The sequence below is a fragment of the Cotesia typhae genome, unplaced genomic scaffold (assembly GCF_013202065.1).
Source record: "Cotesia typhae breed Kobodo isofemale line unplaced genomic scaffold, CoteBio_Ctyphae contig_22, whole genome shotgun sequence".
Lineage (NCBI taxonomy): Eukaryota > Metazoa > Arthropoda > Insecta > Hymenoptera > Braconidae > Cotesia > Cotesia typhae.
In genome coordinates this window covers 2,121,819-2,581,852 of record NW_027423728.1, presented here as the reverse complement: position 1 = coordinate 2,581,852, position 460,034 = coordinate 2,121,819, and the positions used below count along the sequence as shown (strand labels likewise).

The 460,034-nt window shown below is 28.5% G+C and overlaps 50 protein-coding genes and 6 long non-coding RNA genes across 112 annotated transcripts; 28 read left to right on the top strand and 28 right to left on the bottom strand.

Moving 5' to 3' along the window:
* Window positions 1–6,620: 6,620 nt before the first annotated feature.
* Window positions 6,621–66,984, bottom strand: LOC141524234 (tachykinin-like peptides receptor 86C). 2 transcript variants are annotated; one of them, XM_074237973.1, is made up of 8 exons: window positions 66,470–66,984; window positions 38,974–39,187; window positions 18,795–18,929; window positions 17,938–18,018; window positions 17,142–17,292; window positions 15,562–15,758; window positions 14,615–14,742; window positions 6,621–7,191 (listed from the first exon to the last, which is right to left on the bottom strand). In XM_074237973.1, the coding sequence occupies exons 1-8, from the start codon at window positions 66,759–66,761 to the stop codon at window positions 7,064–7,066; spliced, it is 1,326 nt and encodes a 441-aa protein (XP_074094074.1). In that variant the 5' UTR covers window positions 66,762–66,984; the 3' UTR covers window positions 6,621–7,063. The 2 variants fall into 2 exon arrangements, with proteins under 2 accessions (XP_074094074.1, XP_074094075.1); XM_074237974.1 differs by lacking the exon at window positions 17,938–18,018.
* LOC141523950 (uncharacterized) lies at window positions 44,945–47,326 on the top strand. The gene is made up of 2 exons (XM_074237536.1): window positions 44,945–45,248; window positions 46,348–47,326. Exons 1-2 carry the CDS (start codon window positions 44,990–44,992, stop codon window positions 47,118–47,120), a joined length of 1,032 nt encoding a protein of 343 aa, XP_074093637.1. The 5' UTR covers window positions 44,945–44,989; the 3' UTR covers window positions 47,121–47,326.
* On the bottom strand, window positions 54,436–56,542 carry LOC141524235 (uncharacterized). Of its 2 annotated transcripts, none has more exons than XM_074237975.1 (2): window positions 55,525–56,542; window positions 54,436–55,174 (listed from the first exon to the last, which is right to left on the bottom strand). In XM_074237975.1, exon 1 carries the CDS (start codon window positions 56,124–56,126, stop codon window positions 55,527–55,529), a length of 600 nt encoding a protein of 199 aa, XP_074094076.1. In that variant the 5' UTR covers window positions 56,127–56,542; the 3' UTR covers window positions 54,436–55,174; window positions 55,525–55,526. The 2 variants fall into 2 exon arrangements, 1 of the variants encoding a protein (XP_074094076.1); XR_012478680.1 differs by having other exon boundaries at window positions 54,478–55,174; window positions 55,288–56,542.
* Window positions 66,985–71,112: 4,128 nt separating the features above from the next.
* Window positions 71,113–74,937, bottom strand: LOC141524438 (uncharacterized). 2 transcript variants are annotated; one of them, XM_074238326.1, is made up of 3 exons: window positions 74,493–74,530; window positions 74,341–74,413; window positions 71,113–73,475 (listed from the first exon to the last, which is right to left on the bottom strand). In XM_074238326.1, exons 2-3 carry the CDS (start codon window positions 74,348–74,350, stop codon window positions 71,554–71,556), a joined length of 1,932 nt encoding a protein of 643 aa, XP_074094427.1. In that variant the 5' UTR covers window positions 74,351–74,413; window positions 74,493–74,530; the 3' UTR covers window positions 71,113–71,553. The 2 variants fall into 2 exon arrangements, with proteins under 2 accessions (XP_074094427.1, XP_074094426.1); XM_074238325.1 differs by lacking the exon at window positions 74,341–74,413 and having other exon boundaries at window positions 74,493–74,937.
* Window positions 74,938–75,087: 150 nt separating this feature from the next.
* LOC141524443 (complex III assembly factor LYRM7) lies at window positions 75,088–76,233 on the top strand. Its single transcript, XM_074238331.1, has 4 exons — window positions 75,088–75,298; window positions 75,662–75,734; window positions 75,813–75,883; window positions 75,973–76,233. Exons 1-4 carry the CDS (start codon window positions 75,275–75,277, stop codon window positions 76,156–76,158), a joined length of 354 nt encoding a protein of 117 aa, XP_074094432.1. The 5' UTR covers window positions 75,088–75,274; the 3' UTR covers window positions 76,159–76,233.
* On the bottom strand, window positions 76,198–80,969 carry LOC141524440 (glycerol-3-phosphate dehydrogenase [NAD(+)], cytoplasmic-like). Of its 2 annotated transcripts, none has more exons than XM_074238328.1 (6): window positions 80,740–80,940; window positions 80,418–80,598; window positions 77,675–77,957; window positions 77,470–77,582; window positions 76,926–77,356; window positions 76,198–76,326 (listed from the first exon to the last, which is right to left on the bottom strand). In XM_074238328.1, exons 1-6 carry the CDS (start codon window positions 80,781–80,783, stop codon window positions 76,299–76,301), a joined length of 1,080 nt encoding a protein of 359 aa, XP_074094429.1. In that variant the 5' UTR covers window positions 80,784–80,940; the 3' UTR covers window positions 76,198–76,298. The 2 variants fall into 2 exon arrangements, with proteins under 2 accessions (XP_074094429.1, XP_074094430.1); XM_074238329.1 differs by lacking the exon at window positions 76,198–76,326 and adding an exon at window positions 76,617–76,839 and having other exon boundaries at window positions 80,740–80,969.
* Window positions 78,555–80,419, top strand: Tpx-4 (thioredoxin peroxidase 4). Its single transcript, XM_074238330.1, has 5 exons — window positions 78,555–78,792; window positions 78,862–79,018; window positions 79,451–79,668; window positions 79,925–80,000; window positions 80,068–80,419. Exons 1-5 carry the CDS (start codon window positions 78,710–78,712, stop codon window positions 80,194–80,196), a joined length of 663 nt encoding a protein of 220 aa, XP_074094431.1. The 5' UTR covers window positions 78,555–78,709; the 3' UTR covers window positions 80,197–80,419.
* Window positions 80,970–81,367: 398 nt separating the features above from the next.
* Gpdh1 (Glycerol-3-phosphate dehydrogenase 1) lies at window positions 81,368–87,266 on the bottom strand. The gene is made up of 8 exons (XM_074238327.1): window positions 87,010–87,266; window positions 86,201–86,378; window positions 85,464–85,604; window positions 85,245–85,386; window positions 85,004–85,116; window positions 84,694–84,924; window positions 82,658–82,857; window positions 81,368–81,631 (listed from the first exon to the last, which is right to left on the bottom strand). Exons 1-8 carry the CDS (start codon window positions 87,048–87,050, stop codon window positions 81,589–81,591), a joined length of 1,089 nt encoding a protein of 362 aa, XP_074094428.1. The 5' UTR covers window positions 87,051–87,266; the 3' UTR covers window positions 81,368–81,588.
* Window positions 82,867–84,627, top strand: LOC141524445 (uncharacterized). The gene is made up of 2 exons (XR_012478707.1): window positions 82,867–83,830; window positions 83,896–84,627. It is a non-coding gene; the product is annotated as an uncharacterized LOC141524445 (long non-coding RNA).
* A 3,301-nt stretch (window positions 87,267–90,567) lies between the features above and the next one.
* On the bottom strand, window positions 90,568–99,374 carry Vha100-1 (V-type ATPase subunit a family protein Vha100-1). Of its 3 annotated transcripts, none has more exons than XM_074237455.1 (10): window positions 99,213–99,374; window positions 98,986–99,126; window positions 98,254–98,559; window positions 95,607–95,707; window positions 93,504–93,630; window positions 93,209–93,385; window positions 92,693–92,905; window positions 91,426–92,614; window positions 91,175–91,346; window positions 90,568–91,082 (listed from the first exon to the last, which is right to left on the bottom strand). In XM_074237455.1, the coding sequence occupies exons 2-10, from the start codon at window positions 99,100–99,102 to the stop codon at window positions 90,980–90,982; spliced, it is 2,505 nt and encodes an 834-aa protein (XP_074093556.1). In that variant the 5' UTR covers window positions 99,103–99,126; window positions 99,213–99,374; the 3' UTR covers window positions 90,568–90,979. The 3 variants fall into 3 exon arrangements, with proteins under 3 accessions (XP_074093556.1, XP_074093559.1, XP_074093557.1); XM_074237458.1 differs by lacking the exon at window positions 95,607–95,707 and adding an exon at window positions 96,906–96,958 and having other exon boundaries at window positions 99,213–99,372; XM_074237456.1 differs by lacking the exon at window positions 95,607–95,707 and adding an exon at window positions 97,380–97,465 and having other exon boundaries at window positions 99,213–99,371.
* Window positions 99,375–100,652: 1,278 nt separating this feature from the next.
* On the bottom strand, window positions 100,653–101,637 carry LOC141524177 (uncharacterized). Its single transcript, XM_074237870.1, has one exon. It carries the CDS (start codon window positions 101,532–101,534, stop codon window positions 100,914–100,916), a length of 621 nt encoding a protein of 206 aa, XP_074093971.1. The 5' UTR covers window positions 101,535–101,637; the 3' UTR covers window positions 100,653–100,913.
* A 2,308-nt stretch (window positions 101,638–103,945) lies between these two features.
* Men (NADP-dependent malic enzyme) lies at window positions 103,946–123,120 on the top strand. 4 transcript variants are annotated; one of them, XM_074238001.1, is made up of 7 exons: window positions 103,946–104,172; window positions 105,695–105,863; window positions 120,081–120,239; window positions 120,336–121,010; window positions 121,950–122,318; window positions 122,384–122,678; window positions 122,753–123,120. In XM_074238001.1, exons 1-7 carry the CDS (start codon window positions 104,108–104,110, stop codon window positions 122,866–122,868), a joined length of 1,848 nt encoding a protein of 615 aa, XP_074094102.1. In that variant the 5' UTR covers window positions 103,946–104,107; the 3' UTR covers window positions 122,869–123,120. The 4 variants fall into 4 exon arrangements, with proteins under 4 accessions (XP_074094102.1, XP_074094101.1, XP_074094100.1 ...); XM_074238000.1 differs by lacking the exon at window positions 103,946–104,172 and adding an exon at window positions 105,156–105,238; XM_074237999.1 differs by lacking the exons at window positions 103,946–104,172; window positions 120,081–120,239; window positions 120,336–121,010; ... (1 more) ...; window positions 122,384–122,678; window positions 122,753–123,120 and adding exons at window positions 105,949–106,471; window positions 106,541–115,344 and having other exon boundaries at window positions 105,266–105,863.
* On the bottom strand, window positions 117,598–120,074 carry LOC141524252 (uncharacterized). Its single transcript, XM_074238006.1, has 2 exons — window positions 118,098–120,074; window positions 117,598–117,987 (listed from the first exon to the last, which is right to left on the bottom strand). The coding sequence occupies exons 1-2, from the start codon at window positions 118,285–118,287 to the stop codon at window positions 117,776–117,778; spliced, it is 402 nt and encodes a 133-aa protein (XP_074094107.1). The 5' UTR covers window positions 118,288–120,074; the 3' UTR covers window positions 117,598–117,775.
* Window positions 123,121–123,158: 38 nt separating the features above from the next.
* Window positions 123,159–138,384, bottom strand: Doa (CDC like kinase darkener of apricot). Of its 8 annotated transcripts, none has more exons than XM_074237996.1 (13): window positions 137,309–137,430; window positions 135,877–136,005; window positions 134,869–135,002; window positions 132,540–132,584; window positions 132,116–132,440; window positions 127,257–127,335; window positions 126,109–126,175; window positions 125,716–125,829; window positions 125,405–125,495; window positions 125,146–125,316; window positions 124,837–124,981; window positions 124,343–124,593; window positions 123,159–124,248 (listed from the first exon to the last, which is right to left on the bottom strand). In XM_074237996.1, exons 2-13 carry the CDS (start codon window positions 135,991–135,993, stop codon window positions 124,033–124,035), a joined length of 1,755 nt encoding a protein of 584 aa, XP_074094097.1. In that variant the 5' UTR covers window positions 135,994–136,005; window positions 137,309–137,430; the 3' UTR covers window positions 123,159–124,032. The 8 variants fall into 8 exon arrangements, with proteins under 8 accessions (XP_074094097.1, XP_074094096.1, XP_074094093.1 ...); XM_074237995.1 differs by lacking the exon at window positions 137,309–137,430 and adding an exon at window positions 136,648–136,747; XM_074237992.1 differs by lacking the exons at window positions 135,877–136,005; window positions 137,309–137,430 and adding an exon at window positions 138,265–138,384.
* A 522-nt stretch (window positions 138,385–138,906) lies between these two features.
* Window positions 138,907–142,041, top strand: LOC141524251 (progestin and adipoQ receptor family member 4). Its single transcript, XM_074238005.1, has 5 exons — window positions 138,907–139,758; window positions 139,970–140,191; window positions 140,359–140,462; window positions 140,583–140,720; window positions 140,963–142,041. Exons 1-5 carry the CDS (start codon window positions 139,635–139,637, stop codon window positions 141,215–141,217), a joined length of 843 nt encoding a protein of 280 aa, XP_074094106.1. The 5' UTR covers window positions 138,907–139,634; the 3' UTR covers window positions 141,218–142,041.
* Window positions 141,516–144,021, bottom strand: LOC141524250 (F-box only protein 9). 2 transcript variants are annotated; one of them, XM_074238003.1, is made up of 6 exons: window positions 143,882–144,021; window positions 143,467–143,670; window positions 143,039–143,341; window positions 142,608–142,963; window positions 142,278–142,518; window positions 141,516–142,189 (listed from the first exon to the last, which is right to left on the bottom strand). In XM_074238003.1, exons 1-6 carry the CDS (start codon window positions 143,882–143,884, stop codon window positions 142,001–142,003), a joined length of 1,296 nt encoding a protein of 431 aa, XP_074094104.1. In that variant the 5' UTR covers window positions 143,885–144,021; the 3' UTR covers window positions 141,516–142,000. The 2 variants fall into 2 exon arrangements, with proteins under 2 accessions (XP_074094104.1, XP_074094105.1); XM_074238004.1 differs by having other exon boundaries at window positions 143,039–143,319; window positions 143,514–143,670.
* A 1,995-nt stretch (window positions 144,022–146,016) lies between these two features.
* On the top strand, window positions 146,017–155,560 carry LOC141523900 (uncharacterized). 2 transcript variants are annotated; one of them, XM_074237468.1, is made up of 2 exons: window positions 146,017–146,394; window positions 153,180–155,560. In XM_074237468.1, the coding sequence occupies exons 1-2, from the start codon at window positions 146,386–146,388 to the stop codon at window positions 155,133–155,135; spliced, it is 1,965 nt and encodes a 654-aa protein (XP_074093569.1). In that variant the 5' UTR covers window positions 146,017–146,385; the 3' UTR covers window positions 155,136–155,560. The 2 variants fall into 2 exon arrangements, with proteins under 2 accessions (XP_074093569.1, XP_074093570.1); XM_074237469.1 differs by lacking the exon at window positions 146,017–146,394 and adding an exon at window positions 152,406–152,548.
* A 2,934-nt stretch (window positions 155,561–158,494) lies between these two features.
* Window positions 158,495–160,359, bottom strand: LOC141524553 (coiled-coil domain-containing protein 12). The gene is made up of 3 exons (XM_074238536.1): window positions 160,226–160,359; window positions 160,010–160,148; window positions 158,495–158,772 (listed from the first exon to the last, which is right to left on the bottom strand). The coding sequence occupies exons 1-3, from the start codon at window positions 160,351–160,353 to the stop codon at window positions 158,593–158,595; spliced, it is 447 nt and encodes a 148-aa protein (XP_074094637.1). The 5' UTR covers window positions 160,354–160,359; the 3' UTR covers window positions 158,495–158,592.
* A 326-nt stretch (window positions 160,360–160,685) lies between these two features.
* On the top strand, window positions 160,686–165,190 carry LOC141524552 (uncharacterized). Of its 4 annotated transcripts, none has more exons than XM_074238533.1 (5): window positions 161,330–161,604; window positions 162,253–162,456; window positions 163,063–163,274; window positions 164,181–164,640; window positions 164,817–165,190. In XM_074238533.1, exons 3-5 carry the CDS (start codon window positions 163,118–163,120, stop codon window positions 164,833–164,835), a joined length of 636 nt encoding a protein of 211 aa, XP_074094634.1. In that variant the 5' UTR covers window positions 161,330–161,604; window positions 162,253–162,456; window positions 163,063–163,117; the 3' UTR covers window positions 164,836–165,190. The 4 variants fall into 4 exon arrangements, with proteins under 4 accessions (XP_074094635.1, XP_074094634.1, XP_074094633.1 ...); XM_074238535.1 differs by lacking the exon at window positions 161,330–161,604 and adding an exon at window positions 162,718–162,811 and having other exon boundaries at window positions 162,441–162,456; XM_074238534.1 differs by lacking the exons at window positions 161,330–161,604; window positions 162,253–162,456 and adding an exon at window positions 160,686–160,820 and having other exon boundaries at window positions 164,817–164,850.
* Window positions 165,191–165,992: 802 nt separating this feature from the next.
* LOC141524032 (uncharacterized) lies at window positions 165,993–167,411 on the top strand. Its single transcript, XM_074237676.1, has 2 exons — window positions 165,993–166,148; window positions 166,245–167,411. The coding sequence occupies exons 1-2, from the start codon at window positions 165,993–165,995 to the stop codon at window positions 167,016–167,018; spliced, it is 930 nt and encodes a 309-aa protein (XP_074093777.1). The 3' UTR covers window positions 167,019–167,411.
* Window positions 167,412–169,991: 2,580 nt separating this feature from the next.
* LOC141524551 (uncharacterized) lies at window positions 169,992–174,894 on the bottom strand. Of its 2 annotated transcripts, none has more exons than XM_074238529.1 (5): window positions 173,779–174,192; window positions 172,098–172,309; window positions 170,729–171,189; window positions 170,401–170,553; window positions 169,992–170,153 (listed from the first exon to the last, which is right to left on the bottom strand). In XM_074238529.1, exons 1-4 carry the CDS (start codon window positions 173,802–173,804, stop codon window positions 170,521–170,523), a joined length of 732 nt encoding a protein of 243 aa, XP_074094630.1. In that variant the 5' UTR covers window positions 173,805–174,192; the 3' UTR covers window positions 169,992–170,153; window positions 170,401–170,520. The 2 variants fall into 2 exon arrangements, with proteins under 2 accessions (XP_074094630.1, XP_074094631.1); XM_074238530.1 differs by lacking the exons at window positions 169,992–170,153; window positions 170,401–170,553 and adding exons at window positions 171,690–171,857; window positions 174,568–174,894 and having other exon boundaries at window positions 171,163–171,189; window positions 172,102–172,309.
* A 454-nt stretch (window positions 174,895–175,348) lies between these two features.
* Window positions 175,349–182,216, top strand: Dmpd (F-box protein dampened). 6 transcript variants are annotated; one of them, XM_074238525.1, is made up of 6 exons: window positions 175,349–175,465; window positions 177,533–177,764; window positions 177,889–178,137; window positions 178,516–178,708; window positions 179,165–179,535; window positions 179,704–182,216. In XM_074238525.1, exons 2-6 carry the CDS (start codon window positions 177,552–177,554, stop codon window positions 180,070–180,072), a joined length of 1,395 nt encoding a protein of 464 aa, XP_074094626.1. In that variant the 5' UTR covers window positions 175,349–175,465; window positions 177,533–177,551; the 3' UTR covers window positions 180,073–182,216. The 6 variants fall into 6 exon arrangements, with proteins under 6 accessions (XP_074094626.1, XP_074094625.1, XP_074094628.1 ...); XM_074238524.1 differs by lacking the exon at window positions 175,349–175,465 and adding an exon at window positions 176,635–177,167; XM_074238527.1 differs by lacking the exon at window positions 175,349–175,465 and adding an exon at window positions 177,242–177,259.
* A 1,522-nt stretch (window positions 182,217–183,738) lies between these two features.
* Window positions 183,739–188,385, bottom strand: LOC141524218 (carbonic anhydrase 2-like). Of its 3 annotated transcripts, XM_074237946.1 has the most exons (8): window positions 188,247–188,385; window positions 185,470–185,536; window positions 185,279–185,407; window positions 184,981–185,122; window positions 184,700–184,908; window positions 184,419–184,555; window positions 184,195–184,351; window positions 183,739–184,128 (listed from the first exon to the last, which is right to left on the bottom strand). In XM_074237946.1, the coding sequence occupies exons 2-7, from the start codon at window positions 185,474–185,476 to the stop codon at window positions 184,241–184,243; spliced, it is 735 nt and encodes a 244-aa protein (XP_074094047.1). In that variant the 5' UTR covers window positions 185,477–185,536; window positions 188,247–188,385; the 3' UTR covers window positions 183,739–184,128; window positions 184,195–184,240. The 3 variants fall into 3 exon arrangements, with proteins under 3 accessions (XP_074094047.1, XP_074094046.1, XP_074094048.1); XM_074237945.1 differs by having other exon boundaries at window positions 183,739–184,351; XM_074237947.1 differs by lacking the exon at window positions 188,247–188,385 and adding an exon at window positions 187,695–187,809 and having other exon boundaries at window positions 183,739–184,351.
* LOC141524220 (carbonic anhydrase 1) lies at window positions 187,877–192,245 on the top strand. The gene is made up of 6 exons (XM_074237948.1): window positions 187,877–188,026; window positions 188,279–188,569; window positions 188,689–188,942; window positions 190,613–190,837; window positions 190,911–191,026; window positions 192,107–192,245. Exons 2-5 carry the CDS (start codon window positions 188,317–188,319, stop codon window positions 191,007–191,009), a joined length of 831 nt encoding a protein of 276 aa, XP_074094049.1. The 5' UTR covers window positions 187,877–188,026; window positions 188,279–188,316; the 3' UTR covers window positions 191,010–191,026; window positions 192,107–192,245.
* LOC141524217 (tetraspanin-11) lies at window positions 191,154–197,138 on the bottom strand. Of its 2 annotated transcripts, none has more exons than XM_074237943.1 (9): window positions 197,002–197,138; window positions 196,255–196,499; window positions 195,959–196,171; window positions 193,721–193,906; window positions 193,373–193,495; window positions 193,240–193,293; window positions 192,347–192,436; window positions 192,186–192,269; window positions 191,154–192,041 (listed from the first exon to the last, which is right to left on the bottom strand). In XM_074237943.1, the coding sequence occupies exons 2-9, from the start codon at window positions 196,300–196,302 to the stop codon at window positions 191,976–191,978; spliced, it is 864 nt and encodes a 287-aa protein (XP_074094044.1). In that variant the 5' UTR covers window positions 196,303–196,499; window positions 197,002–197,138; the 3' UTR covers window positions 191,154–191,975. The 2 variants fall into 2 exon arrangements, with proteins under 2 accessions (XP_074094044.1, XP_074094045.1); XM_074237944.1 differs by lacking the exon at window positions 197,002–197,138 and adding an exon at window positions 196,834–196,984.
* Window positions 192,361–193,210, top strand: LOC141524221 (uncharacterized). The gene is made up of 3 exons (XR_012478677.1): window positions 192,361–192,473; window positions 192,559–192,591; window positions 192,675–193,210. It is a non-coding gene; the product is annotated as an uncharacterized LOC141524221 (long non-coding RNA).
* Window positions 197,139–197,849: 711 nt separating the features above from the next.
* Cad99c (cadherin 99C) lies at window positions 197,850–315,228 on the bottom strand. Of its 2 annotated transcripts, XM_074237450.1 has the most exons (22): window positions 314,892–315,228; window positions 231,954–232,023; window positions 225,143–225,208; window positions 222,865–223,043; window positions 219,358–219,480; window positions 217,423–217,686; window positions 210,132–210,281; window positions 209,604–209,822; window positions 208,371–208,565; window positions 207,958–208,245; window positions 205,460–205,777; window positions 205,227–205,367; window positions 203,997–204,281; window positions 203,705–203,878; window positions 203,405–203,614; window positions 203,145–203,276; window positions 202,940–203,056; window positions 202,449–202,844; window positions 200,778–201,406; window positions 199,897–200,133; window positions 199,296–199,525; window positions 197,850–199,144 (listed from the first exon to the last, which is right to left on the bottom strand). In XM_074237450.1, the coding sequence occupies exons 1-22, from the start codon at window positions 314,892–314,894 to the stop codon at window positions 198,837–198,839; spliced, it is 4,734 nt and encodes a 1,577-aa protein (XP_074093551.1). In that variant the 5' UTR covers window positions 314,895–315,228; the 3' UTR covers window positions 197,850–198,836. The 2 variants fall into 2 exon arrangements, with proteins under 2 accessions (XP_074093551.1, XP_074093552.1); XM_074237451.1 differs by lacking the exons at window positions 217,423–217,686; window positions 219,358–219,480; window positions 222,865–223,043; ... (1 more) ...; window positions 231,954–232,023; window positions 314,892–315,228 and adding an exon at window positions 211,612–212,521.
* Window positions 199,488–205,596, top strand: LOC141523883 (uncharacterized). Its single transcript, XR_012478623.1, has 3 exons — window positions 199,488–199,627; window positions 199,901–200,142; window positions 205,462–205,596. It is a non-coding gene; the product is annotated as an uncharacterized LOC141523883 (long non-coding RNA).
* Window positions 249,935–251,273, top strand: LOC141524133 (uncharacterized). Its single transcript, XM_074237801.1, has 2 exons — window positions 249,935–250,693; window positions 251,063–251,273. The coding sequence occupies exon 1, from the start codon at window positions 249,944–249,946 to the stop codon at window positions 250,643–250,645; it is 702 nt and encodes a 233-aa protein (XP_074093902.1). The 5' UTR covers window positions 249,935–249,943; the 3' UTR covers window positions 250,646–250,693; window positions 251,063–251,273.
* On the top strand, window positions 285,257–288,834 carry LOC141523981 (uncharacterized protein C15orf61 homolog). The gene is made up of 3 exons (XM_074237598.1): window positions 285,257–286,552; window positions 287,589–287,832; window positions 287,913–288,834. Exons 1-3 carry the CDS (start codon window positions 286,478–286,480, stop codon window positions 288,038–288,040), a joined length of 447 nt encoding a protein of 148 aa, XP_074093699.1. The 5' UTR covers window positions 285,257–286,477; the 3' UTR covers window positions 288,041–288,834.
* On the top strand, window positions 315,191–315,469 carry LOC141523884 (uncharacterized). The gene is made up of 2 exons (XR_012478624.1): window positions 315,191–315,274; window positions 315,410–315,469. It is a non-coding gene; the product is annotated as an uncharacterized LOC141523884 (long non-coding RNA).
* Window positions 315,470–315,886: 417 nt separating this feature from the next.
* Mrpl1 (mitochondrial ribosomal protein L1) lies at window positions 315,887–319,101 on the bottom strand. The gene is made up of 8 exons (XM_074237809.1): window positions 318,970–319,101; window positions 318,504–318,693; window positions 318,194–318,395; window positions 317,935–318,114; window positions 316,798–316,912; window positions 316,606–316,724; window positions 316,430–316,527; window positions 315,887–316,078 (listed from the first exon to the last, which is right to left on the bottom strand). Exons 1-8 carry the CDS (start codon window positions 319,076–319,078, stop codon window positions 315,946–315,948), a joined length of 1,146 nt encoding a protein of 381 aa, XP_074093910.1. The 5' UTR covers window positions 319,079–319,101; the 3' UTR covers window positions 315,887–315,945.
* A 128-nt stretch (window positions 319,102–319,229) lies between these two features.
* LOC141524140 (uncharacterized) lies at window positions 319,230–327,998 on the top strand. Of its 2 annotated transcripts, XM_074237811.1 has the most exons (4): window positions 319,230–319,588; window positions 326,005–326,125; window positions 326,877–327,105; window positions 327,841–327,998. In XM_074237811.1, the coding sequence occupies exons 1-4, from the start codon at window positions 319,581–319,583 to the stop codon at window positions 327,975–327,977; spliced, it is 495 nt and encodes a 164-aa protein (XP_074093912.1). In that variant the 5' UTR covers window positions 319,230–319,580; the 3' UTR covers window positions 327,978–327,998. The 2 variants fall into 2 exon arrangements, with proteins under 2 accessions (XP_074093912.1, XP_074093911.1); XM_074237810.1 differs by lacking the exon at window positions 319,230–319,588 and having other exon boundaries at window positions 325,405–326,125.
* Window positions 327,999–334,280: 6,282 nt separating this feature from the next.
* Window positions 334,281–338,036, top strand: LOC141524069 (uncharacterized). The gene is made up of 3 exons (XM_074237719.1): window positions 334,281–336,628; window positions 337,436–337,624; window positions 337,996–338,036. The coding sequence occupies exons 1-3, from the start codon at window positions 336,469–336,471 to the stop codon at window positions 338,034–338,036; spliced, it is 390 nt and encodes a 129-aa protein (XP_074093820.1). The 5' UTR covers window positions 334,281–336,468.
* Window positions 337,594–348,237, top strand: LOC141524332 (uncharacterized). 2 transcript variants are annotated; one of them, XM_074238145.1, is made up of 7 exons: window positions 337,594–337,624; window positions 338,492–341,105; window positions 341,846–342,007; window positions 343,735–343,932; window positions 345,044–345,249; window positions 345,991–346,135; window positions 348,140–348,237. In XM_074238145.1, the coding sequence occupies exons 2-6, from the start codon at window positions 338,496–338,498 to the stop codon at window positions 346,025–346,027; spliced, it is 3,213 nt and encodes a 1,070-aa protein (XP_074094246.1). In that variant the 5' UTR covers window positions 337,594–337,624; window positions 338,492–338,495; the 3' UTR covers window positions 346,028–346,135; window positions 348,140–348,237. The 2 variants fall into 2 exon arrangements, with proteins under 2 accessions (XP_074094246.1, XP_074094245.1); XM_074238144.1 differs by lacking the exon at window positions 337,594–337,624 and having other exon boundaries at window positions 338,368–341,105.
* A 6,968-nt stretch (window positions 348,238–355,205) lies between these two features.
* Lrr (capping protein regulator and myosin 1 linker 1 leucine rich repeat protein) lies at window positions 355,206–362,466 on the top strand. 4 transcript variants are annotated; one of them, XM_074237591.1, is made up of 11 exons: window positions 355,206–355,650; window positions 355,752–355,849; window positions 355,933–355,983; window positions 356,251–358,205; window positions 358,284–359,103; window positions 359,210–359,230; window positions 359,380–359,521; window positions 359,592–360,584; window positions 360,647–360,889; window positions 361,019–361,080; window positions 361,235–362,466. In XM_074237591.1, the coding sequence occupies exons 1-11, from the start codon at window positions 355,614–355,616 to the stop codon at window positions 361,343–361,345; spliced, it is 4,533 nt and encodes a 1,510-aa protein (XP_074093692.1). In that variant the 5' UTR covers window positions 355,206–355,613; the 3' UTR covers window positions 361,346–362,466. The 4 variants fall into 4 exon arrangements, with proteins under 4 accessions (XP_074093692.1, XP_074093694.1, XP_074093691.1 ...); XM_074237590.1 differs by having other exon boundaries at window positions 355,208–355,650; window positions 361,016–361,080; XM_074237593.1 differs by lacking the exon at window positions 361,019–361,080.
* A 1,620-nt stretch (window positions 362,467–364,086) lies between these two features.
* LOC141523901 (uncharacterized) lies at window positions 364,087–366,996 on the top strand. Its single transcript, XM_074237470.1, has 5 exons — window positions 364,087–365,818; window positions 365,878–366,035; window positions 366,106–366,247; window positions 366,320–366,462; window positions 366,533–366,996. Exons 1-5 carry the CDS (start codon window positions 364,342–364,344, stop codon window positions 366,749–366,751), a joined length of 2,139 nt encoding a protein of 712 aa, XP_074093571.1. The 5' UTR covers window positions 364,087–364,341; the 3' UTR covers window positions 366,752–366,996.
* Spt4 (Transcription elongation factor subunit spt4) lies at window positions 366,826–369,987 on the bottom strand. Its single transcript, XM_074237474.1, has 4 exons — window positions 369,756–369,987; window positions 369,569–369,675; window positions 369,436–369,491; window positions 366,826–367,144 (listed from the first exon to the last, which is right to left on the bottom strand). The coding sequence occupies exons 1-4, from the start codon at window positions 369,816–369,818 to the stop codon at window positions 367,026–367,028; spliced, it is 345 nt and encodes a 114-aa protein (XP_074093575.1). The 5' UTR covers window positions 369,819–369,987; the 3' UTR covers window positions 366,826–367,025.
* A 66-nt stretch (window positions 369,988–370,053) lies between these two features.
* Rogdi (rogdi atypical leucine zipper) lies at window positions 370,054–373,752 on the top strand. Of its 3 annotated transcripts, none has more exons than XM_074237471.1 (6): window positions 370,054–370,223; window positions 370,602–370,673; window positions 370,727–370,861; window positions 372,189–372,467; window positions 372,545–372,754; window positions 373,450–373,752. In XM_074237471.1, the coding sequence occupies exons 1-6, from the start codon at window positions 370,188–370,190 to the stop codon at window positions 373,519–373,521; spliced, it is 804 nt and encodes a 267-aa protein (XP_074093572.1). In that variant the 5' UTR covers window positions 370,054–370,187; the 3' UTR covers window positions 373,522–373,752. The 3 variants fall into 3 exon arrangements, with proteins under 3 accessions (XP_074093572.1, XP_074093574.1, XP_074093573.1); XM_074237473.1 differs by lacking the exon at window positions 370,054–370,223 and adding an exon at window positions 370,355–370,373; XM_074237472.1 differs by lacking the exon at window positions 370,054–370,223 and adding an exon at window positions 370,459–370,491.
* A 3,145-nt stretch (window positions 373,753–376,897) lies between these two features.
* Window positions 376,898–384,410, bottom strand: Ia-2 (tyrosine phosphatase IA-2). Of its 2 annotated transcripts, XM_074237532.1 has the most exons (15): window positions 384,132–384,410; window positions 383,720–383,793; window positions 383,387–383,493; window positions 382,354–382,407; window positions 382,004–382,281; window positions 381,077–381,935; window positions 380,834–380,983; window positions 380,726–380,757; window positions 380,465–380,641; window positions 380,265–380,391; window positions 380,130–380,197; window positions 379,674–380,051; window positions 378,805–379,026; window positions 377,485–377,903; window positions 376,898–377,194 (listed from the first exon to the last, which is right to left on the bottom strand). In XM_074237532.1, the coding sequence occupies exons 3-15, from the start codon at window positions 383,481–383,483 to the stop codon at window positions 376,903–376,905; spliced, it is 3,153 nt and encodes a 1,050-aa protein (XP_074093633.1). In that variant the 5' UTR covers window positions 383,484–383,493; window positions 383,720–383,793; window positions 384,132–384,410; the 3' UTR covers window positions 376,898–376,902. The 2 variants fall into 2 exon arrangements, with proteins under 2 accessions (XP_074093633.1, XP_074093632.1); XM_074237531.1 differs by lacking the exon at window positions 383,720–383,793.
* Window positions 384,411–384,821: 411 nt separating this feature from the next.
* LOC141523948 (uncharacterized) lies at window positions 384,822–386,173 on the bottom strand. Its single transcript, XR_012478633.1, has 3 exons — window positions 386,106–386,173; window positions 385,883–386,006; window positions 384,822–385,261 (listed from the first exon to the last, which is right to left on the bottom strand). It is a non-coding gene; the product is annotated as an uncharacterized LOC141523948 (long non-coding RNA).
* Window positions 386,174–387,028: 855 nt separating this feature from the next.
* On the top strand, window positions 387,029–390,415 carry Rpl27 (ribosomal protein L27). Of its 2 annotated transcripts, none has more exons than XM_074237535.1 (4): window positions 387,029–387,140; window positions 387,650–387,877; window positions 390,090–390,226; window positions 390,310–390,415. In XM_074237535.1, the coding sequence occupies exons 2-4, from the start codon at window positions 387,659–387,661 to the stop codon at window positions 390,356–390,358; spliced, it is 405 nt and encodes a 134-aa protein (XP_074093636.1). In that variant the 5' UTR covers window positions 387,029–387,140; window positions 387,650–387,658; the 3' UTR covers window positions 390,359–390,415. The 2 variants fall into 2 exon arrangements, with proteins under 2 accessions (XP_074093636.1, XP_074093635.1); XM_074237534.1 differs by lacking the exon at window positions 387,029–387,140 and adding an exon at window positions 387,295–387,446.
* Dctn2-p50 (dynactin subunit 2) lies at window positions 390,413–393,349 on the bottom strand. The gene is made up of 8 exons (XM_074237533.1): window positions 393,337–393,349; window positions 393,117–393,170; window positions 392,945–393,016; window positions 392,729–392,868; window positions 392,551–392,662; window positions 391,451–391,605; window positions 390,851–391,374; window positions 390,413–390,787 (listed from the first exon to the last, which is right to left on the bottom strand). Exons 2-8 carry the CDS (start codon window positions 393,150–393,152, stop codon window positions 390,609–390,611), a joined length of 1,218 nt encoding a protein of 405 aa, XP_074093634.1. The 5' UTR covers window positions 393,153–393,170; window positions 393,337–393,349; the 3' UTR covers window positions 390,413–390,608.
* A 5,317-nt stretch (window positions 393,350–398,666) lies between these two features.
* On the top strand, window positions 398,667–409,168 carry LOC141524602 (uncharacterized). Its single transcript, XM_074238626.1, is given in 9 exon segments — window positions 398,667–400,543; window positions 401,397–401,523; window positions 402,790–402,928; window positions 404,146–404,225; window positions 405,268–405,443; window positions 405,547–405,752; window positions 406,085–406,112; window positions 406,115–406,859; window positions 406,862–409,168. Coding segments are annotated over 9 exon segments (1,713 nt in total). The 5' UTR covers window positions 398,667–400,387; the 3' UTR covers window positions 406,918–409,168.
* LOC141524603 (uncharacterized) lies at window positions 403,215–406,436 on the bottom strand. Its single transcript, XR_012478729.1, has 3 exons — window positions 406,302–406,436; window positions 406,064–406,228; window positions 403,215–403,351 (listed from the first exon to the last, which is right to left on the bottom strand). It is a non-coding gene; the product is annotated as an uncharacterized LOC141524603 (long non-coding RNA).
* On the bottom strand, window positions 407,526–414,714 carry Hip1 (Huntingtin interacting protein 1). The gene is given in 12 exon segments (XM_074238625.1): window positions 407,526–409,597; window positions 409,673–410,050; window positions 410,053–411,070; window positions 411,217–411,305; window positions 411,379–411,466; window positions 411,558–411,696; window positions 411,814–412,010; window positions 412,093–412,429; window positions 412,510–412,822; window positions 412,825–412,866; window positions 413,254–413,317; window positions 413,903–414,714. Coding segments are annotated over 12 exon segments (2,913 nt in total). The 5' UTR covers window positions 413,987–414,714; the 3' UTR covers window positions 407,526–409,433.
* A 994-nt stretch (window positions 414,715–415,708) lies between these two features.
* Ssrp (structure specific recognition protein) lies at window positions 415,709–418,611 on the top strand. Its single transcript, XM_074237838.1, is given in 6 exon segments — window positions 415,709–415,965; window positions 416,049–416,244; window positions 416,247–417,787; window positions 417,855–417,995; window positions 417,998–418,174; window positions 418,249–418,611. Coding segments are annotated over 6 exon segments (2,202 nt in total). The 5' UTR covers window positions 415,709–415,911; the 3' UTR covers window positions 418,342–418,611.
* On the bottom strand, window positions 418,230–420,324 carry LOC141524160 (TP53-regulated inhibitor of apoptosis 1). 3 transcript variants are annotated; one of them, XM_074237849.1, is made up of 3 exons: window positions 420,205–420,324; window positions 418,650–418,803; window positions 418,230–418,549 (listed from the first exon to the last, which is right to left on the bottom strand). In XM_074237849.1, the coding sequence occupies exons 2-3, from the start codon at window positions 418,782–418,784 to the stop codon at window positions 418,463–418,465; spliced, it is 222 nt and encodes a 73-aa protein (XP_074093950.1). In that variant the 5' UTR covers window positions 418,785–418,803; window positions 420,205–420,324; the 3' UTR covers window positions 418,230–418,462. The 3 variants fall into 3 exon arrangements, with proteins under 3 accessions (XP_074093950.1, XP_074093949.1, XP_074093948.1); XM_074237848.1 differs by lacking the exon at window positions 420,205–420,324 and adding an exon at window positions 419,617–419,840; XM_074237847.1 differs by lacking the exons at window positions 418,650–418,803; window positions 420,205–420,324 and adding exons at window positions 418,832–418,998; window positions 419,617–419,831.
* An 84-nt stretch (window positions 420,325–420,408) lies between these two features.
* LOC141524155 (uncharacterized) lies at window positions 420,409–422,772 on the top strand. Its single transcript, XM_074237840.1, is given in 5 exon segments — window positions 420,409–420,592; window positions 420,705–420,801; window positions 420,884–421,089; window positions 421,162–421,290; window positions 421,775–422,772. Coding segments are annotated over 5 exon segments (1,110 nt in total). The 5' UTR covers window positions 420,409–420,547; the 3' UTR covers window positions 422,408–422,772.
* Window positions 422,773–423,008: 236 nt separating this feature from the next.
* LOC141524158 (transmembrane protein 65) lies at window positions 423,009–426,112 on the bottom strand. Of its 2 annotated transcripts, none has more exons than XM_074237843.1 (7): window positions 425,975–426,112; window positions 425,404–425,875; window positions 424,696–424,821; window positions 423,791–423,832; window positions 423,662–423,729; window positions 423,380–423,583; window positions 423,009–423,291 (listed from the first exon to the last, which is right to left on the bottom strand). In XM_074237843.1, the coding sequence occupies exons 2-7, from the start codon at window positions 425,768–425,770 to the stop codon at window positions 423,193–423,195; spliced, it is 906 nt and encodes a 301-aa protein (XP_074093944.1). In that variant the 5' UTR covers window positions 425,771–425,875; window positions 425,975–426,112; the 3' UTR covers window positions 423,009–423,192. The 2 variants fall into 2 exon arrangements, with proteins under 2 accessions (XP_074093944.1, XP_074093945.1); XM_074237844.1 differs by lacking the exon at window positions 424,696–424,821 and adding an exon at window positions 424,456–424,476.
* A 71-nt stretch (window positions 426,113–426,183) lies between these two features.
* Window positions 426,184–429,274, top strand: Arfrp1 (ADP-ribosylation factor related protein 1). Of its 2 annotated transcripts, none has more exons than XM_074237846.1 (5): window positions 426,184–426,414; window positions 426,511–426,681; window positions 427,264–427,345; window positions 427,466–427,637; window positions 428,218–428,359. In XM_074237846.1, the coding sequence occupies exons 1-5, from the start codon at window positions 426,322–426,324 to the stop codon at window positions 428,252–428,254; spliced, it is 555 nt and encodes a 184-aa protein (XP_074093947.1). In that variant the 5' UTR covers window positions 426,184–426,321; the 3' UTR covers window positions 428,255–428,359. The 2 variants fall into 2 exon arrangements, with proteins under 2 accessions (XP_074093947.1, XP_074093946.1); XM_074237845.1 differs by lacking the exon at window positions 428,218–428,359 and adding an exon at window positions 429,026–429,274 and having other exon boundaries at window positions 426,193–426,414.
* A 309-nt stretch (window positions 429,275–429,583) lies between these two features.
* On the top strand, window positions 429,584–437,704 carry Ap-1gamma (adaptor protein complex 1, gamma subunit). Of its 11 annotated transcripts, XM_074237831.1 has the most exons (12): window positions 429,970–430,288; window positions 430,382–430,487; window positions 430,826–430,939; window positions 431,164–431,225; window positions 431,511–431,703; window positions 431,801–431,947; window positions 432,035–432,350; window positions 433,704–434,567; window positions 435,736–435,863; window positions 435,971–436,649; window positions 436,730–436,822; window positions 436,886–437,704. In XM_074237831.1, exons 3-12 carry the CDS (start codon window positions 430,920–430,922, stop codon window positions 436,985–436,987), a joined length of 2,604 nt encoding a protein of 867 aa, XP_074093932.1. In that variant the 5' UTR covers window positions 429,970–430,288; window positions 430,382–430,487; window positions 430,826–430,919; the 3' UTR covers window positions 436,988–437,704. The 11 variants fall into 11 exon arrangements, with proteins under 11 accessions (XP_074093936.1, XP_074093929.1, XP_074093930.1 ...); XM_074237834.1 differs by having other exon boundaries at window positions 429,969–430,487; window positions 430,897–430,939; window positions 431,520–431,703; XM_074237832.1 differs by having other exon boundaries at window positions 429,969–430,487; window positions 430,897–430,939.
* On the bottom strand, window positions 437,688–440,898 carry Csn5 (COP9 signalosome subunit 5). The gene is made up of 2 exons (XM_074237841.1): window positions 440,655–440,898; window positions 437,688–438,696 (listed from the first exon to the last, which is right to left on the bottom strand). The coding sequence occupies exons 1-2, from the start codon at window positions 440,807–440,809 to the stop codon at window positions 437,820–437,822; spliced, it is 1,032 nt and encodes a 343-aa protein (XP_074093942.1). The 5' UTR covers window positions 440,810–440,898; the 3' UTR covers window positions 437,688–437,819.
* A 2,043-nt stretch (window positions 440,899–442,941) lies between these two features.
* Window positions 442,942–447,354, bottom strand: LOC141524153 (uncharacterized). Its single transcript, XM_074237837.1, has 3 exons — window positions 446,803–447,354; window positions 446,049–446,192; window positions 442,942–445,821 (listed from the first exon to the last, which is right to left on the bottom strand). Exons 1-3 carry the CDS (start codon window positions 446,941–446,943, stop codon window positions 443,857–443,859), a joined length of 2,250 nt encoding a protein of 749 aa, XP_074093938.1. The 5' UTR covers window positions 446,944–447,354; the 3' UTR covers window positions 442,942–443,856.
* Window positions 447,355–447,968: 614 nt separating this feature from the next.
* Ogg1 (8-oxoguanine DNA glycosylase) lies at window positions 447,969–450,913 on the bottom strand. The gene is made up of 2 exons (XM_074237842.1): window positions 450,426–450,913; window positions 447,969–449,695 (listed from the first exon to the last, which is right to left on the bottom strand). Exons 1-2 carry the CDS (start codon window positions 450,530–450,532, stop codon window positions 448,801–448,803), a joined length of 1,002 nt encoding a protein of 333 aa, XP_074093943.1. The 5' UTR covers window positions 450,533–450,913; the 3' UTR covers window positions 447,969–448,800.
* A 4,515-nt stretch (window positions 450,914–455,428) lies between these two features.
* LOC141523982 (uncharacterized) lies at window positions 455,429–459,514 on the bottom strand. Of its 3 annotated transcripts, none has more exons than XM_074237600.1 (5): window positions 458,503–459,514; window positions 457,282–457,587; window positions 456,974–457,198; window positions 456,076–456,248; window positions 455,429–455,966 (listed from the first exon to the last, which is right to left on the bottom strand). In XM_074237600.1, the coding sequence occupies exons 1-5, from the start codon at window positions 458,763–458,765 to the stop codon at window positions 455,908–455,910; spliced, it is 1,026 nt and encodes a 341-aa protein (XP_074093701.1). In that variant the 5' UTR covers window positions 458,766–459,514; the 3' UTR covers window positions 455,429–455,907. The 3 variants fall into 3 exon arrangements, with proteins under 3 accessions (XP_074093701.1, XP_074093702.1, XP_074093700.1); XM_074237599.1 differs by lacking the exons at window positions 455,429–455,966; window positions 456,076–456,248 and adding exons at window positions 456,359–456,491; window positions 456,574–456,849; XM_074237601.1 differs by having other exon boundaries at window positions 455,429–456,248.
* Window positions 459,515–460,034: the final 520 nt, after the last annotated feature.

The following is a 460,034-nucleotide window of genomic DNA, read 5'->3' as shown; positions in this document are numbered from 1 at the left end:
GCTTGGGTAGCTTCCAAAAAAATTTTATAAAATTTTTATAGCATTGAAATTTTTAAGAATCTTTTTGGAAATGAATTATAATAAAGAAGAAAAAAATCATTTAAGAAAATTTAAAAAAACTACAAAAATTACTTTTAGTAATTTAATTTTTAAATGTAAATAACTAAGTATGTGGTTATTATTTCTGTTCGAAAAAAAGTTTCGCACTATGAATTTTTACGTTAATATGTTGAAAATTCCTACAGAAAATTAAATGAACTATTCGGTTATTTGAATGTTTATCTTCATGATGAGTTGAATATGAATTTTGTGGTAAAAATGTAACAACCCGATAATTTTACTTAAAACGTTCAGTCATTAGAAGCTCGAGAAAATTATAAATGCAACTTTTTTTTTAAATAATTTTCTAGGCCTATTTTATTTGTCAAGATCAAAAATCGCTCAAGTATCTGTTAATTTCAGTACCATAGATTTTATGATTTTTCTTGTTGAAAACATTTTTACAAAAAAATTAAAAAAAAAAAAAATTTCACACGTAGAAGATTTAAAAAACTATAAGTACAGTATTTGAAAAATACTTTTTTGGTTTTATTTTAATTGAAGAAATATATTATTAAACGTCTGCTAATTTCAGTATTTAATTTTGCAATGTGTTGATGTAAATTCTATCAATCTTATGAATTACTTCTTTATAGAAATCTTATTAACTCGTTGAAGACACAAGTTGAAAAAATTACGTTGAGGACACACGGGGTCCAGCGGACCCCACTCAGCAAAACAGTTCTAATTGTTTCCTATGTGATGTGTTGACTTATAATTCGTGCCAAACTTTAATAAAAAATTTCCTCTGAATATCTTAATAGTTTTTTTAATTTCTAATAATTTGAAAATAATGAAAAATCGTTTAGAAAAAAAAAAACTGAACTTTTTTTATAAAAAAAAAAAAAAAAAAAAAAAAGAAAAAAATCAATATTTGATGAAATTTGAAAATAATACATTTATTCTGAAGTTTGAAATTACGAATTTCGAGGTCGCTAAAAATGAGACTAAAAGCATGAAGACCTTTGTGACGTATCACAACTTTTTACATAGATTTCAATCAACAACAGATGGCACATTAAGTCTCATTTATAAATTTCCTTCCAAGTTCAAAATTAAAGTTCGCCTGGGGTCCACTGGTGTGTCCTCAACGGGTTAAGTATAAAGTCAGAAGCGGCCTGTTTTAATTATTTTCTACTTGCTTCAATCCTTAGAAGTTTAAACAATTGAAAAAGTTTAAAAAATATCTTTTTTTTTCTTCTTTATTCAAAATCTCTAAGTTAAAAAATTATCCTGAAGATTTTCCAATTTTACAAAAATAATTCTTTTACAACTATTAACAAAATCATCACACTTTCATTCGTGAAATAATTCCATAACTCATAAAAATAAAAAAGCAGCAAAAAAAGAACTCATCTAAACGTTTATTTTCTCCAAACGATGGTTTCTACCCCTAATAACGCGCACAGATGTGTAGGCACTTATCCAGGGGAATCGCCAATTCTACTTTCAGTAACTTTTTACCATTTCTTCTTTCAACTTTTATTATTCCTACTTTCTACTTTTTACCGTTTAGACTTACTTTCTAAACGCAACCACGAAATGTATAAAATTGTATTTTCTGAGCGTTATTCTCATTATTAAAGATTCCACCGAAGAAAAACATAAATAAAATAATTTGAAATTTATCTTCTCTATTCATGTATTTCAACCCAAATCAACGTTGATTTGATACACATATTTACGTGACATGAAAATCCAAACTTAAAGGAGATAAGACTTTGTTGCCGATCCGGTTTAGGCTCCAAAATGATGATCCCATTAATCAACTTTAACTCTTAGTATCTGTTCTACTATCAATCTATTCTACTCGAGAGTAGTAATCATTTTTCTTCTCGACCCTTGAAGCTACAAAATTAAACAATTTAGGTAAAAATGAAAGTGATCTTATCAATTCATCTGTCTAAAATTGACGGGTTTAATTATATTATCAAATGGATTTATGTTAATAGAAATTTGTAGTTAATTTACATCAATCAGACTATTAAATGGTACCTCTATAATTATACTGTCGCTGAAACTGAACACAATTAAGTTATTCGGTTCTAAATTTTATCAAAGACTCTATGCAGTATTGTGAAGACTAATGACAGTTTTCAATACAATTATTGTGTAACAGTAGTTTAATTATTTTCGTTATTAATATTCTAACTAACTTTTACTGTATCATAATGAAGTAACTTCAAAAGTAATTAATTAATCTTAATGAAAATGCATTTTCAGAATAATATGTTATATTATATATATTTAATTTTTAGAAAAATTTTTTTTATCACTGGGTTTTTTAATATAATTTTAATATTATTTGAAAATTTTATAGAAAAATAAATATCACAAGATTTAATTTATTTAATACTAGTTTTTATCCTCGGCTTTGCTCGCGTTGAAGCCCTTAAATAACTATCAAAGATCATTACATTCCAAGAGAACTGAATTAATGTGGTTTTAATTTTTTGACAAACAATTTTTTTATCTTTTGTAAAAAATAATTTTTTTTTTTAATAAAAAGTATTTTTTAGTACTTCTTATACCTTCAAGAATGTGCATACAAAGTTTCATGATGATCGGTTTAGTAGTTTCTGCGTGAAAGAGTAACAAACTTACATTCACATTTATAAAATTAGTAGGAATAAATTTTTATAGTTTTCGTGCTAGAGAAATTCATTTACTGTTTATTGTTACTAGTTAGCTAAGTTTACATAGAATATAAGCTAATTCATGAAAATTACGAGATAACACGGAAATAATAGTCTAAATAAACGTAAGAATTTTAACAGAATGAGAAAATTTGATTGGCTGCTTCTCTTAGAATAGAATAAATTGTAAGGTGTAGAATCTTCATAAAAAGACCGATCGTTGGCAAGAAGGACGAAATTCCGGAGATCGCTCGTAGTATTAGGCATGTCAAACATCTCTTCAAGTATGTTTTATTCAGAATTGAAAATAATAACTACTGAAAAAAAATAAATTCCGTCTTTTACGCTACGAAGAATTCATATATTGCATGCCTAAAATTCGCAATAAATTTTTAGCAATGTCCAGCTTAGAATATTTTTCAGCAAAATGTATTACTAAAATTATTATTATTATTATTATTTTTTTTTAATTTATTTATTTATTTAAGCTGGAGAAGATAAAAAATTCATGGAAAAAACTTTACTTAGTGCAATGCTTACATAATTTTCGTGATCGTCGCTATGGGCGATTTTAGGCTATTATTATTAAATATAAAAAAAAATCTTTTCAATTATTTACTTACTTGGTTCTTTATGTAAACAGTTATTTATTATTGTAATAAATTAAGGGACTTTCTGAGACTTTAAGAACAAAAACTACTATAAAAAGATGAAAAAAGAGCGTTAAGAAAAAAAAAAATTAGAATGAAAAATGAAGTAAAAAAATGTACGGTAGGCAAAAAGAATAATATCGAGTCATTTGACACGGAAAAATATTCTTACACTGCGTATACGCGGTTGTTTAAATCTACGTGGGAAAATATCAAGTCCCCGAGTAATCTTGTCGACTAATAAAAGTAAATTTATGACATACATCACCGAGAAATGCGACAAAAGATATCATTTGCATATATTAGTATGATTAAACATTTAACTTCGAGATATAGTTGTTTTTTCTACTGAAACTAGTCACTGATCTGACGGTAATTGGATTTTTCTCTCAAAACTTAAAGCAAATATTCACCAGTAAGTGGAAAGCTGCCAGTGAAAAAACTCTTCCTCTAATTAACAAAACGTAATAAAAGTTGTTCTTTAGATTATCCAGATGATTGGTTAATACTTTCTTGGTATAAAAATATTTGTTACAATCAATAACTCAGTTTTTTAATTAGAAACTGTCACTCGCCGATTGATTAATTGATGGATAAATAATAACAATAAAAAAAATTGAACAAAGTTATTGGATCGAAAACTTAAAATTGAAGTTCCAATATTGACGATTAAAAAGTTGAAAAATTTGTAGCATCAGAGAAGGAAGCGTGAATGTTATTGCAGTAGAGCAAACTATGAATTGTCGGACGTAATCGCGTGTTGACAGTGATCTAGAGCTCTAGTATAGAGGCTGGATAAATGAAAGTTTGATCCTTTTGTTTGCGCTTATTGTTTATTTTAGAATTTTTTCTTCAATAAATAATTAATTCAATCTTTTTTTAATAAAAATAAAATTATTATTTTTAACAAATATTGATTTTACTTGAACGCTATTATTATAAAAAATAATTGAAGGAATTAATTTTGAAATATTTAATTTCGCATACCAAATTATAATAAAATTTTGAAGAAATATTAATTCATTTTAGAGTACAAAAAAATTTTAATAAAACTTCAAGAAGAATTTTTGTTTTTCAAATTAAAATTTTATTGAATATTTTTTTAAATTGAATTTATATTTCATTAAAAATTTATAATATGGAGATAAAAGGATCAATTGAACTTCTTTTGACGATCTTGAAGGACAAAATTTTGGATAATTAAATTTTTATATACCAAAGTAATTAATTTAATTAAAATTTGGAAAATCCAAAAGTACACGACTCATAGTGCTCATTTAATTATGAAATTATAATAAAATAAAACTCTCTAATTATTTTATTATAATTATGAAATTATAATAAAATAGAATAGAATAAAAAAAATTTAATCAATAGAGTTTTTCGCAAGTTACAGTGTTTTCAGGGTTTCATACATGACGGACAGGAAACTTTTTATAACTATGTTGATGTTTTTTTTCTGCACGCTGAAAAAAATTTTGTTAAGATAATCTAAGATATGTTGTGGTAACAAATGAATTTGTTAACATAGAGATAACAAATCATATGTTAAAATAACAAAATTTAGGATATAACAAGTTATTGATATGTTATAACAACAAAACAGTTTTGTTAGTATGGCAAAATCTTTTAGTTGATTCGACAAAATACTATAGTTGGTATAACAAATTTTTTTGTTGAAACAACAAAATTGTTCTATTAAAATAATAAAGAAAATTTATAAGAGTAACAAAGAAAATTTGTTGTAGTAGTGAAGAGAATTTGTAAGAATAACAATAAGAATTTTTGGAAATAACCCATTGAGTATCATTATACACAATCATTTTCGTGATAAGATTTTGAGGATTTGGAAAATATTTTGGCAACAAATTAGTTTTGTTACTGTAATAAAATCACTTTGTTACAGCAACAAAGTCATTTTGTGACAGCAACAAAATGATTTTATTAGAGAAACAAATTGATTTTGTGATTGAACAAATTGGTTTGTTAGTACAACTTGAAACATTTTGTTAATGCAACTAATGGATTTGTTGCTATAACTATACTCATTTGTTACCACAACATATTTTTCATTTATCCCGTCTTTTGTTATTTCAATAAAATCATTTTTATGCGTGTGTATCTCTTGCACTTAATAAATTTTTGAAAAGTATGGAATAAATTTCCATTAAATTATCTTGATAATATTATGCAAAATATCTTGATTCCGGGAACTAACAAGACCATAACACTAAAAATAGTGGTCGAAATGGGACGAAAAAAATTTTTCGGTCGTAAAGCACTCTCTGACACTTTGCATTAGAAGTGGTGCAAAAATATCAATAAAATTTGATATCAAAAAAATATTTTTCTTGAAAATTTATTTTTAATTTCAATTTATCACACGAAAAATTTATCATACTTTGGTATAAAAAAAATTAATTTATCAAAAATTATTACCTTCAAGATCGTCAAAAGTTGCTTAATTTATTTTTTATGTCCAAGTAAAAGCAATACTTGTTTAAAATTGATTTTAAAAATTTTTACAATCAACTTTTATAAAACGATCGAAAGTTTTCTTCTCAAATATCCTTAAAATAGATCACGACTATAAAACTACTCCCAAAGTTATTTAACTAGCACGCAAACTTTTGGTCATTGATTCTAAAGATCATAAAAATACCTCAAAAATTAAAGCGTCGAGCTTTAACAAACCAACTATTTTACGCTTACTCCTCCAAGAACTTAAGTATCAACTTTTATACCCGAAAAACTTTCAGGCTTAAAATAATTAAAAACAAATTTTTTTTTTTTTTTCACCTGATCCATTATCGTTATAAAACCGTCTTCTTCTCCACAGTCTAAATTATCCATCCTACAAAAAGAATTATCTCGCGATTACTTGAAGAATAAAAAAAATGGTCTTAAATTTCCCACCATCTGATTTACGTTCAACTTTTTTATCGCATTTAAAATTAAGCGTGCATAAATTACACCTTAAATTTTATTATTATTGTTCCGAGCTCATCATTTATGAATAATGAAATATTATTGGAAAATACTTTAGTTTACAAGGGCTTGAAATTGTTGTAAAAAAGTTGCAATTTTTATTGGGATTAACAGAGAAGACAAAAAAGTAAGACAAGAGAAAATAAAAAAGACAGATGTAAAAAAAAAAGTTTTACATTTTCAAGTAAAAAAAATAAGACAAATATTTTTAATAAATAACACCATTTATTTTTATTATAAATTTGATTATTAAATGATTTATTTACATATATTAATATTGATAACATTTTTATATTTTGTCACACAAATATAATATTGTAATTGTCATGTGTCATGACAATAAATAATTTCAACGTTTTTATTAAATTTTTTAAAAATATACAATTTAATTAATAGAAGTTTTACGAGAATAAATTTAATTTATTAACGAGTATGTTTATGAAATAAAACTATGTATACTTTTATACAATTATATGAATAAAAACATGGGGTAGTGGCAGAGAAGTACTTCCATGGCAATAACTTGGAGTTTCAATTGACGTGAAAAGTTGAAGATAAAAGTTACATTTTTATTTTTTGTGTTAGATGAATATAGGTCAGGAAAGTTGAGGGAAAATTCGAGGTAGAGAAAGTATGAACTTAAATTTAAAAATGCGAGCGAGGGTTCGCCGTCAGAGCATATTGGACCACTCAGATATTAGTGGTGCCTGGGTGTAAATGGTTCTTGTCACATATTGACCGTGAATTCATTCTTAATGTTTGAACATGGCTCTCAGCGGTACTGTGTCGCCAACGTATCGACATTGATTTGAATCGACCTAGAAGCAGATGAGGTTCACTCAGTTTGTTGTTTATTGTTCGGTTCATTATTGGAAATTCTGGTTAGGATACTTGTGAAAAGTTAAGATAATCGATAAATTCGGATTATTGGTTTGTCACTTTTAGGGATTATTCATTTTAAGCTTATGGATTAGAGAAAATTGGACGGATATTTTTTTAATTTCCCACTATGAAAATCAATAATTTTACAAAATTGACAAATTTTTTTCGCTTCGATTATCGAAAATCGAGTTTACATCATATCTTGACGTTTTGAGGTCCTAAGAAGCTATTTTGGTTATTTTGGCGATTTAGATTTTCTGTAAATTTAGCCTGAATTGGCACGAAAAATTGCAAAAAAATCTTAAAAACTCAAGTTTTTTAATTAAAAAAAAATTGTCTTTTTTTTTTTTTTTTTTTTTTTTTTTCATTACTTCAACATCCTTGTTTCGATCAACTTCATAATCTAATAAGCTCTTCTACTCAAGAAATAAATTCGATTATTGTTAACCGCATCAAAACGAGTTGATTGGTTCACGAGAAATCGTTGTCGAAATAAATCTCGAAAAAAATTTTTTTTAAAGAACGAAAAATTTTTGTTGAATCAATTTTTTAGTTCGAGAGATATTGCCGTCCAAATATTTTCGAAAAAGTGTTTTACGGAATACAAATTAGGTTTTCGTTCTTGAAAACCTCAAAAACGTCGAAATTGTTGCAATTTGGAGCGATTTACATTTGAAATTTATAAGAAGTTCCAGGGATAGCCTGTAGGGTCAACCGTTTTACTAATTTCTTTAATTAATATAAATAAATTATTTGAAAAAAGTGGGGTGCTCATTTTATATTTGATTCATATTTCTTAAGGATAAAATTGACGAAAAAACCACAAATAAATGTTAGACATATCATTAAAATATATAAATTAGTAGCTGATTTTCGCTCACTTTGATTGACGTATTCTAGAATTGGATTTTGAAATAAAAAAATTTTTCTATTATTAATAAAAAGTTTTTAAAAAGTTGAGACGAAAAAATAATTTTGCTTCATCTGCAGATGTTATTTGTAAATCCAGTTTACTATTAAAAGGGTAAAATAACAATATAAAAGTTTCATATAATTCAGAGTCCATATTAGATGTATAAAAAAAAATCATCGAATTCGGCTTATTTTTTCTTCAATACTTTTGTAATAAAATTAAAATGATTTATTGCCGAATTTATTTTGAAAGACTTAAATAAATTTTGTTCAATTCAAAAATTTTTTTGCTCGATTTAAGACAAAAATTTCTCTCAGGAGAATCTTTGGGGTCGAAATTTTTTTTTCTTTATTAACTTAATTTATTATTTTTTTCTTTAATTAAATTTCTTTACAACGAAAAATTGCATATTAAAATATTTAAATTAACTAAAAAATGGATATCCTGTTAAAAACAACAATCTGAACTTTGTTTATGCTGAAAAAAAAAAAATTTTTCCGCCATAAATACATAAATATTAAGATATACATATTGAGGTTCCGCTGGTGAAGAGCCAAGAAATTCAACTGGCATAGAATGTAAAACCGCAAAAACAAATCTTAGTTCAGGGCTACTCGAAACTGACGCAATGTAAATGTACGTGCACGTGTAGAGGAAAGGATCTGTTCTCAAATGCAAATTACCCTCAATCGATGTTCATTCTATGTATAATTTTCCCAATACATGTTAACTATTTCCTCATACTCACGCGTATTTGATTCTCAATGGCCACCTAGTGCTATAACATTTATATTACATAAATGTATATGCATATGTATATATATCTCTCTGGATTCTCTTTGTGTTTGAGTTTGCTAGTCTAGATTTCGTCGACTATTAGATGTTATCGAATAGCAAACACAGTGATTTAATGTCAGGTGTTTATTATCCAAATTGTAACAAACGGACTGATAAAAAAATTAACTTGATTACAAGTCGCATATTACATACCTAGGACAGAAAAGTAAGAAATATTTCAGGTCACATATTTGTCGACCTCGGCTTCGCCTCGGCCAACAATTACATGCGATCTGAGGCTTTCTTGTTTACTGCCCAAGGAGTATACTATTTTTCTGCTCGACGAAGATGAAAAGTGGCAACTTCGTTTAGCGCAACAGGATGAAAGTTGACACCTTAATTTTATAATAAGGAAAATAATTTAATAATTTAAATTGAAATAAGTCTAATCCAAACATTTTTTTTCATCGGAATTGACGAGACATTCAAATTCAAAAAAATAATCAAATCAAATACTTCTCTGAAAACTGATGGCCGGATGTCGTATCGTTTTACGTCACTCCTATAACTATTGTATTCGGTTCTTGATTGGTCGACTGAGGTAGTACAGTAGCGGAATTATGTTTTTTCAGAGAAATTAGAAATTTAAAATGTATAATTCAAATAAAAAAATAAGGTCAAACTGACATTTCTTTCAGTTAAAAAAAAAAATTTTTTAATTTCGAAGAAATATTATATCCTGAAAATCCTGAAAAAAATAAAATTAAAAAAAATATGTTTCATCTCATTTCATACTTTTTCAATATAATTACGTAGATTGTTAAAAAAATTCTTGTAAGTTCTAATCAAATTGTTATAACGAATTTCTCAAAATGATAATTTTTTTGAAAATTTGCTAAAATGAACGTGATTTAAAAATTTCAATTTTATCCTGGAGGTCCCACAGAAAAAATTTTCTTGCTGCCGCAAGAAAATTCTGTTGCAGCAATAGAGATTCATCACTTCCCATAAAACCAGTCCTATTGCAGCTCCAAGAAAATTCTCAAGAATAATTGTTTTTTAAAGAAACTAATCAACATAGGTTTTGAGCTTTGATAATATTAAGCTTCAACTCGAATAATTTTTCTTAATAAGTATTAATTTACTACATTTACCATCATAAAAGAAAAATTAATTATAAAATAATAAATTGATAATAAAAAAATTAAAAATAATAGATTAAGATAAATTTTTCAACAGTTATGGTAGACAAAAAGGAGTTATGGGAAAGAATTTCAGAATAAAAAATTTAAATAGTTTAGTTTAAATGGTTAAATTTTATTATTTACAGTAAAAGTATTTAAATCTAAAAATATTCAAAAACATACAACATCTTCTTTATACATTTAGACAATCATTCACTTAAAAGCCTTAAATCTAGGATACTTAAATAATTACAAATATTTCTTACAACTAAATCAGGTAAGTCCATACGAAAAATGTCATATAACTTTTCAGAATTTTTTAACAGATCTTTTCTTTCAAGTACTTGTCTTAATTTTTGAATTATTATTTGACCATATATTGGAAATTCCGTTAATATTTTTTCGTCATCAAAATAATCATCTACATATTTTAATCCTACAGCTAATTTATGTAAGTTTTTTTCTACTACATTATAATAATACAAATTGGTCTTGCTAATTCTCTTAGATTTTAATTTAGTTACTTCTTCTTTACAATCTTCTTGGAATGATTTGAAAAAATCACTATCAACAGCTCTGAGATTTCTTTTACTTACAAATACACCGGCTACGGATAATTTAATTATATGGGCCTCGATTAATTTTATCATATCTAAAGTTTCATCCACGATAAAATTATTAAGGGTCGGGTCAATATTTACCTTCATGGCCATATCAAGCAAGCTTGAATTTTTATCATTAATCACATTAATATTTGTTCCACAGTTAAGTAAATAACTCATAATGTTAACACAGCACAACTGAACTTCCAAGTGAGCCACTGTATCTCCATGAAAATCAGAAATGTCCAATATGTTGTCACAGTTTCTTGTAAACACGTGAAGAATGTCGACATTATCTTGTCGCAAAGCTGCGATGAACTCCGACGTATACTCCTGGTCCTTGATCACCTCGAATTTAGCTCCATATTGCTCCAGGATCTGGAGAATGTCAACTCTGTTGGTTCTTGCTGCCAGGTGTAGAGAAGAGTATACTTCTCTAGATCCTCCATCAATGATAGCCTTGTTGTCTAATAACAACTTGACTAATCGGATGTCCTTTTTTGAAATTGCCAGATTCAAAGCCGAGAAGTTATAATGCGCGTTGATGAATGTAGCTGCGTGAACTTCTCCATTGACATGAGCACCAGACATCACCAGGAATTTGGCGATGTCGTAATTCCCACAATCAACAGCCAAGTGAAGTGGAAGCAATGTTTCTGGACAATTACGTCGATGCAAGTTAATTTCAGCTCCTGATGCAACTAACTTTTTTACTACGTCCAGGTTTTGTTGTTTGATGGCTAGCCGGAGTGCCGTTCCCAAAAATGTAGTGGAATCATTCACGTTCACATTATTTTGCAATAACAAATTTCCAATATATGGTCAAATAATAATTCAAAAATTAAGACAAGTACTTGAAAGAAAAGATCTGTTAAAAAATTCTGAAAAGTTATATGACATTTTTCGTATGGACTTACCTGATTTAGTTGTAAGAAATATTTGTAATTATTTAAGTATCCTAGATTTAAGGCTTTTAAGTGAATGATTGTCTAAATGTATAAAGAAGATGTTGTATGTTTTTGAATATTTTTAGATTTAAATACTTTTACTGTAAATAATAAAATTTAACCATTTAAACTAAACTATTTAAATTTTTTATTCTGAAATTCTTTCCCATAATTCCTTTTTGTCTACCATAACTGTTGAAAAATTTATCTTAATCTATTATTTTTAATTTTTTTATTATCAATTTATTATTTTATAATTAATTTTTCTTTTATGATGGTAAATGTAGTAAATTAATACTTATTAAGAAAAATTATTCAAGTTGAAGCTTAATATTATCAAAGCTCAAAACCTATGTTGATTAGTATCTTTAAAAAACAATTATTCTTGAGGATTTTCTTGGAGCAGCAATAGGATTGGTTTTATGGGAAGTGATGAATCTCTATTGCTACAACAGAATTTTCTTTGCGGCAGCAAGAAAATTTTTTCTGTGGGACCTCCAGGATAAAGTTAAAATTTTAAATACTTTTTGTCCTCAATTTTCAGTATTTTTTGTTCTGGTATTTTAAATAAACAAATGAAATAACAAAAAATAATCAGTCTTCAAAATTATGTTCTTGCTTTACGATTTTTTTTCTTTATTAAGTTAATTTGTTTATCAGTCTGATTGTTTTCTCAACAGATTGTTTGTTATAATTTGGATGATAGAGATCTGATCAAAATTTTTACAGTGTATAACTAAGTAAATGATTCACGCGATCTATATTATATGAGTAGGTTAATAAAAAAAATAAATCAGTAACTTCATTATTTAATTCCGCCTAAACAGAAATTATTAACAATATTGCCTACTAATTAAAACAAAAAAAAATAAAATGAGAAGAATAATTTTGAAGTACTCCTTCGTCTTAATTAGATTAAGAAATTTCTTGAAATAATAAACTTTTCTTGATTTCAGTAAATTTTAGGTGATTCAATCATTTTTTATCATGGATCAAGACGGTAAGATGTTAAAATTATTTTCTTGGTACAAGATTTTTCTCTTGATGCAAGTCAGCTTTTCTTTTAGTGTAAATTCTTCGAAATTTATTTTGCATTTTTTAGCTTACAGTTTACTATCCATCTCAAGGTTCATAAAAAAATTGAAGGCTTCATTAGAAAAAACTGTACCAAGAATTGTATTAAAAATATGGTATTTTCAACGTGACATTGTTGTATGTTTCTGCCAGTCAAGAATTAAGAATATTTTATTGAAACAAAATAAATTCTTCAAAATAATCTTGTGCTTTTAGATTGTTTTTTTAAATAAATTCTATTTTTTTACTTGATTCAAGTTAAAAAAAAAACATCTTTAAAATTATTCTCTTGTCTGAAAATTTTTTCTCTTAGACATGTAAAAGACCTAAAATTTACTACCGATAAAGAAATTAAATTGATCAATGTGCTTGATATTTTTTCTCACCACACCAAGAAACTTTTGAGTTATTTTTTAGTATACATTATAACTTTGAGTTTTGCGGGCTAACACTTGGCTTAAAGGAAATTATTATAAAGTATACATATTCTGTAACTATAAGGTATCAACTAAGAAACACTAAAGTTTATGCCGTTGAAGTTTCAAGAGAATAATGACTGGAGTATTTTATACGAGGCAAGTTTTTTATTATTAATTTTCTTTTACCGTTCGACTTTACTATTCAATAAATTGATTTTTTTAAATATTTATTATTGAATACTTAATTTTGTAGGCCGGTAACTTATTGCCGTTTTCATTCGTTAGCCCAAGGGTAGCATAGTAAGAAAAAGTAAGTCGGGTATGTGGAGATTTAATGTTAAACCTTTTATTTATTCCGTAAAATTAAACGGTTACTGCCTTGAGGTTCTTGTTCTGCCTTAAAAAAGTTACTCGATTAGGCAAGTTTAATTAAACCTCGTATTGTTGGATAAATTATGAAAATTATTTTTATTCATATATAGATTAACCGGTTTATGAATATTTTACCTTTTTTTTTATTTTCCTTTTTATTTCTATCAATTTTTTAATACATTTTTCACTGCAAATATTTGCGGTGCTTTTGCATGAGAGTTTTTAATATTTATCGAGCGAAAATAGTAAATATTTATAGATATTTTCTGTTTTTCGTTTGCAGTTTTTAAAAATATGTATTTTAAAGAAAATATTTACTATCTATTGAAGCAACGGTGAAATGGGATGGGAAGGATGGAAAAATTACATGTTACGTAAATTTAAAAGATATGTTTGACTGTTTGTTATATAACGTATGTAAAGTATTTCTATACAGTGTACTGAAAGATTAATGTATTTTATTTTATAATCAATTTGTTTTGACGAATTTTTTCTGAACTTGTAAATTCAAAATTTAGTTTTTCAATAAATTTTTTTTATTTTTAATGTTGACAGCTAGACAAATTATAATTTTACGTCATTTTTTTGGTATGGGTAATTTTTATTTTCTCATGAAACTGGCGCCGAAGAAAAGTCTATAACCCAGCCTAAATTTTATAAATAGAATTTTCAATAATTATTTCATACGTAAATCAATAAATATTTGACGATTGTTCAAATTATTACATTCAATCAATTATTTAAAAAAAAATTATTAAAAAATTCGTTTTAATAGTTTCTATCGGTGGAATTTTTTTATTAAATATTTTTCATAATTTAACTTTTACAAGAATGTAAAAATTTATCAAATATCTGTTGATTTCAGTATATTATACTCATTCATTCATTGATTTTAATCTATTCAAGCTGCAAAGTGATAAAATGAAATTGAGTTTGTGACAAAACTCTAAAAAAAAATTGTTAACTTAAGTATCAATTAATTTTTAAACGAAAATAGATGGTTTTTTTTCATCAATTAATAAAATGAATAGCTTCATAGTATAGTTAGCACATAAATTTAAAAACAATCACCTGATTGTGAGCGCACAGTATCGGAATGCCTCAGTCTTGTCATCTCTTGCATCTGACAGTTTTCCGAGTCTGAGTAGCCCAGTAAACAGCAGCAATTGCAAATAATTTGTTGAAAATACACTCGAAATCTGTAAATAAAATAACACATTTATTTTTTATAAAACTCAATTAAAGATATAAAATAAAAAGAAAATCAAAATTAGCTTCGCTTGTTTCTCTTCAACTATAACTAAAACTTTGACTCTCCGACGTTTCAAGAGCAACTTTTCTGATATTATTTTTTCTCTTATTCTGGTCCCATGCAATTGCAAATGCAACTTGGTAGATTAAAGAAGAAAAATTTTAGCAAACTCGTGAAAAAGTTCTATCGAGTTACATCTTACTTTATTCTTCTTTCATCACTTATTTTTTATTCTCAGTCATTAAAAGTACATTATAATAGTTTTTAAATTATTTTTTACACGATAAAAATAATAAGCTATTTTTTTCGTTGTTACAATAAATTTATGACAGTACTTGGTACTTTATTTTTAAAATTAATTATGATAAGTGATGTCTGATGAATGATAGAAAAAAAAAAAAAAACTACGGATTATTGGGTGATATAAAATGAAGAAGTAAATTAAAGTGATTGAGGATAAGATACCCAAAATTAAATGAAAAGTCTATTTATTTAGCAGGAAAGCAATTTTATTGAATGGGTAAAAAAAGCAAGTGAGCTTTTTTTAACGAGAGACGATTATCTAAAGTGCAGAGTCAAGTTTTCAAGACATACAGATAAACGGGTAATTATCCGCGATCGATGCTCTCCTTTCCACCGGATTTTCATGAACGAAATATTTGTAATAGTTTCATTTATAATCCGCTATTATTACTATTTTTAGATTAAATTTCTCGGTTCTGACATAGTAATCTTAGAAAGGGATGTGTAACTTTTAATTGCTCACCTGTTGTTCATCCAATAATAAATAATTGGATTAACTACCGCGTTCGACATGGCAAGCCAGTAGAAACTCAAATATACGTGCTGTACATAACTAGTGGCCATTACGCTTCGATAGTGATAAAGAAATATGAAAAATCCATGGTAAGGCAGCCAGCATACTCCAAATATGGTCACGACAATTATGAACATTTTTACTACCTGAAAAAAGTATTAAATAATTATTTTGATTTAAAAAAAACATAGTTTTTTTTTCTATTAATTTAATTATTTAGTTAATTAATTTTTTTAATTGAATTTATTCAAAAGTTGATTAATTTAATTAAAACGTCAATGCAACAACTGAATGACAAGAATTTACTAAAAATTTCAGTTCAGGTACCCATAAGTATATATAATATACTGCCATTCGAATACGTCCCATTCCACGTTTAGAAAATTTTACAACAGACGGTAGAAGTGGTTAATTTTCAACATTAATTAAATAAGTTTTTAAAAAAAATTATTAAACTATTTGACCTCTACATTTTTAAAATGACTTGCATAATATTGTTATGAAAATAAAGGTGGGCAGTGTAAATACCAAAAAGTTATAAAATTAAAAAATACTATAGACAGAACTTACAAAGTACAAGTATGGATGACGAAAAAGATATATTTATGTAGAGAAGTAACGGAGAAAATTCTACGCATTGTATTAGGTTTGAATTAAGTTTATGTAAGATTATATGTACTCAGTCCTATTTCTAGGCCATCAAGGCAGAAATAAATAAATAATATTGTTATGATGCTATTTTTAAAAAAAATTAGTATCGAATATTTAAAATTTCAGTGCGCTGATTTAACACAATCGTTTTGTTGTTAGATCAAACTATTTTTTAAGATACAAACATTTTATTTTATACGTAATTACTTAAGTAACACTTTTTCAATGTTACATTTACACAAATCTCTATTACTTGTAATACAGAGCTGTGTTACTTTTCCGTTACTTACAGATTGTATTGAATAAATGCTGTTTATTAAAAAAACAGACATCAACACAAATTTTTGTGTTAAATTTATAAAATTTTCTATTGTATAGATAGTAAAAGGTAGCGTTGGCAAAAACAAAACCAATATTTTATTGCAAAAAATTTTGCGTCATTGCGTCAAAAAAATTTGTGTTAAATACTTAACACTTTTATGTTAAAATTTTACACTTTTTGGTATTAATTCTCCTAAATCAACACAAAAAAGTATGCTGTGTTGTCTTTTAAATTAATCCCTGAAGAGTAAACTGGGTAAAAAGTACCCACATCTAAAATTCAACTTTATTGGAATTTTACAAATTTTTTTCATGTAAAATGTTATTCTATATTGTTAAATTGTTTCAAAATTATTTTACGCAGAATTATTCGAGCTTTACTTAAAAACCAAAAAAAAAATATTTTTGCCTTTATTGAATACTTAAAATTAAATTGTACGAGTGCTTTTTATCCTTATTTCTATTAGAGGAATACGGTTTAGATGTTTGCCTGTCAGGGGTTAATAATGAAGAAACATTAATGTTAAATGTTAATATTATCATTTTTAATTAAATACCTTTCGTTTGGATTTCATTGAATACTTTTGATGCTCCGTATGTTCACCAATCGATTTAATCCCCCACAATTCGCGTCCCATAAGGGTGTAACAGATAGCCATCACAATCATTGGTATCAGGTATGTCACACCAAGAAATATCAAATTGTATCTAGAAAAAAGTTAGTTACAATTCTTGTTTAAGTTTACGGTAGTTGTTAATAAAAAATAAATTACAAAAATTTATTTTTTAAGGTATGATAATTTTAAAGAAAAAAAAACAATTTGAACAAAATGGTTCAATAATAAACAACTTTTTTTTAGCAAGGACTTTTACCGATGAATGTGAGTTGATAAGTAATTCACTTACAAGAAGTACTGTGCGTATTTTTGTAATACAAATCATGCAATCTACACATATCACATGTCACGTTTGTAACACAGTGACTTAATTAGCTTCCCGTACTTTTATTACTCCCGCTGGCATCCTGGCGGTGGTCTGTCATGTCTATACTAACAAACATCTGCTAATTTCCCTCACTGATTGCCCTAGGTCATGATTGGGACATTTATCCATTCAAATAATCCCTGTCCGGCAATTTGAGAATCATTTTATTCCCAGAATTACAAATTTTACCAGCAATTGAAAATATTAAAAAAAAAATAATAAATTGTAAGCATCGCGGTAAAAAATAAATTAAAATTAAAAATTAATCACTGTAATTATACTTCTTCAACGAAGCTTGACGAAATGTTCGGAATTCATAATAGCGATCTAAAATAATTAATTTAGGATTCGGATGAGCGTAATACTCACATGTATTCACTTCTACTATTCAGGTAATCTCCATCCGGCCATAACATGTAGCAAACAATTCTCGACTTGCCGTTGGAATATCTAAAATATTCAATTGCGTTCATATATTACCATAATTATTAAATGAATTGTAAGTGGCGCAGAAACAAACTTTGTTTCTATCACTGCTTACTGCATTCGTTTATGTAGATATATCGGTGAATACAATGCTTATCAGCGTGGAATTGACTTATTTCAATACGACGTATTGTCAATAATGCGATATTAGCCGAGCATGTAATTGTTATTTGTGTCTGATCATTGTAATTATTGACAAGTTTCAATCGTAATAAATTTATTTGAATTGCTTGATGTTGATAAATTATTTGATTGAGTTTATGAAATTTAGAGATTTGATTAATAATTTAGTTTTTAATAGAAAAATATTAAATAAAAAATTTTTTTTCATTGAAATCCAGAAAAATTATTTTTTTTCATTGATAAAAAAATTATCATTGCTGATTTTGATATTTTGTGTTATAATAATTTAGAACTTTGATTATATATACATCTGTAAGAAGCTGAAAAAAAAAATTAGGAAAACGGTTGATCCTGAAGGCCATCCCTCCAACTTCCCCTTCCCGCTAATTCCATACCTAAGCGCTTAAAATTGCACTTATGATTTTATATTTGTTTTTAATATAAAAAAACAAGAAAATTTTCAATTTTTCTCTTTAATATATCAAGACAGCAGGTGTGTCTATTAATAGAGAGCATATGTAAATGTGAAAATGAAAATAAAACACCAGTTCAAAAGAGAGAGAAAGAGGAGAAGCTTGGACAAAGAATTCACACATAAAAAATAATTATCCAATTACCTTCGAGTCATTGTGGTCGAGTAGAGTAGACATGGCATTGCAAGTAATGCAGAAGCTAACCAAATTAAAACTAGTGCTACTGTTGTACGCTTACGTGACATGTGATGTTGCAGCGGTCTCATGATTGCCATATATCTGCCAAAACATAAAATAAAAATAATTACAATAATAACTTTAAAGGAGAAGAATATAATAATATTAATGAATAGAATACAGGCTGATTTGTTTTATTCTACAGCTTTTTTATCAAGATTATATTTTCATATCTCTAATATACTTTTAATGAGAATTTTAATTAATCAAAAGCTTTAATTAAATCGAAGGGCACTTTCAATACTACCTCTAGTAATTGAAGTTTAAATTTCTCATCTGAACTTAAAGTAAATACAAATTTCCGTTTGGTGAAAATAACAAAAAAAAAAAAAAAAACTAATTTTTTTTATTTAAAGGAAATTAAACAAAAATACAAAAGACGATCAAGAGAGTATCAGGTTGATGTTTAAAAATTCATTTTGAAAATTGAATCCTACGTTTTTTTTTACAATAGGTTTCACGGGAAAAATATCACGTATCAATTATTTTTGTTTATTATGCGATTCATTTTCTTGTGATTTTTACTATCCCACTTAAATTTGGTTAACATTCGTTGAAAATATGATGTTGAATTTTCATATGTAAACATTATGCATTCACCAGCAATATTGATTCTAAGTTTTTGTTTACTTTGACGTCGATATAGTTTACGTTTGACAAACCTTCGAGTACTCGAATAAAAATAAGTTATTTATTTAAAGATTCCAGAAACTCAGTGTTGCTTCTCGAGTCAGCTTTTGAATTTTTGTTTAAATTAAGATATTTTCATTTAAATAATTATTCAACGAATTTTATGTAACAGAATTGTGATTTCATCACAATTCATGCTTCAACATGCTTCTTCCTTAAGACAAATCAAGAAACTGACAGATAATGTGTCTTCAAATACCAAGTAATGCGAAGAAAATTTTAATTCTATTGTGTCTCTAAATTCTAAAATGGATTCGCTTATAAACCTACCTAATACTCATCAACAACTCGATTCTTCTTCTTCGTCACAATTATTGGTTTCTGGTGTTCCTGAGACAGTGGTGTCTGAATTATCATCTTCGACAATTATAAAACAAATTCTGGATAAACTTGAGCTTTCTAACCTTGAAAATGACATCCTGAACATTCGGATCTTAAAGGGAAAGAATGATCATTCAAGAAAATCATCATTTACTTCATTTATTGTCAATCTTAAATCACCGCAAATCCGTGACCATATTATTAATACCAAACGTCGCTCACAAAAGCTGTTAGTTAAAGATATTTTCAAGACTAATGGTATTTCTGCATTTGGTGGACAAGTCTTCATAAATGAATTCCTGCAAACGGAAACCTATAAACTTTTGAAGTTTACCAAAGCAAGAGCCAGAGAAATAAGCTACAAATATGCATGGGTATATAAAGGCATTGTTTATACCAAGAAGAACGATGACTCAGAAAAGACTGTCATTCACACTGTTGATGATTTAAATAAATTAGAATAGCCATCATTAAACCAGCCTACTATTTCTCCTACTACTCTCAAATTACTAAGTCTTAATATTAATAGTTATTTAGCTCATGTAGCTGAATTTGAGCATCTAGTTGCTGAAACACAGCCTCATATAATTTGTGTGCTTGAATCCTGGTTAAATCCAGAAATATCAATCTCACTTGTTGATTATTCTATTATTCGTCGAGATAGAGGATTATTAAATGAATCCGGTAGTTACATCAGAGGTGGTGGAGTAATTTGCTTCATTCACAAATCACTAACATCTAAGGTTCTATACATCTCCGAAGTACGTCACTTAAATTGTCCAGAGTTCATTGTTGCTGATATCACTCTACCTACAGGGCATCTGTTATTATCGTGTATCTACAGAAGACCACAAGGTGATTTACTAGACTGCTTTATTTCTCAATTCAGTAAATTTTATCCACATTACAAAAATGTTCTAATAATGGGCGACTTAAATTGCAACCTTATGAAGTCTGATCGAGCCTCAACTCATCTGAATTCCTTCATCAATGGACCAACTTTCCATACCTCTGAAGTGGATTCGTGGCTTGATGTCATAATTCTCGATAGTGAAGAAAAACTCGTAAATTATTCAGAGTCACAGTCACCTTTCATAGGCGGTCATGATTATTTGTTATGTGAGTATAACCTAGAACCACCAAGAAGTTATGAGAAGCGAATGAAATTTCGGGATTTTAGAAACTGTGATCACGATACACTGGCTGAAAGATTAACCGAAAGATTGAAACTCATCGATAGTGAGCCGACCGTGTCTGATCCAGATGAGCTTGTTTCATATTTCTTGCATCAAGTGATCACTACTTTGAGTCTTTATGCACCATTGGCTGAAAGAAAGACATATCGTCCCAGATGTCCCTGGTTAAATCGTGAGCTGCGAATTGAATTTCGGGAACGTGATGCATTATACAAACGAGCGAAAAGAACAAATAATCAACATCTACTTGCTCTTTATAGAAGTAAGAGAAAACTCTTAAAAGCTAAGCTAAATGTTGCGCGAGATGGCTTTCTTGTTAACTATTTGGAAGAACGTCCTTCTGGACCCAACATATGGAGCAAATTAAAGCGTGTAGGTGTTATAAAGACAAAACAATCATCTCCTCTTGATTATTTTCCTCCCGATATGCTAAATGACTTTTATGCTGAGACTTTAACTAAGTATCCATCGTGCAGTCTTGACTTCATCCAAAGCCTTCCACTTCATGCTGTAAAGGAAGTAAATTGTGAATTCAAGTGGAATCAAATAGACATTGTTGATGTTACCAAAAATTTACAGTTAACTCTACAAAAATCTAGCGGTAAAAGCCCTGATGGCCTCGATTTAAAATGGATAAAAGATCATCTATCACAAGTGTCTATGTTCCTAAAACAAATCTTCAATCGATCAATAGATACTGGTCTATTCCCTTCAGCATGGAAATCCGTTTTCATAGTACCATTAAATAAAGTGACACCACCTAAATCTATGTCTGACACTCGACCGATAGCAAATCTATCGCACATGGCTAAGGTGTTTGAACGGATTTTAGCAAATCAGGTTGTGACTTATCTTGAAACAAATAATCTTCTTGATGATTATCAATGAGGATTTCGAAAACACCATAGTACTCAGGCAGCACTGCTTAGATTAACTGATGAAATTCGGCTAGCAATAGATAATGACGATCTCACCTTCCTCATTCTGTTTGACTTTACAAAAGCTTTTGATTGTCTAAATCATAAAGTTTTATTCAGAGCAATGTATGTACTGGGTTTCTCGGTTGAATCAATCACATGGTTTCATTCTTATCTAACAGGAAGATCTCAAGCAGTTGTTGATTCCACAAATGCCCCCTCAAGATGGGTTAGTACTACTTCAGGTGTTCCACAGGGATCAGTATTAGGTCCAATTCTATTTCTAATAGTTATAAACAATGTGATCAAAAAGCTAAAATATTGCAATCATGGCTTATTTGCAGACGATAAATGGGCTTACTTGCATTTCAAGTTATATCATCTATATGAAGCAGCTTCAAATTTGACTGCTGATGCTCAAGCAGTAGCAGATTGGGCTCGTGAAAATGACCTTGAAATAAATTATAAGAAGACTAAAGTCATGATTTTGGGAAGTAAACATAAATTGAGACTACTTGAAAACTTTGAGCTACCTGAGATCATTATAGATGGCAATGTAATACCATATACAAATTCAACCAAACATCTAGGAGTCCATCTCTCAAATAATCTTTCTTGGGATACGCATATCTTGCAGATATCATGCAAAGTTTATGGTTCACTAAATAGTTTAAAACGTAGGAAGAACTTTCTGTCTACACAGACTCGCAATTTATTGGTTTCTGCTACTATCCTCCTTATTATCGACTATTGCTCAATAGTGTTTCTCAACTTATCTAATGAACTTGATTGCAAATTGCAGCGACTTGTTAACAATGCTATTCGATTCATTTTTAATCTGAGGTGAGATGAGCACATCACACCATATCGACGGTCATTAAATTGGTTAAATGTAAAGTCACGAAGGCTATACTTTCTAGCCTGCGTGTTCTTCAAATTGTTATCAACAGGCGAACCAAAATTTCTACGTGATTTATTTATTGAAGAAGGCCCTGTCATCAGACGATCACAAAGAATAGCCAGCAGAAATAATAATGTCACTTTTAAAATACCTAACTTTGTTACCACAATCTACGAGCATTCGTTTGTTATATCAGCTATACGGTTCTGGCAAGATCTACCTCCTGAAATTACAGATTCTCTTGGTTTGGAATCCTTCAAAACAAAAGTATTTGATTTTCTTATAAATCTCGAATAATAACATAATAGTGAGCTGGTTAATATGATTAAAAACATTATGTCTAACTGAACATTATACAAATTCTATACTTTAAATTATCACGCAAATTTCATATTTCCCTTATGTATATATTAGCTGTACTTATGTGAATTATAATTTTATGTATATAATTTTTGCCATCCGGCTTTGTGCTTTGGCATTTAAATCTAATAAATAAATAAATAAATAAAATTTCAAATGTACAGAAAATGTAGGATTTAATAAACACAAATGTGTAGATGAAAAATATTTATACATGAAAAAAAATTCTTTGATTTAGATGAATGAAATCACAGTAAATTTTATTAAAATTTTTTAATTAAAGCTTTGATGACTTGAAATTATTTTTCATCTAACGGCCACACGGCACGTTTTATTTGATGTAAAATTTTGCTTAATGTTTAGGGATGATTAAAGTAAAATCTGATGTAGAATTTTATATTTTTATTTTTTATTCCAAGAAGTGTATACATATATCTATATAGATATACTATCTCACGCAGTGCCAGGCTGACAATTAATTTTTTTTTAGCTTTTTTTATTTATGAACGTTATCTTTTTAATTTTTTTTATTCCTGCTTTTATTAAAATAAAAAAAAAATAAATTAATTACACAAAATAAAGCATTTTTTTCGGTGTATATATGTTCATAAACAAAAAAAAATTATTTATCCCTATAGGGATAGCTATAGCATAAGCCGATTGCTAAAACTAGTGAGTTATAGGTTTAAATGAGTTTTTTAGTAGATTTAATAGAAATCTAACTATTGCATTTGTCCTCATGGTGGAACTTTTGAAAAATTTTACTACTTCCTGACTCCGTTCATGGAGCTGGTTCAGAAAATACATACAGTTCAAAACTTTACATATGTATGTAATATATACGATATAACGCGGCTGGTCCGAATGATAGCGTCTTTAATTCATAATGAATCTTTTCCAAACTCAACATGCTCAATTTTCAGATAAATACGAAAGTCAAGTTCAAATTTGAGCTCAATCGGTTAATTAGTTCATGAGTTATAGTATTTTATAGTTGTGAAAATGATGAAAATTCAAACTTTTACTTAGAATTTCTTATATAACTTTTTATTAAAAAAATTTATAAAAAATCTGTTATCTTTATCTTAAAGCTTTTTGAAGTGAAACTTCTTTGCGCACGTTGAGGGTAAAATTTCAAGGTCGCGTCACAATAATAATAATATGAGCGTCACATTAAAAGACGCATATATGTACGTAGTCGGAGAGAAAAAGATAAAGATATAAAGGAATTCTATACTTTTACACTATAGAAATGTTATTTTCATGTGCACATGCGTTGTATTTTAGATTGTAGGTATACTGCTCTTAAATGTTATTATTATTATGTATTTTATAATCACGTGTTTGTTTATACTGTTTTATTAACGTTTTTATTCAGATATTTTAATATTCGACACCATTAATTAACTTTTTATATGAAAAATTTAGTCTGCAATTAAATAATAATCCTAACATGTCGACAACTAAATACGGAACCACAATAGATGCCATTTTTACACGATATTTAGAAAATATTGAAACAAGAACTTATGTTTCATATTTTAGTTACCATATAAGGCTTTAGTGACAACCATATCATTATAAATATCATCAGATGATGTTGTACATATTGAAGAAATAAATTAAAAGAATATGTGACATAAATAGTGTAAATTTTTCTCATTTAATCCTTTCAATACTATATATCAGTTAAATTCTTTCCATACTATATATGCATAAATCCTTTATGTACCTGTCTTTGATATCTATTAACTATTAATTAATGAATTATAAATTGAGTTTGCCAAAGAAGTTTCACTTCTAACATGTGTACTCTGTACACACGCTCTTTTTTTTTTTTTTTTTTTAATAAGCTTTAATTTGCATCTATCACTTTTATAATTTAGCCAGAAATCATATATCTTACGTTATAGTTTAATGAAATTTTTCTCTTGCAGCCGTTTCTAGTAGGTTAAATATTTTTTTTTTTTTTTTTTTTTTCAAGTCAGTCTGTCATTACACAGATTTCCGCACCACTCATGAGGTACTGTGTAATCGGACGCGTTCCCTTTCTTTTACATGGCAGGTCCCCAATAGGCCTATACCTATTGAAATTACTAATACAATTTAAGATATATTCAAATTTTATTTTTATTAATCCATGATATGAGAAAAATTGTTAAATCTAAAGAAGACATCTACTTCCATTTCGGCTGCCGAATGGCACTTTTGACTACTTGGCAATATTTTACAAAATTAAAAATTTTTTTCATATATGATCCAATACACCCAACAGATATGAAAACATATACTTGTAATTTCATTTAATGGAAAATTTTCTTAAAAACATTGCAAATCTGATGTAAATCCATTTTTTTTCATTTATTAAGATTCAAAATGTCATTTATTTTTTGAAATTGTTATTAATTTTAACATAAAAGCGTTGAGTGGCGAAATGAAATATTTTTGTTAAAGCAATAACTTGCTTTTGAGCAACCCCCAAATAAAATACTGAAGCAATTATCCCAAGCCAAATCCTTAAGATAAAAGCGATAAATTATTCCGAAATTTATGGACCATTAGGAGAGAATACTGGTCAATGGAACTCAATTCGATGAAATATTATTCTCACACGAAATTGTATATATTTAAAATCGATATATACCAGTGATTATTCACCCGAGTGTTGACAAACCTTCGATATATACGTATATATTAGACCTTTATAACTTACAATACTTTAACACTTGGGTCGTGGGACGTGGATGTAATAATAACAATGATTAATCTTATCAAAGTCATGAGATCTGAATCCTGTTCTATTATATTAATATATCTGATAGGACAAAGTTATTTTTCAACAAAAATAATCCCGGGTTTATCAGTGCGATCAATAACTCAGATAAATCTGAACTGAATGAACAGACAGGTTTACAATCTTCGCTCAACATTTTTTTTTATTAAGCGCATTTGTTACGGGCGATAAAAATGATAAATTATAAATTGATTTATTTCTTTTTTAACTTTTATTTATGCTATTAACATTTTTTTGGAAATTACAATATTTTTACACACCAATGGTTGAGTAAAATTAAAAATTTACAATCCTTATTTTACTATCTGTTTAGTTATACCAATACTTTTTTTTTTGTAACTATCCAAAAGAAAAACAGTAAAAAATGTTTTCTAGGTAGCAAAAAATTTTGCGTCATGGCCTAAAAAAAATTTTTTGACACAATGACGTAAAATTTATTACAGTGTAAAATTACCACAGCTGATTTATTAAATTACAAGACTGCTTTAAACACATACTTCTAACAAACTTCTTCTAAAATTATCATTAAAATTTTCAACAGTGCAGATGTGATGTTTGGATATTTATTTGTTAAAAGTGGTCAATTATAATTTATGAGTTTATAAGCAATGTTATAATCTACATGTTGTTTAGATACTGAGAAAACACTTGTACTGCAATGGAAATAGGGCTTGCGGTCGAATAAGATAATCATCAAATTAAAATATTAATCGTCGTTATAACGATTATGGTACACATAGTAGACATTATATTATTTATTATCATCATTAAATATTGTTATAAGTAATAGTTATTGGATATTAAATATTAGTAATATTGCTAAGGTAGAATGTGGTCTATTGATTTTCAGTCTGTGACAAAACCACAACATTTTGTATGCTACTCAGTAATAATTATCGATTAACTTTTGGCCACTAGGGACTAAATTACTAACATGAAAGGGTTTTAATAATTTTGTAAGTTTTATTGATTTAAGTTAATATAAGACTATCAAGAAATTTTTAATATTTCAGCATCTACAAAATATTTTTATTCCGTTTTTGACGTATAATTCTCCATAGAAGGAACTCAAAAGTATTTAAAATATTCAAAAGAATTCAAATATCGTTATTTCTAATTTTTTTTTAATTAAAAATTAAAATAGAGTTATTGAATGTAATTTTGAATTTATTACCAATATTTTTTTGTTGTCATTTTTAATTTCTCTGACTTCATTGATAATTTTTTTCTGTAATCGTGGCAGACTCACAAAATTATTACATTTTTTTTCTAACTGTGTAAGAAAAGTAAAATGTTCTTTTGACAACTTTACTAGGAAATATTTTTTTAAAAATATAAATTTAAATATTAAATAACAAAAAAAAATTTGTAAAGAGTGAATTTTGATACACTACCTTCTATTTGAATAAACAAACTTTGTAACAAAAAAATTATAATTTTTCAAGCCGTAAGTTCTGTCTTGAAATGACGACAACGGCTTTTAAATAACAAATTGAATTTTCCGACTAAAAAGCCAAAATGTATAAATAGGATATAATTTATCACCATCCATCTCGTGTACTTATCCTGGCACTTTAACCCCACGAAATAATCAAACGGCTTACTAACTAAGACTTACTATTATATACTACGCAAATGTATTATATGCACTACTACAATACACACTATGTACATTTTAGGAAGAGGTTACTCTCAGGTCTGAAGTACTCAACTACTTATCATTCATCACCGGGACTCGACATGTAATGAAAACAACACCACCTGGTTTATCCGTTCTACTATACATACATTCTCTTGATATACCGTCTCTATATTCATCACAAATGCTAATTGCATATCATCACATACATAGCTTCTTATTGGCTAGGTGACGGTCTATAGACAATCTAATTTTCTCCGATGCATGTTCTAATCTAATACGAAGATGTTTGGTCTGAGTGTTTTTGTAAAGCAAGTGCACCCAGTAAAAAATTTTGCGTCATCGCGTTAAAAAAAAATTCTATGAAAGATTTAACACTTTTTCGTGTTAATTCTCTGAAATGAACTCAAAAAAGTGTTAAATATTTAACTTTAAATTTTTTACGGTGTAAAAAAAAAAAGTAATATGAAATATATTTTACTGAAAGTGTCTAAAATTTTTTTTATCATTATTATTTGTATTCCTTAAAATTTATCGGACTAAACTATTCAAGTTAAGGTCTGAAATATTCATCAGCTTGAACAGCATGATTTATTTAAAAATAAACGGTCAAGAATCAAGCGCTAAAACAATATTTATCTATTTCGAAGTTGGAACTATAAAATGATGACATACATAAAGAACGTATCGGTGAGCGTGAGTAATTTTACATAGCCAATATCATTAATTCTTGATGAAAAGAAGCTTTTTAGAGATTTCAAAGGTATATTTTCATGAATAAAATTGTTGCATTATTCTTCATTTACTTCAATTTAATAATGAAAAAAAATTATTTAAGAAGATTAAATTATTTACTTCTTCCAATTATTTTTATCGCCCTAAAAAATATTCCGCTGTACAATTTAGTATTTCGTTTTATAAAAATTAATTATTCAATCTTTTCAATTACTCGTAAAATCATTTAATATTTCATAAAAAATTTCAGTACTTTGATTTTATCTTTTTCGATAATAGAAATAATAATAAAATTTAAGTGAGGATTATCCAAAGAAGGATGAAAAATGATAAAAAGAATACTCAATGAGAGATAAAGCATGAAATTGTAAAAGGTAAGAGGTGAAAAAGTTCCCGGCGTTGATTCCTTAAAAAATCGTACATAAGCATGATATGTGAAGGGCCGCAGTAGATTAACGTTAGTCAGGCGTGACGTTAAACTTTTGAGTATGGATATGAAATTTTTAATAGAGCGGATTCTGTAAATATAATATGGAGCTTAAAGAATTTAAAGTTCTTCCATAAAAACCCCTCACTTTAGTGATCGTTGATATCTCGTTCCTCGATCTAAATTTTTTATATTCGACGTTATTGTGAGTGTTACTAGCTATACGCTTGTGATTATTATTATTATTATTATTATTATTTTTATTATGTATGACAACGCAAAAAAAATTTTGAAGGAAATTTGCGAACGTCAACTCACGAATTGGATTGTAACGTCTTCATTTTTTTGACCTGTGATTGCAAAGGCCTGTACGTGATAATTAAATCGATACCTGATTTCGCAATTGATATCAAGAATTTTTTTTTCTTTTTAACAATCACACTTTTCCGGTTGCTGTAATGGATGTCAGGTATTTTAGAAAAAAATTTTAACGATAAATCTATATAGTACAAAAAAATGATAAGTAACGGATGATAAATTTAAAAAACAATTAAATTTTAAAAGTACTGTATCTTTTATATTACAACTTTTATATTTTTGTGGTAGTTGAAACTTTAGATTAAATGAAATAAAACTTACGAAAAAAAACCCACATGATTTAAGAGATAAACGTGTAAAACCCATTTCTAATTTTCTTACGAATGTACTTATGCAAATTAATATATGTTGGGTAAAATCCAAATTCTGTTGCAAGAGTTATAGATTTTATTTATATTTCAAAGTATACATATACATATTAATGTGTGTATGTGTGTGTGTGTGGGTGGATCGAAGTGATTTTCTTGTTTTATTGTTCTTTATTTTACATAAAAAATTGTAACGTAATTGTTAATTTGCGTAGTGTGTAAAAACTAACACAACACTTTTTTCCGTGACTCCAGAGTTCAACCATTATGAAGCATATGTGTTTTTTTTTTTTATATGAAACTTTCTGGTAACATTTTTATTCCTTTCTCATCAGACTTTGCTTTACATTCAACAGCGCGACGTAGAATAAAATACGTGTTATTTAAGGTTGTTATTTCGTGGATAAAAATCTCAATTAATTTACTTTTAATATTCCAAACAATTTTTGCCTTTATTTCAACAATGAATTCGAAGCTTTCTGTAAAAAATGGATTTTTGTGATAAAAGGTTTTCACAGCAGAATCATCTCTTACGGAAAATAATACATATGCTCATCAAGCATGAGAACATTTACAAAAACATATCAAAAATATATGTCATCTGCACACAAAATTATAATTATTATTATTAGTATTAATATTATTATTGTATTATTATTAACTTCCCGCTAAGAAAATTGAAAATTTTCAAAAATCGGGAAGTTATTAGTTTCACCCTGTTTTTCGAAAATCAAGTTCTCATCAGATCTTGACGTTTTGAGGTCCTAGGAAGCTTCCCCGACTATTCCCGCGATGATGTGTGTGTGTGTGTGTGTGTGTGTGTGTGTGTGTGTGTGTGTGTGTGTGTGTGTGTGTGTGTGTGTGTGAACCTTCCATAACTTTTGAACGGCTTGACCGATTTCATCGCGGTTCGAGCCATTCGAAAGGGCTTGACCAAACTTAGATTTCTTGAAAATTTGAACCGATTCGAACCAGTAGATTTTGAGAAATTGTAAAAAAACTACAAAAAAAATTTTTTTGAAAAGTGGTTTTTTTGGAATATCTTTTAAACGGCTTTACCGATCAATTCCAAAAATAGATCAGCTCTTAACATCAAAAAACTGTGTCGATCGCCGCCAGTCCGGTCAAAATCGGTTGATTCGTTCGTGAGTTATCGTGAACGAAAGAAAACCGAAAAAAGTGTTTTTTCGGGGTTACTCTGAAATTTTCGGTTCGATCAATTAAAACCTGAAAATAACTTATGAGGATGATAAAACTGCGTTGAATGCCGTCAACCGTGTGGAAATCAGTTGATCCATTCAAAAGTTATTGCGATTTGGAAATTCCAAAAATAGTGATTTATTAAACTCCTATCAAACTTTTAAGCTCAGAGAGCTCAAAACTTAACGACAATTATGTTTTTGAGCTCGAAGAGCTCAAAAACATAATAAGTGCAATATCGAGCACTTAATTACGAAAGAGCGGGAAGTTGCAGGGATGGCCGTCAGGGTCAACCGTTTTCCTAATTATTTTTTTTTATTTATTTATTCGAAGTCGCCTTAACATCTTGGTCATTAATAACTACAATGACAGTATATAATTTTACTTCATTGAGCACTATACTTATATATCTTTTATGATATTTAACTCGTTGAGGAAGTCGATGGTCCTGGAACAAACGCTGGTAGTACTAAGGCATTCCTTCATGTCTCTGGGGAGTTTCACTTTTGTCCTAATATACGGAAAGAGAAATATGGAAACTATTCCTATAATTGTATGGAAACAGTTCCCAGGCAATTATAGGAACTTTTCCTGAAAGTTATGGGAACTGTTCCCAGGCAATTGTAGGAACTGTGGCCATAATTATAGGAAATTTTCCCAGAATTATGGGATCATTTCCCATAACGATGGAAATAGTTCCCTAAATGGTATAGGAATGGTTTCTATAATTATAGGAATGATTCCTATAGAATCATAGGAACCATTCCTAGAATATTGTGGAAAAAATTCCAAGAATTATATAGTAATGGTGCCTATATCATTATGGGAACTATTCCTATAATGGTAGAGGAAGGATTTCTAGAATAGTATAGGAATCATTCCTATACAATTATAGAAATCATTCTCAAAATAAAATAAATATAATTGTTATTATAATTATGATTATTTTTATTTAATTATTATCGCTGTTTTAACTAATATTATTTTATTATACTTTATTATTTTGTTATTCAAAAATTTAATTTTCAATTATTAGCTTAAAAAAATAAGATATAGATATAAAACTAAAAAAGACCATTCGGTAGCCAAAATGGAAATAGATTTCATACTTCATATATACTTAAACTTTTGAACGAATGGTATTTTATGACTCAGATTGTCGTGCTGAGTCAAAAAATGGCTAAATTTTTCAAAAGTTGCACTATGAGGATGGCTCCAATAGTTAGATTTTTATAAAATCTACTAAAAAGGAAAAAAAAATTAAATACATTGAAGTATAAAATTTAATAAAGTGACTTCATTCACAGAAATACCATTCGAAAAATAGCATTTCCGAAGGATATTTCGATTGCAACAACATATGTCACAGCCTTTTTTCTTCATCTTGTACGTTCTTTGCCTTCTTACAACATATTGCACGTATGAAATTCAATAGTTGTCGCATTATCGGATAACGATAAATTCCTTCGAAGCATGTTAATACATTGCAGGTTTATATCTGCGAAGTATGTTGTTTGGATTGCCGATACACGACTGTTCAATTTTTTAAATATCTATCACTTTATTATTAGTAGTATTTTAAAAAACAGCACCACTCTGTAGATACATTCATTTATGTGCTATTATATTCAACGGAATTAACACTCATTCAAATAACTTTTTCATTCTTAGTAGCTTCACTGAACTTTTATTCTATTTTATAAATTCAACTGCTTTGATTTACTGGCAAAATAAACAATTAAATATCTGGTTAATTTTCGTCAGCCAAAAATACCGTGATTAATTATTGATAGCCATTTATTATCGAATTACCAAATTGTACATCGTCCCAATTTATATTTGAGATATGTGTCCATATTTAACATATTTGTCTGATAATGAAATATTCTCGATAATTGGCAGTGCATTATATACAAAATTGCATATTTATCCACATAAATTTTAATTAGTTCAATATTTCGTTGCAGTAAATCAATAATTAGTTGTTAATTGTGAGAATAATTTCCCTTTCTTCGATAACGATCGTTGCAACAACAATTGGGAAAAAATTTTATTTATTTTTAATTTATCATGAGAATTTATAAATTTATTATATTTTAAAAACTTATTTCAAAAATTAGCTTGATAAGAAATTTTCTAGGAGTCACTCGTGATTTAAAAAAATCATGAAATAATGAAATTTGTTTTGCTATTAATTTTTTGCTCGGCGTTTTTTTATTTTTCCCCCGTAAAAAAATATTTATGAAAACATACGCAAACATTTTTAAAAACATACAGCATATATATTTATAGTTTATGTTCCACGCATATCTAATTTATATAAATTTTATCCGAACACGTATGCGAACAATTTTTTGTATATGTGCTTATACATATGTTTGCCTATAGTTTTCATATATCCGTTCATATATGAAACAAATATAAACTACTGCTATTTAAACAGACTCAAATTGGCAATTTAATGAATTAAATAAGCCAAATTACCTCTTACTGATTTTGGGAAAATTTTAAAGTTTTTTTCATATATGAACGAATACATCCAACATATATGTGATTATATGGGCAAACATCCAAAAAATTGTTCATATACGTTTTCGGCGAAAATTCATATAAATTAGATACATATGGGATATAAATTTTTTATATATTTGTTTATATCTTTTTATATATACATAGAAAAGTTTATTTTATCCTTTTTTTTGTGGTAATATTTGAAATAATTTTTTTCCCATTACGGTGATTACAAACTAAAAATGTTTCCAACTTTATCATAATGAAGATTGATCATATTTTTTACTTATAATATGTAGTATATATTTCAAGCTTTTTTTATCGGACATCATGCTGAAGAAATATTTGTGCAGAGAAACTGAGAATTTTTTTTGATTAATCATTATCTTGTGAAGAAAACTAAAAAAGTTATCTTCCTAACATTAGGTAATCTAGATATAAACTTTGATAACATCGGCTTGAGTGTATCAAATATATATATATATATATATATATATATATATATATATATATATATATATATATATATATATATATATATATGTATAAAGTAGTTATATATATTAAGTACTTGCAGAAGCATCGTTACACTCTGATTGTTTTAACCCATTAATCTTAATGAGACTAGAATACCTTTTTAGCGCGTTTCTGGTAGAAGGTGAACTGTGCCTCAAAAACATCCTAGTAATTCTCATTCATAACTTACATATATATATATATACACTAGCTGTTACCCGCCCGCTTCGCTGGGCAATTATAGAATTGTATTTTTCGATCTAAACTTAAAATTTGATTAGAGTATTGTTTTGACTTTCACAAATTCCAAATTTCATCGAATTAGCATATACCTTTTATCCATGTAATTATTCCAGCTAATATTCATTGTAACTTTCAATGTGCAATCACTATAATGTTTGCGTGGCCTTTTTTTCAAAAATGAATAATAATTGACACGAAGAAAAAAATTTGAAATGAGAATTTGGAGTCTATAAGAGCTATAGCTTGGAAATTAAAAATTTTTGATGTTAGCACCCACCTTCGCAAACCCCTGTGAGATGAGCTATCGTAAAATTTTCCCATGGACTTCTTCTACATCTCTCACAGAAAATTCCTACCAAATTTGGAGTCGATAGGAGCTATAGTTTAAAAACGGGAATTTTTTATTATTAACGCTCCTACAATTCTCTTTGGGGTAGAATATCGTAAAATTCGTTCATAAATTATTTTTTCATCATTTATTATAGAAAATTCCTACAAAATTTGGAGTCTGTAGGAGTTATAGCTTGGAAATTAAAAATTTTGATTGTTAATACCCACCCCCGCAACCCTCTGTGAGGTGAGATATCGTGAAATTTGTTTATAGATTATTTCTACATCTCTTACAAAAGATTCCTACCAAAATTGGAGTTGATAGGAGCTACAGTTTAAAAACTGGAGTTTTTCATTGTTAACGCCCCCGCGAACCCCTTTGGGGGTGGAATTTTTTAAAATCTGTTCTTAGCTGACCTCTACAGGGCAAAAGTATGATTCCTACCAAATTTCAAGTTTCTAGGTCCGATGGTTTCCGAGATATCGTGATGAGTCAATCTATCTATAGAACAGCTCCTATATATATCACACACAATTTACCATTTTATTTTTAATCATTTAAATCAGTATAATCATTTAACACTATCAACATTAATATTTATGTTATATTTATCTGTTTTATGATATAATGGAGTTTATCCTTCATGATCATTTCAATACATATTAGCTATTTCAGTTATTAATGATTTAGCTATTCTTTCTTAAAAAAAGTATGATTATGAATTCCTACTGTCCCAACAATCAATCGATGAAAATCCATGTATTTGCCTAACATTGTGTAGAATAATACTGTTGAATAATAATTGTATAGAATATTAATATTTAGTAACTTTCTACTTTTATTCTAATCATTCCTCTGAATTTAGTTTACAACCGAATTTATTATTATAATTTATTCATTTTAACAGTTGTTTTAGCAACAGTAACCATTGCAACTGTGACCATGGCAACGGTATCCATGGTAACGGTAACCATGGCAACGGTAGCCATGGCAACGGTATCCATATCAACGGTAACCATGGCAACGGTTGATTAGCGTGGGTGGTTGCGCTGGGGGAGGGGGGGGGTGAGTTCTATAATTGATGGGTGCAATTGATGGGTTTCTTAGATTGGCGAATCAAAATGACATTTTCTAAAAAAAAAAGAGAGAGAGATATAGGGAAGGGGGAAGAAGTCACGGGAGGGAGGGGAAGAATGAGAGGGAGGGAGGGAGTAGAATACGTGATGGTAGACGAAAAATTCATTATAGCTAGGAACTGCGTAAAATCCGTTCTTAGTGAGCGTCTACATCACGAATGGAGTAAGTATGCTAAATTTCAAGTCAATCGGGCAAATAGTTTCGGAGATCTCGTGATGAGTGAGTGAGTGGTATTTCGCTTATATATATATATATATATATATATATATATATATATATATATATATATATATATATATATAGATCTGTAGCCACGTGTGAAATATATGTAACGCGAATTCGGCTTTGTTAAACAAGAAACAAAAGCCCCTTGAGATTTTAACGGTATAAGTTTTTCAACTGCAAGTTTTCCGGTGGGAATGTAAATCTTGAAAAAAGAAAAGTATTACATGCCAGGTTCATCGATTTTACGCTACCTTTGTCGCGACAAGAAAAAAATTTCGCTACTTTAATTTATACAATCTGAAGAAAAAACACTCAGGAATTCCGACTAGACGGTGTATATAAATATATACATGTAATAATAGGTATATTTTAAATTTTCAAATTCACAAAAGCTACGCGCATTAACGTAATGCGGTATTGTTATTTATATTAGCATGAACGGATTTAGAAAAGACAATGTTATGTTATGTCCTTCGGAATATGTGTCAACAAAACGTGCTTGCCTCAAGAATTTTATATTACCGTTAAGTTCTTTGTAAATATTTATTTATGATAATTATAATTCACACTTTTTATAATTCGATTAATTTTTTTTAATGTCAAATAAAAGCTGGGAAAATTGACCCTCGGAAAATAGATTGGATAACGTTCTTTGTTTTTTTGATAGAAAATTAATAAAGACTTAAGAATATTTTATAGATAAAATTTATCCTAAATATTCTCAAGTCTTTAATTAATATTCTAAAGCAGGATCGAAATTTCCATTTACAAATCAATTTTAAATTTGGATTGATCTCAAAACTAATTCATATTTGTGTCAAAATATGAATTTCAATCTTAAATTGATTTTGAATGAGAATTTTTTTTTGCGCGGGAGGTTGAATGGTAACCATTACTATGTTACATAATAACGGAAATTTTTGTGAGAACCCTGTGTAAATTTGTTAACATTAATCTTAGAAATAGTGATAAAGATAAAATAGGGTTCCGCGCAACTGCTGTCTTATTTTAGCATCGGTGCGGCCGTGTGACAAAAGTCACACGAAACCTTATTATCAACATTAAATAAAAATTATTGTTTTTCAAGCTAGTTTCGGGAGTCGGGACATTTTTTCAGAAATTTCCTCCGCTTTAAGGATCTTCTTTCCGACTTTTAATATTACCAATAGTTATTGAGTTATTTACGAAATACTTAGATTTTTTATTTTGGTTAATAACAAATTGAAATTTTCATCAAAAATATAAAAAAACAACAAAATTATTTTCAGAATTTAATTCCACATCGAATGATTATTCATATCTTTAGCACAATTTTTAAAATTTTTATTTGCAAATTTACTCAGGGTTTTAGCTTAAAAAAAAATTTTTTCATTGAAAATGACAATTTCTGTATCTGTAAAAAAAATTTCTTCTTGCTCCGATTTTTTTTTCTTTATTATCTTTGTTTTATTTTAATAATCCGTGGATAAATATCTTGAACAAATTTAAACCGAATATTTAAAAATTAAAGTGAAATTAAAAAAATTAAATTTTTTTTAATAAAGTTCTTGAAATATTTCATCATTATTTCATTTAAAGATGGAACATTTAGTCATATAATTTTGATATCAAACAGTATGGCGGCTTTGAAGATATATTACTGCATAATTATTGCAACATGTGATAGTCCGTAACTAAGGAGATTTCCAAGTTACCTTTTCCCATGCGGGATTTATCAGAACTTACATCGATTTGACATATTCACGAGCAAATGCGATGTAAAACTTTACTTTTATAATACATTAACTCCAAGTAATTTTCGCTCAACAATCATGCGTATACTAAGACATAAAGCAATCTTTGAAATTTCTGCCTTTTATGTTTCATCAATTTTACACTTGCAATTATCACTACCTAAAGAACAGAGTAAGGAATTTCTGAGAAGTATGAGGGGACTTTGTCAATATAAATCGAAAATTTGTGAGAGTTAATTTCACAAGTTGCAACGAAGACTTGGTAGATAGTTTAAATTATTTATTAATGTATTTTTTTACATTGTAAATTACCTATTTCAGTTATTCACCGAAGAAATATTTATTCAACGAAAGTAAATCCTTATAAATAGCAGGTGCAAACTTGAGCAGTTTCTATTGTATCAATGACTGTACATATTAATTTTGCTCTGACTGTGTTTACAGTTAGTTTAATAAAAGCAAAATAAAAATTCTAATAAATATATTAAACATTAACAATGATAATATTAATAATGATAATTTTTAATGAAAGAAAAAAAATTGATTGTAAATAAAGGATAAGAAAGCCTTCTATTTGCAGGACACAATTCACAGAGGAATGGGGAAAAACAAAACAAAGAAAAGTTTGTGAAACTTGGATGCATGTTTTGTTTAGCATCAAAGTACATCTAATTGTTTTGGTATGCAAAAAATAAAATAAACAGGTGCGTTTATAAAATATACCAACAATAGGTCCGTCACTTGCATCACTCTATTGTTCAGAAGTTGTCACCCAAAGTGATAAACATTTAAAACTTCAATTTACGCGCAAGAGAACGAGAATGTAATTATGAATTTCAATTATAATTTCTGAAAATTATTTCTTTCTTATTTTCTCATTGTTAATTTCATGAGTTTCACAAACTGTTTTTACGCTCCTTAATTTTCAAAACAGAAGTTTTGATACAAATTTTCCTGTATGCTACTGATATTGTAATCAACGATAATATTCTAGAGAATATACTTAATAACATATTTAGTTATTTTGACGTCAATAAAACGTCAATATTGACTTGCGTAATACCTTAGCGTTTTTTTAATTTTGTTACAAAATAACAAAATTTTTAAATAATTAGATAAATTATTTTCTGTTTAAAGTTTATCAACAAGTATTAACAAATTTTTCTATTAAGTCGAAATAATTTTTCTTTTTGTTCAAGTGCTTTCTTATTTTAATCCGTGAATTTTTTAATCAATTCAAATTGAATAATTTAAAACAAGAGTCTAATTTTGAAAATAATTTTTCGTACATCAAGAAGTTTTTTATGCACTGAAAAAAAAAAAAAAAAAAATTGACTTAAGTCAGGACAAAAAATTCTTGAATGAAATAAAATTTATTTATACCAAGAAAAATTTCTTATTTTAAGAATTGTTCTACTCAATTTAAGAAGATGAAGTTCAAAAATGTTTTCTTGGTTCGTTAATTTTTTTTTCTGAGTGTGTAATAATTTTTTATATGACATTATTAAATAATTGATAACTTACCGGTCGAAAGAAATGACGACTAGAGTAAAAGTGCTAGAGGCAACAGTAACATTTGCCACAAAATTATTAACGGTGCAATAAATAACTCCGAACGGCCAGTTTGAATTGAGCATAAAGATGAAATTGAACACACAATTTAATATAGCCATCATCAGATCCGCGATTGATAAGTTGACGAGCAGGTAATTGGTAACAGTTCGCATTCGTCTGTGCGCTGAAAATAAAATGAAAAAAAAAAAAAAAAAAAAATTAGTTATTTTATTATTGAGTTGCATGCGAGTACTTACATTATATTAAATGAAATTTTCTCGGATAGAAATGGAATTTCGATATCGATCATGACTCAAGAATTTATATTTCATTTTATTTTAGATTCTATTGTAAAAGCACAAAAGCGAATGTCAGTTCGCGCAGTATAAGTAGAATTGTTTTTCACTCCAATGACCCAGAACATAGATGTACTTTTAAAACATCTTTTAGCCTTTTTGCATCAAACACTTTGCTTTGATACCTTTCCGTAAAACTTCGACAAAAGCAAAAATCGATCTTACTCACTGATACGTTTCGACAAGTGAATTTACAATTTATAAAAAACTTCCTCAAGCAACAGGATCGACTTGTTAATCTAGAAAAATACTCTTACCAACATTGCATTCAAACTTTTCTTTGCGATGTTGTCTTAGCTAAAAAACTTCTGATTGGTAACTAACTCAATCTTATGCACAAACTTTCGATTCCTTAAATATTAATAAGACTTTGTCGCTTTATGTATCTTTTAAGCATCGTCTTCTTTCAGTGTATCATAAATTGAGAATTAACTGGAGAAAAACTTTACAAGTTTTTTTTTTTAAAGTAGCTTTGGAACCGCCAGTGGCTTATCTGATTTTGAATCAAACATATCGTCAACCAATGTCAAAAATCAGACCGACTTAGAGGTTTCATTCTGCTCGCTTGAATTTCAATGTGACGGTTTTATTTTTTGTACAGACTTTTGGACAATAATAAAGCTTGCAAAAAATCGCAGCTATTCTTTGATATCAATTTCGCTTCACCGATTTCAGCCAAACGTTCAATTGTTATGAAAAATATTGTGACATAAAATCTCGAGGTAATCTGAGATTTTAGATATTTTTGAGAAGATTATTACTATTGATTTCATTTTAAAAATCCTCGAATTATTTAAGCTTGTTTAAGTTTTAAGCTTGTTTATTTTTTTTTATGAAGATAACACAGTCATGCACGCTTCATAGATAAAGTTTGTGGTTGTGTTTTATTTTTGAAAAATAAAAAATATCGAGCGGAAAAAAATGAAATATTTTTCGTAGTTAGATTTAAAATTGTTTTTATGAGAAATATTTTATTAACAGATAAAGAAAATTCATTAAAATAATAATATTAAATAACTGGCAATCTGTAATTACTATCTGACTGCCGAAAATTACAAATTGTGAACAAAAGAACTTGACTTAATAATTTTTTGATATTTGAAATCACAATATACATTTTGGGTACTTTTCAAATAAATTTAAAAAATACCATCGCAATTTTAGAATAAATTACCAATTATTTAAGTAAAAGGACAACGGTGGCGGAACAAATTTATAGAACCAACAAATCATAGTTGAAACTCCTCCAAAAAATTAACACAAAAAGTTGATTGTCAAAATTGTTCAAAGGCACAAATTTACGTCAAAATCTTTTTGATGATAACAAATTCCACTATAAAACTCTCTTTTCAAATAAAAATATGCCAACAAAATTTTGCTTATTCTTTTAATTATTTAGATGATAAATTTACTATTGCTGAAAAAAATATCAAACAGTAAAAAAAACATAACTTCAGATTATGACCTTTTTGATAGTACCAAATTTGACTAAAGAAACTAATTTTATGATAAAGACACGCCCGTCAAAAAATTTTGCGTATTTTCTTGATTATGTGGATTAATATTTTACATTTAACGACATTTGTATCTACAAAAAAAAAATGAATAAATATTAAATTATATCTAGCTTGAAATTTGAATATATTTAGAAAAACTTTTAAAATTTATCAGAACAAATTAATCATCTTAGAAAACCACAAGAAACTTTGAAAAGGTTCAAATTTTGGTCAAGATCTTTCTGATGAGTGATGATACTAAATTTACGAAAAAAAAAAAACTATTTCATAATGTAATCATTTCCAAAGAAAATTTTCCTTATTCTTGAACAATAAATCTGGTTCATTGATTAACAACAAGTATAACTTACCGCAACTGAACTTCAGAAATTAGAGCATTTGATAAATATTACTGCTAAAACTTCAAAAATTTCACTGCTAATTGACGTTTATAATATTACCTAACGATCATAATAATCTCTTGCGAGGAGAATAATGTCAGTTAAGAGGATTGGCGAATTTGATTCTAGGAGCAGAATGATCTTGACAAGCAGTGTGTGCTTTATCCTCAATACGGTCAGCTTAAATTTTAGATCAGAATTATTATCTAAATCTGATGGTTGAGTAACAGACAAAAGCTCTCTTATAATAAATATCCCACTAAGAATTTAATCTGCCTCATCCTCGTGAATTTTCCACTAGAATTTTTTCAGAAAACTCGCATGATCAATTCTTTTGTTATGAATCGTACAAATTCGATTTAAAGCTCCAACACCCGCAATCCGAATTCACCAGTGCGTGAATCCTTGGTCAATTTTTTTCTTACCTCTTTTGTTGAAACCTGTGAACAATTTTAGTTGTTTTTTAGGTGGATTTTATTAGAATCGAAACAATCGAAAGAATCTAACTATTGCATTGGTCCTCATCGTGTCATTTTTACCTAATTTTGCTATCATGTCATAATTAGTCAAGTAAGTTCCAAAAATGTCATCGGTTAAAAAATTTATATATGTATGCATGTATGGCGGCCGTTTAAAATTTTCAAAATAGTGAAAATCACATTTTTGGTCACTTCGTTGATGTGTAACTTTTGATTGAGAAGAGATAGCTAATTTTTGAAAAATTCACGCAGTAACTCATAAAATTGCCTTTAATTTGACGTATATAAGATTGATTCTTTGTTAATTTTTAATTATTTTATGAAATTTAAGACGTCTATTGAACCATTTTCAGGCAACGTGTAATACAACTGACTTATGAATGTTATTCTATCAAGAATTCTCAACAGACCCTAAAAAAATTTGATACAAAGATTTCTTGGTCAATTAGCTCGCATTCATCCTGGGATAGACGAAATCAGTAAATTAGTTTCGAAGTATTAATTCTTCGAAATTATCAAAATAGTGAAAATCACTTTTTTTGTGGCTTCATTGATGAATAACTTTCGATTAGAAAACAGATAGCTAATTTTCAAGAAATTCATGTGAAAGCTCATGAAATTGTCTTTGATTTGATGTACATAACATTGATTTTTTTTTTTGTTACCGCGCTTTGTTTAGAAATAACATTTATTTTCTGGGGTCTATAAAATTATAAAAATAATTAATATAATTATTGCACTTTTTATGAATCATAATAATAGTTATTTTAGACAGATTTTTCTCATCTTCAAACTAGTGCAAAAAAATTATCCAAATAGTAAATACACCAAGAAAACTTTTGCATAACTTTTTTATTGTAATAAATTTAAAAATTTGGTTTTTAACAAATTATAATATCGAAAATGAAGAGAACTTTATTTCAAATTAAATCTACCTTCCATTTCAGATAAAGTCAAATGGAATTTTTTTAAATTTATTGTGTTTTAAATAATTATTAAGTATAACGGGAAATAAATATATTTACGATTAACTCTCCCAATTATTAAAATAACAATAAATTCAAGGTTCGTAATTTTTGCATCTAACTAAATAGTTTTTCCGTCGATAAATAACAAGTTTAGACAACACGGATTCGTCGGCGGTAGATCTACTACCACCAACCTATGGAGGGTAGAAGTACTTCTACCCTCCATACACCAACCTCTACTTGTACACGAATTACGCCCTGGGTGCAATAAACCATGGTCTCTGTACCCATGCTATCTATACCGACTTCTCCAAAGCTTTCGATACAGTCGATCACGAGACACTGCTTGACAAACTAAACAGATACGGAGTTCGAGGTAAAGCCTTAGATTGGATACGGTCCTACTTATCAGATAGAAGCCTACAAGTCCGAGTGGATGGACACATCTCAAATGAATATTACGCTACTTCTGGAGTTCCGCAAGGCTCACACCTTGGGCCGATTCTCTTCGTCATATTTATCAACGATATTGGTGAGAAATTCGAGTCAGAGTATCTTCTCTATGCAGACGATTTAAAAATCTACAAAAGGATCAGTGGCGTTGAAGATATGAACAGCCTCCAACGTGATGTCAACGAACTTCACAATTGGTGCGCAATGAATAAGCTAAATCTAAATAAAAATAAATGTGTCGCTCTGTGTCTCTCCCGCGGTAACTCTCAATTTCCACCATTATATAATCTTGATCAACACCAATTGACAGATGTCTCTTCAGTGAAGGATCTTGGTATAATAATTGACAATAAACTTAACTTTATTGAGCACATTGATAAAATAACATTAAAGGCGTTTAAAACGCTTGGATTTATATTGAGAACGGGCCGAGAGTTCAACGACGTATACACAAATTTACACCTCTTCAACACCCTCGTTCAACCTATCCTGGAATACTGCAGCATAATTTGGTCACCACATACTCAAGTACAAATCAACAGGGTGGAAAGAATCCAAAGGAAATTCTGCAAATTTATAACGTACTTTATATGTACACAAGAGGCTCTTACATGACCACGGAAGAAGTTTACAATAAATTTAAAATCAATTTTTTACTCAGTCGGCGGCATGCGGCTGACATGACGTTCTTCTATAAGGTAATTAACGGCCTAATACTCTCACCAGAAATTCACGAGCAATTCGAGTTCACCAAACCTAGACCAGGGTTAAGAAATACTAGGCTGTTGACTACAACTAAGACCACCAGAAGTTACGTCTTCCACGGGCCGAGAAATAGAATCTCCAATCAACTTCTTAGAGGACTCTATGGGCACCTTCTACTCCAAGCTTAAAAATACACTACTAATGAATTAACCTACACATAAATTATTTAGACATCCACACGCGGATATAGTTTCTCAAGTTTCATTTATCATATCTATCACTTAATATTTATTTTGTTTAATTCTAGCTTTCTTTCATTAACGCTCTCAAGTGCAATACTAATAATAATAAAAATTAAAAATTTGTTATTATTATTTATATTATAGCTTAAATCCCCTTATTATTTCTACATCTCCTACAGAAGATTCCTACCAAGTTTGGTATCGATAGGAGCTATAGTTTAAAAACGGGAATTTTTCATTGTTAACGCCCCCGCAACCCCCCTTGTGGGTGGAATTCCGTAAAATCCGTTCTTAGCTGACCTCTACTCGGCGAAAGGAATATTCCTACCAAATTTCAAGTTTCTAGGTCTGATGGTTCCCGAGATATCGTGATGAGTGACTATATAGATAGGAATCTCTTATATATATATAGATAGATAATAATGTAAATAGCCAATTGGCGTTCCGTGTATTTAAAATAAAATAAAATAAAATTTTGTGTCTTATACTTTCATCTATTTTATTATTTTTTAAGTGTTCTTGAAATTGAATTCAAGCATTAATTTTTTGTTAAGAAAAAAATAGTTTCAAATTTTTGGCTTTTTGTAATTATTATTCTCTATTTTTGATAACTAATTTAAATTTGAATAATTATTTGCAATTACAACATAAGTAATGTAGGAAAATAGTTAAAGGAGGAAAAAAACAAATAATAAATTTCAAACTATTTTCAATGTCAGTTTATGTAATTATTGGCAGGTTAAATTGCACGTGTTCATGTAACAGGCTTCTAAATGATAAGCATGCAAGGTACTTGAAGAATGAGTTAAACCAAGTTTATTATTTAAACTGGTTTCAACCGTTGATAAATTTTAATATAGTAAAAGAGTCTTTAAAGAAACCGAAAATGGATACAATAAAGAAATTAGTTTTAATTATTTTAGTCTTATATATTGCAAAAAAAGCTACAACTGCAGATCCATCTGCTCCGCAGAAGAACTTGACCGGTGACTTTATTAAAAATCTTAGAAATAGTTTTCCTGATCTGCAAAAAAAGTTAAACACTCAAACTATTCCAACATTGACTGGTGGATCTATGAATGGTGCAGCTGGTGCGCTGGCTGCTGAAGTGCTTGCTAAAGCTCTGGGGAGCACTAAAGGAGGAAGTATGTAGTCAATTTTTAATTATTTAATAATTAACTTGAATCAATAATTTTTTAAATTAGAATTTTCTATTTTTAAAGAATATTTTTATATTTTTATTATTGAGAATGATTTTCAAAGAGAAAACTAGAATCTACTATCAATTTATGTGAGACCCCCTCAATGCTTTTTCATAAAAAAATCATTGCGATAATTTGAATACTTTCATGATGATAAAGGAAAATGTTTCTATTTTTATAAATTATTGAATACCTTGAAGAATTTAATAAACATTTTGAATTTAATCAATTTTAAATTTGTATTTCAATTGATTGCTGGGTTATATATTTTATACAATATTTTATCATATCGACCGATCTCGAGTTACGTACTAGGTTTGAGGGTGAAACTCCTTGCGGAGATGAGATCGTACCATCCGCTCACATAACAACTTGTATAAAATTAAATTAAATTATATTTTCGATATAATTTTTAATAATATTATATTATTTTGATATTTGGTCGCTATTATGTCTTCGGGTCATATATTCAATACAATATTTTTGTTATACAAAATTTAGTAAGAGATGAAATCAACTTAGAGCTTCAATCAATTAAATAATTATTTTTGACTTGTACATCAATTAAAATGTCACAGTAACGGCGGAAAAATAATCACAAAAATATAACCGAAGAAAAATTACCACATAAAAATAACTAGAGAAAAATAACCCAACAAAATTTACTGTAGAAAATTAACTGCGATAAAATAACGGTGTAAAAATAACTGCAATAAATAAAGTATCTAAAAGATGAATTTTTTTTTAATTTGAATGATTAATATTTAAATTTAAATTTAATAAATTTAAATAAATAATTTTATAATCGGTGGTGTTAAATAAAAACCCCAACGTAAAAAACCTCAACGTACCATTCCTAACAGTTAAAGTCAGCGATCTGACCAAAGCAGTTAAAAACCGACTCTAAATAATAATTAATTAAAAAGTAAATAATTTTATACCGTTAAATAAATAATATAATAAATTTAAATAAATAATATGTCTAATAATTTGTACACTTAATTAATAATAATAATCAAAAAAAAAAAAATGTATTTTTTAGCACCAAAAACAGATGATATTCCTGAGCTAATAATAGAATTTTTGGTAAAAGCTCTTGTAGCGGGATTGAAAGGATTACTAACTCCAATAGCTATCTTACTAATAATAATTCTGAAAGTCGTTGAAGTGTTACTAAACGTAGTGCTATGGATAGTAGAAGCACTGCTGAAGACACTTCTCACTGGATTAGGCATGGGAGAATTAGGAACATCACTTGTTAACACTCTCAATGAAGTAAAAGATCTCGTTGACACTCTGCTAGTTACACTTGATAAGTTACTGGAAGATTTGAGTTACGTAAAAGACATCGAAAAAACTACTGGTACCAGAGTAAAGCGTGCCGTCAAAGACAAAGCCCTCGATTACGCCGGGCGGGGCTCCAAAAAAGTTGGCTCTACTGTCTACACCCATGTAGTACACCCCGTTGTTTCACCCTTTGAACCGATCTTTTTACCTTTCAAAATGTTCCGGCCAATGATCAAGCCGATTTTCAATTTTTTAAACGACAAACTCTTCACTGATACGATTGATACTAATGATACAATTGACCCTGCCAGCCGTAGGAGACGTGATACTGCTCAATTCATCTTGAGACAATTGTGGAAAGGAGCAAAAGGCGGTGCTAAAGTTGGTAAATTTGCTGGGTCCACTGCAATTAGCACTGCTACACTTCCAGTAACTTTACCGATTAAAACGGTTACTTTACCAGTGAAAGCTGGACTTTTTCCCATCAAAAAGATTGTTGGTAAAGCGTGGAAAAAATTGAAAGATTGACTTATTTATTTACATTTTCATTTAAACATATTGTGAATTAATCTATAAAAGATAAAATTATTTGAAAACTGTATTCGTTCATTGTGTAAAATATTTTTAAATTCTTGGAATAAAATAATTTTAAAAAAGAGAATGTAGTTTAGTAAGCAGACTGTTTTTTACAGTGTAATTGTTAATTATTGAAGGTAAGAGATAATAGCTGACGCATGCCCGTACCGTAATTATTATTTTAATTAGTCACTGGTAAGTCTTTTATTTCCAAGTATTTTATAATTGAGTCAATTATTGAATATCAATCATTGTTGTTATTTTTAATGCTTATCGATTTCGTAAATAATATTGTTATTATTATTATTATTTAAAACCAAAATAAGAAATAATTTAAAAATTAAAATATGTCTAAAATAATTGTATAAGCTAAAAAAAATCCAAAAAAGCATTATTTTTACTTTAGTTTCACCGGATCTTTTTATATGACATCCTGAAGAAATATAACTAACTGAAGTGAAGATTGAGGGTACAAAGTAGGTAAAGAGTAACTAAAGCAAGAATTGAAGAGGTACATTCGATGCGCTTACAAAGCTAGAGGTTTACTACTTGTTCAAAATTGCATTTGTAATTTGTCGTTGGCTACTTGTAAGAAAAGACTTTTGACTTATCCAAGAAATTTCTCGTTATTCGAGTTGTCCTCGACAACTAGCTCTATTTAATTGTGTTTAATCTTCTCCAATCCACTATTATATATTATGTTCTTTCGTTCGTTTCTCTTTAAACGACTTTTGTCATCAGGGAAGAAAATTAAAAAAAAAAAAACTCTTCATCAAAATTTATGACAAATTTAATTCTAAATGTATATTAATGGTCTTATTAAATTCGTGTTGGTATTCGAATTAAGTATGCATAAATTATAAACTTTATATTAACGAAATTATTCAATTGTAATTTGAATTCAACAATTATTCAAGTACACTAATAATCGGAGCAATTATGCGTTATTTAAAAAAAAATCTACAACTTTTTGTATTGATTTTTGGTCATCGGAAACAACTGCTAGCAGCTGCATGATTAAGGATGAAATAAATAAATAAAAAGAAATTTTAATAAAATACTTTGATCAATATAGCCCGATGAAAATAATTTATTTAAAAAAAAATTATGTGGTGTCGTGGAACACCAGTTAGGAACGAAGTTCCTTCGACTAATGTAGAATCGCAGAATATGCAAAAAAAAAAATCGTGCTCAATTATATGTAGGTTTTCTTGATTTTTTTCTCTTAAATTTTGCTGATTAGTTTTTATTTAAGTACCGGAAAGTATTTAGGAAATTCCGTATTTTAGGAAATAATAAAATAAATTACGTAAAATAAAAAAAAAATCGTAATTCAAATTATCAACTAAAATAACAAAATATGTCTCTTTATTTTTGTTTGACAACATAAAATTACATAGAAATATGAGTTCATGAATTCATGAGTATATCGCATGCCTAAAGGTAAAAGGGTTTATAACAATTTATGCGCCCTTTTACTTTTGCAAAGGAACATATTTGTAGTTTAAAAATGTGAAAAAAACTTTCTGTGGTAGTACTGGCGTAAAACCTCAACTGTACAATTTTTTAAAGTTACAAAAGAAAATATATCCAAAAAACAATAAAGTACGCGTGATTATTTTCTCGCTTTTTATTTTAAGAAATAGTTATTATAAAATTTAAAGACATGAACAATTATCATGAAATTATAATGTTTGAAGAAAAATAAGAAATTTTAAAATATTCAAATGTTATAATTTTAAAATATTACAATGCTTAAAAAAAAAAAAAAAGCGGGAAATTTCAAAATATTTGAATGTTATCTGTCATTGTGATTTTTTTTATTACTTAATTTTTACGTAATTTGTTTTTGATTGATTTATTTTCTATTTGTTTATATTAAACTTTGTAAATGGGGCTGTTATTTGAGCATAACTCGTCTTGTGAAACTATAATTTAACATTTTTTATCAAAACTACAATTTCTTTTATGCGCCCTTTTACCTTTAAGTAGTACTTTTCTCAAAGATGAAAGGGCGTATATCTTGAGATACGCCCTTTCAGTTTTAGGATACCAACTTTTTTTTTCACAGATTTTTACGTTTTAGACAATTTTAAAACGAATGGCAAAAATAGTATATTACACCCCTTGGGAAGGAAAATAAGAAAAGCCTCAGATCACATGTAATTGTTGGCCGAGGCGAAGCCGAGGTCAACAAACATGTGGTCTAAGGTTTTCTTTTTTACTTCCTAAGGGCTTTATACTATTTTTTTGTCCGACGAAGGCGGAAAGCGGTAACTTTGTTTAGCGCAGCGGGACGAAAAAATTTTTTATACGCCCTTTCACCACAAATCCCTATTAACCCTTAGCTATAAACCCTTTTACCTTTAAGCACGTGATGTACTATGCATTGGCGGGGTGGAGTGGTACTAGAGAGAGAAGGCATGAGAGAACGAAAAGAAAGAGGGAAAAAGAGAAAGGTATTATACACTACTCGCTGTATATACGACTGTGGCGCCTGCGCACGTCTCATTTAACGGTTTTATTCCACGCACTTTTTCTTACGGTTTTACTATCACTTTTTTTTCAGTTCGGTCCCCCAGCAAAATCCCTATCTCCTCCAAGCCTGCCGTAAGGAACTTCGTTCCAAAAATATATTAAAAATATTACATGTACACATTTATAAATTTATTGTAAGCTATACTTTTGATGTATTTTAACTATACGGAATACATGAAATATTTACAAAAATCGACTAAAAGTCAGCGATTAAAAATGCACATTCCATATATTTTTTAATTACGTTAAAGAACAGTTTTGATGCAAATTCTTTTTAAAGAAATAAAAAATGCAGTAAAGTTATATTTTATTCATATTTGTACAAAAAGCAATTTAATATCAAATACTACTTTACATTGAAGTTACATTATTTATTCGTGACTATTCATATGTATTGGTATGTATTTTTCTAAAAATTTTCATAAAATGTCCCTTGTGATTCCAGATGTGTTTTCGATTCTGTTTTATTAAACTCTTCAAATTATATTTTTACTCAAAAATAAATTCAGTTTAACAAATTCACTTTAAACTATCATTAAATTTGTGCAAAACTTTGTTAAATGTTACATGATCAGATTGCATATAAAAAGAATAAATTTGAATTTAAAATATTTACAATCATCGATTATTTTTTAAATAAATTTACGCTTCACAGTCATTTTTAATTTTATTAACATTTATATCTATTAAAAACAAAAATAACATAATTAATTACTGAAGTATAAAAATATTGTAATTAAAAACATTTCAATTTTAATATGACATTGGTAATTTAATATAATGTAATTCATGTATATTGAATTATTTTTTTTCTTATTAAAGCTTTTGGTATTATTGCGCCACTCCCATATCAAATGCAATGATTTACATTTCATGTTATTTTTGTATAGACTGCATGCTTGAAATTTTAACGAGACAGAAAGAGTGAATACCGTCATACTTTAATTTAAAATGTTGAATCACTGGATGTCATAGTGTTTTTTAACTTCCCCTTTTTACCCCGTTTTGCAAAAATCGAGTTTTCAACAGATTGTGATGGTAAAGAGTGAGTGCGAGCGAGACGGAGGAGCAGCAGAATTTATTTTCTATGTATTGTTATTACGGTTATCATTATTATTATCATTATTATTACTATTATTATTATCATTATTAATACCGGAGTGTGTTTAATATACTAAAAATGTTTTTTGTTGTTCATTTACATTTCTTTTGTATTTTGTTTTAAAATAATTATCATTTATTATAATGTTTATTCAACATCACGAATTATTTTTGTTTAATGAAAAAGTTTATTTAGTTTTAAATATTTGACTGCGATTTATTGTTATTTGAAAATGCGCGTGAATTTTTGAGTACGCCATCGCGGCGAGAGGAGGTGGATAATCTTGCCGTTTGTTCGCTTACAGTAAAAACCTACAAGCTAATATAAGCGAAACTGCGTGGCGACAATTTTTGTTCTTTTAAAGAACAATTAATTAAATATTTCGAATAAAATTCGAAATATCTGAATAATTGCTTTTATTAATTATTTTCATTGTAAAATTATTTTTTTCTAAGTCCCGACCGAAATTAGTATGGGAAATTATTTTGTAAAAATAATTATTTTGATGAATGTTATTTTTTTTTTCTAAGTCCCGACCAGGATTAGTATGGGAATGAAATCTGTTGAAAAGAAAATGTAATGTGTGAATCTGTTGACAGATATTTCACGAGAATCAAATTCATTATTGAATAAATCGGAAAAGAACTTAGAAGATTTTCCCGATTTTCGTAGTTTCAAACATGCCACTAGGTGGCAAGAATTTTCCACTTGACAAGACTAGCCAAAAAATTGTTAAAAGCAATTTTGATTGACGGAAAAGTCAACCAAGTTTCCCAGTGGTTATAACCTTCCTAGTAGAAGACCATTCACCAGGAAGGAACTAAGGAACTCCTACCTCGTCTCCGACTAGGAACCAGGTAAGTGTTGACTTGACCATTTGGGGGAAATTTGGCCACCGGGAAGGGTTGCTTTCCAAGCACCCAAACGGGACTAGGGGGTAAGTCGGGCCACAGGGAAGGGCTGCTTTCCAAGCACCCAAACGGGACTAGGGGGTAAGTCGGGCCACGAAGGGTTGCTTTACAAGCACCCAAACAGAACTAAGCGAAAATAGGGCCGTAATTTAGGGTATACTTCTTTGTAAAGGTAGTAGACAGAGTTTGGCCACCAGGTGGCAACAAAATACGAAAAACAAGCGGTGTGTGCGGGTTATGTTCGAATAATGTTTAATTTTGTCATAAAGTTTGTATGTATTATCATCTTAAGTTTTGATATTTGTTATTTCCAATAAAAGTAAATAGTATATCAATTATATTCAGGCTCAAATTGCATTTATAAATTATATAAACTATCTCCGAACAGACCCTGGACTCCGGCGAGATTTCATTCGAGCTAGGGGATATAGATATTTGGGTAAGTCTTGACCAAATCACCAACGGTTAAAATTCACTCCTTTTGGAAACCGGAAAAATACCCGTTACAAGATTTCGACGTTTTAAGGTCCTAGAAAGCCATTTCGAGGGTTCCCGAAAGGGTGCCACTATGCCTCTGTGTGTGTGTGTGTGTGTGTGTGTGTGTGTGTGTGTGTGTGTGTGTGTGTGTGTGTGTGTGTGTGTGTGTGTGTGTGTGTGTGTGTGTGTGTGTGTGTGTGTGTGTGTGTGTGTGTGTGTGTGTGTGTGTGGATGTAAACCTCTCAGAACTTTTGAACGGCTTGACCGATTCTATCGCGGTTGACGCCAATCGAAAGGGCTTGACTGAACTTAGATTTTGAATATGGTTTGGACCGATTCGGACCTGTAGATTTTCAGAAATCTCAAAAAAACTACAAAAAAAATTTTTCAAATGTGGTTTTTTTTTTAATAACTTTTAAACGGCTTGACCGATCAATTAAAAAAACTAATCAGCTTTTATCATCGAAAAACCACGTCGATCGCCACCAAGTCGGTCAAAATCTGATTCGTTCGTGAGTTATCGTTGACGAAAAAAATCGACAAAAAGTGTTTTTTTCGGATTACACCGAAATTTCCGGTCTAATCAATTTGTATTTGAAAGTATATCATAGAATTTGAAAAACAGCGTCGAATGCCGCTAACCGCCTGTTACGTCGAAAACGCAAATAAAATTTAATTATTTTTATTCTAGCCGTTAGGCGAATAGATAAGGATCTGAAGCTTTATGGGAAGGGGTTGAAGTTATAATATAAGAAAATGAATTCAATTTAATAAATCTATATATATATAAATCAATTGCTGTGCGTTAGTCTCGCTAAAACTCAAAAACGGCTCGACCGATTTTCAAAATTTTTTTTTTGTTTTGTTCGTTATAGTTCAGGGATGGTTTAGAAAAAAAAAATTTTGGAATTTTGGAATTGAAAAAAATTTCAGCTTAAAAAATAAAAAATTGTTAATTTTGTATCGAAATCGCTATTGTTACGCTTGAGCCTCAAGGTTGCAAGAGTATACAAAATTGTCCAATATGCAGGAAGATACGTACAAGTATACTTTGGGTATACTTAACAAGCATCGATCTTTACAAGCATCGAATGTTATAATTCTATGCTTGTATAGCTACCTTTGAAGTATTTTTCTGGTTAATAGTCTACTATCAGACAAAATAGGTAGAATTTACATAATTTTTCATGTAAAAATTCTTTGTAAAAATAATAAAATTTTTGACAAATTTTTGGGAACTGGGGGAAATAAAGGATAAAGGGGGAAGGGGAGGACCTTTACTCAGTAGGAATTTTCGGTAACTGAAAAAGTAATTCGGACAGCCCAGACCGGGAATCGAACCCGGATCGTTTGGTTACGCGCCAAAGGCTCTATAATTTGTTATACATTTATTATATAAATAAAACCCATAAAACATATTGAAATGACCAACAAGTTTCATTTAATAACTTAATACCAACTTAACCATCTACAATACGACCAGTGTTAATTGTTGACAAAAATAAATTAGAGTTTACAGGTTAAAAATCACAAATCAAAATTTGTAAAAAAAAAAATTTTTGTAGGTGATCTGACGCGTGGTTTCATTGAAACTTATAAAAACTTTTTCGATGTTAACACTAGGACGTTAGGACGACGAGAGATATTTTTGTTGAAAAATCGTAAAGGTGTCGAATTTTAGGGCGTTACTTATTTTTACTAGATGGGAGAAATAATGTCCAATTATTTTTCTATTTCCTTGAGCCCTTGCCCTCTCTCTTAGATTTTTCTATAATGTTGCATGAGTCCCCTCTACTTGGGTCAGAGTACAATATCGCTTCTCCTTTACTCTTATGCTCTATTATACATCTATGTGTTTGTGTATACGTAAGCGCATTTATGCATAGACAAAGACATACATGTGTACTATTTTACATTAAATTATTTACTGTGACCAAATTTTTATATTAAATTAGTTAGATAAAAATTAATTTGTGCATAGATTACAAATTATCATTAGTTTCTTAGATCTAAATTTTTCTTTTTTATTTAAGTCGTTATTTTATTCGAAAATAAAAGAAAAAATTTATTTATTTTTTTTTTGTTTAAACTTAAATTATAGTTATTAAATTTTGTTCCTTAAATTATCAACATATATTTTTTTTTCTGTTAATACTAAAATTATCATAACATTCCTTTTTATTTTTTTCTTTTATCATTATTTACTTTTATTTTATTTAAACTATTGTTTATATATACATTTATTTTGTTATCGAAAACTTCTATTTCGGATCTCGACAAAGTTTAAAATTCCATTAGGGTATTTGTTCAGGCTCAAATCCCTTAGTAATCCTTTAGTTGGTCAGGCCCAACTAAAACTAAATTTTTCAAATAAGTTTCTTTTGAAAATACTATTGATAAATTTGAAGATAACAAAATTTTAAAAATAAAATAAATGTATGTAATTAGTTGTAAGAACATAAAATTATTTATGAATAATTAAATTCTATTTGTTATAAAATAAAAATGTCGGACGTTGAGTCCGACATAACAGCCTGAAAATCGGTTCATTCATTCAAAAGTTATTGCGGTTTAAAAATTAAAAAAATAGTGATTTATTTAACTCCTATCAAACTTTTGAGCTCGGAGAGCTCAAAAACGTAATAAGTGCAATTTCGAGCACTTAATTACGAAAGTAACGGGAAGTTGCAGGGATGGCCTTCAGAGTCAACCTTTTTCCTAATTTTTTTATTTTTAAGGGGCACACCTAGTGTAACGGCCTAAAAAAAACGTGATTTTTGGGAATTTTTATTAAAAAAAATACTTTATCAATTATTTTAAAATTTTAAGAATATATTTATACATGTTTTAAGAATACATAATGAAATTTTTGAAGAAAAAAATTAAATATTTTTTAAGTTATCGTCGATCTCTAACGGCGCGAAAAAAAAAAGGTCCTTCACTGCTGCAGTGATTCCGGCCTTCTCCGTGGATGAAATCTAAAAAAATATCTCGTTAAACTAGATAATATTGTCTGTACAATGACCTACGATAAAAAAAAATCAAAAATTGACAATATGGCGGCGTTTTAAAAAAAATAGTCGAATTTTACCTAAAATTTTGGTCGTTTGTGGCCTGCGAAAATTCGATTTTTGATCAGATCAAAAAATCGATAGGTCATTGTACGGAGAACTATATATAGAACATGTAAAAAAAATTCGATAGTGATCGGATCATTTGTTTTTGAGTAATCACTGCAGCAAATTCGGAAAATGCTGTTTCGAGAAAAACGCGTTTAAAGATAAAATGATCGTTTCCACTGTTATAAGTGGTTTAAAATCATATTTACAGCTAATCTGCTATTCCAGGGCCATATAATACACCTTCCTCTTCTTCGAAAAGGGCTTGTTCAGCTGAAGAAGCTTTTCTTCGAGATGATCGACCTTCTTTTGAAGAAGCCCTTTGGCGATAATCAGCGATTCGTATTCTCGTGTCGTTCTTAAGAGCCGCAAAATCTCTTGCTGCAGGTCCAACTATCACTTCCATTACATTGAATATCTTCAAAATTGACGAATAACCGTCATTAAATATTGCAGTTGCAAAATTATTTGACAATTCAATAGTTTTGAAGCCATTATGAAGATGCTTGGGTGAAAAGTGCCAAAGTAAACCGTTGTAGCTTTCATTGTTGTTTTGAGTATTGTTACCTTTACATCTATCAAGCAATTCATATCGAGATAAGTCTTCATAAATAGGTTTTATAGCTTCTTGTACTTCTGGATCCAGTGGGAGGTAATCGTGTTTAAATGTACTAGTGATTCCTTCCTTCAGCTTCCGCGCGGCGATAAGCGCACCAACTTTCAGCGCCTTCTGGACAATTTTTATGATTTGGGTTTTTGTCAGTTGAACAGAAATGATAAAATGTTGCCCAGATTGCTTTATACATTTCATCTACATTATCTTGATTCCTCATAATTGCTAAACCATAATATTTTTGGGAGTTTATTTATAAAATTTACAGTTAACTTTTGTGATGTTTTACTTTTTCCTCCTAATTTCTTATTAATGTTCTTTACACTTCGGCAACGTGTTCCCATTCTTTTTTTCACATGTAGATAGCATTCCAATTTAGCAACAGGAATATCATAAGGATTCAAATCTATAAGTCCTTTGTGGGTAGCGCTATCACCATCACCAATATAGCGGGTATATTTTACACCATATTTACTAATGGAACGACCAAACATGTCTTTTACACTATCCACTTCCATTTTTGAGGCAGATCCTTTATGATTGGCATCACATTCTTCATCGTGTAATGATAGCCATTCCTCATAATCTTCAGGTTCGCTATCTTTTTTTTTCTTCCAAAAACACAACTCTGACAATATGTAGATTTTACGCATGAATCAAGAATTTTCTTGCTGTATTTTCCTACCAGCGTAACTACTCCAAAACGGGAAGTATGGCCACGTTTTTTCCAGGTACCATCGCCGCTAACAGTCAAATTTGTCTCCGAATTTTCTTTCTTTAATGTAAGCTCTTTTTCTTCATTTATAGCTTGCTGCATACTGAGCTTACAAACAGTTTCGGCTGCAATCTGTAAATTCGTAAAACATCCCGCAAAAGTTTGGTCGTAAAATTTGCATGCTAAATCCATTAATCCACAGAAAAAATTTATCCCATTTATTCCGATGCCCAATAGACGCATCACAGCAACGATACGTTTATTTATTTCAAATGCGTTATTAATCATTGGTCCAGAATTAATATACGAATTGCCACATTCACAAATAATAGCAATTTTGAACCCTAGGCCTCTTGAACTTGCTTGATTGAAAGTAACTTTTTTTTGACAGGTTTTACACACCACTAAATTACTAATTGCACTAAAAACTGATAAAAATTGCAAAATACAATATCCATGAGATGGGTCAATCACAACATTATTGTCATTATTTTGTAATAACTTTTCTGCGGACGTACTGGTATTCGCAGTAGATTGCTCAAATGTAAATCTATTTCCGGTAAACTTGCGTTTTTTCGCAATTGATCGATGCTTAGGAACATTGTGAGTTCCTTTTTTATTTGAATATGAAGATTGATCACTCATTTTTAAGAAAATAGCACGTGTAAAATTATGTTGCGCTCGATACAACGATCACAATGAAACTAAATGTGTCTGGCTCCGAAAATAATTTACATGGCAGTAAACGAAAAATTTCTAGAAATTTCTAGAAATTATTATAATGATATATTTTTGTATACCTGAGAGCCAACAATAGAAACTGGAATCGTGCTATAGGGGCTGGAAGAGACAGTAGACTCTGAACAATACTTCAGGTACGTCTCGCAGCTAATGACACTCTAGCTGCCGAGCGGCTGCTCTTTAAAATGTTATAACTCAAAAACTATTTGAGATATCGATTTGAAATTTTAATATGTTATTTTTAAAGGTGTAATCTACCGAAATATGAAAAAAAAAATCGACTTTTTCGAAATTTCACACTAGGTGTGCCCCTTAAAAAAAGATATTCATCAAAGTCTTAATGAGTTCGATTAAATAAAAGCTTATAAGAGAAAGTAATTCATAGTTAATAGGAAATTAAACTTTGTCGCGAAAATTAAACATAGTTCGATAAAACTGTCTTTATCAGACAATTATGTTTAATCAATAACAGGGATAGCTTCCATCAAAATTACTACGCTAATCACTAATTTACGTAGACAAAGAAAATTGATAATGTCTTTAAAAATGTTTAATTAATTTAAGAATATTCAATTAGTTTTATTTTAAATTTAAACGAAACTTTCCTACATTTTTCTTAATAGAACAGGATTTTTGTCAGTTATTTGTTCAATATTTATTTTTTTTTTAACGTCCCGCTATGAAAATCAATAATTTTCAAAAAATTAGAAAGTTATTGGTTTCACCCCGTTTTTCGAAAATCGAGTTTTTATCAGATCTCGACATTTTAAGGTCCTATAGAAAGCTTCTCTAACCATTTTTACGATGGTGTCTGTATGTCTTTTTTTATTTTTTTAATGAGAACGGGGGAATCTTTCAAAGACACCAACAGATGCTATTATCGATAGAGTGGGATTTCCACCCATTAAAAAACCTCCTCTCTCCTTTCCCTATAGATGTTACGGGGAAGACTACTAGATCGGAACCGCGTTAGCATTACTTCAATCCAGTCCGTGATGCGTCTTACGACGCCTGCTCCTGATTACTGTTCCCTTTCTGAGGTTTTTTTTCTAAAAGGCGTTGTGAGTAGGCTGCAACAGCTAACCAGTTATCTTCTTGTTCGATCATGTAGGTCACCAAGCTCGCGGGGGACAGCGTAGTGCCTATAATTTCTTCAGTGGTGCTTCTGTAGTCTTCTAACGTACACACTCGAAGAACGTATGTTCGGCGTCATTAATTTTCTCCGGACAGTATTTGCACGTCGACGTGCGAGGCAGTCCCATCTTGAAGAGATAGGTGTTAAACTGTCCATGTCCCGTCAATAGGTGGGTAAGGAAGAAGTCCGTATCTCCGTGCTTCCGTGAAAGCCAGACCTTGATGTTTGAGATCAGGCGCGCTGTTCATTTGCCCGTCTTCCCCGATTTCCATCGGTCCTGCCACTCATAGAACGTTCCCTTCTTCATCTTTGCTTTTGCCTCTTTAGAGTTGTCACCGTTCATTTTAGCGTCATAGAGTTTCGCCCTCTCAAGCGCTAGTAAGTCGATAGTAGCGGCTCCCGCTTTGACCAATGCAGCCGCTTCGAAAACCGTGCGGTAGGCGCAAGCAACCTTGAGAGCGTCTCGATGCTGCACCGCTCTTATCTTACACGGATATATCTTTTGCTTCAGGATGTCTACCCATAACCCCGCTCCGTACAGCAATACTGAGTGGACTGCTTCCAAAAAGACTCTTCTCTTTTAGGTCCGTGGTCCCATCGTGTTGGCCATGATTCTTGACATTGAATATGGGTATAAGCTATACGCTTAAGCGTATTGCAATAAGACTTAAACTTTTTTTTCTGTGTATAAGTCACGTTCGCAGTGCCTCTAGGTCAAACTTCCTGGCGTTCTACTTCCGCTTTTGAAGGTCGCGTTGTAGAACCGGAACAGGTGCAAGTCTAACGCTGCATATCACATACTTGTGATCACTACCACTGTATTCTTCAGATAAACTCCAGTCTTCGATCATGTTGGCAATCCTTGGAGTCACCAACGGAATATTGAGGATGGATTCTTAGTACCCCGGTCTTCTGCTACCTTGGTGTCGGAGGAAGCAGTGCCCCATTCAACCGATTTGGTGTTGAAATCCCCACCAACATTGACTTCGCCGTTGGTCTTAATAATGGCATTTTCTATATTTACCAGTTTCGGATAGATCATACTAATCCCTTCATTAGGTGACAGATAGACGCTCATGAAGTAAGTTGTAGGGGTTTGAATCCAGGCAAAACTTCCTCCACTTCTGTTGTTGCTGGTGATAACGTTCTGTGTGTTCACAATCCAAATTGCTACCGTACCAATTTCGTCTGCGAACCATGTTCTATCTTGGAAGTTTAGATGTTGCTCACAGATAAAACGTCGATCTTTTCTTCAAAGACTCACTGGTGCAGTAAGTTTTGCGCCAACGCACACCTATTCAGATTTCCTTGTAATGTGCGCGTCATTTCTGCCCTTTCGTAGCTTCGGAAAGTGCGGTATAGAATGTCTTAGAAGCCCCGGAGCCAGAAATATCACGAACCATCCTGAACATCTATGTCCGATGTACAAAGGAAGCATTTTGGCTTCTCCGCGCAGTTTACAGACTTGTGGCGAATAAGGCAGCTAACCTATCCGATCCTTATACCGGCCTCGTCAAGGGTCTTGATCGCGCTGACCTCATCTATCTTGCAGAAGTAGCTGATTTTACCGCGTCGGCAAAAGCACTGCTATTTTCAGTCTTTCGAACCATTTCGAGAAGAGGGCCTCTGTGCTTCGTCCGTTTAATTGATTTCTTTAACTTTAAAATTTTACGTCAGATTATTTGTTCGGTAGAGAATAATCATTTTTGTGCTCGAAAAATTGCGTCAAATACTGCAAGTCCCATCAAAAATATTTCGTTTAAAAGATATTGCGATGGAACATTTTCAAAAAAGTATGTTCTCAACAACCACTGGAATTTCGAGCTCGAAAAGCTCAAAATTTCGGGATGGATAATTTTTTGAGCCTTTTGTAAATAACGGGAAGTTCAAAGGCCTGCAGGATCAACTGTTTTTCAGATTTTTTTATTTTGAAAAATGCTTCTTGCAATAGACTAAGAAAGACTACTTTATTGAAAAAAAAATTTTTTCTTTAATTTTATTTTTGCTTCGAAATTTTCAGTTCGAATTAATTTAAAAAATACATACAGACATAGTGACACCCTTTCGGGAACTCTCGAAATGGCTTTCTAGGACCTTAAAACGTCGAGATCTGTTGAAAACTCGATTTTTGCAAAACGGGGTAAAACCAATAACCCCGATTTTTGAAAATCTTCGATTTTTTTAGCGGGAAGTTAAAAATAAAACTCGAGAAAAAAGAAAAAAAATTTTTTTGTAAACAAATTTTTAGTAGGTTTTATCTAATTATTTCAAAGGTTTTTTTTTATATTTATTTAGAAAATCAAATCTCCAATATAAATTGGACGCAGTTTGTCACTGAAAAGTTGTTTCATTAACCTTTGGAGTTCCAGTTGCGAAGAGACGCGAATATTGTGAGCAGTTGATCATTTTATGCTAAAACATGCAACAGAGTTTAAAGGAGTTTAGCCAATCCCGCGAGAGGGGTAACTCTCAGAGGACGTTGATAATCCGTGTAGGATCATAAGGTGCTTTGCATGCCAAACTTGTGATAGTGATATCCAGAGATCAGATCTTTCGTATTATATCTGTGAAACGGTATACATATACATATATGTACCTCATTATATATCCGTAAGGGTTAATGCAGGCGTGTCTTACCTCGATCACGAAATCTAATCAAGAGGTGCAACTCTTTTTCCACTACAAACTACTTTTAAGTTTTCATCTAAAAAGTGTGCTTTGAAACTCTTCGGAAAGTTAATTTCGATTAAATTAAATTCTTTTTTCTAACTTCCCAATTTTCTTAGCGGGAAGTTATTGGCGTCATTCGAAACGGCTTGGCCAAGCTTAGATTTTGAATACAATTTAGACTGATTCGAACCAGTAGATGTTGAGAAATCTCAAAAAAACTAAAAAAAAAAAAAATTTTTTTTAATGTAGTTTTTTTTAAATAACTTTTAAACGGATTTACCGATCGATTCCAAAAACTCATCAGCTTTTAACATAAAAAAACCGCGTCGATCGCTGCCAAGCCGGTCATAATCGGTTGATTCGTTCAAGAGATATCGTGAACGAAAGAAAACCGAAAAAAAGGTTTTTTCGGAATTACTCCGAAATTCCTGGTTCGATCAATTCAAACTTAAAGATTCTTTATGAGGCTAAAAAAAAATGCGTAGAATGTCGCCAACCGCGTGAAAATCGATTGATTTATTTAAAAGATATTATAGTTGGAAAATTCAAAAAATAGTGTTCTATGAAAGTTTTATCAGACTTTTGAGCTCGGAGATCTCAAAATGACTCGAACAATATATTTTTGAACTCGGAGAGCTCAAAAACGTAATAAGTGCAATTTAGAGCGCTTAAGTATGGAATTAGCGGGAAGTTGCAGGGATGGCGTTTAGGGTCAACCGTTTTCCTAATTTTTTTTATAAAAATCATTAAAATAAAAAAAGAAATGTTGAATTTTATTTCTGGAAAAAAATGATGCCAATATATATTTTACCTTTGATAAATTACTATTTGATAGATTTACCTTTGCATAAATAAATTAGTCGATCGACCTCGAGAATCCCAAGAGTATACCGGGTAATTTAACATGTTCATAGAGATATTCTGAAAGGTAACACTTAAAGTAACGCAGACACGTAAAACTGTTCGCGGTAAATTGAAATCGATTTAGCAATTATTTAAAAACAAATGAGGATACTTTTGCGGAGCATTGCAGTGATAGGTGATTCTATCACTTTATTGCGGAAATTTATGTCCCCGAAATCTAGAAAGAGTTATCCATTTTCTCGTTTCCTAAAAAAATAAAAAAGAAGAAAAAATTGAAAAAAAAAATACAATAATTTTGAATTGTAAATGTTGACTGGTTAATATTTGCACTGAAAAAATTAGAACTAGCGCTACACCAGAAGTGTTAATTTTCCGAACTTCACTACGAATTAATTCCATGTACCCACGTGAGCATTAAAGCCTGGGTTAAAAATATATTAACTCTCATGCATTTTTAACCCAGGCATTAATTCTCACGAATGTAATTCTCTATAACGCAACTTTTGTCTGCCAAACGAAACTTCATTGATGATAAGTAATGATACTTTTAAAATAAATAATTAAAATGAAAATTTTAAAAATTTATTGACCATAAAAAGTCCCCTTTGTAACATAAAAATAACAATGCGAGCGGACCTTTTGCAGACATAAGTAGGGGAAGAACGAACAGTATCAAAGTTTCTCAAGTAATCTCTTGGGACGTATATATATATATATATATATATATATATATATATATATATATATATATATATATATATATATATATATATATTATATCTACAGATACAAAGAAAAAAGGATTCTCTCTCAATTTATCAGTCAATATTGTATTGTTAGTTGTCACAGTTGGACAGTATCAAATGATACTTATGCAAATATCGACGTTGATGAATATATTCATATTTGGAGAAAGTTAACTCTTAAAAATCACTTTGCAAGAACTTTATACGTTCGCGAAACTTTGCGTGATTGCCTTTTTTTTTTTTTTTTTGGTGACAACTAAACTGTCTATCGGAAAAACAAACTTCGCTTCGATAGTCGATCAGTGTTTTGGATTTGTAAAAAAATGTTACTTAAATTTTATACAAAAAAAAATATTTCTATGAAAAAAATTATCACACGATTTTTTTTTTTTTTATTTTTGATTTTCTCAATTTTTTGACATTTTTTAACCACTATCAAAAAACTCTTCCTGGTAAATTTTAAGATTTCTTGAATGTTCATAAAATATCAAATTTCCAAAAAAATCTGTTATTTAGCATAAAATTTTATATTGAAATAAGCCTATATAGCGGATACGTTTGTGCCAGGATTGATCTAGTCAAAAGAAGATAGAAGAGGTTCGCAGACCTTGAATTAAACGATGCAAAGAAAGAAAAATTTCTTGACTAGAGAACGAAATTCTTGGCTCAAGAAAATTTTCGGGTGCCTGAAGGAAAACCGAAGTTGTGTAGTAAAAATGTGAAGTAAAAATTTTTCTTGAAATTCTATTTTTGATCTAAGTAATTTTTTCTTAATTCAAATTATCAGAAATACTTGATACAATAAATTTCTATATTTAATCAAGATTTTTAGATACTTTAGGGAAGCACGAAAAGTCTTTTGAACTTTTGGAACACGAAAAGTCAAAAGGACTAAGAATCGCATAGAATCTATGTAATTTCTACATAAGCCCTTGACAAATAAGATCGAAGCTAATATTCTCCCTTCCTCAAGCGTGAGCATATCTTCTTCATTACCAAGTTCATAGTAGTCTATGCCTTGAGATGGTTAAATACCGTTGTTTTTATAAGACAAGTATTTTAGGAATCTACGTTGTATTTTACCAATGCCTAATATGTAATTCGTATAAATCACTTTATACATTTTTAAATTTTGTTACAGAAGGGAAAAATTAATAAACTAAATAATTTATTCAAATTAATTCTTAAGATAAATCCTTGTCTAGATCAGATTTTATATTTTTTTTATTTTATAAAAACTCAAAAAAAAATATTAAAACCATTAACATGAAACTTTGGAATAATTAAAAACTTTTCAACTTTTTTTTTTTTCATGTATTACACCCACTACAATTTCTACTTCCTCACCGTAAATATCTTCATAAAAATGCATAAAAAAAGTTATAATGTAATATTAATAATTTAAGCGATACTATATGAGAGTATTCCGAGAGAGAACTTGTTGATCTTCTATGATTTATGAATTGAATGACAATATATTGTAAACTTTTATTCCATCATGATTCTTCATTCATCATAAATTAAAAAACATTACCGACAATATTTCTCTTATTCTTCTTCCAGACATATTATATATCTTCATACATATAATATGCAAAAAACTTTTATGCTCATGAAAACCGTGTTTATAATAATATTCTGATTTGTTGTTGCGTATTCTTTGAAAAAAGTATCTAAAGGAATCAATATTGTCGCACAAGATTTTATATTGATAGTTTCAATAAATAGTAGTAAATCCAAATTCAATACAAACGGAAATACTAAAGATGAAAAGAAATAAATGCAAAGATCTTGAAAGAAATTTCAAAGCTTCTATGTTTTGTACAAAGAAGAAGTTAGTAAAAAGAACCGATTAGTATAGTGACTGATAGCCATTAAAAACATTGATACAACCATTTTCTAAAAGAGTATTGGTTATATCAATAGCTATCATCCGATTAAAAGAATAACTGTAAGATGGTGTATATAAAGAGTTTCTATTCAATAGTAAACTCAATTATTTAAGTATTAGTTTTTCCTATATTTTGTATACGCCACCGCTGAATTGCTCAGACTAGAGCTTTCATTGAAACTTTTTACATTCCTACAAAAAACTATTCACTTTTCTTGTCATTTAAATTTTAATCCTCGGATTTTATTCATTTTATTAAATTAATGTTAAATATATCTGTAATTAATTGAACTTATTCAGCATAAACGTGAAGGTGGATTTTATTAATAATTTCTTTCATACTTCATACTTCATACTTTCATACTTATTTATTAATTCAGTTTGTGGTTCTTTTCGGTATCACGGAGGATTTCAGAATTGTATTGTGTTGATGCTCAAATAACACAGCAATAAGTTGAATTAAAAGGGGTGAATAAATAAAAAAATTCAATTGTACTTATTCAATATTTTTCAATTTATTATAATTTAATTACAACCGAGTAATGAAAAGTCTAACAGATAATGGTCTTTGATGATAATGGAACTGTTAAAAAGGTTTTCTTCAGTAGACTTTATTTCTACTAGAAATTACTTTAATTTTTTGTTATTTTAAATTTGCAAATGTAGAATTCAGAGTCGGGATAAAAATGATTGATTCACTGAATTTAAAAATAAATTTTATATTTTCAAAGAGCCTCTTCACTATTTTTTTCACAATCCTATATTGCTTTTGACTCTTGGACACTGGTTTTAATTAAAATTTACAATTTTGCCTCTCGACTACTCTGACATATCGGTTACGTTAATAACTATTAAAGTGTTCATTTAAAAATTCCTTTGAAATTAATATTTCAATAATAAAATATTATAATCAATATCCTGCGGATTGTAGAGCTTCATCAATGTGAAAACCATGTTATTTTAATGAACATAAAATTATATCATTCCGGCTTATTGTTATAATAAGCTGAAAATTATCATGACATTTAACTGGATATCATTCAATTATCTTGTATAATAGTTGTAATATTAATAAAAAGATTCACATACTAAAAAATAATAATAATTTAATTAAATTTAAATCAAATATAAATTCTTAGATGGTCAAATCTTGATTAAATAATAATCAAAGAAAAATTTTTACAAAATAACGAGTGAATTTAGCTCAATTTCGGCCAAGAAACAAATTTTTTAATTAAGTGAAATTTATTTAAGTAGAGAAAAATTTTTCGACCGAAAAATTTTTCTGCTTAATTTGAGATGTTTAAACCGTTAAAAATAATTTTCTTGATTCAGGAGTTATTCCCTTGAATCAAGTTAATTTTTTTCAGCGTAAATGTATTATACAAATGTAAATATATATATATAATATGATTGATTAGATATAATCAGCGAACCAACGCGAAATTGAGCCATGCTATTTCAATAATTGATCCATCTATACAAATATCCCTGCATATCGTTATCTCTTGATCAATGTAATAATCTATGTAAGCTTATTTATATAATATCCAAAGCATGAAAGGATTAATTTATCGTAAATATTAATATAGATATTTGTAAGCCACGTTATTGCGAATAAATAGAATTAATGTCGCATATGAGTGGAATGTAATGATGCAGACTAATATCGGATTAATTTGCCTTGATATGATATCAATTAAACTCATACTCTATCAATTAATGAATATTTAATCATTTGTTACAATTAAATGTGTTTATATTTATATTTATGCTTACCTAGTACAATCCACATGACTATAATGTTCCCGCCTGTCGCAATGATCAACATGATTGCGAAAACACAGGACCATGATAATTTTTGCCACCACGGCAAATCGAAGGGACGTTCTTGCCCAGTAAATAAACAGTCGGTGAAATTAACGCGTAGTAAATTACGAGTGTCAGAGCTTAACACTCGGTCGAGAACTGATAACAATTCACTACGATTTAATTCTTGTAATATTGTTAAGTTTTGATCGAGTATTTTTGCACTGCAATTGTACAATCTGTTCAAACTATCCGAAGTCATTATTTTTGTTTTGTAAAGATTTACTGTTTATACTTCATAGTAGTTCGCGGAATTTTTTATTGAAATTTAATTTTCATTGTTATTATTTAGTTGTTTTTAAATCAATGTGCTTCTTTGTTTATAAATTTCAAATTAAACACAATATTTGTTTTTATTTTTTAAATTTGTTTTTTAAATATCAAATTTTATTTAATTGTTATTTTTTTTGCAAGAAAACTTTTTTATTTTTTTTTAACCTCCACTTTTAATGACGAATTGTTCTATTTTAAATTTATGTAAAAATTTGAATCGAAACAATCGAACTTTCGTTAAAATTTTTCATCAATTTTTAACCAAAAGAAATTTTTGATTTCTTGAATTCATGGCTCAATATTGACTTTTAATTAAAAACTTCACTTTATAATCATAATTGTGTTATCTTAATGACAATTTTAATTTCTTTTAACGATTATCTTAATATTAATTAATATTTATAAAATTTAAACTTTTAAAGTTACACTGTTTTTTTTAATTTGAATCTTAAGTTTAAAGTTTTTTTATCACAAGATTTTGAATCTTATTTATATCTTATACTATTTATATCAACAATACATAGATATATTTATTACTCCACAATGGCAATACTATCTTAATAATTAGCGATTAATTAATAAAAATTATCAGTCAATAAACTAAGTCAAAACTCCGGTAAAAAATAACGATAGCAAAGATAAATACAACGAAGCTTTAATCGAAATAATTTCAGGTCTCTGATACATCATTGAAACTTCGGGTTTTATTAAATACATCCAATTGCATAAATAGTTTTCGAAGTTTCCAACAAAACTTTGTATTGCACTCAACATATTAAAAGTTATTATCACTTCTTAACTTGCCCTTTGCCAGTTGAATTTTGTTGTTCCAGTTCTTACATATTCGACAAATTGATAATAACAGCAATCATTTTGATCGAAAAAAATTTTTTGTCATTTTATTTTGAACTCACAAAAATTAAAAATCCACCACAATATTTTTTGGTGAATTAAAATTAATAAAAAATATATTTTTTCCCCCACTTTTAGAAAAATTATAAATATAACTTTATTTTAATGAAAAGAAAAAAAAACTACTCTAAAACAAAAAATTTTTAACTTATGTTATCTCGATGAATAAAATGAATGGAAATTTGTATTGAAATAATAAACAACGCTAGTTTCTGTACTCGAGAACACCGTAAGAGATACTGCGGTTCAAAAAGCACGTTCATTCAAAGAGTGCGCACGCAGAGGATATGTTTGTGTAAATTTCACCCCTCTCCAATTCTCTACTCAATTCACCTTTATCTCATATCTGTTTGAATTTACAAATCTGCGATCCTAATGAAAATAAATTGTTTTGCTTTTTATTGTCTGTCATTTTTTAATTTTTATCGTTTGTACTAAGAGAAAAAATTTTTTTGGAAAAAAATTAGCAACGTAGTAATAAGAAATTAATTTGTTGTAAATTTTTAACAATTTTATTTCTTATTACATCCCATGTAAAAAATTGTTAAAAAAATGTTTCCAGCTTGTAGCATCAAAATGTGACACAATTTACGAATATTTTTTTAACACCTAACACAAAATCGAGAATGCATTGAGAAAAAAAAATGCTTTTATTAAAAAAATTTTCTTGATACAAGAATTTATGTTCTTAAAAATTTTCAAGAATATATATTCTTAGCTCAAAAACTTGTTAAATTAATTGAAATAATTTTGACAATTTAAATAAAACTGTTCTCTTGTTTATATGTTATCGAAAAATAAATATTGATGCTCTTCTCATCAGAAATTAATAATTAATAATAATAATAGAATATTTGATCGTCATTGAGTTTCTTGAACCAAGAAATTGTTAATTGAGTAAAAGTATTTTCTTTTCTCAGTGTGCTTCGAGACATGCAGAGTCTTCATAAGTTCAAAATATATTCAAAAAATGTCTCATAGTGCTTAAAAAATGATAAAATTTTCAAAATGACTAATTTCGAAAAAATTTTAGACAACTTCGAAACACGTTTGTTCCAGTGTGACTGAGAAAAAAGTCATAAAAATATTTAAAAAACGTTACGAAATTTATCAATCAATCCAGACTCTGTATGTCTCAAAGGATTCTCGATTTTTTGTCGTGTTCAAAAAATATTCATAATTATGTCACGTTTTGATGTTATTAGCTGTGAACATTTTGTGAACAATTTTTTTTTACACGAATTTGCTCTTTTTTTTGCTTATTGTTAATTCATAGTTAATTTATATAATGTAACATCTGTGCATTAAAAATGTGCAAAATGTAGTAATATTAAAAAGTAACAATTAATATATCATTTATTAAAATTTCGGGTTAGAGTTTTGAATATTATTGGTTCAATTGCCCCCGAGCGGGGGTCAATTGAACCATTCGACGCGTTTGCTTAAATTAATAGTTTTTAAGAATTCACGTTGTTTATTGACTAATTCATTTATTGATAATGAACTAGTTTCATAACAAGTGTCATTGATAAGACATAATAAACTTCCATTCAAAGAAAAAAAATTATTATTTAGTTTTACTTTGAATGATAAAAAATTGCTAAACATTTTTTGGTTCAATTGACTCCCTCAAGTCCTAATATGGAAATTCAACGTCATGCGAAGAGTACAGACTGAAAGTTGTGAACAAATTCTTCTTTGTTCGGGTAAAAACTTCACAGTTTCGGAATTCCTGTAAAATGATAGTGAAATCATCTTCACCATAAATCCACGGTGAGTTTACGGTAATTTTTTAGTGAATTCACAGTGATTTTATGCCATTTTGTCACTATGGTTTAATCGTGATATCACGGTAGATTTATGGTAGTCTGACAGAGATAACACCGTGAGTTCATGAGAGTTCCTCAGTGAATTCATAGTAATTTCACTGTGACTTTATGATAATCAGATAGTTATAACACCATGTTAATCGAGTCAGCCTAGGGAAAAAAAGCGGTTTGATGGCCACTTTTCGACAAAATAGTCCGATGTTGAAATTTTGTTTTTTTAAATACTCAGAAATGATGATAAAATGATAAGACTACTGTGAAACCACTATCGAACCACTGTGAGATTACCATAAAACTACAGTGAACAAATGGCACAAAATCATGGTAATTTTACCGTAAATTCATCATGATCTCACTGTCTTTGCACTACAATCTTACTCAAATTTTACTGTGGTTTTACAGTGATTCCGAAACCGCGAGGGATTGCGATTTAATTTTGTATCATAGAAAAAGTTTTGATTTGAATTGATACATTTTTTTATAGTGCCCGATGTTTTCTATAACTGAACAATAAGTATAATAATTATTTAAAAATTTATATTTTATTTCAGTGGTCAAAAATTTGATAATGAGGTTACGCAATGTTATCTACTTGTTTCCGTTTCAGTATCGTGGTCGTAATAAATATTGTGAATTATGATACAGTTGCTATTTTAAGCTCTTATTCATGCATTCAATAATTTATTTTACACCCTTGATACCTAACCTTATGCATTTATATGATATCATAATATTTTTTAATACAAAACAAAAACTATTCTACCTTCTGATCAAGCAGTACAGAAAAAAAAAAACGAAAATTAATATAGCTGCGGAAGAGCTACATGGGAATTAATAAAATTGATAATCTCAAGTGCAATTTTAGTTTTAAAAAACCAATTTTTATCGGTAAAGTTAAATCAAAAAAATTTACTTGCAATTTAATATCAGTTTATAAAAGAATATCTTCAAATTCTCAATAAATCAATGGAAAACTTTTGTTATTAAAGTTGACTAATAAGAAATCAAGTTTAAACTCTTTTAACAATTGACTGAGTTCAATTTCATCTAAAGTTTATTAAAAATGTTTGTTATCTAAAAAAAAAAGTATGATTATAAAATCACTTCGAGATATAAAAAATGAAATATGAAGTTAAATATAAAAGAGAATTTTAAATTGAATTCTGATTTTCGTTCGCCATTCAACAGCGTTGATTTTTATTTTTTCCATATAAGTAAATCGCACTTTATTTTCTCTTCTATTTAGATCTTCACTACTCTCTATTCTGATCTTCTACATTTTTACCACAAAGATGACGACCCAAAGTCCAAATACTACTTTATATTCTCATAGTTTTTCTTTTGATGAAAACATTTTACTTTTTTATTTTCACTTTTTGAATGCAAAAGGGGATATTCCTGGCAGGTCATTATAATGAGAATAAAAATCATTGTAGAAATGTATTTATATCGGAAAATGAAACTCCTTTGTCTAAAAATGAAATTAAAAAAAATATAGAATAATTAAACCAAAATATCAATTACTTTGATTACTTACAATCGTTTTTATTGACAGAAATCTTGATTTACCTTTTAAATTACAACTTTAAAATCAGTAGTACATTTTTTATACAAATTTACATTTTTATTTCTTAATCGCCAACAAATTTAAAAAATTTAATTTTTTCTTTCCTATAATTACTTCAACAATCTTAAAAAAATAATAATAATAAATATATCACAATAAACATATGCTAAAAAAATATTTTTCCAGTTCAATTTACAAATTTTAAAATAAAAACTATATCCATAATTTATCTTCCCAAGGAATTTTAAATAATTTTAATTATCACAAATTTTTCTTAAAAATTTAATTTTCAACAAATAGAAAAATTTAGAAGCTAAATTTTAAAAACAAAACTCTTATGTCAAAAAGCTCTATTTAATCAATAAATCTTAAATAAATCACAATAAACAAAATCAGAGCCAAAAAATTCACCTTCAATTATTTAAATTGATACGGGGCTTCAAACTTTCGAGAGTTCTGCGTCGCCAGTGCGTCTCGAATTCCCTCGTCTCTTTTTCATGCTCCAGCCCGACATTTTTCTGTATCGTCGGCACGCAATTAGCCCTCTCTTCGAACATACCCTTTCTGTCATTAGAATTACTGTTCCTTTCAGCACCAACACCCCCATTACTATCACAAGTAGCCTCACACTCACTGTTGCCCTTTGCTACCGCACAATCACTCTTCGGGCTTTTCAATTCAATCAAGTTTGTACTCTTTGGCGGAGAAAAATAGCTGTCAGCCCGCCTCTGGTACCTCGGGACAGCGCGTATCGGTGAATTATGTCTCATCGGCGGCAGAGGAGGCAGACCGCGACCTGAAAGACCCAGACCAGCACGTGACGCATCATTAATACGACTAGAATTACAATCACGATAATAACAAGTACCCGGTCCTTGATTTATGTTATACAGTTTTTCTTCAATCCTCTGATTAATAACGATCGCTTCTGCCGGCGAAATAGGTTCTGTGTAAGTTAAAACTTTCTTCTTCTCGCCTCCAATTCTGCCCTTATCCTCAGGGCTCAGTCTGCTTATCGGGCCATTGATAACAGAGACCGCGTTGCTCAGCTCACCGGTCGCTCTAATCACCGGATAAACATTACCTCGCGCGTCGCATCTCGATATAATATTATGAACACTTCTTATATTCGTCATTATCTCGTTTCTTTCTTCTATTTCTTTATTTTTCGATGAAATTTTACCTTTGCCCTTTTCTTTTCTAACGACTTTTTTCTTAACTTTGTCTTTTGTCTTCTCAATTTTCTGGGACGTACCTACACCCGAATTATTCAAGTTATTTAAATCTTCAGAGTGGTGATGACGTACATGTCGATTGAGATTATCTTTACGTCGAAAGACAGTCTGACAAATGTTACAATTGAATGGTTTAACATCAGTATGAATGGTCAAGTGTCTTGTCAACTCGCTTTTCGAGAGAAAAACCCGGGAACAATGCGCGCAAGAATAAGGTCTCTCCTTGGAGTGCGTTCGTTTGTGTCTAGATAGCAAAGATTTGTCTTTGAAACTTTTCCCACAATAATCACACGCGTAAGGCCGCTCGTTGGAATGAATGAAGGCGTGTCGATTAAGATTATTGCGTAATCTAAAAGATTTGCCACAAGACTCGCAAGAATAAGGAAGTGTCCCGCTGTGGATCATCATGTGGCTTTTCAAATCGTCTCTTTTGCTGTATCTTTTGTCACACTTTGTGCAAACGAACTGTTTTTTCGAACTGTGTGACAGCATGTGACGGTTCAATTTATTTTTCTGAGGAAATGCTTTGTCGCAGAGGCTGCATTTAAAAGGCTTGTAGCCGGAATGGACGCGCTCGTGATACTCGAAGTGGGACTTCTTGACAAAGCTCCGCTCGCAAATTCCGCATTTGTACGGACGAATCCCAGTTATGCAACCGTCGTGGTAGCATTTTCCTTTCTTGTTACGGAAGATTTTCTCGCAGATGCTGCATTTGTACATCTCAGGGTCTACGGATAGAATGATGATGTGGCTGCGATCAGGCCGTCTTTGTTTAACTTTATCTTCTTCTGGTTTTGAATCTGAAATTTTGGAGAAATTAATGTTTAAATTATCTAAAGGTAGAGGATCTGGAATATAATCCTGCTTGAGACTTGAAGCTAAGCCTTCTAAGTTGTCAAGTCGTGAAGAATTTATCTCTTCGGGTAAATTCTCTCTTCTTTCTTCATGTTGTTCGTGAGGAATCAGCGGATTGAGCGGCGCACAAATAGTATCTGCATAATCTTCATCATGATGGCGTTTTATTATTATTGTTGACTTTGCATCGGAAATATCCAGAATAATTGATGGGCTTTTAGGTACTTTATCATCATATTGACAGTCTGAAAAATAAATATTGAAATGGTTTATTAATTTGGGGTGAAATAACGTGTACATTTTAAATTACTTAATAGAAGAGTTTCTTTATGGATGAAAAAATTATTTTATTAACGAAAATTTTCTTTTGTGATGAAATTTTTATTAGTATTATATAATGTAACGATATTTTATAAAATTTATGCACAGTTGTTTGACGTTGAAATATTTTTAATCCTTCTTCATACTTTTTAATCTCTCTTCATGCAATTTTAATCACGATATTATCTGTACAAAAAAACTTTTAAAAGAGGATAATACATTTTTTCACTGTTCTATGATTTTTCATTAATAAATTTGATGGATAATTTGGAGAAAAGTTCTGATTGTTTTTTTTTCAATTGAAATTGCTACAGAGATAGCTGAATTGCAACCTTGTAATGAAATAATTATGCTTCACACAATAAAATAACTTACAAAATTGGTTGAAATAACATAAAAATCATACATCCAATAATTTAATGTTCAGCAATAGATTGAAAAAATTTTTAATTATTCATAAAAAGTAACATCTCTTTAAATTTTGGAGAAGATGACATACTTTTAAACTAAAGCTGAAACAATAATTACATAGCTTTTCGTTATCAGACACCGGTAATTAATGTCCAAGTCTTTAAAGTAAATACCGAGTGTATTTCGACCAGCTGAGTCTATTATTATTCTCAATCATTATAAATAATAAATGATGTCAAATTATTATATGGCCCTATAATAAATAAATAGTGTCACCTGAATATTATTTCATAAATAAAATTATTGCTAACTAAAAATTAATGAATATTTATCAAACGAATGTGACAATTAAAACCAAGTGTTTTTTAATCGCTTTACCGATACACATTCTAATTATCGAAATTAACAGATAAAACCAGTCTTGTTTTTGCTAAAAATTTTCCAACAGTACCTGAAAACAAAAAATACATTGATTATTATTATTATTATTATTATTATTAAATCGGAAATTTTAAGTAATGTTTTTTTACCTATAATTGCAGGTATCAGTCGCTCTTTTTCGCAAGTTTTACAGCCTTGTTCTTCGTACAATAAACAAATTCGACACTTTTTATGACCGCAAGTGTCCTCAATCAATCGTGAGCAAGAAGCATTTGTTAATTGTCCGCAATTTGGACAACCCTCGTTCATCATTTAGTTAAAAATACTCAAACAGTGTAATACACTTTAAACTTTATTTACATATTTTAAATTTTACTTAACGTTACCATTAAGTCATATTTATTTTAGTAACAAAGGTTAAGTATTGAATACTAAGTTTTAAAGTGACAGTATTAATTTAAATGACAGTTCTTTTTACATCAGTAGTTTCTTATTATTTGGCCAACAAGAATTTATAGATAACCGATAACAAATTAAATAAATTCATAAATTAACTATACAAAGAACTAAACAAATATATACTGATCGATTAAAAGTACATTATATTTTTATTATTTTGTTTTTTATTTTTATTTTTACCAGGTAAATTGGAACAGTTTCACTGCTGTCATCTGTTTTTTAAAATTAAAACTCTTCTTATTTTTGACGCAAGATGTCATTATTGTATTGATTTGATTATTATGAAAGTTATTTATTTATAATTTGTCAACAATTGTATTTTCTTGCTCCGAATATTTAATACAAACTTACAACTTACAATTTTTGGAATTTTTGCTCAGCTGTCATTTAATCTCTTCTGAATATCCTCTTATTGTACAATTAGTTGTAAACAAATTTTTATGAATTGTTGAGTGAATAATTTTTTTTTAAAATGAGTGCTGAACTTCGAAGAGAGGTACATTGTCTCTTCAAATGATTAATTATCAACTAATATATTTTATTTGTTAAAATATGTAATTATGTTTTAGTTTGAAACTTAACCTAAAAAATTTTATAATACTGAAATTAGCAGTCAGCTGTTAATTTTAAAAATTTTTTCAATACATCAATTACAATAAAAACATGCTTCTAAAAATTTTCACTTGTAACTTTTATCAATTTTTACATGTGAAACTTTTGAATTTAATTTTTTGTATAATTATTTAATTGCTACAAATATCTAAAAAAATTTTTATATTTTTCAACTTCAGTGTCATAAAATTTTTAGTTTATTTTTTATTGAATGACAATGATGGATAATTTTTTTTTCTAATTACAGGTTCTTAAAACTTTCAAAAAATTACATCGTACACGATTAAATACTTTTCAAGGAGACCAGTATGCACTATCATGTAAGAATTTTCTTTTTCATAATTTGTTAATTTTTAAAGCCAGCAGAAATTTCATGATTTAAAAGTTTTATTTTTCAGTTGTCAGAAATAAAATAAATGACGAGTATAAAAAAAACAAAAATGTTACTGATGAGACTGCGATCAATGAAGTAATTAATAGTTTGTATAATTAATTATATGAAGTAATATAGAAATACTTTGCAATTTATAATTTTTGTAATAAATAAATAAATTCTAGCTCAATAAATTTGCAAACGAAGTAGAACATGAAGTAAAAACAACAATAATTCAGGCTGTAGAAAAAAAACCAGGTACTTTTGAACTAAAAGTAAGAAAAGATCACTTAATCGACAATGTGCCGCCTCCAGGAACTCCACTTCCAAAACCAGAACGCAGATGCTCTGACCGGAAATTGAAGACTTAAATTAAGAGAGTGTTTAGATATGTTAAGTAAACAAATAGATAAAAGTTTTCTAAATAAATATATTTATTAATTTAATTTTACAATTTTAATTCTTCACAATTTTTATCACATTAAGTTTGGCTCCTTAAATTTGTGAGTAACTAGCCTTCTATTACTTCCATTTTCATCCTAAAAAATAAAATAAATAAATTTTAGTAAATATTATTGACAATAATTGATGATTTACTTACCAACAGATAGCTAACAAACATTTAAGCATGCAACACTAAGTTAACACATATATAAATTTTTAGGACAATATCTGGTGTAAAAAAATAAAAATATTAATAACATAAATAATGAACTTTATAAATATTCGTTAATTTATTTTAATAGTGATTAATTCAGCAATTATTAATAATAAATAAATAAATATATATAAATTATTCAATTTTTCCTGTTGAATTTAATACAAAAAACGACAATAAACATGTGATATATATTTCTAATAATGATAGTTGATAATGAAATTAAAACATACGGAATAGAACGTACTTACTTAAAAAAATATTTTTTATTTAAAAATTTATTTATTAATAAAAAAATAGTTGCTGAATTAATTATCGGAGTCCTTTATTAAAAAAGATGTGAATTTTAATATCAAAGTGGAGATTTAATTTCGATAAGTCTGAAGTCTCGCCCCTTTGAGAGTTAATTACTGATTAGTTAAATCCATATAATGTAAATATAACTAACATAATAACATATTTTAGGTAAAAAATACTCACGTGTGCTCAGGGTGGTTGCGAATTTGGTCAATCAAGTCAGTGGGTTTGAGCTCTCGCGTGCAAATACGATGCACGGCTGTGAAAAGAGGAAATTTATCGGTCATATTCTGGGCTTTTAGCATCCCGTTGACTTCTTCGGCAGTTGCTGGTCCCTGGAGTTTCATTCCTCCTAATAATTCGTCCTCGAGTTCTTTTATAGACTTTGTTGTCTTAACAAATTGCTCGCAAACACGGCGATTACGACCACCGTAGCAAGTTGTGATGAGATCAGCGACACCGCAGCTTTCGAAGAATGTTGAAAGTTTTGATCCACCGAAGAATGTATCCACGAATTTAATCATCTCCATAAGACCTAGTCTTATTACTGCAGCTTTTGTGTTGTCACCAAGTCCTAGACCGTCGACAAATCCTGCTCCACATGCTACAATATTCTAAAATAATTTTTCGAAATAATTTTATTTCTTCAATAAAATAGAAAAAGAAGAAATCAAAGATATATTTATTTAAATTGACAATTTAATTAAATAAATTAATTAAAACTTACTTTCAGTGCACCACAAACTTCAACAGCCTCGCAATCTTCAACACAGACAACCCGGAAATTAGGTGTCATCATTAAGTCTCTAAGTACTGGTGCAAAACGCTTGTCTCTAACTCCTGTAAAAAAGTAATATTAATTAGTAATTATTTAAAAAATTTAATGTAATTAATTTCTAAAAATTATCTTGTAATTAATAAATTTTTTTTACCAATAGTAGTTTCACAGAATTTCTCCTCGGCGACTTCATTGGCAAGATTAGCGCCCATCAAAACATAGCAGGGGATCTTGAGATGCTCTTCCACGACTTTGGAGATCAATTTAATGCTCTTTCCGTCACTAGAATCGAACCCTTTGATCAGAGAAAGCCCAACAGCGGTGGACTTTATTTTTCCCAGCATCGCTGCGGCCAGCCCGCGGATAAACTGGTGAGGGATGACAAAGATAAGGATATCTGCATCCTTTGCCGCTTCGACAACATCCGGAACAGCGACCTAAATATTTAAATTTTAAAATATCATTTATAATGTTCAAACGCTAATTGAATGACTGATTTATTATTTTGTTTATAATATTGCATTATTATTATTGCTTTTGTTATCAACAAACTATTTGCTAACGTTTACTAAGTTTGGCGTTGATCCAACCGTGTCTTGAAGGTCAATTGCATCTCAATGCGCTTCCGTGCATCTATACGTGTTATGCTTATGTAATTTTTTAAATATTACGGAAGTCTAGTCTATTAACTATTTATCTCAATTTATTTATTTTTATAATTTATTACTACATTTATCAAAAATTTATAAAATATTTTTTTTTGCAATATTTTAAATTATTTTTTAAAAGTTAACTTCATTGTGTAAAAAATAATTTTATGTATTATTTAATTATTTTCAAGTGGGTTCAGTTACTTAAGATTAAAAAATTACATAATTATTGATAAAAATTCAATGCAAATTAATAACTAGTTATCTTAAAAAAAAATGATGTATTAATCTTATCAAATAATTCGCTGAATTCATTTGGTATATATATTCACAGTATGAATAGTAACTAATAAAAAACATTCCAGAACACAAAGGCAGTTCTAGAGGACGCAAATATTGCGTCGCATTAAATAACACACCCACTTGAATTTTCTGCATCAGTTCTTGTACAGACTCGCTACAAAGTACATCAAATACAAGCCAACTGAATTGTTATTAAACGATTGCTATTGAGTTTCAGAAGCATTACTCAATTCAAGATGCGATTGAATCAAGTAATTCCTAACTTTCAAGCTGATTCTACCAAGGGTCCTATTGACTTTTACGAATGGCAAGGGGATTCGTAAGTATTTTTTTTTTATTTAATTAAAAATTATATTTTTTATCAGTTAATAAAATAATTATTTTGTAGCTGGGTAGTTATATTCTCACATCCAGCGGACTTTACTCCGGTTTGTACAACCGAACTTGGTCGTATTGCTGTTCATTACCCTCATTTCCAAAAACGTAATGTTAAATTACTCGCACATTCTGTTGATAAACTCACGGATCACGTTGATTGGGTCAATGTAAGTAATTAAATTTATAAAACTTTAATTCATTTTTTTTTTTCTTCTTCAATTAAAAATATTTTTTCCGACATTTTAATTCAATAATTATCAAGCATAATTTTAGATCATAAAATTTATTTCAAAAACCCTAAATAAAAATCCAGCCTTTTTTTAACTAACAAAAAAATATTTAATTCTTAAAAAAAAAAAAAATTTTAATGATATTGAAATAAAAAATTTGATAATTTTTTTAACAAATAAAATATAGCAAAAAAATTTTCTTTAAAAAATTAAATCTTTAGAAACTCTAGAAAATTATAAATGACATTTCTTAAAAATAGTTTTATAGACTTAGTTTATTTAAAAAAAAAAAAAAAAAAAAAAAAAAATTGTCAAGTGTCTGCTAGTTTCAATGTAATTTAATTTTTTTTTTTTTTTTTTTTTTTGAAGGATATTAAGTCTTATTGCCAAGACATTCCTGGAGAATTTCCGTACCCAATAATCGCCGATGACGATCGGAGTTTAGCGGTCAAACTAGACATGATCGACGAAGAGTCTAAAGATGATCCTGAGAACGCAATAACTGTCCGAGCGCTTTACATTGTCAGTCCTGATCATCGTCTTCGTTTGAGTATGCACTATCCTACTTCAACTGGTCGTAATGTCGAGTAAGTAATTAAATCCTAAATTATTGTTTAATCTAATCTATTATTATTTATTATTTATTTAATTTAAGTTATACCGTTTTTAACTATTCTACATTCCCATCCTAAAAGACCCTTTATCTAACTTTGTTATACATAAATTAGTTCAATTATTTACTTCAATATTTATCTATGACTAGGGAACAGTTTTACATTTATAATAAAATCAATCTAATCTATTATAAACACTCAACACATAATTTGTTTTAAATATTCACAGCGAAATTTTGCGTGTGATCGATTCATTGCAACTGGTGGATCGCAAACCACAAATCGCGACTCCAGCAAATTGGACGGTAAGTAATTTTTTAAAAATCATATACCAGTGATTGAAATTTTAATAAATTAACACACTTGTTTTAGCCTGGTGAGAAAGTGATGATTCTACCTACAATTGATGATAATGAATTGCCATCATTATTCCCTGGCGGGGTAGATAAAGTTTTTATGCCTTCTGGCAAAGTTTACGTTCGTACTACTACCGATTATTAAAGTTTTCTATGTTAATTTATTAAAAATACATAACATTTTTTTTTAAATAACTATCTTATGCAATCGACTAATCAGCAACGCGAGGTTCACGGTTCGAATCCCAATTACGGCTTTTTAAAATATTGATATTTCTTCTTTCATAATTTTATATGTTATGTAACTTTTTATCTTTTTGTAACTCATGAAAGATGAATTTTTAATAAATAAAAATAATTACTTACAACATTAGGAGGTAGTTTATGTCCTGGTAAATATTTTACATTCTCATGCTGAGTGTTTATTATTTCTGTAAGCTTTTTTCCATCAATCATTTCTTCGTACACGTACATGGTAACTTGTTCTTCAAATTTATTATTAAATTTAGCAGCATTGGCACCAACTATTTTAGCGATTGCTGAGCCCCTGAATTATTTTAATAATACTTTTATTACATCAACATAAATAAATATTAATGAAAAAACAAACCACTATTTAAAAAAAAAATTAGCAATGCAAATAATATGATAAATACTTAAGTATATATATTTAAAAAATATAAATTACCAATTGCCACTTCCAACGATGCAAACCTTCTTCTTAGTAGACATTTTAACAAATAAAAAAAGGTGACGAGTGTTAAATAAAAAATTTACGGTTTACTTGCTGTCAGAGAGTGAATCAGCCGACTGACAGATGAGGATTCTTCTTAAAAAGTACTAGCTGATTCTAATTCACCATTGACCTTAGTTAACGAAATAACTAATCGTAGAAAGAGCGAGAGAGCAAATTTTATTGTCAACTGGTTGGACGGAGGTTTAGTTGGAGGTCTTTAGTATTGGACAGACTCCAATGTCTCGGATCTCTCTTAAGGATGAACTGAGTTGAGAATAGTATTAACGAACGTAACTATTAGCGGGGTACTCGGCCAATGTTAAATTTAACATCACTACGTTAATTATTACATTATTTACTATTATTACTATTGTTATTTATTTTGTCAAGCTTTTTCTCACTCTCTCTTTATCATCTTTTTTTAAACAAACGAGCATTCAATTCATTTTTTTTACGCAAGCTGACATTGGCATCATTTTTTTTCTTATTTTATAACTCATTATATTTATAATTATAATACTAATTAATTATTTTCTCAAATTAACTTAGATTTAAAAAAAAATTTTTTTAAGCATTTAAAAATTTTTTAAATAAACTTCATATAATTGTTAAAAATCATAAAATTCTTAGAAAATATCAACACTTGATACATAAAAATTAATTATTTTTTTAATGGCATTTAATTTTTTTATGGCATTGCTTGTAAAAAAATATTACATTTATTTGGTTAATTTTTAATCTTGAGTAAAAAATCGTTATCATCATTATTGTTGTTTATTTGATGATACCTGATGTTGAATATTAAAGATGACATCTCGGTGGGAGGTTCTCGTCGTTGTCGTACCTGAATATGAATGAAATGAAATGATAAAAAAAAATATGAAACAATGATTTCTTAAATACTAAAAATAAACAGAGAATTAATTCTAACAAGCCAGTTATATAATAATTAATAACAGATGACAGAGACATGCAATTAACAATTTATTAATAAAGACAATTTTAGAATGGATAATAACAGTGGATAATAAATTCAAGTAAATTCGCTTTGATTTAACAGACAATAAAATTTAAATATATATTTAATCCGTACTGATACAATTCAGATTGATAACAATTTTTATATCACATCCCAAATTCAAACATTCTGTTTTTTATTATTTTGATATATTTTATCTTTGGGTTTAATTCTATACCCTATTACTCTAGCTAATCATTACACATTTAACAAACAAAAATATATCTTTTGTTGACAAATATATATCAAAAAGTATATATTTATCAATTTTAATTAATTTATTTGGTGAATTGTTTTTGGTTCTAGTGTTGACAAAATCCACTAATTGAATTTTTAAAATGCAGTTACTCAAAATATGTCCTACAGTTTTAATTAAAAAAATTTCCTCCATGATTTTTTCTTAATTAAATCTTATACTTTTAGCTAGTAAAATAAAAAATTAATTTCATTTACTGGCTGTAAATGCTGAGAAAATTTTTTGTGATTGTAAATTCAAAAGCAGGATCATCAAAACAAATTTAAGTCAAATAAATAATCAATTTATATTTAAATTTAAAATAAAAGTGCATCATTTGAAAAAATATCAAAAAATAGGGAATTTTATCTACAACTGTGATGCACTTTCTATAATTTAAAATTCCTAGATCATTTTTTCATATTTACATAAGCATTAAATCTAAAACAAAAATTGTTAATTAAATAAAAGGTCCGATTGAAGAAAAAAAGAGTAAGAAACCCTTAAACGTCCACAACCAATTGAAAAAAAGTGTTACGATACTCCAAGACTCCTTTTATCAGTATACATTTTTTTACTTGACAAAAGACGATTATTATACTTGATTTTGAGCTTACATGTGTTCTGGATGGCTGCGAATACACTCGATGAGATCAGTAGCCTGCAATTCACCGACACAAATTCGGTGGATCGCAGTGAATAATGGAAACCTGACTTCCATGTCTTTGGCTTTCAGCATGTAGTTTACTTCTTCAGCAGTAATTGGTCCTTGAAGTTTTTGTCCATTCAACATTTCTTGCTCCAATTCAACAATCGACTAAAATTATTTTTATTTTGTAAATAAATTTATTATCAACAAAATAATAAAATAAACTTTTTAATAATCTAATTTATTGCTCTAGTCATCAACGGAGTTTATAGATATATTAAAAAATATTATTGTATTAAAAATAATAAAACTTTTACGAGAACGCTCAAAAATATTTTATTATTAATAATTATAATATTTATATCAGGAATGTGGACTAGATAGGATCATAATAACAAATTACATTATTATTTCTGCGACGTTTCGGTCATTTATTAGACCTTCATCAGGCATGTGGTTTATGCTATATCGGACAGACTAAACAGTATTTAGGGAATAGAATGAAACAGCATATCTATGATTGCAAAAACATTAACATAGTAAAAGAGAGCAAAACGGCATTAGCATCACATCATTTCGACCAACATCATAATTTTGTGTTTGACGAGGTAAAGATTTTAGATATAGAAAAAAATTGGTGGAAACGCAACGTTAGCGAAATGATTTTTATTAAAATAAACGATATTGTGAATAAAAGAACTGACACTAACAATCTAAGTATTTTATATAATGATATATTACAGGATTATAAATCATCAACTAGGAGAAAATAATTTATTTTGTATTAGAGACTTAACGGAGTCATTTAACTTTAAGTTTTTGTTTATATAGTATGCTGATCTTCGAGAGTAATTTATTTGAGGTATTTAGAATTATATTTTATATATGGAATTTGAATCGAATATTTCACGCAAGCAGCGCTAGTTTGTATGACGAATGACTTGCAGGATAGTACATAAAGTTTAGATTCGAGTTAACTGTTGCCACGCAATAACAATTTTATAAGTGTCATGTGTACTTTATTTCTGAGTTAATAGTAAGAATAATTAATAAATCTATCAATTTTGTTAACTTTGTGAGGATTTATATGACTAAGGCAACTGTGCAATGTAAGATAGTGATTGTTAGAATTCGTATTATGGTAAATATTAGAATTGTATCAATTGTTATGTTATTTTGTTAGTTATTAATTTGAGTAATTTTCAGATGCCTGATGAAGGTCTAATAAATGACCGAAACGTCGCAGAAATAATAATGTAATTTGTTATTATGATCCTATCTAGTCCACATTCCTGATATACATATTATAATTAAGAATTATGGATGATAATGAAAATAATATTATTAATAATTGTTAATTTAAAATATCTAAAAAATTATCTAATTAAAATTAAGCGGCATGATGGCCGAGCGGACTAAGTCATTATCCCTTTAGTTTGGTCGCACATATCATGCCGTGAGGCGAGGGTTCGAGCCCCGACGGTTGTTAGAATAGTTCCAACACCAACCGTCGGGGGTCGCTCCGGTAGCCGAACTGTACTGGCCATGGGTTTTCTCTGTGGTTTCCCCATCGCCACTATTCCAACAACCGATCGAAAGGGGCGAGGAATAGGGGGTAAATGCAGTACACAGAAGGCACAAGTCGGTCCACAGCCGCATGGAGAATAATGAAAGATATGTGCAGGAATTTGAAAGTGAGAGCAGAGATATGTTGATAATAAAAAGTGGAGAATATATTGGAATATGTTGATAATAAAAGTGGAGAATATATTGATAATAAGAGTTGAAAGATTGAGTTGATAATATAAAAAGCGGAGAGCATACGTTGATAATAGAGAGAGACTATATGTGGAGACGCTGAGACAATCAATCAGCCTTGTAAAAGCCAGAAATGATATACAAGTAAAAAAAAAACTCAAATATCTAATTAAAATTTTTGTATTCGAAGTTCAGGAATTTTTTACATTCAATACATTCTTAAAAAATGTAATAAAAATAACTTACCTTGCCAGTCTTAACAAAAGCTTCGGAAACTTTACGATTACGTCCACCGTAGCAGGTTGTAATTAAATCAGCCACTCCGCAACTCTCGAAGAACGTACTTAATTTACCACCAGGATAAAAAACATCCACGAATTTAATCATTTCCATTAATCCTAAACGTATAACAGCAGCTTTCGTATTATCTCCTAGACCTAAACCATCAACAAATCCAGCTCCACACGCAACAATATTCTGTAAAAAAAATAAACAATAAAGTATAAATATAAAATTATTTTTTATTCAATTATATGAGGAATGACAAATGACTTACCTTAAGTGCACCGCAACACTCGACAGAATTAACGTCATCAACAACAACAACACGGAAAAACGGAGTCTGAATCATATCACGTAAAATAACGCCCATTGCATTATCCTTACAACCTGTAAAAAATTGTTTGTAATTACACTTCGGCTAATAAACTTATATAATTAACTTGCAAATAATTTAATATCTCATATCTTTAGTCTTTATTTTATTTTATTAATGCCAGTAATAAAAATATAATTACCAATAGTAGTTTCACAAAACATTTCATCAGCGACTTCGGATGCTAAATTAGCGCCCATCAACACAGCCATAGGAATGTTTAATTCAGTGGCGATTATCTGTGAAATTAAATCTATTCCACCGCCTTCTTTTTGGTCAAAACCCTTAAAAAAATTTTTTGATTATTATTTTATTACAGTATTTATTTATTATAATCTTTATTATTTGATTAAATATTTACTTTGATAAGCGATAATCCACAAGCGGTTGGCTTTATTTTTCCAAGCAAAGTGCTGCATATTCTTCGTATAAACTGGTGAGGAACTACAAATACAAGAATGTCCGCATCTGCTGCTGCTTCGACAACATCTGGGACAGCGACCTGTAAATTATTTTTCAAATTAATTATCCTTAAGATATTCCAGCGAATGAGATTTAAATAAAATAAATTTTAAAAGATTAAAAAATAATATTGAGTTTTTTTTATAATTCAGTAACTAGATCTCTGTTTCTATTTTCTTTTAGAAAAGTTTAAATATATACATCGAGCTTATTATTAAACCGTCGTGGGAGTTGACTTTCTATCTGTCTCTTTAGGTCATGCGACCTTTTTAAAATAATAAAGAAAATTACACAAATAATATAGACAAAAGTTTGTCCTTGGATAAAATTGTTTGAGGTGAAATATGACGTGTAACAGATGTTGAATAAGCAAAATATTTTTTTTTGTTTCAAATCAATGAGCAATAAAAATAACAATTGTCATAATAACGATGTTAATAAAAAATTATTTTAGTCAATTAATGTTAAAAATGATAGCTAATAGGTCCTCAGGTTTTTTATAGATAAAATTATTTTATCAAGGCAATTAAATTTTTTTAAATTATTTACGATTACAACTATGTACTTAAAACGTAATTCTTAACGATATTAATACAGATAATAATAATATAATAATACTTAAAGATAAAAACTTACCACATTCTCTGGTATCTTATGACCTGGTAGATATTTGACATTCTCATGCTCTTCATTTATTATCTCCGTTAATTTCCGACCGTCAATAATCTCTTCATAAACATACATCGTCACGCGATCTTCAAAATTTTCCAACCTTTGGGCATTTGCTCCAATAATTTTGGCAATTGCTGATCCCCTGAAAAACAATCACCAATTAATGACAATCAAAAATAATAAAATTAAATAAACTAAAAATAATAAAATTAAATAAAATAAAAATCTAATCACGTAACCTTGGCACATAATTTAGATTTTTCTTCCGTATTAAAAAAGTCAATCAATAAATGTTATATCGATATATATACATCTATATTTATCCAACGCAAAGGTCAAGGCCACTAAATTAATAAAACTAAAAAACATGTTTTTTAACATTAAAAATCTTACGCTTAGTAATTTATCAATAAAAACTATGACACTTACATAAACCTGAGAATTTTTAAAATTTTTTTAATAGATAAATTAAAAAAAAAACTACATTGATAGAAATTAAAAAAAAAAATTTAATTCAATTCAAAAAATTTACTTGGTATTAATTTTTTTTTTTAAATAAAAACCAATAAATCAAGACCAATAAATAGTCAGTTAAAATGAGTATCATTAAAAATTACTTTTTAACACAACTGTACTCTTATTACACAACTATTTTAATAGTAACAGACTTAAAGAATAAAAATCGAAGTATTTAACTGAAACTTATTAAATGTTATAAAGTAATAAAATACTATTTTAATTTTTTAAACAAAAATAATAAATCAATAACTCACCAATTACCAGATCCAATAATACAAACACGTTGTTTAGCCATTATTGACAATTGTTTTATTAATTTAATAAATTTAAAAATGTCCGGTGTTTAAAAATAATGAAACGATTGTTATTAATATAAGAATTTTAATTATTTATTTATAACTGTAGTTATAGTTATAATTATTGATGGTAAACTGGCAAGTCCGGAGGGGTAGACTACAGACGATCAGACCAGACGAATAACTGGAGAAGCAGAGAATACTGAAAAAACCAGACAGCAGTCAGAAAAGTGGAGGAGTGTGGAACGTTGAGGAGAGTTGGTAAATGCGCAAATGCACACTGTATACTGTACTATTATATATGTATTATTATTGCAATTGGCTCTGGGAGATTACCCATTCGGCCGTTATATATGTATATAAGTATACGTTACTTACCTTCAATTTGTGAAGTAATGAAACTCCATGTACGTGTCACAGTATATGTAATAGTGAAGGAGAAAAATAGATATGGAGTTGGTAAAAGAAAGGGTAAAAGTAAGGAGAAGTAAAACTATATGTTTGGGTCTGGGGTCTGCACTGGTACAATGCAGAGTATCATCTAGGTTTTTTTTCCCTTTTCACTTGACACTTATTTTATATGCATATATTTACAAGTGTATATGTATAAATGATATTTAGTATTTTTGTTTATAGAATTATATTCAAGTAGGAGAAGAACTAGCTAGCTACCAGCAGTGGTAGGATGACATGTGATAATATTTACGGATCGATCGTTACACGTTGCACTGGACTTGTTTTTTTAATCAAATTTAAAATGACGTTAAAAATTTTATCTGAAAATTACAAAGGTTAAATAAGTAAATAGCCCATATTTTTGTTATTTTCTTGTAATTATATTTATTTTTAATTTTTTTTTTTTTTTTTATTAATAATACTGAAATCTGACATAAAATAATATCCGATAATTTCTTTTTTTTTAACGTCTAAATCATGATAAAAAATAAAAATATTTACACGTGAAAAACTATATGAAATTTTTAAAATATACTTTTTATATGAAATTCTAAAATTTTAGAACGATTTGTGTATTTTGAAAACATTGAAAATTTTTAAATGTCTGCTCATTCCAATATCGGTAAAATTTTGGTAAAGACTTTTCAAAAGATTTTTCTATGTAATTATTTCTGTGATGAAAATTAAAACACAGGTAAAGAAAATTTGAATAGTTAAATAGCTAAATTCATAAAAGAGTGCGAGATTTGAAAAGATTAAATTTCTTCCGCAGTATATAGACTTCTGAAAAATGTAACTAACTATTAACATTATTCTCATCCATGATTATAAATAATTCATAAGTTATTGGGAACTTGGACCAAATGACAACAATGTTAGTTTATTAAAAAATGCAACGTTTCGCTGTTAATAAAATTAAAATAAAAATATTTAAAATTTTATCATGATGATTGTTTTATTAATAAAAATGTATTTTACTTCTTTGACAGCGACCAACATATGACATATTTCTTGATGTTTTTCTTTTTTCAAACTACGTTTGATTTTTTCTTATTTTGAAGATTATCTTTACGCCTCTTTCGCTTTTCTTTTTCAGCAGAACTCTTACGCTTATTCTTCGACGTATCTTCTTGTTTTTTCTTCTCGTCTTCAGACGAATATGATGAATCACTCGAGCTGGATCCATTTTTTTGTTTTTAACTTTTCTTCTTCGGTTCTTTTTTTGTCTCAACTTCCCAGGATCTCGACGGAATAGCCATAATTAGGAGTATTTAATTAGAATTTTTACCAACCCTGATTAAGAAATCTAATTTGAAATGATTTAAAAGTATTGGATTTGAATATTATATAGATATATAATTAACAAGAAGGCTAATCATTTCAAATCATTTAAAGTTGCTTGCTTTAATTTCTTTATAGAACGTGATAATAGCAATCACAATGATTCACTCTATATTTTTTTTCCTCTTACTAGCAGTATTATATTATGTTGTGTTATGTCCGCCCGAAAAGCATATATTTCTTTTTCTTTATTTTTTAAGTTAATTTTTATATGCATATAAATTTAACAAAATTAATTTGTTTTCTGACATAGATATAAAAAAAAAAAAGAAGAATTTTGGGCTCAAATAGACTGACTATGTTAAAGATCTCCGATTTTGTAAATGTGTTTTTATTACAGTTTTCCATGCAACGGAAATATTATTTTACTCATTAATAACTTTTTTTTTATGGGTTTTTAAGAAGGCTTATTATGATTAAATATACTTTGAAGCTTGAGTAAACTGCAGCTGGCCTTATCGTTGGCCTCCTACAGTGCCCTTATGGAAAAATCGTTTAAAAGAAAGAACGAAAAATATAAAATTTTAATTATAAAAGAAAATTTAAAATGAAAAAAGATACAAAAATTGTAATTGGTTTGTATCTCCCATTTAACGTAAGAATTTAGGCTATTTATTTCGGGAATCTGTAAAACCGGAGTAATTTTGCTTACATATAATATAATAAAACTCCCATTTATCTAAGTACTTGAGTTTAAAACCCTCAGATATTGCATAAATCTAGCTGAGGCCAAACTAAGGTTGGAATTTTTCCTGGACCCCTTATGAAGAGCCAAACAAAATATTAATGTAAAACTTATTTTCGGTTATAATTTATGATTTTTGGCTTAATAGTAAATACTCTCTTTTGAAATTACGCTGTAGGTCATCCCTGAAACTTCCCGCTATGTACGAGTTTAAAACGCTCGAGAAATTATCTAGGGTTGCAGTCAACTAGTCAGACTGAGAACATTCCGAATTAATAAATTACTAGAACTTGGAAAGTTAATATAAAATGTAATTTAAAATAATGAATTTTACAAATTTCTAAATTTCGAAAAATATAATGTTGAATAGAGGAAAAAACTAAAGCTATATTAATAGAATCTTTCAAAGTCACAAGGTCTCAATTAATTAAAAAACATAACAACGAAAATTTTTGAGCCAAAATGAATGAACAGACGAACACTCGTTCGTAATTTTCGGCCGAATCATTATTTGGATGAATATATGTCGGAATGAACCTTTTTCGAAATTAAATTCATTTTAACTCTTGAGGAATATAAGATTAATATTTATCTACATTCAAGAGATGATTGAAGAATACCGTCCAAAAATAGTTAACTTGCTGTTGAAAAAAGGCACCAGGATTAACGACTGCAATAAGAATGACATGTTACTATTACATTACATTATGTCAATTTTTATTCATTTTGGTGAAAAAGCTACGAGAATGTTATAGTGATTGCACATTAAAAGTTATAAAAAATATTATCTACAATAATCACATAGATAAAAGGTAAATGGAAATTCGATAAAATTTAAAATCTGTGTAAGTCAAAACAATATTCCAATTGAAATTTATCTAGATCTAAAAATGTAATTCTATAAAGTGCTGAGTAGAGAGAGCGGGTAACAGCTGATTATTTAATTATTTAATAAATTTCATAATTTTTGAATAAGAATTTAAAAAATAATGAATATATTCAGTTAATCTTACATATTTTTTAGTAATTTTACATTTTTTCAAGTAAATAAATCATATTTATTTCAATGTTATACTACATACACAATGAATTCAAAAAAGCCATAAGTACACAACTACCATGACCTTATCAGCATGATAAATTCGGCAAATAATATTATTATAATAACAAAATAAATATTTCAATTAGATAGATCTTTAAAATAAACATTTCGATCAAAACGATCTATTCTAATGATTGACATTTCAACCAGTTCATCAGATCTAGATATAGGTGCTATTTTAACATGTTAAAAGATAAATTAATTACAATTTCAATTTATGTACTTAAACATTTTTCACAATTACATTACAAATATATATATATATATTGTCATTATCAATATTTAAAATAAACAAATCAAAGCTTTAATTCAATAGAATAACGTGTATTAAAGCTGATACTGATTTACTCTTCGGTAGTAGTCTGAGCGGATTCTAAAATTATTTCGAAGGAGAATGGACTGAAAGTATAGCCAGTACCTTCGTAGAATTTACTTTGGAACTCGACCCTAAAAAAATAAAAAAAAAATTCGGTTTTTTAAATATAAACAATAATTTTTTTAAGTCTTAATAAAAAAGATTTTTTTAAAAAATAAATTACCAATGAAGACGTAAGGTGTGAAGGAAAGCTGACAATCCTTCCATGAGAACAAGAATTCCGACTGTCAATACTGCCCAAAAGGCGAACAATGCCCACAAAACTACTCCTCCAAACCAGTCACCACTAGTGAGACCTATTTTCATTACCATGTTCCATAATACTTCAGATAATTCTGGAAAAAAAAAAAAAAAAATATTAAAAGATAAATTATTTTTTTCTTTTTAAAGACAAAATTAAAAAAAAATACTTACGAGCATGAGCAAGTGAAAGAGCCCAGAGACGTAAATAAGAGGCAGTATGTGAAATACTACCGAGTACATATTCAATAGTATGAATACCCTGATGAATGAAAATTTCACCCATCTCTTCTTCTTCTTCTCTGTGTACTGGATTCTGCACAACAGCACCAGCTCCTTCAACATCTCCGTTTTCCTGGCCGTGATTGTTCAACTGCTGATGCTGTTTACGTCCGCGCATTATCATGATAGGTTTGGCGAGCAGCAACACCGGTACACAGAGCAGCGCAATTACTACGAGGAACCGTTGGAGTCCAAACTGACCGCCGTACATAAATTTGTCGCAAGGGTCCTTGGGATCTTTTTCCTTCGGAGATGCAAAGAGAACCATGTCGATAAATGTTATTAAAATAGAAGGCGCACAGTGAGTGCTGTAAGGATCCGGGTTGGTCGCTGAATATGAAGTCCACTTAATGAACATCATCAGACACATATACAGGAACAAGAACACCAAGAAAATGACCTGGGGTATGAACTCGCAGATTACATTAAGCGGTCTTTTGAAGTATAGATGATTTTTCAGACCGACCATCACACCGAACAACATGTGGATTATACCGAATATGATTGATATCTTCATTTTGTAGGAGTTCAAAAATATGATCTTGTTTTCTGCCAACTGCCAGACAGGGTCCATACCTAGAGGATACGGGTGTCCAACGTAATCTGGCTTCGGGTCTAGAGACAGACCTTTGTTGGTGTTGATGGTCTTCCAGTCTAGGTTTACCTCCCAGTAAGAACCGAATATGTTGAGAGATTTTGAAAAGATGTCGTTGTATATGAGCCCAGTGTACATGGAGAACAACCCCATGAGGAATATGATGTAGCGACCGCCAAAGAAGATGTTCCAGATTTCATTGTCAGATTTTTGAGCTGATAGAGGTTTTTCCTTCAAGACCATCCAGAGACCGAAAAAGAACATTATCGCGCCGTGACCGCAATCTCCAAACATGACTGCGAATAAAAATGGAAAGGTGATAATGGTGTAAGGCGCGGGGTTCATCTCGCGGTATGATGCCACTCCATAGGCGTCGATCAGTGCTTGAAACCCTTTGGTAAATTTATTCGTACGATTATAAGTCGGCGGATCTTCGAACGACTCCATGCGATTCAAAATTGGAGGCACTGAACTTCCACTACGTTCCTGTTTGACAATAATTTAGTTTTTATTGATTGAATATTGTAAATTATTATTAATGTTATTAAGATTTTGATTTAATACCGTTCCACGACGTAGAGCCAACTGAATTGTCTCAATGTCGAGCACAGGAACCCAACACTCGGCGATCAGACATTTTTGTGTGACGTCAAGATTGAACAAGTTTAGGGTGTGATAAATAGCTTTAATTTTTCTGACTTTGATGAACCAGTTCTTCAGATTTTTTGCTGCTGCTACAAGCACTCGGTGACGGTGATCTTGAGTTTGGCCAAGGACCTGATGAATGTATTTAAATTAGTCATTTTAAAATTAAGTGATTAATTAAGAATATAAATCTTAATTTGAAAATTATAGTTAATTATGAAAATATTAACTGATAAAATTCTTTATAATTGATCAATTGAGTACTGATAGATTTGAATCACTGATAATTATTGTTAATTGAATCATATTTTCTTGAGTTATGACTAATTACATCTCGAATCAGTTCTTGAGTATTATCAGTAATGATAAAAATTCTTGGATATAAAATTATATTTTTTTAACTAATTAAATGAAGTTATCAACAAAAAATCTTACGGTATTTAAATCTTCTATGCGTGTCATGACACCCATTGCCATTTCACGTCTGTCAGCAGGAGCTTCAGGGCATGGGTAAAGAGTTGCGCGAAATCCTTCACAGATTTTCTTTACACGTGTTTTCAATTGATCTCCTTGGAAGAAAATAATGAAAACTGATTTGTAGACTTGGTCACTCTGAAGAAAAAAAAAAAAAAAAAAACATAATAATAATAATAATAATAATAATAATAATAATAATAATCATTATTCATACACTAATTTTAATTATAAATTACACTAAGAAGTTACTCACTGTTGATGGATCCTCCAAAGGAGATTCAATTTCAGCTTGACGTAAAAATACATTTCCTCTGCATGCTCGCCATAACATTCGCTCAAACGCCGGTATTCTTTCTCTCAAAATAACACCAGCGACAAAACTAATTTTAAAAATAAAAAATTAATATTAATTTATGAACAATTTAATTAACTATAAATAATATAATTTTTAAGGACTGGGATTTGTTAGTAAGGAGTTTTTTTTTTTTTTTTTTTTTTTTAAATTGTTAACGATGAAAAATCGGCACGTCGTCATTGCATTGGAAAAATAAAAAGTTCTTCTATATGCTCTTACACTCCATCAGTGCCCTAGTCTATTTTCAATCTGTATCGATTAATTTTATTAATTAAAATTTATGATTTATATATATTTATAAAAATATGAATGAATAAAATATATATAATAAAAATGAAGCCATTGGAAGTGAATATTTTAATAAAATTAATGATGATCTTTTTACGTAGCCATGGAGAAAATTATTTTGTTTTACATACCTTGTAATTAAAAAATAATTACAAATAAAGTGATAATAATCTAAATTGATATTAAATATTAAATAAAATAAAAAATGCTTTAAATAAAAAATACAGCAATAATACATAAATACTGACAAACAAATAAAGATAAATAAATAATAAATAAAACCCACACTTAAAAATAATTACTCAAACAACTAAAATCTATTTTTACAGTTTAGATTTTTTTTTTAACGATACAAATAAACGCGAGGATGCAGATAAACAAATTGTTGATTTTTATGAGTAAAAAATGGAGTAATTTGATGTGTAAAAAATGTTTTGATGTAAGTTTATATCGATGTTGTAAAAGATTTTAGAGTACTGATAAGAGGAATTTTGAGACTAAAAATATTTAATATCTCGAAGTAGAAGATTTATTTATTTTTTTGGTAATAGATTACATGAACTTTGAAAAATTAATATCATTTTATAAAATTGATTAGTTAAAGAGTAAATTGTAAATCAAGTAAAAATGACTTATCTTAAACAAATATCTACTTAACGAATCAATAAATTTTCCACTAAGTAAATACATAATTATTTACATGAAGCTACACTTTTTTTGTCAGGAAATTAAATTGCCTGCATATATTATACTATAATAATTATTATGATCATAAATCTTTTAGATTTTATTATCACATCAATAAATTTAAATTTGCAAAAAATTTATCAATTTCAAGAAATTTTATTAACGTCTCTATTTACCTAAATTATCTTTGAATAATTTACCCTGCAAAATTTCAACATTATCTTGAAACAATGTGTAATTGTTTTTCTTCGTTCATTTAGTTTATATCGTTAACAGATGTTCAAATTTTTTAGTTAATATTCTATCAACATAAATTAATAATTCCAAGCTCCATTTTTCAAAGTTCATTAGTACATATCCAATCTCTGAAATCCAGATTAAAAATAATATTAATAAAAAATATTTTCAGTCTCTTATACTCCTAAAAATATTTGTTTGACTAAAAATGTTAATGTAAATAAATATTTTTTTTGGGCATTAGACAGAGGTGAAAGCAATACAGATATTCAATAATCCGTGCTTTTACAATAAAAATCTACGAATACATTCCAACTCCATTAGATTTATATCTTTTAAAATTATATTTAATAGTAATAGTAATCTACGGTATCAATAAAAACAATTTACCACATTTAATATAATTTAAACAATCTACTAAATATCATCAAGGAATAGGGACACACGTTTAAGTAAAGCAATCACTAAACATTTATATTTAAAAGTAATAATATTACCAGGATAGATGAGATTAATAGTTAATAATTATAACGATAATAAATTATCAGAAATCGAAATAACTTTACCAGGTTGACTGAAGTTTTCTGAAATAATTAACAATTAATGTAATTTTTTGTCATTGCTGATTAATTCTGGGTAAGGACCAGAGAAGAAGATTCAAGATAGTCAATTTAAGATTTTAGACTTAGATAGTAGAGCAATACAAGTAACAAGTGGCAAGTGGTAAATGGTAAGTCAGGTGGTTTGTTTGTTATTTATTTGAACAGAAGGATGAGAGAAGGTACGTACCCCAACTGGACAGGACCAAGGGCGGACTGGCGGGCGATATTATCATCACTAATCAACGCGCGTGTCATGGACTCGGTGGGGTTCAAGCCTGCGTGCTCTTGCTGACGACACAACAGACAAGACACAACCACATTAACACACTGTATTTATTTACACCGGACCAGAACTCAATTTTTTATTTTATTAACAATTAATTAAGAAATTATAAATTTATGCTAATTTTAATCTTTAATTATTTTTATACTTAGTCATTTCTTATCAAATGATTAAAGATTAAATTTATTACCAATATAAATAACAATGTAAATATAAATTGCCGTTTCAGCAATAAATATTTTTAAAAAAATTCTGAAAATAATTTTATAAAAAATTATATTTATGTTTTTTAAAAATCCATTGGCATTTTATTTTTAAACGGGCCCGATGTAATAGTTAGTAAATTTTGATTTTTCTATTATTAACTACTAGGTCACACAAATAAACAATGACAAAAATCTGAGGCTATGCAGGTACACAAAAATAAAATTAAAAAAAAAAAAAAAAAAAAAAAAACAAGCAACAAGACAAGACATAAAACATGGTGCTATGGCAAAACGAGGCTTTTTTTTATCATATATTCAATTTAAAATATATGATAAATAAATTGAAAATGAAGAGACACGTGCTAAGAAATGTTAATTGGAATAAATATATGTGAATATACATACCCATGGCCACCATCATCATCTATTATTTTAATTATTAATAATACTTCCTTGCTTTATATAATTAAATTTTAAATTGTTATTCACATGGCTTTATAAATAAACTATCTATTATTTTAAAAGTGAATCGAAGCTATTGAGATAGTGATTTTATTTTATTCTATGGCTGCCATTTAATTGCTGATTTTATTCGATACAGCTTGAAATTTTTAATTATCATTATTAATATTTTATTATTGGTTTTAATTACACATGTCAAACTGTATCAACTGTTATAGTTTGTGTAAAAAAATTTTCAACTAAAAGCTAACTATTAGATTGTTAATTTTAGTTTAAAAAAAAATTTAGCCACGACACTCAGACAATCTCTAAGTACACAATTCTGATTATTTCATTATAAGAATTTCAATTTCTTTGAATTAAATTTAACTGCTATGTGAAAAATTTTAATTAAAAAAAATTTAATTGCTCAAGAAAGACAGACTTGTGTACTTGTAGATAAAAACATGAAATAAAATAAATAAATAAATAAATCTTGCGAAAAAAAATATGGGCAAACATATTAAAAAAAAAATAACGGTTGATAACAGCTTGCCTGAGGGGATTCCTATAGTGACTTCCTACGGTGTCTTCAGCAGTGTACAGGTGCTGCAATTATACAATACACTGACTTATTGTGCTCAATATTAAATAAATCACAAGCCTCGTGGTGCACCATATGTATTATCTATTGTTTAAATTTTGTGAATATGTTATTTAACTGTGAATTTATTTTCAACTCAGTCAATTTTAAACAAAAAAAAAAAATTAAAAATAAATTGATCGACTGCCTGATTTTCCAAATAATAATTAAATTTTTTGAAAAGAGATTTTAGGATAGGACTTTAGACCGAGATCACACTGTGCAGTGCATAAGTGAGTTTTCAATTTTTTATATGATTACATGCATGTGATATTCGGTCATGTAAATTTTAAATAGTTTAATGATCTTTGATTTTAATTTATCAATTGATGTTGATAAATTAAATAAAGATTGTAAGACTTTGAAATGAGCACCACAATTAATTACCCGAGTTTAAGAGCCTGGCCGCCAGCGCGGAGGCCCTCCTCACCCAAAAGAGTTACTTGTTCTTCTTCGCGGCTTGGGTCTGCCATCTGTGACATGACATCTCCATATTCAGCATTTTTAATTTTTATTTTATTAATACAAATTATTTTTATTTTAAATAACCTCAACAAAATAATCGATGAAAAATTTTATAACAATCAGAATCTTGTTATAACTCAAATTAATTAAAATTAAATAAATACTATGGAATGAGTTGTTTATAAATTTTCTAACGTAAAAATTGTAATTTTTTTAGTATCGCTATAAACGGTTATAAAATAAAAATAATTTGTATTAATTATTAAAACACTGCAACAACATTGTTAGTTGGCAACACTAACATTAATCCTAAAATCACTCAATTATTATTAAATAAATAATTCATTCATTAATGTATTAATAATCAAAACATCAAACATTGTGTCTGAGACACTTAAATGTGTCTATTAATTACCATGTAATGATTAAAAGTACTTAGTAGTAGGTGCGGTGCTAGATTTTTGACATGTTTATTAATTAAAAAATAAAATTCATCTTGCGTGAATTGCGCTTAGCAGAAATAAACTTTCATAATAAAACAAACATTGAGCCAAATGCTTGATTTGCAGCGAGCTTAGATTCATGCTCATTCATTATAAAACAATTAGTCACTCATACTCAATCGGTATGAGTATTCAAAATCAATCTTGCTATGTATCATGTTTATCGACTTGTTAAAAAAAATTAGCCATGGATTTTTTAAAATAATAATGGTTATAATTAGCCTTGATTAGTTGTAGTACTATTAATATCATATCATAATGTCTGTAATATAAAATTAATAGATTATTGTTACCTCATCGAAAAAGACCTGGGTCTTGCGTAGAATGTGCTTGAGCTCAGTGAGCTCTAAAAAATTTCTCTTTAGAGCTTCTGCATTCTGATTAACTTCTCGGAGTTCATTTTCGAGTTTTTCGAAGGTCGCCTCTAAATCGATCATCTCACGAGGTTGTGGAGCCTCCGGATTCTCACCAGTATCCAGCATCGGGATTCCATCTTTTTTAATTTCTTTCTCCAGGTAACGTAATTTACGCTCCATTTCATCGCACCGACGGACTTCATTGACGAATTTACGTTGGAATGCATTTACGTCAGGATTTAACTGTAATAAGTTATCAAATATTTTATCGTTATTTACTACCACGCAAATAAAATAAATTTATTGATAAATTTACGTTAAATATTATTTTTATCTTTCAAAAAAAAATATATTAAGTCATATATTTATTTCAATTTTTAAATATTAATACTTAGATTATTTTCAAAAATTAAGATATTTATTTAAATACTTAAAATAATTTAATAAATAAATTTAATTTTAAACAATAAAAAAAAAAGTTTTTATTTGGGCGTGTAAATTGTTCAAGGTTCTCTGTCTAGTCATATGACTCGGTACTAATTACTTGAGTAAGTAAAATACTTGCTTGTCGAAATAACTACATGGACTATCAGTAATAATAATAATGAAAACAATGGCAATGTTTCGTGATTAGAATAAAAATGTAAATAATAATAAAAATATACTTACATCACGAAATTGGACAAGTCCAAGTTCTCCTAATTCAGAAACACAGGCATAAGCAGCTTCACTTTGCAAAAAGAGCTGACACAAGGTCATTTCCTCACTCCGGAAAAGCGAGCCCATCTTCTTAGCTTAATCCACGTAAATCTACAATCATAAAACGCTGAATAAATATTCGAGTTTAATAAAACTAACAGATAAGAATTAAACTGAACAAACTGAGCAAAACGTACAGATATATTGGATAAGATATACTGTATACTGTTTGGTAACTAAATGCCCAGATATAAGTAGATATAAATTATGGATTCTGGCTTTTGGGTGATGTCGATTCACGCCACTGCCAGGAATACACTGACATACACTACAGACTACACAGTTGTCATGTACGTATGAACGGTAAAATATAATCGATAATGGTCGCGAGTCACGAGGGATCATCCAGACGCCATTTTTAAAATGTTCAATATGGCGCGCACATTAGCTGACACCTGGCGGGAAATTTTTGAATTTACAAGATTTATTTTTTTTTAATTGTTAAAATTGAAATAAGTATGTAATTATAATAAACTAATTTTACCAGGCCTATGTACAGGTGTTATTGTCACACCTCTATAGGTGCATACATGGTTTTCTATTTGTATTGTATGTATTGATATTAAATAAATAAATAAATAAAAAAAATTTTAATGACAGTTCTGATCTTTTAGGTTGTAAATCATATTCTAAATATTATTGTTATTATTATTTTATTTCAAGAAATAATTCATTACATTTTTTAAATATTTTCTAAGTAATTAAAATTATATGAATAACTTACTGCATTGTCAGAAACAATTATTAAAAATATTTTGTTAAAATCTAAATATTTTCTTCTATAGATTAATTTCATTAGTAATTAGTAATTTGTGTTATTTAAAATTAATAATTGATAATTATTATTTTAAAATAATATGACAAAGGCGTGAAATGTCATATCAATAATTTAAAATACCAAAACTATTTTAATTTTTCACAATTATTTTATTAACCAAAATATATTTTCGTGACATTTAACAAATTTTGATTTTTTATTAGATTGTACAATTTTTTGCTAAATTATTTTAACATAAATCAAAAATAAAAACATCTAATATGACAGAGAGAAATTTTTAGGAATTCAAAATAAATCTTCATCAGAAACTGGGACACGATCAATAAATGAGTACTTCAATTTATTTTTTTATTTTTAATTAATGTATGAATAATTTAGATTAGTAGAAATATTAAACATCAATTTTTCCTAGAATTTTTAAAGTTTTTACTATTAAAATTCTTTGTTTATTAAATATAAATAAGAAAATACTTACTTTTTAAAAATAATCATCTCAAAATATCTAACAATAACAATAAACAATAAGAAGTAATATCATACACAATCATTTTTAACATTCGATAATTATTTACTGAGCAAAATAATAAGATAACTATTTCTTCTTCCTTAGGCCATTAGAATTAACAATAATTAATGTCATTTAATAATTTTAAAAATATAAACAACAATTTTATCAAATATAATTACCTAATAATTAATTAAAATATCAAAAATGATTGAATTAAAGATTTTTATAACAAAGAATATTTTATAAAAAACTATAAAAATATTTCACAGGAAAACCATAAAAAAAAATATCTAAACTAAAATATGTTATTTTTATTTAATACAAAAAAGATAATTCAAATGATTAAATGAACAATATGTACACATAATTAATAACTTAAATGCTAACAATAAATAATAATATCAATACATAAATCTATACATAATAACAAACATTTAAATATATCTTAAAAAAATTTTAACAACCAAAGAACATCTCTCAGATCATAAATTTCAACAAAAAAAAAATCAGTGAGATCCATCGACTCCAAAGTCACTTAAAAAAAAAAAAAATTCACTTTTTCTTCACAACTTTCTTCACCTTCTTCGCAGCTTTCGCTTTAACCGGGCTCTTCTTTACCTTGTTAACAGTTTTGGCCGGGGAGTTGACCTTGACCTTGGATAGCTTGGCAGCTGGACCCTTGACTGTCTTCTTCTTCGCAGCGATAGGTTTCGCGATCTTTTTCACAACTTCGACCTTTTTGACAGCCCTGGGACTCTTGACAGCTTTCTTCACAGGAGTCCTGACCTTTTTAACAGTTTTAGTCGGAGCTTTCCGTCTGCTGGTGGTTTTGCTTGCAGGTTTGCTTCCTCGTTTGGTAGCTTCACCATGAACTGAGAGTTTAAAAGATCCAGCAGCGCCTTTTCCCTTGGTTTGGACCAGCCCTCCGCTTTCGACCGCAGCCTTAATATACTTCTTAATAAACGGCGCCTGTTTTTCAGCGTCGATTTTGTAAGTTGTGTTGATGTACTTCTTGATAGCTTGCAGCGAAGATCCGCTTCTATCCTTCAAAGATTTGATCGCAGCGTTCACCATATCCGCAGTTCGCGGGTGTGTTGGTTTAGACCGCGCTGCTTTTTTTGCCTTAGTGGCTGGTTTTTTAGCCAATGACATCGTTACCAAGCTGTCAGTCATCTTCAGAACTTTTATTTCTTCTTTAGATTGTTTTTTAATCTGGTTGATTAATTAATTATTTTTTTTTTGCGATTAATTTTCTGTAAATTATTACAACTTATAACTGTTGTTGTTAAACAATAGCACAGAGTTGCTAGAGTCGTTGTAAAGCGCGGACCATGGAGAAAGATCGCGACTGTCTTGTGCGCTATCAAACCGCCGATAGTCCATTCTTGTGGTACCGATTCGCATATATTTTTGTTAATTACATTGACTTGTTACGAAAAATTCCCATTAATTATTATTTCTTCCATAATAAGAATATTTGATATCACTATTGCACCAAAAAAATTCCTTAAAATTTATCAGTTAATATGTTTAATCGACGTAAGCTCGAAGGAGTTAAATTGTGCGGCTAGTGCAATCAAAGCTAAGATTCAAGTTATTTAAAATGGTAAATATCAATTTTAAAAAATACGCAGTGATAAGTCAAGCGAAGATTCACGGGCTGCTGGTTCAATAGTTTTTTTTTTTATTTTGCGGAAATTGTTTCTATACCGAGGTCTTCAAGTCGCGGGTCTGGTGCACTTTTCCGCGGAACTACGCTGCGTTTAATTAACGCGAGGATTTAAATTGGCAAGTATGGTTTTTTTTCGGAGTTTTGGAGAGTTGTTTTGGTTCACTGAGCTGAGAAGGGGCGGGAAAGAAAAATTTTTAGAAAATTTACGGAGGACTTTTTTATTTATTAAAAATATTTAAACTCGGCCGGCATTGTCGACTTCTGTTTAGATGTTTACTAATATACAACCGGATTATTTAATAATTTGTTTATTCGGCTGGGATTTTAAGAGGGGGTTAGAAAGAAAACAAGTGAAGGTATTGAAGATTGGAGATGTCTGCTGATAAACTTATCAGGTTCGTGAAGAAAAATTTGAGGTGAGTTTTTTTCTTAAAAGGTTTTAAAGTAATAGGATTTCTTTGTAAATATGGTCATTTATTTTTTTGGTATAAGTAATTGTTAATTAGTTATGAAAAAAATGTAAAATATTGTGTACATGAAAATTTATAAGGTGTAGAGATTTGCAAGTTTTTGTTTTTGAATGGAAAAATTAAACTATTGTAAAGAGTTGAAAGATTCATGAAGAAATTTTTTTTTACTTCAATTTGTAATAATCAATTTTTTATTTTATAAATTATAATGTGTTATTCTAATTACATTTTATAGAAAATAGCATATATATTATACAATTTTATAGATAACGTCCTTTGCCAAAAAAATGAATTGTTTTAGAGATATATTTTTATGTACATTTTTTTTAAGACAGTAAATTTAGTAATGAGTATTAACTTTGCGTAGTACGGGAGAATTTGCGAAAAAATTAGTCAAATAATTAATTAATGATGTGTTTTAATTTTTTTTTTTCATTAATTAAATTGAAACTTAAAAATATCGTTTTTTTTTCTTTTTTTTTTTTTTTTTTTTTTTCCTTCAATTTTCTTGGTATAATTTTGTCAATGAAAATAATTTTCAAAATTTTTAGACTTCTACTAATTTCAGAGGCAAATTATCGATTTAAAACACATAATTCATACAAAGAAATCGGATTGAAAAATTAATAATAAAAGTTGAACCTTTCAGTGTAATTTCTTTATTACAATTATTATTTTTTTAATATTTTCGATTCAAAGATAAGAATGTACTTCAAAGAACTTCTTTTAATGAGTTTAATTTTTTAATTACTCAAGTTCATAAAGTATAAAAATTTTAATTCAAGAGTATTTATTTTTTAGATTAAAAATAATTATATAAATTTATCCCGCCTTTTTTTTTTTTTTTTTTTTTTTTTTTTTTTAATGAACCATAAAAAAAAGGATAATAATTAATTTCCAAAAATTTTAATTAGTAATAAATGTCAATTATTATAAAATGTAGATTTTAATGAATAATTAAAATAAATTAGAGATAAATTAAAAAGAGCGTAACTAGAGAAACAAAGCAAGCGCACATTTACATTATTATTATATAAAAAAAAAAAAAAAAAAAAATAATAAATTTCAAAGTGAGAGTATTTTACATTGTTGTGTTTGATATTACATTTTTCAACATGTAAATATTTTATATTGACGTTCATTAATGTTATAAGCGGAGTGGGAAAAGTAAGTGGTATATAGAAATTGTAATAGTAAATTATGAGCCACTAATACACGCAATTAACAACTGTATTATTATACAGTCTGTAGTGTGAGTTTATAAATGATAAATGTGTGTGTATTTAGAAATAAAAGAGAAAGATCCTTGGTGCACTATAGCTGCTGCCACCATCCACCGTTCGTGATAATCAAGATCATTTGATATATCGGACGCGAGTTGTGCGAATCTCTTTGTTTCTACTCAGCCGCTGAGTTGTTTAAATATAAATGTTAAATTACTAGTTCTTTCAATTAGTCATCAACTATTTTATTGAATCATTTGCACTTCAAATAAAATACTTTGTGTTTCTTTTAATATTTACAAAACATTATCAAGTTTTTAGTAATTAAAACTATAATTAAAGTTTAAAAGTCAGATTATTTTGGTAGTCTAAGTAGTAACCATGGGTACTAGACAATCAAAATTATCTAAAGATTTGTCTACAATACCACCAGGAAAATTTTCTCCGTAAGTTTTTTTTTTTTTTCCCAATTAATTAATTACATTTTGGAGTGGAAAACTTTGTTTACTAATTTCGTTTTTAATTATTGCGTAAATTGCTGATAAAAGTCACGGGAAAAATTATGATGTTACTTTAGTAATAATTTAAAATTGTAAAATAAATAGATTACATATAATTGTAAATTCTTATTTAAACACTTTTAAAGTTAATATATGAAAAATTGTAAAATTAAAGAATCAATTTTATAGAATTCTCAAAATCTTTACAATCATAAAAATTTAATATACTTTATTAAAAAAATAAATTAAAAATTCACCCGCGCTCATACTCATTTTCATAATACTGAAGTTAACGGTCAACTGTCAATTTAAAAAATTTTTTTAACAAATTTATTTATTACAATAAAAAAATGCTTCTAAAAATTTTCACTTGTAATTTTTATTAATTTTCACATGTGAAACTTTTTAATTAAATTTTTTTAATAATTTAATTGCTATAAAATTTCAAAAAAAATTTTAATATCTGTCAACTTCAGTGTTATTCATTTTCTATAATTAACAACAATAAATACTTATTAATAATAACTATAAAATCACAATTATCTTAATTATAAAATCATTATAAATAATAAAAAAAAAAAATCCATATTTTTTTCCTGAAAAAAAATGCAAGACAAACACAAATAATGATCTAGCAGTTTATCAAATTAAAAAAAAAAAAAAAAAAAAAAAAACAACAAACCCGATATCTTGATTGAAATTCGTGTGAAGTGCACGCAAGCAGAGTCAATCAGCTGTTAATCAGCTGACTAGTTACGCGCTTCACAATTTTGTTGTTTTGAATGTAAAAAACTCTGTGTAAAGATCTAAAAAGTAAAAAAACTAAATTGTTAAACAAAATTAAAAAACTTTATCGATAATTACCGTTAGGTCACTTGAGTTGAACTTTGTCTGTCATAATTATTTCATTAACTTCCTTCAATTGAACTATCTGAAACTAGAAGATGTTTAAAAATTTTTTTAACAATTCATTACCGATATCCAACTGTTTAAAATGTCGGCAACTAAACAGGTAATTAATTTTTTTTATCTCTTCCAACTGATAAATAAATAAATAAATAAATATACAATGTTTAAATTAAGACGCATGCGCTTTACCGTATTTGTACTATTGCACATCTATATTTATGTTATAAATGTGTAGGTACAATACTTGCGTATTTGTGTTATGAAGAGAAGTAAAACCGAACGATCCTTTAGCTTTAGCTCTTTTCCCCACCACGCCCTTCAAAAACGTCACGTACGTATAAAACCCACCACGTCGACGTAGAACGCTGAATATCTGTTGACTGTCGGGGTCGTACGATGTACATTTTCATTTGACGAGCTCTACTCAATAGAAACCGGAAACTTCGTCCGAGTACTTCACTCACGTCACTTTTACTCTCACCCAGTTACTTAATAACTTTTTTTTACTCCTAAAATTATATTTATCAATATAAATTATTAAGTTATCAATTATTTATAGAGTACGCGAAAATACTCAAGAGTTTCGTAAAACTAAAAATTTACACTTGCCTACAAATAATTTACCAACCATGGAGCGGGATCAGTTAGGACAACGTGGACCAGGTGACGAAATTTCGGCTAATCTCGTCCGTGGGCTTGATCACCTTCGAAATCCTCAATTAAATAAGGTAAGTCTTGATAATTTCAATAATTATTCATAATTTTTAAAAATTATTTATTCACTGATAATTTATTCATTTATTTTTTTAAAAGGCGCGACAAGTTATACGTAACATTAATTTATCAAGTTTAGTTCTACAATTTTAACTGACTCATCATGACATTAACGTTATTAAAAAAAAATGCATACATATGTATTGGTGTATCGATTAACCGAGTGGTTAACACGTGAAAAATTTTAAATACTAATTATATTTATTTAAAATTATTACATATATATTGTAATTATTATTTAAATAATATAAAAATAAAAGTAATGTATAAGTAATTTCAAATGCGACCTTGAAGTAAATTTATATACGTTTCATAATATAGACAAAATGAAATGATGCACATAAACAATTAAAGAAATTGATTTTACTGAAATGTTAATTGTACAAAAACGAGGAAAATTCCAGTATGAATTTTTAAAATTGTTTGTCATTAATACAGTAAAGAACAATTAAATTAACAATAAAGGTCTGTTGATTAACCTGATGAACAAAGTTCACTTGACTAAATGTTTAAATTAAAAAATTCTTAATTTTATTATTCATTATAGTTATGATTATCAATTGTAAGTAGGATTGGCCAGATGAAATATTATATTTTTTATTTAAAATAACGTATACACATTCTTATTTAGGTATCGATCGACCTGAAGAGCCTTAGCAAGTTTTACAGGTACAAAGAAACATTACACAGCAACGGTATCTACGGACATTTAGAAGCCTTTGTGTACTCCAACCTGGCATGGGGTTGAACCCTTGGTCATTAATTTTCATTGACGTAGTCCACGAAGGACTAGACTTACTTTAGTACCTGACCTGTCCTGAATAGACAGTACTGCAGTTTCTAAAATTTTCTTTAAATATTTTATAGATAAATTGTGAGAGTTTTTTCGTTTTCCTTAAAATTTTTTCTTAATACAAAAAATGGACAAAGATTGGTGGACGTTTGTTTCTAAAGAAAAATTATGGATAAGTATTCCTGAAGCACTTTTGTCAATTGACGGAAGGGTAATTTTAGTTGGTTATTGCTTGTAATTAAAATATCTACTATTTATATTATCTACCCACAGGATAATTGTTGTTCAATTAGTCAAATTGCTCATAATATTTTAACTTTATTTATCTTAAAACTCAGTAGATTATGAAGAGATATTTTGAATGATAGCATCGAGTGTAATAACGACCTTGATGGGTTTGTAATTGTACTTTCTCGGAACTCGTTACTTTTAATGTCCGTGAAAATAAAATTTAAATGAAAGTTTTTCTCGGTACAGTTACAGTAGCAAGTACCAGCTTATTGTTTTATTTATTTTTTTTTTATTTTATTTATTATTATTTATTAAAACGGATGAGTAATTTTTATAATGATTGATCCGATGTAAATATATGATTCAATTTATGTGTGTTAAAATGGGGTCGTCAACATCAGAACAAAGAGGGTCGATCGATTGAATTGCTAAGCACTGTGAAAATATTTTATTTGGCCTATCAGAAAGTAACAAAAAGAGTTTTTAAAAATTGAAATAAATTGTAAAATAATATTTTGTATTTCTATATTAATATTTTAAATATTTTTATTAATCTAAATATTCGAAGAACGCAAAGTTATTTAGAATTATCAATAAGTGAATAATCTTTTGATTACAATTGATTATTCAATTTAGAGATAATATTTGAATACTTTCTAAATAGTATAACGGGTTCTTCGACCTCGTGCGTTAGCGAGGCCGAAGTCCGAGATAAATAAATTTGGCTTACCTGCTGGATTATTGTTGGGCGCCAGGAGCTAGGCTCCACTCACGTCGTGTTCAGCTTACTCGGACCGAAACTCTTCGTCGGGGTGACGGGTAAAAGGTGCAACCTAAATTAAAGAGGAACTAGGAACGATCGTCCGGGTACTAATAATTCGCCGAAATCTTAGTATTAATTCTAATTTATTGACAAAATGAAATAAATGGTCGCCGGAATAACAAAATCACAATAATCAATGTATCAAATTTCGCACGCCGCAATTAATTCAATAATTAATAATTAACTTCGTCGAAGAACAAGCCGCAAGAATTTAATTAACAAAATTAAATGTCCAAAGAATCTCAATATCAAAATCACAATTCATCCATTAACAATAAAATTCCCAAAAATAAACCAAAATCGGATGTCGCGATTAATTTAATCGATTGTAATTAAATTTTTGCAAGAACTAAAACCAACGTCGCATTTAAGTTCAATAATCATTAAAGAGTGTGGCTATTTGCACTTACCCGTGCTGGCACGGAGCACGGGGAAAATGGTCATTTTACCCGATTTCGGCGAAAGCACGGGAGCACGGGTTGGTCAGATTTCAGAGCATTTGGTAATTTACCCGTGCGCATGCGCCGAAATTTTCTATCAAAAAGAATTTTCTAACAATGGGAAGTGCGTCGGTCACAATAGTTGACAAGCAATTCTCACGTCGTAGTCGATTGTTCAAAATTATCGACAATCCGTCGTAAGAATATTTATAAATTATTCACGTCGTCGTAATAATTACTTTAAATCAATAAGTAACAAAAAATAAACCAGTGTACAGCAATTGACAAGAAATATCACAGTGTAAAAGAAACCTCAAAATATCAGCGTCCGTTTATTGTAGCGGGAGCACGTGGAAGAAGGAAAAATGGTTTGGTTGTTGCCCGCCTGGTTGCACTCCCCTCTCTCTGGGCCCTTGATTCTCTTAACGCTCCAGAGATGGCTCTGTCTGTCCAATTTTCCAATATCGACTTATTTTGATATATTGACTGGAGCATTGGCTCGCTCAACAGCCAGCTTGACAACTCCGCGCCTGCGCCACTCGTTCAGCCCCGTAGACTGACCAGTCCGTCGTTTGATCCTCGGGTCAGCTTTCCGTCGTCGGTGATTTTCTCAGGGTTATCCCACGTCGATGATGCTCGTCGATGATCCTCTTCTCGGGTAAAATGGCTGTCGTCTATAGTACCGAACAATACTTCTTATCTTAAAACTAACTTATTATCTAACTCAAATGATCAACCGCAATTTAAATTGATTTCGCGCGCAGTTGAGCTTCGATCGTTTTTACCCGCGCGAGGGCGACTCGGTCGCGACGAATCCAACCAATGACCTCATACTGCACCTCAAATCAGTGTGGCCAGATAGTGCGATTTTTTTACCCCCACTTTGTACCGCTTTCAATATAGTCAGATGAAAGTGTCCTACAAAGTGGGGGTAAGAAAAGAGCACGATCTGGCCACACTGCCTCAAATACTAAAGAGATAACGTTTTTTTTTTTGTTGATCTTGATAAGTATATAAATTTAAAAATAAAAATCTAAATATTTTATTTATTTTATACTTTATTGCCTAACTTTATTTAAATAAACTTTTGTGGAGCCTATTGAAATATTTTAATTGAGTGAATTAACGGAGCTCTATTAATTGGAGTCACATAAAAAACTAACCCCAATTTCGCCGTACGGCGGGGGAGGGGAAACGCTTAATGAGCCTATGTTCGAGGATGAAGAGGACGACTTTAATCTGACAGAAAATTATGAAACTAATAAAGACATACAGAATTCTCTACTATATACAAGTTTAATACAAGAAAATCAAGGACATGAAAATTCTCAACGCACTTACCTTAATAAAAACGGAAGAAGCAGAACAAGTAGCCCAAATGGAGATCAATCGATGATTAAAAGAAGGAAGGACGAAAAGCAAAACAATATAAAAAACATGAATAAATCAGCAAATGTATCCAAAAACGGTGACCAGGCGTTTAGTAGCACAAATAACTCACAAAGCTCTGGATTGCAGTCAATAAATAATGGAGTCAACGACATCAACAAAAGACCAATGACAACAATTTCACGCCAAAACAAAATTTTCAAGCTCCTATAAAATACTTAAGAACAGACAAAGGTCCTTTTCTCATTCATTTGAAACAGTTAAATATTGAAAAGAGGTCGAAAAATGTGGTTACTATAAGCAGAGAATTACAAAAATGTAAGGTTAACTTCAAGCTCATTGAAACGCTCTCCAAAGGCATATGGATCCTAACATTTGATAAAAGTGAAGAGGCCAATAAAATTGTAAACAACACTTTTATCAACAATCACAGTTATGAAGCCTTTATACCAAGAGAAAAATTATTCAGAAAATGCGTAGTAAGAGGCATTCCAACAAATGTAACAAAAGAAGAATTTATTAGCTCTGCTAACTCTCCTCACAACCCTGACTTATACATAATTGATTGCTATAGATTTCAAAAAAGAGCGATCACTGAGAGTGGACCAACGCGAGTTAACACAGAATCTATGTGTTTCACAATTAGAAGTACAATTCTGCCGAAATCTATTATTATATTTAGAACAAATCTGAAAGTAACACCGTTCATCCCTGCAATCAGACAATGCTATAAATGCGGAAAGATGGGTCACATTAGCAAATTCTGTAAAGAGATAGAAAGATGTTTGACATGTTCACAACCAAGACACCAAACAGGAATCAACTGCACATCAGCTCCGAACTGTATTAATTGTGGACAAGCTCATCGATCGACAGATAAAACATGTTCTGCTATCATTAAAGCCAAAGAAATCAGCCTTATAATGGCGTACGACAATTTATCTTTTATTCAAGCAAGAAAGGTACTTGAGAACAAAGATAAATCATCAACACCAGTACCTTTCTTCAGTAAGGCTAATTTCCCTAATTTGCCTCACACTACAGTTCCTACGCAGTCCAGTACACCAATCTCTTACAGACAACAGGTTGCTTTTAAACTGACACCACCAAATAATCCTAACCCTGAATCTATCAAGAACAGTCTTAAAAATTTCAAACTCTCTAAGTCGACGTTTACTGATGAGGCTACCCAAAAAGCCATTAAGCAATTTACTGAATTAATTACCTCAATACCAGATCCAGAAAAGTTCTGGCCAAGAATTTGGAAGACAATGGAACTACACGTGTGGCAAAGCCACACTCCAACCTCACCTTAACGTACATTCTTTTCAATCATGGAGATGGATCCCAATCAAATTCGGGTTCTTCAATGGAATTGCCGGAGCAGTCGTACTAAACTTCCTGAACTTCAATGCAGATCTTCCAACTTTGACGTAATGTTACTCTCAGAGACTTGGTTAAATAAAGACATTCATTTCGCTATCAAAGGCTTCGATGTGATAAGAAGGGACCGTATTAATGATGTGGGGGGCGGGATAGCGATTTTAGTAAGTAATAATCTTAAATATAAAAGAATTAATAATTTATACAATTGCAGAGGTAAGATAGAACTATGTGCAATACAAATTTATTTAGATGACTCTGTACTTATAGTAGTTTCATGTTATAGGCCTCCTGATCAAAATATCGATGAATCCTCGTGGGCGCGTTTCCTGTCTCAATTTGGTGAAAAGTTTCTCGTAGCTGGTGATTTTAATACTCATCACCCACTATGGGGTGATCGCATAAGCTGTGACGAAGGGAGAAAATTGTTCAATGCATTAGAAAAAACGGAGGTTGGGATTTTAAATCAAGGTCAAAGTACATACTTTTCACGCCAATATGGCTCAAATTCCGCTATAGATCTAGCATTTGTAGATATACCGTCTTTAGCATTATATAATTGGACTGTAGAACAAGATTCTTGGGGTAGTGACCACTTTCCCATTTATATAATACTTAACGCAAGATCAGAACTTAAAAACTCATTTAGATCATCCAGACTAGTTAACAGTAAAACAAATTGGGAATTAATTGAAAAAAATCTTGAAAGCTGTGTCGACCTTTGCGCTGAAGTTATCAATAATATAAATATTGACACTCAGGCTAAATACACAACGTTCTTAGCTTTAATTACTGATTGTATCCACAATGCAAACACAACCATAGTCAGTAAAAATATCAATAGTAAAAAGAAGATCAATACAAAAAAACCTAATGCTGCTCCCTGGTGGAACAACGAGTGCAAAAAATTAATAAGAGTACGAAAAGCAGCCTTGCTCCAATTTAAATACAACTCCAGTAGAGAAAACTTTGTAAAGTTACTTAAAGCTGAACATAATGCGAAATCTGGTTTAAATAAAATAAAGAGAGAAAATTTTAAAAATTTTTGCGACACACTGACCAAATATACTAATCCATCTTATATTTGGCAAAAATTAAAAAGCTTTAAGAACAGATGGAATACATCTAATTTAGCCAATGAATATTCAGAAGAAAGGATAGAAAATGTTAAGCAAGCTATTGAACAGTTATGTCCATCCTGGGTGCCGCAAAACGAACCGGATTTTTTCAACGAGGGTGGAAACAAGTTCCTCGAAGAACCTTTCTCAATGACAGAATTAGACATCGCATTGGATAAATGCAACCCCAAAAGCAATCCCGGATGTGATGGAATAGACTATCAAATCCTCAAAAAATTTCCACAAAAATTACGTGAGCTGCTGCTAAATTTGTACAACGAGATTTATCTTACTGGGTCATTTCCCAATGAATGGAGAGAATATACGGTCTTTTTTATACCTAAAGGCGACTCCAAAAAAGTTCGCCCGATTTCTTTGGCATCCTGCATCTTAAAAACCTTGGAAAGAATGCTAAGCATGAGACTGAGCTGGTGGCTAGAGTACAATAAAAAGCTACCAAATAAGCAATTTGGCTTCAGGCGAAGAAGATCGTGTATGGACAATTTAACCTTACTTACCGCTGAAATACTGAATTCTTTTGATGACGATGAAATCTTAGCAAGCTTATCCATTGATATTAAAGGCGCATACGACAACGTTTTGCCAGGGGTTCTAATCGAAACTTTAAAGGATATAGGAGTTCCAGAGTTATATCTCAGAATTGTACACAATCTAGTTGGACGTAAGCACTTGACATTCAGGTATGAAGAAATTGATGAAAAAAGAACAGTTTTCAAGGGTCTTGCTCAAGGAGAAGTTCTAAGCTCAATTCTTTACGCATTATATACGTCTCCACTAGAAGATATTCCGTTAGAAAGATGCCAACTCATGGAATTTGCAGACGATACGACCTACTATGCAATTTTTAAAAAGCCTAAACGAGCAATTAAAAACCTAGAGAACACTATGATCGATATTATGAACTTTTTGGACTCCAGAGGATTAGAACCATCTCCTGGCAAAAATCAACTTTGCGTTTTTAGTCAAAGCAAGAAAATAACATCAAAAATATGGTCTCTGAAGATTAGGGGAGAAACAATCAACTCGAACTCGGTTTTCAAGCTTCTAGGTTTATATTTTGATGATTCTCTTACCTGGGATCGACAAATAGAATCGATCAGAGAAAAGTGTATCAAGCCAATGGCTATTTTAAGCTAAGAACTACCTGGTCAGGTGCTGATCCTAGTGTTATGCTACGACTTTATAAAGCCTTAATAAGATCTCGAATTGAGTACGGTGGTTTTTTACTTCATCCATTATCAACTAAAAACTTGAAGAAAATTAGTTATTCAAAATAGAGCCATCAGGGTAGCTATGGGATACAGAAAATCGACACCAATCAATATTATGCTGGCTGAAGCCAAAGAACCACCGATCAGCTTTCGCTTTCAATATCTATGCATGAATTATTTGACTAGGATTGAATCTAATTCTGCTCATCCACTATCACCTGTTCTTGACAAACTGATCACAAGGAGAAACAACCCTACGTTTGTACGAAACTCTAAACCCCTACTACTAATAGGTTACGGGGATTTAATACCTATACAACATTATATAGCCTCTTCTGATAGACTCTGGTGTTACAGCTATGCTTATGAATCGTTATGGTATAAACCAGATATAGACCTAGAAAAAGGATCAATTCTACGTGAAACAGCTGAACCTAATAGCCAATTTTTATCCATCTTCAAATACGAACTGAACAATGGCATATGCTGGTTTACAAACGGCTCCAAAATGAGCGATAAAGAATTTGTCGGCTTTGCAAATTTAAATTCAGCTACTGGAGATGGAGGTATGTTTCGCACAGTTAAATACGCATATATTTTCACTGCCGAAGCCATGGCCATCACGACTACTCTTCAAGCTATATTCGAAAGCAAAGAGTCCCATTTTTACATTTTCAGTGACTCCAGGAGTGTCTTATGTGCTCTTAAAAATCATTATAATTCTGAGCGACAAAAACCAATTATTCTTACTATCAAAGACCAATTATATAGATTATCTCTATCAAATAAAAAAGTTAAATTGTTCTGGATACCAGCTCACGCACGTAGGCATAGGTTTTAATGAAACAGTTGATCAATTAGCCAAAGATAGCATAATGAGAGGTATAGACACTCAGCTTCTAATCCCAGCCTCCGATTTTAAAAACATCTGGAAAGAAAAAATTAAACGTAAATTTGATCTATGGTGTGTTAGTACTGGTAGACAAAAAGGAAAAAACTATTTCACCAAATTCTCTACAAGTAACGCACAACCGTGGTTTCAAAACTTTAAATTTAGACAAAAAACTATTGTGTCAATAAATAGATTAAGGAGTAGTCACACTTCCTTAGCGGAGAGCCTTCATCGTTTTAAAATTGTAGATTCAAGTCAGTGTCCTTGCGAAGAATCTATACAAGAACCTAATCACGTTTTTTTTCAATGTAAATTATTTGATAATCCTAGAACTGCTCTTCTAAATGATATCTTAAAAGTTAAATTTTTCCCCCCTTATAGCATCGAGGCCATTCTTAGCGAGATGAATCCTGCGGTAGTGTTACCGATTTCAAAATTTATTAATTCTATTGACATTAATATCTAATTTAACTTATTTAATATATATTATATATCGTTCTTTTCGTTTTTATTACTCTAGAAACATTTCAAATGCAGAGTGAGCTGTTGCTCGAGCCTTCTCTTATATTTCTAATAAAAAAAAAAAAAAAAAAAACCAATGACCTTCCTCACAACTGGAAAATTGCTTATTTAAAAATAAAATTAAAGTTAAGGTAGTACTACCGGTTTTAGAATTTCTGTTCAGAATTTGATTAAACTTGGCTTATAGGTGCATAATAATATCTTAATTAACCAGTTAAATTTTTGGAGGCCTACAGAGAACTGAAAAAAGATATTAATATTAAAAAATTTTTGCTTTTACCATTGATTCTTATGGGATGCCCGAGTTTATATTTTATTTCTCAAAACTTGACGTTCAGATTTCAATGAAATTAGTATCAACGGAAAGATAATTTTTTTCTTGACATTTTGGTCACTTCAAATTTGTATTTCAGAGCTTGTGACAAGAGTAATTAGTAAATAATTAAGAAAAAAGTGCTATGTTACTCATATGTGGCAACGCTGCTGACGAGGTTATGACGCGCGCGAAATTTAAACATGTATAGAATGCGGTCTTTGGTGACATTATTGTTATACATATTTTTTTTTATTTCAATCAACATACAATATAACAACATACTTTTTATAAATACAATTTTATTATAAAAGAAAGCAACGAGTTACAAAACGTAATGAAACGTAAACATTAAATATTTTTAAATATCTGTGTCTTTACTTTTAAAGTAATTAAAAATTTCGTTTAAAATTTTTTTGGTTTTAGTAACTTTCACAGCACCATTTTTATCCTTACCTAAAACTTGTTCTATACCAGCATATTTATTAGTTTTATAAGCATCTTCAAGGAGTTTGTAAGTTACATTTGCAACAGCCATCTTTTTCCTCATACCTATAGATACACAATCTTTCAGTAATTGAAGTTCTTTCATAGCCTTAGGCAAATTTTCTGAAAGTTTGATTTTATTACATGCATCATCCCAATTGAAAGAAGAGATAATTAAATTATCTGATGTTATTTTTAGTTTCTTTAAAATCTGATCTAATATAATTACGTCATGAAGAGCATCATGTGCTTGGTGATTATCAATCTCCAACTCTCTAGTAATATTTTCTAATTTATTATCACCTTTTTAGTTTTACCAGTCTTCTTTTTTATCACAGGCAGTGAATCACAATACCCTGAAATAATAGCATGAAAATGTTCTTTTAAAAAACATTTATCCAGAGCACTCATCAGACGAGGATAATCGAAAGCACAATTATGAGCAGTTAAAATACATCTTCGTTGGAACAAGCTTAAAAATTCATAGAACCCGATTAATGCTTCTGATAAAGTCACAGTTAGAACAGGTTTACCATGAAGTACAAGCTTACCATTAACTAATCGTAAGCAATGGACTTTACTTGCTTCTTCAGATATCGTTTGAGTCGGCTTGATATAAACTGAAAATTCATATTGATTATGCTTCGCAGCAATTTGAAGTATATCTGAGGTTTTGGAAAAACTACCCGTTTCTAAATCGAATAACACTATAATCGGTTCCTCACAAGTTTTTACATTTGTAATAGGAAGACTTTCATGGAGAGATTGACGTAGTCTAACATTGCTCTCGTACATAATACCTTCTTTAGCTTCATTTTTATTTTTCAAAGCAACTTTAGATTTTTTTAATGCAATGCGTTTCAACTTAGCTGCTCGGGTCAAAGAATTAGCATATCTTTTTTGACTGAAAGAGTCAATGTTATCACAATATTTTTACGATAAATCCCAGATGACATTTTTAAATTGTCTGTTAAACGAGTAATATATCGTTCTCCTAAATTCTTTTACTTATTGCACATGCTACTCTTCCATCTCCTGCAGCGGACTTACTGTACAGTCGAGTTTTTGGAGCTTTACTCACAATCATTGCGTTCAAGCTCTCATTAGGATTGCTGGAAGCTCCACTAACAAACTGACTTGACTTAAGTGCTAAATTTTCAAATATTTGTTTTAAGGCCTCGAATAAATTTGGGTCTTTAAAACCGTCACCAATATTTGTGTGTTGATAATTTTCAGGGTTTGTTTTATAACTACACCAATTCCCACAGTCATCATGATAGTTAAAAGCATGATAAGGAATGTTTTTAATAGCTTGTGCCATGTTAATTTCATGTCCTTGATTTTGTGATACACAGTAGTTGAAACATTTTTTAAATATTGAATAGCATTAGTATTTAATTCTTTAAAATTCTTACTTATTTTGTATAATTCACTAACGACACCTTTTGATGTGTGATTTTTATCAGACTGTTTTAAAATTTCATGGTCATTTGCCGCTCTAACGGCACAAATAGAGCTACTATCGTTGTCAGCGATGAATATTCCAACTTCAATATTGCAGGCTCGTAAAGTTTGATTGTCTTTAGTCAGAAGAACAGCCGCATGAGGCTCCATGGCCTTAGCACTACCTACGAAGTTCATGCGACAATCATGATCACTGGGCAAATGACCTAGATCGCATTTAGCGCATTTGCGATTTAACGTTACATACGCAATAACTTTTTTTGAAAAATATCCTATCAAAGCTGCTGTTCCTGATAAACTATCATACGTTCTTCCTGTGCCTCTTGTGAACCATCCCATATCAAAAGACACTGCAACGCGTATGATCTGGTCATCTGAAATACTCTTATTTTCAATATCAGATTTACTTGAGGAAGGGAAGAGGAAATCTTCTTGGGTATTGGAAGATCTGAAAAAGCAAAGAATAAAAAATAAACGCATGTATTTTTTAGACCTCATTATTTATTAACATTCGCTATGAATGCCGAAAATGTTATGTTGATGATAAATGCCGAGAGGTGAATAAACATTACTAAAAATAATTTATAATTAGTTCCCAAAAATTAATAATTAAAATATAAATAGTGTATATTATGTACAATTTCATCTCAAAAAAATTTAAACAATAATCGTTGCATTATTAACAAGTTTTCATCAAGTAGAATATATTCCTAAAATTAGCAAACTTTAAAATATTACTAAATATTTTTACAAAAAGTTACTTTAACATGGTGCTATGACTTACAACATAGTTTTCAAATTTTCATCATTTTCAATCGTCAATCGTCGTTCTTCTTGAGCAGCTTTTAGGCAACTTTCATGGGCTAAGCTTTCAATACCTCCAATTACTTCTTTTTCATGAGTTTTAAAAGTTTTCCAATTCATTTCTGGAATATCCATTGCAGTCAATACTTTGTTTATGTGGGTATTTCCCATTCCACTATTCATAGAACCTAAAATAAATAAATAAATTACAGTATTATCAATGGTCCAAAAATATATTATTAAACATGTTAAACATTTTAAATATAATTCTAATTAAAACTGTTTAATTTATACCTACCGACTACGAGCTGAGTATTAGAGTCATAATGACTGTTACCATTAGACACCAAGTGTTGTTTGTCAGTTGATACTCCACTTGCTTTATTACACCTTCTACACTTGATAAACAACATTGATGCCAATCCTATTCGTCTTTCAAATTCGATATCCGTTAGTGATAATATAGATTTACAATAAATACAAAACATATTTTTCCCTAATGTTTTCAAATGAACAATTCGACGACCCGAGTCATTGTCATTGGTTGTAGGGTTAGGTGACGTAAACTTTCCATACTCGTCACTTAATTTTTTTGCTAATTTAACATGATTCACATATTTATTATACCTTTTTCGGTTACTCTTTTACCTTTCCAATGAAATATTTTTTTTTTATGATGTGATAAATTTAATTCTGACATTTTCATAATGCATAACCCATAATTTTTATAAGTAAACAAATGTTTGCGCTATAGACTCTTGCGCATGGTCTTATTTTTTATCTCTTTTACTTTTACACGGTGTTGCCAAATATAAATACTATGCTAGTCAAACTACACATAGCACTCATTTGACACTTGTGGTATCGGTAGTACTACCTTAAATAGGAAACAACTGATTAACAGGTGACGCTAAAAGCGGCCTGTTACAATAGATTTAAATTACAAAAAATATTTATCATTGAATAAATTACCGACGAAATTTTAAATTACAATAGTTAGTTTATTACAGTTTAATAAATTTATTAATTTTAAAAGTAGGCCAGATTTTGCAATTGCCATAAAATGAAAATTGGGTAAAAAAAAATCGTAAAAAACGGATTAAATAAAATTATAACAGTAACTTATAATTAGACGCCAGTTTATCGCGGTCCTATAATAGAAGTGTTAATTTTTTTTTATCGCATTCTTTTCCAAGGTCATTCGTGGTTCACACGGTCATGAGTAGTTCCAGTTTTATTTGGGTATTAACCGCTAAACACTTCCGCATCAGCTGGCGTACTAATCTTACGCGATATCGCTATGTTGCGTCACAAGAATAATAACTCATACCTCTAAAATTAAAAATACCTAGATTAAAATTGAATTAAAAAATCATTTACTCAACTTAAATCAACAATAGATAGTAATTATTTAAAAAACCTTGCTCTAAAAAACAAGGATCCTTTCAAAATGGCCTAAGGCCTGACATCAATCAAAAATAAAAAGTGTATCCTTGCATTGTCTTTTTAATTTTAGATTTAAGATTTCAGATTATGCTGAAAAAAATTAATTGTTTGCTGTTATTACATTTGACCAAGGTTGTTTATGTCTTTATCAGTTTTTTACTGGCTATACATCAAGGTCAAGAAATATCAATTTGATCAATTCTTTCTTTAATAATAAATATTAATGATTTTTTGACAAGCAGAAAATTTCTTCATGCATTTATCAAATTAATACTTATTTCATGTAATTTTTTTTTATGGAATTATTAATTTCTTCAATGCAAAAAAATTATTTATATTTGTATAAATTTATTGAAATTCAAAAGAATTGAAGATTTATTTAGCGGAAAAAGTGATGTAAATTGTATATTTTATGAACTTTAATATTTCTACAATTAGGTTATCACTTCCTATCTAAAAAATCAAAAGATACATCAGTTGATGTAAGCTTTACCACTTTTTCATCATAAAACCATACTTGTAATAATACAAATTAACTAAACCTCAATTTAGAAAGTTTTTATGAATTTTTGAGCAATAGTCTGGTTAAAAAAAAAAAAAAAAAAACAGGTCGGATGTAGGCGTAGAATTAATAACCTTACAATAAAACACTAATAATTGCAAAAGAAATATCAACAATGAACTTGCAAAAAATTGTTGAACCAAAATTAAAGTAAATTTCTAATTACTAATTATGAAAGTGTAATTAATAACGCTAGCGTAGATGTTAATTGAATATAAACCTATAATTTGATTGTTAATTTTATAAAAATAAATAATACCTAATAAATTTCAGGGCATGGCGTTCAGTATTGAAGAAAGACAAATCCTGGGGATCCACGGTCTACTTCCAGCAGCAGTAAAAACCCAAGAAGAGCAACTGGAACTGTGTCGGTTGAATTTAGATCGTTACACAGACGATCTGTCTAAATACATTTACTTAACCAGCTTACTCGTTCGTACTTGTTTATATTCACCACAATGCCACTTTCGTGACATTTAATCCTAAGATAAACAAACAAAATTATTACGTTAAAAATATTAATAACAGGATAGGAATGAGCGTCTGTTCTACCGTTTGCTTGGCGAGAACGTCGAGAAGATGATGCCTTTGGTCTACACACCAACTGTCGGGCTCGCGTGCCAGAAATTCGGTCTAATCTATCGGCGTCCCCGGGGTCTCTTCATCAGCATCCACGACAAGGGACACGTGTATGACGTGGTGAAGAACTGGCCTGAACACGATGTCAGAGCCGTGGTAGTTACCGACGGTGAGAGAATTTTGGGTCTCGGTGATCTGGGTGCTAACGGGATGGGCATTCCTATTGGAAAACTATCTCTGTACACCGCGCTGGCAGGCATTAAACCTCACCAGTGTCTTCCAATCACTCTGGACGTCGGTACCAACACTCAATCTCTTCTGGATGATCCTCTCTACATCGGACATCGACATCAGCGAGTCACTGGTCAAGAGTACGATGACTTTGTCGACGAGTTCATGAAAGCTATTGTCAAACGCTACGGCCAGAATACTCTGATCCAGTTTGAAGATTTTGGAAACAGAAATGCATTCAGATTGCTGATCAAATATCGCGATCATTACTGTACTTTCAATGATGACATCCAAGGTACTGCTTCTGTTGCTGTTGCCGGTTTGTTAGCTTCTCTGAGAATCACTAAAACAAAATTGGCTGACAACTCTATCGTCTTTCAGGGTGCTGGAGAGGTAATTTTATTAATTATTTATTTAGATTTTAAATAAAATCAAGCCCAAGATTTTTTACGAAAATACTAATCTTACAAAAAAAAATTTTATGAAAACGTTGTTGAAAATTTAATTTTATAAAAAAAAAATGTCTGATTTTTTTTTTTTTTTTTAAGGTAGTACCCTCGCGACATATAGTGCGAGTAAATTTGAGTATAGTTTAGGATATTTTTGTCTTTCTCACTTGCTATTCCTTACTCACTTCTACTCATGGTTATTTTTGAATAATACAGTTATTTTTGAATAATATTTAAAAATCTAGATGGTAAAAATCAATGAAAGTTTGAAAAAAAAAAAAAAAAAAAAAAACAAATAATAGCTGTTTTTTAATAGTAGTTTAGTTTTTTATGAAAATCTTAAAAAAAGTTTCTTAGTTATAATAAAATATATGAGTAAAATTTTCGGTATCCCGTATATCACAGTACATAACCTCCTTTAAAAATTCGAACTTTGAAATTAAATATCTCTGAAACTAGATGGTCAAAAAATTTCAATTTGCGTCAATCGATGCAGAATTATATGAATATTAATCTGCCAAAATTTAAAAAAATTCCTAAGAAAACGCCTCTGGCGAGGGTACTACCTAAAGACCAATAAAAGAAAGCCGCTTTTTCAAAAATTGAAATCTATACAGAATAATTCAAATTTGTGCTAATAATAATAGAAATTTTAATTTTGAAATTCTGACCTTCTTATTAGTCTTGAGAAAAATCTATGAGATACTTTTTTTATAAAATAAAATTTTTAACAACTTTTATTTGTAAAATTTTTTTATGCAACCAATATTTTCACCGTAATATCAAAAATCTGACATCATTAATTATCATTTGTTACTTTAAAATTAAGACAAAAATCCTAATCAATGTTAAGTAAAATTAAATAAATTTAAATACTTTACAGGCTGCACTAGGAATCGCCGGGTTATGTGTGATGGCAATGATGAAAGAAGGAATAAGCGAAGAAGAAGCAATCAGCAAGATTTGGATGGTTGATTCTAAAGGATTGATTGTTAAAAACCGTCCTTCTGGAGGAATTACCGAACACAAGGCTAAGTTCGCCCGTGATCATGCTCCAATTGATACATTAGTTGAAGTAGTGAAGACAGTGAAGCCCACGGTATTGATCGGAGCCGCTGCAATTGGCGGTGCCTTTACTAAAGAGATTCTTCATGATATGGGAGAATTCAACGAGAGACCAGTTATCTTTGCTTTGAGTAACCCTACTAGCAAAGCTGAGTGCACGGCTGAAGAAGCTTACACTGCAACAAATGTAAGTTTTTATTAATTAATTGACGGGAAATTATGAAGATATTTATTGAATTTATTTTATTATAGGGACGTTGTATATTTGCAAGTGGATCTCCCTTTGATCCAGTGACCTTAAATGGAAAAACTTACTATCCAGGACAGGGAAACAACAGTTATATCTTCCCAGGTATTGCTCTTGGTGCTATTTGCGCTGGTATGAAAACAATCCCTGAAGAAACATTCCTCGTTGCCGCTAACGCTCTTGCGGATATTGTCACAGAAGAGGATTTGGGTTCTGGAAATTTGTACCCTCCACTTAATCACATTCGAGATTGTTCGCTGAAAATTGCTGTCAAAATTATGGAGTACGCGTACAATGAATGTAAGGATTTGTTTTATTAATTTTTTAGTTTAATATTTAGAATTTTTTTTATTTAATTGAAATAATTGTTTCAGCTTTGGCAACCGTACATCCTCAACCGGAAAATTATGACGAGTTTATTAACGCTCAATTATATGATACTAATTACAAAACTGCACTACCTGTTACGTATTCATGGCCTAAACTTTAAAAATTTATTATTGATATAAAATGATAAATAATGAAGTTGTTAAATATTCAGAAACAATGAAAGTAATTCACAAAATAATTATAAATTAATGAACAAAAATTAATAATACATTAAGATCCGACTGATTTTAATTTTGAAAAGTATATTTGTAATTAATTATTATTATATTTAATTAGCTATCACACAATATTAATTTATAATTTTATGTACAGAGGAAAATAAAGGTTTATCAAGTTAGAAGAATCAATAAAATTTTTTAATCACTAAATAGTAAATTTTTAAAAAATTCATTAAGATTTGAAGAAAATTTTTATTTTAATACAATTACACTCGATGTCAGTTAATTTTTTTTATTTAATCCATACCACTACAAATAATCAATTTCCTTTCAATTTCAAGTATTTACAAACAGACAAGTGTTAAAATACAATCTTTATCAGTAACAATCAGTTGTCTGTTATCTGTCATTTATTATATTTAATTTTAATTAAACACTTATAGGTTGATAATAACAAATTTTATTTGATTATAAATAAACAATGAATGTATAGTAATTGAGAAATTTAAAAGATTTGCTGTTTTTCCCAGACATCTATTTGTGCAGACATTTTATTCTGAAGTAATTAATAATTATAATTATCATTTTAATATTAATAAATTTTAAATTATTTTAATAAACGAGTTTAAGATTCACATTCGTCCATACTTCTCTCTTTTTATTCAACAATTTACAACAAACAAAAATAATTAATTAATCATACTACTTATTTCTGCATGAAAAGTTAAATCCCTTATTAATAAAATTATTTTATTATTAATTATTACATTTTATTGAAAGCACTATTTTGTAAATATCATAATAAAATAAAGAAGGGATAATGTACAGAAAAAAAGCATTATAAAATATTTCCTTAATCTCATAAGTTTAATAATCCTCACTTTCACCGTTTTGTTATTAAATATCTAAATTATCTTTCTCAATAGAACTCTTAGTATCAGTTTAGAAAACATTTTACTAGCAATAACTGTAGACACACTAATAGATTTTATCAATAGCAGTGAGTCTTACGCAACGGGTATCAAAAAAAGTGTGTCAATACAGTTGGAACAGATAAAAAAGAACAAACAATTATCCTTGGGGACAGTATGTCCCGAATATTAATTTCATCGTGAAAGCGAATGTGATCGTTCATGAGGAGTAGTTTGAGCATCATCGCCGGCTCTCGCATCCGAGATCCTTTGCGAAGCCGGCAACGCGTCGAAAAACGGATGTGTTAATGCATCTTTAAGTGTAATACGCTCTGTTGGTTCATATTCTAACATGTGTTGAATTAAATTAAACAATTGTCGGTGATCTCCTTCGTCTGATAACATATAACGCTGTAAAAAAAATTTTTAAATTCACATATAATTAATAAAAATAAGATAATACTAAGATAAGCAATCGGACTTATTTAAATAAATTAATACTTACGTGTAATGGTTTACAATTATCCCTGACGTATCTACCAGCAGAACTTTTATCATCCCACTCTAACTTTCCGTGGTAAAAGTATTTAGTTTTAGTTTTCCTAGCCATACGATGAGGTATCGTACCCAATATACGTTCCATCATAGCGAGATGTTCACGATTGTCATGTGTTTGAAATAGAGTTATACCCAAATATAATTCAAATAATATGCATCCAATGGACCATACATCGCACGGTTGTGACCATCCGAGTTCTGCAAAAAGTAAATTAATAATAGAATCACTGTTGGAGTATCATCAAAGATCACCCATGCACTTACAAACACATAGTTACTATCTTTTTATAGTTTAATAACGTCTTACGCTTACGCTTGTACCTCACTTAAACATGCATGTATACATACTTATGAGTTAAGAGTAACACTTAAAACAAATCGACTCAGTGAATGCATCGTCGTAGTATTTAAATAATGTTATGTGTTAAAAAAAGAACTAACCGAGAATAACTTCAGGCGCTCGGTAATGTCTTGTGCTGACGATCGTACTGTGATGCTCGTGATCGAAGGTCGCACTGCCAAAATCTATCAACCTTATATCTGTCCTCTTCACACGGCGTACGTCTCTCCGCTTAAACAAAATACACTTTATTTTTTTAAATAATTTATACTCTATTATCCGCTAAGCGGATAATTTGTGACTCGCTATTCATTTATTGACGAAAGAAAAAGTCACGTGTTTTTTTTACCTTTCTTAAATATAAATTTTTTTTTTTTTTTCATCTTCATTTCAATTATCATTCACATTACCTTTTTATTGTTGTATGTAACTTCATATTCAGAATCTACGAAGAGTATATTTTCGGGCTTCAAATCAGTATGAGTTAGTTTATTGTCATGAAGAAATTTAACTGCATAACAGAGCTGGTAACCCATGTGTCGAACATGATCTAATGGATACGGCTGATAATTATTGTCTCTCTGTAAAAATATTAAGCGAACAATTAATTAATAATCATCATAACTTATAAGATGATACATCTCAAATTTATTTTCTTACAATACTTACCAAGAAATCAAATACACTAAGTCCAAGCATTTCAAATGCGATACACATATGTCCATGGTAGTTGAACCAATCCAACATTTTTACGCAAAGACTAAAAAAAAAAAAAAAACAAAAAAAAAATTGATTATTACAATTCTAAATAATTATTTTTATACATTTTAGGTAGTTCAGTACTCATACTATAATTTTTGATAAACCACCAATTTTTTAAATACATTGAAGTAAAAAATTTTCAATATGAATATAAAAATTTGGGGTCAAGTGTGAGTACTTTGGCTACCAAACTACCTTATATTAAAATAAAAACTTACTGATGACCATCAGGATCTTTGGCAGCTATTTTTTCAAGAGCATTTATTTCAAGTTTAGCTGCTTCGCGGTATTTTTCAACATTTTTTATAATTTTTAATGCCATTACGTGATCCCTAAAAAAAAAAAAATTTATATATATATATATATATATATATATATATATATATATATATATATATATATATATATATATATATATATATATATATTGATTAAATAATAGTTAGTTAATATTTGAGTCTTAAAATTGGATCATCATTTTAGGCGCAAGGCCAGTCTTTAATTACAAACACAATCTCTTCGCAACTAGACTATGAATATAAAACAGTATAACTATGAAGCATCAAGTCATAAAAAATTAAATCTCCATATTTCTGCGGATATCAACTTACATTTGCAAATCCTTAACCTTGACAACTTTTCCAAAAGTACCCTCTCCAAGGGTGGCCAGTACTTTATCTGTAATAGTAAGAAATAAATATTAGTGAACCAAGTTTAAATTAGACTTCACGAGGTGCAAATTATTTCAATTAAATCGTTCATTTTCCTTGACTCTAAAACTTATTGAGATTAAAACTAAACAAAATTATAAATTTCATCAACAAGTATAAAATCATAATTGCTATTTTTAGTGTCAAAGAAATTAAAAAAATACATATTTTACTTGCACTCGTTCAGTCGATTATTAAAATTCGTGCGCAGCAATTTTTTCTCTTTATTATTTATTTAGCTGCATGTACGGTAAGAATTTAATAATTATCTTCACGAAAAAAAAATTACAAATTTATATTGACTTTTATGTAATGTCTTTTCATTCATTTAACGAACGATCAATAATTTGTCTTAGTCATTGCTTCTAGTGATAAAATTTAATAGTGATTAAACATGTGAATAAAAAAACAACCGTAAAATTAGATGACAGAGACAAAATATTTAAAACCATTATTTAGACGTCATAATTTAATTTGTTTCGTTTAAAATTTAATAATATTTATTCAAATATTAACAACGTCTTAATAATATCTGCGCGCTATTTCAACGATCCATTTTAATTACAATTGATGGCATCTGAAAAAGGTGATTATTAAAAAAAAATATATATTTATATATAGGCAATTAAATAGCTTATTTGATACCGATTATCTCTAAAATTTATTTTCTTAATTTTCAACTATATTATATTAAGCTATAAGTAATTCTACGTCAAAAAATTTAGCTCAATACTTTTCTAAAAAAAAATCGTTAAATGAAAAATAAAATTGAAAAAAAAATTATATATAATAAAATTGAATTCGCGTGACTCGCGAAAAATCCAATTGATTAATCGAACCAATCAATTGATAACATAACTGATAAATAGTTGATGTATGTATGTATGTATGTATGTATGTATGTATGTATGTATGTATGTATGTATGTATATATATAAATAGAAAAATAGAATATATATTTAGATATTTATAAATCTTAAATATATACTATAAAAATATGAATTGTTCTTAAATCTACAACAATGAGTGTATTCACGTATTTAACGAACATCTATTTGCCAGGACGTCGCCAGATTGGTAAACAAGGTGGCCGTCTTCATCGTCCTCGACGGAAGGCGGTCGTGGGCTCTATTGCCGTTGCAATGCCAGCCAGTTTGGGTAGCAATGGCAGTTGTAGTCGGTGGTTGATTGGTTGGTTGTGGTTGTGGTTGATTGATTGATTGGTCGGTTGGTTGGTTAAGGTATTGCGTGGTTGTTTATTATTACCACACGCCATTAGTCCCAAGAGAAGATGAATTCCATTCCAGTAACCCAATTTCCCATCCACCAGATGAAGTTTGAAGCAGGCGCAGAAGTTGATTGGCCATCCAGTTGATGAAGCGTTGACCGTTATCGCGAACCCGAATATTTGATACACGGGATCATGGACCATTGACCAATATTATTTCACCACCATCATTGTCATCGTGATCGTTACCATGAGTTCAACCGAGGGAGTTTGCATTGGAACCCAGCCGTCCGAACCATGCCAATATCCAATTCCATTCCATACACAACGGACGAAGATGTAACCCAACAATCAGAGAGAAAGGGGAGAGGGCAAAATAGTTTGCCAAGTCAGAAAGGTACGGTTACGAAATTTACCAATCGGCACAAAGCGCTCTTTTATTATTATTATTAATTACTATTATTAATTTTATTTATTACTAATATTATTGTATTCATTATTAACTTATAACTATTTTTTGACCTTAATCTATCGAATCAGTCAAAATAAATTAAATAAAATTATAATTCCAAGTCTATTTGAATTTAAAATAAAAAATTTTAAATGTAAAAAAAAAATTATTGACTGCTTCGAAGTAAAAAAAAAAATTTTTTTTTATTCAAGTCAAAAGAAATTTTTTTTTAAATTAAAAAAAATTTTTTTCTTTTTGTCAAGTACATTAAATAGTACTTTATAAAAACTTAGTACTTACGTGACATTTAACGCACTGCGTTGAATTTTATTTAATATAATAATTATATAAAATAATAAAAACGCAGAACGTTAAAAGTTTTTAAAAATTGCTAACCAAGATAACTATTTTTGTATACAAAATTCTTGATTAAATTAGATAAAATTTTTTATAAAAATAAAATAAAACCGACAAAAACAAATAAAATTATTTATAATGTTACGATGTAAACAGAATAATTTAATCAAGAATTTACGTTTGATATAAACCGATCACAGATGAATATAAATATTTATATGTATATAAACATACATACACATACGCATAAAAAAGCGGTTTATTCATATCACATTGCCAAAATACAACAAAATAAAAAATAGAAGAAATAAAAAATGGCTAACTTGTTACGTAAGTCAACAAGTTAGAAAATAGATTCACCGGTGATCGGAGTGGATAGAATATATAATAAAAAGCACATTACTGTAATATAAATCAAACCGTGCATCAAACAGTTTTAATCATCATAAACCGTATCACATTTAATAAATTTGTTATAATTATTGATTAATCAGTTAATCATGAGCAACAGTAAACAAAACATGGCAAAAATCCTGAACGATCACGCGCATCGACAACTTACAATCGCATCAGCATCTTCAGTATCTAAAACACTTTTTATTCCCGAGTCAGAGTGATTTTTTTTTCTTGAATCTGAGTGATTCTTCTGGTATTTACTCGCTATTATTTCAGCGGCACTCGGTTTTGCTTTCTTAGCGTTGTCGATTTTAGTTTGCGCGTAAGCTTCGTCGTATGCTGAGTACTTAAGAATAAGTTTTTGAATTTCTCTCCTTTTTAGTTCTCGCTCTTTTAATAATAAATCCACGTTTGTAATGTCAACATGACTATTACTTGTTGGAACAACAGCAGCAGTGACTTGAATTTTATTATTAGTATTAGTATTATTAACATTATTATCATTAATATTAATATTAATTTTATTACTATTATGATTATTATTATCAACGTTAACATTTAAGTTACTATTAATCGTATTAATCGTAATATCAGCATTAACATTAGGATTAACATTGACACCAGTATCAACAATCTTCTGTAAAACAATTTTATCCAACAAGTGACTTTCATCCTTGGACAATCTCTTGAACCTCGAGCGATCAATTTGTTCACTTTTGCCATTACGGCTGGGACGAATTTTTCTACTCCTTGATTCAGTGTGTCCTGATTTATGTCTACCATAATGCCGATAATCAGCCATTGTGTCTCTGTTTCTGTCTCTTTCTTTATCTCGGATACCAGGAGTCTTATCACGTTTGAGTGAGCTCACATACGGATAAGCTTTTTCGCTGAGCAAAACACTAGACGTAGTGGCACTTTTAGCAATAGTACGTGGTACTTCTGGTTCTAACGTTTTATCATCACGTAAAAATGGGCTATCACGATGATGTACAACTCGACGGTTATAATTTATTTCATCATCATTACGTCTTTTAGTATAGCGATCGAGGATCGATGAATATTTATCCTCCAAACGTGATCTTGTGTTACTACCGTTATTATTATTATTATTGTTGTTGCTATTATTATTATTATTGATGCTCTTATTATTAGTAACAGGAGTAGTTGTAATGTTGTTATGATGATTTAGATTTGGATGAACAGCAAGGTCACGGTTTACAGGTGAATGTCTTGAAGCTTTATCATGATGTACAGATGGTACACGAACTCGTGTAGTCAACCGTTGAATTAAACTTGAACAAGAATCACTTAATAATTGTGTTACACTTGTCGATGAACGTGTATAACGATTACGTCTGTTGGTAGACGAGTTCTGACGACTTGTCGACATATTATCGCGCATTGCGAAAGCAAACATTTTTACAATTGATATTTCGTACCGATGATTGATTTATTTTATTATATTTAATTATAGTCGATCAATCAAATGATTTTAAGTATGTACCTTTGTTTTATGCGTTATCGATATTTTATAAAATCTCAGGCATTACATACTCTTTAATTAAAACAATTATTCATTTTATTCAACTATTTAATTTAGTAATCAAGAGTAAACTATTGAAAAATAATTATTTTTTAACCACGAATTATTAAATTGAATAATTTATAAAATATAAAATTGAATGTGTAGACGGAGGAATAAGACGTACGTACGTACGAAGAACGTCGCGCCAAATACTGTGGATACTAAAAATACCGGTTGAGTTTAAGACGTTGTGAGATCTACAACCAACGAATAATGCGTCCTCTCACAACATACGCGTGAAGTCAAGTTACGTTCACGGATTAATAATATATACTTAGAAAGACAGATAGATTTTATAAATTATTAACTATTGAGAAATTTTTTCAATGCTATTTAACAAGTGCCCGTTGTAATAAATATTATTTTTAAGTAACACATATAGTCAAGATAATTATAAATTTTAAGTAATGAAGATATTTTAAAAAATAATTTAAAACTGTCAGTGAAGAGAGCTGATGGTAATACACAACCACTGGATGAGCGACTGAGTTTTTTAAAAAATGGATCAGAAAACTCGGGGATTGATCATTGGAAAACAGTGGGCGAACTTTTGGTAGACTTGCACTGTTTACTATTAATAATCTGTTGGGTATATTTCAAGGTTGATAATTTTCCCCTTCTTTCCATTTTCCATCTTCATCTTATTATTCAGTTTCTTCTTCTTTATTTCTGTTTTTCTTCTTCTTCTTCTTCTTTTTTTATTATTGTTATTTTTCTTCTAAATATTTTTTACGTATTCTTGCAGTCAACATTGGGATAAAATAAGTTTTATATAAATAATTTTAAACGTCACAGCAGAACATGGATAAGATGAATCATTAGAGGAGGAGTGATGAATGAAGACTCATCTTTGTCAGGTTAAATGCAGCCATACTGTTAAAGTGGTAAGTGAAGCGGTTAGAATATTGAATATCTATAAATTAATAAACGTATTAACAAAAAAATTTTAACAGGAGGATAAATTTAAGAGCAGGTGGTTTAAGTTGTACCTCATTGGCAGTCTCTAAGTCCGGATTGGCATACACTTTTTCGATCCAATTGTCCCAGAAAATAGGCGCTGCCGAAGTCGGTATGCCTGTGCGATGTTGATGATACTTCACAATTTCTTTTGACCGATCGACAACTTCGCGGGTCAAGAATCGTTCGCGACGTGCCATTGGTGAGGCTATTGACCTGTCAATATTGGATCAACTGGTTGCTGACGGCAGTGATGAATCAGATATTTTCATAGCTCCATTTAAATCACTAACACTCTGACTTGGGCTTTTAATTATACACATTTGTCTTTTTTATTTTTATTTTTATAAAAAATCCAGAGAAAAGTTATCATTTATCTGTGATGATTGTTAATTTAATCCAGATCTTTGCTTAATACTTGCAGTAATAGTTTAAATGGTTTGTAAATTATCATAATAGTTAAAATAAGGTCGCAAGCAACGACTTGAGTAGACCCAGCCATCTGGCTTGAGAACTCGCTTGAGAACTGAGAAACAGCGATACTAAAATCGCGTGACGACGGGGCCCATACCACCAAAATACTCCTTAGATTTATTAATAGCATCGGGTACATTTGCTTGGAGAAAATAAATACTCTCTTTGGTTCTTGTAAATTTATATTTTCTTCCCATTCGACTTTTTAGATTTTTTTTCCACTCTTCACTCTTAGATTATTTTAAAAAAATTATTAAATGTGAACGATTCATTGTATCAATAAAAATAATATCTCTACTATAAAAAATATTTTTAAATTTGTGATCTTGGTTAGCGAGTTGATTTCATTTTTACATTAATTACAAATTACAATTATACTATAAATAAATAAAAAAAAATATTTGTAAAATGTAACGATTTATAATGAATATAGAAAAAAAAAAAATTGAATACTGACCTGGCTGCGTGAAGGCGACTTGTGACGGTGTCTGGAGGACTCCTGACTCTCTGCAGATGGGGCACGGCGACGACGCGCCCAACGAATACGTCTAGCTTCCCTGGATGAGGGGCGAGTCGTGTGTACCCTGTCACGGTCACGACATTCACGTTCACGTTGTTTGTGGACATGTGGGGACGGTACTGGTGCCAGTACTTCTTCCTTGACATTGTCGTAGTCTAAGTGATGGCGACCGCTGCTTGGTGATCTCCTGTGACTACGTTTGTATCGTCTTTCTTGGCTAGTACCTCGTTCATGTTGACGTGATCTTAGTACACGTTCACCACTAAAATATAATATTTTTTATTAATTTTAATATGGAAAATATTTACCAAGTTTATTAGTTGATTTTTGTTTTTTCGTTTTTAGTTAATGGGATCACTACCTTCTGAGTATTAAAAAATTTTCATCATTTAATATCTTTGAATTTCTGAAAAATAGTATTTTAATTATTGTTCATTTTTCATTAAATAGAAAGCTTAAATTTAAAAGAGTACTTTTATGAATGAAAGTATAAATATATATTTTAAAGGTTTACTTTTTTAATTAATATAAAAAAAAATTTTTTTTAAGTCTCCTTTTAAATTTAAGCTCCTTATTGTCCTTAAATAAGTATAAATAACAAAAAGCAATTAAAACTATTATAGTAAAGAACTTAAAAGGTAGCGACCTCCTCGAAGATTGAAAGGAAGAGGAAAAACTGTCGTTGGAATAAATCCAAGAGGCCTTGGGTACTCTGATGAATATTTGAGAATAGATTAAATGGGTCATAAACATCTTTAAATTGTGTGTAATGAGGAAATGTTGAGTATAAGCATTTCTTCTATTTTATTTACTGTACCTAGGCATCCAAGACCAAGAAACGTAACGTACAGGCATCACTGTTATTCCTATTTATAAATATTTATTAAGATAATTAAATTATAAAAAAATTTCTATTTAATTATTTGTTTTTATCGTAATCTACAATGTCAAGATCGGAAGATGAATAAGCAACGATTTTTAAAATTTATAATAAACAAAATAAAACAGAAAGTGAACAATATACAAAGAGAAATTAGTTGGCTTTCGCTGCATAATTCTTATTCACCATTCGCTTGACTGAGCGTAAAATATTATTTTCCCTGATACTGAGTTTAAGTCATTGCTATATACAGGAAGATCTTGTGAACCAATACTGATAATAATAAATAATAAAAAAAATTCTTCCACGCATTTAATAACGCCTGTTAAGGCTTGTAATTCTTCATTACTAAATATAGCATTAAAATAAATTAAAAAAAAAAAAAAGTTTAAATTATAAGGAAGTTTTCAATGTGATACAGATTCTATTGAAGGAAAAAAACATGATGTCCTTCGACTCATATTTCGGATTGGTATTCTTACAATTTGTCCTTGATTTAATAGTTACATTACTCTTTGCAAAATTAATTAATGTAAATCTTTACTCAAAAAGTCTGGAATTAATACTACTAATATTCCTAATAAATAATTAACAATAAAAAAAAGTAAATCTTAATACCTAAGTCGTGAGCCATATAAAGATAAAATAGATATCAATGTTGAATACAAATTTATACGACCTTCGTAAGAGTATTTCCTTGATTTATAAACGTAAGTAAATTAATGAGTTTTGTCAAACAATTATACAAAATTTATCTTTTCGTTTTGTTAGTACACAAAACAAGTGACGATACTATTTAAAGAAAATTTCTTCGCAAATAAAATTCCAATTGAAAAAACTTTTATTTGAATTTCAGTGAATTTAAATCGTATGTGTTTGTAAAAAAAACTAGACACTGCGAGCATTTACATTCTTATCAGTCATGCTAAAAAAATTAGTGACGTGATTAATACAATTTTAATAACACTAGTATAATATTCAATTTAATTCAATATAAATTACGCGGAAAAATATATTTTAAATGGCTAAATTAAAAATGAAATGATAAAATAAAATTTCCGTCAATTGTCAACCTCTGTCTGGAATTATAACTGATAATTGGAATAATAACAGGATAACTGAAATTAAACTTCCGGTTTATCAATAATTATTAAATACACTGACTTTAATAAATTAAATTATTAACTCTCGTGCAGCAATTATTTAGTATTGTTCAATTTTTTAAATAAAACAATTATAAAGATTTATTTAAAAATCAGACGAGCTCGAGTCTAAATACTTGGGTTTAAACTTAAGTGCTGGTTGGAGACTGACTGACGACTTGTAGTGATATATTAAATATTACAGTGCACAAAGCCAGTGTAATGTGTAAGTAAGTGAATAACAGATGGATTGGCTCAAGTTTATGGAAGGGATTCACCGTCTGAGACGGGGAGACGGCATTGGCCTTCTGTTATTTCTTTTTAGTTTTTTCCTTATACAATACTTCAATAAAACCGGCAGCAAGTTTAATTGTCTTGTGACAAAGGTGGTTACTTGAAATCGAAACTGGAGTATAATGGATTAGTTTCGAGTTTTGTAAACCAGATTTACAAGTACAAGTTGGGTTTAGTTCTTTCACCGAGCCCACCGGATGCCTAGGCAAGTAGAGGTTGATGCAGAGGTGTTCAATTGTGTAATATTATAGCACTTACACTCAGTTTTTATGTAAAAGGGTAAGTTACGTTATAATTTATCATCTATAATTATTATAGATTTATGTGAAAATTTATGTGTGTGAGTAGATTGGAATTTTTCGTTCAATACACACCTGTAGGTACCCTTGCTCTGTGGACTCTCATAATCAATCCGCCTACGTTTGTGCTCGTATTGCTGAGATCCAGCTGATTGAGAACGAGACCTCGAGTGGGTACGAGAGCGATGACGCCTTCGGTTTCTCGGCATCTGCAAAAATTATTTCAAATTATTACTTATATTCAATATCATCATGCTGTTTTATTATTTATTCAAAATATTTATAAAACTCAAGGCCAATAATTAAATTATATACCCTAAGATATTTTTACATTAGTAAATCTTGGCTAACTTTATGAGACTGAGCTTGTTAAAACATTACTGGGTATTACCTTTAAATACATATCAACTCTTAACGCTGGGGACAATAATGGACAGTGGATAAAACTAACGGGCATTTAATTGTTGTTAGCGTTATTTGGGATGTTTTAAAAAATAATATCTCGATAAACTGCGCAATTAAACGCATAATTATTTGTAATTAAATACATAATAGTAGACACACGATAAGTTTTTTATTTTAAATAAAAAAAAAATGTACATTAAGAATTTTTTTTTTAATTTACATTGATGAAAAAAGTAAATATTTAAAATTAAATACATGACTCAATTATAATTTTTTGCCATATATTTCAATTTCAAAATTAATTTTGACATATTATCAATTAATTGGCTACAAAAATATACATTTTTTAAATATTTAAATATTTTTCAATAGAAAAAAAACTATCTGCTATTTTCAGTATCATCAGAATCAGGTCACTTAAACAGGAATATTAACCATGCAATTAAAAAATAAACCATAAGTAGAGATAAGTAAAGTATCTAGCGTGCTACTAAAACGTTTTCTATACCAATGACAATTAAAATGAAATGATAAATGATTGAAAGCAGTTACATTAAATATTAAACGTAAATACTCGAAAGTACCAACTTGAAATAATATCACCAGCAACAAATGATAATACTATAGAGAATAATCTGGAGCCAGCTGTTAAAATATAATTACACCCGGTTTACTTACGTTAGTAAGTTGGAATATGCTTGCTTGATGCCAAATGTAATCAAAGATGATTGAAATCCAAGAGCGAAATGATGATGCTTCAGGTACAACACGGTTTTCCGGCAATGAAGAGGACATCGGCTAAAAAAACTGATCAAACCACCGTCTGAATTTTTTTTACTCAATAAATTCCTCCCCTAAATCTATACTTGTCATAAGCTGTATGATATGCTTAACAATGTAGGATATTTTCATTAAAAATGAATAATGATTAATTAATATTCAAAGTCAAACTTAGACGGTATCGATTAAGATCAAGCTTGGACACTATCCAGATGCGAATCAGAAATCAAGACTAGAGAAAAATTTATTTCTCAACTCGGTGAATTGCAAGTGTCTTTCTTATTTTGATGCGTATGCGTATGACCAAATGAGTGAGTGAAACTAAATTACTTTAAATAACGTTTTTTTTGTGTAGCACGCCATAACACGGCAATTGCCGCCATATTGTAATCGCCATCTTGTATAGAAAACATTGGAGATCGGGTATTAAAATACTAATACCCGATATACTAATGCCAATCTACGTACAATATATATGTACCACATATGCACGTGTATATCTGTACAGCCAGACATACACTAGGTGTAGATGATACTATGTATGTGTACGTTTAATGCTGAAATCCGTAGTGCCTTCTTAAAATATGTTAGTTTTAATTACTCGCCGTGTTAATTCATTAAGTAAGTTAAATATTAGCTAATTATCAAGTACTGAGATGATCTACTCACTTTCCAGAGATACAGTAGGCTCACTTGGTCCCAAATAAAATAAAATATACACTTTATCCAGGAGTTTAAATATCCAGAACGCAAAACAGTTCTCGGCTGTGTCAACGACGTGGACATCGGATCGATGCGATTGGCTATTATTCGTCTCGAATCGACTAACTTCGGTTACTTACGACAACTCTCGAGTATTTACGGATTTTAACGAAGAATACCCGGTAAAACGTCATTTTGTTTTTTAAAATGGCGGGCCATTTGAATTGTAATTTTTTAATAAAATATATTTCATTGTTTCTTCTCATTTTTCAAAGGCTTCATAGATTATTTTGGGACTATCAATAAATATACTCAAACATAAGATGAATAAAATTTTTAAAAATGTTATTACAAATAATAATAATAAATTAGGACAAAATAATGACGTCATATCAGTAAATATTAAACAGATGTAGATAAATATTGATATAATTCAATACTTGAGATTAATTATCGACTCAAGATTGATAGAATTATAATAAATATTTATTTGGTAATTAATGGTGACTGATAAATTGACATGCGAAATTAATTATGGCGTGCTATAAAACATACGCCATTATTCTTGATCAATCAACATGTTGTTATTACCGTTAATGAAAAATAAACAACTAATTATATAAATTACCTCTCCGCAGATCCAGTACTCGTAGACTCTTTGGAAACTGTCGTAGAAGTAATTTAAAAAATCACGAAACATTGTCGGATATGCATAAGTCAAGTTTGTTAAAAAATATAGTTGTTGATCAAATAATTAAAACAGTTTCTATTTAAGCACGTGTAACTATAAACCGGTAGGCTAGCGTGCTTTTTTTTACCTAATACTACCTCTACCATCAACTTCTACCTCTACAAGCTCAGTGCTAACAACATTACGAAATTTATGATGGCGATGAACCTTTTTTTATAGGTGGTACTTTTTTAGCGGGAATTCATGTAAATATTTTTATTGCGTAATTTTTACTTGAATTTAGAAAAATATATATGATACTGAAGATAGCAGTAACGAAAGTAGGAATTGTTCAAAAATTTCAAAAATCAATAAATTAAATTAAATTTTCAAAATGAAATTTGTAGTGCGCATTAATTAATAAAATTATTTTTATTAACATTATGATTTAGGTAAAAGACCTAGTAATTGACACTTGGTATTTTATTTTAATTAAAAAAAAATCAACTCTAATAAATTAATAATGACATTAATTTTAGCTGTCACCTCACAATTGTTTTAATTTTTTTAAACAAATAAATTATAGTAAAAAAAAATTATTAATAAAATGGACTTGAAGAAAATTTAATAAATGAAAAATGCAATTTTTAAAAAATAATTTTTTAGAACAAATTTTTTTGTTAAAGAAAATTATAAAATTGTCAAGTGACAGCTAACTTTAATGTCATAAATTAATAAATATCATTTTTGAGTTATAAATTTTAAGATAATTGGTTTTTTGAGAATATTTTTTTTTTTTTAATTAGAATAACATTGCAAGTGACAATAATTGGGTCTTTTACCTCAGATTGATGTAAAAAATTTATCAATCATGTTTTTACTATTTTTATTGTGATAATTACTTGTAATTTTACCTGAAAACCTATTAGAGGTTTTGACGAGTACAATGACATTCGTGGTAAATTTGGTGATGAATTACATCTCAAATTATTTCTTCGGCTCTTCCAAGGTCCTTCCAAGTAATATTCTTGTAACTATTTAATGTATAAATAATTTATCAATTTATGAAATAATAAACATATCAACATTAATTTAACATCACATATTTGATAATTTTGATATTTTTTTAACAAGTAAATTATGGCAAAAAAAGAAGAAAAAAATTGACATAGAAATTTAAAAAAATTAAAAATGCAATTTTTTCGGAAAAAATTTGTTTGTTAAATAAAATAAGAAAATGATCAAATGATCGCTAGCTTTAATGTCATAATAATAAATATCCAAAATTCTAGTTATTATAAAAAACAAGTTTAACAAAATCCGCAGTTTAATTTTTTTGTATTTTTTTAACTCCATTAATTAAAAAATAAAAATGTCAGGTCCTCCATTTTAAGTGCTCTTATTAACAATAGTAACATACAGTGATTGAAGTGTCAGAATAAAAACAAAATATTTACCTTACTACTTTGAGTTTTAATAAGTTGATCCTTAAACCTTCCAATAATTCTCGTAACTCTTCCAATCATTTTAAAATAAACTCATGTTATTTCTCCACTCAAAATTCATTCGAATAAAAAATAAAAAAATAAAATCTATAATAGATGAATTATTTAAATGAAAATAATTAAACTAGCGTGATAATAAACATAAAGATAATGACTTGTAAAAAAATCGATTGTATCCATGGAGACAAGCGCAGAAGAATAAAGGCCAAGAGGTCAGAAGGGATAAAACCCGAGTAGTTTAACAAGGGGGTGGCGGTGTAAGTGGGTGGTTAGCAGCAGCAGCAGCAGCAGTAGCAGTAGCGAACAGTAACCTTGGATATTTAAAAATTATTTTACAGCCAGCAGGTACCAGTGCAGTAGTACATAATATAATATAATATAATATAAATAATAACAATAATCTTAATAATACATACATACATATAATAATCACAACAATAACCAACCACCACCACCACCGAGACCAGTATCAGCACCCTGAAGACTCAGTGGTGCGCATAAAAAATATATTGAGATTGAAATAGAGATTATAGTGAAGCACATTGTTGTCTGGGCATCCGCGCAATGCGGACGTGCGTACAGAACTGGCGGGAGAGGTGACCGAATTAATAGCTGCGAATTTCGCGGCGAATAACGATTTAGATTGTTATAATAAATTGTCAGCAATCACGGCCGAGGCTGACACTGCTGTCAAAGACAATATTAATGAAGAAGCTGATCCAAGTAGCGTTAAAAGCTACGATGATAAAGATAGTTGGTGTCTTCAAACATGGAGCGACATGCCAAGTCACTTGCAATTCAATCCGCACATTAGGACTGGCTACAGACAAATCACCAACTTAAAAGGATGCATAAGGAGTCTGTTTTACATTCACAATGAAACCGTCAACACATTCACTCACGGTGAGTTTTTTTGCTTTATTTTTCATAAATTTTGTCTTGTGCCTTTTATTTTATTTCCTTACATCCAAAACCAATGTTCATGCTCATGGGCTTGTGCATTGGCGTAACTGGTTTTAGATAATTGGGTCAAGATCTTAAACTTTGGGTCAGCATCCAAAATTATAAATGTTTAAATTATTATTATTATTCTAAATATCTTGTGATGTTATAGGTCTAGCTATCTTACATATCTTACTAACGATTCCCGGGTTATTACCATGGGAAAAAGGCATTTTCTTTGGTTTTATTTCCTGGTGTCATCTAATCGGTGCTGTAAGTCCATGGATTGGTTCATTTATCTACCATTTATTTATGAATCTCAACTACGGAGAAAAATTTTACCGAGGATTATTAAAGCTTGATATGCTTGGCATTTGGGTTTGCCAAAGTATTGGTAATTATTTAACATAATATTAATAATAAATATAAATATTAGTCTTAAAAAATGTCAAATGGTGAGAATGAAAAAAAATTTGAATGTAGATATAAGGTGTTTAAAATTGAAGAATATTAAAATTAAAGCAAGGCTACGAATACGAAATAAAAGAGTATTGATTTTAGGTGCATTACCAATGATAGCAACATCAGTGCACTGTCTTACCCCGATACTTTGGTATTCAACAATGCTGCTGTATGTCTTCCTGAGCATTTGGGGCTTGTTTAAGGCAAGATATCACAATTATATAATTATGATATGCAATATTGACATTAATTGGTTGTCTTTTGAAAGCTGAGTGCATAAATGATTATATTATGAGTATTTAAGTGTCAATTATTCAATCTAGGCAATGAAAGCCAAGTCGCCGTGGGAGAGAAGGCTCTGCTTCGCGCCTCCATTCATGATGAGAATGATTTTTTTGACACTCAGATGCTTTCATTTAACTGGCGGTGATCCTGATAATTTAACACATATCGTACTTCAAGTAAGTCTGTAAATAAATCATTTATTATGTAACAAAGAAAGCATATCCTTTGGTACATTTACATTTAAAGTTTATGTGTTTAAATATATTCTTATATATCGCCACTTTAATACCGTAACCTTTCTGATATTATAAATGTAATATGAATTCAATTCAGATGCATTTTTTACGTTGTAGTGAAGCTAGTTGTTCTTCAGTTTTAATGATTACTATTGATTAATAAATTGATTTATTTAAAATAGGACCTCGTTGCGGTTATTGGTGGAGCAATAGGTGCATTAAGAATACCAGAAAAATGGTTACCAGGTCAAGTTGATTTTATTTTTAATTCGCATAATATCATGCACGTAGTTGTTGTATGTGCTGTTTGGTCAATGCACGCAGCTACAATACGTGATATCAAATGGATGATGAATCCCGACGTTTGTTTAGATACTTCCAATACTTCTAATTCTTCTTATTCTTCTTCTCCAGCTTTTATTCATGATGAATTATAATTAATAACCAACCAATTAATTAATTATAAAATTACTACAATTAATATTAATTATAATCTTGTTACTAGGTTGATATTTAAAAATTCCAGTTCTTATTGTCCTATAACACTGTGATCAATGATTGATGAGTTTGATGATCTGTGATTAAATAATTAAAATAATTATAAAATGGTTCGATCATGTATGAGAGATAAAAGTATTTAAAAATGTTATGCAGGATTATTTCTGCGCATCAAAAATATTTATTTGTAATTAATTCATCAATGAATTAATTAATTCCTTAATAGTTATAAATATACCATGATTTTTTAGCTGAGCTTGGTAGCGTAATAGCTACTATTTACAATTATAAATAATTAAAAAATTTATAATTTATTTGCGGTGCTGCATTTTTGCGAGATTTTTTAGTTAAAATTTAAATATAGAACTAAATAATTGAATCGTTAATAAATTAGGAAATTTATAGATAATTAAATAAAATGAATAGATTGAATTAATTTAATCGTTATTGAATACGATTTAGACCAATTAATAGATAATATTAATATTTTATACCTGAATTTTTAGACGTCATTTAAATTTATAGAATGAATAATTGCTCTTATCTTTAAAAACTTTAAACACATATATACTAATTAAACAAATTATAGTTGAACTCTAATGTTTCGATTTCTTGCAATAAACTTTTCAAAAATTATATGCTTTTATTTTTTAATCCCTATAAAATATATTATGTATTCAATTTATTTTTTAGTAAATAATCAATTTATTTCAGAATTGGATTCATTGTAGGGGCCGGTCGCTTTCTTGAGTATAACTTTTTACTCTACTGAATTTCAGCGGTGGATAACGATTGAAAACATTCAAGCATGTCGTCGCTTGCTGGCCATTTTTGTACTGCGTAAATATGTTGTAACGTATCCAGGGCAGCTGCCAATTTTTTCTTTTATGCAAGCTTTGGATTTCCAACTCCTATCAAATCAAACGATCAATTATACATTAGATTACTTTCTCAATACTTATAATTTAAAATTTAAAATAGTAAAATGACTATTATTACCAAGTGAAAAGTTTGTTCTCCACTGTCGTGAACAATTTCTCGTTTTTTCTTTTTATAATTATGATTAATATTACTCTTAGACTCTTGTTTTTTCATAACCAACGTAACACGATTATCATGAAGTCTATAATGGCCAATCAATACAGCAAGATTACGTGTATTACGATATTTTAATGCATTAACACAGTCTTGGGCATCGTCAGTTGATGTTAACATTAAAACACGCCCTTCTGGAAAAAACCTGCGTCCAAGAAATCAAAGAATATTTATTAGACATCATGCATACCAATATTTATTCAAATAAACATTATAAGTATTTTTACAGCATACCTGACGTATCTAAAATATTTAACAAGATGCCAAGGCTGATAAAATTCATCCTGAAAACTATTTTCTCCCTGCCTAATGTACGTTGTCTTGCTGATGTAGCATCCGTTGTATTGTAATCTAGGACGTTTTAAGTACATATCCCTCCAGGAACGATACCTTGGCTCGTACTGCCCGCAGTTTACACCCCAAACTCTTACACAAGCGAGCCTCCATATCTCTGGATCACGTGCTGAAATAAAAAATCCGCGACATACCCGGGAAAACATTTCCAGGGAACGCATATCTAGCTCTGAAGATACCACCCATCGTAGTATGTACAAAATTATTTCTAGAGGTAGCGCCGATACATGTGTCATCTACAAAAATATCCAGTAATTATTAGTTAGTCAATAAATTACACGGTAATAAATAACGATAAAAAAATATCTTACGCTCTGCTCAAAACGTGGAAAACAGAGACATTGATTTTTATTAATAATTCTTGATAGTTTGACGACAAGTGTATCATCTTCACGCACATCAACCTCGTCGTTACCGTACGATTCACCAGCATATTCAACAATTTGTATGTCTTCATTTTTCTCGATTTTTTCTTTATTTTCGGGCTTCATAGACTCGTACAGCCTAAACTCGATATCCGGCACCAGCGATACAGCGCGTTTGTAGAACCTTATTGCGTCATACAGCTCTCCATTTCGTTCGTACTCAATTCCTTTTAAAAATAAATCTTTAGCCTGGGAAAGTATTCATTCATTAAATTAAGTCGGATCTTAGTCACGTCATTAAACGATAAGATTTAAAGAATCAATGTGAATTACGATTAGAAATTTCTTTTCAAGTTTAAATTAAAAATTCTTACCTTATCTTCTATTGACAGCTCATGGGTTTCAATGCTTGATGTCTTACCTAAGTTTGAATGACTCGGTACTTCTCTTTTAGGAGATATATTTAATTCTCGTTGCCACTGTTCTCGAAAATTAGCCAGCGCATCCTGGACTCTGGGGGAGGAAGAAGATTCACCTTCATCGGCACCTTCGTCGGCTTCTGACCCACCTTGTTGATTCTGCATGACAATTCATTTACTTTAATTTAATCTATATTAATAAAATTATAGAAATAGAGGTCATTTTTTTGAATGACAGATTTGGAACAAATGTTGATTCTTGTGTTTACATTTTTCATTCAATCAGCTGATAGGTTAGAATGACGATACTTGGCAGATGGTAGAATTTTTATGTAAATAATTAATATAATAAAGAATTAATATTACTTACCATTTTTATATCAAGTTTTTATAGATTTTAATTATTAATTTTATTTCAACGTATATATTCACGGTCAGAATAACGTACAACACATTGGAAAAATAATTTCGCTAAATGTACCGCCGCCATTGTTGTCGCCATGCTGTATTTTTTTTAAATAGTTTTTTTTTTTTTTTTTTTCGTTACCCGATAGATTATAATAAAAAAACTAGTCCATTAAAAATTTTAATAGAGAGATCCATTACTTAAATAATAATTGTGATAATTATCAAGAATATTTTCTAACATCTTCTTTATATTTTGTATGTATTTAATTTAATTTTTAAATTTAGTCCAAATTTAAAATTCTTAATTTAAAAATATTTAAATAATTTAATTGAAATTAACAGATTTCTCTGAAAGTTTTTAAAATTATTACAATAAATTTAATAATGCTGAAGTTAGCTGTCAGCTGTCAATTTTAAAAATTTTAATAACAAATCAATTACAATAAAAATTACAATTTTTAGTTGTAATTTTTATTAATTTTCACATGTGGAATGTTTTAATTAATTTTTTTTTTATAATAATTGCATTATTATAAAATTTTAAAGTAATTTTTAATGTCTGCCAACTTCAGTGTCATTAAATTGATCATAATGAAAAAAAAAATAAAAATAAAAAATATTTTAAAAAATTCGCACTGAAATTTTTTTGAATTTTTATATCTATAGAATTATTTTATTAAATTCAATTATTGTGAAAATTTAAAAAACCATCTGATGTCTTAAAATTTTAGTATCACGGGCAATCTCATGTGCTGAAAGGACAGGCTGCTGTCTTATACTCTAAATAACTACATATAAATCCGAATAATTACGTGAAATTGTTGTTGTAAGAGCTTGATAAAATAAACCAGTCTAAATTTAAACAAAAATCTCCTAAAAAAAAAAAAACGAAATATTAATTATAGTTAAATAAAATATAAACAAATCTACTCTGCTTTTTAATTTATTATTTACTGATGAACTTTCAAGCGTTAGTTAAATAATACTGAGTCAGGAGACATCTAACATTTTTTTAAATTTTTGTAACAATTAAATCATAATAAAAAATATTTAGCAAAAAAAAAAATTCACATGTAGAAATTAAAAAAAAATTACAAGTGCGAATTAAAAAAAATATTTTTATATTATAATTAATTGGTTATAAAAATTCCAAAAATTATCCCATGTCTGCTAATTTCAGTTTCATATTAGTTAATTATAAATAGAACAACACCTGTTACACATAAACAATCAAATTATCTTTTTAATGAAACATTAAAAGATCAAGTTTCGCCCCCAATAAATACTACTGATCTACTATATAAAAATATAATTAACACTCTTACTCAATAAACTCTGAACGACAATTAATTTCACACAAAAAGAATTATTAACTTATTTTGTAATTAAAATCCAATTCTTATATGTGAATTTAATAAACAAGATCTCAAAAAAAACCTTGACACAAAGTATAAAAAATGACACCGATTGTTTTCTGTTTGTGAATAAAATAAAAATAATAATATATGATGCAATTGTACTATATAAAGCCATGTATAACATATATAATCCTTTTTTTTCTCACTTAAACCACTTTCTTTTTAACTCACAATAAATATACATAAATCATAATTGCAAAAAAAAAAAAATTCATACAACCAGGACATTCAAGAAAATAAATCACAGAGCCATCACAGTAAACAATGCGGATACATTTATAAAGTCTTTTAAGAGACAAATCGATATTTTTAGCGACATTATAATTGATAAAAAAATTAGTCTCAGTTAAGTGTAAGAATAATTTTTAAAATATTTAAATGCCCAATGAATGAAAAGTAGGACATGTTGATGGCTCATCTGATGAATATTGTCAGGTGATTTTTTGGAATGCCCACGAAAGTGGTGAGAGTGTAAAAGCATTTCTTGGAGGCAAATAAAGTATAAATACATACTTGCAAGAATTACAAGTATGCCCACCCTTTTTTCTCTTTTCTCACATATTTCTTCGCCTTTTCCTTGTTCTTCTTCATCATCATCATCATCATCATCATCATCATCATCATGATCTTCTTCTTCTTCTTCTTCTTTGCCTTAAAGACTCTCGATATCTCACGAGCGACTCGCGGTGGCATTAAATATAACGGTGAGAGTATATACATATAATAATATATATATTGCATGGATTTTTAAGTGTATGGGAGAGCATGGGAAGTAGCAGTACCTGTAGTGAAGAATACAAATAAAACAGGTAAGGTAAGCCAGTGAGCTAATATACAATGTACGGTATGTATACATTTCCACCTCTACAAGCAATTTAACGGGCCCCACCGGCTTCAGTAACTTGCTCTCGGTAATCCTCCTTTACACTCGTCAACCCAATGTCTGGCTTACTACTCGGTAACTCAACACAGTTGTGATCATCTTCGAGAAGTAACAACAACAACTACTGTTATTTTGTAAAACCCGGAATTTAGTAACTTATCCATCATGCGTCTGGTAAGCTTCTCTTTTAATCTGCAATAAGTAATTTTATTCTTAATTAATTATATTTTTTATTCATTAACTTATTTATACTTAACTACTTGGTGATTAATCTGTGATTTATCTACAATTTTTTAAGTGAAAGTGATGATTGATAAAGGTTTACTTTAAATCATTTTGCGGACGTGTTAATTTTTGTAGTTACAGTGAAAAGATCTAATTAAAATTTTTTTATATTCTACTTCTTAGCAATTTCTATTGTTCAATTTTTTTCAACTAATAAAAATAAACTTTTAAGTCTATGGAAATGTGATGATTGATCATAATTGCCGATAACTTTTATTACTATCAATTACTTGGACAGATGCTTAGCTTTCAACGGAGGACGAAGGAAATCAATTAAAGTCGCTGATAGTCCTTTTAACCAAAGCTATTGGGTTTGAAAACTATAAAGTCGAGGTAACGATCGGTAAAATAAAAGATCGATAAATTTAAATATAAACCAAACCGGTGGAATCGTGATCTGTATTGAGCGAATAGATGAAAAAATTTAGTAGGATATCGAGGGAAAGTGATCGAGCAAGCATTTATCCATTGTATTCGCACAACACGTGGGACGATTATTTTAATGTTATTCCAAATGTGTTTTTACACTTTCCCTCTATTTTTCATGTACATTAATTATCTTGCTTTGAAAAACCAACAATCGCCCGTAAACCTTTGGAAAAAAAAAAAAAGAAAAAAAAAATTCAAATTAGATCCATTGTATATATATAATGTAAACAGTAATATAATAATCGAATCCGCTTTTAACTATCGCCATTTTTGAATCTTATTATAATAAGATGATTAATTAAGAAACCATTTAATATTGTATTCACGCAAGCTTTGTAATCTCCAATTTTTGTCGACCCAATTGCCATGTGGTGCACGCGTGTGCATCTTTGCTTTACGAACTCGTGAAAAAAACTTCTCCTGGATAATTAACTTTAATTGTGGTATCGAAAGTCGCCGAAGGATATCGATGTTACGAACAATCATGCAATTATTTTAAAAAACATTCATGTTTATTTTTACCATTATCATCATCATCATCATCATCATCATAATATTAATATCATAATAATATTCCAACCAATTATTGATCATAATCATTATCACGATAATGGTATTCTTCTTTCTTATCGGCATTTTAAAGAAAGTATTTATTCTCTTCTCATCTCTTTTGGGCGTGACCAAGTCCACCGCAAACGCGATATGAGGACGACAACGACAATTCTCTCTTCTGTTGAACGCCTGAGGCTAATTCATGACCTCAAGATATTTTGACCTGTAGTGAAAGCAATTACGGGCGTGTACTGCAGATGCTCAATGATTCGAAAATTAGATAGTCATATGACGGTTTTAATTCCCTGGTGTTTGTTTTGTTTATTTAGTTATTTACATACTTTGAAATTTTTAGTCTCAGATACATTTAATTAACTCCATTTATTTCTAGAGAAAGAGAAAATATTTAACTACTTAATTTAATCTAATTAAAATTATTATTAAGCTTTTTCTTCATGGATATAATAAATTGATTTTAATCTTTAAATATCAAATTAAGTAAAAAATAAAAATTGTACCGGAAATTTGTAATTTTTATATCTGAAATGAATATTGAAAAGTCATTAATAAAGTAATTCAAGTTAATGAATAAATAACTAATTAATTTCCGTGAAAATTTACGTGATTGATTACATTACAATATATGTTGATAATAAATAATTAAAGTTATAATAATAACAAAAATAGTAATGATGTAGTATATTAAAATGAAATCGATCACGTAGATCTCGATTCTTCTCACGAGTCGTAATGCACATATATACATATACGATTATAATATTTATAATAATAATAATAGTAATAACAGCAATAACAAACGTTAAGTACATATGCGAATTGCGCCACATCTCGCGAGTCAATATATATCTATGTATACATTTAGTATTATATAGTATAAAGTATATGTGTAGTAAAGAAGTCTCCGGTAGACTGAAGAGCCTCCAAGACACGTTTTCATTCGCTTCTTGATAAACCACACCAGTACCATACAGGGGCTTTCACCCGCGAGCAAAATATCTCGTTACCTCGACACTTCCTCCCTCAATTTGTCATCGCATCTTCTTTATTAACTCCTCCTCCTTTTTTTTTTTTTTTATTATATTTTTTTCTAACCATTCAACGTCTATTATTAATTGATATTTATCCTCCACGGTGACAATTTTCACTCCAATATTTTATCATCGCGCTATCCGTGATCAATTGGTCAATTTAAATGAATTTATGGATTTTAATGTTGAAAGTGACGCGAATTGACACTTTCGCTAAAATTATCAATCATTCATATTAATTTTAAAATCTGTAAATAGAAAATTTTCCTTATTTATTTAGTAAATATATTTTATTACTTGATTTTTAAATTACAACCGTGACATAAATATCAAACTATTTTAGTTTTTCAATTCAATATCTCGTAATTATTTATTGAAGATAAAAATTACTAAAATTAAGCGACAGATAATTGAGAATGAATATAAAAAAATCAAAAACTATTGATTTCCGGTACACGAGAAAATTTGTACAACGACCTTTGATGTTTTATAAGTCATTGGCCGTATCGTATCGAAATGAGGCGCTCATTGGTATGAGATGAGAGACGATCCGGGTCCAGAACCGGCAAGTTCACGAGCGCGTGTAACATCCTCGACATACTCTTCGTCGTCTTAACTCCAAGTGAAAGTATCTCTGATCTCCCGGTTTGTCTCTTTTCATCCAACAAATTGATTTATAAAGTCATCTTTTACTCTCATCTTTTAACTCTTAACTTGTTACTCCATCGCTCTCATCGCTTTTGCTTTTGCACGTACACCCAGCTAACTACTTAAACTTTTTTTTCCTCCTCGTTGACGGAAACCTGCAAGAGTTGTAACTAGGACTTGATTCATCTCATCTGCCGCTTCCTACTCATCGGTAGTTACTCGATACAACTCTCACGTATTTTATAGTATTTTTACAATTTCTTCAATTAATAACCGGTAATTAGTAATTAAATATTTCAAGCCTTCTGAATCTCTATAATTAAACAGAGGTACCAACTCCTCATTGTTTCAATTTTTTTAATTTATTCAAGGTCTTACACGCAATCGTATTAGATAATCCATCGAAATTGTGTCACAAGTCATAACTGTAACAAAAAAAAGGTTTTTTTTTTAAATAACACAATGTAATTTTTCATGGTACGTTAACATTTTAAATACTAATCATCTGATGATTGATACTTTAAATTCTTTTTACTAAAATAGTATTATATAGGAACAACAAAATTTTATGTATTAATTAGAATTAATTATTTATTTAAACAGGAAGGAAATATATGTATTGCTTTTATCACTGTTATTATTTATCGAAATTTTGGATACTCCATAAAGTTATAATTTATTTTCGAAAGTAAAAACAGTTAATTTAAATTAAAGGGAAAACGAGTATTTAAATTTATGGCACAACTTTTTTAAAAGTTATATTTTTACAAGTTAGCAAATGAAAAAGATTTTAATAAACAGTTCATTTTAAATCCATATAAATAAAGTTGTACCTTAAATATTTTGAATTTAGCCAACAGATATAAGTGACAATTTTCGAATACCTCGGAAAATTAATGGGACGAGAACGCTGGATCGTTTAAAGGTTAAAAAATAAAGAGTATTATTTATAAGAGGACTCACGGGAGTCATCGGTTTATTCGGTAGTTTAGAAAGTTTCGAAAGAGGTTCATCGTCGCCTGGGGCGTGTTCCTCACTGAAAGAAAAAAAAAAAAAAAGTAAATAAGGACAAATGTTAAATGTATACATAATATGTATTATAATCTGCGACACACATTAGAAATTTTTTTTTCTCGGCCATTGGAATAAAAGTATCAAATTTACTCTACTTTACATTAGGTATCATAAAAAAAAAAAAAAAAAAAAAAAATCAATCTCTAATTTTTAAATTCTAAAAAGCAATTAATAAAATATAATTAATACTGCTTTTGAATGAATTTACAATTAACAAATATGTATTCAAATACAGTGAGGATTAACGGCAATAGACATATTTACGTATGATAAACACAAGTGAAAGCATCCGATGAATTTAAATCGTCAATATATTATACCGTAATACTTGTATACATTTACAAGTGTAACGAGTTACTGGTATTTAATGTAAGAGACATTTTTATTCAAGTATTTAAGCTACACGGAAGCATTTTATTTATTTGAGAGAACAAAGTAAAAAGATACCCGTGGTAATCGAAAATAGAATAAAATAATACAAAATTTACCGGTTTAGTTTTCATTGATTTATCATTATCATTTAAATGTATTGTTTAACAACACTTATTATCGGTAATTCTGCATTTACTTATACATTAAAAGCTGTAAAAGGGTTTATGACAATTTAAAATTCATAATTATTATTATTACCGGGTATTGGCCACTGTCGATGATGCCGAGGATGCATCTTTGGCGTGATAAACATGCCAGGGTGCGGCTTTCTTCGCAATATTGGCTTTCTTTCACTAAATGTCAAGCTGATTTTCTCCATTATGGAATTATACGGTGGTTATACATCCTCATCCACTTATTTTTATCCTAAGCTAAAAAACTCTAGACCCAAAGACTTTTATTCAGCCGTTTTTCCTCTTCTCTGTGCACCAAGTCTCTCTCTTTTTTTTTTTTTTACTTGCGGTAATTTCATCACGTGGGAAGCTGTAAATAATACAAAAAAATTATTTAATGCTGTTAAAATTATATTTATACTTAGAGAATTATTTAAGAGAAAATTTATAGGAAAAAGTATTTTTTAATTGTCAATTAATATGTTGTTGAGTGCAAGTGTCTTTTTAATTACCAGATAAAAAGTATTTATCTGCAAACTTACTTTTATTAGATATATCTGGAGGTATAAGACTAATTTATTATTTTATTTAAGAATAGATGTTTGTTTAAAGGTCAGGTTTTATTATTTTAAACAAAGCTTGTAAGCAAATAGAATTAAAAAATTTTAATAAATACTATTCATTTTCATTAGTATTTATGTAAGAAAATAAAATGAAATAATAAAATAAAAGAAATAGAGACTTGAGTAAATAGAAATTCGCAATGCGTCACCTACACTTACGTGTGCATCATCAGGAAAGTAAAGAAAAAGTATATATAAATAAAATATAAATATATACTTTACGTGTGAAGATGCTAGCGGTTATTTTAAAGAAGCTGTTTCTATCTATAGCTATGAAGACTATTATGTGATTAAAAGTTTAGATAGCCAGAAGATAATAGAGTTGAGATGAAAGATGAGAAAGACCTTAAAAAAGACATGTCATGTCTGATTTACGCTGACGTTTAAATCTATTCAGTTGCTAAATGTAACTAAATATATTTGCAGAATATAATATAACCCATTCGCGTCCGTTAATTTCAAACTTAAATGCATCAACCATTAAGTGTATGATATACTATTGTTCACATATGTCTAGTATGTACATTAAATAAAATAATATGATATGAAGATAGTATGGTAGATGTACCTAGATTTTAAAAAATAAGAAAATACATTATTTTAAACATTACCGGGAGGTATGTAGAAATCGTTGGAAATCTCACCAGGTAGATACTTGTTCATATCACGATGTACACGCACTTCTTTTTTTTTTATCATCATTTATCGTTATTATCAATTAAAAAATTATTAGTTATTATTTTCTCATATACTTAATTCACTGTAGTGTAAATTAGTCAATTAAAACTTAGATGTAATCCTGAAGCACGAGGAAGTTCGCGGTTCTAGTCCCGTTGTTTCAATTTTCTGGTTCTCTACCTCAGTACGAATATCATGAATGATATTTGATGGTTGAAGACAACGGCGGAAAGCAATAAAAAACATGGTTTGACAATTGTAAACGAAGCAACCTCCGTTGCTTTTGCTATTTCTGAAGTGATGCAATACTGAAACAATATTTGCATGAGAAAATATACGTATACTAAATTTTTCTGTTGTTTGAAGTTTGCTCCACCACTTAGCATAATGTGGCCATGAGAAAACCACTAAACCATTTACGACCTTCATTATATATTACACTATAGTACTATTACCATTATAATAATTTCCCTGTTATCAAGATAGTATATTCTTGTTCTTTATTTCTTCTTGAATTTTAGTTTAAAAAAATCTGGGAAGAAAGTAATAAATTAAAATTTTTTAATTGAGATTGCAGATACTTAACTATGTTTGATTAACTATTCATAGAATTAATTTAATAAAACAATTAAGATTGATACCTCAGACAGTTTGATATCTTAATCACTCTATGTGTGTGCATGTCAAGAAGAATGTAAATGGTTAGATTAAGTATTACACGAGACAGGTTGTTATGTGGGCGTCAAAAAGATGTGAATACATTCATCTAGTGATTGCAGTAAAGAGATTTAAAATAAGACGAGAAATAATCAGTCTTATGTAAACTGCGAATTATTACATCGAATTCAATCTTCTTTATTACTATTTTACGTTATATGTTACTTTTCATGATTAGGCCACCCAGTATCTGATGAATTAACCTAAAAAATAATAAATTGCCTTTTGAGCCATTAAAATTCTTTTAAAATGGCCTAGAGTTTTCATTTACAATGCTCGAGAATCTGAAATAGAAAAATAACAAATTATACTTCAACTTGTAATGATAAAAAAATAATTGCTAATTTTACTGATTACAGATATTACCGTTAATCATATGTGCCTTTATAATGAAGCTAAAGGCAGATTCAGTTCCAACAATAAATGGATTACCGCCATTGAAATTGGACAAAAATCTACGGCGAGCTCTACTGCGCGCTTTGGAAGATTTAGAAGCAGAGTCGGCTGAAGACAGGTCTGATCCACCGACGGCTGAACAGTTGGTTCTAAAAATACAAGCGCAGGAAAGTGAACAAGAAAAAACTGATGAAGATGAAGAAAATCAAAAACAAGAAGAAGAACAAAATATCAAAAATAAAGAAAAAATATTAGAACGTTTCAAAGGAGCGTCGATAACGTACGAACATTTTGCTAGTGACTCCGAGGACATTAGTGAAGACAAATTACAGAATTCAACATTTATTGAGACAGATAAGTACCAAGCGGATACGCAGAGTTCCGAAGTGAAAGCGGAAAAAAGCCAGGAATTAAATCAAAAGTTAGATGTGCTGTTGGGTGATCAAGCAGTCCTTGAAAAATCACCAGAGCCGTTACAAGTAGAACAAGTAGAAACGCGCAGTGTTAAATCAATTGGCCATTCATCAAACAGGATACAAAATTCATTTAAACCAATTGCCAAGGACATTAATCAACACAATCATGATAACGATAACAAGGAGATATTGGTGATAAGTTCCAGCAATGGAATAGCATCTGCATCGGCAAACTCACTGGTCCCACCCAGTCCAACGGTATCAAGTCCAACAACACGCCCAGCTAAAAACGCATCAGCACCTGTCTTGCCCACAGTACCAGCAGACACTAAAGATAAAAGTAAAGAAAAATCGGAGGTTAAAATATTCCAAGCGCCTCTCGTAGCAGCTTTCACTGTCCAGCAAGACGAGCTGGGAGTTCCCAAGAGCGTAGTGCCAATTTACAAGCCAGACGGAAAGGGACAGGCTCTGACTTTGCAAGAGCAGTTGGAATTCAAACAGCAGTTGCTTGAAAAACAATTGGCCGAGCTTCAAGCTCAGCAGATTCAGCAAACTCAGTTTTTGATTCGCCAACAGCAGTTGTATCAAGAGCAACAGAGACAGAAACAGAGACAATATTATCTTGCGGAACAGGCGAGACAGAAATTGCTGGAAGAACAGAAGAATAATCAGCTCAAGTTGCAGCAACAGTCAAATTTACAGCAACAGCAATTATCGCTTCAGCAACAGCAGCAGTCATTGTCTCTTCAACAACAGCAACAATCTCTCCAGCAACAACAACAACAACAGCAATTACCGTTACAACAACAATTACCTTTGCCTCAACCTTTAGGTGCATTCAGTCAAAATCTTCAAACTCTTCAGCTGCCTTCTAAAAGTTCAAACGTCCAATTTCAAACGAGTCTTGGCTTTCAAGTACCTCATGTCGGTCAATCTGAGTCATTTCAAACAAATTTTCCCGATCAATTACGGATCCAACAACTGCCGATTCACAATGACCTGAAACAAAACTTCAATTATAATCAAAATTTCAATAACTTAAATTCTAACATACCACAACAGTCATTTTTAAGAGGTCAAGAGCAACGCGTAAATGTTCAAAGCTTCCCCTCTGTTTCTGTAGACTTCCAGCCGCCAGCTGTTCCAACCTCTAACAGGTTTAACCGACAAGAAGCCTTGGGATCTGTTGGCAACTTTGGTATTAACGAAAACCGACAGCAAACACGAAATCATTTAGTCTTTGATCTCCCAAGACCGGTATCGCAGTTCGTGCCTTTCAATCAGTTCTCATCGTTCAGACAGCCTGCTCACAGGACACCCACTCCTGCACGGCAAATTCAGCAGCTTCTCTTCCAATCTGGAGTCGCTGGAGAACTCGGACGCAATCACGGCGCGCCGGGAAATCATGAGGACTTGAGCATAGTTTCAAAAGTACTCGCTCTTAATGTCGGCGCTGGACCCAACAAAAGCCTTAAGTTCAACGATGATTTCTTCCGAGCGTGAATAATTAATTTTTTCTCTTTTTTATTTATAGATGTGAGTTTCATGTCATCGAGTCTCTTTAATCATTTAATAATAAACTAAAATATAAACGCCTGTAAGTTATGTGAAAGCAAGCGTGAACTTGTCAACAAAATTTCTCTCTTCATTTTATCACTTTTATTAAGTATCAAAACTATTCGAGAAATTACAGTCAAAGAGCTGGACTAAAAAAAAAAAAAATAATTACAAACAAATTGATATTTATATTTATATAGAAAAAATAACATAAGAATTTAAAAATTAGAATTATTATAAAAATATATTGCATCGTTATTGTAATAAGGAAGCTACTGATTCCTTAACAAGACTAATGATATTAATTAAAACGCTGATATATGCTGTATACTCTTGGGAAGCGAACATTCTTGCATTCTTCAGAGTTGAACATATACGGGAATCCCTCATACTCATATATATATATATATATATATATATATATATATATATATATATATATATATATATATATATATATATATATATATATATATATATATATATATATATATATATATATATATTTAAAAACTTACTGCTAGCGTAATATAAGAATAAACTAGACTATTTCAGATGAAGCTATTGCGTAAGCAATTATATGTTGCCTTTGTCCTAAGATACATATATAATTACTTTTGTTTGTCGCCTCACTTTAATACCGTTATATATATGATATATAATACATTTTACCCTCAAGATTATACTTCACTCACTTATATTTACAATTACTCTACTCAGTTATCTGATATTTTAATTGGATTGTTTTCTGGAATTTTAATTACAATGATGTATTAAATTTTGGATGCTTAATTATTTGTTTAGTTTGTTATCAGATAAGATAGTTATCATTGTAGTTTATGTAAAAAATATCGTGTTAAGTGTCATATGGGCGTATGAAAAATGTTTTTCCGAAAGAAGTACGAAAATTACGGTCTAGCTGTTTAAAAATTAAGGAAATAATTAATCAAATTTTAATTATTCTTTAGAAGCGTAAAAATTGTTACTTAAGAAGAAATCTAATACATTTTTATTTTATTTAATTGTTCTTTATCAATAATGCGTTTTGTACGAGAAAAATTTCAATATTTCTTCTTCATTTTTATGCTTTATATCATAATTACAACGATTTTTAATAGTACTTATATAAATATGTGCTCTATGGAATGTAACACGATAGATCAAGAAAATGTCAGTACTTAAAATAAAATAAAATGTTAAAGTGAACGCGGCAATGCTCAAAGAAATTTTTGATTTAAAAAGCTAAAAGTCTTAAATACTTATGTTAAAAGTATAATGATTAAACATAGTTGTTAAATAATAATAAATGTAATTAATAATACATAGTAACAATAATAAACATTTATTTATGATCAATTAAAATAGTAATCTTAAATGTCAAGGTCAGAGATCATTTAGGTTTGTAAAGATTAAAAAATCTGGGCGATTTAAAATAGAAAATGAAAAGAGGGAAAGTTTTTATGGCTGAATGTAATGGACAGTTGGAATCTTTTAAAGATAATCATGTATGGGCGTTTATATACAATGGAAGATATGCAATTGTATTTATTAGAAAATACCTTACTGGAAATGTAGATACAGATGTAGATGTGGATGTATTAAAGACTTTTCAGGTGTATAAAACTTTATTGTATGTACTTTTATACATTGTTAAATGTACAGTAACTGGTGACTTTGGTATAGTAGTTATGCTTGATTTCCTGAAAGATGCGATGACAATGAGTTAATGCTGGAGCATGAGACGGAAGATTTAAAAGAAAAAGAAACGGCAAGATCGTGTTGTGTTGAATTGAAACTGGCGAAACGTCCTCAATTTCACAAACGCCTTTGGCATTCAATTACTGATTTCTCTTGTCCTACCAAATCAATCACGTGTAATAATTAATATGTATTTTTATTTTCTTTTATCATTTTTAATTGTCTAAATTTTAATTAGATCTAGAGATCGCCACATGCACGTGTAACTTTAATGAGACTAATACTTAGATTTTATTATAATTAGCGATAGCAATAAGTTATTTAATATTATTGAATAAGTGTGAATAACAATTTATTTTTATTTTTAATAAAAGCCTGTAAACAGTAAACATTACTTTGAAGGTGGACTGTAAAAATAATAAAGCCAATAGATAACTTACTTTGTATCTTGCTACTTTGTAATAAATACTAATTTCTTAAATTATTTAATCTTAATTTATTTTATATATCTATGATGATCAATCGAGCGGAACGTCCAATTTATTGCAATTACTATAAGTGATTGCTATCGCATAAGTATGTAGGATTCATACAAACTCCACTATTGTTTGATTTGTTATCTGGTAGGATATATTATTTAAACTTCTTTGCTTGCTTATTCAAAGTACTAGTAACCTTGCAGTCACTATGTGACCGCTGTGACTTGTGAACTATAAATAAATAAAATTTTGCGTAATTAAATAACAACTTTTGTTAAATTGCACTGTACTTTCTTAACGATTGACGTTTTTAAAAATATAAGTTCACCCCAATGTTATACTCATCAAGAGCTTTCATTTGAGTATCCACATGCATATTGACATATTTTTCATATATACATATATATAATATATATAAATATATGAAAAATGATGTGGGTACTTAAATGAAAGGTCTTGATAAGTGTAACATCGGGATGAGCTTATATTTTAAAAAATGTCAATAGTTCACAAGATACAAGGTCATTTCTTAATTATGTATCTAGAGATAAAATATTTTCGAATGTAGCCTAAATACTTATCATCATAAATTGACTATTAGTGAGAATGATATGAAACCATGAAAAGGCACAACTCCAGATCAAGACTTTTACAATGATACCAGAATTTAACCATAAATACCGATTTCATCATAAATACATTGGCCACAAAAATTTGCTTATTCTTTTAATAATATAGATTATCTATTAGTTGTGGATTTAATAGAGAACGAACAAATCAGAAAAATATTTACAATTATATAACAAATTTAATCTCATAATTGTTATGTTTTATAATAAATTTAATTATTATAAATCATTATAATTATTATTATAAAACATAATTAAAAATAAAATTTTTTCACACAAGATACAATTAAAAGAAAATAGTTTTTATAACATTGTTGAGAATTTTAATATTTATTTTCTTCCTAATTGTTGAGAATGTTATAAAATTTAATTCTTAAAGTTATTTCTTAAAATTTATGTCAACTAATTAATAAAATTCATATGAAACAATTACTCATAATTTAAAATATTAAGTAAATGACGTACAACTATTATGAGTAAAAATGTAAATATAAAAACATTTTTTAAATCTAATGATTAAAAATACTTTATTATTGACTTACTCGTTTAGTTGAAAAATTAATTATAAAATTTATTTACAAGAATTTATTTTCACTATTAAATTTGTTCTACTGCGCTTACAGATTCTGCTAAATTCGTATTTTTGTCATTTTTTACACGCGCAATGATCAACTCAATGATGGCCTTTTGAGTTTGCCGTTCTAGTTTTTCTAATTTCTTCGACACGTCACGTTTCAAATCCCAATCTGGTTTGCGAGGAGCCAAGCTTGTTAAGTCCTAGTAAGCAAATAGATAAAATTTAATTATTTACATGAAAAAATATCATATGTTTATTAAATAAGTCATATCAAATCGAACAGAGAGATGTTGTTTTCTATTTATGACACTGTAATCGACAGACATCTGATTATTTTCTAATTCCAATTTAGAAATTTTCATAATGATTTATTTGTTACAAAAATTAACAGATCTCTAGTAATTACAGTATCATAACTATTAGTGTAATGTGTGGTAAACTTTACACACTTTAAAAAGGGTCTTCTGGTTTGACGCCCTGATTTTTGAGCATTTTTTTGGGATTTTTTTGTAAAGACCAATGAAGAGATAGAACTTTGAACTTTCTACCATTTATTTGTACATATTTTAAGAGTATTTAGTTCAATCTTTAGCTAAAAAAATTCAGTAGAGTTAAAGTTATAGTGGTCTGAAGACACCCGCCTCGAAAAAAATTGACGCTCACTTCCTCCATATCAGCTGATTGACTCATCTGAATTAAAAAAACCCGGCAGAGTTTTAATCTGTATACTCGAATACACCGAGTGAACTACGATCAAAAAAAAATTTTTAAAATTGGATCTTTAACAGACTCCGGAACAAAAAATTCCGAATTTCATTTTTTTTCTATAAATTTTTGATACAAAAAAAAATAAAAATTAAAAAAATTTTTTTTTTGATTGTAGTCCACTCGGTGTATTTAATTATACAGATTAAAACCCCGCTGGGTTTTTTTTTATTTCAGATGAGCCAATCAGCTGATATCATGGAGGAAGTTAGCATCAATTTTTTTCGAGATGACACTAAAGTTAGTTATCACTTGAAAATTTTTTAATTTTCTTTAACAACAAAATTTGTTCTAAAAAATTATTTTTAAAAAATTGCATTTTTAATTTATTAAAATTTCTACAAGTCTATTTTTTGATAATTTTTCTTTGCTATAATTTATTTGTTAAAGAAAATTAAAACAATTGTGAAGTGACAGCTGAATATAATGTCATTTTTTCGAGGCGGGTGATTTCAAACCACTATAACTTTAATTCTACTAAATATTTTGAGCTGAAAATTTAACTGTACACTCTTGCAATATGTACAAATAAATGATAAAAAGCTCAAAGTTCGATCTCTTCATTGATCTTTACAAAAAAAATACTCAAAAAAATGATCAAAAATCAGGGCATGAAACCAGAAGATCCCCTTAAAATTTATAAATAGAATAATTAAATCTAACAAAACTTACAAGCTCTTCAAAAACAACTTTAGAATGAGCTGCAGATAATAAATCTTGAACTTCTGATTCAACGTCACCAGGTTTGGCCTCCTCCAGGACATTTTCTTTCAAACTTTCATCCTGAGGTTTGTAACTTCGAAATTTAGGCCTAAAAAATTAATAAATTAGTATATAATTTATGAATAGTAAAACAATAACTAAAAAATAGAATAAACAAATACTTACTTGGGTAAATTACTAGGTTCATTCGAATTTTCACTTTTGTTTTCTTCATTTTTTCTCTTTAATTCAGCTAACCTTTGTTTTCTTTTCACTGCTTCGTCAGTCAAAGTTCCGACTTTATCATCCGACATTATGAAGTATTTTTTTTCAACTCACTTAATATATTTTTCAATTAAAATTTTTGAATAAGACTGGTTTGTTTATTTACTGACCTTGTAAGGTTAGAATTTATGTGGGTTTAACCCACTCTTCAATACCCAGGTCACGGAGGCTAGATATAAGGAGGACGATCGACATAGGTAAATGTACAGTTAGTGCGTCCGGAAAACTGAGGATAGATCATTTTCAAAAAGAAGCCGCTAGGGCGTCACTACGTTCGCTAATGTCCGGATCATGGCGTCCGTTTGTTATTGTTTATTAATAACACCAAATTGACATTCAGTTAGTTAATTAGTTTTTTAATTAATAATCAAAGTGATAATAGTTTAAAATGGTAAATAAATGTATAGTTGATGGGTGTTTGAGTGGCCGGATAAAAGATCGTAATAAAAAATTAAAATTAAATAGTCGAAACACGTCTTTATTTATTGTGCCACAGGTAATATAACCTAACTTAGTATTTTTGTAAGAAATAATTTTTATACTAATTAAATTTATATTAATTAAATGATTATAAAAAAAATTTTACCTATAGAAATTAAAGGAAATTATAAGTGCTCTTTTTCAAAATATTTTTTTAAATAATTTATGTTACAAGAGTCCCAAAAATTTTATATCAGTAGATTTTAGTATCATTTTTGATCAAATTAAAAAGAAATTGTAAAAGGTATAACGTAATTTTTTCTTCTTAGAATTAGTTTTAAAAAAATTGCATCGTTACCATTTTTTTGGAGCTAACGTTTTACTCAAAGTAACTTATTAAAATTATTTCCAAATATAACTTCATGTCAATTTTTGTTTGTTTATTCAAGTGTCCAGACTTGTTAAAATTGTGGTACTGTGGATTAAAGCAAGATCTCACCCCAAAAAGATTATGTCTGTGAATTACATTTTAATGATCAAGATATTATTAAAACTGATAAAATATTATTGACTACTGGAATTTATGAAGAATTACCTCGAAAAGATACTCGCTAAAGCCTGATGCTATTCCGACGTTGAATCCGAACCGTGTAAACAAAGCTTGCAACAATGAAAATAACGAAGCTCAGTATATGCAATGCCATTTATTAATTACAAATGACCATAAAACTAACTCACCACAAAACCAAGAACCAATAATTAGTAATGATCTCATAAACATAATTAATTGTGAGTCACCAAAACGCATTGACGTATTTGAAAATTTTGAAGAAAATGATAATTGTGAGAACGAAATGCAGGTAAGAAAAATTAAAATTTCGAATTATTACTCTGCAACTTAAGATAAAAGCACAAACAATTAGGAGGCCTAATTACTCTTGTTTGTTAGAATATTTATTTAAGTACTTGAGATATTGAGAAAGTGAAGCTCCCTGCCTTCGTGGAGCAAAAAAATAGTATACACTCTACGGGAAGTAAATAAAAAAGCCTCAGATCACATATTTGTCAACCTCGGCTTCGCCTCGGCCGACAATTACATGTGATCTGAGACATTTCTTACTTTTCTTCCGTAGGTGTGTAATATACTATTATAAATAATAAGAAACATTCACTATAAAAATTATCAAGTTTACTCGAATTTATTATAGCAGTGTATGAGAGTTAAATTTGAAAAATATTGTTATAAAACAAATAGTCTTTCGAAAAGAAATTATTAATTATTTTTTTCATATTCACGTTCTTTTCTCTATTCAATTCTTTAAAACAAAAGTAAATGAAATAATTAAAGAATCATGTTATAAGATATTTCAATAAGTCAAACAATCTGAATTATGAATATGTTAAAAAAGTTAAGTCTTTAGACATGTCTCTTATATCGTCTCCTATAAATTTAGAACTATTATTACAAAAAAATAATCATTAATTTTTGTTTATTTAATCATTTCAAGCCACGTGAGTTATCTACTCCTGAATTACGTCTTGAGAAATGTTCTTTATTAACAATTATCAACGTGTTGAAATTCAATGCTTTGCCACAAAATTGGAGTTGGACAACAGATTTAGTTAATCCAAATATAGTTTTATGTCATTTAGATAAAGTATCCATGAATTTAAAATTTCGTATAAAAATAAGTGAAGACTTCAATATATCAGTAAGAATTTTTAGATCTTGTAATTTATTTTTCACAGTATAAACATAAAGTTCCGAACGTTGGTTGCTAACGAATGTTCAAATTTCTTCGAAGCGAACATTACACAGAAATATATCAGTTCTCAAAGTTATTTTCTCGATTTTTTCGCGTATTTTTGAAGATTTTGATAGAATAGCTTTCAAGAATTTTGAAAATTCATAAGAATCTAATGTTCGAACGTCAGTTTTTTTGTGGTAATGTTAACATTATACTTTTGATTAGTTACTTAACTTGAAAACGCAAGAGTCGGTAGAATTCAATACCAATTTTTCCCAAATATCTGATTTTTGGGAGTTTTTGAAGGAATTGGAAAACTGTGAGTTATGTGAAGGGACTGGATTACTTTTCCATTTTTGGCTACGGACATTAATTTTTGTTATTAATAAATTTAAAAAATTTGCTATCGATTTTCCATGTTTAAAAAATCGATTACCAAACTTAATAATTATTGTGTATCTTAAGTACGGAGCACATTAGTATACTCTACAATTGCCTAAAAATGATAATTCTAAGGTTTTTATTACTTGTTAAATGAACTTTACTAGTATCATTTCTCATTAATAATAGATGTTCATCGGCGTGTTCTGGTGTGTCATTGCCTGACGAACAATATAAGAAACAAATGAATCTTTTTCGATGCTTTGCTTGTCGGCAATTGAGACGGAAATTGCAAAATCGATCGTACAAAGTCAAACCCGACATTAAAAGTTCGTACACTGACTTGAAGTACCAGGAGAGCCTGAAAACTAAACAAATTCAGCGCCTCAAACGTAAAGTAGGTATTTACTTATTTATCGTTTCTTCATGTATACTTGATTATTTACAGGTTGTGAGTGTTTAAGATCAATATTCTTTTATTTTTTTCAATAAACTTAAAAGTTTGATACAATGCTCGTTACATTACATTATCATTTCGTCAATACGGTTTAGTTTGTGAATACAAATTTAATCAACTACAATCTGAGAACTTAAATTAAATCACCTGTAAATGCCTATTTAACTATTTAACCCTTTACAGAATGAATCACTCATCAAAATTATAGAAACGCAACGACTTAATTGTATGGCAATTAAAGATGAAGCTCTAAGAGCGGAAATTTCTATTTTGCCTCCCGTGCAACAACTAGCAATTCGTGCTTGTTTTAATGCAGTAAAAGCTAAAAATGCCAAACAACGAAGATATACGGTTGAGTGGGTTTATGAATGTTTGCTACTTGGTATAAAAATGCTGCGGTATATGAACGACTCAGAGAACGTCAAATCCTCCCTCTTCCCTGCAAAGACACCCTTAACAAATATATCCAGAAGTTGGATAGCGCTTTTGGTTTCCCTAAAGCCATATTCGACACTCTTCGTATTAAAAGTTCACGTATGGAACCACATGAAAAACGGGGTATCCATGCACCATTCCTGTCACACTTTACTACTAACTGCAAATCTTAAAAATGCAAATCTTAAAAACGCAACCATTTTAACTATATCTAACAACTCTACTTAGCTATCGAGTATGATTATATTAACAAATCCGAGCGCATAAGTTTTTAGCTGAAAAAGTAATTCGTATTTGATATTTTTAAATAACTCTTTAAAAGCTTCATTAACTTTTAACAGTAGCTGGCTATTATTGTTAGACTACATCTGATTCACATTTATTTCATTCTAACAATTTTTTATTTTTCTCCTAGGTACCCTTTTAATAGATGAAGTAGCTTTAAGTGAAGCCGTGAAGCTAAATCGGAGAACTATGCAGCTTGATGGTTTTGTAGACTTGGGGGCACATACTCCGGAAAATTTAATCAACAGTCGGGCTGATCATGCCTTAGTCTTCATGTACCAACCTTTTCAGGGTAACTGGGTGCAAGTAGTTGGTAGCTTCCTGAGCAGAAATTCTGTCACGAGTGCCATTCTTCACAAATTACTCATTGAATGCATCGTATTACTGGAGAATGCTGGGTTTTATGTTGATGTCGTTACTTCTGATGCAGCTCAATGGAACAGAGGAGCATGGACACTTTTCGGTGTCAAAGATGGACAATGTAGCTGTGATCATCCATGCAATTTTGACCGCAGACTTTGGTTTATTTCGGATTTTCCACACTTAATAAAATGTTTCAGGAACAAAATTATGAAACGATTGTTTTTTGGGTAAGCTTCTCTTATAATATGATTTTTAACACCAGTGTACTGTTATTCACGATTGAATTTTCAATTTAGTTAGCATTGGAATGAATATATTCATAAGTGACCTATTTAATTTTACAACTATCAAATTTTTCAATGATTGTATTTAATTATTTATGAAAATGTTATTTATTTTTTAGACTCCAGATGGTTTTGTAAGAAAAAGTCATTAGGAAGCTTTATTATTGCATGAAATTTATCTGAAAGCCAATCTAAAAATAGCTTATCAACTAACTCCCCAGCATTTAAATCCAGAAGGATATCAAAAGATGAATGTCCCGTTGGCTTATCAGGTAATTATAATTATAAAGCTGCGAGAGTAAGTTAAAATGAATTTAAGATTATCATTAACATCGAGGTAACTGGCCTAATATTTATCTTTAATTTCTAACAATTCATATTATAAATAGCTGATTCAGTTAAAATAAATAATAAGATGTATTTATTCTTATTTTGATAAAAAATTAATTTTTATAAATTTTCAATCATAACAACTGCTTATCTAATTTTAATGAGAAAAATTAAAACTTTTTGTTTTTAGCTTTTTCGAAAAATATACAAGTTGCAATGGCGACTTATAAGAACGCTACTCCTGAGCTCAGTGATTGCGATCAACAGTGGTTTTTATTAAAAGAGTAAATGATTTAATTGAAGCCATGAGTTCACGTACTCCTTTGAATGCTTTACGTTTAAATGATAATTGTCCCCGAAAAAGGTAATTTTTAATATATACATTAGGTCTTTTGATAGCTTCATACAATTTTTTCGCAATAATAAAGCGAAAATTATAGTTCTAAACGGAGAACCATTGTCAACATAAAACCATCATTATACCATGTGTACATGATCACATATTATAACCAATATTGGAAAATATTTATAAAGTATATATATGTAAGTATATAACTATAAAAATAATTTAAGACACTCCAATCTTATCATGACATTATTCCTACTAATGTTTGCACATAATCCAGTCTCGCAAGTTTACTTACATTTTCAATATGAAACTTATTAAACGAAACTTCAAATGATAGTCAAATTCAATGAATTTGAGTTTATTAGTTGCGGAAGTTCCTAATCTTTATCATAGCTGATATTCTCTTGGACTATGTATCCTATTTTCTGAAACATGCATTTTTCTAGAGTAATTTCTACTACCATAAGATAGAGGATAAATAAGTAATGCTATTTATTTTTGCTAGGTAATAAGTGATTTTATTGATTATCTGAAGATTTGGGAAGCCAAAGCTAATGAAGAAAGAGAACTTTATAAAAAGAAGAAGAAAGGCAAAAAACAAAAATCAAAAATGAAAATGAAGTTGATGATAAATTTTTTTCGCAATTACTCTAGTACTCTTACTGGATTAAAAATTACGTTACAGGCTACTTTAGAGCTAAGTGAATTTTTGCAAAAAGAATGTAATTTTGAGTACTTGATGACATCGCGGCTTAATCAAGATCAATTAGAAGTATGTATTAATCGTTGGATTTTTATCAAATGAATAATTAAAAATTGTTATAGTAAATATTCTTTTTTTAATATTTGAATCTTATTTAATTTATAGAAGTTCTTCGGTATAATGCGGAGTGTTTGTCGTTGCAACGATCATCCGGATACAATCCTTTTCGGGCAAGTTTTTCGATTATTGTGTTCATATTCATTAGTCACGCCGCCGAAAGGGTCCAATGTCACAGCTGGTGAATTACTACAATCTTTAATGCAGTCCAAAGATTCTCTGGCTACAGCTAATGCATTAAAAAAAAATTGGCTGAATGAAATTGACGCTATTGTTGAAAATGGTATTTCTAGTAATAATTATTCGTCTAGTGATGATAATAATAATACATTTTCTCATCCAAATACCTCTGTGGCTAAAAAACCCTTTGAAAGCTTGTTAGACGAAGATAGTGATGACGATAATGATGATACTATACCGTCATTTATTAGAAAACCATTCGAAAGTTTATTAGACGAAGATAGTGAGGATGATATAGAGGACGATGATGATTTGTATCACGATAATCATTATCCGTTCGAAAATTTAACTGAGGTTGACGATTCTTCTACTGAAAACAACATTAATCATCATAATCAAAATAAAATTAATATTGATTCAAATGAAAACTTTTTACAAAGTGAAAATGATTGGGAAGGAAGTAATAGTTTTCGTGATGACCAGCATTACCATCATGATTATGATGTTGTTTCCACCAGTGATGGTATAGTTGCTTATATTGCTGGATATGTTGCGAGAAAATTTCAGCGAATGACTTCTTGCTGTGAATGTATTGAAACATTACGCTCTGCGAATTCCTCTGAACGTGATCGGGTCATATAATTAATGAGCAATGGTGGATTAATTTTTCCCAGTGAAAATTTATTCAGACTAATTAAAAAATTGGAACAAATAGTTTTAACCGTAGTTGGTACTAAAACTGTTAAAATAAATACTATGCACCAAGTGCTAGAGAAAATAGCAAAAGCTAAATGCCTCCCCATCCTAGGATGTGATGAACACAAAAAGGAGCTTACGGCTAAAATATTGAATAATTTTGTAATTATGAGAGGTAATTTTTAGCTAATCTTATCAACCGAACTCTTAACGAACGAAAGATGATGGCCAAGAAACATCGTAAAATTTCTAAACTAGCTTAACTTATTAAACTCTTCAGTAATATTCTACTTTCAACATATATACGCTTATTAATTAAGAATAAAATTACCTAAACTATTTGAATACTTTATTATTATTATTATTATTATTATTATTATTATTATTATTATTATTATTATTATTATTATTACTATTACTATTATTATTATCCCAATTCGCAACTAAAAATGAAATTTTAATGTTTTCTTTTGATAAATGTGATTGTACATTGCATTCCGCGTCATTTATTTAAAAACCTGACATTAGAGACACTTGCGCACTCTAGTGGTGAAAGATCTGTCCTCCAATTTTCGGACGCTTGTAATACATTACGATCGTCCTCCTTATATCTAGCCTCCGTGAGGAGGACGATCGTAATGTATTACAAGCGTCCGAAAATTGGAGGACAGATCTTTCACCACTAGAGTGCGCAAGTGTCTCTAATGTCAGGTTTTTAAATAAATGACGCGGAATGCAATGTACAATCACATTTATCAAAAGAAAACATTAAAATTTCATTTTTAGTTGCGAATTGGGATAATAATAATAGTAATAGTAATAATAATAATAATAATAATAATAATAATAATAATAATAATAATAATAATAATAATAAAAAGTATTCAAATAGTTTAGGTAATTTTATTCTTAATTAATAAGCGTATATATGTTGAAAGTAGAATATTACTGAAGAGTTTAATAAGTTAAGCTAGTTTAGAAATTTTACGATGTTTCTTGGCCATCATCTTTCGTTCGTTAAGAGTTCGGTTGATAAGATTAGCTAAAAATTACCTCTCATAATTACAAAATTATTCAATATTTTAGCCGTAAGCTCCTTTGTGTTCATCACATCTAGGATGGGGAGGCATTTAGCTTTGCTATTTTCTCTAGCACTTGGTGCATAGTATTTATTTTAACAGTTTTAGTACCAACTACGGTTAAAACTATTTGTTCCAATTTTTAATTAGTCTGAATAAATTTTCACTGGGAAAAATTAATCCACCATTGCTCATTAATTATATGACCCGATCACGTTCAGAAAATTCGCAGAGCGTAATGTTTCAATACATTCACAGCAAGAAGTCATTCGCTGAAATTTTCTCGCAACATATCCAGCAATATAAGCAACTATACCATCACTGGTGGAAACAACATCATAATCATGATGGTAATGCTGGTCATCACGAAAACTATTACTTCCTTCCCAATCATTTTCACTTTGTAAAAAGTTTTCATTTGAATCAATATTAATTTTATTTTGATTATGATGATTAATGTTGTTTTCAGTAGAAGAATCGTCAACCTCAGTTAAATTTTCGAACGGATAATGATTATCGTGATACAAATCATCATCGTCCTCTATATCATCCTCACTATCTTCGTCTAATAAACTTTCGAATGGTTTTCTAATAAATGACGGTATAGTATCATCATTATCGTCATCACTATCTTCGTCTAACAAGCTTTCAAAGGGTTTTTTAGCCACAGAGGTATTTGGATGAGAAAATGTATTATTATTATCATCACTAGACGAATAATTATTACTAGAAATACCATTTTCAACAATAGCGTCAATTTCATTCAGCCAATTTTTTTAATGCATTAGCTGTAGCCAGAGAATCTTTGGACTGCATTAAAGATTGTAGTAATTCACCAGCTGTGACATTGGACCCTTTCGGCGGCGTGACTAATGAATATGAACACAATAATCGAAAAACTTGCCCGAAAAGGATTGTATCCGGATGATCGTTGCAACGACAAACACTCCGCATTATACCGAAGAACTTCTATAAATTAAATAAGATTCAAATATTAAAAAAAAAAAAGAATATTTACTATAACAATTTTTAATTATTCATTTGATAAAAATCAACGATTAATACATACTTCTAATTGATCTTGATTAAGCCGCGATGTCATCAAGTACTCAAAATTACATTCTTTTGCAAAAATTCACTTAGCTCTAAAGTAGCCTGTAACGTAATTTTTAATCCAGTAAGAGTACTAGGAGTAATTGCGAAAAAAATTTATCATCAACTTCATTTTCATTTTTGATTTTTGTTTTTTGCCTTTCTTCTTCTTTTTATAAAGTTCTCTTTCTTCATTAGCTTTGGCTTCCCAAATCTTCAGATAATCAATAAAATCACTTATTACCTAGCAAAAATAAATAGCATTACTTATTTATCCTCTATCTTATGGTAGTAGAAATTACTCTAGAAAAATGCATGTTTCAGAAAATAGGATACATAGTCCAAGAGAATATCAGCTATGATAAAGATTAGGAACTTCCGCAACTAATAAACTCAAATTCATTGAATTTGACTATCATTTGAAGTTTCGTTTAATAAGTTTCATATTGAAAATGTAAGTAAACTTGCGAGACTGGATTATGTGCAAACATTAGTAGGAATAATGTCATGATAAGATTGGAGTGTCTTAAATTATTTTTATAGTTATATACTTACATATATATACTTTATAAATATTTTCCAATATTGGTTATAATATGTGATCATGTACACATGGTATAATGATGGTTTTATGTTGACAATGGTTCTCCGTTTAGAACTATAATTTTCGCTTTATTATTGCGAAAAAATTGTATGAAGCTATCAAAAGACCTAATGTATATATTAAAAATTACCTTTTTCGGGGACAATTATCATTTAAACGTAAAGCATTCAAAGGAGTACGTGAACTCATGGCTTCAATTAAATCATTTACTCTTTTAATAAAAACCACTGTTGGATCGCAATCACTGAGCTCAGGAGTAGCGTTCTTATAAGTCGCCATTGCAACTTGTATATTTTTCGAAAAAAGCTAAAAACAAAAAGTTTTAATTTTTCTCATTAAAATTAGATAAGCAGTTGTTATGATTGAAAATTTATAAAAATTAATTTTTATCAAAATAAGAATAAATACATCTTATTATTTATTTTAACTGAATCAGCTATTTATAATATGAATTGTTAGAAATTAAAGATAAATATTAGGCCAGTTACCTCGATGTTAATGATAATCTTAAATTCATTTTAACTTACTCTCGCAGCTTTATAATTATAATTACCTGATAAGCCAACGGGACATTCATCTTTTGATATCCTTCTGGATTTAAATGCTGGGGAGTTAGTTGATAAGCTATTTTTAGATTGGCTTTCAGATAAATTTCATGCAATAATAAAGCTTCCTAATGACTTTTTCTTACAAAACCATCTGGAGTCTAAAAATAAATAACATTTTCATAAATAATTAAATACAATCATTGAAAAATTTGATAGTTGTAAAATTAAATAGGTCACTTATGAATATATTCATTCCAATGCTAACTAAATTGAAAATTCAATCGTGAATAACAGTACACTGGTGTTAAAAATCATATTATAAGAGAAGCTTACCCAAAAAAACAATCGTTTCATAATTTTGTTCCTGAAACATTTTATTAAGTGTGGAAAATCCGAAATAAACCAAAGTCTGCGGTCAAAATTGCATGGATGATCACAGCTACATTGTCCATCTTTGACACCGAAAAGTGTCCATGCTCCTCTGTTCCATTGAGCTGCATCAGAAGTAACGACATCAACATAAAACCCAGCATTCTCCAGTAATACGATGCATTCAATGAGTAATTTGTGAAGAATGGCACTCGTGACAGAATTTCTGCTCAGGAAGCTACCAACTACTTGCACCCAGTTACCCTGAAAAGGTTGGTACATGAAGACTAAGGCATGATCAGCCCGACTGTTGATTAAATTTTCCGGAGTATGTGCCCCCAAGTCTACAAAACCATCAAGCTGCATAGTTCTCCGATTTAGCTTCACGGCTTCACTTAAAGCTACTTCATCTATTAAAAGGGTACCTAGGAGAAAAAATAAAAAATTGTTAGAATGAAATAAATGTGAATCAGATGTAGTCTAACAATAATAGCCAGCTACTGTTAAAAGTTAATGAAGCTTTTAAAGAGTTATTTAAAAATATCAAATACGAATTACTTTTTCAGCTAAAAACTTATGCGCTCGGATTTGTTAATATAATCATACTCGATAGCTAAGTAGAGTTGTTAGATATAGTTAAAATGGTTGCGTTTTTAAGATTTGCATTTTTAAGATTTGCAGTTAGTAGTAAAGTGTGACAGGAATGGTGCATGGATACCCCGTTTTTCATGTGGTTCCATACGTGAACTTTAATACGAAGAGTGTCGAATATGGCTTTAGGAAAACCAAAAGCGCTATCCAACTTCTGGATATATTTGTTAAGGGTGTCTTTGCAGGGAAGAGGGAGGATTTGACGTTCTCTGAGTCGTTCATATACCGCAGCATTTTTTATACCAAGTAGCAAACATTCATAAACCCACTCAACCGTATATCTTCGTTGTTTGGCATTTTTAGCTTTTACTGCATTAAAACAAGCACGAATTGCTAGTTGTTGCACGGGAGGCAAAATAGAAATTTCCGCTCTTAGAGCTTCATCTTTAATTGCCATACAATTAAGTCGTTGCGTTTCTATAATTTTGATGAGTGATTCATTCTGTAAAGGGTTAAATAGTTAAATAGGCATTTACAGGTGATTTAATTTAAGTTCTCAGATTGTAGTTGATTAAATTTGTATTCACAAACTAAACCGTATTGACGAAATGATAATGTAATGTAACGAGCATTGTATCAAACTTTTAAGTTTATTGAAAAAAAATAAAAGAATATTGATCTTAAACACTCACAACCTGTAAATAATCAAGTATACATGAAGAAACGATAAATAAGTAAATACCTACTTTACGTTTGAGGCGCTGAATTTGTTTAGTTTTCAGGCTCTCCTGGTACTTCAAGTCAGTGTACGAACTTTTAATGTCGGGTTTGACTTTGTACGATCGATTTTGCAATTTCCGTCTCAATTGCCGACAAGCAAAGCATCGAAAAAGATTCATTTGTTTCTTATATTGTTCGTCAGGCAATGACACACCAGAACACGCCGATGAACATCTATTATTAATGAGAAATGATACTAGTAAAGTTCATTTAACAAGTAATAAAAAACCTTAGAATTATCATTTTTAGGCAATTGTAGAGTATACTAATGTGCTCCGTACTTAAGATACACAATAATTATTAAGTTTGGTAATCGATTTTTTAAACATGGAAAATCGATAGCAAATTTTTTAAATTTATTAATAACAAAAAATTAATGTCCGTAGCCAAAAATGGAAAAGTAATCCAGTCCCTTCACATAACTCACAGTTTTCCAATTCCTTCAAAAACTCCAAAAATCAGATATTTGGGAAAAATTGGTATTGAATTCTACCGACTCTTGCGTTTTCAAGTTAAGTAACTAATCAAAAGTATAATGTTAACATTACCACAAAAAAAAAAAACTGACGTTCGAACATTAGATTCTTATGAATTTTCAAAATTCTTGAAAGCTATTCTATCAAAATCTTCAAAAATACGCGAAAAAATCGAGAAAATAACTTTGAGAACTGATATATTTCTGTGTAATGTGTTCGCTTCGAAGAAATTTGAACATTCGTTAGCAACCAACGTTCGGAACTTTATGTTTATACTGTGAAAAATAAATTACAAGATCTAAAAATTCTTACTGATATATTGAAGTCTTCACTTATTTTTATACGAAATTTTAAATTCATGGATACTTTATCTAAATGACATAAAACTATATTTTTGGATTAACTAAATCTGTTGTCCAACTCCAATTTTGTGGCAAAGCATTGAATTTCAACACGTTGATAATTGTTAATAAAGAACATTTCTCAAGACGTAATTCAGGAGTAGATAACTCACGTGGCTTGAAATGATTAAATAAACAAAAATTAATGATTATTTTTGTAATAATAGTTCTAAATTTATAGGAGACGATATAAGAGACATGTCTAAAGACTTAACTTTTTTAACATATTCATAATTCAGATTGTTTGACTTATTGAAATATCTTATAACATGATTCTTTAATTATTTCATTTACTTTTGTTTTAAAGAATTGAATAGAGAAAAGAACGTGAATATGAAAAAAAAAATAATTAATAATTTCTTTTCGAAAGACTATTTGTTTTATAACAATATTTTTCAAATTTAACTCTCATACACTGCTATAATAAATTCGAGTAAACTTGATAATTTTTATAGTGAATGTTTCTTATTATTTATAATAGTATATTACACACCTACGGAAGAAAAGTAAGAAATGTCTCAGATCACATGTAATTGTCGGCCGAGGCGAAGCCGAGGTTGACAAATATGTGATCTGAGGCTTTTTTATTTACTTCCCGTAGAGTGTATACTATTTTTTTGCTCCACGAAGGCAGGGAGCTTCACTTTCTCAATATCTCAAGTACTTAAATAAATATTCTAACAAACAAGAGTAATTAGGCCTCCTAATTGTTTGTGCTTTTATCTTAAGTTGCAGAGTAATAATTCGAAATTTTAATTTTTCTTACCTGCATTTCGTTCTCACAATTATCATTTTCTTCAAAATTTTCAAATACGTCAATGCGTTTTGGTGACTCACAATTAATTATGTTTATGAGATCATTACTAATTATTGGTTCTTGGTTTTGTGGTGAGTTAGTTTTATGGTCATTTGTAATTAATAAATGGCATTGCATATACTGAGCTTCGTTATTTTCATTGTTGCAAGCTTTGTTTACACGGTTCGGATTCAACGTCGGAATAGCATCAGGCTTTAGCGAGTATCTTTTTCGAGGTAATTCTTCATAAATTCCAGTAGTCAATAATATTTTATCAGTTTTAATAATATCTTGATCATTAAAATGTAATTCACAGACATAATCTTTTTTTGGGGTGAGATCTTGCTTTAATCCACAGTACCACAATTTTAACAAGTCTGGACACTTGAATAAACAAACAAAAATTGACATGAAGTTATATTTGGAAATAATTTTAATAAGTTACTTTGAGTAAAACGTTAGCTCCAAAAAATGGTAACGATGCAATTTTTTTAAAACTAATTCTAAGAAGAAAAAAATTACGTTATACCTTTTTACAATTTCTTTTTTAATTTGATCAAAAATGATACTAAAATCTACTGATATAAAAATTTTTGGGACTCTTGTAACATAAATTATTTAAAAAAATATTTTGAAAAAGAGCACTTATAATTTCCTTTAATTTCTATAGGTAAAATTTTTTTATAATCATTTAATTAATATAAATTTAATTAGTATAAAAATTATTTCTTACAAAAATACTAAGTTAGGTTATATTACCTGTGGCACAATAAATAAAGACGTGTTTCGACTATTTAATTTTAATTTTTATTACGATCTTTTATCCGGCCACTCAAACACCCATCAACTATACATTTATTTACCATTTTAAACTATTATCACTTTGATTATTAATTAAAAAACTAATTAACTAACTGAATGTCAATTTGGTGTTATTAATAAACAATAACAAACGGACGCCATGATCCGGACATTAGCGAACGTAGTGACGCCCTAGCGGCTTCTTTTTGAAAATGATCTATCCTCAGTTTTCCGGACGCACTAACTGTACATTTACCTATGTCGATCGTCCTCCTTATATCTAGCCTCCGTGGTCCTCCTTATATCTAGCCTCCGTGACCCAGGTGATTCTTTACTCCAACTACCATGTGAAAAAACTCAGCTTCTGCGCATGCGCATCCGACCTAATTTGAAAAGAGAAATTCCCGCTCGGTAATCCACACATAACCTATAAAATTAATTAAAATTATTTATGTGCTCAATTAATGATCTTTTAATTCAAAGTTTTATTTATTTCTTAATTAATTATTCAATAAATTTATATATTGGATAATTAGTTAGTTCCAATATTTACGTTCCCGTTAAAATTTAAATAAATCATGCAGGCTTGTGATAAATAAACTAATATCGGTACCTTCTCTATTGACATTTTCTTCTCTCTCTCTCTTCGGGAAAAAACCCCCACTTGTATCTGCTATACCGACAAAATTTTAGAGGGAAAATTTTTTGCCCGCAAAATCCACGCATAGTAACTAGCGCCACATGTATCACCCGCAAGGGAAACAGACATACAAATAGAGTAAGATAAAAAAATAACGTCGTGAAAAGGAAATGGACTAGTCCCAACTAGTCCGTAGTCCTATTTTCCGTGCATCACGTAAGTTTCTTTGTTGTCATCCATCATTTTATAAAATATTTCCATTTTAAACAATTTAATGTGATTGCTAACTTTACTTATCATTTACTATAATTACACTTGTTTATTTGTTTATTCTTAATTAATAATACACCGACTATTAAATTAACTATCTTACTAATTAATATAACGAAAATTTTTAGATCAATTATACACCCAAAATAAGTGGTAACGTCAACTCTGGTGGATTAAAAAACACAAACATATATTTAATTATTGACTGTAATAATTAAATAAAATAAAGTAAATAGTCAGCGCACAAGTGACATCAAAATGTCGCTGGGCTTTAAAAACGCTAACCTTCGCAATAATTTAATTGCAACACTAATATCGCCAGCAGTATCATTAATTGCCATTTTATTTTAATTATCTTATTTGTTACTAACAATAATGCAATTAATGCTGCGGTCTATTTAACGGTTTTTATACAATCAGAAAGCGTGTGAACTTAGATGATAGCTATCTTGTTATTTATATAAATTATTTATGGGATTATAGTGTGTGATTTAGCAATGGCAATAAAAAATATTGTGGGATCGGATAGAAAAAAATAAAAACAAATTGTTATTTTTCCAGTGCATCTTTTATATCTTCAATAAATGCAAAGTATACTCCTTTAAAATTGAGTGTTTTTAGATAAATAAATACACTTGTGTTTATTTTGACATTTGACAAGTATTTTGACGACTCCGTTTTCATGTAGTTTAAATAAATTTTTACAAGAAAATATTTTTATAATACATGACAAAATTTTAATATAATTTAATTAAAAAAATTTTAGCATGTATTGTGACAATTTTTTTAGCAACTTTGTTGTTTCAGTAAATAATTAAAAATACTTTTTTTTTTTTTTAAGTATTTTCTACTGTAGTGAATAATAATAATTTACAATAATAATATTATTGAATAATAATTATTTACAAAAAATTAAACTGTCATCAGTATTGAAAAAAATCTTTAATATTACTTCATACATTTAGGGTTGAAAAAATAATTTTTTTTTTTTTAATAAATTATAAAAAAATATTAAAATTTTTTAGTAGTGTGTTTTAAATTATTTAAAAAAAAAAATTTTTACTCCAATATCTGCTATTATATTATAGAAAAAATTTCTACAGTAATTTTATCATTCCAAGTACCGATATTTTTATAAAAAAAAAAAACCTCAATTTATCAAAGAAGTCATTCTGAAATTTCCAAAGGAAACCTTAAGGGTCGGAAAAAAAGTAAAATAGAAAAAGCAACATTGAATTTGACGTGAATCTGTTGGCATTTAGAAACTCAGTGTAGTGGTCATGGAATAGAAGGGTCGCGGGAATGCAGGGGGTTGGTGACTGTTGCGGGGCCAGGAGAAGGAAAAGAGTGAAAGAGAGTGCACCAGTGATCAGTGATATGAAGTAAAATAGCCGGAGCTGGAGTAGAAGCAGAGAATGTATCAAAGAAGGAGAGAAAGAGATTGTGATGGTTTTAGAGGAGAGGAAAAGCAACTAGCGGCTAGAGACTAGAGGGGGAAAGTTATTCTTTTTAGTACCGAAAGGGAGCTCTATGCAAAAGCTCTTTAAACTAAGTGTGTATTGTATTGCGTTTGTTGAATTCAGATTTAGATTTGGAATAGGAATTAATTGTTGTTTTATAGAATCCGTTGAGAACGACACCGAGATAGGTATTATATACAATACCTAAGATAGTTTATGTGGATATGGTTACAAAGTGAGGAGGGATCGATCCTCTGTTCTATTATATATTTTATCAGAGGTTTTTTTAGATACTTTTATTCATGTTATCTGTATTATGTGTTCAAAGTCTTTGATTACATGCTCGAATGTTCTATCGAGCAAATCAAAGGGCTCTTGTAAATATCTGTGCATAATTCCTCTATAAAATCTCGGTAAATTATACTGACTACTCAGGTGTTTACCAAACTGTTATTAATAATGTTGATGTCATATTTGTTTATTTTATTTTGTTTTATTATTTCAAATTTTTATATTAATATTTTTTTTTTTTTTTTTTTTTTTTTTTTTTTAGATAGACAAACAGAGCCAAAATGGTGTCCACTCGTCAGTCGAGTAATATGGGAAGCAAAGTTACTGATACTAGTGAACCTGGACCACCACGCAAAAACAGCCAGAATGCTGGTGCTAGTTCCTTGCCTGAACCAGTACCCAGCCGCAATCTAAATCTTCTGGATTTGCCACCGGAGATCTTTGAGAAGATCGCCAGCTATCTTGACTATAACACTATCGCAAACATTCGTCCGGTTTGTTTTTTTTTAATGTGATTTAATTTTATTTGCAATTTTTATGTTTGATTTTTTTTTTTATGAAGAATGAAGCTGTTATTACTGGTTATTGGTTGTCGAATAATTTTAGCCTGGTGTCTAGGTATGCCACCAAATGAACTCGATGTGTGGCGCGATTCTGAGCTCCTCGTTCCAACGAATCCTGGGACAAATGCTGAGTCGCTTTCATGGTATCAAAGCCAGGATGCCAAGACGTGAATCAGCACGTCGAAACCACCCGCTGTCATGTGAATCTGATATCATTGAAACTGTTCATATGCGACTTACTTTGTTGCAAATGACGCTTGGCAAACATATTGAACGTAAACACTGCTGTTTTTTTCCTGGTTTGGTAATTATTTTTTTTAATTATTAAAATTCAATGTTTCTTTTTTAATATAAATATTTTTATTTTAATTTAGATGTTTTTTTTGTTTTTCTTTTGGTGAGAATGTTTTTTAAATGACTTTTAATTTTAATATTTTGTAACTTTATTTTAAATGGAGTAAAAATATTTTTAATAATTTTTTTTTAATTAAAATTTTCAACTTTAATTTGAAAAGAATTTATTTTTAAGTTTTAATTTTTGATTTCCATATTAATGATTTTTATTTAAACTTTTAAAATTTAGACTCCAAATTTACAATTATTAATAATTGTCTTGCTCAGTCTTTATTTTTTATATTTTTATTAAACAACAATTTTTTATCTAGATTCAATTCTTTCATAGATTCTAGATGAAGTAAACCGTGTTTTACATTACATAAAAGTAACTCCAAAACTTGTAAAGCCTTACAAAGTTACTGACGAATTATTTGATTTGAGTTCAATGGCTATGGAATTCTTCAAAGAGCAGATTGAGCCAACTCTGCCAGAAATTGCATGCTTTAGTGATTTTCTTGACATTGCTGGTACATTTTCAAGTACGTAAATTATTACTTTTATTTTAATATCCACTAATTAAAGCGCGACTGCTAGCTTTGACTATTTTTTTCCTAAAAATTATTTCCTTTGTTTTTTTAATTTTTTTCCCAAAAATAATTAACTCTTAAAAAAAAAAAAGTCCTTGAATTTATAAAAAAAAATTTTTTTATCCTGAAAAGTAATTAACTTCCAAGTAAAATAAGTTTCTGCCGAGCCTTTATAAATTTTTCGAGTCCAACCTCAAGCCTAGTTATTTTTATTCACCTGGAAAGTGTAACGGAAACGCCATAAGTATAAACTTTATCGCAATTTCGAAAGTTACATTTTTTCCACTTCCAAACAAAAAAACGCAACCACTTGAAAGATAACGGTTTCGTAAATTTAATAAAATTGTTTATTTATTATTACTTGAAATTTTTTTTTTTATATTAAATTAATTCTTGATTAATTCGCAGCGTCAAGTAGCGTAAGCAAATCATTTCTGTGTCTGGACACTCTACCACTAGTGGATAATAGCGACTGTAGCAGCAGCAGCGTAGAATGCTCCTCCCGACCTTCGGTGCACGATGAACCAGAGTTGTTGGAGATTAACACACCACCTCAATCAAACATGGTTCTACGGAAACGTATACGCAGAATAAAACTGAACATGAAAAAGTATAATACCCAGTTGGTTCGGATGCAACGCAATCTCAATCTCTGCAAAACCAAAATAGCCGAACAACAAAAGCAGATCCTCGAATATGCAAATCGTCTTGATGATAATGATAAAAAGAACGAAGAGACATCCAGAAAGTTCAGCACTCTGCTACAGGTATTTACTAAGGTACTATTGATGCATTGATGATTAGATCAAATGCATCTCTCTGACTTAGTTCAATATACTGTTGCAGAACTTCTAAATTACTCGTGATAAATACCTAAAATAAAGTTGGATAAATAGCTGAATAGTGAACTGGTGAATTGATTAATTACAAATGATTATTTATTTCAGGAATTGAATAAATGCAAGACAGAACTGCAGTACTGGCGCTCGAAATCACCCGCAATACCTGTCTGCAATGGTTGTGGACAGTCGATGCCGATGCCTGCTGAAGATCTACAGGCTCTAGCCAATCAGTCAGCTAGCGTACTAGCAGAATCATTCGCAGAGCCCCTTAATTTCATTCCTATAGCTTTTGATAGCCCTACTGAGTCTACTCAGGAGCAATTGACACCCCAGACGTCGGTGATGGCGCCACCTAAGGTACCACTCTCCGTTCCAACAAAACGAAAAATTTCCATCGATGACGCAGCGTCTGATGCCACCAAAAAATCCCGACGTACTGTAAAGTCACGTCATGCCAAGCGTAATAAAATTTAAAAATAATTGATGGTACAAAATTATATAATTAATAATAACAATAGCGTTGATTTATTACAATTATCAATCTTATGAATTTAATAACTTGTTTCCAATGGAATATTCATAAATGTTTATTATTAATTTATTAATTTTATACTTTTTCGTTCTTGCAGGATTGTCGTAAGTGTTCATTTTTTTAAATTATTAAGAAGTAAATTTTATTTAAAGTGTTGAATTTAAAATTTTTCGGTTATATTTTACCAAAATTGTTGTTGAAATTTAGTTAATTATTTAGATTAGTTTTTCAAATTAATATTTGATGATAAAATAATTTTTTTATTGATGAAAAAAAAAGTATATAATGTTAAAAATTTCCACTTAACAAATAATTTTACTTCTTATGAATAAAAATTTAGTTAATTAACTATTATTACAATTACTTAATTACGTGTTTACTTTGTGACACTGAGGACAATATCCGCACGGAGAACTTGCCGTAGTTAAATTAATTCAACCACAAATTGGAATTATTATTCAGAGTAATAATTATGGACTTAGATCACTGTAATTATTATTCATAATACTAATTCACTATATTTTTTATTTCTTACTTACTTTTTTTCTGTACTAATTTTCGTCAGTGAAATTATTCGTTATATTATATTAAGAGACATTGTTCAGATTGTTTTCAGTAAACATCACGATTGTAAAAATGAAATGAAAATCCAATTAATAATTTAATTGCGAATTGTATAATTGTAAATTAATCGCAAGCTTAACATGAAATTGTACAAAAAAAGAAAAAATAAAAAAAAATTTGTCTCACTGATCGAAACGAATAATCAACTCACGACCACTTACAACTTAATTTAAATGAATTATTTACTAGTAATTAAATAATTATTAGTTAACAAAAAAATAGTAGAGAAAATAAAAATAGACTAAAGGTAGTTGATAATAATTATTGATGATTATTATTATACTCATACTTGATCATATTTAATTATTAATATCAATAACAAACATTTACTTTAATAAAAAAATTTTAAGTGTATGCAGTAGGGTGTTTGAATTGAAAACAATATTATATTATAATGTTCATTTCAAGATATTGATGTGTACGACAGGAAGAGAAACGTTATGGATTGAAACCTGATATGACTATCAACATTTTGAATGAAAATTATACGATATATTATCGGCAAATAAAACACCCTAACATATAGTTAAAACAATATTATATATTTGAGTGAAGGAGACGTTAGAAATCTGTGCTTAAGGCATTTTAGTTTTTATCTGAAACAAAATAGATAATTTATAGTATTTCTATTAATTGAACAAACTAATAAACAAATAAATAAATAAATAAATATATATATATATATATATATATATATATATATATATATATATATATATATATATATATATATTGATTACGGAAAAAAATATAAGCGTGTGTGAGGTTGAGTGAACGATAAATAAAAAATATATATTATACAAATAAATGAATATATATTATATATAATATTGAAAATAAATTTAATTTGGATGTGATTAAAAAATTGACATATTGCGATATTTTGAAAAAAAAAAAAAAAAAAAAAAAAAAAAAAAGTGACCTTTCATGGCGTTTCTGGTAATTTTAAAAATTTTCTTTCTGAAAAATAATTAATAAACGTAAGAATTTTTTTATCGATATTTTACAATGAATTCATTGCGGCGGAGTGATTTTTTTTTCTTTATGTACTTTAATAAAATTATAAAATTAAGACTAATTATTTTTTTGTAGGGATAAATAAAAAATAAAATTATGTATATGTTAATTGTAAATTATATTGTCATTTGAGTAAACTAAAATATGATTTGAATAAGTAAATTGTCAATATAATTATAAGAATAAATGAGCGGTCAGAGATTAACGGAGGGATTTAGTGAGTTGAGTAAATTTCAAAGATTTAATTGTATAATCCAACAGTCCGCACAATTGCAAATACTTAATTATTTGTTGTTAACAGATAAATAAATAAATAAATGAAGTAATTTAAAGTTACACGTAGAAGCGAATGATGTCAACGCTCCTGCCAGTCGAGAAAAATATATATTATTATAATTAATAATTAATTACTAATAGTAAATAAAAAAATTATATTATTAATGAATCTTCTGTCTTAATTGATTTAATAATAAACATTTTTTCATTTTATAAACAGTACTATTTTTTTTAACTCGCTATTATAATTTTCCATTTTACTTTTATTTTTTAATTTAATTTATAAGGTTTCTAGATTTTAATAACGATAGCATTAAAATGAATAGAGCTAATATTTTACAAACCTCTAGAGTCAACAATTTTAACAAAAAAGCCCGTGGACATAAAAGAGTTATATAAAATCGCAAACATTTAAATCGAATAAATATGACGGTTTTATTATTATTATCATCATAAAAATAACGGATTTGCTTTAGTTGGCAAATAAATTTACTATCCACACAATGAAACTTTTTCAAAAGTCCTGCAAATTGAAAAGTATTAAATAAATTTCTTTTTATAGTTATTTTTATTTCAATCCAATAAAATTTCAATTTTAAAATGCGATATTTTTAATCTTGTCTAATTTTAATCATCGACTTTTAAAGGTTGAAAGTAACATTTGTATACTTCATTATTGGTTTTTAACTTTCCGTTTTTTGAAAATCGAGTTTTCATCAGATCTCGGAGTTTTGAGGTCCTAGGAAGCTTCCCTGACTATTCTCATGATTACAGACGCCTGTATGTGTGTGCGTGTGTGTGGATGCATATAAACCTCTGATAACTTTTGAACGATTTGACTGATTTTTTCGCGGTTGGCACTATTCGTAAGGCCTTGACTAATTTGAAATTTTTAATATAATTTAGACCGATTCGGACCGTTAGATTTTGGAAAATCTCAAAAAACCGCGAAAAAAAATTTTTTCAATGTTCAAAAATGGTTTTTTAGAAATAACTTTTAAACGGCTTGACCGATCGATTTCAAAAACTAATCAGCTCTTAAGAGAAAAAACCCACGTCAATTGCTGCCAGGCTGGTCGAAATCGGTTGGTCTGATCAATTTATGTTTAAAAGTAAATCATAGGATTCGAAAAATTGCATCGAATTTTTCCAACCGCGTGAAAATCAGTTTATTCATTCAAAAGTAATTGCAGTTTGAAAATTTTAAGAATTGTGTTTTATTAAACTTCTATCAAGCCTAGAACAGCTAACTCTTTGAGCTTGGAGAGCTCAAAATACAATATAAATTATATTTTTGAGCTCGAAAAACTCAAAAACGTAATAAGTGCAATTTTAAGCATCTAGGTGTGGAATTAGCGGGAAGTTGCACAATGAAAAAAAAAATTAACTTGAATCAAGAGTAAAATTCTTGAACCAAGAAAATAATTTTGAAGAAGCTTTTAAATTAAATGATTTTCAAAAGGGTATCTTTTTATTTTTGATTAATCTAGACAAAAAACTGGTTATCTTCAATTCTAAATATTTTTATCAAACTTTTTTAATTTTGCTATAAAGTGCTATCGGTTATGAAGCTACAATTCGATTTTCATTTAGAAATCTTTATAATTCTCGAAGTAATTAATATTTAAAAGTTCAAAAAACTGCTTTTTTAAAATATAAAAAGATACCCTTTTGAAAATCAGCTCCTCAACTATAATGTACTTAAACCAAGTGAAATTTTTTAGTCTAAGAATTTTTTAACTCAAACCAAGATGAAATTCTTCAAAATTATTTACTTCATTCAAGTAAATTTTTTTTTCTGTGCAAGGATAGCCTTTAGGGTCAACTGTTTTTCTAATTTTTTTTTTTTTTTATAACAACTTTAATCATAAAAATAATTCTTACACCCGCTACTTACCAACTCAAGATTTTTTAGGCAGTTAAATTTTTTAGCAAACATCAGGTGAATACCAAGTGAAGAATTTTAATAATTTAACTACCGTATAATGCGTGTAAATGTTGAAATAAAACTAACTAAACTCGTTGAGGATTATCCGTGGAAAGTATATTCGAATTATACAAGCAAATGTCAACATAGCATGCTAAAAACTTGTAAAATTAGTGCTTTCACTTTGAGAATAAATTTAAATAAATTTTTATAATTATACCCTTTTTTAATTTTTTTTTTGTCTAATAATAAGTTATAAATTTGTCTTATTCATTGAGAACAGTAAATACTTGGCTGGTATTTAGAGTGTTTATTTTATGACAATTATCAATTATTTCTTCTTGGTTTTCATTTTTAAGTTTTCGAAATTCGTTAATCTGAAAACAAGAAGTTTTCTTGATTAAATTTTAACATTTTTTAATATTTTAGTTGGGGAGTATTTACCTGGTACGAAGTCACGGGAATAAATAACGGAAACACTATCCATATAACACACTCAGGGTCGGTTTTAACGTGATAAGAACCAGAATAAGTGTAGTATTTTGAGCAATAAATTGCTTTTCGCATCCAGTACAAAATATCTGTAATAAATTTAATATTAAATTAACGGAAAATAATAAACGATTTCTCTAAATTGTTATTTTAGTCTAGATAACTCATTGGGTAATTAAATTTTTTTCCAATAAATCTTATCAATAAGACAAATATAAATTAAATAAGTTTACTCGTTGGAAGATTTATACTGGTATGAGGATTCCGTATGAACTTTAAATGTTCAATTATTTCTTCCACATACGGATTACTTTTCAAATAAGCGTCCTTGGTAACCAAAAAAAAGTAAACAAGTACACAAAGCCCGTCCTTGTACTTCAAACAATCATTAAATTTATTATATTTGCTGTTGCGATGAACTACGTGAGCTTCCATGGAATACCTGGAAAATTCAATTATTTATTTAATTGATCGATGTCGGTTTCAGCATAAAAGTGTAACAATAAATAATTACGAAGCTCCATTGATTTCGTGTTCAGAACCATCGCAATCGCATTCTCCCCAGTGGAAATGTACATTGACAAATTTAAATTCATCAGTCAAAGGCCCACCGGTTATAGTTGAGCCTGGTCGATTCCCCATTAGCTGAATAATTGCTGTTAATTTATTATTTAACAATTAACAATGATTCTCTAATTATTATTATAGCCAACAGCTACTGTTACTATTATGACTATTATTATCATCACAATCATTATCGTTACGGCGCTACTTGACTTCATAGATCTATTACAATATAAATTTCCAATTACCTGTTTCCCCATTGTTTGCTATCATGGCTTCTCCTCCTTTGATCCAGTGGCCTTTCATTATTAAAGGCGGGTACTTTATCAATTTTGTCTTTTTGTCATTTATATTTATCGGTGATTTACTCGTTCGTCCTGGAGTTTTTTTAATTAAGACTAAGACAATACAAAATAATTAATAATTAAAAAAAACTTACCTTCCATTTTTTTTTTTTCATATTTTTTACGGCTTCATTTTACTTAAGTTTTATCGCCTGTTTTTTCCTATTGAATGAGAAAAAAAATAGAATTTGTCACATGTTTACCATCAAAATTGAACGATTGTCAATTTGTTCTTAAAAATAATAACTATATTTATCTCATTGTATTTTAATAAGTTAAGTTTACTCTATATTCTTCAATACTTGAAACAAATTTTTTTCATATGTTTCTATGATATTCATTTATTTAAGTCAATAAAATCTTTAGTTATCTAAAAAAACAATATGAATAAATTCCAGTGAATTACACTTTTATTAATAAAATTAAAAAAAAAAAAAAATGGGTTTTACACTTTCGGAACTTTGGATGTTATTAGGATGTCTTCTAATGATTGGTAATTTTTATTTTTCTCAACATATAAATATCGCGACCCAAATGTCAAAAGGGCGCATATTAATTTATACGCTCTTTTGGCTTTGCAGTGCGTATAAATTTTATTTTTTTTTTTACTAATCGCTTTATTAACACTTTCTAAGTCTAAAATTAAAAAAATAAATTTCCAAAGCCAAAAGGGCGTATAATTTTTTTTGCCGATTACTTTGAATTGTGGGTTATAAAATATGTTACTAATTTTGCTGCAGAATTGAAAATATATATTGATTATTAAATTACAAATAAGGTAAAAAAGACCTAGTTATTGACACTCGCCTATTTGTTTGACATTTGCAATTTTATTCTAATTAAAAAATTAAATGTTTTAAAAAATCAATTTTCTTAAAATTTATAATTATTAATTTATGAGAGTTGACTTGTTTTTTTTTTTTTTTATTGAAATAAAATTGCAAGTTTCAATAACTAGTCCAGTGTCAATAACTGAATCTTTTACCTTAGGATATTTTTAAAGGTTATTATTATAATTTTAATACAAATTCTGTTTATAATTTTAATTGAAAATGAAAAAAGCAAACAGTTGCGATATCTAACGTGGTTGCTGAGTCAGGGGTGTGAAACTCAACAATATTAAATGATCTGGATTTATTTTTTAGAGTTAAATTTTATATTTCAGAGCAAAGTTGAAAGTATTTTTTTATGCGCTCTTCTGGCTTTAGACTAACTTTTTTCTAAAGCCAAAAGGACGTATGTTTTGAGATATGCCCTTTTTGGCATTAATAAATTGAAAAATTTTTTTTGACAAATCTTTACGTTTTGAGCAGTTTTAAGTTAAATGGCAAAAAAAACTTTTACACGCCCTTTTGGCATAAGACCCTATCTAGCTGCCGTAATACGCCCTTTTGGCATTTGGGTCACGAAATGTCAAAAATGAAATGAAAATTAAGTTAGCCGACACCTAAAAATTTTTATAATTTTTTTTTATTCATAAAATTACAAAAAAATTAAAAAAAAATTTTTAATTTGTAAAAAATTTTTAAAATTACGAGTGCAATTTTTAAAAAATATTTTTTAGTTCTAATTTAACAGAAAAAAATTGAAAACGTTTTGAGCAGATTTAAGTTAAATCGCGAAAAAAAATTTTTTACACGCTCTTTTGGCATTAAACCCTATCTAGCTGCTGTAATACGCCCTTTTAGCATTTGGGTCGCGATACACAGTAAAAAATTTTCCGTCATTGCGTCAAAAATTCTCCGTGTCAAATATTTTAATGTCAAATATCTAACACTTTTTTATGTCAATTTAACATAATACAATTGTGTTATTAGTTCGCATTTTTTCTAACACAAAAAAGTGTTATCTTATAAAAAAGTAACATTTCAACACTGTCATTATAAAATCAACATTTAAGTTGTGTTGATTTTACATAAACATGTGTCAGAAACTGCTCTCTACTTTTTTAGGCGAGATAAACGCCGCCATCTTGTACATTCACATCTCTCATATATATCATACAAACATAAAAAAAATTTTGTTTTACAAAATTTTTATTTTTGTTAAAAGTATATTTTAAAAATATTCAAGTGATTGTTAAATTTAATGTTTTATTGGTGGAAAGTGATTTGAGTGTATCAACCATAAATGTCAATTTAATTTAGTGTGAAATGTTTTTAATAAAAATAATTAACCTCCAAAGCCTTTATATTTTTTGTTTAACGTTTACTTTCTTCAAAATATAAAACAGTTTTTTAATTAATATAATTATTTTACAATATTGTTTAGATGATATTGAAATTGGCAGATATCTATTTAGAAAAATTATGAAACTTACGAAAAAGAATTGGTTATTTTAATTGATTATTTCATGTAAATAATTATTTTACTATTTTATAATAAAACCGTAAAAAAATGTGCTGTTGCTACAATGTTTATTTCAACGAATTATCAATTAATCCCTTTATTGATACAAAAGTTCCACATATTTGATAACTTGAATATTTTTATTGAAAATAATTGAGGTTAAGCATTATCGTTACGTCAATCTAGAGAGATCACTTCTTAACATTTTATTGTGTAAATATTCGACACTTACAAGTGTCAAAAATCTTCGGATGAACCATGGATTATTTTGACATAAGTTTATGTAACATTTAACACAAAAATGTGTTATTTTTTTTAACATAAAACATTTACGTTAAAATGACACAAAATTTATGTTAAATTTTTTTTGACACATATTTTTGTGTTAAAAATGACGCAAAATTTTTTACTGTGATATATTTTCTTTTATTAAAAAAAAAAAAAAAAAAAAGAATTACCTAATAAAAAAAAAAAATGATACTTATTTATTTCTACTGAGTGTAAAATGATTATCAAAACTTACCAACTAATTAAAAATTTTATTCTTCTCAATAGGCTTAGTAATATATGATTTTTTGGAATGGACAACATTAATGACAATTGGAAGTAATCTATCAATTAATTCTTCACCAACCGACATAACGATAAACACAACATCCAGACTCGATGAATGGGAAAGGAAAAATCCAGTTATCAAACAAGAAATTATTGTTGAGGAAACAAATCAATTTCCGATTGATATAGCAACTCGTCGAGTAACAGTTATAGAAATTAGCGAGCCGTTAAAATGGCACGGATACTCGGCTCAACCAGTCGCCATGACAATGACTAATGATGGACGCTCGAGTAATTTATTTAACTAATTACTCTTATTTAATTCAATTTAAATTTAGCTAGTACATGACCTCCTTTGAGCACTAGTAACGTGGATAATAAGATTAATTTGTACTTGCATATTGTATTAGTCGTAGTACGAAGCTTTTGGTCAAGAGGAGTGCGGCCGTGTATTGCAGGCGGGCCATTGAAGGATTCGTATCACTTAAATTCAATAGTCTTTAATTGGGGATTATCCGATAATGTCAGCAAACATTCCATAGACCGTACGCAGTTTCCACTTGAAATGCAACTGATTCACCTCAAATCTGAACATGAGAGTTTTGAAGATGCTATTCAGTCGGAAAATAGAGACTCCGTTGCTATTGTTTCTTTTTTATTTGAGGTAAGTAGTATGCTCGTGAAACAATCTTATGAAATGGATAATTTATTGCTTGATATGGCTTTTAATTTTATGAAATTTCATTATCTTTTAATGATATTGAAATCAACAAACTGTTAATAATTTTTAATTTTTTTTGTTTATTAAGAAACACCACTGTGACAATTGAAAAAAGAGGTGATTTTCGGGAATTTTTTTGACAGGGAAAATAAAAGGAATTTGGGGATCGGATTTTTTTTATTTTATTAAGGATATATTAAAGATTATTACCCTAAATTTTTATTGAAAAATATTTAATTATTACAAAGTTATTAAAATAGAAAAAATTTCTCCCTCCATGATCGGTTCGATAACTCAAAAACGGATCATCTGAACATAAAAACCCAAATTTTAATTGAAAATTTTCTTACTATTCTTACTGTTTTTTTTTTTTTGTTTTAACCCGGCTAAAAAAATCTTTAAAATAAAAATTTTTTAAATTCCGTACGTGCGACGATAACTTACATCCTTCCTCATTAAAAAGCAATTTGGGTTTTTATTTTCAGATGGTCCGTTTTTGAGTTATCGAACCGACTATGGAGGGGGAAATTTTTTCTAGTGCTCTACGAGATTGTTAATAACTTTGTAGCAATTAAGTATTTTTTAATCAAAATTTAAAGTAATAATCTTTAATGTACCCTTAATAAAATAAAAAAAATCTGATCCTCAAATCCCTTTATTTTCCCTGTCAAAAAAATTCCCGAAAATGATCTCTTTTTTTCGATCGTCACAGTGGTGTTCCCCTTTAAATAAGTCAGAACTTGAAAAATATTTTTGTAACATTGCATTTATAGTTTTTCAAATTTTTATATCGACCTTCTAATTAGCAAATTGTCTAACTCCATTTTAGAAAATCTTCCATTTGTTCGAAAAAATAATTAGATAAAAATTTATTCTCACTTAAAAAAATCATTTAATATTTAATAGAGATATAATATTTTGGTTTGGATCATTCAAAAAATTTATAATTGGACTATTGCTTCATCAGAATGTTAAAAAATTATTCTCTATAAAATAAAGAGTTAGACCAATTGCTAATTAGACTGTCGCTATAAATTTTTTTTTTTCAATAAATTTTTCGATAAGAAAAATCCTAAAAATTATCAGATGTCTACTAATTTTAGTATCTTGAATTTTGTAGTATTTCATAAAATACCAGAACTTAAATTTCATTAAATTTTACAAAACTTCATGAAATTTCACATAATTCTGTTACATTTTATGAAAAATATTCATGTCTTAGATAAAATTTTATAAACTTTTATGAAACTATAAAGATAAAATATTCTTATAAAGTTTTATGAAATTTAACATAATTTAATGAAGAAATTTTTTTTTCACGAAGGTAAAATAAAAAGAAAAATTATAATTTCTTTCTTAATTATTAAACGATCAAAATTTTATTTTCTTATATATTTGTATGGTAGTAAAATTTTTTATTTTAAATTTTTGAAATAAAAAAAAACTGGTAAAATCGTGAGTAAAAATAAATTTTAATCTTTTAATAGGGACAATCAATATTCAAGCGCTTTTATTTTCATTAAAATTGAAATTTTAATCATAGATTTCAATAAAAACCCTAAAAAAAATGAGTTGTCAAATAAAACTGAATAATAAAAAGATAAAAAAAATAGCCGACAGATAATGACAACAATACCTTGGATCCGATAATAGCAAATTTATCACGTGTCATCAACATAAACACAAAAGTCTACATCCCGCCATTCTACCTCGACACCCTATTTCCATTATTTGAAAGCAAATTCTACAGCTACAATGGATCGTTAACGCAGCCTCCATACTCTGAAATAGTGACATGGATTATTCAATCAAAACTGCTCTTCATATCTTCGTCACAAGTAATTGTCATCAGCAATTTTTACAAGCTATTTTCTTATCATACCCTTTGACTAATTCAAATATGCGTTCCAGATGATCCAATTTCGCAAAGTTCAATCATACATTCCAATAATTTATAACAAAAAATCATTATTCAACGATCAAGATATTTATTTTCATGAACTAAATTAACTCACCGAAATCTAACAGTAATTATACACGTATTTATTATCATACAATTATATATATATATATAGACATTTTTTTACATATTTATCCAACTGTACATGAAAATAATATTTTTATAATAAATTACAATTAATTAAATAAATTAAGCAATGTATAGAAAATATAGCTTTAAATAATCGCATTTTATATTATATTAAAAATAATTATATATATATATATATATATATATTTATTTATTTGTTTATTTAATTATTTATTTATTTATATTTGTCATTCCATTTATATAACTTTCCTTTTATTTTCTTGTTTTTTAAATGCAAAAAATACTTGAAAAGGCTGCATTGGACGCGATTATTTTTTTTTAATGAATATTTTTATTTACAAATAATTTATATATTTATTATTTTTGTTAAATAATATTTATGATTTATCCATATAATACCAAGGCAAGGGCTAATTTTAAAAGTACAGTAAATTTTTAGACAGAATTCTCTACTTTTCTTCTCACATTAAATAAAATATAATTTTAATAATTAAAATTTAAAAAAATAAGCAGTTTTATAAAAACTCAATATTTTTTAACTTAAAATAACAAAAATTCTTTTTCATAACAATTTGTCAATAAAGTATATATAACAGTTATCTTGTTGAATAGCTGTTACACCTGTCAAAGCAGAGAATGCTGTCTAAGAATAATTTCAAAATGAAATAAATTGAAATGAATAAATTCAGTGATTTGAGATGTCAGTTAGTTAAATTAACAATAAAATGTAATCAGCTGAAATAAGTCAATTAAATTAACATTATTGACATAGTTATTAATTATTTAGCCATCAAATACACTCCACTAAGTATTTCTAGGTCTAACGTCAGCACGGACGTTAAAGTCCGCACTGTATAATACGTAAAACTGTAATGAGTATTACGTAATGAGATGTATCAAAAAAAATACGGCAGTGATGATTGGAATCAATTCTCTGGATCGCGATTGCGAAATGTTTGACACAATATCGTTGCTGTTATTATCCCCAGAGTCTGAAAATTATTCAACTATTTCAATAAACTCTATTGCGATAATTAATTTTTTAATTAACTTCCAGCTTGATACAGTCTGACGAAGCCAATAAGCAAATATTAATTAATACACACATACACATCTATGTTTATGTGTGAGCTTACCTGAATACCTGCCATGCCCATGCCGAGAAAAACAAGCTTTAAACTCTCATTACGAAGCCAATTTGTCGCTCTTTCAAGGCAACCCTGCAATTTAAGTATTGATTATAAGCGTATTTAAATATACAATAATAAAATCAATGAAAGTATTATGATAAACTGACTATTTTATTTCTAAAACCTTCATTCGATTCCGGATCTGTTGATTGGCAAGCTGCTTCATCTTTTGGTTGCGGATGTAACCATGGCTCATTCTGTACAGTATTTTGTTTTAATTAATTTTAATTCTGGGTAATTATTTATGGTCAAATGATTCTACATTACAAACTTTTAATTAATTTGCGTTAATTTTTTTTTAACAAATTCGTATTTTTAGCTCAAAAAACCGCTACTAATTGGATTTTCTCATGTAAGTAATTAAATCATTTACTGATTATACTTCTGTAGATGAGTTTTTTTTTTTTTGTCAATTATTTATTGTTTGTGTTTCAGAATTTATTTTGGAAGTTACAATTTTACGGATAGATAAAGTGACAGGTCACTTTGCAGTAAATTAAAATTTTTTATTGTTTGAAGATTTATTTTATTTTTATAAAATAAATTATATTTTTTATAAAAATTATATGAAATGTGTGGAATAGTTAATTTTGTTTCACAATACTACAAAGTATGAATATTTTACCAAAAGAATTGGTATCCGGTAAAGTATGTGCGAGCTCTAAATCATAAAATTATATAAAAATCTGCATATCGCAATCTATAAATTTAATTTGATTGTATATGAACTCATAAATTCCATTAAAAAGAGTGTATTTCAGCTGATAGCTAGAACAAATGTCAAAAAGACGCATAAAAATGACAATTTATGATACACATTAACCGAATGAGTTTATGGAAGGCATTGAGCCAAAATTACTATACAAGGGAAATCAATCCCTCTGAAATGTCATGAAAAAAAGTACCCATTAAAATTTTAATAAAGATTTGATTTTTTTTTATAATCTTATAAACTCTAATCAATTATAATTTTATGGATTAATAATTGAAAAATACTAACGTCTTTGTGGAACACTCTTGCAACGACACTCATCGGACTTCCGGTATTTTTAGCCTGAATAAAAAACAATAATAATCTGTAGATGGAATGTGTAAATATTTGCATATTTAACAGATAAAAAATGTTTAAATACCTCGTGGTTTTTAAGTATGCAACAAGTAAGAGGAACCTGCCTTTTAAGTCCGGATATCCTACCATCTCTCCACCAAGCAGTTCCATTGTAATCACCGTCACCGTAAATGCCGCAGCAATTAAACTATAATTTCAAATCATTCATTAATACTCAATTACCTACTTGGAATTTTATGTAACTCTATTTAAATTGATTTTTCTAGGTTGAATGGTAATTTTTACTCTGCATAGTTATTTTTAACTTTTCAATCAAGATATAATACTGAAATTTATCACATGGAAGATAATTTTAGTATTAATTATCACTATCAGACTTTAGAAGAGTAATGAGTAATGGAGTAATTGATACCTTGTACTGTGCAAAATCAAGACTTTGACTAAATGCGATATCACTTGTCCGATCGTGGCCGTAGTGATCTGCTAATCGATCTAATAATCTATTTTCCAAGCCAGTAACTGCACGGTAGGATAGAAAACCACCGACGGCCGCAGTCGCTAATTCGCAAACTATTAATCCAACAAGCATTGCAACATACTGGAAATCAGAAATCAAAGTTATTTTAGAGACATAAAAACTAAGCTCAAGTTTAGAGGGAATAAAATAAAATAAAAACTCTGGTGAGAGCAGTTAATTCTTTTAACGAGCTTAACTCATTGAAATCCATTAGCCTTTATTTTTTACCCCGAAGTACGAAACTCCAAACATTTTATTTGCCAATACTATGTTTTTCATCAACATTTGGAAAAACGCACGCTTGAAATCCAATTTCTCAAGATTTTAAATTTTCGTTTAAATGTCTGACAGCTGTAATAAAGATTCACTGTCAACTGGTAGCAAGTAAATAAAGTTTTTGGGTTTGAACACCAGTTACCTGTTGACTTTTTAAATAAAAATAAATTTAATATTTTATTTACAAACTTTTCCTAGGAGAAAAATAGATTTTTATCATTTATTTCATGTTTTCAATAAAACTATTTTTATTGAACTTGTAAGATAAATATAAACTTTATCTAGAATTTTTACTTGAATGATAATTTTGAAAATACTTTGTACTTGGATCGATAATGAAACAATGCACCGAGGTACTTTTTTATTTTATTTTGAATCTTTTACTTTAAAAAACATTTTTGATTGAATTGACTAAAAATTTTTTTCCCTCTTTAAATATTTCATTTTTATATTTACAATTTAATAAAATTTTTAAACTAAGTTCAACTGTCTGCGAAAATAACATGAAGTTTTTGAACATATCATGAAATATAAAATTATATGATATTATTATTTCCACTGGAATGTAAAAGTTAATAAAAGTCGAGAAAGTTTAATAAAACTTGATGGCGTTTTTTTTTACAAAAAAATAAAATGATTTCGAATTAATAAGTAATATATATACTGTTACTAAATAATAATAATATTGTAATTTTAAGTTCCACCAACTTAAATAATAATTTTAAAATATGGCAATTATATAAAAGTCGAGCTTCATCTAATTTCAGCAATAAAAAATCGAAAAATGAAGACATTAAAAAATTCATGAAGGTGAATTCATGAAGGTGAACTCAGCAGACAGCTAGTTTTTGAGAATTTTTACATTAATTTTAACTTAATGGTTGTAAAAAAAATCTAAAAAATTGCCTAGAAAAAAGTTGTGAAAATTTCCAAATGCATTTTTTTATACTATTTCTTCTCTAACAAATAAATTGTTTATAAATTATCAAAAAATGATCAAATGTCTGCTAAATTCACACTCATAAAAATTCATTTTTTTTCACAGTTTATAAAAAATGTCAAAATTAATGACACTATTTTTTTTGTTGCATTTTTTTATGCTCTTTAAAAAATAGTATGGTACTCTTTAAATTGATTTTTGGAAAATATTTTTGAAAAACGAGGTAAGTACAGAAATTTTTTTTAATTCAAAACTATGAAAGAAGAATATTAGTATAGAGTTTTAATTTTTTGCCAGTTAAATTAAAAAACAACTAAGTAACAAAGTAACCCGAAATAGGTTGAAGAAATGGGTTGTGATACAAAATCATTGAATTTAATTTTAATGAGGCACTTGAGAATGTATACTTATATTTAATATAACTATAAGAAATTGATTAAAATATAAATGGACATACTTTCTATTTTTTTTCCTGACCTATGTTCAGATAAATTTTTTATCTCTGTAGGTAAATATATACAGTATAAACTTTGTATATATTTCCACATAAATTTATATACATGTATATTTCATTTTGTTATTTGAAATAAATAAAAAAAAATTCCATAAATTTTCGATAAATAATTCGTAAATCTGCCATGAAGAAAAATTAAGTGAAGTCAATAATTTTTCGATTTTTTAAAAATTCTTACATTTAAACAATTAATAAAAAAATGTATGTAATTTATTATTAACAAAACAATAGCAGTAAATTTTCTAAAAAATAGTTTTATACTATTTAAAATAAAAAAATTTAACTTTATCGTGCAAAAAATATTTTTCTCGCAAACATAATCAGCGCTAATAATACCATTAATAAATATTGAGTACAACTAGTAATTATAACAATAATAATAATGATGATTATGATTACTTACAACACCCAAAATGCACTGACTTCCATGCAAAGACGCGCGGCACCCGATAAATCCCACCGTCAATACAATAAACCCGTGACCTAGTAGTACGTAGGACAATATTTGCACCGTGTCATGGGGTGTTATGCTCTTGGCGAAGAGGTTTAACAAATGACCACTGCTCGGCTCTAATATCAACCAAGTGCCGATAACAATCACCATAAACCCACTCAACTGGAATCACAAAAATTAATAAAAATAAAACTAGTATCTTTATAGTTTCTAAAAACAGATAAATAATTATCAACACTAATTACCCAAATTATTAAATTAAACATAAAAACGGTTATCTTGAGATGCTTCATCTCTCAGGTGGTCATCCACTCATCGATTTAGCTGCTAAATATCCAATTGTTGCTGCTGGCCTGCAGCCACCAGAATCCAGAATCTCAACGATTCCGTGCTGTTGGTTTTAAGTTTTTAAATCCATCTCTCAGTTCAAGGGATTCTATGACGTCAATGCTGAACCAAAATTTTTTTTTCGCATCAACAATTGTTCATTCTAAAACCAAAAAATAACAATAATTACACTTTATAATAAATAATTACATCACTCAAATTTCCCGACAAAGTACTCGGGTTTTATGACAATTTGTTTTTATTTTCATTTTCAACTGCGGTATTGTTTCCAGCAAACAATGAAATTAATGATAATGAATATTTCATCGAATTAAATTGAATAATACTATAAAAAATTTATCTTCTGTTAATCCAGATTTTACATTGATAAATGATATCAGATAATGAAATTTTACATAAAAGCTTATGAGATATTATCCTTTCGGTTTATTTTTTATACTTAATTGAATCCTTTAATTTATTCAAAAACTAATTACAATATTTAATTAAATAAAATTTCCACAAGCTTTCCGTTAACGGCGCTGCTTTTGAAGCATCAAGTTAATTAATTTTATCGATTTTTTGTTTTCATTTTCCAGGTAAATTGCTGGAAATAATCGCAGATCGAAAGAATTAAAATAAAAGGAAGAATATAAAGTATTCACATATTATCTGTTGCACAGCGCGGTTTCCGAGAGGTAAAATTGCGCGGTTGAGCCCCAGAGAGTCCGAGGATAACTGAGCGCGGGTTAATGTCGATACCCTGGATGGAGTATCATCAGTCCGGGTGGGTACTATGTTCTTCTCTTATTCTCCCACTTAAGAAGACGTCTAGCTCTCGCACATGCTCGCGTTTATTGTTGATGAAATGGTCCAGATGCGTCTGCGTCATGGAGAAATTGCGTCGACGCGATCCGTACTTTCTCGGGGTTTAAATTCACTTTATATTATTTTTCATTTAAAACCCAAATTACTATTTTTCACTAACTGTGCAAACAACTTAAATTTATCTCAAAGTCAATTTCGGCTTGTTGTTTTATTATCTTCTGTCTAGAGAAAATTATTTGCTATCAAGTACATAAGGTTAATATAGTTGTCAAGCTATATACTATTTACTGAGATAGTTATCTTGAAAAATACCATTTTCTTGTTTTTAGTTATCCGTTGGTCGTTTCAATCGACGGAAATACAATAACTGTCAGAATACAACAGTTATTAATTTAATTACTAATTTTTAAATATTGGTATTTTATATAACTCGGGAGTTATATGAAATTTAGTTATGTTAATTCTTGTAATTTGATTATACTTGACGAATTAATTGGTCTGACAATTAAATTGTATTAGCTTCAATGGCTTAATATCTGTCGACATAATATTAAATTTCCATAAGAATTATTGAAATTTGTTTGTTAATAAATTTAAAAAAAAAAAAAAAAAAAAAAAAAAAAAAAAAACAAATAAATTAATTTAAAAATTATTAACTAAATAATTAAATAATTCAATATTTATTATAATAAATTTACTATTTAATTATTAACAAATTTTATACATTTTTACTAATTATTACACATTTCTTCTTCAAATTGGCATCTTAAATATTATTCAACCATTAATTAAATTAATTATATGTTAATCAATTAAATAAAATTAGTTTTGGATCAAATCGCCACTTCAATTAAGTAAAAAGTATATATATCACGTACAAAAACATTTTTTATGAAAATGTGTAGAGTAAAATAATACAATGCAAAAGATGAGTAATTATGTTCCGAGGGAAAGCAGCTAAATATAAATGTTGACATTTTTTTTTCCTTTTTAAATTATTCTAGCAATTTTTATTTCGCGGCAGTTTTTTGCTATTGTGATTTTAAAAAATATATATATATATACTTCCTTACTTGTTACAATTAATAATAGTTATTATTACAATAATAGTTATAGTAATTTTACATAAATTAATAATTAAATTAAAAAATAGAACACGTTTAAATCTATGACTGCATTCTGGCAAGTCGTTGCGCATATTTTGACATTTAGAACTTTACAAAAAAATATATTCATATAAATATATATATTTATATCACTTTTATATTTTTAATATGAGCAAAACTTGAACATAAATTATAAAAATAATATCATACATTAATTTATAATTAATTATCCATATAAACAAATAATAATATTAATCTTATTAAACTGCTTACACAAACTCATTCATACATTTTAATAATATTTACTATCTTATTATTATATTATACCATATTTATGTATTTATTACGCATTTGTTTTATAAAAAAATATTCAACGGACGGAAGCTGGCACATTTGTCAGCGTATAAATTAAAAAAATTATCATGTATAATAATAATTAATAATCCTAGAGTATTTGATTTAACGTCCATCTCGTATTTAAGTATCGATAAAGTAACAGTTTAATTACACTTTGTCCTTTAGTAAAACAAGTTATTTAATTAATAGCTTGTGCAGTACTTTTTTAATTACAGTTCGGTTGTAGTTTCAATTGGACTCTGCTCGGTCAAGTAACTGAACCCGAGATGAGAGTAGTCTTTCCTCTCTCTAAATGTGACGTTGTCATTGGAAGGGCTTGCGCTTAAAAGCTCTTCATGATTGAACAGCGGATTTAACACCGGCGTATCAATATTATTAATCAGATTGGAATTATTATTATTGTTCTTCCGACTCAATGTTGATCGTCTGAGAGACTGCATATTCACTTCTGGATTGCCAGCGATACTTGAGGCTCGTACTGTTGTCGCAGCTTCTGAGCTCACTGGACTCTGTTGGCCTATTAACATTAATTTTCAGTCGTTTAGTAATTTAAAATTCAAGTGAAAAATTACAATTTTTTAAAAGACAATTATTTCATAATCAAATTTAATATTAAATTTTATAAAAAAAAAAATTAATTTTGTCGATCTTTTATTAAATTAAATTACCAGTACTTCCTCCATGGTCTTTGGTAATATAGCTGACATTATCAAGGCTAAATGCATGATTTTTATTGCTAAAATCTAATTGTAAGTCATTGTAGCTCTCGCTGTCGTCATTTGGCACACTCATACGCAGTACTTGTGTCTCGTATTCTTTTAAATCTGTCTCGACGTAAACTGGATCGTATCGAGGAACTACGTACATTCGTTGCATACGTTCTCTGTAACTTTTGTACCTAAAAAAAGACAAGTGTTTAAATTAGTTATTAATTTGTTAACTGGATAAATAATTAAAATGGATCTCGCTAGAGCCAGTTACCCGGAAAAGGTTAATTACGGTAAATAGATTTTAATTGAAAAGCATAAAACTTGTGTATCTTCTGTTTACAAATTGCGCAGTTCTTTATGCAAAAAAGTTATTTATTATCTCGAATACATATTTATTACAACTACTATTTTCTCAATTAATTATGAATATTTAAACGGTGATAAAAGCATAAAATTATTGAATCGAAAAAAATTAAATGTTCTGAATATTCAGAGAATTTAATTAAAAATATCATCCTTGGATTAAAATATTTCATTTATAAAATTATTAAATACTGACCTAGACCACGAGATGCAAATGTAAATAATCCCAGCGACACCAAGAACGAGAATAACACAAGCAATTATTATTAAAGCGTATGGAAATACTTCGCCGCTAAAAGCGACGGCTATAGGAGTAACAATTGTTGGTTGCTCAGGCGCTGTTACTGGTGCATGAATGTCAATAGCGTTGGCACGGACCGCTGTTGATACGTCGAAAATTAACGCTGACATTGCTGGTTTATCTAACATCACTCTGGAACAGGTAATGTGATAATTAGTTATAATAAAAATAAAGTATTAACGGAATTAATTTTAAACTTTTAAACTAATACACTCTTCAGTGGTATCTTCATCACAAATATAAACATTTAATTTAATAAAAATTTTTTTTTTTAATTTAAAAGTCATCAATTGACTATTTTTTAAGGTATATTATTAAAAAGTTTTAATTTTAAACTTTAACGAGTTGTAGACTTTTTTCACTGTTTTCTCATGACTTCACCTCAAAGACTTTAATTTTTTTTTTTTCAATTTTAATAAAATCCTACGCTTATATTAAACTATCTGAAGACCAGGTAAAAATAAAACTACGTTAAACAAGCAACAGTTGACTTGAACTAATTAAAAAGCGGACTATATTTGCACGTAACAAATGTGTAATTAAAAATGTACACGTCATATTTAACTCGTGTATACTTATATTGCGTAAAAAATACGTAACAGTAATTAAAATCTAAATTTCGAACAAAGCAAGAGAATTTCAGGATTTCTCATCACTTTCAATCAACTGACCTACTTGAATAATTTTTTTCGAGTTAAAAAAACTTCCTTTTAACTTTAACGCCGTTTTGTTTGAAAGAATGAAGAAGAAAAATAATTAACGAAGAAATTAATTACCTTATTAAGTGTGAGTTATTACGGTCTAGAATAGTTTCAGTCTTTGGATCAATGGCAAAGAACCAGACATCAGTGTCCTGAGGGTGACTTTCAACAGTAGAATTTTTATTAACAGTCTTCCGGGTGGATATTCTGTCAATACCAATCAACAGCCCGGTTTTTTCTTCCAGCACTCGGATGATTTTAGTTGCCTCCTTCTGCACGTTGTCGACAGAAGCGTCTTGAATTGCCAAGACCAAAAGATTTTCTTCGTCAATTAAATTGACAATGACAGGCGCTTCCGCGGTGTTGAATTTAGTAGTTGAGTTGGGATTATCACGTACTTGAATGGTGAATTTAAACGGCAGCTCTTCCAGCAAGACATTGTCGAAAGTTCCGATTGTTTTTATCATGCCCGAGGAACTATCTATCGACAGGTACTGGGTCCCGCGGCCGTTTAACATTTTGTATTCGAGTTTTCCGTACTTTCCATTGTCTTTATCCACAGCTTTTACTTGCAGCACGTTGAAAGAAAATTGCGCCGTTTTCGGGATTGATGCAAAATACCGGCGTCTGCGTAAGCCTAGAGGGTCTTCGGGGAATATAAATTCTGGTTTATTGTCATTTACATCAATCACTTGGATTTTAACCTGAAATAAAAAATTTATGTGTAGTTAAAATTGATATATGTAGTATACACACAGAAAAAAAGGTTCACTTGAGCGAAGAAAATATTTTTCTTCCCAATTATTTTCTTGAACGAAAAAAAAATTTTTTTTAACACAAGAAATTTCACTTATTTCAACAAAATTAATTCTCTTGCTTTAAAAAATACGTATTTTGATCCAAGAAAATTCATTTAAGTCAAGAAAATCTTCTTGTTTTGAGAAAATTCAGCCTCTTGCTCCAAAAAATTTAATTCTTGATAGAAGTGAATTTTCTTGTCTTGAGAAAATTTCTCTCTTGCTCCAAAAAATTAAATATCTCGATAGAAGTAAATTTTCATTAATATTGTTATTGATTAATATGTCAAATGGGAAGATCAAATAATATTGAATCTTTTTTTTTCATTCAATATGTATAATTGCACGCTAAAATAATATAAAATGGGTATCAAATATTCAAGAGACAAATTTTTTCAAGGTGAGAAAATTTTTTTTTCAGGTGAAGTAGGTAGCGCTACTTCCCTAAAGTATCTAAAAATCTTGATCAAATATAAAAATTTATTGTATCAAGTATTTATGATAATTTGAATTAAGAAAAAATTACTTCCACCAAGAATAGAATTTCAAGAAAAATTTTTACTTCGGCCAACACAACTTCAGTCTTCCTTCAGGCATCCAAAAATTTTCTTGAGTCAAGAATTTTGTTTTCCAATCAAGAAATTTTTCTTTCTGTCCACTGATAGAAGGATTTATTTATTTATTTATTAATATTTAATAAGTTTTATTAACTGTTTAAAAACATTTGTTTATCTATCATAAATAAATAAATTGTCTTCAAACAAATGAGTTTATTAATAATTAATAAATTCTTCTATCAGCGTAATATACATAAATGATATATCATCTATAATATATGAAGTTATACAATATTTTTCAAGGATATTTTGTTTTGAAATAAAAACGCGAGTCACCATCTGCTATACTCAATATTACTTTAATCTAAATAATAAAAAATAAAAGATCTTACCATTGTTGTATTCCGATGTGAATTTAAAAATCCTGACATAAATTCTAATTTTATTTTAATCTGATAAAATTCAACAGTCTCATAATCTAAAACACCTTTTTTCAATCTCAACGCGCAATTTCGTTCATCAGTAATTTTAGTTTCAAATAAACTATCCTCATTTCCACTGTAAATTTCGCACTTTAAAGTTGTATCGTAAGCGTGAGAGTTTATGATGGTTAAAATTTTAATTAACGTGTTGTCACTCGCGTCTTCGGGTACGTCAACATTGTACGAGTCTTCTGCAAAACCCAATCCAACTTCCGGTGCAACTGTGGCTACGTGACGAATATAAATTGGAACGGTTGTCACGGACGATAGTTGAGGCTCACCCAGATCGTAAACTCTAATATCCACCTGTAATATTTATGCACAACATAATTAAAATATTTACAAACATAATTTAATGCCTGAACTCCAGGTGATAGTAATAACACAACAATAATTCATACTTGATATTCAGAGTCAGTTTCCTTTCGCAAGTCATCTCGTACCGTTAGTATGCCCGAGTCGGGATCAATTACAAAGTATCTGCTTGCACTGCCACGTCCAATTATTTCATATCTCACCTATTGCATTTAATACATCTAATTAGTCAATTATTCAATCATGTAACTTTTTAATTTAATAATATAATTGAGGTTGACAGTTGCTTACTTGATTCCCTGGTGCCGTACCGTCTGAATCTTGGGCTAATAAATTAATTACTGTCGTACCGATCGGTACATCATCATCGAGTGTTATTGGTCGTGGTATTGTCGTAAATACTGGCGGTATATCATTCATATCCTTTAATTAAAAATTGAAATAATTAATCTCTGTTTAAAAAATTAAATATAAATAAAATAAAATATTTCTTCACTGAATTAAAATTAGATGAATTTTTAACTTAAAATTCTGTAAAAAAAAAAACCTACTTGTACATTAATTACAACACGAGTAGTAGATCCGGGAAGATCACTTGTATTTTCTAAAGTGCCGACAATAAGTATATGCTGGCTATCTCTCTCATAATCCAGCCCACGTACTGTTTTAATTACACCTGTCTTTGGATCGATACTAAATAGATCAGTGTCACCTTGCTTAATTACGTATGTTATTTGTTTTTTAGTGTCTGGATCGTCAGCCTAATAAAAATGAAAAAGTAAAAGGATAAATAAAATAATAAAAAGAAGAAATCTAACAAAATTAATTTGTTAATTCTAAAAAATACTTACAACAACTTGTATAACCATATAATCATGTACATTTTCTTTAACACGTGCTTCATAACTACTCTGATGAAATATCGGTACTTCATCTTCGACATCAATAACTTTTACCGAGACAGTTGCCGTCGCGAGTCTAGGCTCTGGAGCGCCGTCACGTGCCGTCACAACAAATTTATATTCCTGGTAAATAAAAACCATCATTACACATTTAATTGGAGTTTGGATTAAAATTATTACTAAAAAATCTTCTAAAGAATCTGTAATATCTTATAATTTAATAGTGTTTCATTAATATTACGTGATTTTGCTCGTAATCCAAGGCTATCTTGGTAAGAACGTCTCCAGTTTCCGGATCAACCGTAAACGGAATGTCATCTGGTGCAAAATAAGTTACTTCTGAATTAATGCCCTCGTCGGCATCATCAGCGTGAACATGTCCAATTAATTTTCTCGCCTCGCCTTCTTTAACTTGAAACTCGTACGGCAAGCCCTGGAACTCGGGGTTCTTGTCATTGATATCAGTTACGCGAATGTTTACCGTTGCTGTACTAGAGAGTCCACCACTGTCTTCAGCTTTTACAAACTACCAAATAAACAATAACGTTGTTTCATGTTATTATCATAAGATGAAGACCAATATTAATTTAAGAAGATTCTAATGGCAACAATGATATAGTATAGATAAAAAACAATTTTCTTGAGTCAAAAGAATAAATTCTTGAGCTAAGAAATTATTCTTGGTTTAAGAAAATTTTCTTGTTTCAAGAATTTCTTCTCTTGACTCAAGAAAATGATTTTCTTCAAAATTGAATTCTTGGTTCAAGAGTTTGGCTCTTGAGTCGAGTCAATTTTTTTTATCAGTGTGTAAATTACAATTAAATTTAAAGTTTAACTTTTCAAAATTGAAATTCAACTTAATTAATTCAGAAATAATTTGGTTTTTTATAGTCTAGAATTATTAAAAATTGTTTAAACTTTCATATTTTTGTAACTTTTTCCAATTATTGAATTAATAAAAACTTCGCTAGGATTTGTACGTCCTAAGCATATGTTTTATGAAAAAATAAATGATACTTAAATCGAGAGATATCTGATAATTTTTCCAACAAATAAATTATAATAAGAAAAATTTATTTAAAAATTGCCATCATTGGAAGCTCTCAAAAATGATATTTTAAACCTATTTTATTTTTCAAGAAAAATAAAACAATTATCAAGTGTCTGCTAATTTCAATGTCATAAAAATAATTAATTGTAAAAACTAACTCAATATTATATTGTGAAGAAATCTATAACTCAATTTTGACGAATGCAGAACATACCTATGCGCTTTAAACTCAAGACATACAATATAAATATTATATTAAATAACCATATCATTAGCTTTTCTTGTCTTTAGTCTCAATCCTCAGTCCCGAGTACCGAGTACTGAGTACTGAGTACTGTTTAGAGTCTTAAGCCTTAAGTCTTCAGTTACATCTTATAATGAATGGTTAATGCTTGAGGCGAATGCTTGGTTACCACTTACCAGCTGATATCGCGTCAAGTCTTCTCTGTCCAACTTCCTTATAACGGTAATAACGCCTGACTTGTCACCGATCGCAAATTGCCTCAAGTCATTGCCCGAAAGTATTGAATATGACACTGGATCATTTTCTGGGTCGAGTGCCTTTATTTTAAACAATATTAATATTATTATCATTATCAATTTATTAATTAATTAATCATTATCAAATTGTTATTAATTTAATTTAATCTTACAGTAATGGTGGCTACGGTGGAATTAATAGGAGCGCCTTCGCTAACTTCAACTTCGTAGACCGGTTGTTGAAAAACGGGACTCCGTGTATTGGGACCGGGAATCACATTTATTTCAACGATTGTTTGGGAGTACTTGCCGCCTTTATCAGTCGCCTGGACGGTGATACTATATTGTTCACCGGCGTTTAATTTTCTTACTGACTCGATAACGCCGGTCTTGGAATCGATTTTGAACTTTTGCAAGCCGTTATTCGATACATGGTAAATGCTGTATGTTATCTCGGCATTTTCACCCTCGTCGTTGTCAGTTGCTTCGACCTGAAATTTTTAAACAGAAACAGTTGATAAAATTTATATATTTTTCTCTATGCAAACATTTACTCCTGACCGTAAATCAACTTTTTTATGTTTGTTAATTCAATTGAATTAATTCATAATTCAATTGAATTAATAATTCATTAATTTAATTGAAAAAAACGTCATATTCTGAGTATTTATATGAGTTAATTATTGTGGCAATAGACTCCATTAATGGATCATTTTTCACTCACTCAATTCAGGGTTTCTGATATCAATTTCAACGGAAATAATTATTTTATTTCATGGAAAATTAATTGCTTTAGACTTGCGGGGTTTTTCAATTAGACAGTTCAAATAACATACGTACTTGGTTGGTGAGCGATATCAATAGTTTTAAGCTCAAGCTTAAATTACTCTAGTTTTCTCAATAAATACTTTACAATGAAAAATTATAATTAGTACACTAGAATACATTTTTTGTAAAGACAAATTGTAGTAAAAAAATTATTGTATTAGCATAGGGATAACAAATCATGTGTAATGATAAAAAACTAGGGGTGTTTTAATATTCGAATTTACGAATTATTCGAAGTTTAAATCGAATTTTCCTCAGATCGAAAGTTTTTCTGCTAAAACTTGAAAACTTTTGGAGTTAGGGATTCTTTTTATGATTATCAGAAGTTCGTGAAAATTATCTAATAATTTTTACTAGCGCTATCTACAATGCTTTGTGTTGTAAAAATTCAAATATTACTATTCGATTCGAAGACTATTTGCTCACCCCTATAAAAAAATATTGATTATACTAAAGAATAAGCCAAGTAATTATAACGAAATAGTTTAGTTATAACAACAAACAGATATTGTTATTCCAACAAAATCATTGTTGTTAAGATAACAGATTGATTTAGCGCTATTAAAACCTGATTTATTATTGCAATTCGGCTGGCTTTATTAAAACAACTAATCAATTTATTACCAATCCCAACTAATATTATAAATGTGAATGTAAGTTTGTTTGTTACGCTTTCTTTCACGCGAAAACTAATCATCAAACTTTGTACCCATATTCTTGGAGGTATTAGAAGTAACATAGGATACTTTTTATTAAAAAACAAAAATTTATTTTTTACAAAAGATAAAAGAATTGTTTGTCAAAAAATTATAATCACATTGATTCAGTTCTCTTGGAATATAATCGTCTTAGATATTTATCTAAGGGTTTTAACGCCAGCGAAGCCGAGAGTAAAAGCTAATTGTCATTAAAAATATCTTTTATTTGCTTTACTTTTTTCTTTTTAAATCATAAAATCAATTTTTGCTCACTTTTACTGAAGGTATCAAGCTAAAATTTTACAAACATGTCTAGCTAGATCCGATGTCTATTTGATGAAAAACTTTAGGAATGTTGACAAATTCTTAAATGAATATTAATTGTAAAATTTTAAAATAAATATTAAACATAGCGAGTTATATTTATACAAAAAAAAAAAGAAGAAAGTAAAAAGAACAAATCTAATTTAACATCTAATGAGCGTCCAAATTTTTATTTATCATTCTACAGTAAAAAACTTTGCGTCATTGCGTCAAAAATTTTTGTGTTAAATATTTAATATTTTTATGTGTAAATTTAACATTTTTTCTGATAAATCAACACAAAAAAGTGTTAAAAATTTTTGACGCAATAAAGCAGAATTTTTTATTGCGTACATCAGTTTAGTCTGCACTAAATAAAACATCTAACTATTTTTCGAAGGAAAATTCAAATTTCTAGTAACTTATAAGTTAATTATTTAAAGATATAATTTTTAAGAGTGTATATATATATATATATATATATATATATATATATATATATATATATATATTAAAAAGAAAAAATAATAATATTATCATTATCACCAACTCGAGGATTTTCTGCCGCCATTCATTGCATAATCACAAAATTTCATCTCAACCATCGTACCAAGCATACAATTTAATGAAGATATCTCGCAAAATTCACGAGTCAATTATAACTTTAATCAAATAAACAATAAAATCAAGTTGCGCAACAAAATCTGCTGTTAGTAGACATAAAATAAAAGACTAATTCATAACAGCCTTCCGTCTTCAGCAGATATCAGTGATCAGTGATGTAATCAAGTGATTTGTGATAAAAAAAATGATTGTATTAAAGTGAGTAGAGTTAAAGTTACCTTAATTACTTCCCGTCTGGCCTCGCCGGCTTGGACGGTGATTGGTGGTACCATCGGCAGCAGAGGCGCATTGTCATTGACGTCGTTCAACGTGACAACAAAAGACAGCGGTGTTGATGCTGCGATACCTGTTTTCTCGCGCGCAATCACTTGGAATCTGAAGCGCCCGGGACTCGGCGGATCGCGATCCAGATTTTCTTCGTTCACTATCAGAGTTCCTGATTGATCGATCCCGAAGAAACTTGTTGTCAGCTCGAACGTGTAGTTTGGCTTAGGATCTTCTGGTGCCTGAATTATTTAATGATAATAACAACAATAATAATAATTAATAATGTAAAGTGAAATCGATGAACGCATCAATGGATTGATGAACTAACGAATGGAATAATTATTAAAATGAGTAACAAGCTTACCAGATCGACATCGAATACTGTAAGTTTAATAGGATTTCGATCTTTGTCGATGACCTTGGTACCAACTGGCGCGTTTTCATCAACGTAACCCTCAACAGATGATGCTGTAATAACCGGTGGATTACTGTCTACCGGTTTCACGGTAATTGTTAGCTTAGCTGTCGCTGATCGCTTTGCCTCTGATTCCTCGACGGCCTATTCAGAAAGAGGATCCGTCAGTAATTATACCGGTTAATTACTATAATATATATGAAGATGTGTAATTCTACTTCACAGGAATTTCAGGGAAGAGGTTTTTAGAAGAACTAGAAATATTTACAGTAATTAAAATTACTGTTTTAATCATATTGGTTCCTAACTTACAAATGAATTAAGATTCAAATGAACTGCAGAATAAAAATAAATGAAAGCTTTGGTGAGAATATATAATCCTCTAATGGGCTCTAATTGAAATCTATTAAGTTTTATTTTTTATCTCAAAATACGGAAGTAAAAACTTTTTCAATATTTCGTTTTCCTCTGAATTTAGTTATTAGTAGATTTTATAGAAATCTAACCATTGCATTTGTCTTCATGACGGAGCTTTTGAAAAATTTTGATATTTATCGACACAGCTCGTCGAGATGACAATTTAGAATTAAAAAATTTTATTTTTAAATTACATTTTTGTAGGTTTTACTTGAAATAATTTTTAAATGTAATAAATTATGAAATTTCTGTAAATTGCATTTGAAAGTTTATGGAGTAAGCTTTGATTTTCATGTCGTCTAATTCTTCCGACTATTATTTACTCATCTATGAGTATAATGAAAATAAGGAATCAACTTGATTCAAGAGAAAAACTTATTTAAAATAATAAGAATTTTTTGGGTTTAAAAATTTTTTTTTTGAATCAAGTAAATTTTTTTTAATGATACTGAAATTAATAGACATCTGAACATTTTTAGAAATTTATTCAATTTATTGCAAAAAAAAAATTTGAATAAAAATTCTACATGTAGAAGTTTTAAAAAACCATTAAAACAATTTTTATGAAATCTTTTTTCAGTACTAATTTATTTTTTATATAAAAATAAAAATGATCAGTTGTCAGTTGATTTTTTAAACTTTATTATTACATTAGTTTTCATGATCCTTTGAGTCATTTATATAACTTTAAGAAATTTACTTCGATTTCTCCAGGGGAATGGCCTTTATTAATAACTTAAAAAGAAGATAAAATAAAATAAATACCTTGATAATAATATCAAACTTCTTAGTAACAGTAGTATCAACAGCTCGTATTTGCTTAACCGCCCCGGTGTTTGGATTTATTTCAAAAAAGTCTCTGTAGTTTTGTGGATTACCACTGAGGAAAGAATAATGAATTGGCGCATTAATACTGTCCATGTCAACGGCTTGTATTTTCTCCGGCGATATATTGAGTATTCCAGACAGTACTCCACTGGATATCTAAGGGATTAATGAGAGCAAATGTAGTCAAACTGGATATATAATACATCTAATGTGCATTAGCGTTCTACGGCATTAGGGATGCATCTGAATCAGCATTAAACTTTGTTTTATTCTATTACATGTAATGTCCCGTCATTTGAATTCAATGCTGATACTATCGTTTCAATGGTCTATTAATTATTTCAAAAAATCCATTTGTAGTATTACATATTATAAATATTCAACTTTGCTTTTTGTTCAATTAATAAAGTACATTTCGAATTTTTAATTTTTTTTTTTTTCCATCAGACAATATTAGTTACTTACGGAAGCGGAGTACTCTGGATTGATGCAAGAGCCGTCCAGCAGCATGCATCCTTGGTAGATGAATGAAGGATCCTGATCGTCATCGTCTCGAATATTAACTGTTAAAGTTGTGGTCGATGTCAATCTTTCGGACGTATTTAATGCTCGGTCCTAAGAGAGATAAATTGATCGGTTAATAATTATCACGCTCAACGATGCATTCAGAGCAGGTATAACAGACTAGCTTTTATTATACTACTCAATCAATTGTAATCGACTGCATACCATCGGGTCCGTAAGGAATTTAACGCTTGCTTTTTGCAATATTTCTTTTTTATATTTTATCTTAATTACATTATAGCAAAATAAAAAGGCTTTTATTGCATACCGTTTTGCTCAGATTAAAATTTCTCCATTGTTAAGTATACAGAAAAAAAGACCTCAAATAAATTTCTTAAGCAGACAAAAATATATTTTTTTTTATTTACCAGCAATTAATTGTCAATACTTTTTATTTTCCATACTTAAGATCACTATTGACTGTTTTCCAATTTAAAAATCACTGTGAGAAAGCCCTGTTGTAATTATATAGTCTAAGTTCCGCCGTGGAACGGTTGGAACAGTTTGCGCGCATGCGCAGACCAATTATCAGTCATTTCAAAAGCAAGTTGTGTTCTACTTTGTTGATGTTTATGTTTTTCCATTTTTCAGAGAAACTTTCATATTTTTTTGTAAATTTTTAACAGGTGAAAAAAATATATATTATTGAAAAATAAAGGGAGAAACAACTTTTAGCGGTGTTAAATTATTGGGTGACTGGGTCAGTGAAAAAAATACTAAAGATACGTTATTGTCCCGTCTTGACAATGTTAAAGGTCACTCTCGCAAACATTCTCTTTCACTTAAATATTTATCGTTATTATTTTATTTCCTTTATCATTTACCGTGATCTCTTTGTCACTGCACACCAATCTACATCTACCACAACAATAATCTCGATCTATGATGAAATAAACTTTCATATGCCTTTGACCTTTTAAATTATATAGATTACTTTTCGTTTTAATCCAATAATTACAGTTAATCATGCCTTTTTTTCATATTATCGATTAATTTTTATAATGAAATAAATAATTAGGAAAGTTGCTGGTACAACAAAGGGCAATAACTTTTAAAAAATATATGATATTTAGCAATCTGAAAAAAAAATATCGGACTTTTTAGCGAAAAAACTTAAACTCAACTTGGAAAAAGCAAGATTCTATCGAGCGTAACAATTCCATCGAATTCTAGTTACAGTAACCATTGAACAATAAAATATAATAAAACACAACAGAAGTTATTTGTTATTTTTGTAGCAAAACAAAATAAATTGAAGAGTTGACAAAAAAATAAAAACTGATTGAGTTTTAAAAAGCATTATCTGTGAAAACATAAATATCGATTTGAGCTGAAATCGATAGGGCGTATCCCAACCCTAGCATTCCACGGTATTACTCACCGTAAGAGACTCATTGGCACAATCAATCCCCAGGACATTTATTGCTATCACGAGTAGTATCACTTTCACAAATTCAGACATCAATCTCATTGTTTAAACAATAAATAAACCATTGGAAATGTTACTAATTCTCCTTTAACCAAATGTATTGTCCTCCGGGAAATAATTAGTCTTATTTATTCGTGTGTCGGTAATTGTAAAGAAGAAAAAAGGAAAAAAAGATAATAAAATACTGGGTAAATATTTCCATGTAGAACTAGCTGTATTTCACCTGAAGCGATCGAAAAAGTTAATCAGTTATCTCAATATCTAAATCGTAATCTTATTCGGACTCGATTGATGTTTATTACTATTTCTGTATCTGTGTTGTGTTGCCGTGCCGTTTAAGTGACATGTAAGTAATAAAAGACTTAGCACAATATTAAAAGAAAGAGAAGGAAGAGATAGAGAAGATGAGTTTAGGAATTTGAAGATAAAAAGAACCGACGAGACACAAGGAATCACGGAAACGAGTTTAATTTTTTGAGCAATTTGTTATTTATTTACGTTCATTATTTTCTTACGCAATTTCTCCGTAACCGGTTGATAAAATCTCAATATATTTATAGTTAAGTATTAGACGATACTTTTTTATCTGGGTATTTTTAGTCCGGGCAATAATATACGTAAAATATAGCTCTTCTATTGATGATTATGGTTATTTTATGCCCACGCGATTTTATACGATGCACTGATCTGCTTTACGATGTATGACGTGTCATGACGGAGATCAATCCTTTCAATATGTATCGGTGTGTGTGTGTGTGTATAAAGATTGTGCAGTTCTTTCAGAATCAGGAAGAAATTTACTTTAAATATAATAATGTTAATATAATGTAGATCGCGATCAATTTTTAGTAATACAGCAATTTAGGATATTTTTAGTTTTTTAAGTACTTAGAAAAAATTTTTATTTTAAATATTTAGTTTATTTTCTTCACGCGAAATATTTAAAACTAACAATTATTTAATATTTAAAGTGTCAAACTGTTAAATTTTTTTTTTCAATTCAAATAATATCAGTTAACTTTGTTTTCGTACAATAAAAGCATAAATTACTATAAAAAAAAGGGATAATGTATCTGAACAAAACCAAAATTAAATTAACAGTTTGCCTTTTTATTTATTGTTTTATTCTGAGAATCAACAATATACTTGAAAATATAAAATTTCTCTATGCTTAATAGTCAGTCTCTACACTGAAAAAAAAATTTTTTTGACTGGAGTGTAAATTTTCTTGACTCAAGAAAATATCAAGAAAGATTGAAAATTTCTTGAATGAAGTCAAAGTTTTTTGAGACAAGATAAATTACTTCTTGCTCCAAAATAACTTTTGTTTTCCTTCAAATTTTCTTGGCGCAAGAAATTTTTTTTTTGTGAGTACGATTAAAGCTTTATATTTCTCTCTTAGACAAATAAGAATTTTGAAAAAAAATGCTCTGCTATGTAATATTTGTAAGATTTGTAAATAATCTATTTTGTAGCAAAGCGTTTTTTTTCGAAATTCTCATTTGTTTAAAAGAAGAACATAAAACTGCGATAGCTCTATAGTTGGGTTATGATTTCTATTAGTATCGCTCTCACATTAACGCGAGTCTGGTTGAAAAAAAAGAAAATAGATAGGACTCATAAGGAGATTCGATGGTAATCATAAGTGCAACAAGGATAGTACCGTTTCTCGCAGTGAGTGCGACGCGAGAAAAAGAAGGGACCGGCTGTTAAAATTTATAAAATTTAGTAGATTACAGTGATAAAAAGAAAAAAAAAAAGGACTATTGAGAATTTATGTTCTTGACAGAAAAAAAGTATATTCTTGAAAATTTTCAAGCATATATTTTTTCGTCTGAAGAATTCTTCCTTGTCTACAGAGTTACTCGAATAAAACAAGAGTTATTTTTTATTTGATCTGTTTCTCTTTTTAAAATATTTAAAGAAATAATTTTTGTCCTTATGTGAATCTAATTACTGAGATTTTGAGTGAAAATTTTAACAAGAGTAATTTACAGCGTTTTTTTACTTCAATACTTTTCTTTTTAGTATTTTAAAATTCACAGTAATCAAAATTTGAAAAGATATACTATTAAAAATTTTTAACTTTCTAGTATTTTTTTAAACCTAATATTTCAGAGCGTTTTTATATAAAATATTGAGTATTATATTAAATTACTCAGTCATGAAATCTATAACATCATTTATAAATAGCAATATATTAAAATACACTCGTCAATATCAATTTGTTAAAGTTTAATTAGCGGAAACAATTGTTTTTAATTGTCGCATCGGTGCGCAATTTAATTTAATAATCAAATAAAATAAATCCCTTTTTTTTAAACTCCACAAATTTTTTATAAGTACATAAAATATATAATAAAAATCCGAAAGTTTATACTTAATTATTAAACCACTAAGCTTGTTATAAATCTATTCAAAATTTCACTAACTACAGTTTAATGGCTTATTTAAAACAAAACCTTCAAATGTTCATTAATATTTAAAGTAAACTTGTCAATTTTTATGTTTTAATGAAAGTTTATCGTTATTGTGAAAATATAATTATTTTCTAGTTCAATTATGAATTATTCGTTTAAAATAAAAGCGGGAGGAAAGTTTTATCCTCAATATGAAGCTCGAGATTTAATTAACAAGTTGTTTTTAAATATATTAACTGATAAACAAAGTTTCAAGTGGCTAGTTTTTAATTTGGCGAACAATGTTTAGTTTTTATTTAAAATTTTTAAAATTTATTTAATAAAACCAATATAAGTAAAGTTTAAAAATTTTAAGGGACAAAAATTTTCAGTAACACTTCAGTGATCTTGATTTTTGTTAAGCCTAACACAATTTTTCACTTCAAAATTTTAAACTCGTTTATTATAAGTACCCAAAAATATTGAAGAATAGTTTCCAAATAAGTAAAAAAAAAAAAAAAAGTGACAAAACTATTAGACGCGACAAACGAACGCTGACTAATATATGACGAATAAGTTTCGCTGCTGAGCCTCTGAGTCGTACTGTTTACCTTTACTTAGCAATACAATAGTAATGGATACATAAATTATCTACCCACGATCACATTTTAAAGATAAACAATCGGCTTACACAAATGTCTGTCACTTGCTCTATTCTACTCTGCAGTGGAAAGAAAATTTTTAAGTAAACTACCTAACTCGGCTTTAATGATAAATTGAGCGCTTTCAATTTGTGATATTAGACGCTTAACCGTAAAATCAATTTGAGATATTATTGTTTATAAAATTAACCTATAATCTTAATCTATAAGTTAAAGTTATATAGGTACTAAAATATTGTTACAATTTTTTTTTAACTAAAGTCAATATGAAAATTAAAGCTTGTAAAATTATGAAACACAAGTGTACAATCACCTTGAAACCGGTAGTAGAAGAGTAACAGATACATATGTAAATTACGACTGTCTATGGCATTTAATCTATGAGCTGTCTGGTATTTACATATTATATTTAATATTTTTAACAAACTTGAAAAAAAATTAAAACTTAAACTGACAAAAAAATAAACTTAATTCGAGGGAAAAATATTGAAAACAATAATTTTAGAAAAATGTCATCATCTTAAATCAAACTGTTAAAAATTCTATGAAAATTAAATAAATCCTCTCGTCCTGAAATATCTCAGAAAATGCCTAAACACAGCTACTGTTAAAAGCGGAACCTAAAATTCCAATTTTAAAAGGTTCTTCACGGAAGTTACATTTTGGCACACCCTAATGTATAAATATAAGTAAAGAGTAAATTATAAATTTTTCATTGCTAATAAATAATTAATAGCATACATAAATGACGAGTAAAAGCACACCCTGAATACTCAAAGCTGTAGGCGCTAAAAAGCATCAGTAGAGGAGGAAGGTGAAGAAAGGTGACAATTGTGTAACATCTAGTAACTAGCAGACTACACCTGGATTTCTGCAGATATGGTATACGGTATGATGGTCATGGTATAAGGTATAAGGTATGGGATATAAAATACGTGAGTCATGAAGTCTCACGCTGTACTGCCCACTGGGCAATGAAGAACGTCACCGACTGAGTACTTGACTGGAGAAGTCTTCTAGTTTAGTCTCAACCTATCAGCTTAATATAAGTGGTAACAATTATAAATTTTTTCCTCCTATCAGCCCATCACTTCTGTTCGCTATTCTGAAGTAAATTTAAAGGCTCTCCGTAGCTTACTCGAATCAGATAGAACAGTTGTGTCGGTCGTATTAAATTCGAACAGAAGCAGAAGTTACGCTAACCGGGATAAGCTTTTTATTATAACGATTCAAGTTTTATAAACGATAACATCTGAGTCTGAGTCAGTTAACGCTCAGAAACGTGGCGATGTCTGATGCATTATTCACTCAACATTAAAAATTCTTCTTACTAGATTCCACAAATCCTTCCGTATCTTTTTTACGAGTTTCAGCATTTAAATTGCTGATTGACACCAGCAGGAGAAATACATTTTTTGATACTTGTGTGTGTGTAAGTATTTTTTAGATTTTATAATCCTAAAATTTGAATTTTTTTGATTTAATTGCCATTTTTTACACAGAAAAAAAAGTGAATTCAATAATATTTTGGTCCTCAATTTGTACTTTTTCTTTATTTGAGAAAAAAAAATTTTTTTTTCATTAACTATATAGGAAAACTTGAATTTCATGTTTTTGACTTAAGGAGATACTGCGGCAAATAAAGACACCAATAGATTATGGCTATTGGTTTCTTTCTCACGCACTAGTGTTGCCTCTCCTGACTGACTATCGCTTACTTACTTCCACTCACGTAAAATATCGAAAGTCATTAACTTTAAACATTTTTTATAAAAAAACGAATACCGCTCGTTTATAATATTTTTGATAAAAAATACTTGTTATAACTTCAATTAAATATTCTTAGTTTAAAAAAAAAAAAAAAATCCTAAACCGGTGAGGTTAGCTGAATGATCTAAGGCGCATGGTCTATAGAGCACTCGAACTGGCTTACCGGCCAGGCGTGAGTTCGAATCCCAAGCTGGTCTTAGAAACCATCTTGGTTGATATTCAACCCTTGCCGCGTAGATTAAGATTTTCACAAGCCAAAAAGACCCGTTAAAGTTGACTATATGACCACAGCAGTTAAAATCGACTCTAAATAATAATTAATTAAAAAAAAAAAAATCAATCCTAAGAAAAGTATGGTTGTTATTCAATAAAATGTTCACTCTACGGTCAGGATAAGGAATACATGTCAGATGTACGATTTTTAATTGCTAATATTTCGAAAATTAGCACCGCAAGGACTATTAAAAAAAATTATTAGTGTAGAGGACACTTAAAAGTACGCGTATTAAAAAATTGAAGAATATTGTAAGAAAAGTGATTTTGCACAGAACTTCCTTAAGTAGAAAAATTCTTGAACTGAGAATTTTTTCTTGATTTGAATAAAGCTTACTTGATTCTATAACTTTTCTCTTAAATCAATAAAAGTAATAAATTTTTTTCCACTGTTAATCCAAAATATTTTATGTGAAAATGCAAAAATAATAAAAAAATTCTTTTTATTCAATTATTTAAAACTTTTGAACTAAAATGTTTTGTAGGCAAAAATATTGTTCTTGAGCCAAGATAACGTTTTTTCTGTGTATTCACTCATTAGTTATTGCAGGATTTGATTGCCTGAACCGAGTCTTTCAGTAAATAATGAAACTGCTGGGAAATAACCTACCAGAATAAGAAAAAGAATAAAATCTGTTAACTGGTTAGGTTTAACTTACGGATGCGAGGATGGTGACGAGATAACGCTGCGTCCTCTCGAAGTCGAGTGTTCGATTGACCGTGACCTGTCCCTGATGTGGCAAGTTGATGCTGAAATAACCATACCCATCTGCGGTTGTAATTCTATCACGACCGACAGCATTGTTGCTGCCAATACCGTTCCCATCTCCTGGCGCTATTGAGTATTCCACGAGTCCATTCACACCCGCGTCAGCGTCCACTGCTACCACGTTTTGAAATATCGTAGAGCCTACTGGCGTCAGCTGAAAGTATCAATAGAATCTAATTATTGTTTTACAACTGTTAAATTTTCGTTCATAAATTTTACTATTGAAAATTGAGTTTATGTTAAAATTCTGATGTGAAATAATAATTTAATTTATCGCGCATAAAGTAATGAAATTAATTATGCATTTCACAGCTCACATTTCAATTTACTAGAATTTAAAAATATAAATAAAAAATGTCACGGTCATACTATAGTATTTTTTTAACAATGAATATTTTATGACATCAAAGATAAATTCACTCTACAAGAGATATAAAATAAAATATTTTATTTCTAACATTCATCCTTGCGTGCTGGTAAAAAAATTCAATATTAAATGACCTAGTATTTATTTTATCCATAATAAAATTTTTCAATATTCGACTGACACCAAGTATTGTTATTATTATAAATTATGTAAAGCGAAAAATTAAATTCATTATTTATCAATATAAATTCATTCATAAGAAAATTTAATATTATTGAAGTTTCATTTTTAAATTTAAAAAAATTGATTGAAAAATTTTTTTACGTTAAATAAAATCATTTGAATTGTAACAAACTTTGGGATAGAAAAATTTTCATCTTTTTTTTTTTAGGATAAAAACCTTTTTTTTATTTATTCGACAATAACTGTAAAAAGAAAAAAAAACATGAAAAACTCAACCCAATACAACAAATTGGTAAAAAATAGTATTAAGAGACATTTAAAGTTGAGATGGGCAATGTCTTACGTTAATTGCGTTATGACATTTAAAAGTAATGTGAAAATAAAATCGGTAAAGAGCTCATAAACGCGCGAATAAACCGGTATTCGCGACAGCTCATAGCGTTAAAATGTTTTAAAGTAAAATTTAACGGTATTTATTAAAACGTAGAAATGCTGGAATTTATAAAAAAATTTTTTTTCATTTAATTGTTATTTTTTTATACAGCGGCAAACTTTAAAGAAAGACTTTCAATGCATCGCTTGTTAAAATTATTCCACGTGCTGACAGTAACGTCTCATATTATCTTGTAAAAAAGAGTATTCTTACTTGTACTTATATATACATATATATTATGCATTATTGTGTCTATAGACTTGACTTGTTCTAGCATAAGGCTAGTGGCATGTTCGCGCTTCATCACCTCTCAGTTTCTCCCTCTTGATTCACGTCGACGTCGTTAATGTCGCGATAGATCCCGCAATTACGCTGCTACGATTAATTAAGCTCCGTGCAACGGTGATGTAATGACACTCTTTTCTCAGACTTCGTAGAATTTTTTTTTAATAAAGAATTTTTGTTTTTAAATAACGATAAAAAAAGTATCTTATAGACACTTCGATGAAATTTGAGATTTTCTGAAGGCATGTTTTCGGTTAATTTATAATTGCATGACGATAAAAATAATAATTATAATGATAATTATGATTAAATTGGCCTTACTTTTGATAATGGAAGGCAATGGTCGTTTTTTAAAATTAAAATAAAGTTATTTTACGCCTGGAGCCATCGTCAGAAGCTGTTATTTGTTATTATTATTTTTTTTTTCACTCCAAAGCGCTCATGAAGACTCAAGTTCATGTACCGATAAATATACTAGACTGGGTTTAGAAAAATATTGCAATTAACTGTTAAGTCATGGGCATTGAACATTAAACATTGATGGATTTATTTATTACCTCGGGTACGGTTGTTTCATACGGTGTATTGATGAACTTTGGTGCATTGTCATTTACATCGGACACTCGGACAATTATCGGTATAATCCGCTTCTTGTTTGTCGCTTTCACTGTACATGCAAGCTGAAAAAATAAAGATTGAATTTAAAAATTGAAAATTGCATTTAACAAAACTTTATTATCTATGTAATTAAGAAAATGAGAAAAATTTTGTCTCCAGGGTATTTATATAATATAATGAATTTTTTTTTTAAGTTAAATTTAGTAAAATTGGAAGATCTTGACCTAAATTTGTACTTTTTTTATCGTTTCATATGATTTTCAGCGATTATTATTATTAAAATATTTTATAAAATTTCAAAGTGAACAATTTATTTTTAAATGCATAAGATAGTCTAAAAGAAGTAGAACTATTTCAAGAAAAAAAATAATATAAAAAATAATCTTTTTTCAAGTGACACTTAATTAGACTAATTAGTCGAAAAACTTTATCCCATTAAAGTAATGATCTATAAAAAAGTAAACGTTATCAAAATCGTTTTTTATTACGATTCATAACTTTACCCATAAAAAATAAAAAAGTTTTAAATTTACATCAATAATTCTTTGACGATATTTGTATAGTATAATATATGTAAAATTGGAAGCGGTCGAAAACTTAACTGTGAAAAACGTAATTCACCTTACACAGAACGATCTACGAATTAGTATGCAATGACAGAGTTTAATGTGTACTTGGCATTCGATTTCTTTGCTATGAATGAATCGCTTAAATTAATCCCGATAGATGAATAATTAAATTCAGTCAAAAGATAATGTAATTGACATAATTCATATGCTTAGTTTGCACAGTATTTTTTTGTTAATATTTACTTGAAGCAGAAATAATAAAAATATGAAAAAAAGCAATTGAAACTTGTTTGAATAAACAGTTTAAGCTAAGGAAACATTAAACAGAAGGAATTTCAATAAAAGAACAAGTAACATTGAAAAATTAATCAATGAATTTGACTGAACAACTCAGATGCATTTATGTCACTGAAATAAATAAGAATAGTCTTTTATTTATCAGCTAAATATTCTGTGACCTATTTATTGCCATCAAAAGAAAATTTATTTTATTTCACATTTATTTAAAAAAAAAGAAATCACATTATCATAATTTTTTCTATTTATAAACAAAAACCTAACTAGCAATTTAGTGGTTGAAGGTTACTTTGTATCGTGTCCCGGAAACATATTCATGTCTATGAGTAATACGCTCCAGTTGTGGAAGAAAATTTGATTCATGAAAATAGATAGCTAAATTTCTAACTTATCTAGATAAGCATTTTTTTTTTTCTAAAAATTAGCAATCTTGAGTCACTTTCGAGAATTTTAAATTTGAATTTAAGAAACTTTGGCTCAATGATTTTCCGATATTTTTAATCACAATATAACGAAAAAAAAAAAAAAATAAATTTTAGAACCAATATCACTAAGGTCAATTGTCAATTTTATGAACGATGTCACAGGACCTATTTCTATAAAATATGGAAGTATGAAAAGCATTGGAGAATTGATCTTTTTTTCTGGTAAAAAAATCTATTGTTAAGAGATCATTCTGGTTTGTAACTTAAAAAAAAAATAATTTTTTTTTACATTTTCGAAAATGCATATCGATACTGCCATTCTAATATATCGTAGCCCACAAAATTTAACAAATTAAGTTTGTTTTTAAAATAGAATCATAACAATATTGTAAAAGTCATATCAAAAATTTAAAAGTTCAATAGTTTAATAACTATTTTTAAACAATTATTTTCATCTGTCGAATCCCATTTAATCAATGTTAAAAATAAACCGTTTTTACTGTCTGCTGCAAAACTTTATAAATTTGGAATACGAAATGTTAGAATGGCAGTATCGATATATTTATATCGTCCTAAAATTTTTAAGTGATCGGACTGCAGCTATATTATTTTACGAGGTTTATATGGATACCAGAGTGAAAGAAAATCAAATTTTGAAACAGGCTGAATGGATTTTCTATAGTGCTGGCATTGCTGATTGATTTTAAGTGAGATTTTTTTTTTATATTAAAAAAACTTTAAACGCGTATATCTCAAAACTATGATTTTCTGGTTTACTTTAATGATATCTCCGGAACCACTGAACTGATCTTATTGAAATTTAAACCACATATTCTACATAGTAGTAGTTATGGCACGAACAATTTTAAGATTTTTTTTTGTTTGATCTCTGTTATTTTGTTTTTTATCAATAAATATTCATCTCCGTAGTTCCTGTCATAGCTGCTGATTTATTGAAGGTATATAATTTTGGTTTTTGTGTTTTAGATGTGCCGTTATCAAGTTATTATTTACGTCAGCGACATACCAACTTTTGGAGTAGCTTTGTTTATCCCATTTTTTGAGTTATTCACGAGTGTATGTGTTGAAATGAATTAAGTTTACATCAATATCTATAATAGTTTCTGTGTAAAAAAATAAGAGTGATCTCTTAATATATATTTTTATAATATTTTTTAAAAATTTATTTAATTTTTCATTTAAAACTTGGATAGTTGATTAACAAATTTTAGTTTTTTAAAAGTTAAAAAAATTACTTTTAAGTGCACAGAAAAAAAAATTTCTTGAACCAAGAAAATTGTAAGGAAGACCGAAGTTATTTTGGAGCAAGAAGAAATTTCTTGGCTTAGAAAAATTTAACTTTTTTTAAGAAATGTTAAAACTTCATTCAAGAAATTTTCAATCTTCCTTAAGATTTTCTTGATTTAAGAAAATTTACGCTTAACTCAAGACTTTCTTTCTTTCTGTGTGAAAATAAAATCGAATTTTCAATAGAATTGATAAAAAAAATTTGAAAAAAAAAAGAACTTAATGAGTAAGATATAAAAGTATATAAAAAAGTGCAACAATTGCCTCGAACAAAATTTTTTAAATCACAAATGAGATATATATGTAATAAATTTTTTCTTATCTTAAAAATTACGTACATGATTATAACAAATAAATCAAAATTCGATAAAAAATACATTTTTAACAAAACGATAAGAATCTTTGACCTTTCCTCGAAGTTGATAAAGTTTAACCAGTGTATAAGATATCAAACCTTAAATAAATATGTTGAAGATGTTGAAGCTGTCAAGTTTTTGCAAAAGTGTCTGTGAGAGCAACTGCTGTTATTATGAAATATAATTAACAACAAGTAAAAATAATATATGATTTAATGATCCGTCAACGTTCGAGTTTGAACGTATAAAAATGATGGATAGAAAAATCTGGCCGATCTCTTGAGACATGCAGAGCAAATAATGAGCTGAGTACCGTTATCCTGTTAAGAGTTGCAGTCGAGTTGCACTAAGTACGAGACTAAGACTAAGACTCAGCTCCTATTTTCTATTATGGAGCTGATGAGTATCAGAAAAATATATCCTCGCTTAATTGTATCAATGCTGGCTGGCCCGATAAAAAAACCGTAAAAAATAATGCTACACATATTTACCTGGAAGACAACGTGCGAGAGGTTCTCGGTGTCGCGATCCAGTTGTTTAAGGAGTCTCAGTTTCTTTCCATCGAGGGCGAATAGTGGCGCCTTTCCGGGAAATATTACCTCCAAGGTGGTCTCGTTGTAGGGATTCCCATACACCGGAAGCTCTTCGGGCGTTGTTGGTTGCTCATAACCTGTCGATTAAATAATTATTTTTGTAAATGATAATATTTATACAGCAAAATTGAACGAGAAATTTACAAATTACACCGTGAAAAAAGGAGTATTTTAAAAAATCTTTTACACTACTTAAATTTATTTGATTTTTTTATTGGACTTAATTTAACTAAAATAAAAAAATATTTTTTTACTGTAAGATATTTATTTCTTCGTATACAATTAATCAAGAAAGTAAAAAAATAAATTTATTTATGTTTATGGATTGGAAAATTGAAAAAAATTACTGTTTAAAAGTTTACTTTTGAATTTTTTAGAATAAAATCAATAGTTTATTGTTAAAAAAATTGAAATTTTCAAAAAAAAAATCCTTTGATCAAATACTAACTTTTTATACTTTCTATGAGCTGCAAAATTTTATTCAAATTAATAGAATGCTTTTTGAGTATTGACTTGGAATAATTACAAGTTTATAACTCAAAAATTATGAATTGAAATTAAATTTTATAAGGATAACTTTCGGTTCAAAATTACCACAAAAACATTAATTTATACCAAAAAATAAATTTTTTTAATCAATTGTTCTTAAAAAACTGTAAGCTCGGTTTTTGTAGATTATTTTGATAGCTATTAATTGAATTGAATTAAAATTTTCAGGAAATACTTTTGAGATATCATATTCAACTCTTTTGAGTTGAAAAAATTTCGAAAAATCTCGGTCTTGTCTAGTAATAATAATAAGAAAAATCCAATGATGAAGATGAGGATGAGGATAAGGAAGAGAATGAAAATTAATCATTTCTGATGGACTTTGTTGGTATAAATCTCGTGTATATCTGGTCGCGGTAAGTCTAGCGGCTGGAGCTACAGATGCTAATGTTAATGAGAACGAGAATTGCGCACGTGAAGAGAAAGAACACAAAGATGATGGTGATGAGAAAGTGATTCTGCAGCTCCAGATTATCATCGAAGGCTAATAAATGGAATAGTCGACGTGGCAGGTAGCTTCATAAAACGTATTAGTGTGAGGTAGTCTCTACACTAAACTACCTCGGCAAATTACTTCCTCATAAATATATGTATAGAAGTATGAATAGATATATAAACATCCACATGGCTTGGTTTATGTATTGCGAGTACAGGTAGAGGCTTTACGGATGCTCGGATATCCCATAAATGAGTTCATATATATATACATAGAAGCTCACTAATTTCGCAGACACCTTATTCGTTTAATTAACCCTTTTAAGTCTTTCCTGATAACTTACCCCTTTAATAGCCCGCAATATTCAATAACTTTTTTAATTTTTCCTATTTAACTTCCGCACTTGACCTCACTCTTTTTTTAAAACTCGTTAATTATTGTTAAGTATTAAGTATTAAGTATTAAGTATTAAGTATTTCCTTGATCGGCTGAAAATACTACACGCGGAAAAAAAGTCTTATTAAAATTTGACATAACTGTCAAATTTACATTTTTAGAAATTTAATGTTTGCATTATAAAGACTTTTATTACTTAAAAATGTCAATTTTAAATTAGGAAAATAGCTAAAACTCTTATATAATTTTATGTAACAATGTAAAAAATTTTTTTCTGATTATGTTAATTTTACAGATCGATTCCTGTGAATTTAAAAATTTTTTATAAATATATAATTATTTAACAATTTAATTTTTATATATTAATTCATAACTGTTAATTAAACAATTTATCCTTGTAAATGTAACATAAAATGACGGTGTAATTTTTTCATAACCATTTCTGTAATTTTCACATAATTTTTTTCGATACATATAATCTATCATATGTAATATGTAAATTTGTAATTAGCTACAGTTAAGTGATTACAATTTAAATAAAGATAAGAGAAGAAAATAATTATTGTGAAGGGTCAGTATTAACATATCTATCTCGAGGGTTAGTTGTGACACGTGACGAGATGCTTTTCTTCTTCTATGTAATGCGCTATAGGTACGGGTACTAACTCATAACACCCCGGTATCACCATCATAATGATAATGATAATAATGGTCCTCACAGTAGATGTATATATAAGTAATATGATGATAACCGCAAGTTTGATGCTCCGAGTGATTGAAGAATAAAGTACTCACCAGAGCCACGGCTTTCCTCAATGTCAAGGATGATGTTTGACTGGCCTGTCGACTCCTCGCACAAACCTGAAACATAAATAATTAACGTTATATTATAATAAATTATTGTAAACACAAATTCATTTATCACTCGGGATTTTTATTTTTAATAATTATAATCATTTGTTTTACTTTTCCTCGCTGCACATTATGAGACTTACAAAAAAAATAATAATAATATTAATATTAATAAAAAAATTCAATTTCAATTTAATGACCAATAAATATGTAAGAATTTTAACTACGAACATAATTGATAAGAAATATCGTTAGATTGCATTAAAAACTAGCTAGCTATAATCACAATTATTGAAATATTCTTGTTGACATTTTATATAATTTAAATAATCATATAGTTAAATATTTAAAAAAACTGATTTAATGATACTTTATTATAAGCGCGTATCGCTATCAGCGCACGTACTAAACAAGATATTCATAATAAATATATCTAAGTAGATATAGAATATATATATATATATATATATATATATATATATATATATATATATATATATATAAGTCCAGATATAGAATATCGATAATAATAACATACATATTATCATTTTTCAGTGTAAAATGCACGTGGATAACTTTTTGTTGACGGTAAAATTTATTTTATTTGCACAATTTAATAATTAAATTTTATTGGATAATCAAGATTTACCGTTGCGCGTAAAGATGAACGCCTTTTGCTTTTGCTACGTTAGATTATATTGCTTTACAACTGTTACTCACTTATGTATTGTGTTTAAAAAATTCTAATATAATGCGGCAGCCCACACGTCAGTAAACATTATTTTGTTTTATTTTATTTCATTTTATATGACCTTTCTCTTTTGGCGCGTGGTTTATACGCTACCTTTTTTTTTGTTTTTTGCTTTTATGAACCAAGTAAAGTGTGCATCAAGGAAATGTAGAAGTGAAGATGATAATCAACAAAAACTATGGGAGAAAATATCTAGATATAACTTTAATCTAAATTACCGATTAAAATTATATATTACGTTTAAATTGGTGTTGTGGGTTGAGTCATTTTTTATCTTTAAATAACGGGTTAAATATTGAATTCAACAAAATTATTTTTATTATGATTATTTAATTTAAAAAAAAAAAAAAATAAATAAAATTTTTTTAATACCGTAAATAAAATTAAAACTTGAATAATATATGCAACATCAGTACGAAGAAATACATTGATTTGAAAGGATATTACGCTACAGATGATCGATGGGTTAACAAAAGAATGTAATACACTTCAACGATAGCAGATGAATTAAATGGATTTTTAAAAGAATGTATGTATGAGGAAAAAAAAAATAGGTAGGTAAAGTAGTTGAGAAATGTCAAATTATCTTTTATTTTCATACTTGAATTCTTTGTATTATTCCTTTATTTTTACTCGGTCTTGTTCGCGATCTATTGAGGGAGTGAATCAAAAGAGGAGCGGCTGAGCATCTGCTTTTATATGCCATACGTGTAAAGATAGAGATACTCATATATACAATGAAAACTGCAGACTTTAACCTTTCATCATCAATACTATGAATGTTAAATAAAATAAAATAAAAGAAATAAATAAATAAAAAAAAAAAAAAAACACGAATCTTTTCACCGGTGAATTTATTCAATTAATAAATCTGTTGATGTTAAAGTTCCAGAGAAATAACACTGACGGCTAATTAAAAAATTTATTTTAATATTCTTCTAAAGCCCACGCGTTTATATAAGTTCAAATGTACGGGATTCTAGTATTGGAAATATATAAATATATTTATGGGTTTTGTAACATTTAAACAAAATTTTAAACGTTTAATTTTTTTTCCTTTGTCAATATTCAAATGTAGCGTAAAACTTTAGTGGCGTTTAAATTAAATTATGTTTCTACTAATTATAACCACTGAATATTATTCATTTAATAAAGACACGCTTCCGTGTTTGTAATTCTCTCACGTACTTTCTCATTTTCAAATTAACAATTCATTTTAATTTCAATCTTTTATGCTAATTTATTTTCTTAAACCTAAAAATCATTTTTTAGGAAAATTAATTTACTTCCAGAATTTTTTTCTTTCAAAACAATCTTTTTTTTTTTTTTTTTTTTTTTTTTTAATTTAAATAATTGTAAGAAATTTTTCAAAGTAAAAATCAAAATTCCAAATCTGTTTTTTTTTTTTTAATTAATAATTACACTCAGCGTTTGCTTAAATTATTCCTTAAATCGCTTAACTATTCCGTCAACATATTTATATCCGTCGTCGCTATTGTTAAGGAAGTTCGAGCGTAACTAATGAGTCAAAATAATGTTAAAATTTTTTTTTAAATTTTAGTCTTCCTAATATTCGTTAAAATTCTTTATGTTAATTAAAAATAATTTAAACAATTTAATAATTGATGATTTTTTACTTATTTAATAAAGTGAAGTAATAAAATGACTTTCGTATTTAATACTTGCCGGAATAAATAAACATATTTGGCAATGTCGCGTTTAATTATACCCATTATAGAGACGTAGATGAGTGTGTGAATTAAATATTTCTCTCTCTGTAACTATATTTCTATCTTTTTTGTTTTCTCTGCTGTTGATGCGATGTTGTCAAATCTTTATTCGAATAAATAGCTGACGATGAACGAGTTACAAACATAAAATTTAACTTTAAATATTTCAAAAATTATATCGGTAATATATTATTATTAAATTGTTTTTATGTATTGCAATAATCTAAGTTTCTTGTGTATAGTTTTTTATCCGTTAAAGTTGGGAGATTAATATTGAAAAAAATAATTAAAGTCTCGATAAAAGTTTGTCCGCCATAAGAGACCGCACGGAAAAAAAACTCCTGTCAAATTGACAGAAATGAGTATGTTAAAATGACAGGACTATATAAAGTTAAATTTACAAATACAGGAGTAAATCTGTCAATTTGACAGTTTTTTCTGTTAATTTGACAGGAGTTTTTTTTTCCGTGCGGGTATAAGAAGAATATGTAATTTTTGAAATTTAATATCTACGTAACTAAACGGCGAATTTTTTTAAAATTTTGGGACTATATTAAGTGATTAATTAAAATTTAGCACTTTAGCACCATCTACATTATTTATTTTTATTAATCATTTATTGATTTATTTATGTTGTCATGACATTTAATTCTGTTTATTTTTATTTTATTTTTTCGTCATAAAGACACAGTTATCAGTTCAGTTGTTATTAAGAAAACTTAAGAAGACGACATATTTTGTAATTCTTACTCTGAAATAAATAATATTAAAACGGAAACAAAGTTTAATATTTATCAGACTAGATAAATGACGTATTTATTTATACGTATACTTAATTTCAAAGCTCAAAGTCGGAAATTATTTTTTACATTAGATTAGCTCGAACCTCCTTAAAATTGTACCTGACTTTTATTTCGAAATTTCACAAGTCCCGCGTTTTAGGGTTTTGTCACCCATAAAAAACTACTTTGTCCTTGAGATCGCCCTCTTTCTAGAAAGCCAGCTGCAAAACTACTATAGTGTACTTTTTGTTCACGCACGCGCAAGTAGAACCCAAAAACTCATAACATTCAACGCAAGTAATATAAGGTTACTTTGCCGTATATAATTCTCTGTGTAAAAGTTTTGCGTATAAAATATTGTGGATTTTTTTCTTAAAATAATATTTCAATAAACTTAACAATCAATTTTCGTACTCTTGCACTTTTATTGACAATAATAAACAATAATACTGTTTTTCTTGATACTAAGTTCGTAATCTAAATAGTAAGGTTATTAGTGCAAAATACCTTAAAGAAAATGGCTGAAAAATCTGAGCTGTGCGGCATATGTGATGGGAAACTCGACGGGAAGAAACAACAGGTTACTGTGAGGAAAGTCGGCTTACAAAGTTTGATCAGAGCTAGCAAAGAGCGCGAAGAACAGAAACATTCAAAATGGCTGGATCTTGACATGCTTGTGGTCCATAAACAATGTCAGCTTAGTTTCATTTGTAAAAGACAAATTGCAGCTACGAAAAAGAGGAAGCTCAAACAATCTCTAAGTTCTGAAAAGCCTAGCCACGATGATGAGCCAGAAGGCGCGGAAAATACTTCTGATTCAAAGGCATGTTTGATTTGCGGCAAAATTGGGGATAAAGAATTTGAAGAGAAAGTAAAAAAAACCGAGTTCAAAAAATTGATCACCATTAGCAAACAACTTAGAGATGATAAACACTTGGGTTGGGTTGATGTTCAGGAGATTGTGCTTCATAAAAAATGTTACGCTACTTATCTTTCCAAGAAAGAACCAGCTGCAAAGAAAAGGAAGCTTATGTGAGGATACATGGGTATAATATACGAAAAAGTTTTTGGAAGTCGTGTATAGAAGAAGAAAAGTGCGATGAAAAATTGAATTTGAAGATTAAAAAATTTTTAAGTTTACCTTTTGTGCTTATAGATGTAATTTTGTTTTTTTTTTCTCTGTATTAATGTAATGTATTTTTAAATTATCTTTAGAACTATAATAGTTGAAAATCTGTTTTGTTCTATGTTTAAAAATTCCAATTGTTTGTTCCAATAAAATTTAACTCGCACTTGTACAAAAATTTATTTATTAGTAATTAATAATGATAAACCTTATCAATTGAATTTAATTGTTACAAAAGTTACAAAAATTATTTCCAGAAAAAAATAAATTTTTCGTAACATTAAAAGTCACTCCTATATGTATAGCAATTTTCATATTAATCAATTAATAAACCTTTTTAGAAAAAGTGATTGAAAAATCCTTTTTTTGGCTCTAAAACATCACAAAAAATTATAGTTTTCACTTATTATTAAATTGATTTTTTTAATATTAATCTGCTAAATTTAGAAATATAATTTAAAAAATTGCAAAATTTTTTTATCTAATTTTTTTTATTTTTCAACACTTGAAATGAACAATCTGAAGTTTTTTTTTTTTTAATCTGGTTATATCTAAATCAAGTTTTTTTGTTATCAATTTAAAGTGTAAACCTTTTTATTATTAATTAAAATTTGAAAAAAATCTAAGAAATTTCAACCATCTAAATACCAAGTAATTTTACAATCATTCTTTCTTTTTTTTATTCAATTTTGTTAAACTCTTTAAATATTCATGAAAGAATAAAAATTAATATAGCAATCAAAATAGAGCATTTAGTTGCTTTACCAGCATAAAAATTCTATGAACCAGTTAATTAATACTCGAGTCGATTTATATTGAGACTCATATTTACCAATTTGTTTGCATTTTATTTAAAACACTATTTTGTCCTTCGGAGCATGAATTTATTCGAATTTAAAACTAGCAATTTTCCAAACGAGACGTGAATAGGTGAGAATTTTTTTTATTAGTCAGCCAATATTGTTATTTATTCATACGACATAAAAGCATATAAACAGCGTATTATTCCCGACAAATATATAAGTCCTTGCAGATAAAAATACACATAACATGAAACATGTCGTAGAAAAAGTATAACAAAAAAAAAATATATATGAAAGAAATAAAAGCGTGGTATTTATGATAAAATGGGAATAGAAATGGACGTGAAACAATCCGATAGTGGAGGTCCATTCCCACGATATCTTTCGGCGCAATATTGTGCATACATGTAATCCGGAATAAAATACCTATATATAGCTATAGCTTGTTGATACACATCGGGAATATTGCACAAGGACTTAAATCAGCCGGGGCGTGTAAAGTGCACTGTAACTATACTAGCAGAATAGTTTGTTTCAACGTTTGATATCGTCTAATATCTGACGAACTTTTGCCTTGACGTCTGGCCAGCTGCAGGATCAGAATCCTTGAAATACAAAGCAGATCACGGCTTACAGATTATTATTAGATGCTGGATAGATTCATCATTCACAGCATAAATATTTTGTGGTTCCGACAGAACTACACCATGCGGAAAATCTAATATTGTGATTCAAATTTAATTAACATAAAATCCGCCCCGTGTAACGTATTTGTTAACAAAACACGAGTACATCTCTACGAAGATGTTTATTTTAAAATTCGGGAATTAAATAGAACTTCAACCCCCGACATATCTCAACTTACACGCAAAAAACATGTTGAATATTTTTTTTCCTCTTGTATTATGTATTTTAAATGGTAATCTGTGTTTTTTTACTTTTTTTTTTAAGCTTGTGACCTTAGGTAAATTTTTTATGAATTTAATTATCGATTTTTTTTTTAACTATTCTTATCGACAGACATCGAAGTGTCTCGAGACAATTTTCGTTCATTTTTTAAATCATTTTAAGAATTAAAATCCTTGGAGTGAGAATATTATTGATCGTTTGTATTGTTTTATAAAAAGACGATGAAGTTTTTAATATTTTAAATTGTCTGGATGCGTATAAAGTTTTTTTTATATAAGTAAAACTATTATTATTTTTTTTTTTTTATTGGAAAATTATCAAGTATATAAAAAATTTCATAAGTATAGACTAATAAAAAAATTAATTTTATTCGAGGAAAAATTTTGAACCGAGAACATAATTTTCAAGAGTTTAATAATCTTGAATTAATTTAACATTTTATTATCCTTCCCCTTCAACATCTTCTAAAATGTGCGGAAAAATTCAAGATCTCAGAAGAATATTCATTAAAAATAAAAAAAAAATTAAAAAAAAGCTTTCATAAAATCTGGGTCAAAACACCGCAATTTAATTAGTGACGTAAAAAAATTTAGAACAACAAGAAAAACAATAAATGAAATTTATAATTTTGATATAAACATAAAAAAACTCACCAGGTTTTGAAAGAACATTTTGAGGTAGAATCAGACACAGCGAAAAAAAGACCCAGATAGTCAAGGGTGCCTGCAAAAGAAAAAACAAAGCATGAATTAATTAAAATATTATTATTTATTTAGAAAAAATAAAAATAATAACACAACCCGCGGGAAAAAGATAATATTCTCGGTGAGATAACCCGTACCGAGACAGTGACCCAAATAGTCGTGAAACGGAGATAAAACAATAATAATGATAACAATAAAAAGCAAGTGGTCTTGCTCTTGCTTGGAGGTACATACAGCGGCGCCTGTGAAAGAAAGTTACGCTCAGTCTTGTCTGAGAAGCCGCAAAAGTACCCAAGGGGGTCTGGCACTCTTTGGTATACATTCGTGCACTATACTGGTTTGCTAAAATATATTTCGGGTCTATATATATATGTATGTAGTTTTCGTATGTAGTATGTAGTATGTAGTATGTATTTGGTACTAGTCTGTATTTTCGCGAGCAACTTTCCAACAGTGCTTAATCAATTGCGCTGTCCATTCCCGCTTGTTCTCGATTATTCATTGAGACACTTAAACTTACTTTAAACATCCCTCGGTTACAATTATTGTTACGTTGTTTCCTCTACTTTATTACTAATTCAATGTTGTTATTGCAGTTACTGATATTTACTGCTAATTTACACCATAAATTTTTACTCAATTACCGAGTTTCATTTTTTTTAACAATAAATTATAATTATACTTTTTTTAATAGTCATTGCGATGAAACTTTTTTAAATTTATAGTCAAATTTTTGTTAATTTTAATTCATTTTTTTAAACTAATGGTCTTTATATTTGAAAACTTCGTCCATTACTCTGAACTTATCGTCTATTGATTTCTCTAAATAATTTCTAAACATTTCAAATTACTGACAATTTTTATATTAAAATAGAATTTTCAATTAAAAATTCTTGTAAACCTATTTCAAAGAATTTTTTTTTTTATTTCATTAAAAGTAAATTTTCAGAAATTTTTGTGTAAAATTATAAATATCTGATAAAATTTTCTTGAAGATTTCTTCTTAACTTTATTTTTAGAAAATTTTTAACTAATAACGAGTCATTTGTATAATAATAGTCTTGTAATAAAAATTTCTTAATCAATTTGTATAAAGTTAAAAGTTTTACTTTTTAAAAAAAAATTTTTTACAGCTTGATTAATAAATAAAATGTTTCATAACTTAAAATGAGAAAAGTTGAATACAAATACGAAATAACATAAATAACATTGAATTATGCAAATATTTGGTTATTGATAGTGAATGATAATAAATAAAAAAAAAAAAAAAAAAAAGAATAAAATTTATTAAAAAGTTGTAATTCCCGGCAACCTGAGGTGAGTAAAAGTTTTCCGGATGAGTTAGGTGAAACAATGCTATCGTATCCTCGCAATCTTTGGTTACTCTTTTGCCGGAGGGTGTTTCTCACCTAGACAGTATATAACACGCGTGTACGCGTCGTTGAGTCTTAGTTTCTCATAATATAATAATATTATGTATACTAGGCAGAATATCCACTTCCACGGGTACATAGATAGGTGACTCTTGACATAGGTACCCACCGTCTAGTCTGCCGTCTATACCCACTCACGTATGATACTACGATGCTAGATACCGCGTATAATACGGCGACAACGATGACGAACATTGATAATAGTTAGTACCTACTTTAGTACCTACACAACACCTTATATCTCCTCTATGACCGCTAGATATTATTTTTTATATTCATTTTCCGCTAGTTTTTCCTCTTTTCTTAATAAAGTTATATCCACCTTGTCTGAAGTCTGAAGCACTAGCTTTACCATTTTAATATTTCATATTATGTTGTACATTTCTCTTGTTTGTTGATGAATAAATTTTTTTTTTTTTAAATGAAAACAGAATATAGAGAACAAAAGTGTACGAGTGTTTCTGAAAAATTTACACTTGACATTATTATCACTTGCTTCTCTGGAGAAATTTTATTTTTTTACATTAAAGAGATGATCTAAAATTTCGTGAAGTAGTTCTATGAATCTCTTGAACATTAATTTTAAAATTCTATTTTGCACTGAAAAAATTTTTTGTTAAAACAACATAGTCGTGGTAAAAAATTGTTATGTTAGTGTAGAGACAACAAATCACATGTAATAATAAAAAAACAAAAGTTATAATAACTAATTTAATTTATTTGTTTTATATCAATAAAACAGTTTTGTTATTGCAGCAGAACTCTTTAGTTTTATTCAACAAAAAAGTTTCACTGAATAACAAATCGATTTGTTGAACCATCTAAATTCTCTCAAAGGAATAACAATTATTTTTTTAGTTCAGTTTAACAAAAAATAATTTGTTGCAGTAACATTAATTAGTTAGTTGGTCTTACAAATTTTGTTGCTGAACTAGCTAAATAATTTTGTTAAAATAATTAACAGTTACAGGAACAGATTTATTTTGTTATGCCAAAAAATTTATTTTTTTAGTCAACAAATAAATTCTGTTATTTTAATAAAATCAGCTAAATAATGGTAACAAAATAATTTAGTTGTAACAATAAACAGATATTGTTTTCCCAACAAAATGATTGTGGTTAAGACAACAGATTGATTAAGCGGGATTACAAACTGATTTGTTGTTGCAACTTGGCTCACTTGGTGAAAATAACTAATCAATTAATTACCATAAATAAACTCATTTATTACCACAAAATATTTTGCTATAATCCTGTCTTTTGTTATAATTCAACCAAATAATTTTTATAAGAGTTGTCATGATTAAAGTTGTTCAGATCTTCGATTCGAAATTTCTATTATAGCCCGCGGGTACATCCATAAAATATTTTCCACTCTCGCAATAAATCCAAACTAAATCGCTGCTTCCCAAAAGTTAAATGTCCAATTACAGATTAAAAATCAGAAGCATTAATTTTTTTGAAAGCTCCATTAATTTCCAATAATTACTCAACTTAATTCGCGCATTCATGCTCGTCCTCTCTAATTAAACGGCTCATTTAAATCCAAATTATTATATTTATATAATAAATGTTTTGTAATTCATAAGAAGTTGAATGCAACTCATTAACTGGCCAATTACCTTAATATAATACTCTTCATTTAATAAAACAAATCTAATACCGCGGTCATTCTTTGCAAACAGAAAATAGTAAAGTAGCAATAGCAAAATAAATAAAAATAAAAAAAATAAAAAAATAAGGTAAACGTTTATCTTTAAAGCGTACATAAAAGGGTACAGTATAAAGTACTACACAGGATAGTAAAGTATCGCGGCGTTACTACTACTATACAGCGGGTTGGAAATAAAACTATATAAAAAATATAAAGAAGGTCAGGTCACTGAGTTCTCTCGTTGAAGTCGAAAGTCTGTATTTTATATTCAACTGAGCTGGAGAATAAGTAAGAGTATGGACGTTTAGTTCTTAGGATATAAGTTTACACTTTTATTTGTATATTCTATTCGAGCTCCCGGCTATTACTCTGGCACGGTGGCGTCACGAGGCCAAGTTAAGTTTCCATCGATCTCCTGCAATTCTGTCTGAGTGCATTCATTTATCCTTTCAGTTTGCGTCGTTTGGATAGTTATAGAATCTCATATAAAAATCCAAACTGTTAGACACGATTATATCCCACAGATTGGAGCTGGTAATCATTCGAAGGCTGAGCTAAATATTTTTTCATTTTTTTGGTTACCTTATTTCAGTTGATAAAATTACACTGGCTTGGCCTCGGTGACCTTTGTAGACAAGACACGCCTTGGAGAAATGGCCACGGTTTATAAACTTTCTAGTGCTATTATATGCACTCTATCTCTATACAGAGTTTATTTACGATTGGCTTTTTTTATATTTAGTATTGAGTTAAGTTAACTGTTTACATCGTAACTCGGTAATTGAGAAATCTTAATTAAGCGATTTCATTTATTTAATTGCATAATCTACTTAATGGGAATCGGTCATTTTTACACCAAAAAAACGGTGTTTAGAATTTAATGATAATTAACGATCACAATGTTGATATACTAACTATATAATTGATCGGTTGAGTTATTGTGCTTTTTTTATTACACACCCCCACAGGAAAAATGTATCGGGACTCACGTTCTTAGATAACGTAACCCATATTTAAAAAATTTTATAGCAGGCAGTTGAAACGATATGATTTTTAGATTGGTTAAAAATGAAAATATTTATTTAAAAATAGTTATTAAATAATTTGACCTCTACATTTTTCATATCAGCTGCATAATATTGTTATGTATTTTAGAACGTGAATGTCTATATATGTTTTACATTAAACTTTCTTAGATTACCAAGTCAAGATATATGTTATAAAAGCACTAAATTTTTTGCAATTAGATACTTCAATTTTTCACTAGATAAATTTAGAAATTTAACTCTAAGTAGCGAATCCGTTAGAAATGGGTAAAAAATAAAATTAAAATTTTGAGTTTTATAGTGAAAAAATAATTAAGTTCTTGAGAATGAACACTTTTGTAGTAGTTAAGTCAATGATTAATACGATAAAAAATTTATTATCATACAAATTGACTTTTATTACACAGAAAGAAAAATTTCTTGACTGGAGAACAAAATTCTTGGTTCAAGAAAATTTTAGGGTGCCTGAAGACACTGAAGACTGAAGTTGTGTTGGCTGAAGTAAAAATTTTTCTTGAAATTCTATTCTTGGTGGAAGTAATTTTTTGTTAATTCAAATTATCATAAATACTTGATATAATAAATTTTTATATTTGATCAAGATTTTTATATACTGTAGGGAAGCAGCACCACCTACGTCAGCTGAGAAAAAAATTTTCTTTGACATGTTAATCAATATAAATATTAATGAAAATTTACTTCTATCGAGATATTTAATTTTTTGGAGCAAGAGAGAAATTTTCTCAAGACAAGAAAATTCACTTCTATCAAGAACTAAATTTTTTGGAGCAGGGGACTGAATTTTCTCGAAACAAGAAGATTTTCTTGACTTAAATCAATTTTCTTAGATCAAGATACGTATTTCTTAAAGCAAGAGAATTAATTTTGTTGGAATAAGTGAAATTTCTTGTGTCAAAAAAAATTTTTTTTTTTACTCAAGAAAATAATTAGGAAGAAAAATATTTTCTTGGCTCAAGTGAACCTTTTTTTCTGTGTATTTATTTATTTTTATTCTCAACCTATATGGAGATAAATTATTTTATTTTTGTGGGACTGATATTTCTAATTTTTATGAAATTTTTTTCGTGATGTAGTAGGAGGAAGGGGAGGCAGCACTGGAAATTTTTAATCTCGTCTTTTTACAAAAGTAATATCATATTTTTTCTAATCGAATTTAATACAATAATTATCTGGTGAAATTACGATAGTAACTTGTAAAATTTCGTAAATAAATAGTAAATTTTTTTCTAAAATATTTGACAATTATTAGTAGTGAATGTATAGCCTAGCTTTTCAACAGTTGTCTCGTAAATTTTCCCAGAAATTTTTTTCCGTGTACAGATTCAGAGAATAAGATTGTAATAACCAATAAAAATTACATTCGACTCTTGCAGTATCGAGAGAACTGTTTTAAAAGTAAATTTTTTTTTTCAACTACATAGAAATAATTCTAATTCATCTTTAATTTTACTTCGAATATTTTTATTTCGCGGTAGTAAAAAAACTTATAATATATAATTCAGTTAATTAGATAAAGAGTTTATTTAAACTTTCCATCTGAGTATTTATCTCAAAAGTATGTCCGATTCAACAAAGTACTGAGGTTGAACTGTTATTATCTAACTCGGAAGCAAATCGACTGTCTTTTCTCATTCAAAGTCTGGAGTATATAAGTTTAAGTGAAACGACGTACTTGGTTATTGCATGGAACAGCGAGTGAAAATATTTTCCTAACTTTTTTTTTACCCAAAGAATTGTTTCGCTTGCTGTAAAAATATTTGCTTTCAACTTTTTTTTTTTTTTTTTTTTTCTCGAGGGCTGAGGTTGTTTTTATTCAAACTTTTTCGACTACACAATGTGTACCAATTTTAAAATTTAGAGTAAACTCTCAGAGAAATTATTTTTAAATTAATATTTAGAGTTATTCATCTGAAAATTTTTATAAAAAAATTTATAATAATCCACTGACGTCAATCTTGACGAATTGACACTTGTCCTACGGGACAGTACTATAAATAATTTTCCAATTAGATTTCGGGAATATCTAGGGATCGAATAATAGAATTACAATAAAAAAATATTTTCTCCGTGTTGTCTTGATCTTTGGAAATTGTGTGTGATTATAATTTTTTTCCCAATAAAATTAATTGTTAATAATATTATAAAATGTGCAATAAAAATAAACCCTAAAAGCTCTTTTTTTAAACAAATGTCTATTTTTTTTAAGTGCAAAATTTAAGTCTCCAAATCTGACAATTAGAAAACCCTAAGCTTTAAAATTTATTTTGTAACTATTATCCGGGATTATTTCTCGCTGTCGAAGCACTTCAGAAGCCACTCGAGGATCCAATTTTTTAAAATAGCCTCCTTACAATTTTCTTTTATTAGAAATAAAATTATGCAACAATAAAAAGATTAGTTTGATTAGATATCTCGAAAATAATTGACTATTATTGATATTAAAAAAAGACGACAATAATGAAAAGTCAACGATGACAATTAACTAAATTGTCGATTGTGATACGTTAGATCGATCTTAAATTACCATTCTCGTTGTATTAGCATTAGAATATTTATTTTGCGTAGTGGTGCGCTCAACAACTGTTTTACTAGTCTTGTCTACAACAAGAACAACAGCAACAAGAACGCGAACAACTTCTACTACTTCTGGTTCTAGTAGCGGACAAATTAGCTGAATGTTTAGCTTATTGTCCATGGAATAAACATTAGAATTGTAGATTTGATCAGGACCAGAGTTTTAACGGAACAATCGACTCTTGTATAACGGCATCTCCTTTAACGATAACGATTATTTTCATATAGAAGCCATAGGTGGTCGGTTGTCATGTCGAAATTTTCTTAAACTATATACACACTCTACACAACTAGCTACTCAGGAAACTGTGTCTTTGTGTGATATAAGTCTATATTGCATATATACATATATGCTGCTCTTAAAACAGTTATAAGTCGTTCCCACGTAACGACAAACTGGTCAACCATCGTCCGGCAGCAATTATGCAACATTGTGTTCTATTGAACATCCAGACTATACTAGTATACTACTGTTCTGCTGTAATAGTTCTTTCTATCTGTGTAACTACCAACAGCACGATAAGTCCTTATACTTTAGATTGTTTTGTATTCGATTCGATGCAATAACATTACATGCCGGTTCGTTCGAGTTATACCTACTTAATTCTACGTGACCAATATATCACTCTTTATTTGGTATATGTCTAGTTTATTATACACTAATACTTTTGTGTATCAGTAGACCGAAATTTTATTATCATTTATTGTGAAGATTATTCAAAAAATTTTTTTTTAATCAAGAAAATAGTTTTAAAAAAGTTTGGAAAATCCAAAAGTGCACAAGTCATAATGCTCATTTGATTATGAAATATTAATAAAATAAACAATATAAAAAAAAATATACACCGAACAAAGGTTCACTCAAGCCAAGAAAATATTTTTCTTCCTAATTATTTTCTTGAGCGAAAAAAAAATTTTTTTTAGACACAAGAAATTTCACTTATTTCAACAAAATTAATTCTCTTGCTTTAAAAAATACGTATTTTGATCCAAGAAAATTCATTTAAGTCAAGAAAATCTTCTTGTTTTGAGAAAATTCAGCCTCTTGCTCCAAAAAATTTAATTCTTGATAGAAGTGAATTTTCTTGTCTTGAGAAAATTTCTCTCTTGCTCCAAAAAATTAAATATCTCGATAGAAGTAAATTTTCATTAATATTGTTATTGATTAATATGTCAAATGGGAAGATCAAATAATATTGAATCTTTTTTTTTCATTCAATATGTATAATTGCACGCTAAAATAATATAAAATGGGTATCAAATATTCAAGAGAAAAATTTTCTCAGCTGAAGTAGGTGATGTTGCTTCTCTAAAGTATTTAAAAATCTTGATCAAGTATAAAAATTTATTGTATCAAGTATTTATGATAATTTGAATTAAGAAAAAATAACTTCCACTAAGAATAGGATCTCAAGAAAAATTTTACTTCGGCCAACACAATTTCGGTCTTCCTTCAGGCACCCGAAAATTTTCTTGAGTCAAGAAATTTTTCTTTCTGTGTATAAAACAGCTGAAATAGCGCGATAATGCGTAAGCGCCTCTAGTTGGATAAATGTACACAATACATATAGATATACAATCTTCTGGTTTTTGTTTTATTTTATTAATTGTAAATAAACGACACTGAATTACCTAGTCATTCGCATTCGGTGACCTACAATTCTCTCAAAGAATTTTTTTTTATGATGTAAAGCACTCTCATGCTTCGCATTATGAGTCGTGTAAAAATTTTGTCTTGAAAAAATAAAAATTATTCAACCAAGTTAAATTTACACAAATCAAGAAAAATTTCAAAACAATTTTTTTAGGTCCAGTTTTTTTTTTTATTGAATTAAGTTAATTATTTTTTTATTGGTAACATGCAATTTTTTTTAGTTTTAAAGTTTTGCTTATTTTTTATTTAAGTAACATGGAAAAACATTTTTTTAAATTTCACATTTTATAACTCGTTCAAGAAACAACGTACTAAAAAATGTGATTCATGTATTTTTTAGAAAATTAAACGATCTAAAAAAAAAAGGTCTTTTATGATTTTTCAATAAATTTACTCTTCCAAAAGCTATTCAAGGTTAAAGGACATCCCTTAAATTTTACAATTTTCTTTTATTTTTGTCAAACTTATTATGTAAATGTTGTTAGAGTGAAAATTTGTTTTATATTGATAATTTGAGTGAAAAAATACTTGGGATAAAATTATATTAACCAATTTTGTAAATTAACAGAAAAAAAGCTCTTAAGAGCTTTTTAACAAATTGATTACTTTGAATTTAATTGAGGAATTTTTTCCTAATGGTTACTTTCAAGATTAACTGACGTATATATGTATATATAAGGTAGTAATTACGGGTTTAAGTATGTGTATAGAGTTAATAGTCACATAGATAATGTACATAGGCATTGGCACCGGCAGAATATTCATGTAGTTTCTTGATATGAGGCTCTACAAGTTAAGTCGGCGTATGCTAATATAAATACCTCGAGCGATCGTGGATCCACCTGCCTTTGGACGTCAGGACTTGTGAGATCTCGCTTCCGTTTTGAATAAATTTACTTTATACATGTGAGTATATTTATGTGTGTTGTATTTATTTTGTTTATTTATTTTCCATAAAAACGTACCGGTAACTTGAGAATATGGAAATTTTTAAAACCGTTTGTTCGATACGTTAAATTTAACGGAGTTAAGTAACAGTTTTGCTATAAATAAATAGAGCAAATTTCATACTGAAAAAATTTTTTGTTAAAACAACATAAAGCTAGTTGTGGTAAAAAATTGTTATGTTAGTGTAGAGAAAACAAATCATATGTAATAATAAAAAAACATAAGTTATAATAACTAATTTAGTTTAATTGTTATATCAATAAAACAGTTTTGTTATTGTAGCAGAACTCTTTAATTTTGTTCAAGAAAAAAGTTTCGCTGAATTAATAAATTGGTTTGTTGAACCAACTAAATTCTTTCAAAGGGATGACAATTGATTTTTTTTAGTTTAACAAAAAAATAATTTCCTGCAGTAACATTAACTAGTTAGTTGGTCTTATACAAATTTTGTTGCTAAACTAGCTAAATAATTTTGTTAAAATAATTAATAGTTACGGCAACAAATTTATTTTTTTAAGTCAGCAAATAAATTCTGTTATTTTAATAAAATCAGCTAAGTAACGGCAACAAAGTAATTTAGTTGTAACAAGAAACAGATATTGCTATCCCAATAAAATGATTGTTGTTAAGATAACAGGTTGATTAAGCGGTATTACGAACTGATTTGTTATTGCAAATTGGTTCAATTGGTGAAAATAACTAATCAATTTATTACCATAAATAAACTCATTTATTACCACAACATATTTTTCTATATATAATTATCCTGTCTTTTGTTATAATTCAACCAAATCATTTTTATGAGCACACACTGGAGTAAAATAAAAAATAAAAATATTACTATTGAATTATTTATGCATCTATTCCTGTACATTAGCAATTAATCATTTTGAAGAAAGAATGGTTATCTCGTATTAAGAAAAAAAAATCGAGCAATGTTGTAGATTAATGCTCGCCTATTTATCTTGTTTGATAAAACGAAAATGATAGTAAAATAAAAATACTCTGGAATAGAAATTAAAAATATAAAAGTATAACTGAGCGCATAAAAATCTGAAAATCTAACAGTCGATCAAACCGCCCGTGGCTGGGCAGCAGTTTATTCCGCAAGTAACGCGGCGATTCAAAATGTCCAAAGACATCGATCCACGGGAGATAAAATCGATCGAACGAAAACATCCCGCGGTCATTGTCCTTTCTCTGATATTATATCGACACAGGGATTTTTAAAAAAAGTCCTCCTCCGGAGAAGAGACTGTTGTTAGTAGTGACTCTGATCATGTTGCTTTAATTTTTGTTCACTTTAGTTTAATACTCGCGTCGACACAAGCTACGTATTTATATAAATACAATATAAAAGAGCCAGGACCGAAGAACGAAGACCGTATGGAGAGCACTAGGTAGGGTGTATAAGTCGCTCGCGATTATTTATTGCTCATTATAATACGGGTGTACTTTGCGTAGCAGTCAAGGTATCGGCAGCAGCAATGCCGATCGAGATATCGATAAGATTCACCTCCTCGAGCCACCGCCCACGATTTATTAAGTCCTGCCGACAGCCGACAGCCAACTTGTGTAAGCTATTTTCAGATATAATACTCTTTTTCATTATTATTATTATTATTATTATTATTATTATTATTATTATTATTATTATTATTATTATTATTATTATTATTATTATTATTATTATTATTATCATTATTACTTTTTTTTTATAGCAACCTGCAGTGACTGTCAAAAATTACGAATTATGAATTAAAACTTTAGCTTAATGATTTTGTGTATTTTTTAACATAATATACTTACTTTGGGTAATTTTGAAAAAAATTATTGAAATAATGTTACTATTTAAGGATCAATTGCTCATTATGAAATTGGACAAATTTCACGGGACAAACTTATAGAATCAACAAACTATTCATCATTCCATGCTGAAAAAAAAAAATTCTTGACTGGAGTGTAAATTTTCTTGGCTCAAGAAAATATCAAGGAAGATTGAAAATTTCTTGAATGAAGTCAAAGTCTCTTGAGATAAAATAAATTTCTTGAGCCAAGAAAATTTCTTCTTGCTTAAAAATAACTTTTGTTTTCCTTAAAATTTTCTTGGTGCAAGAAATTTGTTTTTTTGTGCACCAAAAACTACACAGAAAAAATGAACTTGAAAAATTTTCCCAAAAAAACACTGAAAAAAAAGAACTTGATTGAAGACAAAAAATTTTTGAACTGAAAAAATTATTTTGAAGAATTTTATTGTCTTGAATCAAGGCGAAAAATTCTTGAATCAAGGTAATTTTTTTTTTTTTTTTTTTCAATGTATAGACTATTATTATTATCATTTTTATTTTTATTTATTAACATGCAATATTTTTAACCGAGCTTACATTGGATAAAAGTAGTAAGCTGGTCTATTAAAAAATAAATTACCTTTTCCGCAATTTTCTCAAGGCGCAAAGATTCAAATTATATAAACGGCATTCGATCGGGTATTAACATCAAAGAATTATTGCGGCATGCGCATATTAAAATTTAATCCGCCGGTTGAAAATCCTAGTGAGCTGAGAGTAAGAGCGAACATCACTACTCACTAGTAGACCGTTTGATAAAAAGTGGGTCGAGTTCTCTCATACAGGCTAAAAAGTTATTAAAAAATGACTAAAAAGTACATTTTTATATTGCACAACATTAAGTTACAAGGATTCATGCGGACTTATTGAATCACCGATAAATTTATTTTCATACCGGACTTAAAGTTTCTTCATTTAATGTCCCCACTAATTTTTTTTTTATGATAAATTTCATTTTAAAAGCGAGCATCATTTAATTCAATTTCACAAATGCAATAAAATTTGGTTTAATCAAATTTGCATCAAGTATAATTATGATTTTTATTTATATTGAAAAGCTTGTCGCTCTGAAAATGTATATCAAACACATTAACAAAATAATCCCGTTACCAGAGCACGTAAAAAATAGCGAAATATTTTTAGCGATTCATAACAATACTACTTCCATTAATGACAAAATTACTGGAGTGTGAATATGTCCAGCACGTATAGTAAGGTCATATCTGCTAAATAAAGTAGAGAAGGCCATTCGAATCCAAATTAAGTAGTGAAATATATAATATACATCTAGATAGTGATATAAAGTTGGTGATCAGCCAAAAAACCTGGTCGTGTCGGGAACACGAGACCGTTTATCGAGATACGTGTTCGATAATCGTACATTATTTTTCCTGAAATATCCCTGACAATGTTGCATGCAATATATTCTCTACGCTACATAATATTCTACGTTTCGACTAGATGTATTAATACAAAGAAAAAAAATTTTCTTGAAAGAAGAAAATTTATAGGAAGAAAGTCGATTTTATTGCTCCAAGAATTTTTTTTTTTTCATTTTTATATTCTTGCTTCAAAATCTGTTCATGCTTCCTTCAGAAGTTAGGTTTTGACCAAAATAACAATATAATATAACACTCAAACCAACAAACATATCTTCTTGGGACAAATAAAAATTTAAATACCAGATGACGCGATCATTTAGTGATAAAATACTGAAGATATAAAACAATAACTTAGTTTCCTATGATTGAAAAATTGATTATTATATATAATGATCCTGACATCATCACAGAAAAATTATTTTTATAGAAGATAAATAATTTTCAGTACATAATTGTAACTTCAGTTAATTTCTAATATTTATAAATAAAAATTTTGGTAATAAAAAAATGTATTTAATTTTATAACCAGAGTTTGATATGAATATTGTAAAAATTCACTGGTTAATAATTAAGTCGGTGTTATTTTTAATCAATTTTACCGACCTCAAACCAAGAACAAAAATAGTTTTAAATATATATGTACTTACATGTTAAATATATACGTACGAAATAGATAATTAAAATATCTATTACGTAATAGAGGGTTTTCTTCAAAATTCTTGTTTGTCCAGGAGAGAAATATATAAAACTGCAATCGTAGAGACCGGTTGTTAAGAGATGTAAATATTTTGAAACAAAACTGGAGTTCTGAAAAAAATATTTACTTGAAATATTTACCAAGCTATATTTTTTTCTGTGAAGATATATATACATATGTATGTATATAGATACCGCAAGTTAACTAAACAAGTGTGTGGAATCTGTCTCAACACATGAGCTTTTTTTCCGACAGTTCCCGCAGTAAATCATATTCAGATTCAGTTCTCGAGTACATAAATATTAACTGTTTGCTCTGTAAATAAATTTACACATCTATCTGTATAATATACTTGGATACACGATCGGCTCATCGTTAGAGTTACGTTTCACGCAACGCTGTGTTGCACATGACAGGTTCAATTCTTGTTTGGTCTTTTATTCTGAAAGGTATTATACTTCCGCTCTGTCGTTAACGGTATCGACAATTTTTGATTCTTTTGTGAAAATTGATCATTTGTTTATATGCATTATTATTTTTTTCTCTCAATGAAAAAATGATTCTGTAAAAAATTTCTTAAGGCTGATTTTTAACAAAAAATTAAAAATTCCAATGCGTCAAAAAAATTTGGTAGAAACAGAAAAAAAATTACAGTATTGCAGTTATGAAACCGCGAAGATTATTGATAACGGAGTAAAAGTTGAGTAAAAAAAACAATGTAAGTGCTTTTTGCGACGAAGATGATTGCGGATGAAGTAATATTACTTATAAAGAATAAGAGAATAAGTATCGAGACTGATACTCTCTCGGGCGATATTCACGCTGGGATTTTTATTTAACGGATAACGGATTTACGAGTTTTAGTTTTAAGTAAGTACAAAAGAAGATCCAAATGATTGCTTCTGGCTAATTTAAAGCAATATCAAGTTTGGTAAGATTACATTTCTATTGTTTAATAATCATGGACAAATTGAAAAAATTAATTATTGAGTAGAGTAAAATTTTTCTGATTAAAGAAAATATTTATGGAGAGAATAATCATCTTGGATGAATTAAATTTTTTTTTGTTCATGAAAAAATTTTTTTATATGCCCTGATATGTTTATATATCATTATTCATTAGTAAGTGTTAAAAAATCCAACAGAGGGCACATGGTCAATAAATCGTCTCGTTACAAGAGAGTTAAGTTTGACATTTTAAGTTATGAAATGAAAATTATTTTTTCTTACTACCTCGGTCGAAAGTACGTAGCTTCTGCTGTGATATCGCGGCAGAAATATTCATTTTTATTCCTCGGTCAAGCAGTACGCGCGCCATCTAGTTGAGCGGGAGTAAAAACTTAGACACGTGCACTGCCACTCAATACATGAGAAATTCCCTCTACAATACTACCACAAAGACCCGATTCACGTATCCACAACCTCTACTTTTACTCGCACTCGTATAACCTCAAAGTTTGTTTACAATAAGTTAATGCTAATGTTTATTGGTAAATTCTATTCAGAAAATTATTGTGATTAAAATTTTATAATAAAAATAAAAAAATGCATCACCAATTATCTGACGAGTCAACCGATAAAGAAGAAGTCACCAGAGGCTTTGATGCGGAAGCACAATTGATTGTGCAAACTGACACTTTACCCAAGAAATCTGCTGATAAATATACGCTAGTCTATAATACTTACAAAAAATGGAAACAAAAAAATAAAAGTGCTTTATCTGATTCTGAGGAAAATAATTTAATTGTTTATTTCAAAAGTCTATCCACAAAATTGTGTCCATCTACTTCGTGGAGTATTCATTCTATGTTAAAATCGACGCTGAATGCCAGAGATAATATTGATATCAGTAAGTTTTATAAATTAAAAGGTCTAGTTAAAAATAACGCCAAAGGTCATAAGCCTAAGAAATCTGCTGTCTTGACGTGGGCCGAGGTTATGGCATTCATAAATAATGCACCGGACTACACTCATTTAGCCAATAAAGTATGTATTTATAAAAATTTGTATAAATTGTATTGATTTATAATTTATAAATCTATACCTTTATTTATAGATGTATTTGATGCCTGCCCCCGACCAGCAGCACTCGCTTCGCTCGTGCCGCAAATGTCGGGGCAGGCATCAATATCTTTAGTACACACTTGTCATTTTTCCGTACTTTCGACCAGGTAGCAAGAAAAATAGTATACACTACACGCGCAGAAAGTTTGAGATTCCTGCACTGCGCGCTGTGCAGGAATCTCAAACTTTCTGCCCTTGTAGTGTAATATACTATTTGACCATCCTAAAAAGCCTATCTGTCATTTCTTTATAATTTAATTAATTACATAATCAATTGCTTTGTAATTTGATATTTGAATTGACCTACGAATTTCCAGCGAAAATAAAAAAATTGAAAAATCATAATAAATTTTATTGATGCTGAAATTTTTCCACAGGAAGCGAACAAAAGTTCTTTGCGTTGATAAAAATTAAATTGGATCAAGATTAATTTCATTTTTATAGTTAATTTTTTTAGTTTAGTAAATTAAGTGCGACGAGGTTCAATATTTATTTTGCTAAAAAATTAAAAGCCTGTTTATGAAAAGTCAGGCAATAAAATTCAAAAATCGTCTGTCTAATCTTAAATTCATAAATTTTCTTCAATAATGAACTAGAACAAAATATACGATGAAGCGAACAAAAAAAGTTGACATTTTAAAATATCACGTTCTTGCTTGCAATATGATGATTTATGTGTAAGCAAATATTAAATACTAAATAGTAAATAGTATATATGAGAGAGTGCAAGAACAATGTGTATGCTCTTAAGAAAATTCCACTCGGCTGTGTATCGTTGGCTAAAAAGTTTTTCTGTACCCACGTACAACACATAAAGAAACATTTTACTGAAACAATAAACAAAATCTCATTATTTTCTTCAGTTGCTTTTAACTCGGTAAAAATTTAAACCCAAGTGCTTAGCTGGTTATTGCAGATTGCAGATTTAAAATTGGTATTGGAGTGAAGAAGCCTTTATATTAACATTATTTTAATTCCGTTATCTTCAATACAGCACCCGTCCACCCACATAATTGATGATTCTTTCATTGTTGACAGGGAATTCACTTGTAGTGCTTGCTCCGTTCCTGCTTACATTACTATATTACGCTATGGTGTGGTACTTTAAAAATTACAGTTTACTTGGAGGAAAAAAATTCAATTGGTTTGGTAGCCACTTTAAGGGGGATAGCCACTGTAAAATTTCGGAAAAAAAATTTTTTTTTTTTTCATTAAACTGAAGTTTATATATTCAAAATTATGTATTTCAAATTTTATAGAAAAATTCCGAATAGTTTTCGAGTTATAGTCATTTTTATAAGAGCGCGTCGATTGACCGTTTTACGCGCGGCGCTTCGACGAAAACGTCGCCTGCTCGCTCCGTCTTTGATTCGTACGGGTTGGCGATTGTTTTCCCTCACGATTGTCAACCGTTACAATTATTTGACTTTTAACGTATATTTTTTCTTATTGTTGAGATACTGTACCTCATAGTTTAGTTGTTTTGTATGAATACACACTCGTTCTTTAATTTATTGAGTTTCTTAGTGTACTCGTTATTGTTTACTTACTTATTTTTTTAAATCTTCTGATCTTTTTTTGTTTATTTAACAAAAAAATTTGTTAAATAATGGATCGTAAACAAAGTAAAGTTATTAAAAACGAAAGAAAACTGCCAAACGACAGGAAAAATTTAATCGACCGCTCAACAGATATGAAACTGAAAAAATACTGGCTCTCAACGACGTGATAGTGCTTCCAAGAGGAAATTATCACAAAAATCTGATTGTACAATTGATTCGAGTATTAGCTACAAAATTATAAATTTTTTCGATATTTAATTTACTAAGTGGCTGTGTATCGTGTAAAAAGTGTGGTGGTGATGTAAACTTTACTGAGACAAGTATTCGAGGATTAGGTTTTAAACTAGTTGTGAATTGCAAAAATGTGATCCAGTTTTGATAAATTCATGTCCACTCATCAAGAATGCGTATGAAATTAATCGCCGTTTCATCTTTGCAATGCGGATAATTGGTATTGGGTTATCTGGAGCTGAAAGATTTTGTGCTTTCATGGATTTACCACGACCAATGTTCCATAGCTTTTACGATCGTCTGGTCACACAAATCAGAAATGCAGCTAGAAACTGTTGTGATTTAGTGTTGAAAAAAGCTGCTAAAGAAGAAATCCAAGAAACCTGCAAGCATTTAAAATCCAATGACATTCCTGGAATTTCTGTCTCCGGTGACGGTAGTTGGAAGAAAAGAGGGTTTAAATCTTCATTTGGTATATCTTCTCTAATTGGTTACTTCACTGGCAAAATCGTAGATGTAAGTATGAAATCCAGTTATTGTAAGATGTGTGCGCTAATGAGCTCAAAAAAGGAACAGCTGAATACGATCAATTTATGCAAGACCATGCTCTAGACTGTCCAATAAACCATGAAAATTCTTCTGGACAAATGGAGGTAGATGGAATAAAAGAGATGTTTATGCGATCAGAGTTATTACATAACGTTAAGTATGTAAACTATATAGGTGATGGTGACACTAAAACGTATAAAAATATTTGTGATGCTAAACCGTATGGGGACATGGTGAAGATAAAAAAAAGGAATGTATTAATCACGTGCAAAAACGAATGGGCAGTCGACTAAGGGCTTTGAAGAAGCAACGAACTAACAAGAAGACAAAAACAGGAAAAGAAGAAAATACACAGAAAAGTTTAGGTGGGAAAGGTCGATTAACGGACAAAGCAATTAATGAATTTACAAAGTATTATGGTTTAGCAATCAGACGTCATTCTAATGATGTTGATGAGATGTATAATGCTATTTGGCAAACATTTTATCACAAGTTTTCATCACCCGAAGATCCGCAGCATTTTCTTTGTCCTGAAGGTGCAAATTCGTGGTGTCAATTTCAAAAAGCTGTGGCAACAAATACTTTGGACTCATTAGTTGAAAAACCACCACTTCCTGCAGATATTGCGGAAGCTTTAATACCGATTTATGAAGATCTATCGAATCCAGAGTTATTGGAACGATGTGTCGGTGGGTTTACACAAAATAATAATGAAAGCTTCAATGCATTAGTGTGGCAGCTCGCCCCAAAAACAAATTCTTCTTGTTCCCTTATTGTTGAAATAGCTTTATATATTTCAACAATTACATTCAATGATGGGGCTCTAGCAACTCTGAAGATATTAGAGAATCTCGATGTTAAAGTAGGACCAACACTCTACTCATACTGCGCTGAGCGCGACGCTACTCGGGTTAAAGCTGCTGAAAGCCGCATGGAAACGGCCAGTAAAAAAATAAAAAAAAGTCAAGGTCAATACTAAAGATAAGGAGGAAGAACCCTCATATGGCCCAGGACTTGATAGTTTGATGTGAGTATGAATATTTTGTGAAAGACTAGATTTTAAAGTTGCGAGAATCTTCTTAAAACTTTACTCGCGTTTTTCTCAAAACGACTTTTTCAAACTTTCCGGTACTGTAACTTTCGTAAATATGAACCGATTCTCAATTTTTTGTTTCCCCGTATTCGTCTACTTAGTGGCTATCGTCGCACGTAGGGGATTTTGAAAATTTTAATTTTTAAGATTTTTAAGGCTGTTTGAGTCCAAAAAATGAGGAAAAAGACGAAAAATTTTCAATATAGCGCCATTTTTTCTCAAATCAAAATTTTCAAAATCCCCTACGTGCGACGATAGCGACATTCCTATAGATTAAAATGCCGTTTGGTTTTTTTGTTTCAGATAATCCGTTTTTGAGTTACAGTACCGGCAATGGAGGGGGAAATTTTTTTGGTGCTCTACAAAAATGTTTATAACTTTGTGATAACAAAATATTTTTGAATAAAAATTTAGGAGAATTATCCTCAACATATACTTTATAAAACAAAAAAAACCCGATCCCCAAATTCCTTTATTATCCTAGTAAAAAAAATTCCCGAAAATTGCCTATTTTTTCCAGCGTCACAGTGGCTATCCCCCTTAAAGGCTTTTATACTAAAAAAAAAAAATGAACATATTTTATTTAAGAAAGATATTTTCTTTAAAATTAAAATTTTATTTTGAGATATCCAGTTTGAATTGCTTTCAAATAATAAATTGAAGAGGATATAGAGAAATAGTTCAACATTGAAAAATTTGAGGATTTAAAAGGGAAAATCTTAAACCAAAAAATTAATTTTAAAGAGTTTCATTTTTTTAATCAACCAGAAAAATGATCGAATCAAGTAAAATTTACTTAAGCCAAGAATAATTTTTTAGTTAAAGAATTCTCAGTTTAATTTAAAATAATAAGACTTCAAAATGAATTTCTTTGTTTAAGATTTTTTTCTTTAATCAAGTAAAGTTTTTATTAGTGTATTTTTGAATTTTTGTTATTTTTAAGTTAAGAAAATAAGTTTCCAGAAATAAATTTCTAGAATCAAGACATATGTTTCTCTTAAAAACAATTTTGTATACTTTTTCAAGTATTTTTTTCAAGTGTATTAAATTAATGGGATGTATGTTAAACAGCAACCGAGCTTTTATAGAAAATTATAACATCTGATTTTTAATATTTTTGTAGATTTCAAACATCTAGAGTGGAATTTTGATAAGAAAAGTACATTAAAAGTGATTCCTTTTTTTTATCATTAAAAGCACATATTTTAGCGTTAATTATTCCCAAACAAATGTCATTTATAAATGCTAAAACAAGAAATTCTTGGATTAAGACAACTGATGAAATATTATCTTGATTAAGAGTTTCGAGTTCAAAATAATTTTGTTCTTTTATCAACAATATTTATCTTGAACCAACCAGTTTTTTTTTTTTTTTTTTTTCGTGTAATTTGTAAAGACACAAAAATCGTCAAGTAGAATTGCGCGTAGGACAACGTTCAGTCAGACACTCAAAGCTTAATTCAAAGTAGCTTCAAACTTTTCAAGCCTCTTAAAATTGATGAACCTAAATCCTCTGATTGGTCAGTTTCCGAGGGTATTATCTATTACTCTTAGTAATAGATAATCGATTGGAAACTTTTAATAAGCTTCTGTGTAAAAATAATCAAGTAATTCATCATTATATTTATATTTATATTTATATTTATATTTACCTTACTATAAATTGTAATTAATATAAATGTCAAACAATTGATTTACATTGAATTTCTATGCATGCATTTCTATTGATATCGAAATAGTAAAATTCGATAAAATAAAAATGAGAGTAACAAAGCACGTGGTCGTTGTCAATAGATATGAATAATTGAAATAGAAAACACATAACAAGACAATGCAACAACTACAACAAGAGTGTACTGCAACCAATACCTAATACCTATAACTGTGTATCATATTCCAGTGTTCCTCTCACCAACTATTGCGTCGGCAGATACCGAGAGACAGGTGTGGACATCGAACAGATCAATTCTACAATACCAATACGAAATACGAATATTATATTTTAACATCTGTTACGATACAGATTTCAATTTATTATTCACTATTTATATTCTGTTGCGATGCCATGTCTATCATAGTTTTAGTTATTATTATCTTAATGTTCTATTATAAAGTAATTTATGTTATATTTTTAGTCATAACGACCGCGACCTTGCAACTGTACAGGACCGTTCGATAATTTATTTATAAAATACTAAAAACAATGTGACATTATAAATAAATTTTTTTCTATTTTTGTTGGTGAAATAATTGTTAGGTAATTTTATTTATAGTTCATCCATAGGTCAACAAGTTACAGGAATAAATATTTAGATTAAAATTTTAAAAACAAAATTTTTCATTTGGTTCAGGTACTTTTTTGCTTCTTGATTACGTTCATATTATGATTAAATAATTATTTTAAGTTATAGAGGCTCGACTGCAATAGTAATAATCAACAACGGATAAATTTGTCTCTGATTGTTACTTCTAATGAGCTTCTAGATAACATACCAAAGGTGCCAGATTGAATTCCGCTACTAATACCTAATATTACTGTCTCACATGTTTAATTACAGAGAAACGTTTAGTAGATGATCTACTGGCTTAGAATTTACTCACAGCACTGGTTGCCTCTTTATGTGTATAACAATATCAAATTACTGGAGTCTTATGGGAAGTGTATAGTTAGTACTCATGAGTAGAGGTAATTTAGTGGGGTACTAACTCTGCTCACTGATCCGTAACTCAAGAGATTAACATTCTATGCAATTCTAGTTTTATTTATTATATAAATGTATTATTTAAACATACTGATATGGATTTTTATTGATTTATTATTAATAAATTTTATCTAGCGCGGAATTTGAATAATTTCTAAATATTATTATGAAAATTCAACAAGGAAATGTTTTAGAAAATTTAAAATTGTTTCGGAATTTAAGAAGTTTCGACACCTATGAAAAAGTTAATTTGAAAAATTTTTGAGCCAAGAAAATCACTCTGAAGAATATTATTGGTATAAATCAAGTAGATAATTTCTTATTATTACTGAAATTAGAATATAAAATTTCATTTAAGAAATTTCGTAAGCTGATAAAAAAATTAATTTGATTAAAGAGAAAAAATCTTGAGCTAAGGATATCATTTTCAAGAAATTGATCATCTTAAATTAATTAAATTTTTTTTGAATTTATTGTTGTAAATATTATTTTTTTAACTTCCCGCTTTGAAAATTTATAATTTCCAAAAGTAAGAAATTATAGATTTCTGTGTGTGTGTGTGTGTGTGTGTGTGTGTGTGTGTGTGTGTGTGTGTGTGTGTGTGTGTGTGTGTGTGTGTGTGTGTGTGTGTGTGTGTGTGTGTGTGTGTTGTTCAGGTCAATCTGTCGACTCGTTTTAAAGATGTTCAAAAAATAAAAACCAAAAAAAAATTTTTTTTTTTCAATTTTTTCGAAATAATTTTCAAAATATTTAAAAAATCAACTACAATATTCGGAGACACTTTTTTAAACTTAAAAAACTGCATCAAAAACTACCAAATAAGTCAAAATCGTTTCTTTTATATAACTTTTCAATTCTTCGATCCATTGACTCATTACTTTGCAAATAATTCTTGTACTTGGAAAACAGTATCTAATAACGCCAAATAAATCAAAGTAGAACAAGTCGTCAAAAGTTATAGCAATTCAAAAATTACTAAACAATCGTTTTTTTTTTTTTTTTATATAACTTGAATTTTTGAGCTCGGAGAAATTAACCAATATGAAGATTTTCGAGCTTTTTAAGCTCGAAAACGTGGGAAGTTCCGGGGATGGCCTACCGGTCAAACGTTTTTCAGATTTTTATTATTATAGTTTTTATCCAAGGCGAGAAAATCACCGGCGAATAATTATAGATTAATTTGTTTCATTGACAGCGCGTTAATCCCCTACGTACCAATGTATGTATGAATGTATGTAGATGTATTTAAAAGTCTATACCATGAGTACAGAGAGAATAATTTCTCGTTGAAATTAACTATCCCACGCAGTAATCAAACGTGGGTTTACACTTGATGGAGTGTTGTTACTGAGTTTATATTTTTGCAGTGCACACCTGTCATGAGATTGTGAAATGTCGCCTACGGAGACTAAATCTTCAAGCTACTGTAATACACATGTATTTGATAACAGATATATAACATTATTTATTTTCAGCGGAGGATGCGATTATATTTCGCTGAAGAAAAATCAACCTAAAGGGTTTTAATATTGAGTAAGTGGTTTGATAAAGTACTTATTTATGATACGGATACTGGAAAAATAGTCTAGAAATGTATAATATACATAAGTACTATAAGGATAAAATTTTATTAGCAGGTACTATTACTATTAGGAAGAACGTTACTTTTCGAGTTTATGCATAATGCCAGCTGCGACGGTCCCGGAAATTACACAAACGAGTTCGAGTATACAGTGTCATCTGTTTTGTGGAAATTATAATTCCAGTTCAGCGTTAATCCATAATGTGGGGACTTTATTGTTTAGTTTATATATTTTTAATTTCAATATATGAAATTTAGATGCGGATAAAGTAAATTTTAAATACAATAATCGCTAAAATCGACTGACAATAATTTTATGAACATTTTTATAGTAATTTTGAAATAATCAGTTCCTTTTTTCTGTATTTACATTTTTCAGTATTTTAAAAAACTCATTATTGAAAAAATAGCTTTTTTTGACTGACAATATTTCTTCTTATTTTTAAAGAAAATTTTACAATCCATGATTATTGCATTAAACTTAAGATTTATTATTTGAATCTTTAAACAATTGATGAAAAATATATGAAAAATAATATAATAGGCAAAGGCTACAAAGTTATTAGTCAAGGTGTTCTCAGCAAGAAGAATTGACGTTGAAAGTTATTACCACTTAAAATCTGTGGATAGCAATTAAATGCCGAGGGCTCTTTTATTATACACTCATTTGCATCCCAACTTACTTTTTTACAGCCGTAAACGTACTTACAGATATATATATATATATATATATATATATATATATATATATATATATATATATATATATATATATATTTATATTTATATTTATATATACTTAGTCATCGGGATTAATCGTGTTAGCCATTAAACTATAAATTTAAATCCAAACGTCTATATACTACCGTAAATTAAAGTTTTTTTTTCTGATTAAATGGAACGCTATTTGAATCAAAAACAACCTAAAATCCGATTTCCAAGTTTACAATCTATGCCGTCATCTTTTTTCATTCAGTTAAGTGTACTTCGATTTCTTGCCCTCTAATTATGACTGATTAATCATTTTAGTGATTTATAGTTTTGATGTTTTAAAATGTGACTTTAGATTCATAAAAATCGTACTTTTGTCTTTAATTCTATATTCAAAGCTCAAAAAGTTTTTATTTTTTAATTAAGGAAAAAATTTTCTATAAAGAATTAGAAAATCCTTGAGGCAACTTTTTTTAGTTTTGATTATGAACATTTAATCTTTATTCAAAAAATTTTGATATCTTGGATTAAGTATTTGTTAAATTTGACAATGATAAAAAGTTTTCAATCAAGTAATAAAATTATTTTTCTATCCTGAGAAAATTTTTTGCAAAAAATTTTTTTAGGATATAAAAAATTTCTCTTGTGTTTTATTATCTTGATTTTCTTCCTGAATTTTTCAAATACATTCTAAGGGGCCATTTTTTAATTACGTAACGACAATTTTAGTGACTTTTGACCCCCCGCCCCTGCCCCCACGTAAGTATACGTGATTTCTTGAATCTCCCTCCTCTTTCTTACGTAAGATTTTATCTTGGTCTAAATAATAAACTGTTATGTTAGGAATGGATCAGTCAAAATATATGAAATTTACTAAGTTATTTTTTTTAATAAACAATAAAAATTATTTAAATAAAATAAGAATTATTTTTATTATAAATTAAGAAAACTATGTAGGATCCAAATTGGAATTAGATTTTTGATATTGAATTTCGATTCACGAAATATTACGTAAGAATGAATTTCACCCCCCTCCCCAACATAAGGACATGCAGAGATTTTCTTAACCCCCTTCCCCCTCAATATCCTTACGTAATTATGAATGACCCCTCACTGAAAATTTCAGAACAGGAATAAAATTTTCTCAATAACATTTTTTTAAATCAAGTATTCTTTTTTTTTATCGTGCACAGAAAAAAAAATGTTCTTGAATCAAGTATATATTTTTGAACAGCTCAATATTCTTGATTTGAGTAGAAGAATTCTTGATTCAAGAAAATTTTTCTTTATTTAAGAAAATTTTACTTAATTCAAGAATTTTTCGTCCTGATTCAAGACAATTACCTTCTTCAAAATTATATTCTTGGTTTAAGAATTTTTCTCTTGAATCAAGTTAATTTTTTTTCTGTGTGTGATATATAAAAATCGACTAACACTTTCATTTTAATTATAAAAAGAAAAAAAAACTTGAAAAGTGTAACAGACTTGATGATGAATCCTAAAAGTTTAATCCTTCATGAATCGATTGATTGAGTCATTGACAGTTGTTAAGTCTTTTATCTCGAATTTCACTGGAAGATGGTAAAAACGAAAGAAGTCGAAAAATGTTAACGAGGCTTGCTGCGCTTGTTCTGGTTCTTACATGAAACGTTCTATTAAGTCCTTAGGTGAAGAGGTCCTTTGAAAGAGAGCGAAAGAGAAAGAGAGTTAGAATGTGTTGTTATAAAACACGAGCACAAACGAGTGGACACGAATTAACAAATAAAGTAAAGAAGAGTCTCTGAAAGTATAAACAAAGCATGTCTATCCTCGCTCTTGTATTCCTTGGAGGATCTGCTGAGTTTAAGTGGAGTGTTTAAATGCTGAGGATTCTCATCATACTTCTCTACTCTACTTCCCTCACTATTCCTTCTAGCTCGGTCCCTATGTACCTCAGCCTCCATATACTACTTGGTATATCTGCTCTGATGTACTAGAGCGAACTTAAACATCTTCCAAAAGCACTCGGCATCATGGCCAATCGTAAATGCTCGGTTTTACTGCCCAAGAGTACCGGTCATCAAAAGAGGACGTCTTGTCTTATATTTCTCTATACAACACACTATTCAGCTCAATCTTCCTTAATGTATAACCTTTTTTCCATACACTGTTAAAAATGTTTGTAAAATTACAATCATTTTACAAAACAAAGGTTGAGTAAAATTACAAATCGATGTTTACCACTGCGAAATTATGAAACAATTCTAGTAATTTTCCAAAAGATGTCAGGAAACTTAGTAGGATGTGTTGTAATTTTACGATCTTAATGTAAAAATCCTACTTGTATTGTAATTTTACAGAACTGTTTGTCGAATTTCATGAAAAAAATTTTAGATTTACAAACATTATTTGTAATTTGGTTTACTAGAAATTTTTATAAAATCACAAAAGAAAGTTGTAATAGAAATTACAATAGGGTCATTGAAAATTTAGTAATTTTCTTTGTAATATTCAAATTTTGATTGTGAAATTATATCATGAATTGTAATTTCACCAACAATTATTATTTTTTTTAATGTGTGTGATAATTTTACAAGACTGTTTGCTGAATTACTTTAAAAATGTCTTATATTTGCAAACATTTTTTATAATTTTATTTACTAGAATTTTTTTGGTTTTCACGAACTAAAGTTGTAATATGAATTACAATGACGACTTTAAAAATTTAATACTTTTTTTTGTATTATTCAATTTTCGATTGTACAATTACTTTGCGAATTGTAATTTTGTCGAAAATTTTTATTTTTTCAATGATCTCAGCAATTGTGCGAGACTATTTGCTAAGATTTTATAGAAAACTTTTCATATTAACAAACGTTTCTTGGAATTTTATTTCCGAGAAGAAAAATTACAAAAAAAATCTACCGAAAATTTATTTATTTATTACAATGGAGATATTAAAAATTCTTTTCATAACAAAGAATTATCTAAAAACTTAAATTAAATTATGCAAAAATATTTCATTATGTAATTTCAATTTTTTTTTCATGATCAATAATTTCGATTTGCTTAATTTTCATTGAACTATTTAAATTCAATAACATTTTTTAGAATTCCGACTTATTTTGAGCGATTCAACAAAATCTGCAAATATTTAAAATTCATTTTAAATCCTGTATATAAAAAAAACAATATTAATTTATTCTGATGACAAACTTTTCTCTGAAAAAAATGGGTCCAAAATTGGTGGGCGAGTCTGTTAGATTCTTTGAGCAAAAAAAAAACTCAGTTACAAACTTTTAATTTTTTATTCTAGATATTTTATTCATAAAAATATTCATTTTAGAAAAATAACGTATTTTATTTTATTAGTTTTTAAATGTGAAAAACACATTTAAGGCACATTTGTGCAGCCAGAACAAGAAAGCCTGTAAAGGCTTGATTTTATGACTTTAGGTACTTGAGTTGACAAATGACTCCTCATTTTACTATGTGCAGTATAACCAAATATTACGGTCTTAGTTAAAAAGAAAAACATGTGTTTCACTAAGGACAATACAGAGGGTTAGACTTCACAATATAGTATATTATATACACACTTAGAGAAGTAAAAAGTAAGAAATGTCTCAGATCACATGTAATTGGTGGCCGAGGCGAAGCCGAAGTAACAAACGTGTGATCTGAGGCTTTTTTATTTACTTTCCGTGAAGTGTATACTATTTTTTTATCAGGCGAAGCGTCAACTTTGTTTCGCGCATCGTGACGAAAGTTGTCACTTTCCGCTGAGAGGACAAAAAAAATAGTTTTAAGCATAGTGTAGGTAACATATAGTAATAGGTTTTAACATTATAGTCTATTTGCGACTAAACTCTGTCAGTAAGTAACGACATTTCTCTCAATAAATTTTATATTCATAAAAAATAATATAGAAAATCATTTCAATAATTAAAATCTTATTATTCAATTTTATTTAAATAATGTTATGAAAAAAAAATTATTTATACGTTGAGAGAACATTCAAATTGCATACTAGCCGCTAGCGACAGATATGTTTAATTTTAAAAACCCAATCATATCACCCAGTGTCAAATTTATTTCGGGTAAATGGCTCGAACACACCACAGTCTAGTACGTGTTTTAAGTCTGTTCGTTTTTTTGTCATATTACCACGATATCTCACTCACAAAAAGGACAGCAGTATAGACTTATAACAAATACTGGACTATATATTACGCACTATTCAGTACAGTGTTTGTTTGTGGTGTCGTACAGTACAGAATGCACGCTTTAACATGTTTCCTCCTACCCCTTTTTTTTGACAGAAGAAAATCTTGACACTAAGACGTCTTATGAGAAACGAACTAATCCACATTCAATCGCATTTTGACACCCATCAGGTTTACGTCATTTTCAGCTCAACAAAGTCATTGAATTCTTTTTGTAATAGTTCAAAGTGACCTTATGTTTTCAGTAATTTGTAACATAAAGTGAAACTGAGGTGATTAAAAATTAAAATTTATGTGGTGATAGTAATTATAATCATACTACGACCAAGGATAAAAGTTTCTGTGATAACTATAATTACAATAGATCAGGACTGAGGATAAAAAATTATTGTTTCTACAATCGGCATCAAGTAAGTTTAATAAATTTATTTTAATATTGATTAAGTAAATAACTTTTTAAATTTTGGTTTCTAATTATGTATTTGGTATCGTCTACCTTGAGGAAATCGAGGGAACGTTGGAGACAATTCAACGGTGAGTGCTTAAAAATTTTATTGAAATTTGACTTTCAACTCTTCTGCATAAATATTTTTTCATTTGACTTCTATTTAAAAACTTTAAGTTTAAGTTTCTCGAAAAAAAATGTCATAAAAATCTTTAAGTTATTACTTGATATTGGCAAGTTTGTGAATTTAGCTTGACATTATAGAATTAGCATTAAGACGTTTTTTAAGAGAAAAATTTCATCTTACTCAGTTTCCCTTTGTTACTTATTTCGTCTGAATTTTCAATCTTTTAAAAATTATGTTATTCCGTTTATTTTGTTGTTTATATGAAATTAATTTATCACTTAATTTAAATTTCAGACTATTTCTCGAAATTTGTCCTTCAAAAGGTACAAAACGGAGTAGGAACCGAAAGGCAACAAATGTTTATCCTAAAGTTATCAAGTTGATCACGATGATTGAACCGTATACTACAGAGTATACTAAAGAGTAACTGCATCAACACATGACGGCTGCTCTACTGTCACTATTTAATATTTATTACTTCTCTATTATATGACTTCTTATATTATTAAACCATTGTATTATTACGGTGCTAATTTCTATAAAAATAATAATATTATTATTTATATTTTATGATACTACATTACATAAAATAATTAGTTAATATTAGTTGTAATGAAATATGATCTCAATTACTGATATTTTATAAAAATTTATTTTTTATGAGAATAATGAGATCATTTTATACTACAAACGATATCTGTAATGTGTGAAATTGCTGACTTATGTTTGATAGCTTTAAGTATGTCTTGAAATAAAAGTCATGAATATTTATAATTTTATTGAACTGAGTTTTTAATAAATGTACCTTATTTTAAATTAACTGAATACGTTTTATTTCGGTGGTTACATAAACTTAAAACACGCGTATTGAAAAATTGCAAATGTCTTTCTTATATTAACGGAAATCTAGTTAAAAAAAAAAAAAATAAGACTCGACTGTACAAATATTTTATAATTTTCCGAAATTTAAGCAAAATGAATTGAGTATAGTTAAAATACAGTATTTTATAATTACCACACATTTTTAATATTTATTTATTGAGCTAAATTACAACATTCATATTGCAATATTACTATAAAAATTTTGGATAAATTTTTAGTAAAATTACAACAAATGTTGAGTAATTTTCATCAATTTTTGGTAAATAGTTAGTAAATTTACTGCAAATTTTCTGTAATATTCTTAAATATAGATGGAATGAATGCATAGTATAAGTATAATACTTCATTCTAAAATTACTAAACATCTTGGGTATCATTTGATTAGTAAAATTACAATACGTGTTAGGAATTTTACTAAACTTTTTTTCAGTAAAAGTTTAGTAAATTTCAACAAATATGTTGTAATTTTCTTATATTAAATTATACTAAATAGTATAGTAAATTTACAAAACTGAGTTTTAAAATTATTAAATCGTGGTGCGTAATTACTTCCAACACATTTTTTGTAAAAATACAATAGAAATTTTTAACAGTGTACTATTGGTCAGAACTATTAATTTTTACGAGAAATTCCGGTTTTACTTTCATCATGCGTAGTGAAAAACGTGTGAGGAAACCGAGATGCTATTTTGTTTTAGAGGCTTTTTTTTTCTTAAAAAAAAAACTCCTAAAATTTACGAAAAGCAAAAAAACTATATTGGTAAATTTTTATTTTAATATTGAAAAAATTATTTTAGGTGTATACGAAAAAAAAAAAAAAATGACTACTCAATTTAATCGAAAAATGATATCAGAATAATTTTATAATACGTTATTCAACAAATAACAAATGATTGAAATTTTTGTTAAATCTTAATTAATATAAAATAATTATAAAAATTATAATTCAGCACAATAACTTTTGGTCTCTATCATTTTCAATAAATTGAGAAAATAAGTTTTGTTATATTTTTATTATTCCTAATATAAGAATTGGCTATATTATATTAATGTATAAATCTAGCTGGATATGCTTATATGTAATTTTTTCACTAGAGCTAGTTTCAAAAATCATCAACAGATAGCGCATGGTCGCTGAATTGTCTTCTTAGAGGAGAGTTAATTTTGAGGCATTAAGTATTGAAATAATAATTATTTTTTCACTTTCCTAAGAAGTTTATCTGACATTTTTTTTTTAATTTGATTCGATACTAAAGTAATTTTTTATTCATATCCCATATTCAACCTACACTTTTTTAGAAAAATAGAAATTTATTTTTTAATTCGCATATACAGTCTGATATTGCTATGGACATTATTTTACTGGGATTTATATCTTAGAATTTAAGATAGGTGACTATTTTAATTTCGAAAAAATACTCTTATTTTTTAATATTAAAGATGTGAATGATCACAAATTAAAAAATAAGAGTAAAGATTTCACTCAACATCAGAAGCATTGAAATAAAAAGGTTTAAAATATTCAGTACAGTATATTTCAGTGCAATATTTCCTCTTCTTATAATCCCAGCGGTGCAGTTACAATCCATAATGATGATAGAAATAAAATTTATAAATTGTAATAGCTTTTGAAGGGTAAGTTTGATAAATCAAGTCGTCTAGAGGGATGTCTTTAAAACATTTCATTGACTTGAAATTTTTTCCGACTTGCGTAAGGTGTTCTTTCCTTCAGCGCGCTTTATATTACGATTACAATATATATATATATATATATATATATATATATATATATATATATATATATATATATATATACATAATATAATAAGTAAGTGTAAGTCGCAGGATACAATTTACTTTGTCAACGAGACACAATAATGGGAAAGTTTAAACAATACAATGCGAGTCTTGATACAGTATGGAGAAGAGACTGTGTTATATATAAATATAAATACTTAACTCTTGAGTTAACTTGCCTAGAACACAGAGACTGGATGGGTTTTATTGCCGTATCCGTATTTCGTTAAATGGGCTGTAGTCAATTTAAAAAAACACTAAACTAAAGTTTGATCGAGTTAAGCATAAAATATATCTTGTGTAAATTAGACCACCTTGGTATTGGAGCATCAAAAAAAAACTAAGAAAAAAATGGGTGTAAAAATGAGGATTAAAAGGAACAAAGGACAAGTGGTAAACTGGCTAGTGTATTTAGATCCCTGTGGAGGGACTGGCAAATACAAAAGTGTGTACACGTTAACAGAAAGCTTTCGCGAGTGCTATTTTCTCATTAACGTCACATTCTCGGTAAAAGGGATGCCCAGTGGCCTTACTCGTATTATTATACCATTCACACATATATAGATATACCTGCATGTACTTGAAATATATATCAATGGAAATGCAACAGTTAGTGTCTGTGTTCTGGTGATTATTTGCGCGTGACTTTAAATAAATGACCAAGATCGAGACAACCTCGCCCACCTTCGACTTAAATCCAACTTCTCATTTCTAGATACTAATATTTATAAACCGGATATTTATTATGTATTTTTTATTTTCAAGCGTCGATGGGCATGTTATCATTTATTATTTATGATGTATGACTGTTGGTTTTCTGCACTGATTTAAATTTGTGAGAAATTACGGCAAGTTTCATTTTTTTCAGTGAATCTTACAATTAAAATTTGTTAAGTTAAATCAGGTGCGTAAGAAAAAAAAAACATTGACATTGAAAGTGCGCGAAAGGCTTAACAAAAATTAACATGCGTGTTTTTGACGAGATTTGTGATAAAATGAAAAATATATAATTTAATTAAAAGGTCTTTATGTTTACACAGAAAAAATAACTTAGTTCAAGAATTTTTTCTCTTGATTCAAGTTAATTTTTTTTTTCAGTGTATCGTTATTGAAGAACATTTTTTTAATTTGTAACAATTAGATCTAAATTCACTTGACATTGACATAATAATTAACTTGATTCTCTAGAAAAATTCTTGAACCAAGATATTAATTTTGAATAGCTTCATCATTTTGATTTAAGTAGAAAAATTCTTGAACGGAGAAAATTTTCTTGTTTTAAGTACATTTAACTTAATTCAAGACAATTAAACTCTTCAAAATGAATAATTAGTCAAATTGATTAAAATATTTTTTAATTTATTTAAATATTATTTAGAAGTGTTTTTATTTTTATTAGTAATATTTATTAATATAATTGAAATTTAAATTACAATTGTTTAAGATTCATGCTATTGCAGTCAAAATCTTTACCACCTATATCTTTAAATTATGGCCAGCAAACTACATATTTAATTTGAAAAAAATTGTAATTTGCTGTTCTATTTTCTTTATTGTTTATAGATAAATATTACCAATAAATAATAAATAAATAAATCGCCACGGTAGTATCAAAAAATTAATGACACTTGAAATTAATTATTGAAATAAATCAAGCAATTACTCAGATTGCTCCCACCCAGCGGTGAAGGGACTGAATAAATACAGCAGGAATAGGTATGTCGCATAGTACACAAGAACGAGAATGGATGTTAAGTGTTTGACTCGAGTCCAGTGTCGCTAAGAATATTTGCGAGTATGCGGTGGGTAGAGAACTAACCAAGTAGAAGAGGGTGACGCTAAAACACAATGCAAATACGAGGTGGCTAGCCTTGAATCACGTCCGAGTTGGTAGTCAATACTCAGGCATCGCATCCCTCGAATTTAATCGAGGACTATTTTGGTATCACAAGCGTTTTATTGTTGTTTCACTACTCCTACATTAGTGCAAGCTTTGACCACATCGTTTTAATAACTTAAATTAAAATTAGATTAAACAAAATGACATTTACACAAATAAAAAATTTGGCTCAAGAGAAAAATTCTTGAACCAAAAAATTCATTTTAAAGTTTCATTGTATTGAATCAAGTAATCGGAAAGAAAATTGGATGAAAAATTACAATTGTCACATCGTAATCCATGTCCAGACTTTCAATATCTTCACTTTCATAATTTTATGTTATTAAATTTACGATATTACATCGCAAAAAGTCGTAAATTTGTCTTTTCTTTTTTTTTTTGCGCTTCAATCCGAAAGTTGCCGAGTTTCAGCAGAAAAGTCTTTGATTCGAGAAAAAATTGGCTTTAAACTTCTACTAGTAGCATGAAAATATTTACTTAAATCACGGACAATTTCTTCATCCAAAAATCTTTTCACTTGATTCAAGGTAATTAAATTTTCCAAAATTATGTTCTTGATTCAATAATTTTTCTCTCAAGAGAATTAAATCTAATTTACTATATTTTCAGTGTAGCTTCCATTCATACTTTGTCTTCTGCGTTACTCCTATCTGAAAGCTCTGACAATAATGTGACATGTCTATTGGCAATGTCTAATCTCTGTATTAAAGCAAATACTGTTCTGATGCGCTCAAAATACCGATAGAGATAACGACTACGGACGTAAATATTGTCACAACCAATAACGCAATAACATCGAGCTTTACCAGCATATTGCAAATATTGGATCCGCGTTATGCTGCATATGCCATGGAATATGACGAAAACTAGAAATATTAAATGAAAAGGAAAATTTTTAGTGGATATTTGTTTTGTAAATAAATATTTGACGACCGGGAAGTTTGAATTGAAACTCAGATCTTTGAGATATTTTTTATTTTTATGTGGGAAAATTGAGTAAACAGAGACAGAGAGGGTACAATTTTTTAACTTTGTGACGTTGTTTAATTCATTGAGTAGGACGAACGCAGTATTGATATATAGACGCGACATGATTTACTGGATAAAAGATAAAAGGAAATAAAAGCGGAGCCAAATAAAGCAAAGGATTAAAAGAAATGCCGCTGACACTCGATCCATAGGTTTAGATTGATATACTTGACGTTCAATTGAAGGAACAAGGAAGCATCCTTTTTACTCAGTTACAGCCGAGGCAGGAGTCATTTTCTCACGCATTTACGGTTCGAGAGGTTTCTACACGGGATTCCGGCGCTAAATGATATTAAATTAATTTACATGAAAAATAAAATATATCCTTGTGTATTTCATTTTTTTGGGGTTCTGCAAGTAAATAGCGCATGCACATTAAAAATTACAATATCACTGATTTTTGGACTTTAAATTATGGAAAGTTATAAAATCTAGGAAATTAATGTCGAAAAAACGTTTAGTGTTTAGTAAAAATCAAATTTGTAAAAATTTTACTGTAAATTTATTTAAATAATTATTAAGAAAAAAAATTATGAAATCATGAACTAAAATTCATGAACACTCAACTAAATTATTTTTTATTCGTTCGAGTTTATTTTCAATTTTTGGTTTAACTAGTAATTTTTATTTAAATAATAATTACGCGTACTTGCTTCGGCAGTACATATACTACTAAAAATAATAATTACGCCGAAAATTAAAAAAAAAAATTTTTAATTTTAGACATGTCAACCTTTAACCTTAAATAACTTTTGAAAGTGTGAATTTATCAAAAAGTCATAAGAGACCTTTTTTCTAGATCGTTTAATTTTCTACAATAAAATATTCATGATATTCTCTGACACGTTGCTTGTAGGATGAAATATAAAATTTCAAAATTAAAAAAAATTCTTCCCATGTTATTTAAATTAAAAATTGCAAATTCCAAAATCAATATTAAGGGCTCAAATTTTAACAATATCTTTATTGTGGTATTTTCTCACAAAATTTCAAAATCATTTGAGAAAAAAAGATTTGTCGATTTTTTGTAATTATACCCGCACAGATATAAACAAAGTACCAGTATTCTACTATCGGTATGTAGCATTCACCGGGTAGATCATAAGATTTGCATTCAATGCAATAAGTTATCGAGTAGAGTATAGTCTGGAGTTATATCAGACTTAAAAATTTTTCAGGGTCACGGTTGAAACCTCCTGGTACAAGTGAGACGCGGCTATGCAGGAGTATAATAAAATAAAATAATTCCCAAGAGAAAAGAGAAAAGAGTCAAATATGCTCTGTTGTGTTGCTGATTAATAACGAGGAAGTTGTATGTCTAAGACTTCAATACTCTTTTTCCCATGTCAAACGATACGCCATAAATTATGCAGCATCCTTGAATATTTCGCTCCTTCCATTCGAATTACTAAAAAATACTTAAATTTTTTATCGGATAATAATTTAATTAATTCACTTCTCCCGCGGAAATTACTGTCAATGTTAAAGTATTTTAATGTTAACTTCAGCTGCGGAGCGTTGAAAAAAAAATCGCAACCCGACAGGTGGACACGGCTAAAGAATAAATCCTCAGATTTTCCCGATTTAATTAAATTTAATCGTATTATGTATTATGTATTCAATTTCAAATATCTCGCGTTCATTAATAATGTCTTTGAAATAGTTTGTTTTATTTTATTTTATTTCATATATATATATTTTTGTGTAATAAGCTTAAGAGCTAAGACGCAAGAAAAACACTCTTGGGGGCCTTTTCAGACATTTTCAGTTCAACGCAATTTACCGTCTGACATTGCGAAATAGCAAAGTTGTATATGGACTGATAATTACCGGATCGTCGGCAAAAGGTGCCGGCAAAAGGCTTCAACTAGAGCTTAAGGATAAAACCTCCAATCTTAGTCTTTTACATACACATATATATGCATCCTGAAGAAAAGTCCTTTGAGCAATAAATAAATAATGTAAGGAACATCGAAGTTAAAAATATCTTACTAAACAGACGGCCGAGAATCATTAATCTGAGTATTAATTATAATTAAATAAACAGGGTTGGCTGTGAAAAAAATGTATTTATTAAAAAATAAGACTGCACTCATTTATAGCATGAACTATATTTATATATATATATATATATTATATGGCTTTAGGCGATAAAAAATTCAGGCCATTTACGATAAATTATTGCACTGTCCTGAAGATAATTATTATATGGTTTTTTGTCGGAGTTAAGATATTTATGCTATTTTTTTCCGATATTTTACACACTGAGACCAGAAAGAGAAACGCAAGAGGATTTGAAATGTTTACTTGAGTGCATATCGGGTAGTTACTAATTAAGTGCGTGTGCTCTGTTATATATTACTCGCTATTGGTATTATATCTAAGGTAATGAGTGCTATACTTGTAAGGATAATTTACGCGTATATTATTTTTGAAATTAATGAGTCGTTAGTTTTTTTTTTTTTTTTAATTTCATTTAATTACTATCTGGGGATTTACCGATTTTGTTTGGAGTGGTCGTGATTCTTCGTTTCTCAATTTTATGAGAGGAATTACATTTTTTTTTTTAATTGAGTAGTTGAACAGGTTTCAATCTAAAACGTATTTGACCCTACTATTAGTATATAAAGAAGTATTAATTAGTTCACATTAGCGATTTTCATAAAAATATAAACAATTTTGGGTTGATTGAAGCGCAAAATAACGCAGATAATTGAATATTTATATTTTGACGTTTTATTTAAAAATCAAAAGAATTATAACATATTATTGATTAATATTAAAAATAATACTGTTACGTTCTCAAAATTTGAAATGTTTGATTTTAATTGTCTTCCAGATTTGGCCGTATTAGTTAGTCGACAGACTCCAAGTGGGCCTGGTCACTAGACCCTCTTTCAAAATTATATGACTTTAGAAATGGTTTTATCAGTGATGAATTAACACCCAGGATTAATAATAAATTAAATATATTTTAAACTTTAAAATTGGGTGGAGTCAGTCCATCTCCGGATATAAGTCCGGGACCAAAGATGTTCATCGGCTGACTGCCTGGATTTGCATCCAGAGTACAAAGAATTATTATAATTAATAAAATCGGCAACGTTGTATCTCAGGTTACCCTAGAGAAGTCGTTGGAGTTCAGCTCTCACGATGTTTAGGCTAGAGCCCGGCGACTTTCTTATCAGAAGTAATTTCCGTTACTTCACTGACGATTAATTTTATTCATCACCAGCGAAGCAATTATAATTTTTAAGACAAAAATTAATGAAAATATTTTTTAATTTTGCGAGAACGTTTACAATACTATTAATACTTAATATGTTCATTTAAAAATGAGAAACATTTATATTTAATTTTTTAATTAAATTTTTTATGAATGACGAACCAAATTTTCAATTAAAAATAAAAAAACAACTCAATTAAAAACGTTTAATCATTTTTAACTACACTAATTTTTAGTTATAAAATTTATTTAATTTTTAGTAATTAATACAAATCAAAATTCTGGTCACTAGTCTATAAACCTATTAGAGGATAGAGTACTGTTAAAATTGTACGGCCCCAGCTTATTTAAGTTCTGGGCACCACTTTGAAAATTTAGAGTTATAGGTAGCGTCTAACTAGACGCTAAAATTTAATAGCTATAACAATTATAGTTTAGTCGTTACAAAAAATATGTATTATTTAGAAAAGAGTATTTCCCTGGGTGATACAATTTTTTAACTTAAAATAATAATGTACCGTTTTTTTTTAATAATTGTTCGGTTTAGGGTTTAGTACCTTTTTCATAAAAAAATAGCATCTATCGGCTATTCTTGACATATCAACTTTTAAGTTGAACAAAAAAATAATTATATTGTGATTTCAGAAATCAATTACTGTACCATTAAATAATTAAACATGTGCATAGTGGTCATAATAAATATACGGATTTTGTATTACAGCAATTCGAAAAGTCTGTTCAAATATTGATCCTATTTTTATGTGTCAAGTACTGGGTACTTTACCTTATCAATAAGACCATACAAATCGCATATTCCGGCGACCGCATTAGAAGCGGAAAATTTAAAAATATTGAACGCCTCTAAATTTGTTGCGGTTTTATTTTTTAGATACGGAATTTTTATTATAAAAACAAAAAAAAAATTGTAAATACAAATGTTTTTTGTTTTGTTATTGAAAATGTATTTTCATACATTTCTTCTATATAAATTTTTTTGTTCAAGATTTGCTAATGAGTTTATATTAATAATATCTGAACTATTCAGACCAACAATAAAAAATTACCCCACTGTTTTTGTTCAATAAAAACTAAACCGCTAACTAGCAATAAATTTTCAAAAATTTTAGTGACTATTTTATATATTTTCCTATAAAATATCTCCAGAATTTACTGTAAAAAATTTAAATCCGACAGTTTTCGTAGACGATAAAGTTTATTGAATATCTGTGTGACAAAATATTATTACTATGACCTTAGATTATATTACTCGTTTTGCACAGTCACGGAAAACCAAAAGATTTCTCATTGGCTCACGTTTCAAAAATATAAATTGTTCCAATATCTAAGGAAAGAATCTCTCGCATTGATATCCACCAGAAAATACCAACTAGGTTATATTATATCGTAAGTGCAATACTGTTCGTTTCCTCAATCATCTATCCACACATAGATATACATTCATACAGTATTGTAGTATTATATACAAACGCTGAATAATAGTGGTGATTTTATAAGCTGATTCGCTCGATTCATAATGATAATGATAATACTCGTTTCTAGGAATGTGTTACATTTCCATAAATACGGCTACAAAGTTTCCGCAATTATCGTAAAGTAAAATATGGCTGATAATAAAATAATATTTATCATTTCTGTATTCATTATACCGTATCGTTATTTTATTTATCTGTTAATAAATAAAATTAATAAAACGGAAAATGAGTTATCAGCAGTCGCATTAGGATGCTCTTCCGATCAAAGCAGTTTGTATCAACACCGTGAAATAAACTGATTGCCACGTAATCCGTGGTTGTTTAGTACTGCTAATAAACTTAATCTTTCAAGCTGAAGAAAACCCTTTACACCCACGCGCTTACTCACTTCTAACTCATTATTATAAAGCCGCTTAAACTCGTTAGAAATTCAATCGAACTTGCATATAACTGGATTAAGCAGTTTTTTTAATTTTACAACAATCTTTGATTTGTTAAATAATTTTGCAAGTAAAAAGTTTTGAATTTTTTCAATATTCTATGAAAATTTGATTCAATTTATTTTTCAAGATTTATTATTGAAGTTAAAAATTAGACATGTTTTTTTTTTTTTTCAAACAAGATTTTCTTTAGTTTCTCAATTCTTGAATGAAGATAATTGTACCTTCGGTTGATTACTATTGCGATTCTTAATTCAAAGGTATATTATCTTTAGTCGATATAATCAAATTCTTAAAGTAAGAACAACTTTCTTCTACAAAAGATAATTTCTTTTTACCAAAATAATTTTATAATAGCCAAAATTTTTATTTTCCTGACTCGCCAGTAAATTTTTTGAATTACTTTCAACTGAATACTTCAAAACAAGAGTTTAAGATTTTCAAAGTAACATTTTTCAATAGAAAAATTAAATTTTTGCTTTGAAAAATTCCGATTCTTTCAAGTCCTCAAGCTGCAGAAATAAATAGTATTTTTTTTAGTTTTGGCCCATTACAATCCCAGATAAAAAACTGAATTATTTCTTTCATTTAAGGACGTTCATAGACCAGAAAAAGACACCAATAGATTATGGCTATTGGTTTCTTTCTCACGCACTAGTGCTGCCTCTCTTAACAGACTATCGCTCACTTACTTCCACTCACGTAAAATATCGAAAGTCACTAACTTCAAACATTTAAAAAAAAAAAAAAAATGAATACCGCTCGTTTATGTTATTTTTGTTAAAAAATACTTGCTATATCTTCAATTAATAATTCTCAGTTTTTTAAAGCAATCCTAATAAAAGTACGGTTGATATTTAATAAAACATTCGCTTGAACGTCGATCAGCATAGGGTTTGTGTGTAAAATTTACAAATTTTAAATGCTAATATTTCAGAATTTAATGCCGCAAGTACTATTTAAGAAAATTTCTACGTATAGAGGATACTTATGAGTATAAGTACACAAAATTTCAAAAAAATTGTAAGAAAACGGTTTTTTCTCGGAACGTCCTTAACAGGTAAGATAAAAAATTGGGTTAAATTTTCGAACTAATAGGTGTAAACATATCAAAATATAAAACGACAATTTTCAAATAAATACTTCTTTTAAAATGAAACCTTTTTCAGTAACCAAATCTATTTTTCTCCATTGAAACTCAGTTAGTTAATTAAATGATATAAATTAGGTAATTAAATAATATAAATTAGGTTAATAATTGAAAGTAAAGGAAACAATATCTGAAGAAGAGAACGAGCATTGACCTGCCGACAGAACGTAAACTATCATGAGCAGCTCGCATGGTACTCGCTCAGACCAAAGACATACTGGTACTTGTTCTCTACTAGTCTAGAGTATGTAGTATATAGTATGTAGCTTACGACATTAAACACAATACATAAGTCAAGCTTGTGGTCAGCCTTAACCAACAGCACCAACTCTAAGTAGACGGGTTGGATTGCATTAACAACTTAAATATAAATATAAATCAATATATGAGACTGGTATCGATAGATCCCAAGTTAAACTAGTCACTAGCGTACGGCTGCCGAGTAAAATCAACGGTGTATGCTGTGCTAGTTCACCGCGAATAAGGTGTAGGGTGTAAGGTGTAAGGTGCACACACATCTCTTAACTCTTAACTCTTCCGGTAAAGTCTTGAATCTGGTCTGCACTATACGGAGCAAGGATTTTTTATAAATAATAAGGTTCACGCTTAGCTGAGACTGCTACGGTTATAACCCCCACCGGCAAGCCGTGATTCGCTCTATCTCAAGATATATGGATCCTGTAATACTCTAGACTCTTACTCTTACTCTTGTCTTCTATTCTGCAGAGCAGAGAAAACGGTAAGACCGTGTTATGTGTGGATCCCGATATTTTTATTAATGTGGTATTTATAAAAGGTGGCTCTGTTACGTGTTATCGTAACCTGTGTAATGCTATCCTGCTTAACTCACAGTCTTTACAAAAGTCTATTCGGATATATATGTGTGGATATGTATGTATGTTTACACACACTAGCGCATTAATGTTCTTATCATCTCGACGCCTCACGCACGCTGATGTGGATCCGCTTCATACTAAGACCCAGGACTCAGGACTACTTTAGTAGACAGCGGACGTGGATGTGAGAAATTATTTTTTTAGACTAGCTTGCTGGTAAACCGCCGACATGAACCAGTAGGTTTGTTTCTTTTTTTTTTGTTGCTGAGGTTTGTTTATGGTAATTTGAGTGATTATGAGGATAAGGGATTAATTATAAAAATTATGAGAGGGTTCTTTAGTGTAAAGGTGAAATTAAGGATAAAATATTAGAGATACAAGAAAACAGAAAAATACGAAAGTTTTTTTTATCGGAATTCGACACTAAAGATTACAGTTTTAGATCATAATTTTTAGAAATTCTGTAAAAATTACCTTCATAAAAATGTAAAATTACATTCAAAACCGTAATAATTAATGATTAAACATAGAAATAAAGCACGACAAATAAGAAAAAGAATGTATGTAATTTTCAATCTAAAAATTTTTCAAAACAAAAAAAAACATTAAAATCGAAAAAAAAAAATCAACTTTTAATGATTTTAAAAATTTTTTAAATGTTGAGTGACTTTAAAAAAATTTTTTTATCGATTTAATTTTTTGAGAAAGCTTTCAAAAGATGATTTAAAATTTTTAATAAATAATTAAAAAAAGAAAAATAATCAAAGTTCAAAACACAAATTTTTTCTGGATAATCTCTAGCAGAAAATTGTATTACTTTTCCTCAATACTTTTCAAAATTATATTTAAATTGACGAAAAACTTTTTTTATTCCAAGATAAAAAAATTTTAAAACAAGAATTTATCATGACTTTAAATAATTTAATTATTTTCAATCAATCACAAAAACTTCTGAATCAAATAAAATTGAGTTAAGCCAAAAAAACTTTGGCTTCATTCAAGATAATCAAATTCCCAATTATTCATCCTGATTTTTCAGGTTCAAAATTCCGTCCCGTGTATCTTTTTAAATTTTTAAAACGTTCCAGTAAAAAATTAACTTGTTATTTATCGCATAAACTAAAATAAACTATAAATATATATCCATTATTGAGCAATCGTCTGTGGAAGATCATTAACCACCGGATATATATGACGGAACAGCGTAATGACGTGGAGTACATGTGCTTTTTTAGCAATAAAATTATAATAGAGTATCCGGAGAGGCGTCACAGGACGGAGGACGGAGTTAACCAACCCTCGTGATGAATCTCGTTATATCCTGATCCCCAACTCAGCAGTGCAGAGGCTGTAGTATAGTTGTACTCGTACAGGGTATTAAATACTCGGCTCTTGTCAGTCTCATTCTCCTCTCAGTGCGGTTATTTAATCTCAACTTTAGAATAAGAGCCACCGAGCAACCGCGTAAACCGGATTTGCAGTTTGCAGTTTACTCTGTACTGAGTGTTCTGTGCCGGACGAACGCCTTCCTCTAATGGGGATTCCCTTTACAAGGTGTCTCGCCAGTTCCAGTGACGGAGGTACCGCCTCATTCACGTTCATTTTGTATTACTGCTAAATCTATACCATACTATACTGTTCTACATGCTTATATAAATGTATAGAAGGATATGTTATGCGGGGATTTAGCAGAGAGATGAGCAGAGACGGTGAGTACCACCAGTGAAAGCCTTGAATTACGTAATGAGATGAAACTATGATGCTAAGGATTTCGTCACGGGCTACTGCTGAGATTCTTGGAGAGCCAACTAAGTGCTAGTTCTTCTTGCCTCTGCTGTGTATATATTACAAGTGTAATGTTAATGTAACGTAGGAATCCCGGTCCATGCACTGGTATTGCATCGCCATTTAGATAACTCGGATTTTGAATCGTTTGATTCTTATTTTACGATACGAATGCAGTTTTATTTACTCATCGAGAAAATTATTAAATTGCATTTCAGAGCTGGCAAATTGTAGATTTTATTTAATGGATGAAATTATTTCTGTGTACAAATTATTGGAGCTTATTAAATAAACTTTTGTACGTTATAATTACTAATAGTTTTTTAATTTCCTGTTTATCATTTTAATTAAATTATTCATTGCACGGAAAAAAGGATATCCTGATTCAAGTAAATTATTTTCTTGATTTAAAGGTTTTGAATTATTGATTTAATTAATTAAGAAAAATTATTTTTCAATCAACATTTTTCATTTTTTAATTTTAACATAAAGTTCCTCTATACAAGAGATATAATTTACTTACTTCAAAAAATTGCTTATATTCATTTTTTGAATAATTAATAATGTTTTTGATTAATACAAAAATTTCATAAAAAAAAAATTCAAGTTTTTAATTTTTTTTTTTTTTTAATTAAACGACTGCATAAAAAGCTTAGCCTAATTTTTTAATCCAGAAATTTCTCACGCCTGATGCCTCGATCGAAATAATTTAATCGCGTCTCCTCAATTTGTGTTGCAACCATTCGTATCATTCGCATATAAGCTGGGTCATAAATAAATGCCCATAAAAATAATAAGAATTTATAATAAATTATAATTTAATCGGTTAGCGTTAAATTCTTAAGCGAAAACCTAACGTTGATTTTTACTACTAATAAACTAATAATTTATATTATTGATCTAACAAAAAACGAGTGTAAAGTGACGTAACCTGTGTCGTGGAGTATCATAACGAGAGCTTTAATAAAATAAAAATTAATGAATAGGAAGAAAAAAAACTATTGAATATCATTTATAATATTATTAAAAGATACAAAATGGCATTGATGAGGTGAATGGAATTAAAGTACCCTTGGTTACTCGGAGCGAATTACAGGTTGATTGCCCTCAAGGATATAACTTTAAGTATGACACGTTTCAACGAACAGGACTTTTTTCTATCCCCAGGTAGAGGAGGACTCATACAGAAGAGTATTTCTATTAAAAGTTTAGTCTGCAGTTATATATATATAATAATAGTACTATACGCTACACAAGTTTACAACTTTACCAGCCTGGACAGACGCAAACCAGTTTATTTCTCGATGCGAGTGTTGAACTCGGTTACACACTATTCGATACCTCACGAAGTGCGTTGTCCGTATTTTATACATATACAACACACATTTATATTTATATTTATATATGTGTGTACGAAGAAGGTAAAGCAGAAAACAGCTGTCGAGTGTTGAGGTGTCAACAAAATCTAATCATCCAAGTCTGCTGTTTTATACGCGATTACTATCCACGATTACTGCTTCATCAACGAATGAATCGAGGTGATGATTCATCGGGCTTACTTATTATTATTGTGCTATTAGTATTAACTATTTCAATGTTGAATCATTAAACTTTGTTTTTTAAGACTTAATCACTGAACATACAGGCTTTAGAATTGATGTGGAATTTTTATATTTGGTTAATTGGTCTCCTGCTGTCTGATTACGGTAGATGTATACGCGGTTTTTGATACTTTGTGAGAAATTATGATTTTATTGGTCTTTCTCATTATCATTAGTTTTTACTGTTATGAAATTCAAGGGATCTAAAAGAATAATTAATAGAAATTAGATTCAAAATATTTAAAAAAAAAAACTTATGACTCGTACAAAAAGTAGTTTTCAAAAAAAATTTTAAAGGACATAATAATGTTTATTAAATTTGATGGAATTGATTTAAAAAAATCATATTTATATCTGTATTGTCCAAAGTCAATTTTTGAACATTAAAGACGTTCATACGCCACGCTGATGGGATCAAATGAATCCTAAACTTCTTCCGAAATTTATTTGGAACTTGGAAAATATTTTTAAATACGCCAATAATATTTGTTAAAGGAAATTCAAGTTGAAATTTAATTTTCAATTAATAAAATTAAAAATGATATGTAAATGGCTGAATTATAAACAAATTTGTTAAAATTTTTAGAACTCCAGTCCTAAAAAGACTGAAATTAAAAAAACTGGCCAATTAAATTCAATCAACCATTCTATAATTTACTGGACATTATTAACAATTAATAAGCCAATTTGAGCACAAATTATAACCCACAACTACAAAAAGTCCATTAATTTAAAGCGATCGATAAAACATAAAAAAATCAGAAACTATAATTACAATCGATAATTACACGGGAGTAAAAAACTATAAAATTACGCAATAACAATCAAAAATAATGAACACTCGGTTAGGTAGTCAGCAGCCTCATTATTATTATCATTATTGATGAAGGATATCACGTCTTAAAATAAGTGACGTGTTACGTTACACTTTGCGTGCCCATGACAACAGTTGATGCATAACACCAAACACACTCATTTCGTTCCCACAATCCCACAATTATATTTAAAAATATGTGTAACAATTACGTCATGGGAGTGCATTTAATACCTCAGATTTTTCTTTGTCTTTCAGGTCACTGTGTGTGCAATTTATTTTAGTTTATTTTCTCACTCGCTTTCCGTCCATCGATAATAGTTTACCATCGCTATTATATATAATACCAGGAATTTGCACAGTTCGCCTATTACTGCGCTGACAATGCAGCTAAATGATTGAATTGTTTGAGGCAATTTAAATTTTCTCCAAACCAAAACCAGCAGACTAAGGCAACCAAGAAGGAGAGGAAGAAGAAGAATAAAAAGGCGTAACTGCGGTTTCATTGTACGGAATTTCGTCAGATATTTCCTTAATGTAACGGATTTGAATACCCGAAGTAACGCGATTTCAATCTACCAGCAAACAGTAGTTTGTTTTTCGTTTCTATTTTCTGTTTTGTAATTTACCGTATCCTTGTTTGATAGAACAAAAATAAAGGAACGATTTAACAGAACCGAGTTAAAATGCTGAACTATAAATATTGAAATAAGGACAAACTTATGTACTCAGTAACTTTTAAATTGCTCTTTCACTTATAAATTTTTTTTTATTTAATAACAACAGAATAAAGTTGAGTTAGAAAAATTTTTTTCCCCAGTTTACCGATTTTAAATTGTCGATATGTTTCGAAACTTCGACACTTAATATGTATGTAAACAACTAGTCCAGTTGTAATTCGTATTTATTTTGTTATTTTGTTAATTTAATGTCTCGTTGGTGGTAATAAAAACCAATCTGTTCGAAAAATTACTTTTATCCGCTCTTCCAATTCCATTTTCATGACATTCAAATCAGAATGGAATTAAATAATCATTTGTCAAAATTTAAAACCCTTTTTTTGTCGTACATTTTTCATTAATAGATTCATTATTATCAGTGTGAAACTTCACTGGTCTGTATTCGAATTCCACTAGGATAATTGGGCATTTATACGCACGCGTGACAATGCTCCGACGGGAGGTGTCACGGTTCAATAGAGTAATAGGTGATGACAATATTGGTATTAATACGCTCAATTAAGCTCGCCAGTATATTAGGCGCTGATAAACTATTTTATTGATATATTGCTATCTTGGTAACTTGTAACCGTGTATGCAGATTTCCCACCATAGATCTTACGTTACAATTATTTATGGTTTTCTTAATGATGATTAAAGCCCACGAGAGTAATTGACCCATTGTCTATCTTGGTCGTAAAATTAAGCTCTTATTCACCGACCGCCAAAATTCACAAAAGCCCTAAAAGTATAATCAAAGAAAGCCAATTAAAACTAGCGGACTCAATTAACAATTCTCGAGGCTGAAAAAAATTCTCTGGCTTATTAAAGAAAATTTTCTAAGATCATTAATGAATAAATGGTACTTGTTAATCTTCTTACACGTTCTTAAGCTGGAACCAGTTTGAAATTGATGTCTCTTGGCAATAAACCTCGAGGTAATTAATTTATTCATATCCCATCACCGTTTCTCCTCTACTCTGCATTACTTTAACGACGAGTTCGTTAAAAGCTCCACCAGACTACCAGTCCATTACTTTTTTAATCTCCTCAAACAAATTTTCCTTTTTCACGCATTACTTATTTATATTTACCGTATCTCTTCTTATGAGAGTTTTCTGCCCAGTCGACAACAATCTACGCCTATTCTCTACAACATGATACAGTATAGTATAGTATAGTATAGTATAGTATAGTATAGTATAATATAGGGTATCAGAACAATCTCGCTTAACGCAAGCCAGAGGGTCCCATATTCTATTTCTCTCTCAATCATTGCATTAAGCGCGTCCACAGAACTATATGTATATTTGAGTGCGTGTCCGAATGAGAGACATTAAACGACTCGGTTGGATTTGAAAGTCGACGGGCGTTTATATGCCTATGTAATACAAGTAATAGAACATATGCATCACATTACGCAGTCATGGAATTTGCAATAGAATCTGCATCTTATTTCTTCTACTTATTTTCATTATTATTATTATTATTATGCATATTGAGATCTTATAATACGAGATCACGGCTTTGGCTTTAAATCTCTGATTCCAGCGACATATTAAATTTTCATCTGCATCCACACATTGATCTAACGTACCACTACAGTATTTCGACTATAAAATTTCTCTGGAGATTTCAAATCTTTAGACACACAATACGCATTTATAAGTTATAAGTAATAAGTTATAAAGTGTAACATAACCTCAAATCCTTTGAAGATTTTTCCTTGCAGTAATACGTGTTTCTATTTCACTCAGGCTGGATCGCCTCACGACCAAAGATGGAGGTTTCTCTTTTGCGGTTTTCTGTGAAAAGATCTTTAGATGAAATGTTCACATTGTATTAACAATTCCTCTTTGACGATAGCTTTCAGACACGAAGACATGAAAGCCTTGTCGCTGGCATTTACTTTTAAGTCTCGATTCTTCCATTATATTACCATTATAGATGTACATATATTTATATTTATGCATATTCGTTTGTGCTCAAGTACACGCTTCAAAATAGAAGGTTTTAACAACTCCATTCGCATATAGCTTATGCGGTTGTTTCTTTTCTGTCAGTCGACAACGAATTTATTTTTAAATCCACTTTTGAGAGGTGCAATCTTGTTTTTTAGGAAGTATATTGGTGAGCTTTTTTGCCTACTAAAGTTTTACCCATCCAGCTTTGTAGAGCATAAAGACGATGTACGTTAGAAGGAAATGAAAAAATAAAATTGTGAAATTGAGTTAGTATAAAAAGGAATTCGGCCTGAAAATTCCAGATTTGTAACTAGACTCTTTTTATATAATTCGGTTTAGCAAAGTAACCTTGTGGCATTTATCTTCAACTTATCTTAAAAAGTTTACTTACATCGCGGTTTGATCTGCAATTAACTCAACCCACACTTTTGTCATGCGTATAATTATAAATTATACCTGTTGAATTTATCAAAACTAAAACTCCGCAAGTAGTTATGATTGAGACATCGTGGGATGACTTAATTACTCTCTAAAACGTCATTAACTGAAAACCTAACTTCTTGTTACGTCTTTTCTCAATTCAGTAAACTGTTAAAACGAATGGTATAAAAAATGAGCACTAAAAATTATAAGCAACGTTTTAAATTATCTCAATTATATAATAAGGTCTAAAATATACATTGGAAAAAAATTACTCGACTTGAGAAAAATCTTCTTTATAAAATTTCACTTTTGTTTTGAGACGTTCAATTTGAATTTATTCTATTAAAATTCACTTGCTAAGCAAGAAAAATAAATTCTTGGAAAAAGAAAAATATATTTTTTATAAAATAATATTAATAATAATATGTAAAGTAATTCATTGATTTAAAAAAAGATTCAATTTTAAAATTCTAAGACTGCAACAGTAAAACTGTTTCTTTGAACTCTAAAATAAGTAATATTTAGGCTATTATTACTTCTAAGGAGTGAAAATTGAAGCTAAATAATCTTATCAAATTAGTGTATGGTCATCGGTCCTCGATAAATCTACAAAGTATAATGAAATTTGATCGTTTAAAGTAGGTCAAAATCGCGCCTAAAGGAGTCGGTTACAAACATACAGGTGAAGGTAATAAAAGAGCTTTACGATACAATGTACCAAATTTCAATATCTTGGTCTAGCTCAGTAATTACACCAATTTGTAGAGCTAAAAACATCAATTTTTACGATGTTCAAAATTTCAAAATCCTGTAATTTCCTAACTACTCGCGCGATTAAGCTCATCTTCAAACTTAACCTTAGACTATATCGATAGGTAAAACATGTTGAGTTTGAGAAGAATCGGTTAAGGATTGTAAACGCTATCGTGCTCACAAGCATCGTATATATTTATAAATAGACATTAATAAATAAAAATAATCTAAAGAAACATCTCTTAACTCTTTATACAGAAAAACAGCCCAAAGACATAATGATAAGATGCAATAAAAGAAATTTAAATTTAACTAAAAAAATAATAACGTGGATGAATATTTGAGGAAACAAACTTTTTAGATAAAAATAAACTCGACAAATGCAAGATTCGATGATATTATCGAACAATGATTAATAAAAACGGCACTGTTCTGTTCTGAACATTATATCGCATAACAAGACAATGAATCGGTGAGAAACAATAATTTAAAGGCAATAAGTAGTTAAAACTGTCTTTTCTCATTCTAGGACCTTTCTATAACAGGTAATTTATTTTTCATTTTTATCATTGCTCTTATATTATAGGAAATGGGCGTGCGGCTTTTGAAAATGAAATGACCTAGAACGGTGAGAGTCCTGTTTGGAAAAACACGCTTGTACTCATAAATGTGGACTCTGCAACTGGAGTAGATATAATAATGTGTAGTAAGAAAAGAATAAGAAGTAAAGTTGTAGATTTAAAGAGAATCGTATCGCGATCTCGGAAACTCTCAATAGATCGTTTAAGATCTATCTTTACCATACCAAACAAGGTAATCTGACTGAACTTTTACTAAACTGGTGATGCTTGAATAAGAATAAAGTGATCGCATGATAGACGTTTACCAACTAAACTGATATCAACGATCTTAACTTAACCTGATTCTTCAGTTTCATTTTTATTTACATATTTATCCTTACTCTTAGTATATTATATATACGATATAGTCTTTAAATAGACTCTTTTACTCCTTCATTAAATGTATTTGCTCAATTTCTCATGTTACGCATACTGCAATCAATGAAAGCTGTATTATATTATACTATTTCTACAAACGTCTAATTTGAATTTTATGCTTCAAAATTAACATCTCTACCCATTAAATATTTAGTTTTTTATTATTTCAATATTTCTTAAATTTTTTTTTTTTTTACTTATTATTTCGAATTATAATTTATAATATTTTTTGTAAGAAACTTTCATATGAATTAACGTAGAAATCATTAATGAGGACATTAAATTTTTTACAAGCCATGACGTGTGAAATGAGTGAACAACAAGTTTTATAATTATGTATGGAAGGGTTTTTTTTAAGTTTAAAAACCCACGCTGCAGTGTTTAAAAATTTATGAAATTAAAAAATACGCTTTAAAAACAAACTAAACTGAAAAGTAAAAAATAATTATGAATTATTTTTAATAAGTTTAAATATAACCTGTGTTTTCTAAGTTACAATTTATTTAAAAATTTTATTTCAGATTGAAAAACCCGGTCCTTGAAATTTAAAAAATATCGAGATAAATAGATACTCATGTATATGTAGATATACATGCTTAGCTAATCAAAAAATGCATAAAATCAACTTTAATATCGTTGAAAAATTCTTGAATAGCAACGATATTAATCAAAATTTATCGATAGCATATATTGGAGCCCTATTATATCATAATAATAGATTTTCATTACTGCCTACTAACCTCATTTCATTGACCATAAAAGCACTGGAACTCTTTAATGAAGATATGACAGACTTTTTTCAATGCAAAGCTATGACGTCAGTAGGAAATCGATGACAGAGTTTTTCTACAATTGCTGGTGAAAAATATCAGAGAACCCGGTAAATACTGTAAAAATTTTTCGAGATATTAAATTCTCATGGATTGAAATTATACGTAACAGGGACGAAAAGAGCTAGAAAAGGACTACAGGGATACAGGAAAAAAAGTGTGAATTTAGAAGTGAGAAACAACGTTATATAAAATAGATGTTTTCATCGCGATAATCATAACTGAAATGAAACCGCAGGTAGTAAAATATACATGCGTTTTTCAAGTAGAATGCATAAATGCACAAGTATTGGCATGAATATATGCGCATATGTATGAATGTATGAATGTACGAGGGTATCTACGCAAATCGTAGATCTACATAGAAAATTAAACAGAGCACGAAATGGATTTCCAGGCATTATTGCCTTCCAGAGAATTAACAATTACATATTGTGGTGACCAAAAAAAGTGTATAACTACCGTATGGCACACAGAAACAAAAAAATTCATTCAGCTCATTGTTTCACATGTGAACGTCGGTTATAATGCTTGTCTGAACCGGAAGTGTCGGATTTAGTGGGTCAGTGTTGAATTGTACCTATATGATATGTGCTGAATTATATATAGATAATTATACATATAGTAAACATCCTAACAATTCATAGCGTGGATGACCAAACTGTCATTTTAATTGTTAATATTAATCAAGCATTAATAAATGTCGCATTTGAATAAAAAATTATATAATTTAATTTAAAAATTCAAGTGATTAATTATTCTTTCGAAAGACAAAAATTCAAACTCTAAATGAAGATAGTAACAGTAATAGTAATGGCTATTTGTTTTTTACCTTGACGTTTGAATATTATTTAGCATTAATTTGTAGAGATCTAAAATTACGAAACTGGGCTATGCAAACCTGCTCTATTTCTCAACCGAGATACAGGCTCTTTGTCGTAACTTTATAAAGGCACGATGTACACAATAACGCTTAGGGTGCCGTGGACTATATATAGATAGATTGTATGTATGGATATACTGTTTTCTTGTACATAGAGACTTACCTGAAACAGAAAATATTAAAAGGTTATTATTATATCCTATTTTATGGTTCATATTTTATATTGCATATTTAATTACTATAATACTTTAGTTTAATAAATCTACTTGAACTTACATAGTATCGCGTTTTTTAAAATGGAAAATTCAAATTTCTAAGGGAATTCAAAAAATGAAAGTAAAATTAATATTTTTAATTAATTCAAAAATAATGAAATATCGCTATATTTCTTTACATGTGTCTCGATTTTTTAACTTGGGTAATTAATAATCAAAGTTAAAGCTGGGATGTATTTAAGTCGATAAACTCTCAAGTTTAAGGATCGATCAATATTGTTTGTCCTGATGAAAGGTAATTTATAATATATAATGTAAAGTTGTTTTAAGTTACTGATATGTCACTCATATAAGTTATTGTATCGCATCTTATTATACTGTTTCTGTTTTATTACTTAATTACACTTTTAGTTATTATTCATTTAATATACTAGACATTGTACAATTTTCCATCCAACTATGAGCCTTAGCATTTAAATCCAATAAATAAATAAAAAATAAAATAAAGTTCGCAGAAATTTGACAAGTTTTTTTGGAGTTTAGTAGATTAAAAAAATAAAAAACTATTACTAACTCCGTAAAAGATGCATATCAAAAGTATATGCTGGATTATAAAAATAGGTATAAATTTGTAATTTTAATACATATTTTTTGCACGTACATAATTTGAACTATAATGGAAATGCATTAAAAATATATGAAAAATACATGAAAGTATAAAAGGCATAAATAAAAGTTTTATTCGGTATAATATTGTTAAGATTTTTTTATATAGTTTGAAAAAAAACATTTGTTATACTTTCATGCATGTATTTGTGTTTTTATTTAAAAAAAAAAAAAGTAAACTATTAAAAGAATTTATGTATTTAATATATTTTTTATAAAAGTTTTTTCATTCGGGTAGTTTCAGTTTATAATTGAAATTTTTAAACATTTTATTGAAAAAATAATCTAGAAAGATGGAAGAAATGTAATTAAAAGTAGAAAAGTTTGTGACCAAACTATGAAGTATTCCATCAAAAGTTTCAACGTATGACATCCAATAAATTTTTATTTATTTATCAACTGTCACAACAAAGTTATATTTATATTAATAACATAATAAATGGCAAGAAATAGAAAGATCTTATTGACTGAAAGGATCGAAACAATGTCGGAATTTCCAAGCCCTAAAGAAAGCTAAACTCAACTCTAAAAGGAATTCAAGTCGGCATAAAAATGGTATAAAGAATTAATAGCCGATTGAATAGGACAGTAGTGTTATCTGTCGGTAAATTCACAACCCAGTGTCGTCTGCGTCAGCATACAACTCTTTTACCTTTTACTAATACATGTTTGTGTGACAGTACAAACGCGGAAAGTGCACGTGTGCTACCAACAGGCTATTTGTTTGTCTGTTTATGCGTCTGATTTTACAAATTGATAACAAATGTCTCCATAAACCTGCATTACATATTTATATTCCATTTGTTTATCATTACCATTACCATTACGATTAGCAAATTTATTTTTACTTCGATTTCGATGCCCGTAGCGCCACCACAGAAGCCACAGAAGCCCGTGTAAATTCTTAGCACATGCGCAACTTAAATTGATCACGGGAATCACACGTTTGTATGACTTTTCCTCTTTCGTTTTATCGAATTGCATTAGGTGTCAGCAAATATTGCATATTTAAATAATTTAACGGTGTAATCATTTCGAGAAAATTACTCAAATTATAAAAACTGCTGATTGCAACTTGTTGGATTGCTGAATAAAATAAAAATAATAATCACCGGAATTTATTTATGATTAAAATTGCGACAACCGATCCATTGATTTAAATAATTGTTTTTAAATAATTATTTGTATAAATTATTGGTAATAGATCACCGACAACTTTTACATTTATATGAGCTGCTAACCTTGACATTTCGTGCGACGCGTGCTCACGTTTATTTTAGAAAGGTGCTCCATACTCTCGCTCACTGTATGAAGAAAGAAGTTTAACAACGGTACTTGCTTGAGTACTAAACGTTCGAGATCGGTAACTTAGATCTGCATGCCCTTTTGAACTTTAAACCTTAACAGGGAAATTATTGATTTCGATCCTTTTAGTACTTATGTTTATATCAATTCGCCTTCGAGGTGGTTTATATGTTTATATACGCTTCTTTACAACCTATTCTTAGAGTTTCCGTATTGTTTATTTATCCTAGTTGAGAAATGAATAAATTACGAATATGTAAACTATTATCTAATGATTTGTGGAGTCGTAATAACAAACCTCTCGCTTCCGAGGTAAAGTATTTATTTATATCACTTTTCTTAGTCATAAATTGATAGAGTTTTTACTCATAATTAATCGTTTAAGATCCCTGATTAAAAGTATCGATTGAAAAGAATTGAAAAATATGAAATATGAATTCTTTTAAATTATTTTAATTCTTTTATTTGTATATATAGATATACAATTTACATGGAGTGACCGCTTCTTAATTCTTTTTAATCAGGGATATTATTTTTAAATTAAAATCAAACTATAGAAAATCGTAAATTTCTTTATTTTAGTTGAGTAATTAATTTAATAATTCTTAATCTAAATATCAGAATTTTAGATCACATGAACTATTTTTTTTTATATTTTTTGAAAAATATATCATTTTAAAAATTTTTAAAAGATTCAGAAAAAAATTTTTTTTCAGTTAAAATTTGCAATCTGTATGATAGATTCACCAAAAAATGATAAAAATTTTTAATTTTTTCTTAGTTCAACTTTATCCTCGAGTAACTTTTAAAGAAATAAATTTATCAAAAAATTACCAGAGAACGTGTTTGTAAAGCATTTAATTTCCTGCAAGAATATGCTATGATATCATCTCTATCGGAACCCGTTAATTAATTAAAAAATATTTCGTTCACTAAAATTTAATACCGAGAGCTCTAACTTTCAAAAATAAATTTTTTTCACCTCTAACAAATTAACTTTTTTCGATCATATTGATTTGCAATAAACTCTAAATTTTAATAAAAAAATTCAGAGTTTGATTAAGAAAAGAAAAATTTTATTTAAAAAATTTAAATTAAAAAAAGAATAATATTAATTTAAAATTCATAATCTTTTAGTGGATCAAAGCCCGAATTAATTATAATAAAAGTTATCCGTAGTAAATCTTGACAGCGCGTAATTTTAATATTCATTAGACAAGTGAAGTAGATATTAAATTATTTAAGCATATGTGCTTCCAAAGATGAAGCGATAGGCTGTTAAATTACATGAATAAAAAATAAAAAAAGTAATAATAAATAGCAAGTGACTCGGTTTCACGGTAAATAGGTTTTAACGAGGTACCTGCTGCAAACGAAGGAGCCACCGTGGACATCGTACTTCGTGAAGTACCGGGACATTAAAAATGACCAACGAGGCTTGTCTCATTTCAATTGGCCTGTCGGTAATTCAAACTACCATGTTCTGCGTACCGGGTGCTTCCCTTACATAAAGTACCACTGCACAAAACGCCCTGTAGAAGACCTCACGCTCGATGACAGATTCTACAAGGCTATCAAGATAATTAACCTTGGTATTGTCAATAGCGATACTAATACCAATCCCTTATGTATTGATAAAAAATTTAATTTTTTTCTTAATCTTTTATTACAGGAATTCCTACTCTGCTTTATGGACTCGCAGCTATCTACTTAATACGGCATCAAGAGCCTGTCAAGACTTCGCGAGGTCAAGTCGTTATATACTTTTTACTCCCCGAAGACAAGGGATCAAGATACTGAACATAGAATCTATCACTTTTAAATTACGGAATTTAATTTTTAAATTAATTGCACGGAATGGAAGTTAGGAATTTTTTAAAAACTTCAACATACATATGTCTACAAGCATTTGTTATGACACTGAATTAAATTACAATATTTCACTGGTGGTTAGATTATATATTTGTAGACTGTCTTTTATTAATTCAAATCCGGAATTCACTCGAAGTCGGGACGGAGTTGCCATCAATAAATCTAACGACAATTAATTCTTTAAGATTTTACTCCAGGGCGTCACTTTCAGGCGCCTAAGACTTAAGACTTGTTTCTTTATTTATTAACTATCCCGATTATTTATCGATTGAATTTATTATTTTGTAATTAAAGATATATTTTATTTGCCAATGTGGACGGAATTATTCGCCACCGCAGGGAAGCTTTCTTGTAAAACAAAATGTCGTAAATAAATTAGTGATTTTGGTCTTCCGTGTAATGAAATAAAAGAGTTGTGTGTAATAAAATAAAATCTAAGGATCAAGAATATATTCCTTTGAAAATTTACTTATAAACTTTATTACCTTTTTGAGAAATTAATTTAAATTACTTTTAATGAATCTTATCGTTATGTCTTTGGACCATTTTTCTGTATAAAGAATAATGAAATTTTAATAAAGAATCAAGAGTGAAATTTTATAAAGACTTTCCTCCAATTGAGTAATTTTTTCCCTAAAGAGAAAACTTCAAATTATTGTTAACAATTTAAAAATAATTGTAGTCAATTTAACACATTCTAAAACAGAGCACACCCAAGAGTTTGCGTGCAGAAAAAGATAATCTAATATTTTTTTTAATCGAGAAAATCTGGAGGCTGAGATGAATAACACCCGTATGAAAGATTATTTCAACAAGTATTCATAAATATAAATAATAAAAACAGAAGTTCTGAATTGACATGCGTGACGCGGGCGTAATCAATTATCAACAATTAATTAAATTAATATTAACGTTGGTGCATAATAATAAAAATAAGAGAAATGATTGGTGAAAGATTAGCGAAGCGATTTCATTAAAACTGTCGTACACATATGTTAAGTAAAATATAATATCAGTAATTAGTGAAAGAGATAACATAATATTAACATCAACGTTAAAACGAAAAACAAGGGAAAGTTCGATGCGTGTTTATACAAAATGGAGAAAGTAACTTGTCAGTGATAATTATAACTTAAAATTTTTTTCTTAAACATACGCGGAAGTTATAGTTACCAGAAAAAAAAATTATTTAAAATAAATAAAATATGTTAATTTTTTTTTTTACATCGATCTCGCCGAGTAAAAACAGCAAACCTGATTTTAAAAAGCTACTGCTTATGTAATTTGAGCGTTCGGTTTCGCAATTTGTTGAATTTGCATGCATTTTGCTGCTTAAAAAATGAATAATGGCGTAATATGTTGTAGTAAAAATAAATAATATAAATAATAATTTTATAAAAGGCCTAAAAAAATTATGAGTTCAGTCTATATAAGTAAATTTTTGCACCCACAGCCCACAATTGAATTATAGACACGCGATCCAGAGCTCTCAATTCATTTAATAGCGCATTTATATTTATTTATTATCTAGGTTGTAATTAATTTACAACAGTAGCCTTTAATGATTTTATAACACTCTTATGACTTAACTTCAGCACTTCAGGTTAATATTATCCACTCGATTTTATTCCTTGAGAATTATTAATTCACCGTTATACATTCATGAGAATAGTACTCAACTGTACCTTTTATTTTCTTATGCATATATCGACCTCCTGTGATATAATTGTAATCTTAATTTCTCTTAGTTTCAATTTCCCGTTTGATGCTGAAGTTTGCTTAATTGTATAACAAAACCTTCATTATTATCGTTCGTGTTTGAATTACTTGATTTCTGCTTTCGTTACTTCAGTTGATGAATAAATTTTTATCTTGTTAATTATTCTCTTCGCGTTTAAAATTGTAAGAAAAATATTTACTTTGGTATTAACAATTGTGACAATTAGTAACTTTTTTTTTTCGTCTTCCGAATTATTAATTTATAATTCATGATATTCAAAGAAAGTTTTAATTTTTATAAAAATTATTATTTAAGCAACTTTTTTTAATTATGTAAAAATTTTATTTTTGGTTAGAAGAAAAATTCAAAAAATTATCTTTTGTATCGAAATACTAAAATTCTCAATGAATAATAGGAAAAAAAAAGTTTCACAATCGGCGAATTTTTTTTTTTTATTAAACAAAAAGTTTTAAATAAAAAAATTTCAAAATGGCCAAATTATAGCACTTTACTTATTCATTTATTTTTCAATTTTTATTTTATTGAAAAATTGATATTTAAAGATTTTTTTAAATTTTATTTTTGAAGAAAGATGTGATTTAAAAAAAAAATTCTTCATATGATTTTCATAGGTTAAAGTAATGTGGATCGTTTATCTGCTCTCTTAATATGAATCAATGGAGAATTTCACTGATTCCAACTAGTGAATGATAATTTCACTGATTGAATCAGTGAACAAAACATCTGTGTGCATGCGCATTGTCATTCACTGACTGAAATTGTTATTTATTGGTTAGAATCAGTAAAATTCCACTGATTTATTTCAAGAGAGTGAAAAATTACGAAACTGAAAATCTTTTTTTTATGTTAGCTAAATACACAATTTTATTATCAAAATTAATTTTATTATTACATTCATCCATTTGTAGTGATTATACGCTTTGGGCTAAGGGGTAGGGCAAAGCGAGTTTTTATACAGTTTTTATTTTTTATTGACAAAAAATTCTTAGGCCCAAACTAAAGACAATATTCCTATCTAATAGAAGTTCGATCACTACTATGTCGGATAGAATAATATTCGTTAGTATATATTTAAGTCGAAGAAGAACTAAAACTTCTAGGCCTTCTTCGTTACCTTACCCGCCTTAGGCCACCCGCCCTTACTAATTAAATTTTCCAAAAATCAAATATTAAAAATAAATTTACCAAGTACAGCTATAAAGTATCCAAAACCAAATTAAAAAATATTTGATCTGAAATACATACAAAAGATGGAATTAAATTGAAAATCAATAAGATAATACCGATTAGAGACTAGCCATTCGATTCCCCTTAAAAAACGCAATATCTCTTAATTGAAAATATAATAAAAATATGAACAGTGATTATTAAAAACGTTACAACTAGTGACTGGTACGACTTGGAGTTATCAATGGAGGTGATTAAAAGGACGCTCTGAAGTGAGATTAGCGGTGAAAGACGCTCGTTAGCTATCGTCCCTTCGGCAACGCACGAATAATCTGTTTCTTTTTTTCTCTATTTTTTCCATCACAACATAAACATCCCATATAAACTCTTCTCATATTATTTCCAGGTAATAGTACTATACCTGTTATGTACCTACACCGGCAAATAAATGCTTAAAGCGAACACAACGCAATATAACCGAACGCAACTGGGCGGCCGCGTCGGCGTACTCGTTTATCCGGATAAGCTGGACGGGTATTAATTTTTCATCGGTAACGGCTATCATATACTTATATATTTATTATTCTTCTTTTCCTCTCTCTCTCTCTCTATACATACTCTTCTCATCTTGATCAGGTATAAATACCTGTACGTTCATAACCAAGCAGTAAAGACATCATTTTGGCGCCAGTTCACTGTCCCCGTGCATCGACGGTAGATCGATCTAACCATTCATTACCGATTTACTGCTCAAAATAATCAATAACCTCAACTATTCGCCAACTTTAATGTATAGTATATTACTTAAAATTTTTACCCCGGTCGTTTATTAATTTTACACGTTATTACTGTTGCCAATTTTATCGTAAACATGTCGTCAATTTTACAGTCATTCCCATTAATTAATAGATAAATTATTTTTTACTGTTTGATTTACGACTTTCTAGCGCTTGGCTTTTTTTCCACCAGGTGTCGCATTCTGTTCGCTGACAGTTTCTCAATAATGAATTATTTAATACCCCATTAAATTACTCTGCAACCTTCAATAAATCAAATCTGGTTTTGTGTGGAAAAATCTGTAATAAATAATCGTTTTAATTAATTTTTGATATTAATTTCATTAACTAGTGACATCATTTAAAAAAATAACCATGAAAAAATTTAATGTTTTGTCTGTTTTGTCTGAAAAAAAATTTCCCATCGTTAATTTCACCATTATAAATTATAAATTATCGAGTAAATAAATCGGTAATTAGCATATAAAATAGAGCAAATATCCTAATTGTGGATACACCTGCTAACGCATTAACGTCACGTACATTTAATTATCAGCGGCGTAAAAACAAGACGATTTGCATGGACGATTGGATGCAACCACTAAAATAACCAATACTATCTCTGGTAACGACAGAAGCGACCGTTGCATCATTAAAAAGTATATATGTATACACCGAATTCGAAAAGATAAATAAACATTTATCAATTATAAATCAATGGATAAAAATAAATAATTTTCTAACAGGTTAGATAGGAGTTTATACTGATCATAAAATACAGTACATGGTCGTCTTTAATAGCGAACCACTCGAGCCAGATACTTAATGCGAAATAATGTTCAGTAAATCCAACAGGTGAATCCGAGTTATGCATTCAAGTCTTATCGTTATTGAGAGTACAATAATTTACCCGACAAGGTTCTTCTCATGCAAGTAAGATTAACACGAATCTCGTTTATGCTCCTTTTATATTATAGTGCTTCCTTATTTTAATTTTGTGGACAAATAACTTCGTCTGAGCTCAGTTTCAACTTCTTATCAGATAAGCATTTCCGTACTAATAGGAGCAATCTTAACACTTAACACTAATCGGAAAACCATATAAATGGAAATTAATTTAACTCGAGCTTCAAAATAATTATCCTTAAAAACTCGTTGTTAAAAAATCTTCTAAATAATTTCTTTCCAATGATTTGTATAAAAATTTTTGTTAGAATAGCAACACTCCTAGCCTACAAGAACTAGTTTGTAGTCAGCATGGTGCAGAATAAACTCGAGAATTAATGCAAATAACAAGTAAGAAGGATCCTCAAGGCAAATGTCTAAAATAACAAGACATGTTTGCTCATTTACCAGCATGAGAATTATCTAATTGTTAGTTGTATTCTCGGTAATAGATCAATCATACAAACCCCTTAGGTAAGTCAGGCTCCATATTATTTAAATACGTTATTTCATACTAAATCTAATAACTAATAACCAATTATCAAACATCTAATTAGTTGTTAGTTATTGTTATTTGAGTCCAAGTGAAGATGTTAAAGCTTGGACATTAATGCAAATATGACGTTACAGTTACTGTTGTTATTATTATTGTTATTATTCCCAAGTTAGCCGTCATGCTTGAACGGTTCGAGTATAATACCAACTTTTTCTCAGGTCCGTTCATGTAAACACGTTTTTTACTTTATTTAATTGTCTGGTGATGAATTAATTAGGTACACGATTTTGTACATCGATAGCCACTTTTGGATAGGCATTATTTTTTAACCGACTAATTAAAATATTTCCTACAAGTTGTGGCCTTTTGAACGTTAAGGCTTAGGCATAAAAAGGCTGATATGTGAATTTTAAAACCGTAAATTTATATGGTATTGCAGAATAAAATATTTCTAAGTATAGCATGCCGATGGCGAACCACAGGCCACGTGGCCGCAGAGTTTAATGGAAGCGTTGCCCTTTAATTCTTTCAACGGATTTTGATATTTGTTTTGTTCATTTTTTGTGGTTTTTTGATGCCGTCGGTTTTGTTTCTTATTGGTATTTCATTTATTTCTTTTTTTTTTATCTTATATATACGTGAGTAAGTGTTTTAGTTGTGTGGTCGTTTTACCTCGGAAATATAGAATAGTCTGATGGTCTTTGATCTTGTTATCTCGCTTGAGAACCAGTAGATTGCTTAAGGAAATACCTATTTCGGATCTTCAGGTGCTCACGCTTTAATAGATGTTATGTAATATAAATATGTATTAAAGGGACGTTTAGCTTTTTACTTCTAAGCATTTATATGTATAGATAAAATTCCTATTGGATCAAATTCAGCTAAATTTAAAGCTTGATAAAATTATAATTCTTATGGTATTAAATTGATTAGTTATTTTAATAAAGTTAACTAAGTTGCAATAACAAATAAAGTTGTTATATCGCTCAGTCTGTTATCTTAACAACAATCATTTTTTTGGTATAATAATAACTATTTGCCGTTAAAACTAAATTATTTCGTTACAATTACTTATCTGATTTCGTTAAAATAACAGAATTTATTTGTTGACATAACAAAATAAATTTGTTGTCGTTACTATTAACTATATTAATAAAATTATTTAGCTAGTTCAACAACAACATTTGTTAGACCAACTAACTAATTAATCGTACTGGGACAAAATATTTATAATTAAACCAAAAAAAAAAATAGTTGTTATCTCTTTAAAAGAATTTAGTTGGTTCAACGAATTTATTAATTCAGCTAAACTGTTTCGTTATACAAACCAAAGGGTTCTGCTACAATAATAAAACTCTTTTGTTGATATAATAAATAAATAACTTATGTTTTGGTATCATAACATAATGATAATTTTTTACCACAACTTGTCTTATTTTATGGTAACAAAAAATTTTTGAGTACATAATTTAAAAATGACTAAATAAAATTTTTTGTTAAATTATTTTTCAAACAGCCAATTAAATTACGGTCTAATTTAGGAGTGTTTGAGATGAAAGCAGATGCCAAGTGTCCGCATACACCATGTTCTTTAATTGAGGCGCAATCGATTTTAATCAACTTTTTCTTTGGAGTTCGAGTGCCCCATTTTCGATGGTTTTGCTCGGATCGACTCTGTTGGCCTCGAGCTCAATCTTACACACTTAAACTCATTTCGAAGGCCTTTTTTCAGATCAACCTTCTTATTTGGAACACTTATCCCACATATTCCACACATCCCTGCACCCTTGTTCCCTGTACCTCTCACTTACGATTAGTATATATATTTTTATATTATTATTTTATATATATATATATATATATATATATATATATATATATATATATATATATATATATATATATATATATATTGATTGTTAATTTAATTATACTTTTGCCTCTAATGAATCCAAATGATCTATATAACGATAATAATAGATTATAAATAAATATAACTCTACAATATGTAATATAATTGAATGATATACGTTAATAAACATAATAATGATAATGATAATGGATAATGAGTAATAAAATGAGGATTAAAAAAGATGAAAAGTATATAATTTGAACCCGCGCAACGCACGAGTTAAGAAAATGTTTAGAAATTGATTCGCATTATTAAATAATACGGTTTTATTCGTTGCGCTTTATTTCCAACCGGAAATGAGGATCAGGATCCGTACATGAGTGCTTACAACAATAAAAATTTATAAAAATAAAACTTTTTATGGATAATCATTTTTTTTTTAATTTTCAATAATATTTAAAATAACAACAATAATAATAATTTTAAAAAAATACCCCGTATTAGTAGTTGCAGTCTATAGTTTGCAGACACGTGCACATTCAGAGCAGGATTTCAATAGATTCTATTTTTTTCAATAGAATCCATCGATTCTATTTTTATGTAGATACACATCACATTTTTTTATCATTATTATTATTAGCATTACAATAATACTTAGTACCTGTGTTCAGTACATTTGTATGTGTATGATATTAAATCAGTGATATACAGGAGAATGTAAATCAATTGAGAGCCGGTGGTTTAGATTCAGTTCCACAAGCATTACGATCATTATTCAAACTGCGAATGCGCATATCAGTTTGTCGAGAAAATACTTTACTATCACATACATATATATATATACAGAGAAAGATACACCAGGAATAGCAAACTATGTATATGCTCTGCGGTGTGCTCAAGACGCAATCCCGTTTTAGTATTTTTGCTACCGAACAAATTCCTGGATGCCTTCCAGTCCTTTTCCACCTTTCACAGTTTTATACACAATGTCGCAGAGCAACCAAAACAACGATAAATCTACAGATAAATTCAAATATTTAATACGTTGAAAAAACGGATTTTACAGAAAAAAAAAAAAAAATTAAATAACTTCTATTTATAACCGTGGGAATTCCCAGCAGAATTCACAATATTTTTGTGTGTGCAGAATGGATAAAAAAGAGACGCCATTTAGTTCCCGTGAATAGATGTTCGGTGTTTTGTGAGCTAAAAAATTGGCTGTTTGTCATTTTCTCAAGAATAGTAGGCGATGTTATACTGCGTAATATTTCGGTACATTTAGACTTTTCATGTCATTGAGTGTGAGTTAGGACAGGAATTTTCTTAAACTTGAAAGTACCTTTTCAACAGAAATTCCTTTTGGATGCTGTCCTATATGCTAATTTTCAACAAACTACACAATATTTTTGACGTAGTCTTGGAAGTAGGAAAATAGAATTAAATTTATACCGAAGGCTTCCTTATGTATTTTCTAGTCTTTGCATAAAAGTTTAGACCGATAAAAAATTCTATCTCGAAGTTTAAATATCTAAATTGTTTATAATTCCATATGCAAAAGTCCATACTTCCTTGAAATTTATAAGTTCTGTTTATAGAAATCTAAGAAGTACTTCCTCGTAATTCTTAACTTCAATCTTCAATTTCCATACATATATGTATGTATAAAGAAATTTTTTCCTTAGCGGGAAAACAGAGTCCGAAATGATTCATGATAACGAGCACCATAAATCGAAACATACTTTTGAATGTTAAAATTTTTTCAAAATAAATTACAGTAATTTAATCAGCTAGAGTAAAAATAGTGATAACTGATGTATTAAAGAGTAATTCACAATAAGGAGTCAATAAAACACCGATTGAGAATCATAAAACCCAAACGACTGACTTAAACTTCCTCAATATGTATAGTAGATCATAATTCACGTAACTTTTAATGCGTCTGGTCAATTATCGGGAATTACTTGGGAAAAAGCGATCAATCAATTTGAAATGAATAAATATTGGACATAAAGAATCCCTGAGCAATCAACCCGCATTTAAAATTCTAGCAATTATCATATTATATCATATTTATTGTTCATCATAAGTCATAACTAATTCTATAAAAAGAAAGAATAAAAATAATTTAAAGCAAACTAATGATACTACAGTCAATGTACTTTTAATATTAATTTGTCCTTAATTTGTAGTTCGTTAAACTCGTGTGTAAAATAATCGCAGACAATGAAGATAAAAATTATGTAAGCTTCGTGAGATCCCTGAGGATATTCGCAGCGCAGACAACTATTACAAACTATTCTCATTTCTGCTTCACTTTTAATTCTACTCTACATTGTTTTCAAATACCAGAAATAATAATGATACTATATTTAACAAATATAATTGTAGGCAGACATACGTTAACATTTCACATAACTCATGTCGACGCACGTTATTTTTTTTTTTTACAGAAAATAAAATATTAATAAAAATAAAATAAATATATTGACTCATGGTCAAATTTACCCCAGGGAATATTTCGGCCGGGACTTTATTTTCAGTTGAGTTATTGCGCCAATATTTTAGAGTTAAATAAATATACAATGATCGATCATATGTATGTTAAAATAAATTGAATATACATCAATGTCGATTTAAAATTGGATAATTTCATCTAGAAGTGGGAGCTCAAATCGAGTTATAGAAATAGATTTTTCAAAAATTGTTTGAAAAATTCCGAATTTCTGAAAAAATAATAAACGTAGGCCGTCAATAGAAATTTCCGATACTTGCGAGTTCAAAACGCCCATAAAATTTTTCTATTTCGAAGATTTAAGCTCTTTGAATTCTCTAATGTTATTTTATATTGAAAATTTGATTGAAACTGTGAAATTTTTTTCCTTGGTAGAAATCTAGAAGCCTTTAGTATTGAAAAGCTCCAGGGTTCAAGTTTTCTCGACTTTTGCTGGTGAAAAACTTTCGCATTTTAGTATTGTATTAAGAGAACTAAAAATTTTGAAATAAGAGTGAAATTTTGAAAATAATCTTTTTCTTGAATCAAGTAATTCTTTTTATAACTCAAAAAAATAAAAGATATTTTTCAAAAAGTTATTAAATTTATATTATAAGTAATTGAAAATATGTATTTATATTTATATATTTCTTCTAGTAACGCAATGAGGTATTTGGTTGCATGTTAGGATAATAATAATTTCCTTTCTCAAGTCCTTTTTACGAGATGCGAGATCGCACGACTAGACTGAGAAATTTCCGTGTCGTAAAGAGTCGAATAGGAATAGGAATACGATGACGATGACGACTACTCCGATAATAACAACAATAATGATGATGATGATGATGAGGATGATGATGGTGATTTTAAAGAGAATGGAGTATGTGATGCTGGACAACGGGTTTCTCATTGTAAATCGTTGATTCAAAATATATGCATCTAGATGCACGAGTAAACGATCCAGGGTAATTGATATCTAAAGGAATAGAAATGGTTTAGCTGACTGTAGATATAATATGCGAGGCTCATATATGTCGATGTAGATGCATAACACACAAGCCTATGGAATAGAAGCTCAGGATGAAGAGCAAATAATACTAAATAAAACAAACTAAGCATAAGTATTATATTGAGCATTCGCGTCTCAGCCTACTGCGATTGGCATGCGTTCCTTCGTGTTTACTTTTTCCATTTTTTTTGCCACACCCTTTTTGAGCGTGCTTAGATCTGAAGTTCTGAAAGTAAAGGGTGCAATCTTAATCTACTAATAAAATCTAGCTATCAAACATTTATGTTTCGCATTTGCGTTGTAAAAATTATACTTTTTTTTTAGCTTGTAAAAGCTGAAAGTCGAGTGATTTGAATTTATATTGTGTTGTAAACTTGGCATTAAAATCAATATAATAATAAAAATTCATTCCGATGAATTTAGAGTAATAAAAAATTTTTTTTCAATTTTCATAAAATGTTTTTACTGATTTAATTATTCGTAAAAATTTTTAAGTAGATAACATTTTTTTTTAATGTTAGAAATGTAAAAATTTACTGAAATAATGAAAAATTAAATTTTTATTTTCTGACTTGAATTTTACCAAATTAAAAGTTTTGAGCTATCGACATAAAAGTTGAAAATTTTTTAAAATAGGCTCTTGTGACGCCAAAGTGTGGAGATTTTATTAAAGCTAATTTTATTCTTTTAAATCTAAATTTTACTACAGAAAAATTTTTTTTATTTTAGTTTGTTTTATTGTTATTTATGTATTTGAGTGTAATATAAAACGTTCCTTTATATACAAAAAAAAAAATAATATAAAATATAGTCAAAAGACTAAACCCTTACATTCGGACTTTGAATAAAAAAATTATTATAATAACTCCTTTAAAAAGCTTTTTAAATATTTTTAGCAGCGTAAAACTTGGAAAAAGTTAATTTTTTTATCAAAAAAATATAATAGCTCTTGATAAATTTATAAAGAAAGTGTGGGATTTTGTTAAAGATGTCAGTACGTAAATTCTCCCGTGGTTCGGCTTAAATAACATGTGTATATATTAAACCTTAATACAACTTCTTAAAAAACAAGTTTTTACATTAGAGGATTAGCTTGAGTGTGCGAGCGGTCTTATTATATAGTGTTGTATCTCGAGGCGATGCACAACTTTTACTAAAAACTTTCTCAGAGTAGAAGATGCGAACATCTCTATATATTCGAATAGCTCGTGCACGACAACATGAATCTATTATATATACGACGTATGGCGTACACAAATTTGCGGATTAGTATTAGTATTAGCATTAGTATCAGTACTTCTGTAGATTCTACTGATACCATTTGCGATTGTAAATCCGATAGAGTTGTGCCGTATGTGCCATTGATTCGTGTTTACAATACATGTAAATTCGCCGTCAAGAATGTTTGATGAGTTATTTATTTGTTATGGATTGTTTTGACACATTCGGACTACTCAATTTTTTATTTTCTCTTCTATTTTTTTTCCATTCACCGCTGATCGATCGTTTATTTGCGATGCGTTGATTGGATCATTTGTATGCCAGTCGCTTGGGTGTTGCGCATTATTTCTATTGAATTTAAATTAGTGAATGTGTGTTTTCATTTTCTATGACCTTTACACATGTTTTTGAGTGGGTTAATTATTTGATGTTTTTATTTTATCGATCGATTATCTAGTTTGTATTTGTTACACTCAATAAAAAAAATGTTTCAATGAAGTCAGGTATTTATTAACTCACAAATAATTTACAAATTTTTCATTCACTGATCATTTAGATTTGTTTAATATTTTTTAATATAACAAAAGTTTATTATTGTTATTATTTAAGAGTACTTTCTTTATCATTTGTAACATATAAAGAAAAAAAAGTTATTTTTTATTATAAATAACAATAAAATTAAACATTTTACTTGTGAATCGTATTTGAGATCGATAATTATGTTAACTTTGAAATAGTACTGTCATTATCGATTTTAAACACTGAAGATGATTGAGCTATTTAATTATGTTAATAAAGATCAAAATTATCCGACTATACACGGAAAAGAAAATTCTTATCAAAAGTATAGAAAAGTCTGAAAAATTTACAGTTTTAATCCTGTCAAGACATAATAATTGACAAATTTATGTTTTAGAAATGTAATTTTTATATCATTATAAATAAAAACTGTCAACCTGAAAAAGTCAATTTTATATTAGGAAAAAGTGTAAATGTAGCTTGTAAAAAAAATGTTTAATTTACATGAAAAAAAAAATATAATTTTAACATTAGAAAAGGCACGCAGTAGCCTATCGGATCTGGCCCTTGCTTACCAAAGCATTGGATCGGGTTCGAGTCCGGCGTACATCAATGAATATTTTCAATATTTAAGTGTATTATTCTGCTCAGCCCAAAAAATAAAACGAGTTCCAACCTCAAAAGTTTACCCCCTACCGTAGTCGCTGATGACCTTAGTAGTTTATACGACTTTAAACAATTAAAAAAAAATAAATAAATAAATAAATAAAATAAAACATTAGAAAATTTGTAAATTATACATTGAAAAATTACATTATATTAAAATAAGATTGTATAAAATTATAAATCACCTAAACTCTTACATAATTTCATATACACATTTATATATAATTTTATATAATTAAATAAAAAAAATTTCATGGAGTAAAACATTTTTTTAAATGTTCGTTCTAATTTATTGTCAATGGTAAAAATTACTATTTTATAGTTTAGATTAAAAAAAAATGCTCTATAATAATAATTAGCATAAAAACTTGTTAATGAAGTTGTATATTTTTTATTGTATCACAAATATCCCTAGACTTAACCTCATTACTCGCCAGTACTTAACAATAAAACTTTAAACGATGCAAACCCGTACTTACAAATATTTAAATAAAATTATACGAATGTTACAAACAAAAAAATGTTAACCCTCGAGAATTAAGCGACCGATAATGCAAGTCTGCATCAAATATTAAAAGCTCGTATAATTTATAATATAATTTATAATAGTATAAATAAACGAGAGGATGTTGATTTAGTGAATGCATCATATAATAATTTTCGTAGAATATAAAGATAGCCAGTAAATACGAGGAGAGGTATATCAGATTTTTTACTCTCTACCGTTACACGCCGATAAGCGTAACGTACAACGGGTATAATGCAAACTGTAAGAGAAATGTTATGTATTGCATTCTCTGGAGCTCACATCAGCATCAACATCAGTATCAACTAGTATTATATATATATATATATATATATATATATATATATATATATATATATATATATATATATATATATATATATATATATATACGTTCAATATAAAAGTATGCTGCGGAGCACATAGTCATTCTATCAGTGCCATTAGCATCTTATATATACTGATACCGATAAAAGATTTAAACAGAACTGATGGAGACATGACGAGAAAGTATGTGAGCATGTTTTATGAGAATCCAGCGGTGAATTTTTATTAAACTTTTTATTAATTACATAATATCGTGAACGGTAACGTCTCTGTCTGCTACTTGACATTATTATTTATTGCAATGCTAACACATGGATATGTACTTACAGCATGCATTGGAACAATGTTCATTTTTATAAATATTTTATCTCTTGAGATGGAAACTCGATAAAGCTCGTAAACTTCCCAAGACACATACATTTATTATTGATCCTTTAAATTTATATTTATATTGAATTTAATTAAATTTCAGCCATTGGATGTAATGACAATTTATTATCATTATTATTATTAGTTGTTTATCATTAATTTTTATTTAATTGTTTTTGATTTTTTTTTTTTGCATTTAGTTTTTTCTCTTGTTAATCACCAGCATTAATTCCGATTGGAAAATATTGGCGGTGTACGCCGACATCCCGTACACCTCGCCCAGTCGCATTCTCTCAGCATTTATAAATGCACAGGCCTATTCGTAACGTACAGTGTCTTGTACGTGCATGCTACCTGTACGTTTATCAATTTAATTACGAATTTGCATTGGTTTAAACCTCCAGGCCTTTAACGAGACACTTGAGAATCATTTCGACTTATTTGTCTTTTTTATTGTTTTGCATCGATAAATATCGTTCAAATGTATATTTAGAGCAACACTTAGGTCTGTTAAACATTTTTATCATTGCTAACTAATGTTTATAAGAGTGAGAAGAGATACAAGGCGATAGACACAAAAAAAAGTTTTCATTAGCTGCATGGTGAAAAAAATTTTAAGTTGGAATTTTGAATTAAGTATTGGAGATACGGAAAAATGTTACTGAACATTTTTTATCGGAAATTCAATTCTCTTATCTCTCACACGAAAGCCAGAATTCTACTTCAAAGTCAGAATTAAAGATTTTTACAAATATGTGATCATAAATACACAGAAAAAAAAGGTTCACTTGAGCCAAGAAAATATTTTTCTTTCAATTAATTTCTTGAGCGAAAAAAAATTTTTTTTTGACACAAGAAATTTCACTTTTTCCAACAAAATTAATTTTTTTGCTTTAAGAAATACGTATCTTGATCCAAGAAAATTTATTTAAGTCAAGAAAATCTTCTTGTTTTGAGAAAATTCAGCCTCTTGCTCCAAAAAATTTAGTTCTTGATAAAAGTAAATTTTCTTGTCTTGAGAAAATTTCTCTTTTGCTCCAAAAAATTAAATATCTCGATAGAAGTAAATTTTCATTAATGTTTTTTTGATTAACATGTCAAATGAGAAGATCAAATAATATTGAATCATTTTATTTCATTCAATATGTATAATTGCACGTTAAAATAATATAAAACGGGTGACAAATATTCAAGAGAAAAATTTTCTCTAAAGTATCTAAAAATCTTGATCAAATATAAAAATTTATTGTATAAAGTATTTATGGTAATTTGAATTAAGAAAAAATTACTTCCACCAAGAATAGAATTTCAAGAAAAATTTTTACTTCGGCCAACACAACTTCGGTCTTCCTTCAGGCACCCGAAAATTTTCTTGAACCAATAATTTTGTTCTTCAGTCAAGAAATTTTTCTTTCTGTGTAGCTAAGAAAATTTAATTTAAATATTTGGTAAAGACATTTTTTTAAATTATATTTGAGTTAGAAAATAATATGAAGAATTTCGAGGCTTCCTAACTAATTTCCTGTATCTTTATATTACAAACAAAACTTTGAAAATAGTGTAATTTTACGAAATATAGAAGCCATATAATAAGAAAGATTTAACTTAAGGTCGAAACTCTCCAGGTAGCCAGGTGCAGGACGTGAACGATACAGATAAACAAAAAAAAGAAGATGAAAAAGTGAAATGATCGGGACTGAAATAAAAAGAGGATTTAACAAAAAAAAGAACATAATAACACAATGCCCTAAAAAATGTATGTGTATGATTATAGTTAAATCTTTACATATGTTCTTGAGCTTCCGTTCAGAGGCGTGGAGGGTGTCAACAGGTAGTCTTTTTTGTGTCTGTTTTTCGTATAGAACCTTACACTCTCTGAACAATACGTATATTAATCTTACCAAACGACTTACACACTCGAAATGGTAAAAATAACAAAAGTCATGAGTCAGGTGACGTGCTAACAAAATTATTATTTATTAATCTTTCCATTTATACTGCTACCATCTGTTTATATTTTTTTATTAAGATGTCTTACTTTTGTTCTGTTTAACTGGATTTTATTTATTACAAATCGGTAAGGGATGTCTAAATAAAATCACACAAGCTAACAATTTTTATTGTTTTAAATATGTGTTATTTTGTTGTAAAAATAATGAGCGATAAAATCAAGATACTGTGAAATAATTAATGCAAATTTTGTTTGCTTACTAATTAAAACTTGTAGCTTCTCATTTAAGCGAGTAGTTACAATCTATTATACACAATGTACATTAATATTAATTGTCACGTGAATACCGAAAGTCTGCACAATACCTAACTTGAAACATCGCTTACCGCAGAAGCAACATTAAATATTAAGTAACAATAGTTCTATGTGTCTTTCCGTAACTACTTAATCTACACATTATTTATTACGCCAGCTAGACCGAGTAAGTACACCTAATATTAAGAGCCAAGAGTATTTTTGTATTGAGAATTTAATAAAAAATGGGTAAAAAAAAAATAAAAAACATGTTTCAATAGAAAACTTAACTAAAAAGTAGAAAATAAAAATTGAGTGATTAAATTAATAAAAAAATTTATTTTGTTGTAAAAAAGCTTGGGGTCGTTGATGAAATTGTTGTAAATGTTTTATTAGTAAAAATAGAGTAATTGTGAAAGTATCTTTAAAAACACCCCACACTGTTTACAATGTTTATAATATTTATATTTATAATATTTTTTTTAATCACTATTTTTATTTTAAACTTTTGTTGGAAATTATTTTTCCTTGTCAGATTGATTTTCGATTGAAGCTCGTTTTTTAATTTGTTAAGCTATTATTTATTTTCAAATTTTTTTATAAAATTAAAAATCAGAAACACTTTATGGTAATATTTTATTGACGAAGTCATTTCGATAAAACATTTAAAAATTTAATAAGAGACATCTATGATGTCATACATTATTAAGAATTATTTTTTGTATAATATAAATATAAATAGTATAATAAAAATTAGATTGTTAAATAATGTTTTCTTTAAAAAAAAATCATTGATTTTTACAATGGAAAGTTAAAAGAAATCGTTAAATTTACTGATTTTGAAGACAAATTATTAAAAAATATTCCTACGACTTTCGACTACAAACTTCTCTATAATTTACTCCTAATTTGACACACTTCAAAGTTCGAATTAGGAATAAATCCCGCTATGACGACAAAAAAAATTATAGGTTTGAAAAAATAACCTCCAGTTTAAATTGATAATTGATCGATACATCAAAAGATGTCAAGCAACCAATAATATAAAAAAAGTCTAATAACGGTACCATTACGACCACTCAAAATTTTTGTCAGAAACTTAAGAATTTTCAAGATATTACAGTTTGAAATAAAATATTCCATAAAGATAAGTCCTTAAAAATTACAAGCTTGTATATTAAAAACCAAGTGATAATTAAAGTAAAATCTATTAAACAACATGAAATTTAATGTTAAATCCAAAGTTTAACCAGAGAACTTTAAAAGGAACAAGTAAAACAAAAACGGTCTTTTGTCACGTCTAAGAGGACCCGAACTGCTTAACACGCTTGAGATATCCTCGAAGTGTATCCCATCGTACAACACGCGAGTCCGTGATTTCCGCAACAAATTCCTGCTTCTGGTTACATTAGCGTATAAGTGAAGGTGTCCAGGTTGATCACCAGCAATGGCAATACTATACAGTCCTAGTCCGAATAGAAGCCCATTCTACTTAGAGCAGGACTCGAGGGTACAGTAAACACATCGTGACTCTCAGAGTATTGAATTCGTTGAGAGATATCTTCACGTTTTTCTTGTTGACACTGCCGAGCTTCCGGGAGTTTCCAAAGCTGAGTTGTAGGTGGTCCTTATTCTATTTGTAGTCATTTCTTTGGATTTTTATACCTGGACCTGAACCTGGATCTTTACTTGCACCAACATAATATAACATTATAATGTTCAGACTTATGAGACATCCATCTAATGTCTCTAAGAAGGCCACTAGGTCCCATGATTTTCCTTGTAATTGTATTGACCTTTGGTAATTTTTTCTTCACCATCATTCGATGATGACTAAGTCTTTTTTTTATTGATGATTCCGAAAAAAAATATTATTATTTTACACTTTCAATGAGCCTAATGTTCGTTAGATGCTGGATGTGAGTCCATCATGGATTGTACAGAGGATCTAGGAAAGAATAATTATTATTCGACATAAATATTGTATGAAGATCCTGTTACTTTGGCAGAAGGCTGGAGAGAATTCGCTATTCACTATTCACTTTAGCAGCTAAGTGGTGACTTTGAACCTACACATGCCAATGCTAAGATAAATACTGAAAGGATAGAAACGATGTTATGTATAAAGCACATTGTAGAAAGCAATCTGGCATTAGTGTTTATGTTTCTTGCATCGGGCTATAGGCCACGAGAAAGTAGGATTTTGTATGTTAACTTACATTATTAGCTCACGTGATACTCTTACATCCGAGATCTGAGGATTTATCTAGAAGCTTTGGTCATGTTTGTTTTCGTTTATTTAACGGGTGTTTGTTATTTTAATTAAGCCGGGCTATATGGAGCGTTACTAAAATGATTATTTTAAATGGAGATTTTTTTTATAATTTATTTAGAATCTACATAGTTTGAAAAGTAAGGAAAATTTTGTGACGGACATATCTTTATTTAATTTAACTATGAAATGGGTTTTTGTGGTTAAATTTAATGTGGTTAAGTCTGATCTTAATATTTTTTCGATATTATCTTTGATTTCAATAAGTTTAAATAATTGTCTAGAATATATTTTAGGAAAACGTTCTAAAAATTTCAAATATTTATTGAGATGGATTTCAAAGCGTGTAAATTTAAAATATGCATTGAGAAAAAAAAATACTTATTTCAAGAAAATTTTCTTGCTACAATATGACATATATTTTTGATAATTATTGAAAACATATTTTTTCTTCTGAAAAATTATTCAAATAGATTAAGGTCATTTTTACTTAATTCAAGTAATTAATTTATTAAACTCATTAAATTTATTAATTAATTAATTTTATCTGTGTAATATACAAAAATATCAATTAAATTGATAAATCTCTTTGAACATGAATGGATTAAACAACATCTATAAAAAATTTAATTTCATCAGAAAGGTCTTGACCTGAATTAATGCCTTTTCATAATTCTATATGTATTTTTTGGCGGTAATCAATTTATTATCGTTTCAAATTTTTGAAGTACTTTTATAGAATTTTTTCTGTCAAATCTTCCTTAAACTTTTGTTCATTGATCTTGTGACAGCACCATTAGATTAAAAATTAAACAAAAAAATCTCTTTTTATACAAAAGAATTAACCTTTTCAAAATAAATCCTTTAATTAAAACAGCAATTTCGGCATTTAATCAAACTATTTCACCAGTTTTTAACAATTTTATTCGACCATAGGAAATTGCAGCTTTACTAAAATTTAATTAAAGTTAAATGGATCAGCGCAAATAAATTAAAAAAAAACTATTCAAAGCTTGGCAAATCAACTCTGTTGAGAGTTGATTTGGGTATTGAAACTGCAAAATTTATCAAAATAGATAGTCAATGTACATCAATTTAATTCGCAGTAAAATTTTATGATAGAAATATTCTTAAGCTTTGCATAATAAAAAATTTGCACATGTGAAAATTTCAATAGTGGATTTTTGGTTTCGCGAGATATAAATATTAAAAGCTAATCAATAAACATTAGGATTTAATAAAACGCGTGGGAGGTCTTTGAGCAAGGAGATAAATCTCGTAATTATCAAGCATGAGTAATCGATGAGGAGCCGACAAGACTGCTGATAATTACTTATGGTAACTGCTGGGTCAGAGAGCAATGTATTGGTCAGTTGTACAAGCACTGAATAATAATGTGTGATCCTTATATGTATAGAGACGGCCATCGTGTAGTATATTAATGTACATAGACACATAAAATAAATAAATATAAATACGGCATTAAAAATCGGCGAGACAATAATAGTCCTGCTGGTAAATCGAGGGAACGGAGTAAAGAGTAAAGCAATATAAATATAATGTTAAGGTAAGTTAAGTCTCAAGTCGAATAAAGGTGTAAGCCTTAAGAAACTGATATAACGGTGACGTTCATCAGGTCACAGTGGCCTCCTTTTTCAATCTTTATTTTCTCGCTCAATCCAGCATCTCTCGGGCTTGCCTCTCTCTTCTCTACTCTTTCTTTGCTTATATTATTCAGTACTCACATCCCCGAACTCTCGATTCGAGTCCTAACTGTACATTTCTCATGCTGTTTGTCTACGTATATATACTGTACTCAAGTGCGTTTTGACTCAAGTTATAAATAAAATTAACCCACTGTTCGTAATTTTATACTCCGCGGAAGACTTAACTTGGAACTTGTCTCCGTCCAAAAGTCCACCCAATCACTATTTTATGGCCAAAATATTAAACACCGTCATTTCGAACGATGGGAAAATTTTTTATTGCTTACTGATTTCTGGATTCATTCGTTATATAATTTTGGTTGCTTTTTTAGATTAAATTGGGGGTTTATGTTAGAGATAGGTCTATACCTGAGTTTATATAATTCTTTTTTTTTTTTTTTTTTTTTTTTTTTGTTCGGACGTCATGTTAGAAGACTCCACCTGCCTGAATAGAACTAAAACCGCGTGGGCAGGTGAATAAGATGAGCTCAATAGTTTTTTTTTTTTTTTTTCACTCACTCTAGCTTAAGCAATTGTCGATTTTTTTTTATTCAGATGAGATTTTATTTATGCTTAGATATTATTATTATCATTATTATTATTATTATTATTATTATTATTATTATTATTATTAATTTATTTTTTTGTGTAAGTGCAAACAAATTTTGTATATATAAAAAACCAGAAGCGATGAATCTTAGTGTATATTTATTTAAGATATTTTTTTATTGCCGTTTTATTATTACGCTGCTGAGTGGTCTTGCATCGTCATTCGCGGTACTAGGGTTCTATACTATCCTGTATTTTATGGTCAGCAGAAAATGTCAGACAACAGTCACCTGATGGACAAGAAACTTGAATTATAAGGATACATATTTAAGTCTATTCCAACCGGAAAAATTACTACATTGATTGTAAAATAATGCTTGAGAGTTAAAATTTTCTTCTATTATATAATGCGATTATATAAATTTTTATTTTAGTCTTAGAAATTTTATCTTGATACTGTGTTAATTTTTAATAAAGTAGCAGGCAACTAATATTTATATTTATAAAAGATTAAATTATATATTTCTCGTGAAAAAATATTTAAAAACTTGGAAGAGTGAATAAATTTACCGAGGTCGATGTTCTTGAGTCGTAAATTGTAAATGGAAAAAAAAATTGTTAAGAAAGGCTGTGCTAGGAAAGAAAGGAATGAACAATGTAAATTTAGGGCCATACTTTATAAAAGGGATAGTAAATTCAAAAAGTTACTACAAGTTTCGTATTATTATTTAGCCATCTGTAAAACGCGGTGCTATTATTCTGTCTTTTATATATGCGGACTGGATGCTGTAGAAAATATTTAACCATTGCTACTGGCAGTAATTAGTACTCGAATGAAAAATAAACTCGGAGTAATTTATTACCGAAGGGAAGGTGAGGCAGTAGTTAGAATCACCGATTGACTTTATGCCGCTACTAAAATCTTTCAAAAGATTCTTACTCATCTCATCATAATGATAATCACATCCTGGCTGGCATCGGCCTTTGAAAACTTCAGTATGAATGATCCGGAACCTTTTTAGAGATTTAAAAGAGCCACAAATGTCACTTAAATACTCATGTTAAAAGGATTAGGATTGTGATTCAATGCTTCGTTTTCCTAGAAAAATAATCAACAACTACGTAATGATTTCATCGGTCGACGTTTTTGTATAAATTATGAATTGTTTAAAAAAACTTATTATTTTTATTTCATAAAATTTTTGTAAAACTATTCAAAATATTTTCCTAAAATTTCAATTTTATTTTATTTTCAAACGCGCGTTTCTATCAAAATTACTTTTCATTTGTGTACATTAAATAATATTTTTTCAGCAAATAATTATTAAATTTTACAAATGATTTCTTTGTATACATACGCTCTATATTAACTATTTATATATTTGGACCAATATTATTATTGTCAAAAGTATTTTTTTATGGTTAAAACAAAGGTATAAAAAAATTACAAAAACTTTGCTCTTTTCTTCAAACGCTTCTAAAAAATAAAACTTTCAATTTTGAAGGAAAAATTGAAATTTTTTGTAGAAAAAAGACACACAAAAGATTCCTGATTAAAATTGTGGCCTCCAAAATGTTAAACAAACAATTAAATCTGATAATGGTCTTCAATGCGCATCAGCTGAAATCTTTTTCAATTTCCACAGCAATTCTTCAAAAATTTTACAACATTTTCTTAAATACATCTATAAAATATTCTCACGATTTCATTCAATTCTATACATTCCTGACCAATTAAAAAATTCATGAAAACCACTAAAAAAAACTATTTATCCCCATCAAAATTTTCAATCTGCTATTTAAAGTTTTCAGTACAATACAAATTCCTGGTTGAACGACAAAAATAACAATAATACCTTACAGGAAGTAGTGAAAAGGGTATGAATAAGTGTAACGTTTTATTTGCTACCTTGCACTTGAGAGGAAGCTTGATTTCCTACGGCTCACAATAATTAAACATTAACCAGTGAAACGGTGTGAGAGTCATAGCTCATATCTTTTGCCAGAGAGTAATGAACGTTTAAATATGTAATTTACTGTAATAAAAATATACGTGACTGTATAAAATAAATTTTTTATAATATATTTAATATAATTTAGATTTGAATATAAATTACCGTGTCAATAGACTTTTTAGCGATTAGCGGGTTTAAAATTTATTTAAATAGGTGGTTAAATAATTTTATTAGCTTGTAGGTAGATAATGATAGTTTAACATACATATACTTGCACATTCACAATGTAATATTATTGTAAGTGCATATATATATGTGTGTATGAGAGTGGTGCGTGCGTGCACTTTTTAAGACTCTGTTTCGTTTTACGTTAGGAGTCTGCGTTGCAGGTTGCACGACAAGTATAGTCTACTGGTTTCGCTCTGAAAATTACTATACTTATATATTACACAAGTTTATATACATATATATATATATATATATATATTTATAATAGCTCGTATTCTGTAGGTTAAAAATTTTTTAGCGATACCAAAGGGCTGTGAATGAGAATAACACATTCACATGCTCTATACTAATCGCGGTTGTTTGTCAAGAGTATTATTATTTTTAAAGTGGGTAGAGTTGAATTATCATGATCATGAGTAGTTTATTTTATTTAACTTTATTTATTATTGCTATATCTTCTTATTATATTAGTAATGTACCAGCATTTGTAAACCGAACAATAACTTCGTTAACTTTCATATTTATTTCGATTATTGCGTGTTACTTATTCATTTTTTACGAGGATCTTTTATATTTTATGAACATGAAGTATTATTGGTTATTTATTTTTTACTGTGTTTATTTATTTGATAATTAAGCTATTTGTTTATTTTCATAAGTTCATTTATACCGATATTTTATTTAGCTAACAAAACATTTCATAAGTTTGTATCCTTTTTTTTTTAATTCTATCATAATTATTTTGTAATTAAATGTTTATTCAAACTGACAATAATTATTGATGCATGTAAAAATATTTAAACTATCTTTGACACGCGAAAAAATCAGTTTTTTTGCTGATCAATTTTAATTTGCATAAAGTATTAAAATAGTCATGAAATCTTAAATAATTGCGGAACAATTTTCTTTTTAAAAATTGAAATTCTTTTATATGCTTTGATATTGGAATATTTTAAAATTTTTTTACTCATCATCTGTAAAAAATTTGTAACCAGTTCATTTTCAATAATAAATGACAAAATAGTTGAGAAAATCTAAAAATATGAACATTTTTCTATTGCTTGACGGAAACAAATTTTTAGTTTAATCTAATGATTTTTTTATTTTAATTGCATTAAATAAATTATTGAAAGCTGCAAAGTTAGTCTTCATTAAATTATCTGTTTGATGGTACACAAATTATATTAGTTTCTTGAACCAACAAGATAACAAAATAACAATAAAGATAGTTGCCAACAGGAGGTGAAAAAATTGCTTCGCATTATGAGCCATGCTCTTAAATAATTAATCATAAAATTTTTTTCTAATTGTGAATTGTTAGTCCTATTTCTAAAATTATTTTTTCTTTTAAATCTTGTACTACCCATTCTAACCCTGGCAGTGATCAAAAATCACAAAACTTACACCCCAAAGACTTTAGTTCGAGCCCCAGCAATGTTAAACAAATTTTATCATCGAAATAATTGAATAAACTTACTAGATATGATGAATAAAAAAAAAAAAAAGGATTGTATTAAAGGATTGTAAAAATTTATAAAATAATTAATCAAAAAATTTTTCAAACCCAAGATGAAATATTAGATTGTGGCATAAATCAAACATTAGATTAATCTCAAGAAAAAAAAAATTAGTCTCAATAAGAATCAATCATACGTGATGATATGGAACATCTATCTGTGGTATGTATGTATACATATACATAAGACTCGAGTTCCCGTCAGCAAAATCACCGACCGAAACACGATTCTATCTCATCTAGCAGCGGTATAGACTCCAGTCACGGCGTTCATCATAATGCAATTAGTGTATCCGTGCGTTGGTGTATCCGGAAAGGGAAACTAAGCCACGATACGAGTACTGGAGCGTTGCTGTTGCTTTTGCGGGGTATATTACACATAACCCTCGTACATATAATCCAATATATTCTATTATATATACATCTACTACCAGCACACATATTAAGTATATCGATACGACTACTATACCGAGCTGTGGAATTGCTAAGGACGCAGTGGCCCTACAGGTATATCATTTGCATTAGTTCATAGACCAGCAACTCATGTCTTAGCTTTGGTACTTAACTCTCTGACTGCGATCTGCAACGCATGGCTGGATGCTGGGTACCTATACGAAGCAAGAGCTCATGCAATGGCTGTTTCTATCATATTTACATATATATGTTTATTATTTTATATTATACTGGTCCATGTAATAGTCTTACATAAAACTTGTATTATATATTGGATGTTATTATATTATTATTAATAAAGTTGCTACCGAAACGAAACCGCTTATCATTTATCAATGACACTGAATAAATTATTTCAATAGATCATTTTTCTTTTCAATTTTGAAATTTTTTAATAGAAAAGATTTATCTCAGATAAATTTTGGAATTTTTAAAAATGAAAAAAAAAAAAAACTAATTCTTACAGTTGAATATTCTACAAGTTTGTTTGCTGAATGAGTAATTAATTATTTCAACACTTTAATTAAATTGTAAAGATATAATATCAACTATTAATAATTATTAAGAAACGTATAAAAGTATTGAAATTTAACGGAATGACCTAAGACTTGAACGACTGATATAAAAAAAAAAAAAAAATATATACAGCGGCGTGAATATAAATATAAAACAGCGAAGCTTATTCTACATATTCCTGTTCGATACAGGATAATTGATGATCGATACTCTGTACATATAAAAGTCGTATGAAGAGTAGTCGTACAGGTTTTAAAATATATTCCATGTTAAAAAAAAAATTAAAAGTCTCAAGTTGATAAAATAAAATAAAATTATTGGTCATCTGTACATTTAATTAGATGTATCTTCTTATAATTATTATTTTTAAATAAATAAATATTCATTACTCATTATTAAATATTTATTACTTATTATTTATTATTATCGATTATTCCTAATCCTCAATGTTTTATTCTGTTCTCTATAAATATATGTATATGATATAACTTACATATTGTAGTTATAAGTAATAACTTATAATGCATAACTATATGTTAGGTATAAGAGACTATGTGAACGGAAACGACACGCGCCGGACACCATACGCCGATAAGAGTTAGCCGGATAACATTGCGAACATGATATTTATGCGAGGGTCGATGGTTCATCGCGATGCTACAACTTTCAGCTGGACCATTGCGCACATACAACCAATATATGTACACCAAATAAAAAATTAAACATTACATACAGTCGGCATAATATATAATAAACTACTAAGACCCTATATGTTGCATTCAACATGGCAAAAAAAAATAGATCATAGTAAAAATTGTAACAGCGTATCTTTTTATTTGCAATAAATTATTCAAATTACTCACAATTGTCACAGATATGTATTTTGTTAAAAATATAACTCGGATTTGCTGATTATTAATGTAGTTTGAACAGTTGGCGAAAACGTTAAAATCCAAGTCTAATATATTAATGAATCACTGATTTTTACTGTTATCTATTTTTACCGTCAAGCAGCAACGAGTAATTTAAATCTATCTATACATTTGTGTACACCAATCGCAATAAACATCCTGCGCAAACGCTCAAGGTGATCTACCACAACAATTATTTTTCTTTGGTTTTTTTTTTATTTTATTTATACACGGATATAAATAAAAATATAAATTCTGAAACCTTAAAGATAAAATATGTATTGATATTATTTAAATGAAAATATTAAAATAAATAGACTTACCATGACTGATGAACAATTAATTCCAAGTTAACGATACCGGCATATTCAGTATCAGGCTTATAGCACCATACCAGTCATAACAATCACACTAAATCACTGATCACTTACACTTTAAACATTTGTAATTATTAATAAATAACTTTTAATCAAGTAAACAATACTTTTTGATTATAAATAAACACTCGCGTTAAGCACGATACCGATTCGCAGTTTAAGTAAAACGACGAAAAAAAAATTTTTTTAAAAACAACTCAGGAATAAAATAATTGCGAAATAGCGAGTAAAGTAATTGTAACGTGTAAATCGTGTTTGAGCAGAGACCGGGATAAGGATACCGGTGATTTTAAAACCTGGCAGACAACGACTGAACTCGAGACCGGCAGGTAAGCAGTTGTTGCCCCTCTACTTGATACCACCTTTACTTGATGCTATAGAGCAATCATTCTCCATTCTCCTTTACGTTCTTCGGTCTTCAGTTCACTTTACTTCTGTAGTGTGCTATATCTTTCTTTCTCCAGATTCATCGGCTAGCTGTATCCCTTTTTACGCACATCCACCGTTCACTCGCTCACGACCTGTTCGACCGACAATATTAACTTTTAAAAGGACAAACATCAACAGGTACTCTTCCATAGGAGTTTAAGTTTCAGTCACGCTGTATAATTTTTTAAATAAATAACTAATAGTAATAATAGTAATATTAATAGTAGTAATAGTTTAATTAATTTAATTGAGTTTATTTTATTTTATTTTATTTAATTAATAAAATTTTCAGGTAATAAGTTTAAGATAAAACTAAGAATCAATGGACACTCAAGCTTTCTAATAACAGTAATAAATAGTAAAGATATTAGTATATAAGCACAAAGTACATTGTAAAACTAATGTAAGGAACCAAGTTCAATTTCGAGGCCGTCAGGCTGAAATTAATAAATAATAAATAAATAGTAGGAATAGTAAAGGATATCTTACGGTGCGAGGTTTAAGATATAAAATTATTTAAACAATTCTTCAATATTTATTGTATATCTAAAAAATTAATTAATGACGACAATTAAACGGTATTCGAAATTACAGCTTCGTCTTCTTCATCAGAGTCCTCAGCGTCATTGGGCTTTACGTCCATTAGATACTGTTCTAAGGGTATTTTTAACGACTCTGTGGTTGGTGGACTCTTTAATGATGTTCTAAAAAAATATACAATTATTTCAACTATTGTTAATTGGTAATTGTTTTATTTACCGGTTACCGACTTCATGTTTTTTATAACGAAGAAATATTCTAAGTATTTACTACAGATATTTCTAAAAAAACTATTTGACGTAAGCCCGCGGTACTTTTTGCTCTAGCGGCACACTTTTTAAAAACTAATCAAGATAATTCTATAGGAGTTTTTATAATTTTATAAAAAAATACAAGGAAAGCAAGCCGATGGTTTTTTTTTTTGTCTAAAACAATGTGGCCGGAAGAAAATAGAAATTTTAAACAATTTCAAAAGTTATAAAGCGGATCTGATTTTCTTATTAAATTTATTTTACCTGAAAACAAAGTCACCCTCCCGCTTTGGCCTTACAGACTCAACATCTTTGACCAGAGCAATGAAATTTTCTTCCAGTTGTTTGGTGTCCATACTCAACTATAGTATCAAAAAATACAATCGTATTCAATTGAATGATTGATGAATTAATGAAAAGTTTAGTTCAAAGACACTTACAGTTCCAATCGGGGCAGTAATAATACCGAGCTGAGGCTGTCTTTCGTATGGATTTACAGTATAATTGATACCATGGAGAATTTTCTTGATCATATCGGCTAAATCGAGTCCCAAGGTACCTTACATATGAAATCGATGGTGTTAAGTTGTGAAATATTGTAATTCGATGATAAATAATGTAAAGAAATTTACCATTACGAGGATTGGGGAACTTTCTTTTCAGTAGACCTCTCACGACAGTTAAGTCGACCATTATTTCTGGATGCGCAACTGCGGCAGTGAAATCGTTCGCTAAAAGTTCGCCGGTCTATAGCCAAAAAACAAATCAATCAATCTTTCAATATTTAAAATTCTTGAAAAATCCATGAATATTTTTTAATTATTTGAGACATTTGTGGATGAATTATTGTTGAAAAAAAAAAAATTTAATAAACAACAATTTTCATAAACATTGTTTTAACTGAAAATTTATTGATGTATGTATATTTTTAAAAAATTCGTTTAAATCAGAGGAAATTATTTTTAAAATCCATGATTTACTTTCTTTCTCGATTAATTTTAATTAATAAAAATCGAAGTAGATCTATTTGTATTTTTTTATTATTTTTTCCTGTAAATTCTTTCAAAACCTTATACTTGCTCTCTAGCACTGCTTCTCGTTATCTAACGTGCGACAAACTAACGGATTTTGTGGCGTCATCTGGTGGTATTTTTACGAACTACTCGGTTAGCACCAGTTTGGCGCGAAATTTATAAAGACTTTCGTACAAATTGGATATCAAAAATAAACGCTTAAACAAAATTTTTTTTTTTTCCAAAATTCAAAAATCTATTTTAAAATTGCTAAATTGTACCTTTCATTTATAATTTATTTAATTATTTATTAATTAAAAATACGATATAAATAATGACACTGAAGTTGGCAGACATTAAAAATTATTTTTAAATGTTATAATAATGCAATTATTAAAAAAAAAAAAAAATAATTAATTAAAAAGTTTCACATGTAAAAACTAAGAAAAATTATAAGTGAAAATTTTTAGAAGCATTTTTTTATTGTAATTGATTTGTTATTAAAATTTTTAAAATTGACAGCTGACGGCTAACTTCAGAATTATTATAAATAGTAAAAAAATATCCAATTTATAAATCACTCTCTTAAATTTGTGTATAATCATAATAATTTATGATCAAATATCAAATGTTCCCAATGTTTTGACAAAAATATATTCAATTATTTTAATTAAAAGCTTGTAAATTTTTGTAAACATAACAAAAATTATTCAAATATTTAGTCAGAAAATGAAAATAAATAAAGAAAAAACTGACCTGAATTTGGGTAATAATTTCTTTGCCGCCAACAACCTCTGCCCCAGCATTTAGGGCCAAATTCTTGATCTCTTCTGTTTTAGCAAAAGCAATCACATTTCTTTTTTCTCCATGATCAAAAATATGTGGCATGTTAACGCTTCTGGAAAACTTTTCCATTAACTTAGTAGGTTTCTCACTCTGAAAATTCATAAAATATTATAAAATCTCTCTAGTGAAAATAATCATGCGACTGATAATATAAAATGTTAAGCAATACCTGCATATTAATTTCTATGAATGCCTCAATAAATGCATTGGGAGCGTCATACCGTGATGGATGATGAGTGTCACGATGACACTCGACAGCTTCATTAAAAGAATAGATTTTTCTTTTATAAATGCTTTCGAACCACACATCATCTATCGATTCTTTCTTTTTCGAGTCTTCGTTATATATTAGATTAAAAGGTATAATTTCCCTGTAATTTAAAAATTTTTAAAACATGCCAATTGATGATCATATCTACTTCAACTAAATAACTTTTGTACCCAGTGATCTTAAACTCTGAACACAAAATAATGCTTACTCTTTCTTGACACGCTTGTTCTCAGGAATGAATACTTTTTTAACGACTTCTTTCTTGACTTTCTTCTTCTTAGCACGTTCTCTCGTTCCTTTACGAGCCGCATAATTTCTGACTTGTGTCAACGGACACAAAAGAGAATAATTGGATGTTATTTTCTGCTGCAAGACACCAGCGAATGTTATCAACCTTCCTGTAATTATAACAATTTGTTATTGCTTAACAAAAATTAAAAAAAACATCAGTCACTTAAAAAAATATATTTTAACGAATGACAACAATGAATAATTTCTAGGTTACAAGTTTTGAATAAAAATTTCTAAAACTAATTAAAGTAATGCAAAATTTTATGTCTGTAATAAAACATTAATATTAATATTTTATTAAAATTATAATTAAAATCATGACACGTTTGTTTGTCATATTTATTAACATAATAAAAGTAATAAAAGTAATTAAAATGAAATACCTCCGGCACCCAGCGCCATTTTGAATTCACTGAAAATAGTGAAAATGGAGTTTAAAATTTCGAAGTGTCTATTGACACGCTCCACGGATGAAGCTAAAGTCACGGACATGTAGTAAACACGGAGGAAGGAAAATTATTTGCATCCGTGGATACAACTACAATCACGGAAACAAGTTTATGCTCGTCGGAAAATCAAACGTTTACGCTCCACGGATGATATCCGTGCCTGCAAAATTGAAAAAATCACGAATTGTACCCTAGTTTCTCCATCGGGAAAATTTCCGTGGTCGTAACAATATCCCTAGAATATCCGTGGCTGTAATTTCAAAACGAGACATTCATGAGATTTTATCCGTGACTGTAAAATAATGGAGACACGGGCAGCAGCACATGTTCCGTGACTCCAACAATTTCAAGGTGTATTAAGACAGTTATGGATATTTCCATAATAAATGTTTTAAATAAATACCTCTAAATGTTATTATTTATAATTAAACCCCTAAAATAAATATACATATTTATTAGCGCGCGCAATTTGAATTTTGAGTACATGTACAATTGTAAAAATATTTTTTTAGCTGGAAAGAAATTTTAACTTAATTTTCTACATTATGAAACTGTAAGTAGATATTACATTATTTATCAGTTATCTACAAAATGTATAAATTCAGTCTGCGAAGGTTTTGAGTTTATAATAATTTCAAATAATAAATAATAAAACCTAATTTAGAAAAATTTTTCATTATTTTTTCATTATTTCTTCCTCTCTTCAGACATTCCACAGTATATTCGTCTTAAAATTAACTTGAGGCAAACTTAAGATCATAATTTAATGCACAGAACATTAATTTTCTGCACAAGAATCAATTAAACTCAAGAAATATTCAGTTAACTTTTAAAAAAGCTCGCAGTTTAGCGTGAAACTCCTGGAAATCTCACTGTAAGCTTTCTCAATTTCTGCGCAGCAGATGTTTGTTCTCTTGTGGAGAAAGTGTCAGAACTTCTGTCATAGCTACGGAAAGAACTATTATAATTTATTTAGTCGGCAAAATTAAAAATAAATTTTTTAATCGATACACTGATAGGTATAGCTGTGATAAAAAAGGTGATATCAATGGTCGTCCGTGACTGAACTAACAGTAACGGATATCAGTGATAGAGAAGCTTACAGCAATATGGATATCCGTGACTGAACTTACAGTAACGGATATGACTAATTAAGAAGATTAAACAAGCCATTTTATGAAACAACAATAATTAAATAGTTTATTGATTTAAAAGCTCATACAAATGAAATATATTAGATATTAAAAAAAAAAGACAAAGTTAGTGATATAATTATTTTAAGTAAATATTTTAATAAACATCAAAAAAATTATTAAACAACAAATATTAAATAGCTTATTGATTTAAAAAAGACTGACCAGATATAAAAAAACATAATATTAAGAATATAATTATTATAAGTAAATAATATAGTAAATAAAAAAATTAATTACTTAGAGCGGCATTTTTTACAGTACCACTTGATCGACTTTCGGAGCTTTTTAGGAACAGCTTCGCATTTATTGTGAAACCAGTACCAGCAATCGTCACACATTGTACTGGCCTCTATTTCTTCTTTGATTAACTTTTTACAAGATTCACAAGTCCATGAACCTTTGCTAATTTTTCTCTTTATTGCCGTTTTCAATGTTCTAAGTGCTGGTGCTTCAAAGTAACCATTTATTTCCGGTAAATCATCGAATACATATGGGACAGCATCTGATAACGGATTTAATTTTATTAAATCCTTTTTTTTAATAGTTAATTTTTTCTCGACGACGGCAGAAACTAAGTCTTGAGAAATTAATAAACTCAAAAACTGTATCAATTTTTTATTAAGACCATGATTGGTATTAGTAGATTGAACGTCCACTGGAGAGCCAGCCGGAGATTGAATAACATCATCATTTATTTCAGGTTCAATTGAACTCGTTGTAGTAGGTATTATAGGGAGACAGACAGTAGAACAATCCAAGATTTTGGTATTCTCCGATCGAGCAGTACGAACAGTCAAAGCAGTAGCAGCCGTGTCTACTGCAGTGATAGTTGTAGAAGTAGCAGAAGAAACAGATTGACCTTCATTATCATCAACAAATCCAGTTTCCATTGGAATGTCATCTTGATTGGTATTAGCCAATCAAATGTCCACTAGAGAGCCAGCCTGAGATTGAATAACATCATAATTTATTTCAGGTTCAATTGAACTCGTCGTAGTAGGTATTATAGGGAGACAGACAGTAGAACAATCCAAGATTTTGGTATTCTTCGATCGAGCAGTAGGAACAGTCAAAGTAGTAGCAGCCGTGTCTTCTGCAGTGATAGTTGTAGAAGTAGCAGAAGAAACAGATTGACCTTCATTATCATCAACAAGTCCAGTTTCCATTGGAATGTCATCTTGATTGGTATTAGCCAATCGAATGTCCACTAGAGAGCCAGCCTGAGATTGAATAACATCATCATTTATTTCAAGTTCAATTGAACTCGTCGTAGTAGGTATTATAGGGAGACAGACAGTAGAACAATCCAAGATTTTGGTATTCTCTGATCGAGCAGTAGGAACAGTCAAAGTAGTAGCAGCCGTGTCTTCTGCAGTGATAGTTGTAGAAGTAGCAGAAGAAATATATTGACCTTCATTGTCATCAATAAGTCTAGTTTCCATTGGAATGTCATCTTGATTGGTATTAGCCAATCGAACGTCCACTAGAGAGCCAGCCTGAGATTGAATAACATCATCATTTATTTCAGGTTCAATTGAACTAGTCGTAGTAGGTATTGTAGGGAAACAGACAGTAGAACAATCCAAGATTTTGGTATCCTCCGATCGAGCAGTAGAAACAGTCAAAGCAGTAGCAGCTGGAGATTGATTTTCTTTTTCTACGTGCAAAATTTTAACAAATTTCAAGTGTTGGAAACCAACTGGAGGTCGATTTTTTAATTTAGGTCTACCTCGGCTTGTACTCGGCTGTAAGTTGATTATGTCTATGTTGGTATTTACATCTTTATCGACTAAGACAATAGGTATATCGTTGATATCAATATCTTCAGCGTGCTCTGTTTTTGCTTCTGACGTTGTTGTCAATTTTTCAACAGCCTGATTTGGTCTGACAATGTTATTTTCATCTTCCGAACTATCACTTATGCAATTCTGAAGATCTTTGTGTAATATCTCCAAATGATTAATTTTTCTATTGCTAATTTTTTATCACTTAGTATGTTTGTCTTTATTTTCCTCAATAAATCTTCTACTTTGTAATTTTTTTCTTCTCTTCACCATCATGTGAATAGTTATCAGCATCTATTAAATTATCAGCCTCTCCATCGTTTTCATTAGATGAAACACTTAATTGGTCGTTATTTATTTTTGATAATTCTGTTTTTTTTTCTTTTTTAAATATTGGATCGTGGTTGTGAGTTCCGTACCAATTTTTATAATCATTAATTTTTTTAACGTCAAATCTCGCCGTAAGTTTGACTTGGCAGTTCACTTTGCCAGACCTGAAAATATTTTTATTATTAAATTTAAGATTATCAAAATAATAATTTTGGTACCCTAAAAATATAACTTTTCTTTACATTCGACCCATTCTGAAGTTATTTATTTATTCATTTTACTTAGCCATAATTACACACGCTGGTTACTTACTTTATGTCTCGGATCCCCTGTCCCTTTGAGACAAAGACGCCACCCTGAGAACATGCCATGGTATAATCATACATCGGAAATTTACTAAAAACATTCTCTTCATTATATTTTTTTGTACTATTATTTTTCGGCAATAATTGGCCATCGACGTGGATCTTCCTTTTCCAAATGTGTATTTAGTTGTTTTTTCATAGTGGGCTACCTCGTCCTCAAACGCCTGTCCAGACATATAGGCTTTGCCGACCCAGAATATTTTTGATGTTTCCGCCATATGTTCATTAATAACCCTATTTTTAAAAATCATTTTTATATGAGTACATATGACAGATTTTATACATAAACTTATTTATTCAATAAAAATAATATTATATTCATAGATATTTGATACATATACTCACATAAAAATAATTAAATACTTTTAGAACATTCGGTTATTAAAATATTTTTTGATCTTTTAGCACATACAACAATGAAAACTCATTAACGAGTGTGAAGATACGAACGACAAGTTTTAAAATACAAACTAAAGATTTCTTGTATGTGTTAAGCATACGACTCAGTCGGTAAAACTATTTCTGTATGTTCAAAGTCACATCGATAACTTGTATATACATATTCAACTATTTCACTTCCGGTATTACATTCAATTTGAATCTATTATTAAAAAATAAAATAGTTCAAACGCAATTTGTCGCTTTCGATTAGAAAATAAATTATGGTTTTTCAATCAAAAGTTGTTCGGAATATTTGTAAAAATTTTGTATCAGAGTTTATAAAAGAAAAATTTTTAGTTATTAAAAAAATAAATCCGTTTGAGTATACAGAGGTGGCTTATAATAGGGAAGTTTTGAGTAGACATAGCATTGTGCTGAAACAACTGATACTTCTGAAGTATTTTAATTACTGAAATATATGATGCAGATTTGTATTAAACATATAGTTATCAAGATGACCGTATTACAATTGTTTTTAATCTTTTTTTGTATTAAATATTTGTATTTTTAAAGATTCTATAACAATACATTTATTTAGATTTCAGTAAAGTGTTTTTTTAGTGATTTGCGGTATTGTTTAAAATTTAATAATTATAGAATTAAAACTTTAACGGATTAATGCTTTTTCAAGTCATGTATTTCCGTGGTTTGAAGCTTACAACAACGGATATCTGTGATTTAGATTACAGCAACGGATATCTGTGATTAAGAGGCTGTCACGTATATTCGTGACTGAGCTTACAGCAACGGATATCTGTGACTGAGATTATAGCAACGGATATCTGTGATTGACATGCCATCACGAATCTCCGTGATTATTAAGCACGAATGATTCCGTATTTTAACGTCTTTTGTAATATGAAACCTATTGTCTATACTGATGTTCATACTGTGAAGCCAATCATTCGGTTGTACGCAACGTCGCAATATATATCTTTTAAACGACATTATTATTTTTTTATATTGTTTATGCATATAAAAACTAATTCGATTATTAGAATTCTACCTTGATATCTTTAAATTGATATTGATTAATTAACTTAAGTTTTCATCGGTTTTCAATTATGAATCCTGATCAACATCCGTTGAAAGTAGGAGATACTTTTAAGTCTTATGCTGATTTAATACATTATATGACAAGAGTGACTGATATTACTGGGGAACTATACACAAGTTTAAGATCGAACAAATTATATCCATCATATTTTAAAAAAACTAATTTATGCGATTTAGAAATTAGCGATATAATAAATAAATTACGTTATCGACGGATTGATTATAAATGTAAATATGGTCCCGGAACAAAAACGTCAGACCAAGAAAAACAAAAAAAACGCAATACCAGGTAATGTTGTAACAAATATATGGTTTCTATTGTAGTACATATAAGGAAAAATAATTATACTCAATTATATATTTATTTAATAAGTATAAATGCCATAAGTGACATCAATAATTCGTTTTAGTGAAATTCTTAAATCATTTACAATACATAGAAAAAAATTTGGGGTACTCAATGACGCGCCAAGTACGTTAAAAAATTGTTTTCAATTGTTCAATTTGCCACAAAATTTTTTCAATTATTGAAAATCATAACGGCTACTTGGTCTTTTTTTTTATTTTACATCTTTTTGTAAAGTGAAAAATTTTAGCTGGTTTTTTTTGGAAATCAATAGTTGTGAACGTGTACTTGGCGCAATTATTTACAGTGAAACTGTTTTTGTTCGGATTATTATTTGTTGACAGGAATTAAATGTAATTTTACGATGCGTTTCCTGTCCTTTTTGGTATCTATTACACAATTTTAAAGTAATAAACCAATGTCCATATAGCTTACTGATTAATTCTTGTAATTCAAAAACATTCGTGCTACTCTCAGTTTCAAAAGAGGTAGAATATTATTGACAAATGTATATGTACTTATACAATTGCAGGATTTACAACAATCAGTATATAATAGTTCGTATTGCACTAATTTACTTATATCTTCATTTTCACTAAGTCAAGTAGATAATACTATAAATAGATTCGTTCCATCATCAATACCTATGTGTTTGCATGTTTTCTCTATTATCAATGTAGATTTCAATATTGTTTTATTATTCGTATATATATATATATATATATATATATATATATATATATATATATATATATATATATATATATATATATATATATATATATATATATATATCAAATAATTTGCATAATTTATACTGAGTACAGCATTTTTATGATCGTTTTCTAATAATAACTGAATAATTTTGTTATGAAAAATACACTGAAGAATAGAATTGACACAGCTAAAATCACCTTCGGAATTTTCTATGCCGTGAAATTTCAATAAATCAATACATGACTTTGTTTTTATTGTATTATGTTGTTCACTTTAATCAAAATATTTTTCGACTCTCCAAATTGAATCCCCTAATTTAGACCAACGTGTTTTTGTAATTATAATGATTCGAAGATCAATTATATAAGATTTTCTTAACCGATCATACTCTTTAATTGCTTCTGGGTTAGCCTTAACCGAATGCGGATCGAAATTTATTAAACGTAATACTTCAACTTTGGTAACTCGTAAAAATGCTACGGAAGATAATAATAGTTTTGGTTGATAATAATAATATTGAAAACAATTAAAATATTAATAATAATAATAGAACGTGAATAATATTCAACATGAAAAAAAAATTGTTATGTGCATGTGGATGTATTAATTTGTTACGTATTGAAAACTATTTTAACTCTAATAAGATTTTTTATAGCTATATATTGCTACATATATATGAACGACCTTACTTTCACCGAAAAATTTTATAACATTATTTTTAATATATTTTATAGCACCTTTAATCATGAGTGTCCATCGTACATACAGTTACATATGGTTCAGAAAAATGGAGAATATGTTTTAGAAATATTTAACACAAATTTCAATCATCTCAATCATCCGGCAAATAGTAAGGTAAGTTTTCTTGGGAGTCATGGTAAATGACACAGTATAAAATCATGTTAAATACAACACTCATTAATTTAACACAACATTAATGATCGCTTCTAATGTCACCATTATAACACCTCTCCTTGATCCCCGTGCCAAGTGATCAGCGAGCAGGGTTAAGAAACAAATATAATATACAATCATTAATAATAAGATTATAATTACCGTAATCTCAAGCGCGGACAAAACTCACCGGGCACGCGGTGTGCTTATTAAACTACTTATTACTAAATAAAATCAAGGATATTTGTTCGTATACTAATAATACAATATTTATAAATAATTACATTTTATTTATAAGAATATTCAATGAGTTACATACTATTTAGTAAATAATAAGTGTAGAAAATTAATAATAAAGAGAGTTATCTGAAAACGCTTGAGAGCGTTATTAATTAATAAGCTATAGAGTATAAAACTTACAGTTGGTATACTACGCCTTGGCATCCTGGTAGACAACTCACAAAAAAAATTTAACTAATATGAATTTTATTAACAAGGATATTCAAATCAACCCGTTATCAACTTCTAAATTCAAAATTATTATTTTAATCATCTTTTCTGTGTTGATTTTTCTGTCGTTCTCACGCGAATTTGTCACTCTATCGTCTCAGCTTTAAAAAATGTGATAGTCGGTACAGTTCATTTAATGAGAATTTACTGTATTTTATAATGCAATTTCGGATTTTCTGACGTTAAAAAAAATTTGTTTCAGCAATTAGCAAACGCTTTACCAGAACGACGGCGATTACCACCTGAGTTGAAAGAAGAGGTTATTGAATATATTAGGTTAAAAAGCAAACCCAAAATGATAAGGAATAAAATTAGAGATCAATATGGTATTCTTCTCACAAGCAAAGATATTTCGAATATTACTCAGTCTGAAAGAAGTCTTGATGGTAATAATTTAAGAACATTTCAGCAACTTTTACATGATAAATATGGTAAATATCTCTTTTTTTTAAATAAAGATATTTTTAATACTTGATATAATTCTAGATAAATATTTTTATATTATTATTATTATTATTATTATTATTATTATTAGATTTCATAGAAATCTAACTATTGCATTGGTCCTCATGACGGAACTTTTGAAAAATTTTGCTATATTTCGACTCAGCTCGTCAAGCTAATTCAGAAAATGCATATGGTTCAAAAGTTTATATATGTATGTATTTATATATATATATGGGTTATAACGCGGCTTGTCAGGACGATAGCGTCGCAAATTTACAACGGATCCCTACCAAACTCAACATACTTATTCTACAGATAAATACCAAAGTCAAGTTCAAATATGAGCTTAATCGGTCAAGTAATTTAGAAATACGAGGATTTCAAAATTTTGAAAATCATAAAAATTCATATTTCGTCACTTTCTTACTCGAATAACTTTTGAATGGGATAACTTATTGAAATTCTGTAAAATGCATCTGAAAGCTTTTGAAATAAGCTTCAATTTCAGTACTAAATCATATGTATATTCTTAAAATTATGTTCTATTCTGCTATGCCAATTATGAAATTTTTAGTAGATTTCATAGAAATCTACATACATAGAAAGTTAAAAGATTTATCACTTCTTCAACTTTGTTAGACAAAAACTCACTCTTTATAATCATAATTATATATGATAGTAATAATATTAAATACTAACATATAAATGTATTTTTTCAGGTTGCATTACAAAAGTAAAAGCAAGTGACAGAAACGAATTTGAAGCATTGTTTTTACAAATTCTGACATGCAAAAGTCAGTCACCAATTGGCCGGAAATTTTATTCGTTGACGGAACGTACAAGCTCTTCAACTTAAGATATACACTGTATTTATTGCTCGTACAAAATGGGAATGGAAGAGGTGAAATCGGCGGTGTAGCAATAACTGCATCTGAAACAGCACATGTATTGGAGTGGATCGCAAAAACCTTTCGAGAAAATAATTCCAAAGCTTGTCAAAATACAAAATGCATTATGACCGATAAAGATTTAACCGAAAGAAAAGCTTTTGAAGCGGTTTTTCCGGGCATTAAATTTTTACTATGTTTGTTCCACACATTGAAAAGTTTCGATAAGCAATTGAAAGTTCTAAAATTAGATCATGAAGAAAGATGCAGATGTTTTAAATTATTACGCGAATTGGCATATGCCAAGTGGGAAAGTCGATACAATTCAGTTTACGAAAGATTTATCAGCTCGGCACCAAGTTCTGTGATTGAATATTTTAATATCAACTGGCATAAAAATCGAGATGAATGGACACTATTTGGAATAGCTGAAGTAAATTACGGAAGCGTAACCAATAATTTGGTCGAAAGCACAAACAAACAAATTAAAACTCTTTGTAATCGCTTTTCGACCTTGTGCGAATTCGCAATAAATTTTTTCGAATTAGTCCGTTCATCAAAACAAGAGACCAGTTTGTTATGTGCGATAGATGGTTTAAGAAAACTAAACATCAACCATCATTTAGATGAGTTTTTTAATGATTATGCAGCAATATTAACAAAAATAGCTGTAAAACAATTAACCGAAGAATTAAAAAAACTTAAGAATATTAAAGTAATTGAAAGCTGTGATAATCAAAAAACTTGTAAAATTTTAGTAAACGATCATCCGCATACTTCTTCGGCAACTGATTGTATTTGTTATTTTCGGCGCAGCTGGAAATTACCTTGTGCACATATACTAACAGTGCGAAAATATTTCAATTTAAGTTTATTTTGTCCCGAATTATGTGATAAAAAGTGGTTAAAATGTGAAAACACAAACAACATTGATTTAAGAACAACATTTTTATTCGGTATGGAAGACAATACTAATATGAATGAACTGCCGAACGATGCCGCTATATCTTTATCTTGTCCTCAAAAATATTCACCTCATGAAAAACTACAAATAGCTCAAAAGTATTGCAATGACATCGTGAAAATTATGGTACAATCGAGCGATTCTGACTTTAATGCTCAACTTGAAATATTAAAATCTGTAAAGCAAAAGTGGAATCAGAAACATGGAGTACAATTAGTTCTGGAAGAAGAGAAAAACAATGATCTTGATCATGGTACTCCAATTCTATCGTCACCTATCAAACTCAAAGGTCGTCCAAGAGATGCTATGAAGACAACATCGGGTTACTTTTGTCGACGAAGATCAAAGAGTCATGAATGAAATAAGTAATTAAACGCAATAATATAAAAATTATATTGCTACAACTAAACTGTTAAAATAAAGATGAAGTCCATTTTATTTAAAAATTTTGTTAATCGTTTATTGAGTGTGATTTTTTTCTTTCAGTTATGCTGAAAAAGTGAAAATTTATAAAGTATATATTACTGTAGTCCCTGTCGAAAATGTCCATTAAAAACTTATAAAATACTATAGGAATCGTATCGGTTTTCATCTGGCCTATCTGGAGCAAAAATTTTCCAGATACAACAGAGTTTGCAATCAATCAAAACGTAAAAGGAAATCCACATACAACTTATTTTTGAATGAGAATGAATGAAATTTTAATGCGTTTGGTAAACACATGAATTTAATATGGAATTGACTTATGAGATTGTAATGTTCGTTATAGGTAGCCTCATCAAGCTTAAGAGCTTATCCGTCATTCCTGTTAAGGAATAAATGGATTCCTATTAGGATATTCAACATTAGGTAATTTATCGTTCCTCATCGGTAATAACCATGAATAAGAATGTAGAAATCAACAAGTAATTCCTTATAAGCAATAACTCGGAAATGTATAAGGATTAACCGATAACAGATAATTTTGTTCATGAGATTCTAAAAGGATTACCGACTAGCACATGCTATGGGATGTAAAAAAATTAGTTAGGACTTCCTGCGACAAAAACACAATTCATACTTTTAAAATCCAATCTCATTGTGAGTTTTTATGGAAATTTATCTGTCGATCCAGTTATAAATTCAATTATCATACTTATAAGAAAATATAGGTTGTTATATGAAATGGCCATGTCACTTTGTAATAAAATATAACTGGAATTTCTTACGTGAAGAAATATGTACTTTAAGCGGATGACCAAAGATTAGGGATTTATGGTTATATATGAGACTTATCTAATGAACATGAAGAAGTTATTCTATGTGGAACTCCTGCTTCACTGTTATAATCCAGTAAATTCCAGTCAGAAAATTGTCGACTTGTAATTGCGTTTGAAAAATTATTATCTTAGAATAACTATAATCATATTGCTTATGGGTTCTGAAATTTATTGATGCGATCTTTATCGAAAATGAAATTGATCTCTAATATTTTTTATTTGCTATGAAGAATTCAGAAGATCAGTTTCAAGTCCTATCAATATTTTAATAAAATATAAATTTTCGTTTAATTAATAAAAACTTATAATCCCAATTTGAATTGGAGAACATGAATAATTTTTTTTCATTTATCAACAATATTTATTTAATTAAAAAAGTGCAAAATATTGGACCAAAAGGATTCTTTATGAAGTTGCTGCTTGACTAGTAAAATCCAGTAAGCGCCATTGAAAAAATTGCCGAGAACAATTTGCGTATTTTTTGGAAAACGTTAATTTTTTTATGATTTATCACACCGTTCGTACATTCTGAAATTCACTGATGCAATTTTTATTAGAAACCGAAATTGTTTCTGTAATATTATTCGGATAAACTTTTACATAAGTCAATTAAAATTGTGTCAAAATTTGAAAATGGTTTCATTTATTTTCTAATTGACAAGGCTTATTTGAATTATGGATTTTAATGATTTCTTTTTACATTTTTAGATACTATTAATAACTAACGTAAAAATATTTTACAACATCGGATTGAACGGTATTCTCTGTGTATCTCCTGTGTTACCATTAGAATTTCATAACCTTATCCAAGAGAGAACTAACTTTCATCAGCGTTCAGAAAATCCCAAGCTTTTAATTATCAATTTGATTGTTTTTGCATTTTGAAAGTTATCATTGAAATTTTATGAATTATATTAATCAGTATTATTCATTTATAAGAAGAGATTTAAAATATATTTATTTGCAAAGCAAATAAAAGTTATAAAAAAAAAAATAAACCAAAAAAACACGCTTTTATAAATAAACCAAACTAAAGGTAGAAAATAAATAATAATTTAAAAAAACTAAAAACACGCTTTTCATAAAAACCTTTTTATAATAAAATATATTTTTTTCTTATTTACACTATTATTATTATTATAATGTTCATCAAAATTTTTAATAAAATTTTTAATTTAAATTTATTACAATTTATTTTCTATTTTTTAGCTCAGTTTTTATAAAATGCGTGATTTTAGGTTTTTTTAAATTATTATTTATTTTGCACTGTAGCTTTGTCATATATAACTTCTTTGATTAATTTCTTCAAGTATTAATAATAGCGGTTAACAAAAAGTGTTAGATGAGGGATTCTATGAGGGGTTCCAGCTAAACTATTAGAATCCAATAAGCATCACTAAAACAATTGGTCGCTACGGGTTGGGTAAGAGGGGAAGGGGGAACAAAGAACCTGGAAGTTGCCCGCTAAAATTTAGTCAGTCGTTCACCGGCCGTTACAAGTACAAGTGACTATTGTTGAGCTATTGTTGTAGTGAATGTGCCTTTATTCTTACAAGTGTCGTCTAGTCCGTTTATTGGAAAACTTGTATTAATTTAGTAAAGAGTGAATTACCATAAAATGTAAGTACAATTTTTGTCAATCTTTAAATTTATCATTTATCATCTACAAACATCATGTGCATTTTGAAATTCCCGAATGTTTAATGATTAATTATACTGACTTTGCATTATAATTAATTAATTACTAAATATTCGGAAATTTCAGAATGCACAAGAAGTGTGTAAATCTTTTCAATGGGATCCAATGTATTGTAATGGTAGAACAGGAACTTCACATAGAAATCTGCTCAATCCTATGTCTTGCAATTGTTTTATTGAGCATGCAGTCGATGAAACGTAATGATTGAAAATTAAGCGTATAATTTAAAAAATAAATGTGTTTTTACTAGCTCAAAAAATAAAAAAAAATAAAAAAAAAAAAACAATAAAATTTTATTAATGAAAATTAATTTAGCAGACATTTAATAATTTTAAGAATTTAGATAACAAATAAATTATTGCAAAGAAAATTGAGAAAAAAAATCGACATTTAGAAATTTAAAAAAATGAAACGTAATTTTTTCAAGATAAATTTTTCGAACAAACTTGTTTGTTAAAAAAAATGGTAAAGTGACTGCTAAAACTTTAATGTCATATTGTATTCGAAAGTTGAGACGGATTAAAACAACACTACAACAAAAGATTTTTTGTTTAAGATTAAAGGAAATAATGAAATTATCTTTATTTTTCATGAACGTGGATATGAACGTTGCGTATACTCATTTTTAAGTTCGGTGTAAGTGTAATTAACTATTGAAAATATTTGATTATTTAAAAAATAAAAAGAAAAATTCTCAAAGACATTATTTATTACTCTTTTAACAGAGTCTACTAAAATCTAATAGGAAAACAGAAAGTCCATATAGAATCCTGTTCTATGTTAAGACTCAAAATTATTTTTGTAACGAAGCTTACTAGAATCTAATGGTGAAACAGGAGTTCCGTATAGAATCCTTTTCAATGCCATAAAGTAGTCATGAATAAATGACGGCACGATTATTTTAAATCCTCACTAGTAAAAGAGTAAAATCGCCAAAAATATTTTCGTCATAAAATTTACATCAATAAGTACTTATTGCGTGCTCAATAAAACAATTGCAAGACATAGGATTGAGTAGGTTTTTATGTGAAGTTCCTGTTCTACCATTACAATACAGTGGATTCCATTGAAAAGATTTACAAATTTCATGTGCATTTTGAAATTCTCAAATATTTAATGATTAATTAGTGTTTTATTAAACTTCTATCAAACTTATGAGCTCAGAGAGCTCAGAATGACACGAAAATTTATTTTTGAATTCGAAGAGCTCAAAAGCTTAGAACAGCTAACTCTATGAGCTCGGAGAGCTCGAAATAACATAATTTATATTCTGTGCTCGAAGAGCTCAAAAACGTTATAAGTGCAATTTTAAGCGCTGAGATATGGAATTAGCGGGAAGTTTCAGGGATGACCTTTAAGGTCAATCGTTTTCCAAATTTTTTTTATTGGAAAAATTATTGCAAAAAATGTTTTTGAAAACGTCATGTATAAAAAATTAGTAAGACTATGAGTGCAATTTTCAAAAAAATTTTTTTTTTGTTCTTATTTAATAAGCTAAGGAAATCCAAAATTATTGGATATATGCTAATTCTTGTATTATTATGAAGTTTTATTCAAGAGGTGCAATTTCCAATTTAAGATTGCTTTTAAATATTGATTGGAATTTTTTTATCATCATTTCAAAATCCGTCCTTAATGTGCTTTATCCTGGCTTCAAAATTCCTTCTAAGTAACAATCTTTTTTTATCTTTTGGAAAATTACCATTTCTTATTTTATACCGATTTTATTGTAAGTGCTAAGAATTCCAAAAAATTTTATTATTGTATTATTTATAAAAATTTTTTTTTGGTGTAACCCTAGAACTACAAACTTACTTTTTTTTTACATGCAAACTAGGGTAGAAGTATCGTTTGTGGCCACTGTACCTTTTATGGCTATTCATTATTCAAATAAACGATAGAAATGAATTTATATTAATAAACCATTACAAACTTAATTTGTTTTAATATAAATTTTTTAAAACTCAACAAAAATATGGTTATAATATTATATTTTGTTATGAATTAAATCAAATGTTCACTGGCCAAAAACGGTGCTAAGGTGGCCAAAAACAGTACTTCTACCCTATTTGTAAAATTTTGATTTTGTTTAGTACTAGATTCATACAAGGTTTTTTAAATTTGCATCAGTGTTCGATAAAAACTTTTATTTGCATTTAATTTCTTGTGATGAATTCTATGTATAATTTAGTTTTGAAAGTAACTTTTGAAACAAGTAAAATTATTCGGTTATTGATTTTAATGAAATTTTATATGGTTTGCGTTTCTCACCGATAAAAACCAAAACAATACGTATACCAATGTTCCAATACAAAAAGATAAATTATATTTTCTATTTTATTCCGTTATATCTAAAAATAATTTCTACAATGAATGCAAGTCATAAACAAAAAAAAAATGTTCTTGTATTTATTAAAAACTAATCGAAGAAACTTTTCAATTCATATCAAGTTTCTATAAAAAATCGTTTTTTTAACTTCCCGCTAAGAAAATTGAAAATTTTCAAAAGTTGGGAAGTTATTGGTTTCACCCCTTTTTTCGAAAATCGAGTTTTCAACGGATGTTAACGTTTTGAGGTCCTAGCATACTTCCCCAAATGTTTCGCGATGATGCCTGTGTGTGTATCTATGCATGTATGTGTGTGCGTGTGCGTGTGTGTGTGTGGCCGTATGTAAACTTCTCGTAACTTTTGAACGTCTTGACAGATTTTATTGAGGTTGGCGTCATTCGAAAGGACTTGATCAAACTTAGATTCTGAATACAATTCGAACTGGTAGATTTTGAGAAATCAAAAAAACTGCAAAAAATTTTTTTTTCAAATGTTGTTTTTTTGAAATAACTTTTAAACGGCTCTACCAATCGATTTTAAAAACTAATCAGCTCCTAACATCAAAAAACCACGTTGATCGCCGCCAGCCCGGTCGAAATCGGTTCTTTCATTCAAAAGTTATTGCAGTTTGAAAATTTAAGGAATAGTATTTCAATAAACTTCTTTCAGATTTTTGAGCTCGAAGAGCTCAAAAACGCAATAAGAGAAATTTTGAGTGCTTAACTCTAGACTGGTGAACAAACGCGACCTAACGACTTTGGTCAAGTGAGGAGGGATTTGCCACAATGCTTTTAGAGTGTACAGTGTTGCCAGTTCATACACGTTTGACAGGAAGAAACTAGAGGTGTTTTCGGCAGTAGCACCGCGGATAAAAAAGTACTTACGACTTTGGTCAAGCGATGAGGAAAGCCCCGCAAATTTTTTTAAGAAATTTTTTTTCAGCAACTTAATATTTTCGAAGGTTTTGGGAAAAATTATTAATATATTCTAATATGTTCAAGGAACAAAGTCAAATTTTTTTGAATAATTTTAATAAATATTGAAGATGTAATAAAAAACAATATAATTAAGCGGCGTCACGCTCATTTGCAGGGATGGCCTATAGGGTCAATCGTTTTTCTAATTTTTTTTATTCAGTTTTTTACAAATAAATAAGAAATTTCATTTCCTTATGACATTAACGAATCGATTAACCCTAAAGGGAAACTGTATGGACCACGCAATTGATCAATAAAAATAAATGAGTCCCACTTTTTGAAATTCTAATTTTTAATGATATTAACGTAACAACAAAAATTTATTTAATATCTTTAAATTTATATGTAACTATTTTGAAACAGATGAAACTTGAGGTAGTTTTCCGATACCCAATTTTATTTATCGCTTCTTTTTTCACTCGCTAATGTTGTTTTTCTCATAAATTATTGTGTACTCCCTCTTAATCGTTATCATTTATATTAACAGTATTATTTTATTAACTATATCTATGAAACGATTTGACTAAAAATTTCCATATCTGTTCAATAATTACAAATGTAGTAATCTATAAAATATTAGTTTATTTATGAAGATCTGATTGTTCAGCATTTACAGCAAAAGAAAAAATATTTACAATTTTCTTCCTGTATACCGCCTGTATGAAAAATGGTAATTAAATTGTAATCACTTCACGTTTGGAGAGATCAACGGATCTTGAATTCTAAGATTTGCTGCATTTAGAAATCCTTAGTAAGAGTACACAAATTCAAAATTTTCTGACACTATTCTTTTTGCACGTTATCTATTCTTGTGTTATATAAAAGTACATTCATACTTAAAGATTATGAGTTAATTATTAAGAGCCACTCTGCAAATATTAATTTAAAAAACAAAGAAAGAGATTACCTTTGTAGAGAATGTGTTGAAGAGTGGCACATTCAAATAAGTGTAAATAAAATATTTTTCCCAAGAAAATAATTTCAATATCTTTACTATCTTTTTCTTGATTTTCACTCGCATATTCGACTACAATAATTGTTGTTAAATTTATTATAATTATATTGTTAATTTTACATTCCTAGATCAGATATAAAGTACATTTACTTTGGTAATTACCAAAGTCTTAAGACTTTTACTAAATACTGTATCATTTGTGATTCATATGTACTTTCTCTTCTCAACTAAACAAAATTTTAACATGTTTTTTTTTGTAGATTGATTTAAATCGCTCATGTTCGCGTACGTAAAATACCTTCCTCCGGATAATAATTGTGCAGTTGTTGCAACGTCACAAATTCGGAAGTTCAAATTAGACAAATTTGACAAGTTTAAACATTATAAGATAATTTCTGGAGACGTAACAAAAAAAGCGCTGATTCTTGCTATTAAAGGTAAGTTGTATTTTTATATCATACATTAATAATCATAATATCGATATTATATAATTGAAAGCACTATATTTAATAAAAATAATTACACTACATTACATTATATTTATTAACAATTACATTTTACAAATATTTGAGAAAAAACAAAAATGTAAAATTGTCTTAGGTCAATTTATTCTTTAAAATCGTATGAATACGAGTGATCATAAGTGTTAGATTTATTTCAAATCGATTAGCTTATTTACTCCAATATTTTAGTATACGAAAGTGCTTCACTAACCTTTAAAATTCTAGAATAATTTTTCAATTATCGTATAAAATACAAGCGATCCAGCCCGGTTTCACACGGGTATTTAGGAAAAATTTCCAAATTATTCATAATAAAATATAGCCTATGTCACCCGGGGATAATGTAGCTTCCCAACGGTAAATAGTATATTACACCCCTTGGGAAGGAAAATAAAAAAAAGCCTCAGATCACATGAAATTGTTGGCCGAGGCGAAGCCGAGGTCAACAAACATGTGATCTGAGGTTTTCTCTTTTACTTCCTAAGGGTTGTATAATATTTTTTTTGTCCGACGAAGGCGGAAAGCGGCAACTTTGTTTAGCACAGCGGGAATACATACTCATTTATTGATATAACTGACTCCATTTTCTGTAATCAATGATTTATTTTATCCTCAGTTAGAAAAATATATAAAAACAAAAAGTTCTCTATCCGAATTCTCTAATATTTTGATTAATTTTTATGAATTTTGTACATTCTACTGCAGATTTCATTTTATATCGATATCGAAATTTGTTAACAGACTCAAAAGAGGAACTTGATAGTATCGTATCATCTGGAAAAAGACATCCCATCCCTCCAGGATACTTACAAAAGTCTTGTACTGAAGAAAGTGATATTGAGAGTACACTACAGAAAGTCATTACTACTGATGCTAACAAAGTGAAATCTGTTCTGGAAAAAAATTGCTGTGAAGCAACAACAATTGCTGGTAAGTTCATTTATTTATAATAATTAATATTGATATTGATGACTATTTTTAAATGTTGATTCTATATTCAAATTGGAGTCATCAAATCACTTAAATTTAAATACACCAGTATTTGATACATTAAACTTCGATTGTTTAATTGATAATTCCGGCTTTAACAATCACTCATCGTATTCATTATTTTGATAAATGCAGTCTTCTTAGAGTAACAAGTCTAACATGAAAAAGTGTATTTTCAACAAAATTTACGCTAATGAGGAGCTTTTGTACACCAAAACAATTTAATTAAAAAAAAAAGAGTTTTGCAAGCATAATTGTAGTCGAATATTAGATGGAGATTTTTCAATCAAATTTCTAAAATTACTGTTAAGGTTGTTCGGACATCAATGGACTTTTCAAGATCAAAAGCTAATTTTTTTATATCTTATGAATTGCTATCTCATACGTCTAAATTAATTACTCTTTTTCTTTTATTAATTCAATGAGCCAATTTCTGTTTGAAATGATTCATATTTAAAGTATTCGAAAACATCAAAATAGTTTCTTTTTAATTGTACAATCTCAAAAATCAAAAACATGAATACATGCATAAAACTCAGAAAAATGATTAAGTCGGCAGATCATCACCGAATTTTTCTGTTACATACAAGTAGAAAGTTCTAGCCCTTTGAGATGAAAACTATCGGGTATATAAGTTTAAAAAGTTATTTGAAAAATATTACTATTTAAATTTATATTTGAGATTGTGCAAAATTTATAGAACGGAATTGCACATACATACATACACACACGCACGTCCATTGCTAATCCATTTATTTTATTTTATGAAATTATACTCATTCTGGTGGTTTTATTTTTTGCTTAAAGCACAATGCCGTCGAATCAGGAAAGAAGAGTGAATAAACAATATTTATTACCGTCTTATAAGCGTAATCGAGTAAGTAAGCGAACAACAGAGCGTTGGAGACTTGTCTTCCAAAAATCTTTCGAACACTGCATAAATAAGAAAGAAAATCATAATCAATGTTTCTCCTCCACTGGAAATAATAGCAGTTTGGAACATTCGACAGATATTAATGAACAGCTACCCGACATAAATATTCATAAAAATATAAATCCCGAAGAAAACGATCAAGTCTCATCTACCGAAACTAGTGATTCTGAAAGTTCATTGGATGATTCTGACGGTTTTTCTGATGACAGCAATAATTATGTATACAGTACTGTTTCAAGCACTGATTCTGATTCTTCGTCAGATAGTGATAGCGATAGTTCATCACATTGTAACACTAACTCCTCATCTAATAATTCTCATTCTCAACGTAACTTTCATTCAACAAGATTTAATACAGATGATTTCCAAGGTAGTAAATTAATGTTTCCTGAAGCACAATTAACTGTGGCAGACGTTATGTTCATGATCACAGCATATTCGGTACAGAAAAATTTAACCAAAAGAGATGAAGATGATCTTATACAACTTATAAAAATATTAGCTGGCCCGGAATTCATGTCGTGGAATGCCTCTCAGCATGCACGTGCTAAAACATATAGTCCTCCAAAATCGAAAATAAATACACATTTTTTTTGCCCAAATTGCAACGTTGTATTAATTTCACATAATAACGGTAAAAAAATGAAAGAAAAATCTGTAGAATGTACTAGTTGTGAAAGAAAATATAAGCTTAAATCAGAAAGTTCAAATCAATTTATTACTGTGGATTTAGATTATCAGCTCGAAAATCTTTTGCATAACAAAGATATTCAAAAAGATTTATTACAATCATTGGATTTACGTGACAAAAATAAAGTCGATGGAGTAATTCATACTATTTACGACTGTCAATTGTATAAAGACGTTCAACTTTTGTCTCCACAAACATTGACATACAACGTCAACACAGACGGTGCACCACCTTTCAAGAGTTCAAATTGTAGTTTTTGGCCGATACAGTTGTGTATAAATGAACTTTCTCCTGAAATACGAAAGCAAAATATAATTCTTGGTGGTATGCTTTTATCTTCAACTGAGCCAGGTCCAGAGTTGATGAAAATTTATTTATCAAAATTTATCGATAATGCTGAAAAACTTATGATTGATGGAATTAATATTACTATGCATAATTCAAATGTAACGAAAAATTTTAAATTCCATTGCCTCTTAATATGTGTAGATTCAGTTGCTAGACCTGTTATGCAAAACCGATATCAGTACAGTGGTTATCACGGTTGCAGTTGGTGCTACGATCTTGGCGAGTACAATAGTTCAGCTGTTCGATATCCTATGACTGAAAACGATCCTATTTTGAGAACTCATAAAGATTATGTCAATGATGTAGAAAACGTAGAGAAACTAAATCGACCTATTAATGGTGTAAAAGGTCGCTCTGAGCTATTACGATTGCAGCACATAGATTGTATATGGAGTTTTCCTATAGATTATATGCATGGTGTTTTATTAGGTGTTACGCGGCAGTTATGGACTATTTGGACAACTCCGAGAACTTTATACTATTTAACGCCAGCTGATCGTAAAGAAATTAATAACCGATTTCTCCAAATAAAACGACCACATGAAATTCACAGATTAGTAAGGCCTATCAAAACTATGGCAAAATGGAAAGCGTCTGAGTGGGAATCATGGTTACTGTTTGATAGCTTACCCTGTTTGGTTGGAATTTTAAAAAAAGAATGTTTCGATTCATATTGCTTATTTGTTTCAAGCATATTCACATTATTATCTGGTAATATTACTGAAAGAAAATTGATAGAATGTGAGTTAGATTTGTTGCAATTTGTTGGAGAATGTGAACAGTTTTACGGAAAATCTGTAATGACATTTAATTTACATTCAATGTATCATATAGGGCAATCAGTACGACAAAGTGGACCACTCTGCTCCAGTAATACGTTCATTTTTGAAAATGAAATCTTTTATTACAAAAAAGAAATTAATGCTGCTTACGGTGTTTCTCAACAAATTGTTACTTCATCCCTAAAAAGAAATCATATTCGGCGCAATATTAATAATGGTACTGAGTCAGCAATGTGTCGTGAATATTGTAGAAAATTATTTCTTCCACAACAGTTAACAAATTTTGTACGAACAGATAATGGTGCAATGCTTACCGGTAAAGCAAATGAACCTAATGCAAGAATTTATAACCTAATTTGTGATCTTCACATTCCGGAAGTTCAGAGTAGCAAGATCTATGGCCGATGCATTCTCAAAAAAAAAATTCTTCGTAGTATAAAGTATACGCGTTCAAAAAAAACTGATGATACGGTTATTCAGTTGAAATCCAAGAAAATAATTCAAATACATGACTTTGTTGTAATTAATAATACTTGCTATTTATACGGCCGAGAGCTTGTGACAACTCTTGCGGAATTTCGCACAACTCGATTGAATCATATCTTGGAAGTAGTTGATATGCAAGGTGATGAAGTATTTATTAATGCTAACGATTTAGAAAGTAAGGTAGTATTTTTTCCACTGGAAATAAAACCTATGTTTCATTTTTGCCTGATCATTTGGGAATTTAAGTAAAGTTAAGAAATTCTTTTTGTTTTAGTGTCATATATATATATACTAAATGTTAGCTCTTGATAATTTTCCAAATTTATGTCTCTTTAATTGTCTTCAAAAAGATCTGATAAGCTTTGTAGTATTATTACTTAATAAATTACTTTATTTTTCCATAATAAGTAATAAATTATTATTATTATTATTATTATTATTATTATTATTATTATTATTATTATTATTATTATTATTATTATTATTATTATTATTATTATTATTATTATTATTATTTATTAGTTATTAGACTAACTCTAGTTTAATAATTATAAGTAGTTCAAATTAAACTATTTGCTATGGAAAATTATAATATAAATTTTTAGTATTATGATATTAATTCATTATTGTGATAGAAAATGGAAGCCGCAATTAATATAAATACTAACTTAAATGATTTATAATGTTAAACTGTCTATTTTATGTTAAATGAAAAAACAATTTTTAGTTAAAAATAATATTTTTTCACATGACATCACTCAATTTTCTTCCATTTATAGATTACTTTCTCGTCAATCAGTATTAGATATTGAAATTTTTAATAGTACTGAATGAAAATTGAAAAATAAAATATATATACACATGTTACATACATAAATAACAAATTATGACCCAATTCTGTTAACTTAATATTGCCATAGGAGATGGAATTAGGATCGAGTGAAAGTATGGAAAAAGAAAATAATCAAAATAAAGAAAATTTAAATCAGAGGCAAAACAAGATCATGCCGAAAGACAATCAGGAGTTTTCAGATGGAATTTTGGCTAATGATAACAAGGAGCAAAAGCAAACAGCTGTAAAGGTAAGGATTATGTAATATTAAAAAAAAAAAAAAAAGTACATTACAAGAAGATTATTTCAAATTGCTTATGTGCTAGGAGAAAGGTTAGTGAGTTTACTATCCTAAGATTGTCTGAAAATATTAAACAAATCAAACTGATGAATTTTATCATAATAAAAAAAAATCATAATAAATTAACTCTTCTATTTTTATAACACATCTGAAACAGATTCAAATGTCAAGTAGTCTTTTTGAAGCTCATGTGTATTTTAATTTGTTAATCAGTTGTATGTATTTCATATAACAAAAAAAAATACGCACGCACGCGCACATTATAACTTTATTGTAAAAATTTCGATCAAAATTATATCTTCGTAGTTTTAAAAAATGATCGATTTTTAAGACGAAAACTTAATAATAATTAAGGTAAAAGACCCCATTAGTGGCACCTTTAACCCCCATTAGTGGCACTTTTTCTTTCAATGAAAAAATGTTCTACTTGGAATAAAAACTAAAAATAAAGATTAGAAATAATATATTTATTATTGAAATTAATGATTTAATTAATTGAATAAGTACCAAAATCAAAGAAAGTGTCAGTAATGGGGTCCCCGCCACTAATGGGTCTTTTACCCTATCCTTCCAAATGTAGGTATAACAAAAAATTTATCTGAATTTTACTAATTTAGTTTCCGCGGAATTTATTAAAAAATATTATACATAACCATCTTTACTTACATTGATACTGTAATTAATTGTCATTCAAATGCAGTCCGTGATATTCATTAAAATAATCATGTGTTATAACAACAATTTTATTTTTGCGTTATTGGCACTATTAAAGATAAAAATTCTAAGCGAGTGTAAACTGTCCAAAACATTCAGGAGAGCAGTAGACCATTTAAATAAGGTATAATTATCAAATTTTTTAAAATTTATGGTAGCTTTTATTGATCCAGATAAAAATAATTTAATATATTTGCATGAAAAATGTTTTTTTTTTTTATAATTGTATATATGTATAATAGCACTCAGAATCAATTTGGCGACATAAAATGTTTAATAGTCCGTGTAATGGTCTAATCTAAGTGAAAGAAATTTACAAATAGGGTAAAAGACCCCATTAGTGACAGGGACCCCATTACTGACACTTTCTTCGATTTTGGTACTTATTCAATTAATGAAATCATTAATTTCAATAATGAATATATTATTTCTAATCTTTGAGAATTTTAGATCAAAAAAATTGTTAATTTTTATTCCAAATAAAAAATTTTTTAATTGAAAGAAAAAGTGTCACTAATGCGGGTTAAAGGTGCCACTAATGGGGTCTTTTACCCTTATCCGTGTTACTCATTTGATTTTAATAAATCGTTTATTCGGTGACAAAATATAATTTATAAAATTGAGATAAAAAGTATAACTTGCTCTTTATAATCATGATAACCTGCAGGTAAAGTTTTGTAATGGAATGTATAAGTGTGTATTTACCAAAATTTTTGGCAAGTATTGAGACTTCAAATTTTTAAATATTAACAAATAAATTATATACAATTATATGAGGCCATCATCATTCCTCCGCATTTAGATACAAATGTGTAGAAATCAAATGTGATTCGATCAAAATATTGTGCAATCCACGAACAATTTTTCAGATGTAACTTCGGTTTGGAACGAAAGCAATTCATATTAGCTGGAACAATTACAATGTTTCTCATATAAAAATTAATTTTGATTCTCTACTTTAGCAATCAGAGGATATGGGCGAAGAAATCGATAATGTTCTTTCAGTTCCTGGCGAAGATAGCATGATCAATGAAGAACAAAATGATCATGATATTGTAATTGATGATGATACTTTACAATCAACTGTTCTCGAGCCAAAAAGTTCTCACGTTAAACGACGAAAGAAACAAAAAAAAACAAATATGAAAAAACTGAAAAAGGTAAAAATTATTAAAAAGTATAGTATTGGACTAAACTATTACACTGAGAAAAAAAATACTTTTACTCAATTAACAATTTATTGGCTCAAGAACCGCGCGTTGACGATTAAATATTTTATTGTTATTAATTATTAATTTCTGAAGAGAAGAACATCAATATTTATCTTTGGATAGTAAATAAACAAAAGAATAGCTTTATTTAAATTAAGTAAAAATTATTTCTTAAAATTTCTTGAGCTAAGAATATATATTCTTGAAAATTTTCAACAACATAAATTCTTGTATCAAGAAAATTTTCTGAATAACAGTATTTTTTTTTCAGTGTACACCATATTTAATATATTACTAAAAATTATCGTTTCTACCAAATAAATGTAAAACTATGAATTATATATAATTATTATTAATATTTTTACTACTTTTATGTTCATCAACCATTATAATCCATTACAATATACTAATTTATTGAATCAATAAATAAGTTACATGAAAAATTGGACACTGTTATGCATTAATGTGTTAAGTGCTATGGAAATCCTATGTACTTAACACACTATTGCATAACAGAGTCCAATTAAAGCTATGTAACTGAAATTTGAGAAGAATTGCGAGTGATTTGATAATAGAAAATTAGAAATGCAATGATTAGTAAATTAGTGTCTTTTCATTAAAATTCAATTATAACACGTCATGTAATGATCTTTATAGAACTACAAAGTGAAACATATTTTATGAAATGCAGTTATCCAATTTTCAGATTAAAATAGTTTAATTTCTTATCATAATCTCATTCAATGGAAACTATATTTCATAAATACATTAACTACTTTTCATAAAACGTTTATTTGAAATTTTCTTCCATTTTTATTATTACATTTCAATTACTACTCATTTCGGAACTATTAAACAATCAAATGCTTATGAAATTAATTTTTTTAATCAAATTTCTTTATTCATTAAATCTCTTAAAATAAAGAGGTGAATGAAATAAAATAACCAATGTCAAATTTTAAATTTTTCATGCGACAAAATAATTGAATCTAACAAACCACCTCCTATATCAAATGTGTATAATTTAATTTTAATATTTTAATCAATATGTATTGCATAGAGCAAGCTCAACTCTAATGAGGACAGTTCAACTAAAGTGAAAGAAGTTCAAGATGGTCTTGCATTGATGAGTGGACCGATAAATAACAAAGATAATGTTCAGCCGAGCACCGAACTTAGTCATTTATCTAAAAACGATGCGTCTACTCTTGCTTCTTCAAAATCCAAATATAAATATAAAAAATCAAAGGATAATAAAAAAGAGCTGTAAGTAAAATAGTTGCATTTATTAGGTATTTTGTAGTTGTGAAATGTTAATTTCTTTGCGAAAATAAACGAAAGCTAAAAAAGAAAAAGTCAAAAGGAAAAAAATAAAAAATGATAAAAAATGTTTCACAGCAATCTTTACGTGCGATTGATATACAATTCGTCGAACGATAGTGATAAAGTAACACTGAAAATTTTTCACTTCTATCATCATTATTGTTACATTATAGAAGATAAATTTTTTTTTTAATTTCCATAATTATTAAGATTAAAATTTATAAAAATAAATTCAGACATATATATATATATATATATATATATATATATATATATATATATATATATATATATATATATATATATATCTGTGATTTCATTCCATAAATCACATACACTTAGAATATTGTATGATTAGGCCGAAAAGAAATCTTATTAGTTAATTTTATGTCATACATAAAAAACTTTATCTCAAAAATAATAAATAGTTGATCATGCAGGGTGTTCTTATAAATTTTAGTTTTTTATGAAGTCTTAAGTTTTGAAAATTTTTCCATTATGATATTGTCAAATTTCAAGCATTAAAAATAAAAGTTCTTGTACCTTTCATTCCTTCAGTTCAAAATTTAAAACAGTTAACTTCTTACAGTTTACATGTCGGGCAGTTGTAAAGAAAATATTAATTATTTAAGATTTAGTCAGTATATTTTTACCTAGATACATTACAATTTTTTTCTTTTTTAGAACGATGAAGTTTCTACTAAACTTACCTGTCAAATAACGTCAATGGAACGAACAATATCTGACTTAGTACAGAGTTTTAACAGCTTCCGAGAGTTAGCTATGGAGAAATTAGTGGCAAATGAGGAAAATTGGCGCCAATTGAAAAGTAAGATATCATTTTTTGTTAACGAAATCTTCAGCACCTTGAAATTCATTAGAAAAATTTCGATAATCTAAGTGTACTGATAGAAGGATTTGTTTATAGTTAAAAATATTTGTTAATATTTAACAAATCATTTATAAGAGACCACTTTTTAGTGATTAATAAATATTTCTTAGTATTTAAAAAGATTTATTAATATTTTATAAATGAATATCAGATTTATTAAATACAAACAAATCGTTTTAAATGCTAAGAAACATTTGTTTAATACTAAAAAGTGGTCTCTAAGAAATAATTTGTTAACTATTAACAAATATTTTTTAATACAAAAAAATCTATCTATCAGTGTATGTATGCCATTATCTTTGAACTTGCAAAATTTATCTCAAATTTATTGAAATTAAAGTAAGGTCCATAGAAGTTTTCCAGCTTAAAAAAAATATTTTCATGAACACCTAACAGTTTTATTAAGAACCACATGGAGTTATAAAAGCTCATCAGTCTATGTACCGAGTATATTGATTTTATATATTAATAGTTATCCCTTTTTCTAGGTAAATTTCATAATTCTAAAATCATATCAGACATTTAAAGCTGTGCATTGTAAAATTGAAATTCTCAAGAATTTAACAAATATAATATTATTAAATTTACCTAGCGATGGGATGATGATATAATAATATAATTCTATGATGATCACAGTTTTCTAAAACATAGAAGGTTCTTCTATTGTTTTCAATTATAGTTGAAAATTTATTTTACAACATTCATTTTATTGACATTTTTCCAGAATTTATAAAATCTATACTAAAAGCCTACATAAACGAATTCAATTTAATATCTCTAAATATATAAATATCTATACTATTTTTTCATTCAAAGATGTTCATAATTTTTTTCTTTTAGTAAATTTTTCATTTTTATAACATGTGATTTTATTAATTGTATGAGCATCAAAAAATCAAGATGTGATTTGATGCCGTAAAATCGCGAATTTTATTAATGGACAATTGCTTAATGCTTAAAACAATCAGATTAATTTACTAAAAGTTTAGGTTAAATGAGTGTCTCACACGGAAAAAAGTAAACTGTAAAATTTTCTACTTAGGATTACAGATAATTTATATAGTTTCAAACAGTACAGCGGACATCGGGGTGGCAAAAGTATAAATAATACAGAACTTAATGTAGAAAGTGTAAAAGCCACAATTTATAATTTAGTATCGAAAATAAATGATTAGTAGCTGTCACTATAGTAAATAACGACTCTGTCATCTTAAAAAATTACAGTTTGAAACCCTGAATAAAAAAAAGTATTGAGACAAAGAAAAAGTATTGAAAAATATTGGATTGACTAAAAACCAATTCTTTTCAATATTTTTCTCTTTGTCTCAATACTTTTTTTTAATCAGGGAACAGTAAAAATTGCCATTTCAATATATAGTCCATATTATGAGGAGAAGGGGAACTCCGATGAGAAGAAGGGGTCTTGCTCTGGGAGAATTTAACATTTGAAACAGTAAAAATTATACTTTTAAAATCTACATTTTACCAGTGCAAGCAGGTTAATAATTATAGTTTCATTTTTAGCGTTGCGTTTAAAATTAACCATTTTACTTCGTAAATATTGACGTTGCTTATATTAGAAATTTACTAATTTTATTTTATACTTTTTACATATCATACGATCATTTTTTAGGTACGAAATGATAAATATCAAAATGAAAATTCTTAATTATTATACTCTAACATTTTTTACATTCATATAGCGAATATTACTGTTTGAATTAGTATTTTCTTCCATTTAAAGAATAAATTGTAGCGTTTAAATGATGAATAATATAAAGTGAATAATAAAATCACGATTTTACTGTTTGAAATGGTAATTTTTAGCAGTTGATCATTACTTATTATAAATCGACTATTATGTATTATAGTTTACTTTTTTCCGTGGCACATTCGTACTATTAAGGCTTACGTTTTTTTTTTTTTTTTTTTAATTTTTAGCTGCCAACGAGACATCTAAAGTATCTAAAGCTCCAATTGACGTCAATGACATTCGGCGACCACCTCCAGTCGGCTACGTTCGAGTTGACAATGACATGGTAATAAATATAAAAGTTGTATTAATATTGTAGCTGTATTAATTGTCTCAAAACTCTGAGTTGAAATATTAATGTATGTAATGAAAGCAGTATCATTTAAATTTATTACGGTAGTGGATATTCTTATCTCTCAATTATAATAATATTTAAGTACGTCAATAGTAGAAACTTGCAAAAAAATGGGACCTGATTCCTCATTGGTTTATTCTTCATAAAATTTATTGTTGTAGATCCACTTGGGGCGTGGAATCTGGTTGCCACAAGCGACCTTCAACAACGATATTTACACTGCAGGGTCATCATTGGCAATGGTGGTCAAAAATATTGCAGTGTCTGTATTTGGAGTCGAGTACTTAAAATCTCATAGTGTGAAAGGGAAGGGTTCAAACAAAACTAAGAGTATCCCACGACCAGCTATCGATCCAACAAAAGCTCTCGCCATACGAGGTAATTGATGAAGTAAACAAAAAACAAAAACATTTATCTATTGAAGATACACCAATAAAAAAATTGATTGAATGAAAAAGTAAAACAGTTCTATAAAATCTGATTATTAACGAATCAATTGATTTTGAAGTATTTATGCTTAGAAAAATCTGAAAAACGGTTGACCCTAAAGGCCATCCCTGTAACTTCCCGCTAATTCCATACTCAAATGCTCTAAATTGTACTTATTATATTTTTGAGCTTTCCGAACTCAAAAATATAACGTATGTGTTATTTTGAGCCCTTCAAGCTCAAAAGTCTGATATAAGTTTAATAAAACACTATTTTTTGAATTGTCAAACCCCAATAACTTTTGAATGATTGAACCGATTTTTACGCAGTTGGCAGCATTCGACGCAGTTTTGAAGTCTCAAAAAGATTTTTAATTGTAAATTGATCGAACGAGGAATTTCGAAGAAATTCAGAACAATCACATTTTTCGGTTTTCTTTCGACAACGGTAACTCCCGAACAAATCAACCGATTTTGACGGGACTGGTGGCAATCGACGTGGTTTTTAAGTTTAAGAGCTAATTAGTTTTTGGAATTGATCGGTAAAGCCGTTTAGAAGTTATTTCAAAAAAACGATTTTTGAAAATTTTATTTTTGAGATTTCTCAAAATCTAGCGAACCGAATCGATTCAAATTTTCACGAAATTTAATGGCAATGATACTCTTTGGATTGCAACCTATCTCGATCCAATCGGTCAAACCGTTCAAAAGTTATAAGAGGTTCACACACACACACACACACACACACACACACACACACACACACACACACACACACACACACACACACACACACACACACACACACACACACACACACACACACACACACACACACACACACACACTATACAAACATACAGCCGCACGGACACCATTGCGGGAATAGTCAGAACAGCTTCCTAGGACCTCAAAACGTTGAGATCTGATGAACACTCGATTTTCGCAAAACCGGGTAAAACCAATAACTTCCCGAATTTCAAAAAATTTTCAATTTTTCTTAGCAGGAAGTTATAAAAATAAATTTGATCGTTTTGTCATTATTAAAATTAAAAGTTTCAAATTTTTGTTTAGATATTTTCGAATATTATTTAAAAACAGAACGAAAAATGACTGGACAAGCCCTGATGAACGAAGTCGACTTATATGAGGAGTATATTCGACAGAAAATATCCGACCTCCTCCGGCCACCAAGACAAGCAAACAAAAATAATAAAAGTATTTAAAAATTTCATTAAGATACATTTTATTATACCCTAATTAAAAATACTGATTGAAAAGAATTGAGAAGCGGTCGCTCCATGCAAACTGTATATCTATATATAGAAACAAAAGAATTGAAGTTATTGAAAAAAATTCGAATTTTATCATTTTCAATTCTTTTCTATCAATATTTTTAAACAGGGCAGTTTTGAAAACGATATCAAAATATTTTCGGGTACATTTTACATATTTTTTTTTTTTTAATGTATTTGTTGTAGAAAGTGAAGCTAGCCAAAAAAATGTTACTCACGACAAAAATGATGTACCTGCTGCTGCTTCGGGGACATGAATCCTGAACTCAATACAACGAATCCAACAAACAATACCCACGATAATCAATTAACCAGCTCGGAAAAATCGTCGGTAGGAGACTCGAGCTCTTCAGAAGGTTCCTCAGGATCATCTGATGAGGAATCAAAATCTGCTAGTGACGATTCCATAGAATAAGAAAAATGATCATCAAAAAATACTAAACCTAGTTACTTTTTTATTCTATTTTGTAATAGATGTTGTCTTAAATAAGTTAAATAAAGTTTTTCATTAATATCATTAAACCGCAACACTGAACAAGATGACAATCTTCAATGGTAATCTCCACTAAGTAAATGCCAAGCTAATAAAAAAATCTGATTGAATTCGTGAATTTTTACGTAAGTTATCGTGTTTGAAACGGAAAGTTGTCTTGATTGATAGGAATTTTCTTTTAACTATTTTGATATTTTTTTCTGATTCTGTTATCTTAAAATGATTTTTACTAGTGACAGAATTAATCTCCGTTAAATTATCTTTCGAATAATGCGCAAATTAATTAGACTACGTGGATGCTTCGCATCATAAGTCGTGTAAAATTTTGATAGTAATTTTTTCTTCTTGTCCATCACATTATAATGTGAATATATATGTATTGATAAAGGTATTTAGTCGGTGTATATAGCGAATATTTAAGTGAGTATTATAGACTAAGAGACGTCTGAGTAATCTAGAGCAATTTTTGTATAACTTGCTACAAAATCATTTAATTTTCGAAATCTTGATAAGAGCCAAGCATATAAATTCTCAACTTTAAAAGGATCGTCTCATTAAATTCATTAGATTACAAGCCACGCCCAATCTGGAAATCCAAACACACTTTTTATCACATTCAATAAGTGTTTACAGATAGCTACCGATGAAAAAATTGTCGAAATCCTGATAAAAGCCAAGCATATAAATTGTAAACTTTAAAAGAATCGCCTTATTAAATTCATTAAATTACAAGCTACGCCCAATCTGGAAATCCAAACACAATTCTTTTCCCATTTAATAAGTGTTTACAAATAGCTACTGATAGAAAAAATTGTCGAAATCCTGATAAAAGCCAGACATATGAATTATAAACTTTAGAAGAATCGCCTTGTTAAATTCATTAGATTACAAGCTACGCCCAATCTGGAAATCCAAACACAATTCTTTTCCCATTTAATAAGTGTTTACAAATAGCTACTGATAGAAAAAATTGTCGAAATCCTGATAAAAACCAGACATATGAATTATAAACTTTAGAAGAATCGCCTTGTTAAATTCATTAGATTACAAGCTACGCCCAATCTGGAAATCCAAACACACTTCTTGTCATATTCAATTATTCAATAAATGTTGACAAATAGGTTCCGATAGAAAAATTTTAATTTGATTATGGGAATCCTGATAAAGACTAGATGTGTAAATCATAAATTCTAAAAGGATCATCCTCTTGAAATTTGTAAAAAACACAATAGACTTTATCTGGATAGTCCCATTTATAGACATAAAAAAAACTTTGCCAATTGGCATAACTGGATATTCACATCAGAAATCATCGTACGTATACACTCCAATAGGACTTCTCCATTCCCATTGGATTATTCCACACTGTCATCGGTATTGGTATGTAACAGGAATTACTGCGACAAAAGCACAATAGATTCCGATATAATTTTTTTTTATTGGAATCTATTGGATGTTTTCAACAGGGGTAGTTGTACTCATTATTATTTAAATTTTATTATGTATATGAAGAGATTTGTAAAAAAATTTTTGGTTCCAAAAACGTCAACACTGCTAATCAGCCGAATATTAGTAATGCTTATCACATGCGCCCAATTAAAATTAGTTAATCTTTACAAGTAATCGTTTAATTATTGAATTATTGAATTCGGTTGCTAATAATGCTAATTTTATAATCTCTCATAATAATAGTAATAACAGAAGTTATTATGATATAACATATTGCTAAAATAACAATAATAACAGTGCAGAAAGTATATTGAAAATAAATATATAATGACGAGTAAGAATAAAAAATAATGAATAATAAACCAGCGATCTTAAATACTTTTTTCGTAACCAAGTTAATCACATATTTTTCTCAAATATACAGCATAAAGATATAAAATAGTGCAAAAGAGTTTATTTGTTTATAAGTAGTAATGAATTATATCTTCATTAAGAGGATTAAATATGTATTAACGATTATATTTTCGACCTTATTTTTACTTAAAATTTATTTTGAAATAAACGATTATGTATATTTCATTAACAAATCAATTAGTTATGAATGCCCTGGTGAAAATTTTTCGGACTTTTCTCTTAAAAACTCTGAAGAAGACTTTAGAAGTCTTTTAGAACTTAAGATAAGTCTTTTTTAGAGTTTTTCAGAGAAAAGTCTGAAAAAAATTTTACAAGGGTGATTAATATATGGATGTATTACATGAATAATTATCGTTATAATTAGTTAATTAAAAATTATTATTATACAGCTTCAATGACACAAAAAAATACAATATTTTCTTCTTTCAAAAGTTTACGTTATTTCATTTTGCTTTTCAAAATATTTTATTATGAATATGATTTTTTTAAACTACTGAAAAATTTGTTAGATTTTCATAAGTTGATTAATTAATTCTTTTGTAAGGAAATGATTATACTCTGAATCTTATTGGTTGTATTCGAAAGGTTATCCTATTCGAAAGCATTTAAATAATTAAAAATTTTTTTAAATTTTAAATAAATAACTAATCAAGGAGATTGAAAATGCCATTTTATTCAATGTTAAATAATGTTTATTGATTACAAAGCACATAAAAATGACATGAATTGAATTTTATAAGATAGATATTAATAAAAACAAAAAAAAAATTAGAAATATAATTATTCTGTGAATATTGTAATGAAACTGTAATGATTATTTACTTAAATAGTAATAAGTAATTATTAAGACTTATTGTTGAAATACTATTTAGTGAGTATTTGTAGAATCACAGGGGCTGCATTGATCACAGTACCACTTGTTTGACTCTGATAGCTTGTCAGAAATAGCTTGGCACTGATAATGAAACCAATACCAGCAACCGTCACACATTATACTGTCATATATTTTTCCATCTATTCTGTTACAAAATCTACATTTACTTTTACTTTTTTTTTCTTACTGTGGTTTTCAACGCCTTTAGCGCTGCAGCTTCAAAATAATTTTTTAATGTCGATAAATCTTCGAAGACATATGTTGCAGTATCTGATAATGGATCTAATTTTATTAAATCCTTTTTTTTAATTAATATTTTCTTTTCCACAACGTCGGCAACCAAGTCTTTGGAGATTAGAAAAGAAAAAACTGTGTCAATTTTTGATTGAGACATATTGCAGATTCATAGTAGTAGCGGTTGACAGAGGGTCAGTTGAAGAAATCGTTGCGGCTTCACTATTATCATTATTAAGTTCAGTTTCAATTGAGTTGGTATCTGGATTGCTCTCAATTAACGGAGTGTCCGCAAGAAAAACTGTGTTAGTTCGATTATTATTATTATCATTTAATCCAGATTCAATTGAGCGCTGTGTCCATGTTATTTTGCGAGGATCGCTAATCGAATGATTGACGCCCGGGAAAAAATGATCAGGTCTGATGAGACATGAACAGACATGAGTTTTCAGGCCTGATCATGCATGAAAAATGACCGGGCCTGATCATGCCTGTTCATGTCTACTCAGGCCTGGAGTGTTAATATACGTTCAGGCCTGATCAGGCTGGTTCATGCCTGAGCAGACATGATCATGTCTAATTTCAGGCCTGATCAGGCATGATCATGCAAAACTATTGGCAAATTGTTGATATTAATCGTAGGTACGTCCCGCGTACCTATCCCTGTAGTTGAGACATTATCAGTAATTTGATTTGCACCAATAGTTTCAGAACCAGTAGCTCTAGAACGAAGAGCTGTATTAATTTCACGTTCAAAATTATTTTCGTCGAGATCCTGAAGGTCACTATATAAAATCTCTAATAAATTGATTTTTTCATTGCTAATTTCTTATATATATATATATATATATATATATATATATATATATATATATATATATATATATATATATATATATATATATATATATATATATATATATATATATATATATATATATATATATATATATAATAATTCGAACCGATAAAATATTAGAGCTTAACTTTGTAAATTTTCAAAATATCTATATTATTTTTTGATTTAGTATATTATTAAATAAAAAAAAATCGAAATAATCTCTAATTTATCTACAAACAAAACATCAAAACGTTTTATGTCATTTAAATATATTTAAATTTCCTTTCCCGCACTAAAGCCGAGTATTTTAATGCTCCCGGGCGAAACGACGGTAGATAATACTCTAATAAAAGAGAAAAACATCATTCACACTAGATGGAGGCATAACAGCAGTAATATTCTTCCGTTCGTGGCTCCATTATGTTGCAGTCACGGATAAAACCCCCTATGTGCCCCTTTAATTACAATTGCAAGCACGGATATTTATAGGTGTGCGATTAGAGCCACGGAAATTGTCGGGGAAAGGGGAAACAAATCCGTGCTTCTAATTGCAGTCACGGATGAAAAAAATCGGTCGAATTCGACCGTTTTTCATTTTACAGGCACGGATATTTCTAGGGATATTGTTAGAGCAACGGGAATTTTCACGATAGGGAAAAATTAATCCGTGTTTCTAAATGCAGTCACGGATGAAAAAAATTGATCAAAATTCGGCCATTTTTTCATTTTACAGGCACGGATATTATCCGTGGAGCGTGTCAATAGCAGCACCGTTAAAATTTCAGTCGCAACTACATTACATGAAATGTCACCCTTAGGATGTTTATTAGAAATGTAATTCACATCGATGAGTCTTACGGAGGTCTACAATGTGCGAAAATTGTCAATGAACTTGTACTGTGTTTGTTCATTGATTGTCAGTCAGTCAGCAGACAGTATTTAACAACTTGGTGCCTTGTTGATCTATTTTGAATGTACAACGTTTAACAACTAGTTAACTATGTGTTTATAACAATAATAAAATAAGTAGAGATAATAATTGTTATAAAATTAATTTTTTAATCGTAAATGCACTTGTCGCGGGCAACTATCGGGCAATATGGCGGCCGATAAATTCACATCTCCAGTAATTATTAATTCCGATGAAGGTGCAATCAGCGATGCACAATCATCTTATCGGAATGTTGCTTAACTAAGACTTATATGTGTCACCGTCAGTGGGGGATGTCGTGTTTCTTTTAATTAATTTATTTGTGAGGAAAAAATTATTCCAGACAACATGTCAACGCGATCGCAACTTACTAAAGATTTGAACGGTAAGATATATATTATATTATAAATTATAATAGTAACCTAATTTATTGACTTGTTTATATTGATCTACGATTAAGTTTTTTTAATCATTTAATTTTTACAGAATCGGTGAAAGCTTTACTGGGTAAACATGTCAAAATTTTGTTGAAAAATGTTGTTAAACTTGAAACAAAACCAGACAAGCAGGAAAACCGAGTTTTGGTAATTTTTCATTTTTTTTTTTTTTTTTTATATAAATTTAAAAAATTTATTTAATTTACGTAATAATTATTATATTTTAACAGGTATTTTCTCCTTGTCGACTCTTTTTATTGACTGCCAAAGTACCTACTAGGGTGAGTAAATTAAAAAAAATGAAATAATCTTACACAGAAAAAAAAAAATTTCTTAAACCAAGAAAATTATAAGGAAGACTGAAGTTATTTTGGAGCAAGAAGAAATTTTCTTGACTTAAAAAAATTTAACTTCGTTCAAAAAATTTTCAGTCTTCCTTAAGGTTTTCTTGATTTAAAAAAATTAACGCTTGACTAAAAATTTTTTTTCTTCCTGTGTATAAATACTAATTTGACAAATAACATAATTATAATGATAATTTATTTCAGATCGATTGCCATTTTCATTATTTAGAAATAACCTCAGTAGAGTCTCGAAGATCAAACCAACTATGTCTAACAGCGGGAGAAAGAACATACAACTTTACAACAACAGGCGTAGGTGGGACCGATACAACGGAGGTAGACGCGATGATCGAAGCGTTACACACTGCAATAAGAAATATATTTCCCACAGTCCCTCTGAACTACGTTATCAGAAAAATCGACGTGATACCGGCCAGTCGGCTTCACAGTATTCGTGGAAGCGAATTGGCCCGCAGCACGGAGGCAACGAGAACAACCGGGCCCTGCGGCGGTTTTTCAACCCAGTACGCCTGCATGTGTGATCTACATTGTGTCCAATACCGTGAAGAAGTGACATGGGACGTAGACACAATATACCTCTCCCACGACACCCGTGAACTAAATCTCCGTGATTTCGATCATCTCGAGCAGAAGGATTTGGTGCCCATAATATCCGCGTTGGAATACAACACATGGTTCACTAAATTACGAGTGTCCCATTTAAAATTGAGCCATGAGTGCCTCGAGCGTTTGCTTCACGTTGTTCGCCGATCTCTCTCACTCCAAGAGATCTACTTAGATAATCTAGGCCTCAAATGGGATTTTGCGCACAAACTATCCCTCGCACTTATTGCTAATAGTAACACTGTACTGCACACCATCGATTTATCGAATAACATGATCGAGGACAAGGGAGCTGCCAGTTTGTGTGCCATTGTAGCTAAACTCACCCAAGGTAGTAGTCACCTCGGCAGTCCAGGCATCGGAAAACTCCCTAAAGGCATGCAAAAATTGAATTTGTCCCATTGTGGATTAACAGGAAAAGGAATTGCACAAATAGCCCACGCGCTGAGCCTAAATCGAAGCATGCTTACAAGTCTACGATACTTAAATTTGTCTGAAAACACTTTAAAAGATGATATAAACAATCTTTGCAATTTTTTGGCTCAGCCCAATAGCCTAACGCACCTAGATCTCGCTGGTACGGATACAACTCTAGAATCTTTATTCGGTGCCCTTCTACGTGGCTGTGCTACTAATCTAGTCCATTTAAACGTGTCACGGAACTCATTTACAAGTAAAAAAACCAAAGAAATACCTCCTAGTTTTAAACAATTTTTTACCGCGACTTTGTCGCTAAAGTATTTAAATATTTCATACTGTAAGTTGCCTCTGGAAGCTCTGAAACACCTTTTGCTGGGCCTCGCCTGCAACGAGAGCACAGTAGGTCTCGAATTGGACATGAGTGGAAACAACTTAGGGTCTCTGGGTGCTCACGTTCTTGAGTCTTGCATACACGGTGTGCGTTGCATAGCTTCGCTAGACATTTCTGACAGCAACATGGACGTTGATATGGCTCAAGTAATTACGGCGATTGGAAAAAACAAGTCAATAAAGCACCTCTACATGGGAAGAAACACCACAGGCATGAAAACCAAGCACATATCGGTGGTGATGGATGCGCTCGTACAGATGATTCAGGAAGACGATTGTGTTTTACAATCGCTTTATATTCCAGATTCACGGTTAAAAAGCGATCTTTACAGTTTGATAAACGCACTGGGAAGCAATACGTGTCTTCATACTCTTGATATGAGTGGAAATCAGATAGGAGACCCTGGAGCTCGTCTACTAGCCAAGGCACTCCAAATAAACAATCATCTGAAGACAATAATTTACGACAAAAATAATATTACTTTGCAAGGATACTCAGATATTGTTCACGCGTTGGAAAAAAATTACAGTGTGAGACACATGCCGTTTCCTATTTATGATCTCCAGCCTTGTATGAAGATCTCTGCAGAGAAATCTGAGCAATTGGCCAAGAAAATTCAAGACATGCTGCAGAGAAATGTTACACCGTGTAAGTACAGTCCGGGGCAAGCTTTCAGACTCCAACAAGGATTTTTACTCAGCTCGACGCAGCAGGTTGTCGACAGGTTAGTTTTTTCATTACGTTTTTTAAATTTATTATTGTAGATATTTATACTTTAAATATTTATTTTGCTACTCACTAGATTGGTCGTGCAAACTCAGGATACGATAAAAACTTTAGCAGCAGAGAGTTGTGATGCGAATAATGATATTAATCACGCGACTGGATTGATCCAAGATGCAGATAATTCGAAGCAATTGCTACCGCGACTTCATGAAGTCTTACAACGACGAGATGAGAATAATCCCGTAGAAGCGAAGCTCAAGGAAATAGCCGACACTTTGTATAAGAATGTCACCGATTATTTGGAAGACTCATTGGAAGCTATTTTAAAATGCGCAAACGATCATTGTCCAACAGTAATGTCTCAAACGGTGATTCGCGGTGATGAGAGCGAGCTAATTTCTGTTGAAGATGATTTACGAAATGTCTGCAAGGGAAAAAATCAGATAAGCGGAGAGTTTATCACCAGCGCAATTGTTGAACAGGCGGGTACTGATATTGTTAATAGAATAAACGAGCTGAACCTCTCGGTAGCTGCTCATATTTCCGACAGAATCACAGACGAAGTGATAGAGTCGCTGTCAAGGAGTTACAAGACTTTAATCGGAGACTCTCATGATAGGACGCGTTGCAGTACGCCGGATGTTTTGAGACCGAGTGTTAGTTCTACCAGCAGTGGTAGTGTCATCGGTATCGGAGGAACCATGAGCATTGGAATCAGTTCTGACAACAGTGGTTATGGACTCTCGAGCAAAATTTCATCGGCAGTTGAGCATGCTGCCAAGATGACTAGAGACTCGCTCAAGGACTCAATGATTCATGAGTATGCCTGTCCTTCAGATCTTTTTATCGCGAGTTCTATTAATTCTCAGCATACCGCAAATGATCAGTCTCCTATGGTAATTTATTATTATTATTATTATTATTATTATTATTATTATTATTATTATTATTATTTTTAATAAGTTAAGTTAATTGGAATATTTTTATTCGTTATGCAAACAGAAGTTGGATTATTTAAATCTTGTAAGTAAATTTTATATCGACTATAACTTTATACATTTGTTAATCGTGAATGCTAAGTTATTTTCACTTTTATGTAATTATATATTTTTATTTGTTAATAGAATTAAAAATTTTTTTATATTATTAACAATAATAATTTAATATAATAGGCAACGCCCCATTTGTCGAACAAACGGAAAAATTTGCATGGAAGAAAATTACGACCAAAGTCAGTGGTTGATTCTGTAGAAGGACTTTCAGCTGATGATATACCAGATTTACTGCCTAGTTTACCAAAAGACAATACTGAAAGTGAGTTTATTCCTTCAACCAACTTATCATAATTATGAATAAATAATTAATTTATTATTTTTGAACGTAGCAATTTCAGAAAATGAGCACTCATTGACTGAGTCTTTGGATTCTATATCCGAGCTTCCTAATAACACTGGCCAGCAATTGCAACATCTGGTCAAATCTCGACCAAGACGAACTAAAACCCGTGCTCCTTCACGACCTATGTTACGAACTGAAATTCCGAAAGGATCTTTGGGCCTTGGAGAAGGTCTTGATGTATTTTTTAGACCTACCACGCCTACAACTCCGCTAATTTCGCCAACTAGTGATGATAGTTCTCTGCATACATTCCCAATAGACGGTAGCCCAAATTTATCAGTAACAAGTCAACGCAGTATCCCTCCGGAGACAGATAAAAAGCCTCATGGCTGCAACTCGCCTATTCTAAAAACTCTTCTTGAGCCTACACCACGTTCACGGTCTAGCGATAATTTTGAGAAATTTTCTCCGCTTGCGGGTCGTCGTTCTCAAGGTGACACGCCTTTGACAGCCTCACCACTGGCCCGACGAAGCGCCGCGGAAAATTCGCAGTCTCAAGAACCAGAGGCTAGAAAAGCGCGAGGAATCCAATCGACATCAACGGCTGGAAGCCCTCTGTCAACACCGACCACTCGCTTATCGCGAGATTTGTCTGGCAATGAGACTTCAGAGTCCTCGCCAGACGGCGATAATCACAAGACCTCAGTGAGAAGCCATGGTAATATTCTAAGTAATTCAGCAGACAACGAAAAATCAGTAAGCGGCCAAGCGACCAATAAATTCCGATCGATTTCATCCATCCAAGAATCTCGTGGCGCTTTTAATTCTTTACAGTCGGAAATTTGTCCGTCCAATGATTCAAATAAACAGCTGTCGAATGCTGGTTCTTTTAAAGCTCCAAATAAAGTTAGTTATAATGTTAGCGGCGAACAATCTAGAAGTAGCTCGAGTATTAATACTCCTAGAAATAGTAAACCTCTACCGCCAGTTACTGCGCCAAAACCGAGACCATGGAGCATGACTGGTGATAGAAAATCAGGTAATTTTATTTTAAGTTAATTTTTTTATTTAATAAATAATAATTATTTTTGGGTTATGCAGGTGAATTTAATAATTTATTAAGTGACGGTTCAAGTCCAAATACGTCTGCAGGGAACACTCCAGACTCTGGTGATGCTCTTGATGAATCCACTGATAGTGGAGTCAGTGGACCAGCTTCCTTACCGCCTACACTTTCAGCAAGTAGTACCGCAAGCTCATTGAGCAGTAGCACAGTTGAAAAACGATCTGTTCGAGAGCTCGCAGCTAATTTGAATAAAGGGAAAACAGATCGTAAAGAAAATGGTATTTTTTATTTTATTCAATTATTTCTGTCATTGTAATTAATTTTTTAAATTATCACGCTTTATTATTTCATGCTTCATTTTAATTTAAACATTATTTAGCAATTTCTTTTACAAATTATTTTAGAAGAATCCGTACCCATTGCATGGAGATCAGTTCTGCATCGTTCTATTGATCGTACAGTAAATAAGGTATTTTTTGTTTTTGTTTTTTTAATTTATCATTTTCATTCCATTTTAATTTTACGCTCCAGTGGTTGCAAAATAAATCACTAGAAAAGTCTGTATATACCTCAACATCGTAGTTTATTTAAAATCAATAACTAAACGCAAGTTTTATTTTCAGGAGCAAGTACCGAAAAAGGATGAGAACAATCGCATTAATTTCAAACTTCGGCGAACATCATTTCTACGTGACTCCAATTTCAATTATGACAATGATGTCGTTGATGTATGACAGTCATTGCATTTAGTAATACTCCAGAAATAACATTCCATAATTTTTGCATTCGTTAAAACATAAATAATTTGAATTTTATGGGTAATAAAGTTATTAACGGCGGGTTTGTAATTACAAGCCTAGTCAATCTTCCATACAGCGGCGATATTAGGATCTGAAAATTAAGCAGTTATTATTTATTTTTATTTTTATCTTTCAAATCATTGCTAAAAAATTTGAATTCGTAATTGCAATATTATAATAAGTAATTTTTAGTACGTACTCGGGTGTTGGTGGGTAACAGAAGTTGTAAGACTTCTATATTGCAGATTGGATTCGGATTCCAATGACTGCAAATAAAAATTAAGTAGCGTATAGTGAACAAATCGGACTTTTAATTACAATTGAAATCAATTAATCAATCGTTGAAAAATGATACTCTATGTTACGTGAATTTTATTAACGCGTTTAATAAAACGATAAAATAATAAACATATATGCGTTCATATTTAATAAAAATGTACATAATACTTAGACACTCGATGGTTAATTTTTAAGCGTAATTATATTCAAATGATGATTAAAAAAAATGGTGAAATCGAGTCAATTGTTTCATTATAATAGGCAGTTTACGACCGTAAATTAACTTAGCTGCACTATTCGGTTATTTTATTTATATTAATGAGACTTAAATATTAATATATTTATAAACAACAGAACAAACGGGATCGTAATGTGCCAAAAAGTTCCCGTATAAATCATGGTCTTAAGATATTTGTATTATATTCATATTATTATTATATATATATATAAATGATTTTATTCTACTGCGCTTAGTTTTATATCATTAATTTGAATTTATAAAATATTACAAGACTTGGATAACGTAAAAGACGGGTCCATTGTGAAGAAATTTTATATAATCAAGTATAAATTATTCCGAGCTCATATTTTATTATTAATTTATTAATCATTTTAATTATTTTTATGTAAATATTATGACAGTGCATTTTGTTTTGCTGTAATTTGTCATTTATTTTTATCATTTTTTATATTTTATAATGAACTAGCTCATTATTTTATGGTAATTAATATTATAATATAGAAGAGATCTATAATCAATAAATCGTATAATGAAATTTTTAGTTGTCAATTTATTTACAATCCTTACAACATTTTTATGCATTCGAATGCATTTTTTATTAATTTCTTTTATAAAGACACTAAAGTTAATTGGCATTAAACATTTTTTTTTAATTTTATAGCAATAAAATTATTATGAAAAAAATTTCTCATCCAAAAATTATAAAAAATTATGATTGGAAATTTTTAAAAGTATTTTTTCTATTGTAATTGACTTATAGAAATTTTCGAACGACCGTCGTTTGACAGTGATTGATGAAAATTAATTTAGTAGATTTTTAATAATTTTAAGAATTTGTTCAACAAATAAATTGTAGCATACAAAAAGTAGTAGAAAAAATTGACATGTAGAAATTTTAAAAAATTGTGAAGTGACTGCTATTTTTAATGTCATCAGTAACTGACGAGTATCATTGTGAAAATTTTTCACTGTTACTTTATAATTTTTATTCAGTATAGTTATCATACTTCACTCTTTGAAAAACCAAATTTTTACTTGGTTTCCCCGATTTTTTACTTAAACAAAAATCGTAGATCATCAACCGTGCTTCCACCGTATCGCCGAAACCGCCAGGGATCTTTTAGGATATTTATTTTTTTTTTATTTTCTTTCTAATTAAAAAAAAAAAATGAATTTCTGAGACACGGATATAGATCTTAATAATGTTCTTTTAATTAAATAATTTTTCATTCTCAGAATAAATCTCAACAATTAATTAAAGTTACTCACTTGAGTCGTTGTTTATTGACATGTCCAATAAACAAAAATTATGTTGAAAAATTCTATAGTTAATATTAAAAATGAAAACTCAGATTTTTTAATCATCAATAAAATATTTGACAATTAATGAGAAAAAAAAGATCATTTAAATTCCAGGTAATTTGAGCGTAACCGATACTACCGATACTGTTTGCGTAAATCTAAAATTTAAAAAATTTCCTATATTTTGAAAAGAAGCAGTACTTTTTTATTTTATCGCTCACAAAGTCGGCTGATTCTACAATGAAAATTAATTTAGCAAATATTTAATCATTTTTAGAACTTTTGTTAAGAAATAAATTATGGCAAAAAAATAATAAAAAAAACTAACATGTAGAAATTTAAAAAAATTAAAAATGCAATTTTTTAAAAATAATTTTTTTGTTAGTTTAATTGTTAAATAAAATTAAAAATTTGTCAAGTGACAGCTAACTTTAATAACATTAAATTGTTTTAATTTTTTTTAACAAATAGATTATAGCAAAAAAAATGGACTTGTAGAAATTTTAATAAATTAAAAATGCAATTATTTTAATGACATTAAAATTAACTGTCACTTCACAATTGTTAAATTTTTTTTTAACAAATAAATTATGGCAAAAAAATGAATTAAAAAATTGTCAAGTGACAGCTAACTTTAATGTCATGATTCTACAAGTAATGTTTATAAATTTATTTACATGGGCAGGGTTTTTTTTATTTAAGATCAATATACTATTTTAACATAATTTCTAAAACTTTTTTCTGCAACTTTCAACAGCTGAACTTGCGCGTGCGCTTTACAACACCATCTCTAAATGCTCCAATAAATCAACTCGTTTTTCTGATTTTCTATTCTAACCTTCTATTCTAAAGTTTGTTTAAGATTGATATCCATAATCTGACAGATGACGGATGACAAATGACAAGTTGAAAAAAAAAAAGTTTTTGGTGATTGATTCTTAAGTAGATTTTTTAATTTAAAAAAATCATGCTAAAAAGAAAGTAATATTTAAATAATGTATTCTTATAGAAATGAATAATAGACCTGTAGAGTCTATATCCAACTGAAAATAAAAATGATAATAAGTGTAAATATTGATAAAAATAAAAAAATAAATTAGTGATAAGAATGAATAAATCTCGTGGAGAAAAAAAACAAAACCAATTGCCTGCTTGGCTTTGGCCAACATCAAATGTATTACCTTCCATGTATCGTAAAGTTTGGGATACTGTGAAAGAGGAAGGCCTGGGACTGGGTGCAATGCAAGGTGAATTGCTTGTGGATACTAATAAAGTATTTCCTTTGCTGTTAACTAGTCAATTACCTACTGAAGTACTAGGTTACATTTGGAGTTTAGCTAATCAAAAGTATGCTGGGCAACTTACAGAACAAGAACTCTACATCGTATTGGCACTTACAGCAATTGCACAAACCTCCTACACATTTACGAATCTCGATGTTCTCCATATGCTACCTGGACCGCCGATTCCTCGGCTGAATTTAAACATTTTGTATTCTAATGCATTTAATTCACCAATTTCAGAAACTAGTCTTGTTGGAAATCTTGATAATAAGCATGATCGACGAAGTAATAACAAAAATTTAAATGCTTATCCTTCAGCCATTCCCAGTGTCATTAATAATTCATATGTTAACGAGCCGAAGATTGTTAATGATCAGAAGTTGTCAAGTGTGCTGGTTAATAAAAGTTGTGTTGATGAAAAAGGAATCTCTCTAGGTCATAATTCTAAAGCTTATCATCCAACAAATTCATCATCGTTAGATTTAAATGACGACTTTACTGATTTTCAAAGCGCTCCTATTCCTCAAATATCCAATACTTCTAATACAATAAAATGGGATTATAAACAAGGCTCAGCGATTGGCAGTAGGCTAGCTAATCATAATCTTAGTGGAGGAATGAATCTTATTGAGAAAAAAAAAATAAATTCAAATAAAAGTAATCATGGTAATTTGATGGGTTCACCAGTGCTTAATAAAGACCGTCCGATTGATCATCATTCTAATAATTTATTCTCAAAATGTGTTGTAAAGAATCAAGCTAAAACGGTCATTCTTAAAGATACTATTATCAGGAATAATAGTGAGACGGTGCAACAACAAATACAAAATAATTCTCGAGAAGTAAATATTGTTGAGAATATAGAAAATACGCCAGTACCTGAAGTATTACCGAATATACCGACTGCTACAGGGCTTGATAATTTAGCACAAGATTTAATGAATCTCCAACCAGTTGAAGATAAATACAGTGCGTTGAGAGTACTCGTTGAGGAGCCCCCAAAATCTACTGTCACTGAAGCTACTGATTCTGATCTTTTTGATGATTTTGGTGACTTTATATCCGCAGAACAATCAGCAGAGCCAGAAGTTTCAAATAATGTTCAAATTAGTATTGCCAGTGTTGATGATTCCATGGATTTATTCACTGATTTCGAACAATTTTTACCTCGTGTTAATGATAAAGAAGAAATTTCTTTTACACAAGAAACTATTGAAGCTTTTGCACAACTTGAAATTACCGCTAGTCCTGAAAAAACCTTAAACTTTCTTGAAAAAAAGTATGAAGTTACCATCGATCCAGGTAAGATCATTAAAAATTATTATAATTATTTGAAAAATATTAAATTTGTTCTTTTACAGAAAAAGTTATGCAGAAAGAAGATACAGCTTCGATTAACAGCATCGAATTGGGTAATGGAAGAGTTATAACTCGATCCAATTCAGTTCCAAGCTTAGATCTTAAATCTTTCCTTCCTGCTAATCTTGAAGAAGATAAGGAAACAGAAAATATGTATCAGGTACTTGAAAATATATTTAAAATTTTTTAATAGAAATTAAACTAATAAATTAATAATAATTATTCTTTAGTTAATCTATTGGGAGTGGAAACAATACATGGAGAGTTGTGTTTTACTACTTCAAGTCGCTGCCAATATATTTACAAATATTAGTTCCGATAAAGTACTCCAGGAAGTACTCAATTCTGGTCAAGGTTACAATTTTCTTTGCAGTACGTATCTTTATGTAAATAATTAAAAAATTACAAATATGATTTGATTATTATTAATCGTAATTTATTTAGATTTAGCTGAAGTCGCTAGTGTTTGTCGGAGAGTTAATTTTGCTCACAAGGAAATGGATATAAATATAATGAATTTTGATGATCTTCTAACGGAAATTGATAGATTATGGGCTGAAATGGAGCCGTTTTATTCAAATATTCCGGTAAAATACTTATTATTTTACAAATATACCATATAGTACTCAATAATCACAATTTTTGTTTTTTTTTAAGATTGTTACAGAATTACCAACGTTCCCACTGCACCCAAACGGTAGCACGGCATGCGCGCTTTGTTTAACAGCAGTTACTAGTAATAAAGTTACTTACAATGATAATGTTTATCACGTAACTTGTGCTAATTTATGGCTTAATTGTGTTAATCATAATTTACCAGTTTTACGTTACGTGTCGTCTCATGAACATACTAATATTTCTGAGAAGACTTATTAACTAGTTTATTAATATTATTATTATTATTATCATGATTATTATTATTATTATTATTATTATTATTGATGTTAGTATTGTTTAGAAAAAAACAAAGTAATTTTATTCCTTCCAAAATTATTAAATTACATGAATGTTATTGTTCGCACAAATTTGATAAATTATAGAATAATAAATTCACAGAGAATCTCAAATTGTTGTTAAGATAAATTATAATTTATCTATTAAAGTATTGTTAATTATAATAATGGACATTTTATTATATTTCGAAAAATGTTTATCTTTGACTTGTATCACGTGGACGATAAACAATTCCCCGGCTTTTCATTTCCCTAATTACGGCTGCTGGTAATCTTCCTGATACTGATATAGCATAAACTCCTCTCGTAAAACGATCTGAAAATTTCAATTCAAAATTAATTATCTATATTTTAAATTTATACATAAGTGATGTTAAAAGTGATAATTATTGATAAGTATCTAACAATTTTCATGACTTTATTAATAAATGATTTATATATTTCAACAAAATAATTAGAAGACTATGAAATATTCAAGTCACAGCGCTCTAAAAATTTTCTGTCAGTAACACATTTTTACTCCAGATTACTCAACTCTGCGATATACTGTACTCAACTCAAAAATTGAATAACTTAAAAAAAAAAAAAAACTTCACTCAATTCTTTCACTACTCGATACTAACTTTACTCAACGCTAAGTTTACTTATTACTAACTGTATTCAATGATATCTTGACTCAATAGTATATTAGAAGTGTTGACGCGCTTTTAAAAATCTCTATTCAATTTTTTTTTGTTTAATAATATTTTATTCGGCAAAAACAAAACTGTACTCGAAATTTCTCAGCTCTGTGCAATCCGTACTCTTATAAAATAATTTAATAAATTGAAAAAAAAAATTTTTTATTTTATATAGATATTATTATTTATTTATTAATTACCAGATGTACAGTCTGTTTCACAAACCTTGTTACATTTTTGTTTAAATAGAAAATCTCATATAATTATTAAGAACTCAGTAAAGGATAATAATTTGTTTATAGTGTAACACTTTTCTTAGTAAATATAAAAATATTACAGTCCACCCTGCCACCCAGATTGCACCGCATACCACGCTCTTTCAGATGTTACTTCTTTCACCTACCAGCTGATTTTCTTTCGTGCTGATTTTTTTAAAGATGACACAGATGGCACTTACTGGTGGGCCTCTAAGGAGTGTTCTCCAAAGTGCATCCAAATCTGCATCATACTTTCTGTCTGTTATTGTTTGAATCTCAGACTGGATTTTTTCAGAACATAATTTTAGGGCTTGCCTGCAGGAAATGAGATGATTCAAGGTTTCGGGTTCGCTTTCGCAGGCTCTACAGTACTGGTTGTTATAACCATTTTTTTGTTGCTCTTTCCAAAATTTCCGCATCTGATCTTGGTCCAGATTTCTTTCATCCATCCTTCAATTGTTTTATCATGCCAGTAGGACTCAACTGTATCACATGTTCTCACAAATTTGAAAATCGGGCTGAAAGTGGATTCTATAATTTTCTTGTGATTTTCTTTAGCTGCTTTATCTTTGTATATTTTCAGTCCTGTCTCAAGTCTTTCAACTATAACTTCTTGGTCTGCGTTATTCCAAACCATCATTGGGATATCTTGACATTCCATATCTGTGAGGGCTTCCATCATTTTAGTTCCTCATGCTGACGGATTTTTGTTGAGAATCGCTCAACATTCTTCGCGTAGACATATCTTGCTTGGGCCATCTTTTCGCATCCATCTTCATGATATCGACTAGATATCTCGCAGCTCTTTTTCTGGTGTTATATAGGTAGCTTTCTACATCGACTTCTGTACTCCACAAGTATTCTGGTGTATTTTTAGCAACTCCCAGAGCTTGCTTGTGAGCTTTAGCATAAAGTCTTCTGTATATATCATTAGGGGCCCACCCCTTTTATATAGATAATATAAAATATGTATAATTAAGTAAAGTTGCCATTGAATAAAGTTTGTAAAACAATAGAACTTTATTTTTTAAAAATAAAATTATTGAGTAGTTTTTTTTTTTGATTTATTTAAAGTAAACATATTATTAAATAAAAAAATTTAATAAGATTTTTAAAAAGCGCGTCAACACTTCTAATATACTATTGAGTCGAGATATCATTGAATACAGTTAGTACTGAGTAAAGTTAGTATCGAATAGTTAAAGGAATTGACTAGTTTTTTTTTTTTTTTTTTTTTAGCCATTCAATTATTTTATTGGAGTACAGTATGTCACTACGTTGAGTAATCTGAAGTAAAGCTGTGTTACTGCCAATTTTCTTATATAAATTAGTCTTGACTAATTTAATTAACGAAATCATAATAATAATAATAATAATAATAATAATAATAATAAAAATAATGTCAGATTTTTTCTATTTTCAAAACTTAGAAAATGTAAGTATATAATTGAATTATGAAAATTAATTTAGCAGATGTTTGATCATTTTGAGAATTTTTTCAACAAATAAATTATGACAAAAAAACGTAGAAAAAAAATTATCATGTAGAAATTTTAAAAAATAAAAAATGCAATTTTTTAAAAATAAATTTTTGGAAAAAATCTATTTGTTAAAAAAATTAAAAATCGGTCAAATGACTACTAACTTTAATGTAATAATAAAATACTCACTTATTCGTTGCCATTTAGCTACCCAACTATCTTCAGGGCTCATCGCTGCGATCATTCTAAAATTATTAAAAAAAAAGACGAGTTTGAATAATTATTTTTTAACAAAATTATATGAAAGTAAAAAAAAAATTACCCATCAAAATTAGCACTCGAACAATCAAAGACATTGTCTTTGTTATTTTTCATTCGTAAAAATTCGTCGCAATTGTCACATCCATCGATTTCAAATTGATCACTGGTCTAAATATATTAAAAATATTTGTTTATTTTATTAATACCAAATAATTAAAATAGAATAAATGTTTAAGGTTAATAGTTACCTTTATCAACGAGCAAACTAAACAAGCACGCAAATGCCTTAATTCTTTAGGAACAGTTTCCATTCTAATTATTATATAAATGTTTATTTATAAAAATTTAAATACTAATTAACTTAAATATGTTAAATAATAAATTATCAGTGATGTTATTGATTGTTTTTTATTTCTGAACCTGAACACGGTATGTGATTACAAACTTGGAGGTTATGCCTGTTATATATGATTGAGTACACAGTGGACACTGGATTCTCCAATGATCATATATTTAACTACAGCTAATTTCTTATATTTACTATACTATAGCTAAGGTGCTCCAGTATTTATTTTTCTGAAAACGAGTGTTCATTCGGCTATATCAAATCTTTGATCTCTCCCTGACTAAATTGTTTTTCCTCTTTTGTTTTTAAATATATATACTATTGATATTTAAAAATGTCGGACAACGAGAAGGAGGAGGCTCGTAATCTAGTAAGTAATTTACCTTTTACCTAACATTTATCTAATCACCATGACCTTGTCAAAATAAGATAATAAAAATTATCAGATTACTGCCTAGAAATTAACTCTCGTTCTATTTTAATAACATTTTTTTATATTTGAATCCACCAAGTTCACTAGGTTATGTTTTCATTTAATTTTTACTCTAATATATTGCTCTATTAACTAAAAATATATAATTATTATATTTCTATTGTGTTAATCAAAGTAGATAGATAACATGGAATTATCACTTGCAGTAAAGATTTTTTTTCTTTATTGTTGAAAATATTTAAATTCAGTGACTAATTAGAGAATAAATAGTCAACTTTTATATCGAAAAATTTAATATTTTTATTTTTTTTTCAGCAAATGGAATTTGAATGGGTACTTCATGACGAAATACACCCATGCTTACAACAATTGAGATCAATACTGACAGTAAGTTTGAATAAATTATTTGTACAAAATTATAAAGTTTTTTTATTTTTCAGGAATGTTGCTCGCGATTTCCTATGGCTTTATTTGGTAATGATCAACAATGTAAAGTTGATAGATTTGTTTTTTCGTCTCCACACGATCAAGTTAAATGTGTAGTTGTACTTACTGGTGACAGTATTACGAATGCTGTAAGTTTTCATTTTCAGTTAATTTATAATGACACTGAAGTTGAGAGACATCTGATAATTTTTAGAATTTTCTTTAACAAACAAATTATAGCAAGAAAATTTTATTTAAAAATTTCATCTTTAGAAGCTCTGAAAAATTATAAATGACATTTTTATAAATAATTTTCTATGCCTAGTTCATTTTTCAAGAAAAATAAAAAAATTGTCAAGTGTCTGCTAACTTCAGTCTTATAATTTATAATTATAAAAAATAATCATCAGTTATATATATTTAATTTGAAATTTTATAACTTTCGAAATGTGATGAGAGAAATTTATATTCGCAATTCGTAATAAATAAATTTTTAATCTATAATTAAAGACAAAGTATCTTTTAGAAGTGTGATAAAATAAATAATTAATTATTTTAACAATATTTTAGCTAAGTCTTGCTCTGCATTTCATTGCAATGGTTTTTAATCAATCATGTTATTGATTTTATAAAAGTATTTTATTGCTCACCGTTACATTCACTCAGTGTTAATTTAACATGTTTTATATTCAAGCGACGTGAACTTATCAGAATTTTTTATGGATTTTATTATATCCTTTTATTTATTATAGCGTATATTTTAATTGATATTTCTAAAAAACAAATAGTAAATAATACGAATATTCATCATCATTAAAAATATTTTTTTAAATTGAAGTCAGCTCTTCGATGGGAAATTTTTATTAAAATTATTTAATAGCTGTTAAAAATTAAATCTTAAAAATATATAGAAGTTAAATCCTCAACCCAATCGTTAAATAAATTGGAGAAAAAAGTAAAAAATCTACGCTTGAATTTTTAAGTTCTTATATATTATAATAAATTCGAATTGCATCGAAATCTTGGAGAATTATTTTAACTCAAAGTGTATTGAACTTATGTTATATCGATGTTGCCTTTGATCATAATAATAATATTGTCTTTATCAAATGACTTGCTTAATATTGCTACAGGCTTCGAAATTTGTGGTGGAAATTTTTTTAAAAGGATATTAACAATTAAGATGACGTAGAAGCAACACAATAGTTTTATAAGATCATTTAAATACACGCAGATGTTTCTAATTATGCATGAGAGTCTAAACAGTATATTCATTCATTTTTATGAAACCGTTTAATAAATTTTAGTTTCTTAATCAAAATAATTTACTTTTAGGTTTTAATTGACATGATAAAATACGTAATAATTATTAATACTCTCTACTTTTTGATGCACATTTTTGTTTTTTCAAATTCCAATTAATTAAGTTATTTAAAAAAATTAATTTTATATTTTCTTTCTATCAATAATTATTAGGAAGTGACATTCAAAGTTCAACGTCAGCAAAACGTTTCGATGAGAACAAGTATACAGAATGATCATCCATGGAAATTACAACAGATTCAAGATGCTGCGAATCACCTTCAACAAGCTATTGCACATATTGACAATGTAGATCGTAATTATTTATTTAAAACATCTGAGGAAGTTTTACATATACTTGCTAATATTCTTGGGTGCCTTCAACGAAGTCGGTCGAGTTTAATTGTGCCTAAAAAGAAAACCATTGATGATTTGATGAAGAGTCGCAATATGGTAAGTAAACTCATGAATTTCAGATAGTTCAATTAAGATGACAATAAATTGGATAATGTATATTTTGTTTTGTTTAGAAATCATTAAATCCAAATTTACCAGAAAACTTGGCAATTAGTTTTTATATTCAAAGCTATAAGCTCATTTTGGCTGTGTATCAGTTAGAAAGTACACATGGGAATGTAAAATATGAGTCGCAGCAAGCTGAATGTAATGTACCATGGCTAAATGACGCTTTGATACTATTAACCATAGCTCTACAACTTTGTCAACGACTGAAAGATAAGGTATAAAAATTTAATTTGTCATTTAACCCCTGACAGGCAAACATCTAAACGGTATTCCTTTAATAGCAATGAGGGTAAAAAGGACTAGTACAATTTAATTTCAAATATCCGATAAAGGCAAAGAAATTTTTTTGTTTTTCAATTAAAACTCGAATAATTCTGTCTAAAATAGATGTATATTCGGGTGTGCCAAAATGTAACTTCCTTGTTGGACCTCTTAAAATTGGAATTTCGAGTTCCGCTTTTATCAGGAGTTGTGTTTGGGCATTCCCTGACATATTTTGAGCGTTAAGGATTTATTTGATTTTCATAGAATTTTTTACCAGGAGTTTTGTTTAAGCATTTTTGCTAGAATTTCAAAATTTCAAAATTTGGCCGAACAAAAATAAAAATTAAATAAGTCCTTAACGCTTAAAATATGTCAGGAAATCCCCAAACACAACTCCTGTTAAAAGCGGAACTCAAAATTCCAATTTCAAGAGGTCCATCAAGGAAGTTACATTTTGGCACACCCTAATGTATATAATTTTGAAATAATTTAATAACATAAAAATAATATTTAACGTGAACAAAGTCTATAAAATTCCAATGACGTAAAATTTTTGGAGTGAGTACTTTTTACCCAATTTGCCTATCATGGGTTAACAATTTATTGAATTAAAAGAAATAATTCTTTTTTTTTTTTTTTTTTGCAGATATCTGTGTTTTCTCAGTATAAAGATTTTACAGTAGGATCAAGAGTCCCATCAGTTATGGGTTTAAACTAAAGTGTATAAAAAAGTTTTATTTATTTATTTTTTTTTTTAAGATAATAAATTGTGTGAGTCAGTTTTACTAGATGTGTTCAATTTAAAATGCACACTAATCCAGTGATTAGACCTTTGCTAGAATTTCTTTTAAGATAGACTAATTTTTCTTTTTAATTTTAACTATAAATCCAACGTGAGAATAATAAGAGTAATGTTAATATAAGAAAATAAAGCCATCTTAAACCGTAATGGAAGTCGTTTTTATTTTTGTATGTAATCATAATTAGAGTAATTTTCGAGTGTGTGCGGTTTTTAATTCGTGTATTTGCATATATATTCTGGAAATTTTTTAAAAGACCCAGTAAATTTTGGGTAGAATGAAAAATTTGTTTTTATTCCAGCCTGTATTTTTATTTTACAAACAGGCTCCACTTTGTTTTCATTAGCTTCATACAACTTTTATCCGTTATGCCATGACTCCTTGGTACATAAATAATTTTGGAGCACGAGTTGCAGCCAACTTTTTCTTTTACGTCAAGCCTTGTTTCAGTCAGAACGTTAAAAAATTTTAATTTAACAAAGTTGAAAGAATATCCAAAACTCTAAACAAGCAGTCTTATTAAAATATTTTCAATTTATTTGAATAAAAAAAAAACTTCGACTATCGAAAATTAGATTCTACTCAGTAACTTTTTAAAATTTTGAAAATTTACAATTTTCTAAGTAGGGTTTAAAAAAAATTTAGATAAGGAATAGTGAAATCTAAGAGTTTAATCTATAGTCAGATGATTTATACAATAAATATTGTGCCTTAAAAAAAATATTTCCAGCAACATATCCCAAGACGATCTATAAAGTACCAAATTATACAGAACTTTTATTTGTGTATTTGAATAAAACGTGAAATCATAGTATATTACAATAATTAAAAATTACATTAAATAACAAAAAATTTATAAAATAAATTAAATGAACCCTGGCTATAAAAATAGTAATGTGTATTTGTAACTAGTGTTTAATCTTGAAGAATTTAATTTAAAGCCCAAGTATTAGTTCGTGTGAAGTTACAATAACACCCACAATCACACAATATGATGAGTTATGTGTTAAATTATGATCATGTGAATGGATAAATGCTAGATCATTATCTAATTAATTGTTTTAAATACATGATTTATTAATAAATTTTAGTGAGTTAGTATTTTTGAAATATTTAAATAAACAATTATTATAACTTTGTTTTAATAATTCAATAATTAAAATAAAAAAACGAAGGTAATGAGCTAATGAGAATTAGATCTACTATCACCTGCGTTTTGGACATAAATTGATTTATATTTTTTCACAACATACATTAACATGGTATAGACTTATATGTATACATAATAATTATATATAATAATATATTTATATAATTTTTTTTTTCATTTAATTTTATATAGGTACACTTTTCCTCGTCTGACACAAAAATATAGAATCTATGGTAAGGTAATTTTACAGTCGATACCAAAAGAATTTATATTATAAATAATTCAACTAATTTTTTATAAATTATCTTTATCTTTCTTCTTTGTTTATTTTACTTTTCTTCCATTTTTTGGCAAATACACTTGCAAGCTATGTTTACTGAGGTATATATTATTGATATATTATTATTTCTGAATATCTTCCCGTAATAGCTTCGCCAGTATGATATATTATTTTTTTTTTACTAAGTCTTATCGTGTCAATGTCGACAGAAATTATAGATTGAGTGGAAGACGAGGAGCAGCTGGAGCACGTTCATTGTATTTGCGTTTAATAACTGGGTTTATACAGAGTTTGTAAGTCTTCAAATATCTAATAAGAGTTACGGAGTTACAAAAATGATGAGAATCTTGTTTTACTTTTTATACTTGATAAATTCTAAATTTATTAAGTTAAACATGCTCCATGAAACTCCACTTCCAAACGCTTTATTAATAATTTAAGTTGCTTAACTAAAGAGAACTACGAATAAACTCTAGCAGTTTCAGCACCTCCTGAGAAACGTGGAATAAACTCGGCGTCCAAACGAAACTTTAACGGGGTTTTCGCATCAGAAATTCGGAATTTTGTGTATACATTAACGACACGGGGTTTCGTTAAGATTTATTGGTGTTTTTTTTTTTTAATTTTGTAATTTCGCGGCGTTAGCAGGTTTCAAATCTCTGTTAATATAATTGAAAGAATCATTAAGTAATTGTTAAATTAATAATTACAAAATAATGATTGAGTTAAAAGAACATTCTATAAAATCTACTAAAAATCGAAATATTTTACGAATATTAAATAAAAGTAATTTTTATTTTAAAATAGATTTTTTTTAAATTAATTTTTAGTAGATAGTACATTTAAAAATATTGTAGCTTAGCGCTGTGAAATTACTAATTTTAATGAATATTAAAACCCTTAAAATTTTGATTGTTCTTATTTGAATCAAATTTTTTTCAGTCTTGCTCCCGGAGTGTGCAGGTATAATTTCTAAAAACACCATTGAAATTGTATAAATTAACCACCGCGGAAATTTCGTTTTTCATCCGAGTTTTCATCGGGTCATCGAAACCACTAAAGAAGTAAATATTGTGCTTCATAATATAACAATGAACAACTGCGAATGATTCATCATGTAATATGTCTCTGTCAATTTTAATTTATCAAAGCCCAATTCAATCGCTCGACGAGGAAACTCTTATCGAAAATTGATCATTTTCTATCGATCAAATGCATTTTTTATTTTATAAGCTATCTTTTTTTTTTATCGGTAGATATAAATTTATCATTGTAATGAAAATTGTGATAGCTGGGGATACATATGTTAATCCATAAATTATTTTCAATTCAAACCCAAATTTTAAGAAATATTTAATAGTTATTTTTGTTCAAGAATAACAAAAACTGCTTATGCAAAAATTTTTTTTTTTTTTTTTTTTTTTTTGTTTCGTTCGAATAGGCCGTGTATAAAGATTATAAGTTTGGACTTTTTCATTTGAGATATATATATATATATATATATATATATATATATATATATATATATATATATATATATATATATATATATATGAGTATTAACATTGACTTTCAAGATCTAAAAAGACATAGATGGATGTCGTTAGATCAAATAATTTATTTTTCTTTAAAATGAAATGAAAGTATTTAATCAAAATAATTTATTCATCTATCTGATGGTAATCATTATTAATTATTTTTTTTTAGCTTTACTTCAATACCCAATAAGCCAAAATAGTCACAATATCCATTTCTTACTATGTAAATTATATATATGTATACACACATATGCATATATATATATATATATATATATATATATATATATATATATATATATATATATATATATTAGTTCAAAATATTACTTCATTGTCCAGATGTATTAGTTGAAGTGCCAGTTGTCGGTGGTGATGAATCATTTGTTTTATCAGTCGGTTTGTTTATTGTTTGAACAGGTAATGCTTTTAATATTGCATGTACTTCTTCAGCAACAGCGACAAGTACAAATTCAAATTGTTGTTTAGTTGCTACCATTCCTGGTCTTTGATCTCTGATATGCTCAAGTGCAGCAGCGATGTCTATTTCTTTAGTACCTTTAGCCATTCGATTGAGTACCATGTCAATAAGACAATAAGTACCCGTTCTTCCTGCTCCATCACTAAAAAAATCATTATTTATATTTTAAAAAATAAGAAAAACTCAATACAGTTCAAACGAAAAATGTGATGAAAATAAAAAACGTTGATTGTACATAGACACAGTAAAAAATTTTGCGTCAATGCGTTAAAAAATTTTTATGTTAAATATTAAATATTTTTTTGTGTTAATAACGCAAAATTTTTTACTGTGTGGTTATTAAAATAATCGATTTTTAGATAACCGTGATATTAAACTGATTTGGTAACCAATGATATATCATTAATTATAGAATAAAAATTGATTATTTACCTGCAATGAACAAGAATTGGACAAGATCTGCCGCGATAGGATTTATTAACTTTTCTGCGAAATTCTAAAAGTGATTTAGTCGACTGTGGAATACCATTTTCAGGCCACGAAAGGAAGTGAAATTGTGTTACGGTTCTTGTTTCTCCTGTACGTAAATTCTTCAAGTAGAATGAACGAACCAAATAATCATCACACCAAATGTGCTCGGAGACGAGATGAACTTCATAAATATGGTAAAGCTCAGAGCCTTCTTCTGGCCAATATCTGTGACACATAGCGCGTCCTTCTTCAGTTAAACGAGTTAGCATAACAATTACAACACTTCCTTGCTCCCAAACTAATTGCCAGAAATCTGCTGACGTTTGTGGTAATGGTCCTTGAGTTGCTATGTAAGCCGGATTTCTTGGATCATGGTCAGTCTGTTGATTAATTTTTATTTTTTACTTATTTTTCATCATTTCAACTGTATTAAAAATATTTTTTAAGCTTATTTTTATGTTATGCTAAGCGAAGTGTTGTCATGGATCTCATTGGTATTTTTAAACGTCAAGCAAATCAAGCCTATTTCATGAATATTCTTAATAATTTTATTGATTACATAAGCAAGGAAATAATTAATTTATTTAATTGTATAAATAATAAAGTTACTGTTTTTTATTTAAGGAATTGTACTAACAGTCATTAAATTATTATTGATTTGAGTGTTTGCCTTGGCGAATGAATGCATGTTTTGTTCTAAACCATGTAACTTACCGGCGTCTATTTAATTTGCGGCATCCAACAGAATAATTAGTATCGTACGTAACTTTTTAATTCAACAATTTTTCTTCAATGATCTAATTGTGTAACTTTTCGCTCAATGAATGAATAAATATTAATGAAATATTTATTACTCTATTTTTATAATTCATTCGAAGACAAGAATGACGATTTATTATAACGAACGAATTAATAAAAAATTAAATTACATACTATAATTAAAAAAATTTTGTAAATAAAATTTGAATGTCATATCTAAGCGAAAAGTTATCGGATTGAATATTTTTTTAACTTTTAAATCATCTGAATATAAATAATCGCATTGTGCTATAGTTTAAATTTTATATTGTGAATAATTAAAAAATTTTTCATAGCAGTAGAGATCCAATCAGTGAAAATAATAAAATAAAAGTTTCTAATAAATTAAGTGAAATGAAAGTTAATTATTTTCGATTTTTTCTATTAATAGAAGTAAATCAGTATTTATATAATTATAATATTTATCTTTCATTTCAATTAAATTAATCATTTGATAAATAAATATTAAATTTAGTTACTTACAATAGTTGATGCATTAATATAATCAGAGTTACTAATATTAGTAAGGTCATTGAGGATAACTCTTGAGTGGTCATAAGGATATACTGAACCAGAACGATTACGATTAGCATTAGATTTATTATCTGCAACTGCTGTTGAACATGAATCAGGTTGATAAGCACAAATAGCTGCCCATTCTTGGTCCAATCGGTCTTTATTATTTAAATGATCTTCCATATATGACTGCAATATTAAAATCAAGTTATTGTTTAATTAACATTAATCATAATCATTGTTATTATAATTAAAATAATTAAAAGTTAACACAACAAGTAAATTACTAATAAACTAGTTGAAATATCGCGTTACTAAAACCATAAGGGCGTATCCTATTTTTTCGGTTTATTATCAATTATATGTCAGCGTAAGAAAAAAATCGTATTTTTTCATTTTTGAATTATTTATATTTTTAATGATAAATTTTGGAATTATTAAAATTATAAGAAACTTAAGAGTAGATCAAAAAAGAATTAAAAATTTTTCTTTTTACTTAAATAAATATTTTTTCAGATAAATTAAGTTGTGGTGTGATATTTTTCATCACCCGTAACATTTATTATTTATTCTGATCTATAATTAATAATAAATCGAAAAAATAGGTACGCCCTATGACTTTAAAAAAATTTTTCTTAAAACCATAAGGGCGTATATTAAAAAAATTTTGTTTTCGTTTTATTAATAGATTTTCATGTTTTTACTATTTTTATATTGATTGGAGCAAAAAAATTTTTTTATACGCCCTTTTAGTTCTGAAATGCCATAAGGACGTATATTTTGAGATACGCCCTTATAGTTTTAGTAACGCGATATATAAAATTATTAAACAGTACCAAAACCATGTGTCCAGTAGATATGTCCATGTTAGAAAGTGAAGCGGCTTCTTCACCTCCCCAAGAAGAAGTACTAGATCGATTTGACTGACTTTCTTTCGATAATTTAGCAACTCGTGGTACCTCAACTTTTTCAGCAGGTTGTTTAGCGTGCATTCTCGCTCTGCATAATTCTTGATAATCATTCGAAGCTTCAGGATCTGGAGTTACAAGTCCTGCTAACTTAGCTCTCGTCTTAGCATGTCGACGAGCTATTATTAAAGTTATTATTGCTGCAGCAGCTGCTGCTGTAACTCCCGCGACAACTAATCCAGCGAATAACATCGAACTTATTGAATATTCAGCATTTGTCACTTCTAGCATTGGTGGAAGTTTTGCCTAATATTCAATTAATATAATTTATTGAAAGCATTTGATGAAATTGTAAAAAAAAATATAATAAGATTTATCACTTACTTTATCACCGATTCCAGCTCTTATTATATTTATATTCATAGTTTCTCGTAATGTTCCTCGAATATTATCTGGAAAAAAATTATTAAAAAGTTGTATCTAAATTTTTTTACATGTCCATTATTTTTAGAGACTTACCAAGTTGTGATACTACTTTCATAGCATCCATATTATGAGAGTTTTTAAAAACTCTAAAAGTAACTTCAGCTCTTCCAACTCTAGGATTTGAAAATGTACCAAAATCTAATCCAAGCAATTCTTCAATCTAATAAAAGTTTGAAAATTTATGAGTGAAACAATGTGAGAGTAAAAATATTTTAAATAGTTAAGCAAGTTACTTTTTTAACAACTTTATTTCCTTCTGCCCACTTGTGAAACTCTTCTTTAAATTGAATATAAACATGATCCATATCAACATTGTCATAATTTGTTGATGAATCTTTGTCTAACGTTAATCGAGTTATATCTTTTCCAGCAATCAATTCTTTTTTTACTAAAGGTGCTCTTAAGTCTTCCTGGTACAAAAAATAATATGAACAGTGTAAATTATTAGTCAGATTAAGAACATTGATTTTTAGTTTATTATTATATCTAATCACCTCATTTTCATTTAAATCTTTTTCCTCAATTGCTTGAATAATAATTAAAAAATTAGTTAAAAAATTTTATAGATAAAAAATAAATAATACACAAATTATTTATCTTACATGTAGGTGTCTGTGTTTTAAAAGCATAATTGTTCGTTGAAAAATAAGGTCCAGGTTTCTTCACATCAAGTCTTTCAGGTCTTTTAAAGCCGGACAGTTCTCTGTTCCATATTAATGTTGGAAGATCATCAATATTAATATTATCTGACTCTAAAAGATAAATAAAAAAATAAATAAAATCAGTGTTGTAGTAATTTTTTATCTACATAAATAATAAGAGTAAATTAAACTGAAGCAACTAACCTTCGACATAAATATCATGAAAATTTGATGGTTGGTCAAGATCTTCTTCAGTAAAAATTTCACTTTTAATTCGTTCCGGAATTTCATCAGTTTTTAATAATTTTACAACTTGTTTTTTACTTAATGTTCCTTCAGTGTCTTCAAGTTCTTTTTCATCTTGTTTTTTCTCATTTGTATTTTCGTTATCTCTTAGTCCATCCCATGCTCTATCATTTTTGAGAAATTCCATCCTTGCAAGATCTTTAAGTGTTGACTTATCGAGTCTTTCTTTATTAAACTTTCTCGGTATATTAATATCAAACCAAGAATCTCCTTTATCTTTATTTCTATCTTCTTCTTCATCCTCAATAACTTTATCATCTAAATCTTCATATTTATCAGTAGAATCTTTCAAGTATTCTAAATAATCACTCAATTCAGCTCCTAAACTACGTGGACTTTCACCATGTGGTTGACGTCGTGATCTAAATATTGTTGTTTCTTTGGCTTCATCAATTTGTCGCTGGCGTTCTAATTCATCTAACTTTTTTGAAATTCCGTAAAGATCTTCATTATTGTATCTATTTATTTCATTCAATTCATCAGGCTTGAAGATTAACGGCGCATCATCATCGTCATCATTATCACCACCACCATCATCATTATTATTATAATTATTATTATTGTTTTCAAAGTTTAAAGTAAGATGACGGTCAGGTTTCTGGTCTTCAATCACTAGATAAGGATAATCTTCAGTATTTTGCGGATAATACTCATCAAGCGGTGATAATAGAGGAGGGTGGTACATTTCGTTCGCAAAATTTCCATAACCATGACCTCGGGTAGGCATAAAATTAACGACAGCTAGAGGCAAAGTATCCTGAAAATTTATTAAAATTAATAAACACATTATTTTTCTAACTTACGTATAATTTTCTATTATCTTACTTCATCTTCAGATTCATTAATCGAACCGACTAGCGGATTTAATTTGAAATTTTTTAATTTTCGACATATTTTTATATCATAATTTACGTCATTATGAATGCTATATAGCGCTTCTTGCATTACACACTGAGTGTAGGGATGAGACCACTCATATTTTTCAGCTACTAGTTTTTCCAATTGTTTTCTTAATAATTCTAATTGTCTTGGATCTAAATCATACTGATAGGTACTTTCATCACTGTCATCAGTTGATGAAATACATCTACCAAATGCAGCATCTGAAAAAAAAAATAAAATAAAAACACTTTTAATTTTTAATTCTACTTGAAAAATTAAGTATTTAACATTACCATCAAAACAGACTTCTTCAATTAATGTACAAACATTTCGGTCGAATAAACATCCTGGAAAAATATAAATAATATTTTTATTGATTTACCTTAAACATATTACACTATCTTTTGCAAGACAGAAAATAAATAAAATATAAAAGGTGATTTGAAAAAATTTACATTTTATACATTTGAAATTATAATATTAAATCTTATATTCAATAGGTAAATTATATGGCAATAAGTAGTGTAAAGTTTACAAGAATGCTATGCACTTTCATTCTTACGATCGTTACTTGATCTCATTTATTTTACAGGCAAAATGTTATATTCTACGTTTTTACGACATATTTGAATGCATTTTATTATTTCTCGAGTCTTCTCTATTCATAATAAGTGAATTTTATTCCGCTTGAATTACATTCATTAATTATTCATTTGGACCTCTAAATATTTTGTCATATCGACTCGCGTGTATCACTCAAGAGTCGCGTGATTGAGATATTACATTCATGAAACGTAATAAATTTTGAAAATGTTAAACTGAACGGAAAAAAATAAAATATATTTTTTTTTGTTTTATATATTAATCATTCATTATAATTATATGTTTATTTTTTATGAATAAATTATTTCAACTTTGATATTGATAACAACGATTTAAATACGTTGGAACGAATAATTTTTTTTTTTTATGAATAGTTCAGAGCTGAGGTTAAATATTATTAAAAAAATAAAAATATACTTTATTGTTTTTTTAGAATAAAAATACATGTTCGAGAGTTCATAATGGAGAGAAAATATCAAGTATGCGTGGGACGTTAAGCTCAATAACGTCAAACGGGCGGTGGATAACTCTGTTTCTCTATTATTCATAACTTCTCTTTTTAATGTTAACGTAAGCCAGTAGCTTTTTGAGCTATTGTTATACATTAGAATTTATTGAGTAAATTTTTGTGTATAAAAAAAAAATTTATTTATTTAGTAAAATTATCAAAATTTAATATAAAAGAAAAAAATAAAGGATAATTATAATTCTGATTGCATTTACCTATTTCACCATCACTATGAACCACCTGATTGTTTATAAAAATAAATATCAACAATAAAAGGCTACTGCCCTCTTTCCACCACTTTTTACGACCCATTAATGATTTTCTGAAAAATAATTAACAATTAAAATATCTTTTTTAATAATATTTCTTCAGTAAAAATCAATAACTAATAATTATAATTACAAACTAGTTTAAATTTTAAACACTTTTTGAATTAGTTTATAAAACTAAATAATAAATATATATTCAATAATATAAACAGTTTTAACGTTTAAGAGTTAACTGTAAAAAAATAAGTCGTGCGTTAAGAAAATCAATATTTTCCTCACAATGTATTCTCAACGCAACACCACTGGATCAACACTTGTGAATACTTATTTATTATCAAACCTTATACAAACAGCTGCGAAAAGAAATCAATATACATCACATTATAAGAATTAAAAAACAAAAAAATTTTTAATTAAAACTCCAAGACAAAAAAATAAAAAATAAGTAATAGCAATGTATGAAATTGACGACAGAAGTTGATGCCGGTGGTTTGAAGCATCAGGTTGTCACATTTACTTATCACTATTTACAATAATAATCAAATCACTGACACACATTGAAAAAAAAAAATATAAATTGTTGAATATTTATTTTTTATCTTGTATTTATTTACTTAAAATAAAAAAAAAAAAAAAAAAGAAAAAAAAGAAATTAAAAGAAAAAAAAGGAAAAAAAGAAACGGGTTCTTACCCAACGTTTCTTAATGTCGCATAATATTTTTAATTTATCATTAATAAATAATATTATTGTAATTGAAATATTGTCTACGAAAACTGTTTTATTTTATATTATTGTTATTGTTTATATCATTATTTTAAAAAAATTGAATGAGGTAATAAGGGAGTGAGCTTTTTAATCCATTGACTACGCGAAGAAGCGTATGGTTGGAGAATCAAACAGATACTGGATCACTGGATGTAGTGGATGCCAAAGAACCATTGATAGTGTTGGTGGAGTTATTAGATAGAAGAGGAGGAAAGCACACTCCATACGGGTGGTAGAGGTATGCGATGAATTTCGAATCGATTTTACCGCGACTTTGCACAAGCTCCAACAACCAACTGAGTGGTAGACATACAAGTAATAATAAAAGAGAGAATTTAAGTAATGGTAGTTGTGACTTGGTAAATAGGAGAGGGTAGAGGGTGAACGATAAATTTAAGGAGAGGGTAAATACGAATGAGACGAATAAAGTTGTGTGAGGGTTAAATGACACCAACGCTGTGCCCTATGCGCATTACCGGTACACAATATAAAAAAAATACATCTAATAAGTATATGAGATGCTGACAAAAACAATCTCTTTTTTATCTATTGTCTTTATTATGAGCTTCTTATAAATGAAAGATCAAATATTATATATCCTTTATATTCATTATATTCATTCGGTGCATTGTTCTATATCTTCTTTTATATTAAATTTCATAATTAATTACTTCAACTACATAAATAGTAACTTTAGTATTTCATTTATTACATCAGACGTATAATTTTTTAATACAACATTTAGATTGATAAAATGATAATTTATTACGACAATAAAAAATTGTTTTTCAGATAAGGTCACATAAGCATTATCGATTACAATGAGGGTGGAAACACTTGTTGCTGCGCAAGCACCGGTTGGAAAGTGCATTATTAGTGATTCAAGCATTCTCTCTAATTCAGTTATGTTCAGAAATTTTTTTATTTTTTAACTTTCTGCTTTAAAAATTAATAATTTTTTTAAGTAGGGAATTAGTTATTGATTCCGCTTCGATTAAAAAAATTCGTATTATCGGGGAATCTCAGCGTTTTCAAGTCCACGGAAGATGTTCTCACTGAAAAAATACTCAAAAAATTAACTTGGTTTAAATAGAAAAATTCTCTGACTTACAGAAAAATATCTTGGTTTAAGTAAACTCTACTTTTTCAAGCAGTTTTGATTGACTTAAACCTGGTTAGATTACGATAATATCATAAAAATAGTTAGATTAGATCATCATAAAAATTGGTTCAGTCTGAAAATCTATTAGATTAACTGTTGCATGTCGATACTGTCATTCTAATACGTCGTATCCGACATTTAGAAAATTTTACAGCAAACGGTAAAAACGATTCATTTTTAACATTGATTAAATGGGATTCGACTAAGGAAAATATTTATTTAAAATTAGTAATTAAACTATTTGACCTTTAAAATTTTAATACGACTTGCATAATATTGTTCTGATTCTATTTTTTAAAAAAAGTCGATTTGTCAAATTTTGGGGGATACGACGTATTAGAATTGCAGTATCGATGAATTATTTCATTTTGTAAATACGATAAATTTCTAATTAATTTTTGAATTTACTATTTATACACGTAAATGTATGAAGTAACGATAATATGTCATATCGCTATTTCTATTTATATCCCCCCACCCCCTCTTTCCACGAATACTTCAAAAATTTTTCTACCCATCTCTGCCTAATGGACCGGTCTATTGGGTGTCAGAAAACTTTTAACAGTAAACTGTGTTGGATGTCACAAATCTCACCAAAATTGATTGACCCTTTCAGGGAACATCAATCACAAAAAAATCTGAAAAAAATATTTTGAAAACAAAATAAACATGAAAATGGAATTCAAAAATATTTTTATACTTATGTTACTAATCACATCGAACTCAAAAACACGTACATGCTGGTCATTTTAATTTCTGAGCTTTGTACTCAAAAATAGAGGAAAACATTAAAGGCGGTCTGCAGAAAATGAATACTGAAGTTAGCAGTCAGCTGTTAATTTTAAAAATTTTTTTAATAAATCAATTATAATAAAAAAATACTTCTAAATATTTTCACTTGTAATTTTTTATTAATTTTTACAGGTGAACTTTTTAATTTAATTTTTTTGATAATAATGTAATTGCTGTAAATATCTAAAAAAATTTTTATGTCTGTCAACTTCAGTGTCATGTTTTTTGAATTATTTTATAAATGATAGATGATTTTTTTATAGTAGGATTTAAAATTTTTCTGCTGAATAATATGAGATTTGTCGTAGAAAAAAGGAGCGATCTTTATTCGTCAATTGCTGTCACTGATATAAATTGATTTCTTACGCTTTGGTATTAATAATCAATTTTTATTATTAATATTAGAGAAAATAAGTGTTAAATAGTATTTTGTATATTGAAATATATCTTTATTACGTTACTCCATTTTTTAATGGCAAAAAATTCGAAATAGTATCACGTGACCGAATTGTTAATGAAAACGAGTGGTCAAACGAGTGGCATGAACCACACCTTTTATGACACTGAAATTGACTGATATAAAAATTTTTTTAGATATTTATAACAATTAAATTATTATAAAAAAAAAATTAAATTAAAAAGTTTCACATGTGAAAATTAATAAAAATTGCAAGTGAAAATTTTTAGAAGCATTTTTTTATTGTAATTGATTTATTAACAAAATTTTTTAAATTAACAGCTGATTGCTAATTTCAGTATTATCACCTTTTTCCGAGTCTTTTTCAAATTAGGAATTAGCGCTGTGCTTCCATCTGTAGTCTAGAATAAGAAACTAAAAATAGTATCAACTGTAGTTCATGACAAGTCATATTTGAAGTCCAATAAATCTAACATAGAGGACTCATCTGCCTGAAATAAATCCAACTTTAAAAAAATAAAAGTGAGGTTACTTCTTTTATACTGACGGCAGTGGAAATAAGGTACGTTTTATATTGTGTTACCGAAAATAATCAAGAAACATCTTATTATTTATTGTTAATAATTTGTAAATATTGTTTAAAATGTGTAAAACTATTGATTTTTAACGTTATGTACCTGTGATTTTTCAATTATAATATTTATAATCGCGAAAACTCGAATTTTTCTTGAGTGATTGTGTGTGGATGCTCATGCTTTATAGTTTATTGTTACTACCGATAAAGTCTTTTTTAATTATTGTTTTACTTCATGCAAATTGAATATTATTATCAGTTAGTTTTATCACATAATCAGTCTAATAATTTCAAGTAATTATTTCAGATTATTATTTGTGTTAATTAATTATTTTTTTTTATTTTGATAATTTATTTCTATTTATTGTTACAATATATCTTGGAATTAACTAGTTTATACAATTTATCTAAATTTTAAACAAAACTGCAGTTATTTTGTGATATTTATCGTTAATAAGTTCATTATCAATCAATTAATATTGTGTATTTTTTTGCAGCTAGCCAAAATGGTTAAGATTATGAAAAGTGGTAAGGTGGTGCTGGTCCTTAGTGGACGGTACGCCGGACGTAAAGCTATCGTCGTAAAAAACTACGATGATGGTACCACAGAAAAGCCCTACGGGCATGCTTTGATTGCTGGCATCGACCGGTACCCACGCAAGGTTCATAAACGTATGGGCAAAGGAAAGATCCACAAACGTTCCAAGATCAAGCCATTTGTTCGTGTAAGTACAATTTGTGTTCTAGAGTAAATGATTTGTTTTTCCATAATTGGTTTCATTTTTATGATACTCTACGATAATTTTTTGGTCATTAATACTGTAATTGTTGATCTAATAGTTTATATATAATTTTCATTAATCAAAATTTGTGTTACGATTCACTAAAATTTTTACGAAACATTCTGAAAATTTTAAATTTCAATACCTTTATGTGTTAACAATTTTTATTAATCAAATAACGTTGAAAAAAATTCAAATGAAAATTTATAAAAATTTGATACACATATATATATATATATATATTCTCTTTCTTTTCCCAAAAAAATCTCGAACTGGATATTTTATTTATTTATTTATTTATTGCAAACGGGTGTGGTGCATGCCTTCACAGAATTTGTCTCCATTTTGAAAACTCACAAAATGTATCTCTAAACGAGTTAAGCCAATACGTTTTTTTTCACATAGAAAAAACTTCAGACAAGATTAATTCTACACCGCGGAATCACTACACATAAAAACAATAAACAGAATATCTATGCACAAGAATATCTCTCGGATTTGAAATCTCTACACAACTCCAATTTCAAGTCGTAAGTGCGTGACATGTGATTAAGAAAAAAAAAAAAAAACTATTAACATTGATACATTTACAAAAAAAAAACTCGGCGGAGTGAATTCTTTATTTCTTTTATTACATAAAAATGAAAAAAATATTAATTCGTTTAAAAATTTTTAAAATGCGTGTTTAGAGATTTTTTAAATTAATATAACTTTTTTCCTTAGTTTAATATAACAAATAAATTTTAACATTCAGGAAAAATTGCATCAATATTTTTTTTTTTTAATTACTACAAGGAATATTTTTTGATAAATGATTTCAATCTTTCTATAATAATTTATTCATTATTAGATCCTAAAAATTGCCACATGTTAATTAATTTTAGTGACATTAAAGTCACGAATTTTAAAATTAATTACTTTAAATAATAGTCTATTATAGAGATTTTTCTATGTGAAAAGCAACGTATTGGCTTGACTCGTATAGAGATAAATTTTGTGAGTTTTCAAAATAAAGACAAATTCTGTGTAGGCATGCACCATATCCGGTACAAACGCCAATAGGCAATATACAACATTAAACAATTTAAACAGTATAAATATTAGGGTGTGCCAAAATGTAACTTCCGTGAAGAACCTTTTAAAATTAGAATTTTGAGTTCCGTTTTTAACAGGGGATGTGTTTGGGCATTTCCTAATATATTTTGGGGTGAGACGATTTATTTGATTTCCATAGAATTTTTTAACAGGAGTTTAGTTTGGGTATTTCCGCTGAAAATTCAAAATGTTGCCAGAAGTGCCAAATTGAATCTCCTGTTAAAAATTCTGTGAAAATCAAATAAATCCTCTTACCCTGAAATATTTCAGGCAATGCCTAAACACAGTTGCTATTGAAAGTGGAACTCAAAATTCCAATTTTAAAAGGTTCTTCACGGAAGTTACATTTTGGCACACCCTAATAAATATAAATGAAAGAGATAATAGAGGTTTAGATAGTAATTTATATGAAAATAATCCGTTGAGCTTATAGTGTGTACAAAAGAAAGATAGAAAAATTCTTAAATTCAACATGGAGATACTCAGCAATAAGTAAATAGCAAATTCTTAATAGTTGTTATAAAATTATCAAAGGTTCCGCTGTAGAGGTCACTTGATCATGCAGCGAGCTTACAAGTTTACAAGTGATTTTTTGAACCTTTCATGAACTTGTCCTCAATTTAATATTATCGAAGAAGAAATTCTCTTAAGTTTCTATTGTAAAATCACTCAAATTTAAACGGTCTCATGAATTATAACTTCAATTATTATGAAATCTCCGTTTACCAATTAAAATCAATTTTTGTTTAACTTCGTTAATAAAAAAATTTAAGCATTTTCAATAAAGATTTGAATCAAAATTTAACAGACAAATAAAATTAAATTTATCAAATAAATTAGCTTATCACTAATTGTTATTCAATATTCAATATAGATAAACAATAAACGAGAACATTCATTTTTATAATTTTTTTTAAGAATTCTGCTACATTTTTTAAAACAAAGACAAATTATTTTATGTTGTTGATGATGAAATTAATCTACCGTTTTTTTAACAACATTTGAAATAATGTTTATCTGTCCAAAATATATTAATATTTTTTTTTTTTTTGATCTACAGGTTTTAAATTACAACCACTTGATGCCAACCAGGTACACTGTCGATTTACCTCTTGACAAAGTGACAGCCAAGGACTTGAAGGATCCAGTGAAGAGGAAGAAGGTTAAATTCCAAACACGTGTCAAGTTTGAAGAAAGGTCAGTTTATAAGTTGATAAGTTATAACTATTCGTATGATGTAACTATAAAGCTAATAAAAAAATTATTTTCCTCTGTTTCAGGTACAAGATGGGTAAGAACAAATGGTTCTTCCAAAAGTTACGTTTCTAAATTGGTTTCAATTAATATAAAACACTAAAATTAAATAAAATTAACATCTGAAAATAATATGAATTATTTATTTATTCGATAGTATCTAAGTGTAACATGTTCCGATACTTAAACCGGATTTCGAATACAATAAGCGTGATCAATTTTAGATATAATAATATTTACACTAAGCATTTCATTATTCAAATAAGAAAAATTAGTTGCATAAAAAATTGTTTCATATATTAGAATGGTAATAACAATGAATTGTTTATTTTTTTAATTTACTCAGACGATCTTCTAAATGATTGATGTTTTTGCGTATCGCTTCCAAATTTGACGCAAAACTTTCTTGAATTCCCTTGAGTAGAGATTTATTACTCTCCAGACTACCTGTTATTTGTGATTGAACCTCTTCCAGCTGACTCAAGGATTTATTAAACTCTGCGGCTGTAAAATAAATTGATTAATGAATTACCGAATTAATTTGTAAGAAAATATAATTATAAATACCTCTAGAATGAATAGCATTTAAAGCAATCATTCTTTCAATAGTTTCTGGTAGAACTTGAGCCATAGGCTCTGTTTTTTGCACTATGTTATACATTTCTGCAATCTTTTGATCTCGCTCAGTGTCGGCAGATAATGCCGATTTTTTCTGAGCTACTGAATCCAATCGATGGCATAAAGTTGCGATTCTACCTTCCATAACTTCTACTTGAGTACTGTTTAGCAATGCAGATTTAGCAGCAAGCTGTTGTATAGCTTCGATAACTCCTTGTGTCTTGAGGTTTGGCGTAAATTTAGCAAGTTTGTCATCACCTGAACCTACTACACCTTCCAAACGTGCTAAACGTTGTTCCAGTTGAGCAATTCTTGCTGTTTCTTGCATTCTGGCTCTTTCAGGTAAATAAATCATCTCATACTTCAATGTTCCACTTGGTGGAACTTTATCAGTTTGTCCTGAACCTTTCTCACTTGGCTTCTTACCAATGGTACCAATATTTTTAAATTGCTCTATTTGTAATTTTAGTTGCCTAGAAAATAAATATTTTAATCAATTTAAAAATTATATAATAATGGGAAATATTAATTAAAAAATTATGTATTTACTTGAATCTTGTTCCTTGAGGATCAGTCAACGTAGAAACTAAATCAGTCCCAAGGCATTCATCGATTCGTAAAATACTCAATTGTTTCCCTATATCTTCCACCTGAACCAAAATGTCAGCTGCGTTTTTAACTTCCCCTTCCTCTTTAGCATTCTCCTGTAATTAAATGTAAACTTTAATTGATACGTCAAAACATGTAATTAATTAGGGGAGAGTGGCCTAAAGCGGGTAAGCTAACAAAGAAGGACTAGAAGTTTTAATTTTTCTTCGACTTACTAACGAACATTATTCTATCCGACATAGTAGTGATCGAACTTGAATATTAGATAGGAATATTGTCTTAGTTTGGGCCTAAAAATTTTTTGTCAATAAAAAATAAAAACTCACTTTGCCCCACCCCTGAAACCAAAGCGGATAAGCACTTCAAATAGATGAATCTAATGATAAAAATAATTTTTATAATAAAATTGTGTGTTTAGCTAACATGAAAAAAAGATTTTTAGGCATTACAATCATTCAAATAATGATCTTATTTTTATTTCATTAATTTTAAGCAAAATAAGTATTTTTCTAGTGAAATTGATAATAACTTTTCAATCAAGAATGTATTTCCGCTTTTTTCTCATATTTACGTATTACTTGATATTATTGTATGACAAAATAAATATAGAATTGAATCAGAGCAGCGCAAGTAGGTACCCACTTTACCCCAGTACACGTTTTTTTACTAAACAATTTTAAAATCAAAAATACAAAGAGAACCGTCCGAACTTGTATCGTCCTTTAAAATTAAATGGTACCAAAATAATATTATCATAAGTGTGTAATAGTGTTAGAATCATCTGATGACACATTCCATTCGTAATTTTAAAAAATTTAGCAATTTCTTTATTTTGTATTTTTTTACTTTCTGTCAAAATTCAAACACCCAATCAGAACTTTCAAATACTCAGGAGTATTCCCATGATCACTACAAATGTATACTTTGACATTCGCACTCAATGTCACAATAAAACAGCACCTAACCACTTTGGGCGAGGTACCCGCTTTAGGATACTTTCCCCTATTTATTATAAAACATTAGTTGAGTAAATGTCATACTTTGAGTACATTAACTTCATCATAAAGTTCCTTTATTTCACATTGAAGTCGTTGATATTTTTGTATCAATGTCTCTTGTTCTCCTTCACCAGGAAGTTCCCATACTCCAAAGCTGAACAAACAAATTTACCATTATTTAATTTTTATAGAGTAAAAATGAATAATATTATCAACATACACTGCATTGTATCCAGTCCTTGGTTTTCCTGAAATCTTGTCGGAAAAATCAACACCTTTAGTGGCAACACTTTTTCCTTTAAATTTATTGAAAGCTTCACTTGCATTAATGTGTAACTTTTCAATGGATTCGGTTTCGTCCTATTGATAAAATTTTAATTAATATTAAAAAAGCAGAATAATTACAAATACAACTAATAGATGGTTTATTGCTAACCTCATTGTCGTTAGAAAACTGTTCAGATTCAGGTAAATCTGTGGTCTCGTAAACATCTACTTGGTCGTAAGCCTGTAATAAATATTGCACATACATGTTTCATTTTAGCACCAATATTTTATCCAACAAAAATTTTTTAGTTAATTCAAGATGATTTATTTACGATACTCACAATTCCGGGCAAGTCAGCGTACTTTGAATCAGCCATGTCTTTATTTTATCAAATCTTAAATAAGAAAGAAAGAAAATTTTTTATTTATTAATTACTGAATAAAGAAAGAGTAATGTAACGACAGATGTATAAAATTTGACAGTCCAGAAACGTCTGATAACTGTATTTACAGTGAATGTTAAATATACTTAAATAGAGTATGGAGTGCATAGCTACGCACTCTACACGGCAACATACGAAGGTATCAAATAATAATTATAACAATTTCTATTCCACGAATAAACAAGTAGTTTAGCAGAGGAAAATTTCAATCAAATTTTTTGACGATGGTAAAATTTAATGGGTTTTTATTTTGATAGGACGTAATATTTAGAACTGGGCAGTACTAAAAATATTAATGAAAATTATCTTAGCAGATAGTTGATAATTTTAAGAATTTTTGTAACAAATAAATTATGGCAAAAAAAAAATTTATAAAAAAAAATTGACATCTAGAAATTTTAAAAAACTACAAATGCAATTTTTTAAAAATGATTTTTTGGAGCAAATTTATTTGTTAAAAAAATTTTTTAAATTGTCAAGTGACAGATAGCTTTGATGTCATAAAATATTATGCGAAATTTAATTTGTCTAAATAATACTGAAGTTAAAGGTCAGCTGACAATTTTAAAAATTTTTTTAATAAATTAATTATAATAAAAAAATACTTCTAAAAATGTTCACTTGTAATTTTTATTAATTTTCACAAGTGAAACTTTTTAATTAGTTTTTTTAATAATTTAATTGTCTGTTTTTTTTTTTTAATAATTTAATCTGTCAAATTCAGTGTTATTTCGTCTAATTATTTTTTTTTTATTTTCAACGAAAATAATCTAAAGCTTTTAAAATAATTTGTAATTTACTCTCTGTTTCGAAAATTTCATATGATTTAACTCTGGTAATGAAATCTAATTTTAAATTATTATCAAAACAATTTGAAAGTATTTTGATAAGTATATTTTTCATCAGAGTCAGTTTACTCTGAAAAAAGCATATTAACACTGTTAAATTTTACGTTCTCTTTAAAATTTTGTCACATATTCTTATCATCGGTGTTTTAAATGCATGACAATCAGCAGTTTCTTTATGTTTATTGTTAAGGAAAGTAATCGATAATAGTACGATGTTGATGTTTTTATACTAACATCGTGAATACTAAATGTATACATAGAAACCTTTTATGAAATTGCCTCAAGTGTTAAAAATTCTTTCTGAAACAATTTTTTTTTATCATAGAATACATTACAGTAAATTTACAAAAAATTCAAAAGTTATTTTCTATTCTCTACTCTTATTAGAGAATTGTCAAAAAAAAAAAAATGTGCTATATACAGCAATCATAACTAAATTGAGATCATTGGATCTACAAAATAACAAAAATTCGACGTATAAATTATTCGAAAAATAAAAAAATAAACATTTATTATGAAAAACATATTACATAAATAGATACTTTGATTTATCTAAAATACATTTGTACATTATTGCAAATTAAATTTTTAGCAAACACTTTTTTTTTCTTTTCGATGAAAATTAAATATAGAGGACTCTGAATCTAAATTCTTATAAGCTCAAGATACTAACACTAATAAAATACGAATTTAAAATTTCTCCTAAGCTTACCCTGATTAAAAAAAAGAATTCAAACCGATTGACAATGTTAATTTTCCATAAGATAAAGAATTCAAAAGTATTTAAAGTATTCAGAAGTATTGGAAAGAATTCAAATTTCGTTATTTCCAATACTTTTTAATTCATTTTTTTAATCAGGGTAATTAAGTTTTTATCGTGATGGATACACAATATTCAGTAATAAACATTTGTTAAAATACTTTTTATGATTTCAACCATCATTTGTCCATAAAAATAGTTGAATCGATGTAAAGAAGCTTTATCAAGAATTGTGCATACAATCAATGAAATTTTTGATCTCTTAGATAGAAATCAAAACCAATTGATTGTATTTATTTCTGAAAAAACTTCGTAAATTAATTTCCTTCCCTCAATCAATAAATAATTATGATATTGAAATTGAGAAACATCTGATAATTTTTAGAATTTTTTTAACAAACAAATTATAGTAAGAAAATTTCATTTTTAGAAGCTCTGAAAAATTATAAATGACATTTTTATAAATAATTTTCTATGCCCAGTTTATTTTTCAAGCAAAATCAAAAGATTGTCAAGTGTCTGCTAACTTCAGCTTCATAAATAATTGGTAATAAAAAACAACTTTGCAGAACCATGTGTGCAGAGTATTTACCAACAACGTATGTAATAACAAATTATTTAGATACAATTAACTAATTGATCTTCCCTGATAATTTTATTAATTTTTCGTTAGTCTAGAAATACCGTCAATTCCTCCTATAATAAAATAATCTAAGCTTGTTATCTATTATCTATTACCAAATGACTGGAGTCTTGTAACATCTGAATCAGGTCTCCCGATTCTTCTCTGGGCATTTTATATGATTTATTTAAATATTCCACAGCACTCAACGCGAAACAGTTCAGGTAGTCTTTACTCTCAACACGTCAAGGTCAAGCAATTTTGTGATCTTAAAATGCCTCTATCACAACCACACTGCACTCATACAATATAATATGAAAATATTTTCTTAAAAATTAAATAAGCGTCATAAGGCATGTATTTTTGGATTATTCTACTTTTTAATAATAATACAAATATATTTTATTCTTATGTCGTGGCTTACAACGACCGTTTTTCTTTTTTATAAATTTATTTTTAAAATACATTTTTTTTATATAATCTTATTTTATGGTTTTATTTCAATTTTATTTCAAAGCATAAAATTCGAGAAATATTAAGTGTCTCGTCCGGTCTCTCTAAAAATTTTCCCGTCATTAATCAGGTTCGAATGCTTTAAAAGATAAAAAAAATCCTAAGTACACAGTAAAGGAAGTTTTATTGCCTTAGTACTGCATAGCTTCACTGACGCTTGGGAAGGTTTTTAAAATTATTTTCTAAATAAGATAACCTTAGGAAAAGAATGTAACTTTAAAATTTTTAAAATAAAATAGTTATATAACAATGAATCATAACTAATAATTAATAAAAATGTTTAAATAATAATAAATAAGTAAACAACAACAACAAATAGTTGAGTAATAATAAAAGATAAAATACTTTTAAAATAAAATATACAAAATAATTTTCAAATATCAATAAATAATTAAATAAATACCTTTCAAATAATAATTAATTAGATTAAATAAATTATAATAAATAATTACTTAAATAACTAACAATAAATAGTTTATTCGAATAATTATAAATAATTTAGTTAACATAAGAAAATGTGTATGTGTGTATTGTTGTGTGCATGTAAATGTGCTTACGTACACGCCGATACATAGATACACATATAGTCTATAAGTATAGAGAGAGAGGGAAGCGTGCCCTCTGGGCCTGAAGAGGGGAGTTCAGGCGAACATCTTCGGAAAAGCCGAAGGAGAGGGTAGAATCCAAGGGAAATAGGCCGCTAATTGGTTACTGTTTTCCCCCAAATAGTAATTTTTCAATACCCCAAATTCGAGGCCCTGAGATCCTCGCATGAACTCACTCTTTTCGTCCTCCAGAACTCGCCCAGTGCGGATCGTCAACTAACTTGTAAAATTCAGTGGTTGTTCACTTGAATTTAAAGTATAATTTAAAATAAAATCAGTGTTAACAGAATTTAAATAATACCAAAGTAGTTTGAAGTAGTTTTAAACCAACGGCTCAATTCTGCGGACTCATTCAGGCGGAATTCAAAATTTCAAAAATCATTCACTTAATTTATAGGTAAAATTCTGTAACACGGCGAGTAAAATCTCGATAACGTTGTGCCAATTAATTTAGTAAAATTAATTGTATTTAAGATAAAATTAAAATAGTTTTGTAATATTAAACTTTGTTCTTTTATATATTGAAATAAATAGTTAAATTTTAAGGGATATCACGTGACCTGCGATAGTGATAATACGTTGTCTACAAGTGCTCCTACAATCTAGTAAAATTCTGTAGTTTTGAAACCAGTCAAAATTAATTTTTTTACTTTAAGTGAACCCTTGTGGAAATAATTCTCAGAAAAAACTCTTGAAAAGTCTTTATAACTCTGAATAAGACTTTTCGAAAGTCTTCACAGCCCTAAGTAAAGGAAAGACTAAATAAGTCGTCAAAACTCAGCAAAACTCTTCAAAAGTCAAATTTTCCCTGTAATTTCGGACTTTCTCAAAAAGTTATTAAGACTTGATAAGACTTATTCAGTTTGACAGGAAAAGAAGAGAATATTTCTTTTCAAAAAAATTACTTATCAGAATTAAAGAAAATTGAAAATAAAACTATAAAAAAGAATTAATGCATGTTTTAAAAAAATTTTTTTTAAATAATATTTTCATCACGAAAATACTTTGATGGGCATCGAATCACTCATAGTTGAGCAAGTCAAAACATCAACAGCAAATGAAGTGCACTTGCTGTTGGAAACAGATACTACTCAAAGAGTAAATCCAATCGGTATTTAATTTGGACTATCAAATATTTAAGTCAACTTTCTAGGTAGGAGAGAATTTTCTATCCACACGCCACCTATGATAAACTAAGAACACTTAAAGATTCTAACTGTAAATTCGTAAACTAAAATGTGGTTAGAATCAATTAATTCCAGCAAATATTATCCTTAGCAAACCTTCTGAGTCCCGGTCTAGAAGCTTCGGCTTGGACCAAAAATAAATAAAATAATAAATTACGTTAACAATTTTGGACGTAACATTATTGTATTTTTGATGATACTGAAATTAATAACACTGAAGTTGACAGATATTAAGAATTTTTTTGGAATTTTATAACAATTTAATTATAAAAAAAAAAATTTCATTAAAAAATTTCACATGTAAAAATTAATAAAAATTAAAAGTGAAAATTTTTAGAAGCATTTTTTTATTGTAATTAATTTGTTAAAAAAATTTTTAAAATTGACAGCTGACCGCTAACTTTAGTATTATCTAAAATTAACAGATATTTGTCATTTTTTTTATTTTTATAATAACTAAATTATCATCAAAAAAGTTAATAAAACAATTCCATGTCTAAAATTAAAAAAAAAAAATTATGACATTAAAGTTAGCTGTCACTTGACAATTTTTTAATTTTCTTCAACAAAAAAATTTGTTTTAAAAAATTATTTTTAAAAAATTGCATTTTTAATTTATTAATTAAAAATTTCTTCAAGTCCATTTTTTAAATAATTTTTTTGCTATAATTTATTTATTAAAGAAAATTAAAAAAATTGAGAAGTGACAGCTAAATTTAATGTCATAAAAAAATTTCAATGTCATTGTTTTTGACATTCCCGCTCGTGGAAATCAACAGATTCGGTAGAATCTGGCGCCAAGTTCCGTTCTCAAGCCAGACTACCGAGTGTGTATATACCGTAAGCAGAATCGTTTTTTGAGGTTACAAGTTTTTTTTGAAATTTAATTTAATTTTTTTTTATATGATATTTTATAATAGTAGTTAATGCTTTTTATTACGCGTATCACTTGATTATTATCAATTATCTTTATAATTTCTATTTAAAATTATTAAAAATAATCAGCACAAACTATAGCGACCCAGACTTTTAGATTTTAACTTTTTTCTTATGTAAAAAGCGGACGGCCAGAGACTAAATAATATAATGATGCATGCTAATCTTATAATAGATAGGAAACTACAATGAAAAAAAGATATTTGACAGCTTGCAATTACACACGCCAGGCGGGGCAAGAATAACTTTTACATGAACTATAGCTTAAAGGGGATAGTTTGCCACCGGAAATGTATTAAATTAAAATTGTCAATTTTTATTATAATTACAAAAAAAACTGAAATCCGAACAAAAACAGTTTCACTGTAAAAAAATCGTGCCAAGTCCATGTTCATAAGACTATTAAGAAAAAAAATTTTATTTCTTTACAAAAAGATATAAAATAAAAAATTAAAAATCCAAGTAACCGATATGGTTGTATATGATTTTCGAAAATTAAAAAAAAATTTTTGTAAATTTAAAAATTAAAAGAAACAATTTTAGAACGTACTTGGTATGCGTTATTGTATACTTGAATTTTTTTTAAGTGTCCTAGTAGATACAATTTAGGAATTTCATAAAAAGTGAAATATTTCGTAACTACGCACACTAAATACGTTCCAAAATTGTTTCTTTTAATTTTTAAATTTACAAAAATTTTTTTTTAATTTTCGAAAATCATATACAACCATATCGGTTACTTGGATTTTTTAATTTTTTATTTTATATCTTTTTGTAAAGAAATAAAATTTTTTTTTCTTAATAGTCTTATGAACGTGGACTTGGCACGATTTTTTTACAGTGAAATTGTTTTTGTTCGGATTTTTATTACGGTTGTTATTATGACTGGTGTTAAGCTTCTTGATATTATATACAGAGATCGCCGCGATCAGTTCCTCGAATGCACAACAATTTATGCCTAGGGCAGTACTCGTATTCTTGTTCTCGAAGTTACGTGAAAGAGGGTTGTGACATCGCATTCGTGAGAAGAAAAAACGTCGATACATACTGTAATTCAATGTAACTCGAGGTTACAGAAGACAGTTGAGGATCCCTGGTTTTCTTTCATATCATGAGATTTTTTCCCAACTGTCATCATTGTGTTATTACATATCAGAGACTCAACATTTATCCCCACCAAATTTGCAACTGATATGATAATCGCGTTAACAATTTGTTGTAATGGTACGCAGTGTTCAGGTTCAGTTTGACAAAAAAATTGAACGAGCGTGAGCCACATCACTGATAAGTTTCACTAGTGTATGTGTATTGCTCTATAAACCTTGACAATTCAAACTTTTTTACTTTTGTTTTTGTTTTTGTTTTTTTTTTCTTTTCCTGTCTTTGTTTAATGTTAAAGCAAAGCTAATAAAATTTTTTTATAATACTGATAATTAAATGGTGTTTTCCCTTTCACTGCCTCAGTATATTAATTAAGAAAAGTGCATTTTTTTTTTGTTTTATTTAGTGTAAAACATTGTATGTAAGTGTAAATTATTGCATATAAATATATATTGAATATTGATATTAATAAAAGACAAAAGATTATAAAATATACAATAACTAAGTGGAAGAAGTTTAAAATTAATTATAAAAACAATTAAATTTATAAACATTTGATTGATTATCTATTTGTTATACAAACAAACGTACGTTGGTATGGTATACTTGACGAGTGCTTGGGGTATGGGAGAAACTGATCCCAAGTGTTTAAGCACCAACTTATCCCCAATTTCATCCTCTACGTCTTCATCAGCTACTGCATTCCGTCAAGAACATGATGAGGAAGTTGCTTTGCACCCACTCAATAATCAGGTTATTATTAATTTATTTTATTAATAAACGTTACTATTTATATTTATAATTATTTCGAGTATTTATTTTTTTAATTTAAACAAACAATTTATTAAACTTGTATTGACGTCAGTAGACACGTGTCACAATAATTCACGAAAATCAAATCTAATAAATTAATATTATTAAAATTGCAGTTATTACATTTAAATTGTTTTGTTATTTAAACTTGATTATAATCGAGACATATGGTAAGTATAATTTATTTAAGATTATTTTTTATGTTATAATATCACATGTTTGTAAACCTAACATGTCAACACGTAAATGTTAATTATCGTTATATATATATATATATATATATATATATATATATATATATATATATATATATATATATATATATATATATATAACCCGCATGAGTCATTAAATTTTATAAATGTGTTTCTTTATGTATTCATTTTTATAGGCAATCATAAAATATACGGTTATAACTTGAAAACGATTCTTTGTACATATTTTTAAAATTTTTGTTTATTTATTTGTTTTATGAGTAAGAATAAAATAAAAAAGTTTGATTAAAAATTCCTTGATAAATTTATTTTTTAATAAGCCCAGTTATAGTTGATAAAAAATTTCTCCAATGGTTTCTGCCAGTTCTCAAGACTATTTAGGACAAACTATACACTTACACTGTGACCTACTTTTTTATTTTTAATTTGGGATGCATTCGATTAAAGCTATTCGTTTTATGCAGCTGAAATGTCCTTCGACTATCGACTCAAAATATTTTATTTAATAATCACAAGAAGAGATATTGACGTATATGTATATATGTATGAATGTGCATTTTTTATTTGTTTTGTTACAGGTTGGAGGACACACTCGTCTGTTACTCCTCAATCAAAATACAATATGCAAGCCGTTGAATAAAAGAGAGTTGGACTTTTATCGAAACATTCCTCAAGATATACAAATGTTTGTTCCTAAATTCAAAGGTAAGATCATCGAAAAACAAAAAATTAAAAATATGTTGAATTTTTTTTAATAAACTACATTTAATTAAAATTTATGAGATGAATTGTGCAATTTTTAGTTAAAAAAAAAAAACCTTTCACTTTCTTATACACTATATTTGTTCATTTATTTATGCATATATTTTTCTTTTAATATTTATAATCTTACTATTAAAAAAAAAAAAAAAAAAAAAATTAATAAAATCAATTGTGAATGCTTGTGTTATCCCACTTGTCAATGTTGCTTAGATCTTTTAAATCATGGTTGTAGATATTGTATACCGACGTCATTTATATAAATCGATTATTCATTTCCCACGCAAATAATTGCGCGAATTTATTTTATCATTATTTAAAATTGATCGATAATTATTAAATTTATTATTGTTTTGTAAAATAATAATAAACAAAATAAATTAAAAAAAAAAAAAAACAATTTGTATAAAAATATTTATGTAAGAATAAAAAATCAAAATAATATTATTACAAGCTATTATTTTGTAAAAAGTTGCATTAATTTATAGTAAAAATTAGTACATACAAATAAAATTGCACGTACACAAACAATACAAAAATGCACACATTTATATATTTTTTTATTTATTAATTTGTTTTAAAATATTTTGGCGCCACATTTCATCTATAATTTTGTTTGATGCATAAAATCGTTTCACTCGTGACTATTTATTTGTTGTCATAGCGAAATAAATTGCGTGCAATAAATATCTAATTCTGTGCTGTGACAATTAAAAGGGGCAATAAAACTTCAATTGTTCAAATAAGGTAAGTTTTAAAAAGTATTTCATTTTTCTCTTTCTTCATCTTTCTTATTCATTGTTTTAATTTTATTATATATTTTTTTTTTATTTTTAACGATTCATTAAAATTATAAAAATTTAAAGCTTTTCATACTTTACTGTTTACAATAATTATCTGAAAATAATCTCTGAGCATATATTTTTTATTCAAAAATACGTCCAAAAAATTATACCAAATAAAGGTGGGTCTCATATATATATATATATATATATATATATAAAACTAATAACTATTAAATATATTTTATAAACTAAACAAGCGTATATTAATCTACGGTAATAATTATTTTTCTTTTTTATAGAAAAAGTTATGACAACAATATACTAAAGTAATTGTAAGATGAATGTTATTATCCCTTCCACAATTAAACAGAATAAAAAAAAATTTAATTTGAACAAAAAAAATGGAATAAATTGGCTGATGTTTCAGGTGTTATTCAGGCGTCCAGTAGTTGCGGTGAAGTAGAGAAGCGTTACAGTCCAAGTTTTAGAGATGCTGAAAATTCATCACATCATCAGGCTCAAGTTGGCAAAAGTTCGACTAAACGAAAACGCGATGACGTCCTTAGGTAATGAAAACAAATAAATTTAATTTTAATATATATTTTTAACAAATATTTATCAGTTGTTATCTGTTAATTAATGATCTGTGGTAAATAACATTAATATGAATGAATTAAGATATATTCAAATTGTGAAATTCAGTGAGCCGGTAGAATAATATTTAAATTAAAGAAAAACCAATAACATTAACTTGCAGTAAGGGCATACAAGTTTTTATGGTACCATGTTACGGGTTGCAATCACACAACTGCTTTGTTGCATTTGCACAACTGGTGGCATTTGTGGTTCATACGAGGGCCCTACATTCCCTTCGTGGGATGCTGAGCTTCTTTTGCTACAATCTCAATTGTATGTGACATAACAAACCACAGGCGAATCACAATAAAGTGCTGTTTTACCCTTGGTACAATAATAAAAATTTTATAACTCTGAAATAAAAATAAAAAAAAAACGCGTTATTAGCTTTTATAATTATTATTATTATTATTATTATTATTATTATTATTATTATTATTATTATTATTATTATTATTATTATTATATTGTACTTATTAAATACAAAGCTTAATTTTTAAGTGATTGATAAATTTTACTATTAACTTATAGGCAAACATCTTAACCATTTTTCTTTTATGGCAATAAGGGTCAAAAATATTATAAAAAAATTGAGAAAATTTTAATTTTTATTAATTCTGTATAAAATACTTGAATTATAAAAATAATTCAATTTAACTTCAGTTTACAATAAAACTTATAAAAAAAAAAAACGATAAATTTTATCCTCATTGTCTGTCAAAGATTAAATGTATCAGCGTAACGTCACCTAATCGTTTAGTTTATTATTATTTGAATGTCTGCGATAAATGACCGACGATTTTTTTGGCAGCTAAATTACTTCCTTAATATCCTTGCCAAATTAATCATCAAATAATTTAATATAAATTTTTATAGCTTTCATATTGTTATAATTAAAAGTAATATTTGTACCTATTACTTGTACAAAAAAATTTTTTTTTTCACATTAAAGTTATTTTATTTATTTATTTATTTTTTTTTTAATTCTGACAATAAAAAATTTTATTCCAAATATACTGATCAGAGTTATTTTAATTTATAAATAATTAAAATGTCTATTTATTATATTGGTATATAGTTGTAATTTTTTAAATAAGTTCAAATAATGTTTTAAAATATTATATTAACAAACATTTGAATTTTACAGAATGAAAATTCATCGTAAAAATAGTACAGTTGATGTGCTGAAACCTGAATCACACTTGGATAGTTCTTCAAATAAACAATGTATCCTTTTTAATTTAATTTAAAATATTATCCAAAAAAAGTTTGGAAAATCCAAAAGTGCACGACTCATAATGCTCATTTAATTATGAAATATTAAAAAAAAAAAAAATAAAAAATAACGAAAAAAAAAATACATGAGTAGTGCAAAATAAAAAGAAAAAATAAATTTTTAAAATAACAGCTATACTAGGAAAGTTATGCACAAGCGCCCCTGGTGGAATAAAATAGACATACCATCTATAGATATAGATATATCACCATCCATGTTAATTTTACATGGATATATATAGATATACAGTCTTGTAGTTTTCGTTTTTTATTAATTGCAATTAAACGACACTGAATTAATTAATCATACGCATTCAGTGATCTACAATCGTCGATTAGAATTAAAAAAAAAAATTTAATTCAAATAATGGAGTTTTTCACAAGTTACAGTGTTTCCGGGGTTTCATACATGACGGACAGGAAAATTTTTTGACCTATTTTGATGTTTTTTTCCGTTTCTATTGCCGTAAATCAATTTTTAAAAAGTATGGAATTAATCTCCATTAAATTATCTTGACAATAGTATGCAAAATATCTTGATTCCGTGAACTAACAAGGCTATAATAATAAAAATAGCCGCAAAAATGAGGCGAAAAAAATTTTTCGATCGTAAAGCACTCTCTGATGCTTCGCATCATGAGTCGTGCAATTACCATTTGAAATAATGAAATTCAGACATAATCATAAACAATAATAAGCTATATCGTTAATTTTTTAAGCTGTCTGGTAGTGTGTTAAAATATTTTAAGCTGAATAATCAAGTCATTATTTATTTATTTATTCAATCTTTGCTAAAAAATATTATCATTACGCTTATAATAATTTGTTATGTAAACATAAATTTTTTTTTAGTTTATTTATAAAAGCAATTTGTGTAATTTTTAAGTACTTAAAAATAAATTGATTCTTTTTTAAATTATGTAGATGTTAAATATTAAATCATTTTTATGATAAATTTGTAAACGAATTTATTTCCTTAACATAATAAATATAGATTTTTTATTATTAGAAAATATAACATGTTGTTACACTCATCCTTGTATATTGGATTTAAAAATGGGAACAAGACAACACGGAGATGATGCTTCGGCAGAAAAACGTAGTAAACAAATAGCCAAATGTGCCGCAAGTACATCTGCGTCTTTGGGAGTGAGATTGTGTGGTATGCAGGTGTGTTTAATTTTTTACAAGAAAAAAAAACAATTGTTGAAAGAAATCAGTGTTTACATATTTTGTAAATAATAAAATAAAAAATATGTTTGTTTTTAATTAGGTTTATCAAGCAGATATTGATCAGTACGTGAAAAGAGATAAATACTGGGGCCGCGAGCTGAACGAAGAGGGTTTCAAAGCTGCACTGTATCGCTTCTTCCACAATGGTTACTGCCTTAGAATTCAGGTGATCCAGCGGGTAATTACTCGATTGGAAAATCTTCGTCGAGCTATTGAGAGACAGAGCAGCTATCGTTTTTATTCTTGGTAAGTTTTCATCTTCATTACATTTTCATGCATAAAAGAAAACTTTGTTTTTTGTTTTCTCTTGATAAAAAAAAATTATCAAAAAACAAAAAAAAATATCACAAAAAATCGTAACAACACACAAATGAGTAGAATTGCATCATACGATTCCGCCAGTGCAATAGGGAATATCGTGTAATATTCAACAGCCTCCGGACTGCTGAAGGGCGCGAGAAAGGGCCAAACATCATCTCTTATTCTCACGGTCAAGTCTCTTTAAGCATTAAAGATTAACAACGACAACTAATTAAATAAAACAACCATAAACTTACTTTATTTATTATCTATTACAGCTCCTTGCTAGTTGTTTACGAGGGATTTCAAATGAAGATTACTCAAGTCGTTCAAGAAGCCCATTAACAACACTCGGCGTTGAAGAAGAATCCAATGAGTCATCGAGTTTTGTTGAAAATCTTACCCATGATTCGGATAGTTTCCTAGATGGCAGCAACAGCAATGCATTAACGGATTTTAATCTTGGTCATGAAGAGGTTAATCAAACAATCTTACATCGTGCTTTTGGTGAAGCAGCTGCGCGTGGAGCCAAACATGCGACGGGTTTTTATCCAATAAATGAGGAAACTGTTTTTATGGACCCACCATCTAATTTAATTAATGCAACGGTGGTACCAAGTCAAGATTATGACAGTTGGACCTTTACAGACACTAAAAGTAATCTAAGCAGTCACAATATTAATACTTCAAGCAGTAGCAGTAATAGTAGTGATAGTGATAATGAATATTGTTGTGTTGGTAAACACACGATAACAAATTCAGATGATATCAGTTCAGACTTAGATCTAGGTCGTAAATGCTCGTTGAAAAGAACACGACCAGGACATAGATTGGATATTTATGAAGGTCAAAATCATCAAGATGAAGAGGAAGAGCTTAAAAGCGCGACAAAGAGACTTAGAGTTAAACATGATAATAAAAATCCTCCTGAAAATACAATGGTTGATGTTAGAATGATTGATTTCGCGCATACAACATTTGAACATAAAATAGCCTCAAGTTCAGTAGCATGCCATTCTAATTCAACAGTACATCAAGGACCTGATTGCGGTTTTTAACTGGTCTTGATAGTCTTAGAAGATTGTTAATGGAGATACTTGCTGAAGGTTAACAATTACGTTTCTTCAATTAATATTTTTAGTTTCATGAACCATGAAAGGACATGAACTTTTTTCATTTCAAACGAGAAATAATAAAAAATAGATAAATTATTAAATTATTGAATAATAAAAAATAAACGTTCAAGTCAGTGTGATACTGCGTTGAGTCATTTGATTGTTGGCCTGGTGCCATGTACCGATCAAGCTCCGGTCAGTCGGGTATTAAAAGATTATTAGGTGAATCATTAAATCCGATCTGACAATTGCAATGGATGTCTGTAATGAAGTGGATTATTCTGGAATTTTCTTCATCGTATAAAATACATGTAGTATTCCATGAGAAAATAACGCTATTGAATACTTTTTTTTTTTGTTGTCGGACTAATAAAAGAAGATAAAATGAATATTTTTTAATTTTTAAACTGCAGAAAAATGTAAAAAATTAATCTTATCGTACTCAGAAAAAAATTATACAAAATCAAATAATTGATAAGAAGCGTATATAATTAACGTAAATATTTCATAAGCCTATCAAGTAGATGTTCGATTGTTTAAAAATATATTAAATAGTCATTTTGGCTGTATCATTATCAAAATGTATATATTGTAAAAAAAAAAAAAAAAAAAAAAAAAAAAAAAGTACTGAAAAACAGAACAGAACAAATGAATAAAATGAACAATAAAAATTATGATACGAATGGCAATAATATTTTTCTCTTGGGTCGATTAATATTATTGAAAATTTATAAAATTAAGTGAAACTTAAATAATTATGATTTTTATTTTAGCGAATGTGTTGTATTAAAAGAAAAAAAAATATTTATTATGTACGGAAAATTGAAATTTTAAAATAAATAAATAATGACATGTAAAAAAAATGAAAATCTTTTAAACGATTTGTCTTTTGAGTTGAAAAAATGAATTAATTTTTTAATGTTTGGCCGAAGCTTTATTTATGCAAGGCCACCACACTAAACAAATAATAATATTTAAAAATATTTAATAATAATAATAATCTAATGGTGTTCTATGTATTAAAAAATAAATGACAGTTTAGTTTCTACAACTATTTCTCATGGAAAAAAATTGTTTTAAATATTTTTGAACAGAGATGTCATAACTGAAAACAACTGATTTAAAATGTTAATAATAATAAATAAAATTACTTTTAGAGTCAAATTATAAACAGATAATTCATTGTAAATATTTATAAATTAATTTCTGAACATTTAAGTACGTATTGATCTTCCAGTTCAAACTTTTTACAATAAACTTGATAGATCTTCGTTCATAATAGGGTAAAATTATCGAATTTGAACATGTAAAATTATGAAAAAGTAAATTGTACAGTACGAAAAAAATTTTGCTATTATTGCTGTCGCATTTAAGATATTTCAATTAAACATTTCACCATATATATTTCTTATTCTCGTATATTAAAATAGAACATAAAATATTCACAAACGATATGATGTTCAAAACCAATACTTCTACTCGTAGCATTTTTTCCATGAGCAATGATTAAATCTTCGTACAAATATAATATATATGTATATTTATTATTTATGTATTATATCAATGATCAAACTGTTAAATAAGATGTAATTTTTTTAATTTGAATGACAAAAACTAAAAAATCAGAGTATTATTTTGATATTCGATTTTTTTCAAAATAAACAAAATATTTAAATGTATACATGTTATTAAAAGTATTAATAATAAATAAAGCGTGCGTCAAAATGAAAATATTCCATTAGACATCATAATTTTATGTCAATAATTAAAATTTATCCGTACAATAAAAATAAAAAAATTCCATAAATTAGTATTTTCAATTATTTTAAAACTGATCCTTTAATTATTGACGTCGAAATTAGTATAAATAAATTATCTTATTGTGCTTTGTACATTTCAAAATTTTTATTTTTATTTTTAATAACAAATTTGTATAATAATATTTTTTTTTTCTTTTTTTTTAGTACAAAAACTAGATTGACAAACTTATTTAATTGTATCAATGGAATAAATATTGATTACATACATAAGTTGTTAAATTAATTAATTTGTAGGTATGTATAATTTAATGTAATCTTATTTTTAAATCGTTTTTAATATATTTTAATAAATTAATATTTATTTACTAAAGGTCGATGGTTTAGTCTTAGTTGTTACTTTCATTTGTAGTACAGTGAGTGTTGTACTTATATGTTAGTCATGAAAAAAGAAAAAATATTAAATATAATAAATAAAAATAAAAATTAATAATCAAATAATGATTAATAGTTATTTTGCAATTTAATGCAAATAATATTTGTTTATCAATAATGTCAATTGTATTTTTAAAAATCCGAGCTCAATGTCAAAAGTAGCATTGAATCTCTGTGGGCATGGAATAAACAGTTCTATCTTATTTTGATAACGTCTAAATGATAGTTTTAGTACTCATTAGCTAGTCATTTAGTGTTGAGATAAAACGAATCAAAATTTGTTACATATATATTAATATTAATCAATAAATATTAATAATTTACTGTTCATTTTCACCGGCTATCTGATAATGATGACGACGTAACGCAGCCAGTCTTAATCTTTCAGTCTCCAATGCTTGTTCCAACTCAAGAACGCGTACCTGCGCTTCCATTTCGAGTCTTTTGGTTTGATGGAGACTTAATCCACACATATCTAAATCATCTAATAAAATTGAAAAAATTAAAATTTTTACAAGGCAAATATATTGAAAATAGTTGTAATTGATTAAATATTTACCATTTTCTTCAATAAGTTGTCCACAACTTTTGGCAGTAGCAACAACACTACCCGTAGCTTGTGTAACTTCTCTCGAGGCTTCTGAAAGTCCAGCTAGATTTCTGCTGTTTTTATCAGCCTTCACTCTGCTTGCTACAACTAATTGAGCTGTTGATGCAGCGATACCTTGTGACGCAACGACAAGCTGTTCAAATTTACCATTACCCAATACCACTTTATCAGCAGCTTCTAACAAAAAATTAGCTCCCATCGCAATAGCTTTCGCAGCAGATATTAAACCTTCAGACCATTGATGATTTCTTTTATAAAATTCTTTAGCTGAAGCTGTACCTTTACCCTGTGCAACTATTTCTGTTTGTAACAGACGAGATTTTTGACCAAAACTCTAATACGCTTCATTAACTCTGTACATGAATCCAAAATTTTTCCATTAACTTCAAGTTTTAATCCCGAATCATCAGCACGTGATTTATTAAGCATCTCTTGCATTTTATTAGCTGCTTCTTCAATAGCTTTATCCATACTGTGAAGTTCATTCTCCACTAAATCACCAAGTAAATCAACATTACCTCTCGCTTTCGATAAAGTATTAGCTACAGTTGAAATGACATTCAATTGCGTTTTAACTTGATTTATCAAATCTACAGAATTGGTTGATTTTTCTTTTATACTGGCAAGCATTGCCAGCGATTGAGTAGCAAGTAATTTACATTCTTCAGTTAACTTATCATCCAGTGATATGTCTGTTGATGTATTTGAAGTTGATTTTGCGTGAATTATATTTATAGCTAAATTATATGCAACATTTAATACAGTACGAATCAATGATTTTCCATCTTTAAAATCAGTTTCGTAACTTTTATATGAAGTTTCTAGATCATTTAATAATTGTAATGCAGGATTTAATAAGCTTTCAAGGTAATCTGGGGTACAGGTTAAAGCCGATATAGCCGGATTATCAATAGCACTTGATGCATTTTGTATCATAGCTTCTGCACAAGAGATGCTGTTTAAAATCAACTCACACTGAGTAGTTTCAAGATCTTTTTTTCCTTGCACACGAGTTCTTTCAATTTCAGTTTCCAATTGGTTTATTCGTAAATCCAATTCTTCTTTTTGAGCCAACAAATCATGAAGGTCACCTTCAGAGACAGCTTTTTCTGATGATATAAAATCAATTTTTGCTATAAGAGCTAAATTTTCAGTTTTAGCTTCATCGAATTGTTTTCTGACTTCATCCAATTCAGAGCGAGCTTTAGCAACTCTTTCAGCCTCTTGATCAGCTGTTGCTTGTCCTTGATTAAGCTCTTGAAGACATTTTTCAGCTTCTTGAGTACGTCTTTCTGCTTGTTCTAATGATATTTTAATTCCTCCTAATTGTTTATCAACTTCGGCTTTCTAATAGTAAATAGAAAAAAATATATATATTTTTTATTTGTTATTGATTTTTGTAGAAATATCTTTATCTTTTTGATAACCATTAATTTACTTGCTTAATATAAAATAATTAGTCATAAAAGAGATAAAAAATTATTTTACTGTACCTTTCGAATTAAGTTAATGTGTTCTTCTCGTAATTTGGAATAAACCTCTTTTAACTTTTGAAATTTTTCATCAATGAGTTTATTTTTATCTTTAAAAAATAATTATTCTCATTAAAAAAATAGCCTTTGTCGATAATTTGGAATTTTTATTGTTACAATTACCTTCAAGTTCTCTAACTTTAAGTATTGCATCAGCGCTTTGTTTTCCCAAATCGTCACATAATTGTTTTTGTTGATCTATTTCGTTGTCCTAAAAAGATATTAAAGAAAATTAAATATATGATTAGCTTTAATCGATTTTTGATAAAAATAAATTATTTTATTTTTAAATAAAATATTACTTTTGTTGTAATCATCAATTCCAGTTCTCTAATATGACGTTTCATTTCACCCACAATTTTCTGATGTTCTGATAAAAATCTATGCAATTCTTCTCTTTGCCTTCCATTTTCATGATGTAAATGATCTATCAAACTATCTCTGTAAATTTAATATATTTCATATTTTTTTTTTTTAATATTCGAATTTTTCTATGAAGTTGCAAGATTAAAATTTATCAGATATTATCTAATAAAACTGTTATAGATTAAAATTCACCTCTCAGCAAGTACGTCTGGTGATATTGAACCATTTCTGGCGACATCAGTTTGATCTCCAGGCATTGAATTTGTATCAGAAGTATCAATAAGACTATCTACTGTAGATTCGTGATCAATTGATTCTTCCTGCGGCAATATAACGACTGGAGTAACATATGTTCTTAATTCAGATTGAATTAAAAAATTTGGTGGATTCTGAAATTTTAATAAAAATATAAAAAATAAAATAAATAAAAGTAAAAAAATTATTTTCAACTTAATAAATCGTTCTTCTTACTTCAGGTAATCCTGGGATAGTAATTAAATGTTTGAAATATTGCATATGTTTAATCGTATTATAAAATGTTTTTAAATCATAAAATTGTTTAGAAAAACGATCACGATGTCCTTTTAAGGTATCAGCTGGTAAAGCACCATGAAGTTTGAATAATATTTTAACACAATAATCATAAAGTTGAGAGGCATCTTGGATACACGGTATTAATGGAGCTAGTCGACATTGTCCACAAGGAGTCATTGAATTTGATCTTGATAAATCTAATGATCCAAATACAGCTCTTTGTAAATTTAAAATATCATCCATGTAATCAAACATTTCTACTGACATTTGAAAACTAAAATAAAAAACGATAAATTTTATTAAAAATATTTAATTTAAAAAATCAAAAGTTATTTTCATCAATTAAATATTTACTAAATATTAATGTCGTTTTCACCAATAGCTTCTAATTCTTCATTAGTAACTTGAAGATTACCCGGTAAACCAGGATTGCGATTATGAAAATCTAATTTAGTGACAAGTAATCGAATATATAAATGAATTAATCTCCCGTATCCTTCCCTCAAGTGTTGCCACATTTTTCCAAGATCTTCAAGTTTGCCTCTGTGTCTTTGTGAGTCAGCAATAACTCGTGGATGACCTTCTCGCAATACTTTGTGTAGAACATGACAAAACTTCCAAGCGACAATACGATTTTCTTGTAATGGTTGGCGTAAAATAAACATCAAAAGATTGCTCCACTTTTCTCTTGATATGTACCAATAATAGCACCTGAATTATAAGTTAAGGACATATATATCATGAATATAAACCATCCAGTCCATTAATAAAATATTTTGAAAATTTTTATAGCTATTTAGTTTTTTTTACCAGTCAAAAATGACCATTTAAAAAAATTTTTAATAATTTGATTCTTAATAAAAGCTTGAGCATGCTTTTTTGAAAAAGCAACTATTTCTTTTTTAAAAATTTTTTTAATAAAAAAATTGACAAATTTGCTCCATTTTAAAACTTGTTTAAGATAATGACGAGCAAGGTCAGTGGAGTTGTCTGACAATTTAAATAGTATTACAAAATTTAATTAAACATGGAGTAACAAGTTTTTTTTATGATTAATCACTACTTATTTAATTCTATTAACGCTTATTAAAAGGATACTCCTAACATGTTTTTCTTTAACCGGAGTCTCTGTTGGGTTAACTGCTTTGCTGATACTAATACTCTGTAAGATAAAACAGTAAATAAGCAATTGTTTTAAATTAGTTACAAAACAAATTTTCAATGAAAATGATAAAACAATGTAAAAAAAAAAAAAATAAATAAATAATCGAAAGAACAAAGTTATATCTCACCTGATGTTGTAATTGTTTAGTTGATACTGGCGATATTGGCGACATTGTTAATGATTATGAAGAGGATTTTTAGGATAATTATTAAAAAAAAAAAAAATCTCTTATTCAGAAGAACTGTCTTATTATTTATTTAGTAACATCAAAAATGTCCGTTAGTCCGCTCGTTAATCTTTTTATTTAGTTATTATATTTATTGACTTAGTTTAGTCCAAATGGAAAATCTAGTGAGAGATTTAAACCGAATGACTTTGTTAATACGTTGATTTAAATTAATTCCATGCGCTCAATATCTCATGCTTGTTAATATATTATAGATTGAGAAAGTAAATAAATGAATCATTCTGCCTTGAATGTTTTTTTTTTTTAATAACTTTATTTTATAAGTTAATACTCACACATGCATTTAATTGAATTTATTATTTTGATTCATAAAAAATCATTGTCATTACGCTCACCTGAAATTTTTCAAAGTGCTCACGTTCAAGATCCAAACTTGTTTTTCTTTGTTGAAGAACTCTAGGAAGTGACAATGATGCCATTTTTTCCAAAAATAAAAAATTTCCCACTCAGTTGATGTCAAAAATCTTTCAAGCCAACAACAATTAAATAAATTTAAGAAATATTATTTTATTTATTATCAAATTTTTAATCATTTAATATTTTTGGAGTTATATTTAAATAAATTTATCTACCAGAACCCAAATACTAAATTAACACTTAATTAGATTTGAAATGACCTTTCACATTTATTCACAAACTTACAGAATGATTATAAATAACATAAACTATTAATTTATTTAGCTCCGATTTATTAATTATTATTTTGATAAATTTCATCGAAAAACGACCCACCCACATCTGCGAGAACTAATACGACGAAAGTAGAAGGAGTAGAAGAGAGTGTTGTGAATTATGAATGACAGAATACAAAATGATAGAGTATCTAATAGCGGAGATGTATATATATTTTATTTAATGTATACATATATTTGTAGTGCATTTGCGTGTGGCATATGTATGTGTAGAATTCTAACTAAAGAGTTTGTTGGTAAGGTTTTAAATATATACACTATTATATACTATAGTTTTACAAATACCATTTTATGCTCTGATATATCTCTCTCTTTCCACCGGAATTGACCAGTTCCGTTCACTTTATGAGAATAATTATCCGGATGGTACCCGTCTAACCAATATTAAGATCCTCCACGTATTCTGAAATTGATAATGGGAACGGATAGTTGACACACACTCATTACTACTGTTATTGCACAATACCTAACACCAACAAACTGAACGTTCAACGTTCGACGTGAAGCCTGTGAAGCCCAGAAAATTCTACATTTGTTTGTTCAACTGCTGATATTACAGAATTACTCGATGATATTAAAGTTGATAATTTGATAATAAGTCAATAAGTTGATAAATTAATAAGTTGATAAATTTGATAAGTTGATAATAAACAGCCACTTGATAATTTTTTAATTTTATTTAACAAATAAATCTTTTCTGAGAAACTATTTTTAAAAAATTGCATTTATAACTTTTTAAAATTTCTAAATGTCAATTTTTTCTAATTTTTCTTGCCATAATTTATTTGTTAAAAAAATTACAAAATATCTGCTAAATTAATTTTCCTAATTTTATTGTTAAAAATATCATAAATTTAAATAATAAAATAATATAACCAAGCAAGTTCAAAAATCATGTTTATTTATATAAAAGTAAATATTTCAATTTTTACTTGACAATATTTAATCTTTAATCTTTTGAGTAATTTGAATTTTGAAATAAAGTGCGCTTGAAGATTTTTAGAAAAATTTACAGGTGCATTTTTTATGCTACAATTATTGTAATAATTGTATAATTTGTAAATTGAAAAAAAATCTTTTTCAACGTTAGCTACAATTATGTTCATTTAATTTAATGGTGACAAGAAATTGATTAAATTAGAAATTGTTAACACATTTTTTTAACTATTTTTTTATGATATTAAAACGTAATAAAAGAAATTGTTGTTATTTTCTTATAAATAATTATTTCAATTTAATATGCTTTAAATTACATGAATGAATTTTAGAAAAAAAATCGAAGTTGGACAATCAAAAGAAAAATGTGTATTTCAAATTTCGCGCTATTTTGTACAATTCTAAATTCACCTTTAAATTTAAATAGTGATGCTAGTGATGCTCTGTTGTTTTGTTAGAAACGGAGCTTTACAGACTTACAGAGCTTGGTTTATTACTATGGAGGGTAGAGGTACCTCTACTTCCATATTTATTACGAAAACGCGGGCTGCTCTTTAACAATTGCTCTTGCAACTAGCGTTACACCGGTTAATAATGTATTTTACATCTTAATTATAAACAAATAATTGCAAGTGAATTTGTAAAACTGATAAATAGTGAATATTCTTGAGATATTTATAAAGATAAAAAATTTGTTTTGATTATAAAGACCAAAAATGACTGAGTTTTTGGAATACCCTGATATTACTGCAGAGGTTAAGGGTGCAATGGTAAGTTTAATCATAGTAAACATATATTTTATTATCATAAGCAACTTTATACTTTGTATAAACAAGTTATTTTTAATTTTTAGACACCTGGCCGTCTGAAGTTGACTGACCAACATATAATATTTAAAAATCAAAAAACTGGAAAAGTCGAACAAATATCTGCAAATGATTTGGAGATGGTCAATTTTCAAAAGTTTGTTGGAACTTGGGGTCTACGTTTATTTTTAAAGAATGGACTTCTCCACAGGTTCCGTGGATTTAAAGAAAGTGAGCAGGAAAAATAGCAAAATTTTTCACCGCCAATTATAAAAAAGATATGCTGGAAAAAGAATTAAGTTTAAAAGGATGGAACTGGGGCACGGCTAAATTTAATGGATCCGTTTTAAGTTTTGATGTTGGTCATCACACAGCTTTTGAAATTCCACTTAGCGATGTATCACAATGTAATACTGGTAAAAATGAAGTGACTTTAGAATTTCATCAAAATGATGATGCTCCGGTGAGTCTTATGGAGATGAGATTTCACATTCCTGTTAGTGACAGCGCTGATCAAGATCCTGTTGATGGATTTCATCAACAAGTCATGGAGAAAGCTTCTGTTATTAGCGTCAGTGGTGATGCTATTGCCATTTTCAGAGAAATTCAATGTCTTACACCACGTGGTCGTTATGACATTAAAATATTTCAAACATTCTTTCAATTACACGGTAAAACTTTTGACTACAAAATTCCTATGTCAACGGTACTTAGGCTGTTTTTATTGCCTCACAAAGACAGTCGACAAATGTTCTTTGTTGTGAGTTTGGATCCACCAATTAAACAAGGTCAGACTCGTTATCACTATCTTGTTTTATTGTTCAATCAAGAGGAAGAAACGTCGATTGAATTGCCATTCACTGATAAAGAGCTGACAGAGAAGTATGAAGATAAATTAACGAAAGAACTGTCAGGACCAACTTATGAAGTTCTAGGAAAAGTTATGAAAGTAATTATCAATCGTAAATTAACCGGACCTGGTGGATTCTTAGGGCACTCTGGCACACCAGCTATTGGATGTTCATTTAAAGCTGCTGCTGGTTATTTGTATCCACTTGAACGTGGTTTTATATATGTCCACAAACCACCAATTCATATACGTTTTGACGAAATAGCCTCTGTTAATTTTGCACGTGGTGGCGGTTCAACACGTTCATTTGATTTTGAAATAGAACTTACAAGTGGTGTTGTTCATACATTCAGTAGTATTGAAAAAGAAGAGTATGGTAAATTATTTGATTTCATATCATCTAAGAAATTACGTGTTAAGAACCGTGGTAAAGGAGATAAAATGAATTACGACAATGATTTCGGTGGCAGTGACCAAGAAGATGAACCTGATGCTTACCTTGCACGAGTTAAAGCTGAAGCTAAAGAACGTGATGATGATAATAATCAGGATGACTCTGAAGATGAATCCACAGATGAAGATTTTAATCCAGCTCAAGAAGAAAGTGATGTTGCTGAAGAGTATGACAGTAATCCTGGTACCTCTGACAGTGATGATGATTCAGATGCTGGTTCTGATGGTAGCGGTAAAAAAGAAAAGAAGAAAGATAAAGAAAAAAAGAAATCTAAATCGGCTAAAACAGTATCAGAAAAACCACGAAAACCACGTAAAAATAAAAAAGAAAAGGATAGTAGCAAACCTAAAAGGCCATCTTCGGCATTTATGCTATGGTTAAATGCTACTAGAGAACAAATTAAGAAAGACAACCCAGGTATTAGTGTTACTGAAGTATCTAGAAAGGCTGGAGAGATGTGGAAAGAGATGAAAGATAAATCGGTAATTCATTTTTATACATTTATTCAATTTATTATTATTTTTTTTACTACATAATTTTTTTTTTTAGGAATGGGAACAAAAAGCAGCTAAAGCTAAAAAAGAATGGACGGAAAAAATGAAAGATTATGAAGCCAATATGGAAAAAACGGCTCCAGAGAAAAGTGAAAAGAAGAAAGAATCTAAAAAAGAAAAGAAAGAAAGCAAAAAGATAGTTCTCCAACGAAAGTATCTGGTTCATTTAAAAGTAAAGAGTACATCAGTGATGATGAAAGCAGTGATGACAACTCAAAAAATAAAAAATCATCGAAAAGTGATGATGATGATGATGACAATGATGATGTTAGTGATGATGAGAAGCCTAAAAAAGGAGAGAAACGTCCTGCTTCTGTAAGATTATTCATTTAATTTCTTTTAATTACGCTTATTTGAGGTTTTAATTGAATTATTTTTTTTTTTTTTAGGATGACAAGAAAAAAACTAAGAAAGGAAAGAAAGAGACTCCATCAGCATCAAGTGATGGTGAACCTGAGAGTGATGCATCAAAAAGCGATTAAATAATTTGTGTACCGATTCATTGAATTTAATTAATTTTTTTACAATATTTAATGAACAATTAATATAACACTGTGGAATACTTTTCTTAGTAATTAGCATTAACTTCATTTTTGTTTTTCATCAGCCGGGCGGTACTTTTTCGTTGTCTGTCCCCAAATGGTTCACTTCAATGTCTTTTATTTCAATTTTATTATCTTTTATAGCCTTCTGTAAAAAAAAAATAAGTATTAATAAAAATATTTTACTAATTGTTCGTTATTTAAATAGAAGTGAATTTATCTTTATTTAAAAAAAAAAAAAAAGTTGCCTGAACGCATTCTTTGTAAGTTTGTAGCAAAGAACTGCAACTCGAATCGTCCATATCTCCCTTTAAAAATTTCTCGGAGAACCAAGTGTTGAAGCACTCATCATATTGTTTTTTCAACTGACTGCACGACTCCATAATAATGATCAATAAAAATCTACAAATAATAAAAATTCAAATAATACCTTGAGACATGATTGATAAATTTTGAAGAGTGGAGCACACATAGAGTCATTCATGTCGCCTTTCAGAAATTTATCAGAAAACCATGTTTGAAAACAAACATCATATTGTTGTTTTAATTCGTTACAAGATTCACCGATACTATTCATTTAAATTGTCCAATTTGTTCCTGAAAGTAGACATTAAGACTTCTATTTTATTTACATTTTCAATAAACATAAGATTTTAAAAAAATAATCAAATATTCTGATTAATTACGCTATTATTCGGAACATTTTCTATTTTATTTGTTATTTTGTTTTTGACATGCTTTAAAAAATATATTATTTAGTTTTTTAGTTATGATTTGTAGATTAAGAAAAATAAATTCATCTGCATTAGCGATCGATTAATTTTTTTCTTAATTCTACTTTATTTTATTTTATTTAATCCATCAATCAATAATTAGTAAATCAGTAAATTTTTATGACATTAAATTTAGCTGTTACTTCACAATTGTTTTAATTTTCTTTAACAAATAAATTATAGCCAAAAAAATTACTAAAAAAATAAACTTGTAGAAATTTTAATAAATTAAAAATGCAGTTTTTAAAAATCATTTTTAGAATAAATTTTTTTGTTAAAGAAAATTAAAAAATTGTCAAGTGACAGCTAACTTTAATGGATTATATTAAATGATTCATTACTTTTGATATTTAATTTAGATGCAAATGGTAGAATGTTTCATATTTTTTTTTTTAATTCAAATTTATAAACAGGTATATTAACGTGGAGTAATTTTTAATACCTTAATTTTGTTGATAAAACAGCCAATAACGTTCAAATATTTTCAGAGTTACATAGAATAATTACACTAGTTATTATTTGAAAGAAATTTACAGAAAATTTTTAGATTTTAAATTATAAATCGCCTAATCTTCTTTTTACAAGTCTACAGCGTGATCAAACATGTTACTTTTGATATACCTATAATATATAATACATAACCTACAGAGAATAAAGATTTGTAGGAAGAATAGAGAAGGATATATATCATGTCATATAGCGCAACTAGAGTGAAAGCGATCGAATCAGGTATATATGTGTATATGCAACGTGTCTAGCCTAACTATCGATTCAATAAAAATGCAGATCTTTTAAATAAAATGACATTGAAGTTATTAAAGATTTTTTAGAATTTTATAGCAATTAAATTATTAAAAAGTTTCACATGTGAAAATTAATAAAAATTACAAGTGAAAATTTTTAGAAGCATTTTTTATTGTAATTAATTTGTTAATAAAATTTTTAAATCGACAACTGACCGCAAACTTCAGTATCATTAAATGAAAAACTTTTAAACAGAATGTTCACTTATGATAATGCATTTACATACATATGATCCTGTCTGGATTCGTTGACAATATACTTTTATACTTTTAGTAGCAATAAATTTCTACAAAAAGTCCATCATATTTTGATTTCTTGATTCTTCAGAACTCACACTGAGCACTGCGTTTGTTTATAATATAATTACAAAATTTACCGTCTGTTGATAATTCAAATAGAACTCTTTTTTTTTCTATTTTTTATTTTACTTTTAAGGTCATGCTAACTACGTATTTTTGTTACTGGTAAAGTATTTGAGATACAATTAAAAAATTATCGTTTGTTTATTTATAAAAGGAACTAATTAGATTATTTGGTAAGTATTTAAAGTACAATTTAAAGAATATAATATGTCAAACACATCAAGAGGGAAAAGGTTGTCTAGAAAGCTTAAGGTCAGTAGCGAAAAATCACATAATTGTATAACCTAACATATAAATATACCTAAATGTTTCTGTTTTTAAATAAACTTATATTTAATTCTAATAGTTTACTTATTATTTACAGACAATGGGAGATCATAATCTATTCCTTAACCGTATTACCAAGTCTCTTTATTACTCAAAACTACCGATGACTGATCGTTTAAGTCTACCAGTTACAGGTAAGAATTAATCACGGATTTTTTTAATTTTGAGAATTTTTCATGATGTAAAAAAAAACTATTAAATTTTACGTTGGTATAGAATTTGCCGCGGAATTGTTTTCTGAAGTAAAGAGTGGATGCAGTCTCGAGCGTCTTGACGTTGAAGAAGCTAGCAGAATCTCTCGAAATGCTTGTATCTCACCCTGTTCATTTGTATTAGCTTTACTTTATTTGGAGCGTTTAAAAGACTGTAATCCTGAGTATTTGTACAAAGCTGCACCTGCCGAACTCTTTCTTGTTTCTTTGGTAAAAATAATTATTTTACTTGATAGAAATTATTGTTCATCAGTTAATAATAATAATGATAACTTTTTGCAGATGGTGGCAAGTAAATTTTTGAATGATGACGGTGAAGATGATGAAGTTTTTAATGTAGAATGGGCTAGATCAGGTGACTTAACACTTGCGCAAATGAATCGTTTAGAAATGGAATTTCTTGATGCAATTGTAAGTTTTTAAAAACAAACTAAGAAAAATTTAAGATTATTGTTCAAAATTTTCTTAGTAGTGAAATAATATTTTTGTTAGCTTTTCCAATTGTTGAATTGATTAGCAGCAATTGAAATTTGTAATCTAATTTTTCTACACTTTCACAAATTCTTTAAATTGGTCAAACACCAATTATTAATCAAGATTTACATACACCGATATATTTTTTTTTTTTTTTCTTTCAATTACTTCAACTGAGATGGTCAATTTAAATTATACATATGATTTATACTTATGTAATAACATTCATAAAACGTTCATAATTTTACAATAGTATTAATTGTTAACAGTCAATTTGATGAGTTTGAAGATGTGAAATATTGATTTCACACAACCTTTTCTAATATTAATATAGTAACTCAGAAACCTATCAGACGAACGATCGGAAAAGCTAAACAGGCAAAAATAATTGATAATTTTATAGATAATTATAAATTTATAGAATTGGTCAATTTATGTCAACGACAAAGAATTTTGGAATCGATTACGTAAGCTAGAAGAACTGATGGCTTATAAAGAGGCCAAAAAACGTGGTTGGTTTTCATACACTGAAATAACATATCTAATGGATACGATACGAATTACTGCGATAATAAATGCAATTTTCAATATATCGACTGTTTGTATAGCAACATACGCCATCGGACTAATAACTCTCTTTGGTTCTGCACTGATAACCAGTCATATCCCAGGAACTTATTTAGCACTTCAACAGTCCAGTAAACCTGCTACTTTAAATGAATCAGAACTCATTGTATCAGAAACAGAACTAATTGAAGAAACAGAGCTACCTGATGATTTTTTTGAAATGCAATGTTTCGTGTAAAATTGCATTGTTAAAACTCCTATTTCTACAAGCCCTGATAAAATAGGATGGGTGTCTACTATTATTAATTGGTTCTCAAAATATGATGTTTCAAAATCACAACTTAAATTTGAAAATGATAAACTAAAAAACCCAGGAGCATTTATTACGAACAGTCAATCTCTATTACGTGATCATATTTTATGGGAAAATATTATTGTTGAAATAAATTGGAAAGATACTTTAAGGATTTATTTTGAGTATCCATAATAAAAATGGATATTATATTATCTTGGTTACGTAATGACAATATGCTTCGATTGTCACCAGTAATACTTAACCGATTTTTACTTATTAATAAGATTACTAATATTATAATTTTAATATCAAATTCTGATCGACTGACAAACAGGAGTTACAGAAAAATTTGATATAACTGTTAAACGTATACTAATGTATTATAACTGGATATATTTTTCTTATTGGGATAAATAATAGTTAAGAATATTTAAATACTAAAAAAAAAGTAATAAGGGTGGATTACAGAAGAAACGTAAAAAAATATATGTATTTTTTCTACTATCCTTGGATTTTAATTCAGTAATTTTTAAAATAAATAATAATTATTATCATTATTATTGTTGTTATCATTGTTATTATTATTAATTTTCAGATATAATTTGGTCCTCATAATTAATAATTGTATAAGTTTTCGGTTTGACGTTCTATTGCACTAATTTTAAGCTATCACAAAAATTATTTATATTTAATAATTGAGTTTGATAAAAAAATTCAGAACGATCACTGCATCGACAAAGTGTTGACAAGACTTTAAATGTTTCGATTTCTAACGATACATTATTTACATTGGTTATTAATTTAAAAAAAAAAAAAAAAAAAAAAAAAAAAAGCATCGATGCAGACGTGATCCAATCAATAGACAATTTTCGAGTTAAAATTATATAGTAATGAAAAAAATATTTGTCATAAGTCATAATATGGCATCTATAAACAGTTTAAAAGTTTGTCTAATATGATAGTTTAATTAAATCACACTATTCCTTTTTCTTTTCTTCTTCTTTGGTTTCAGTGTGAAGAAGAAATAGTGGAGTCATTCCAAGTATACATCCAATTGTTACACCAATTACACGACCCTGAAAAAGTGTAACTTGTTATTATTAAAATACTTTTAGGTAAATATATAAAAAATGAGTAGTAAAAAAATACAAATGAATTACAAACCATATTCGCAGCCCTTCTGGAGCGGGGTAAATCCAATTGAACAGGTGTGAGTTTAGGAGGCTTAAATCCTATTTTCTGAGCTAGCCTTTCAACATACGTAGCTGATCCTATTCCTAATATATCTGAAATTGTATTGCCAAGTGCAGCTGCTGCCATTGTTGATATTGAAATGATTGCGCCCAGATACGCTTCAATATGCTCGCCCTATGAAGTAACGATAAAATGATTTTATTTATTTTATATTTTGATTTATTTTTTATAAATAGATAAAAAAATACTTACCGCAATTATCATGAAAAAATTATCGAGAAAACCAAATCCAATAAAAGGAATAGCATTTGCGATTGATACTGAAATGAAATAATATGTTTATTAAATAAGTTTATTAATTAAAGTATAATTTAATTTTACCTCGCATTAAATCACGACGTGTCGGTTGTGGGACTGTTTCCGCTACAAGAGATTAACTTTAATGAGATTAAATAATTAAATAAGTTTTTTATTAATAAATATAGTCATATAACTTTGTAATTTCGATTTGCATAAAATTTACTATAAAAATTGAATTATCAAATATTAAAATTATTTAATAGTCAACGAAAAGACAAGAATATTGATTTAAATAAATCGAAATTACAAATAATAGATGAAATATTCAACTAAATAATTAGTGCAGAATAAAATAAAAAATATAAAAGCCATACTCAGTGTTTAAAATGTCAAGTTGATATTTTAGACGAACTTACAGAATAGATTGTCCGTGTGAAAGATAAAGCAGAAAGGAGATAGCCTGTGTCAGTAAGATTTATATTTTTTTGTACAGGTATGTTAGACATTTGGATGCGCAAGTGCCCAATAGAGCTTTGGGTGGAAGGCAGAGACAATAGACGTAAATAAACTAAATTAATAATTGACAAGCTGAGGTGATATGACTATACATATACAGTAGCTGTCATGTGTTATATCTATCGCTCAATGATCAATAAAAAATAAATAAAACAACATAAATTAAAATAATAAATGTTGCACATTAATTATTTTGTATTACAATGATACATTTTCGCATGCGAGCTTACGCTGTTCGCTGCATGGATCCACTTAAAGCACAATTATTATTTGTTAGTATCAAGAATTAATAATCATTCTACATATTCTGTTAATCAATTATTAAGCATTACATATATTATTTGTTTGAAAAATGAATAAATAAATTAGTCCGCCACCCTCGCTGCCTCCACTTTAAGCTGAAAGGGACATTATACATGTGTACTTTCAAATACACACATGTTTTTAATTTATCGGGACATTCTTCGTACCATACTTCCTCAATAGCCAATCATCAGGTACAGCACAATAACTTCCAGTTGGATCGACTTCACCCAGACTTGGCACACCAGTTGGCCGCCCAAATTTACTTCTCCATCGAAATGCAGCCAATTGACCTGTAGGATCACTATTGTAAAAGGTATTCTCTATATTTGATTATCATCACTATTGTTGACACTGTTGAGTCATCAATAATTACTAACTGTATAAAGTAGTGACATCAAATTCCAATAATAAGTATTGTCGCTATTATTATTATTTTTATTATTTAAAAAATCAGAATCATTAATTATTTGATATATTGGAAAAATATTAAAGGCTTTAATTACAAGTATCTTTCCTAGTAATATACATACATCAATTAATTCGTTAAGTACTCAAATAGGTAATTAAATTTTATAAACGTTACTGAATGTAAAAGTTTAAAAAATTTGATAATAATATATTTATTTAATTATAAATAAAATCTTTAATTTATTTAAAAGTTCATAAATTTAATTACCTATAAAAATAATGCTCCAATAAAATTGATTATATTTCACTACGTACATAGGATTGCGAGATATTTGCAATTAAAGCTTCAAAAATCTAAAAAAAAAAATAGCAATAAATTTGAATAGAATAAATTTTTCAGTATTGAAATTGACAATTAATTTCACAAATGTATTCTATTTTTATAGATAAATAATAACTCTTACCTTCATACTCAGCTCTAACTGAATTTGATTGGCATTCTTTGAGAGCTGCTATTAAAACTTCTCTCTCCTCGGATGTAAGTCGTACAGCTAAATCTTTAGCTTGTTGTTTTGAAAGAGCTCCAGGAACTCCGGACATTATCGCTGTTGTTCCGTAAGATAATCTTTGATGATAGTTGAAAAATGATGCTGATAACTTGCAGCTCTCCGGTGATAATTTTTGTGATATATTTTTAACATACAGCCTCCTAGTAGTATTGTCAAGTTTAATAACGAGTCCAGGTGTTTGACAACATTTTAATTTGTTTCCCAGTTTTAAAATACTAGTATTAAAACTTGTTTGACTAAGTACTGACAATGATGTACACATTTTTATTTAAAATAATGAAAACTATTTTTATTGTTCAATAAAACTAGAATAATAATTTATTTCAAGGTCATGGTTATCGTCACTATTCTGTAGAAATATGAGTTGCTGTCAAAAAATAATAAAAATAAATTAAATATTCTGACAGTATTTTTATATCATTAATTTTTATTATTATTTAATTAATATTATTATTGAAATACACACCTGTGATGACAATGACCGCACTAATGCTGATTAGTGCTGACCAAGTACTGAAGAAATCGGAATAATCGGAATCTCAAACACCTCAAACTGATAGAACTAGAAAACATATCGATGACTCGATATATCTACCATATGACGTCATATATTTGCGACGGCGACTTTCTGTTGAATACGAGTAATCGATAGTCGAAACATGAATTATTGTTTGTTGTTGTTCTAAATGTAAATCACATTGTAGAATTATCCAAACAGTGTTACGTGTGTATAATTTAAAAAAAAGAGAGAAATAAAAATTAAAATGATCAGATGACGTATAAGTTATTCGAATAATATAATTAAATTAAAAGATGTACACATTATTAAATGGCTTGTATAAATATCTTGTACAAAAAGATGAATATTTTATTTTAATTTTGGGGCTTGATAATGCTGGAAAAACAGTAAGTTTATTTAACAATCAGGTTATGTTCATTATGTTACTGTCAGTTCTATTATTGAAAATCAATTATTAATATATTGTCTGTTGTTTGTTTAAGACTTACCTAGAAGCGGCAAAAACAAAATTTACAAAAAATTACAAGGGAATGAATCCTAATAAAATAACAACAACGGTAGGACTCAATATTGGAAAAATAGATATAGACGGAGTAAGACTTAATTTTTGGGATCTTGGTGGACAAGAAGAGTTACAATCATTATGGGATAAAGTATTATTTATTTTTTGATAAATTTAATTGTTATAATGATATGAGAATTAACTTAGCATATATTTAATAATTTAAAAAATTTTATAACAAATCAACTATGGCAAAAAAAAAAATTGACAACTAGAAATTAGAAAAATAAAAATGCAATTTTTAAAAATAATTATTTGAAACAAATCTTTTTGTTAAATAAAATTAAAAAATTGTCACGTGACAGCTAACTTGAATGTCATTATAATGATACAGAAAACTGTAGACATTAATTATTTCTTAAATTAAAATTTTTTAAATATCACAACACTGAAGTTGACAGATATTAAAAATTTTTTTGGAATTTTGTACCAATTAAATTATTAAAAAAAAAAATTTAATTAAAAAGTTTTACATGTGAAAATTAATAAAAATTACAAGTGAAAATTTTTAGAAGCATTTTTTATTGTAATTAATTTGTTAAAAATATTTTTAAAATTGACAGCTGACCGCTAACTTCAGTATTATAATATATCTCATGTCTACTGTTTTTATTTTCATTAACGATTAAGCTCATGGATTAAATTATTTATTTATATGCTTTCTTTTTATTAGTATTATGCAGAATCACATGCAGTAATTTATATTGTGGACTCTTCGGATAGAGAGCGCATTCCTGACTCCAAAGAAACTTTTGGTAACTTTTATTTATTACTTAAAATAAATTAACTGTGCTTGACTCATAAATATAATTTCATGTTTTATTTAGTCCCTAATTCGATAGATTCAGTTAGAGCTAATAGATAACTTTTTATAGATCGTGTGATATCTTCTGAACACTTAACAGGAGTGCCACTTCTAGTATTAGCAAACAAACAAGATATACTTGATTCAATGGGAATACGTGAAGTAAAACCAATATTTAATAAAAATGCTCATCTAATCGGCCGGCGAGACTGTATGGTTATGCCAGTATCAGCACTAAAAGGGTAAGTAAAATAAAAATTTTCGCTCTATGATGAGTTAGCTGGTTGTCGACTGAAAAATTTAATCTGATTTATTGATTGAACTTATAACTGGACAAGTTAAAAAGGATGATTTCAATTATTCATTAATTGACCATCTTTGTGAAACAACTTAATTTATTAAAATTATATGCTTTGATGATTTTGCAAATTTAAAAAGAAATGTAATTTTTTTAGAAGTGTCTATTCACACGTAAAGAATTCTGATAAATCGACGCAGCGTGAGTATAAGAGCCTTTACATTCACGTGGCGTGGATTTATCAGGACTTTTTACACATTTAAAAATTTATTGCAGCCAATTATTTATTTCAAACGACACTTTCGTATAGCTTAACCACCGGTCCCTACGATTGCAGCTTTATATTTTTCTCCTAGAAAAAGAAGATTCTAAAAAAAAATGCTCTTCTACGTAAAAGATTTTTTTGATTATCTATTTCGTAGCAGAGCGTTTTTTTCGAAATTTTCATTTATTTAAAAGAAAAACATAAAACTGCAATAGTTTTATAATCATGAGTGCATCAAGAATGGTACCGTTTCTTACAGTGAGTGCGACGCGAAAAAAGAGGGGATCGGCTGTTGAGAATTCAAAATTTTCAAACCTGAAGACAAAAAAATTTTTTTTCTGAAAATAATTTGTTAAACTTATTCTAAGTCTAAAAAGCCAAAAATATATTTATTTCAAAGAAAATATGTCTCAAATTTTTTACTTTTGAGCCTTACGTTTTTTTCCATATCTCTAAAACTACAAATTAAAAATCCATATTGTTGTATTTATTTGGGACTAAAAATGATTAAGAAATATTCTTAAACGTGTGTTTATTTTAAATTTTATGACTTTTTATTTCTAAAAATTGACAAATTTTTCCGCGGAAGTAAACTAGAAGGTGAATAATTATTTTATCACTTATTAATGGAAAAAAACACTTAAACTATAGAGTAGCTTTAAAAATAATAACTACTCGATTGAATTTGTAAAGTTTCCATGCTTCAATATTTTATAACAAACCATACATTTGTTATTATATGTTCTTAAGGATTTAAGCAAAATTTTTCTTTAGCAAAAAAATCTGTTTTTATTTTTAATTTTTCTAAAATTTATTTTGTACTTCTTTTTGTATTTTTAATTCTATCACTTAAAAATTGATATCATCGATTGTTTCAAACTAATCAGATTTTTCAAATCGACAATTCAAATATTTAATAAAAAACAAATAAATTCTTGTGTTAATTTGTACTAATAATTTTTCAAAGCATTTTACTACAGACAATAATTATATAACTAGCAAAAAATCAATAAATATAAATATTTATAAATAATTACAATTAATATATTTAACTAAATTTTTTCTAGTGATGGAGTTAACGAAGGAATCCATTGGCTTGTTGACTGTATAAAAAGAAACAGTGATGTTCGTCCGCCTCGTAATCACGACGACAACGATTTATCTTAAATCAAAGTTTTATATTTAAAATAAAATTTAGTTTCTTTTAACATTTGAAGTATATATATATTTTTTTTTAATTAATGCATAAAAATCATGGAAACATTAGGCATCTAAATGTATCAAACATATAATTTATATAAAAAATTATCAAATAATTGGTGTAATCTATTATTTATCTTTTTATAAATAGAATAATAGTCATTCAGGTGATCAGTAAACTCAAATAAAGGTATCGTAAGCTGACGATATCAATGCATAAAATGCGATAAGAGATAAGCAGCCCAGCACCTTAACATTTGAGTTTCTTAAATTGTACGTTACAGAGGAACTTATTTCAGTGAAAATTCTCAAGTTATTTAATAAGATTTTTTTTTAATTAATGTAAATAAGTATTTTTTTACAAAAGTAAATATTTTTTTTTTTTTTTTTTTTTTTTTTTTTTTTGAATTTTTTATACATTATTAAAGTAATTGCATATTATGTGGGCGTACTATGAGACTGAGGATTGGAGTGTTCTCCCACCGGAATTAAATAGAAGGTAAATTTTAACTAAATAATTGTTAAAAATTTTTAATTTGATAAGTACTATGCTAATGCAGTGTTGTTAATAATTTAGATATCATAAATAAATCAATCATTTAAAAAAATTACTAAAAAGTTTAAATTTTATTGAACTAGCTACTTATTTTATTGGAATTAGCAAAAAGAAAGTATTTCAATTTTCACCGCTCCCAATACCACCAACTGCTTAACTCAAACTAACTTTTAGTACAAGAAAAACGTTTATTACATGCCACGTATTTTTTAACCGTATATATTTAATATATTTATTATTTTTATGCTATTTATTAACTTATAATCCTTTAAAGTATCTTTAAGTATCAAGCTATTAATTACAATATTAAAGTTTACTTATAGAATCGAATAAGTAAATAAATAAACAAATAAGAATTAGAAAACAAGACAACGTAAATGATATCGGCCATCTTGGTAGAGTAAATAGTCAAGAAAATATAGGTAGACTGAAAAACAAGACTACCGATGTAGGTGTTTTCTCGTACATACTTATAATAATAATACTAAAAGTTGATAACGTGGATTATAATTATGGTTTTTAAAGTTATTAAAGAAATAATATCTGTCCCATCACACTGAATGTTGGGATCCAGGTAGGCCCTGGAATAAATTTCAATAAATTATCTTGACATACCATATATGAGCATAATTCTTTCTATATAACAATTGTCACTGTCATAAAAAAGTTTATTGAAGATTGGAGAATCACGGAACCAACCCATGGATGAGGTGGCACTTGTTAGCTTTCAGATAAATAATTATTTCCCATTTTATTGAAGGTTCGGTATTGAGGTGAACAATAAATATTTTGGCTTTTATAAATTATTTATATTTGTATCCTGAAGTATTTTCAGACTCTAAATAATTATTTAAAGTCCAGTTGATAATGACAATAAATTATCTGACATCTAACCCTGATAATAATGATCTTTATGTAACGTCTGTTGTATTTTTTTACAATGATATGATTCAATAAATATTTATTTGAATACAAATCGTTAATCTAGATAACTTGGTTGATATCTTGTCAAGTTTATCTTTCAACTTTAAATAATTATTTTAAATTGGAGTCTGTAACCTCTTGTGTGCTGTGAGTTTTTAACTTTGTGTATCATATATCATCTGTACAGGATTAAGCAAGTACAGGAACTGTTTGTCGAGTTTTATTAATTATATTTCAATTTGGTTTATACATTTCAAGATTTTTCTACAAGTTCTACAATCATGAATGCTTCAGAACATGGGTAATTCTTTTAAATGATATTAAAATACTGATCAATTAAGATAATTATTAATTAATCCATAAATAAAAGTTTTAAAAGTAATAATAATAATAATTAACTAACTCAAATAATAAATAAATAAATAAATATCCACTGCATTACATAGATTTATAAATTATTTAATTGTATTCATAAAAATAACTGTATGGTTTATGAGCATGTAATTAACATAGCTATAATTACAGATTTAATCCGGCATTTAATATGGCTTCCATAAAACAGGCGTTTAATGAAGCTGTTGAAAGAGGTAGGTGTTAATTTCATTACGTTGACTTGGTTTTGATTTTTATTATTACTCCTTCGATTTTTCCTCTTCCTGCTTGCATATAAACTACGATTAAACAAACCCCTTATACGTATAAATTATTATTTCATCCATAAATATTATTATAAATACAAAGTATTTGGACAGAGTTAGTATTTTGTATTTATAATTAAATTATTTTATCATATACCGCTTTATTTTGTTTAACGCATCACTATCCAAGCTAACTGACACAGCACTATGATAACGTACTTGTTAATTTGAAAGTATCAACAGTGAGAATGCCAGCACCAACGAGATTACGAGATTTAATCAGACAAATAAGGGCTGCTCGTACAGCTGCTGAAGAACGCACGGTGGTTAATAAGGAGTGTGCATACATAAGATCAACATTTCGTGAAGAAGACAGTGTTTGGAGATGTAGAAATATTGCAAAACTTCTTTACATCCATATGTTAGGGTAAGTTTACTATATTTACTTAAAGTTATATTTTTATTTTTATTTAAAATTCAAACTTGTTGAAAAATTAATTTAACTTATTTATTCTTTATTAAAGTTATCCTGCTCATTTTGGTCAACTAGAATGTCTCAAACTTATTGCCTCGACGAGATTTACCGATAAACGTATTGGTTACTTGGGTGCAATGTTGTTACTTGATGAAAGACAAGATGTCCACCTTCTTATTACCAATTGTCTAAAAAAGTAAATTTATCATTTAGTGGACAATTTACGATTTATTGCCATTAATTACCATATACTAAAAAAAAATAATTTATTTTATTTAATCAGCGATTTGAATAGCACAACGCAGTTTGTTATTGGTTTAGCTCTATGTACATTGGGCGCTATTGCATCACCTGGTATGGCACGAGATCTTGCCGCTGAAGTTGAACGATTAATGAAATCACCAAATGCATATATTAGAAAAAAAGCTGCACTATGCGCATTTAGAATAATTCGACGCGTTCCAGAGCTAATGGAGATGTTTTTACCAGCAACAAGAAGTTTATTGACGGAAAAAAATCATGGTGTTCTTATTACTGGAGTTACTCTTATCACAGAAATGTGTGAGAACAGCATTGATACGTTGAATCATTTTAAAAAGGTAAATTCATAAATTAATATTGTATTAATATTCATAAAATGGGTTATATTGTGGCAAAAATAGCTTAAATTTAGTTCCTGCACGTATTTGCGAATCTCATCGAATTTCATAATATATAAAAATCTGGTTTTTTTTATCTTGTTTAGGAATGCGGCCACCGCGAGGTAAAGAATATTTATCTGTTAAATGTGCTTTATTTAAATGCATGATTTTTAACTGTTTTTTCTTCATTAACATATTTATTCTTTAATATATATGTAGATTGGAAAATTTTTTTTTCGTATAAAAATAAAAATTTTATCCAATTTCGAGCTCCTAATATTACAGTAGAGTCTCTTTAACTTTGACTTAGAGGTGTCATGAGACCCTCCACTACTTTTAGTGGAAAATTGTGAAAGTACTATCGAGAGTCAAAATTAAAGAACGAAAAAATTGTAAACTTTATTGTAATTATAAGAACTAGGAAAAGTTGAATAAGTTTTTATTTGCTCGAAATGTATCTCTTTGTTATTTTTTTTATTGGGTAATATCTGGTCTCATAGAAATCTCATTGGATTCTAATCTAATTTAAAAAAATAACAATATGCTGACAAGGGAAGGGCTGCAATTCATTGGAAGGATTAACCCTGAACGACATAAATGCTATCTAGCAGGCTCTTAAAATTAATACAAAGAGCTCAAATTAGGACATAAACTCTATTTTTACATTAGAACGAGGTACTTCGTTCGAAAAATACAAACATCTTATGCCATCCAGAAGCATGGTTACCACTTAATTTAATGTATCTTTTATTTGTTTATTCTTGATTGCATTAACTCGGTGCCATTTTTTACATCTAATCGTGTGCATTCAGATGAATTGATTAACATAAAACATAAGTAACTACATATTGTAATGCCGATAAGCATTCATAAAGACCTTTCATAATCACTGCTTTATATGAAACGTTAATTTGGAAAAACACGACAATTAATTGGTCTCAGTAAATCGAATATCAAAGAAAAATACCTTTTTATCATAAAAACATGATTCAAGATATATTTTTGAAAATTTTCGATAATATAAGGCCTTAACTCTTCCTTTATTATTAATCAATACAAATGATTTCCGTATTAAATTTTATTACATTTAAATTGTAAAAAAGATTGTCTTGAATTTAACGATAAAATTAATTCAAGAGCTGATCATTAATTATTTCATATTTTATAAATGATGTTTTTCTGCAGGTATATGCATTATTTCTTGATGAAATTAAATTTTTATATCTTTCTCTTTATTTTTTCTCTGTCGCTTGATTAAAATGAAAATATAATATTTGTGACCATTTAAATTAATGGAATAAATTATTTCAGATTGTTCCGAATCTTGTGAGAATTCTCAAGAACCTGATCCTCGCGGGTTACTCGCCAGAGCATGATGTTTCCGGTGTGTCAGATCCTTTCCTTCAAGTTAAAATTCTTCGATTATTGCGAATCCTTGGTCATAATGATGTCGAAACTTCAGAAGCTATGAATGATATTTTAGCTCAAGTAGCTACTAATACAGAAACAAGTAAAAATGTCGGCAATACAATATTATATGAAACAGTGTTATCTATTATGGATATTAAATCAGAAAGTGGATTGAGAGTATTAGCAGTCAACATACTTGGAAGATTTCTACTTAACAATGACAAGAACATCCGTTATGTTGCTTTGAATACTCTTCTGAAAACAGTTTATGTTGATACAAGTGCAGTGCAAAGGCACCGGTCAACAATTCTTGAGTGTCTGAAAGATCCTGATGTATCAATAAGAAGGCGTGCTATGGAATTGAGTTTCGCTCTGGTGAACACAAGTAATATTAAAAATATGATGAAAGAACTTCTTCTGTTTCTTGAACGTGCTGATCCTGAATTTAAAGCTCAGTGTAGCAGTAATATTGTTATGTCTGCTGAGCGATATGCTCCAAATAAACGTTGGCATCTTGAAACATTGTTCAAAGTCCTTGTAGCTGCTGGTAATTATGTAAGAGATGACGTCGTCGCCTGCACAATTCAACTAATCTCAGAAACTCAAACGCAACAGGCTTATGCAGTAAATGCACTTTGGCATGCACTTGAGAAAGACACTTTTGATAAACAACCGTTGGCTCAAGTTGCTACATGGTGTATTGGTGAATATGGAGATCTTTTACTTTATGCACAGCCTCCCGAAGATGTTGAAGCTCCTGTTAATGTAATTATTTTTCTATATTAATTTATTATTTTAAATATTCATCTAATTACTTCAAGTTTCAATTTATTATTTTTTCTACTCTCCCACTATTACTTTTAGTTTAAACATAGAATGCCGACAACAAAATTTCTAAAAAGTTAAATATTGATCTATTAATTTTTCATAAATAAAAAATAAATTTTTAATAAGTAAAGATTAATTTTTAAGATTTGTCATCCACCAAATAAAAATCATGACAAAATATCGCGTTACTAATGCCAAAAGGGCGTATAAAAAATTTTTTTTCACTCCAACTAAGCTAAAAATGTTTATAACATTTAGATCTGTAAGAAAAGTGAATAGCTCTAAGACAAAAAAATTCTGAAGCCAGAAGAGCGTATCATTTTTTTTAATAATAATTAATTATTAGCCTTAAAAAAAAAAAAAAAAAAAAAAAAAAAAGTTATAACACTGGTAAAAATAATGACTCTTCTACTCATTTTATTTGAAGAGAATATGTATTTGATTAAAGAAGAAACTAAAATAACAATTTAATTAAGCACTACTCCGATGCCGTCTCCATTATCATTATCTTTTGCTTTTGAAAGTAAAAAATAATAAATATATATTGCTTGGAAATCTAAACTTTGAAAAAATACTTTAATCTGATATGATTTTCTAATTTGTACAATTTAACATATTTCATTACACTTTATCAGTGGAGACATGATTATTGGGTCAATAGAAATGAAAATTTTGTAATTGAATCAAATACATTTTTCTTCAAATAGAATGTTACTGTTATTTTGGTTTTTTTGAAATTCAAATCCATATTTTTTTTCAACTAAATTGAGTTAAATAATTAATTATGAAAAAAAAAAATAAAAAAAACGATACGCTCTATTGACTTAAATTTTTTTTTGTTTTAGAGCCAAAAGGGCGTATACAAAAAAAAAATGTTTATTCACTTTTCTTACAGATCTAAATACTATAAACATTTTTAAATTGGTTGGAGGAAAAAAAATTTTTTTTATACGCCCTTTTAGCATTAGTAACGCGATATGATTATTATAATGAAGTAGTATTATTAAAATATAATAATAAATAAGAACTAGTCAAAAATTGATGAATACTCTTACAACTGTTTTACCAATCAGGAGAAAAACTAAATTATATTTTATCAATTTAGTTAACTGAAGATGATGTCATTGATGTATACCAGAGGTTACTTTGGAGTCCACAAAATACAGTCATAACTAAGCAATATACACTTTTGTCATTAACAAAATTAAGTACGAGATTCCAATGTGGAAATGAGTGAGTAAAATTATTTAAATTAGCTTAATAAATACATTACGCCATTCCCTTGTCCTTTCGTCCATCCTAGATATTTCATTCGTGATTTTGGAAGTTAAATGTTTCAGTAGACCTCCTCGATTTTACAGAAAGATCCGTCAGATAATTGACACATTCGGCAGCAATCTTCATATCGAACTACAACAACGAGGTATTGAATTTTCACAACTTTTCCGGAAGTATGATCATCTGAGACCAGCATTACTGGAACGAATGCCACCTATGGAAACAGCTAAACCTCAAGCGAATGGGATTATCGGTATAGCTAATGGAGATCAAGATGTGGAAGAAGAGAAACCACCAACTGAACAAGTTTCAGCAAGCACTGATTCAAGTGCTCTCTTAGATCTTCTTGGATCATCAGATTTAGGCATGCCGTCTATTTCTTCTCCAACTACCACATCATTACCAGCAATCACTCCGGTTACCAACAACAATCTTTTGGATCTTCTCGGTGGTCTTGATCTTAACACTACACCTACTGCTCCTGCATCAGTAATCGGTCAAATTCAATCACCATCACAATCTTTTGGCCCTTCAACAAACTTTATGGTTGATGGACTTCTAAATTCGACTGCTCAAAATGACGCTCAAACCATGGTTATTTTTGATAGCAATGGCTTAAAGATCACATTCACAGTTGAGCGTCCTGATGATTTACCTGACCTACTTGTTATCAATATGACTGCTGTAAATTCAAATATCATACCACTCACAGACTTTGTATTTTCAGCAGCAGTTCCTAGAGTTTGTATATTTACCCTTTTAAATAATGTTTATCAATATTAATCTATATCAATAAATCTGAATTTTATTTTATTCAACAGGCATTCCAATTGCAAATGCTTTCACCGTCTGGTACAGTGATTGCACCTTCTGGACAAGTTACTCAAGTCCTTAAAGTATCAAGTCTAAATAATGTAAGTTATAAATATTTATTAGCTATTTTATTATATGTACTTAATATTCTATTTATTTTTTAGGGAGTTCTACGAATGCGCTTACGTATCTCTTATACCGGACCATCGGGTCCAGTATTAGAGCAAACAGAAGTAAATAATTTTCCGTTGATGGGAGTTCAGTGACAACATACAACTGATGACAAAATTGTATATACGCCTGCCTAAAAAAATAAATTTACAAAGTTTTACCACTATGATGTATGTTTAAATGAAATTCAGGTATTTCTGTACTTAAAATTGGACTTATTTTTTATTATCTTATTACTGACGAAATAGTCATTAATTGTATGAAAAACAACAAAAATTAAATTCATACCAGTGTTTAACTTTTATACTTTAATGGAAAAAAAGCGTCGCTATCGTATTGTCTTTTTTTTTTAAGACTTCGTAGATATTATTATTGCTATTATTTTTTAATATTTTATGAAAATTATCAGTATCAATGGTAGTTCCGTCCTTTATTTTGGCGTGAGGTGGACGTGGTAAATGCGTATTAAAACTAAAAAAAAAAATTGAATTTTTAAAAATTATTATTACGTTTTAAAGATCAGGTGGGTATGTATCTGAGTGGCCTTGCTTTTAAAGTCTGTGACACAGCCCTTCAGCTCTGTCAAATAATCTTCCTTTTTGGAAAGGTATGAGCTCTGCCTACATGTTCTTAATATTATCTTAATTTTATAAATAAAAATGCAAAATAATTAGAATATAAGTAAAATATAAATATAATAAATGATCATAAATTTCATTTATGAACAATTTCATGTTAACATTAATTAATGCTGTATATAATTTTTAGTGAATCAAGGTGTAAAAATAAAACGTATTTTTATTCCATTATAAGATATTTTATTTTTATTAAATTAGTTGAACGTTATACTTAGTATTTATGTAACATAAAAAAGTATTTTTTTTTTTTTTTTTTTTTATTTTAATTATATTTAAAAAAGAAAAAGGATCATTGTGACTCAATGGATTTTGTACTAACTTGGTTGAATAGTTTATCTTTAATTATTTGCGCCATTAAGCCATGAATAACTTCAATTGTCGTTTTGCAGCTATCTCTTGTAGCTTTAACAAGTTTATCTTCAGTACGACGATCATGAGAATCAGCACCGATCATAAGTCCACCGCGTCCTAGAGCAACTTCAGACTGTTCAAGCTTGTCGGATAAATCAAATATTTGCCCGGTTGTGTAGTCAGCATTTGTAAGTAAACTTGAGGAACTCAATGTATTCACCCAGTATTTATTCCAAAGTGAATCAAGTAAACGCCGATCGAGTGATGATTTGAAATAAGTAACTTCCAATGAATAATATTGCTTGCAGTGAACACCAAAATCTTCAATTTTGTTCAATGGAATTGTTTGATACTCTGACGGTTCTTCATTAGCTGGCTTGTAGCCTTTTGGATAAGTTCTAAATGCTCCTAAACAAACTTTGCCAGCAGATATCGTTCTCACTGGATCAATAACGATGGCAACAAAAGGTTCTTGGAAATTTTGGTTCAACATTTGTGTTGATACATCTATTCCTGATAACCAACAACCGTATCCCGGATGACTGTGGTACCATCCAATGGCATTCTCTTGTCGCCCAACAAGTTTTGCATTTTCAATGTAAGCAGTCATATATTCATAGGCTTGAGCTTGAGCATTGACACGTGTTTCAGTTCCTTCGACAGGCAGAGCAAAAGAGTCCATTACTATCATCGTATTTGCTGTTACTTTTCCTAGAAGAAGACCCATAACTTCGAGTGTTCCTCCTGATCGTGCATGCATTACCATTTTTAATAAAGCCAATGCTGATATCTTGATATCTTTGAAAAAATGCGGACTGTAAAAAAAATTAAAATTCATTTAATAATTGTTGGAATATGGGTCATTACTTTCTTGTCAGAGTTCAAAATTAATCCATGGTATCGAATACTATTTCGAGGAATGAATGTTTATATGGTGATAGATGTTGATATGATATAAGATATTTTTTATATGTTTATAGAAATAAGTATATAGTAATAAGTTAGTTATGTCTTATTATTATTTGTTATTAATTGCTCAGGGGGGTTTTCCCCGGAGTCCGACTCTCCGAGGGCCCAGCCTGAGCGCCATCCATTACTGCTGCACCACTCCGCACAACAAGGCGGTTAGTGAGTGCAGCAGGCCAAATTCATTTGCCTAAGTAGACGCAGGGATCCCAAAATGACAGCCTTTTGCATCCGCACTGCTAGAGACACGGCTGCTGAACTGCAATCCGGTATCTTCGCAAGTGAAGACACAAAAGACTGTTTCATCCCTCCAAGGACGCCGACAACCAAAACGATGAGCTTGACACGGTAACCTGGGTAGAGTTTGCCAATTTCAAACAGGAGATCCTGATATATCTGGTATTTGTGCTCTTCTTTGGCCGAGATATTGTATTCGGCTGGGGCCGAAAACTCAATGACATAAATGTCACGAGTAGCCTTGTCGAAGAGCACAATATCAGGTTTGTTGTGGTCAATCCGCCGGGTTGTTGCGAATGGTATGTTCCAATAAATTTTGGAACTGTCATTCTCAACAACCTGCGGAATATCTCCTGGCAGATAAGGCAGCACTGGTGTCTCATCGATACCGTAGCTATATCTGAGATGATAATAGAGTACTCGCAGGGCAGCATTGTGACGCTGTATGTAGGCACCTCTTGCCAGCACAGGACATGCCGACAAAAGGTGCATCAGCGTCTCCGGATGTTGTTTACACGTCCGACAGGACGTGTCCGGAAGCTGCGCCTGGAGCACCTTGCTACGGTATTCGAGAGTGTTGATAACACCATCTTGGCAGGCAAATATAAACCCTTCGGTCTCGGACATCAGGCCAGCTGACTTCAAGAAAGAGAATGTCAGCTGGGTGGACAAGCCATGGTCACGGACGTGTTTGAAATACACGCTGTGCATGGACTTATTCCTAGGATCCACCTTTACAAGCATAAAATGTGGGTATATTCCATACATGCTTGTAAATTAAATATATATATATATATATATAATAATAATAATATGGTTATTATATTATAGTATATATATATATATATATAATATAAATAAAAATAATTTTATTATTATTATTATTATTATTATTATTATTATTATTATTATTGTTATTATTAAGTTCAGTTGAGTTTTAGTCAGTTGGTTACAAGAGCGCTCCTTGTAAAGATATTCCTTTCGAGTCATAATTTAATGAAGACATTTTAATAGAATAAATAAATTTCATTATTTATTTAAATAATACACCCAACTCGGCTTCGCCTCGGCCAACAATTACATGTGATCTGAGACATTTCTTACTTTACTTCCCTCGGTGTGTAATATACTATTGTAACAAAGAAATTAATGACACTGAAGTTAGCAGACGTTTGAAAATTTTTGATTTTTTTCATTAATTAAACTACAGCTAAAAAGATATTTCTATAAAATTACATTTATAGATTTTCAAGTTTTTTACAGGTGAAATTATTTTTTTTAATTATTTAATTGAAATTTTTTCAATAAAAAATTTCTAAAAATTTTGAAATGTCAGCTAACTTCACTTTCATACAAATTTGGCAAAAAAAAAAAATTAGAAAGAAAATTGACATGTAAAAATTAAAACAATTTTTAAATACATTTTTTTAACATGTTTTCAGAACAAGTTTGCTTGTTAAAAAAAAGAACTAAAAAATTTTCAAGTAACTAATAACTATGATGTCATAAAAAAAAAAAATTATTATTGTTGTTGTTTAAGTAAAAACACTAAAATAATTAAGTTACTTACTCCTTGTCCCAAGGTTTGGCAGTTAAAATGTCTTGTTGTTCTTGACGATCGTAACGATATATTTCGTCCATAGTACTGATCATTTCAACGTTATTTGACATTTCCCATGTTTTTTGAGCGATCGTTGACTGATCAGTCGCCGATGTACTGGCCATTTTTTGTTTTTTAACAATTAATTTGTTCAATAAAAATCGTGAACAGTGTTCAATGACTGAGGTAATTTAAGGTTATGTTTGATTGATATTATTTTTTTTATACCAAGGATTCAAGGAGAGAAAATTGACTATAGAGCGTAGAGTCCTCTACTGTAATATTTATGTGCAGCCAGTTTTCATCGGTGTTGATTGGCGGTTAATTTTGATTCTTAAAATCACTAATCTGTATTATTTTAATATAATATATATATACCCGTGTTAAATATATGACATTAAATTTAGCAGTCACTTGCTTATTCTTTAATTTTTTTTAACAAACAGATTTGTACCGAAAAATTATTTTTAAAAAATTGCATTATTTATTTTTGGAAATTTCTACACATTAACTTTTTTTTTTCTGTTTTTTTTGCCATAATTTGTTTGTCATAAAAATTTTTAAAATGATCTAATATCTGCTAGATTAATTTTCATGCTAAATATTTAATATGTTAAGTTATCGGGTAAAATTAATGACACTGAAGTTGTCAGACATTAAAAATTTTTTTGGAATTTTATAGCAATTAGATAATTAAAAAAAAATTTAATTAAAAAGTTTCACAGTGTCCGAATAGACAGTCCGTTTCATAAAATGTACGAAATTCAAAATTTTTTTTAAATGAAAAAAATTTTCAAACACCTACAACTTGAAAACTAACCGGCTGATTTTGCTCATCTTCGAACTTGATCTTGGTATTGATCCAAAGAACGAGCCCACAAAATTTCATGTAGATCGGTTGAAAACTGTGGGCGCAATCTTGCTGACATGGCGCGTTATATTACACATATATTTATACATACATAAACACATATATAAACTTTTGAGCCAATGCGATTTTTCGACATTACTCGATGAAATGAAACATATTATGACAAAATTTTCTTTCTAAAGAAATCTACCTAAAAATCCCGTTCATGGGAAGAAGTAACAAAAAATGATGATAACGTAAATCAAATAAGAAATTTCCAAATAATATTTCTTATGTTAATTTAAATTGTTCTTTCCACTAATTTTAAGAACATAAAAATGTCAACTGCAGAAACTTTATTCATTTATTATTATATAAAATTTAGTACAATATTAAAAATCACAAGTATTTTCAATGAGTATAAAAATGTTTTCATATAATTGTAACAATTAAATTGATTGTTATATTTAGCATGACAAGTAATAAAACTATTATAACAAATATGATATTTACATGGCTTTACTTTTAAATTGTCTTATCGTGTGGAACATCGGAGAATGCCTTAATAATAATTATTCTGGTGGGTCTGAAGATTCACGCCGTCTTTTAATACCTCTTGAAACTAAAGGGAATAATTCTTTACAAAGATTAGATCTTGGACGTTGTTGATGTTGATCTGTAATGTCTGCTAAAACTCGACTTATGACTTGTTCTGATAGATGAGTTGAAGTTGAAGTTGAAGGTAAACTAGTTACATTTGAAGTTGAAGGTATGTTAGTTACATTTGAAGTTGATTCGAGTTCTGATGGTGATATTGATGATTCACATTTTAAAGTAATTTTTTTTTCTAGAACAGGTCGAGGTGATTTAGAGTCTGGAGGAAGCTCGTTTTCTTTATTTTCATCAGTTGATTCAGAATCTTCGGAACAATTTTCATCGTTTCTTTGTCCTTCCTATGAATCATTAATTGCTTTAGTTAATAATTTCAAAAAAAATTATTATAATTAAATTTGATTTACCTCTTCGTTTAAGTTATGTTTAGTTTCATGAGGTTTTTCACAAAAATCACATGAAGTGTCAAGAGTTCCTAAACATTGTATGCAAATAACCTGAGATAAGCCATCATTTTCTTCTATCTGTAATATTTAAAAATTTAACACTCCTCAATATTAAATTAATATATAAGTAAACTTCAAGTACTTCGACAAAGGGAAAGAATAAAATTAAATTGATAAAAATTTTTAAAGTTTTATTTAATAACTTGTTTTAATAAAAATATTTCATCCGAAATTTAAGAAACTATATAAATTTTTTTATTATTATAGAAGAAAATAAAAATACAATAATACAATCATGCAAAAAGTTATAAATACATGGAGGAGAAGAAACGATTGAAACTATAAGCACTAAACAAGAATAATAATTTTTATTATTTAACGTAAATATTGGAATTGGTGAATGAGCATATTTTTTTTTCAATATTTATACATGTTAATATGTATGTAGAATAATAATAATAATAAAAAAATTAGCGCTACATAACTTTAGTCATATATTCAGCGTTAATAATTATCAAGTTAAATTGGAATATTAACTTACAAACCTAAATACTTCATAATTATACAATGGTACAAGATTTATTTTATTACAAATATTCGAATATACGAATGTAAAAATTATTGCTTTACTTGAATGTCGTCAGTCTCAAGACCACGGACGGTGGAAAATACATTTTTTTTTTTTTTTTTTTTTGTAAATATCATATGCTTTTTCTTTTAATATTTTCTTTATTGAATCTATTCGTTTCATTTTTATGATAATTATAAAGGCACTATTTATCAATGTTATCACACAATTAATAACAAATAGGTATTTTGTTTTTTTCATACATTTATGTATATAGATTTTATTGTAGGTATCAGACACATGCGTCTAGTACAAACTAACAACCTTTTCCATGTTATTTCTTTCATAAAAATATATAAAGTTAAATATAATTTTTATATTGTGTTTCACATTATAACTTTGATTTTATATCAAAAATTTTTTTTACCAAAAAATGTATACAAAATAGTAGATTTCTAGATGTCAAAAAAGGTATTTGAATAAATTTTGGAAGACACTACGAAACGTGATTAATTATAACCGATAATTGAGCATTTAACTACTGCACAATTATTTATTAATTCAATCTTCCTAAAGTCCGTATAAAATAGAGCTTAAATTACTAACCAGGAAGATTAAAAAAATATATATTTATATATAAATTTCTTAAAGTACTATAAAAAAAAAAAAAAAAAAAAGTTAATAAATAAGACATTATTATTTTTCGTTAGAATCAGTGTCAACTGAAGCTGGCGAGGGCGTTGATTTATCGCTTATTCCCGTTTGATTTTTATTATCAGTCGTAACAATTCTTCCAGATTCAGCAAAGTGTCTTTTTCTATGTACTTTCATATTATCACGTCTATTAAATTTTCGACCACATTCAGGACAAGCATGGGTTTTTTCACCGTGTACATGACGATGTGCAGCTAGATGACTGGCTTGAGCAAAGCTAGCTCCACACTTTTGACATATATGCTTCCTTAATCCCTCATGTTTTAGCAGATGTTCATTTAAAAATGCTTTTGATGCATAACGATTATTACAAACATTGCAGACAAATGGTTTTGGATTTGAATGTTGTAATACATGTGCTTTATACTTAGATGCAACTTTAAATGTTTTAGAACAAATTTCACATGTATAAGTTGTTGCGTGTCGTGTTTTAATATGGTCATTTAAAACAGCTAAACTTGAGTAAAGATTATAACAAAAACGACATCGAAAATTACGTCTATTCTTCAAATGTACACTACCAATATGACTTAGCAAACGTGTACGGAATGGAAATACTTTACCGCAATATTCACAAGCTAAATTTTGCGGTGGAAGATGTGATTTAACGTGCATTTGTAAGGACACTTTATGATGATAACTCTGTCCACAATCGGAACATTGGTATGGTTTAATGCCTTTATGAACATTATCATGCTCAGTCAAATCGAATTTTGATCTAAAACGTTTTGGGCATTTAGGACACTGCATAGGTCGTGGATTTGTATGTGAACATCTTATATGTTTCATAACGTCTGATTTACATACAAATTTAGCAACGCAAAGTGTACAAGCATATTGTTTTATGCCAAGATGTGTTTTTACATGTACAGTACATTTATCCCGGCGTTCATAAAATTTGCGGCATAATTTACACGAATATCCGGATTGACCGTCAACTGTGGTACTTTCAACGTTGTCATCGACGCGAATTTCTTCACCATCAATGCGAAAAAGTTCTTCAGGATTTCTTGATGATATTATACCGCCACCTCCACTGTCACTGATACTAGACAATCGTTTTTCCAATTCCTCTAATTCAGCTGTTCTACTAGAAGGTAAATCTTTATCCTTATTATTTTTACCTTTCACAATTGAATTTATGATTTGACTTAATTCAGAATTATTTTCATCTTCCAATAGATTAATTATTTCAGACCCTACAAGACATGAACCTTGATCGGGAAAGACACGAGCTAATACAGTAACAGTTGACTCTGTTTCTTGTTTTTTTCTCAATTCTAACGTAAAACTAATATCTTCAATATCACCATTACGATTACTTGACTCTTTAACAGAAACTTCGACTTCTGGTGAAGATGATACAGCAGTTAAGACTTTATTTAATGCTGAAGTTGGTATCTGAATCATTCCATTTTCATCAGCAACTTTTTCTTGTGTTTTTGAAGCACTGGAATTATTACTCGTCTTTTCACTAATAGCCTCAGAGTTTGAATTAACTCGGTTCTGATTTTGATTTTGGCTTCGTAATCGAGTTACTATTGATACTCCTTCTTTTAAAGTTGACTTTGTCCTCGAAGTAACTTTTTTGAGTGAGATATTTTTTGATTTCGATTTTTTTCTCGTTTTTATTCGAGATTCAGTCATATTACGACTCCTCAACCATCTTCGATTAGGTGTTTCATCGACAACATGTTCATTCGTATCTTTGTCGTTATTTTTAGACCGTGTTTGTGGTGAAGTTCGTGTTCTTTTCGGTTTTGTTGTAATTTCAGCTGGCTCAATAATATCTTTGAAATTTTCTTCCCGCGTTGGATCAACATTTTCTATGTCTGCTGTTGAATTATGGTTTTTATCAGTACTAATATTGTTGGTCGACGTACTAGGTGGTTCTGGGATCACTACTGACTCTGCTACAATTACATTTTCCACCGTTATTTTTTCCTCCTGCAGTAAAACGTATTAGATGTACCAGTGTAAAATAAAACCTTATTATAGATTTTTCTTTATTTACTTTTTTAATTTAATTTAGGATAAATGGTTGATATTAGTTTTGAAAATTAAATCGAAAATTTTTAATTAAATAAAGAAAAATCTATAAAGCTACGATTAATTATTTAAATACAATAGAGCGGCAGAGTATTTAATATTATTTAAGAAAAAAATGAACTTACGATGTCTTGTATAGAAGGTACATCATACTGATCGCGTAACAGCTGTTGGGTACGTAGACATTCCTCTTGAAAGTCACAAACAAATTCAAGTTTACCCAGACACTGAACGCATATAGTCTTTGGCAGAGGATCCGTCTCATGTATCTATGATTTAAACAGAGTTTGTTTATTTTATTTATATTTGATTATATCACCATGATTATCATCATCATCAATAATAATTAAAATTAGTTAATTCATTTTTATAATAATCTTACAATATATTAAAACGCCACCGCTCCAAAAAAATTAATCGTAATGAGGTTTTATAAGAAAATAATTGGTTAGAATTTAAAAAAATTTTTCTGGTTCATCTATTCGTTTATCATACAATAATTATCTAATTCCAAAGAAGAGTAATTTTCAATTCTTAATTAAAAAATTGTTACATGTACTTAATTTATTTTTAATTGGGAAGTCACTATTGAGAAATAAAACTTATTTTATAAGCATGAGAAAAAAAATAAAAAATGACATAAAGCGAGGTAGCAAGCGAATGTAAAAATATAAAAATATTAAATATTTTATATATTAATAAATTGGATGATAATAACTAAACAATGTCATTAGTAATAAAAATAATAGGTTGTGCGAGCGTCCCGACGCGTCTTCATCGGCATCACCATTTTTCTAACCCTCTTTCCCTTTGTCTGTACATAAGTATATATAGATATAAATAAATAAATAAAGTAAATTTTAATGAATTAAAACTCACCAAAATATTTATCTTGTTGTAGATTTTTAATCCAAGCAACCTTCTAGTACCTTCCTCGCCAAAAATATCAATATATATACTTTCAAATTGTCCACATAATCTGCAGACTTGATGCACTTGTTCAGGTAACTTCATCTCCATTTTTGTTTTAAATTAAACAACAATATCGTAACAGGTATAAAATTCAATTCATCAACATGTGATTTTATGTTTGTAATTATCATTCCTAAATGAGCATTGTATGCTTATATTATCTTATTTTTTTCGATTAAAATACAGTGGATAATTGCGCGAAAAAAATAATTTTAATGAAAAAAAGAACACGATAAGTTACTCACTTATAGGCATTTTTAAATACGTCTATATATTGTTATTTATAAATTTCAAAAAAATATTTACTTTTATCACATTTTCTTTACTAGTTAAATTTATTATATAAAATTATTAATATTTATGATGATAAGCGGTTATTCAGACACTATGTTGACACAAAAATTGTCCTTGGCCCTCTAACTTTAAGTTTCTACAAGCTATTATATAGAATACAGAGCAATGCTTTTCTCTTTCTATGTACCCTCTCTTTCTTTCTCTTTTGCTCTCTTTATCGCTCCTTATTATCATCTTTATTGGTATGGTAGCGTCGGTGGTTCGGTTATTTAGTTAATTTAAAGAACTGAGGTTAAAATTTTCGAGCAATGACATCTAGTCTTGATTTTTTAAACTAATTACTTACACTATAGGAAGTGGATGATGACGTCAGTTTAATTTATTAACAAGTTTTATGATATATTAAAATTAAAATTATCAACTTTGATCATATTCAAAAGATACAAGTTTATGTTTTTAAACAGCCGTAAATAATTCAAACAATAGTTTCGATTATTTTTTATCTAATTAATTTACATGTATTGTGTTAATAATTAGCAATGCAACAGTGATACCAACCGATTTAAAACCATGTTCATACTGGACGGATCGATGATACCCGGAAATTTAATGAAAATTGGCGCGCAAATATGAAGAACTATGAAAATAATAATTTACAAGTAAGTACTCTTATTTAGGTCTATTGTTTCATGATTTATCAAAATAATAGTTGAATAATGATGTAGGAATTATTTTGAATATAAATTTTTAATTAATGTTTATTATTGATGACATTAAAGTTAGCTGTCACTTGACAATTTTTTTATTTTTTTTAACAAATAAATTTCTTCCAAAAAATTATTTTTAAAAAATTGCATTTGTAGTTTTTTTAAATTTCTAAATGTCAATTTTTTTTGCCACAATTTATTTGTTACAAAAATTTTTTAAATTATCAACTATCTGCTAAGTTAATTTTCATTTATTATTGTAATCATTGTTTTTTTAATATGAACACGAGTTTTGAGTATTGAAAATATCCAGTACTGAATTTTACATTCCCTTTAAGGTACAATTTGCAATATCTTTCTAAGTTTTGTCAATCATTTCTCAATGACCAAAACTTGTATATGTTCTTGGTTTTTTTTTAAGATGTATGCCAAATATAAAATAATAAAACATAAAAAAATAATTTTTTTTTTTAATTTCACATTGACTGATGTACTAAACCATTGACAACTTTAACAATGAGGATTTTTTTATTAATAGAACAAAACTTTCTGTTATTTATGATTTTTTTGATACGTATAATAGTAGTAAGACTAATAATAATATATAAATCTTTTCATCCTACCGTTTCGGTGGTGAATATAGAACAATGAATTCTTATGTTCTGTAGAGCTTCAGCGGCAGTTAACTTTTTTAGAATAATTTTTCTATACAAGCTTATTCTTTGATAAAACTTAATGAAAAAGTTGACTCTATTTATTTGTTGATTTTCAGAATTAATCTGTAAAATAATAATTTAACTATATGTAATTTATTGGCTAAAATTTATCTTTAAAGTTCTATTTTAAAATGAATTTAATTTTTAGTAAAATATTCAGTCTACAAATAAAGTTTTAGTTTAATTAATCATGTTTTTTTTAATTTTTTTCTCGAGGTATCAACATCATCCTTTTTTTTTTTTTTAATTGGATTACTCTTAATTCTAGTACAAAATACAACAGCTTGCGCCCATCCAGCTAATGGTCCCCATTTGGTGCGTAAATGGCGACTAATTTCTTGATACATCGTCGGAGTTACCGACGAAACTTCTTTTAAATCAGGTAAATAAAATTCTCGAGCAACTTGATAAATATGTGTGTCCACTGGAATAGATTCCAAATGTCCTAATGACATCAAGCAAATGCAATCAGCAACTTTTGGACCTACTCCTTGCAAAACTTGAATTGTTTGTCTTACACTTTCATACTCTGTTCCTTGATCTTTGTGAAGACTTTCTAACCACTTGCGACCACCAAGTTCAACTAATTTCTTGGCTGTTTTGTGAATGTAAGGAGCACGGTAACCAAATCCTTCTTTTGACAATACAGACTGAACATTGTCTTGTGCAAGGGATTCAATTGTTGGAAAATCGTAGTAAAATTCTTTGTTTAATTTACAAATTTTATTGCCAAAATGACGACACATTTTGTCTATCATTCCAGTAATTCTAATTATGTTATTATTAGCACTACAAATGAATGAAAAAATATTTTCTACCATATCTTGGTTTAATATACGAACACCCTCAACAATATTAGTAAAATTTTTAAAATTTTCATCATTTTCAGACCAGATCTTTAAATTATCTTTCAAAGAGATATGGAGATTGAAATATTTAAATAATTCATTCTCACAATCTATTGAGTTTTTTAACTTGGATCCATGTGTTTTGTAATAAATATACTGATCATCTTGATGAAGTGTCCATAATTCGCCAGCAAAAATTCCTCGATACTTTTCACCATTTTCTATTTCTTTCCATCTGTTAAAATTAAATAAAGTAAATAAGTTAAATGAAATATTTTTTATTTATCATCAAGACTAATAGTTGTTAAAATATGAGCTCAACAATTTTTTAAAACCAAAAAATTATTTAATTACTGTTCTAGCTATTTTGAATAAATAAGTTAGTTATAATGAGGTTGAAGTTAGCAGACACATGACAATTTTTTTATTTTTCTTGAAAAATAAACTCGGCATAGAAAATTATTCATAAAAATCTCATTTGTAATTCTTCAAAGCTTCTAAAGATGAAATCTTTAAAGAAAAATTTCTTGCTGTAATTTTTTTGTTAAAAAAATTCTAAAAATTATCAAATGTCTTTTAATTTCAGTACCATTAGTTATGGAAAATTATTTTTAAAAAATTAGTTTTATAGTTTTTATAAAATTCCTACAAGTGGAATTATTTTTATAGTTTTTTTTTGTCATAATTTATGTATCAAACAAATTCTAAAAATTATAAGAAATTAATTATCATTAAATATTACAAAAAAAGATATTAAAAAATGCACCTATGTGTTTTTAATAATTTTTCCTGTAAAATTTTTTAGAATTCTTTTGCAGCCATCAATCTAAAATTTGTTGTAATAATTTCAAAAAATTAGTTGTCTGCTACTGTCACACTCATATTAAAATTTGTTTACAAAATCTCTTATTTTAACAGACCAAATAATTAATGAAATTAGATTTACAATTAAATAATCTACTTACCTAAAACTTTGACCTCCTTGCAAAGTAATTCCTAAGTTTAATTCGCTTTTATCACAGACTATTTTCCCAGTTATATTTTTCAATTTATCAAATTTAGCCATTGACATGTATTGAGGTTATAATCATGTGAAAATATTTCTCTAAATTAATTCTACTCCGTTTAACAACATTTATACATTAAATAATTAAACAATTTTTTTTTATTGAGTTATGTTTATTACAATACTTAATTGTGTTTTGTTTATAAAAACCAATACAGTCGTTCCGGCGAAGCGTTGAAATGTTTATATTTTTTTTTTTTTTTTTTTTCCAATGTAGCGGAGCCACTCACTATTTTTCGTTCGCTAACTTCGTCTGTCTACCATTTCTCACAAAAAAGCAATGAATGAGCTCATCTACCAACGTGTATTCTCTAATTTTTTTTTTGTTAATTTCAAGAATTTCAGACTCATGTGGTCAAAGTTGGAGATATTACTGTACCCTTGCGTAAGACTTCAATTCCACTATTTCTCTGAGACCTAATAATTTAAATAATGATCCTGAAATCAACGGACATTTCACAATTTTTTTAAATTCTTGAAACAATTGATTTACGATAAAAAAAAATTCCATTTCAGAAATTAAGAAAAAATTATAAGTGCAATTTCATAATGCTGAAGTTAGCAGTCTGCTGTCAATTTAAAAATTTTAATAACAAATCAATTACAAAAAAAAATACTTCTAAAAATTTTCACTTGTAATTTTTATTAATTTTCACATGTGAAATTTTTTAATTAAATTTTTTTTATAATAATTGCATTCAGTATCGTACAATTTTTAATAAATATTTATTTTATTATAATTGATTTTTTATAAAAATTTTCAGATGTCTGCTGAGTTTAGTCTCATATTTAAATTTGGTTTTCAGAATGGTCGCTCAAAATTAAATCAATATTAAAAGTAATAATTATAACTATTATCATTATTATTATTTTAATTTAGCCGTATACATACTCGCTTTAAAATACTTACAATCAAAAAATTACAAATAATATTTCTACGGTGGTTTTTATACTCATCTGAAAAAGAATATCCTATTCTGTATTTATGTTAATTATACCCTTTACAATTCAAATGGAATAAAAAATATTTTACATGTTCTTCAAAATTATAACGATTACCTTATTATTGTAAATTTTATTTATTGAAGATTACCTAAATTACTAATTTTATTCTATATATATATATATATATATATATATTATGTACAGATCTATAAAATACCTTTCATTATAAATACGCTACAAAATATTTTGTTTATTACACTGGACATTTTTTATCAGATGTTAAAACTTGAGGATAGATATACTTATACAAACTACTCAGTCTCCTAAAGAAGACGATATGTCTCTAATGAAAAATTAAATAATACTTTTTATTTTCGAGGCATTTCATGCTAAATCGACCACTTTTTAGAGATCTTTCCGGTTGACTTTAAGCTTCATGTATTTATTTATTCAATTTTTATGTCAATAAGCTTATACTAAAGTACACGTGTAACAAAATTAAATTAAATATAAAAAACAGATAGGATCAATTTTATGAAACTTTATGATTTGAAAATGATTTAATATATAATCTCTGAGACCTAATAATAGTGAAAAAGAGAGCAGTATCAAATAATTTAGGAAATAAAAATAATTGGATCAACAAGCTAAATGTAAATGCTTAAATGTTTGAAAAGTTAAATTTTGAGAAACAAATTATAACAATTTAGTGACGCCAATTTTAAGTGACCTTTTTGATATTCATCAATATTTAATATCAATAAAAAACATATTTATGGTTTATTCAACAAATTTTTTAAAGATACTCTTTTTTTAGATATAAAATTTTTCAAAATTTATAACTTTTTTGATCAAATGCTTATAATTTTGGGGAAAATAGATCAATTTTAACTCCTCGTTTTCAAAAGTAAAAATTATCATAAAACTCAGGCAGTTATTGGTTTGGAGAAAATTTTCGAAAGTAAAGTTTTTATTAGATTTTGGAGTTTCGAGGTTTCAAGAAGACAATTCTAATTATTTTTAAAAACATATCCCTTAAATTATTATCTAATAGAATATTATCAAACGCTTTAAGATTGAAAATAGTGGGAAGTTTCAGGGATTGTGTGTCGAAGAAATCCTTTTTTCAAAATTTTCAAGTCTTTACAGAAAAAAAATTTACTTGAATTGAGTTAAAAAATTATTAAACTAAGAAATTTCACTTGGTTTAAGTACATTTTATTTGATTTAACAATTTTTTGTCTTGGTTCAAGACAATTAGCTTCTACAAAATTATTTTCTTGGTTCAAGAATTTTACTCTTGATTCAAGTTCATTTTTTTTTTTTTTTTCAGTGTAGATATTTAATTATCAAATGAAAAAACACTCCTTTAACTCAAACGTAAACAGATTGTGGACAATAATTAATAAAAAGTCTCATTAGAAAAAAAAAAAGAAGCAATGAAAATTATTTTTTGTTTGGATTAGATTAAAATTTACATCAGGTAGTATCACTAGATTTTTTTCTAATTAAATCATTGTTCACTTTGAGATTTGTCGTCACAGAATAAATAATCGAAGTTATAATTCTATCATAAAAGTGTAATTAATCATTATATTCACGTTAAATGTAGAATTTATTATAAACTCCAACATAGTTTGTTAATTACTAAATAATAACATTATTCGAATTATGTAAATGAATATTGAAATTAAAAACTTTTCCAAAATTTACAGTAAAATTTTTATCATCGAAAAATAATAATGCTACTGAACAATGAAGTGCGACGATTATATAAAATGAACTCCAAAATTTTATTTCATGATAATGAAGTCTTATCTTAAAAAATTATAGTCATTAAATCGTGTATAAAATTTATAAATCGCTTAAACATCAGAGAAAATTAATAGTCTTCATTAATTTACTATAAAATCAATAAAAATCTGATTTATTGGTTAATAAATATGGTTATTTATTATTTTTACATTTGATTCATTGGAAACTTTTATTTTTAATTCAGTAATCAACCCCCTGACGTGAAAGTTAGTATAAATCGTCTTTTTATCCGTCGGAGTTAGAGTATGCTCTTTAGCTGTCGATTTTAAGACAACGCGGAAGAAACGCCCATTCTCGTGAAACAGTTAAATAGCTAGACCTAATAAAAATGTAAAAAGAATTACTAAATAGATAAATTAAAAAATGTTTTGATGGCTAAACTGAGAACAGATTATTATATTTCATAAGTAATACACAATGCTGATGTATATATATATATATATATATATATATATATATATATATATATATATATATATATATATATATATATATATATATATATATATATTTATATATATAGGAGACTTTCTATAGATATAGTCACTCATCACAATATCTCTGGAACAATAAGACCTAGAGACTTGAAATTTGGCAGGAATATTTCTTTCACCGAGTAGAGGTCAGCTAAGAACGGATTTTACGAAATTCCACCCACAAGAGGGGTTGCGGGGGTGTTAACAATGAAAAATTCCCGTTTCTAAACCATAGCTCCTATTGATTTCAAATTCGGTAGGAATCTTCTGTAAGAGATGTAGAAATAATCTATCAATGAATTTTACGATATCTCACCCCACAGAGGGTTGCGGGGGTAGGTATTAACAATGAAAATTTTTAATTTCCAAGCTATAGCTCCTATAGACTCCAAATTTAATAAGAGTCGTCTACATGTGATACAAAAATTATCTAAGAACGGATTTTACACCGAATCACCTACAATAAGAATCGCAGGGGTGGGTGTTAACAATAAAAAATCTTAATTTTTAAAACATAGCTTCAAAAAACTGCAAATTTGGTAAGGATCTTTTATTTGTCATGTAGAGATCATCTCAATACGGATTTCAATAAATTCTACTTCTGATTCGATGGAATGTGGAACCTGTGCAAATCAAAATAATACTCCAATTGAATTTCAAGTCTAGATCTAAAACTACAATTTTATTAAGTGTCCAGCGGAGCGGGCAGGTAACAGCTAGTAATCTATAAGCTATGGACTTTATCTGAAACAAAAATAATATTGAAAATAAATAAGCTAAGCAAGAATATATATTCTGTCTTGGAAGTGACTTTGATCAAATTTAAACATCTCTATTATTTAGGGTAAGGACAATCCTGGACACGGTACTGTTGTTTGGTCGTCCCACTTTTGAGTTCAAACTGAGAACTGAGAGGTTGGAAGCGGTCCAAACTAAGTTCATATAACACATCAAATACATATGGAAACAAAAAAATATCGATATAACTGTTTATTATGAAGTTAGAACAGAAAGTAAGGTCATAGTTTTATGCTTCTTCTACAAAATGGCAAATGATGAAATTGATAGCTCGGCGATTTTTTATAAACTTCTAGCAAAGACTATTTTAAAGGAAAGTAGGTTTCTTACGGTGTCACAAAATTTTATAAAAATACAAGTGATTTCTGCAAAAAGAAACTTTAAGAGTGGACCAGAGTAAATGCATTTCCAGAAATTTTATTTTACTATAATTAGTTTTTTAAAAAATTTTTATATGAACTATTACCAAGCTTTCGCAAAAGTTAGTGGTATATTTTTTTTCGAAAATTTTATTTCATTTGATTTCAAAATTTATTTGAGACCGAATTAGGAAAATAAAATTTCTGAAAATACTTTTAATGCGGCCCACCCTTAAAAATAAAAATATTTGATGAGTAATAATAATTTATATCGTTAGGCCGTAAAAGGACAATTTTCCGACAATATGTTTTCATAATCGCTCAGAAAGTTCAATTTGAAAGGGATACAAACCTAATAGTTACATATTTTCAATATCATAATTTATCTTTTCAAAAAATAATTTCAATTAAATTTTCGTGCACAATTATTTAATTGTTTATGAAAATTTTATAAAAGAAAAAGGAATTTAGTTTTACAGAAATTATCAATTCATTCTTTATTACTTGCAGAAAAATATAAATTTTTTTATTCGGTTTCCTTCGTCATAAACAGTAAGTAGAGAAAAAATTAGAGCTATTCAATAGTAAATAAATTTATGAACTACGTATAATCTTCGGTCGGTGAATTACAATGTGATTTTTTCCTTTGCAGTAACTTTCAATTCTGTTTGGTTGCATTAGACAAATAGAGGGAAAAATAAGAGGAGGTACATTTTGCGGCCTAAGTCGGAAAAGATAAGCAGTGAAGATAAGCGGTGAGTCTCTAGAAATCAGTAACTTAGCGGACGTCTTCTTATAGTGCTTGAACTAATTTTATGAATTAAATATTTATCAAAGTTTTTTGATAATTTTTGAATTGAGGAACATAAAATGTTTTACAAGTTGAACAAGTGACCGATTTTTAGCATGTGATGCCCTTTATTTTTCATGTTTATAATAATATAAATAAAAAATCTTTACGTATTGTCATATACATGGAACGGGATAATCAGCCTCTTGAATTGTGCGTGTGATGATGTACAACATCCCTGAGTTCTTTTATACTTACTATTAAATCAAAAATAAATAAATAAGTTTAAGATAAATTTTAAACTAAAACTTTTTTTTTTCTCTATAAATATAAATTAAAAAAATGATTAATACGATATGTTATTACGTAAATGTGCTTGTTTTCGATACTGATATTTTTCACATTTTCCCCACCACGAAGACTTTTCACAAACTTTTTGAGGTTTTAAAATAAAACACTTAGTCTGTACAACATTAAAAAAAATTCTTCCAATAAAATTAGCTGCTGATGTTCTTGTCATTTTTAAACACGTTCGAAAGCTGTAAATAAAATAAAAAAAAAAATTATGTAAAATAAAATGATAATCGCAGTTAAATTATATTATTAACGAATTTATTTAATAATATAATTTAAAAAATTCACACCAGAACAAAACAAAAGATTAACATCATGCATACAATACAATCAAACGTTCAATTATAATCAAACACCTAAAACATTTTCTATTTACAATTCTACAGATTCCAGACCACGTTTGCTCGAAGTAATTGTGTCAAATTGCCCTACGGACAATAATTTATGATGATAAAATGAAAAATATTTTTCAAGTATTTAATCATGCTGCATTGTACAGATCCAGCTTACCGCTCGTCGCAAGTGCAATGCATGAGCGTGGAAATGCCCCAATTGAAGAGGCCATAGCGTGTTTCAAAAGCAGGAATATAAAACGGACAAGCAGTATCGTGTCTTCGACAGCAAGCATCAGCTTTACCAAAACCACCGAGATTTGTATATTTAGTAGCACGATTTCCTCGTCCACACCACTGAGTACCAGGCATCAGAAAAAGTTCACGCCTATTTCGACGTTTTCGACGCCCATGTCGTCGCAATCTCATTATTTTTGTCATATTTTCACCTTGCCTGTTTTATTATTTTACAAATTCTCGAATCACCATTTAAAACCACTGAATTATTTTTAAATATCCATTCACAAGTTTGGAACTATTCCATTAATCGTGTACTACAATAACAAATATATTCTTACCTTTGATCACATCCACAGTGACTCAGTGTAAATGGCATGTAATTCCAGAAGTTATAACGTTCGGAAAAAGGTGGAATAGCTCGATAACAGTGATCATGTCGTCTGCAACATCTATCAACGCTGTTCAAGCCCCCAAGTTCTTTATAAGAAGAAGCAGTTCGATGTGGACCACACCATTTCGTTCCTGGCGCTATTACCATCTGTTGTAGACTTCTCTCTACTATCCTACCAATTAAACGAAATAAATTTGTTTTAAAATAAAATAAAAATACTATAACAGATATACTGATAGATGATAGATTTTTCACCTGTGTTTAAGATGTTGTCGTAACGCTAGATTTCTTGTTTGAGATTTTATAAGATGACAACGACGATGAAGATTATCATATGATTCAATCCATTTAATTTCACGTGGCGCTTCAATTTCATCAAGAATTTGAAATTTCTCTTGAATGTCACCCGTCCAGACATTATCATCCTCGTCATCTCTATCATAACAAATATCCTGATCAATTGGTCTATCGTCTACACAGTCAGTTAAGCTATCTCCTTCGTATATCAATTGTAGCTTCTTCTGGTTTGCCCCAATCTCTCTCAAAGTGACATTCATATCTCTGAAAATAATACAAAAAAAAAAATATATATATATATATATATATTATTATACATTTTACATCTTTGAATATAATAAGGATATCATTATTGATTTTTCGTTCTTTATATTGTCACTTGCAGCAAAGACATTATCACCAGGACTTTCTACTTAACTTTTCCTTTCTTTTACTTCTATTCTATCTTATTCACTTTTTTTGGACTTACTATAACGTAACTTTTATTCTCTTTCCTTATTCTCTTTACTCTAATCCCCACGCGGATTGTCTGACGGAGGGTCAAAGTTACGAGATAATAATTTACACTAGATTTAATGTGCATGACTTGGTTAATTTGATGGATGGTCTGACACAAGTCTTTACTTCTATATCCATATCCAATATATAAAATGATATACGAATAGAAACAACAATCAGCATTATTTATCAAGTGTAAAAATTCTGAAGATTTAAAATCTATTAATGTTAATATTTACTTAACCATTTAAATGTTTAGAGTATGTAAAGTGCTTTCTTTGTTTTTTTTTTTTTTTTAGTTAAATATACCTAAATGTATATCTTGGATAAAATTGATTATCGGGAGTTTAGTTCCGTGAGAATATAAACAGATGAAAAAAACCAAGTGTAAAAACATCAATGGATTTTCTAATCCTCGCTCACTTAACTTGCCATTTTAAGGATTAAACCCACAAAGTAGATTTACGGTCGACCCTTTCTAAAACAATGCCAAAAATACAAAAGTGTCAATGTATTTTTTTATTCTAATTCTTATTATCAGATTTGAATAAAAATTAATTCTATTAAATATATGCTAATTTAAAAGCCTTGTGACTTGAAGTCTTCATAAAGATGTCATTGTTACATCTTAAAGACTAAAAGAAAATTTTATAAAATAAGAATTTGTACTAATTAGCATACCCCCAACTAACTATTGTCTCCTTGGCGCAAATCCCATTCCACTTGACAGTCTTTTGTACTTGACCGTCTGGTAAAATCCGTGTAATCATAAAGTTACCGTGGGAGCTTGTTGAATTGATTGTTGAGTACATAGATCTTTGGTTATTGAATCCACTAACTAATTGAACTAACAGTAGATATGATATCAAAATCATTAGTTTTGTTATTTTATTTTCACCGTTGATTGGTTTTAATAAAAACATAACTAATATCCTCAAGCACATTGTACAATATTTATATTTATACAATTGATGATAATGATGTTATATATACTCATGGAATAAATTTATGATAGTATAAACAAGAATAATATATGTTAACACAAGTTAAAATTTGATTGATCACTGTCAAATAAAAATGATTAATCATTCAACATGTCCATTATCTAATTGTAGCATTTTATTTTTTCAGTAGAATTAAATAAAATAAACACGAGGCACATTATAAAATCAACTTTCTCTTTTTTTTTTTTTTTTTTTTTTTTTAATATTATTGAAAACTTTACACGATTTTTTATTTTTTTATTTTATTTAGTTATCGGAAATTTTATTTGTCAGAAGTAACGGCACGTGGTACAGAGTAAAGAACAGATGATAAGTTTTAAATGCCAACTAATGCCTCGCGGCTTGACAAAAACGGTATAACTGGCGCGCGTCGGCATTGAGCCTCCCTTAAATACTCGTCGTCCTGGTAGCTGTCCAGTTTCACCTACTATACCACCACCCTCTCCTGGACCTCGAGGAACAACATTCGATGGCTCTGCTTTCTTTCCCCCCCCCCCACTTTTGTCATCAATGTATCTCTCATGAGCTACGTTAACGTTACGTCTGCCAAATCCAATTCTCCACATTCTCACCCCGGATCTAATTCCCCTCTTTTACTTTTTCTCTCGTCATTTCTCTTCCGTTTATCCATTGCATTGCATTACAACAAATTTTACACATGATTTTTGTACACACAAGCATATTTATACATATATGTACGTATATCACCGCGCGCTGACATCACCTTGTTTATACTTTATGGAATTTTTCTAAAAATTCTACCAAAAAAAAAGAAAAAAAAAAAAAAAAAAAATTGTAAAAAATTTTTTTGATAAATAGCTTCATTAATTACTCACCCTAGCTTTCTAGATCATACATCAGTCTATGATCTGTCACCGAGTCTCTCGAGAATACGTCGAGATTTATTAGCAGCAAGGATGAATCGCTCAACGTATATACAGGAGATGTAAACATATACATACAGGCTCAAACATCGGCTCTTTTGCTATGGCTTTTATTTTCCAGCTCTCTTTCTCTTATTCACCCTTATATATCTGCTTTTGACGAGCTGAAATATCACATGTGATGTATACACAATCAGATAACGTTAGACATTACATTTGGCATTGATGCTAAAGTCATTCCCCTTCATGTGGTTGGTAGTTTGTTAATATTCTTATCCAACTTATACCACTATAGTAATGTCTACTCTAAATACAATAATACTCA

Bases quoted from the DNA above. Each gene is read 5' to 3' on its own strand.
- LOC141523950 (XM_074237536.1), top strand. From the start codon at position 44,990: ATGGATACAATAAAGAAATTAGTTTTAATTATTTTAGTCTTATATATT. The intron at 45,249-46,347 runs GTATGTAGTCAA...TGTATTTTTTAG, and splicing joins GGGGAGCACTAAAGGAGGAA to CACCAAAAACAGATGATATT.
- LOC141524235 (XM_074237975.1), bottom strand. From the start codon at position 56,126: ATGAAATGTATAAAGCAATCTGGGCAACATTTTATCATTTCTGTTCAA.
- LOC141524234 (XM_074237973.1), bottom strand. From the start codon at position 66,761: ATGACTTCGGATAGTTTGAACAGATTGTACAATTGCAGTGCAAAAATA. The intron at 17,293-17,937 runs GTGAGTATTACG...ACTTTTTTCTAG, and splicing joins AATAGTAGAAGTGAATACAT to ATACAATTTGATATTTCTTG. The intron at 7,192-14,614 runs GTGATTGTTTTT...ATCTGCTTCTAG, and splicing joins TACTGTGCGCTCACAATCAG to GTCGATTCAAATCAATGTCG.
- LOC141524438 (XM_074238325.1), bottom strand. From the start codon at position 74,655: ATGATGAACGAGGGTTGTCCAAATTGCGGACAATTAACAAATGCTTCT. The intron at 73,476-74,492 runs GTAAAAAAACAT...TTTATTTTTCAG, and splicing joins ACTGATACCTGCAATTATAG to ACTGTCAATATGATGATAAA.
- LOC141524443 (XM_074238331.1), top strand. From the start codon at position 75,275: ATGAGTGCTGAACTTCGAAGAGAG. The intron at 75,299-75,661 runs GTACATTGTCTC...TTCTAATTACAG, and splicing joins GTGCTGAACTTCGAAGAGAG to GTTCTTAAAACTTTCAAAAA. The intron at 75,884-75,972 runs GTAATTAATAGT...AATAAATTCTAG, and splicing joins ATGAGACTGCGATCAATGAA to CTCAATAAATTTGCAAACGA.
- Tpx-4 (XM_074238330.1), top strand. From the start codon at position 78,710: ATGCGATTGAATCAAGTAATTCCTAACTTTCAAGCTGATTCTACCAAG. The intron at 79,019-79,450 runs GTAAGTAATTAA...TTTTTTTTGAAG, and splicing joins ATCACGTTGATTGGGTCAAT to GATATTAAGTCTTATTGCCA. The intron at 79,669-79,924 runs GTAAGTAATTAA...AAATATTCACAG, and splicing joins TCAACTGGTCGTAATGTCGA to CGAAATTTTGCGTGTGATCG.
- LOC141524440 (XM_074238329.1), bottom strand. From the start codon at position 80,783: ATGTCTACTAAGAAGAAGGTTTGCATCGTTGGAAGTGGCAATTG. The intron at 77,958-80,417 runs GTAAGTAATTAT...TTAAATATTTAG, and splicing joins ATAAACTACCTCCTAATGTT to GTCGCTGTTCCGGATGTTGT. The intron at 77,583-77,674 runs GTAAAAAAAATT...ACTTTTTTACAG, and splicing joins ATTCTGTGAAACTACTATTG to GAGTTAGAGACAAGCGTTTT.
- Gpdh1 (XM_074238327.1), bottom strand. From the start codon at position 87,050: ATGGCTAAACAACGTGTTTGTATTATTGGATCTGGTAATTG. The intron at 85,117-85,244 runs GTAATTATATTT...AATTTTTTACAG, and splicing joins GTTTTGTGAAACTACTATTG to GTTGTAAGGATAATGCAATG. The intron at 81,632-82,657 runs GTAAGCTCAAAA...ATTCATATTCAG, and splicing joins CGCAGCCATCCAGAACACAT to GTACGACAACGACGAGAACC.
- Vha100-1 (XM_074237455.1), bottom strand. From the start codon at position 99,102: ATGGGCTCGCTTTTCCGGAGTGAGGAAATGACCTTGTGTCAGCTCTTT. The intron at 98,560-98,985 runs GTAAGTATATTT...AACTTATTACAG, and splicing joins GACTTGTCCAATTTCGTGAT to TTAAATCCTGACGTAAATGC. The intron at 92,615-92,692 runs GTATTAAATCAA...ATTGTCAAACAG, and splicing joins TGGCTCTACGTCGTGGAACG to GAACGTAGTGGAAGTTCAGT.
- LOC141524177 (XM_074237870.1), bottom strand. From the start codon at position 101,534: ATGACTGACAGCTTGGTAACGATGTCATTGGCTAAAAAACCAGCCACT.
- Men (XM_074237999.1), top strand. From the start codon at position 110,920: ATGGAGATGGATCCCAATCAAATTCGGGTTCTTCAATGGAATTGCCGG.
- LOC141524252 (XM_074238006.1), bottom strand. From the start codon at position 118,287: ATGTTTTGTATTTATTGTAAATCTATATTATCACTAACGGATATCGAA. The intron at 117,988-118,097 runs GTAGGTATAAAT...TATTTATTTTAG, and splicing joins TAATACTCAGCTCGTAGTCG to GTTCTATGAATAGTGGAATG.
- Doa (XM_074237989.1), bottom strand. From the start codon at position 130,059: ATGTTTGCTTTCGCAATGCGCGATAATATGTCGACAAGTCGTCAGAAC. The intron at 127,336-128,805 runs GTAAGTTGTCGA...CAACGGCAATAG, and splicing joins CTGAAGATGCTGATGCGATT to AGCCCACGACCGCCTTCCGT. The intron at 124,249-124,342 runs GTAAGTATTAAT...TTTTTTTTACAG, and splicing joins ATAATTGTAAACCATTACAC to CGTTATATGTTATCAGACGA.
- LOC141524251 (XM_074238005.1), top strand. From the start codon at position 139,635: ATGCCAAGTCACTTGCAATTCAATCCGCACATTAGGACTGGCTACAGA. The intron at 139,759-139,969 runs GTGAGTTTTTTT...GTGATGTTATAG, and splicing joins CGTCAACACATTCACTCACG to GTCTAGCTATCTTACATATC. The intron at 140,192-140,358 runs GTAATTATTTAA...TATTGATTTTAG, and splicing joins TTGGGTTTGCCAAAGTATTG to GTGCATTACCAATGATAGCA.
- LOC141524250 (XM_074238003.1), bottom strand. The intron at 143,342-143,466 runs GTAAGAATTTTT...ATACTTTCCCAG, and splicing joins AGCTGTCAATAGAAGATAAG to GCTAAAGATTTATTTTTAAA. The intron at 142,964-143,038 runs GTAAGATATTTT...ATATTTTTGTAG, and splicing joins TTCCACGTTTTGAGCAGAGC to ATGACACATGTATCGGCGCT.
- LOC141524553 (XM_074238536.1), bottom strand. From the start codon at position 160,353: ATGTCGGATGATAAAGTCGGAACTTTGACTGACGAAGCAGTGAAAAGA. The intron at 160,149-160,225 runs GTAAGTATTTGT...TTAATTTTTTAG, and splicing joins GAACCTAGTAATTTACCCAA to GCCTAAATTTCGAAGTTACA. The intron at 158,773-160,009 runs GTAAGTTTTGTT...TTTGCTTACTAG, and splicing joins AAGTTGTTTTTGAAGAGCTT to GACTTAACAAGCTTGGCTCC.
- LOC141524552 (XM_074238532.1), top strand. From the start codon at position 161,579: ATGATAATTGTGAGAACGAAATGCAG. The intron at 161,605-163,062 runs GTAAGAAAAATT...CATTAATAATAG, and splicing joins ATTGTGAGAACGAAATGCAG to ATGTTCATCGGCGTGTTCTG. The intron at 163,275-164,180 runs GTATTTACTTAT...TTTTTCTCCTAG, and splicing joins GCGCCTCAAACGTAAAGTAG to GTACCCTTTTAATAGATGAA.
- LOC141524032 (XM_074237676.1), top strand. From the start codon at position 165,993: ATGAAGTTGATGATAAATTTTTTTCGCAATTACTCTAGTACTCTTACT. The intron at 166,149-166,244 runs GTATGTATTAAT...TTTAATTTATAG, and splicing joins TTAATCAAGATCAATTAGAA to AAGTTCTTCGGTATAATGCG.
- LOC141524551 (XM_074238529.1), bottom strand. From the start codon at position 173,804: ATGATAATTGTGAGAACGAAATGCAG. The intron at 171,190-172,097 runs GTATTTACTTAT...TTTTTCTCCTAG, and splicing joins GCGCCTCAAACGTAAAGTAG to GTACCCTTTTAATAGATGAA. The intron at 170,554-170,728 runs GTAAGCTTCTCT...ATTTATTTTTAG, and splicing joins TGAAACGATTGTTTTTTTGG to ACTCCAGATGGTTTTGTAAG.
- Dmpd (XM_074238525.1), top strand. From the start codon at position 177,552: ATGGTGTCCACTCGTCAGTCGAGTAATATGGGAAGCAAAGTTACTGAT. The intron at 177,765-177,888 runs GTTTGTTTTTTT...CCTGGTGTCTAG, and splicing joins CTATCGCAAACATTCGTCCG to GTATGCCACCAAATGAACTC. The intron at 178,138-178,515 runs GTAATTATTTTT...ATTCTTTCATAG, and splicing joins GCTGTTTTTTTCCTGGTTTG to ATTCTAGATGAAGTAAACCG.
- LOC141524218 (XM_074237945.1), bottom strand. The intron at 184,556-184,699 runs GTAAACTTATTT...AATTTATTACAG, and splicing joins CAGTATAAATCTTCCAACGA to ATATTTTGTACTGGATGCGA. The intron at 184,352-184,418 runs GTAAATACTCCC...TCTTGTTTTCAG, and splicing joins TTCCCGTGACTTCGTACCAG to ATTAACGAATTTCGAAAACT.
- LOC141524220 (XM_074237948.1), top strand. From the start codon at position 188,317: ATGACAATTGGAAGTAATCTATCAATTAATTCTTCACCAACCGACATA. The intron at 188,570-188,688 runs GTAATTTATTTA...ATATTGTATTAG, and splicing joins GACTAATGATGGACGCTCGA to TCGTAGTACGAAGCTTTTGG. The intron at 190,838-190,910 runs GTAATTGTCATC...TATGCGTTCCAG, and splicing joins TCTTCATATCTTCGTCACAA to ATGATCCAATTTCGCAAAGT.
- LOC141524217 (XM_074237943.1), bottom strand. From the start codon at position 196,302: ATGAAGCATCTCAAGATAACCGTTTTTATGTTTAATTTAATAATTTGG. The intron at 192,270-192,346 runs GTCAGTTTATCA...CTTAAATTGCAG, and splicing joins AAGGTTTTAGAAATAAAATA to GGTTGCCTTGAAAGAGCGAC. The intron at 192,042-192,185 runs GTAAGCTCACAC...AATAATTTTCAG, and splicing joins TGGGCATGGCAGGTATTCAG to ACTCTGGGGATAATAACAGC.
- LOC141524133 (XM_074237801.1), top strand. From the start codon at position 249,944: ATGGGCAGTCGACTAAGGGCTTTGAAGAAGCAACGAACTAACAAGAAG.
- LOC141523981 (XM_074237598.1), top strand. From the start codon at position 286,478: ATGAATAAATTACGAATATGTAAACTATTATCTAATGATTTGTGGAGT. The intron at 286,553-287,588 runs GTAAAGTATTTA...CACGGTAAATAG, and splicing joins ACAAACCTCTCGCTTCCGAG to GTTTTAACGAGGTACCTGCT. The intron at 287,833-287,912 runs GTATTGTCAATA...CTTTTATTACAG, and splicing joins TATCAAGATAATTAACCTTG to GAATTCCTACTCTGCTTTAT.
- Cad99c (XM_074237450.1), bottom strand. The intron at 223,044-225,142 runs GTGAGTACTTTA...TTTAATCGACAG, and splicing joins TGAGGAAAGCCGTGGCTCTG to GTTATGAGCAACCAACAACG. The intron at 203,277-203,404 runs GTAGGTTTTTTT...TTTTAATTAAAG, and splicing joins GTGTTGTAATTAATGTACAA to GATATGAATGATATACCGCC.
- Mrpl1 (XM_074237809.1), bottom strand. From the start codon at position 319,078: ATGTCCGTGACTTTAGCTTCATCCGTGGAGCGTGTCAATAGACACTTC. The intron at 318,115-318,193 runs GTATTGCTTAAC...ATGAATTTTCAG, and splicing joins TCATAGAAATTAATATGCAG to AGTGAGAAACCTACTAAGTT. The intron at 316,725-316,797 runs GTAAATTTCTTT...TTCATATGTAAG, and splicing joins GTTCCCCAATCCTCGTAATG to GTACCTTGGGACTCGATTTA.
- LOC141524140 (XM_074237810.1), top strand. From the start codon at position 325,946: ATGAACGACCTTACTTTCACCGAAAAATTTTATAACATTATTTTTAAT. The intron at 326,126-326,876 runs GTAAGTTTTCTT...AATTTGTTTCAG, and splicing joins ATCATCCGGCAAATAGTAAG to CAATTAGCAAACGCTTTACC. The intron at 327,106-327,840 runs GTAAATATCTCT...GTATTTTTTCAG, and splicing joins ACTTTTACATGATAAATATG to GTTGCATTACAAAAGTAAAA.
- LOC141524069 (XM_074237719.1), top strand. From the start codon at position 336,469: ATGTTCGCGTACGTAAAATACCTTCCTCCGGATAATAATTGTGCAGTT. The intron at 336,629-337,435 runs GTAAGTTGTATT...ATTTGTTAACAG, and splicing joins GCTGATTCTTGCTATTAAAG to ACTCAAAAGAGGAACTTGAT. The intron at 337,625-337,995 runs GTAAGTTCATTT...ATTACTGTTAAG, and splicing joins TGAAGCAACAACAATTGCTG to GTTGTTCGGACATCAATGGA.
- LOC141524332 (XM_074238145.1), top strand. From the start codon at position 338,496: ATGCCGTCGAATCAGGAAAGAAGAGTGAATAAACAATATTTATTACCG. The intron at 343,933-345,043 runs GTAAAAATTATT...TGTATTGCATAG, and splicing joins ATATGAAAAAACTGAAAAAG to AGCAAGCTCAACTCTAATGA. The intron at 345,250-345,990 runs GTAAGTAAAATA...TTTCTTTTTTAG, and splicing joins AAGGATAATAAAAAAGAGCT to AACGATGAAGTTTCTACTAA.
- Lrr (XM_074237590.1), top strand. From the start codon at position 355,614: ATGTCAACGCGATCGCAACTTACTAAAGATTTGAACG. The intron at 355,651-355,751 runs GTAAGATATATA...TAATTTTTACAG, and splicing joins ACTTACTAAAGATTTGAACG to AATCGGTGAAAGCTTTACTG. The intron at 361,081-361,234 runs GTATTTTTTGTT...TTTTATTTTCAG, and splicing joins TTGATCGTACAGTAAATAAG to GAGCAAGTACCGAAAAAGGA.
- LOC141523901 (XM_074237470.1), top strand. From the start codon at position 364,342: ATGAATAAATCTCGTGGAGAAAAAAAACAAAACCAATTGCCTGCTTGG. The intron at 366,036-366,105 runs GTACTTGAAAAT...ATTATTCTTTAG, and splicing joins AAACAGAAAATATGTATCAG to TTAATCTATTGGGAGTGGAA. The intron at 366,463-366,532 runs GTAAAATACTTA...TTTTTTTTTAAG, and splicing joins CGTTTTATTCAAATATTCCG to ATTGTTACAGAATTACCAAC.
- Spt4 (XM_074237474.1), bottom strand. From the start codon at position 369,818: ATGGAAACTGTTCCTAAAGAATTAAGGCATTTGCGTGCTTGTTTAGTT. The intron at 369,492-369,568 runs GTAATTTTTTTT...TAATAATTTTAG, and splicing joins TCGAGTGCTAATTTTGATGG to AATGATCGCAGCGATGAGCC. The intron at 367,145-369,435 runs GTGAGTATTTTA...TGAAATTTTCAG, and splicing joins AGCTAAATGGCAACGAATAA to ATCGTTTTACGAGAGGAGTT.
- Rogdi (XM_074237471.1), top strand. From the start codon at position 370,188: ATGTCGGACAACGAGAAGGAGGAGGCTCGTAATCTA. The intron at 370,224-370,601 runs GTAAGTAATTTA...TTTTTTTTTCAG, and splicing joins AGGAGGAGGCTCGTAATCTA to CAAATGGAATTTGAATGGGT. The intron at 372,755-373,449 runs GTATAAAAATTT...TTTTTTTTGCAG, and splicing joins GTCAACGACTGAAAGATAAG to ATATCTGTGTTTTCTCAGTA.
- Ia-2 (XM_074237532.1), bottom strand. From the start codon at position 383,483: ATGGGTCGTAAAAAGTGGTGGAAAGAGGGCAGTAGCCTTTTATTGTTG. The intron at 382,282-382,353 runs GTAATGTTAAAT...TTTTTTTTTCAG, and splicing joins TGAAGAAGTCTGTTTTGATG to ATGCTGCATTTGGTAGATGT. The intron at 379,027-379,673 runs GTACTGTTTAAT...TTAATATTGCAG, and splicing joins CTACTGGACACATGGTTTTG to TCATATATGGAAGATCATTT.
- Rpl27 (XM_074237535.1), top strand. From the start codon at position 387,659: ATGGTTAAGATTATGAAAAGTGGTAAGGTGGTGCTGGTCCTTAGTGGA. The intron at 387,878-390,089 runs GTAAGTACAATT...TTTGATCTACAG, and splicing joins AGATCAAGCCATTTGTTCGT to GTTTTAAATTACAACCACTT. The intron at 390,227-390,309 runs GTCAGTTTATAA...CCTCTGTTTCAG, and splicing joins CGTGTCAAGTTTGAAGAAAG to GTACAAGATGGGTAAGAACA.
- Dctn2-p50 (XM_074237533.1), bottom strand. From the start codon at position 393,152: ATGGCTGATTCAAAGTACGCTGACTTGCCCGGAATT. The intron at 392,869-392,944 runs GTTAGCAATAAA...TTTTATCAATAG, and splicing joins AGTTTTCTAACGACAATGAG to GACGAAACCGAATCCATTGA. The intron at 392,663-392,728 runs GTATGTTGATAA...TTGTTTGTTCAG, and splicing joins AGGACTGGATACAATGCAGT to CTTTGGAGTATGGGAACTTC.
- LOC141524160 (XM_074237847.1), bottom strand. From the start codon at position 418,978: ATGAATAGTATCGGTGAATCTTGTAACGAATTAAAACAACAATATGAT. The intron at 418,550-418,831 runs GTATTATTTGAA...TTTTTTTTACAG, and splicing joins TTTATCAATCATGTCTCAAG to AAGGCTATAAAAGATAATAA.
- LOC141524158 (XM_074237843.1), bottom strand. From the start codon at position 425,770: ATGTGTACATCATTGTCAGTACTTAGTCAAACAAGTTTTAATACTAGT. The intron at 423,833-424,695 runs GTACGAAGAATG...AATCTCTTGTAG, and splicing joins TTGGCTATTGAGGAAGTATG to CGGAAACAGTCCCACAACCG. The intron at 423,584-423,661 runs GTAAGTATTTTT...GTTACTTCATAG, and splicing joins ATTTTTTCATGATAATTGCG to GGCGAGCATATTGAAGCGTA.
- Arfrp1 (XM_074237845.1), top strand. From the start codon at position 426,322: ATGTACACATTATTAAATGGCTTGTATAAATATCTTGTACAAAAAGAT. The intron at 427,346-427,465 runs GTAACTTTTATT...AACTTTTTATAG, and splicing joins TGACTCCAAAGAAACTTTTG to ATCGTGTGATATCTTCTGAA. The intron at 427,638-429,025 runs GTAAGTAAAATA...AATTTTTTCTAG, and splicing joins CCAGTATCAGCACTAAAAGG to TGATGGAGTTAACGAAGGAA.
- Ap-1gamma (XM_074237826.1), top strand. From the start codon at position 429,599: ATGTGGGCGTACTATGAGACTGAGGATTGGAGTGTTCTCCCACCGGAA. The intron at 431,948-432,034 runs GTAAATTTATCA...TTATTTAATCAG, and splicing joins ATTACCAATTGTCTAAAAAA to CGATTTGAATAGCACAACGC. The intron at 435,864-435,970 runs GTGAGTAAAATT...TAAATGTTTCAG, and splicing joins AGATTCCAATGTGGAAATGA to TAGACCTCCTCGATTTTACA.
- Csn5 (XM_074237841.1), bottom strand. From the start codon at position 440,809: ATGGCCAGTACATCGGCGACTGATCAGTCAACGATCGCTCAAAAAACA. The intron at 438,697-440,654 runs GTAAGTAACTTA...TTTTTTTTACAG, and splicing joins GCCAAACCTTGGGACAAGGA to TCCGCATTTTTTCAAAGATA.
- LOC141524153 (XM_074237837.1), bottom strand. From the start codon at position 446,943: ATGGAGATGAAGTTACCTGAACAAGTGCATCAAGTCTGCAGATTATGT. The intron at 446,193-446,802 runs GTGAGTTTTAAT...TTTAAATCATAG, and splicing joins ACAACAAGATAAATATTTTG to ATACATGAGACGGATCCTCT. The intron at 445,822-446,048 runs GTAAGTTCATTT...GTTTTACTGCAG, and splicing joins TACCTTCTATACAAGACATC to GAGGAAAAAATAACGGTGGA.
- Ogg1 (XM_074237842.1), bottom strand. From the start codon at position 450,532: ATGTCAATGGCTAAATTTGATAAATTGAAAAATATAACTGGGAAAATA. The intron at 449,696-450,425 runs GTAAGTAGATTA...TAATTTTAACAG, and splicing joins CAAGGAGGTCAAAGTTTTAG to ATGGAAAGAAATAGAAAATG.
- LOC141523982 (XM_074237599.1), bottom strand. From the start codon at position 458,765: ATGTGCTTGAGGATATTAGTTATGTTTTTATTAAAACCAATCAACGGT. The intron at 457,199-457,281 runs GTGAAAAATCTA...TTTAATTGGTAG, and splicing joins CGACAACATCTTAAACACAG to GATAGTAGAGAGAAGTCTAC. The intron at 456,850-456,973 runs GTAAGAATATAT...ATAATAAAACAG, and splicing joins CACTGTGGATGTGATCAAAG to GCAAGGTGAAAATATGACAA.